Consider the following 576,716-nt stretch of genomic DNA (forward strand, 5'->3'; position numbering starts at 1 on the left):
GATGGCTTCTCACTGCGTCCTCACGTGACCGAAGGGGCAGAGAGCTCTTCTCAGTCTCCTTCATAATGATGCTAATCCCATTCCTGAGGGCCCCGCCCTCATGCCCTAATCACCCCCGGAGGCCCCACCTCCTAACACCATCACCTTGGGGCTTAGGTCTCAGCCTATGACTTTGGGCACACATTCAGCACTGAGCGGCTCCGTGGAATTCCTCACCGTGCAAACCCTGACGCGGCTGCTGGTGGTGGGCCGTCTTCTCTGGTCCTTCCCTCCAGCTCCGAAGGCTTTGACCTCACAGGGCAGGACTCTGGAACAACCCAGATGGCTAGAAAGTGGTGTCGGGCTGGGGGTGCGGTGCCTGGGGGCCCTGAGCGGCTGGCGGGTGAGGGCCACCTGCCAGCTTCCTGCCCTCGGCTGCCTGCCGCCGGCCAGCTCCGTCTCCAGCTCCAGCGAGGCCTCTCAGGACCAGGCACCGTGCACCTAGCCCGGAACCAGGAGGGATGCTTGGGGCTGGAGGCTGCCCCAGCGGGGACCAGGCTGTCCCACTTCACAGACCCGGAAAGCCAGAGCGCGCGGGGAGAGCCGCCTGAGGTCGCCCAGCAGTGGATGTCCGCTCCGGAATCGGGAGTCCTCACACCCCGTCTGGGCATTTAAAGCACCAGATCACATTGCCCACCCCCAGCAGACGGTGATTGTCTCCTTTCTCTGCTGCTAGGAGCAGGATGTTTATGCTTTATTTTAGGAAGTACTTAGCACGTATTGAGCACCTGCTGTGTGCTGGGCGCTGTGCTGGGAACACGAAGAGATAAAACGGTCTTTGCGACTGGCGAGCATGCTCCCTCACTGCGGGTCGTCCTGAGGTCACAGAGAACTCTGCAAACCGGAAGGTCGGTCTCCACGTTGCTTTATTCAGGCGCCCAGGGCCCTCCTCTTACTCTGCCTGGTCTGAATTTCTTTCCTTCAGCCACAGGACCTGACAATCTTATTCTTGGCTCCCAGTGAGTTTTTTGTGGCCGGGGCCCAAATTTCCCCAGCAAGGCTGCTATAAAGCAAGCGTGCTCCCCACGTGGAGGCCAGTCCCTGGAGCTAGGTCCCCAGCCTGGGTGGCACCAAGCGCCTGTCCTGAGCCAAGCCTGTCGCTCAGCCCAGAGTTAAGGGATCTGAGATGCTCAGGGAGGCCTGAGGCTTCATCACACACCCGTCCTGGTAGAGACCCCACCGGGGTGAATGGAGTGATGGAAGGTGCCAGGACAGAGGGCGCTGAGACCCGCTGCCCTGCCCGAGGTAGCCAGGGCCGCCATAGCTCAGGGCCACAGCCTGGGTGGCTGCCCAGCAGAAACGTGTCACCTACAGTCTGGAGGCGGGAAGTCCGAGCTCAAGGAGCGGGCAGGCTGGCTCCTTCTGAGGCTGCCAGGGAGGACCTGCTCCAGCCCCGCTCCTTGGCTGGCAGATGGCCGCCTCCTCCCTGTGTCTTCACGTGCTCTCGTCTGTGCCCAAACTTCCCTTCTCCTGAGGACTCCGTCATGACCTCATTACCTCTTGATTACCTCTGCAAAGACCCTGTCTCCAAACAAGGGCACATTCTGGCGCACTGGGGGTTAGGACAACAGCAAAGGAACCTGGGGGGACACAATTCCACCCCTAACTCTGAGTCGCCACGATCACCCGTGTCCGGGGCAGGGGCTCACTGTCTATTTCGGAGTCGGCCGCGTGGTGTCTGTCTCCCACGGCCGGGGCTCTGGGCGTGTCCTGTAGGGAGCCGTCCTCTGAGTGGGGCACCTACACCCATCCCTCCTGGGGCCTCGGGCAGAATCCCTGAGCACCTGCAGCAGGAAGCTGTGCACGGGAGCGGAAGATGCAGAAGAAAGATCCCAGGGCTTGTTCCCGGCCCAGAAACCCCTCTGCAGGGACGCAGGCCTGCCCCACGGGACGGTTTTCCTTCTTGCTGGTGGTTGGGTGGGTGCGGAGGGGCAGGGCTGTGCCAGGGTGGCGGCTGCAGCCATCTGCTGCCCATGGAAACTCAGACTGGCAAACGGCCCTACTGTCAGGGGCGCTGCGTCCCCTCCCTTAGGGTTGCCAGGCTTAGCAAATACAAACACAGGACTCCCAGTTACATTTCAGTTTCAGGTTGACAATAAACACTTATGAGTGTATTTCCCGAACATTGCAGGGACACACCTGGACTACAAAACGACCTGTAGTGGACCTGTTCGACCAGGGGCTCAGCAAGGACCCCTCTGAGGGACATCGGGCCAGACCTCAATGAAATCAAGGGACAGCAGAGCTGATCTGGGAAAACGGTGGGGGCAGGGGACGGTGGGAGGAATCCCACAAGGGCCAGTGTGGGGTGGTCTCAGATTTTAGTTCGAGCTGGTTAAAACCTAGATCCTGGGGCCAGCCCCGGGGGCCTAGTGGTTAAGTTCAGCATGCTCCGCGTCTGCGGCCTGGGTTCAGATCCTGGGCACGGACTTAAGCCACTCATCTGTTAGCAGCCATGCTGTGGGGGCAGCTCACTCACACACACACAAAAAGAAGAAAACTGGCATTGGATGGCAGCTCAGGGCAAATCTTCCTCAGGAAACAAAAAAAAAAGGAGATCCTGGGTCCTGCCTCTAATTTAGTAGGTGTAGGGCAGGCACAGGACTCACCGTCTTAAAGAAGCCCCCTTAGAGTCTGTCTTACTCCCTCCTCCTTCCTGCATTTTCCATGCACAGCCCAGGGGGTTGACTCACTGTCTTGGGGTCAGAGCTGGGAAGCTGCTCACGGGTCACCTGGTGTAAACCCCTCCTGCTACCGACAGCTCCAGGGTCTCTAGGGACCTCGCGGACAGGGGTGAAGAGAAGCTGGCGCCGCGCCTGGTCTTCAGCTCCCGCAGGTTTCTAGAAGGAGCCCGAGGAGCAGGTGCGTGGTTTTGGGGGAGCCCCACCTGCTCCTGGGTGACTGTCGCTCTGCAGTTAGGGGCCCCTCCCCCGGACTTCCGGCTCGGCCGAGTCCTGGCCGGGGGCCCACGAGGCGCCCTTAACCTCGGGGAGGTGCTCACGGGTCTAATTTGAGCGCCTTGCTGGCTCCGCGCAGAGGACCGGGCAGGGAGCAGCCGCAGCTACGCGCCCGGGCGGGGAGGCCTCGCGCCTGGCTCCAGCCTCTCCTAGTGGCTTCCACGGCGTCAGGACTTGGAGAACCGCAACGCAGCCCTGGATCAGAGAGGGCCTTGCACATAGATGGTGCTCGTCTGGTGTCCGGGCGCCGCCGGCCCGTCTTCGCCGCACCAGCGGCCCAGCCCCGGTGCACCTGCCAAGGCCGAGGGGAGCAAGCAACATCCCCGAGACCCTGGGGGCGCCCCAGGCCCGTCACATGCTCGCCGGGCCTCCGTTTCCCCCGGGGGCTGTGGTGAGCTTGAGATGAGGAAACGTGTGTGAAGTTGTCGTGTAAACTGTAACACACACAGGTCTTACCCCCCGTCTTCTCCCTGCCTGTCCTTGTCAAGTTACCGGGAGGGGACTTGTCAAGAGTAGAAGACACACTGGGATGTCCATCCAGTTTGTGATGGCCCCTGGTTCTCTGGAGGCAGCACAGTAGAGCCGTGGAGAGAATCCTGGCTCGCCATGTACTGGCTGTGTGGCCTTCAGTGGTTACTCAACCTCTCTGTGCCTCATCCCACATCTGCAAAATGGGAGGAATAGTAGTAACACCTATCTCATGGGGTTGTCACGAGGATTAAACCACGCATGTAAAGTTCTCAGTTCTGGGCCTGGCTCAGCAGGGGTCAGCTCTGATTATGCCCACGCCTGGGGGTGATGAAGCAGAGACCAGCAAAGGGGGCTCCTGCAGATTCTTGCTGGCGTCCCCGTGCCCAGACACCATGCTGCAGCTCCACCTTTGGGCTCTCTCTGCTCCCTTGTCCTCTTTCCAGTGAATTGCCTTTTTTGGAAAAGTTAAGGTCTCTGTTACGTAAGCATGTAACCATTCCACAACCCTGGAACGTAAAACAGACAGACATCGTTTTCCCAAACGGAATTACTGTGATCTCAGGCCTGCGCCTCCCTGGGGGGGATCGTCTCCCCTTAGTTCCTGGGGACCCCTCCCTGCTGCATGGGCTCACGCAGGAATCTCGAGGCTTTGGGGGAACAAGAACACTGGGAAGGGGCCTGGGCTGCAGTCCTGGGCAGTCACTGTGGCTCCTTCTGATCCCTGAGCATGTCCCCACTTCCGGGACCTCAGAGATGCCCCCCCACCGGGTCTTCTTGAGGGGCCACAGACACGCACAGGGATCCCCCCAACCCCGCCCTGCTCCGAGGCTGGGGACTCCAAGCGCTAGTCCAGGGCCCGTGCGGTGCCCCTGGGCGGTCCGGCCTTCCCACTGGAGGAGCCCCAAGGCCAGGGCTCCCCTGCCAGGCGTGGGCAGGCCCAGTGGATTCCTCTCCCGCCTGGGCAGCCCCTCCCTGAAGCACAAAGACTCAGTTCACGTCCCCATGGCCTCCTCCTCCCTCCGGCTCCCTCCCTCCAAGGGCCTGGCCGGGAACACAGAGGGCGTCTGTCCTCCTGGGTGGGGGAGGGAACATGCCCCTCATTTTGCTCCTCGTGTGTTTCAGAGCCATCCCGCACACTTACAGCCAAAGATGCCTCAAAGGAGGCCCCGAGGCTCAGGGGAGAGGGCGCTGAGGGGGGTCCAGACCACAGCCCCGGGCCACAGCCCGCACCTCCGCATTGACACGGGACAGGAGGACCCCGCTGCTCCCACTTTGCTCACTCAGGAAAAGACGAGGCTTCGTATTTCCTTCCCTGAGCTGGGGCTGAGGGGAGCTTGTCACCTCATTTGTTCAGATCCCACTTCCTGTCCCACCCAGGCCCCCATGTTCCCTGCATGCACCCACCGCCCAGCATCACCTTCTGCCCCGGCCTCCACCGTCTGCTCGCAGGTCACCCAACACCCCAATGGCCCCGGGGCCAGCACTCCTGCTTCCCCCGACACGCACTTACAGACAACCGACAACCGGGACAACGGTACAGCCTTTCTTTCGAAAAGCATCCTGCCAACTCGGCCCAGGCTGGCCTCCGCCGCCGCCCGCGTGGCTCCTCCCTGGGCCCTGCTGGTCGAAGCCCAGAGCTGGCTCCCGGGTCTGAGCCCAGGCAGCCTCCGGACCCCAGCTCTCATCACTTCCTCCCTCAGGATGCGGAATGGGCTTGCTGGCAGGGGCCTTTGCGTAAACGCCCAGACAAGCCTCCTAGGTTCTGTCCTTAAGAAGGAGAACAAAGGGAGTTGTTCAGCATTTTCAGATGAGAGCAAGTCCCAAGATGAATTCTTCATTTTTAAGCATCTTTCAGCAAAGAAGAAATTCCAGCAGCCAAGCTTTAGTGTTTATTTTCAACAAAAGGGTAACAGACATTTTAATTTAGGGGGGAAATAGGTGGTCATGTGCCTCCACCCTCTCCCCATCCTTCCTCCACATGAGGTTAATGACACAGTGAAATCTTTCTTGCTGAGCAGAGTTACATCCTCAGAATCTTTCTTAACCCAGTGCTTCAGGCATCCAGTGCCAATCAAAGGATTTTATTTGCCATTCCTGTAAAGCCAGGCCCCCCAATCCTGACCACCTTGTCACCAGCTCTCACCAGGACGACAGATACAGCCCCTGAACCCTCCCCTGTCTCAAGCCTCACTTGCTCCCACACTGTGAACACTGCAGCCGGCAAGGGCTGACCCTCCTGCTCATTCTTGCTCAGCAGTGAAATGTTGTCTACAGCAGGGGGCAGCAGGCTTTCTCTGTAGAGGGTCGGACACAATATTTTCTGGTCAGAAGTTCCCCTCGGCCATTGGCCATGGTATGGGAAAGCAGCCAGAGGTGATATGTAAATGAGAGGTGGGGCCGTGTGCCAATAAAACTTTATTTATAAAACCAGGCCTCAGGCTGGATTTGGCCTGTGGGCTGCAGTTTACCTGCCCTGATCTACAGAATACGATGTGGACAGCTCAGCGTGCGATAAGAGACCTCTCCAGGGCTGGTTCCTTTCCACCTCTTCACTGTCACCACCTACACCCCCCTAACGCCCCCGCCCCATGCACTGCCAGGTCCATATGACTCACGGTTCCCACAAGGCGTTCTGCTCCCTCTGTGTCTCTGCGTCCTGGATGCCTGGCTCTGCCCCTTCTCCACCTGGAAAGCTCCCACGGGTCCCTCCAGATTCAGCACAACCCTCTCGGGGGCCTTTCCACGCACACCCCCCAGGCCACTCCCCTTTGGGGCTGTGTCTCACCTGACCTCTGCAGCCCCAGCCACTCACTCCTCTTCCCTCGGATCTGTCTCGCCCCCTGGTTTCCTCCTGCCTCCTTGGCTGCTCCTCCTCTGTCTCCTTGGACTCTGCCCGGCGTGGCTGCTGCTGGTCCTCGCTGCCCCTTTCTCAGCCCTCCTGGCTCTCTCACGCTGGGTGAGCTCCCATGACCTCGCTTCCCACCCGGATGCGGGTGGCCCAGCTGCCCTCCTTGGGCAGGACCTCTCAGAGGACGTGCTTGCCTCCACCACACAGCCACACCCTGAAGCCGCCTCGGCCGCTCAGGCTCAGTGTGTCCATGCCTGAACTTGTTACCCCACAAAACTGGGGTTCTCTGCCCGATGCCCATAAATGGCCGGTTGATTACTGCATCAGCCTTTGGGAAAAGAGGTCAGCTTTATTCTGTGACATCGACCTGCAGCGAGAACGGGGGCGTGCGCCCTCAGATCTGTCCCCCCGATTCAGGATTTGGGGTGAAATTTAAGAGGTTCGGGAGAACAGGTTGGCACGTGGAAATGCTGGAGAGAGATGTTTTGATCGGTGGGCTTCAAGCATTTACGGCAAGGTTCTAAACATTTATGATGAGCTTCTAGACTTCTATGACAGGGTCCTAAACATTTATGATGAAGTGTGGAAGGAATTTTAATACCTGACCTGGGGCTGGCCCCATGGCCGAGTGGTTAAGTTTGCTCACTCCACTTCGGCTGTCCAGGGTTTGCTGGTTCACATCCTGGGCACAGACCTACACACGGCTCATCACGCCATTCTGTGGCGGCAGCCCACATAGAGGAACTAGAATAACCTACAAATAGGATATACAACTGTGTACTGGGGTTTGGGGAGGGAAAAAAAAAGAGCAAGATTGGCAACAGGGCCAATCTTACTCACAAAAAAAAAAAAAAAAAGCATATTTTTAGAATAAAAACCATGGATCTTCCTGAATGATGGACTCCTCACTTCTGATAAGATTCTTACTTTCAAGTTTTGGTCGTGTACTGGTCCTTGGGTTCTGTGGGAAGGAGAATCTTTGGTTCCGTGGTCATTTCAGGTCAAGATTTCTTCTTCTGCACATGCTCTGGTTATGTGACATCATAGATTTTCTGAAAGGCAATTCTTAATCACTCTGTTGGTAAGAGATGAGTCAGTTGAAGTGGTCCTGGAGGGCCCGCGGTTCCACGCTCCCCGTCTCTCTCCCCCAGCCTGCGGCTCTCCCCACATCCCTCTCTGTAGGACGGTCTCTCCAGTGGATGTGTTGTTGGAGCAGCTTCCTGGTTCCCAGCAACCGCCTTAGCCGCAGCCCTCTGTCCACCTCTCGGGGTTTTACCCCCTCCCCCTCGCTGGTCCCGGGTCACTGCCCTCAGTTCAACAGGACACCTCCTCCTGCAAGAGGAGGAGCCCCCGCCGTTCAGTCTCTTCCCTGGGAATTAGGAACTGGATGGTGCTGGCGTTTCTTCAGAGGAATGGGCCTACACGGTGTGGGTGGGGCTATGGGAGAGGCATTTTCCACCACCACGCGGCCTGGGGAAGCAGCTGAAGTTGGTGAGAGAGAGAGAAGAGCTGCGGCCAGCTGGGCCGGGAGGCGGCAGGGCAGGGGTCATGTGCCCATCATACAGATGTTGGAGGAGACTCTGGGAGAAGAGGATGTGGTCCCATGGCAAGTAATCCAGGCTCTGTGGCCCCAGCCAGCCTGAGCCTCCCTCCCTCAGCACGGTCCGTACCCCTGAGCTTCTGCTCTCTGCAGGCAGGCGGGTCCCCCAGTCGTCTGAAGCGCCATCATGCTTTGGGTGGCTGGACCCCCCCACATCCCTGCGACTGTGCTCCTCCCTCCCTTCCCCCAGGGCACTCCTGCCAACGGGGTTCAGAGCAGGGGTGGGCGTTGTCCAGGGTGGTTTGGGGCCAGGCCATTCTTTATCCTGGTTTTCACAAAACCCTCTGCTCCTCCAGGCAACCGGGGCCTTGGGCGGGGAGGGGGGCGTGGGAGCCCAGACTCCTCCTGCCGTCTCTGGCTTTGGGACAAAACAGTGTACCCCGTGGTCTCTTCTAGCCTGGTCTGGGAGGCTAGCAGGCGCAGGACACTGCACCCTGGGCTGGCATTGGCCGCAGGGGGCGGATCCCGCAGGGTCTCAGCAAGAAGCAGGCCGTTTGCCAGAAACCCCCCCAGGCCGTCTACTCCCTGAGAGCAGAGGGCACAGCCCTGAGAGGGCCAGCAGGGGCTTGCCTAAGGGGGCTTACTTTACGGGATTGTTTTATGTGTCGGTCCATTTGGTTTCTAATGTGTTTGAAGGCAGCCCCTCTGGGCTCTGCCCGCTGCTCCCCTGCCCCACACCGGCCCTCCAGACCCCAGTGGAGGGCGTCAGACCCGGAAGGGGGAAGGAGCAAACAGCGGATGCGAGATAAAGGATGGGTAGGCCCTCCAAGTCCTTCCACAGCAGTCCCACCCCTCCTGGTGAGCTCCGGCCAGGGGCAGTGAGCCCCACATGCTGTGCCCTCAGACGCTCAAGGACAGCTAAGAGCAGAGGAAGTGACTCGAAGGAGAAGTTAAATCACCTCCGTTGCTGGGCCAAGGCAGTGGCAGCGGTGCATGTCTGCCAGCAGGTGCGTGAAAGAGACCCTCGGCTGGTGGAGGACACCCGCTCTCTGTCACTCACACCCGGCAGATGCTGAATGGGGATGTGCGACCTGCTCCACAACCAATCTTAGAACATTTCCGTCCCTCCAAAAAGGAACCCTGTGCCCATTGACAGTCACTCCCCCGCCTGCCTCCACGCCCCCCAGCCCCCGGCAACCACTAATCTAGTTTCCATCTCTATAGATTTGCCTATATGGACATTTCATATTAATGGAATCACACAACATGGGGTCTTTTGTGACCGGCCTCTGTTACTTAGCATCATGCTTTCAAGGCGCATCCGCGTCGTAGCAGGCCACCATTTCTTTTTATGGCCAAATAACATTCCATGGTGTGGATATGCCACTTTTGGTTTATCCATTCATCGGATGAACCAAACGAGAAATGGAGTGTTCCCAGCTTTTGACTGTAATGAATAATGAGGCTGTGACATTCGTGTGCAAGTCTTTGTGGGACGTATGTTTTCATTTCTGTATGTGCCCAGGAGTCATATGGTAACTCGGTGTTTAAATTTTTCAGGAACTGCCAAACTATTTTCCACAGTGGCTGCACCATTTTGTAATCATCTCAGTAGTGTGTGAGGGTTCTGTTTTCTCCCCATCCTCATCAACATTTGTTAATCTCTGTCTCTCTTTTTTTCACTATGTCCATCTTAGTAGTGTAAAGTGGTATCTCATGGTGATTTCGATTTGCATTTCCTTTATGGCTAATGATGGTGAGTATTTTTCATGTGTTTATTGACCATTTGTATATCTTCTTTGGAGAAACGTATTCAAGTCCTTTGCCTATTTTTAATTGGGTTAGTTATTTTTTTACTGTTGAATTGTAGGAGTTATGAATTCTAAAAACAAGGCTGTTATCAGATATCTGATTTATGAAGCTTTTTTCCATTCCAAGGGTTGTCTTTTCACTTTCTTGAGAGTAACCTTTAAAAAGCACAAAGCTTTTAATTTTGATGAAATTCAATTTAGTTACATTCTTCCTTTGGTTGCTTGCGCCTTTGGTGTCATATTTAAGAAACTGTAGCCTAATTCAATGTCACAAAATTTATGTCTATATTTTCTTCTTAGAAAATATAGTCTTAGCTCTTACATTTAGGTATTTGATCCATTTGGAGCTAATTTTTGTATATGGTTTGAGGTAGGCGTCCCACTTCATTCTTTTGCGCGTGGATATCCAGTTGTCTCAGCACAATTTGTTGCAAAGACTATTTTTCCCTGTTGAATTGTCTTGGCACCCTTGTCAAAAATCAACTGACTGTAGGGGCCGGCCTGGAGGCACAGAGGTTAGGTGCGCACGTTCCACTTCAGCGGCCCGGGGTTCATTGGTGCGGATCCCAGGTGCGGACATGGCACCGCTTGGCAAGCCATGCTGTGGTGGGCATCCCTATAAAGTCGAGGAAGATGGGCATGGATGTTAGCTCAGGGCCAGTCTTCCTCAGCAAAAAGAGGAGGATTGGCAGCTGGTGTTATCTCAGGGCTAATCTTCCTCAAAAAAAAAAAAATCAATTCACTGTAAATGTGAAGGTGTGTTTCTGGACTTAATTCCATTCCATTGGTCTCTATGTCTGTCTTTGTACCAGTACCACACAGTCTTGATTACAACAAAGAGTAAATTTTAAAATCAGAAAGTGTGAGTCCTTCACCTTTGTTCTCTTTCTGGAGTGTCTTGGCTATCCTGGCTCCCTCAAATTAAAAAAATAATAATAATAATCTGGGTTCACTCTTTTGCTTAAAGATCTCTTCTAATTCCCTGTGGACGGTGGGGCAATAGCCACACTGGCCCTGGTCTCCTAAGGCTCACTGTAAGGAGTGGGCCGTGTGGGAGAGCCGACAGGAGCAGCCAGCCTGTGCTGGACCACAGCCGTGCTGTGCTGCTGATGTCCCCATCACTCTGGCTGAACGGGTGGCTGAGTCACTAGTATGTGAATCACAAGTTGGGAAATGTTGGGTGACTGACAGTCTCGTCTTGGTAGATCATTGGCCCTTAACCCAGGAGCACATCTAGATCGCTGTGGGAACTTATTAAAACGCAGAGGCCTGGGCCTCCTCATTCAGGTGGGTGCCTTGAGCTCCTGTCATGGGCTCGCCGGACAGACGAGTCCTGGCTCTTGTGGAGTCTGCACTCTAGGGAGGGGAAAGGCCCATAATGAACAGGATGATGTCGGCACTGTTAAGTGCTCTGAAGAAAATAACAGGGATAGCCTGGAGCGTCCTGGAAGGGCTACTTGAGGTCAGATGCTGAGGGAGGATCTCTCCAGAGATGACATCTCAGCTAAGACCTGAATGACCAGAGGGCGTCTCCCCTGGGCAGGTCCTCTGGAGTGACCATGCAGGGCCCCTCCCCAGCCAGCCCCGGGCCTGGTCTGCCCCTCAGGGTGTCCTGACTGACTTGAGCCACGTCCTTTTCTAAGAATGACCATTTTTATTTGAGTCGTGTTCTGGTTAAGGTCGCCTGCTCCTGGATATTTTCATGATGGGACCTGTTTTATTATTACTCACCAAGGGGCAGTGGGGGAGTCGGGGGAGAGTTCACTCTGCCTCTAGAACACACGCTTCCTGAGGGCAGGGCTGCCCAGTTTTGGTTATATGTTTTCCCAATATATAACAGCTGATGAGAGCTGGCATTTGTCCGGAGGATTTGCTGTATGTCAGGAGCTGTGCTGAGCGCTCACTGCATTCTCCCTTCTTACCTTTATTACAAGCCATACAGGGAAGGAGCTGACATTAGCCCCCTTTTACAGCAGAGGAAGGGCCCACGGCTGCCAGATGAGAACCCGGGAATCTCAATCCAGGAGAAACGTCTCCAGGACTGATGCTCCTGCCAGTATGCTATACCCTTTCCTCCAAATAAATATCTACCAACATCCTCGCCAATGGATTCTGCAGATGAAATGCACGCAAACACATCTTCTCCTAAGCAGCTGAATTTAGATTTTTTTTATTGTGGTAAAATATACACAAAATTTACCATTTTAACTATTTTTCAATGTCCAGTTCAGTGGCATTAAGCACATTCACCTCGTTGCGCAACCATCACCACCATCCATCTCCAGAACATTTCATCTCAGACTGAAACTGTGTGCTCATCAAACAGTGAGCCCCATCCCCCTCCCCCGGCCTCCAGCAACCGCCATTCACCCCGCTTTCTGTTTCCAGGAGTCGGGCTAGATCCCTCATTTAAGCGGAATCACACAGTGCTGGTGCCTTTGTGGCTGGCTTATTTGACTTAAGAAAATATCCTCAAGGTTCATGCATGTTGAAGCGCGTGTCAGAATGTCCTTCTTTTTTCAGGCTGGATAATATTCCATTGCACATACGCACCAGATTTTGAATATCCCTTCATGGGTCCACCCACACAGGTTGCCTCCACCTTTTGGCTGGAGAGAATAACGCTGCTATGAACGTGGGGGTAACAGGCCTGTTTCCACCGTATTGATGAAGGAAATCAAGGCCTGAGCAGGGCCGGCCAGTGGGGGTCCGAGGGCTGCGTGGTGGGGAGAAGGCGCCGTCACCTCCGCACCCTGCGCCTCTCCGCCACCCACCACCGCCCTTAACCATCCCTTTAGGCGGCTGCCTCCTCCCCCGGATCCTGAGGCCCCTGAGGACAAAGGTTGGCTTCTACTGTCTTGTGCCACCCTTCTGTGCCTCCCTTCTGGGCCGTGAAGGCTCCAGTTCTCCCAGAATCCAGGCACGAGAGCGCAGGGCGGTGGGTCCCCAGGATCCGGGCGGCCCCGTGACGGGAACCCAGGCTGGCTGGGCGGAGCCGGCGCAGGACCCGCGGCACCCAGACCCGGTTCCCCGGGGACGCTCCAGAGGGGCCCCCGCGCGGGCGCAGGCACCTGCCGCAGGGGCGCACGATGGGAGCTCGGGCTTCTTAGTGGCCCTGCCGCTCTCGGACCGCACGATGGTCTGACGGAGCTTCCTCAGGCCGCTGGGGTGCGGGTCTGCAAGATGCTCCCAGAGACACAGAAGTCCAGCTCTGCTCGGCCCCCCACATTTCCTTTCCTGGTCTCATTTTTTGTTTTCTGTTCTCCCCAGCCCATCTGTGACAGGTGGGGACAAAGTGAGGGGGAGTCCGAAGATTTCTGACAACCACTGTTCTTAGAAACTTTAAAAAAAATTTAAATAAAGGTTCCAGCAGATGCTGTCCGGCCCTAACAAAGGAGCATCTCCGGGGCGGTCTTTAAATGACCGCCAGGCTCGTCTACTCGGCCTTCGGGAAGGAGGTGACTGAACCGTCGGGGACTGACTGCAAACGGCTAGCGCAGCCCAAGCACAGGCTTTTTCCTTCCCCACACTTGCTGTTCAAAGGGCATCTCCTTACAGCACCCGGTGTCTGTCCTTGAAGAAAGGACAGCAGGCCGCCTCGGGCAGTCTGTGGCATGCTCCACAGAGCAGAGTCTGAACAGTCGTTGGTTCCCTTAGGTTTAGGGAGCACCTGTGTGCTCCATGAGACTGCTCTAGGGCTGGGAAAACAGACAAACCCCTGCCCTAGACAGCCCATGAGGAGGTATTCGTCTAGATCGGAAAAACTGATAACCATAAAAGGAGGGACGTATATATGTTTTGTGGAAAGTGGAGAAAAGGACAGGAAAGTGGGCTTGGTGGCAGTTGTAATTTTCAGTAGAATGGTCAAGAAAGGCCTCACTGAGAAGGTAACGTTGGGGCGAGACCTAAAGAAGAGAGGGAGAGAGCCATGGGAGTGTTGGGGAAGTGCTCTAGTAGAGAGGGCAGCATGTGCAAAGGCCCTGAGGTGGAAGCCAACAACAAGGAGGTCAGGGTGGCTGGTGCTGAGTGAGCAGAGGAGAGGGTGGCAGGGGATGAGGCCAGTGAAGGGTGGGAGGGGTGGGCGGATTCTGAAGAGCCTTGTGCACTGCTGCAAAAGATGGGAAGCCACTGGGAGGCTTTAAGCAGACAAATGACATGACCTCACATTTTAAGAAGAGAAAATCAATTGGTGGCTGTGTGGAAAACAGCTCAGCAACAGGGGAGCTGGGACTCACAGGGTCCTCACTAGGCAGCGGCAGAGGTCCCACTCAGAGCAGAGAGGCTAAATGAGACTTCGCAGAGGACCTTGGGGTCAGCTCGTTCCTACTGGGCCTAACAGCAGGAAGGAGTGTCCAAATCTTGAACGGCTGGGGCCTGATGAAAGGAAACTTCTGGCAGGAGTGGAGGCAAGAGCTGCCTCCTGAAGATGTGTGAGCCCTGGATCAAGCTGTACCTGAAGTACCAGCTCTATCCTGCACTCTCCAGTTAGGCAGCAATCAAGTAATTTCCTTGTTTTTTCTTTTTTGCATAAGCCATTTTGAGTTGGGTTTCCCTTGCACTTTACTGAAAAGGTCCTTATTGTATAGATGGCGTTCAGAGAGAGCCACTGCCCACAGCCATGTGAGGAGAGCGAGGGTTGCTGAGCCCTTCGACCTTCCCCTTGACACACGCCCGAGGACTCGCTGGCGGGGAGCTGAGTAGGAAGCTGGAGTTGCACAGACACCTGGCACAACTGTGTGGGCAGGAAAAGCAGTCCCTTATGCTCATGCATATTCGGTTCGTCTCACCAGGCGGCGCAGCTTCGTAGCACTGGGCTGGCTGGAGAACGATGCACCCTGGAATTCTCGACCGTGAGGGGAAGTGTCAGGAGCTTGTCCTGCCTCAGAGGGCCTGGCGGGCCGGATGCAGGGGCTGCCTGCCTGGGTGACCTGCTGCTCTTCCTGGGCCCTCAGCGCCCCCCAGCCTGACCTGCACTGCCTGTGTCCCTGACTCGCTCCCTTGGTGCCCTAGCCTGGGATAGCCTTCCCGCCTGTCTGCTGTCTGCTGAAATCCTGCTCACCCTTCGATGCCCATCTCGAACGCCGCCTCCTCCTGTCACGCTGCTGCTCGTCCCCGCACAGGAGCCCTCTCACCCCTGTGGCACGGGAGCTCTGCGGTGCAGGCTGGGACAGTGCTGCCTGCCTAATGGGCAGGGCCAGGCTTCCTGGGAGGCAGGATGGCTGAGGCTGGCTCTGCAGCCGTCAACTGCGTGAACTTGGGCATGTCACTTGACCTCTTTGGATCGATTGTCCCCACCTGTAAAATGGGAACAACACTCTACTTGAGCATGCAGACAGTGAAGGGCCCGGATGTAAAGCCCCAGAGAGGCAACGAGACCCCTGAGAGAGGTAGGGTCCAGATCAGTGGCTCACAGACCCCTGTGCTCTGGTGTGGAAGGTAGATGCAGGATGAGTCCCACAGGCTCCTCCTGCCCCCACGGTGCTCCCTGGGGGCTAGGGGACAGGACGGAGGCAGGTCAGGTGAGCGCTGAGCTCTGCACCTCTTGTGGGCAGATTCTACAGGGCGAGGATTGATTCTTCCCCATCCTGTGAGCTCAGCGGGTGAGCCCAGCCCAGGGGCTGGTGCACAGGTGGCCCTTTAATTGGATAGAGAGAGTCAAGTGTTTCTTTTTTTTTTGGTGAGGAAGATTAGCCCTGAGCTCACATCTGTGCCAATCTTCGTCTATTTTGTGTGTGGGACACCACCACAGCATGGCTTGATGAGTGGTGTAGGTCCTCACTTAGGATCCAAACCCGGGAGGCTGAAGTGGGGAGTGCTGGACTTAACCGCTAGGCCATAGGGTCAGCCCCTCATTCCCACTTTTTAAAAAAACAAATTAGGTTGAATTACGCTGAGATCTGGGCAAATGGAGAGGCTGAACCTGAGAAGACCATGCGTGTTCCTCCTTAGGCAGTGCCCTGCCATCTCAGCTCTCCACCCCTTGCTGGTCCCTTCACTCTGTTGGCTTTGCAGAATGTATTTCCAGAATTCCTGCTCTGAGGGAGGCACCAGGGTGCGGAGTGGGTAGGACACAGACTCTGCTCTCAGGGGACAGAAATAGCGGGCACTGAAGACAGAAGGCCTTGGCACCATGAGGGACGTCCAGACGGAGGAGGAGCTGGAGCGCAGGGCCACCCCACACCCGGGCCCTGAGAGCGCCACTCCATGCCTCCCCACCAAGTTCTACTCCTCCTTCTTACCAGAGTGGATGGACAAGCTGAAGACTGTCAGGATCGAGATTCCACCTGCTTAAATCTCTGCCACGGCCAGGACGGAAGGTGGGGGCTGGGAAGGAAAGAGGAGCCAAGGTCTGGCACGAACCTGGGGGCCAGCCCCTGAGGGGCAGGTGGCGGGGCCCCATGGCTTATCCTGCTGTCAGATAACAGCCGAGTGCTTGGACCAGAGTGCCAGCGAGTAAGAGGCTTTCAAGAACCGGGAGCTGTGTGGAATCTCCAAGTTGAACTGATGCTGGGGGGTGAATTTCTGAGACTCACAGGACCTGTAGCCAGGACCCAAGTTAGCGTCCCCTGCAGTGTGCTTAGTTCAAAGCATAAACCTTCACCCTAAGTCAGTCGGAGGAAGCAAAGAATAAATACTGTTCTGGGCTGAAGAAACGAAAAGCCCAGAGGCAGTTGACAGAGATGTAGTGAATAAGGCTAAATGTTTTCATCAAGCAGGTGGGTTTCCAAAGATCTCTTGATCCCAAATGTTTGGTCGAGAAAACACTGAATAAAATCCGTCACGTTTCCAGAACCAGGTCTAATTCAGCTGGGGGAATAAAACAGGATTAGACCATATAGTGATGCTTTGAATAGTGACTGCTCTGGGACAAAGCCCCATTGTAGTGAGTACCGTTCTGAATCCTTGGATGAGAAGGAGCAGAAGGACAGACTGACCAGTTGTGACTGCCCCTGCTTCACTCAATTCCAGACCGGCCTCTAATCTGGGGAGGCAGCCAGTTCAAGTCCAGACCCGGAGGGAGACACTGGGTCCTTCGGGGGGCTGGGGGGGTGTGAGGGCCACTGGGGGAAGACTCAGTGGGGTTGGGTGGGAGTGGGGCAACGAGGAAGGAAGGAAAAGGAGAGGAGAGAGGGAAAGGGGGCCTTTCCTTTATCCAAACAGTAGGAATCCTTCTGGTACCAAACCTCTTAATCTCAAGATCGTGTCGGATGCACAGCAAGCCAATCGCTGAGACATCGGAGCTTGGAGATGAAGAAAGCTTTATTCAAATTCACCAAAACGAGAAGGTGGGAGCACAGGTCCTCTCAAATCCAACTTCCCAGAGAAGAAAGATGGGGGTTTTAGAGAGCTAAGGGGCTTGGTGGGAGGATGGGAGGAGTTTCAGAGAAACAAAGGGACAATCTGTGTTTCACTCCAGATAAGCCCCTGGGCAAGCTGACTTCTGGGCGTCAAGGGCAGCTTGGGGCTGGTTATCTGGTGAACGTAACTTCCTTGAAGGCATTCTCTTTCTTCTGTAAAACAAGCTCATAAATCCTTGTGACCCTTGAGTCACCCCTCAGGTTAAACAAGAAAATAGCAAAGTGATAAGACTAACTTCTTTTCACAACAAGGTCAAAGGTAATCTTACTGGATATCTACGTAACCCCTGGTACCTGGCTTCACTTCCAAGTTCAGTTCCAGCCCCTCCCTTCAGGGAGCAGCTTTCAGGGAAGACCCTCTCCCCGACTTGCTGGGTCAGATTTGGATGTTGCCCCTCTTTGGGCCTTTGGCTTCCATCAGAGCGGGACCACGCTGGGCCCATGGGGACCCCCGTCTGTCTCTCCCATAGGCGGTGGGCAGCCCTAGCCCAGGCCTGCACCCAGCAGGCGCTCCATCGGTGTTGTCCTGAATGAGTGACCATCCATCCACCATCAATCCACAAGACCCCCTTCTCTAGCATCTGACGAGGGTGTAACCTTGACTGTGGGCTCACCACACCAGGCGTTGTGCAGAAGGCTCAACATACAGTCCCTTGGGGATGCCAACTAGATTATTTCCTTTCTGGTGTTGGGGAGGAAGACATTTCCTCTACCCACTCTGGGTCCTTCTGGCTGGGCTACGAATTAAATTCACATGAGACAGAATAACAGGAGAAAATCAAACAAAGCTTTATAACACGTATACATGGGAGAGACCCAGGAAAACTGAGCAACTTGCCAAAATGGCAGAGGTCCTCATCTTAAATACCGTTTCAGCAACAAAGGAGGATGTTGGGGGTGGGGGAGTCAGTTATGAGAGATTACGAGAAAAGCACAGTAAACAAGAGTAAGATTATTATGCAGATTTAAGTCCTTGCCTTCCTCATTAATAAGAGTTTCTAGAGATAAGGTCATCCCCCTTCTTCCTGGTGCAGAGAGAGAGACACCTTTATAGATGGAGATTTCCTTTACAATGTGAATGTCTCTTACAAAGGGCAACTTCTACTTCTCAGAGTTTCTCTCATGTCTGTAGTTTTTAAGAGTAACCAGCCCCAAATAATCCTCATGCCAAAGAGGCATATCTTAGGGTGGCCAATTCCAATCCCCCACACTGGCAACAACATTTTGGATCATTAGAAGTGTCTTTGAAATGCAACCCTTTAATTATGAGATAAACACGCCCCTGGGAAGGGGCCTTTTCCCAGATGCTCCGGGAGCTGCTTGGCAGGATGCCCTCCTGAGGGAAACCCAGCCCAGTGAGTGCCTGTGGCTGTGATCAGACCTGGGGGGTCCTGTCCAAGTGGGAGCCTGAGTAGGGGATGCTCTGGGCCGGAAGAGGGGCCCCTGTTCCTTTCAGGGCTGGACTTGGGACATGCTCACCAGCTCTCCAGCTCCCAGAGCCTCCCCAGGGGGTCCCTTCAGCCATAACCCAAAGGTTGGGAGCCAGGGGTCTCTGCACACATAGTACCCTCCCTGCATATGAACATATTCCCTCCACCCCATGCAGAATGGCATCGTCTTCCTGGAACATTATGGCCAGTGTGTGTTTACCTTTGGCAGCCATGGCTTCCCCATGTGTCTCAGGCATGGCCCCTCACACACAGCTCTTCTCTTTGTTCTCAGAGGCCAAAGCCAGGGAGGAGGCTTCTGGGAAACACCTGGGGCCGCTGGGCAGAGGTGAGCTGTGCCCCCCGCCTGCTGAAGAGCTCCATGTGGATTCTGGAGGCCAGCCCGCCCCAAACCCCTGAGAACTTCACCTGCAGGATTTTCCTGAGCTCTCTCCCTTCCCTGGGAGCCAGGTGATTATTTAATATCCAAAATGCTAATGAAGATCAAAGTGACTCTGCCATTCACCCTGGGGGTGCGGCAGCCTCTACAGGTATTTACAACGCAACCTGTGCCAGACCTGCAGGGGTGCCAGCCTGCAAGGACTTCTCCCAGGGAACCAGTGACATCGTGATCCACCCTGGGGGTGTGCTTGGAAATTTAGTTAATGGTGTCTTATCTCAAAAAGTGATAAGAAACTCAGGAGGAACTGATAATACTCAGACATTTCCTCAAGCAAGTGTGACAGAACCACACCCAGTCCTGCTTTTCCAGTCTGATTTACTTGCTGAGCCAGGTGTAGCAGGTGAGTGGTTGTTTTCTCTCCCCCTTGATGGTCCCAGAAACCTTGGGAGCCAGTGAGGTTCACCCTGCCCATGCCCTCAGGATGCTGTTGACGTGACTGTCAGGGGGTTTGTCTTCCTGTCGCTCCATCAGGATGCTCCATTTCACTAAACTTGCGTTTTTCTATCCTTAATTGGCAGATCCCTACCGAAACTGTGGTCTCTTCTCAAGCAATTTTCTGGTACAAACATGTTCCTGGCTGGCTCGTGAGCAGTACTTTCTGGCATTCGTGTTAGCGCTGATCCAAGCTGTGGTTCTTGACCGTCTGCGAGACTGCCCGACCGGTTTTCAAGACCAAGCAGACCCACAGACTTAGAAAGACAGGTTGGCTCCACCCGCTGAAGTGCCCTGAGACCCAGGAGCAGTAGGGCAGGGCATCAGCATTCCCCATCTCCTGTCACTGTCCCCCCATTTCCTATCACCGACCGACTCATGTTGCTTCTCCCTCAAGTCAAACCACAGGGAGGGGCTGTTAAGTTTTAGAGAAAATCAAACTCTTTTTTTTTTTTTTTTAAATCAAGTTGCGTTCTTGTAAACACTCTTCTGACTGTCTCATTCTGATGACGTGATTACGTTTTGGGGGATGTTTCCAAAGTTTTATGGTTTTACCAGCTGCCGGGACCTGGGCGCTTCCGTGGAGGACACAGGCTGGCTCCCCTCCTGAGTTTCCAGCGGTAAGAGCTCCACTCCATTCCCAGCTTTTACACATCAGTCTCCTCGAACACGGGCTTCCTGGTTTCCATCTTGCAACATAAACCAAACCGCAGAGGTTACGACTTCTCCGCGTTTCTTCTTTCATGAACCACCAGGCAGTGAGCAAGCCCTGCCCATTTCCTGCCCACGTGCACGGCCTGCAACGACCTTTTCCTCCAGGAAGTGAAGTCAAAAGCAGAGCCCGAACAATAGCGAGGCCACTTCCTGAGGCTCCTCTGCAGCCCTGTCGCGGTCAGAAGTGCCCTGTCTTCAGATAGACCTGAAATTCTTCATGTAACAAACCCCAGCCCATCCCACAAACTCCAGGCCTTCGAAATTAAATATGGATTAACTCTACCTTTATGCATGGAGATGTTGATCTGTTATTTATTTTACTTATTTGTATTTAGGTTATTCCTTTGCTCGTGTAGCTGAGGCTCCCAGGGGAGCTGTTAGAGAAAGCCCTTCTGGTAGAAGCAGAGTTAGGAGGCTGGGTTTTTGTGACATCAGATAGCCCTGGTGGGGGCTGGTTTTTTGCTATTACAAAGAGCACAGAAAGTGTCGTAAAAAGACAGCTGGGCCGAACAGCAAGCAACTGACTGGGTGTACTGAGCACACAGCCATGGCCGCCAAAGTAGGGGACTTGTAACAAGAGCCCATGATGGACCCAGCTGTCAGGGTGCTCACAGTTTAGGCGCCCACACCCACTTCAAGCTGGCACCCCCAGCAGGGGCACAATGATGGGTTCTGAGCGGGGGAGCAGACACTTCCCACCTCAGAGACATCTTTGAGTCCCATCCCAACTCTTTGAGAACCAAGTGCAATTTCAGCTGCCCTTGGCTGGCCTCTCTTGTCCTTTGTACATCACCGTGGGCTCTGAGTGACGCCCTTGATGTCTCTTCCCAGCTCCGCCACTCCCTCCCTGTGTCAACCCGGCAAGTCAGTCAACCCTTCTTTCAATTTCCTCACCTGCACGATGGGGATAAGTGTTCTCACCTCACAGGGTGTTGGGAGGATTAATGGAGCGATTGCACGTAAAATGCTGGCACCTAGTGGAGTTGTCACAAGTGTCAGGTAGTCTCATGCATCTTTGCATCCCAGATACGGGCTGGCCTGCAGTGGGCTGCGGCATGATGATACGTGGGACGGCAGGCAGGTGTCAAACTTCACATTTCCTTATTTTTCTCTCTCCTCCAGTATATCCTTTCTAGATAATCCTGCCAAGATGCAGACCCCCTGATCACTTCCGTGGGGCGGCTGTGGAGAACCTGACTTCCCGGGGGTGCCCTGCTCTCTGTCTCAGCCAGCTCTCTGTCACCTCCCTTCCCAGGCCAGGTGGCAGCATGCTTCGGGGGCAGCACCGCTGGACAGTGACTGGGCAGACCCTGATGGCTGGGGACTGTCTGGGCCAATATGTCCAGGTCCTCATAGCAACCACGTCACCCCTCCAGGGTGGCACATTTTCTTCCTCCGCTCTTCTTATTCCTTATTACCCTTTCTTCTTCCCTCATGTGTTTATTTATCTACCCAACAGATCTTTATTGGGCGATACCATGACAAGGACACAAAGACCACTAAGGTGATGAAACAGTGCCTGTCCTCGGTTTGGAGTGACAGCCAGTTGCACATCATGCTGACTGACGTGTGGTGATACCAGTTACGAGGGGGGACGCGCAGCACAAGCCCCTGATGGCCAAGATGTGCCTGTGTGCTGGCCACGCTGGGCCCCACCGATGCTGGCGGCCCCGGGCTCTGGCAGTGCCAGGCGGGGTGCCCTCTGCAGAGCTCCCGAGGGTGTCTGCCGGAGGGCCCCTTCCTCCTCTAAGGGAGGCGCCACTGGGCCTGTCATGCTGGGGTGATCTCACGCGGATCAAGGCTTTTCTGTTCTTCCTGTTTAGAAACTTGAAACAGAAAACAGAGATCAGATACTGTGTGATTCTCTCTGAGCTCCTTCAGGTGCACAAAAAACGAAAAAGTTTCCAGTCCCTCTGCTTTCGGTTTCATCCGTTCGCTGTGATAAGCTTCTGGAAGTGAGCGCCATCTCCCCCGAGCCGAGAGCAGCACAGACAACCCCACCCCTGCCTGCAAGGGTCCACCTGCTCCTGAGTGCCTGTCGACTTCGAGCTACATCTCAAACATCCTCGGCTCCATCGTCTGTTTGTGGCTCATACACTGCTCTGTTCTTGAAAGAAATATAAACAGAACTACCCCCGCCACAGCCGGCTGTGGCAGGGCCGGCAGAGGGAGCTCAGGATGTCATTAATCATTAATTAAGTGTGTTCAGAATTTCTAATGCTTGGCATAGGGGCAGTGGAAGCAAACATCTATAAATGACCCAGATCTTACCGACAGGGAATGAAACTCATCATAGAACACTCCTGAGTCTGCGCCAGACACAGCAGGTTCATTTCCACATGGGCGCGGGTGGCAACGTCACCTTGAGGAGCACCAAATCCGACTGGCGAACCTGGCGTGTGCCGTGTACCATGCCCCCTCTCTATCGCAGGCGAGGGCTTTCTTCGGTAGCTCAGATCAGTACCTCGGTCGACACTGACCACTGGGTAAGATCTTTAAGGGCCTGGTGTGAGCTCAGTGAGGACTCATTGCAAAATGTGTGTAAAGGCAGAGGGTGTGGCAGACGTTGGTGTGCGTGTGGTGGGGCGATGAGCACGTGCAAGCAATTTGAAGGCCTTTCTGCCAACTGGCCCCTTGCATTTTATAATTACACGGTGGCCCAAGCACTACAAGTATTTTTAGAGGCCGTATTTTTGGATTCTGAGAGATTTCCAAACACTAGGGAAGACGTTTTTTCAATTTAGTCACTCTAGGCTGATGGAAGGAGACCGAAGAACTCATCCAGCTATAAAGGAGTCAGTCCAGTGTCACTGGGATCAGTGATACGGTGACGATTTTCCAGCCCAAAGTATTAATTCAGGGACCCGGGAACCGCCGTCTCCTGCCTGTGGCAGGCTGTGTTCTGAACAAGAGCTAGCTGGCTGCACGCACTTTTCCAGGCAGGCTAACTGGACGGCAGCCACGTGGATCCTCGCTGGACAGCCCTATGGAAATAATTCCTCAAAAGCAGTGCACTTCATTCCTCCCCCCCGACTTAACCTGTAATTCTTTTTGTTTTTTTTTCTGAGGAAGATTAGCCCTGAGCTAACATCTGCTGCCAATCCTCCTCTTTTTGCTGAGGAAGGCTGGCCCTGAGCTAACATCCGTGCCCATCTTCCTCCGCTTTCTATGTGGGACGCCTGCCACAGCATGGCTTGCCAAGCGGTGCCATGTCCACACCCAGGATCCGAATTGGTGAACCCCAGGCCACTGAAGCGGAACGTGCGAACTTAATTGCTACACCACTCGGCTGGCCCCTAACCTGTAACTCATTTTGATAAACATAAAAATCCCAGACACCACTGGAATTTGTTGCAAATTTTCTTTTAAATTTTGATTTCAAATTTCTTCTATTGTAAGAGATCAATATGTATTTGCTGAATGAATGAACTAATAAACTGATGAATCAGAACAATTTAGTGATTGCTTATTATTAAACTTAAACCTTGCCCCAGCCGCGTGAATGGTGGGTATTCTTTTTCCCATTTTACAGATAAGGAAACAGTCTGAAAATAAAATTTGAGTGTCTTGCCTAAGGTCCCAAGTGTAGACGGAGAAGCCAGGATTCAAATGCAGGTCTCCCTGACTCTGAAGTCCACGTTTTCTTTGTTACTCGGTCCTGTGAATATTCCTCCAACCCTTTTAGAGGCCAGTCTGGTGGTGGAGTGGTTAAGTTCGTGCACTCCACTTTGATAGGGAGGCTTTGCGGGCCTGGATCCCGTGTGTGGACATACACACCACTCATCATCCATGGCTTGGTAGCATCCCACATACAAAACAGAGGAAGATTGGCAACAGATGTTAGCTCAGGGCCAATCTTCCTTACCAAAAAAAAAAAAAAAAAGAAGAAGAAGAAGAAGATGTAATATTCATATCTATTTTTGGTGATTTATGTAGGTGTGTGTTCCGAATAAAATATACTACTGTGCTCCAAATAGGTTTTACAATCAATTAGGATGCTCTTGCTCAAGTGAAAGGAAGAAATTTAAAATAATTGTGCAAGTTTGATTTTAACCATTTATCTCAAATATTTTATATCATCCCCCTCAAACATGTTTGAAGTGGATTTCATTGCCCTGGATACTGTACCAAATTTAGTACAAAGATTAGAGTGATCCTGACCTTGTTATGACTCTTTCAAGTGAATCTTCTAAGACAGCCCCTCGGAAGGAAGACGTCCAGCAATCCTGCGGAGTCCAGAATTAGGGCATCAGAATGACAAGAGCCAGGGAGCAGAGTCGAAGGGTGGAGGCAAGGGCAAGTTCACATGACAGCTGTGCTCAGGGAGCGTAGTTATGGGTGTTCTTTGCCCCAGAAATGAAGACAAAAAGCCCATGAGCTATATTCCATCAGCCTTGGAAGTCGCCAGCTGACACGACAGTGGGATCATGTCATATGAGTTATTGTGGCAACTGGGAGTCGACGGCCAGGAGAACCAAGGGGCCGCCCGGGGACCAGGTGCGTTCAGGTGGTAGAAAGAGCAGATGCTCTGGAATCCTTAGATGGGGGTTAGAATTTCTTCTCCAGCACTTACTTGCTGGTTAACCCAGTGCAAGTTTGTTGACCTCTCTGAGTTTCAGTTTCCTTGTCCTAAAAATGGGGATAATGGTACCTATGGAGTTGATTTGAGCCATAAATAAGGTCAAGAAGGGAGAGTGCCTTCCACACAGCAGGGTCTCATTAGACGTGAGTCCCCTCCCCACTCCTTCCCTTTCTCCACTACCCTGATGCCAACTAGGGGTGCTCCCCACTTTTCCTGGAGGTCAGGGTTCAGTTTTAGTGTTGGAGTGGGCGCAGTCACTGAAGAGAAGGGAGGGAGCTAAACATTAGCACTGATGGGCTAAGCCCTAGCTTTGGCCGGAAGTGAAGAAATAGAGTAATTACATATTACATAAAGGAGGACGCTCTGTTCCACACTGGAGGCCCCGGCTGGCCTCTAAGTGCAGACTCTGGGTGGGAGGTGGGGGCGGAAGGCTGCCCTCAGGGACTCACAGGTTAGCAACTGCGCCAGCACAAACCCTGCACGTGTGTTCCGTGTCTAAACCCTGCGGGAGATATACAGTAGGTTTTCAAAAGAAACATTTAATTACATGTTCTGGATTACCAGAGATGATGCTGCAGAGATGAAGACCAAGGCGGATGGCGATGGTGATGACAATGGCGAGGAAGCAGGGCCAGTGGCCGAGGGCAAAGGAGACGTGGAGGGGAGCGCAGTCAGCACTGCTCCCAAAGGAGAAAGCTCCCTCACCTGTCCTGGTTAATGGGAATAATTACTACCAGCAAAGGCTCCACTGTGGCTTGCCTTAATCCCGCCTTCTAGAAGCTTAGTAACTAGCCCAAGAGGGAGAGAATATAATATAGTCTGGCTTTGAGAGGAACATAGATGACATAGCTTCCTCATTAACTAATCATTCATTTATTTAATGGGAGAGATACAAAGAGAAATAAAGTGTGCTTCCTGCCTTCCAGGAGTGTGCATGCCTACAACACGGTGAGGCAGTGACAGGTGTAAGTGGGAAGTGGCGTGCGAGCAGAAAGGCACGGGAAGCTTCGGTGGGGAAGAGCAAGAATAGGCCACTCTTAGGAAGGGGAAGGCATCCTCAGGACAAGGCTCACCTGTGGCCCCGTCCAGAATTTTGTAGAACTGGAGGGAAAAGTGGGTGGGAAAGGTGAGACAGGCATCGAAAGGGACAGAGGAAGCTCCAGCTGGCAGAGATCCATGAGGGCAAGAGGTTTTGAAGGTCTTTGCTGTGTGTCATGCTACAGAGTTTGAATTTTTTCCTGCAGACAAATGTTTCAGAACTCCCAACACACTGAAACAAATTGTAGGCTATTTTTTTTTTAACAGTTATTAATCAGCAAATGTTAAAGACAGTATAAGTTTGAATAATAATTACTTTTTGAACAAAGGATCTTTAAGTTTTAAGACTAACCCAGAGAGTGGTTTAGATTTTTCAGTTAGAACCATATGGGTGAAAAGACCAAAGATACAACCGTCTCAAATGTGCACCATAGGAGGGTTCAAAGGATTTAGAGACTTAGATAAAAAGCAACAAATGCACGAAAAATTTATTGACACATTTGCTATTGAAAACACCCTTTAATCTATTTACAAGTGATTAAAAATGGTGACAACGAACCTGAAATAAAATGAAGTCAGACGAGGAGTCATTGCCTGCCATGCCTTCTAACATGTGTAATTGCATTTAGCCCTCACAATTACCTTGTGGAATAGGTACCCTATCATCCCATTTTACAGATGAGGAAATCAAGACTTAGAGAACTTGCTGGAGGAGGGCTGACAGCAAGGGCTGGAACTGGAATTCACACGGCCTTGCACGAGCACGCAGGGTTCCTGGCCCAGCCTGTCGTGAGGGGTAAACAACTCAGGACACATGAGGTGCTCTGAGCAGCAGCCGGCAGAGGCCAGAACGCACTAAATGTTAGTTATGATGATTACCACGCCAGATCTTGCTGCTCCTCCCCCTTCTGTGTCACCAATGCATTAAGGTACAGCTGCCCCTGCTTTCAAGTTCTTCCACTGAAGCTGACGACAGCAGTGTACTTGGATCCATCTGTTCAGATAGTTTCCCCTTCTGGCCTCTGATAGTTAAATATTAAAAAAAAAGAGGCAGATAAGTAAGTGCTGAAAATATACATACGTGTAAGTGTTTCAAATAAGAATGAAAAAAATCGTTATTGAGACGGACATAAAGATTCCATCGTGCTAATCTTGAGCGCCATTTCTGTGGGACCAGAAGCCATTTGGCTCAAACAACATCAGTAGAACGTGTTTTCATCAGACAGCTCTTGGGGTGCTTCTACTCTATGAATGAAGCTCCCAGCGTATAACAATTTGTTCCTTATAAAACAGTACCGATGAGTCCAACTGGACTTCTTTATGCCACGTGACATTTTACCTAGACCTGTTTCCTGAAAGAAATGCTTCTTCCATTCTGGTAGGCCAGACCCTCTGGAAAGCAGAGCCAAATAATGGCCACGATGGAAAGCAATGCACTGAGGCTCCCGTATTTCCCATCTAAGGTTTCCGGGCCCCACATGTGTGTTTTGGCTGCTTCAGTGGCAGTGCTGATGCGCTTGGCTTCCTCACTGCTTCTCATTTTCCTTGTAAATGGAGCAGGGAACCGTGCCACTCACGGCCACGTTAACAACAGCAGTGCCAAGACGTGGCTCTTTAAGTGACTTTTGCTTTATATATTCAGAAAATTCACAACTTACTAATTAATTGTGTGTGACAAGCAACTCTCTGAGAACTAAACCTGGAAATTCTCCACTCCCAAATCTACACACTTTTTAGTAGTCTCTTAAAAAGATAAAGAGGAAAAACCAACAGTTCCTTTATTGAGAAAGTGGCCCAGATAGTAATCTGATTTTTCTCAATATACTGTGGTTCTCTAACTAGAAACAAACAATAATTTTTGCCTAGTTTCTCTGATGTCAAAATCAGTTCTGTTTTAAAAGTGTGTTTAGTAGATAATTTATAAGGTAGAATGTTAACTAAACTGATTCTAGTAATTTATAATCTTTTCACTTCATTTTGTTATGACGAGACTTTATAAGCCTGACCTTTAAAGTGAGGGTTTTTTTAAAAGTGAATTTTCTTTTATTTCATAAACGGAAATGATCCAGGAAATGTGTGTCTCAAGGGAAATCCAGGGAAATCTTGGTTCTGGGTAGAACATATAAGAAAAGAATAATGTAGCACTGCTTGGCTCTTAGGAAAAATAATGATCTTAGGTCCGCGTAAACCTGGTGTAGCCTTTTCATTTCTGTGTCATTTACTGCAAATAATGAGGTGGGGCTAACACTATCTTACTTTAGGTGTTAAGGCCACTCAGGCTTAGGGCTTTGCCAAAAATCACACAGGTTTTCTGACTTCGAAGTGCAGTGTGCATTTCTGTAGCTCAGATTTCCACCCAGGGCAAGTTTGATGACAATGATAATTGGACGTCAGAACTGGTTCTCGGGAAAGGCTCTGATGAACTCATCATGTGAATGATGTTAATGATGGCAATAGCTCAATGTATCAGCTTTTTTTTTTTTAAAGTAGTAACCCTGAATGTTTTGTAGTTATAACCGAGAAAATGAGAGCTCTTGTGCCTGAAGCTGGGCTCTAAAGGAAACAGCCTATTTATTATTATAATTTAAAGGATAGTGCTTCCAAAAAAGAAATTCACTTAAATTTACCTAGTAAGTTAGGTTAACTAGTAGTCAGGTTAAGAAATACTTTGATTAAAACCACACTGCAAAATGGGGAACTTCAATGGACTGCTTTAAACTCTCGACCTCAAAGGAAGGAAGCCAACTAACCAATAATGATAACTGGAGAGAAAAAAGGTTTAGGATCCATAGCAGAATCGGAGTTAACAATGTAATGATTCAGCATTTTGGAGACAGATTGAAACAAGACTCGTGGGCTACAGGTTAATTTGTATCTCAGTGTGTAAGGCAGAGAATTTTCTGTTCTATGCCGCACGTTACTATTTTCTAGCCTATCTCGGCAGGACCTCCTCTTAATATTAACCCCGCTCCTTAAACCAGTCATCCTAGGAACCCTGCGAGCTGTAGGGACCCTTGGACATCCTTTACCACCCGCTCCGCCCACTGGCCTCAAGCTGTGGTCCAGGTCAGTTTCTACCCAGGCGCAGCCACCGCCAAGACAAAGGAGCCCCTGATCGCCTTCAGAGCCACTGCTTGGCCCGGAGGCTTCTGGAAGATTTTAACACGGTCAGGAGAGCACTAATAGTGTTTCAGCAAGTACCATCTTCGGCCTCGGACGGCTGATCTTTAGTTAGCACGATGCGAATTTATTATTTTCTTTGTAGCTTTTCATTATCTCTTTCGCCAAGCCCCCTGGCACCCCAAACTCTCCGCCGCGCATCGCCAGGCGAGCAGCGGGCGCAGGGAGGGGAAGGGCGGGAGCGCGCGGGCCGCGGGCGCCTGGGCGGCCGAGATAAGACCGGGGCGAATAGACGCCGCCGCGCCGCACGAGCCGCCGGCCCTCCGACCTCGGTGCCCCGGCTGGCCAGCTCGGCCGCGGGGCGGGGCGGACGCGCCACCCCGTGCGACCAATCGACAGCGCCAGGGACGATTCAAAAGGAAGGGGGACCAATGGGAGCCCTGGGAGGCCCCGCTGGGGGCGGGGCTAGCGTGGGGGGCGGGGCCTGGCGGCGCGCTCCGGGGCGCGGGGCCGCGGGGCGCGAGAGCGCGAGAGCTCGGCGGGCAGCGTCGCGCGCGCGGAACCGCCGCCGGGGTGCTGCTCGGCGCCCGTCCCGGAGCCGTTCGTGTTCCCGCCGGAGCCCGGCGCAGGTGAGCGCTCGCAGCCCCGGGCCGCTCCCCGCGGCGCAGACTCCGAGGGCCCGGGGCTGGGGGAGGCCCGCGGGCCGGGCGCTGCAGGCGGGCCGGGGACCCCGGACCCTGGGCGCCGGGCCTGACGCCGCGGCCTCGCCCGCCCTTCCTCCGGGTCGATCGGGGCGGCGGCCGGCGAGCTCGAGCGCGCCCGGCCGGCCCGCTGCGGAAATGCAGCTGCGGGTTTAAATTGCGCACGTTTCCCTCCATTTTGGACGCGCGCGTCGGGGTAAGATGATGTTGGCCGGGGCGGATTTGCGGGCCAGTGACCCTGCCCGGCCCCTGTGTCCCCGCCCTGCGGCGCCCGCCCTCCCAGGCCCGCCCCGAGCGCCGTTTTGACGGATTAGCGGGTCCCGGCCGTGGGGAGGCAGGAAAGGCGCGGCAGCCGGGCGGACGGGGAAGTGGGGTGCAGGGCTGACTTGACCGCGCCCGCGCGTCACCGGCCGTGAGGGTCGCAGCCTGCTCGCTTGGTGGCTGTGCAGCGCGGACTGCAGGGCTGCTCGCCTGCACGGGCTGCGTTCCCTCCGCCGGGGCTTCCGCACGTCCAAAAACAGATGGGCAGGTTTGCGTACGCCTGCGAAAGCTCGGTCCTGTTTGACAACCTTTTAAAGACTTAAAAAAAAATTCTTCGTAATGACACCCTCCAGCGGTCTCAAGGGGCACTTAGTAAGCGCTTGATTGCAGAGGGCCGGGTTCCAGGCGCTGCGCCAGAATGATTGCGCGGTCTAGTGGGGAGGGCAGGCTGTGGATGGCGGAACCGTGCCGTGGATACACGGGGCAGCGCGCGGGCGATCGGAGGGGTCTCGCCGGAGCGAGTGTGCTGGCTCACCGCTGTGTGATGCATGCACCGGGCCAGAGCCGCGCTGGCGGGCCAGCCCTCGGGGACCTTGCAGATGGACACGTGTAAATCTGTGGTTACGCTTTGTAGCAGCTGCTGTGAAGGAGAGGATGGGGGCTGCGGAGGAGAGCCGGGGCCCTCCCGGAGGCTGGGCGGCAGGTCCAGCGTAAGTTTAGTTCTGAGCGCTGTCTGGGGAGGAGGGCAAAGTGGGAGTAGGAGGCGAATGATGGTTCCCTTAAGGTGTTTGTGTTACTTTGGGGAAAAGTCGGTCCCCTTGGCCTCTGGCGCCCGGAAGGTGGCGGTTTTTTTGCATCCTGCGGCAGGGGCACGGGACAAGGCCAGGGGTTGCTGTTTGCGTTTTGCCCAGTAGGCCAGCCTTGGGCTCAGGTGCTGAAGGGGGAAGCTGTCAGTCTTCATTTGAGCTTCCCTTTCGCCGCCTCCTTTGGACCAAAGACCCTTGTAACCCCGCAAGCAGCAGGGAATAGCCGCAGTCTGTTGTGCTGGTAAATAGTAACATATTGGAGCCAAAACGTGTGCGGATTCCAGTGCCAGTTGACACTGAAGTTAGCAAGCATGTGGCTTAATCGAAAAAAGGGTCCCCATGTTTCCACTGCTTATGAGGAATGAGGACATTGTGTTCAGTAAACAAAATTTTTCTTTACAAACACACTTGGCCCAAACACCCCTTGTAAGGGAAGCCTGTCCCTGAGTCTCGGGACTCCATTAGGGGTGTATGATGACAGGCACAGATGTCGTGGGCTCTTCTGTGCTATCCTGGCTAATTCACTTGTGCAGGAGATTATATCAAGATGCGATTACACGGCTTTGTCATGTGTGACAATGGTGTGTGGGTCTTGTGCAAAGTGGGAGTGCGCGTAATGTTGCTGGTTTCATCCTTTGGAACATTTGTATATAAGGTAGAGGTCTCTTAAGGAGAGTGCTGGTGTGTTCCTTTTTTCTTTTTTAACCACCCTATGAAAGATTGCTATCAAGTCCCCATTCTTAACTTTTTTCAAAAGATTAAGCTTAGCGACCTAACAGAGATCCACCAGATGTCTTAATTTGTTTAGCCCCAGATATTTAGTTGGTAACAGAAAAGCTCTTTGGCGTTGACCTGTGTCCAGTATTGCACAGATCTATGCATGTGGTGTGTGATAGGCGCAATGGAACGATGCCAGTAAACAAATTTTCAGAAAGGTACAGAATTTTTGGCACAAAGGCCTTTTGAAAAATCCAGGTGGCCCCTAAAAGCCTGAGGGACTGTGTTTCAAAAGTTTATAAAGAGTTGTTGGAAACTTGAATGGCATCTTCCTGTAGAAAGATATCATTGTCCTCTTCCAACCCGGTTGACCAGGGTCATAGAACTAGTGCTAACAGTGGTTTGATTTTCGGGGGTCCAGGAGGAGAGGGCACGAGAGGAGAGAGAAGGGAAGGCACGTTTCCTTCCTCTTTCTTGGTACTCGGAGGCTTGCGGCTGAATGTTGAAATAGGCAAAGCTTGCTGTTGTCACCTTCCTTTTTTGTGCCCCTCGTCCGAGTCCCAAGGTGTCCACTGTCCCCTGCTTCCAAGCGCCCCTCAGGTGACTCCTCAGCCGGGTGTGATTTCATCCCCAGAGCCTCGGGGCTCCTCTCCCTGCTGCTCCCCACCCAGACCCATTCATTACCCCGACGGATGCTATCTCGGGATGCCATCTCGGCTGGGTGTCATGGAGAAAGCCAGCTTGTTAAGTGCTCTCTCAGGCGATTATCTGTGAAGAAATGTGGTGCTTAGGAAAGTTTTCTCAGGAGGGTGTGGGAATGTAACTTTCTCCGTTCTTCACTCCGCGTCTTCGGAAGTTCTTGAATGTTGTTGTAGACTCAGCTCTTGACAGGGGCCGGGGGAGGAATGTCTGTTTGTTATCGGGAATTGCTTAGCTGGTGAGATGAAAGTGCCTTAGGAGAGATTTTTCTGTCATGCCACCTGCTGCTTAGATGCGGCCCGGCGCGTTCGGGTGGTGTGGGAGAGGTCAGAGGCGCTGGTTTTGTGGTGTGGAAATGTGGATCTGCTGGTGGGGGGGACCGTTACTACCAAAGAGCTGGGAGACCCTGCAGTCAGTTGATGTTTGAAAAAAGGGTGGCAGACAGGCCTTAGTCAGTGGCAGTTCGTGCAGATTGCTGTCGCTTCTTAGGGTGTTGTTTATACAAGGCTTCGTGGGCCGTGTATGGGAAAGAATGTGATAACTGGGCGTTGATGTTTGCTGTGGCTTGAGAGTGACAGGCCAGATGAAGGCCAGGGGGACGTGCTGGCCCAGGTGTGTGGTCGGCAGAGTTACTTGGACGCCTTTGGGATTTTGGCTGTAAGACTTGAAAGCTTTGTGAAAGAACCCCAAATTTGCTATTCGTTGTAGATTTGGGATTATTTTTCTCCTCTGGTGAGTTATAGTAACGTTAATTATATATCCTTGATTTTCCCTGACAGTCTGTTTCATAGAGTTTACTGTTTCTAAGAAAGGTGGTAACTTGTTAAAAATTAAATACATTTTTAAAGGCTTTGTAAGACTATATGCAAGTTTATAAATCAGAAAATGTGTCCTTTGTGAGATTGTGCCTTGTTTAAAGAAATATTGTCATTGTAGGTGGGTAACATTGTGCATAGTGCAAACCATCTGCTGGCTTGACGTGTTGTCCTAGTTCATTCTAGTGTCACTTCTGTGTACCCCAGTGGCGGAGTCGTCCCGTGTAAAGTGATTGCGGACGAGACAGGACGGAGCGGAAGGGGCAGCCTCTGTGTGGCCCTAACTCTGCCACTGCATGCCGTGTATTCTTATGCCCGTGGACAAAGCAGTTAACATCTTTAAGCTTCAGTTTCCTCACCTTTAAAGTACGGGGTTGTGCACTCTCTCCTCCAGAGGCCTTTATGGCCCTAAAAGTTTGACCACTTAAAAATTTCGGAAAGTTGTATGTTAACGTTCAATCTGTGAAAAAAGACAAACATCAGTATATATGCATTGACTCCATTTCTTTTCTTTAAAACTCCTCAGACTCATTTTTGAAAATGCCAAGTAGGAAATTCGCCGATGGGGAGCTGGTGAGAGGTCGGTGGCCCGGGAGCTCACTTTATTTTGAAGTAGAAATTCTGAGCCATGACAGCAGCTCCCAGCTTTACACGGTCAAATACAAAGATGGAACCGAACTTGAGCTGAAAGAGAGTGACATCAAGGTAAGCGCTCCTGTGGTTTGCCAGATGTGTCTGTGAGGAGCGGGAGACGACTGTCGGTGTGGCTTTTAAGCTTCGAGCCGTGAGTTCTGACTGTTTGGAGGCGCAGGGGCGCGTTCCTGCTTTGGGTCAGACACTGTTCTGGGCTCTGGGAGTGCATGAGGGACAGCGCCCTGTTCCCGAGGGGCCCTCAGTGTGCTGGGGGGACAGGTGCTTACAGTGCTCATCTCCCTGGTTGAATGCATTCTGCGACAGGGTTTACTGGGCTGCTGGCGGAGCATGTGGAGGTGAGGGAGGGGCCCTGGGTTCCAGGAAAGGCTCTCAGAGCTGGTGACACCTGAGCTGGGGGCTGAGACCAAGTGGGGAAAACTCAGGGGTGGAGGGAGTGTCTTCATCAGAGGGCAGCCTGCCAAAGGCTTGGGGTGGGGGCATGTGGACCCCCAAGTACTGGAAGGGCCTGGTGGGCGAGGGTCAGCGGAGGGTTAAACAGGAGCCAGACCTGGAGCAGTGTGGGCTTCATCCCGAGCCCTGACGATTTAATCAGGGAAGTGGCATCAGTTAGACTTGAGTCTGGCCCAGGGCTTCTTGGCTCATCTGGGGAGGGTCTGAGCTTTAAAATGTCTGATCCATGGTATTCAAGCACTTACGTAAAATAGCATAAAATGAGTCAGTAGACAAATGCAAAGGAACACATACGAAGGAAAAGGCCTGACTTTTTATGACCAGATCCAACAGACATAAAATTACTTTGTTGAAATGCGATAAAAATTTCTACTGACCTATTCTCAATTTCATTCCTTCTTGCACATCAATAATGAACAGTTCTTGAACCCGTAGCCTGTGAACCACAGTTGAGTGCCCTAGACCAGGGGTTGGCAGAATTTTTGAGTAAAGGGACAGACAGGAAATGTTTTAGGCTCTATGGACCATGTGGTTTCCGCCGCGGAGTGCAGCTCTGGGCAGCCTGGAGGCGAGTGGACATGGCTGTGTGCCAATAAAACTTTATTTGTGGACAGTGAAATTTGAATTTCACCTAATTCTCAGGTGTCATGAAGTTTCATTCTTCTTTTGGTTTTGTTTGCAATCATTTAAAAAATGTAAAGCCATGCTTAGCTCCTGGGCTGCCCAAGAACGGGTGGGAAGGACCTGGCTGGGGTGTGGTTTGCCTTCTGCGGGTTGAAGTCCCTGGAGACCCTGGGAGGAGTGGTTGGGAGTGGGCACGGCAGGTAAAACGCTGCTCAGTCGTCCCAGCTTGTGCTCGTTTTCCGAATCTCCCTGTGCGTGTTGTTCAGAGAGAAACTGTGGGACTAGTTTCCTGTTAGTGTCTGTGTGCTAATTTCTTTTGTCCCATGATCTCAGTTTTAATCATAGTTATAACTCTCCTTGGATACGTTATTGGGAAAATGTACAGCTAATTGGTTTAGACACACTGATTTCATGGCAATACCTTCAGAAAAGACTGGGGAGTGGAAAGGCTGCGTTTGCCTCGTGAGAGATGGCTTGTTGTTGCAGTGTTTGTCACTGGCCTCATCCGACCCCTTCTCAGAGCCATGATTTCCCGTGATGGTTTTAGAGTTAACGGTACCAGTTACTGCCTTTGCGCCCCTCTTCCAGTTCGGGTCTGCCTGCATGTGTTACGACTTGGGGTAAAGCTCTTTGCCTTCTCCTCCCTCTCTAGCCTTTAACTTCCTTTAGGCAAAGGAAAAGTGGCTCAACTTCCAGTTCTCCCTCCAGACGGCGAGGGAGCAGGTCGAGGTCGCGCTCCCGGTCGCCTGGCCGGCTTCCTAAAGGTTCCCGCCGGTCCGCCTCTGCTTCGCACCAGGCCAGCGTGAAGGAAATGAGGAAGGAAGTGTTGGAAGTCAAACTGACACCACTGGTATTGGTACGTGTACGCGTATTTGGGGGATCTTTATCCTTACTCAGTGTTTAGTCTGCCAAAACACAGTCTTCCACTTTATGTCTGTGTGCTCAAATTACCTGCAGTTAAAATATTAAAATGTCAGTGAAACATCAAATCTAAGGTGATGACTTTGGGAGATGAGATAAAAATGAATGTTTGGAAGAATGGAAATGCTTTTAAATGCTTTTAAATACCAATGAAAAACAATGATCTTAAGTTATGAGAGTGCTCTTTAATATCGTGGTTTAAGAAAAAGCAGTGTTTAAATTTGAAATAGATGTAGATTGTAGGTTGAACTGAAAAAGTTTTTATAGTGTGTAAGTTCTTGTATAAAATGATGACACAGAACTCTATGTTATAAAAACATATTCTTGCTCTCTTAGCATCATTATACTTGGTCACTTTCCCTCTTCAAAGCTGGTCATTTTAACGGAATTGCTTTCAAAGCTCCAGGTTGGAAAGATCCGGGTGTAGGAAGGAGCCTGTAGGACCTCGCGCAAGGACTATTTTAGATGGTGGGCAGAGTGGAAACTATTCTTTTAAAAAAGGAATTGACTAAAGGTCATCTTTTATTCTGTTCACTTAGTATTACCTTTTTTCTGAATAAAATGCACACAGACTTTTAATAACTTTAAAAGACTGGATTGTGTACATACTGTTGGAGTTTTACATTTAAAATATTGGGACTGGCCTTCTGCGTTCTGTTTTTCTACATCATTTTTGTTGTATGGTATTGTTTGGATATAGACCATCAATTGTATAGACGTAACATAATTGTTAAAATCAGCCTCCTTATTGATAGACATTTAGGTTTTTCTGTTTCTACATTTTCCCTCTTGGAAACAATCTCAGACGATCTGACACTTCTTGGGGTAAATTCTTTCGAGTGGAGCTGCTGGGCTGGGTGGGCGGAGCAGCTTAGCGGTCTCCGTACATGGCGCCAAACAGCTCCGGGAAAGTTGGTCCCAGCATCGGCAGCGTGGGAATGCCCATTTTCTCATTCTGAGTGTTCTAATGCTGATTTTTTTTTTTTTTTTTGGTCAATATGATTGTCAAAGATTTTCCACTCACTGTTTTAACTTGCATTTTGATAGTTACTGGGGAGTTTGAACATTCTGACTGTCTCTTAGTGGCTCGTTGCCATCAGGTGACCCGGGTGATGGAACAGATGCTGCTTCCTGTCACATTTTCATTTTGAGCATTTAGTGACCCTTATATTTTTACGGTGTAACCTTCCTGTGCTCCTGGTGACCCAAGAGCCACAGCCTGGCTTTGCTCCTCCCCAGTAGAGCGCTGGCTCGCCCGTGTCCCCACTGTGGAGTTGAGAGTGGCGGGTACGTGGGAAAGAATGTGCTTATGCTGCGTGTAGCTGTGACCATCACGTTGTCTCTGTTCTTTCGACCCCTAAGTGTGGTCTTTTGCAGTAAGTTGCCTCACTGTGTCAATATTTTGTTGGTTTGCGATCAGCAAAGTTTGGGATGGCCTGATTAGCGGTGTTCAGAACTACATTTGTGGTTACCGTAGATTATGTCGGACGTTTGAAAAACGGAGAGTATAGTATTTACCTGGCCCGTCTGCTGCCAAGTGGCTCATTGGCACTTTGGTAAACTTAGTATATGTTGAATGTTATCACTGCTCAGGTAGACCTTGAACTAGAACTTGAGACTATGTTAATGCTGTCTTCTGCCAGCTGGCCTCCCAAAGGGTATGCTTGCATTTTTGATGTGTTTTCCCCCTCTCGGTGTGTTAGTGTTAGAATTTGTCGGTGACTTTAAAGGAGCAGAGTTACAGAGTTAGCCATGCACTGTTGGAAAGCCTTTGCAAGTTAAAGCACTGCGCTTGTACAGTCTGATGAGAAATTCCCTCCACTGCTTGAAGAAAGCGAGCACGAGGAAAGAGATTGAGTCAAGAAAAGGGACGTAGGGAGGGAAAATTTAAGGTTAAATAAAAGCCAGGCAGCATGCAATTCAGAAAATAGGCAGTTTGGAGGCCACTAGTACTACTCCATTGTGGTTAGTGCTGTGGAGTGGATTCCGACTCCTGGCGCCCCTGTGGACAGCAGAGCGGAATGTGCCCGGTCTTTTGTGCCATCCTCTCCCCCCCAGCACTATATTAGGCAGTGTCCCACTGCTATTCACAGAGTTTTCATGGCCAGTTTTTTCAAAGTGAGTGGCCAGGTCCTTCTTCCTAGTTTGTCTTAGTTTAGAAGCTCCGCTGAAACCTGTCCAGCGTGGGTCATCCTGCTGGTGTTTGAAATCTTGGTGGCATAGCTTTCAGCATCACAACAACACAGCTGCCACAGTATGACAACCGACAGATGGGTGCGGTGGTTCCCTACAGGAAATGAACTCAGGCCACGGCGGTGAGAGCGCTGAATCTTAACCACTGGACCACCAGGGCTGGCAGTAATACTCCATACGTACCCAGGATTTCTTAATTTCCCATTATTGGCTATTTTCAGGTGGTGAATGTCATTTCCTCTCTCTCTTTTTTTCTTATGCTGAGGAAGTTTTGCCATGGGCTAACATCTGTTGCCAATCTTCCTCTTTTTTTGCTTGAGGAAGACATGCCCTGAGCTAACTCTGTGCCGGTGTTCCTCTGTTTTGTATGTGGGTCACTGCCACAGCATGGCTGATGAGTAGTATAGGTCTGCACCCAGGATCTGAACCCTTGAACCCAGGCTGCTGAAGCAGAATGTGCCAAACTTAAGCACGAGGCCACAGGGCGGGGAGGAGGCCCTTTTCCTCTTTTTTTTTTTGTATGAGGAAGATTGGCCCTGAGCTAACTCTGTGCCAGTGTTCCTCTGTTTTGTATGTGGGATGCTGCCACAGCTTGGCTGATGAGTGGTGTGTAGGTTGTCGCCTGGGATCCAAACCTGCAGACCCCGGGCTGCTGGAGTGGAGCACGCAAACTTCACCACCACACCACTGGGCCGGCCCCTTTTCCTCTCTTTTTTTAACCAATTAATGAACTAGTTTACCAATTTTTACTTATCTACCTCTCATAGCAAATATTATTAGAACATCTGTTATTGAACGATGAAGTGATAACAGTCTAATTTTGTTTAAAAGATGAAAGATCTTATGTAGAAATATGTACCATAAGATCCTATCTTTTGAGGATTTGGACACTTTACTCAATTTTATCCTGTTTCATTTTTAACAAAAGTAGGCTGAAATTCTTCAAAATTAAGGCTGTGAACATCTTTGGTTTGTTTTATTGCTTGATTTCACGATAGTAAATTTTACCATCATCTCCCTTTTTAATAAATTACGATTCTTATAGTTCAGTGTTTTATGTTCTTCAATTTAGAAGCCATTTGGAAACAGCATCAGCAGATACAATGGGGAGCCGGAGCATCTGGAGAGGAACGACATCCCGCTCAAGAGCACGCAGGTGTGAAGGGTGCATTGTCACCTCGGGGATTTCTTCCTTTGTTAAAGCGACTTTCTCTAGAGAAGCACCTGGAAAACCATACTGACTTCTTGCAATCTTTTCTAAAGTTCTGTCCTTAAATTAAGACTGAGTGTAATTGAACAAATTTATTCTTATTAGTGTACAGCTGTATTAAGATGCTAATGTGATAGCGTTAATGGTAGTTATTGACTACACATATTTAATACTTTTTCTTGTTTAATTAGGAAAAATTTCATTTGCCACAAGAAAGTAGCTATGTATCTACACAGTATAGCCTTCGTCCCAGAAGAGAAGAGATCAAATTAACAGAAATCGATTCTAAGGAAGAAAAAATAGTTACAAAAGCCCCTCCATTGGCGAGAACTGGTGAGGTGACAGGCACACGGACGAAGGACTGGGAGTTCGGAGGAGCACCTGGTAGGCGGCAGACCGCGGCTGGGGCTGGCGGGGCGAGTGCTGTCGCTGTGGGGTGACCAGGAAGGGCTTTTCCCTGCGGAAACCTGCAGCGGGCCCCGTGGGGGCCTGAGGAGGAGCCTTCCACAGAAGGAACAGCAGGTGTGAAGGCCTGAGCGGGGAGTGTTTTGAGGATTTTCATAGAGTAGAAAGGGTGCTCTCATGGCTATGTTTAAGACTTTTAGCAATCTGTTAGTCGGTTTTGAGCAAAGAAGTGTGAAGAAGCGAGAAAGGAAGGTTGGTGTGAAGTTGCATTTGGGAGGACGGTGAAGGGTTAGGGACAGGGCGCTCTGCTGACGCTCAGACCTGAGGGGCAGGGCCTGGCTCGGCAGTAGCCGTGGGAAGAAGCCGCATGCACGTGGTGGGGTCCTGGTGTGACCCTGCCTTCTGGGCAGCTGATGATCAGGGTCAGGGACCTGAAGTGCTCAGAGGCTCCGAGTTATTAAGTGAGTGGGACTGTTGAAATCTTATGTGGTAGTAAAAGAAAACACTTCTTGGCCAAATGGTTAAAAGTCCTGCATGGCTTCCTTGCCTTGTGTTTTGTAAATTATAACCATTGGCTAGCTGGTGTCCAGCATCACTTAAAATCTGTGCCCAAGTTACACGACTGTGATGTTATTTTAATTGTTAGAAACTGAGGGATATAAAGATTTTTGTTTTCTAAGATCAGGCTGAGATGTTTGAGATGTTCTGATCTTCAGTTTGCTGGAGTTTCCACATGTCTGCTCCCACAGTCGTGGGATGTTAAACGTTTCAGAGCTTGGTTTCCGAGGTGGAGTGTAGCTGCTCAGTGCTGGACATCAGCTGTGTCACTACTGTCATGCCTGTGGTTGCTTGGCCACTGGACGTGACAGGTGGAGATTAGGACTTTTTGTTGGGATGTCAGACAGTGGTTTCAAACAGCTAGCCAGACTGCAGCACTGACCTTAAAAAAGCCCAGATGATTCTTGAAAAAGATAAATAGACTGGATTGGATCTTGAGCCTCGAATGTCCACTCGTTGTCGCAGGTGCATTTCTCATCATGCTCGGCCTGCCTCCCTTCCTCTTCCTGTTGCTGTTGATGTGTCAACAGAGGGAGCCCAGTCTTCTGAACTTCCCGCCTCCTCTGCCAGCCTTGCGTGACTTGTGGGAAACCAGAGTGTTCGGGGTCTACCTCCTCTGGTTTCTTCTGCAGACTCTGTTCCACTTGCTGCCAGTTGGGAAGGTACGTTTTTGTTGGTAGGGCAGAGTATTATGGGATTTCCTCCCCTCTCTCGCATGTTTATGTAAAGAGGTTTACAGGAGTTTTGAGGTTGAAAGCCGTCTTTGCTCATAACTGCTCAACTCACTTTGTTAAGCCTCTCCTTTTGGATCCGGTAACGCTTGTTGATTAAGAAGAACTTTGAAAACCTGTTTGAGGTTCCTTGTGTAACTTTCCAAACCAAATAGAAAAGAATAAGCTGTTTTGCAAAATAGCTTGACCAATGGTAGAGGCTGCTGAAAAAAATTCCCCTCAGTAGATGTTATTTCAGATGCCCGATTTTAAATGATCAATTAATTGATAAGCTACTGAGCTCAATGGACTTTAGTTTGTATCTTTTACTTTTTTTATTATGGTGAGTTTCTAAATTTCATCTCTTTCAGAAATTTGTTGTCGGAGGCATTTATGCTCTTTTCCAACTCATGCAATGTCTTTAAAATTTGTCCTCGTTGCTAAGTGTAGTTTTTTCTTCTTTTAGTAGAATGCTTTACTTGGATAGGTTTAAAGGAACACGAGATTCCCTAAGCAATAAATGATGCATTTAAAGATCTTATTCTTAGGGCTTTGCAAGTTCACCATCTGTCTGTAAACTGAAGGATCAGTTTTCCTAGGAGTGGCGAATGCCAGTGACCGGCGGATAGGGCCACAGACTTTCAACACTGTGGAGTCTCGCCACGACATTATTGCCCTAGTGAGGTGCACCCTCAGGCGTTAGTATGATGTGGCTGTGCAGTAAAAATCACAGACACACATTAACTGAGGTAGAGCTGGTGCAAACTAGGTAAGATTTATTAAGAAAAGCAGTTCTGATGGTTAAAATTTTCATATACATATGTACACATATATATATAGTCACAAACTAAAACCCAACACAGAGTTTGTTAGATACTTTTAGTAGATAAGGATCTTTTGAAATTAGCTTGTGGGGTTTTGCTAATCCTGTGATCTCAAATGAGTATTACATTTCTCCTGGGTTTCCTTTCGTAGCTAATGAAGGGTAGTTTATAGTTTAGCCCAAGGCAAATGACACCATATTAATATTTTACAGTTTAAAGTGAATAGCAACATTTCTGAATAGTTATTTTGGGGAGGAAGATGTGGCTGCCGTTGGGCAGGAGGACTTTTTACCTTAACTCGTCCGGTCCGGGCGTGTGTTTCCGGAACCCCTCTCTGTGGGGTGTGTGTGAGTGGTCCAGATGGTTGGATTTTGTAAGGTAGGAAGTCACTGCAGGTTTTTGAGCTAGTGGTCAGCTGGATGCAGAGGTTTGTAAAGCACACTGAGTCTTGCGGTGGCACGTGGGGTGGTGGGGGCAGGGTGGCTATGGCAGTAGTCACGCTACCCTGAGAAATGGTGACTAGATTTACGTTTAAGATGAATTCCTGAAGGTGGAGTTGCTTCATCAAAGGGTTTGCCATGAAGGGTTTTGAAACTTGTTACTAAATTTCTCTACTAAAAGGTGATCTTCCTCCTTGGGCATGTTGAAGTTTGCGTGATCTTAGAAGACATTGATAGGATGGTAAAGTGTTATACTTTTTAAAATTTTAAATTAAAAAAATCTTTTTTCTTTTAAGGTTGTAGAAGGAATGCCTCTTGCTGATGGAAGAAGACTCAAGTATAGATTAAATGGTGATTTTTATTTTTTAAGACTCAAATTGATGACTTGATGACTTAAGCGTTTGAGTGTTGTACTTTTTAAACTGTCCAAGCCGTAGAATAGTAAATTCTCTCTCAGTAGTCCGAAGGGCATGCAGATAAGCTGCTCACACGTGCGTCCAGCCTGTAAAAATGGTGCATGTAAAGTCACAGAGCCCTCAGTCCCTCTTCGTCCAGTTGTGTTTTCTCAGTAGCATTTATCATTAATGGAAATAACTTTCTTTGTCTGTGTGGACTGTTTTCCTTTGCTTGGGAATTACATTATAAATTTTCATTCTTGACCTTTTATCCTATCACTTCTTACCTCTCTGACTTTGGATACTTTTTTTTGGTGACTTATCAGCATCCACTCTCTCTGAAGTCACTGCTGAGTTCTAAAAGGGAAGCCAGCAGTATCTTAGGTGCCCTCTGCCTTTTGTGCTGGGCTTCAGGGCCTGACCTATGCGGGGTGCGTCACACTCGTTTGTTGTACTGTCAGATACTTTGTTCCCTTTTACCAGATCCCTTGCCACTGGAACCAGATTTAGAATCAGTCTCTCTCTCTTTCTCTGTCTGTCTCGTCTCTACTCCAGCGAGGCTGAGTCTGGGTTTTCTCTGTGTCTTCTGGGCTGTTGACATCCGTGTTTGGTGGCCTTCCCTAGGGGCCGATGTCCTTCTTTGCTCAGTGGTCTTGATTTCTGTCTCCGCTTCCCTCTGAGGGGCTGGCACACCCAGAGGCTGAGCACGGTGCCGAGACTCGAAGCTGTCGGAGCAAGTGGGCGAGGCTGGACTGGTCGCTTGATCCTTCTTTCTGAAATTTGCTCCTCTGAGTACTCGGTTCTAGTATTATGAGATTTTACCATTATAAACCAAGGACATTCCTGAGACAACTTGAATGGTGATTTTTAATTCACAAAGGTAGAGAGCAAGAAACTGCTTTATCTGCCCTTCTTTTTCTTTAATATCCATAAATTTTATGAGAGTTAAATGAATGTTAAAAAGATAAGTTGAAAGTTACTCTTTGGAGTAAACCTGATATGTGGAAGATGTGTAATAAAGTAGAGATGACCATTTTACTTAACAGAAGTTTTGACTTTAGAATTCTTGTGTAAATAACAGCCATCTCTTTTCTGTGTTTGACTGTTTACCTGAAGATCATTTCACGTCTTAGTCAGAACACGGCTCCTGTAGGCACTCACCACCTGAGAACAGAACTGTCTCTCTAGCTGAAAGGAAGAGCAGAGTCCTTGCGGCCTCTCTCTGCTGGGTCGACCTCAGCGGGCCTGGCTCCGAGCGCGGGTCCCTCTTGTAGCGCGTCCCAGGGTGCTTTTAAATGTGGAATTTCCTGTGACCATCCCTGGGCCCAGCAGCCCCCACCTGACATCCCCTCACCTGGATGCCTGCAGTCCCTGCCCGGCCTCGGGGGCATTCACATGGTGGCCTCTCCTTTGAGGGTCTTGAGATCTGTATTCTGGGTGGTAGAATCTGACCAGGATCTTTTGAAACCATTATTGATAAGTTATTTCAAGTAAAAATATTTATAATTTTTTAACTACCAAGATTGCCCTAAAGACTTGGAAGTGTGTGTTTGGTCCAGCTCTGCTAACAATTAGCCATTTGACTTTGGGCCTGAGGGTGTGGATTATGTGAATTGTGGGGTTCTGTTTAGCTTTTGAATAGTGAATTTCTGTGCACTGCTTTTTAGCTTTCTCTTAATTAAAAGCAGGCAATAACTGTTCACCATGAAGATGGAACATTTGAAAAACTGTTTGAGAGAGATGGTATCTTTATTGAAGATTACCCCTCATGGGCATTGCTGGTTGTTGTTTTTGTGTGTATTTAGCCTGAAATAGAAATTAAGATTTAAAAAAATAACACTGTGTTATTTCCTAATGGTGTAAGTCTCATGTGAACCCTGGTCAACACTAACTTTTTGCCTCTTTCTTAAGGATTCTGCGCCTTCATCCTGACGTCGGCCGTCGTCGGAGCGTCTGTCTTCTGGGGTGTAGAGCTGTATTACGTGTACAGGCACTTCCTGCAGTTCGCACTGGCCGCCACTGTTTTCTCTGTGGCCCTGAGTGTTTATCTCTCTGTGCGGGCCCGGAAGGCGCCCCGGGAGGAGCTGTCCCCTGCCAGCTCTGGTGAGCCGAGTGAAGTGCGCTGTCGTGGCTGCCAGCTCCAGCACATTGCTTTCTCCCAGCTTTAGTTTATGAGAGATGAGAAGAAATAAGGAAAAATAAAAAGATGAAGAAAAAATGTAAAGGAAGATTTAAAGGAAGAAAATTGATTTGATTTTTTCTTCCTACCTTCCATTTCTCTTCCTTTTTCAGTCACTGGATGACAGTAAGACATTTTAGTAACTTAAGTAACATTTTAGTAATGTTGGTAGCATTACAATTTATGACAAATATTTTTTTTCTAAAGATTGGCCCTCAGCTAACATCTGTTGCCAATCTTTTTATTTTTCTTCTTCTCCCCAAAGCCCGCCAGTACTTAGTTGTATATTCTAGTTGTAGGTTCCTCTGGTTGTGGCATGTGGGATGCCGCTTCAGTGTGGCCTAATGAGTGCTGCCATGTCCGTGCCCGGCATCTGAAGTGGAGCGCATGGACTTAACCACTTGGCCACGGGGCTGACCCCTATGACAAATATTTTTTGTCCCAAATAGTAAACTCCTTTAACAAAAACACAATAGCAAAGTAACAGAGATTGCAAATTAGTTGATTCTGACCTAAAGTATTTAAACATTTAACAAAATTAAGCTGCTTATTTTAAAAAATTGTGAGTCTACATTATAAACCTCTAAGTTCCCTTAAAGTCAGGGCGTCTGGCCCCGTGAGCCCCATATCTGGTAGCATCATGGATGCTTCCAGATGGCTGGCGTCCCCAGCACCTCTGTCCTCATTGGTCCCTCTTACTTTCACTGCCACGCCTCCCCTCACTGGCTGTCTGCCTGGCTCCTGGAGGCAACTGAATTGTGACCAGGTGGTAGACAACAGTGCATGTTAAAGCCTTATAATTGGGTTGGAATCCTGTTGGGATAAGAACTTTTCCCTCCTCAGGAAACGCCATCTATGATTTCTTCATTGGCCGCGAATTAAATCCTCGGATTGGGACTTTTGATCTCAAATACTTTTGTGAATTGCGCCCTGGATTGATTGGATGGGTATGTCTTTTTTTCCCTTTAATTTCAGTTCAGTAGTACAAATGCGATTTGCATTGAGAAAGAATTGTCGACAATTTTAAAGTAAGCTGTGGGTGGTATAGTTTTAGGAATGGTTACAGCTTTCCACAAATCTGTGTACTTAAAATATTTTCTTACTGTAAGTATCGTCCAGAAGGTTAAGATTTCCTGTTACAGGTTATTAAACACTAAAAGCATTTGTTTTATTTTAATTATGTCAGTTTATATTTATGTAGGAAAGTGACAGGGTAGATGAATTCATGTGAGAAAAAATGTATTTGTCTCCCCTTTAAAAAAAAGTATTGGACCTAATTTTAGACTTGTAGTAGGGTTGCAAAAATAGAGGAAAGAGTTCCGTTATGTCCCTCATCCCACTTCCCCCAGTGTTCACGTCTGGCATAACCATAGTATCATTATCCAGAACAGCAAATTAACATTGCTACAGTAGTAACGAAATCCACACACCTTGTTGGAGTTTCACCCGTTTTTCTACTGTGGCCTTTTTCTATTCCAGCATCCTCCACAGGCTTCCACATGCATTTGGTTGTCGTTTTGCTTTAGTCCCCTCTAGTCTGTAATAGCTGCTTAGTCTTTCCTTGTCTCTCATGACCTTGACGCTTGAGGAGTACGGTCAGTTACTGTGTAAGAGGGTCCTTTAATCTGGCTTAGTCCAGTCTTTTCTCATGACTGGAGTGATGATGCATTTTTGGCAAGAATATCAGAGAAATGATGTGATGTCCTTCTCAGGCGTCATATCAACGGATCCATGATGTTGAAATGTCTTATTACTGATCTTACCGATTGCTGATGGAAGGTGGTGTCTGCAACCTTCTCAGCTGTGAAGGTACCGTCCTCCCCTGGGTAGTTGCTCCGTACCTGGGGAGGTTACTCAGACTGTTCTTGCCCCCTTTATTGCAGGTGGTTGTTAACTTGGTGATGCTTTTGGCTGAGATGAAGTTACAGAATCGTGCCACTCCATCCTTAGCAATGATTTTGGTTAACAGTTTCCAGCTCTTATATGTGGTGGACGCTCTCTGGAATGAGGTAAATAATTTTAGGAGCAGAGGCCGTGGAGGCAGATGGCTTTGAGGGTGGGTGAGTGACCCTACCTCTCACAGCCTCGGCTTCTTACACAGAGTGAGGGGAGTACAATGGCCTCCGGGGCTCGTGAGGACTAGATGAGGGGTCAGTCCGTGGGGTGCTGGAGCTGACATGCAGGGAGCGCTAACAGACGGTGAGTGTCAGTGAATTTGGTGATACTTCCGTCTATATCAGCTGCTCTTTTAGATACTAGATAGTTAACGTCTGTAGATCTTAGCTTTGTGGGTGGACTGATTCATATAAATAAAATTTCTTTATTATATCACATGAAAATGGATGGACAGATTGTCATTGAAATAGGATAGTGATTTTTAGATTGTCAAGCAGCTGGTTCTTAAATAATGGGAGAGATGTTTTATTGTTGATATTTCAAAATATGAAGAATAGCTCTAATCAGGTGGATATAAAATCAGAAATCATGACACACTGAGGAAACCAGTTTCGATGAAGCTGAGTCCCTGACAGGTGGCTTTTCTCACACGTTGGTGAGTCAGCAGAGTGTCCTGCTCCTGGAACACTGGTGAACGTTTTGCTAATTGTCTGGCTCAATTAAACATATTCTTTTTAAAAACAATTTCTTCCTCAGGCCTATTTTGTAACTATTGTATCATATTTACTGCTATCTTTGAAATCATCTCCTCCAAATTCCACGTTGAGTCTTTCAATTTTAACAACAAAATTGGCAACCCTACCTTGTAATGCTCCAGAACAAAGTTTCCTGACAGTCTGGTGACGTTTTGAGAGAAGGTCCCTCTCCTTTGAGTCTGAGCTGGGTTTTTTGTTGTTGTTTTTATTGAGGTAACATTGGTTTATAACGTTATATAAATTTCAGGTGTATATCATTATATTTCGGTTTCTGCATAGACTATATATAATGTTTACACCCAAAGTCTAATTACCATCCCTCGTTGTACACGTGTGCTGGGCGTTTTTGAAAACTGCATTATTTGGTCATCAATACCTTACCCTCCCCACCTCTCACTGAGACTGGTCCTAATTTGGGCCTTGCGTGTAGGGCCATAGAGGGTATTCTGTTAAAAGGACTTTGAAATCTTGGTGTCAATATTTTGGTAGTATTCCTTTTTGGGAGGATTAGGACCTTTTGAGGTAAACAGACCTCAGAGTCAACTGGAGTAGAGAGTCTGGGTGAGGGTTGATTAGAGGAGTTTAGTTGACAATGGGGTGGGAAACTTGAATCCCAGGGGGCAGTGCAGCTGAGTGTCTGAGGAGCTGCTCCAGCCCCGTGGATCTGATGCCGTTTGTAGACCTTTAATGAAGCGGTGTCCGCTCACACATCTGAGCGTCATCTTCCTCGAGGACAGCAGGAGAAATGGAGTACCCTTCGTGTAAGGGAGGCAGGGACCGGGGTGGAGTCATGTCTACTCAGAATTAAACATGTTTTTGAAATTTTAAAAAACCCAATTCTTGTAAATGCACTTAGTATTGGCAGTGTAGGTCTTTCTGCTGTGATGCAATAATCTCCTAAGTAGCAGGTGGGTTACGTTGTGCAAGCCAAAGGGTCTTTCACTGTTGCTTCATCACCCCAGAGATTTCTTTTTTGGTGAGGAAGATTCCCTCTGAGCTAATATCTGTGCCAGTCTTTCTCTATTTTGTGTGTGGGTCCCCACCACAACACAGCTTGAGGAGTGGTGTAGGTCCGTGTCCAAGATCTGAACCCGCCAACCCAGGCCGCCGAAGTGGAGTGTGCTGACTTCACTCACTGCGCCACGGGCTGGCCCCTCAGATTTTTTTTAACTTCCTTTCTGGTAGCTTTTTGAGTATTAGTAATTCTTCCTTCTAGTTTTTTCCTTCCAACTTTCTGTCATGTAGTGATAGTCACTTTTTAAGTAGCTTAGAAATTCATATTTTCTAGAGATTTGGCCAAACATTGACTTCTGTTAAAGAACTGAAAATGTTTCCTTCTTAAGGCAATTTTAAGAAAATCCCAAGGGGAGCGGATTGGAGTCTGGAAGTTATTTTCTCTGTGTGTTATCAGCATCTCAGCCAGATCATAGTAAGCTACTCGAGAAACAGACTTTGTTTTATGATTTTCTTCAGCATCTGGCACCTGCTGGGCACTTAGCAGATGCTTGATACCTTTCCTGTTAGGTTGGTTGATAGAAATGCCTCCTTGGGGAATGTGCCACACCTAAGAAACAGAGACTAGGAATTTCGATATAAATGCCCCTTCCTCTGAGCCTCTGCTGGGGCGTCCCGTGGAGCCGTCCTATGGAGCCGTGCGGGTCCGCAGAGCCCGCATGCCTAAGAACAGGCGCTCTTGGCTGGAGAGGGAGCTGAGGGCCCAAAGTTGGTGACACCCATTTTTGTGTTCCATAGTCTTTTTGCGTGCTTTCTAGAAAAAACTGCTCTTTGGAGGTATCACCCTTTTCCTTTGACCTAGAGCGCCAATTCTAGGCGCAGAGCCGGGACTGGCTAGTTTCACGGCCGGGTGGGAGGAGGCAGTGTGGACGTACCTGCCGGCCAGGCCTGCAGGGGCTTGGCCGCGGCAGCCTTTCCACGGTCCAGAGTCTGGTGTGCAGGCGTCCGGGTTGGAGGGGGTCTGGCTCCTTGCTCTTGCTCACCACACCCCCGAGAGCGCTCTCATTTTATTAACTCTGTGTGAAGTGAAGCTGGCAGTGTCCCGTGTTGCCGGGAGCTTATTTTCTTGTGTGGACAATCTGTGAAAAGCCAGATTTGGATCCGAAATTAGAGCGGTGCACGAAGAATTGGAACAGGTGGCTGGTGCTCTTATGACCCCTTCACCAGAAGCACTCTGAGTACCCACCCCGTGGCAGGGTGGTGTGATGGGCAGTGTGATGAGCAGTGTGCTAGGCGCCGGGGTGGCATGTGGAGCAGTGGCCCCCGCTTTTCTCTCCTAGTCTGGTGGGGACAGGGTGACTTTGACAGCTATGGCACAGTCGCACATTGGCTTCAGCCTATAGGCAGGTGGTCGAGTCTGAGAGGTCCCTCGTCTGATGGGAGGGGTCAGGAAGGCAGCTCCGGGGAGGCATAAGCTGAGGGTGGAGAAGGGCATCCGGGCACAGGGAGCAGCCTGGGCAGAGGCACGGAGGTGGGGAGGCACTCAGAGATCTGCTGTCTGGGGGTCACAGAGTGACTGGAGCTGAAGTCAGTCGAATGACTTAGTGTCAGCCACACGCCCAGGGGACCAGAATACCCTCCCCTGCTTTAAAAAAATTTTGGTTGGTGTACCCTCCCCTGGCCTTTATGAATCTGACTGTAAACTGGTGCTTCACTTGAATACTTTAAACATAGAAGCCTTTCTCCTCCAAACGTCTTCTTCGGTCTTCCCCCCGTACCCTTACAGGAAGCGGTGTTGACGACCATGGACATCATCCACGACGGATTCGGGTTCATGCTGGCCTTTGGAGACTTAGTGTGGGTTCCCTTTGTCTACAGCTTGCAAGCCTTTTATCTAGTCGGGCATCCAAATGAAGTGTCGTGGCCGGTGGCTTCTCTGATTATTGCTCTGAAACGTGAGTCTCTGTGTTACACGTTATGACTGGGTCTGCTGTGCTCGGTGGCGCCTTCCAGATTGCCATCATTAGCTCAAGTTTGGAGTAATTTGTGATGGATGAGAGATAAAGAGATTCTTGCATCTTACAAAGGCAAGGGATGCTTCATATCTAGGTTCTTTAGTAGTTTTCTAGGTTCTTTAGTAGTTTTATAAAAGGTAATTTTAAACATCATTCTGTTTTTAAATTTAATAAACTTAATTTAAATTAAGAAATTAATTTTAAGCTTAATTGTTTTAGTAATGATTAATTTTTTTCTGTTGAGGGCCTGCTTTTCCTGGGAGGCACCTTAAAAAGTAGGAAGATTGGTCTTGCCTTCACAGGGCTTACGTTCTAACAGGAGAAACAAGACGCTCAGACACGGGTGGGAGGCGTGAGAGGGAGCCCGTGAGAGGGACGTACAGAGCAAACGGGGGGAGCTTCCACTTCTCTGGGGAATGTTACTGTAAATTTAGTGGAGCATACAGTGTTCGACCTGAATTCCAGTGAGTAAACATGGGACGGGGGTAGAGAGGCCAGGCAGAGGGAGTGGCTCAGGTGGAGTGGGGGGCGTGGGAGCTGCGTTCGGGAAGGAGCGAGGAGGACCGTGTCGGGGAGCCAGGCCCATTGGGGGCCCTCACAGCTTAGCTCAGGACGGCTTTGCTTCGTCGCACCGGTCATTACACCTCCGCCAGAGGGAGGGCAGGGGGATTGGCAGTGAACTTCAAATGCAGCTAGTTTTGCTACACTAATTAGTATCCGTGAGAGAAGAAGTTCCAGCTGTTGGTTACAATTAAGATTTCATTTCATCGATGGTTTGGTTATCTGTGCAACCATGCCCGTGTGTCATTCAAGACAGTGTATGTATATTTTACAGTTCAGCTAAAAAAGAATTCTTACTACTTTATTGAAGACTGACAATGTAATAGTTAACAGTAATATGTCTGGGCCTATTAACTATGACATTTTGAATTTGAAATAAAGCTGCCAACTTGTAGGTTTGTAGTGGGATTCAGCTTATATTTGTGTGTAAGAGGTTCCAGTCCTGATGCTAAGCTGCACTGTTATTAATAAAGCCTTCGTGCTGCGCCAGTAGGTATCATCAGTAGCAGAGGAGACATCCCGTATTCTTGATTATACTGAGCTCTAGTGTGGATTGTGTTGCACTGTGGGCTGTGTTAGATTTCACTCACCGATGTAGCTCTGTTTGTTAGCTGTGCCTTCAAGGTCTTCATTCCCCAAGTGGCTGGGGAAGACACTGTGAGAGTGAGATCTCAGGATAGCTATCATCTTTTGACATTCCAAGATGGAGAGATTTTAAATTGCTCTTAAGAAATCAAACTATTCTCTGCTTTGTTTTTTTTTAAAATTTTATTTATCTGTCTTTTGAGGAAGATTAGTCCTGAGCTAACATCTGCTGGCAATCCTCCTCTTTTTGCTTGAGGAAGATTGGCCCTGAGCTAACATCTGTGCCAATCTTTCTCTACTTTATGTGGGACGCCGCCTTAGCATGGCCTGATGAGTGGTGCCATTTCCGTGCCCAGAATCCGAACTGGTGAACCCCGGGCCGCCAAAGTGGAGTGTGCGAACCTAACTGCTGTGCTACCGGGCTGGCCCCTACTTTGGACATTTCTTCAGAGCACAGAAATAATTTCTAAGTGAAATTACAAGTGCTTTTAAACGTTAGATTATATCTAAATTAACATTTGAAATTTTTAAAAAATTACAGTTTGTGGCTATGTAATCTTCCGATGTGCAAATTCTCAGAAAAATGCGTTCCGGAAAAATCCCACTGATCCAAAGCTTGCACGTAAGTATTGGTTCATATTTATATTATTTACATTACATGAAGATTTTCTGTCTGTCTAGAGGTCATTAAAAATGTGTTTTTATTTTTACCTAGATTTGAAAACCATTCATACTTCCACGGGTAAGAGTCTGCTCGTCTCGGGATGGTGGGGCTTTGTCCGCCACCCCAATTACCTGGGCGATCTTGTCATGGCGCTGGCCTGGTCCCTGCCGTGCGGTAAGCATTTAAGGGGAGTGCTAGTTTGGCTCTGTCTCTGGCCCCCAGGCTGTATGCATCCTTTGCGGGGACAGCGTGGCTGAGTCAGTGTGGGCCCGGGACTTACCCGTTAAGAGGCCGGCCTGCCCGCGGCAGGAGCTGCCCCCGCTCTGGACGCCGCTCTCGCACAGGCAGCGTCCATCATCCAGCTTCGCAGGGGAGCTAGGAACTCATAGAGCCTCAACTTGTACTCGAAACTTCTAAAAGCAAAGTTTTAGTTTTAAACTGTGCCTGATAGCTTTTCTTCTAAGCACTGTAGATGGAAATTAATTTACCTTTTGATTCGGGACTCAGAGTACATAAATTCTGAAACACTTCGATTGTTAGGAAGAAGACCAGATGGTTCTATTTTGTGTGGAAGGAGCGTGGTGTGGCCCAGCTGGCAGTGGCAATGGTGGTGGTTCTTCACTGATGGCCTAAGGGGGGAAAGGGAGAGATTTGCCTTAAATATGAGGGCAGATGTTCTGATGATGATGAATTGTCAGAATGGATTAACTGCTCTTCTCTGAGTAGCTTTTAATTCAAATACTACCTTCTGCTACATACAGATAGGATTTTATGAAGCAGTTTAGTTGATTTCTCCATTATTGGGAAAAATGAAGTAAATCTTATGGGTCATTTTTGGAGGATTTGGGGAAAGGCAGGGAAAACTTAATATTGTATAGTGGTAAAAGTGCCTAATGGAATTTACTCTTGTGGTCCCCAGGCTTTAATCACATTCTGCCCTATTTCTATGTGATCTACTTCACCTTGCTGCTGATCCACCGAGAGGCCCGAGACGAGCACCAGTGCAGGAAGAAGTACGGGCTGGCCTGGGAGAAGTACTGCCGGCGCGTGCCCTACCGCATCTTTCCGCACATTTACTAGCTCCGCCCCAGCCCGGCGTCCAACTGCTCCTGCACTTCTGGCTTCCATTTGCAAAAACAAGAAAAAAAAATCCCAAACGAGCCTTCTGTTGTTGCACTGACAGGATCTTTAAGTTTCCTTTTCTTTTTGAATTAGGACTGTAGAACCACATAGTCAGTCTTTTAGTAAAGCCATGTTTATTTTTATTAAATCATAGCAATTAACATGAAAAATATAAAGAAGTTAGAATTTGTGTTCTAATAGGAAGTTTTCAGTCCTTTAAAATCTGCAAACAGAAAACAGTCTTATAAATGCACTGAAAAGAATACTATTGTTGTTTATGGTTTTTGATTACTTTTCGAATTTTGATTTTTTTGTTTTCTCAGTTGGCTTTTACATTTAAAGTACATTTGTTTTATTGCAGTAAGAGAATAGAATTTTCATTTGTTTCCCCTTAAATTACTTACTAGTGATGTGATTTGAAAGTAAAAACTGGTCCTGCATTAAATGCTCTGTGTGAAGGGGAGGATGAAGGATTCTTAGCAGACACTGTTGAGGGGAGACCACTAGCAGTCGTTTGTTTAACTTCAGCTTCTAAATCTATGTTTGAAACTGTAAATACGTAGCTTTTATGTAATATATGGTGACTTCAGATTTTTCTGTACAGTATTTTGAATGTGAAATAATTGTCAGGACTAAGTATCTTTTTAACAAAAACATTTGCAGTATTTTAAATTAAGTTTTGTAAAGTAATACATGTGAATTAAAAATTTTGAAACAATTAGAATTCACTTAATATTGTATAAAAGATGCTTTTAAAACATAGGAAGGGTGTTTTTTTAATCCAAAGTGTGTGAATTTGGCTTTGCTACCTCAATTGCAGGTGTTTGTTTGCCTTTTATAAACTGTTGCAAATAGAAAAAATAGAATAAATATATATTTTTGGAGTAACATCTTTATTTAAACATTTTTACACAGACTGATGTTTGAAAATTTGCCATTTCAGGCTAATATTTTTGTATGTTTTTGACTTTTTTAATTAACCTGTGTTTTTGCTACTGTTTAGCTCATGCAGTTTATACTGTGTTTTGTATATGCTTTATATTTGCAAAACTCTCTTCCCTTTGAACGAGTGTGTTGTTCATCTTTAGAAGTCTGTTCATCCAAAAACAATTTAAGGGAATAGCTTAACATCATTTTTCTCTTTTAGTTTAGTTGATGTGCATAAGGTAGCTGTAGCTGTTAAATTCTACTTAGGTTGATAGAGAGTCTCATTATTACTTGTCCTATGATGGAACAGTGGCAAATTCACTTTGTATTCAAAGTTGAATTGTGTGTGGGTTTTCAATGACACATTTTGTGCATGAGCCATGGAGATGCGCAGTGTTCATTCGCTGTGCTGCAGTTTGAAGTGTCTGTAGCGTCACGTGTGTTCTCTGATCATGAACTTGGTTTACTGTAGCATTCTGTATCTGGAACCTTGGAATGTGGTTTTGGTGAAACTGTGTTTTATCAGTTCTGATGTACAGAAGCAGTGTTTTTATGATGCTTTTCTCCTGCCATATCCTGTACTAGATTCAGCAAGGAAGCTTTGGGGAGGAAGAAGGACACTGAATTCTTTCCTAGTAATGCAAAAAGAGCCTGTTAGCAGCACAGGTCTGCAATTTCTGGATATCAACTGTCATTTGTTTTTAATTTTGTTTTTGTCATGTTTATGTGACAAGTTTTATAATGAAGTTTTGGGTTGGAAATAAAGTTGAAAATAAAAAGATGGTGCCTGGATCACTTTGGAGCCTCATTCTTTTTTTCGCCTGTAACTCTGGGATAACTGGGGCCAAAACAGGAGGCCTTAGATGACCACCCTCACCCAACACTTGGTTTTCTCTTAGGATCATTTGTTTGGGATCCTCCTGGACACAGGGAATCCGAGGGCGAACCCGGAGCCTGCCAACCGCTGCTTGAGTCAAGGCTCTCGGTAGTCAGAGCTGGAATGGGTGAGTTGAGGGTCCAAATCACAGATAATGGCTGTGTATTTAACATTTGATGTTTGAGAAAATAGAGAAATGATCAGAACTATCGTAGATTCAGTAAGACTTTCAGATGGATTTGTATTAATCACAAAAGCATCTGTACATTTGACAGTATGTGTGACAGCACTTGTGTGTCAGCGAGATGAGGTCGGACACTCATGTCTGCATCGCTTCCCAGAGTGACCGGCAGCGCAGGGTGGGTGTGTCAGAATATGCCCCGACACAAGCAGGTTAAAATATCACATCGTGTGATTCTTAGCTGGATCTTTACTTTTGTACTGTTGGGAGGAAAGGCTTGGTGTGCTGGCATTCTCCATAATCAGGGACTGTTGTAGTAAGTCATGGGGAAACCTAAAACTGTTAGCAAATGAATTGGAACAAATAGGATCCCACCTTGTGTCTTTTGTTAAAATCCTGTACTTTATCATGTTCTTACTGATTCCTCAATGACAGGGACCAGGTCTTTATAATTCTTTTCTATAGTGCAGTGTGCAATTAGGCTCTTAGTGTATGTGGTTTTTTTTATGTTACTTTTAGACAGTACAATTTCTTAGACATAAAATTAAGTAGATGTGGGGGCCTGCCTGGGGGCATTGTGGTTAAGTTCGCACACTCTGCTTCAGCAGCCTAGGGTTTGCAGGTTCAGATCCCTGGTGTGGACCTGCACACCACTCAAGCCATGCTGTGGTGGTGTCCCATATATAAAATAGAGGAGGACTGGCACAGATGTTAGCTCAGGGCCAGTCTTCCTCAGCAAAAAGAGGAAGATTGGCAACGGATGTTAGCTCAGGGCCAGTCTTCCTCACACACACACACAAAAGTCCGTGTTAATATTTTGTTCATGGCTGTTATACGATCTAGTTCTGGGTATGAGCCCCCCCCCCACCCCCCAGAGAGAATGGAGTGTTGATTTTCATTGGTGGACACATGGGATGTGTTTTCTGCCATTGGGCCCATTGCCAAGATAAAGTGACAATGACTGTGGCTTTGAATCCTAGTTCTGTTCCCTCTCAGCGATGTGACCTTGGGCAGGTAACTTGGTCTCTCGGAGCACCAGTTTCCTCCTGTATAACGTCTGGCTTATAGACCACATAGTACATAGATGGTCTGAGGATGTTACGGGAGTTCTTAGTGCTCAACATAGTGCTCAGTAGTGAAAATCCTCCCTACAGAAACATTTTGATATTAATCCAGTTTGCTGAGTTCTCAGGATTGGTTGTTAGGTGGGAAGAGAAGTTCTTGTGAAGTCAGCAAGACTGCATTTCTCTAAGGGGAGAGGACCCTCAGCTGTCTCAGAAGTCTCCAGTCAGGCCAGCTGTGTCATGTTCTCTGTTTGCTCAGAGCAGCTGGAGAAAGTTCCGAAGACCTGCTCTTCACGTGTGTATTTGATGGGTGTGACTGCAGAAGTCAGTGATTGGGGTCAGAAAGTTCATAAAAACATGGCCTGCACCTGGCCAGGCGCAGTGGTTTCACTGCTGTGTGTGTCCCAGGACAGCGGTCACCTGAGCTGGGGCCCAGCGCCAGACAGTGCTTAGAATAAAAAGCAGCCGGAAGGTTCTGTGCGCGTGGCAGTGTGCACGGACAGGTGGAAGAAGGAGACTGCACCTGTCAGATCTGGCTGGACACACACATGTTTTTATGAAGGGTGTGGACTACACGTGAATGTCTTGAAAGGTAAATCTGATTAGAGTCAAAAATTAAATGGTTTGGGCTGGAAGTTTATTTTTCGTTCTCCTCACACAGCAGTGCGACCTGCATTGTGATCCAGTGACTAGGAGGTTTCCTTGTGGATAAGTACACTGATGTGAAAAAGTTTGAGGGTGAGCCAGTAGTTGTCAAAATTCTTGACCTCTCAGGTGTCTGATAAACTGGACATTCAAAAGTATAGAGTTCTGAGTCAGTCTGGTCAGAAGCATCTGGTCGTTCAGTAGAAATCTTAAAAAGAAAAATCCAATAGTCAAATTGCATAGTTCAAACCAGTACCTCACATTTTCTATATGCTAGATTTGGGGGATTTGTTACGAATTAAATACATTTAAGGTTAGGTGGTTATGTAACTGCATATGGAAATTATGCCTGGAGAATTTTAATGAGTAATTATCAAGGCTTTATAGTACATACTCTTGAGAAACAACATTGGATGCAGGTATAGCATATTTTTAGACTTTAGCAACATTTTGGGCTATTTTCACTGTTGTTTGCTGTCTGAAGTATATGAGCAAATTTCCCTGGTGAAATCACAGGGAATGGGGACTAGAAGAATGGTTCATATCACCGAGGGAAAGCTTGGAGGTGTAAGATGTCGTGATAAACATTTGGGTGGTTACCTTTGTTGGCAAGAAGTATATTTCAGGAAAATCACAGCACATCTCATGGGGCAGCGATTCTTCTAGTATTTTTTCTTCATGATTCCACCTCGCCCCCTCAATGAATAAACCAAAAACACGAACTCCAGTGTCGGGGGGGTCTGTGCCCTAAAGTCAAGGAAAGGCAGTGTCAGTGGGTTCCTGGGCAGGATGCTCCATCTGGAGCTCAGGCCCGGAGGGGGTGGCTTCCCAAGGTCTAAGGCGAGAACTTCGTCCTGCAGCTTGTAGGCTTTGGTCTATAGATGATGAGCCTGAAATGGAAGTACTTCCAACACCTCAAAACTCCAAATTTCTAGCAGTATATTCCTTAGCCCAGAAGAGAGCAAGAATAATCACAAAAGGAGTCAAAATACACTGCGCTCAGATTTTGTCACCTGCTTCTACCATTGTGGCTACAACTATACATGTAGGCTCTGGAAATTTAAAAAGTCTAAGAAGGGTTCCATATCATGTCTTTGAATGATACGAAAAAGGCTAAGTGAATTTCTGATAAGTTTTGTGAAGTAGAAAATGTAGTTGCCAGCAGTTCCCACTCCGGTGACTCCAGCTGTGCCTGGGGTGGGCCTGGAAAGCAGTGTGCAGCCCCGCACGTATGTGGAGGGCTGGGTGCCCCTGCACGAGGCCCCCAGGAGGGCTGTGGCTTCTCTGACTGGGCAGGTCCCTGGGAGAAGGATGGGCACAGCTGTCTGAGCCCACCCTCCAGGCAGCCTGGTCCTTGGGGCCCTGGGCTAGCGCGTTTGCCCGTGAGCTGCAACGTGGAACGGCTGAGCTGCAGTGTGGAGCAGCAGAGCTGTGCTCACCAACACTTGCTGAGCTCTGCACTCTGGGAACTCGTCTGTACCTGGAGGTGCAACCTGAACTCATATAAAGCACCTGGTATTTTGACTTATTCTTATAAGAATAAATGAGACTGACTCAGTCTTATAAAAGACTGACTGGGATTGCTTTGTATAATAACTCTTGCTTCTCTTTGACTTTTATGTAAATCCAAAGTTCCATATGCTGCATTTGCTCTGGGATTGTCCTTTCATGTAAGTCTTGGAAGAAGTCAATCTAAGGCATTTGACAATGTGGCTTCCATTTATACTTGACTACGGTGTACAGCAGTCTTTCCTCCCAAAACTCACATTTTAGGTAATTCGTAAACAGCTCATCTTGGAGACATTTAACTCTCCAAAGAGTCACTCAGAATAAATGTAAGGACTCTTACTTCACTTAACCTGAAGCAGATCCTTGGTATACAGCAGAATAACCGAGAACATCTGATGGGAGGTTGAAGACAAAAGTCAAAGCTGGGAGGTCAGCACATACCCCCTTCTCTTCCCCTGTGCAGCCTGGGAAAAGGCCCCAACGAACACCTGCTTCTCTGTAGCCTCTGCCGGGCCAACAGGCCGTGTCGGAAGAGGTTACAATGGGCCGTAGAGTCAACTTCACTTGGGTCAAAGCTTATGATCTGAGCTCTGTGATCTGGAGAAGGCCCTTCCCCCTCTTTGAACTTTAGTTTCCTGATCTATAAAATGAGGGTAATTTTTGAGGATTAAATCATGCAGATAAAGAGCTTAGCATAGTGTCTGGCACACAGTAGGTGCTCAGAAATGTTGACCAATAAGCATCAGGGCCGTGATTACTGAGAGACTGATTTTCTGGAGGGCAAGAGCCTGATTCTGTTTGTCTCTGAACTTCCAACACCCAGCATGGTTCTGGACACACATAGATTTTTTCTGGTGTACAAGACAATGACTGAATATATGTATATATTGTAAAATCATCCCCACAACAAGTATAGCTAACATTCGTCACCATACATAGTTACAATTTCTTTTCTTATGATGAGAACTTTTAAGATCTACTCTCTTAGCAACTTTCAACTATAGAACACAGTATTATTAACAATAGTCACCATGCTGTACATTACATCCCCAGGGCTTTTATAACTGAAAGTTGGGGCCTTTTGACCCCCTTCACCCATTTTGCTCACCCTCTACCTCCTGCCTCTGGCGACCACCAATCTGGGCTCTGTATCTATGAGGTTTTGTTTTGTTTTGTTTTTTAGATTCCACTTATAAGTGAGATCATGCAGTATTTGTCTTTCTCTGACTTATTTCACTTAGCATAATGCCCTCAAGTTCCATCCTTGTTGTCACAAATGGCAGCATTTTCTCCTTTTTTATGGCTGGATAATATTCCATTATATATTAGAAAGTAGATACTAAGAGTTCCCATCACAAGGCAAAAAACTTTTTTTTTCTTTATTTCTATATGAGATGATGGATATTAACCAAAATTATTGTGGTAATCATTTCACAATATATGTGAGCCAAATTATTATGCTGTACACCTTAAACTTATACAGTGCTTTATGTCAGTTATATCTCAATAAAACTGGAAACAATATTCCATTGTGTGTGTGTATATAAATATATAAATATATATTCCCCCCCCCCCCCACATCTTCATCCATTCATCCATCGATGGGCACTTGGGTTGCTTCCATGTCTTGGCTACTGTGAATAATGCTGCAGTGAACACGAGGGTGCAGGTACCTTTTTGGGTTACTGTTTTCTTCAGATAAATACCCAGAAGTGGGATTCCTGGATCATACAGTAGTTCTATTTTTAATTTTTTGAGGAACCTTTATATTGTTTTCCATAGTGGCTGCACCAACTTACACTCCCACCAACAGTGTGTACAAAGGTTCCCTTTCTCAACATCCTCCCCAACACTTATTTCATGTCTTTTTGATAATAGCCATTCTAACCGTGATATCTCACTGTGGTTTTGATTTGCATTTCCCTAATAATTAGTGATGTGGAGCATCTTTTCATGTACCTGTTGGCCATCTGTATGTATTCTTTCAAAAAATGTCTATTTAGATCCTCTGCCTTTGTGTGTGTGTGTGTGTGTGTGTGTGTGTGTGTGTGTGTATGTGTGTGAGGAAGATTGGCCCTGAGCTAACATCTGTTGTCAATCTTCCTCTTTTTGCTTGAGGAAGATTGTCACTGAGCTAACATCTGTGCCAGTCTTCCTCTATTTTGTGTGTAGGATGCCGCTGTAGGGTGGCTTGATGAGCAGTGTGTAGGTCCACACCCAGGATCTGACCCTGTGAACCCTGGGCTGCGGAAGCACAGTGTGTGAACTTAACCGCTGCACCACTGGGCCAGCCTCCTCTGCCCATTTTTCAATCAGATTGTTTGTTTTTTTTTGCTATTGAGTTGTATGAGTCAAACACATATTTTTAAGTGAATAAATTAATAAACAATTGAATAAATTTCAAGTTTAAAACACACCTGAAATTTAAGTTTCTTCCACTTCAGCATCCTTGCCAAATCATCACTTAATTTCTCCTAAACACCCAGTGACAGGGAATTCCCCATCCACAAAAGGACATTCCATCATCACTGGTGATTTAGCCCAAGTGAGTGCCCTCTCTGCTGAATGAGTCTTTCCCTTGGAGCTCCCACTCCTTGGAGTTGTACTACTAGTAGAGTTAGAGTCTGGTTCTTCATGTGCCCCGTCTTGAAATATTTCTTTTCTCCTCAGAGTCATCAATAGAATAAATTTCCCCAGTTCCATCCTTCTCCCAATATGGTTTCCGACCCTCAGTGATCTGGATGTTCTCTGAGTCATCTCCAAGTGCAGTCTGATGAGTGCTGAGCAGAGGACCAGCACGGACCGAGAGGCCAGACCATGCATGAGTGCTGGCCTCCTCCCCCAGATCCCAGGAGACAGAATGGGCATTTTAAAAAGAATAATTCATAACAGCACTGGAAAACAGGAAGTATTCCCCAGGGATCAGAAATTATGAGACTCCCTAAAAGATGGAAGACAGATTGATTAAGGAAACCACAGTCAATAATATGCACGGTAAAAAGCAAAACAACAACAAACTGCACACACAACAACAAAAAGTCCACAGGCTAATCTCATGTACGTATATTGATGGAAAAATCTAAAATACATTTACATTTAAGAAATATTAATAAAGTAAGAATATGCCTTATAACAAAATAAACTCCAGACAGATCTATCTGTTCAATCCACCATATTAAGATGACAAAGGATAAAAACTATCTCATTATAGCAATAGGTGCAGAAAAAGCATTTAATATACTCAATACCTATTTATGATAAAAAAAAAAACCTCAGCAAACTTGAAATAGGAGGAAATTTTCTTCATCTACAAAAAACCTATAACTGCCAGAACATGATGAAATAGTAAACACTGTTCTCTGAGTTTTAGGAAGAAGACAAAGATTACTATTATCAACTCTTCCACTGAACATTGTACCAGAAATAAATTAATGTTCTAAATAATAAAACTAAATAAATGTTGAGTTAAATTTATGCTATAGAAATTTTAAAAGATCTAAATAAATATTCATGATTGAAAGTCTCAATATTGTTAAGAAGTCAATTTTCCAAAAATTAAGACAACTTTAAAGAAAAACAGCAAAGTTGAAGGACTTTATACTACCAGATAATGATTATTATATGCTACAGTAATTAAAAGAGTGTGGTGCTGGCACAAAGATAGACAAATAAATCAATGAAACAAAACTGAGACTCTAGAAACAGGCCCAGCATGTACAATTACTTGATTGATGACAGAGGTGAAGTAGGATGAGGATGGCCATTCAATAAAAAAGAAATGGTGCTAAGTCAGTTGGATACTCATACGGAAAAAAACAACCTTTGACCCAACCTCACTGCACTCAAACTCAATTCTATGTGGATCATAGACCTAAATGTGAAAGGCAAAGCAATATAGCTTCTGGAAGATAACGTAAGAGAATATTTTCATGACCTTGGGATAGGCAAAGATTTCTTTAAAAGAACACAAAAAATCACTAACACCAGAAGAAAAGATGGATTCACTGAATTTCATTAAAACAAAGAAAAGAGTCACCATTAAGAAAGTAAAAAGGAAAGCCATATACTGGGAGAAGATACCTCCAGTATACATATCAATATCTGACAAAGGACTTATATCCAGAATATATAAAGAACTCCTATAAATCAATAAGAAAAAAACAGCCCAATGAAAAAAGTGGGCAAAAGACTCAAACAGGAATTTCACAACAGAGGATGTTCAGATGTCAATAAGCATATTAAATGGTGCTCGACTTCATTAGTCATCAAAGAAATGCAAATTAAAACCATAAAGAGATACCAATATATACCCATCAGAATGACTAAAATTAAAAAACTAATGATACCAAAGTGCTGGCAGGATGTGGAACAATCATACATGACTGGTGGGTCTGTAGATTGGTATGACCACTTTGGAAAACTATCTGGCAGTATTTACGCCAAAGCTAATCATAGAACTATCCATTAAATTCCCCCCATTAAACTCCCAGGTATATAGCCAAGAGAAATGAGTATTTATGTCCATCAAAAGACATATACAATAATATTAAAGTAGTTGTAATAATAACAGTGCCAAATAGAAAACAACCCAAATGTCCATCTGTTGGAGTATAGATAAGATAAACTATGGTATATTAACACAACAGAGTACTACAGAGCAACCAAAAAGCACAATTACTATATACAAAATAGGGATGACTCTCACAGATTTAGTGTTAAGCAAAAAAAGCCAGATCCAAAATAGTATATCCTGAATAATCTCTTCATAGGAAGTTCAAGATAGGAAAAGCAGTCGAGGATGATAAAAGCCAGAATAGTGGTTACCCTTGAGGGGGCGTTAACTAGGAGGGCACGTGAGGGAGCCTTCTGGGGTGCTGACGACAGTTGTTTAGGGCTTGATCTGAGTGGTTGAGTGGAGTACTTAAGATTTGTGTCCTTTATTCCATGTGTGTTATACCTCAGTGGAAGTAAACAAAAAGAAGCTAGTAAGAGAGTAATAAAATAAACCCAAAGAAAGCAGAAGGAAGGAACTAAAAAGGTAAACAGAAAGTAAAGAAAGGACAGCAAGCAGACAGAAAACACCATTAGTGTTAATTAATAAAGGCAAAATTTGGTGTATTTGAAAAAGTAAATGTAATAGACAAACTTAGCCAGTTTAAATTAGAAAAAAAATTAGAAATGAATAAAAGGATGTGTAATAAAGACTTTGGCTGGCCTTTGTCCCTGGTTCCTGGGAAGTGACCTCTAAACCCTTGGAATTTGTTATTGGTGGTGGGCTCTTGGGACCACCCCTGAAGGTTTATGCTAATGAGGTGACTCATAGTGGTGTCCAGATAGTTTATGCTAATGAGACGACTCAGGATAGGGGCTGCCTATGCCGGAAAGAGCAAGCATTAGATCAGAGGGTTGGGACAGTGAGCCAAGTGATATCAGCCTAAGCTCTGGGGATGGGAGAAGACTGGAGATTGTTCACCCATGTGGGCGATGATTCAATCAAAAACTCTGAACACTGAAGCTTGGGTGAGCTTCCTGGGTTGGTAATACGTCATACACACATTGCTACACATCCTCGCCAGCAGGGTAACACAGCCCTGAGGACACAGATGCTTTGTGCTTGGAGCCCTCCCAGTGCTAGACTCTGCGCTGTGTATCTCTTCCTTTGGCTGGTTCTGATTTGTATCCTTTTGCTATAATAAAACTCTGATTGTAACTACAGTGCTTTCCTGAAGTTCTCTGAGTCTTTCTAGCAAATTATTAAACCTGAGGGAGGTTTTGGGAGACCCCCAAACTTGCAGGTAGTGTCAGAACTGTGCCCTTAGCCTCAAGTTTGGCTAACCCCAGGTAGAGGGCTAACTACAAAGAGTAAGCTGTAGGGCTTTAAAAGTCCTATTCACAATAGTAACATTTATAAAACACTTAGAAAAACAATCTAACAATGATTTTCTAAGACCACCGTGAAGAAAACAAAACTTACTAAAGGACATACATGACCTGAATAAATGGAAAGATGAACCATGTTTCTATACGGAAAAACTCAATATTAAAAAGATAGCAACTCTTCCCCCACATTTATATGTAAATGTACTGCAAACTGATCAAAATCCCAACAGTTGTTTAAAAAAATGAAATGTGATAGGCATATTCTCAAATTCATCTAGAAGAGAAAGTGTGCAAAAGTCAAGATAGTTTTTAAAAGGAACAATGAGTTTATGGATTGGAAGACAACACTGATATCAATACTGCCTAAAGATCTACAGATTCAATGCAATACCTATCAAAATCCCAATGACATGTTTTGTAGAAATCTATCCTAAAATTTATATGGAATCTCAAGGACAACTGAATAAACAAAACAATCTCGAAGAACAAAGTTTGAGGTCTTACACTTCCTGATTTCAAAGCTTATTACAAATTTGTTTTGTTAATCAAAACAGTGTGTATTTGGCATAAAGACAGACATATAGAATAATGGAACAGAACAGAGAGCCCAGAAATAAACAAACATATATGCTTAAATGATTTACAAGGGTGCCAAGATATTCAATGGGGAAAGAACAGTCTCTTCAACGAATGGTGTTGGAGAAATTGGATATCAACCATTACTTTACACTGTACACAAAAATTAACCCCAAATGGATCAAAGACCTAAACTTAAGAGCTAAAACTATAAAACTCAGAAGAAAACACAGGGGAAAAGCTTTATGACATTGGATGTGTTAATGATTTCCCGGATATGACACCAAATGCACAGACAACGAAAGAAAAAATAGGTAAATTGGGATACATCAAAAACTTTTGGACATCAAAGGATACTATCAACAGAATGAAGAGGCAACACACCAGTTGGGAGAAACTATTTGCAAATAATACATCTGATAAGGGATTAACATCCAGAATACATAAGGAACTCCTGCAATTCAACAACAACAAAATCCTGTTTAGGAAATGCGTAAAGGACTTGAACAGACATTGATCCAAAGTAGATATACAAATGGCCAATAAGCACATGAAAAGGTGTTCAATATCAATAGCCATTAGAGAAATGTAAATCAAAACCACAAGATACCACTTCACATCCATTGAGATGGCTACTATCAAAAACCAGAAAAATAAACAAGTATTGGTGAGGATGTGGAGAAATCAGAACCCTTGTGCACTGTTGATGGGAATTAAAATGGTGCAGGCACTATGGAAAATAGAATGCCATTTCTTTAACAAATTTAACAGAATTGCCATATGATCCAAGAATTTCACTCCTAGATATATAACCAAAAGAAGTGAAAGCAGGGACTCAAACAGATATTTGTATAGCCATGTTCATAGCAGCACTGTTCACAATTGCCAAAAGATGGAAACAGCACAAGTGTCCACTGACATGAATGGATGAACACAATGTGGTGTTACAGACTGAATGTTTGTGTCACCAGCCAAAGTCGTATGTTGAAGTCCTATCACCAAGTGTGGCTGTATACAGAGATGGGGCCTCTAACGAACTAATTAAGGTTAAGTGAAGTCATATGGGTGGGGTCCTGATCTGATAGGACAGCGTCCTCACAAGAGGAGGCCTGAGAGCTCTCTCTCTCCATGCACACCGAGGAAAGGCCAGTGAGGAGAGAGCAGAAGGTGGCTGCCTGGAAGCAGGAAGAGTGCTCTCAGCTGGCGCCCTCATCTCAGATTTCCATCCTCCAGAATTATTAGAAAATAAATTTCTGCCGTTTAGGCCATCCCGTTGGTGGTGTTTTGTTATGGCAGCCTGAGCTAAGACGTGGTATATACAGACAATGAAATATTATTCAGTCTTAAAAACGAAGGAAATCCTGTCGCATGCTACCCCATAGAAGAACCCTGGAGAAATCATGCTATGTTAAATAAGCCAGTCACAAAAGGACAAATACTATGATTCCATTCACGTCAGGTTCCTATAGTAGTGAGGTTCATAGAGATGAATAGTAGAGCGCTGGTTGGGATGGCTGGAATGGGGAGTAAGTGTTTAATGGGGACAGAGTTTCAGTTTGGGAAGATGCAAGAGTTCTGGAGACGGATGATGGTGATGGTTGCACAACACTGTGAATGTGCTTAATGTCACTGAACTATACACTTAAAAATAGTTCAAATGGTAAATGTTATGTTATGTATATTTTGCCATAATAAAAAATGGAAAAAAGTAATAAAACAAAAAGTTGATTTAAAAAAAAGGAAAAATGAGGACTGACTTGCTCTACCAAGTGTCCACACATAACTTTAAAACCTCTTGAGCTGTGGGGCGCTGGTCCTGGAGTAGAAACATAGATTCCTAGAACAGATTGGAATGCAGTGAACAACAGCGGCCCTTCAAATCAGGGGGCAATGGGGGGAGAGTGACAGCCCTGGGGTGTGCCCCCACCGCAGCTGCCTCCTCAGGTCATTCTCCGCGCCTTTGCTGAGGGCCCCGAGGGTCACTGCAGTCTTGTGGCGGGGTGGGTTCTGCTGGGAACCTGGCTGAGCTCTGGAATGAGCGCGTCCCTGGTGGCAGGCAGCCGAGCTGTGAGCAGCCATGAGGAGGTGTGCCCCACTGATTTGAAATATCACCTTTAATCCTGATCTCAGCAGCATTCAGTCTTCATTTATAACGGGGGATAGTTATAAAGTTCATTTATTGTATTTATTTAAATCTTTTATTCCTTGAATTTATTTATAATTCTATCTGCTACAGAAAGAGTGGGAGAGATGAAGTTTGGTGGCATTTGGACTTGAAGGGGGACTGTGCCTTGTCTATGCTGCCTGTCTGGTCCCTGGCACGTGGCAAGTGCTGAACAAGTTTGTTGAAGGAATGACTGACTGACAGAGGGAAAGAATGAATGATGGCTCTTTCCAAGCTTGTAAGTGCTCCAGTACCTTAAAGGCTCTCCTGACTATGCTGAGCTTCTTCTGGACGCTGGTGGAGAACTCCTCATCTTCCACGTCAGTGGCGTCAGAGCTCACATGGTGGGTAAAGCTGAGGGCGTCTATCGAGATTCCTTGGGACCTTCCATGGTCTTGAAGCACAGCAGCGAGGAAGGCTTTGGAGAAAACACACACCGACAAGTTCCTAGTGATCTCAGGGATTCAGGGCTGTGCACTTCCCAAAGTTTCTTGGGGTTAGCAACACGGATGTCTCACGGGGAGGGAAGAGTGGAGAAGAAAGGGAGTCAGGAAACGCAAGAGCTGGGCGGTAGGAGAGCGGAGATCCAGCCGCCTCACTGGGGCCTTGGTGATGTTGCTCTGGCCAGCCGGGTGAGCCTCCTGGGGAATGTGGGCTGCTTTTGGAGGTCCATTGCCCCTCCTGTACTCATTCTGGGTGTAGAGGGGCTATAAACTCTGGCACTGTATCTACTTCTGACCCAGTTTTGGCTGATCAGAGTACCTCAGACTCCTGGCAACAAAATGGGTCCCAGGGGCAGTACAAGGCTCAAGTGTGTCAGAGTCTTTCTCAGGAAATGACATGGACATTCGGGAAAGGAAGTCTCTTTTCTCCTCTGGAGTTGTTAAGCTGTTTGTGGCCATTTTTTCCCTTGCTTGCATGGAGAAAGGCCATGTGTAGCAGGAAAAAAAATGAGACCAAGATAGAGTGAAAACAGCTAAGATATGAGGAGGCAGGCTGAGAGTGACACAGAAGACAGTGGACTACCTGGATTCAGCCATGCCTGAACCCGGAACCCCTTGACTTCCTTTCCATTTATATGAGCCTAGAACTTGCCCTATTTTGCTTAAGCAAGTTTGGATTGTGTTCTGTATCTTGATACCAAGATACCTAACACAAATCTTAATTGCTCTTCTTGCCACCAGCTCCTCTTTCCCTTGTGGAATCCATTCTGCATAAATTGTCAGTTTAGTAGCTTCGTCCCACTTCTTGATCATGTAATGCCCCTGCCCAGAATCTACCACACCAGTGCTCACAGACTGAATTTTAGTCTCCTTTCCTGGGCAGTTAAAACCCTGCCCTATTGGCATGTCATGCCTACTCTGCTGCTATATGAAATATCCAGAGGACAATGCACCTGACTTGAGGTCTTTGCTCATGCCATCTGCCTTGGATGGTCTTTCCTAGATTTCCCTATAATTCTTCAAAGCCCGAGGAGCCGGCTCTACAGGCCCACCCAGGCAGAAGTGACCCTGCCCTCCTCTGTGCACCTGTCAGACAGTTGCAGGCTCCAGGAGACAAGACCTGGGTTTGACCACCTTTGTGCCTGTGGTGGCAGCCGTCACACTGTGGCTTTGTCTGAAGTGCCCAGTGACTGCTGACCATGGTCTCTGTCTAGCCCAGACATCTCTCCTGAGCTCCAGCCCCGTATAACCAACTGCTTGCCAGACGTGGTGTTTGTATTCTCCGAACAGCTCAAACTTGACAAGACTATCATTTTATTCCTCATCAGCGTGCTCCTCTCCCTGTGTTCCCTGTTTCAGTAATGACAGCAGCATCCACCCATCTGTCCAAGCCACGAAGCTGTGAGTCATGTTTACCCCTTCCTCCCTCCCAGCCCATCCTCTCAAACATGGAGTCCAGTTGGTTCTGCTTCCTAAACATCCTTCTAGTCTTCTACCCCACTACCATTGTCCTACTCCAGGTCACACCAGCTCTTGCCTAGAGAACAAAGCAGACTCCAGCCTTGTGCTTTTCCAATCTGCCCCTGCCCTTCTTTTGTGTTGCAGCCATCAGATCATGACGTCCCTTGCCTGAAACATGCCAGTGGTCCCCACTGCCGCTGGATGGAGTAGACTCCCTTAGTGCGTTTATCCAGCCCCTGGGAGCCTGCCCATGCCTATCTTCCCAGCTTTACCCTATGCCATCCTCTCTTTGTGAGTCTTTCACTCCGACCATAATGAACATTTGGTTTCTGTAATGTGCTTTTTTCTCTCTCACCTCTGGGCCTTTGAATGGTATTCTCTCTAATAAGGATGCTATTTCCAGGTTAGTGCAGAGGTCAGTTGTAAATTTTCAAGTCAGACAGGCTAAGTTCAAATCTTGGTTCAGTCACTTACTAGCTGTGTGACTTTGGGCAGATTACTTAACTTTTCTGTGCCAAGGATTTCCTATTTGAAAATAGGGATAGTAATAGTAAGAAGTCTAAGAGATTGTAGTCCTTAGAACACAGCCTGGCACCCAGTAAGGTCTATGTAAGGGTGTGAATTGTTCTCTTTTTCTGCCCCCTCTGGATAACACTTACCTGGTAGCATGCTTCAAGACTCATCTTAGAAGTTATTTCCTTGGTGCCCTTCCCTGACCCTTAGTTTAGGTCCCTCTGTTTTATGCTCCAAAAGTATTCATTCATTCATTCTTCAAATATTTATCCAGAGCTTTTGAGGTGCTGAGGGCTCTCAGGTGCTGGACACAACAGGGCGTGGAACCAGCCTGCTCCTGCCCGCACGGAGCTCACAGCCTCGGGCCGCCCTTTACGATTCCTGTGACACCCCCAACTGCACATCGTTGTAACACCTTCTGGTTGGATGTCTGTCTTTCCTGATGGGCATTTGTGCTGAGCAGGTGGGGCCCAGGACCCAGCTAACACTCATTCATTAATTCGTGTTAAATCAATAGATGAATGGAAATGGCTGAAGCGCAGAATAACGCCTTTGGGTAGGTGCCCATCTCCAGGAGTCCCCTCAAAATGTAGTGGCCTTTGGGAGGGAGCTGGTGTTGGCCTTTGACATCACAGAATCAATGGCCTAGAGATGAGCAAGTGAGACACTCGCCACGGTGCAGGCGAGGTCTGACAAGGATGGTCTATTTTGGTGTGTGAGGAGCTAGGGGGAGGGAGGGAGGTGGGGTGGGGAGGGAGAAGAGAGACCGTTCTGGTGCATGTGAGAGCCCTGGTACCTGTAGGGGTGCAGGGGCTGTCTTTTGGGCCTCTCATCCTAAAGGGGAGGGAGAAAGGGAGAGTGGTGGTGGAGGGACTGGGTCCAAACTTGCCTGGGCCAGGTGTGGGGCTGGTCCTGCTTCTCATGCTCACCTTGTGGAAAGAAGAAAGCTGGGAGCCAGTATCTTGCAGGAAATCCTTCAAGGAGATCACTCTTCTGATCAGCAGAGTCTTTGCGTTTTTGGCTAGATGATGGAACATGCTGCTTCCAAGTTGAGATAAATTTCATATACCTATTGGGAGGCAGACCACAGGTCAGGGTGGTTAAGGGCATAATAACTGCACGCTCTCCCAAGATCAGAGCAACTTCCTCCAGCCCCTTCTAGGTCCCTCCTTTCCTTTTCATCGCAAGCTCTCCCCACTCAGGACCCTTGTCCTGTGCCTTAATGGAAGCCAGCTATGGCTTTAAACCTCATGAGACCACACAGCGCTGGAAGGCCATGGATTTGGGTAACAAGGGATGTTGTTACTATGGCGGGAGTCCTGGCTGGGCCTTGCGGAGTCTTGTGGTTTGTTTTTGAGTTACTGACCTCTCTAAAGGTATATAGTAACACTCGCTTATAGTGAAATGGTACAAAGGCAGTTGGCACAGACTTTGGAACCAGATTTTCTGGGTTCAAATCTCAATGCTTCCACCTTCTAGTTGTGCAAGCTTGGGCAAGTTACTTCCTATCTTTGTGCCTCAGTTTCTCCGTCTCTAGAATGAGGCTGATGATGAGTGATAGCAGGTACTTCCCATCACAGGTTACTATAGCGTTAAGTGAGTGACAGAAACACACTGGGGCACTCAGCAAGTGGCAGCCACCCTCGAGCTTTTCAAATTATTTTGTATTATGTTTTAAACACATTTAAAAATTGCATGTAGCTAATTCTTATTTCTTTTCATATTTCCCCCTGCTAGTTTCATGAGACACAGCGTAGAATAATGGAAAGAGAAATGTACTAGGTTCTGGTTCTGTCTGTCTTTCAGAGTCAAGTGAGCTTGGACGAGATTCTCAGCTTCTAGCTCTCCCTTTCCTCATCCTAAACGGAAGCTAAGAATCCTTCTCTAGCTTAATTCACATGTTGTTGTGAGAACCCAAAGAGGCCAAGCATGTGAGACTACGTTGTAAGTGGTTAGGCTCTAAGAAAAAGTCAGGGAGAAAGGTGAAGCGGCTTTCATCCATACCGATGATGCAGTGCAGTGTAAGCCATTTTGGCCCAGGTGTTGAAGAAATTCAGTCGCTGGATGAGATCATTGACCCAGGAACTCAGGGGCTTGCATGACTTGTAGGCGTGTCTCTGTGGGGATTAGAGACAGGCACATCGCTGTCATTAGATTTGTCTTTAAAGTGTACATTCAATGGTTTTTAGCATATTCATTGAGTTGTACAACTGTCACCACAATCAAGTTTAGAACATTCTCATCACTTCAAAACAAAACTCGCCACTCCCTTTAGCGTTCACTTCCCAAATCCCTGTCATACTCAGCCCTAGGCAAACTCGAATCTGCTTTCTGTCTTTATGGATTTGCCTATTCTGGATGTTTCATGTAAATGGAATGATATAATATGTGGTCTTTTGTGCCTTCTTTCACTTAGCATAATGTTTTCAAGGTTCATCCATGTTGTTGCACACACCAGTACTTCACTGTTTTTGATGGCCCAATAACATTCCATTGTATAATGTGTTTGTGTATCTATATATTTATATATCTACCACATTTTGTTTGTCCATTCATCAGAAATATTTTAGTTGTTTTCATTTTTTGGCTATTATGAATAATGCAGCTATGAACATTCATGACAAGTTTTTTTGTGGACATATGCTTTAATTTCTCTTGGGTATATACTTGGGAGTGAAACTGCTGGGTCAAACGGTAACTCTATGTTATTTTTTTGAGGAGCTTACAGACTGTTCTCCAAAGTGGCTACAGCATGCTGCATTCCTATAAGTAACATATGAGGGTTCCAATTTCTCCATATCCTTGCAATGTTTGTTATTATCTGTCTTTTTGATTCTATCCATCCTAGTGGGTGTGAAATTGTATCTCATTGTGGTTTTGATTAGCATATCCCTGGTGACGAATGATGTTGAGCACCTTTTCACATGTCTATATAAGTTTTTAATTTGGTATAGTATTCAGGGTTTTGGGAAGAGCTGGCGCAGACTATAAAGGGAGAATTTAACTTCTGGAGCAAAGGTTTTTGTGTCCAATCTCATGCTTATCTTTTAAACAATCCTTGTTAATTTCCTACTCTGTACTTCCAGAACTTCATGGCTGATTTTATTCATGTTCTAAGAAATTTTGTTTTTACAAATTGATTTTCTGCTTAAGGCCATGATCCAGCAATCATTTCATCTTTTTGTTTTGTTTTTATTTTTTAATTTAAAAATGTCATTCAATTTTGTTCTGTTTATAAAAGCAATATATTCTCATTGTGGAAATATGAAAATATAGAAAAGTATAAGGCAGAAATAGAAGTCACTCATAATTCTATCACTCAGAGGAAATCTGTTATTTTTGTATATTTTCCTCCAGTTCTCTCTCTCTCTCATATATATACACACACACACACATACACACAGAGTTGGTTCTCCTTATTTGCGGTAGTTATGTTCTGTAAAGTTGTCATGAACACTGCATCAGTGAATACTGAACCATTGTTCCTGCTCATATTTTTGTCAACCAATCAACACATTATCTTGCGTAGTGTGTGTTTGTGTTTAAAGACATCTTATCTGTTTATTGTTGATTCATTAACATTGAACTCATGGCCAACAGCTCTATAGTTCATGAGTGAACAAAGCTTATCCATTTTCTCCATAAGGCACTTCACAGAATTCTTGTGCATAGGAATACTAGACAACATTTCAGCATTATGTTTGGGAGCCATTTTAAACAGTGAAATGACCAAGAAAAAGCAGAAAAATGTAAAAAAGCTGGCACTAAATAGACAGTGAAAAGAACACTTGTCTACACTAGGAGGGCTGGAACAAGAGGGCGGAGTGTCACCTGCTTTGATCTCAGCTAGGAATGTGCACAGAGGGGGACTCAAATTTTTCACCACTTGCACACGTGTGCGAATGGCCACAAAAGCACTGTGACTGTAGATTTGGGGTTACAAAAAAATTTTTCTGGTAGGCAAATTCACAAAAATGTAATCCACAAATAATGAGGATTGACTCTGTGTGTGTGTGTGTGTGTGTGTGTGTGTGTGAGCTTCATTGTTATTTATGAGCATCATCCTCATGATGCTTGTAGCTGTAGCTCATTAACTTTCTCTACTGTATAGTCTATTGGATGAATATACCATATATTTATCCATTCTATTGTGAATGACACAACTGAGTTGTTTTCAGTACTGTACCATTTTAAACAATGATCTGAATATTTTTATACATGTCTCTTGATACCCATGTGCAAGGGTTTACATACTTATTATATAGCTGAGATCATACTGTATATGCAATTTGAATGTTTAAAAAGTTCTTTATTCACAAAACAATATAATGAGCATTTCTCCCTCCTCTACTACTGTGGAAGGTATTCGATTTATTTCAGTTGTTTTAGTGGTTACTCTAAAAATTATAGCATGCATACTTAATTTGTCAAAGACTAAAGGTCAATATTAATTTTAACCTCCTCCTTGATAATACAAGACCCAAAGTTTCCATATACTCCCCGACCCTGGCTTAGATGTTATTGTTGATTGTTTTTATTCTCAGTCTTTCCATTTCAAATTGTTAAACATTCTATCCTTCTTTATCGTGGACATTAGTATTGATGTATTTTTGTCAGAATTTATTCACTACCTCATTTACCACTTTTTCCCTCTTCATTCCTTCTTTCATTTCAGAGCTTCCATTTCTTATCTTTCCTTCTGCCTGAAGTACATCATTTAGAGTTTCCATTAGCATTTGCTAAGCCTGAATTCTCTGTTTTTTCTCTTTTTGGTCTGTTTTATTTCATCCTCATTTTTGAAACGAAAGTTTTATATACACAGTTTTGGTTTAACAGTTCATTTCTTTAAACATAGTGAAGATACCATTTCCACTCCCTTGAAAGTTACCTTTTTTCCCCCAGCTGCCCTTAAGGTTTTTCTTAGATTTTCTGCAGTTTTATTAAGATGTGTCTATGAGTAAGTTAAAAATTTTTTTTTATCTTGCTTGGGATTTACTGAATTTCTGACATCTATCAGTTCTGGAAAATTCTCAGATCTTATCCCTTTAATTATTACCTCTGCTTTATCCTCTCCTCTCCCTCTGAACTTCAATTAAACTTATGTTGGACCTTCTGACTTTTCCCTCCGTGAATCTTAACAGCTCTTTCTTGAGTTTCCATTCTTTTGTCTCTTTGGGCTACCTTCTGAATACATTCTTCTGATCTATTCTCTGGTTTACTAATTCTCTTTTCAGCTACGTCCAATCTCTTGCCAAAGCTGTCCACGGAGTTTTAAAATTTATTTAATGTATTTCTCATTTCTGGATTCTTATTCAAATCTGCTCTGTCATTTTTAATAATTTCTTGTTCCCTGAAAAATATGTGGCTTGTTTAAATCTCTTTATTCCTTTAAACATAGTAAGTATTTTGTTGTAATCTATGTCTGATAATTCACATATCTGACATTTTTGGGTCAGTTTGTACTATTGTTATTTCTGATGCAGTTCTCACTCATGGTGCCTTGTTTTTGTGTATGCTTGGCTATTTTTAACTGATTGCTCATTCTCCTTGCAAAATATTTGTGAGATTCCCTGAGGCTCAGAAGGAAAGTTTCTTCTCCCAGAGAGACTTTGTGATCGCTTTTCCAAGCGTACTTTACACTAAATCTGGGCTGCAAATCCTTTAAAGGGGGACTTTGTAGTTTACCATGGCTCAGGAACAGGTTTTCTTTTCTCCCCTCTTCCCCCTACCTCACGTTCTTTTTTGTGCAAAGGCAACTCTCTCTTGCAGACCCCTGGGGGGGTGGTTGAGGCTTACTTCTGGCTCACCTTTCATATGAGCGTGTGTATGTGTGTTATTTCTCAGACACCTCTTGGGGTGGGCCTTGGGATTGGCTTTTTCCCCTCCCCCACAAAAAACCCCAAAACTGAACCGCCCTTTTGTTAGGATTAGCAAATACTCTCAGGGAAAAACAATTGGTGTGCTCCCTTTATATTTTCTTGCTTTGAGTTTTGGCCTGTTAATTCTTCACTACATTTCAGCTCTTTGATGCATTTGGTACTATTAAAAGTTTTCAATCAGGCAGTTCTAGTTGCTTTCATGGAGAAGTTGGTCCTATTAAGCTACCTTGCCATTACTGGAAAAAGAAGCTCATACTTTCTTTGGAAACATTTGAAATTTTATACTATTTAAAAATCATGAATATGACAAAAAAATCAAAATAGTACAATCAGATACAATGACACATAAAATGTAACATCAAAGCCTGTTTCCCCACAAAGACCCTCAAGTCTCCCTCATAAGGTAACTATTGTTAACAGTTGTTGGTGCGTTTTCTTCCAAAAGTTTAATTTGGATTTCTTGAATCTAAAGAATACAGGTGTTTTTATAAGCACATATATGCATGACAACCACATATGTTTTATATAAGTGTATATATATATGTATATGTATATGTTTTTATGATCTTTAAAAATGATGTATTTTTCTAAAACTTTAAAAAAAATTTAACATCTTAGAGATCTTTCCATGTCAGCACATACCTCACTATTTAGATATATCATAATTTTCCAACCAGATTCCTATCAATACATATTCAAGCTGTTTTCAGCTTTGTGCAATTATAAACAGTTGTGTGATAAACACCTCTTAGATAAATTTATTTAAGAGGCATTCCCAAATTGCCCCCTAGAGGTTTTATTAATATATTCTCACACCAAAAGTATGTCAGCAAATTTCAATGCTTAGCTAATATTTCATTGTGTGCACACACCATGGTAAACTTATCCTGTCCCAGGAACTGGTACATTTATTTCAATCAAGCAAGTAAATAATAAATAGGAAAGAATAATTGCTTACCTGCCACAATGTAGGCACTCTGGTATTAAGAAAAGAATCATAGATTTCCTCCAATTCTTGGGTGAGGATGATCTCTCCTTTTATAGCAAGCTGAAGATCTTTCAAGGATTTATGTATAACAAACAATAACTTATCAAATCGTTCAATTTCTAGGCTCAAAAAAGTTAGCATGGCACTATGGACAAGGGGATCATAGCCTAGGTTAAAAAAAGAGACAAAATTATTATATCCTTCAGATAAAATGAGGCTTTACATGGAGAAATATAGGCTTTGGAAATTAAAGGAATTTCATGTGTCTAGACCAGGGATCAAAGCGCATTTTCTGCAAAAGGCCAGTTAGTAAATATTTTAGGCTTTGTGGGCCATACTGTCTCTGTCACACCTACCCAGCTCTCCCACTGCAGTGTGAATGCAGCCATAGATAATATGGAAATAAATAAGCATGGCTGTATTCCAATACAGCTTTATTTGTGGGCACTCAAATTTGAATTTCATATAATATTTATGTGTCACAAACTACTATTCTTATTTTGATTTTTTCAACCATTAAAAGAGTAAAAACATTTTAGTTTGCAGGCTGTCCCAAAACAGACAATGGGCTGGATTTGGCCCGCAAGTCCGAGTTTGCCAACTGTTGATCTAAACTCAACAATAGTACTGTTTTGATAGACTACTGCCCAACATTTGGTTCCAAAATAAATCTTTTTTAAAGGGTTAAAATATGAGTGTTGAAAATTTAACTGGACAATTTACCACAGTCCAATACTTCAGCCCCTCAGAGCTGGGCCTGGAACCAACTCCGGACAACCAGGTTTGCTTGTCTCCTCTGGGCCTGCCCTCCCTCCCCTTAGTTCCTCAGGTCAAGACGTCTCCCATCAGAGGGCCCATCTAAACCTCATTGCCCAAAATGCTGTTCCAGAAGGCAGAGAGGCAAAAAGAAAAGAGAACTAGAAGCTCTTTAGAGTCTCTTCTCCTTTCTGGTTTGCTACAATTATTATTTCTGCACATTTAGTCTTGGGGCCATGTGCCCACTCCCCCAAGCCCTACTGTATCACTTTCTTCTCTGATCCCCATCTCCCAACTTGGAGACAGAAAGGAGTAGTAGAGATTTAGCTTTTGTCTCATCTCAGCCTTTCACCTCTGTGGATCCTCTGTGTGCCAGAGTCCATTCCTGAGGAGGCGGAGGTGAGGGAAAGAAGCTGAGGTCCCATGCTTACCTTTGAGACCTTTATAAAGTGACTCCCATGTGGGGCTTGACATGATGCTCTTCAAGGTGCTTGGAGTTCCAGCACATTTTTCTTTCTCCACAGACAGTGGCAGCCGCTTTAGCATGTCAGATAAAATTTTCATCACCAGTTCGTCATTACTCTGCTCACGACTGCAAAAGAAATCAAGAGAAGAATGAGATACAGATCTGTCTAATCTAGGGGGTCCTCTGTTTAGGGCCATCTGGAGGTAAACACAGCTTCACAGAGTCACAAAACCATGATACAGAGACCGTGGAGACTTATAGAGACCAACAAGTTCATTTCATCTTACAGATAAGAAAACTGACCAACTCACTTTAGACATTTGCAAGGAAACAAGTATTTTTAAAGTTTTCTTCATAAAATATTCATCATCAGAAAGCATCTGCACTAAAGCTGGTGCTCCAGCACTCAAGCTGGAGGAGCTCTTTGTGATCCTTTTAAAGTCGAGGACAGCAGGGCTCAGAGTGGTGACAGGTGCTCCCTAAACAGTCAGTGGACAGTAGGGAGTGGCACACTCCTCTTCTGAGTTCCCTCTCTGTTACTCTACATACTGGTGGGGACTGGTTTTTCAATAAATGTTCCAGGTTGCACACAGCCAAATGGATGTCATCCTTCAAAGTAAGTGATAATCTGGAAGCTACAGCTATGGATTTAGTTCAGAGCCAGTTTACAACTCACAGGAAGTCATATGTTTCCTTGCTTTGTTGTCACACTTTGTTTTCAGTGGAATTCATCCAAGGTGGCTTCAACTGATTCAAAAGATTGAAGGATTCCAAAAGTCAAACATCTTCAAAGGGCAAAGATTTGCTACCACTGAGGACAGTAGTTGAATGTGATAGATCTCTCAAGTCAAGTCTCACAGACAAGTTTCTAATACGTTTTGAGCAAAGCCAGCATAACTGCAATAATCATAGCCCCCCAAAATGACCAAAGGGACATTAATAAAGATATTTGGTAGGCTTATTAAAAGCATTCCCTTATAATAATCTCATCTCTTACTGGTGTATTTGTTGAATGCTGAAAGTACAGAATTAATCTTTAGAATTGTAGGGCCTGCAAGAAATTCAACCTGATATTCTGGGGACATACTGGAGAATTTCCGATTAAGTACTCTTCTCTCTCTATGTGTACAGCTTTCTTTCTCTGTCACAGATAGGATATATTCATTCTGTCAGTGAAGCGAGAGTTCAGTTCTCTTTATTTTGTGTCAGTGGAATGACTGTAGAAGATATGACTAAATAGTCACCCAAAGCTATAGCGAGAATCCAATCAGATGCCATTTTAACATGAGTTGCATGGTCCAAAGAGACAGGAAGACTATGAGAGAACACAGGATTCCAGTGGGTTCAGAGGTTTTAGAGGTAGATGGAAAAAAGTATACATATATCCTAAGAGCCAAAGAAATGTAAAATCCTATCTATGAGTACACAGAACTATTAAATAACATATAATTGGAATCCAGGGATGTGGGCAATGTGACCACTACCTCACAGAGTTATGGATTTATTATTATCTTAATGACAACTACAAACAGGGTTCAAGGCATCCTCTGAGTGTTGCCAACAAGAATCAATTCATTTTTTGGTTAAAATCTCTGTTTTGTTTAGTTTATTTGCTTGTTTTTTTTCAACCTTAAGCAAACTGAGAAGGCAAACTAAAAAATCAAGCAAAGTGATAAAATTGGTAACTGGTAAGCATCTTTCAACTCTGGGAAGATTTAGAATTAGGTATAGAGAGAATTGATAGAACCCAAATCATAGTAAAAATATTTTTGTGTTGAGGAATCTATTTATGTTGGCATTTTAAATATTTGTAATTTTAAGACAAGTGAAGTTCTTAAAACCTTAGAGGTCAGCCTTGTGACTCCAATTTAAAAGAGATAATTGAGAAAGTGGTTTAAATTTATGGCTTTAAGTTGAAATCCAGCTAAACTGATATAACACTGGAAACTATAAGAGAATTTAAGATTCATCATATTTATTTGTTTAATTATTAGATTTCTAAGAATTATTGAAAGAATTGAGGTTTGGCAGTCAGAAAATTGAAGTATATTACATTTATAATAATATTAATATACTTGAAAGTGTTTAATTAAGTTTTTAAATGGAACCAAACACTATTCAAAGACCTTTTAAAGTGATTGTTAAAATTTGTTAGACTTACAAATTGAAAAATTAGATTTCTAAACTGAACTTAAATGCATGAGGAACTTGTATTCTTAGAACAGCCCTGTTAGATAGGTACTATTATTATCTCTGATCTGAAGGTGGTGAACCTGAGACAGAAAGACTTAATTGACTCCCCCAAGTTCACAAAGTCAAGTGATGGAGCTGGGATTTGAACCCAGGCATAGCAAGGAAGGCAGAGATGCAGAGAGGCCTGTGTGTCATCAATTTCCTGAGCAGAGAGGAATGAGCACCCTTGGAGATGTTTAGAAATAGCAGGAACACAGTTTCTAGGCAGGGCGGGGGCGGGGGAGAGTAGGATTATCCTTTTGGCAATCAAGCCATTGAGGGCTTAAGCCATGTAGTTCTGGCCTTAACAAACATGATTTCATTTTATGGTCACAGGCTGAGGAGGCCTGAGATTTTGGGTTCCATGTGTTACACCATTTAAACCTCACAATATCCCTGACTTGTCCCTAATCTCATTGATGGACAAGTAGGATAAGGCTATTGAGGCAGTGCGACCTTGGATACAGAGCTAATAAGAGAGATAATCAACACAGACCTCTAAGAGCAGGGCTAGCTCCTCTTGACCACACTGTCCTCTTGCTTATTATGATGGTCATTGTTTCCTGTCCTATAGAAGTAAACATGACATTTCACATCTAAACAAATTTGGTTTAAAAATACTACTCACCAGGTACAATTCAAGCACTTACTCAACAAAGATTTAATGAGTACCTACTATATGTTTGGTAATTATGTATGTGTGTGTATGCTTGTTTCTGTGTCATTTGGAGAATTTAGTTTAGTATTTTTCTATAAGTTGTATACTATATCTCTTCAAATGAATAGTGAATAATTTTCAGCCAGTAACTTTCCCTAGTGAGCTCCTACCTGATCATGAGGTCGGTAGTGGTAATTCTCGGTTGCATGGCAATGAGACTGTCAATGAACTTCTGGCCCTGGACCTCCCTGCAGGCCCTCGTGGCCTCAGGGTGCAATCCTAAGAGCTCAGGAGGGTCTTCGTCAGGTAAGGACTGGATAATGTGTATGCAATCCTTTATGCTGGCAGATTCTGGCACTGGATGACATATCTGAAAATTCAAAAACGGTCAGTTTTTGCCTAGTGAGATATCTACTTTTGGTAGTGCATGAAGACAATATTTCCCCATGAAACTTTATACAGAAGGCTCTTCTTATTCGTAGGTGGCATACTCTAGACAATTCCAACGAAAGCTACATCTGAGACCCTTGTATTATAAAGTGCAGTCGCACGATACCCTCGTATAACTTTCTCGTTGGGAAAAGAGAGAAAGAGAGGAAAAAAACCCACACAACTGCTGGTGTCTAAACCTCCACAAAGGTGGAGGCTTGGATAGAGGCTAGACACTAAGCAGAGACAGGACGAGAGAAGAGGCAGAGTTTCATCTTCTTGAGTGCTTGGGGCAGGGGTAAAATTCTTGAATCCCAGCTCTCCTTCCTAGCTGTATGTGCTTGCAGGCTGAGAACCTCAGTTTCCTCATCTGTAAAGTGGGAATAACGTCTGTTTCACAAGGTTGTTTTGAGCATTAAATGAGAAAGATAGATAAATTCACTAGCATGGGATAGTCCATCAATAAATGTTAACTTGCTTCTGCTTCCTTGTGCTTTCTATTTTGTACTCTAGTTTCCCAGAGGGCATGAACCATTTTTTTATCATTCTTTTTACTTACTGTCCAACATAAGGCTGTATTTAATAGAGTAGACTACAGGTTAGAGTGTGGAGGTAGGACTTGGCAGTTTTGATGGGTGGGAATTTCTCACCATAGGAGATATGAATGGAAGATGAGAAGGAAGACAATGCCATCTGGGTGATGTTTATAAGTTGGGTAGGGGCCTGGTATAATGGAGAGAACAGAGGTCATCTCCAGGTTGTCTGTGGAGGGCCTTGAGAGGATGGATGGATAAATGAAATGGTAACGAACAGAGTAATAGTAACTTACTTTTGTAACACTGAAAGTTAATAAAAGCCATTGAAAGTGAACATTAGAATTTATTTAAATATAGATTTTAAATAATGCAGCAATATTTAGTTAAAAATAATCAAGTAATGGAAGAAAATAAATTCCTTCCTTACCTCATCATTAGAGAAACTGAAGTCCTCTCTCAGCACTTCAGGATTACAAAAGTTGTGGAGAAGGGTGTTTAAACATCGCCTGTCCCAGTGATCAGTCACGTGGCCACCGTAAACCACTTCCCCAATCAGGTAGCGCAATGCCGGCCACGGGACATCGGACTGTGCGTTCAGGACATCTTTCAACACCTTTATGGCAACCTTTAGAAAATCCACTAGTTATTATTTCAGTTTGTGTTTTCAGCTTATGTGGATATTTTAACATAAAATCAACAACTCTCAAACAGCTACATATATTTCCTCTTTAAAAATATATGGAAATAGCAAGAGGAATAAAAATATTAGGATATACATTTTTGTCCATTAATTCTTTTTTTAAAAAGTATTTCTTTTACTTTTTGAGAAGGAGTCTTTTTTCTGGTGAGGACGATTGGCCCTGAGCTAACATCTGTTGCCAATCTTCCTCTTTTTTTCTTTCTCTCCCCAAAGCCCCAGTACATAGTTGTATATGCTAGTTCTAAGTCCTTCTAGTTCTTCTATGTGGGATGCCATCACAGCATGGCTTGATGACCAGTGTGCAGGTCTGCGCCCAGGATCTGAACCGGGGAACCCAAGGCCGCTGAAGCAGAGCACCCGGATTTAACTGCTATGCTACTGGGCTGGCCCCTGTCCATTAATTCTTTTTTGTTGTTGTTGAACAAACATTGAACTACTTAATTATTATTATTATTTTTGAATAGCCAAAAGAACCACACGGTACTGAATTAAGAAGGTACAAAAGGATAAACAAAGGCAAATAAGTTTTCTCATACCCTCCACTCTAGCCATCAGATCCCCTCCCTCAGGCCACCACTGTTAGCAATTTCATGGGTACCCTCACACAGATATTCTATGTAACTATACGCACATAAATTGATTTCATTTGTCCTTTTCTCCTTCTACATCTTCCTTCTTCTCTTCCTCTCTCCCTCTCTTCCTTTCTATTCTCCTTCTGTCCTTTGACTATTTCTCATGTCCCTCTGCCTCCCTCTCTTCCATCTTTTTTTCTCTGTTTTCCTGTCTTCCTTTCTTCTAAAAATGCTAGATTAGCATACGCACTGTCCTGCAATGGCTCTCATTGTTCAATGGCTGTAACAATTCATATTTCTGCTAAGAGTGTGTGAAAGGATTCTTTGTCACCGTTCTCTCATCCTTGCCATAGAAAGAGGTGCTGATTTATTTAACTTTTGCCAGTCTGATAGGTAGTACTTTGTTGTTAGTTTAATTTGTATTTCACCCGGTACTGGTTATTTTGAGCATCTTTTTTTATGTCTATTGGTCAAGATTTAATCTTCTGTACATTATCTATTTTTCCTTTGGATTATTGGTCTTTTCCTTGTTAATACGTAAGAGCTTTTTGTGTATTATAGATAGTAACTTTTGTCAGTCATTTGCATTGCAAATATTATCCTAAATCTGTGATTTGTCTATTGACTATTTTGTCACCATCTGCCATACAAAAGTTTTTATAATCAAATATGCCTATCTTTTCTTCTGTGGTTCTGGGTTTCCAATTTTGGTGAAGTTGTCTCCAACTCTAGGATGTATATGTAATCTCCTAGATTTAGTTTTAAAGGTTTCTATTGTTTTATAATACCTTTAAATTTTACTCCATTCTGGAATTTATTTTTGCATATAGTATAAGATAAAGAGCCAAAGTAATTTTCTTCCAGCTGGATGGCCAGTTGTGCAAGAATCATTGACTTTTTAAAAAAATACCTCTTTACTGAGTTAAAATACTTTCTATGTCAAATATTAAAATTTCATATAAACTCAGATCAATTTCTGCATTCTCCATTATGTCCCACTGATTCATTGTCTACTTCTGCCAAATAATACTGATTATAGCACAGTGATTTTTAGTATGTTTTGATACCTGGTGAAGGAAGATTCCTGCAGTATTTTTATTTTTTGAACGTTTCTAGCTTATTCTTCAGCATCTCTTCTTCCACATGCATTTTATCAATTTCAAAATCTCCCTAACAGGATTCTAATTGGAATTGCATTAAATTTGATTAGTAATTTTGGAAGAATTGGTAGTTTATGAGATGGGAAGTCTTCCCATCTAAGAACACAGAATGTATTTATTTAGAGAAGGCAGGATTAAAAAAAGGAATCAGACTGCCACTTATCAGTGTAACTTGGGCAAGTTTCTTAAGTGTCCTGTGCCTTTATTTCCCTATATATAAAATGAGGATAATTAGTGAATTTATCTCATAAGATTGTTGTGAGAATTAAATAATTCACATAAAGCAATCAGAACATTTTAAGATCTCAACAAATGTCATTCTTCTTTTTTCCTCCTAATTTATAATGTTCTTTATCTAAGATACATACATTTCTTGTTAAATTTGTTCCTGAATATTTAAAATGTTTTTATCATGATTGTGAACATACTATGTTTTCCTCCTTTCATTTCTAGGTGTTTATTGCTGGGAAGAGTTTTTGGGTTTTACATATTTATAGTTTTATCCAGCTACTTTACCAAATTCTCTGTTTCTAGTAGGTTTTTTAAAAACTAGTCTTTTAAGTTTTTTAGATATACAATTATATCTTATAGTTTTTTTCTCTCTTTCACAGCATTAATACAGATTACATAATTTTCTTATCTGATTGCATTTAGCAGAACTTTGAAGGCAATGTTGAATGATGATAGGCATCCCTGTCTGATTCTTGCTTTTATTTGAAACCATTTCAGTGTTTGGCTATTTAGAATGATATACACTGTCGTTTTTTGGTAGTCTTTTTCATATTTAAGTACCTCCTTTTAATCCTAGATTTTAGAGTTCTTATCAGGAATGGCGCCTGAAGTCATAAGAAAAGCCTTTTCTACATCTATTGATATGATCATATAAATTAAGATTATAGATTTCCAGATATTGAGCCATTCTTGCATTCTTGGAATAAACCCTACTTCATCAGTGTATTATTCTTTTGATTCATTGCTGAAACATATTAACAGTTTATACAGAATTTTTACATCAAATCCTAAGTGAAATTAGCCTATAGTTCTTATGTATATTTTCTTTATAGGTATTCATATTAAAATTATGTTGTTTTCATAAAATGAATCAGGGAGATTGCTATCTTTTTCTAAGGTCTAGAATAGTTTAAATAACATTAATACGTTTGTTTTTTAAAGGTCAGAGTGAACTAAGCTATGAAACTATTTCATTCTGCTATTATTTGCAATATCTCTTATGACAATTGGTCTACTCAAAATTTCCATTTCTTTCTGAGTTGATTTTGATAATTCTTATTTTCTGGGAAATCATCAGCTTCATCTAGATTTTCAAACTTTGTCTTATCAAAACCCAATTTTTGGATTTATTTTTCTTTTCTATTACTTTTTTGTATATTATTTCATTCAAATTACAAATTATATTTATTCTTTCTTTTAGTTCCTTTTGTTTTTTTCTAATATCTTAAGATGAATATTAATTTCCTCCATTTCTTCTTCAATAATGAAGGTATTTAAGGCCATAGAGTTTTAAAAAATTTTTCTGAGCATAGTTTTGTACTGTCACATCATTTTTGGTATGAAGTAGTCTCATGTCCATTGTGCTTGAGATATTTTGTGATTTCCCTTTTAACATCCTCTTTGATAAAAGGCTTATCTAAAGGCATGTTTCTTAATTTCCAATTTAATACATTTTTTGGGGTCAAATTTATTAGATTATGATCAGAAAATGTGACCCATAAAATCATTAAAGATTTTTCTTTGTGGCCACGTTCATGAGTTTTGGAACAGTTCCTTAGATATATGAAAAGGTATGTGCTGTCTGCTGGAGGGATGTTAGCTCTATATACATCTGTTAATCAAGTTTGTTGATTATATTATTGTATTCTGTCTTATTTTTGCTTATTAAAGCTATCTAATTCTGAAAGAGGTTTTTAAAAATTGTCCACAATAATTACATATGAATATACATGTATGTAACGTATATGTTCATGTATATGAATGTGTCTCTCTATACATACATATATGTATTTTTTGCTACAGTAAGCTATTGTTTGATAACACAGAGACCATACAGCGTCATGGCTGAAAGCACAGCTTCTAGAAACTCTGAGCTAGACTGCCTGTGTTTGAATCGTGTCTGTTCTGCTTACTAATTAGGCAAATACTTAACTTTCTGTATTTGAACTGTAAAATGAGGATAATACTCCCTTCTTTATTGGTTGTTGTGAGCCTTAAGTTAATTAATCCATAAAACATTTAAAACCATGCCTGAGAGGAAGTACTCTATAAAAGTTAACTATTTTCATGACTGTTATATCTTCATAAAGTGTTTCTATTTCTACTATTTGGTGCTTTTTGAGGTTAACTTCCATCTTGTCTGCTATTAATATTTCCATTTCTGCTTTTTTTTGCTGTTCCTATTTTCTTGGCAGTTGGAAGCTTCCTTCACGAGTTTGTCTTTTTCTTATAACTTGCATATGTCTCAGTGAGAGACTGCAGTCCATTTATATTGCATATGATGCCTGATAATATTGCTTTCGTACGACTTTATGTTATTTCTTTTACTTTGTTGTTTCTCTCCCTCCCTCTTATTTTTGATCAAATTGTCATTTCTTTTTTCTTTTTATTCCTTGTTAATTTAAACATTATAGGGTTCCCATTACAGGTTTCCCTTCCTTTCCTTGAATTCATATTGAAATAACATTTCTTTTTTCAAGTGAAAAGAAGACATCAAATATTTCCTCACCGAAGTGTTCCAGTTTCCGCATTTCCTTCTCTGTCCTCCCTAACTTTGGGACCAGCAATAAGGTGGCAGGTTCAGAAAACCTCTGCTTCCTGACCTTCCTCACACGAAAACTCAGACGGCTTTTCCTCTCCGCCCCTCACCTACACGTCCCCTCCACTCCAACTCCCAGGTTTTGTTGAAATACGTTAGCATTTTTAGCTTAAGACCATTCTGGGAATTTTTCTTGTAGTGAGACTCTCCCTTTAGATAATCTATATTCAGCAGTTAGACTACTCACCTCGACAGTTTATTATCCTCCATTTAGATTTAACAGTTCACTGCAACGCTTAACAATAAACTGCTCACCGCAGTTTCCATTTCTTTTCATTTTTCTTTCCTTTGGGTCTCTGTTCTGATATATTTATGCATAGTTACAGATATTACTGAAGCATTTTCCACAGATAGACAACATGAATTATACATGATTAAATCCTTGCTGATATGCAAATATCCGTCTTTGACTCTCACGGGGTGAATGACATCTTGGCTGGGAACAAGATCCCTAGACTAGTCTTCTCTCAGCTTCTCTGGATGTTATGCCACTATCTCCCAGCCAGTGATGTAGAAGACAAGTCTAATGTCATTATTTTCTCTTATAACTTGTCCCAGAAGCTTGGATTTCAGGAATTTTCTAGCTTATGTCCAAATTATGTCTTTACAATCACTGAGTTAGTCAGCCTGAATCAGTGAGATTTTCAATTTGCAAACTCAAATCTGTCATCAGTTCAGGGAAAATAAACTAGCTTTCCTCTTAGTTTGTTTTTCTCCATCTATTCCAGTTTCTCCTTAGGAATTCATATCATTTTTATTCCAGTTTCTCCTTAGGAATTCATATCATTTGAATATTAGGTTACCCTTCAAATATCTGCTTAATTTTTGCCTCATGATTTCCATCTTTTTGTAATTTTCTTCCTATGCTTGGGTTACTCCTTCTATTTGATTTTTCCAGCCCTTAACTCAAGTTTCAACCACGACCATTCTTTCCTTCAGTTCATCTATCTCATTTTTTTTTAGTTCAAAAATCATGGTGTGTGTTTACAGCTCCATTTTGCTGACTACAGAGCATGGAGCCTACGCACTAGTTAACTCCTCTGGCCACACACGTGGAATGAACCAGGCCAGAGCACAACGATACCTGCCCTTTTTCTTTTGTGACAATGAATAATCTTTGGAGATTATATAAAAAATGGAGCTGTTAAGAAAAAAAGTAAAACTCCAAACTTTGGAAATAGGCAAAAGGAGGACCACATATCTTCTTGATGTCATATTGGAACATCAGCTGATATGCTCATTCAAGGATTATGGACCCCTCCAGGAACATCTACTTTTGTTTTGACCTACTGTTCCTATTGATTACAGCACTTTAAAACTCTGTCAGAGTGGATGCTAACTTATAGAAAACTGATAGCCCTGTATATGGTTCTTTCTGATGACAATGCAAATGAATTTTGTCATGTAGAAATACAAATGGTTCTGGCTCATAAAGAAAATTGCAACTCAAAGGTTACAATGTTATTGCCTGTGGGGCATTTACCAGTTTTGTGTGTAACTTAGCAGTCATATTTCATGACTATTTCTTTCAGTTACTATAAATGCTTCTGCTGTCTTATACTTTTAAAAATCAGTTTTACCAATCTGTTGGTTCTTCCATCAGTGAGCTAAAACAATCTTTGATATGTGCTCACTTAAAAAAATCCAGTGTGTGAATGGTGTATGTGAATGAGCTTTTAGGTCCTGACAGGCTCTTATCATTTGCTGTTCTATTTCTTGTGTTCTTTCTCTCTTTGGCCACTGGATTTCGTTAGATAAGTTATTTTTCTTGGTCTTGTCTCTGGGGCTCAGGTCCAGGTTTGGGGGAGCTTTCAGTGGCGCTCGCCCTGCATCTGGTGGAAGATAATTGATGTTTAGTCCTATGGACTAGCAGATAGCACGGGTCAGATGCCAGGCCCCAGAGGAAACTCTCTCCAGTCTCATGACAAGGAGCTAGCTGGGACTGGGACTCCCCCTAGTGGGAGGAGCTGTGTCCAAACTCAACTTCCCACTGAGCGGGAAGTTTCCATTTCCTTAATGAGAGGGGCTGAGCATAAATCCAATTTCCCACAAAGTTCCAAGGGGTTAGCAGTTGGAATTTCTAGACAGCTTCCTGAACACCAGGCACCCAAACTCAGACAGTTCAGCGCCGAGGTGGTCCGTTTCTCTCCCATTGGCAAGGCTGCTCTCACAATTGCCACATAAAAAGGGACAATAAGTGGGGGAAACTCTCCTAGAGAACAGTGCCATGATGTACCCACCGCTTCTGGCTTAAGCAGCCCTCTCTGCAAAAGGCCAAAAGGGCAGCAGCATCCATGGATTCCAGCCTGCACCAGGTGACGCTGCTGGTATTCACCCAAGCTCTGTGCACGACCAGGTACCTTCTAACTCCTGACCTTCCATAATCCCACCATTCGTTTCCCTTGCAGACAGTTTAGTGTACATTTAAATATATAGTATAAACATGTCTGCAGAAATGGGATCATTCGATGCATACTCTGCCATATCCCAGCTTTATCAATCAATCCTATAATGGTGATTATCTCTTTCTACATCAATAACAATAGGAATTTTTTAAAGGCTTTTGATATATATTACCAAGTTGCCTTCCGGAAAGTTAATAACAATTTGATTCCCACAGCAGTATAAGATAGTGCCTGCTTCTCTGCATTTTTGTTTCTTTGTTTATTTCAGCCACTGTGGTAGTGAACGCCGGCATCTCACTGAGGTTTTAATGAGCATTTCCTTGATTGCTATGTTAGTCGGGGCTTTCCAGAAAAACAGAACCAATAGGATGTATATACATATAGGAAGAGATTTATTATAAGAACTTGGTTCATGCAATTATGGAGGCTGACAAATCCCAAGATCTGTAGTTGGCGGGGGGGGGGGGGCTCGGGGGAGCTGATGGTGTAGCTCCCATCTGAAGGCCAGCAGGCTCGAGACCCAGGAAGAGCAGATGTTTCAGTTCAGGTCTGAAGGCAGGAAAAAACCAATGTCCCAGCTCCAAGGCAGTCAGGCAGGAGGGTTTCCCTTTTTGTTCTATTCAGTCCTCCAACTGACTGGCTGAGGCCCACACACATTTAGGGAGAACAATCTGCTTTACTCAGTCTACTGATTTAAATATGAATCTCCTGCCACAACTAAAAGGACCCACAACTATAGTATACAACCATGTACCGGGTGGATTTGGGGAGAAAGAAAAAAAATATGAATCTCATCCAGAAACACCCCCTTAGACACACTCAGAATAATGTTTGCCCATATGTCCGAGGACCTTGTGGCCCAGCAAGTTGAAATAGAAAATTAACCATCACAATTACTGATGAAGTTGAACAAATTTTCATACTCTTATTGCCTTTTTGTATGTATATTGTGAACTGCCCATCCATGTCCTTTGCCTATTGGGGTGTTTTTTTCTTTCCCTTATTAATTTATAAGAAATCTTCACATAATGAGCATATTAACCGTTTGTCTAATATAGGGTGCAGACATTTCCCCCCAATATATGGTTTGCCTTTTGACTAAGCTTTGGGTAAGGTTTGGACAGAAGTGTGCTTGAGCTCGTGGTCCTGGACAGGGACCCCGAGTGCAGTGCTTTAGGTGACCATCTGGTTAGGCGCAGAAGCAGATTCTCTGACAGTCGAGCTGGCAGTGAGTGTGACAGCCTCCTGTGAAAACTGAAGAGACCGATGAAGCCATGGAAGACAGGGAGGGGCCCATCTCGGGTGGGTCTAGGCGACAGACACCCGGAGGCAGAACCAAGATTTTCCTCAGAAAGGTTTTTGGTATCTGCTCTAAGGGTGACCAAGGCAGTGTCCTGTGCTGGAAGCACAAGTGCAAGGAGGCTAACCAGGGAAAGATTTAAGGAAGAGCTCCTACACAGCTACTGTGCGATAACGAAAACACACTGCAATGGTAAGCACAAACAGAAGGTTCTGTATAGAGAATGGTAAAGAAAGACTATTAAGCTAAACTCCACCCGCCCCCACCTTGGGTCTCTTGCTTTAAATGAACAAGTGAAAACAACAAACACTTTGCAGTGGCTCATGGGTGTCAGGCACTGTCCTTCGGCTTTACCTGCAACGGCCTGGCTTTTATAGAGCCCTTCCGAGCAAGTGCCGGCATTTGCCCTCCCTGCCCCTACCCTGCTTTTTTTGGCCAAGGAAACTAAGACCCAGAGAGGTTAATGAGTTTACCCAGCAGATTAAAAACTTGTACAGCTATCAGTGGTGGAGCCGTAATTTGGAAAAACTGGCTTCAGGGTCCATGCTTTGAAACATCAGCTGTTACTGCCTAGTTACAGAGTTCATTTTCTTACCACCGTGAAAAACACTTCGTATTTGTGCAGAAACATAGTAGGCTCTCGGTTTGTACCTAATTGTTATTTATCTATTGCTATTGTTTATTTTAAGACTTCACTTACCTCCAAGTCTGAAGAACTAAATTTATAAGCAATATTCCAGCCGAATATTCCACAGTTGTTTCTTTCGTTGATCAGAGTATTGAAAAAACATAAGCTGAATAGAAGTTTTTTCCACCATGGTCCACAGTCAGGCGTTTCAAATATTTCTTCCGTTACCTCTCCAATCCCACCATATCCAAATGTCTGGAGTAAGTTACTCTTCAATCCCTGGGGATTTTCCATGGAAATCTTTAAAACAGATTTGAGTCAGAACAGCACGTGAGAACAGATGCAGGACTAGGACTGGGGCTCTTCCTTGCAGAGCGTGGGGAAGAGAACCAGCTCAGAATGTAGCTGTTTTCAAGATTTGGCGGCAATCGAAACTCTTGTGTGATTCTTTTCCCTTTTGAAAGCTTCTGTAGCAGGACTGTACCCGATTTCCTGTTGCTCCAGTTCACTGCTCATCGAGAGCACTCCTGCTTGCTCTAGTGTAGAGTGCTGGGAGCACAGCATTTTAGAAAGTTGACCACGAAGGGTGACCGTGGTCCAGGTGCTGAGGGGCAGCTGAGTGGCTAACAGACTCAGGGCTGCATGGCCTCAGCCGCAGAGGCGGGGCGGGGCGGGGGGGCCAAACCATAGAAACGGAGAACAAACGGAACCAAGAAAACTATCAGGCATCTTTGATATTAGAAAGGAGAACAATTAATTTGGTGTTTTACTAAATTGTTTTGCTTGCATTAAAAATCCCTTTGGTTGACTTCTTAACCAGGATAATTGAAGTGAGGAGGGACAGGAGGTGAAGTGGGGACAGAATCTATTAGAGAGTTTTTTATGCTGAGGAAGATTTGCCCTGAGCTAACATCCATGCCAATTTTCCTCTATTTTTTAGGATGTGGGCTGCCAGCACAGCATGGCCACCAGCAGAGGAGTGCAGGTCCGCGCCACTGACACGGAGCAGGCTGAACTTAACCACTAACCCACTGGGGCTGGGCTTGGAGGGCTTTTTTGAGAGTGTGGCTTTTAAGTCTGAAACTGTGAAGGATCTGAAACGTTCTCTGATTAGCACAGTTTACATATACATACATACATGTGCATATGTATGTATATGTTCGTGTATATCATACATAAGAATTATGTGGATATGTATATATGATATGCGTAGATATGCATATATGATACGTGTGTGTGTGTATGTGAACATGAGATTTCTGGATCAAAGATCAGACTATTTATCCAGAGCAGTTTATGGTGGTTCTCCATGCTCTGATTCCCCAAAGGGCAACATAGTGGGAGCCAGACATATCCTGTGTGTGTATAGTGGGGTGTGTACCATAGGAGGGGACTCAGATGGTGAAACATGGAGCTTATATAGAATGGCTGGCCTAAGCCCTGTGGCCAAGTGGTTAAGTTCTTGCGCTCCACTTCGGTGGCCCAGGGTTTCACAGGTTCGGATCCTGGGCGCGGACATGGCACCGCTCATCAAGCCATGCTGAGGTGGCATCCCACATGCCACAACTAGAAGGACCCACAACTAAAAATAGACAACTATGTACCGGGGGGCTTTGGGGAGAAAAAGGAAAAAATAAAATCTTTAAAAAAGAAAAAAGAATGGCTAGCCTAGTAGCCCCGCCAGAATGTAAACAAATCCTCTCTGGGGAGAGAGAAGGAGGTCTCCACAGGTTTTTCCACTCCTGGAGTGTAAGCAAATGGCTCTGAGTTTTACTGCCCTCAGGATGAAAGCAAGTGGCTCCAGGGGATTGAAGAGAAGCTTCCCTGGGTCTCTCGCTCTTAGAATGTGAGCCAGTGGCTCTGAGAAGTGCTCGAGAGGAGATATCCTCTATCTTGCAAAGTGTGTTTACCTTTCAAATGTCCTGTAATGCAGGTTCCCCACAATCTGTGCTCAGAGACCCCTGGCTGTGCAGAAATGAGAAAACATCACAGAGCATTGTTCCTGACTGTTACGACTGACTTTTCTGAGAACTCCTGCTCATGTCTCTAGAAGCAGACATGTGTCTGCCCCCGGAAGGAACTCTCTCTGAAGGGGACGAGAGACAGAAAGGGAGACAGAGCGTGAGGGAGAGAGATAGGGAGAGAGAAAATGTGTGTGTATAATCAGTATTGCCTTGGGAAGAAAGTTGCTAACATCTAGAATGAAACTTTATTTTTTTAATTTCAAAAGCAAGTTCATGCCATGTTTGTGGTTTTCCTTTCCCTTCTCTTTCTGTCCATTTTTTTTTTTTAATGTGGGATGATAATGTTTGGGTCATATTTGTAAGGAAGTGATTTACTCACTCTGGCAATTGATTCTGTTAAAAATCTGAACCTATTTTTTTGCGGGGGAGTGGTTTGCCTTTTATTCAAAAAATGTTTTCTAATATACTCCAAAGCAAAGAGAGTCATAATTAACTCCATGTACCCACCACTCACCTTCAACAATGGTCAATATTTTGACAATATTGCAAAATCCTGTTTTTAATATTAACTTGTGCTTAGTTGAGCATAAAAAATGCTGTAGCCAACCTATGAGAGCTCTGTGATACCCTTGAGTGCATTATTTTGTCTATTTCCCTGTCATCTTTCAAGTCTGTGCAAATGTCCCCTCCTTGATGAAGACTCTCCTGCCTGTCTCCCTCTGTCATCCTACTGACCACATGGTATCGTGTAAAGGAAACTCTTGTTTACAGTTCTCATTCCTCCACTAGTCTGTGAGCTCCTTGAAGTAAGAACTTGGACATATACTGTTAAAATATCTTTCTTATTATATAATTAATACATACTTCTTGTAAGAATTTTAGAAAAACAAAAATAAAAAATATGAAACAAAAATATTAACAAATATATTATAAAATATTTTTGAAATCTTTAAAAATAAATAATAACATGTCACCTAGACATAACTACACATAATATTTGGTTATATTTCATTCTATATAATGTTTTTCTTCTTTTTGTTTTCTTTTATAAAATTTATCACATTATTCGCTCTGCTTTGCATTCTGCTTTTTACCGTAGTCATTTCATGTTCTCAAATCATTAAATATTCCTTTAGAATTTGATTTATAGTAGCAGCATCCTATTTCATTATATAAATATACCATAATTTCTTTGGCTTTTTCCTAGAAGTGGGTCACTTAATTAAATTGTATGAAACTTTAAAAGAATCTCTCTATATTGCAAAATTACCTTCCTTTCTGCATTAATATCTTTCTAATATTACTTTATCAGCAATATGTGAGAGTAGTTATTTCACTGTACCCTTAACATCACTAATTATAACATAATATTTAATCTTCACCAATTTGATGGACTATCAAAGGTATCTCATTGTTTTGATTTGCATTTTTCTGATATCTAGAGGCTGAATTTTTATTTTTTCATATGTTTATTGACCTTTTGTGTCCTTAGCCCATTTTTCTTATGGGGTGTTAGTGCTTTTCTTAATTATTTGTAGTTGCTCTTATTTACATATTAAGAAAATTATCATCTCTATCTGTGTAGATAATGATATATGAAAAATCTCATAAAGTTTTATGTACGTACTAATTAGAACGACGTTAAAAAATGCTTACACTGATGGAGACTTAGAGCAATGGACCTACTTAAGATGAAATGTTCCTTGAAGCTCTGTCTCTGTCCCTCCCTGTCACCCTTCACTCCCCTGCCCCCAGCACCTCCCCCTCCCAAGTCCCCACTCCCGCCAAAGATAAAAGGCTGTTTGAGATCATAATCTGCTCCAGGAGGTAAGTGGAGTATTTTGAGCCTCAGGCTAAGAGCTGTGGATTTCTCCAATCCACGTTCTGTTTTCTCCAGGAGCAGGATTGTTGGGAAGTGATTCAGAACTGTCAGCTTGGTAAATCTGCACAGAAGACTGGGAAGAGCTGGGGAGCTGTGTGACAGGGAGAAGTTTGTTCCCAGGAGTCAATCGGGTTTATTCTCAAACTGGATTGAGACTCCATCCAATCAGGAATGTGCCCCATCCACCTGATTTGCTCTGTCGTCACCCTGATTCTGTGGAAGTTGGATGGGCATGTGCTTTCACGTCTGGGCACGGCATTCTGCCTGTGCCAGTGGTTAGTTTTCTTTGCTATTAGGACTCCATCTTTTGGTCAGCTGGACACTTGTTTAACAGGATTGACCAAGTCTTAGTATTTGTTCAGACCCAATGGTGAAGATGAGAAGTCACAGGTAATCCTTAATTAGGACATTTTAGTCAATAGTTTCCACCTGCTTTCTGCCAGACCGTTTCCAGAGAATTAATAATGAACTGTGAAATGGGTAGGGGGAGCAGAGACAGAAAAAGCTACAGAAGCAAAGGGCAAGGAAAGGACACAAATTCTACATTCTGTTTTATAACAGTTGGGAGCCTAAGCATCCTTGTTTGAGAAAACAAATGTCTAAACTGTGAACCATTTGAAAGCAGTGATCTTGTCTACTCCTTTAGCATCCTTCCTGGTCCACAGGATAGGGCTGAGCACAGAGCAGAAATTTAACATACTAAAATTAGCAATCTCCAATTAATTCAGAGCTATGAATGCAAGATGATTTACATTCAGTGTTCCTCAGTCAATATTAAAATCTGTTATTCTTTGTTCTTACCTTGAAACTCTTTTGAACAATAGGAACTGGGAAAGAACTGTCTGATTTTGAGCTTAACCAGAGCCTAAACTCAGGGTCTATTTTCACATCTGGACTACTAAATCTGAAAAATACAAAATTTATAAGTATTTTAATGTGAAAAGTTTAAACCAAACCAACATGTTCTAAGAATCATAGTATTTCAATGTTTAAAGTGACCTTAGAAATCATTTTAATAATCAAAAGTCTTATTAGACTACTGTAAGAACTTTCATGTTGCACAAGAATTTGCACAAGACCCATTAATTCCCATTTAAAAAAAGTAGTTTTCCCTCCCTTAAGTATAAAAGTGATATATACTCATTGTAAAAAATCTGGAAGCAAATTATAAATTAAGAATAAAACGAAGAGTTCCACTGGTCAAATCTGGGACAGTTGAACATCAAAATAAATGATGATAGAACATATTATAATCCATTCACTAAAATAGGAATCTATGAGTCCATAGTGATATAAATAAACAAATGGATAAATAAATAGAGAAGGAAAAGCTCTTCCTTATAGTAGAACATCATTTAATTAATTTAGAAGGAATTATGATAGGGTGACAGTCAAGCTTTAAAGGCTTGATTTGATAAAGAAGTATGAATTTCTCTTAATCATACACTGATTATATAGAATGTATTTTATATACCATTAATTACTCTTACTGAGATTTTGAAATTCTGTTCTGAAGAACATTTCTCTAATTTCCTTTTTAAAATGATACATTGTTATCTACCATTCTACTGTTTCTATCTTAATACACTTTCTTTTTTTTTGGTGAGGAAGATTTGCCCTGAGCTAACATCTGTGCCAATCTTCTATTTTGCAGGTGGGACACCACCAAAGCACGGCTTGATGAGAGGTGTGTAGGTCCATGCCTGGGATCCGAATCCATGAATCCTGGGTCACTGAAGTGGAATGTGCGAACTTAACCACTACACCACCCAGCCAGCCCCCTTAATACACTTTTTGAAGGCTGATACAATGTCTGTCTAGTCCAGGCTGTGTCCTTGTCTCTAGAATGATTTCTGGCAAATAATAGGTGCCCTATAAATATTTTTTAGGTGAATCATGAATGAAAGACCTGGTAGATAATATTGTGTCATCTTCAAAAGTTTACATCTATTGAAAGCATATAACTTAGTAATTTTCTTTTTCTGACTCTCTTAAGTGATGAATGTGAAAAAGAGAAATTAGCAAATAGGTTTTAAACTGCTAGAAGAAAAACAGTCTGAGAACAGAATAACTGATATTAGCGAAGTTTTCAGTAATTTAATCAGGCAGTTGCATTTTGGTGTTCTAGTCTCCTTGCAGATGCTCACAACATAAAAGCAGGAAGAAGAGAGACCCTCATCTAAGCACACTTTATAGTATAATATCGGCCATACACAGTAAAACAGACAGAAATGCAAGGCTGGAGAAAAAATTATAGTGCAATTGGTTAAAACATTGCGAATTCTTCACTCAAAGTTATAGCAACTTCCAAATACCTCCAATGAAAACAAGAAGGTTAAACCTCTGGAAACTTCTGCCTGAGTGAGCAAGCATTTTGGGAGATACAGCCGAGAAAAGTGGGTTGAGCTAGAGAAAGTTCAATCATCACTGAAAGTCTGGGTGTGAGGTATTATATTCAGCTGTTTGGAATCATAGAGAATACAGTCACATGTCACATAATGACGTTTCTGTCAACGATGGACCGCATATACGACCACGGCCCCATAAGATTAGTACTATATAGCCTAGGTGTGTGGTAGGCTCTACCACCTAGGTTTGTGTAAGTACACTCTATGATGATCACATGACAAGGAAATTGCCGAACAGTGCATTTCTCAGAACATATCCCCGTTGTTAAGGGATGTGTGACTGTGTTAAAAACTAGGTCACAGACCTATCCATCTGTATGTGTGTGTAGTTTGCATGTGTATCTACTGAGAGTGAGAGTTTGAGGAGGAGAGAGAAAGTGGTAAACAAGATGGAAAGTAAAAACTAAAGAGGCCTTTTTGTCTAATAAGAACTCATACATTCTTTTCATAGTCTTCAAGTTCTTAGAGAAAAGAGAATCCAAATAAGATAGCTTAAGTTTCCTCTAAAAGGCCTGACACATTATTTTATCATTATTTAAGTACAGTATACATTGCTATTTCCAGTTCTACTTCATTGTTTGGATAATTAATCTGACCCCTTACAAATAAGTGTAAAATTCTTACGATTCTACAATAGTGCAGAGCCTTGGCATAAACGATGCTGCCAGATGGCAGTTCTGGAGGAAGACCCATCGTTCTGTTTTGGTTAGGGCCTTAACAATGAGGTCCTCTGCTTTAGCCGCCTGGCCATGACCCAAAGAAATCATGGCCACATGACGTGTTGTTCCTTTTAGCTCCTGTGCAAATTTCAGGAGGGTATTGGTGAGGTCAATCCCTGTATGGCAATGTGGAGAGAGACATACAATTGTAAACTCATTTAATTCCTTCTTAAAAAATACAATCTAGCATTTATTGAGTGGTGGTGGGAGAAGGTGTAGACACAGTGGAAAAACTACAGTCTTCCAAATTAGAACCCAGAGTTCAAATTTTGGCTCTGCCACCTCCCTACCAGGTGACCTAGGTTTTTTAACATATGGGGATGATAATATCTACCTGTAGCAGCAACTGCTGATTATCTACCCCAATGTCTACTTGTCCTTTCCTCCTGTGTAGCTGAACCCCAGTGTTACTTGAGATGGCCATGTACCCAGCTAAAATACTTCATTTTTAGCCTTTCCTGCAGCCAGGTATGGGCATCGAAGTCTTGTGAATAGGCTTGGGCAGCAAAGTTGGTTAACTTGTGTAATCGTTCCTTTCTTCCATTGCGTTGTTTAGAACACAGATGTGATGCATAGAGCCCTAGCTGCCATCCTGGCTGAGTCTTCGAGAGATGGCCAGTACCTATTGTGAGTGTGTCAGGCATATAGCCAGCTGCGTTACAAGCAAAAGTTCCCATGAGAAAGTCTCCACGTGGAGGCATTTTGAACAAGGATTTTGCCTAATAGAATCAAAGTTTGAAAATGGTAAATTCTAAAGACATATTTGATTTGGAGACGATGAAGAACAGAAGATAAATGAAGAAAATATTTTGCCTTGGAGAAAATATTTTACTTAGGGTCTGTAAAGCAAAGATAAGAAAAAGGAAAAGAAAAATTTGGAGTTTTGAGGAATACAAGGCCTGGATCAGCAGGACCAAGTTTTGATAGTTTATTTTATTATATATATATATATATATATATATATATATATATATATATATATATTCAGGAATCAATGTTAATTAAAACAGTTAATAAACACAAGGGCTATCCCAACTTTCAGATCAATAATACATGTTTGAGAGGTATTTTCTGCGCAGAAAACTAGCACGGATAAATTTTTGCATATTTGTGAATCTGGGAAACATTTTTCCTCTTTGTTCTTTTATAGTTTTAGAAAGTTTCATTCTTAATATAGTTTAAACTTTTCTCTTTTTGAGGAGGATTGGCCCTGAGCTAACATCTGTGCCCATCTTCCTCTACTTTATACGGGGGATGCCTGCCACAGCATGGCGTGCCAAGTGGTGCACAGGTCTGTGCCCAGGATCTGAAACGGCGAACCCTGGGCCACAGAAGCTGAGTGCGCAAATTTAACTGCTGCGCCACGGGGCCTGCTCCAATATACTTTAAACTTTTAATCACTCCCCTTCTCAAAATATTTAAATAAGACTAGGGAAACATTTTAAACATAGAAACACCTGACACAGAACCCACTTCTCTACATCTTTTGACAAATATCGTACTGTCATCTTAACTGTTGACGAGTAGCTCACCATTGGCATGCACAAGCATCAGTGGAGTTCTGGCACAGGATTCTTTATACGATTCTCTCAAATTAACTCCGGTTCTGCAAATATATTCACTTCCCATTTTTTCAGCTGTAAACTTTCTCACTGAATTCTTTAAACATTCTGGCCTGAGAATTTTTATCTAAAAAAAAAATATGACAGTTAAGGTAACTTTAAAAACCAATCAAGGGACTATTCCCTATGGGAAAATGAAGCAAAACTGAGAAATATTCCTTATTTAGGGTGTCAGAGTTGGAGGGCGTTCCTTGTGTTTGGAGAGTTTAATGGGAGACGGCCTACGTGTGGCGGGGAAACTGCCGCCACTGCTCTTGACCCTAATATGGCCCTTCCTGGATGCGAGGGCCGCTTGTGCCTCCATCTCTTTCACATTCTGGGATCTCGCTTTGGATGTAAAAATCCAAATGGTCCCCGATTCTGCAGAAAGAGATCTTTCCCCTGGATTTCTTCCTGTTGTGTTGTACATGTCTAGAGCAAGAAAACCCCATGGTGTTTGGGAGATGAAAACTTAGGATAGCACAACTGGATGAGTACTAACTCCTCCATTAATAAAATGAAAATGAACAGCACGATACTTGTGGGTTTAAGCAAACTGAGTACATATCTGAAAAGAACTCTAGAGGTACTAAAAGATACTGGAAAACAGTATAAACAAAGTAAGTAGAGGTTCAGGACCTACTGGAAATCATTGCAAATTTCAGAAGAAAGACCTTTTACTTGACAACTGTTTTATACAAATCACTTATGTGCTATTTCTTTATAGAGTGATCATGAATTCTGTCCTGAGCATTTCAGCATCAGAGACTCCATCATTAAGGCAAAGCCAAAACTGTATGTGTCTGTGGATCTGTGCAGATGTACTAGGTTGAACCATGGGAAATTGCCATTTTTACAGGTTAAGAACTGTCAAATATTGGTTATTTTACATGTTTAACATAATATGTTAAATCATTATGTCAAATTCTGCTTTTTTGTTTTACTTTTTGGAAAAATTAATCTTAAATTTTTGTTTTAATTACATGCATCATTTATTTTTAAAAAATGAAAATTGGCAGCACACAAAGACTCTGGGGTCTAGCACCAGAGTTCACCCAGTATATCCAATTAATGAAAGTGTTAGAACCAGCCAAGTGAAACGAGAGATTAGGTGTGGTCCCCTGACACCGTCACTGCTGAGAATCTGTGCTCCCAAACGTGATCATGATCCTTTGTCACCATCATGCTGCTAGGTCCTCCTTTACTTTATTGTTCAATCAAGCATTTATTAAATGTCTCCACTGCTGTAATTTTTAATCCAAGGACTTTTTCTCTTTTTATTTTGAGGGGTGGGAGAGAAAGGGAAGATCAAAGAAATGGAGATCTATTGAATTCAATTTTACTAGCTCTTTTCTGAGCAGCTACAAATAGTTGTGAAATTTTTCTCATGTCCATATCCCCTCCTCATCATCTTTCTTTCCTTCTTTTCTGTCCAACAAGTTACAGCAATGGAGAGAGGTGAATAAACTAGGCAAAGTCCTTGCCCTCATGCAGCTCCATGATGTTATCCTTCTCCAGGGTGAATCTTCTAATATATTCTAAATCTCTTATGCGGCAATCTCAATTTCTGACTCTTATAGGTCAGACCCAGTTTCAAATATTCTAACGTGGTTTCCTTAAATGTACACTCAACACTTCATCAGATCATGTCTCCTGACTGTGGCTTTGGAAAATACAATCACTATACTCATGGAGTTTCTAGTTCATAAACTAAAATCACCTGGAGCTTAGTGGAGGAAGGTAATGTAGCATGGGCTTTAAAATCCAGTTAATTTTGTTTTTGAGATAATACATGCTTGCTACATAAAATTCAAACAATACAAAAAGGTATAAATTGAAAAATGAAGGTCCTACTTCCTAGACAACCACTGTTTTTTCTTGTGGCTCCTTATAGATATTTTTACGCACATGCAAGCATCTCTCTATCTACCTCCTTTTTTTCCACAAATGGAGCCGTGCAATACAGATTGTTCAGGATTTTGCATTTGTCAGTTACTATAGCTTAAATATAGTTTTGTCATGACTATGTCAATAATCGACACGTAGAGTAGGCTGTCAATCTGTCTATAGTTGCCAGGTGGAGAACATAAATTAGAGAAGTATGTTGGATAGAAGAAAAATAATTCTCCTGTGTAAGAAAAACAAAGAGACAACTATGATGCTAACGGCAACTAATTTCAACTTCAGTGTCAGGACGTAATAGGGAGCAGCGAAGACTGCAGTGCTCTGGTCCAAAGGGGCAGATGCTCCTCTGCTCTAGCTACTGCTCCTGAGGATTGTGGGCTCAGTATTGCCCGATCTTCTAATTTCATTTTTTGGATAAAAGCTGGAAATCTGGATTTTTATGTGAAATCTCTCAATTTGCAAATTTTGGCTCAAAAGAAAAAAAAACCTAAACAAAAGAAAAAACAAACTTGTACACCAATGTTCATAGCAGCATTATTCACAATAGCCAAAAGGTGAAAGCAACCCATGGGTCCTGGAACAGATGAATGGATAAACAAAATGTGGTGTACACACACACACACACACACACACACACACACACACACACAATATACACACAATGGAATATTATACAGCCTTAAAAAGGAAGGAAATTCTGACACATGGTACAACATGGATGAACTTTGAAACCATTATGCTAAGTGAAATAAGCCAGACACAAAAAGATAAATATTGCAACTTTCACTCATATAAGGTACCTAGAGGAGTCAAATTCATAGAGACAGAAAATGGGATGGTGGTTGCCAGGGTCTAGTGTGAGGAGGGAACAGGGAGTTACTGTTTAGTAGGTACACAGTTACCGTTTGGAATGATGCGAAATTTCTGGAAATGGATAGTGGTGATTGCACAGCACTGTGAATGTACTTAATGCCACTGAATTTTTACACCTAAATAGGGTTGAAAGGGATTAATATGAGGATAAAATGAAATAATTCATGTATATTTTGCCACAACAGAAAAAACAGAAAGGAAATCAACTCACTTTAAGATATAAGTGTACACAGAATGCTATTTTACAGTACATAGGATGATATTTTAGTTATCTTATTTGAAGACTTCGGAGTTTGTAAGAAAGATCGCCTTGGTTCAAACCCATTTGTTTAGTGATAAATTGCACTTGAAATGTTGGGGGAAAAAAACAAAACTGCAGGTCAAATAAAACATGCCTATAAGCCAGATGCAGGTTTTTTTTTTTTTGTAATTTCTAACCATTTTATTTTTAAATAAACTTTAAGGCAGAATCAGAAGACGGGCTCCTGGCTGTCCTGGCCGGTGTCCGCAGAAGTTAGCGTGGGGAGGAGAGCGAGAGCAGGGATTTCCCCTCACAAAACTAGAGGGCACGTGTGAAAATAAGGAGATTTTTCGAGGTGAGAAGGATGAATTTAGGATGATCTACTTTGGGAAAGGATGATGCAGTGTTGCTGCAAGGAGCACAGATTTTAGAGTCCAGCTGTCTGAGTCTCAGTCCTGGCTCTATCACGCAGTTTCTAAGCCTTGGCTCCCTATTCGGTAAAAGGGAAAACCATCGTGCCTACTTCCTAAGATCACCATGAGGATTAAATGAAATGATGTATGTAAAATGCTAAGCTTCTGATGTTCTAAGGGTGTCATAAATGACACTCATTCACATCCCTAACCCACCGACCCCTGCAGCCAGATTCTGAAGCAACCGAGAAACAGGAGTCAGGCGTAATAGCACCTTTATTAACCAGAAAGCCCACAGTGGCAGACGTGGTTTAGGGGTGTGTGCTTCTGATACTGGGCCCTAGAATTTGAGAGACTTACTCGTCCGTCATGAGCAGCGCTGAACAGCTGCTGGCTTCTCCCTAAAGAGCCAGGGTCTGCTCCTGCACAGTTTAAGGCATTGAGAAGCAGAGCAGAAACTATGCCTTTTGCAGGTAGGCAGATCCCAAAAGGGCCAGAGGAGAAGGGGCTGAGCCATGCACTCTGAATTAGTCTCTCAGATTTACCCATCTCACACATCCTCCCTCCTCTCTAGGGAGGAGCGAATAAAGGGCAGAGAGATGCCAGGAATCTTACTCTAATTGGACTCCCTCCACATAAAAGAAACATTGAGATGGAGTGTACGTGCTTCCCTCTAGCATTACTGTTTACTAAATGTTAGCTTGTAAAATCCATATATTTTGCCATAAAAATGTAAATTTGAAGGGTTTAAGTTACTGATAAAGTTCTCAAAACATTTAGAATATCAATATTTTCTCATAGCACTTCTTACCAAAATAAGTCTTTGAAATGGAGTGAGTTTCTCCCAGGGAAAATTTATAGGACTGCTAATTTCTTCATTTTCATTCAAAAGTTCAGCTAGATACAATTTAGAGAAAGAAACTGAGATTAACAATCAAATACTTTGGATCACTAAAAGATACCACAATGAGAATTTTTGTTATAAAATTGTGAAGTTTTTTTAAAACATAGCTGACTTCCTTTAAAGAGAGCTTTATTTCTGTAGGATTTGCGGCATCACTAATGATCCTTAATATTGCAAAAGAGGCAGACGCTCAGGTAGATTTAAGGTTCCTCTTGGCTGTAGCGAAGTGGTCAATGAACAGTGCCATCACAAGACGATGGACTGCTGAAGGGAAAAAGAGAAGCCAGGGCCACAGCCAACACTTTATAACCTGCCCCTGCTTACGTGATGTTTTGTGATGAATATAAACTAATAATTCTAGAGGCTAGAGATTTCTAGTCATAATCTACCTGTGACAGATAAAGGAAATGAGAATCAAGTGGAAATGCAACAAGATTCTCAAATTTTTGAAAAACTGAATATTATGCCCTTATATGTTTTAATACCATCTCTCTTACTACTGCAACAGCATCCTACCGGATCACACTCTCTTGCAAGGTGGGAGCCTTCTAGTTTTTGTTTCCAGCTCTCTCAGATACGGCTATCATTTCTAAAAACCTTATATTTCTATGTATTTCCCCAGTGTCTAACTTCAAATACAACTTAGATTATAGAAACTGCTTTTTTGAACATAGCTAAGATAGGTTTGTTGATCTCAAAAAAAACTCATGATACATGAAAATCGTTACAATTTACGATTGTAAATTTGGGGTTATTTGCAAAATAAAAAGATCTTCACTTTACCAAAAGGGTTAGTAAAGAGTTTCTTTAAATAAAACATATGGATTTTTATCTTATAATATAATAAACGATGAATCCAAGATAGATTCGTGACAAACACAACAAAATAAAACATTAATGACCCAGAGAGAAAATGGTAGGGGAGGAGAACTTCTTAACCAGAACTGAAAATCCAGAAGTTAGAAAAGAAAAAAAAATAGACCTAATTGACTATATAAACATTTAAACAGTGTACGGTACAGGTACTATAAACAAATTCAACAAACAATGTCAGATTTCGAAAAATATTTGAATGAATAGGTTACTATCTTTAATAAAACAAAAAGTTAATTATCTATGACACTAGGAAGATTCTTACAGATGGACAAAAAAGAGATAAACAATCTAGTAGAAAAATGGGCAAAGGACATGAATAGGCAAATCTGAATGGTCAACAAACATCTGAGAAGGAACTTAAACCTGGCAGTAGTTGGGGAAATTCAAATTAAAGTACTTTAAACTTCTCAGATTGGCAAAAGCTAAAAAAAAAATCAATACCCCTCTTGGAAAAGGGACACTTACATATTGCTGGTGGAAATATAAATTATCAAGGACTTTTAAGAAAAGTAACCTGGCAGCAACTACTAACACAAAAACAATATACTTTTGATTAGCAATTCCACTTCTGGCTATAATCTCATAGAAATAGAAGTAAAGAAAACATGTTTAAGGATGTTTGTGTTATTGTATAACATAATTGTATAGTGTGGCAAAAATCTGGAAGCAAAATGGAGAAAAATGTGGAAGGAAACAAATTAGGTCGTATCCTGAATGGGGTGATGTGGGTGGAAATGGCAGGGAAAATTGAGGGGGGGAGTTCAAAGTGGAAAAACGAAAAGGAAAAGATGTACTAAAACTAGCTGGGTGTTTAAAGTAAGTTACATTTCCTACGTAATTTTTAAAACACATATCTGTTATATGAAACAATATATAAAATGCATTGTCTGTTATATAAAATATATGCATCTGTTGGATGTGTAGCCTTCTTCAGATTCAAGGTTCAAAACTAGTGTGGTGTAATGAAACTAGTTTGGTATATTTCTTCTCTCTGAATTTTTGACTTTTCATCAGAATTTCTCACCAGCAACAATAATGTTCATAATAATCATTTCACAAGATTGTCGTGAGCATTACATTAAATAACACGAGATGTGCTTACAACATAGTTATGTTCCTCCCTTCACTCTTTCACAATATAAGATATTGAAGTACATTTATAAGTTGATAATCTACATACACATATATGTAATTAAACTAGATTAAAATATTGAATGCTTTCTTACTTTCCTCTGGTGATGTCTTACCTTCTTCCAATGAAGCATTTTCTGAAGAGAAAGCTATGCTCATTAGAAAATATACATCCTCACTATTATTAAAAGCATTCCATTGTGATACATTTGATAAAAGGGATTTGCATAGAAGAGAAAATGGTTCTAGTTCACTGCTGACATATTGGCACTCTTTCCACCTGGAATCTGACAACCACTGAAGATGTCGATTTCTATAGATTTCATATATGTCTAACAGAAAAGAAAAAATGACCACATTAGAAGACATATATCCTGGGGGCTGGCCTGGTGGCATGGTGGTTAAGTTTGCACACTCTGCTTCGGCAGCCCAGGGTTCACCAGTTTGGATCCTGGGCATGGACCTACCCAGCGCTCATCAAGCCATGCTGAAGTGGCATCCCACATAGAAGGACTAGAAAGACCTACAACTAGGATATACAACTATGTACTGGGGTTTTGGGGAGGAAAAAAAAAAAAGGAAGATTGGCAACAGATGTTAGCTCAGGGCCAATCTTCCTCACTAAAAAACAAAAAAAAGCAGGATACTACTGTAGACAAGAGAGGCTCAATTCTGCTGAGGAGCTTGGAGAAAAAAAAGAAGTGCTATATCTTTTACCTTTTAGTTACTCATTAATAGTAGATGCTTAACAAATTTGTTGTTGGGAAAAGCCATTTTATATAAAAATTAATTACATAAAAGGTAATTTTTTATTGTGGTAAAAGCACATATAAAATTTACTATCTTAACCATTTTAAGAGTGCTGTTCAGTAGTGTTAAGTATATTCATATTGTTGTGAAACAGATCTCCAGAACTTTCTCTGCAAATCTAAAACTTTGTACCTATTAAACAACCCTTCCCTCCCACCTCCCCAGCCCCTGGTAATCACCATTCTACTTTCTGTTTCTATGAAGTTGACTTCTTTAGATACCTTATGTAAGTGGAATCATACAGTATTTGTCTTTCTGTGACTGGCTTATTTCACTTAGCATAATGTCCTCAGGGTTCATCCACGTTGTAGCATGTGACAGAATTTCCTTCCTTTTGGAGGTTGAATAATATTCCATTGTATGTACATACTACATTTTATTTATCCATTCATCCATCCATCAATGGACATTTGAGTTGCTTCTACCTGTGGCTATTGTGAATAGTGCTGATATGAACATAAGTGTGAAAATATCTTTCTGAGACCCTGCTTTCAATTCTTTTGGATATATAGTAAGATGTGGGATTGTTTTTAGCTTTTTGAGGAGCCTCCATACCGTTGCACCATTTTACAATCCCACCAACAGTGCACAAGGGTTCCAATATCTCCACATCCTTGACAGCACTTGTTATTTTTTTTTTTTTGATAGTAGCCATCCTAATGGGTGTGAGATGATATCTCACCATGGTTTTGATTTGCATTTCCTAGCGATTAGTGATGCTGAACATCTTTTCATATGCTTGTTGGCGATTTGTACAACATCTTTGAAGAAATATCTATTCAAGTCGTTGCCTATTTTTAAGTTGGGTTATTTGATTTTTTGTTGTTGAGTTGTAGGAGTTCTTTATATATTCCATATGTTAACTCCTTATAAGATATATGATTTGAAATATTTTCTTCCTTTCCATAGATTGCCTTTTTACTCTGTTGACTGTGTCCTTTGATGCACAAAAGTTTTTAAGTGTGATGTAGTCCCATTTGTCTATTTTTGCTTTTGTTGCCTATGCACTGGTGTCCAAGAAATCATTGTCAAATCCAATGTTACAAAGTTCTTTTGTTATGTTTACTTCTAGGAGTTTTATATAGTTTTAGGTCTTATGTTTAGGTCTTGAATCCATTTTGAGTTGATTTTTGTATTTGGTATAAGATAAGCGTCCAATTTCATTTTTTTTGCATGTGGATACCCAGTTTTCCCAGCACCATTTGTTGAAGAGACTGTCCTTTCCCCAGTGAGTAGTCTTCAAATCCTTGTCCAAGATCTTTTGACCATATACATGTGGGTTAATTTCTGGGCTCTATATTCTGTTCCATGGGTCTGTCAGTCATTATGCAAGTACCAAACTGCTTTGATCACTGTAGATTTATAATATAGCTTGAAACCAGGAAGTGAGATGCCTGTATCTTTGTTCTTTTTCAAAATTGTTTTGGCTATTTGAAGTCTCTTGAGAGTCCATGTGAATTTTAGAAAGAATTTTTTTATTTCTGAAAAAAATGTGATTTTGACAGGGATTGCATTGAATTGTAGATTGCTTTGGGTTAGTATGGACATACTAACAATATTAAGTCTGCCAATCCATGAACATAAGATGTTTTCCATTTATTTGTGTCTTCTTTAATTTCTTTCAGCAATGTTTTGTAGTTTTCAGTGTCAGCTTTCACCTCCTTGGTTAGGTTTATTCCTAAGTATTTTATTCTTTTTGATGCTATTGTAAATGGGATTGTTTTCTTAATTTCCTTTTCATACTATTTGTTGTTAGTGTATGAAAATGCAAGTGACTTTCGTATGTTGGTTTTGTATTTTGCAACTTTGCTGAATTTGTTTACTAGTTCTAACAGTGTTTTTGTGGACTTTTTAGGGTTTTCTACATATAAGATCATGTCATCTGTGAACAGAGATAATTTAACTTCTTCCTTTCCAATTTGGATGCCTTTTCTTTCTTTTTATTGTCTAATGCTCTGACTAGAATTTCCATGTTAAACAGAAGTGGTGAGAGCAGGAGGCATCTTTGCCTTGTTCCTGGTCTTAGAGAAAAGCTTTCAGTTTTTCACCACTGAGTATGATGTTAGCTGTGGGCTTTTCATAAAAGACTTTTATTATGTTGAGATGGTTTCCTTCTCTTCCCAACTTTTTGAGTGTTTCTGTCATGTAAGAATGTTGAATCTTATCAAATGCTTTTTCTGCATCAGTTAAGATGATCATGTGGTTTTGTCCTTCATTCTGTTAATGTGGTTATTACACTGATTGATTTTTTTATGTTGAATAAGTCTTGCACCCCAGAAATAAATTGCACTTGGTCATGGTGTATAAATTTTTCAATGTGCTCTTGAATTTGGTTTGCTGTATTTTGTTGAGGATTTTTGCATCTATAGCCATCAAGGATATTGGTCTCTAGTTTTCTTATAGTATCTTTGTCTGGCTTTGGTATCAGGGTAATGCTGGTCTCATAGAATGAGCTTGGAAGTGTTCCCTCCTCTTCAAAGTTTTTGAAGAGTTTCAGGAGAAATTGTGTTTATTCTTCTTTAATGTTTGGTAGAATTTTTCAGTGCAGGCATCTGGTCCAGGACGTTTCTTTGCTGGCAGATTTTTGATTACCGACTCAATCTCCTTACTTGTTATAAGTCTGTTCAAATTTTCTATTTCTTCATGATTCAGTCTTGGTGGATTGTATGTTTCTATTTATTCTAGGTAATTCAACTTGTTGATATATAATTGTAGTAGTCTCCCATGATCCTCTGTATTTCTGTGGCATCAGTTTTACTGTCCCTCTTTCATTTCTGATTTTAGTTATTTGAGTCTTCTCTCTCAATCTAGCTAAGAGTTTATCAATTTGTTGATCTTTTCAAAAAGCCAACTCCTAGTTTTGCTGAGTTTTTAAAATTTTTTATTCTCTATTTTGTTTATTTCTCCTCTAATCTTTATTATTTGCTTCCTTCTGCTAGCTTTATGTTTAGTTTGTTCTTCTTTCTCTAGTTCTTTGAGCTATGGAGTTGTTTATTTGATATCTGCTTTTTAATGCACGTATTTATAGCTATAAACTTCTTAGTATTGCTTTTGCTGTATTCTGTAAGTTTTGTTATGCTGTGTTTTCACTTTTACATGTCTCAACATATTTTATAATTTCCCTTATGATGTCTTCTTTGACCAACTGATTGTTTAAGAGTATGTTGTTTAATTTCCACATATTTTTGGATTTTTCATGTGTTACTGGTGTCTAATTTCATTCCATTGTGGTTAGAAAAGATGCTTTATATGATTTCAATCTTCTTGAATTTGTTAAGACTTGTTTTGTGGCCTAACATGTGGTCTATACCAGAGAATGTTCCATGTTCACTTGAGCAGAATGTATCAGGAGTGTTGCTGTTGTTGGGTGGAGTGTTCTGTGTATGTGAGTTAGGTCCAGTTGCTCTATAGTGTTGTTCAAGTCCTCTATTTCCTTACTGATCTTGTGTCTGGTTGTTCTATCCATTATTGAAAGTGGGGTATTGCAGTCTCTCAGTATTACTGTGTGGCTGTCTATTTCTCCCTTCAATTCTGTCAAAGTTTGCTTCATATAATTAGGAGCTCTGAGGTTTGGTGCATAAAAATTTATAATTGTTATATCTTCTTGATGAATTGACCCTTTTATCATTATATAATGTCCATCTTTGTCTCTTGTAAGTTTTTCACTTAAACTTATTTTTCCTGCTATCAGCATAGCCACTTCGACTCTCTTTTGGTTACCATTTTCTTGGAATATCTTTTCCATCCTTTCACTTTCAGCCCACATGTGTCCTTAAGTCTAAAGTGAGTCTCTTGTAGCGATTACATAGTTGGGTCTTGTTTTTTTATCCATTAAGCCAACCTATGTCTTTTGATCATGGAATTTAATCCATTTACATTTAATTATTGATAGGGAAGAACTCACTATTTCCATTTTTAAATTGTTTCCTGTATGTCTTGTAGCTTTTATGTCCCTCCTTTTGTATCTTACTGCCTTCCTTTGTATTTCATTGATTTTTTGTAGTGATATTCATTGATTCTCTTCTTGTTTCCTTTTGTGTATATTTGATAGATTTTATTTTATTAGTCAGGGTTCTCCAGAAAAACAGAACTAGTAGGATATATATACATATATACAAGGAGATTTATTATAGGAATTTGCTCACATGATTATGGGGGCTGAGAAATCCCATGATCTGCCATCTGCAAGCTGGAGAACCAGGAATGCTAGTGGTGTCAATCAGTCTAAGTCCAAAGGCCTGAGAATGAGGGGAGACAATGGTGTGAGTCCTGGATTGAGTCCAGAGATCTGCAAACTAGGAGTGCTGATGTCTGAGGGCAGGAGAGATGAAGCTCAAACAAAGAAAAAATTTCATCCTTCTTCAGCCATTTTGTTCTAGTTAGGCTCTGAATGGGTTGGATGATGTCCATCTGCATTGGTGAGAGCGATTTCCAATTCAAATGCTAATCTCTTCTGAACACACGCTGACAGACACACTCAGAAACAATGTTTTACCAGCTATCTAGGTATCCCTTATCCCAGTCAAATTGACACACAAAATTAACCATGACAGCTACCATTGCAATTACAGAAAATATCTTAAAATTATAGCATTCTATTTTAAAGTGATAAGAATTTAACTTTAATCATATCCCAAAACTCTATTCCTTTACAGTTCCCCCCAACACTTTGTTATTGATGTCACAAACTACATCTTTATATATGGTATACCTACTAACATAGCTTTATAGTTTTTAAAAAATGTTTTGTCACTTAAATTCTATGCACCAAAATTACAATAGTATAGGTTGCTATATTTTAAAATTTATTTACTTTTACCATAGAAGCATCTATTTTCATATGGCTTTACGTTGCTGTCTATTATCTTTCTGTTTCAACTTGAAGGACTTCCTTTAGCTACTGTTGAGCAGGTCTAGTGGTAATGAACTCCGTCAAGTTCTGTTTATCTGGGAAAGTCTTAACTTCCCCTTCATTTTTGAAGGATAGTTTTGCTGGATATAGCGTTCTTGGTTGACAGTTCTTTTTCTTTCAGCACTTTGAATACGTTATCCCACTCCCTTCTGGCTTGAAAAGTTTCTGCCAAGAAATTCGCTTATAATCTTATGGTAGCTCTGTTGTATGTGATAAATCAATTTTCTTTTGCTGCTTTCAAGATTCTCTCTGTCTTTGACTCTACACAGTTCAATTACCATGTATCTCAGTGTGGTTCTCTTTGGACTTATCTTTGTTGGAGTTCTTTGAGCTTCTTGAATCTGCATGTCCATTTCTTTCCTCAGATTTGGGAAGTTTTCAGCCATTATTTTTTCAAATCAGCTCTTGCCCCTTCTCTCTCTCTTCTCTTTCTAAGATTCCCTAATGCATACATTGGTTTGTTTAGTAGTGTTCCATAAATCCCTAAGGCTCTCTTTGCTTTTCCTCATTTTTTTTTTTTGCTCCTCTGAGCCAATGATTTCAAATGACTTGTCTTCAAGTTCACTGATTCTTTCTTCTGCCTGATCAAGTCTGATGTTAAATCCCTCTAATGAATTTTTCAGTTCAATTATTGTATTTTTCAACTCCAGAATTTGTTTCATTCTTTTAAAATAGTTTTTTGTTGATATTTTATTTTGTTCATGTGTTGTTTTCCTGATTTCATTTAGTTGTCTATCTGTGCTCTTTTTTCAGTTTATTGAGCATCTTTACAACAGTTATTTTAAGTTCTTTATCAGGGAGATTATAGAGCTGCAGTTCTTTAAGGTTGGTTTCTGAAGTTTTATTTTGTTCCTTTTATTGGGCTATATTTCTCTGTTTCTTTGCATGCCTTGTAATTTTTTGCGGGGATTGGGCATTTGAAAAAACAAACACCTGTCCCAGTCTTTGCATACTGGCTTTGTTCAGGGGAGAACCTTCACCAATTAGCCTGGATGTAGGTCTAGAACCTGTCAAGCCTTTTCTTATCTCTTGCTTCCCCTGTGTCTGTCTGTGGAACTGTAGCTCTCATATGCTGCTTGCCTGTTTTCAGTGGTTTCCAAACTATGGTGTCAGTCCTGTTGGTGTTCCCAGTCAGAACAGCCCCTAGAGAAGCCAGAATGTTGGATACATGGTCCATAATTTTGTGCCATCCTGAGGGAGATGCCCTATTATGAGGGGTCTACTTTTGGTTGCTCTGTGCTATGACACCAACAGGCATGTCAAATAACATAAAATTTCCTATCCCTTTTGCAGGAATCTCTTCTTGGTTTTACAATGGCCTTGGTGCTGCAGCTTCTCAACAGGTCTCTAGAGTTCTCAAAGAGATATTGTGGTCTGTATATTGTTGTTAACTTGGTGTCTCTGTGAGGGCAGGAGATTATGTAACTTTCTAGCCTGCCATCTTGCTGATGTCACTCTTCTCCTCGCTAAAAGTAAAAGGTAACTTTTAAAGGAGATTAAGTTTTGAAAATTGTAATATTTTATTAAAAATAGAATCCTGGTAAAGGTTAAGACTCTTTTTTATTCATCATAGTGTTTACTGTTCAGTGTAAGAAAAAACTGGGAACCACTTAAGTCTCTAAGTTAAGACAGTGACTAAATAAATTTTGATAAGTTCAAAAATTGTAATGTGCAGATATTAAAGAGTCTAAGTACAATTATTGACATAGAAAGCTATTTTTGACATATCAATTTGAAAAAAGCAAGCATAAGCACAGCAAATCACCTTTTCTTTTAAAGAATATACATATAAATATTCATATATGAATATGACTATATGTTCAGAAGATATATATAGAGAGAGTAACAACAGTTGGAAGAAGAAACAAAAATATTAATAGTGGTTATCTCTGGATGGTGGAATTACAGAAGATTTATTTTCTTCTTTTTGCTTATCTGTAGGTTCTACTGGCTTTTATAGTAAACATATTGCTTGTATAATAAAAAAATGGAAGCTGTTAAATTTTGTTCTTGTTTCTTAAAGTACACTGGGGATTTTCTAGTGATTCCAAATGCAGCAGACATTTCTTGGGTTGGCTGCCTCTTTTGCTGCATGACTTTGTTTCTTGGTCATAGGTGAGTGGTTCAGGAATAGACTCCTGACTGGGGCTGTGACACTCAGATTCTCCCTCCTGGAAATATGGAGTCTAGACCTGTGAAGCAGAGTCTGAGAACTGTGAGAAGCTGAGTTATGTTAATAGTAGTCACTAGTTCTTCTCACATTAGTGCTTGGTTGTTCACATTTTCCTTGGGTTTTTCTGAGATACCTCAGAATCCTTCTAAGAATTTTGATAGTTTTTGGTTTAAGCTATTGAGTGATTGTTTGGGTTTTTTTGCAAGCAAAAGAACCTTAATAAATTTATAAAACCATTCATCGATTCAACGGTCATTTACCAAACATCTATTGTATACCAGGCTTTGGTACAAGTGAAAGCAAACAAAAAACAAAATAAGACAAAACTATCCAAAAGTCTGGTATCCTCCATAGCAACTTTTTTCATGTATTCATTCTGACTTCTAGTCTTTGCTAATAGTCTCAGAACATCTGACAAAGGCTACTCCAAATCACCACTTTTTCCTCCTCAGTGAGAAGTCAGACCTTTAACTTTATATTTTTTGTGACTTAAAATTACAACACAGCACAACAATGTGAATGTACTTAATGCCACTGAACTGTACACTTAAAAATGGTTAAGATGGTAAATTCTATGTTATGTGTATTTTACCACAATTTAAAAAATAAATATATTAAAAAATTTACAGCACAGGAGCATTTGAAAAGATCCAATACTTAAATGATTTTGCCAATTCTTTTTGGATAAGAATGGTTTTTGTGGTTCAAATTTTCCAGGAATTTTCATAAGAAACTGAGGGTGACTGTAGTTAGTTAGGAGGGGCAAAGTTTAACTCATGATGGTATTTAATTAACGTGTGTGTGTTTGTGTGGCATCCCTAATAACTAGTATTAGGTATTCTGCTTTGTAGTTTAGTATTATAATAACCATGGCAATTGTCATTTATTTATTCATTCATTCAAAAATTATTGCATACCAGTTATATGCTCAACAGTGTAGGGGATACAATGATGAATGAGACATCACACTTGACCTCAAGCTGCTTTTAGTTTAATCAGTATAGAAGCATTGACTTGGAGCATCTTAGAAATCTTTAAGTATTTTTCAGGGAAACACGTTTTTAATGGGTTTTACTAAATCCAGAGCAATCACTTTTACTTACTATTAAGTCTAGGCTGAGGCACTACACCCTTAGTATTTATCAGCATGCCAGAATATAAGAAGATGTTCCATTCTTCATCTGGTAGGGACCCAATGTCATCCTGCATCAGATTTCCATTAGCATTATTTTGCATGATTGTAGTACAAAGCCAAAAGGAGAAGCAAAGTTTATGTTGATTAAGTAGGGCTGAAGAGACCACCTATGGGGAAAATATAACTGTTACACTAACCTGTCTAGATTAAATAAGTATGCAAAATTCATATTAAAGAATGTCTCACCTTAAAAATATTTCTTGTCAACACATCTACTGAATTTTTAAGATGCCTCTCTAAGGGACTTTTCTCACTGTCTAACTCGGATTCTTCTGAGGGATTTATAATTTCATGAACGTTTTTGAGAGACATTTTTTCCCTTTTTAAACTGTGTTCTTCTTGTGCTTTGCTTTTGGAAACTACCGATGAAACAAAAACTTGACGAAACCAGTCTAGGGAGAACTGGTACGTGTAATTGATTTCTGTAAGACTGGCCACTAGAAAGTAGAGAAGCGCACCTCGAGTAGCAATGGGAAGATAGTTTGTACGTGTTGCTTGAATTTCACTTTCTGTTGCTTCTCTTGCTTTGATGCGTTTTGAAATTTCATTTGAAGTCATTTTGGATCTTCTTAAGATGCCTACAATTTCCTCATCATCTAATACACATTCTAAAGACAAAGAAAAAATTAATTTAAATAGAAAGCATTGGAATATTAAATGGCAGTTTCCTCACTCTGTACTTTTCATGTAAAGAGTTTCTACTTTTGGTCTTTTGTTGGTTTTATTTTGGAGATGGGCTCTTAAATCAAGACAGGTCAAATTTCTACTAAGTTTGATTAACAGCATGCATGCTCCCTTTCCCACTCCCTCATCTCTTCTTTATATTACTTTAGTGTTTGTGGATTCTACTTTTATTATAGGCACAGAATAAGTAGCTGCTCCATTGCAAGGAATACATTTCCACTGTGACCCACTATACATATAGAAAATGAAAATAAAATTTCCAGAAAAGAACAAGTAAACCATTATTTCATGTGATGCACTTTGATATTTTCTATTGTATTCTATTTTATTAAGCAAATAAAGTTGATAATGACCAATGAAATTGATTTCTCATTCCACTAATAGGTTGAAACTTATCTTTTGAAAAAGCACTGTTCTAGAAACACAGATAATAATTCTATCCCGTTCAAATATTTGTGACACCTCTCATATTTCCATTATAAACTCTATTTTATAGACTAAACATTCCCATTTTCCTCAAGTGCTTTTTAAAAAAAATGATATGATTTATAGATTGCTCACTACCCTTGATGCTTATCTCTGGACACACTTTAGTTTGAAAAGAGCCCTCTTAAAATGTGGTATCCAGAACTAAACACAGCTTGATATGGCCATTGCAAAGAATTATGGGATTATTACATTCTATGATCTGGATACCATATTCTTATTGATGTAGGTGAACCTTTCTAAGTAATGTCTGAACTTAAGCTGTGGGCCATCTCTCATAATCCCCCCCACTACCAGACCATTTCCTACAGTGGGTGGGGAGTCACATCAAAGAGGAAATATTTACAAAGAAGTAGTAAGGATGACCTAGTTTATTAAAACTTGGAAAGAAGGGGGGAAAGTATGTACAGAATCAAGGAGTCTTTATTTAGCTTTTTTCAAGAACAGCTTTTTTTTTTGAGGACGATTAGCCCCGAGCTAACATCTGCTGCCAATCCTCCTCTTTTTTGCTGAGGAAAACTGGCCCTGAGCTAACACTTGTGCTCATCTCCCTCTACTTTATATGTGGGACACCTACCACAGCATGGCTTGACAAGCTGTGCATAGGTCTGCACCGATTAACCCTTGGCGGCTGAAGCAGAATGTGCGAACTTAACCGCTGTGCCACTGGGCTGCCCCCAGGGACAATTTTTATTAAAACTACTGTGAGTAAAAGGTTACAGTCTTTTAAAAATATTCCTGACTCTAATGTGAGGAACAAGTGGTAGGGAATAAACATCAAAGGCACAAGAACTGCATATAGTGCACTGATGTGTGTATTGCAAATAACTTTTCTTTTGTCTCATTAAATCTATCTTTTGTCCAATTTAGGCAAAGGTTATAGCAAAATATGACACTTGGCATATACTGGTTCATAAAATGGGGGAGGCTGTGCTTCTGAATCTTGTTAGATCAATTGTGTCACCTTCTATGTACATTACATAATACCTAAATGTCCTGGTTTTGCTCCTTAAGAAGTTACCAACTGATGATCCCAATCTCACAAGAGAAACAGATAAGGGAACCCTGTCGGTGTAACTAGTCTTGTCATTAATGGAAGCAGAGCTTAGTCATGTGTTACAAAGAAACCACTCATTAGGTGTAACTAAAATAGAAAAGGAATAGTCAGATCCTTTCAGGCATAAACATGTGTTTAAAATTTCATAGTAAAAAAATATCTAAGTGAGGATTTGCCCATATTTCTAACATAAGATATAATAAACTTTCAAATTTGAGTTCTTTTTTTTTAATAAATATAGTTGCAAAAATTGAGTTACAGACTTTCCTTTAAAAAAAAATTCTCCTCTTAATACACATCTCTTTCTGGAGGTCAAGACAACGGTATACTGAGAGAGCAACACTCAGGAAGATGTCTGAGAAGAAAGGCACGCCCTCCTCACTACTTTACCCACTTCAAAATTTATTTTAGTTTGAGGTTTTAATCACAAAATGTAAAGTCTTGTAAGATCTTAAAATAATCGTTTCACAAAACCAAGGCAGCTTCATGCTAAAAAACACTAGTTTCTTGTCAAAGGTTAGGAACCTGCTGAACTAGTGTTTTCTGCCTGTCTGCACAGGTCTTAGAGAGGCGACAATTGAACTCCTCATCACAGCCATTCTTCCTTTGGCCACAGGTCTCAGAGCAAAGTGTGTTAGTTGCAGCGCTGTCGGGAAAGGAATGTCAGTGTAAAGGTGGACACCAAGCGGTGGGAGCCACATTCTTTTGGCGGGAGGGTTCGCAGCCATAATGTGGGCAAAGCTTAGATTCATCACTGCACTTTAATAACTGGCAGTCCTGTCCTTGCTCCCAGGAGGTCCAAGGCAGCACTGTCAACACAGTTCTGGTTCCGGATGGCCTTCAGGAATTGCCCTCCACTAGGTGGTCAGGCCTCTTGGTGGCGCCTATAGGTGGCGGCCAGAAGAAGAGGGTGAGCGTGGACCGAGGCTGTGGAGGCACTGCCAACTGCATAGCACTGGGCCTCACGCGCCCCTTCCCTGAGAAAGGACCAGGGTCGACACACGGTAAACATCATTTCGAGTATCTTTCTACACATACGTGCAGACAGAAGGGTGGGTAGATGGACTGGTAAATGGATAGAACTTTTTATGAGAAATGCATCCTACTACAAAGGCTATGTTTTAATGACGTAAATTTATCATTACTGGAATTAATAAAAAGAAAAACAATCTATAGGATTGCTGAATCTCAGATAAATGTTTCTTGATGTTAACAGATAATAATTCCTAAAACATCATTCTAAGGATATGAGAAAAGATTATGAAAGCAATTAAAGAATTAAATCTTTATTTTTTTAAATGAAGGTACACATTTTAATTTTGAGTAGCATGGATTAACTTCTCTGCATGAAATATTAGGTGATTGCACTCAGACTTCTACTTTTCGAATGATTGCTTATTTGGTGAGATTTCGTTATCAAGTAGTTTTTAAAAAAAATTAATTCCCTGGGTTCTTTCATGTTTGAATATGATTGCCTTTGCCTTCACACTTGAAAATAATTAGTTGTGTGTAATATGGTTGGCTCACTTTTGTTTGTCTGGATTTTATTTAAACTTCTCATAGCCAATCTCATGTTCTGTCAAATGCCTGAAGAATTTTGTTATTCTAGAAGTTCAACAACATAACTGTGATAAACCTTAGTGTTGATTGATCTGTATCTGTCCTGTTACATACCTTGTCAATCTGCAAATCCAGATCTTCCTTCAGTTCAAGAAACTTTTCTTTTATCTTTTAATACACTTTCCGTTTCATTTTTTGGGTCTCTTTCAGGGATGTAAATTTCCTTTATATCACTATTTCTTTTTTAAAAATTTATTCAATATATAAAACAGGAATGATTTATTTATTGAATAAAGAGTTATTCCAAATAAAAAGAAAAGTCTAATAAAAAATGGACAAAGGATATATACAAACAGCACTCTTACAAATGACTCATAAGTATAAATGATTGCACTCATTTAAAAAATGCAAGTTAAAACAACTGGTTACCGTTTTCAACTATCAAATTGGCAAAGACAAAAAATTAAATGATGTACAGCCTCTTTAGAAGGCAGTTTGTGCAGTAGCTATGAAAATTTAATAATGCTAATACTCGCTGACCTGTCAATTCCACAGCTAGAAATTTCTCCTATAGATAGACTCATTTGTAAAGAATAGATATTTCAGACATGTTCATTTTAGCTTTTTTTTATTGTGGTAAAAAAAATCATAACATGAGATCTACATTCTTAAATTTTTTAGTGTGTAATAGAGCATAGCTAACTCTAAGCACAATGTTGTAGGGCAGATCTCTAGAAGTTTTTCATCTTGCATGACTGAGATCTTATTCAATAACAACTCCCCATTTCCTGCTCCTGTCAGCCCCAGGCAACAACCATTCTACTTTTTATTTCAATGATTCTGAGTACTTTAGATACCTCATACATGCGGAATTACACAGTATTTGTCCTTCTGAGACAGGCTTATTTCACTTAGCATAATGTCCTCAAGGTTCATCCACGTTATATATATATGACAGGATTTCTTTCTTTTTTATGGCTGAATATTATTCCATTGTATGTACATAGCATATTTTGTCAATTCACCCACTGATAAATGTTTAGGCTGTTTCTACCTCTTGGCTATTGTGAATAATGCTGCAATGAATATGGCAGTGCAAATACCTCTTTGAATCCTGACTTGAATTATTTTATTTATTCTTTTACCAGAGTTACTAAGATATAACTGGGTGGCTTAAACAACAAAAATTTATTTTCTCACAACTCTGAAGACTGGCTGTCCAAGATCAAGGCGTCAGCAGGACTGCTTTCTGGTGATACCTTTCTCCTTAGCTTGCAGCTGGCCAGCTCCTCCCTGTGTGTCCTCATATAGCCTTCTCTGTGTGCAGGCATCCCTGGTGTCTCTTCTCCTTCTTAAAAGGACGCTAACCTTTTGGATTATGGCCCACCACCCTTGCAACCTCATATAACCTTGATTACTTCTTTAAAATGCCCTCTCTCCAAATAGAGTCACGCTGGGGGCCAAGGCTTCAACATTTTGAGGGGACACAATTTGGTTCACAACAGCTTCTCTCCAAATTGTAGGGTATTAATAAGAATGCTCAAGATTAAAAAGATTTTTTTTTTAGTCACTATTACTCCTGGGAAGTGGCTACTTCATACTCTTTCAAAACTTTCTCTCTCTTTCCTTAAAAATATTATATTCTCGGGGCCAGCCCTGAGGACTAGTGGTTAAGTGCAGTGCTCTCCGCTTTGGTGGCTGTGGTTCGGTTCCTGGGTACGGACCTACACCACTCATCAGTGGCCATGCTCTGGCGGCGACCCACATACAAAATAGAGGAGACTGGCACAGATGTTAACTCAGGGCTAATCTTCCTCAGCAAAAACAAAAAACATCTATTCCATCTGTGTGTTCCTGAATTATATCCTTGTACAATAAGATGGTAATCTAGTGAGTAGATGGATTTCCTGAGTTCTGTGAGCCGTTCTAGCAGATTAATCAAACTCAAGGAGAGGGTTGCTGGAACTGCCAATCTGTAGCCTATCTGTCAGAAGCACTGGTAACAACCTGTGCTTTGGATTGGTGGTTGAAGTAGGGGGAGAGAGCAGTCTTGTAGGACTGAAGTCTTAACCTGTGGAATCTGATGTTATCTCGGGGTGGATAGTGTCCGAATTGAGCTGGTCTTGCATTACTGTCAGCCTGGAGGCAACACCCTCCTCCTCTGTTGAAACTGGGTATTCAGAACCCCTTTTAGGAGCAGATTTATCAGTGTGCCCCAGGAATTCATCACGCTTTATATTTAGTTGTTTGAAATTATATTGTTTAAATTTAAAGATTATAGGATTATAGGATTATACAGGATATATATGTCACTGGATTGTGTCTTTTTATACTTTAGTTATTAATACTTGGGGAAAACTGAATCTTTGGTCTCTATACTCTAACTTGATACATATAACAGATGTCAGATACCTGAAGTATAGAGTGAAGAGGGAACTAACCAGTCTTCTATAAAATTTTTCTTACAATTTATACTGATTATATGGTGGCAAGTATCCTACGACTTAAAGAGCTAAAGCAGAGATAGGAACTGAGGAACATCAAAATTCACAATGTTTTCATTATAGAAATGGGGTGGGTGATCAGTTATCTGGTGGAAATGAAGATCTAGTATTTTTGGTAACAATTCAGAATATGGTCCTGATGGGAGTAAATAAAAAGCAATAAAACTAATAAGAAAAGTTAATATACTGAAGTATATGAGGAAGCCTTTTTGGTTTAAAACTGATTTGGCCTCAACTTGTTTTTCCAGAATGGCCTGACTTGCGGCCTGTCAAGCATGCACTGTATACCTGCTTTAAACATTAAACAGTATGCCAAAGCAAAGAATGTTGCCTTTAAAGATAGGGATGTCACCTCTCTCCATATCGACATTTCTTTGACGATAAGCATTCTTTCCCAGAATCCAGGGTCAGATTGACCTGCTGTGGATGCAGCAAAACATCTTGTGACTGTAGTAAAAGAGGAGTATTCCTGTCATGTTTGATGTATGTTCTGAAATGGCATATACCCATGCTCTACCCTTCGCTTCTCCAGACGGCTTTCTCCCCTGGATAGTGCTTCCAAGCTATAGTCCTCAGACTGGCTCACATACTAAATTCGCCCCATTTTTAATCTTTTGATTGATTATTGGTTACTTGAGTCAACAGTCCTTCTAACTTCTATTCTGTCCTTCACAAAAGTATGCAAAGGTCTCCTAATATCACGAAGTATTTTAACTTACCTTGTGCGTTCTGCAGTAAATTTAATGTTTTTTCCTCCAGTTCTCCAAGAGTCATAGCATCAAGGGAAATACTCTCCAATAATTGGAAACGTTGATTTTCTAAATGAGGAATTTCATGAGTTAATACAGTAGATAAGAGTTGATCTTGCAAACTTTGGAAAGTTACCGTGAAGTTGATCATAGTAACAAAGTTATAAACTGACGGAAGAAAATGAGGGTTGTCTATTTCTGTAGATACGTATAACCTAAAACATGAGAAAGGCACCAGTTATTCAAAGGATGTACAGAGGGAAAAAATGAAGCTAATTTATTTAATAATGCAAAAAATAGTTCTCCTGGAAGTAAAGTTAATTTTTAGTATTATTCAGCCTTGTACACAAAGTAGGCTCTCAATTTACACTATGTGAATACATTTGCTGTTTATGACTTTAAAAAGCACAACCATAAATTATGTCTATACTATATATCATCTAAGCATAAGGTCAGACTAAAGAAAAATGCTAAATAGTAGGAGTTTTGACCTGTCATTAGATCATTGTAAAGACTATGGTTTTATCCTGAGTAAGACACCAGTGGAGGAATTTGAGTGGAGGCGAGCCATGATCTTCTTTAAAACAGGACCACTCTAGCTGCTATTCTGAGAATAGCCTGTGCAGGAGGAGGAGGTGGAAAGAAGGAAGCTGAGAGACTGGTTAAAATGTGAGAGATGATGGTGGTGTGGAGCAGGTTATTACCAGAGGGAGTGGTCGGGGGGGTCAGATTCTGAATCTTGTTTCAGTCTTCACAGCAACCCAATAAAGCAGGGACAAGTCCTCGTTCTACTTCATAGAGGGTGAAATTGAGGCTTAGCGAGGTTAGATAAGTTGCCTATATCATATGGCCAAAAAATGACAGGGTGGGGCTCTGTCGCCAGTCTGCCCTCCAAAACCCTTTCCTCCACCACCTCCCCAAACACACAGTTCAAACATGGTCACCAGGTTGTCAATTCGGAAAAATGTTACTTCATTAATTTCTCTAGAGTTGTTGCTTAATTCCATGAGAAAGAAAGAATGGGTTAACAGGGTGTTTTCCAAAGTGTATTCTGTACAACGCTATTTTCTGGAGAGGGTTTGTTAAATAAAGGAGTTTTAAGTCCTGGTAGCAAAGAGTCCTGTTTAACTTTGTTTAACTCAGTGCTTTAAAAACATACAGGATCCCTTTTTTGAGTGACACCTATTAAATCCCTAGACATGTTGTTCTGAGGAACATACTTTTGAAAATGTTTTATTAACAGAAGGAAGGAGACTGGAAGAGAGAATTGTAAGGAGTAAAAATTTGGCAGCCGTGCCCAGGGAAAAGGACTCACTGACCGACAGATTTATGTGTGAGGACCACTCGCTAAGGAGTCAGTCTGTCAGTCCCTGTAAAGAAGTTAAACGCACCAGGCTACAGACCATTAAAATCATCTTCGAATTCCCCTTGCTGATTACCCGCTCAGCTAGCAATCTCCTGATTGTGAACCGAAGGAGAGAGTGCACATGACCGACAATGCAAATGTCTCATTCTCTTGGGAATTATATTTTTGAGGTCATTAAATTTGACTGTGTCACGGTGCCCTGTGAAGTTGGCTGGTGGGAATCGGATTCCCGGAGGCCCATTACTGCTTGGAACACGGATACAATGTTTTTATCTACCTAGGTAAAAGCTCTATCTTTGCACTCTAGATATCAAATACAGATTTTGTTTCTTAAAGAAGCAGAAGCTTTTTCTGCTCAAGTAAAATGTTAGGCAAACAGATCAAATGGAGCTCCTCTGGATCAAGTAGGGCCAGGCTTCCTGCTTGTTGCCCCTCCTCGCAGCTTCTGAAGACTCCTCCTGGAGCCCACAGGTTTTATCGGGCACAGTCGGAAAAGGACTGGTTTGGAATGACTTGATAAATAAGATTCTGTTCTCTACTCCCTACACTGATGAGTACGACTGGAAACACAAAAACGAAGAGAACATTCGAAATGCAGTCTCACTTTTTTCTCCAGGAGAAGCTTATCAGGACTGAAATACAGGGCCTTAAATATTATTTGTTTTGAAAAATATAAACAGTTGACTCAATTTAACTTTGAGAGACATTACCTAAATTTGGAATTGTACTCAATCTCAGAATCATCAACCCTGATGAAATATTGTCCTCTTTTCTGATAGATGTCCTTCTTCAAAATTGCCTTTAAACTTGGAGCTAATGTTTCAGGGAGATTCTGAAAAATCCAATAGACATTAATAAAAAATTCATTTTATAAAAAATAAATCCATTGAAAAGACACAGCATTTAAAAAATATAAATCTTGGTAATATCTGGACACCAGTAAAAGATGGAGCTGAGAGAACTGAACATGGAAAACTGTATTTATTTATTTATTCCCCTGACAAAGTTACCTGTGATTTAAAGCTCTTAGTCTTTATGCTCAGTGAATACAATACATGTGTCAGTGGCATGGAATTAGGAATTAAGACATTTTGTCCAAATACCTGCAAGAGAACACTCCCTCCTGTTTTCATAGCATTTTCAATTTTTTTGATGTAATTGCTATCCTCAGTGGAGAGCTCCTGCAGCCTAGATCCTTCCATCTGACGGATCCAGTGGTGCGTTTGCTTATGTGGGTCAATCAGCAGTGGCCACTGAAGGCTGTTCTTGATCAAGATGGCATTCTCTGTTGAGTACTGATCGGGAGGCAGCCCCTGAGAACGCCATTGGCGGATCTGGAATGAAATCATTAGTGCTTTCACTGTTTCATAAACTTCTTCACATCTTTAATATACTGCAGGATACTAAAGAATCCTGCAGGATCACTGCCTTTAGAAGATCAAATAATCTTTAAAAGAACGAAGGAAATGAACAATTTTAAACAACTGGGATACAAAATTTTGGGTAAAGTGAGTAATTATTCACTAAATTCCACTTTTCTGTTCATCAGTAAGAATGAATGCCCATCACAACAAAGATGCTATAGGAGACAGATAAGGAATATAAGATAGAATTACTGTTGCTAAGGATCTTACACTCCAATGCATATGTGAAACATGCAATAATAAAAAATTACATCGATATAAGAGGAGCTACTTTATTGCACACCTACCACCTGCCAAGCACATAATGCATTATCTCGTTAAATTACTATCACAACCCTCATTTCTCAGAAGGAGAAATTGAGGTTAAAAGAGGTTAGGAATTTGCCTATGGTCACAGTGTCAGAATGAGAGGAGACCTAGGGTTGAACTGAGAAGCTGACTCCAAGACTGACACACTTTTGATCCATACGTGGCCTCTGCCTGTTGCTCTGATTTCATGCCAGTCTCAGCACGTTGGAAGAAAAAAGCCAAGAAGGCCCCCGCAGATCAGACAAAGTCTAGGATGCCAGGGAACCTTCCACTGAAAGACAGCAGGAGCCTCCCCGGGAGAAGCCAAGGATACTTTTTAGTTTTGAAAGGGAAGAAAAAGTTTCTTGTTTAGGCCTTTGAAGAATTGCATGCTTTTGAATTCTACATAAAAGGAAATATGAAAGATTATGAGGAATCCTGAAAACTACAAGTATTTCCATCGCTTGGAGTATAGACTGCATTTGAATACAGGCAAAGAAGGAAAGAGTAAAGGTTGGTGTGGTGAGAGAGAAACTTCCAATAGCAAATCAGAGTTTCTATTTTAAGAAATGAACCATTCTCCTGACTTTCATGCTTTTCTTTATCGTTTTGTTGAAGTATGTATTCCTAAACACTGAAGTTTAGTTTTGATAATTTTTGAACTTTAGATAAGTGAAATCTTATAGCATATCCTCTTTTCTGTGTAGCTTCATCCATGTTGTTTGACAGCTGTATTTATTCATTTTCATTGCTGTAGAGGATTCCACTTTATGAATATACCTAGATTTATTTACCCATTTTACTATTGAGGGCACTTGAATTGTTTCAAGTTTTTGGCTATTATGAATAATGCTACAATGGACATTTTTTAATATTCTATTGATCAACTTATGTATGCATCTCCTTTGGGTAAAAACCTAGGAGTGGAATGTTGGGTCATAAGGTAAGTGTATTTTTAATACTTGTAGCTAAAATCAGTTTCCTAAAATGATTATAGCATTTTATATCCTCACCAGCAATTTATGAGAGTTTCTGTTACCCTAGATCCTTACTAACTCTTGATATTGTCAGTCTTTTAAATTTTGGTCATTTTGGCAGATGAGTTCTCTTATTTTAGATTTAATTTTCATTCCCCTAATGAATGAAGTTAGGCATCTTTCATATGTTTATTGGCTATTTAGATAGTCTCTTTTGTGAACTGCCTATTCAAGGCTCTTGCCCATTTATTTACTGGGTTGTATGTCTTTTTTTTTTTTTTTAAAGATTTTTTATTTTTCCCTTTTTCTCCCCAAAGCCCCCCAGTACATAGTTGTATATTCTTCGTTGTGGGTCCTTCTAGTTGTGGTATGTGGGACGCTGCCTCAGTGTGATTTGATGAGCAGTGCCATGTCCGCACCCAGGATTCGAACCAACGAAACACTGGGCCACCTGCAGCGGAGCGCGTGAACTTAACCACTCGGCCACGGGGCCAGCCCCTTTTTTTTCTTTTAAGATTTTATGTATGTCTTTTGCTTATTGATTTGTAGTAGTTCTTTTCATATTCTGGATAGGGCCTTTTGTTGAATATATGTATTACAAATATCCTCTCCTATTCTTTGACTTATCTTTATATCCTCTCTATGGTATCTTGATGAACAGAAGGTCTAAATTTTAATGAAATTCAATTGATCAACTTTTTCCTTTATGGTTAGTTCCACTTAAGAAATCTTTTCTTAACCTAGGGTCATGAACATATTCTTCTAAATTATGCTTTATTAATTTGCCTTTCACATTTGGGTTCACTATTCAACTGTAATTGAATTTTTATGTATGGTGTGAAGTAATAGTCAAATTTCTTCTTTTTCTTTACAATGGATATGCAACTACCCAGCACTATTATTGAAAAGACTGTCTATTCCTCAGTGCACTGCAGTATCCCCTTTGTCATAAATCAATTGTCCATGTATGTGTGGGTCTGTTTCTGGTTCTCACTTCTGCTCCATTGGTGTAGTTGTTCAGCCTTGCATTGGTACACACATGAATAAACAATACCATTGTACTAATTATTGTGGCTTTAAAGTCAATCTTGATATTTGATATAGCAAGTCCTTCTACCTAGTTCTTCATCAACAATGTCTTGGACATTTTGGCTCTTTGCCTTTTCTTATAACCTTTAGAATCAGCTTGTCAAGTTAGACATATGCACAAGTTAGTCACACATGCACACACACGTACACACCCCTACCTGTTGGAATGTTGACTGGGATTACAATGGATCTACAGAGCAATTTGGAAAGAACTGGCAACTCCAGAATATTGAGTCTTCCAATTCATGAACATGGCATAACTCTTCATTTATTTAGGTTTCTTAAAATTTATCTCAATAATATTTTATAGTTTTATTTCTATAAGTTTTACACAAGCTTTTGATAGATTCATTTTGATGCTATCATAAATGGTATCTAAAAACATTGTGGACCGTGTTTGTTACTGGTGTAGAGAAATACAATTGGTTTTTGTATATTGACTTTAATCCAAGAAACTTTGCTAAACTTTTATTAATTCTTATATCTACAGATTCTCTTGTATTTTTTAGGTATATAATATATAACCTGCAAAAACTTATATTGTTTGTTTCGTCTTTTCCAATCCCAATATCTTTTATTTCTTTGTCTTGCCTTACTGCACCGTCTAGGATCTCCACTACACTGTTAAATACAAGTGGAGATAGTGGATATCCTTTTGTCATGTTCCCAATCTCCAAGGAAAAATTTTCACCAACGCTTCATTTTTTTCAATTCTGACTTTTTATTTGACCTGTGGTTAGGTTAGGACTCTATTTCCTAATTTCCAGAAATATGAGCATTTTCAAAAAAACTTTTAATACTGACTTCTAGCATAATTGCATTTTGGTCAGATACATACTATGTGATTTAAGTCCTTTGACATTTGTTGAAACTTTATTTGTGGTCCATTACATGACCAATTTTGGCAATGTTCTATATGTGCTTGCACAGAATGTGTAAGCTGCAGATGTAGACTGCAGTGTCCTATATATGCCCATTAAATTCATTTGTTGATCACACTAGTCAAATCTTCTTTATTCTTACTGATTTTTGTGTTCTTTTTCTATGAGTTACAGAAAGAAGTGTGTTAAAATCTCTCACTAAGATTATAGATTTGTCCATTCTTTCTGTAGTTCCTTTAATGTTTGCTTTTATATTATTTGAGATCATGTTATTAGGTACAAACAAATTTAGAACTGTTAACGTATTCTTGGAGAATTAAACCAATTCTTATTATAACGTAAGCTGATTTAATTCTAGTAATCCTTTTTTGCCTTAATGTCTATTTTGTCCTCTTTTTGGTAATCTATGGTAAATTTCCTCCCAATTTTTAACTGTCAGTCTTTCTTTATATTTTAGATGTGTTCTTTCTAAATAACATATGGTTTCTGTTTTGTGCTTTGATTTATATTTTTACATAGTCTTACAATCTTAATGTTTTCTTTTATATATATATATTTTGCTGAGGAAGATTAGCCCTGAGCTAACATCTGTGCCAATCTTCCTCTATTTTGTATGTGGGTCACTGCCACAGCATGGCTCATGAGTGGTGTAGGTCTGCACCTGGGATCCAAACCTGTGAACCTGGGCCACCGAAGCAGAGCACGCCGAACTTAACCACTGTGCCACGGGGCTGGCCCCACAGTCTTAACCTTTTAACTGGACCATTTAGTCCATTTACATAGAATGTCGTCACTGATATATTTATGTTTAAATTGGTTATTAGCATTATGAGAATGAAAAGCCAGTATTTGCTCCTGAGACTTGGTAGGTTTGATGGTCAGTTTGAGTTGAGTTATCAGCAGGGGAACTAATCTAAAATTACTCTCTGGGAATGAAAAAAAAAAAGGTTTTTTTTTTTTTTTTTTATCCTCTCAACATCAGCATAGAACTTACATAGATAGATAACAAATATTTATTGATAAATTGATAAATGTGAGGTCTATATTTTTGGCTGTTTCTAAGAATACTACCTGTGGTTTAATAAGTTCACCAACTTTATTAATGAGAGGGGTTTTGGAGAGAGAAAGTGGCTAGATTTATTAGGACAGGGTAGTAGGATTGCAACGAGAAAAAAGAGTATTTTGTGACTTTTGCCCAGAGGATGAGAAACAGGAGATGTAACTAATTGAGTCATTAGAACCGTAATTTAAAAAAATTGTAAGGCCTAGAACAAACTTCAGTATTTTCATTTATCAAAATAATTTTGGGAAAAGATCCAAGCCAAAAACATGCGCACACATCCAAAATCCAAATCAACAATAACAGTCACTTAACTGGATAACAGAAATATGTTACTACCTCATGTTTTTGTGCCATGACTTCAATTAAAGAAAAGTTAGAAGACAAAGAAATATTGTTTTCAGTGCAAAGATTCTCCCATTTATTCACAATCAACTGGCGAAATTCTGCTGTGAACACTCCACTGTAGGCAATGCATGCTGCTGAAATAAGTATGTCACCCCAAATTCCTTCCAACTTGCTGTCTATTTGATTGATTGCTTCTTGCCATCGAGTCTAAATGTTAAAATAAAAATGAGTTATTGATATTGGATATAAAATATACTATTATGAGACATTTTAGATATTAATGTTCTCCAAGTTGGAGCTATCATTGCTATTACTTTTATTCTTTTCCTGCTGTAGTTGTATCAAAATTAATAATGGATAATATTAAAAAACTTACTGATTTCTGAGGGTAACATGAGTCCTATTCTTGGATTTGTCAATAGTGTCATATTTGCTAAGACTGATAGATAGCCATTTCAAATCCTTTGTGTAATAAAGAAGGATAATTTAAAAAATATCAATTCATTATAGTATATTATTAATGGCATTCAATAATAACAATGACCAATACTTATTGAATCCTTAGATATCTAACAGACACTTTACTTTGAAAATCTCATTTGATGCTTTCAATATCCTGTTAAGTAAAAGCCATTGACTTCATTTTAAAAAGAGGAAGTTGAACTTTAGAGAATTTAAGCAACTTGCTCAAATTTGCAAAGTTTTTGAGGGGTGTAGCTGAGATCTGAACCCATATTCCTTGGCTGTATGGCCTCCTTCTACAATTATGTATGTGCTTGATTGGTCAATAAATAAAGCATATTGACTGAGCACGAACCCTCTCTTCTGGAAGCTTCAAATCTGGGATAGTGCTGATGTCTATTGCCTCTCAACATATACTTGGCTCTCAAAGACATCAATCATATTTTGAAGGCTGTCATCTTTCTCTAATTGGTCTGATTTCATAACTTCTTTCTCTTTGTCCTATTGGAGTCTTCATGATATGTATTTATTTAGACAATTAAACTAAATTAAAATTATCTTGAGAATTTCGTAACATCCTTTGAGCTAGCTAAGGTATGACTAAACCAAGATTCTAGTCAGCCCTCTAGGGATTCAAGTATAGAGAAGGCAGATGAATTAGAAGACAGAGAAAAAGATGAGATAGAAGAGGTCAGAAGATTCACAGAACAAAATAAAATTTTCTTTTTCCTTCTTAATGACATCTCCTCTCTTCCAGCTCCACCTATGTTTTATACATTCAGTTTGGGTTGTTCCTGTGCTGGAAAAGGAAAACTCACAACACCCTGACAGGTTTACTTTGGGCCTCATTAGACAAAAGTGTGCTGATGTCTTAGGAACAAGAGAAAATAATTTCTGACCTTTGTGGTCTCTTACCTCTGTTTTAAGACTATTTGACCATTACTCCTTTGTTTTTATCTGAACAGGACTGTCTACAGATCTCAGCAAGAAATTGGATAGTAAGATAGTTTTAGAAAGTATATAATATAGCCTTCAGTGAAAATAACCTCTTGGGGTGTGTCAAGCCCAGTAGAAATTAAGGAAGGAGATACAAAACCAAAGAAAGTCATGCCTTCTCATCTTCCAGGGCAGTGAGTAAAATAGATGCACACTGCAAGCGCCTGGTGGCCAGCTTTCTTCGATTTGCTAATAGTTCTTTTTCAGCAACAATATCTTTGTAGGCTGCCTGCAAATACAGCAGATGTTCTTCAATCTGAAAGACAGTGAATTTGTTATGGAGACAAAATCTTACTCTTATTTTTCCTCAAGAGTTTTTCTGTCATTTATATAAATATAGTATGTAACCATTTCACTTTCCCAACCTGGAAAATCTTCCTGGAAAGATGGATTATATTACCAACAAAAATGTACACTGTAGTAATAAAATGAATGATTCCTTAGAGACTGAAGTTTTCTGAGGAAGATTAGCCCTGAGCTAACATCTCCTGTCAAGCCTCCTCTTTTTGCTGAGGAAGGCTGGCCCTGAGCTAACATCTGTGCCCATCTTCATCTACTTTATATGTGGGATGCCTGCCACAGCATGGCTCGCCAAGCAGTGCCATGTCTGCACCAGGGATCTGAGCCGGCGAACCCTGGGCCGCCAAAGTGGAACGTGCACACTTAACCACTGTACCACCGGGCTGTCCCCTGAAGTTTGTTTTCTAAAATGCTAGCTTCCTCTATAGGCTTTCTTACAATCTTAGCATTTGAAGATTCATCATTTTCTGGTTTATTTTTCACACAGAAAATTTTATATCATATCCAGGTTCTTTCTCTAAGAGAAATTTTCCATCCCAGATACGCTGACCAGCCCAGAGGAACTAAGGAGTTTTTGAAGGTAGGCTCCTGAACAACCCTCCTCCTGTGGACAAGTCTACAGCTACGCACTGAGCAATTTCCTCTGAAAGAAATTCAGAAACTAGCTGAGCGGCTCCTTCACATTGGGTGAAGGAGAAAATATTCATGTCAAAATGGGTAGGAAAGGCTGAGACACACTCTCACCAAAAACCCAACCCTCAGCACAGCGAGATCCAAACAGGAGGGAACTACCATCTCTCAGCTTCTTCCCCAGGAGCACAGGGTTTGGACCTTACATCTAGAGTCCCAACTTTTAAGACTTCCACCTGAGGGATGGGCCTCCAAAACACCTGGCTCTGCAAGCTGACAGTCACCAGACTAGAGCAAACACAGTTTTTAATTGGCTATCCCCCCAGGGCTCAGTGCAGCGAGAGGAGATAGAAATGCCCATCTCCCTGTGTTTGCCTGAAAGAGGCCTATTTGAAAGAGGCTCCTTGGAGAATGGGGAGCCTGCAGATATCATCTTGGCATTCTCCCTGTCGCCCACTCCAGATCATCAATCCCCTTGGAAGAAGCTTGTGCACACAGTTGGTACTCCGGCTTTGTGGCTGCTACCCAGGGGAAGCATCTCTTGATTACCTGGCTCTGGTGGCCAGCCAGGCTTGTGTTCTTCAGTTCCACAGGAATGTAGCAAACAAAGAAATAGTTCTTAATGGGCTATCCTTTCAGGGCTCAGTGCAGAGGCAGCAGACAGAAACATCCATCTCCAGTTGTTCCCTGAGAGAGGTCTTTTTGCATACTTTAAAAGTTGTTGCCTGTGGGTCCAGCTTCCAGTCACCCTGCATCTGGGTGCTGACTGGTCTTTGGGACACTGACAGGTCTTGGCACACCCTCAACCTCTTGGAGCCACTAAGTACAAAGAAGGCTGCTCGGACAATCACAACAGTCTGAGAGACAACTAGGAGCTCAGGTTGAGCTGAAAGATAAGGTGCATCTCCTACATAAAACCACTCTGTCAAGACAGGGGGAAACAGGTTTCTATCAAACGTGTAGAAACCAACACAGAGAGTCAAGGAAAATGAAGAAACAGAAGATTATGTTTCAAACAACAATTACGATAAATAATTTCAATTTCAATCTATAACTGACCTGAAAAGTAAAACTATAGTCTACTATCCCTGACGAATATAGATGCAAAAATTCTCAACAAAATATTAGCAAATGAATTCAAGAACACATTAAAAGGATTATATACCATAACCAAGTGGGGTTTATCCCTGGGATGCAAGGATGGTTCAACTTACACAAATCAATAAATGTATTATATACATTAACAGAATGAATGATAAAAATCACATGATCATCACAATAGATGCAGAAAAAGCTTTTGACAGAATGTAACATCCTTTCATGACAAAACCCCTCAACAGACTGGGTCTAGAAGGAACAAACCTCAACATAATAAGGGCCATATACTACAGACCCACAGCTAACATAGTCAACAGTGAAAAATGGCAAGCTTGCCCTCTAAGATCAGGAACAAGATAAGGGTGCACACTTTCACCACTCTTATTCAATATATTACTGCAAGTCCTAGCTAGAGCAGTTAGGCAAGGCAAAGAAATAAAAGGCAATCAAAATGGAAAGCAATAAGTACAACTGTTGGTATTTGCAGATGGTATGACTTTGTATACAGAAAATTCCAAAGATTCAACCAAAAAACTGTTGGAACTAATCAACGATTTCAGTAAAGTTACAGGATATAAAATCAATACACAGAAATCAGTTACATTTCTATACACTAATAAAAACGGTATGGTACTGGCATAAAATAGACATACAGACCAAAGTAACAGAATAGAGAGCCCATAATTAAACCCCCTTCTATACAGTCACTAATATTTGACAAGGGAGTCAAGAGCACCCCATGGGGAAAGGATAGTCTCTTCAACAAACGGTGTTGACGTCCAAAATATATAAAGAACTCATACAACTTAGCAACAAAAACCAAACTATCTGATTAAAAAATGGGCAGAGGAACGAAATAGATATTTTTCCAAATAAGACATACAAAGGACCAACAGGTATATGAAAAGATGCTCAACATCACTAATGACCAGGGAAATGCAAATCAAAGAAAACCACAATGAGCTATCACCTCACACCTGTTAGAACAGCTATCATCAAGAAGACAAGAGATAACAAATTTTTTGGTTCCATACAAATTTTGGGATTGTTTGTTCTATTTCTGTGAAAAATGCTATCGGAATTTTGATAGGTATTGCATTCAATCTGTAGATTGCTTCGGGCAGTATGGACATTTTAACAATATTGATTCTCCCAATCCATGAGCACGAATACCTTTCCATTTATTTGTGTCTTCTTCCGTTTCTTTAATCAATGTCTTATATTTTTCAGAGTACAAGTCTTTCATCTCCTTGGTTAAATTTATTCCTAGGTATTTTATTCTTTTTGATTTAACTGTAAATGAGATTGTTTCCTTTTTCTGATAGTTTGTTGTTGGTGTATAGAAAGGCAACTGATTTTCACATATTGATTTGGATCCTGCAACTTTACAGGATTTGTTTATTAGTTCTAACAGTGTTTTGGAGGAATCTTTAGGAATCTAGGCTAAACGTTCACTAATTTTGATGATGTTTTCAAAGAACCAACTTCTGGTTTCACAGATTTTTCTCTATTGTTTTTTGATTCTCCATTTTGTTTATCTCCACAGTAATCTTTATTATTTCTTTCCTTCTGCTAGTTTTAGGCTTAGATTGCTCTTATTTTTCTAGTTCCTTAAAGTTTAAAGTTAGGTTATTGATTTGAGACCTTTCTTCCTTTTAAATGTAGGCATTTATCTATACATTTCCCTCTGACCACTGGTTTTGCTACATGCCATAAGTTTTGGTATGTTATGTTTTTGTTTTCGTTTGTCTCTAAGTATTTTCTAATTCACTTTGTGATTTCTTCTTTGGCCCATTGATTGTTTAAGCATTTGTTGTTTAATTTCCGCTTTCCTCTGTTATTGATTTCAAACTTCATTCTGTGTGGTCAGATTGGATACTTTACAATGACATCCATCTTTAAAATCTATTTAGACTTGTTTTGTGGTCTAATACATGATCTATGCTGGAGCATGTCCCATGTGCACTTGAGAAGAAGGTGTATTCTGCTGCTGGTGGAGTATTCTCTATGTGTCTGTTAGGTCTAGTTGGTTTATTGTGTTGTTCAGTTCTTTATTTCCTCATCTTCTGTCTGGTTGTTCTATCTGTGATATCTTCTTAAATCCATGATTTATAGCTTGTTTAGGCTTTCAAGGTTTTTTTTTTTTTAAGTTGACTTTTAGTGACTAAGAACTTTCTGGAAAACCAGGCACATCATTCAGGTTTTCAAATTTATTTACATAGAGTTTCTAGTAATTACTGCAAGAAAGAATGAATGCTTTCATTAAAAATTATTTGTTCTTGAACTCCTGTTTACTAAGTTGTATAATGTCTATTTTTTTTCTCTAAGTTCTGAGGCAAACTTTCTCCTTTCCTGGGCCAATTCCATTCATTAACTTGTGTGGGGGACAGAAATAGGGCTGATAGTCCATGATATACACTGATGCAGATACAGCAGTTGTTAAAATATTGAAATATTTTGTAGTGGTTGCTAAATGATCCTGCCCCATGCCCAGGAGAGCACTTCCACCCTACACCCCCCACCCTGGCCCTATACCCTTTCTTTAATCTAAGCTGTTGGCCTCCAGGAGCTCCTACTCCATGACAAGTGTCCATTCTGATTCATTGGTGCCTCTGCCACACTGGTTGCTAGGTATTTTCAATACTACTCTTGGGTAGAAAGATGTTATAGTGTAGTAGTTAAGCACATAGGTTAGAGTTACAGTTAAATAGACCTGGGTTAGAATGTGGGCACCACCACTTAGAGGTTCAAGATCTTGAGCAAATTTACCAAATCATTCAAATTTAGTTTTCTCATTTGTAAACATCTACTTCTGAAAGTTGATTTGAGGAGTAAATGAGAAAATGTATATAAAACTTAGCATTGTACCTGGAACATAGTACATGCTCAATAAATGTTAGCTATTATCTGCACATATATAAATAAAACTATATAGATACATCATAAGCTGCAATAAAACATTAGCAATAAGATGACATATCAACCTCAAATATATTCAGTTCAAATTTGTTGTTAATTTCCTTCAAAAATGTTCAATCCTTTTTATATATCTGAGTTTGCAAGAAATGCCTGTAGGGTCAGGCAGGTAACATAAATGCTTGAAGTGAGTTGAGGGCTTACTATAACCAGGTGAGAGTGCTAGCCCAGGGTTACCAGATCTTCTGAATTTTCAAGAGAAGATAGAAATTCAGATTTTAAATAAAATCTCAAGATTTTAAAATGTGATAACTACATCAAAATGTAAGGAGTAGGGAGAAAGATTTTCTAGGCCAAACAAAAGATGTCAATGGGCTGAACTTGCCTGCTAGATTGCTGTCACTGAAGTAAATCACTTTACCCATTCTCAAAAGCAATGTGAGCTACATAGCTGACAGGGATCGATGATTTCAATTCTAGTTCTAGTTCTCAAAATGATACTCTATTTTAATTTGAAACCAAGATCTTTAAGGAATAACCATGTCTTTACAAAGCAACAGAGAGTAATTGATATAAACAGGTTAAGCACAGTTTTTTAAGAACACAAATTGATACTAAGTCTTTGGCAGATTGAAGTTACAAAGAGCTCCTGGGAGAAATTTGGTGAAATGATAAACTAGTATATTATTGACATAATAATTAACATTATTGAGTGTTTTATTATGTGGCAGGCACTAAGATCTTTACATATAATATCTATATTATTTACTTAATCACAATTAATCTCTTCACTACCTTTGTTATTATCCCCATTTTATCTTAAACTGATAAACTCTACTGAAATAACTTTTTCCTGATATTTTTGTCTAAACATAAAGATGTTGAGAGTTTAACAAGTAAAAACATTTCTTACCAGCTGTAAACCTCTTTGTTTCTCGGCCAACCTTTGTCGTGCGATTTTTAGGATGTTTTGAGCTTCAGTTACTCGGATTTGTTTAGGGCCCACCACCTTAACAAGAATGGCACAACTGTGAAGTGTTGGAAAAGTCACGTTCACTGTTAAAAATGTCACTTAAGTTTGAAAGACATTTATAGGTGCCAATTCTTAAACTTTCCTAGAATTATATGTACAAAAGGGATATAAAGTAGTTTAATATGTTGAAACAGATTAAAACAAACAAAACAACAGCATATTTGCCATAAATAAAAGAATTTGACAGGAGCACCTGTTATCTGTGTGAAGTAACATAATATATTTGATTAAAGTGTTTTTCATTACGTATTCTTTCCACAGAAGTTCATTTGAGCAATGTTAAATAAAAATTATTTCTGGGACTAAGATGTGTCACTTCCAAATTGTTACAATATTTACAAGGAAAAAGCATACCTTCTGTACTTCATGGTAGTTATTCAAAGCTATAATCCACTGGCACATAGAGCAACAAGCAACAGAAACTAGAGCAATCTTGTTTGGGTTGAAATCAGGTAAGATTAAAATTTTTTTCAGCTTCATGAAAACCTAGAGAGAATACAGTTCATGCATTATATGAGAAAGAAATGTTCTTGATCTGAAGTTTTCCCCAATCTACAGCACAATGAAATTTTACTTCATATAAGAAATACTCAACTACTTTTCAACAGTAGAATCAAAGACACATACCTGGGTAAAAAAGGGCTCTAGTATCAGTAATTTTTTTAAAAGGAAAAGAAAAACCTCTATTATAAACATCTTGTTATTGCTATTGTTGTTACAGTAGCTTTGCTATAGTTTTTTAAAAGGAACTCCATTTGAAAACAAAAATAAAATAGGTTAGCTTTCTCCAGCTTTGCGGAATTTGGTGTACAAGGAGGTCTGAAGTCTCCTTCTTGAGCATCTTAAGTGTGAGGTGACTAGAAATACCATCCTCCACCTTCTCCCCTCAAGAGGCATACCAGCAGGGCACAGTCGCTATGCAAAAGCCTGTCTAGGCAATGATGGTGGTATAGCCTGGGTCACACTGGGGCTCACTGAGGACGTTCTCTAGCTTAGTTGTGTCACACGCCCATAGGTCGGTCTCATTTAAATGGTACAACCTAATTTAGGGTTAAATATGTAGTATTTCCCATCTATTTTTGGGAGTTATAATCAGAATGAAATCCTCAGACTAAGATTCCTTTTCCCTTCCTTTCCAACCAGGCATTTTCTCTCTTGCCTGGAAGGACAGACCCCTTTTGCTGAATAACTTAGATGGCAGGTGATCTAGTCTCAATTTATTATTGATGTTCTTATTATCATTTAAAATACTGTTAGGCTTTTAGTCATTTCTTTAGATGAGCTATTAATTATTTTAAGCTTGAAACATCTATTTAAACAAAATCACAGGGAATCATTTTTGCTAAGAATGCTTCAGAGAGTGAGTAATTATTGCATTAATTCATGAATAATATGAATATCAACAATAACATACTGCTAAAAAAATTCACCTTGTTCATATATTACCCTATACTTCCTAATAGCACAGATCATCATTGTAACTAATTAACTAACTGTGTCCTAGCTATTTAACGTCTGTCTCCCCTATTATAGTGTAAGTTTCATAACATAAAGGAACGAGTTGGTCTTGTAAACTATCACAATGTCTCTTACAAGGAAGATACTCCATAAGTATTTATTGAATGAATTAATGGGTATTCACCCCTTCAGCCATTTATATGCCTTTAAATCTGTCTGCCCCTGAACTTAGCTCTTAGCTCAGCAACTATGTAATATCCCCATCAGGATAGTCTTCTAGCCTGTACACATTATCTATTTACAGAGCCACTCCTCCATTTTTAGGCATTTGTTATGGCAGCAACCATTTCCTGGTACCAAAACCTGTATTAGTCTGCTGTGGCCGTTGTAACAAGTTACCACAAACTGGATGACTTAAACAACAGCAACTTATTCCCTCACAGCTCTGGAGGACAAAAATCTGAAATCAAGGTATAGGTAGGGCAGTGCTCCTTTTGGGGGCTCCAGGGGAAAATCTGTCCCTTGCCTCTTCCAGCTTCTGGTGGCTACAGGCATTACTTGGCTTGTGGCAACATCAGTGGCATTTGGCCTTTCCATCTACTTCTGTCTACACTGTCTTGGTAGAGGCCTTTGTAACCTCTTGCCTATCCTGCTATACCCCTTTCGTCTTCCTACAAGACTCACCTGTCCAGCATGGCCTGCCCCACTCTACCGGTGCCCTGAACTCCACTGCTTGCTCAAGACTTTGGCCCTGCCCTCACCCTCCTTGAAGTCCTACAGCGAAACTACATTCCGAATTAAATCTGCTTCAGTGAAACCCTTCACTAGGTATCCAGGCTACCTTATTTTCTTTAATTTTTTTCTGTGTTCCAAACTGTACTCATCTCCTCCCACATAAATTAATATCTGTAAAGTGCTCAGAACTGTGTCTGGGACATATTGTTATATGAATATTTGTTATACAGATAAAAATAAATATCAAAGATTTGGTTTAAGATGGTGACATAGGAGGATCCTGAACTTACCTCCTCCCATGGACACACTGAATCTACAGCTACATATGGAACAATTATCTCTGAAAGAAACTCCAAACCACCTTAGTGACCCCTATACATTGGGCAAACAAGAAAAAACTTACATCGAATTGGGTAGGAGAGGCTGAGATACAGTCTCACCATAAACCCCACTCCCAGTGTGGTGACCCACAATTAGGAGGGAACTCACAAGCCAGAGGTTCGCCCTGAGGAGTGAAGGGTTTGAACCCTATATCCGGCACCCCAACTTTTAAGACCTGCACCTGAGAAAAGAGCCCCCAAAACACCTAGCTTTGAAAGCCAACAGAGCTTGCATTCATGAGACCCACAAGGTTATGGCAATCTGGAAAACATTCCTTAAAGGGCTCATGCAGACACCCGCCCCAGGGCCCAGCGCAGCCGCAGCCCAATGAAAAGTGCCTTGTCTTTTGGTGAGAGAGGCCTATTTGCTTGTCTTAAAGCTTCAGCCTGAGGTGCAGGCTTCTAATTTAACATACCTCAAGGAACAAAAAAGAAAAGAACAAATGGAGGCTAAAGTCAGTAGAAGGAAGGAGATAACGAAGATCAGAGCATAAATAAGTGAAATAGAAACTAAAAAGACCAATACAAAAGATCAATGAAACTAGGAGCTGGATTTTTGAATAGATAAACAAAATTGAAAAACCTGTAGCTAGCCTCACCAAGAAAAAGAGAGAGGACTCACATATAAAATCAGAAACAAAAAAGGAGACGTTACAACTGATACCACAGGAATACAAAGGGTCATAAGAGACTATTAGGAACAATTACATGCCAACAAATTGGACAACCTAAAAGAAATGGATACATTCCTAGAAACATACAAACCTACCAAGACTGAATCATGAAGAAACAGAAGATCTGAACGACTGATTACTAGTAAGGAGATAATCAGTAACCAAAATCCTCCCAACAAAGAGAAGTCCAGGCTTCACTGGTGGATTCTACCAAACATATAAAGAAGAACTAATGCCAATTTTCCCCAAACTCTTAATTTTTTCAAAATTATAGATGGATAGAAGAAGAATAACACTTCCAAAGAATAGAAGAAGAAAGAACACTTCCAAACTTGTTTTATGAGGCCAGCATTACCCTGATATCAAAACCACACAAGGATACCACAAGAAAACAAAATTACAGGCAAATATCCTTCATGAACATAGATGCAAAAATCCTCAACAAAATAGTAGCAAACTAAATTTAACAATACATTAAAAGGATTATACACCATAATCAAGTGGGACTTATTCCCAGGATGCAAGGATGGTTTAACACTCACAAATTAATCAGTGTCATACACCACATTAACAAAATGAAAAATAAAAAAAAGTGATCATCTTAATAGATGCAGAAGCAGCATTTGACAAAATTCAACATCCATTATCATAAAAACTCTCAACAAACTGGGTATAGAGGGAATATATCTCAATATAACAAAGGCCATATATGACAAGCCTACAGCTAACATCATACTCAATGGTGAGAAGCTGAAAGCTTTCCTCTAACATCAGGAACAAGACAAGGATGCCCACCCTCATCACTTTTATTCAACATAGTATTAGAAGTCATATCCAAAACAATTAGAAAAAGAAATTAAAGGCATGCAAATTGGGAAGGAAGAAGTCAAACTGTCACTATTTGCAGATGCAGGTGGTCAAAAGGTACAAAATTCCAGTTATAAAACAAATAAGTCATGGGGATGTAATGTACAGCATGGTGACTATAGTTAATAATGCATGTATTTTATATTTGAAAGTCATTAAGAGAGTAGATCTTAAAAGTTATCACCACAAGAAAAAAATTGTAACTATGTGTGGGATGGATGTTAACTAGACTTATTGTGGTGATCATTTCACAATATATACAAATATTGAATCATTATGTTGTACACCTAAAATTAATATATGTCGTATGTCATATGTCAATTATATTTCAATAAAAAAAATCTCAGACAACTTTATCCACTCATCACACTTCCATAACATAATATAATCCATCCAGAAAGACTTTTTCCCATGATTGGCCTTCTCTCCATTTTCAGTATTTAAAGAGATTCTGAGGCATGACATTTTCTGATTTCAGTGGTATGTTGTTTTCCCTTGACACTTTCAGGAAATTTATTATGTTGGGATACGCAGCTTGCTCTCTTATCTTTTAACTTTCAGCATTGTCTTCCAATTCTAATAGAGAATTCCAATTTCAATATTTCTATTTGACTTCTACAGATTATAAATACAGAATTCATCAATTATGCATTAATTAGGGATCAACTTTTTACCTTCTCAGGTATGCTGTCCTTGTCAAGGTTAATCAATTTTTTTAGGAAACCAGTTTCTGAAAGAAGTAACTTTGCTGTAGCCCAGTTAGGTTTCTTTTGCAGAATAATACAAACTGCATTCATGACAGTCAGTACAAGGAAGGGAGGCCGTGCATATACTCTGTAATAGATGGTGGAAACTGAATCAACTTCGCAATTGAAATCAAAAGCACCCTGTAAACTATCTCAAAAAACAATATACCCAGATTTTTAACAAGCATTTTGATAAGGAGAACTATTTGCCAACATACAGCTATTTCATTTTTTGGGTATCTTTAAAAATTTGGCTGTCATTAATATATGGGTATTTCTGCTTTAGGAAGATGAAATGCATAAAACTTCAATATGTAGAACATCTGAGTTAGAGTTTAATTCTTTTTATTATAAAAGTATTTGCTGCAGAGTTCTTTAAAGTAGGAACTCTCCTATTTCATCCTAGTGTTGATGTACTGATGACTACTTGACAGAGACACTGTATGTATGTGGGAGGGGGTAGGTGGGGTCAGCCCTATTCTTGTGACTTAAGGGGTGCTGCAAGATGCAACTCCCTTAAACACATCCTCTGACTTTTCTTAATCCTGATACAAAATTTCTATCCTAAAGATCACTGATACACCACAGGAGGGGTGGGAGGGTAGATGGGAAGTTCTCTCTCAAGTTATTAACAATGGATTACTGGAACATTGGAAGCTGCCTCTTAGCTGTATCCTAATCAGCTGAGATGCCACTGCACCACCAATGAGAAGTTGACATTTTGGAAAGCCAGAGGTCAGAATAACATTCACAAGAAGTAAGTTTCAATGAAAAGCCACAAGGGTGGTGGTTGCTGTGAAACAGCATTTGGGACTTGGAGCAAAAGGGACAGATCCATCGAGGGTAATGAGTCTCTCCCAAATGAAACTCATATAGACTTCCCGAAAGAAGGAAGGCAACAAAGCCAACTTTACATGCACAACATTATCTACAAGGGTCACCAAGAAGGTCCTCATGCCTTAAATTTCATCATTATGGTTCATTCATTTGGATTAATCTTTGTTTCTTTAATAGTCTACTCTTGAAATGCAGATTTTTTTAGGAGGACTAAATAATTAAACCATTAACACCTTACTTAGAATTAATTTATTAGGTTGCTTTTCTGAGATTATCAATCTGGCTTTTTTGAAATAATGAGAAAGACAATAATGAACCAAGATGGGTGATAGGCTCCATAGAGGAGAAATGAGAGCTCCAAAAACTAACTTTTCCTCAATTTTGCCCAGGTTTGACTCTTTTTAAAGCAAACTTGATGGGAATATAGCTAAATTAAGTTGAAATGTATTATCTATGAAATTTTAAATGTAAATTAAAGGGAAAATAGATTTTAATTGACTATAGTTAAATCTATGAGCCACTTTCCAGAAACAAATATTTGATTCAAAGTGAGACCTTGCTACACTGGAAGTCTGCTTTGAAGCCCTCCATTACTACACAGAAGTACTCTGTCTTGGACTCTTACTGGTTTAATTCAATCTGCATTTTCTACTGCCTTCTTCCTTCTTCTAGTGGCTAATGTTGCAAATTGGCAAAGGCTTGTACTGTCATGGGGCAATCATTTGCATTTTGATGATGGAAATAGCATCCAGGAAAGAGAATGGACTAAACTGTAACTGCTAGATGTCTCTGCTGCATGTCCCAAGAATAGCAACAAAGATCATATTACAGGGCATCTCATTTTTTTGGCATTTTAACGTGAAGTGAAATGCACAGTAGTAATCACAAGGGAGAATCTTTTAAAATAACCAACAACAAGGCATATGCAAGGAACTCAAGGCCAAGGCTAGTTTTCTTTTGCTGTTGTAGTACTAGGACAGGAGGAAGGGCCTGTTTGATCAGAGGAAACTTAGCACTAAATTAACTTTTATTGAGAACTTGCCTTATGCCCGACTCTAGTCTAAGCACCTTACATGCTTTAGCTCATCCAATGCCCTCAACATCTGTTATCCCTGCTGCACAAAAGGGAAGCTGAGGTACAGAGAGGCTGTACAACTAGAAAGTGGCAGTTTCAGGATTCCAACCCAGGAAGTTTGGTATCAGAGCCCAAGTGCTTAACCACTGTAATACACTGCTCGTCAGAAATTCGGCTTGCAGGAACTTGAGCTGTTCTCTCTCTCTCAGGAATATCTGCAGAGAAAAGCTAAGACAATACAACTTCTGGAACAGAGTCATGAGGTATGGGAGGGGGTCTATATTGGGAAGCGCTGGGCCTGCTGTTTCTCCGATGTCATCTCCTGCACTCCCTCTTGCTCACTGAGCTCCCACCCATGCTGGTCTTTTGCAGTTCCTGGAACTCATCAAGTACATTTCTGCCTCATGACTTTCGTGTTTTCCATGCTTCTGCTTAGAAAACTCTTCCTCTAGATACTTTCCTAGCTTACATCCAAACTTCATTCAGTTCTCTGCCTCACTGTCAGCTCATTAGAGAGGCCTTCCCCAACAGTTGACTACTGTAGTGACCTCAGCACCTAGAGTGGGGCCTGGAATTTAGTGTGCACTCAATATATCTGCTGAATGAATGAATAAATGAAAGCATAAGAATGAATACACATGAATGAGGTAAAAAGGAAAAAGAAGTCAAGAATTAGTTCCCTTCCTCTTGCTTGTCTCTCTCTGTGCATTTATTTTTCAACTTCAGGTGGAGTAACTTCAGCATTGTGATATGCTCTGCTCTTCTCCATAAAAATACATCGAGTTTTAAAAAAAGCACTTTTGTCACTTTCTATTCTTATCCCCAGAGTTAATAATCTGTTATAAATATTACAGTAAATTTGTTTCACATTTCTGCACCATTCATTGAAATACTACTTTCCATAAATAATGGAAAACAACACATTCCAAGATGTGACAGGCAAATTCCCATTGTTTGCTGAGTTGGAGAGCTTGAGTTAAGTATTATCTCACCCAAAGATTCCAATTAGAACTACCAGATTAAGATCTTTGTACCTTAAAGTATTTCATTTCTTCTCCTATTTTCTTAGGAATTTCTCTTCCGTCGCTTTTCCTCACACTGGGACGGCTGGCTTTGGGAAAGGGCACAAGGGAAGTGCTGCCCCTAGTGACACCTTGTGGCAGTGGCCAACACTGCAGTATCAGCTGTGTGTGCGTTCAAACAGATCTGAAACGCACTACAGCTAAACTGCCGTTAGCAGCAGTGCTGTCAATATTGTCCTCTTACTTTTGGAACCACAGGTCAGGGGTTTATATAATCACCGTGGTTTTTCTTTCTAGTCTAGGTAATACAGTATTTTATCAATTCTAAGATTCACATTTTTACACCTCCAAGATTGGGATTCAGTTTAAAACCAACGGCACTTCATACAGTTTACTTGGCAGTATTTTTTCTTTCTTGAGGGTACATGAAATACTGATATGCCCTACAGTTGATGGCATCATAACATCAATAAGATATAGTATTTAACACACAATGAAAATTTTAAAGTAACCAAGATGGGTAAAAATGACAATCTAAAAATGTATGAATATTGACTTAGTAACTTTTATCATGTATTTATGTTTAGTTTTGAGCTTTTCCAACTTAAAAGGAACTTAGGTAAATCACTCACCTTAACTCAGAGACATCAGCTTTATCCAGGGCATTCAGAGCCATGATTGCCTTCTTTAAAGCTGGCAGTACACTTTCTAGTTCATTGGCAGTTTTCTGAAATAAAGTTATAAGCCCCCAAATACATATGAATGAATACAGTTGCATATTTTAAAATCTTATATTTTGAACCGGAAAGTATAATTTGACATTTTTACAATGTCCATAAGTTACGCAACGTGCATGACGTAGGTGTATACACACATGTTTATACTGTAGGAAATGTGTGTTATAGTCCTAAATATCATGTATTAGGCAATCTCTGATGAGAAGATATTTGTGAGAAGCAAAAACACTGTGTGGTTCCTGCCTTCTCTATCAGACGCAGTGTAGTAGTAACAATGCCGCTTTGAGGAGTGGTCCAGTAAAAGGTGGAATTGCTGTGAAGTGAATGAAGCTTAGGCTTAGCACCCTCCCTTGCACAGGCCCATTCCAAGGTCCTGGAAGGGGCTCTACCAATCGGTTTGTAGGGTTATATGTTTTTGTTAGACTTGCAGAAGTCAGACATTTCACCTGCGATCATCAGTTCAGACCAATTTCTCTTTACATTTTGACTCACTCTGTCAGGGTTCCTATCACGTCAGGTGGTGCTGGAATGGCTGTGCAGACTTTTGGGATATGGCTAAGGGGCTGAGTTGGGAATTACATTTATATTGCTCACAGCCACTTCTCTGTATAGTTAAGTGATTGCAAACTATCTCAAATAGGCATCACTTCTAAAAAGACGTCTGTTGTCCACTGTTCCAACTTTCCTGGTGATACGACATTCAGGTGCAGGGTGCAACATTATTTTCGTATTGTAATAGGAACTTGTACTATCGTGCCTGGCAAGCACCAGAAGTACGTGGGTAAAGGAGGAGAAACAGCATTTGCAAAGTATGGATGCAGAATCTGGTCTGTTTATTAGATATACAAAATTGTAAGTAGTGGGTTAGAGTCTCTTTGACACCTACTCAAAATGGAAGCTCACTCCTTCGTGAGTACACTTAGTAACGTGGCATATACTATTCTAAACCTACCATACATTTTTCCTTTTTTTGATAGGAGTTACGCAAAAAGAATTCATCAGAATTCCTGGGTTTTTAGGTAATAATTACTGTATTTGGAAAGATGAAATAATTGAGAAATTACAGATTCCTTATATAGATATATGTGAAAGAGACCTTATTTATAATTTTTAATTTTTATATACAAATAAATAATTAAGACAAAAATTTGGGGAATGTTAAACAGTGATTGAGTGTTGAAATCAATAAAGATTATTTTGATATTGAGAAGCAAAGTGTAATGAAAAGTTTCAGATCATACCAAAGCAATAATTTATTAAGAGAAAAAAATAAATTTAGGATAGAAGTAATGATCTGGCTTTTGGTCTGTTTAATAATCCAATTAATGAAGAAGAATGCATCATATGATCACATTGGAAAAATTCAAAATTCTGGTTAAGTTTGTAAGAAATATTGACGTTAGTAAAAGTTTAAATATCAGAAAACACCTCTATAATGAAGATATTGGCAGAAAACTGGCTAGTGAATGTTCTCAATTCAAATAGTATTTAAAATTAATCACTGCACATGGAATCTTGAAATGCCATTGCTGCTTATACCAAATTTGACAGCAATACTAAAAATGTCCATGACATTATCACTGATGAGTTATGAACTTGAAACTTTTCTAAACTATCAAAATGAAGAACATTGTGATTAACTATGCTAAAGATTCCATAGGTAATGATATTACAAAATGATTATCATAGGACAACTAATTGCAGAGTATACAGTGAAAAAAATGTAGAAAAAATATTACAGGGTGTGTAAGGCAGTTAATTACTAAACATTATTGTGCTATTTTTCTAGATTCTGTGATGTCTGTAATAATTGTCAGCTTTTAAAAATTTATATTTTATTTGGTTTCTTTACTTATTCTAAATAAATATTCACCTTCATGTCTAACGGTGAACTAATAATTTTGCATTCTTTTGAAAAAAATATGGCCTCAAAATTTTATAAGCTTCATTCAGGTCCTATAAAACCTGGATGTGCCTCTGAAGCCAGATTACCCCTTGTGGTATAGCAAAAAAACCCTCATTAATTCCTCTATATCCATTTTCTTTTGGCCTAAAAAGTTGAAGACTGAAATTAAGCTGTACTCATATTTAACATATTTGTTAACAGCCTTCATGCGGTTGGCCCACAGAGGTCATGGGTTGCTCACACTGACACTCACGTGGCACCCTGAGGGAAGGGGGAAGCTCCACAAGTTAGAAGGGTTGGCAGTGGTGGCTTCCCCATTTCCTAAACACCCAGCACATTAGAAGCCCTGCAGCTTACTTGTGTGCAAGTGAGGGGATTTACCTATTAGCTTATCTAGTTTGAAGTAAATTAGACACCGCAGATAACAGAAGTCCAAGTGAACGATGGGAAGAAGGCAGGCTGACCCTTCTCCTATCCCTGGTGTGAACTCTTCTTCAGCCACATTAAAACGTGAAACAACAATGATCTGATCTCACGTGACAAAAAGCCAGCCAAAAAATTCTGAAATTACCAAAAGGACTGTTGAAATATGTTTTCACATTCACTATTGTTCATGATAAACCTTCCCCTGGGCATTTCTTGTCCTTTGGGATACTAGCTAATGATAGTCACTCACGTATATAATTTATAAATAAATAATTACACATTTATTGGGGGTTTAGGCTTATACACATATTTTTAATTGGTGGAGATGCTTGATTAAACGTTCGTACATGGAAGATAGATGAAACTCCACTCTCCATCTCTGAGCAGGAGTGGCTGCTGATCAGACTAGGGTTGAGTATTTGTTAATTTGCTACGCCAGGCTGATTCCTGTTGGCAGGGGAATTGGCCAGTTTAAAAAGAGGATTATTTAGTCAATGAGAGAAATGACACACACCAAAGACAGTCTCAAGAGCTGCTTCATTTCCCGCAGGTGTTCCTCTTGGAGGCCACGTGCACTTTTGATATGGCGTAAATGAGCTTCTGTTCACTGTAACCAGAAGAACCAGCCTGTCTCTTCCTAGGATTGTGGGTTTCTCACGAACAGGAACCCTGTTGTCTTTGTACTCCTTGTTTTCATTTAATAGTGTCCTACATGTCATAGGCACTTAATAAATGTTTGTTTAAATAAAAATTAAAAGTATCCAAAGTTGGAAAACTATATATTTAAGAGCAGTCAGCCTGACCTTTACATTTTGGAGTCAGGGAATAATTTTATAAATCTCAAAATTATTTTTATTGATTATATTTTTAATTTTACCTGAGCATAATCTTCCACAATTCTTACTTCTTCTGCCATAATTTCTTCATCCTGTTTAACAAGCACCTGAACTTTCTCAACCACTTGTGAAACTTTCTGTAGTTTTTCTACTAGGATTTCTTTTTCCTAATGAACCAAAGAATTCTTCTTAGCACGAAATTTAAGGGATATGATATCTCTTTTTATTAAAGAGAAATTCAAATAGCTTATTTCTTATTACAAAATTTATCAAAATCAAGTTGAAATATATATTTTTAATAGACTAATAAGGATGACTACATTAAATATCACTTCACACAATACACATAAAGAATGATAAGTATGAGTTTTGGAATACTCGGCAGACAGCAAGTTACCACAGCACATTTCAGATGGATTTAACTAATAACTATGGAATTTTTCTATGTGAGCTTTTACAATTAGCTATATACCTATTATCACATTTAATTATAAGATATAATGATGTTTCTAAATTGCTATTATTGTTGTTATTACTTTCCTCATTTTACCAATAAGAAAACTGAGACTAAGAGAGGTTACACAGCTGCATGGTAACAAAGCGGGGATTCTAATCCATATTTGTCAAGAATCAGAGCCTTTGCTTTCAAACACTGTTCTATATTAAACTATAAAATCTTTAAAAGAGATTTCAAAGCAAACACACCTTTGTTATTTGTTCTATTTGAGGGCCAAGAATCAAGAGCTCCTCCTGCATATCTGTAACTAGAGTAGTTGCTTCCAGGATCTTGGATAGACCCATAGAAAAACGATTCCTGAAGGCAAAAAAGTATTAAGAAGGTAGAAGATATGACAAAATATTAGCAAAGCAGGACATACTGTGAACATTAGTTGGAAGACAACATGGTGAAGATATCAATTCTCCCCAAATTGATATTTAGTTTTAATGCAGTTCCTATCGAAAATGCAGTACGACTTTTTTGTAGATATGGACAAGCTTACTGTAAAATTTATATGGAAAGGTAAATGAACTAAGATAATTAAAATAACTTTGAAAAAGAAGAATAGAGTGGGTAGAATCACTCTACCTGATTGTACAGTGACAGTAATCAAGATTATGTGGTATTGGCAGAGGGACAGACATGTAGATCAATGGAACAGAACAGGGAACCCAGAAATTAACCCACACAAGTACAGTTAACTGATAACCCACACAAGTACAGTTAACTGATTTTTGACAAAGGTGCAAAAGCAACAGAGGAAGGAAAATTTTTTCCACAAATGGTGTTGGGGCAGTTGGTTATACAAAATGAACCCTGACCTACATCTCACGCCTTAGGCAAAAAATAACTCAAAATGGACCACAGAATTAAACGTAAAAGGTAAAACTATAATACTTTTAGGAGAAAACATAAGAGTAAGTCTTTGGGATCCAGGGCTTGGTGAAGAGTTCTTAGACATGACAAGGGAAGCACAATCCATAAAGGAAAAAAATGGATAAATTGGACTTCATAAAAATTAAAGCCACTTTCTCTCTGAAAGACCCTGTTAAGAGGTTGAAAAGAAAAGCCACCAACTAGAACAAAATATTTGTAATCCACATATCTGACAGGACTCATGTTTAGAATATATAAAGAACTCTCAAAACTCAACAATAAAAAAGTTGAACTCATTTAGAAAATGTGCAAAGGATACGAAGAGATAAAAAGGATATATGGATGGCAAATAAGCACATGAAAAGATGTTCAACATAATTAGCCATTAGAAAAGTGCAAATTAAGATCACAATGCTATATAATTATGCACTTATTAGAATAGTTAAGATAAAAAATAGTGACAATACCAAACACTTGCAAGGATGCAGAAAAGCTGGATCTTTCATACACTGGTGAGAATGTAAAATGGTACAGCTACTTTGAATAACAATTTGGTATTTTCTTAAAAAACTGAACATATACTTATGATTTGACCTAACAATCACACCCCTGGCATTCACCCTAGAGAAATGAAAATTTACATGTACACAAAAACCTGTACACAAATGTTTATAGCAGCTCCATTTATAATCACTCCAAATTGGAAACAGCCCAAATTCCTTCAATGGATGAACAGACAAACTATGGTACATCCATACCATGGAATACTATAGAGCAATAAAAAGGAAGAAACTGTTGATACATGCAACAGCTTGGATAAATTTCAAAGGCATTATGCTGAGTAGTAAAGCAATTGCACTTCCTCTATGTAAGGGTTAAAATTGTAGAGATGGAGAACAGATTAGTGGTGGCAAGATTTGAAATGGGAGGAGGAAAGGAGTGGGAGGAGGAAAGGAGTGGGAGGAGGAAAGGAGTGGGCGTGACTATGAAGGGGTAGCACGAGGGACATCTTTGAGGTGATGGAAAAGTTCTGTATCTTGATTGACATTGTGATTACACAAATCTATACATAGGATAAAATAGAGTAGAACTATATACACACATTGTACCAATGCCGATTTCCTGGTTTTCATATTGTACTATAGTTATGTAAAATGTAACCACTGGGAGAAATTGAGTAAAAGATACACTGGATCTCTCTGTACTATTTTTGTAACTTCCTGTGAATCTAACTATTCCAAAATAAAAAGATTTATTTTTTAAAAAGCTATAAGATAAAGTTGAAAAATTTCCATTTACCTATTTGCTAGAATAAAAAATTTAAAATATACAGTTTCTATGGAATAAAATAAAGTAAATATTTTAAAATCAGAAGACTACTGATATTAGTCAACAAAATTTTAGTCCTAACTCTACCAAGAGAGGTAACAAGCATTATGGAGCATTTTTTGAAAAATGGAGGGGCCACCCCCATGGCCTGGTGGTTGAGTTTGGCATGTTCTGCTTCAGCAGATCACAGGTTCAGATCCCAGGTGTGGCCTACCCTATTCATCAGCCATGCTGTGGTGGCGACCCACATACAAAATAGAGAAACACCGGCATAGATGTTAGCTCAGGGCTAATCTTCCTCAAGCAAAAAAAGAGGAAGATTGGCAATGGATGTTAGCTTAGGGCGAATCTTCCTTAGGAAAACAAAAAAGGGAAGATATGGTCTCTACTTCTTGGGCTTTCATAATCTAAAAGAACATTCTCACCCATGCCTTTTAAATCGTCAATTACATAGATACTCTCAGTATTTGATTTTTTGATCTAACTAGGACAGGTCCTCAAAAACTTCTCATCTGGATTGCTATAATAGCTTTTATTCTTGTATCTCTCCAATTTGTACCCCATTCTAATACTTGAGTAAACTTCCTAAAATACAAGTCTATTTATATTACTCACCTATTTAAACAGTTATTATTTGTTGCATATAGGTTAGACACTGTGCTTAGCATTTAATCTGTAAATATATCATCCCCAAGAAGGGGGTGCAATTAAAACTAAAATGGACTTGTAAAGGAAAAACTGAAAAAGATAACTGGACAAGTGAAGCTCAGCTCCCAGTGGAGCACACACTCAACACAGGCTATTTGGGCTTTAAAGGTGATAATTCCTCAGAAGGGTATCTCCCATTTAAACAACATTTAATTATAAGTTTTGGGGTGGGGAGAGGTGTGGATTGGCTGTAAGAGACCCAAATCACATAATTAACCCTTCCCACTTTTTTTTCTCCCATGTCTACCTGTGGGAAACTGGGCTACTGGAATTTGTGAGCAGCAAAGAAGGGCTGGGGAGTGGGGACCTATAGCCCAGTGCTTCTTTTACCACCTAGCTATACTTGACAGATATGAGCAGTTATGAACACTGATGATAACGCTCATGCATATAGTCACAACTCTTAAGGTGGTCCTGGTATGACCCACACATCAGGGGCTGGGAGATGTTCTAGGATAGTATAATGTATACAAGGAAGAAACTACCTAGGAATGTGTGTGGGTATATGGTGTGGGTAAGACATGGGGAACACTGGAAAAAGGGTGAAGTGATTGTGACAGGCACTGATCACACTAATCACATGGCTGTGAATGGAAAGCAGCAATCCTGGGTGGTGGGAAGGGGACACTTTAGAAACCCGGGGGTGGGAGGTGGGAGGAGAATCCACTAATCTCTCCTGACTCTTGCCTACAGGGCATCTGGCCACTTTACCCAGACTGCTGCCACCACCCTCAATTTAACCACTCACCAACAAAAATCTTAACCTAAGGACTCTCAGAAACCTTCCAGTGCTGCTAACTCCAGGAGTGATCAGCCTTTACTTAAAACAACAGAATGGGATTAACTCCCTGAACTAATATGATTCCTTTTAGACTTATTGTATTCACAGATTACACCAACTGATATAAATTTAACTGATGTGGAATCTGCCATGTCCCACCTGACCTGTTAACAAAAATTTAATAAAATTAGACCCTGACCCTACATTAGCAAAATGCTGCTGTTGGGGTTGCTACTACTATTTATGTAAATGTCAGGCCTATACTTGTCAGCCACACACAAAGTAGTCTAAACTTTCTAGCATGAGTGGTGAAGAAGAATTTCATTGCCTTGGGCTTCCTGCTAGCCATTTGAGGCAGAGTATGTTTGACTGCCAACGCCTCTTGATGCACCTGTATTAATAACGTTTTTAACTGGCTTGGCTCCAGATAGGGAGCCTGGCTGTGGTCTATCCTCCAAGGGAAGTCATAGTATGGCTACTCTCATCCAATGTTGCCTAAGGTAAATAGAAAGGATTTGATCCAAGCCCCTATTAGTACAATTAATTAGGGTATTGGATAGGTTGGCCTATTATTTCTAGCTGGAGACTTGGCAGGTCTGAGGATGGAGTTGTAGAGGAATGGCTCTCCCATGGCACCCTGGCAACATTTCATGTCTCCACATAGATCATGTAGGCAAAGTTCACTACAACTGATTTTAGTCCTGGCAAAACACCTTGTGATCCTCCTAGAACATGAGAGCGTGGGATGCTTCTGAGCAGACGCCACAAGGCCACTTGTCATTCACTTCCCTATCTTCCTGGGAGACTCATGAGACTGTCTCCTGGGTTTTGATTAGGTATGAGACTTTCTGCCTCCTGGTTTCTCCCCTGTCTTCCTAGGTGCAGCTGGAGGCTGTAAAACTGCTTAGCTGCAGCATGACATGAGCTCCTCAGCAACACGGTGTCCCACCATCTGTGTTGCAGTCATCCGGCTCCTTTTATTTGGGTGTAGTCTCATGGGATCAGGGGCATGGGGAGTAGTGTACCTGTGGCCACTCCTGCTTTCATTGCTGTGTAATTCACAGACTGCCTGACTCTAACCATCACTGCCTTTTCAGTGGCTGAGTCTGTTGGCCTTGCAGGGACAGAGGCAGCCTTTGAATGCCCACAGGGGAGACAGCCAACTTACCTCTTTTAAGGTAGTCTGCAGCTTTTACCTTTTTCCTCCACTGAAAAGGCAGATCTGGGCTCACTGTTTTGCATTTGTGTCTCTTTTTACAAACAGAAGAACCGACGTAAAATATATGTTTCTGATTTGGTCTCAAAGCCTTACCTCTGTGTTTGCATTTCCTTCTCTCGTGACCTTAAAATGTGAGCAAATGTATCCATGAATCGCAAGAAGCTACTGGGAGTGATATAAAAATGCCTTCTGGTGTTTCCAAAGTATTTTATGCTCAAGTCTTTTACACTTTTGTGGATTTGCACACATGTTGGGGCAAGTTTTTCTTTTAAGTTCTGAAAAATAATAATTTTTAAGAATTAAGAGAAAGCAATCCAAATATAGATCAAAAAAAGAGAAAACTGAACATTGTGAATAACTTGAAATAGTTTATCATTTCTGAGATGTGGAGATAGAAAAAGGCCCTGGATGGATGAGACCAAGAATATATGAGTCTTAATGGTTGGGATGGTATTAGGGTGGAAAGGCAACAATATGGACAATGACTAATATCATGCCAGACTCATTCTACTAGGCTTTATCCTTATTTCTGTTACAGACATCCAAGGATTTAGGGCACCGTTGTCAGTGGCCAAGGTTTATGGTGCTTCCTTTGTCTCTCATCTTCCTTTCTTAAAGTAGGCTATCAATAGCAAGACCCTCAACTTCCCTGAGTAAAACAAAGCTGCAAAAATGTAAGAACTCAAAGGATATATAGATACACAGGTGGGCAAAACTGGAGTAGAAAGAGTATCCCCTTTGCTTAGATTTGGAGAGAATTCTGACTTAGACATAACCCAGTCCTGGTTACCCCTCTCCAGTCCACCAAGCCTAGCCAATCACCCGGTTACTTTTAACCTAGCTGCATTTTCTTCCTGGTTCCACTCTGTCTCTACTGTTTTTGGCCATTGCTTTCCTCGAACACGTGGACAAGTAAGATCACAAGGCTCCTTCTAGGTCCCACATTAAGTTTCAGGCCTCTATGCATTTACAACTTCTTTTGTCAGCACCCCACAGGATCTTCAGTTGAATCAGTCTAGGAAAGATTCTTACTTACTTGTGACTCATAAATTCTAAACTAATTTTGTATGTGACTTGTGCTCTCATTTCTCTGTAGTTTTGCTGTTGCAGCCAAGCCAGAGAAATTTACAAAAAATACGCAGAAGGTTGCAGCATCCTTACCATAGGCTCTGGTATGCAAAATGGAGGTTGTTTTCCTTCATGGAAATCTGCTGTTCACCATGGGATCAGAATAGTGAAGAGACCCAGGCACTGAGGAATTTGGGCATCTTTGAAATAGGGTTAATCAGGGGTAAAAAAGATGGGGAATTGATAAAAGAGTCAAAACAAACACTTGACTTATTTCATAATTTTGCCTAGAGCTGCCTATTTTTGCCCACCTAGGGTTCGTTGCTATTCAGAGACAGGATACTGTCAGATTCTGTTAATAAATTGAAACCTTCCCTTTTATTAGTTTCTTAAAGAGGTTATATTTACCTCTCTGTTTTCTAAATCCACCTTTTCTTTTAAGAAAGAGTTGGCTACAATAAAGAGAGCTTCTTCTGGCCAATTCTCATACCAGTCGATTGTGCAGGCACTAATCATAGAAGGATATACTCTACAATTTTGGCGGAGGTTAGGTCCTGCAGGACTCATGGTCATAAAAATATGAAGATTTTTATATATTCTCTGAAAATTAATGAAAATACAAGTTGTTAAAAGGTAATCCACTGCTTTGAAAAAATATTATATTGAAAATTATATTTAAAACTTGTTTCAGTTCTTTCCTTAATGGGTGGACTAGAGGCTCATCAACTGGACATTGAGTGCCCGCCATAAGCAGAGCCCTTCCAAGGGAAACTACCAGTCCCACAGTGCTCTTCTGAGCAAAGCAGCCAGGTTCTGTTCTATGTGCCCCCACTGTCTTGGCTTCAGCTGAATGGACTGTGAAGGGGAGGCAGTGAACTCCAGAACATCTCTTGTTTAAAACAACTCTTTTGAGGGGGTCTGGTGCTAGAGTTCTGTTCAGTAGGGGACCTCATATCAGATGGTGATGGGTCTGACAATTTAACTGTTTCCTCTGGGGTGGTGTGCATTTAAGACCCACAGAAGCTCAAAGTGAGAAACAGTCAGATGAATTAAAGCTTTCTGAAAGACACAGAGAGAAACAAAGATCAATGTTATGGCTAGAGCATCAGGGAGATATTAATAAACTCTTACAGTTGAAGCATTACAGCTAAGCAACATTAGATCCTGTACAATTTTGCAGGTCCTAGGCAAAGTGCTAGTTTCTATGAAGTGTGCCTGCATCCTTTCCTCCCATAACACCTGGCTGTGCTGCTGCTGTTCTGGCTTCATGGAAGGACTGGGCATGGGGCACAGATTGCTTCCCTATCTCCATGTGACATTTTACAATAAAACCACATTACTGAAAGCAGCTAATGTTCCTTTTAACTCAAAAAGTTCCATTTGTACAAAGTGATAATATCTTTGAGTATCAAGTAACCTATTTTGCCAAGTAAGTGTGGTAAAGCTGAAAGAAGACGAAAGTGTAAGATTTCCCCTGCTTTTTGTCTTTAAAAAAATTTCCAAGAGCAAATTAAACTGCTCAGTGCAAAATTCATAAGATACAGAAATGTTTAAATTAAAAATGAAATCAACTTTCTTTGCTTTACCCATCACCAAATTCCTACTTGAAGATATCCAATGTTAACAGTTGAAAGTGTGCCTTCACCATTTATTATTATTGTCAAACATTTTTGGGAGTATGGTGTATATACATATACATATATGTATATATACATATATATATTCCTGGTGTTCCTGGTTTATTTTTTATTTCTAGAGTGCACTGTTCTCCACATTCCAAATAAGAATTTCATTGTTCTTCCTTACCACTCACAATCTATTGGTTAAACCAACAACAAGGCACTAGAGTGCCACAAGTTATCAGGATAACTTCTATCCTTCTTTCTACCATGGCATTTTAAAATATAACTCAATCCAAGTATCCTTTCATATGATATTGTTCTCTCTCAATTGTGGATTCCATTTCTGGAATCTTTTACATCTTCTTCTTGTGCCAGATCACTAAGTATCTCTTGAGGAATGGAGCTTGGCCCAGTTCAATTTTCAAATTACTCCATGATAAGCAGAAAGTGGCACCAGAAATAAGCTGACCTGTGGTACTTTCCCAGCGAACATTTTGGTTTGGGGAATCATTTCTATCTGTTCACTAAGCCGTTGGTCAGTCATCATGCCTTAAAGACCCAGAAAGTCTAGTTCACTGGTCTAGTCTATATGTCTCACCAAACTGGTCCTTTCATAGCTACTCAACTGCTGAGTTCATTCTGAATATCACCTGCTCTATCTGGCTGATTTCTTTCTGTACCCACACTTCCTGGCCAATTCTAGGGCTATTCAAAGGGATGAAAGAAATCTTGTTTCTTGCCTTTCCAGACTCGTTATCAACATGACTGAAATGAAAACCACATTGGCCAGGAAGGGATCTCAGTGCAAGAAATAATATTGGGATCTTATTTCTCTCGTCTTTGCCTCTAGCTGCTATTGTTTTTTTAAGCCCTTGATAGCCAGTCAGGCCCCTATCTTTTTCAATCTTTGGCCTGCCTAAGAGAATGGTGTGTCTGTGCATAGGGATGACAGCCATTATTGAAGCTTGACAAACTCATTTAAAGAACTAAAGAAATTATCCAATTTGAAAATCATATACAGAATTATAAACATAGTCTACTTTTAATTTAACATGACAATTTTATAGAGCCAATTCACAAATAAGTACCTTTTGGAAGAATGAAAGTAAAGATTGCCTATTATCAATATAACCAGACTGTTCAGCCAGAGATCTAATCCTTAGTGCAATAGAATCCAGTTCCTCATTTTCAAACAAGTCAGGCATTTTTCCCAAATTGAGGATGCCGTTCAAATCTTCTAAAAACGACTCCTTCAGTGAAACATATATTTAATTAGGAATGAGTAAATTATTTATATATTCTATCCTAAACACATAAAATTGAGAAAGCAATAGTGTTTAAGGAGCATTAAGGTTAATTTTTTTAAATACTAAACTTCTCTCAATTCAAATCCATTAAAGATATTTTTTTTCTGACTTAAAATAAGCTTTATTGATCTGTTCATTCAATGAAATATTAGAGAACATATATTTGGTACTGACAGTATGCCAAACACCTGTGTCATGCACTGGGGCAAGAGGTATGGAGGGGTGGACACAGTGATGAGTTGAGCGGGGTCTCTGCTTCAAGGACTTTATAGAAGACTTCAGTCCATCTACTTTTGTGTTTGAATACTACACAAACTAGGAATAACATGGGTGAAAAATTATTTTAATTTAACCAAGTTCATCTCTATCGAAGGTTCCGAATCAAATGGGAAAGGTAACAGAGGAGAAAGAAGAGTGAAAGAAACTCTACCAGAGGAGTTATTATAAAAAAGCATGAACATTTTGGTTTTGAGAATAAATCCAAGCTTTCTTTAAAAAAAAAGAAAGAAGCATTATTAACATTATGTGTGCCTCAGGATACTCCTCAGATGCTCACAGGTTTCTGGTATTTCAGCCCAGGTGGCGAAGGGCAGGGAGCTAGTGGGCAGTCTCCAGTAGAGGCCAACAGAGGTGACATGGGGCTAACTGCTTTCCTGTCACCCAGACATGATGGAGAACCACCAAACACACTTAATAAACACACTGACTGTTACTCACTTGTCGAGAGTTCAGCTAAGGTACTCCACAGCATTGCTCCCTCAGCATCCATTTTGTTTGGCCAAGCGACCTGTGGGGGTCCTTAAACCGACACCAGCCCCTCACGCAAGCGCATGCCCCAGATAACAGCCCACAGAGTCACAGCCAATCTAAGTTGCTGGTATGACTTCCCCAACAGCCCTTGTGATCACAGTCTCCCTGCCTCCCAGGGCCTGTATGCTTTATGTGTCCTTTAGATGAGACCCCGTGGGGCTTACCCAAACCCCGCTCTTAGGGTTTGAATTCACCAACCCAGCTCTAGCCTGGGAAACCCAAAGCACTCCAGCCACGTGCCCTAATAAAGGCATGTGCCCCAGGTCCTGCCTTTCTCTGTGTGTACCCTGCCTTGACTGTCCTCATGTGGCCCCTGGAAGCGTGCTGTGTACTTCCTCCAGGGGGACCTATGAGTAATAAACTTCTCTATTTCAAATTCACTTGTAGTCTTTTGTGGAAACATATTTCACCATCTGGGACCCTGTGCTCCACTTAACAAATGTTAATTTAACAAAATCATAACACTATTTTTTTGATTCACATGGAAAGCAATAATGTAGCCAGAAGAAACCTGGAAAGTGTGGAAGGGAGTCCAATGAGCTTGAAGTCCTTAACAACATGGGAATAGAGGAGCCATGTTCATATCAGCTCTGACTTGACAGTCTTTTCTAAAAAATGATTTATTAAATTAGAGCACTAGGCTCCTGGCATGGGAGAAACTACATATTCTGAAGTCCAGAAAGAAAGCATCTGGTAGAAACCTCAACCAGATCAATAGAGCACGATATTTAAATTTTGGCAGGGGAGAATATATAGCAGAAAAACTGGATATTATGGAGTCCTGCAGACATGACATGGCACTTGGATTTACTCTTAAAATATGACATGAAAGAAAAACACAACTCTAGAGAGAGGGGTCCAGTTTTAGGAGAAAAAACAAGATGAGAGTCTGAAACAATACTAATAACTATACATTTCTGAATCATAGATAACAAACAATGTTCCCTTGACACTTTGCCACAAAGAAGTAAATCCCATCTGAAATAGTACTCCTAATTATGTTTTGGCTGTAGAAGTGTATAACTTATGCAAAACAATAGATTTTTTAAAAGGTGGGTGATTAATATTTTTTGTTTGTATATAAATGAAGTATATCCTGTAAGGAAAGTCATAAACTACATGGGAAATTCGAGGGATAGAGGAGAGAACCAGAAGCCTCAGCGCTGTGAGAGCACACTGGATTACATGGTCAGAGAGGGGATACAGATGGTAGCGTTTTTTTAAAAACACAGATTACAAAACTAGTTCAGATAGAAGATGGATGACTTCAGTTACATAGATAAATTGCTTTCAATTTGTCAATTAAAATGAAAATTATAAAGATATAGAGAATGCTTTTGTTGTAATGCTTGTGCAAAATTATCTACAGCATGATTACAAACATATAAACTCTATGGGTTATGACTGGATAAGGACAGAGAATAATGAAAAGAATTGATAGGATAGGTTAATAGGACTATAGATAAATATTTTCTTTTCAAATGTTAAATTTTGGGGGGCTACTTAAATATCAAACATTAGCAAATAATAAAGACAAAAAGCACTTACCTGATCTGGGTTTAAATTCATAACTATCAAAACAGTGGGGATCCCTTCTAATCCTGCTTGAATAAACACCTTTTTAAAGTCTTCTTTGAATTCTGTGTAGGCATAATTGTGAGACGTAGGCACTCGGTATAGTCTGTTTTCTGTCAAGTAACAGGCCAAGGTTGTACAAGTTTCTTTTCCACATCCATCTGTTCCAATCTTTGGAAGAAAAAAATCCAACAGGTAATTCCTATATATGTTCTGGAAATCTATCAATATATAGTTTTTTATTTATATGTGCTAGAAATTTACAGCAAAAATATCTTAGACTATTTTTATAATCTTTTTGTAAGATATATTAAACATAATTAAAGTATTTTATCAAAGCGTTATAAGGCACTCATACACATTCAAAATTTTCATCTTTTCTCTTTACATCCTCTTGAAATATATAAGTTCACTGGAAAGATAACATAATCTGGCAGAACAGCAAAGGTAGGCTTATAAATCATCATTACGCCACTGTCAATATTTCATTCTTCATTTATAAGAATTTAGATAGGTCTTTTCCTATTTATTTTGAGCAATAAACACTTAATAAGAGCTCTTTGGTAGTGATGACAGAGCTTTACCTTTTTTAACAGCCTTATTGAGGTATACTTTGAAGACTATACCTGTTTTAAGTGTACAAGTCAATAATTTTTAGTAAATTTACTAAGTCATGCAACCATCACTACAATCCATTTTTAGAAGATTTCCAGCACCCAAGATGCCTCAAGCCCGTTTGCAGTTAATCCTCATTCCAACCTGCAGTCCCAGGCAACTATTAATATGCTTTCTGTCTCTATATATTTGCCTTTTTTGGACATTTCCTATAAAAGGAATTACACAATACCAAGTCTTTTGTGTATGACTTTCCACTTACCATGATGGTGTTGAGGTGCTTTCACGTTGTGTGTATCATTCCCTTTATCGCTGAGCAGTATTCTATTGTATGGATATACCACATTTTGTTTATTCACCTCCTGATGGACATTTGGATTGTTTCCACCTCCTGGCTATTATACTAATGCTGCTATGAACATTTGCGTACAAGTCTTTGAGTGGCCATTTGTTTTACTTTCTTTTGTGTAGATACGTAAGAATGGAATTGCTCAGTTATAGAGTAAATATATGTTAAACTTTATAAAGAATGGGCAAATTGTTTTCCAAAGTAGTTGTACTATTTTACATTCACATCAGTAATGTGTGAAAATTCCAGTTTATCTACATCCTTGTCAACACTTGTTATTGAGCACCTTTTTGATGACAGTCATTTAAGTGGGTGTGTAGTGGTATCGCAGTGTGGTTTTAATTTTCATTTCCCCAGTGATTAATGATGTTGAGTATCTTTTCATGGGTTTATTAGCCATTCATGTATCTTCTTTGGTGAAATATCTATCTAAATCTTTTGCCCATTTAAAAAAATAAACATTTTATTTTAGAAGAGTTTTTGATTTACAATAAAATTGCCAAGATAGTAAAAGACGATTTTTATATACCCCACATCCAGATTCCTCTATTTAGTATGATACATTTATTACCATTAATGAAACAATGTTGGTATGTTATTAAGTAAAGTCCATACTTCATTCAGATTTCCTTAGTTTTTATCTAATGTGCTTTTTCTGTTCCAGGATTCCATCCAAGATACCACATTACACTTAGTTGTCACTTTGGCTCCTCTTGACTGTGACAGTTTCAGATTCTCTTTGTTTTTGATGACCTTGACAGTTGCAAAGAGTACTGGTCAGGCAGTTTGTAAAATGTTCCTCAGTTGGGATTTTCTTAGTGACTAGGGTTATGTGTTTTTGGGAGAAAGGCCACAGTGATAAAGTGCTATTTTCATGATGCTGACCTTGCTCACCCAGAGGAGACAGTGTTCGTCAGTTTCTCTATTGTAAAGTTGCTCTTTTTATCCCCCTTTCCATACTGTACTTGGGAGAAAGTCGCTAATAGTAGCTCACAGTTAAGGAGTTATGCTCCAACTCCTTGAGGGCAAAGTATCTACATAACATTATTTGGAATTCTTCTTTATGGGAAATTTGTCTATTTTTCTCCATTTATTTATTTATTCAATAATTTATTAATATTTATGGACTCATGGATATTTACTATATACTTTGGGTTATAATCCCATACTACTTTATTTATTTGGTTGTTTCGGGTATGGCCATGGGGAGCTCTTTTAGTTGGCTCCTGTGTCCCTTTGACCTACTCTCATCATTTTGATTTTTTTTTTTTAACACTTCCTTTCTGGTGCTACAAGATAATCCATGTTCACACAGTAGGTTTTTTGTGCCAGCCTTATAATAAGCCATTTTTTCCAAGGAGCCCTGGTTCCTTTTATTGAAGAATGGTATTAGAAACCAAGATATGGGTGCTAGGTGTGCTCATTACTACTGGGGTATCACTGTTTCTAGGCCCTCTCAGCAGACACAGCAAGGAAATTTGTTTGCATGCTAACCCTGCATATACACATTTCTATAAATATTTCTATATGTAACCATCTATATTAAACTAAACATAAGTTCAACTGATGTCTTCAACTCTAATCTATTACTATACAGGTCATTCTAGCCTCTTCCCCTTGTTTATCTATAACATCCCACTCCAACAGTGAGAAAACTGGCTCCCATCATCTGCCATCCTTTACTTAATGATCCAGTTGCAGTACATATGTATAGCGGTATCAGAATGGTTGACCTGACTCCCATAGGAACTACTTTATTAACTAGAGTACAGTGCTTACGTACACTTTCTTTTGCCTTTAAGCTTAGAGACTCCACTCATTTCCAAAGTTCCTTAGGTGAGTGCCTTTTCCTCCCACTCTCTTCAGTGAGGTTGTGTCATACATTGGCAACACAATTTGATTTTTTTCACATTCTGTATTCCATCCTGGGATCCCTGGACCTCCTAAATGATTTTTAAAAATCTGCATACATTAAGGTTCACTCTTTGTGCTGTAAAGTTCTGTGGGTTTTGACAAATGTATAGTGCCACATATTCATCATACAGAACCATACAGAATAGTTTTGTCACCCTAAAAATCTTTTGTGTTTCACCTTCGTTTCTCCCTCCAAACGCTTGGCAACTACTAATCTTTTTACCATCTCCATAGTTTTGCCTTTTCCAGAATGTCATATAGTTGGAATCATACAGTATGTAGTCTTTCCAGGCTGTCTTTTTTCACTTAACAATATGCCTTAAAGACTTGTCTATGTCTTTTTATGACTTCATATCTCATTTCTTTTTATCTCTGCATAATATCCCAGTGTACCACAGTTTGTTTATCTATTCACATATTGAAGGACATTTTGGTTGCTTCCAGTTTTTGGCAATTATGAATAAAGTTGCTATAATCATTTATGTGCAGATTTTTGTGAGGACATAAGTTTTCAAATATGTTAGGTAAATATGTAAGAGCACAATTGCTAGGCTTAAGACTATGTTTAGCTTTTGTAAGAAGCTGCCAAACTGTCTTCCACCGTGACTGTGCTATTTTGCATTCCCACCAAAAATGAATGAGAGTTCCTGTTGCTCTGTATACCTGTAGCAATTCTCATTGTCAGTTTTTTGGATTTTGGTCACTTTAATTGGTGTGCAGTGGTATCTCATTGTTGTTTTCGCTAATGTCAAATTATATAGAGCATTGTTTCATATGCTTTTGTGAGGTGTCTATTTTTAATTGGGCGGTTTGTCCTTAGGATTTCCTATAAAAAGAATCATGTGAAATATGAATAAAGACAGTTTTACTTATTCTTTTTCCAACCTGGATGCCTTTTTTTCTTTTTCTTGATTAATTGCACTGGCTAGAACCTCCAGAATAGTGTTAAATAGATATTGTGAGAGAACGTTCTTACTTTGTTCCCATTCTTAGGGAAAAAACATGTAGGTTTTCACCATTAAGCATGAGGTTAACTACAAGTTTTTCATAGATTCCCTTTTTTAGGTTGATGAAGTTCTCTTCTACTCCTTTTTGCTGAGTTTTTTTAAAATCATAAACAGTGTTCAATTTTATCAAACACTTTTTCTGCATCTATCAAGATGATCATGCATTTTTTGCCTTTTACTCTATTAATATAGTGTATTATATTAATGGATTTTGGATGTTAAACCAAACATGTATTACTGGGATAAATCTCACTGGTTATGGTGTATAATGCCTATATGTTGTTGCATTTGATTTGCTAACATTGGGTTCAAAATTTTTATAACTATGTTCACAAGGGATATTGGTCTGTAGTTTTCTTTTATCATGATGTCTTTGTCTAGTTTCAGTATGAAGAGTGATACTGGCCGCACTGGGAAATATTCCCTCTTCTATTTTCTGGAAGAGTTTGTTAACGATTGCTTTAATTCATCATTGTTATCATTATAACATGTCTTTTCCCCCTCAGAATACTTTTTTTAACTGAGAGTATATTTTGTCTGATATTAGTATACCCACTCCAATTCTCTTATGGTAACTGTTTGCATGAATTATCTTTCTCCATCTTTTTATTTTCAACCACTTTGTGTCTTTGAATCTAAAATGTGACTCTTCTTGACAGCATATAGTTGGATTTTGTTCCTTTTAAAATCCAGTCCTACAATTTCTGCCTTTTTATTGGAACATTTAGAGCATTTATATTTAATGTGGTGATTGATTTATGTCTGCCATATTGCTTTTTTCTACTTGTCTCATTTCTTTTTTCTTTTTGTTTCTCCTTTACTATATTCTTTTGTGTTAAATCAATGTTTTCTAGAACTCTAGTTTAATTCCTTTGTTGTTTCTATTATGGATTTTTGAGTTATTTTTTGGATGGTTCCTTTAGGAATTACAGTGTAACTTTAATTTATCAATCTACTCCAGATTAATATTAACTTAATTCCAGTAAAATATAAAAAGTTTGCTCCGATACTGCTCCATTTCCTCCCTCCTTTTTTGCACTATTTATTACTATATATACTAAATCTTTATGTTATCAGGCTAACAATAGTTTTATTATTATTGTTTTATGCAACTGTCTTTTAAAGCAGTTAAGAGAAAAAAAGAAAAATATACTTATACTGTCTGTGGTAGGCAGAATAATATCCTTGACACTCCACCCCTAAATATGTCCATGTTGTGGGCCCTGGAACCTGTGAATATATTACCTTATATGGCAAAAGAGACATTACCAATGTGATTAAGGATCTTGAAATGGGGAGATTATTTTGGATTATCTGGTTGGATCCAATCTAATCATATAAGTCCTTAAAAAGCAGGGAATCTTTCCTGGCTGTGATCAGAGAGACAGAGAGGGAGAGAGAGAGAGATGTGTGATGACTGATGAAGAATTAGTGAGATGCCATGTTGCCGGATTTGAAGATGGAGAAAGGGGGTCATGAGCCAAGGGCTGGAGGCAGCCTCTAGAATCTGGAAAATGCATGGAAACAGATCCTCCCTTAGAGCCTCCAGAAAGGACGGCCCACACCTTCAGTTTTAGCCCAGTGACATCCATGTCATACTTTGGACATGCAAAAGGATAAAATAAATTTGTGTTGTTTAAGTTGCCATACTTGTGGTAAGTTGTTTCACAGGCAGTGGAAAATTAATACACTGTCTTTTTAAAACTTCAATTGCTTTTTATTAGAGAAACAGAGAGATTCACTGTAGAAAAAGTAGGAAAATAAAGAGACATTAAAAGGAAAAAATGTAAATAATATCTCCACCTAGAGATAGCATTATCTGTGATTTTTTCGAGCATACGAACAGAAGAATTTTAAACAAAAAAAGAAATCATTGTGTGCATAATGTTTTGCCACTTGCTTTTTTTTTGAGGAAGATTAGCCCTGAGCTAACATCTGCTGCCAATCCTCCTCTTTTTTCTGAGGAAGTTTGGCCCTGAGCTAACATCTGTGTCCATCTTCCTCTATTTTGTATGTGGGACACCTGCCACAGCACGGCTTGATGAATGGTGTGTAGGTCTGTGCCCAGGATCTGAACTGGCAAACCCTGGGCAGCCAAAGTGGAGTACGTGAACTTAACCGCTGTGCCACCAGGCAGGCCCTGCCACTTGCTTTTTCACTTAAGAATATGTCTATTGCTGCATAACAAATTACTTAGAGCAACAAATACCTATCTTCTCACACGGTCTGAGGGTCAGGAACCCCCAGGAATGGTGTAGCTGGTGGTTCTGGCTCAGGGTACCTCATGAGATTACAGTCACTACACCAGCCAGGGCTGCAGTCATCTGAAGGCTTGACTGGTATGGAAGGATCTGCTTTCAAGACGATGTACTCCAGTCAACATGGTTGTTGACTGGAAATCTCAGTTCCTCACCACATGGACTTTTTTCCAACATGGCAGCTGGCTTTCTCCAGAGTAAGTGATCCAGAAGACAGGAGGAGCAAGTCAGAAGCCACATTGTCTTTTTCTTTTTTTAGACAGCTTTTTGAGATTTACCATACAATTCACCCATGTAAAGTATACAATTCAATGTTTTATAGTATATTCATAGGGTTGTGCGAGCATCACCACTGTCTAGTTCCAGAACTTTTTCAGCACTCCAAACAGAAAGCAATCACTCCCCATTCCCTCCTCCTCCCACCCCCTGGCAATCACTAACCTACCTTCTGTCTTTATAAATTTACTCATTCTGCACATTTCATATAAACGGAATCATAAAATACGTGGCATTTGTGTCTGGCCTCTTTCACTTAGCATTAAGTTTTCAACGGTCATCCATGCTGTAGCATGTTGAATAATATTCCACTGTATGGATAACGTTTTGTTTATCCATTCATCAGTTGATGAATGTTGGGTTGTTTCCATTTTTAGCTAATATGAATAATTCTGGTATGAACATGTACAAGTTTTTGTGTGGACATTTGTTCTCTTGGGTATATACTTAGGAGAGGAATTTCTGGGTTATATGGTAACTCTATGTTTAACATTTTGAGAAACTGCCTGACTGTTTTCCAAAGAGGCTGCACCATTTTAGCATCAGCAGTGTATGAGGGTTCCAGTTTTTCCACATCCTTCCAACGCTTGTTAACTGTCTTTTTTATTATCGCCATCCTCGTGGGTGTGAAGCAGTAACTCACTGCATGTTTCTTTTTTATTTTTTTTTAAAAATTTTATTTTTTCCCTTTTTCTCCCCAAAGCCCCCCGGTACATAGTTGTATATTCTTCTTGGTGGGTCCTTCTAGTTGTGGCATGTGGGACGCCGCCCCAGCGTGGTCCGACGAGCAGTGCCATGTCCGCGCCCAGGATCCGAACCAACGGAACACTGGGCCGCCTGCAGCAGAGCGCGCGAACTTAACCACTCGGCCACGGGGCCAGCCCCTGCATGTTTCTTTTTATCCCACAAAGATCCAGGCTTGAACTCCCTCTATTCTTTTTTTTTTGAGTTAAACTATATGTATTTTTTAAAAAAGATGGATACCTGAGGTAACACCTGTTGCCAATCTTCTTTTTTTCCTTCTTCTTCTTCTCTCCAAAGCCCTTGGGTACATAGTTGTATATTCTAGTTGTGAGTGCTTCTAGTTATGTTATGTGGGCTGCCGCCTCAGCATGACCTGATGAACCATGCCATGTCCGCACCCAGGATCCGAACTGGTGAAACCCTGGGCCACCAAGGCAGAGTGCGCAAACATAACTACTCGGCCACGGGGCCAGCTCTACATGTATTTTTATTTTTTTGAGATGTACAACAGTGATTTGACATCTATTTACATTACAAAATGATCGTCCTGATAAGACTAGCAACCATCTGTCATTATACAAAGTTATGACAATATTGTTGACTATATTCCCTATGCTGTATATCACATCCCCATGGCTTATTTATTTATGACCGGAAGTTTGTACCTCTTATCCATTTCACCTATTTCACCTTTCCCCACAGCCCCAACACCTGTAGCAACCACCAATTTGTTTTCTGTATCTATGAGTCTGTTTCTGTTTTGTTTCATTTGTTTGTTTTTTTAGATTCCACATACAAGTGAAATCATCTTCTTTCTCTGGCTTATTTCACTTAGCATAATACCCTCTATGTCCATCCAAGTTGCTGCAAATGTGAGGATTTTGTTCTTTTTTTAGGCTTGAGTAATATTCCACCATATATATATATATATATATACACCACATCTTCTTTATCCATTCATCACCAATGGACACTTAGATTGCTTTTATATCTTGTCTATTGTAAATAACGCTGCAAAGAACATAGGGGTGCACATATCTTTTTGAATTACTGTCTTGCTTTTCTTCAGATAAATACCCAGAAGTGGTATTGCTGGATTATATGGTAGTTCTATTTTTAATTTTTTGAGGAACTGTTATACTGTTTTCCATAGTGATTGCCCAATTTACATTCCCACCAACAGTGCACAAAGGTTCCATTTTCTCCACATTCTTACCAACACTTGGTATTTGTCATCTTTTTGATAATAGTCATTCTGACAAGTGTGAGGTGATGTCTCATGGTGGTTCTGGTTTGCACTTCCCTGATGATTAGTGATGCTGAACACCTTTTCATATACTTGTTGGCCATCCATGTGTCTTCTTTGGAAAAATGTCTATTCAGGTCCTCTGCCCATTTTTTAATCATATTATTATTTTTTTTAAATATTGAGTTGTAAGAGTTCTTTTATATACTTTAGGTATTAACATCTTATTGAATATATAATTTGCAAATATATTCTCCCATTCAATAGGTTGCCTTTTTGTTTTGTTGATAGTTTCCTTCATTGTGCAAAAGCTTTTTAGTTTGACATAGTCCCATTTATTGTCTTTGCCTGAGCAGACATATCTAAAAAATATTGCTAAGACCGATGTCAAAGAGTTTACTGCCTACGTCTTCTTCTAGGAGTTTTATGGTTTCAGATCTTACATTTAATTCTTTAATCCATTTTGAGGTTATTTTTTTATATGGTGTAAGAAAGTGGTCCGGTTTCATTCTTTTGCATGTATCTGTCCAGTTTTCCCAACACCATTTATTGAAGAGACTATCTTTTCCCCATTGTGTATTTTTGTCTCCTTTGTCATAGGTTAACTGACCATTTAGGCATAGGTTTATTTCTGGGCTCTCTATTCTGTTCCATTGATCTGTGTGTCTGTTTTCATGCCAGTACCATACTGTTTGGATTACATATAGCGTTGTAGCATAGTTTGAAATCAGGGAGCATGATACCTCTAGCTTTGTTCTTTTTTCTCAAGATTGCTTTCACTATTCAGGGTCTTTTGTGGTTCCATACAAATTTTAGGATTATTTGTTCTAGTTCTGTGAAAAATGCCATTGGTATTTTAATAGGGATTACATTAAATCTATAGATTGCTTTGGGTAGTATGGATTCTTTAACAATATTAATTATTCCAATCCATTAGCATGGTATGCCTTTCCATTTATTTGTGTCGTTTTTAATTTCTTTCATCAATGTCTTATAGTGTTCAGTGTATAGGTCTTTCACCTCCTTGGTTAAATTTATTCCTAGGTATTTCATTCTTTTTGCTGTAATTGTAAACGGGATTGTTTTCTTATTTTCTCTTTCTGATAGTTCATTGTTAGTGTGTAGAAATGAAATTGATTTTTTTTTTTAAAGATTGGCCCTGAGTTAACATCTGTTGCCAATCTCTTTTCGTTTTCTTCTTCTCCCCAAAGCCCCCCAGTACATAGTTGTATATTCTAGTTGTAGGTCCTTCTAGTTGTGCTATGTGGGATGCTACTTCAGCATGGCCTGGTGAGCAGTGTTAGGTGTGTGCCCAGGAGCCAAACCAGCAAAATCCCAGGCCACCAAACTTAACCACTGGGCCATGGGGCCAGCCCCTGATTTCTGTATATTTATTTTGTATCCTGCAACTTTACTGAATTCATTTATTAGCTTTAACAGTTTTTTGGTGGAATCTTTAGGGTTTTCTATATATAGCATGTCATCTGCAAATAGTGACAGTTTTACTTCTTCCTTCCCAATTTGTATGCTTTTATTTCTTTTTCTTGTCTGATTGCTGTAGCTAGGACTTCCAATGCTATGTTGAATAAGAGTGGTGAGAGTGGGCATCCTTGTCTTGTTCCTGACCTTAGAGGAAAAGCTTTTAGTATTTCACTATTAAATATAATGTTAGCTGTTAATATATTGTTTTTTATATTTAATTATGTAATTAGTCTTACTGGTACTCTTTATTCTACATGTGGATTCAAGTTACCATCTGATGTCAGTCTCTCTTAGCCTGAAATATTTCCTTTAGTATTTCTTATAAGGTAGCAACACATGCTTTGTCTTTGTTTACCTGAGAATGTCTTTATTTTACCTTCATTTTTTGAGGGATAGTTTTACTAAATATAGAAATATTGACAGGGGCCGGTCCAGTGGCTGAGTGGTTAAGTTTGTGTGCTTTGCTTCAGTGGCCCGGGGTTTTGCTGGTTCGGATCTTGGGTGTGGACATGCTGTTGCTCATTAGGCCACGGTGAGGTGGCGTTCCACATGCCACAGCTGGAAGGACCCACAACTAAAATATACAACCATGTACTTGGGGGATTTGGGAAGAAAAAGCAGGAAAAAAAAAAAAAGAAGATTGGCAACAGTTGTAAGCTCAGGTGCCAATCTTTAAAAAAAAAAAAGAGAGAGAGAGAGAAATATTGACTTTTTTTTCTTTCATCACTTTGAATACATCAGCCCACTGCTTTCTTATCTCCATTTTGTCTGATGATGTCAGCTGTTAATTTTATTGAGATTTCCCAATACATGATAAGTTGTTTTTCTCTTGCTGCCTTTATGGTTTTCTCTTTGTCTTTGAATAGTTTGCCTATGATGTGACTAGGTGTGGATCTACCTGTGTTTATCAATTTGAAATTTCTTGAACTATCATTGAACTTCTTAGATGTAAAGACGAATGTCTTGGACATTATTTCTGCAAAATTTTTTCTGCACTTTTCTATTTCTCCTTTCTTTCTGAGATTCCCATTATGCATATTTTGGTACATTTTGTACACTTGATGGTGTCGCACAGATCTTTAAGGTTTTGGTTTTTCCTGTCATTCATTTTTGTTTCCCTTCTTCAGACTGGATAATTTTTCTCGATCTATCTTCAAGTGCATGAATTCTTTCTTCTGCCAGTTTTAATTTGATGTTCATCCCCTCTAGTGAATTTTTCACCTCATTTATTATACTTTTCAACTCCAGAAATTAAATTTTGTAAAATAATTTCTCTTTTTATCTCTATTTAATGAGTCAGAGAGTCACATACTTTCTTTAATTCTTTAAATATGGCTTCCTTTAGTTCTTTGAATATATTATAAAAGTTGCTTTGAAGTCTTTGTCTGTCATGCACAACATCTGAATTCCCTTCATGATAGTTTGTATTGACTGCTTTTTTCCCATGTGTAGAGTTCACACTTTCCTATCTCTTTTCATGTTCTGTGATTTTTTTGTGTGTGTGTGGAAACTGAACATCTACCTAATGGATTTACCTGCAACCATCTTTTAAACCAGTGCCTTAAACTGACATACTAGTTTGCTTATTCTCTTGCTCTGGTAGTTCAACACTACAATCCAGTGGAACTAAGTAATATTTACTTTTAAAAAGTCATGTATAAATTCCTTTTTATTTCCTTATCTATTCAACTAATAATCTCATTTGAACTGACTGATCTAGATTATGATCATTTGCTTCATTTTAAAGATTTGTTTTAAATGTTCTTTAGCAAGCCACTCTTCTCCCTCCAGCTGCTTCTCCCTGCCCAAGCTCCATACTCCAGGTCAGCTTCCAGTCATACTATTGTTTTCCAAAGTCGAACTCCAGTTTTAGCTTGACCCAGGGTAAAGATCTATCTATGATGTTTATTTGGGCAAAACAGTCATAGGATCAGAGATGAAGCAGGGACTTTCCATGTTTTACTTTGTATTTTTAATAGGGGCTCTGAAAGGACAGATATGTTCATGAGAAAACATCTGTAGAGAAATTATTAAGGCAAGTTTCTAGTTGAATGTTAGGCTTTAATAAAATTGCTCTGAGGGGCCGGCCCCATGGCTGAGTGGTTAAGTTTGTGCGCTCTGCTTTGGCGGCCCAGGGTTTTGCCAGTTCACACATGTCACAACTAGAAGAACCCACAACTAAAAGATACAATTATGTACTGGGGGATTTGGGGAGAAAAAAAGCAGAAAAAAAAAGAAGATTGGCAACAGTTGTTAGCTCAGGTGGCAATCTCTAAAAAAAAATTGCTCTGAACGCATTCTCAGAAATTTTAGAATTGAGAACTTGTTGTAAACTTACTTGTTATTAGAAAAGAAAGACTCACTTTGTGGTGAGTTTATACCCTTTGGGAATAGAAAAATAATGTTACTAATTGAAATAAGACAAAGAAAAATCATAGCTCTGATAGAGTTTATGTTCTAAATGTGGAGACAGATAATAAATAAATGAAAAATTAATAGGTAAGATCAGATACTGCTAAGGACTAGGAAGAAAAATAAGGCAAAGTAAAGAGATAAAGTGACAGGGACTGAGAGGAGGGAAAGGGGCATGCTATTTTAGCAAGGAGAGCAGAGAAGGCTTCTGCAGTAGTCCAGGTAGAGATGATAGTGGCTTGAATAGGGCAGTGGCAGTTGAGATGTAGAGAAGTGGGCAGATTTGAAATACATTTTGGAAATTGTATTTCCAGGACTTACTGGTGGATGGAATGTGGGGCGTGACAGAAAAGTGTCAAGAGTGAGGGGCTCCCAGACCTCTGGTTAGAGCAGAATATGTGGTGGTGCCGTTCTGGGCTAGGAAAGGTTAGATAAGGAATAGTTTTGGCGGTGGCAAGACTTGCTTTTGTATTTTTTCCCCTTAATTCTTTTTTTTTCCTGCTTTATCTCCCTAAATCCCCCTGGTACATAGTTGTATACATTAGTTGCACATCCTTCTAGTTGTGTCATGTGGGACACCGCCTCAACGTGGCCTGACGAACAGTGCCACGTCTGTCCCCAGGATCTGAACCGGCGAAACCCCGGCCCAGCGCAGCAGAGTGTGCGGACTTAACTGCTCGGCCACGGGGCTGGCCCCTCCCTTTAATTCTACTTTCCAATTTTTAATTCCTTTTAATTAGTCTTGTACATGTCTGTTTAAATAAAATACTGTTTAAATAATGCTCTACTTATTTTGAATGCAAAAAAAGCACTTTCTGGAAAAAAGTGGTGTGAACTAAGTAAATAGTTATAAAGTATACAATAACTAAATAATAGTCATTAAATAATAACAAAATAGTCATAAATAATGTGATTCACATAATTGGCTAAATATGTTGGATTTTATTTAGCCTTCTGAAAGCTTTTCTCTATTCAAGATATTTGGGGATTTTCCAAAGATTTAATTGCCATTTGTTTTCATGAGAAGTAAAACTTTGTGCAAAGACTCACATTTCTAAATCAACATTCAACTAAGTGTACTATTTTCAAAGTCCAGATCCACCTGCACAGATACTGCATTAATGCTGAGGATATGCTAGAGATGGTGCCAGACCCATCACTTTTATTCACATCAAATGCCTTCTGAAAACAAATACCATTTTTTTGTGTTGATGAATTTCTTATGCAAATTCTAGAAAGGCCAAGGATCTTGTCCTGTGACTCAATGACTGCAAGCATTCATAAATGAAAAGCTGGATAAATAAAACTTTTGTCAGCAAAGTAGATTTCATTGGATTTCCTTAATTTTTATTTCACAAACTTAAAAACATTTGAAAAATTTAAATCTTACCAGTAACATGTGACTCCCTGGTTGTCGAAGGACCCTCGTAGCTCTTGTGATGTGTTCTATGGCTTCCTTAAAGAACACCATGGAATGAGAAGTCTAGCAAAGGAGATGGGACAAATAAACTGATTACAGGCACAGAAAAATCTAATGTTTATTGTGGTTTTACATACAAGGATACAGGAGTGAGAATTATTATTCTAGTAATCCAGTAATCTAGACCCAGTAAACTGGTTTACATTTATGGAAAATAAATCTGCACAATGAGGATTGTTCCTATGCCAATATTCTGGTGAGCAGGGTTAAGGGGGTCATAGGCTTGAGAGAAGAGAATGAAGAGGAGAGCAACGGCATCTAGGGTGCTTTTCTATTGCTCTGTCTTGGGGTAGAACAAGTGGTGGGAGGAAGAGTCTTAGGAAATTGTTTTATGGCATCCGTGATTTTGTGGGTGTCTCTGTTCCAACACACCTCTGCCCACAACATCAATGGGAAAGATATAAAAGAGTCACATCCATTTTGTCGCTCCTTGTTGCTACTCTGGATCCTGTTGCCACACTCTCTCTTGCAATTCTTTATTTTTTTTAAAGATTGGCACCTGAGCTAACAACTGTTGCCAATCTTCTTTTTTTTTTCCTGATTATTCTCCGTAAATCCCCTCAGTACATAGTTGCATATTTTAGTTGTGGGTCCTTCTAGTTGTGGCATGTGGGATGCTGCCTCAGCATGGCCTGATGAGCAGTGCCATGTCGGCGCCCAGGATCCAAACTGGTGAAATCCTGGGCCACTGAAGTGGAGCACGCAAACTCAACCACTTGGCCATGGGGTCAGCCCCTCTCTTGCAATTCTTAATTCCACTAACTCTAATCATTCAACTCCCTACAGCCTCAGCTGTGCTGCTTGTTTTTAAAATTATACGTTGTTAAATGAGACAAAATAAGATGAAACAATAAAAAATTGTATTTCTAATGGTTTGTTTTAAAATCTGAGGGCACGCTTTTTTCCTGATCTCTCTCTCAAACACATACACACCTTAAAATATTTGATTTGATATACATGTATATGTATATACATATATATGTGTGCATGTATAAATATATATATATATACATATACAGTACTCCTTATATTTTTATATATAGTATACATCTTTACCTCCAAAGATGTTGAATTCAACTTCATTTGGAATTCATTAAGTACACTGGCAAGTTTACTATAGTCATCAGTATTCTGATAGATCTTTTTTCTATGAGATTTGTTTATATCCAAGAAATCCACAAATACAGTTGCATCATTCATCAGTTTTTCTTTGGTCCATTGAATCTATTGTAAGATGATAATTTAATAGTATCTGTTAATAGCACATTTCTACTTGTTATCAAAACTAATGCAATATATCCGTATCAGAGAAGCTCTTGGGATAATAGATCTAGGCCTCAGGGGTTCTTAACCTTTTTTATGCCATGGGCCCCTTTTGGCAGTGAAACCTGTGGACCCCTTCTCAGAATACTATTTTAAAATGCATATAATAAAATACAAGAATTACAAAGGAAACCAAACATTGAAATACAGTTCTATCTAAAGACTCTTTGAGGGTCTATGGGCCCCAGGTTAAAAACCTCTGCTGTGGGAATAATATCTTGAGGTCTCACCAACAATCTGAAACAAAGAATCTTCCCTTAATCAATTGTTAATTACCACCATAGATCCGCAAGCTTCTTCACCTGCTTTCCTGGTTCACTTGGCAAACCCTTGCCTAGCTTTTACACAAGGTCATGGACTATCTCCTCTTTGAAGTCTGACCATTTCCCTCTCCCCTAAAACCAGGTACAGAAAATTACTCTTTCTTCCTTTGTTCCACCAATGTGGCATGTACACAGGTATGTCACAGCACTTACAGAAATGTATTGCACCTGTCAGGTTGTAAGGTACGTGGAGGCAGGGCCCACACTAGTTCCATGTAGGCCCTAGCACTTAGCTCACTTGGTGTCGGGTACTGGAAATTCCTAACAGGCACTCAGAAGGTGTTTAGCAACTGGCTAAAGGAAGGTTGAGGGTCAGTATAACATGATGGTTAAGAGAATATCTGGAGTCAGATATCCTGGCTTTGAATAATGACTCCACCATTTAACTAGCTATGTAACATTGGGCAAGTTCCTAGCCTCTCTCTGCCTCAGTTTCTTCATCTATAAAGTGAGGCTAATAACGGGCTAACGACATCCCTACCTGGAACGGATGTTATGGAGATTAAAATAAGTAATGATATGTAAAGCTTTTAAAAACAGTGCCTGGAATATTCTAAGTGGTAACTATTATTAGAGTTATCAGATTATTTTTTTAAAAGCTAACCAGCCAACCAATTGATTAAATGGTATTGTATAAACCAACATTCTTAAAGGAATAATTTACATCCTTATATCCTTAAGGAAGGCTTGGTTAATATGTCTCTAGTTTGGGTTTTGTAGCTGTTCTTGTTGCCATAGGCTGACTTCTGCCAGAGCAAGACCTGTTTCCGTAAGTATTTGCCTGCTCATTTTCTATGCCTCTACATCTATTCCTCCATCTAGCAAAGTCTTAAGACCAAATTGCAGGTGGCATTTATAGGAAGGGAGTTTAGGGATTTCTCCTGGGACAGGAATTAGCTTTCCTTACACAGTTATTTTAGCAAAGTCTCTGCATTCCTTCCTTCCTTCATTCACCTCAGATAGATTGATCCAGCACTAATTGGGAGAAAAGGAGAATGTTAAATTCTGGAGATTTAGGTAGGGATTTAAAAAAAAAGACTTTGTGTGGAACTGATAGGTTAGGGAGAGAGATAGGCAATTACATTATAATTCTATGACAGGAAAAGCCCTTAGTCCTATAAGAATATAAAGAAAGAACAATTAACCTGAAAACGTGTGGTGTTGATCAGAAAACGCCACCAAGAGAGAAGAGGCATGAGCTGAATCCTGAAGGAGGCCAGGAGTGAGCTGGGAAGTGACCCATAGGTGAAAAGGAGAGGCAATAGAGACTGTGCTGCGTTCTGGCTAGAACCTGGGGGTGAGATGCTCAGATTCCTAACACAGATGGAGGCGTGGGTGGTAATGCCAGTCACTGAGGTAGGGAACACCAGGGCATGGCGTCTGGGGGGCAGAGAAAGTGCAGTGGACACAGACTTGGAACGGTTTTGCAAGTCGAGTAAGAAGTGCCCAGAGTAACAAAAGACTGATTTAGAAGTCAAACCCAGGTCTAACTCTAGATTTCAGGCCTTTTCTGCCAAACCACTGCTGTATTTGAAATGTAGATATAAGGTCTAGTTCTTTTCAATATTATGATAGCTTTCATTTATTGAGCACTTCCTATATGTCAGAAACTATTCTGAACACTACACAAATTAGTGCCATTAATTCTGACCACAAGTCCTATGAGGTAGATACAATTAATACTCTTTCTTTAGAGGTGAGGAAACTGAGACAGAGGAGTCACTTGCCCAAGGTTCCACAGCTCAAAAATGGAGGGGCTGGGCTTTGAACGTGGGCAGAGCCTGTGTCTGTAACCTCTATAATCAACTGCTTCTCAGGCTGTTAGGGAAGAACAGCAAGAACAATAGAAGAGTGGAGGAGAGAGTCTAGCGTCTGTGTGAAAGGAACTAGGTACAAGAGGGGTCTGAAGCATCACCAAAGAGTAGCCCTAAGGAGGGAAATGAAGAAGGGCACATAGAGACCTGAGAGATGCTAGACAAGTGAGTGGAGGGGGTGGCGGGTGTGGAGATGGAAAAAGAATTGCTCCTGTGCACTTAATGGAAAGATTATTTTACCAGATGTCAAAAAAAAAATTGGAGGATAGAAGTGATATGGATAAACATGAATAATTATATCAAGAAGAGTCTGGGCTGAAAAGCAGAAAACTTGAATTAAAAGAAAGTAATGATGGGCGTGTCCAGAAAAAACTTAAAAGCCTGCCTGAATTTGTGACTTATCTAAAAAACATATATGTATACATATACAAATACATATATATTATATATACAGACATAGATTTACACATATGTATATACATTGTATTCTGAGTTTATATGTGTGTATCTCTATGTATAAAGTTTGTATTCCCAAATTCTCTCTCACTGTTGTAAATATAGTTTTACCTTTGAATTTATTTTACTTCCTGGACTGCTATGAATAGGGTGAGAGAAAGTGGCACCACCAAAGGCGAGAGAAAAGAAAAGAAGAGTCACCTTTGAAATTCCAGAGGAATTCTCTTGAGAAGAGTTAGCAAAGATGTATAGTAATGGAATGCAGCTTACTGCTCCATTTAATTACAACCCTTTTAGTGTGAATCAGTATACTGAAGCGCTTTCCTTTGTGACCTGGACTAAAGAGGCACCATGAAAACTAAATTTCAAAGGGCTTGTGGGGTAGCAGAATTTGCCAACCCAAAATTTATCTCTTTGGCTTGATTTTTTTTTAATCTTTCTTTTTCTTTTTTTAAAGACTTTATTTTTCCTTTTTCTCCCCAAAGCCCCCAACTACATAGTTGCATATTTTTAGCTGTGGGTCCTTCTAGTTGTGGCATGTGGGATGCTGCCTCAGCATGGCTTGATGAGCGGTGCCATGTCCGCGTCCAAGATCCAAACTGGAGAAACCCTGGGCTGCCAAAGCAGAGTGCACAAACTTAACCACTTGGCCACAGGGCTGGCCATGGCTTGATTATTTTTAAGAACAAGACTCAGGAAGAAACTTTGACCTTCCCCCTAACTGCCTAAAAGAACTTAAGACAGAAGGCCTGTTTCAGGAAGGAACTATAGATAACTATAGTATCATATGAATGAAGTGTGGTAGACAGGGAGGAACCTAGCAAGGCCCATTTGATCAAAATCCTCCCCATGTCCCATTGTCTTTGCAAGGCATGGCAAACACTTGTCTACCAAACAGTTGCTTTCTGTCTCCATGTGAATTGCCTTCCTCCCCTTTGAAGTCCCAAACCACTACCCCCAACATCTTCCTCTGTCTTTTAGCTGAAGATGGTATTTAAGGTGGTAGCTTTGGCGACTTTGGTGAGTTACTCAGTTTTCCTGGGTTTCTCCCATGTATACATTATTAAACTTGTTTTATTTTCTCCTGTTATTCTGTTTCATGTCAATTTAATTCTTAGACCAGCCAGAAGAACCTAGAAGGGTAAAGGAATATTTCTTCCTCCTCTACAGACTAGAGAGGAATGAAAGATCTTGTTGAGGTATCAAGAGAGTATACACTTCTGCTAGTCTTGGAGAAAAATTAGCAGTTTTGAGGCTCCTAAGAGGGCAAACGCATGAGCAAAGGCATCAAGACCTTACCATTTCCAACATATCAAATCCATACTTATTCATTTTTCATATATATTCATGGAATTGTTAATGAAGTTTTTTTCATTAATATTATAGAAACGTTTGAGGACTTTTATAAAACAACACTTTTGTCCAAGACACCATTTAAAATAGTTTTTAAAATCTAAGTTTACCTGAAAATAATTCTCAATTTCCTTTGAAAGAAACTGATAGAAAAGCCCTTTTTCAGTCTGTTCAATTAAGCGATCATGAAACACTCGGGTGGCTTCATGAACAAAGAAGAGAGCAGCCATCTCTTTGGAGTTAATAACAGCCTTGTCAGCTTGCAGCAATCCGAGGAGAAGCTATTATGGATTTAAAAATAACATTTTTTTTAAACATTAGTAGGGTAGTATGTGAAGTAAAAGCTCATTTTGGCAGGTTTATGTTTCCATAAAACTGGAAGCAATTATCCAAGGTATTGTCAATTTCTCCAAGTGATAATCTGGATTTTTGATGAGATGGGCAAATTATAAGTCAGGGAAAACTGGCATAACATCACCCTTAGAGGCAGAGGGTTTAAGGATTCCTCAGCCATGTCTAGTGAAGGCCGTGTTGGATGGGAAGCCATGAGTCCTGACTATGGTGCTGACATGGAGGCAATGGGGTGGTGGTGATACAGAGATGCTTCTTAAAGTTAATATGTTCTAAGATTCTTAATTTGGATTAAAAAAACCTTATAACCTATTTCAAACATTGTATATGCTATTTTGGGATAAAGTCCTGATAGCAAGGAAAGACCAAATTCAAAAATTGGTTTTTTTTAGCATTTTAATTCTGAAAATTATTTGACCAAGGGTGTGACTAAATCAGCACTGTTGGTAACATTCTTGGGTGTAAAAAGCAAGACTCGTGAAAATTCAAGCATGCTTGTGAAATGCATACATGCTGTCATTTTCTGAGAGCCATAATAAAATCACAGAAATAAAGCAAAACCAAAGTCTATGTTAAAACTTTGTCATTTCTTTCCCTGCTGAGGATCTTAGCCAATATTCTAACAGTCTTAGTGGTTTCATCATTGAATTCCCTGCATGGAATTTTTTAAACTGGCTCATGGGATAAGCTATTAAAAAATAGCAACCTAAATTTCTCTTTTTTTTCTCTGTTAACAATTTAATGTTGACAGTGTCAATGAGTAGGGAAATGAAGAGACACAGAGGGAGAGAAAGAGGAAGTCAATTTAGTAAAATTACATTTCTTCAACTTAAATTTTAAAACCAACCTGGAGAATGAATTGTAAAACAAACCTTAAAGACATCTCGAAGATTAAACATATAGTGACATTTCGTTGGAGTTGGTAACATGCTCTGACATACTTGATAGTATATAGCGAGAGAGCAAGATATTATTTGATCCTTACTTTTCTGAACATCAGATGTGAAGTTATTAATGGAGAAATACATTCCCAAATGAGCCTTTAAAAAGAAATTTTATGATTTAGTTTGCCAAAAATTTTAGGCACAGACTATTTCTAGTTTATTCCTACTGAAAAGGAGATGTGTGTACTATAATGGAGGATTAATTTTGTTCAAAATGCTAATAAAAGAATACATTAATCAGATGGCAGACTAGTACCAAGACACTCTGGGTGTTGCAAACTGGGGAAAATTCTAATTGCTCCTAGTTTGTTGAATGATGTAGAAGTATGTGTTACATGTTCTCTGGGGACAATTTATGCCCCACCTGTGTGTATACCGGGTGTGCTGAGAATTCTTCCATGTCCTCACTCCCCAGTAGATGTTACAAGAAGAAATATAAAGTGATAGAACTATTAGCTCAGTTTGGATTGGTATATGTATATATATTCTTCTACGTCAGGTTTTCTTTGAGGTGTGGATTATTGATCACCTGTAGAATTACCAAGTGCTTTTTGAAAAATGGATTTTAGAAATTTATCTTTAAATTTTATGTTATAAAGAAGAAAAACACAATTAATTTTAAAGAATTTAATAATCTTGCATAAGATTTTTCTAATTAGATTTCAAGTTGAGCCATTTTCCTAATAAGATATTTCAGAATTTTTTTCTCTCAATATTTTTTATTCTGTCAGGAAAAGAAAAGAACAAATTAATACTAGCAAAAATCTGGTGTGCTTGTTAATAATGTAGATTCCTGGGCTCCATCCCAGATATTCTGGATCAGCATCTCTGAGAACAAAGTCTTGGGATCTGCATTTTAAACATGTATTAAACATGCCCCACTAATTATGTTTTTGTTATTTAGAGACAAGTTATAACAATAGGTCAGAAATTATGGGGGGAGGGCTTAAATCCATCCCCTTAGGAGAATTTTCCTTCAATATTAGTGGTTTTAAGTTCTAACATTTTCCCTCATACTATGGAATTAAATTTTTTTTTTTGGTAGAAAATGAGCTCGATGCATTACCTGGAAAATAGTACGTAAGGCACTTTGTGGAGGATGAGGCAATACCAGAATGGAAAAATGTTTGAGGAGACGTGGGCTAATATTCCTCCCACCAACTGGAGGAACACAAGCTGCAACTAGAGAGAGATCTTGAATATTCTGTGGGAAGAGCAAAAAGGAAGAGTAACTAAATATATCTGTAGAAAGAGAAATATATACCCATTTCCCAGCTCCAAATGGATGTAGGATTTTAAAATGTTTATGAAAAAGATTAAGATTATTATTTACTGCAAAATAAAAATTATGAGGGTAATAGAATCTATTTTCTTAGAAGTAACCCATCCTAAAATGTAATTTCAAGACATGTTACTTCCGAGAGACTTTCTAAATGTCATCAGGAAATAGCCTACTTAAAAAAAAAAGCAATCATCGGAAAATAAGCAATATGTTATTGAGGCTAGCAATGAGGATTCTGGTGATAAGTGAGAAATCAGGAGAAGAGCCTGGTGAATGTCTTTCCAGAAAAACCAGGATTGGCTTGGGGTGAGAAGATGCTTGACTGTTTACATAATAATGGCCATTTGCCATATTACAACTGCACAGAATTGTATAGGTAGGTGGAGGAATCATATGATAACCTAGTCTACTCACAATTGGGCTGCTTTTAACAACTTTGTTCCTGCCTATGCCCACGTCCACGAAAACCGACATCCCTTAAAAGGCCTGTCTTAGTATTTTCTTGACAGTTCGAGGAACTTCTTCAGGTTGTGCATTCCAGACCCATTTCTTGCTTTCTCTTTTTGCCTAGTCTCCTGGATTCTCCCTGGGTAGGCTGCATCTGGATTCTTCTCTCTGCCTTGGGTTGATGGTTGGTTCCACTCACCAGCCAGTGTGTGTTATCTAGGATCCTGGGCCCAAATTTGTCTGAGACTTGAAACTGTCTGTAATGCAACCACCTAATTTTACAGATGAGGATCCAAGGCCCAGAAAGTTTAAGTGATAAAGTCAGTTCTGAATACTGGACTTGTGATTTTCAGAGAAGAAATCAACCAGGAGAAAAATGCATTTATTTTTCAAAAAGCTTAAGCCATTCTGATTTGGTTCAATGTAACAAAAATAATTGCAGAGAAATACCTCTCTGGGAATTTTTTTGACTTTGCAATGCTCCTGAAAATCCTTGCTTTATGTTCTTGAAAATAACGATGCAGAGCAGTCTTACATAGAGATTAAAGATGTATTTGTTAGGCCACATTTCACTAGCTTTTCCTATATGCATTAACTGTTCATGCATTGAAAAATTTGATTAACTATTGATGTGTTAACAATAGTGAGCATTATTTGACTCAGAAACTAAACCTATGACACACTTGAAATTTTTGCTAAGATCTAATCCTACTAAAAGTAGAATTTCTGTGAATCCAGGGACCTGTGCTAAATTGCAAAGATGTAATTGACATGGTCAAATTAGGGTCTCAACTTTGCTCTACATGTCCATCTGAATAGATTTTAAATTTCTCACTTAATTCATTCAACATTGTTTAAATATTTATCATTAAGTAACAATATTTAATGTGAACAAAATCTTAGTATATACTGTACCTTCCATGCAATTTTTTGAGGATCATAAACTCCTCCCAAATCTAATAATTGTCTGATTAATTCCAGGGGTGGCTGTGCTCCATACATATCTGATTCTGGCATATTCAGATCATCAATGAATATTACAATCTTAAGGAAGACAAAAAATATTAAAATATATTGATTAGTACTGCCTTTCTTTAAATTACAAATTAGGAATATTAATTATGCTATGGCATAAGAACAAAATTATATGTAATGATATGTCTGTTTTTTTCTTAAAAAGTAGCAGACCAAATTCTATTTTGAAGATACTATTTTAGAAAACAGTAAGTTTTCAAAATAGTAGAAACTCTACTTACTATAGACCCACAATAATTACATCTAATAATAGTTAGAATGTACTTGATGCTGCATAAAGTAATCTAATTGTGGCTATTACAAAGGAACGTGGTTATTATTTATTCAAAATTTACATATTGAGTGCCTACTATTGCAAGGCACTGTTTTAGGTATTTATTTTATATGTACCCTGGATAAGGAACAAGATTGTCATCTGGAACTAGACTTTTAAAATTCTGTTGCAAATGCTGTTGACATGAACAATTAGCAGAAAATTCAGACATTTACAATTTTTAAAATTGTATTGCTTTCCACCTCAGAAAATATTATGCATTGAAGTGCACTGATTGTAATCTCTGTGTGTATTAGCCCTTTTAGATTGTATTTATTTTTGTAAAACAAGTAAAAATTTTTTTAAAAACCCCAGGGGGCTGGACCCGTGGCCGAGTGGTTAAGTTCGAGCACTCCGCTACGGCGGCTCAGGGTTTCTCTGGTTTGGATCCTGGGCACGGACATGATACCACTTGTCAGGCCACGTTGAGGTGGTGGCCCATGTGCCACAACTAGAAGGACCCACAACTAGAATATACAACTATGTACTGGGGGGATTTGGGGAGAAAAAGCAGAAAGAAAAAAAAAAAGAAGATTGGCAACAGTTGTTAGCTCAGGTGCCAATCTTTAAAAAAAAACCCAAATAGCCATTTATTTTGAATTACCTAACTACCTAATTTTTAACTGTCAATATCATTTTTTTTTAGTAAGACACTCAATTGCCCCTCTTTTGCATCATAAACTGATGATTATAGACAGACTGGTTTGACTGAAATTTCTCTTTCTTGCATTTTTCATTCGTGTAATTAGATTGACCAATTATTATTCTTTTCAAAATCCCTAAAATGTACCCAATTAGGCAAAGACCCACCAAGTTTATCCAAATCTTCAGTTAAAATCAAGGAAATGTGAAGCAAACCACTAAAAGCTCTTGAAATTGACACCCCAGGGGTTAAACCCAGAGGCACCTAAGGAACCCATGTAATTTTCTTATTAATGAATCCTGCAACTCTCTTGACCCTGAGCTTATTTTTCATTTTTTTTGAGGAAGATTAGCCTTGAGCTAACATTCACTGCCAATCCTCCTCTTTTTGCTGAGGAAGATTGGCTCTGAGTTAACATCTGTGCCCATCTCCCTCTACTTTATACGTGTGACACCTGCTACAGCATGGCTTGATAAGTGGTGTGTAGGTCTGCGCCCAGGGCTGCTGAAGCAGAACGTGCGAACTTAACCACTACGCCACAGGGCAGGACCCTACCCTCAGCTTATTTCATGTTACTGATTTGGACTCACTGGTTATAAATTTCAATTGTGACCAAGTGTCTAGTTCAACAACGGACAGTTAATGTGCCAGGCAGACACAGGGTAAGAATAAGGAACGTGCATCACCAGTTCAAGAAAGCAGTTCTTGGAGTTATAACAAGGCTATTCTCTTGATACCTTTCCCTGAGGCTGTGGATACCACAAGTTTCTCTTCCTCTTATAGTCCCAAGCCATGGTCACAGGAAGAAAATGTGGTAAAATATACAGTAACAAAACAATTGGCATCTAACTCATTTTCCAGTGTTCTGATTTGCTGATGTTTAATCCAGATACCAGTAGATTCTTTTGGTTTTAGTAATTCTGAATCAGTATAATTCATCATGTTGGAAACTGAATTATATTGATTTGAAAGCCAAAGTTTCCATTATAAACTATATTTTCTAGTAATGTTCAGGAGTTTATGTTACACATCTTTTTTTATTAGTATTAATTAAAATAAATCACTTTATCACTTAAGCAGATCAGTCAACAAGTCCTGGAGGTGTTTCACCTTGTTGTTTTTTGGTGCTCCAAGAGTGTCTTTACTTCTCCTTACTAACTTTTTAAGGATCATCTCCTTGGCTTTGGCAGCTGTCATACTGACGCTAAAATTTATTGTAGAGACTGTAACTCCTTTATAACCATTTTTAAAAGAACTTTCTTCAGTTCTAACTTCTGGCTTTTTAGTAGTCTTATCTAGGATGCCAAATATGGAAAGAAAAGTTTAGAACACTTTAAGAATATTTTTGCTTTAAAGTATTAAGAAATGTGAAAATTACATCGTTTTACTATATTGTTGTCATTTTCAAGAACTTACTCTGAGGACAATTCAGTGAGAGAAAGAATACCAACTTTGAAATGTTTACAAATATTTCCTTACTTTACATGGTGAACAGTGTCTCTGCAACCATAGCCAACGCAACAGTATGAAAACTCAGTGAACCATCCATTCATTTATGCACAATAGACACATATAACGTTTTATGCTTTAAAATATTTAGATTTGCAATATGCTATATTTATAATGAAATTACACATGAAAGATCTAAAAGCAGCATGCAGGTGTGGCCACCAAAGGTATCGGAATTAGGATGCATGCCTTGGGTGAGGATCATCCAGAACGGTTATTTGGGATGGTGCTGTAGCAAACGTAAAAGTAAAAACAAAAACAAAACCCCTTCTGGCAGGAATCTTGTGGTCAGGCTCCCTTTCCCTTTCTACAGCTATCTCTGGGCCACCCAATCTCTTCTTCAGAAGTGGAGTTACTGCTCCCAAGACTACGAAGTCAGAATTTTCAAGGATGAGGCTCCTGAAACTCCACGTGTGTTTCTGTCGTAGAGACTGATTTGAGAAGGTCTACAGAAGCATAACTTTTGTATTACAGTATTTCTAAAAGCATTAAAGAATAATACAGACAGACATCGCCTTCAGTTACTTCTAGACTTAGTCTAAGGTTCTGCTGATAAGCCAGAGTATGTGCTTCCTGGTAAGCAGATCTCACACTCCTCCACTATCACCATTCCAGCTTTGGAGTGGGGCAGAACAGTCTGAGAGGGTAGAGAATATTTTTCAGGGCATGTTATTTTAAACTATCAATTGAAATTTTCATTCTGAGATTTCTGACAGTATGAAATGACTTGCATATGGCTGAGATAGGAAGGTCTGGAAACTACTGTAATACCTACCTTGACTTCCAGTTGCTGTCTTATGAGTTTCAGAAAGCAAGATGCTGATATTTTGCTTCAGGCTGTTGGAATAAAATGTTTGAAGGGTTCAAAAGTAGCCGTATGAAGAAAATATAATGAAAGTATCAATGTGTGGTTGATTTTACTTCTATCTCCTACAAGGAAGCAAAGTTTTTTTTCCTGTTCACATTTTTACAGATAAAACTAATGTCACCGTTAGGCCTGATACCCAAATTTAACAAAATATGAACTTACTCTAAAAAACAAACTGGGCAAATTCCTAGGATATCAGCCTATTGGGTATCTTCAGGGAAAGTAAGCCATTAACTCACTTGTCCCTTTATAAAATGCATTCTGCCTTATGGATCACTCAACAAAAACCCTATTTACCTTTATTTTGGTCTTGTCTTCAGGTGTTTCTTTCTCTAACATTATCTTCCTTTATTGTTAAAATCCACTTCAGTTTAAACATTGAACATACAGTAAAATATATTTTTTCAGACTCCATTATTCATGATTATAATAATTTAGATAAGAAATGACTCATTGTATTAAATACTTCAAAAATTATTTCTCTAACTCTTAAGGCCTTATTTAAGTGTAGTAGGATTCTACTCCAAAATCATTAGTGTAAGATGTAGACGATGGTGGCTTAGACTAAAAGTGGCATTGAAAAAAGCAAGGTAGAGGAATTCAAGATGTATTGTGAAGACAGAGCAGACTTGACTAGTACAAGACTGGTTGTGGGGCAGGGGAAAATGAGGACCCAGTTGGGAGGAGTCAGATGGGCCATTAGAGGTGGGCCGGTCAACACAAAGTGGGCCATTCAAGGATGACTCCTAGATTTCAGGCTTGAATGACTGAGTCTCATTTATTGCAATGAAAACCACTGGAAGAAGAATAGGTTTGGAACAGAAATTAAGAGTTATGTTTTGACTATGTTAATGTTGAGATGTTCACAAGATATCCAAGTATATACATGACATAGGCAGTTGGCTATGAGTCTAATGATTAGAGCAAAGGGCCTGATATGGGCCTCTCCACAGTACTATCTTCCTACTCGATTCAGACAGCAGCAAGCTTCTCTAATCTTTTAATTAGAATTAGAATTAACTTTAAAAACTTGCACTTTTTATTTGCACAATTTAGATTTCTTTTTAATTTTTTTTTCCTTCAGGAAAAGACAGAATGACAAAGTTCTTTACAAAGAATGTTTTTACATCTGATAAGAAGAAAATATTTCTAGTGCAAGAGAACCAATTATATGCAACACTTTACTTGTGTGTTTTAGGTGCATTTTTCCAGGAAGGAAAATAGTTTATAGCTGTACTTCGTTATGTTAAACAAAAATTAAGATTTTAAATTTAGTTATATTTAAAATAAATGTAAGAATTTCTCATTTAAAGGCATTAATCTAGTTGTTACTACTTTGGAAAAGTAAAGACTTTCTTCTTAACTCCTCATTCTCATTTTTACATAACAAGTTTGCATTTATATTTTAAAGCAAACATTTCTTTTATCAGACAAATCAAATTGAGTTTAATATATACAACCTTGATTTTTTAATTTCATGATATAATAGGACTTCTCCTAAAATCGACCCATGTTTCACATTAAATGCTCCTGCGCCCTCTAACTTCTCAAGTATTTGATTCATGGCAGTGGTTTTCCCAACACCAGAGTCTCCTAAGGGAAAAAAAAAATACATTGTTAGAATTATATGCAAGAAAATGAACAGATGCTAACGTATTAAAATGAACCAATAACATTTTCTTTCACTTGAAAATTTCATTGAAAGTATGTTTTTACTATTCCCTTTTTCACAAATGTGGTTAAGGGTGGGTAAACTAGGGAGTTTACATGAAAACCTCTCAAATTATTTGAATTATTTACATCTCTTACAAAAGGATAGATTAGGAGTTAACTGTTATTTTTATTTAATGTTCACTTAAGCCCATCACAAATCTTTTTGTTTTATAGCACATCAGAACTACTACATGAAGTTAATTTCCCTGAACAATTTTGCCATTTCTCTGGGGGAGAAATTTGATGATAAACTCCTTATTGCAGCTGAACAGGAAGTCATGAATTTGCAATTCATCAACTATTAAGTAAAAATAAGAATTTTCTTAGACCAAACCGGAGGCAAGTTATGGGTTATCTGAGAGTTCCAACTTCATTTTGCCTGAATACTTTGAGTATGGAACTTGGAGGGATACTATTGCCTCCAGTTAGAGGAAACACAACTTAGAGAGCGGGAAAAGGTAAGTGAAGGGGTTGCAATAAAAGTCAGCAGAGGGCAGGAGCTATATCAAATTAGTCCTTTGATAATGGTAAAAGACTGAAAAATTTTAACATTGGGTTGAGGAATTATGTGTGTAAATTTTTTCTAACCAGGCAATTTCTTTTAATTTTTTCCTTGCATGCGGTTATGTAAGTCAGTCTACAGGCTACAGAGGCCATACATATATTAATCCAACAGTTCTACTCCTGGAATTTGTTTTAAAGGTAAGGAAAAGATGAAAAAGATTTATAATGCCCAGTATTGGCAAACACTGGGGAAATGGGCATTCATATACTGTTGGTAAGAATATATATTGATATAGTCACTAAAGCTTTTCAGAGCATATTTTTTTTCCCACTTATAAAGTAAAATGGTTAGACTAAATAATTACTAAACCTCTTCCTAATTCTGAAATTCTCCTTCTTTAAATATTTTTAATACCTGTGAGAAGTACAGGGCAGGAACTCTTTAAAAGGAGGCTGATGAGAAACGAAAGGGACATTGTGTCTCTGGTAGCAGTAGGATTAATGTTCTCTCCATATTCTGTTATCTTCAAGAGGTTTTCACCTGATCCTTGAGGATCAGCCAGTATTGAAGTTCCTAAGTTAAAATTTAAAAAAAAGTTTCAGATGACCTATAAATAAAATATTAACCTAATCTTTTAGGTACTAAATACTTTTTGGGAAAGTCTGTACATCATAAAGCAATTTAAACATATATAGATAAGCCAAAATTGTTGCAAGTGCCTGGGGGGTCTCTGCTGATCTTAGAAACTGTCTCTTTCACACTCTCACCTGGTGAACTCACCACACATTCCTAAATCCACTCTATGCAAACTCTGACTTTCCTTCTGCCAAACCTACTATCTGCCCTCATACCAACGCAAGCGTCTCCTCCACTTTCCCTCCAGCAAAAATGAAGACAGGCGCTCTCTGCCAAAGCCTCCTACAGTCCTTTCTCAAGAACTTCACTTCTTTGGTAATCTTTCTCCCCACCACTATCTGTCTCTTCCTTTCTCTTGAAATTTTCCATTGTACAAACATATATGTGCTAGTATCTCTTTTTATTGGTTAAACCATGTGAAACTGACATTTTTATTAAGTAAAAACCAGTCAAATTTTATATGACATAAAACACACTCACACACAACCCCCAAAACTAAATAAATTTCCCTTAATCCCACAGCTTCCAATAAATACTACCCCAATTTTTTCCCTTATTACACAGCCAAAACTCTCAAAAGGGTTAAATACAACATAATATCACTTCTTCACCTTTTATTCACTCTTTTTTTAAATTAAAAATTACCTGAATAGCTAATACGTTCACATAGTACACAATTCAAAAATACATAAAGGTATGCAATGAACAGTTAGTTTCTTTCTCATACCTATATCCTAGTCACCAGGTTCCAATACCGTGCATACTGTTCTGCAATTATTTTAAACTCACTGCGTTTTAGAGATCCTTATATACCAGTAAAGACTTTATTCTGCTTAATATTATTCCATTTAATGAATGTACCATAAATTTTTTACCAATGCTCCAGTGATGGATATTTGTGGTGTTTCCACCCTTTCGCTACTATAAATAAAGCTGAGTTTCTGTAATATACATATGTCATTTTGCACATATGTGGAATAATTTCTTCTAAGTAGAGTTGCTGGGTCTCTTTAAACTGGCATATGATTTATAATTTTGATAAATATTGACAAATTGTCCTCTAATCTTTGAAAGTCTTTGACTCCTCACACCCTTACCAAAGGTATCAAACTTTTTGATCCTTGTCAGTGTTATAGGTGAAAAATTGTATCTAATTCTAGTTTAGTTTGCAGTTCTCATATTATGAGTCAATTCTTCTCATATTTCAGAGCCATTTCTTTTTATGTGAACTATTTATTCATAGTCTTTATTTTTTCATAGAATAGGCAACTGGTCTTTTACTTTGATTTGTCGAAGCTAGTTCTATATTAAAGAAAGTAGCTTTTTGTGATATGACTTTACTTATTACCGGTTTTATGTTTCAATTATGTTCTCCTCTTGGCTTGTAGGATTTGTGTCATATTTAGAATGTCTTCCCCATTCCAATATTATTTCAAAATTCTCAATTTTTTAAAATACTTTTATGTTTTTTTAAAAAGCATTTTATTTTTTTGATTCTCTTGTTAGCTGGTTGAACTAATACCATTTGTTGACTAATCTACTCCCCAAGTGATCTGAAATGCCACCTTTGTTATTTGCCACGTTCCTGGATGTGTTTGTCTTTACTGTCCGACATACTCTTTTTCATTGATCTTTCTGTTTTTTATGTCTCAGTACTACCGTTATTACATTTGGTTAAGCTAGTCTGTCCTAATTATTTCCTGGCTATTCTCACCTGTTTAACTTTTCTATATGGAATTTGGAATCAGGTTCTCTAGTCCCCACCCACCTATTTTTATTTTATTTATATATATTTTGTTTATACATTTTGTTTATATATTTTGTTTATATTTTATATTTATTTTTATATTATATTTATATTTTGTTTATATATGTTTATTGGGATCATCTTTATGGATTAATTTAGGAAGAATGAATATCTTTATGACGTTGGATCTTATAAGAAAACATAGCAGGCTTTTTTATTAGTATATCATAAGAGTGTTTTCTTCATATTGGTTTTGCATATTTCTTGTTAAGCTTAGTCTTAAGTATTTCATCTTTTATTCTTTGTTTCTTTTCCACTATTATAAATGAGATCTTTTCTTTCATTTTTATCTTGTAACTGGTTATTGTTTGTATGTACTGATAAATAAATGACAAGCAGTAGGATATTGGAATATACGAAGAAGCCATTTGGTGTAAAACTAATTTGTCCTGAACTTGTTTTTTCCAAAAGGGCCTTGTGTGGCCATCGAGCATGCATTGCACATCTGCTTTAAGTATTTACTATGTCCCAAAGACAAGAACAATGCTCTTAAAGATAAAGATGTAACTTCCCCCACATTTGCATTTCCTTAAGGATAAGTATCTCTCCCTAAACTAAGGATTGATTGCTGATCTGCTGCGCTCACCTTGTGACCACCCACCTTGAGACTGCCGACCTGCTGTGTTCACTGAATTGCTGTGCTGGCAAAGCAGTCTTGTGACTGTTATAAAAAGGTCCATTCCAATCATACGTGATACATGCTCTTTGACAGTGTGCAGTAACCACTCTGTACATCCCCATGTCTTTGGAGTGTTCTCTTCCTTTGTGAAAGGACTCTCCTGGGCTATACAGTCTTCAGGGTTGGCTCATAATAAACTCACACCAATTTTGATTTATAGATTGTTTATGGATTATTTGTGTTGACGATATGAAGAATATTGATTTCCATATGTTATTCTGTATTTAGAGATATAACTAAATTCTCTAATTGTTCATAATAGTTTTTAAGTTGATCTTTGAGTTTTCCAGATATTTTATTATAACATCTGCAAATAATGAAAATTTAACCACCTCTTTTCAAAATTTTGTATCTCTAATTTTTTCTCCTTTCTAATTACATTGACTAGTATCTATAGAACATTAAATTAAAATGCTGAATTTTAATGGTAATGCTTCAAATATTTCCCCATTAAGTAAGATTCTGTTGTTGTTGTTGAGTTCTTAACTTCTAATAATATTTTCATTTCTAGAAAGTATATTTGGTTCATTTTCAAATGGGCTATATCACTTTTTTATAGTTTCCCATTCTTTTTAGGTATTTTCAAGCTTACTTTTTATTTCTTTAAGCATAGTGAGCGTGTCTATTTTAGAATATACACCTAATAATTCCAATCATTCAAGTTTTGTTAATTTGTGGCTGTAATCTTGCTTCTGCTAATTATCTTTAGCTGATTAACAAATTTGAAAATTTTTTTAGAGATAATATAAGGTTTAAGATACCAGTCTCATTCTATAGAAAGTATATCTGTTGATTTCTTACTGGATGCTTGGAGACTAATCAGGGATTACCTTAACTCCAATTTAAGACTTGAGCTCCCCTAAATCACTCAGGATAGTGTACCTTGGCTCAGATTATATGTACCTAGACATGTAAAGCTGGCTTAATCTAGTCCATCTTTACACAGAGGGTGTAGATCTTCATTATCCCAGATTGCATTATATGTATATGTGCATGTGAGAAAGAGTGGAGGGAAGAGAGCTTTGACTTTTGTCCTCCTTGGCCCTTGAATAGCCAAATTAAATGATTCAATGACTTGACTTATTTTATCAAATTTACATGTAATTTGCGTTCCAGTTCAAGATGGTGACATAAGAGGCTCCTGAACTCAACTATCCTATAGACACACCAAATTTACAGCTACATATGGAATAATCCTTGTGAAAGAAATCCAGAAACTAGTTGGGTGACTCATATACATTGGGCGAATGAGAAAAAACCCACATCAAAACAGGTTGCTGATATCTCCCTGGAAGGAGATTGTGCACACGTCTGGTGCCTGGCTTCTGCAGCTGCTGCCCAGAGGACACATCCCTTGACAGCCTGACTCTGGTGGCCAGAGGGGCTTGTGTTCACAGGTTCAATGGGTCTGTAGCAAATAAGGAAACAGTTTTTAACCTGCCATCCCCCCAGGGCTCAATGCAGAGGCAGCAGACAAGAAAGAGACAACAAAGAGCTAGGGTCAGCCAATGTTTCCTCTCCTATGTGAGACCACTCCTTCAAGACTAAGAGAAGTGTCTCTTTTATCTAATGCATAGAAACCAACGCAGAGAGTAAAGGAAAAATGAGCATCAGGGGAACATGTTCCCAATGAAAGAACAAGATAAAACAGCAGAAACATACCTTAATGAAAGGGAGATAAGTGATTTACCTGATAAAGAGTTCAAAATAACGGTCATAAAGATGCTCACCAAGGTCAGAAGAACAATGTGAGAATTTCAACAGAGATAGAAAATACCAAACAGAAATCACAGAGCTGAAGAATGCAATAATTGAACTGAAAAATTCAATAGAGGGATTCAACAGAAGACTAGATGAAGTGAAAGGAAGGATCAGCAAACTCAAAGATAGGGTAGAGGACTTCATCTGATCAGAGCAGTAAAAAGAAAAAAGAATGAAAAAGAGTAAAGATAGCTTAAGACTTAAGGGACACCATCAAGTAAAACAATATTCACATCATAGGGGTACCAGGAGAGGAAGATAGAGAAAAAGGGGACAGAAAGCTATTTCAAAGAAACAGTAGTTAAAACTTTCCTAACCTGGAGAAGTAAGCATATGTCCAGATCTAAGAATCCCAGAAGGATTCAAATGAGATGAATCCAAAGAACCCACATGAAGACACATTATAATTAAATTGTCAATAATTAAAGACAAGGAAAGAATCTTAAAAGCAGCAAGAGAAAAACAACTTGTTATGTACAAGGGAATCCTCATAAGATCATCACAGGTTTTTCAGCAGAAACTTTGCAGGCCAGAAGAGAGTGGCACAAAATATTCAAAGTGCTGAAAGAAAAAACTGCCAACCAAGTATACTCTACCTAGCAATACTGCAGAATTGAAGGAGAGGCAAAGAATTCTCCAGAAAAGCAAAAGCCAAAGGAATTCATCACCACTAGACCAGCCTTACAAGAAATGTTAAAGAGACTTCTTCAAGTTGAAGAGAAAGGGTGCTAATTAGTAACAGGAAAATACATGAAAGAATAAATCTTACCAGTAAAGGTAAATAAAGAGTTAAATTCAGAATACTCTGATGTTGTAATAGTGGTGGGTAAATCATTTATAAATCTAGTATGAAGGTTAAAAGACAAAAGTAGGAGGGAACATGTCAGCAGCATGGCAGAGTGAGTTGTTCCCTTTGTCTTTCCCCTCTAAGTTCAACTAAATGGACATCCATTAACCAAGAGAGGATTCGCTACACAGCACAACAGGACACCTGAGGGATCCATGTAGCTGAAGGTGGGTGGACTGGACCCCTGGTAAGCGGTGGAACTAGTGGAGTGGCCAATTTCTGGTGGCAGTAATCCAGGGTGCAGATCCTCATTGCAGCCAGCATGACTGTGAGTGGAGGTGAGGGCAGCTGGCTCATGCACATATGCTTGTGGAGTGGTAGTAGCCTGGCCTGCAGGAGAGCCCACTGTGCCATGGTGGCCCCACTTGTGCAAACGCTTCCTGCCAAGTGGTGGCACTCAGACCACATGAAGGTGGTCTGGCCTGAGTGGCAGCTCCACCTATGTGAGCATGACCTGCCTGCTGAGCACAGGGGTCCAGCCTGCACAAAAGTGCCCTGCTGAGTGGCTGTGGCCCAATCTGCACAAATGCAGAGCAGCCTACCAGCACAACTACAAACAGATGGGGCAGGAACAGAAAAAACAGCCCCTGTCCCCCACCAACGATGGCACAGGAAATCTGTGATCAGAAGCAACAGGAACCACAGCAAAACTGGTGACCTAGCCCTCAGGGTGGCAACCTTGACACCAGCTTCACCAACCTTGACACCAGCTCCACCAGCAGCAGGGGTTGTTACATGTCCCTGGGTTCCCAGGCCCCTGCCAGCAATAGTAACTCCTGTGAACCCAGTGCCCTTGGCAGTGGTGCAACCAGCACCCCAAGACAACCTGGGAATAGCAGCACAGGTCATGCACTGGACAGGAGCATCTGAACCCATGGAGAGCCAGTGGAGGAACACAAGACCCAGGTGACCAGAACCAAAGTAAACCAAAGACCAGAACCAAACCTGTACTCAGATAAGAAAAGGTGATTACTACCACAGATGCGTTGGCAGAGGATCAACTCATTAAACACCATGAAAAACTACAGTAACATTGCAGAACAGAAGGAAAATGACAATTCTCCAGAAACCAAACCTGAAGTCACAGAAGACTACAATATAACTGACAGAGAATTCAAAATAGCTATCATAGAGGAACTTAACAAGTTACAAGACAATTCAGAAAGTTCAATGAGCTCAGGAATAAAATTAATGAATAGAAGGAATACTTCACTACAGAGACTGAAGCTTTAAATAAAATCAAACAGAAATTCTGGATATGAAGAACACAATTAATGAGATAAAAAATAATGGAGAAAGCATAACAAATAGAGTAGACCCTACAGAACGGAGAATTAGTGACCTCAAAGATAGAAAGCCAGAAATGCTACAGGTGGAGGAGGAGAGAGAAATAAGATTTTTTAAAAATGAAGAAATTCTTTGAGAAATATCAGACTCAACAGGGAAAAGTAACATACAGATTGTAGGTATCCCAGACAGAGAACAGAGGGAGAAAGGAGCAGAGAATTTGTTCAAAGAAATAAGAGTTGAGAACTTAGCAAACCTGGGGAAGAAACTGTCCTTACAAGTACATTAAGTCAGTAGAACTCCTAATTACATAAATGCAAAAAGACCTTCTCCAAGGCATATCATATTAAAACTGTCAAAAGTCAATGACAATAAAAAATATTAAAGGCAGCAAAAGAGAAGAAAATAACCTACAAAAGAACCCCTATCAGGCTTTCAGTGGATTTCTCAACAGAAACTTTCAGATATGATGGTGAAAGAAAAGCTTTCCCAAATAAACAAAAGCTGAGGGAGTTCATTGTCACTAGACCTCCCATACAAGAAATGATGAAAGAAGCCCTCCTACCTGAGGCAAAAAGGCAAAGGTTTACAAAGCTTTGAGCAAGCAGATAAAAGATAGACAAAATCAGAAAATTGTAGCTCTCTATCAGAACAGATTAGCAAATAATTATAATATAAAAGATAAAGGAAACAAAAGCATCAAAAATAACTAAACACTAAACAATTTAGTAACAAACTCATAACACAAAAAAGAATAATTTGTGACAACAAAAACATAGAAGGAGAAGAGGAGAGGGATGGAATCTGCTTAGACTAATGGAGATAAAACACAATAAGAAAATGGACCATCTCATCTATGAGATCTTTTAAACAAACCTCATGGTAACCAGAAAACCAAAAATTAGAGCAGAGTCAAAAATCATAAATAAAGAGAAAATTGAGAAAACCATCACAGAAAACCACCAAACTGAAATGGCAGTCAGAAATACAAGGGAAAAGAAACAATGGGAATATAGAACAACCGGAAAACAAGAGACAAAATGGCAGTATTAAGCTCTCATATATCAATAATCACTCTAAATGTAAATGGACTGAGTTCACCAATCAAAAGACACAGAGTGGCTGGATGGACTTAAAAAGACCCAACACTATGCTGCCTCCAGTAAACACATCTCAACTCTAAAGACAAACATAGGCTCAAAGTGAAGGTATCGAAGATGATACTCCAAGCAAAAGGCAAGAAAAAGAAAGTAGGTGTAGCCATACTTATATCAAACAAAGCAGACTTGAAGAGAAAAAAGATAAAAAAGGGGCAGGCCCCATGGCCAAGTGGTTATGTTCATGTGCTCCACTTTGGTGGCCCAGGGTTTCACCGGTTTGGATCTTGGGTGCAGACATGGCACTGCTCATCAGGCCATGTTGAGGTGGCATCCACATGCCACAACTAGAAGGACTGACAACCAAAAAAATATACTATATACTATATTTTGTATATATATTGGGGGGGTTTTGGGAGAAAAAGCATGAAAAAAAATATTGGCAACAGTTGTTACTCAGGTGCCAATCTTAAAAAAAAGATAAGAGACAAATAGGGGCAGTATATAATGATAAAAAGGACATTCCACCAAAAAGACATGACACTTATTAGTATATATGCACTTAACATATTAACAAACCTAAAGGGAGAAATTGACAGCAACACAATAATAGATGACCCCAATACCTTACTTATGTCAATGGATAGATCATCCAGACAAAAAGTCAATAAGGAAACAGTGGTCTTAAATGAAACACTAGACCAGTGGGACTTAATAGATATACATAGAACATTCCATCTAAAAATGGCAGAATACACATTCTTCTCAAGTGCACATGTAACATTCTTAAAGACCATATGTTGGGAAACAAGGCAAGACTCAATAAGTTTAAGAAGACTGAAATCATATCAAGCATCTTTTCTGACCACATGCTATGAAACCAGAAATCAACCACAAGAAAATAGCTAGGAAGGTCACAAATATGTGGAGACTAAACAACATGCTACTGAACAACCATTGGATCAATGAAGAAATCAAAGGAAAAATTAAAAAAAAAAAGGACAAATTAAAATGAAAATACAACATACCAACTCTTACAGGATGCAGCGAAAGCAGTACTAAGAGGGAAATTCATAGAAATACAGGCCTACCTGAAGAAACAAGAAAAATCTCAAATAAACAAGCTTACCCTATACCTGAAAGAGCTATAAAAATAAGAACAAAGCCCAAAGTCAGTATAAGGAGGAAATAATAAAAATCAGAGCAGAAATAAATGAAATAGAGCCCTTAAAAAACAGTAGGAAGGATTAATGTAACTAAGAGCTGGTTCTTTGAGAAGATAAACAAAACTGACAACCCTTAGTCAGACTCATTACGAAAAAGAGAGAGAAGACTCAAATAAATAAAATTAGAAACGAAAGAGGAGAAATTACAAGGGATAGCACAGAAAGACAAAGGATTATAAAAGAATACTATGAGAAGCTGTATGCCAACAAATTGGACAACCTAGAAGAAATGGATAAATTCTTAGAATCATACAACCTCCCAAAACTGAATTAAGAAGAGACAGAGAATCTGAATAGATCAATCACAAGTAAAGAGAATGAAATGGTAACCAAAAGCCTCCCAAAAAATGAAAGTCCAGGACCAGATGGCTTTTCTGGTGAATTCTATCAAACATTAAAAGAAGATTGAATACCTATCCTTCTCAAACTATTCTGAAAAATTGAAGAAGTCAATTTTGCTTCCTAACTCATTCTATGAGGCCAACATTACCCTGATAACAAAACCAGACAAGGAAAACACAGAAAAGAAAATTACAGGCCAATATTGTTGATGAACATAGATGCAAAAATTCTTAACAAAATATTAGCAAATTGAATACAGCAACACATGAAAAGGATCATACACAATGATCAAGTGGGATTTATTACAGGGATGCAGGATGGTTCAACATCTGCAAATCAATGTGATACACCACATTAACAAAATGAGGAATAAAATCACATGACCATCTCAATAGATGCAGAAAAAGCATTTGACAAGATCCAACATCCACTTATGATAAAAACTCTCAATAAAATGGGTATAGAAGGAAAGTACCTCAACATAATAAAGGCCATATATGACAAACCCACAGCCAACATCATAATCAATGGGGAAAAACTGAAAGCCATCCCTCTGGGAATAGGAACAAGATAAGGGTGCCTACTCTTATTCAACATAGTAGTGGAGGGTATTCCCAGAGCAATTGGGCAAGAAAAAGAAATAAAAGGGATCCAAATTGGAAATGAAGAAGTAACTCTCACTGTTTGCAGATGACATGATTCTATATGTAGAAAACCCAAAGAGTCCACCAGAAAACTATAATCAACAACTACAGCAAAGTTGCAGGGTACAAAATCAACATACCAAAAATCAATTGTATTTCTATACACTAATAACAAGCCAGCAGAAAGAGAAGTCAAGAATACAATCCCATCTATAGTGACAACACAAAGAATAAAATATATAGGAATAAATTTAACCAAGGAGGTAAAAGACCTATACAATGAAAACTGTAAGACATTATTGAAAGAAATCGAGGAAGACATAAAGAAATGGAAAGATACTGCATGCTCATGGATTGGAGGAATGAACAGTTAAAATGTCCATACTACCTAAAGCAATCTACAGATTCAATGCAATCCAAATCAGAATCCCAATGACATTCTTCATGGAAATAGAACAAAGAATCCTAAAATTTATATGGAACAACAAAAGACCCCAGATAGCCAATGCAATCCTGAGAAAAAAGAACAAAGCTGGAGGTATCACAATACCTGACTTCAAAATATACTACCAAGATATAAAATCAAAACAGCATAGTAGTAGCACAAAAACAGACACAGAGATAATGGAACAGAATTGAAAGCACAGAAATAAAACCATACAACTATGAACAGCTAATCTTTGACAAAGGAGTCAAGAACATACCATGGAGAAAGGAAAGTGACTTCAATAAATTGTGTTGGGAAAGTGGACAGCCACATGCAAAAGAATGAAAGTAGACCATTATCTTTCACCATACACAAAAATTAACTCAGAATGGATCAAAGACTTCAATGTAAGACCTGAAACCATAAAACTTCTAGAAAAAAATATAGGCAGTACACTCTTTGACATTGGTCTTAGCAGTATCTTTTTGAATACCATGTCCATTCAGGCAAGGGAAACAAAATAAAAAATAAACAAATGGGATACATCAGGTTAAAAAGCTTCTGCGAGGCAAAGGAAAGCATGAACAAAACGAAAAGACAACCCACCAACTGGGAGAAAATATTTGCAAGTCATATATCTGACAAGTGGTTAATCTCAAAAATATATAAATAACTCATACAACTCAACAACAAACAAACAACCTGATCAAAAAATGGGCAGAGGATATGAACAGACATTTTTCCAAAGAAGATATACAGATGCCCAATAAACAGATGAAAAGATGTTCAACATCACTAATCATCATGAAAATGCAAATCAAAACTACAATGAGATTTCACCTTACACCCATCATCCACAATTAATAATACAAGAAATAACAAATGTTTGAGAGGATATGGACAAAAGGCAACCCTCATACACTGCTGCTGGGAATGCAAACTGGTACAGCCACTATGGAAAACACTATGGAGATTTCTCAAAAAATTAAAAAGAGAAATACCATATAATCCAGCTATCCCACTACTGGGTATCCAAGAACATGAAATCAACAATTCAAAGAGATTTATGCATCCCTATGCTATCTCAGTATTATTCACAATAGCCAAGACATGGAAGAAACTCAAGTGCCCATCAACAAATGAATGGATAAAGATGTGGTATAGATATACAATGGAATACTACTCAGCCATAAGAAAGACAAAATCATGCCACTTGTGACAACATGGATGGACCTTGAGGGTATTATGCTAACCAAAATAAGCTAGACAGAGAAAGACAAATACCATATGATTTCACTCATGTGTGGAAGGTAAACAAACAAATGGATAAGGAGAAGAGATTAGTTATTACCAGAGGGGAAGAGGTTGGGGGAGGATGAAAAGGGTAAAAGGGCACACAGTATGGTGATTGATAAAAACTAAGTGGTGAACACGATGCAGTCTATACAGAAACTGATATATAACAATGCACACCTGAAATTTCTACAATATTATAAGTCAATATGACCTCAACAAAGTAATTTTTAAAAAGTAGTAAAAATATTATAACTACAATACTTTATTAATGGATATACAGATAAAAAAGATGTATATTGTGATATCAAAAACATAAAACATGGAAGAGAGAGTAAAAATGTAGAGCTTTAGTATGCATTTGAATTTAAATTGTTATTAGCTTAAAATAGACTCTTACAAATATAAGACGTTTTATATAAGCCTTACGGTAACAATAAAGCAAAAACCTATAATAGATACACAAAAGAGAAAGAGAAAGGAATCTAAGCATACCACTACAGAAAAGCACCAAGTGACAAAGGAAGAGAGCAAGAGAAGAAGGAATGAAGGAATGAAAAAACAGCCAGAAAATAATTAACAAAATGGCAATAAGTACATACCTACCAATAATCACTTTAAATGTAAATGGAATATATTCTTTAGTCAAAAGACACAGTGTAGTTGAATGGCTGAAAAAACAAGACCCAACTATATACTGCCTACGAGAGACTCTCTTCAGCTTCAAGGACATAAACAGACTGAAAGTGAAGGAATGGAAAAAGATATCCCATGTGAATGGAAACCAAAATAAATCAGGGGTAGTTATATCAGACAAAACAGACTTTAAGCCAAAGGCTGTAATAAGAGACAAAGATTTCATTACATAATGATAAAGAAGTCAATCCAACAAGAGGATATAATATTTGTAAATATTTATGCACTCAACACAGGACCACCTAAATGTAAAGCAAACATTAACAGACCTGAAAGGAGAAGTAGATAGCAATGCAATAACAGTAAGGGACTGCAAAACCCCACTTTCAACAACGTATAGATCATCTAGACAGAGAATCAACAAGGAAACAGGGTACTTAAACTACTAATTGCACCAGATGGACCTAACAGACATTCAGAGAACATTCCACTCAAAAGCATAAGAATACACATTGTTCTCAAGCACAGATAGAACATTCTCCAAGACAGATCATATGTTAGGTCACAATAAAAGTTAATAAATTTAAGGAGATTGAAATCATATCAACTACAATGGTATGAAACCAGAAATCAATTATAGGAAGAAAACTGGAAAATTCACAAATATGTGGAGATTAAACAACATGCTACTGAACAATCAATGGGTCAAAGAAGAAATCAAAACATAAATCAAAAAATGTCTTGTGAAAACAGGACTATAAAATACCAAAACCTATGGGATGGAGTAAAAGCAGTCCTAAGAGGCCAGTTCATAGCAATGAAAGCCAACATTAAAAAATAAGATCTTTAAAGTTCTCATCACAAGAAAAAAAATTGTAACTACGTGTGGCAATGAATGTTAACTAGACTTGTTATAGTGATCATTTCACAATATATACAAATATCAAATAATTATGTTGTACACCTGAAACTAATATAATGTAATGTGAATTACATCTCAACTGAAAAAAGGGAAAGAAACAAGAAAGATCTCAAATAAACAACCTAAATTTACACCTCAAGGAACTATAATAAGAACAAATTGAGCCCAAAGTCAGGAGAAGGAAGGAAATAACAAAGATCAGAAAAGAAAAAATGAAATAGCGACTAAAAACACAGTAGAAAAGAACGATGAACCTAAGAGCTGGTTCTTTGAAAAAATAAACAAAATAGAAAGATTCTAGATTTATCAAGAAAAAGAGAGAGAGGACTCAAATAAAATTAGAAATGGAAAAGGGACATTACAACTGATACCAAAAAAATATAACAGATCATAAGAGACTACTCTGAACAATTATATGCCAACAAATTGGACAATCTAGAAGAAATGGATAAATTCGTAGAAACATACAACCTAACAACACTGAATCATGAAGTAATAGAAAATTTGAACTGACCAATAATGAATAAGGAGATTAAATCAGTAATCAAAAACTTCCTAACAAACAGAAGTATAGACCAGATGGCCTCACCAGTGAATTCTAACAAACATTTAAAGAAGAATTAATGCCAATCCTCCCTAAACTCTTCCAAAACACAGAAGAGGAAGGACCACTTCCAAACTCGTTTCATGAGGCCAGCACTACCCTAATACCAAATCCAGGCAAGGATACTACAAAAAAAGAAAATTCAAGCCAATATCCCTGGTGAATATAATGCAAAATCTCCAACAAAATATTAGCAAACCAAATTCAATGGTATATTAAAAGGATCATACACCACAATCAAGTGGGATTTATTCCAGGGAGGTAAGGCTGTTTCACACCTGCCAATCAATCAGTGTGACACATCACATTAATGATGTGAAGGATAAAAGTCATACAGTCATCTCAATAGAAGCAGAAAAAGCATTTGACAAAATTCAACACACTTTCCTGACAAAAACTTTCACAAACTGGGTATAGCGGGAATGTACCTAACTATAATCAAAGCCATATAACAAGCTTACAGCTAACACCATACTCAATGGTAAAAAGCTAAAAGTTTTTCTTCTAAGATCAGGAACAAAACAAGGATGACCGAACTCACTACTTTTATTCAACACAGACTTGGAAGTCCTAGTCAGAGCAATTAGGCAAAAAAAAAAAAAAATTAAAAGGCATCCAAATTGGAAAAGAAGTGAAACTGTCACTATTGCAGATAATATGATATTAAATATAGACAACCCTAAAGATACCACCAAAAAACTATTAGAAGTAATTAACAAATTCAGTAAAGTTGCAGGATACAAAATCAATATACAAAAATTAGTTGCATTTCTATATACTAACAATGAACTATCTGAAAATAAATTAAGAAAATCCCCATTTACAATTGTATCAAAAAGAATAAAATACCTAGGAACAAATTTTACCATGGAGGTGAAAGATCTATACACTAAACATCATAAGACAATAAATGGAAAGATATTCCAACTCATAGATTGGGAGAATTAATATTGTTAAAATGTCCACACTGCCATCTACAGACTCAGTGCAATCCTTCTCAAAACTCCAATGGCATTTTTTACAGAAATAGAACAAACAATCCCCAAATTTGTATGGAACAACAAAAGACTCCAAACAGCCAAAGCAATCTTCAGAAAGAAAAACAAAGCCAGAGGCATCACATTTCCTGATTTCAAACTGCATTGTAAGTTATATTAATGAAAACAATACATTACTGGCATAAAAACAGACACATAGGTCAATGGAACAGAATCAAAAGCCCAGAAATAATCCCACACATATATGGCCAATTAATTTATGACAAAAGAGCCAAGAATATACAATGAGGAAAGGATATTCTCTTCAATAAATGGCGTTGGAAAAACTAGACAGTAACATGCAAAAGCATGAAACTTGGCTTCCATCTTAACGCTTACACAGAAATTAACTAAAAATTGGTTTAAAGACTTGACTATCTGACCTTAAACCACAAAACTCCTAGAAGAAAATATAAGGGGTAAGCTCCTTAACATCACTCTTAGCACTGAGTTTTTTGGATTTGACACCAAAAGCAAAGGCAACAAAAGCAACACCTCAATCTTGATCTTTGCCGTTGAGCTGGCTTCTGTCCAGCAGAGAGTGCTGCCTTGCCACCAATCCAATCGTTTTAGATGGCCTCAGAGTAGCCTCCATTAAATTGGGATAATGGTGGAAAATGGACTGAGTATAGAAAAAGAACAGAGCAGTCAGAACTATGCCTAGACAAATGCCTTTGGATGTCAATATTTGCATACATAATTGATTGGTGAGTGATGTGTAGGTTCATGCCCAGAATCTGAACCTGCGAACCCCTGGCCACTGAAGCAGAGTGCGTGATTTAACCACTCCGCTACCAGCCAGCTCCCCTAGATGAATCTTCCATCAATAGACAGGAAAGAATGGATAATCGATTGACAAGAAGCAGTGTGTGACACACAGGGTATTAACATAAGAGGTATATGGAAAGAAAAGGGAGGGTTAACTTGCTACAATATCGCAAAATTAAGTCATATTATTATTAACTAACTTTCCCATCATTTTCCTTTATATTGATCAAGGTCCTATTTTTCCATCTTGTTACTGAAGAAGGAAACATTTACTGTATGTTTCCATATATCCCCATACAAGGAACAGGAGATTCATTAGAACATTGCTTTAGTAATTTGTCTCAAATAAATATTTATTGAATATTAATAAATGTTTCATGAACTTCAAAATACATCCCCTGATGACAATAGATTGAGTACTTTTTTTAAACAAAAAAATGTTTTTGAGGAAAAATATCTTAATCATAAAACATAATTTTGTTTTTGGTGAGGAAGATTGGCCCTAAGCTAACATCCAGGCCAATCTTCCTCTACTTCCTATGTGAGATGCTGCCATAGCATGGCTTGATGAGCGGTGTGTGGGTCCTCACTTGAGATCCTAACTCCCTAGGCCTGAAGCAAAGTCGGTGAGCTTAACCACTAGACACCAGGCTGACCTGATAAAAGGTGATTTTTGAAGCATGTCTAGGATGCCCAAAAAAATCTATCATAATGTAGTTTACCATGGAAAAAAATCATATTGATATCCTAAATGTTATAAATTTATGATGTTATATTTCATAATTTGATTATATTATAATTCATACACAATAAAATTTAATTTACATATAAGAAATTAATTCCTTATATTTTAATACATAATTGTACATCTAATGCCATGTATATAATATTACGCACAATAAATGTATACATGCTCTGCTGGGGTCAAGATACAGACTTGCCCCCGCCAAGTTGGCACCAGCTGGCACAGAACTGGGGCGCGCTCTGCTTGCACGGAGCAAGGCGCGGGATGCCCTGGTGTACAACCCCAACCTCCTGGATGACCTGCAGTGGTCCTGTGGCAAGCACGAGCGGGTGGGTCCTCATCTTTGCGTTGGCCAACGACCACGGTGATGGAGGATGTGAGGCCCTCTGACCTCAAGGACACAAATGAGACCTTCCAGAAGAAGTTCCCACACATCAAACTGACACTGAGCAAAATTAAAAGTGTACAACAGGAGATGGAGAACCTCTCTGAAGAGCGCAGCCCGGAGCTTGTGACCGCCTGCACGGCCCACGTGTACTTTGAGAAGCTCATCCCGCAGGGCAAGCTCAACCAGCAGAACTGAAGCTGCGCGCCTGCGCGTGTGCGCTGCCCCCGCCATCAGCAATGACCTCCGCAAGGACTAAGGCAAGCAACTCATCACCGAGTGAGAAGTTTTTGATTTCACAGATGGGATCTAATTGGGTTTACTTGCTGTCTTCTCAAGAACCAGGCATAATCTCGTTAGAGACGCCTCCCGCGGCGGTTCTAGCCAGGCTGGCCCCTGCTCAGCCCCTGGCGCTCTAAATCGACGGCCGCACTTCCGTGGGCCCACGGGGGTGTTTCCAGGCGCTGAAGCACGTCCCCCGCTGGCCTCTGCTGTTGCACCCACCCGGCAGAGCTGTGCCTGCCCTTCTTTTCTTTACATCCTTGCTTCTTACAGGGACATTGTTTTCATTCCAAAGCGCCTCACATTGCCAATGGTATTTCTGAGAATCTTCTTGGATTCTCATATGAACAAAATGTTGGCTTTTGTTATTGATTCATTCTTTTTTTTTTTTTTTTCCCATGTGCCTAAGACTGGTCTGGCACCAGGAGCTTTGATTTGCATTGCGTAGTGGTGAATCAAAAATGATATTGTGATATTTAGATTCCTGTTCTAGGTTTGAAAGGTTTGAAAGCTCGGGAGGGTTTTGGTTTCTTCTAAGCCCTTTGCCTACAATTAGGGTAAGTTGGGACGTAATATCTTAGATTTGGAGAAAATACCTCCCATTTCCCTTAGGAGTGGGACACTAAGATACTGAGTTATGTGCACTGATATTCAGTTATGCTTTTTCTATATAGTAATAAAAGCTAAAAAAGAATGACCCAGTGTTAGCACTGACATATGATACACAATTCAGAGGTTTTAAATAAGTATGATCAGCCAATAATATTTACTGTGAACAATATTATACAGTAGAACCTTGGTATTTCCAACTGAAATTAGAACTTTCTGGATGTTTCATGATTCTGATATCTCTGGTTATTTTCTGTCAAAAACTCTTCTAACCAAACTTCGATATTCTTTGATGAGAGAAACTGACCTCAAAGCAGTTCAATTCAATTTGCATTTATTGAATTTCTTATATTTGCAAGAAATCTACATGAGGTTTGATCATTAAGTTACTGCCTTAAACTTCAACCAAGCTCTCAAAGTACAATTTTCTGTATATTTTTTTCCTACAACTAGAAGCAGAAGATTGAGAATACAAACAATTTAGCATATATGGATATTTATCAAACTATGATTATTCTTTTTTAATTAGCAGTTTCCTTTACAATCAAGTGTAGTTCCTATATATGTTTTTCCTGTCTTAGAAGAGGCCCTCTCCCTTTTCTCCTTTCATTAATCACAGCTAATTAAAATAAAAAGTATTTGTTAGTAAGACTGTCAATGAATTAGTTTTACAATGTACAATTGACTCCATCAAATACATTCCAACTTTCTCAGAAAGCAATATTCAAAGGTTATTTTGTTAAAGGCATGTTTTGTAAACAGAGATCTAAACTGGTCCCTGCACAAACTTGGACTACATCAGTCTTCAAAGTTGCTGACATAACTCCTTTATATATAAAGTGTTCCCAATATTTTAGAAAAGTTAGAATATGAGTCTTATAATTAGTCTCACCTCTTTGAATTAGTGTTTGAATGCCAGGAAGTAATTCTGACCACGGCATGAATTCACATTGCTGTACATCCACAAAATACCCAAAGATAGAGCGCTCGCCAGTTGGTAGGGCGATGCCTGCATTTGGAAACGATAAATAAATCAATCCAAGTAAGAAAGGGATTCATTTACGGAATGTTTCAGTAATGATATGATATCTGAAAGATCTGATTGTTGAACCAGAAGTAGTAACTATTCACCAAAGGTATATACAAATATATAAAACAGGCCTATTTTTTTTCTTCTTCTAATCTTTAATTATATAAAAGCAAAGTTTTATTAACTTTTTGTCTTTTTTATATCCAGAAAGTAAGGTGAATCATGATCTGATATCCTTTGGAATCTTACCCAGAAGTTCTGCTTATTACCATGTGTTGGATATTATTAAATGCCAGTAATATTCTGGTTGTGGTCAAACCAATACATTAGAGAACTCTGATACTTATTTGCAAATCATATTTACTTTTCCATCATAAAAGTAATAAATTTTGCTAATAGATTCTGGAAAATACAGAATCATAAAAGAATTTAGCCATGGTTTCACCATACAAAGATACCAGGGTTAATATTTAATATATTTCTTTGAATCATTTATAAAACTTTTACATACAGTAAAATTTACTTTTTTGGGTTATACGGTTCTGTAAGTTTTATATCATATGCATGTATTCTTGTGACCACTGTGACAGGGGACAGAACACTTTTAAAACCCAGAGAATTCCCTAGTGCTGCCCCTTTCGTATTGAGACTATTCTGCCAATCTTAACCCCTCCCAATCACTGATCTGTTCTCTATTTTTATATTTTGCTTATTCCAGAATGCCACATAAATGGAATCATACAGTATGTAACTTTTTGAAACTGAGTTCTTTCACTTAGCATAGTATCTTTAAGATTCATCCATATTACTCATCATCATTCATCAATAATTCATTTCTTTTTATTGCCAAATAGTATTCCATTCGTGTACCACAGTTTATTTATCCAGAGATCATACAGTAGTTGTCTTTCTCAGTCTGACTTATTTCACTTAACATAATGCCCTCAAGGTCCATCCTGTTGTCACAAATGGCAGGATTTCCTTCCTTTTTATGGCTGAATAATATTCCATTGCATATATATACACCACATTTTCTTTATCCATTTATCTGTTGATGAACACTTAGGTTGCTTCCATGTCTTGGCTATTGTGAATAATCCTGCAATGAACGTGGGGATGCAGGTGTCTCTTTGAGATAACATTTTCATTTCCTTTGGATATATACCCAGAAGTGGGATTGCTGGATGACATGGTAGTTCTAGTTCTAGTTTTTTGAGGAACCTCCATACTGCTTTCCATTATGGCTGTAATAATTTATATTCCCACCAACAGTGTAGCAGGGTTCTTTTTTCTCCACATCCTTGTTAACATTTATCTCTTGTCATTCTGATAAAAGCCATAATGAGATATAACTTCACACTCACTAGAATGGCTGTAATAAATAAGACAGACAATGACAAATGCTGGTGAGGATTTGGAGAAACAAAACCCTCATATATTGTTGATGGGAATGTAAAATGGTGCAGCCACTTTGGAAAATAGCTTGGCAGATCTTCAAAAATTAAACATAAACTACCAGATGACCCAGCAATTCCAGTCCTAGATATCCACCCAAGAGAAATGGAAATATATGTCCACAGAAAGACTTGCACATGAATGTTCATAATAACATTACTCATAATAGCCCCAAACTGGAAACAACCTAAATGTCTGTCAACTGATAAATGGATAGACAAAAATGGTATATCCATAGAATGAAATACTATTAAGCAATAAAAAGGAATTAACTACTAATAGAAGGTATATTATGGATAAGTCTCAAAAATATTATGCTAAGTGAAAGAAGCCAGACACAGTGGACCATATACTGCATGAGTCCATTTACTAAAATGCCTATTACAGCTAAATTTATAAACAGAGAAAGTAGATTAGTAGTTGCCTGGGAATGGAAGGGGGAATGGGGATTAACTGGAAATGGCAGGGATCATATTGAGAAAGATGAAAATGTTCTAAAATTGATGTGTGGTAAAGGTTGTACCGCTCAGTAAAGCTATAAAAATCACTGAGTTATAGGGGCTGGCCCTGTGGCCGAGTGGTTAAGTTCACGTGCTCCGCTGCAGGTGGCCCAGTGTTTCGTTGGTTCGAATCCTGGGTGCGGACATGGCACTGCTCATCAAACCACTCTGAGGCAGCATCCCACATGCCACAACTAGAAGGACCCACAACGAAGAATATACAACTATGCACCCGGGGGCTTTGGGGAGAAAAAGGAAAAAAATAAATCTTAAAAAAAAAAAATCACTGAGTTATACACTTGAAATGGGTGACTTTTATGATATGTAAAATATACCTTAATAAAGCCCTGTCTTCTCAGTTTAGCAAGACCAGTAACCTCTGTTTAGGTCCTCCCTCCCCACCCCCCCGGGGCCATGGTCTGGAAAGTTCCTCCAGGTAGATAGTTGGGGCAATCATATGGTTCATCTCATTTGCTACCCCTTGGGCAAGGCCATGGTTTATTATTGTCCTTTCCAAGTAAATGAGAATGCTTCTGATTCTCCTTCTTGATAGGAATTGAAAAGAATGCATTCACCAGATTAATGACACATACTTAGTGTCAGTGATTGAGCTGACCTGCTCTAGTAAAATACTAGCTGATGTAATTGAGACTACTACTTGTATAAGTTTATTATAATCCACGGTCACCCCTTGATTCATCTTTTTTATCTAAAAGAACTAAGTTGGTGAATTAAACAGGGACATGATGGGTAAATCACACCTGCATTCTTGAAGTCTTCGAGGGTGTCACTGATATCTACCATTCCACCCAGGATATAGCATTGGTTTTGATTTACTATCTTGGCTGCCGGTGGGGATAGTTTCAGGGGCTTCCACTTGGCTTCCCCTTCCACATGGATCTTAGTCCACAGGTCAGGAAATTAAGGTGAAAGCTTTTGCCGGCTGCTAAGTATATCCATCCTGATTATGCATTTAGGTGCTGGGGAAATGAACACTGGGTGGAGTTGAACTGTGACATGGAGCTGTACCAGGATTTTACTCACCTTTCCTCCATAAGCCTTTACTCTAACAAGGGGCCATGATGGTCTTTTGGTTCTACTGGTATAACCATTAGCTCAAATACTGTATCCAATTATCCTTGAAAGATCTGGAATCCCCTCTTTCCCAGTTATAGTCATTCTGATAAATAACTGTAGTTCCCTCGTTGCTCTGTCATTGCAGGTCCTTCCTCAAGTGGAAGTGCCTTTGTCTCACTGAGATCTGAGTTCCAGGGGCACTCATTGCTACTTGGGGGTCACTGCTTCTAGGATCTCTCAGCAGAGAGCTAAGAAATATATCTACATATACTGACCCATATATACACACATCTATATTTATTTCTGTGTCTATCTGTGTATAAAGAAAAGAAAGCATGAGTTCAGCTTAATACCTTTGTATAAGTTTCCTGTCGCTGCTGTGACAAATTACCATAAACCTAGGGGGCTTAGAAGAACACAATTTATTCTCTTATAGTTCTGGAAGTCAGAAGTCCAAAATGTTTTCAGTGGACTAAAATCAAAGTGTTGGCAGGATTGCATTCCTTCTGAATGCTCTCAAAGAGAATTCTTTTCGTTGCCTTTTCCAGCTTTTTCCAGTGTTGAGTGGTCACATGTATTCCTTGGCCCCTTCCATCTTCAAAACCAGCAACTGCACAATTGCAGTACTTCAACCTCTGCTTCCATCGTCTCATCTCCTTCTTTGACTCTTCTGCCTCCCTCTTCTATCATTAAGGACTCATGTGATTAGGTCAGACCCACCCAGATAATCCAGGATAATCTCCCCATCTCAAGATCCTTAATCACATCTTTAAAATCCCTTTTGCTATGAGATAACATATTCACAGATTCCAAAGATTAAGATGGGGGAATCTCTGGGGAGCCATTATTCTGCTTATCACAATACAGCAAAAGAGGGTTCATTGTAATATATGTCCTTTGCTTTCCTTCTCTGTTGTTTTTCTCTTGCAATTAAGAACTAGTTCGTGAGGAAACAGTTTCAGACTATGGAACTAACCTGCTCCTCATCAAAATTTTGCCCTAAATTTAGCATCCATTGATATTCTTGCCTGATCTAATCTTTAACTATGATGGCTGCAATGGATATCCTTTCTGTAGAATGGAACTGTTATCCTAAACTTTATATTATTCTTACAGATAATTTTTTCAAATTTAATAATCAGTTAAAGGTAACTAGCAGGAACAAGATAACAGCCACAAATTAACAAGACTTGAATGATTGGAATTATCAAGTGCATATTCTAAGACAGCCATACTTACTATGTTTAAAGAAATAAAAGTTAGCTTGAAAATACCTAAAAGGAACGAGAAACTAAAAAAGTGACACAACCAATTTGAAAAGGAACTAAACAGACCTTCTAGAAATACAATAGAAGTTAAGAGCCCAACAACCACAAAACCAGGATCATACTTAATGGGGAAACGCTTGAAGCATTAGCATTTATAATGTCAAAAACAAAACTAAAGAAAAAAAGATGATATACTTAAGACCAAACTTTATAAATATGCAAAATCAATATGAATAAAACTTGAAAACTCTTTTTTTTCCTAGGTTTAATTCCTTCTTTCATGGTGCCCAGAGTAGAGTTGATCTAGACTATTGAAGTTTTCATTTAAATGACTACATTTTTCATTTCCAGAATTCCAATTGGTTTTTTTTTATAGCCATATGTTCTTTTTTCATTTCTACTTGTTTTTGCTTCATAATTGCTTATTTATTTTAAAATGGATGCCATTTCTTCATTTATCTTTTTGAGAACCCTAAACATATTTCTATTAGAATCTGTTAGGCTACAATAATTTCATCTGGAATGAGTTAACATTATGATGGGTGATTGTTGGTCTACTTTCTTAGTATTAGTTTCTTTCTGCATTTTAAAGTTTTTGTTCACAAGATGATTATGAGTGGAAGGTTTTTTTCCCTTTTTTCCCTTTTTTTCTCTTTCTTGTTTCTAGTCTGATGGTTTTATAGTTTTATGACTACTACCACCAGTCTCTTGTTTTCTTCCTACATCTCTGTCCTAAGCTAGTTTTTATATTGGTATTTCAGATGACAGAACAAAATTTCATATTCATTGTTTTAAAATAATCTAACCTAATGAGTAATTTATTAGTTTTTCTTTAGGTTTACAGGGAGAAGATAGAATAAAGTTGGAGGTATTTCTGCCTGACAAATAAATCGAGGCAGCTTATTTATCTTTAGGAGTTAACATCAAATTGAATTACTAAGTTCAAAGAGAAATTACCATGCAATACTTTGATATTAAAAATTAATTTCCATAGGAAAAACTTTGTGATCCAGATGTCTTAAGTGGAACTTTTACAAATAACCTCGAAAAGATACTTTAAGAGTTACATCAGACAAACTAGTAGGATTTGTATTTTTGTTAATATTTTTAGCTCTCATCTTTATTTAACAAAGTTCTTATAAATACATTCATGTTCAATATTTTGTTTCTTTTTGGTACCTGCGTCAATGATCTCTTAATCTCTTCAAAGTTCCTTTAACAGTAACAGCTAATTGGGAAAGTTTACTGTTTCAAAGTATTAGGACAGTTTCCGCTTCTAAGAACTGATTCAAAAACACAAACACTAAATAAATCTAAGGCTTTATAAAATAATTTGGAAAATATTATTTTTTCAAAAACAAAATGTGGGACTGTAATATGCTTCTTCTACAGAAGTTCCTGCTACATGATAATATAATACAAATCCAGCTATATAGCCGATGGGCTGAGCTCACGGTTTCACAGCTTTATCTTTGTTCTTCTGCTTTACTTGAGTTACAGCTTCTTGTAGCAATAAGAATCAGTCAGGAATCTGATTTTCCTCAGCCTCTTTTCATTGGAGCAAGGGTGTTGGAGTGTACCTATTAACCCACTTTTACCTTTAATCTTAACATTTTAAAAGATGGACCTAATCAATATAAGCCCAATTATAAAGAGTTTCTAATTAGTATTCTAAAGTAAGCATAATTATGATGTTTTCCCTCCAGAACTTACCTACTTGTGAGTTGCTTTCAAATAATTCATGAACAAGGTTGTCAAAATCATAGGTTACTCTTGCAGGAGAATCAGGCTCAAGACCTGAATACAACAGTATGTCATCTTCATGTTCATCTTCACGTTTTAAACCTCCTCCAAATGCCCACGTAAATGCAAATATGAAAAGCTTCTGAATCATTATTTTTAATTTATCAGGATTTTTCTCCAGATACCATGTATTTTCAGCCCTGGGATAGATATGTGTGGAAAGGTGAAGGTTAAAATTTTTAGAAAGCAGTTCAGTAATTTATTTCAATATCATGTCAAAGTTTCTTTACTAAAAATTATAAAACGGTTAAGTGTGGACATAAAAGTTTTAGAGTTAATGTATAATTTTCTTTTGATAACTCATGTAAATTATAACTGCTACTATTTTTATTTTTAAAGCACCATATGTATAAGAGATTTGTAGTCAACCTTTATTTCATTTATTTAGTACATATGATTCAATTTTATTTTAGGTCAATTTATTAGTGAGTTTACCTATCTTTTGGGAGAGGATCTGATAATTCTCCATTTTATGTAGAAAGACACAAGTGAATAGTCATTCACTCTGTACTCCTCTCAACCAAGTTCTAGAGGTCGATTGAGTTCACCCTGGCTAAAGCCAGGCAGTGTGAATTTGGGGAGAATCTTCTGCAGTGTGGGTCAACCCAGGTCATCCTGGGCTGTGGGACCCTGAAATTCTATAGTGGTAGGGCTGATGGTGATGAAGCTGAACAAAATTTTGGGACTGCTTTCAAGACATTTTGAATAGTTCAGGATTTAGCATCATCATAAAATTATTTTTAAATTATGAAAATCCTAAAAATATATCACTGAACTGAAATTTATCATCAATCATTAATGTACAGTGCACGTGGACAATTCTATTTGAAATTTCCAGTCATGTGTAATAGTTCATTCAGCAATATTTATTGAATTCACACTATATATCAGTTACTCTGAACAAAATAAACATGATCTTTTATTTCCAGGACAAGAAAATGAATACTGAACCATGATAAGTGTAAAAAATAAGGAGTCAAGCACACCATGATGAATAGTAGTAGAGATAACTAATTTAGACTGTGGGATTCAAGGCACATCTCTCTGAAGAACCAACAGCTAAAGTGAGACCTGAAGAATGAGTGAGATTTGGCAAAATGCAGGAGGAAGAGCATTTGAGCAGAAAGAATACATGTGCCAAGACCATAAGGTCAAAGGATCAGGGCTAGTTTGAGGAACTGAAAAAGAAAACCCACTGTCATTGAAGCACATATACTGAGTGGAAGTGATCAGGAGTTGAGTCTGGAGAGGTGGGCAGGGTTTTTTTTAAGTTGTATCAAGCTGTTTTTTCCTTCCACTCTGAGTGTGATGGGAAGTCATTAAATGGCTATAAAAAGAAACACGCTAATTTATGTTTAAAAAAATCAAACTCTTGCATATAAATACCAGGAGACATGTACAAGCATATTAATCAAAGTAGTATTTGTAATACCACAATTTGAAAACAACCTATATGTTTATCAATGGATAAATAAATTGTGACATATTTATATAATGGACTCTTAGTAGTGAACATGAATGAAGAACCCCTACATGCACAGTGGATTAATCATAGGGACATAACCTTGAACAAAAAATTCAAGTCACAGAAGAACACAGAGAGTGACTCCATTTAAGCGTGAAAACATAAAAAGTTGAAAAATACAGTCGTGCATTGCTTCACGTAGGGGACGTTCTGAGAAATGTGTCGTTAGACAATTTTGCTGTTGTGTGAACAGCATAAAGTGTAATTATACAAACCTAGATGGTATACCCTACTACACACCTGGGCTATATGGTACTATTCTTGTGGGACCACTGTCATATATGCAATTAGTAATTTACCAAAAAATTGTTATGCAGCACATAAACTGTATATTGTTTGGGAATATATTAATAAACACAAAAGTTATCTCAGATGATAGGGTGGCATAAGATCTAGATAGGTATACAGGGGACTTCAAAGATAAATTAATGTTTTTTCTATAACTGATTGGTGTGTATATGGATGTTTGTGTATTGTTATTTATATCTTACACATATTTTATAAGTATTCTTTTATGGATACTTTCTATTTAATAAAAATTAAAAATAATATATAGTTGTCATGTTAAGAATGGATTGGAAGAACTGCGGAAACCAATCAGTAGGCTATTGCAACAGTACAGGCAAGAAATAACAAAGGTTTGGGCTAAGATGCTGACAATCAAGATGCAGATAAGTGAGTGAATTTGATGGCAGAGTAGACAGGTTGAGTAAAAACCATATTTAGAATGTTCTATCATTTAAAAGAATGTTAAATGGGACTCATAATGAGTAACTTTCCTGTCTTACAAAATGGGAGTGGAATTGTAGAGCTAGTGATTTCTATAGCTATAATTTATTGAACACTTAATATGCACCAAGCACTATTCTAGATGCTTAGCAATCACATTATTATTCCAGTTTTATAAATGAGAAAATCAAAGCTCAAAAATATTTAGTTACTGGTTAAACATTTCTTAGCTCTTCAATGGCAGATTCATGAAATAAATTCATGTCAATTTTATTCCTTTCTCAAATATGTACAGAGTCTGGACAAATAAATTCATGATATTCATGTAACTTAGCATCAAAATCTGGTGATCTTGTGTTAGACATACAAGGGCTCTATCTAGGCTGAAATAAATTTAAGTGGATTTTGATATTATGAGGTCATAAAAGTATTTGTTTATTGACAGGTAATCCTGTGCCTATTTGAGTGTTTGGCACCTTGTGTGTACTAAAACACGTCTGTTGAATGAATGTAGTTACCTCTTTTCCACATTCTTGAATTTGACAGAAACTTTTGACTGTGGAGAATTTGTCTCCTCAACTGATATATCTTTCAAATCTTCACCTTAAAAAGGAAAGAGTATTTTTCCACAATTAACAACAGACCTAAAATTTAGCTGGTTAACTAGTGAAGTTTAACCATTAACATTGTTTAGTTCATGTACTGTCATAGGAAAACATCTTTGTTTCACATACAGTATCTTAGAGTTATCTTATCAGATCAAAGTGGGAGTTACTTTTTTAAGAAAATAGGGACGAAGAATGTACCTGCAATTGTCTGAATCGATTCTTATTTATTTGAGGTGTAAATATGCATACTTTTGTTCTTCATTCTATTCTGGCAACTTTTTTGTAGGTTTGCTTGTTCCAAAATGAAAACATTCAAGTAACTACCTCTAAATATGGTGTATATTACAAACTAAACAATAAGTGGGTCCTAATAAAGTGAAGCATTAAAAAAGAAAGCTGAGGGCCGCCTCGTGGCCAAGTGGTTAAGTTCGTGCTCTCCTTCGGCAGCCCAGGGTTTCGCAGGTTTGGATCCTGGGCGCGAACATGGCACTGCTTGTTAGGCCATGCTGAAGCAGCGTCCCACACAGTACAACCAGAGGCACTCACAACTAGAATAAACAACTAGGTACGGGGGGCTTTGGGGAAAAGGAGAAGGGAAAAGGAAAAAAAGAAGAAGACTGACAACAGATGTTACCTCAGATGCCAATCTTTAAAAAGAAAGCTGTATGCTTTGCTACACAAAATTCATCAAAATAAATATCAAACAGGTACACTTGAGGCAGATGGTAGCTGTCTCCCTCCTACCCCGTCACCTGCCTTTTTGTCCAAGTCATCCATTCCACAGAGGAACACAAAAAGTGAATGACTGATTATTCATTCTTCCTTTTAGCTTATTTTTTTTCTTTTACATTGTTTGTTTTCTCTATATTAAAATAACAGAGGCTTCTTGTAGAATATTTAGAAATATAGAAAAGTATACAGAAGAAAATAGCAATCATCCATAATTCCACTACCCATAGATAACAACTATTAAATGTTGATGCATTTCATGATGGTCTTTTCCATAAATATATAATATTTAAATATTAAATATGTAATATTTAAAAATTCTAATTCTTAAAAATTTAAAAATTCTTTAAGAGTTATTTCAGACAAACTAGTAGGATTTGTATTTTTGTTAATATTTTTAGCTCTCATCTTTATTTAACAAAGTTCTTCTAAATACATTCATGTTCAATATTTTGTTTCTTTTTGGTACCTGCATCAATGATCTCTTAATCTCTTCAAAGTTCCTTTAACAGTAACAGCTAATTGGGAAAGTTTACTGTTTCAAAGTATTACGACAGTTTCTACTTCTTAGAACTGATTCAAAAACACAAATACAAAATAAATCTAAGGCTTTATAAAATAATTTGGAAAATATTATTTTTTCAAAAACAAAATGTGGGACTGTAATATGCTTCTTCTACAGAAGTTCCTGCTACGTGATATATATAATACAAATCCAGCTATATAGCCGATGGGCTGAGCTCACAGTTTCACAGCTTTATCTTTGTTCTTCTGCTTTACTTGAGTTACAGCTTCTTGTAGCAATAAGAATCAATCAGGCTAGAAAATGCAGATAAAACTCAAGGACACAGAGCTTAATTAAGTTTTAAGAGAAATCTTTTAAAAAATAAGAAAAACTGTCGATACAAGTGCCTTCAAGACACTCAGCCAACCATTATATCTTGTTAGCTAAAGAGATTAGTAAGTATATACACATTACTATAAAAGTTGTTATGTTTATTCTTACTCTGTTTATCATAAAAAGTTGAGTTTTTAGATAATTCTGTCTGCTTAGATGGGCAAAGTGATTTCCTATAATAGCAGAAATTTTTGTTTTAAACTTTCCAAGGACTGTAGACTCTATTTGTTTTAGGAACCTACAGTTGTTGAAATGCTGTAGAAAATTGTATCTGTTACTTAAAGATCTACACTAAATTTGACACAGGAGATTCTTTGACCAACAATATTATGATAATTAATCCACTATTTGTGATTTCATCTTTATTTTATAACTTCATTAGTATGTAAGTTGCCTGACTTCACTGGAAAATGAGAGGGTACTGGCTTTCTCCTTTTGGGCCTGTTTATATCAAACCTGTTTCTCTGATGGTTTTACTTCCAAAAAGCAACAGAAATGTGACTTTTTCTCTATCAGTCTATTTTATTCCCTGCCATATCCATAGTGCCTAGAATGGTGCCTGGCACATAGAAAGTGATCAATATTTATTGAATGAAGTAATTCAGTCCTAAACATTTAAAGAACTTGTAACATGATCTCCTCTTTGACCCAAGGATTACTTACGATGACGTTGTTAATGTCTAATCTTTATGGTTTTTTCCCCTTTTAGGTATATTCTTATTGTTGATTTACTATTAATGGACTGGAGTCAGAAAACATGGCCTGTATAATATTGTTGAAATATTCTGAAGCATCTCTTGAGGCCTAAAATGTGGTTAATGTTTGTAATTGCCCTATGTATCTTTAAAAGACTATTATTCATAGATTCAGTAAAATTTCTATCTTTATCTATTAAAGTTCATCGAACATATTTTAACTATACATGTCTTTAAAAACTTTTCTAGACTATTACTTTCTGTAAGAGAAGTGCCCTCTGGTTCTGCTTATGTTTGACCCTGAATGTTCCATTGGCAGGTCTAACAGAACCCAGATTGTGATAGGCTTCTGGGTGCCCTGTCACTTAGTGTTCCATGACTAATCACTCCATCTCTATTAGGGCCTAGTAGCATGGGATTTTTTTTTTTGTTTTACTGTGATAAACTACAAGAAACAGAAAATTTACAATTTCAACCTGTTATGAAAGCTCTCATCCCACAGGCCAAGGATCAAATGTGGTGGAAGTACTAAGTATGTCAAACTCAATTATATATTTGGGGATCAGGAAAATAACAACTGGGTGGGGGTGGATCCCAGTGGACTCCAGTAAACTGAACCTTGGTCAGGATTCTACATTCTATTTATTAAGGAGCCCTCATACACCTGCACTCTAATGGAAGGGGAGCATGAAGATGGTTAGGTTTCTGGATATCAATATCAATCAGACCCTGTGTCCAACAGTTCTGAAAACGTTTGAGTATTCCCCTCTTCCTAGTGTAAGTTACCCAAGTAAATGGCTGCAGTTTCCTTTGTAGAAGGAACAGTGTAATTATTCCTGTAAATGCTTTCCATGATGTTGCAGAGGGCCCCAGCTTCCTGTTTATTCAGTGAGCTCTGGGCCTGGAAGCTGGCTCAGGTCTGGAAATGGACAAGGGATCATGAGGCAACTTTTTATTGAGGCAACTACTTTCAATCTCCTAGTCATTCATCCTTGACTTCTCTCATGACCCAAGCTGATGGTACGTAATTGGATGCCCAGATATTTTGCCTCCAGGGATGCTATATTCTATTAACCATCTTAATAACTCTCCGAGAATCATCCCTGCCCCCCATCCCCCTACTAGGCAACATTCTGCTGGTTTCTAGAGGTTAAGGGCCATCATTGGATGTTTGTTGTTTCAGGGTCCCACATCTCCATCACTATCAGCAAGCCTGGTTCAGTAATGGTCTCCCCTACTGTCAGCTCTGGTCTACAGAGAGCCACCATTGAACTTATTAGTAATGTGTGTATTGGAGTGTTGAGAGGAGTCTGAGGGTTCAATACTTGGGGTATTATTTGCTCAGATGCCTCTACCCTAAGTGTACGGTTGGTCATTTAAACTTTCTGGAGCTTGGCCCCTCTAATTACCAAGTCCTGGTCTTGATCTTTCACTGACCTCCAGCTGCAGTACTTCCTGCAGAATTTCTTTGTATGCTACCCAGGAGGCCTTCTGGGAGGAGCTGCTAAAATATCTATGATCCTTGATTTGCTTATTTAACACTGTAGTTCTTCTGTCTGTTTCTTTATATATTTCTCTCTCTCTCTTAATCTAGAATATATATCTCCAATATATTCTTAATCCATCATAATCTCTTTTTATTGCTTAAAATGATTGTCAAGCTAAAATAAAATTTTGGCTGATATTTAAGTTGACAACTTGGCTTTCTTTTGGTTCATGTTTTACATTGTGCATCTTTTTTCTACCCCCTTATTTCAGCCATTCCATGTCCATTTTATTAAATAACAACTTTATTGAGATATAAGTCATGTATTATAGAACTCATCTTTTTAAAGTGCACAACTCAGTAGTTTTTATTATATTCATAGTTGTGCAGACACCACCACTATCTAATTTTAGAACATTTTCATCACTGCAAGAAGAAATTCCATAACCATTAGCAGTAATTCCCATTTCCTTCTTCCCCCAACCCCTAGCAAGCAAAAATCTTTCTATTTCTATAGATTTGCTTCTTCTGGACATTTCATGTAAATGGAGTCATACAATATGTAATCTTTTGTGACTGGCTTCTTTCACTTAGCATAATGTTTTGAAGATTCATCCATGTTGTGCATGAACCAGCACTTCATTCATTTTTATGGCCCAATAATATACCATTATATGGATATACCATATTTTGTTTATCCATTTATCAGTTAACAGACATTTAGGTTGTTTCTCCATCTTTCGGCTATTACAAATAATGGTGCTATAATCATTTGTGTCCAACATTTTGCATGCACATGTTTTCATTTCTCTTGGGTATATCTTTTAGGAGTGGAATTGCTGGGTCACATGGTAACTATATTTAACATTACAGGAACTGCCAAACTATTTACCAAAGTGGCTACTCCATTTGTTTCCCTTTGCTTTGATGATGATGCTTGTAGAGAAAAAAATCAAATCAGTTTCTATCTTTTAAATGGAGGTGTTTAACTCATTTATATTTATTGTAATTATTGTTGAAATTGAATTGATTTTCTGGTCTTTTGGTTGTTGTTCAAATTCTACCTTTTATTGTAAAGATCAAATACTCATTTGCATGTTAGAAAGCTATGCATGCTATTATCATTCTGAGACTTACCTCCAATATATTCAGATCCATACTTATGTTTATTTTTAACCCATCACTTTTTAAAATTATTTTTCCTCAAACAATGCAAGTAATAATTCTCACTCAGCTTTCTTTGAACTATGACCTCCTTTCTTCCCTCCATCTCCATTTTATGTTGGAATTGTCAAAAATTTTGTCCAAAATTTTGTTCTGGATTTTTTTTTTTTAAAGATTTTATTTTTTTTTCCTTTTTCTCCCCAAAGCCCCCCAGTAGATAGCTGTATATTCTTTGTTGTGGGTCCTTCTAGTTGTGGCATGTGGGACACTGCCTCAGCATGGTTTGATGAGCAGTGCCATGTCCGCACCCAGGATTCGAGCCAGTGAAACACTGGGCCGCCTGCAGTGGAGCGTGCAAACCCAACCACTCGGCCACGGGGCCAGCCCCTGTTCTGGATTTTTATGCATATACTTTTGAGAAGTGTTCTTTGCTTACTTTGATGGTTTTAAGTTTTACTAAATTATTTAATCACACTTAACTTCCATATCTCACATAATCCTCCTTGATTTATTTTTTGCAGTACTGAAATGCTTCCTCCAAAAGTATCTTTTGTGTAAACATTTTCAGGCTTCATATATGTGAGAATATGTTTCATTTACCTCCCCCATTTATGTGATATGTTAGCCACATATAAAACACTTTGAAGACACTACTTCATTTTCTTTTTTTATTTTAATTGATTTCACAACAGTTTACATCAATGTGAGATATCAGTTGTATATTATTTCTTGACCATCACCACATAAGTGCTCCCCTTCACCCCCTGTGCCCACCCCCCACCCCTCTGTCCCTGGTAACCACTGAACTGTTTTCTTTGTCCATGTGTTTGTTTATATTCCGCATATCAGTGAAATCATCTAGTGTTTGTCTTTCTCAGTCTGGCTTATTTTGCTTAGTGTAATTCCCTCCAGGTGCTTCTATGTTGTCACAAATGGGATGAATTTGTCTATTTTTACGGCTGAGTAGTATTCCATTGTGTATATATACCACATCTTCTTTATCCAATCATCAGTCAATGGGCACTTGGATTGTTACCATGTCTTGGCTATTGTGAATAGTGCTGCAACGAACATAAAGGTAGATGTGTTACTTACGATTGTTGATTTCATATTGTTTAGGTAGATACCAAGTAGTGAGATACCTGGGTCAGATGGTAGTTCTATTTTTAGTTTTTTGAGGAATCTCCATACTGTTTTCCATAGAGGCTGCACCAGTTTGCATTCCTACCAGCAGTGTATGAGGGTTCCCTTCTCTCCATACCCTCTCCAACATTTGTTTAGTTTCAGTGATTACAGCCATTTTAACAGGCGTAAGGTGGGATCTTAGTGTAGTTTTGATTTGCATTTCCCTGATGATTAGTGATGTTGAACATCTTTTCATGTGTTTATTGGCCATCCGTATACCTTCTTTGGAAAAATGTCTGCTCATATCCTCTGCCCATCTTTTGATCAGGCTGTTTGTTTTTTTATTGTTCAGTTGTGTGAGCTCCTTATATAATATGGAGATTAACCCCTTGTCAGATATATTATTTGCAAATATTTTCTCCCAATTGGTGGGTTGTCTCTTTGTTTTGATTCTAGTTTCTTTTGCTTTGCAGAAGCTCCTTAGTCTGATGAGCTCCCACTTGTTTATTTTTTTCTTTTGTTTCCCTTGTCTGAGAAGACATGGTATTTGAAAAGATCCTTTTTAGTTCGATGGCAAAGAGTGTACTACCAATATTATCTTCCAGGAGTTTTATGGTTTCAGGACTTATCTTCAAGTCTTTGATCCATCTTGAGTTTATTTTTGTGTGTGGTGTGAGATAATGGTCACATTCTTGTGCATGTGGCTGTCCAGTTTTCCCAACACCATTTATTGAAGAGAGTATCTTTTCTCCATTGTATGTTATTGGCATCTTTCTCAAAGATTAGCTGTCTGTAGATGTGTGGTTTTATTTCTGGGCTTTCAGTTGTGTTCCATTGATCTGTGTGCCTGTTTTTATACCAGTACCATGCCATTTTGATCACTATGGCTTTGTAGTACATTTTGAAGTCAGGGATTGTGATACTTCCAGCTTTGTTCTTTTTTCTCAGGATTGCCTTAGCAATTCGGGGCCTTCGGTTGCCCCAGATGAATTTTAGGATTCTTTGCTCTTTTTCCATAAAGAATGTCATTGGCATTCTGACTGGGATTGCACTGAGTCTGTAGATTGCTTTGGGTAGTATGGACATTTTAACTATGTTTATTCTTCCAATCCATGTGCATAGAATCTCTTTCCATATGTCATTATAAATTTCTTTCAGTAATGTCTTATAGTTTTCATTGTATAAGTCCTTCACCTCCTTGGTTGAATTTATTCCTAGGTACTTTATTCTTTTAGTTGTGAATGTAAATGGAATTTTATTCTTGAGTTCTCTTTCTGTAAGTTCTTTATTGTAATATAGAAAAGCAACTTATTTTTGTAAGTTGATTTTGTACCCTGCAACTTTACTGTAGTTGTTAATTATTTCTATTAGTTTCCTGATGGATTCTTTGGGGTTTTCTATATATAAGATCATGTCATTTGCCAACAGAGAGTGTTTCTCTTTGTCACTCCCTATTTGGATTCCTTTTATTCCCTTCTCTGGCCTAATTGCTCTGGCCAAACCCTCCAGTACTATGCTGAAAAAGAGTGGTCATAGTGGGCATCCTTGTCTTGTTCCTGTTCTCAGGCAGACGGTGTTCAGTTTTTGCCCACTGAGTATGATGTTGGCTGTGAGTTTGTCATGTATGGCCTTTATTATGTTGAAGTAATTTACTTCTATCCCAATTATGTTAAGAGTTTTTATCATGAATGGCTGTTGGATCTTGTCAAATGCTTCCTCTGCATCTATTGAGATGATCATGTGGTTTTTATTCCTCAATTTGTTGATGTGGGGTATCACGTTGATTGATTTGCGGATGTTGAACCATCCCTATGTCCCTGGTATGAATCCCACTTGATCATAACATATGATCCTTTTGATGTATTGCTGAATTCAGGTCGCCAAAATTTTGTTGAGGATTTTTGCATCTATGTTCATCAGCGATATTGGCCTGTAGTTTTCCTTTTTTGTGTTGTCCTTGACAGGCTTTGATCAGAGTGATGTCAGCCTCATAGAATGTGTTAGGAAGTGTTCCATCTTCCCTAATTTTTTGGAACAGCTTGAGCAGGATAGGTATTAAATCCCCCCTGAAAGTTTGGTAGAATTCCCCAGGGAAGCCATCTGGTCCTGAGGTTTCATTCTTTGGGATGATTTTGATTACTGTTTCAATCTCTTTCCTTGTGATTGGTCTACTCATATTGTCTGTTTCTTCTTGATTCAGTGCTGGAGGTTGTAAGAGTCTAAGAATTTATCCATTTCTTCTAGATTATCCATTTTATTGGCATATAGTTTTTCATAGTATTCTCTTATAATCCATTGTATTTCTGTGGAGTCTGTTGTTATTTCTCCTCTTTCATTTCTGATTTTGTTTATTTGAGCTTTCTCCCTTTTTTGCTTTGCAAATCTGGCTAGGGGTTTGTCAATTTCATTTATCTTCTCAAAGAACCAGCTCTTTGTTTCACTGATCCTTTCTACTGCCTTTTTTGTTTCAATAGCATTTATTTCTGCTCTGACTTTTACTATTTCTCTCCTTCTCCTGAGTTAGGGCTTTGTTTGTTCTTTTTTAAATTCAGTTAGGTGTAATTTGAGTTTGCTTATTTGGAATTTTTCTTCTTTCTTAAGGTGTGCCTGTATCGCGATGAATTTCCCTCTTAATATGGCTTATGCTGCATCCCATACGAGTTGGTATGGTATGTTATCATTTTCATTTGTCTCCAGATATTTTTTGATTTCTCCTTTAATTTCTTCAATGATCCATTGCTTGTTCAATAGCATGTTGTTTAGTCTCCACATCTTTGTCCCTTTCTCAGCTTTTTTCCTTGTAATTAATTTCTAGCTTTATAGCATTGTGATCCGAAAAGATGCTTGTTACTATTTCAATTTTCTTAAATTTGTTGAGGCTTGCCCAACATATGGTCTATCCTTGAGAATGTTCCATGTGCACTTGAAAAGAATGTGTATTCTGCTGCTTTTGGCTGGAGTGTTCTATATATGTCTATTAAGTCCAGCTGGTTTAACTTTTCATTTAATTCCACTGTTTCCTTGTTGATTTTCTGTCTGTATGATCTATCCATTGACGTGAGTGGAGTGTTGATGTCCCCTACTATTATTGTGTTATTATTAATATCTTCTTTTAGGTTTTTTAATAGTTGCTTTATGAACTTTGGTGTGCCTGTGTTGGTTGCATAGATATTTATGAGTGTTTTTTCTTCTTGATGGAGTGTCCCTTTGATTATTATATACTGCCCCTCTTTGTCTCTCTTTACTTGTCTCATCTTAAAGTCTACTTGAAGCGTTGCAATACCTGCTTTCTTTTGTTTGCATTAGCTTGGAGTATCGTCTTCCACCCCTTCACTCTGAGCCTGTGTTTGTCACTGGACCTGAGGTGTGTTTCCCGGAGGCAGCATATTGTTGGGTCTTGTTCCATCTTGTCACTCTGTGTCTTTTTATTGGAGAATTCAATCTATTTACATCTAGGGTGATTATTGATGTATGAGGGCTTAATGCTGTCATTTTATCACTCATTTTCCAGTTTTCCTGCATTTCCTTTGTTTCTTGTCCTGTGTGTTTTGATCTACCCATTGAATTATGTAGTTTTTTTATGATGTGTTTCTTTGTTTTCTCCTTATTTATTCTTTGTGTCTCTGTTCTGCTTTTTTGTTTAGTGGTTATTCTGAGGTTTGTATTCAGAATCCCATGTATAAGATAGTCCATTTTCTGACGGCATCTTATTTCCTTAGTCTAAACCAATTCAGTCCCTTTCCTCCTCCCCTTTTAAGTTGTTTTTCTCATATCTTATTACATCTTGTGTTGTGAGTGTGTGGTTAAAATGACAGGATTATCTTTGTTTTTGGAGTTTTCCTTCCCTTTAGCTTAATGCTATACTTAAGTATTTGCTATCCTATTCTGATTCTGTTTACCTATTTATCTCCTTACTCTGTGTGTTGTGACATATTTCTCCCTTTTTTCCAGGTATGAGAGCCTTCTTGAGGATTTCGTGTGTGTGTGTGGGAAGCGGGGGGGGGGGGGGGGGGGCAGGGAGAGGGGGGGTTTCGTGGCTATGAAGTCCCTTAGCTTTTGTTTGTCTGGGAAAGTTTTTATTTCTCCCTCATATCTGAAGGACATTTTTGCTGGATAGGGTATTCTTGGCTGAAGATTTTTTATCTTTTAAAGATTTCAATAAGTCATTCCATTCTCTCCTCGCTTGTAAGGTTTCTGCAGAGAAATCCGGGGAAAGCCTGATAGGGGTTACTTTGCAGGTTATTTTCTCCTGCCTTGCTGCCCTTAGTATTCTTTCTTTGTCATTCATTCTTGCCAGTTTTACTACTATATGCCTTGCAGTAGGTCTTTTTACATTGACAAATCTAGGAGATCTGGAAACCTCTTCCACACAGATTTCCCTCTCTTTCCCTAGGTTTGGGAAGTTCTCTGCCATTATTTCTTTGAACACACTTTCTGCTCCATTCTCCTTCTCTGTTCCTTCTTGAATATCTATAATTCTTATGTTGCAATTCCTCATTGAGTCGGATATTTCTCAGAGACTTTCTTCATTTCTTTTTGGCCTTAGTTCTCTCTCCTCCTCTGTCTGGAGTATTTCAACATGTCTATCTTCGATTATGCTGATAAGCTCCTCTATGATGTCCACTTGAGTGTTCAGGGAATCCGTATTTTGTTTTATCTCTTCCATTGTGTCTCTCATCTCTAATATTTCTGATTGATTTTTCTTTATAGTTTCAATCTCTTTTGTGAATTAGCTCATGAACTTGTTGAATTGTTTCTCTACAATCTCTTTTACCTCTTTGAGTTTTTTGATGATAGCTATTTTGAATTCATTGTCATTTAGATTCAGGACTGAATTCTGAGTGCCTGTCATTTTCTCACTGGTCTGGAGATTTGATGTATTGTCTGACATTGTTAGAGGAGGTAGGTCAGGTTTTATGCCTTCTGATATTATTTGGTTGCAGTTACCACCTATCGGACACTGGGTGTGGGTTGGGAGCCACATATTCTGAGCCCTCCACCTTCAGCCGTGATCCCAGGCAGTGGAGCCACACTGGGAAGGTGGCAGGAGGGTCAGTCTCTCCTGGGTGCTCTCCAGGCTTACCTGCTCTGCTCTTGCTATCTGCTCTCCTGGGGTGTTGGCTTGATGAGGTCACCCCCTGTGAAAGCTTTTGCCTTGTTACAAGACTTCCCTCTAGGCTGCAAGGGCCCTAGGGAGTCCTTGGTGATCCCGCAAATGAGCATCCCCTCCCCCCGTTCCTTCCCTCATGGAGCCTCTCACGGCTGCAGATTGCAGTCTTTAGGGGAGGGAGCAAAGCTCTCTCTTACCCAATTCCAGATCCTCTGAGGAGGGGCTCCAGCCTCTCCACCCTTTGTCATGTGGCTGTGTGTCTCTCTGACGTTTTTTGTGTTGTAGGATGTCCTCTGTTGGAGTGTGGATGCCCCTTTTTGTTGTATGTTGTAGGGGAGAGAGTCCTGGGCAAGTTCACTCTGCCATGATGCTGACGTCACTCCACTACTTCATTTTCTTGTTGAATTGGTATTGCTATTGAGAAATCTTGTGTTAATCTGTTATTATTCTGTTGGCTTTTTCTCTCTGGAATTTCTTAGAATCTTCTTTTAATCTTAGATATTCTTAAATCACAATAAATTGTTTCTTTGCTGAGAAACCCCATGCCTGAGGCTCAGATGCACAAAGCCTGCTTTAGAATGAGGCTGAAGCAGGAGAATCTGGAAATCTTCCCTGCTCCTACCATGAGTGTTGCACCAAGTAACAACAGTGATCTATTGCCAGGGAAAATACAGGAGCACAGAGAATTTGAAGTCCGGTGCACTGAGGTAAATATGATAACAATAAAAGCTAAATCTTGGTCAATACTGACTCAACCCTCACCATCATTAACTCAACAATCTGCCAGAAGAGAAGGTGTGCCTATTTCCAGGTATAAATATGATATATCTGTCTCTACTGTTCCCTTACACACAATATCTGACATTCAATCAAAAATTATGAGACACACAAATAAACAAAAAAATAAGAGTCCTGTTTGCCAAGAGATAAATCAGTCAATAGAACAGATGCAGAGATGGCCGAGATGTTGGAAATTTAAAATAGCTATGATCACACATTAAAGGATCTAATGAAAAAGGCAGAAATTATTAATGAAGAGAGAGAATTTCAGCAGAGAAAGGAAAACTATAAAAAAGGAGTCAAATGGAAATGCTAGAAATAAAAACCACAATAATAGAAATGAGAATTCTTTCAAAGGGCTTATACAGTAGACTACATGCAGCAGAGGAAAGAATCAGTGAACTGGAATTTAAATCAACAAAAATTATCTAAACTTAAACACAAAGAGACAAAGAATTTTAAAAAAGAGAAAGAAAAACTCACAAACCAAAAAGAACAAAGCATCTAAGAGCTGTGGGACAATATATCAATACAATATTTCTAGGTGTGGGTTTTTACTTTTCTATCCTGTTTAATATTCAGGAATCCTTTTCAATCTTAGGTCTTATGTTTTCTCTAATTCTATGAACTCCTTGGTAATTATTCTTGAAATATTTCTTTTTTTGTTTATTTTTAAAATTTCTGGCAATTCTGTTACACGGATGCTAACCTTTCAACTTTTATTCATCTTTCAACTATATACATACACTCATGTATATATGTATATATTATATAAATATATTTAAATATACGTAATATTTAATCTCTTTAGCACTTCCCGATGTATTCTTAGAGAGTTCTTTGACTATTCTGGCTCTCATTGATTTGCTATTCAGCTAACCAAGCCAGCATTCAACCCATTTATTATGTTCTTTATTTTAACCATTAATTTTTTTGAGTCCTAACCTCCATTTCTATCTTTTAACTACTTCTTGCTTTGTTTCCAGTACTCCTATTTCCCTGGCTTGCACTTCTGCTGAATTTAGAAATGTGCATCTTGGGAGAGAGTGGACAGTCTTGAAGGGAGAAGTTGTGTTCAACAATCTGTATCTACTCTGTCACTGCTTATTTTCAAGTATGGGCTCTCTCTCTTAATCATTCAGCCTCTGTGATGTAAAGGGAGCTGTCAGTAGGAGGAAATACATTTTTACCTGCTTCCTAACCTAGTCAGGCTTCACTGCCAACATGTTTTGTTGCTGCCTCTGCTGTGCTGTGATGTGCTAATTGGCAAAGCGAAGGACAATGGCTCATTCAGAGCCATGAGAAGAAGGGGAAACGGCAAAAGTAAATATTCTCCCCTTCTTTATCTCTGATTCATGGTATCCAGCTTTCTTCTGCTCAGGGTTTCTGTTTCCCCCAACTGGGACCTTAACCATCTTGTCACACCAGGTATTTCTCACAATTTCTACTAGTCTGATGGATCCAAAACTGAGTTTTGGAGAGAGACTTGGGAGTCTATGTTAAGTTGCTATGTCCTCAGGAACCAGATAGTACCAGAGTCTAAATACAGGCATTTTGACTCCAGAGGCCATGCTTTCAGCTATTATGCTATACTGTTTTCTGAACATTTTGATCTCTCTAAAATCCAATAGAAAATAAATAATTGGCATTGACTAGCTAAGATATAGCATCATTAATATAACATGGGGGGGGGAACTCACGTTGTTCAAGGTCTATCTTTTTATCCATGAATTCAAAGAAAGCATCAAGAATTCTACAGAGAGTTACGATGATTGTTATGTCCTGTACAGGAAATGGCTGAAATTTCTGATGCTTCTTTATAAACTGTAGTCCATTTGTGACACTATTTTTAATCATGAATTCAAGACAATCCACTCCTGATTGACCAATAATTTTTGAAGTTTTCAAAAGCCACGACTTAACATAAGGTTCCCATCCCAGATCAACAGGATCCTGCCAATAAAAAACATAAGATAATTTTATGTAAATAAATAAAAATACAATGTTCACCTAATTTCTTACTATTTCTTTACTTTACCACTGACCCTGCCAAATACAATTTAGAATTGTCACTCATTAAAGGGCAAGCAATCAAAACCCTTCTCTGAAATGATTTGTGATTTTTAACCATGGTCTTATAAGACAACAAGCACTTGGAGGATTATGTGTAGGGAGGTGTGTGAGGCTATGTGTATGTGGTGAGGGGAACTGCTTACCCAGAAAGTCAGCACTATACTTAGCTTTATTTATTACATTGAGTTAAGTATATTAGAACACAGGGCTAATCATGACTAATAATTAATTTCATGTACAGAAAAAATTTATTCTTTGTTGTGTCTTCTACTTCCTTACCACTGTCTTGGTCAGGTGTTTCACACGTCCTAAGAGTTATAGAGCAGGTGTGAAAAGGCTTCAGGGCAATCTTCCCTCTTTTGGAAAAATAATTCATACCAGCAGCCTAAGTTGTCACAGTTGTGGAAAACCCTGACATTCCAACTACTGAGTAGTATTAATACCAGTAGTAATTACGTTCATGTTCACTTCTGGGTCAGGAGGCTTTAGGGGACATAAAACTTCTTAACTACTGGGATTACCCTGCTGGATCCAGAAGTAACAATAAAACAAATGTAAAAAACGCTGTAGCTAATGACTAGTTATTATCCTAAATAATACTTTTTTTTAAGAAATTTGTTTTTGGAAACTTACCATATAGACCATTGCACATCGGCTGACAGTAGCAGGACTGGCGTGAGAGAGACTGTCAACTTCAAAAATCACTCTTATGTTATCAGTTAAAGGTATTCTCTCACTGTTTGCTAGGCACAACGTTCTAGTGTCATCTAGCATAGAGTTTAGATTTTCTACCCAAAATGTATCCACTGGACCATCCAAAATAATCCACTGCCAATCAAAGTCTGGAGAGAAAAATATTTTTAATGTAACAGAGAATAATCTCAGTCTTCTTTCATTGTAATCTTGCAAATTTTCTATTTTATTTAGAAAATAATTTCTAATTAAGATAAAAATTATATCCTAGAAAACACTAGAGTCAATGTGTTTATATGCATTCTCTAATATCTATTAAATACGAATAAATATTCAGACCATATACTTAATATGCTTGAAACGTTGCTTTGATATTTTTAAATTGCTAAGTTATATAATTAGCCCTTAAAATTTGGATAAAAGATCCATGAATTTATTTTTTCAAGAATAATATTGTTTGTGAATTTCCCCCTTCTACCTAGGAATAGTTTTTGGATATGCTGATTCCAGGAAATAGGAAAGGAAAATAGATGCCCTTTGAAGAAGGAATCAAATAGACAGCTTTTACAGTATTCCACACTATGAACTCATTTGCTTCTTTTTCCACACTCTACACACCACCACCTGGCTCCACAGTTTTAGAAAATCTATTGGTCAGGATCGGGGGGAGGGTATGAATGGGTCCCTGTGGAGATAGAAAATAGTCAACCACCTGAAGGACATTAAGATATCTCAGAAAAACAGGTGAGTAGAGCTAGGATCCAGATAGCCACTACTGCTAAGATGAGCTCTGATGGGCTGAAATACCTCCCCTGGGGATTATCTTAAAACTCTATTATTAAGGAAACTTGTTATGCCCAATAACTGTACTCTCCCAAACTGAATACCAAAAAGTGACACACAAAAATTCAGGAATTCTAAGAAAGTAGAAGTAACTGCAGAAGTCTCTTTCAAAGTCTGTACATAAATGTACTACTGGTGCATGTGCTGATATGAGGTTGAATCTGGAATAGTGGAAGCAATGGTCGGGGCTCCTGAAGTAGACTGCCAGCTCTTTTGGAGCAGGGACCTCGTTATATACACTCGCTGTCCCCCTGGCACATAGTAAAGTGGCATATAATGGGTGTGCAGTTCGTTACAGATGAATATGCTTGGGTTGTATGATCTGGCCTGGAAATGCATGGATTGTCTGGAGTCCCACTTCAGAGGCAATACCATTGTAGGTTGCCACTGCTGCTTCTCACACAATATTATTCCTACCTTTGACATCTACTTGGTTCTTCTGAGATATTAATGGTCATTTATAAACTAAAAGGGCTATGTAAGCCCTCATATTTATATAACATAATTACATTTGTATATACCGTAATAGAACATGTGGTAATACTATATAAATTTTACATAAACATGTGAGGAAAAAATAGTACAAGAACAAAATATCACTAATTAAAAATGTTTTAAAGATAGAAATGAAGCTCATATTGACTCAGTTTGTCTTCTATGTTAATTAACATCTTTATTGAATTTAATAATAATACTTACTCTGAATTTCTGGATTTTTAATATCTTTTTCCATCTCCTCAAAATTATCATCAATATCGGCTGTATCAGAGGAGTCAAATTTGAAAACCTAAAATATGTAATCAGTAATGTTTAAATTTTTATTTGATCACACTTTCCAACTCAAATGGAGCAAATGTCAATATGCTTTCTTGAGTGATAAAAGCATGAAAGGCAGAAGGTTCCATAGATGAAAACATCAACACACAACCAGCACAGTATAACGTAACTGAGTTGTGAAACAAGTCATTTTCTTTTACAAAATCCTTCTATTTTAGTTTTTTCCCCATAAAGATAGCACATACTTGTTGTATAATATTCAAATAATACAGCAGAGCACAAGAAGAAAGCGAAAGGTCTCTGAATTTCCACCATCTACAAAAAACCAGTGTTGACATTGTGGTGCATAGTTTTTCCTGGACCTTCCTTCATGATACAGTTTTAAAATTTGAGGGTACACAAGAATTACCTGCAGGGTTTGTTAAATTGCAGATTCTAACACCTCATCCGTGGAGATTCTGATTGAATAGGTTTAGGGATGGAGCCAGGAATTTCCATTTTTAATAGGCTCCCCAGGTGATTCTAATCCAGGTTGTTGTCACATGAATCTCATAAATTCTGATCTATGCATATAGTTAACTCGTTATTATCTGGGGGCCTTAATTATTTATCTCCCTGACAGGGCTGCATAATATATCATCAGCTGACTGGCACTGGTTTCCTTTACCAGCAGGAATGGGGGGAAGGAGAGCAAACACTAGGGCTGTGCTGGGGGCACAGTGCGGGCTCTGAAGAGAGAGACCACACATGGGTCTGAGCACCACCTTTCAATCAGGCCCAGCAAGGCAACGAACAGCAATCAGCCTCCCATCAGGAAGACAGAAAAGTCCAAGGCTATTTCCAATTATTCTTCTTATTACAAAAGTCTACAATTTCCATCCCTGTACATAAATCATTATGCTCTACTGCATTTCTTTGTTTTTATTATTTTATTTTAATTTTTTTTCTCTCCAAAGACCCCTGGTACATAGTCGTATATTCTTCGTTGTGGGTCCTTCTAGTTGTGGCATGTGGGATGCTGCCTCAGAGTGGTTTCATGAGCAGTCCCATTCCGTGCCCAGGATTCAAACCAACGAAACACTGGGCCACCTGCAGCGGAGTGTGTGAACTTAACCACTTGGCCACGGGGCCAGCCCCATGCTCTACTGCATTTCTTTCTCTAGATAGATTTTTTAAAACTACGGGATTGTGGGTCAAACATTATTTGCATTTTAATCTTTAATGAATTCTACTGGATTTCTTTCTGAAAGTTTGTGGCAGTAATCCTTCCACAACAAAATGTAAAAATGTCTCTTTCTCCATATCTTTCTTAACACTGAACGTTTTAGCTATTGACATTCTTAAGTTTTGAAATAATTTTTATTTTTTTGACTAATACTTAGGCTGAGCATCTTTTCATACGTCTACTGGCAACTTTTTTCTGTCAATTTTCTTTTCGTAGCCTTTCCTCATTTCCTTATTTAGCTGTTTAGTCATTTCTTATTCATGTTTGAAGCTCTTTTTTTATATTAGGGATATTAACTCATTGCCTATAATACATGTTGTAAATACTTTATTCCAGACTGGTTTGCTTTAATGTTTGTTGCAATTATTTAAAAAATATTTTCTTATTTATATTTATAGTCAAATCTTTTTATCTTTTTATTTATGATTTTGGGGTTCCCCATCTTAGTTAAGGACTCCCTAACTCTGAAGATATGTCCCTAAATATTATTATATTTTTATAATTTTATTTTTACATTTAGATTGTTAATTCATCTGGAATTTTATTTCTCTGTAGGAAGTGAGATAAGCGTCTTTCTGTTCACACATAGGAAAATAGCAAATTATATAAACAGTGGATTTAATAAAGAAAGCTTTTCCTGTTGATTAGAAATATCACTTTAGTTGTATATTAAATTCCTAGAAATGTTTGAATATGTTTCTGGACTCTATTTGGTTCCACTTCTGTGTTAGTAACTTACAGTGGTTTTTTTTCCAGGTTTTGAGTGCTTTTTTTTCCTGAAATATAATTGACATGTAACATTAGTTCCAGATATACAAAATAATGATTCAATTTTTTATACATTGTGAAATGATCACCTCAATAAGTCTAGTTAACATCATCACTACACATAGTTACAAATTTTTTTCTTGTGATGAGAACTTTTAAGATCTACTCTCTTAGAAACTTTAAAATATACAGTACAGTATTATTAACTATAGTCACCATGTTGTATTGTACCTTACTACTTTGATTATATATGGATTTGTTCTAAAATTAATTTAGAACCTTCTAGAACTCTAAAGTATTATGGTTTTCTGCCAAGATTTTCTTTGAACTCTTGGAACATTTATACTTCTGAATTAACTTTAAAATAATTTCACCCAATGGAAAAAAATTGGATTTTGTTCAGAAAGACATTGTATACAAACATTAATTTGGTAGGGATTGGCATTTTTAGGATGGAAGTCTTTCCATACAGGAATACAGAGTATCTTCCATTTATTCAAGTTTTGTCAATTGTGTAAGTTTTCTTGCCTCTCTCCCCTACCCCTCATAGGACAAGTTCTTTTTTTTTTTTTTTTTCACATTTATTTCAATGTATTTTTATAGGTTTTTGCCACTGTTAGCAGAATTTTTCCTATTTCCATTTCTAACTGGTGGTCATTAGTAGAAAGAATTTCATCACAGCCACTTTACCACATTCCTTCTCTATCAGTTGCTGAGAAAGATGTAATAAAATTTCTCACTAGATATGGATTTGTCAATTTCTCTTTGAAATTCTGTCAACTTTTTCTCTATACACTTGCACATTATGTCATAGGCACATAGTAGTTTAGAACTGCCATCTTTTTTGACACCAATACCACACTGTCTTACTCTACTTTTACAATAACTTACATTTGGTAGGCTTCACCACCCAAATTCTTCCCCTTTTTTTAAATTCAGGAATGTCATGGACCTTGATTCTTCCATACGAATTTTAGAATCAGTTTGTTAAGGTCTTAAAAAACACCTCACTTTCTCTATTTAAAAACTTATTACAAAGCTCCAGTGATCAAGTGAGGTATCTGCATAAGCATAGACGACTGAACTGAGAGTCTAGAAATGAATTCTTACATTTATGATTAGTTGATTTTTGACAAGAGTGACAAGACAATTCAATGGGGGAAGGAACAGTCTTTTCAACAAATAGTGCTGAACAATTGGATATCCACATGAAAAAGAATAAAATGGGATTCCTTCCTTACACCATACACAAAAATTAACTCAAAATAGACCAAAGACCTAAATATAAAAGCAGAAACTATAAAACTCTTAAAATAAAACACAGGAGAAAGCCTTTGTGACCTTGAGTTATACAAAGCTCTCTTAAGAGAGAATACTAAAAGAACAAGTGACACAAGAAAAATTAGATTAGACTTCATCAAAGTTAAAAACTTTTGTGTTTCAAAGGATACCATCAAGAAAGTGAAAAGACAAACTAAAGAATGGGAGAAAATATTTGCAAATCATATATTTGATATGAGACTTTTGTCCAGAATATATTTAAAAACCCTTAAAACTCAATAATTATAAGATAAATAACTCAATTAAAAAAAGAGTAAAGGATCTGAATAGACATTTCTCCAAAGAAGATATATGAATGACCAATAACCACAAGAAAAGATGCTCAAAATCATTAGCCATTAGGAAAATGCAAATAATAATAGGTGTTTGTGAGGATGTGGAGAAAATGGAATGGTACAACCCTCTTTAACCATATTAAACTTACATTAGATAAACCTGAGATTCTTGACTTTAGTCCAACAACACTATCTTTCTTTGAGTACCTTGCAGTGTCAAAGCATACATAATTTCGAATTGTTGCTGATAATAATCCATCAGTCCATTCCATAGTATTAGGATCCAGTTGTCCATATAGTTCACTAGGAGTGATGCACTTTGGATTTAAAACACAAATATCTACTTTTCCTTTTCTTCCTGGAATCTAAGAAAAATCCAGTGTGGTTTTTAAAGACATTAACTATGGTACAATTATTTATTTATTTTTGCATTTTTATTACCAAATAATTTTTGGAGAGGTCTTTCATTTCAAAGAAAGATTCTCTATACAGGTAGCAATTTGCAAGAAACAGTAAAAATGGACTTATAAAAATCATTATTTTAAAAAGTTCTATTACAAATGATAGCCCTGGGGAAAAAATTCCACTGTGCTTCATCCAGGAACACAATGTATGAGCTGGGATGTGGCGTGTCTGGTGCCAGGGTTGGATATAGAGGTGAAGGGGAGTAGGATATAGTTTTAAGCTTCAGGTCAGAATTAGCACTCAGGCAGACCTATTTGCAACATTCTTGTCTGGGGGCTGCCTAAAGAACTTGTGTCTGTTCCACTCAACTTGGATCTCAGGCAAGAAAAGTGGCAGGCACTTCTGGTGAAAGCTGTGGGACCCACAGAAACCTAAGTCAAGAGATCATGGATGGAGACATACAACAGACAATATATGGCCTAGGGAGAAGCTAGGGTAGGAAACTTTGGGAAATTAAGACATTCAAATGCAGCTGTGTATTGTGAAAGTCACACACAGGCCCAGTCAAGATACATGCACAGAAAAGACCTGAGAAGACCTTAAACTTTCATCTCAGGCTGATCCTTAGGCTCAGAGAAGTCCCAGATAATCAGTGAAGAACTACTTCACACAGCACAGGTCTGTGTGCACTACTACAGCACAGAGCAGGTCTGTAAAGACTAAGAAGGGTGGCTGTTTTTAAAAATGCCCAATTTTCAACAAAAAAACAAGGCACACAAAGAGACATGAAAACAAAGTCCATTCAAAGGAACAAAATAAACTGACAGAAGCCATCTCTGAGGAAACATTGGACATAATAGATAAAATTCTTTAAACTAACTGTCTTAAATATGCTCAAAGAGGTGAAGGAAATCATGGCCAAAGAACTAAAGGAAATGAGGAAAATGATATGAGAACAAGAAGAGAATATAAATAAAGAGATAGAAATTATGAAAAGGAACCAAATAGAAGCTGAAAATACAATAGCTGAAATGAAAAATTCAACAGTAAATTTGAGAAGACCCAAAAAATAATCAGCAAATTTGAAGACAGGACTATTGAAATCACCCAGCGTGAGGAGCATCCATAAAACAACTCTTAATAAATTTTAAAATACTGAAATCATACAAAGTACCTTCTCAACCACAAGAAAATGAAACTAGAAATCAGTAACAGAAGAAAAATTGGAAAATTTGCAAATACATAAAAATTAAACAGTACACTCTTAAACAACCAATAGGTCACAGGAGAAAAAGCTTGAGAACTGAGATGAATGAAAATGAAAGCACAACATATCAAAGCTTATGGGATGCAGTGAAAGTAGTGCAAAAAGGAAAAATTACGGCTATAAACATCCACGTTAAAAAAGAAGAAAAATCTAAAATCAATAATCTAATTTTATGTCATCAGGAACTAGAAAAAGAAGAGCAAACCGAACCCGTAGCCAGAAAAAGGAAAGAAATAATAATGATTAGAGAAGAGACAAACAAAATAGAGGGTAGAAAAACAAAAGACAGAACCATTAAGACCAAAGGTTGGTTGTTGGAAAAGATCAACAAAATTGACAAACTTTTAGCCAGATTGACTAAGAAAAAAATTAAAAAGATACAAATAAATAATATCAGAAACAAAAGTATGGACATTACTATTGCCTTACAGAAATTAAAAATATTATAAGAAAACACTCCGAACAATTGTATGCCAACAAATTATATAACCTAGATGAAACAGACAAATTCCTAGAAACACCAAAATTACCAAAACTGACTCAAGAAAAATGGAAAATCTCAAAAGATCTATAACAAGAGGTTGAATCAGTAATCGAAAACCTCCAACAAAGAAAAGTCCAAACCCAGATGGTAGATGAATTCTACCAAACATTTAAAGAAGAATTAACACCAATATTACTTAAATTCTTAATCAAAAATGGAAAAGGAAGGAATACTTCCTAATACATTCTATGAGGCCAGCATTATCCTGATACCAAACCCAAAGATACAACAAGAAAAGTAAACTACAGACCAATATCCCTTATGACTATAGATGCAAAATCCTCGAAAAAGTGCTAGGAAACTGAATCCAACAGCACATTTAAAGGACTATAAACCATGACCAAGTGAGATTTATCCCAGGAATGCAAGAGTGGTAAGCATAACAAAATCAATCAATGTAATACATCACATGAAAAGAACAAAGGAAATAAGCCACATGATCATATCAAGAGAGGGAGAAAAAGTATCTGATAAAATTTCACACTATTTCATGATAAAAACACTAGGCAAACTAGCAATAGAAGGAAACTTCCTTAACATGTTAAGTGGTATTTATGAAAAACTGACAGATAAGATCATATTCAATGGTGAAAGACTGAAAGTTTTCCCCCTAAAATCAGGAACAAAGCAATGATTCTTGCTTTCATCATTGCTAGTAAACACTGTACTGAAAGTCCAAGCCTGGCTATTAGGTGAGAAAAGAAATAATAAGCATCCAAATTTTAAAGGAAGAAGTAAAATTATCTCTGTTTAAATATGACATGATTCCATATATAGAAAATCCCAAACAATCCAGAAAACAACTACTTGAACTAATAAGTGAATCAGCACATTTGCCGGGTACAAGATCAACACACAAAAATCAGTTGTGTTTTGATATAGCAGCAACGAACAATCCAAAAATGAAATTAAGAAAGCAATTCCATTTATAATGGCATCCAAAAAACAAAATGCTTTGGAATAAATTTAACCAAGTAAGAGAAAGACTTGTATACTAAAAACTATAAAAAAGAAAAAAAATTCTTGCTTGATGAAAGAAATTAAAGATCTAAAAATGGAAAGACACCCCATATTCATGGATTGCAAAACTTAGTATTCTTAAGATGGTAATATTCCCTAAAGTGATCTACATATTCAGTGTACCCCTATCAATATTCCAATGGCCTTTTTTGCAGAAATGGCAAAGCCAACGCTCAAATTCATATGGAATGCAAGGGGCCTCAAATAACCAAAACAATACTCAAAAAGAAAAACAAAGTTGGAGGACTCACATTTCCTAATTTCAAAACTTACTATAAAACTATAATAATCAAATTACATATATCCTGGCATAAGGATACACATATAGAACAATGGAATACAACTGAGAGTCCAGAAATAAACATAAACATCTATGGCCAATTGATTTTCAACAAAAACATCAAGACCATTCAGTGAGGAAAAGAATAATAGTCTCTTTAACAAATGTTGCCAGGACAACTGGATATCCACATGCAAGAGCATGAAGCTGGACCCCTACTTCACTCCATGGAAAAAAAAAAAACTAGCTCAAAATGGACGAACGACTTAAATATAAGAACTAAAGCTATACAACTATAAGAAGAAAGCATAGGAGTAAATCTCCATGACCTTGAATTTGTCAATGGATTCTTAGATTTGACACCAAAAGCACAAGGAACAAACGAAAAAATAGTAAATTGGACTTTATAAAAATTAATGACTTTGGCACATCAAAGTACATTATCAAGAAAGTGAAAAGGCAACTCAGAATAGGAAAAAATATTTTCAAGTCATATATTTGACAAGGATTCTGTATCCAGAATATATAAAGAACTCTTCCAATGCAACAACAAAAAGACGAACAATCCAATTTAAAAAAGAACAAAATATATAAATAGACATTTCTCCAAAGAAGATATACATATGGCCAATAAGCACATGAAAAGGTATTCAACATTCATTAGTCATTAAGAAAACGCAGATAAAAACCACTGTGAGATACCACTTCACTAGAATGGAAAAAAAAATAACAAGTACATGAAGAAATAAAAAGCCTCATACACTGCTCTTGGTAATTTAAAATGGTGCAGATTCCTTGGAGAACAGTTTGGTGCTAACTCAAAAAGTTAAACACAGAATTACCATATGACCCAGCAACTGTACACCTAGGTATATATCCAAAAGAAATAAAAACATAAGTCCACATAAAAACTTATAAACAAATATTTATAGTGGCATTATTCATAAGGGCTAAAAGAGGGAAACAACCCAAATATCCATCAAGGGATGAATGAAAAGATAAATAAATTGTGATGATGGATAAACAAATATTCCCTATAATGGAATATTATTCAGCTATAAAATGATACATACTACAACTTTGATGAACCTCATAAACATATGCTAAATGAAAGGAGCCAGACACAAGAGGTTACATGTTCTGATTCCCTTTATATGAAACATCCTGAATAGGCAAACCTATAGAGACAGAAAGCCAATCAGTGGTTTCCAGGGAATGAAGAGAGAAGGTAATGGGGAATGATTTCTTAATTGGTGGGGAGGTGTTCTCCTGGGGTGATGAAAAAGTTGTGAAACTAGAAAAAGGTAGTGATTGCACAATATTATGAATGCACTAAATGCCACTGAATTGTACACCTTTAAATGGTTAATTATATGATATGTGAATTTCACCTTGCGGTACATGGTTAAATTATACCCTACCACAGACCAATCCCATTCCTGGGTAGACATTTTCAAAGGAGACAAATGTGAATAAGGGCACATAGAAAAACATTAGAGAGCATTCCTATGAAGAAGAAAGAAAAGAAGTGAAGATTAGGAAATAAACTAAGTTGAAATAACTAAAATAAAATAAAGGGAAGGTCTTGAAGAGACCAACTAGGACAAAGTCATGAACTAAGGAGGAAGATCAAAACAATTCCATTACCTAAGGTTCTGCCACCAGCCTAAACATATTTATTATAATTATATTTAAAAAACTAAAAATTTAAAAATATTAAATATGAGTCATTAAATAAATTATAGTATAGTCATATACATAGAATACAATCATTGAAATGATATTATGAGAAGTCTTTACTGATATGGGATTAATTCTCAGCATATACAATTAGGGGAAAATGTGAACATTAGAAAAATTGAGATTATTTATACACTGTACTATCTCAATTATTTCAAAATATATTTAGTGTAGAAAAAATAATCAAAGTACATATGGCACAATGTTCAGACAGAGAAAAGGATAGAGAACTGCCACATGAATGATTTTGAAGTAGGATATTGCACACTAACTGACAAAAATCCAAATAACTGAGAGCCTGACTTTCTAAGCTTTTTGGAATACATTACCAACAATGAATCTAAATAAGATAGTTGAAATACACACTGTTTATTGGAGTCTACCTTTATATTGAATAAATATATATCATATAGATTGCTTTATATACGTAGGTCATTATATATGAACCTCATGGTAATCACAAACCAGAAACCTATAATACATACACAAAAAATTGAGAGAAAGGAATCCAAACATAATACGAAAGAAAGCCATCAAACCAAAAGGGAAGAGAGCAAGAGAAGAAAAAAGGAACAGAGAAGAACTACTAAAACACCCAGAAAAAAACAGTAACAAAATGGCAATAAGTACATTCTTATTAATAGCTACTTTAAATGTCAATGAACTAAATGCTACAATCAAAAGGCATAGGGTGGCCGACTGGATAAAAAAACTAGACCCACATATATGCTGCATACAAGAGACACACTTCAGATCTAAAGACACAAACTTTTCTGAAAGTGAAGGGATGGCAAAAGATACTCTACGCAAATGGCAATGAAAAGAAAGCTGAGGTAGCAATACTTAGACAAAATAGACTTTAAAACAAAAACAGTAACAGGAGACAAAGAAGGGCACTACATAATGATAAAGGGAACAACCCAACAAAGAGAATATAACACTTGTAAATATCTATGCTCCCAACATAGGAACACCTAAATATATAAAGCAACTGTTAACAGACCTAAAGGGAGAAATTGACAGCAACACAATAATATCAGGGGACTTTAACACTCCACTTACACCAATGGATAGATCGTGCCAATAGAAGATCAATAAAGAAACATTGGCCTTAAATGACACATTAGACCAGACGGACTTAGGAGACATATACAGAACATTCCATCCAAAAACCACAGAATACATATTCTTTTCAAATGCACATGGAACATTCTCCAGAACTGATCACATATTAGGCCAAAAAACAAGTCTCAATAAATTTAACAAGACTGAAATAATACCAAGTCTCTTTTCTGACCACAAAGGTATAAAACTAGAAATCAACTACAGGAAGAAAATCAGAAAAGCCACAAAAACGTGGAGATTAAACAAAATGCTACTGAAAAAGGATAAGGTCATTGAAGAAAGCAAAGGAGAAATAAAAAAAATACCTGAAGACAAATGAAAATGAAAACACAACATGCCAAAATTTATGGGATACAGCAAAAGCAGTTCTAAGAGGGGAGTTTATAGCATTACAGGCCTACCTCAACAAACAAGGAAAATCTCAAACAATCTAACAGTGCATCTAAAGGAACTGGAAAAAGAAGAACAAACAAAGCCCAAAATCAGTAGAAGGAAGGAAATCATTAAAAATCAGAGGAGAAAGAAATGAAATAGAGACTAAAAAAAAAAAAATAGGAAAAATTAATGAAACCAAGAGCTGGTTCTTTGAAAAGATAAGCAAAATTGACAAACGTTTAGCTAGATTCACCAAGAAAGAAAGAGAGAAGGCTCAAATAAATAAAATCAGAAATGAAAGAGGAGAAATTATAACAGACACCTCAGAAATACAAAAGATTATAAGAGAATACTATGAAAAGCTATATGTCAACAAATTGGATAATCTAGATGAAATGGATAAATTCTTAGAATCATACAACCTTCCAAAACTGAATCAAGAAGAAATAGAGAATTTGAATAGGCCAATCACCAGTAAGATCAAAACAGTAATCAAAAACCTCCCAAAAAATAAGAGTCCAGGACCAGACAGCTTCCCTGGGGAATTCTACCAAACATTCAAAGAAGACTTAATATCTACACTTCTCAAACTCTTCCAAAAATTGAAGAGTAGGGGAAGCTTCTTAACTCATTCTATGAAGCCAAAGTTACCTTAATACCAAAACCAGAGAAGGTTAACACACAAAAAAGGAAAATCACAGGCCAACATTACTGACGAACATCGAGGCAAAAATTCCTAAACAAAATACTAGCAAATCAAATACAACAATACATTAAAAAGATCATACACCATGACCAAGTGGGATTTATCCCAGGGATGCAGAGATGGTTCAACATCTGCAAATCAATCAACATGATACACCACATTAACAAAATGAAGAATAAAAATCACATGATCATCTCAATAGATGCAGAGAAAGCATTTGACAAGATACAGCATCTGTTTATGATAAAAACTCTGAAAAAATGGGTATAGAAGGAAAGTGCCTCAACATAATAAAGGTCATATATGACAAACTCACAGCTAATATCATTCTCAATGGAGAAAACCTGAAAGCTATCCCTCTAAGAACAGGAACCAGAAAAGGATGCCCACTTTCACCACTCTTATTTAACGTAGTATTGGAAGTCCTAGCCAGAACAATCAGGCAAGAAAAAGAAATAAAAGGATTGAAATTGGAAAGGAAGAAGTGAAACCTGTCACTATTTGCAGATGACATGATTTTGTATACAGAAAACCCTAAAGAATCTACCAAAAAACTTTTAGAAATAATAAATGCATATAGTCAAGTTGCAGGATACAAAATCAACATACAAAAATCAATTGTGTTTCTATACACTAAAAAAAAAGTAGCAGAAAGAGAAATTAAGAATACAATCTCATTTACATTTGCAACAAAAAGAATAAAATACCTAGGAATAAACTTAATCATAGAGGTGAAAGATCTGTACAGTGAAAACTATAAAACACTGTTGCAAGAAATTGAAGAAGACACAAAGAAATGGAAAGATATTCTGTGCTCTTGGATTGGAATACTTAACATTGTTAAAATGTCCACACTTCCTAAAGCAATCTACAGATTTAATGCAATCGCTATCAAAATTCCAATGACATTTTTCACAGAAATAGAACAAAGAACCCTAAAATTAATATGGAACAACAAAAGACCCCAAATAGCCAAAGGAATCCTGAGAAAAAAGAAGAAAGCTGGAGGTAACACACTTCCTGACTGCAAATATACTATAAAGCTATAGTAACCAAAACAGCATGGTACTGGCACAAAAACAGACACACAGATCAATAGAACAGAATCGAGAGCCCAGAAATAAACCTACATCTATGGACAGCTAATTTTTGACCAAGGAGTCAAGAACATACACCGGGAAAAGGAAAGTCTCTTCAATAAATGGTGTTGGGAAAACTGGACAGCCACATGCAAAACAATGAAAGTAGACCATTATCTTACACCATGCACAAAAATTAACTCAAAATAGATTAAAGACTTGACTGTAAGACCTGAAACCATGAAACTTCTAGAAGAAAACATAGGCAGTGCACTCTTTGACATCAGTCTTAGTATCATATTTTCAAGCACCATGTCTGATTGGGCAAAGGAAACAATAGAAAAAATAAACAAATCGGACTACATCATGCTAAAAGCCTTCACAACAAAGGAAACCATCAACAAAATGAAAAGGCAACCTAACAATTGGGAGAAAATATTTGCAAACCATATATCTATAAGGGGTTAATCTCCAAAATATATAAAGAACACACACATCTCAACAACAAAAAAACTAACAACCCAATTAAAAAATGGGCAAAAGATATGAATAGACATTTCTCCAAAGAAGATATGCAGATGGCCAACAGGCACATGAAAGGATGTTCAACATCATTAACTATCAGGGAAATGCAAATCAAAACTACAATGAGATATCTCCTCATGCCTGTCAGAATGACTATAATTAACAAGACAGGCAACAACAAGTGTTGGAGAGGCTGTGGAGAGAAGGAAATTCTCACACAGTGCTAGTGGGAGCACAAACTGGTGCCACAGCTATAGAAAACAGTATGGACATTCCTTAAAAAATTAAGAATAGAACAACCATAGCATCCAGCTACTCCACTGCTGTGTATTTATCCAAAGAACACGAAAACACGAATGCATAAAGATACATGCACCCCTATGTTCACTGCAGGAGTATTCACAATAGCTAAGAGTTGGAAGCAACCTAGATGTCCATCAAGGGACGAATGGATAAAGAAGATGCGGTATATATAAACAATGGAATACTACTCGGCCATAAGAAAACGATGAAATCCAGCCATTTGTGACAACATGGATGGACTTTGAGGGTATTATGCTAAGTGAAATAAGTCAGAGAGAGAAAGTCAAATACCGTATGATCTCACTCATAAGTAGAACATACAAACAACAACAAACAATCACACAGAGACAGAGATTGGCTTGGTGGTTACCAGAGGGGAAGGGAGGAGAGAGGAGGATGGAAGGGGTGATTAGGTACATGTGTGTGGTGATGGATGGTACTTAGTCTTTGTGTGGTGAACATGATGTAATCTACACAGAAATAGAAATATAATGATGTATACTTGAAATTTATATAATGTTATAAACCAATCTTACTGAAATAAAAAAATACATATTATAAAAAAAGGTATTCTAGGATTTCAAGGACAATTTAACATTATTCAATCTATCAACATAGTTTATCACATTAACCAATTAAAATATAAAAAATAAATCTACACATAATTCAAAATATACTACAATGTATGTCTGAAAATTATACAATGTTATAATCCAATGTTATTGAAATAAAAACTAAAATACAAAAATAAATAAAAAATAAATATATATTTCTTATCTGAAAAAATATATAAAAAATAGATGCTGAAAAATCATTTCACAAATTCTAGGAGTCAAAAACCAAAGAATAATGAGAACAGAAGAAAAATTCTAGAGTATGATGAATATTTATCATGGACCATGAGAAAACATCATATTAAATGCAGAAATATTAACTACATCCCAGATAAAGTAAGGAAAAAGATATTATAGTTAACATTGCCTTGGAGGGTTAATCAGTGCAATAAAATAAGCATACAAATATTAGAAAAGAGAGAAAATTATAGTCATTTAAATATGATTCAAATACCTAAAAAAACCTTCCTGGTCCATTAAGTAAGGTGACTAAATACAAGATAAATATAAAGTTCAATAGTTTTATTTTACACTAAAATTACCAATTTGAGATTCAAACAAAAACAAATCCCACTCAATACAATGATTTCTAACTATAAAATTCCTAGCAATAACTTTAACAAGAACATGTTTTGTAAAGAGAATATAAAATGTTACTGAGGTATAAAATAAGATCTGAACAAATAGAGAAACATTTTATTTAGTAGAACATTTACCTGTGAAATAGATTCCCTTTGTTCAATTGATACAACATCTTCAACAGGTAATAGTACTAATGTTCTTTCTAAAATTCTTCTAACTGTCGTCTTTCCTCCACCTGTTGGGCCCACTAACATCACACCAACACGAGCCTAAAACAAATTTGCAGATTTATCGTTTATTTCTGGTTTACTGATGGTTCAGTTAAGTTGAAACTTGAAGGTTCTTATTTACAAATACATCTATCTATATCCATTGACCATTCCTTCAAATTACTGTTCAATCTGTTGTAATCTCGTTTCTGTTTTTATTGACTAGGCTAATGTTAAAATCACCAGAAATCTCCTAATTTTAATGTCAAAGAAGAAGTTTCAATTCTTGATATTTAACAGTTTATCTCACTTCCCAATTCTCCTTTATTCCTGCACCTTTCTCTACAATTGGCTTTTGTAACACAATTTATCTGGGCTTTCCTCTCTTCTTTCTCTTTCTTGTGTTCTGATTGTCCTTTCCATGTTAGTCTTCCCTAATTCATCCTTGTCTCTGTTTCTGTCTCTCTCCTACTTTATCCCTATCCAATGTCATCAATCTGAATATCTTTAACTACGACCTAAATCCTAATGACTCCCTAATGTATACATTTTTCCCAGTCTTTGGTTCTAAGTGCCGGAATGAATTTCAATAGTCTACTAAATATTTCCATCTGGATGTCTCATGTGATTTTCAAAGTCAACATAATCTAATCTATACCTTCTCCTTGAACTTGTTGCTTCTCTTATTTCTCTAATCTGGTTAATAAAACCACTATGTACCAATTGTCCAAATTAGAATACTTGCCTTTTTCATCCCTCCTCACTTACAAAACTTTTGCTTGATTACATCTTCTCTCCATCCTAACTATAATGGACTTAAAGTTTGCACTCCCCTAACATTCAAATGTTGAAGCCCTAACACCTAATGTGATGGTATTGCAGGTGGGGCCTTTGGTAAGTAATTAGGTTTAGATGAGGGTAAGCCCCCATGATGGGATTAGTGTCCCTATAAGAAGAGGAAGAGAGACTAGAACTTGCTTTCTCTCCATTATGTGAGGACACAGTGAGAAGGTCACTGTCTGCAAGCCAGGAAGAGTGCTCTCCCCAGGAACCAAATCTGCCAGCACTTTGATGTTGGATTTTCCAGCATCCAGAACTGTGAGAATTAATGTCTGTTGCTTAAGCCACTCAGTCTATGGTATTTTGTTATAGCGGCCCAAATGGACTAAGACAAGCGGGTAAAGTGTCAGATGATAAAGCTCTTAAAAAGTGTCAGAATGGGCCCTCAACATCTCTTCTGGACTATTGTAATAGCATTAAAGAAATTATTATTTTTAGTTTGTATCATGTAAGTACCTTAAAATTCAAATACAGATAAAGCTAAAATATCTTCTCACTTCCATTCCAATCTGTGTACCTTGGTGGAAGCCTTGCGATTCTCTGCTCTGATAGTCCCATTCTATAACCGGCAGGGTAGAGGGTCCAAAAAGCCTTGCTTGTCAAATGAAAAGTGTATATTTAAGAAGGCAGCTAACCTGGCCCCAGTGGCATCATAGCTTTACCTGAAAGAGTGGCAGCTATCCCTCTTGGAGCAACTTTATCTCCCACGTCACCTCCCAAAGCAAAGCTGCTGGCTCAATGGAGCTCTTAATTCACAACGATTCCCATAAATGCCTTGGTCTGGTCTACTGATGATTCAGCTAAGCTAAAATCTGAAGGCTCTTGCTGTTGAGCCTCAGAGCCAGCTATGCAGAACCAAGAGCAGACTTGTTGATTCTGCTCACTGGAAAGAACTTTGATTCTTGGGCTTTGGCAGTGGCCTAGCTATTTGGCCTGCCACTTCGAAAACTAGAGACTAGAAGATTAAAGATAATCCTCTTTGGGGCTGTGAACTATAGAAACAAGTGGTGGCTGCTGATCAAACTATCTGAGTCACTCACGGGCCCATGGTAAGGACCCATTCTTTGATGAGATTACCCAGAATCAAGCTGCTGATTGAGCCTGTCCTTCCCAGATTGCCATGATTGCTGTCTGCATACAAGATTGTACTGGATATGGCAACATGTTCACCATCATAGACCGCACAAAGAAAAGGATTGTGTGTTTCTGATGCAGGGGCTACTACTGCATTCCAGACTTATGACTCCTGCCAAAAGTTGAGAGAGTTGTCTCACAGTAGGGGAAGCCACATTGCCCAGGGCATGAATGACCCACATATACTCTTGGCAAGGTGCTATATCAGATCTTTGATCTCCTTTTTCGGAGCTATCAGTGTTGCTGCACTGAAATTGACACTTTCAAGTTATGGCGTTGCTCTTCCAGTACAACCAGCTAACTCCAGCCACACCATTATGTCTCTTGAAACTAATTTGTGTCATGTGTTTGGATTTCTGGACCATTTGCAGTCTGACAATCGTGTATCTTTTACTGATTTTTGCACTAAAAGTTGTTGAGCCCACTCAACAATGGGCTGATGGTCAAGGTGTTTTATGGACCTTCCACACTCCCTACCATCCATAGGCATCTGGTATTATTGAGCATTCAAACAGCCTTCTCAAAAGTTGACTCAAAAAGATTTCTCATTCCATCTCCCATATCTTTTCTTTGTCCACATACCTTACCAAGGAAGTTTGGTCATTGAATGTGGGTGTCCCCAGAAAGGGATCATTTCCTTTCATCTGCTTCCTGGGTAATTATCAGCATGAAAGAGATAAGGGATTACATAGGCCTATTTTGAAAATTTAGGATTTAGTCCTGACCATTCCAGGGCATGGTGTTTCTTTCTTTCCCCTAATCACAACCCCAGGCCACCTTGATTGGTACACATTGCAAAATGGGGCCTATGGGATTCAAATTTAATTCTGGTTCAGTTACCTGGATTCTCTGGGATTGACACAGTCTTAGATCATAAGGATAATGACTGCTTGATTGAGTACACTGCCTGCTGAGTCCTTCTACAGTGGCCCATGCAGGCCAAAGTAGGAGACATAACAGTTCTAAATTTTATAAAAATGCCCTTGTCCCTCTTGCATCTAGGTCTTCAGGATGAAAGGTATAGGTGCAAATAGGGGATGTTCGGAAAATAATTATGATTGAAATGACAGAAAGAGGATATACCAATTTTGTGGCAGTGCAAATACAGCAAAAACCTAGACACCTGGGGAGGAAACATCTTAGACCATGGAATATGGGGGAAGGGAGGGGTATGGAAGATCTTTCATCTTTCAGAACTCTCTCTTTAACCTTTAAAGGAAAATGCCCTGACATAGCTATCCCAAACAACTGCAGGAGCCTTTAATAGAACTGACTGCTGGGACTGCCATCCCCTACCAAATGGGACTGACCACGATTTAATTGTTACTCCCCTTAACCTTACTAAGAAGTCTATCAGAAACAGAAGGGGGTGACTTCAGCCACCGCACATCCTAGGCAAAACACCTGTCAACACTTCAAGAAGTCTTGGATATCTTCCCCGCACCTACTGCCATTGCTCAGTCACTCCATGAGGCAGACAAATATCATCTGGTTGATGGTATGGCAAATAGGTAAGATCAGACTGACTGTCCTCAAGTGGTCACTCCAAAATAAAGAACTAGACTTAACTATTAGAACTGAACTGAGAGCCCATATTAGAGGCACTGTCAACCTGTGTCTTCCTGCCCCCTCGAACTGATGTAGGTCCCATTTAGTGAACCCAACAACTATAAAAAACACTTTCTTTCCAAGGGTACCATGTGCACCCTTAGGATTGTACTTCCTATGTAGAAGCCACACATTAAGTTGCCTCCCTCACTAAAACAATGTGCTTTGCACCTTAGAGGTGGTTATAAAAGTGTTAAAAATCCAGTGTTTAAGGAAACATCACTTTGACCCTGGAAGGCTTTCAAATCAGTCTCAACTCACTGGCCAGGGTTGTTATGGATGACAGAACTACACTAGACACTTCCTCCTTGTGGGCCAAGACAAAGTCTATGCAATTGAGAATTAACCTTGCTGTATTTGGATTAATGCTTTAGACCAAGAGGAACAGACAATACAGAAGCTTAAGAAGAAATACACCTGGCTTTCTAAGGTAGATTCTGTTGGCTTACGGAATTTGCTTAGCTGTTTGGGTCCGGGACCTTGGACGGGCATGGTTGAGATCAACATTTTAGGTCTGTCCCATCCTACTGTTTATAGTCCTTTTGATAGAAGCCTTTATTAAATGCTTTATGAGATAATCTGGATGGATTTGGTACCAGCTCCTGTTAGTCACTTTGTAATCAAAGTGATCAACAGAGTGGCATACTCATGGGAAAATTCACATAAGCCAAGACAGTGTATAAATGAGGCATGAATATTGTTGGGAGACAATTCTTTATAGGTCTCTGACATTTCTACATGCCTCTGAGCAGAGGCATTGAAAGCTTTATTTAGAACTATCTTTTCAGAAATGTTTGTACAGCACACAGTTTTAGAAGACAGAGACAGTATCTCCTATTAGGATGGAGGATAGATTTATTTGCTGTCCAGAATAAAAGAGAGATAATGTCTCCATAAGCAAAGCCTAGGAATACTTCCTGGTAATCTCTTTCTAAGGCTGGAGGGTCCCTAAGCTTGGTGTTCTTCTCCTGTGAAACAATTTACCAAGTGTGCAGGTGTCACCTGACCCTGTATTGCCCTGTGAGAATTAAGTCTTGGGGAAACTGCTGTGAGTAGTAAACTTTCTGACCCAGGAGTCTAGTGTTTTGTGCCACTGTGAAAGTGTGGCAGGCTAACCTGTTAGCTTACAAGCAGAGTGAAATCTTGACAAATATATGCATAGAGGAAAAGATATAATATCATAAAATGAAAATTCTCACCATAATTAGTAATTCAATTCTATCTCAATCAAAATCCAAACAGTATTTTTTTAGTAGAAGTCAACAGGCTAATTATCCAAGAATTTTGAAAATAACAAAGACGGAAGATTATGATGGAGTTCAGGACACACTATCCCAAAATATGGCACCTTGGCATACTTAATACATTAAACTGAAGGAGGTTTTTTTTAATGGCAGAAGCAAGAAGGTCACTGTGACCTCCTCATCTCACTACTCTTCCCTTAAACAGGTCATAAAACTCCCATGTGAAAGGTACCCTCCCAGTACTAGAAGGAAACACATTCTTACCACCAGAGACCAGGAATGTGGGGCTGAGAAGGCTGTATAAACAAAACTTGTTAAACTAACCCTTCTCTTTCTAGTTACTTCCTTACCATTTAGAAACCCCTAGCCCAAACCCCTCTGTTTTATCAATTCTTCACAAATTTATTGTTTCGTTGTCTAAAAGATTTAAAAGCTCCTTGTCCTGGTCACTTCTTTGGGTCATTGTTCTCTTGTGAAAGCTCCTAGGTACATGTTAAAATTCAATACAATGTGTATGCTTTTCTCCTGTTAATCTGTCTTCGTCAGTGAAATTTTCAGACCCAGCCAGGTACCCTAAGAGGGTCAAGGATAACTTCTTCCTGCCTTACAACTGGCATCATCAGATATAAAGACCCATTATAAAGCTATGGTAATTAAGACTGTGTGTCGTTGTCATAAAGAGAGAGAAAGAGACCAAAAGAATAAAATATAGAAGAAATTAATAAAGAAACTCCCCCATTAGATATGAAAATGTGGTATATGACAAAAATAGCAAATCAGTGAGGAAAATTCTTGGAAAAATTGGTTATCCATATAGAGAAAAACAGATCCCTGCTTGATACTTTGAAGAAAAATAAATTCCAGACAACTTAAAAACTGGAAACACAAACATCTAAAACTTTTAGAAAGAAATTATAGAAAATATCTATAGGATAGAAAAGATTTCTAAAAACAGGACACAAAAAAATAAACCATAAAAAAAAGATCGATAGAATTTACTTCATTAACAATGTCTCCTCCACAACTGAACACCATCAATATTTCTAAAAACCTAAGACTTAGAGAATTTATTTGCAATGCATGTAAGCAATAAAGAAATTACGATAGAAAAATACATAATGAAAAGTCATATTATGTTTACTAAGAAAAAGACAAACAACCCAATTGGAAAAAATGAGTACATTACATAATCTGGCAATTCATAGAGAATTCAAACGGATAATAAACATAAATGGATGTACAATTTTACTAGTAATCAGAGAAATGCACAGTCTGATGCTTTTCCAAATGGTTTATTCACGGAGAAGGGAAATTCAAAGAAGGCATAGCAATGGAACGCAGAACGTTTTGCACTACATTTGTAGGATTTTTTACAATTATGTATTAAGGAGATGAAGGTGAAAAAAATTACAGACAGTCCCTGACTTAACGATTTTTCGACTATGATGGTGCAAAAGCAATATGCATTCAGTAGAAACTGTGCTTCGAACTCTGAATTTTGATCTTTTCCTAGGCTAGTGATATATGGTACACTACTCTCTCATGATGCTGCCGCAGCTCCAGTAAACCACGCGATCAAGAGGGTAAACAACCAATACACTGACAATCATTCTGTTTTCACTTTCAGTATAGGATTGAATAAATTACATGAGATATACAACACTTCATTATAAAACAGGCTTTGTGTAAGATGACTTTGCCCACCTGTAGGCTAATGTAAGTGTTCTGAGTACGATTAAGGTAGGCTGGGCTAAGCTATGATGTTTGGTAGGTTAGGTGCATTCAATGTATTTCCAACTTAAGACTGGTTTATCAGGACATAACCCCATCGTAAGTCAAGAAGACGTGAATTAGTTGAGAGTTAAAGTGAGGGGTCAAATAACAAATTTAGGTAAATGATTAATCAATAAGCCACTTTACTTAGAAAAACATTATAATAGCTCTCTTTTATTATTATTGTGTTTTTCTCTTTGATCATACCTATTAAAACACAGGAGCAAAGAATTGCTAATATGCCATTCTACATTTACCTGAAGTTGATTGTAAAACTGTATGATTTTCTCTTTCTGGGTTGGCCATTGTTGTAAGCCCAATTGTCCTGTTGCAATAAATATTGCTTTCTGAAAAAAAAACACTAATTTAAAATATATTGCAAATTAAACCTTTAATATGTAATCCTACAAAATCTAAGAATGAAAACTACTACTTACCCCTCAAAATACAATACACACAAAATTTTATGTTCACAGACCTCCAGTAGCAAATTCATAGACCGTCCTCCAATTTAAGAACTCATGCTTTTAGATGTATTTAAGAACTAGCTGTTCCCATAGCACAATTGTCTAATTATCTTACACTGAAAGAATAAAAGATTCTATATCAATGTGTAACTAATCACCATCAAGGTAGGTTTTCAATTTTATAATGATTATTCTAAAGTTTCAATGTTAAGCATATTCTAAGATAGTAAGTGAAATTTACAAAATTGAAGACTTGATGTGGTTATACATTAGAACATCTCAGGAAGTAGCTACAGCTTGGAAAGACACAATATTTTAACACAGGAATTATAAGGGCAGCCATACTTCCTTCTAAAGTGGGGTTTATTTCAGTGTGGATACAACTGATAACTATGCCTACAGAAAACGTGGGATTTGTCCTTTTTCTCACCATCCTCTCCCATTCCATTTCTCACTTCTTACATTCCTATAATGAAACAAAGAAACAGCTGAAAGAGACTAAAAACTCAGCAGGACTGTACAAATGGAGAAAAAGTAGCTCCCAAACCATGGCTAACTGGAGGTAGGAAATTAGCTGAGAGGACTTTTCGAAAAGCAAGCTCTTTTAAATGGAGTTGATGAGACTGCCCACTTAATGCCTGCACTTCGAGCAGTTTTAGATATACAGGCTAGGAATTCTTTGCTGTTAATAATACAAGCCTAGATATCTTCCTGAATACAAGCAAGAAGTCCACAGGTGTGGAATAAGGACAGACAGCATGGGAGACACAGAAGGTCAGCAGAACTGAGATAATCAAAGAAGAGAGATTCAGATAGGTTGTCCCACCTGGCTAAGGATTTTCACAAGCTCCTTACCTTGCAAGGTTTTGAAATAAAATCATAATCCTAATGTAAAGTATTGTAAGGTATGACTGTATATAACGTTCCTTGGATTCAATTGGATGATAAACTATCTGTAGCTCTTATTCTGTGATATGGTTTCAATACTTCTCAGCTAATCCTTTGGTTTCTCTGAGTTAATGACCCTCACACACATTGGACATTGTTAGAGACAGAAATGTAAATAAGTTGGATAGATTCCAACTGCCTATTTCACGCAATTCAGATGCTTGCATCTCAAATGAACAAGCAGCATAAACAGCACATCTACAGAATATTTCTTTAATAACATATATTCCTACAGGAGTATGTTATACATGACTGGTCATTGTGTAAGCCATCAAAGATACACCATTAAATAAAAGACTGGATTATTCCAAATTTAATATTAAAATCATAACTTTAAGTTATGATCTTCGGATCATTTCTATGAGCCACATATTACAATTTGGTAAGATTTTTTAAAACAGTTGACAGCTTGCATAGTTACCAATGGGAAAATTATACAAAGGGGGAAGTAGCTGAATAAACTGATATGCTTATGAAGAAAACTCTTCTATAAGCTCAGACTGCTATAAACTGACTTGTAAAACTGATGAAAAGATAAATATATAATGAAGTTCAAAAGTAAAACCATTAATGTGCATGTAGAAATGTTATTAGAACGGCAATGCCATTTGTTTCAGCTGTGACTTGAAAAATGTTAAAGGTAACACTGGAAGCAGTTAAAACATATAATTGGAGAAAGGAGAGCAGGGGATTTGTAGACACTGCCTGGGAGGGATAGAAGGATGCTTACATAAGACAGAGAAAGCAAAACTTGTCAAATGACAATTTATTTCTTTTCTTTCTGGCAAAGGGAAAATCCTCAAAATGTAAATGTAAATCTTCAAAATGTATGCAATAGCTTTGACATAAATATCCACTGTATTTCTCCTGGAAATCACACAGAGCAAAAAGGAAAAAAAAATCAAATTGCATTTTCATTAAAATAAGGAAACAAAGAAAATATACAAAACCTAAAACACACGTAAGTGATTTGAAAATAGCCACGCTTAATATTTAGCTTCAAGTTTGGACTTGCAAATTGTTGGTCTAGAAAAATCCCACTCATTTAATCATGTGAAACAAAGACTCTGACAGTATAAGTCTTTCTTGTCAGTTTAGAGAACCAAAAATAAAAGATTACACATTAAAAGGGCTAACAGAATACCAAAAGTCATAACAAAAGAATTTATAGTGAGACTAAGACTATCGAAGACAAAGTGAAAATTTTAAAAGCTTCTGGAGAGAAACAGCAGATATACTACAAAGGAACAAATATTACTGACCTTCTCAAGAGTGACCCTGGAGCAAGAGGAAAATGGAATAATATTTTTAATGTATTAAATATTTTAATGTATTAAATGAAAAGAACTTTAAACTTAGAATTTTATATCCAGCCAAACTGTCATTCAAATATGAGAACATACCAGAAATGGTCTCATGTATTAAAGTTCTCAAAAGTTTTGCCATGCAAAAACGTATTCTGAAAACACTGTTGGGGGAAGTACTCGGAAAGAGGAATAAACTGAAGTCTTCAAGAGGTAGGGAGAGAAAGTTTGATAAAATATTTTATTAATTTACAGTGTTCTAAAGTCACATGTGTGTGCATGCACCTGTGTCTATGTGTGTCTAAAAAAGCTAGGAAAAGAAAAAGGAAAAAATATTCCCATAACAACCAGGAACTAAAATTCTACACACCACCAACATAATAGGAGTGAGAGTATGGGGAAGACCAAAGAGTATCAAAGGGTATGCTACAGTACATGTCTTGAAAGGGAAAAGACGCAGACATTGAAAAATTTCATAAATAAATAGGAACTAGTAATGATGAATGTCAGTCTTCAGGTAAGAGAAGCACCATATAGAACAAACACAAAATAAACAATGAAGAAAACTCACTCTACCCAACACAGAGTAGGAAAAGAGAGAAAACAATGAAGCAAAAAGAAATTAAGTAGATAATATAACAAATGCATTTTAAGATAACAGAATCTATAATGCATATAAAAAGCTAAAATCAAGAAATACTGGGTAAAAATAGATTGTATTACAAGAAAACAAAGTCTACCAATATATCTCCTACAAGACTTATAGTTCAAACAGAGAGACACAGAAAGTCTGAAAAACAAAAGAATGGAAAAAGAAATTCTGAGGATATGAATCTCACACCAAAAAGTTGTACAACAATCTTAATATGTGACTAAATAGATCCTAAGGCAAGACAGAACATATGGGCCAAAGAGGGATATAGTATAGCGGTAAAAGAATAAGAGATATAAACATATATATACAACTTATAACTTCAACTTACATACAGCAACAATTGACAGTAGCGCAGGGAAAATAGATATATCAACAGCTGTAGTTAAGATCTTAATAACACCCCTTTCAGAAACTGATGGAACAATGGAAAACAAGCAGAGCTATCAAAATTCTGAAAAATTAATAGACTGTGTATATTACTTTATATCCAAGCAGCACAGAATACACATTATTTTACAGCACACATGAAGCACTTACAAAAAACCCACTCATTAGGTGACAGGAAACTTCAATAAAAGTTATCTCAAAAGGATAAATATATAAATTACAGCATATAGTCTTCAATCAAAACCAACTATAAATGAAGATTAATAATAAAAAGGATAATTTAAAATCTCATATTTGGTAACAAAATAACTTTGCTATAAAAAGAAATCATAAATTAAGAAATATTTATAACTGAACGTCAAAACACTACATGTCAAAATTTATGCTTTATGATTTAACCTATAGTGCCCTCATTTTTCTTGTCTACTGTTTTTTGACTTGAATTTCACTTTGTTTGTTAAGACTGTTACTCTATATTGTGTTTGTCTTGCAAACTTTTAGACATTCTTTTATTTTCAAATTTTACGAATTCTGCAAAGTGGAATTCAAGCCAAAAAAGAGTACACAAGAAAAACAAGGACACCATATGTTAAAGGGTAGAATTCATAATGATGACTTATTATTAAGATTTATGTACCAAACAACATAATAACAACTATTAGAAAGCAGAAATTATAAGAGTAGACATAAATGTACTTATAGGAGACATCACTTCACTTCTCTCAGTCCAAGGTAAATCAAGTAAACTAGAATAAAGTATGGCTATAGGAGACCTACGTAACTTAATCAGTAAGATAAACAAAATGGTGTTCGGAGTTTAGCTAAGCCACTCGATGGCTTTGCTGCCTGGGCATCCATTACGTTCGGCCAAATGGCCTCCAGGGGGCCTTAAACTGACACTAGGCCCGCACGCAAGTGCACGCCCCAGATAACAGCCCACAGAGTAAAAAGCACATGTACGTTCCTGATGTGACTTCCCCAAGAGCCCTTGTGATCAATAGTCTCCCCTGCCTCCCAGGGCCTTCCCCTTGTGTGCCCCTTAGATAAGACCCCTTTGGAACTTACCAAAACTCTGCTCTTTTTGGTTTGAATTGACCAATTCAGGCTTACCCTGGGAATCCCAAATCACTCCATCTATGTGCTCCAATAAAGGCATGTGACCCTGGTGCTGCCTGTCTCTCTGCCTGCACCCTGCCTTGACCTCCCATGTGGCTCCTGGAGGCAGGTGCAGTGTACTTCCTCCAGGACCTGTGAGTAACAACCTCCTCTAGTTTAATTTCTCTTGTAGTCTTTCGTTGAACTGTGGTTCACCATCTGGCACCCTGTGCTTCACTTAACAAATGTTAATTTAACAAAGTCATAACAAATGCAGATAAATGGAACTCCATGTCTTGTATTTTCAGTTGATAAGAGTTATACCCTCTTTTCATGTGTATATGGAAGATTCATAAAAATTACCTATATCTTAAGCCATAAAAATGTAAATTAAATTCCTAAGGATAAATAATAAAGACAACAGTCTCTGATCATAATGCAATAAGACTACAAATTAATAACAAAAACAGAAAATAAAAAGGTCTCTTACCTGGAAATTAAAAACGTGAAAAACCTCTGTCTTAAAAGAACACTTAGGAAAAAAAGGAAGTACTAACTACTGAATTTCTGGAAAACAATGATTACAAAAAACCTACACATCTGAACTTACAGCATATGCAACTAAAGCAGTGCTTAGAGAAAGTTTTATAACTTATAATTCTCATACACTTATATGAGTAAGTAAAAAGAAATAAACTAAATGAACTAGACATCTTATTCAAGAAGCTGGACAAAGAATAACAATATAAAACCCAGAGGAATAAGGAAAGATATTAAAAAATATTAATATGGATATTAAAGAGTTGGAAATAGAAAAAGATGTATTAAATAAATAAAAGGCTTGTTCTTTGAGAAAAAATAACAGATAAACTTCTAGGTAAAACGAAGAAAACTCAAATTAAGAACATAAAGAAAGACTGGAAAAATAACCTCAGAAACAGGAAATTGAAAGAATTATAAGGTAGTGGCTTGTTCAAATCCATACTAATACATTTTAAAACTTGAATGAAATGAGAATATTGCCTAATTTAACAAAATTGACCCTGGAAGAGATACAAACTCTAAATAAACTAGAACTGTGAAAGAGCTGCCCTGTCATAAAATTCCTGGTCCAGATGGTTTTCAAGGGAAATTCTTCCAAATCTTCCTACATCACCTAATGAATGTCTTTTTTTGGTAACTGCTTCATGTGTGCTCAAAAATAATATGTATTCTGTGCTTGTTGGGTATAAACTTACATACATAGCCTATTAATTGTATTTAAAGAACAGATAATTATGAAGCTGTTTAAACTATACTTTCTAAAGTAAATATAAAACAGTGTTTTAAAAATTGGGTAGGGTCCTAGGGAAAGGAATCAATAGGTTTAATGGCCTGACACCTGATAAAGGCCTAGGAAGAGCCAGAAAACAGGGAGAAATTCAGAATGCAAACAAGATGGAGGAGAGGAATGGATGGAGGAAGGAAAAAGGATAGGATATATTGGAAAGATAACCTAGTCTGGCTAGATTGTAAAAGGCATTACATGCCAAGATAATTAATTTGGGTCTTGTACTATGGGCAACACTGATCCAATAGTGGCTTTGTTGATGTGTTCAAACATATGTCTTAGAAAAGCAACACTGGTGGCCATATGGCAACATACTAGAATGCAGAGTGACAGGAGGCTATAAATAGTAACAAGAGATCTCACTAGACTAAGGCAACGACTGTAAAGTTGTACATATAAGATAAAAAGTAAAGGGCTCTACAATTATGTAATTTTAATATCACAAAATATTTACATTTTAAAGTCTTTTTTCAAATTCTGATCTAATTGGATTCTCAAAGCACTTGTTTAAAATAGGAAGAGTAGACATTATCATTCCCATTTGAAAGATGAGAAAATTGAGGAACAAAATATGTAACAGCCTTCCCTGCCTAAAGGCACACAGTTCATTCTTCTTTCCATCAGGCCATGATGCAATGAAAGCTCTTTTTGTTCCCCCAAGGGAAAAATCTATCTCCAAGTATTGTAATCCCCTCAATTATAAATAGAGTATTTCAGGGAGAAACGTAACACTTTAAATCCACATCTAGTTTCTTACGTTAATTGATATTCTACATCTAAATCATTTGTGATGATTTTTAAAGGTCTTATTACCTCCAATGCAATTTGATTTACTTTTGAAACTGTTGCTCCAGGAAAAACATCTCCTATAATCTTTTCAAAAAGTGGCACATCTTCAGGAAGAAATTTTGATAAACTAGCTTCTCTCACAGTTTCAATAATGATCAGAGTTTCATCTGTTTCAGAAAGATTGTCACTGGTGTTACTTTAATGGTAGAAGAAAACAAACATAAAGAACAAGTTAGCAAGTATGCTTTGCTGACATTAAAGACAATTAATATTCTTTTTCAGTTGTGGCCATCTCAATATCCTTTCCTCCTCTCCCTCACTGCAAAGCAGCTATGTGGTTAGGGTGAGGTTAATCTGGCCCCCAGCTCCAGGGATGGGCCCTGACTGGTCTAGAACAATCAGGGTGATGCCATTCCCCAGTCACTAACTCAGGGATGGGTACTGGATCAGTAAGGTTTTTTAGTTCCAAACAACAGAAACGAAGTCAGGCTAATACAAAATGAAAAATTGCATAATGATTTATTATAAATCTCTAGGAGAGAAGAAGCCTTGCAGGCCATGCAGCTGGGAACCATGGCCAAAATTGCGCTACAGAACTAGTCCTGTGAAGACATGACTGCCACCATCAATAGGTCCACAGAGCAGGGCCTGTTGCACCAATACCACTGATGCTGGCACTAGAACTCCAGCTGCCCCTGCTATTTCTGGTCACTGGCTACTGCTACTGCCACTGCTCTCACTCTTGCCAGAATGGACTCTGTGTATATCCTATTTCCTTTTTCACTAGCTTCAGGTTCAGACTCTAGGGGACTTATCTCTGATTTGCCAAGGTCGTACACCCAAGCCATAGTTACAAGGGAGTTTGAGAAAGCAAGCATGTGGCATAACAAATAGTTATTAAAGGAATACAACTCTAGTCAATCAGTGTGTGGCAGTCACTTGGACACAGGGGTTCAGTGGTAGACAAACGACATGTCCATTTAGAGTGCTTTGGGATTTCAGGTCAATGGTATGGATAGCTCCAGTTATTATTAGAAGGCATCTGCCACCAAAAAGGAAGCCAGCCCAAAGATGATAAGCCAGTACACGGAGGGCTGCAGTGCTGAGAATACCTCAGAAAAATAAAACTGAAACCCTAATCAAAGTAGTCATACCCTGATCACCTCCAGATATTCTGATTGGGTGAAGCAGCAAATTCTCCCTACTGTTTAGCAAACTTCAGTTTTCTGTTAATTGTAACAAAAGCCTCCTGATATAACGTTATCATACAGTATACTTATTGCCCCATAGTAACAATCCTTCATATATTAAACACTTCAGCATACATTTTTATATAGTAAACGTAATCAAAAGGGTGAAACAGTAGCTACATGTGGTACGATAGGATTTTAGCGATGGAAAGAAAGGAAAGTTTTCCCTGCAAAAGTGTCCCTCCCGTCCTCTTGTCTCCTGATGTCTGAAATTCTTCATTAGGATAGTGATGCTTTTTAAGTCTTTGGTTTATAAGAAAAACAGCTAACAGCTAACATTTATTGAGTACTTTTTTAGGCACTTTGCTTAATTCTTTAAGTTATTTCATTAATCTTTTCAACAATCTAAGAAGTAGGAAGAGTGATACTCAGAAAAATTAAATAACATGCCCAATGTCATATAGCCGGTAAGTGTCTGAACTAGGACTCAATGAGGTCTCTCTGACTTTCAGGCCATTCTTATAATCACTCCACTATTACGATAGGAGCCCCATACTGGGATGGTATTGATATCAGTCATTTACGTTTCCCTGTGAATACGTCTTTGAGTCTTTCTGCTGAGGATGTTTTGGTAGAGAGAGGGCAAGAGTCCACTTGAAGTCAAAGTGAGGGGGCCACCCAGAGAGAGAAAGGGTCCCAGATTTCACTGCTGGGATTCTAGGGAATATCCTTGACTTTTTCACATTTTTTCCCCAACATAGATCTTGCTTTACATTACGGGAAGATGAAAAAGAAAAAAATAGGGATGACAAGTATGTCTGGTTGGGGATTAAGTATTAGATATAGATAGAGATAATAGCTTATATAAAATAATATAATATTGTTAACATACCTTGTTATCAGATATAAAGATAACACTTCACTAAAATTCTACAAAAGAAAAATTGGGGGGATGGCATCTGAGATCACCATGGGGTCTACCTTTTACAATTTAAGGAAAAAAAAGAAAGTTCTAATGTCAACTAAAATTCAAGAAAAGGATAGCTAAATGTAACCTTTTTTTACCCATTATGATTGCCATCATGATACCAGTTCTTTGAAATTACTAGTTAAGATTTACTTTGTGAACCAGTACTGTGGTAAGTTTTATAAATGTTTCAAGTGTATACTTGAAGAGATGTTAATTCTTGAGTTGCTGACAAAGCAAATCTTTCCTACCAAGGGGATCCTAAGACTCCAGATGTTGGATAGTTTATTTTCTAAACAAAAGGGAAGATTTGGAAAATTCCTTTAAGGGAAAGACAGAAGGCTGCCTGTGGTAGGCAGAAAAAAATGCCCCTACAAGATATATTCACTTCCTAATCCCAGGAAGCTGTGAATATTATCTGATACGGCAAAAGACATAATTGAGTTAAAAATCTTGAGAGTAGTTTATCCTTGAGCATCCAGATCTAAATGCAGTCACATGTTCCTAACAAGTGAGAGGCGGAGAGACACAGACATGCAGAGGACAAGGTGGTGTGAAGATGAAGGCAGAGATCAGAGTGATGTGACCTTAAGCCAAGGAATGGTGGCAACCACCAGAAGCTGGAAGGGGAAAGGAATGGAATCTCTCTAAGCGCCTCTGGAGGGAGAGTGGCTCTACCCACAACCTTGATTTCAGACTCCTGGCTTGAGGTACCATGAGCAAATACATTTCTGTTGTTTTAAGACATCAAGTTTGTAGTAAATTGTTATGGCAGCCCTACAGAACTGTCTTTTACTATTTTTTAAATGTAAACATCTTGAAATTCCACTTGTGGGTTAGAGTTAGGCTCCATCAACATGATCTAGAAAGAGAAGGCAGAAAAAAGGGAAGGTTGAATTACATGCATAAAGAAATGAAAGACATTTGTAGTATTCTTACGTGCCTCAGAGACAGTCAGAAGCCTTAAGAAGAATGGGGTAGAGTAGAAGGAGAGGAAGGGACAGAGAAGGAATGAGGAAAGAGGCAAAAAGAATTAAAATTTTGGGTGGCAGGAAGGGCTAACGGACTTTGTAAAAGCAGAATTGTCTAATACTAATTTTTAAATGGTTTGCTGTGCTTCATCTGATAAAAGAATCCCCCAAATTACTTCACAATATAGTCAACTCCACACAAGCACAGCGTTTACGTGGTGCTTTGGGGGAATCAAAGAAGTGGGGCTGTCACACGTGTGCAAGCACAGAGACAGGAGATGGACTGAGTACACCGGGAACACGAACTCCGATCCAGGGCGCCTGTGAGAACTTTCAGTTTTCTGTGATTTGAAGAAAACTAACCAGGGACTTCGGAAGGAGAACAGTACCACTTTCACTGAAATATTTATTCATACAAAGAACTAGGTGACTATAAGAAAGACTGGAGGACCCAAGGACATCAGGGAGCTGATGTTTGGTACTATTTATTTTTAATTTCTTAAAATTATAAAACTGAAAAAAAGACACCTATTTACATGGTATCAATATTAGGTCATTTTGCAATATATGCCTCACTTCTTTTATTTTTATTTTTGGGAAATAAAATACTAATTACACTAGAGCTAAAGCCCTTTCTCTTACTCTTTTCCCCTCTTATGCAACATTTTGTACTTTTTACAACATATAGATATAATATTTACTGTTTAAAAAATTCACATAAATGGCATATTGACATACCCTTTTGCAACATATCCACCATGTTTCCTCATTTAAATTTTAACAGGTAATACATGAATACAGCCCAAATCAAACCAATAGAAATAGGCATACCCCTTACCAATAACGAAAAAGAATGCCTGCTTCTCTATAGCCTCACCAACAAAGCTGCACCCAACTTTGATATTTTTGCCCACAAAGTAAGTGAAAAACAGTATTTCAGTTTAATTTTAAGGTGTATTTCTCTCATTTTTGAGGAGGGTTGAGTGTATTTTCATAACCTTAAAGGACTTTTATGTTTCTTCTTTTTTTTTTTAATATTTTTTTTCCTATGTTTCTTTTTCTGAGAACCATCTGTTGATGTCCTTTGCCCATTTTCTATATGATATTTTTTCCCCCCAATTTTCTAGGAAATCTTTATACATCATGAGGGTGAGCTATTCACATGAGTCACAACTATCTTTTTTCCTAGTTTGTCATTTGTCTTTTGGCTTCGTGATAAGTATTTTTCGACCATTATATATCTTTCTTTTATGGCTTCTGGATTTTGAGCCTTCGTTTTAAATGTGTTCTGTAGTCCAAGGATATAAAGGGCATTTTGTTTCTTCAAATACTTTCATGTTTTAAATTTCTTATATTTAAAATCTTTGATACTTTTTGATCCTTTCAGGGTTTATCCCAGCAAATAATGTTGAATCCAGATGGCTGTTTAGTTTTCCCAACACCATTCATTAAAAAGTCTGTTCTTGCCTCCTGATTTATGATATACTAAATGCCCAATGCATATAGTCTTATTTCTGGACTTTCTATTCTGTTCCAACTGCTCATCTTTCTATGCATGAGCCAGTACCACAATGTTTTAATTATTGAAACTTTATAATATGTCTTAATACCTAAAGGGATATTTCTCCTTAATTGCTCTTGTTTTCAATATCCTTCTAGCTAGTCTTAATCATTAGCTAGTCTTAAATGTGAACTTTAGGATCAGCTTGCCTGAAAAACAAACAATATCTTTTGGTATTTTTACTGGGATGCATTTCCATTCATAGATTAACATTTAGAGTATTTAAATATTCATGGTGTTAAGTCCCTTAAGATGTTATGAAACTAAGTATGTGGTGTATTATCTCATTTACTCATGTTTTCACTTGTCTTCCAGTTGTGTGTTAATGTTTTCTTCATATGGGTTTTACACATTTCTCATATAGGTATATTCATATGGGTTTCATATTTCTCATTAAGTTATTGCTCTTCTACATGGAGTCTTTTATTCCAGTATATCTTTTATTATGTAAAGGTAAGGCACATTTTTTTAAAGACTAGGCCGTTTTGGGGAAAGGTATCCAGAGATTTTGTGCATTTTTTTCTTCGTCTTCTTTCATATTTGTAATAACCTCTACCATATTACACTGCACCACTCTGGGAGCTTCCTATTTTATCTCGTCATGATTACTTAAAATTTTACAAATTATTTTCCCGGTGTTGTATAACTCCCTTTGACCTAACATTCAATTCAAAATTCAACTGACCATTTAAACTCCAGTCTCTTCTTTCCAGCCATTATTAAAATTGTCTTCATAGACCTCAGGCCAAAATCATAATGATCCTATCAAACATTAAAATATTTGAGTTATTGTTTCTGAGTAAAACAATAGAAAAATTTGCAGATAAATGCATATAGTTAAATCACTAATCATCTATGCTACAAAGAGAAACAGTGATACGAATTCAAGAAACCCTCAACTCTGTTTCTAATGCTCTCCCTTCTCTGCCAAACTGGTTTTCCTAACAGTCTCCTTCTTAAAAGGAAGATTAACAAGTACAGTCACAGGTTACTTAACGAGAGGGATGCATTCTGAGTAATGTGTCATTGGGTGATTTCATCATTTTGAAACATGACAGAATGAGTGCACTTTCACAAACCCAGATGGTACAGCCTACTACACACCTAGGCTATATGGTACTAACCTTATGGGACTACCGTCATATATGTGGTCCGTCATTGACTGAACGTTATGGGGCGCATGACTGTATTAAAGGTGTTAAAAACTATCAGTATCTGAATTAAATTTTCACTGAGGAGAGATTGAAAAATATTGTTAAGAGGAATACTTTGGAGATAATGCAGTTAGCTATCCAAACCATTTTGGGTTATAAACAAATACTCATTAAGCTGGCATATCCTTGAACAATAATTTTCAAAGTGTGGTACTCAGATCAGCAACATTAGGAAAACTTCAGAACTTATTAAAAATGAAAATTCTTGAGCACCACCCCAGATACTTAGAAAGTTGGCATAAGGTCGAGCAATCTGTGTTTTAACAAGTCCTCCAAATTATTTTGATGCACAATAAAGTTTGAGAACCACTGCTCTAGATGTTAACTTCCTTGTATGGAGAAAGTAGTCTGCAATTAAAATAAGACACTTGACTACTCTCTCCAGATCTCAGAGAAAAGGCATGGAACCTTGACTGACTTTACACAGGGCCTTACACCCAAATCGGTGCATGGACTTGACGTGCTGATAGGAATTCTAACTTCATTATTTTCCTAGTCATTCCTGGAACAATACCAGAAAAGTTTTATATAATCACGTTTATTTTGAGAAAAACAGTTCATTACCTGTTGTGAGAGCTGTTTGCTAGCTAATTCTAAAAGGCTAACTAGCTTTCCAGAGAGTGATTTTGCAGATTTGAAACCAACCGAAAACAGCATTATTTCAGCAATCATCTGATAATGGGGAGCCATCATTGCCACTGGTCGAAATAGAGATTTTAAGTTATCTGGGAGTTCTACTCGATCCTTGTATCTTGAGAAGACAAGAAAAACAAAAACAAAAAAAACCACTTTTCAGTTTTTCAAATGAGGAAGCACATAGTATAACTTTCTCCCAAATAATTCTATTGGCTTTCTATGTGACCCTTATCTGAAAATGAGTTTACAAAACGGTTTCTGTTGTACTTTTCATCTCACAGTGCTTCCTAGTTTATGATCTTTTCTTCCTGTGCCTCCTCCCACAATTCACCTCACATCAGTTCCCTCCAATTCCCTGGACCATCACAACATTCCATCACGAGATATTTATTGAACTGCCCAGCCTCCACTCCCTGTAACCACCATTCTTATTATTTCTGCTATTCTCATCAGCTTTTCTGTCTGTATCTGATTTGTGACAATCTGTCGACCTTTGCTTTTCTCTCTGGCTATTTATGAAGTGAAAATGTCCCTTGGTCAGAGCTTAATGTGAGATCATCCATATGGATAAGTGCAGAGTTGTAGCTGTTGAGAGATGGTGTGGGTAGTTAAGGAGTTAGGAGCGGGTGGTGGAGGGTGAATGATAGAGATACACGTCAGACAACTCCGTCTATGGATACAATTTAAGAAAAAGATTTTGGCCTGTCTCTACTTCTACCCAGATTAACTGATACTTACCCAGGATTCATGGTGGCAAATATTGCACAGGACATATTAATACGAACTTCTTTTCCTTCCAGTACAAACCTACAAGACATTACAGTATTCATCATTAAGAGAACTATTTTCTCTAGGGCCACAGTGTGTTAAAACTACAAATGAGTTTGGAAATTTTCCTAATGTTGTGTTACATTTCAATCCAAACAGAGCATGCTGGAAAAAAGACAACGGTAACAGGGGAAAAAGAGGCTCATCTTGAGCCAAAGTTGTGCGCCCTGCTGGAATCCAGATTTATCTGATCACGTCTGAAGGCGTCTGGAAAGTTTTGTGGGGCCTGAGGGTGGAAAGTACCCTCTGAATGAACTGACTCACACGGGGAGAACGTCCTGAGGGGACCTGGGGGCTTGGAGCTCCACCTGGATGACACGGTGGCGTGCAGGACAGCCACAGCACAGAGTTCCTGCTTTAGCATGGAAACAGCCTGCCCTTCACCCCCAATTAAATAATCTGGGCAACACTGTGAAATGGACCCCTTGGCAGGACATCAGCATCCTGTCATCAGCACCGGTGGTAGACAATGCAGGGAAATCCTCCAGTGACTTCATGACGACTGAGACCAAGAGGCTGGTCAAACAGGAAAGGAAGAACAACTGGGACACGACTGAGGAAAACTGAGACCCGGTGAACAACTGGTGAAATGGGGCTTATGTGACCCCCACTTACATCCACAAACTTGTGGGGCCTCAAAACAGTGGCTCGAGCAGTTTGAACAAAACCCTGAGAGGAAGGCCAGGAGTGAGCGTCCATTAGCTTGAGTTAGAAATAGTAGATTGCAATAGGAATTTTAAATCCACAAATCCAATTATGCTCATAAAGTAAATCATGTAAGTACCTGACTTTATCTGAGGAGAAAAAATTTTTGCTTGAATTAGTAAATATTAGTAATCCTAACATACAAATACTGTTATTACAGGACTTTTCAGCAAAAGTATATCAATTCAGAGAAACGGAAGAAGAGCGGGCTTCAGGTGTGTGGCCGGTATAATTTTGCTTTTTTAAAGATGTAGAATTACAGAAAGAAACTTGGTTTCTTCAAATATCATAAGATGAAAAGGGACTAAGGGAATTTAAACTCAAAAGGAAAAGTCATTAGGACAGAGGTGCATTATTGTCGTGGGAGCTCAGCAGCGCGTCCCAAGTCCCAAGCTGGGGCGGGTTTGGAGGCCGCCAGGGTGGCATCAAAGGTCGTTATATATTTTCTCCTTATTCGCCAAGCAAAGGAAACATTCAAGACAAGTGCCATTCCTTTCGGTTTCTGCTTAAAAACTAAACCCCAAACCCAAACACCTACTGTAGGGAAAACCCGTAACGATACAGCAGCAAACGCAAGCGCCGACGGGCTCCGCGGCCGCAGCTACCTGACGGAATAGCTGTCCTTCGCGGCCTTAATCGCCAGGATCTGCGAGGCCACCACGGAGAGAACTCCCGCCTCAGGCCGACTGAAGTCTGTGAAACAACACCACGCTCCCGACTGAACTATTCCAAAGAAGAATTTTCCCATTATCTTAAAAAAAAGAAAAGTGATTACTGAAGTTATTACATAGGTGAAAAATTTTACTGGGAGATTAATGTCTGCACGTTCTTCCCATTTTACCCAAACCAAGCCACACAGTTCGCACGGGCCGCCCCCACGCAGCTCGTGGAGCCCAAGCCAGCTGCCGCTCAGCCTCCCAGAGTTGCCGCCCACGCTGCACGCGCCCTGTAAAAACCCTGACACGCAGCAGCGAACTCGGAGCTGCCCAGCGGCCTCTGCGTCCGCACGGCCAGCACGCCCTGGCCTCGTCCCTCAGAGCCGCGGGGGCCTGGACTCTTCACGACAGTTTTCCGGCACATGGTCGTAAAGTGTCTGAGGGCAGGGCTCCTTGGCGTGGGTCAGGCGCAGACTTGCGGGTGTGTGGGGGGCTGGGAGTAAGAGCCCAGTTTCATCCGAGAGGGGCGTTCGGGCCCGGACTGGAGCGGGCCCGCTAGAGTACGCGGCTGCTGCCCAGCTCCTGCTGTTTGCGATGGTGCAGGCCCAGCATGGCCTGTCGTGTGAGGCTGAAAGTCTGGGTTGAAATCTGTTGATTTATAAATGTTAGCAGCTAAAACAGAACAAAACAGACGCACTGTCCGATCAAACAGCGCCGTGCACTGAGCACGGGTGGAGGCTGCCTGAGCTCCTGAGGCCTCCGCTCGGCGTGGCCGCGGACCCGGAGGGGATGAGAGGTCTTCAGGCCCGGGAGGATTCGGGAGGTGGTTCCTCCCACTGGCTGCAGGAACCCGATCTTGTCTTTATTTAAAAGTTTGATATTTTGTTTATCATGGGTTTCTTGGCATTAATTTTGATTCAAAAAGATGTTGCATTAAAGTATTATTTATCTGATTACTAGGTTTTTTGGCCCCTCCTTTAAGTTTTGCTCAGCAGGCAAGGGTCTCACTCAGCTCAGCCTCGTCCCGGCCCCGCTGCCCCCACTGGGAGGTAGTTTCCAGGGAGGGGACAAGAGACTCGGTTCGGTAAGTGTGGTGAGAACTATAATTCACTCAGCTTATTTATGTTTATTGATATTTTTAATGTGTTACGTGAGCACAGATTGGAAATGCAGGAAGTCAGAGGTAATGTGCTTTGAACTGCAAGTAAAGTGATGCCAATAAAATGTAAAAGACTCGGACTCAATGTGCAAAACCTTATCAATTGAAATGTTCTGAAACTTCAAGTAAATTTGTGACGGGCACAGAGGTACATGAAGTTTTCATAAATATATTTCAAAATGTTATGACATATGTTTTAGTGTGTCAGCAAGACAAAATAAGGCTAACACAAATTATAATCATCCACATAAACTGACTCAAATTTTTGTGTTCATTCTAATAGCCTCATTATTCTTAATGATTACCTTTTCAGTAAATAAAAGTATAGAGTTAGAACTTATGAAATAAATGTATATTAATAATGCAGTACTCTTATTTTTTTTAATATATTCATACTCCGCATCAGATTTTGTGCAGAAAGAGCCCTTTGTCAAAAAGTTTGAAAACCACTGTCTTAAGAAATAGATTAGTAATAAAAGCAAACTGTATGATGTCTTAAATTTCTATTACATTCTAAGTTTCTATTCAATTAGTTTAAAAGAATTAATAGCATTTATAATTCTATTAATATCTTATATAGTTATATAACTATATTTAATATAGATCTTATAGTTCTATTAATGCTTAATATCTAAGATAAATTTTTTCTAGTTCTTTCAATCTTCAATGAATTATTTCTTTTATGTGTATAGTATTTTTCCTGGGTATATATGAATAAGCTTTACCTTACAATCCAAGTCGTGAAAACATTTGAAGACCACACAATGTTTGCCTAAGGACTGGAAAAAAATATTATTTTAATATATATCTTGAAATATGACACAAAATACTAATGTTAAATCTTCCAGAGTAATAGAAAAAAAGTCTTTATTTTATGTTTTGAAGATTAGCCCTGAGCTAAACTTCTGCTGCCAATCATCCTCTTTTTGCTGAGGAAGACTGGCACTGAGCTAACATCCGTACCCATCTTCCTCTGCTTTATATGTGGGATGCCTACCACAGCATGGCTTAGCAAGTAGTGCCACGTCTGCACCCAAATCCAAACCAGCGAACCCCAGGCCGCCGAAGTGGAACATGTGAACTTAACCACTGCACCACCAGGCCGGCTTCAAATGTCTTTATTCTTTTGAGAAAACTTATGCAATATAAAGATGAATTACATACCAAGTTTAGAAATTCAGGAAACTCTATGTAGTATAAAGGCACATATATTGTTATAGTTTAGATGGGGGTATGTAGCGCATTAAGGTCATGTTTTTAAACACATCAGCAAATAAAAAACTAAGAAAAAAGCATTCCAGTGATGTTTTCATCAGTTACTTCTCTCTCTGTGTGTGTCTCTCTCTTACACACACACACTGCTGTTAATCACAAAGACTAGGCAAAAGTCTGTGTATGGCACTCAAAATAAATGAATCACCCCTACAAGAAGGGGACGAGGGACAGAACTACCATTCACATGTCAGTCAGCTATTACAGTGGTACTCCAAATAAATGGAAAGCATATGTTGGCTTATGTTGTGTGCTGAGATCCCAAGTCCCAGCACACAATCGACATTCAAAACTTAGTTGATGAATTGTATGAATTAATGAATGTGCTAATATGTTTATTAAATGTTATGAACATCTTAACAGCAAGAATGATATAAATTTAAGGTACTGTTAAAGTTTGTGTGACTAAAAAAAAAGTTTTTATTCTGGATATAGAAACCACTTACTTTTGCTAGGTCTTTGACACTCTCCGTTTTTCCCGTACCAGTTGGACCAGTAGGGCAGCCTCCTAGATTCAGCTTCAGTGCTCCAGTGAGAGTCAGCCAGCATCTGTCAGTGAGAGGTGTAACAGCCAATCTTGGAGTACAGCCCAAGTACTCGTAGCCATAGGTAAAGCTGGCATCTCCTTGAGATACATAGCACAACTTTTGTTTTTCATCCCATTTATATTGCAAATGCCTGAAAACAATGATTTAAAGTTCATATTATTTGGGAAAAATTAGTTTTAGTTTTTTTTCACATGGAGAAACATAAAAAGGGAATGTTGATTTAAAAATATAGAAATAAAAAACGAAAATCAAATGAAAAGAGTGATGGATAATTCATCAATGACTATATTAGACATGAAATACTAGAACTCAGAAGACTACAAACATGAGCATTCTTCCTTCTGAGGAAAATGGCCCTGCTGAATCTTGCTGCTTTTGTGAGATGTTAGCATAAATGGAGGATTTATATAAGAATCATCCTTATGAAGTTTATTATGGTTTCCAATAAAAATGTGGTTTAAGACATTGCTTATTATAACCAGGATCCTTACTATGTGGGTAGTTGAGAGAAATGCTATTTGTTCTAAGTATCAAAAAAAATTGTACTTTGGGGGAATAGATTGCATTTATCTTATGAACACTGTGAGTTGTGTAGCTAAGCATAAATTTTCTCCTCTATAAGGCTGTGAGTTAAATTTCTGATCTGTTTATAACCTTTACAGGATGCAGTCTCTTTTCCCCCAGTTGTATTGAGATATTGACATAGCATTGTATTAGTTTGAGGTGCACAACATGATAATTTGATATGTGTATGTTTTGCAAAATGATCACCACAGTAAGTTAACATCCATGATCTTACATAGTAACAAATTTTTTTTCTTTAGATGAGATCTTTTAACATCTACTCTCTTAGCGGCGTTCAAATATACAATAGAGTATTGTTAACTGTAGTCACCATGCTGTAAATTATATCCCCAGAACTTATTTTTCTTGTAACTGGAAATTTGTACCTTTGACCACCTTCACTCATTACCTGCACCCTCCACCCCCCACCTCTGGCAACCCCCAATCTGTTCTCTGTTTCTATGAGTTTGTTTTTTTAGATTTCACATATAAGTGAGATTATACAGTATTTGCCTTTCTTTGTCTGACTTATTTCACTTAGCATAATTCCATCAAGGTCCATCCATGTAACAAATGGCAGGATTTCTTTCTTTTTTAATGGCTGAATGATATTCCATTCTACACATGTACTACATTTTCTTTATCCATTCATCAGTTGATGGATGTCTTGGCTATTATAGATAATGCTGCGATGAACGTGGGGGTACAAATATCTTTTTGAGATAGTGATTTCGTTTCTTTAGGATACATACCCAGAAGTGGAATTGCTGCATCATATGGTAGTTCTGTTTTTAATTTTATGAGAAACTGCCATACATTTTCCACAGTGGCTGCACCAAATTATGTTTCCACTAAAAGTGCACCAGGGTTCCCTTTTCTCCATATCCTTGCCAGAACTTATCTCTTGTCTTTTTGATGACGACCATTCTAACAGTGTGAAGTGACACCTCATTGTGCTTTTGGTTTGCATTTCCCTGATGATTAGTGATGTTAAACACCTTTTCATGTACCTAGTGGCCATTTGTATGTCTTTTTGGAAAAATGTCTATTCAATTCCTTTGCCCATCTTTTAATCAGATTGTTTGTATTTTGCTATTGAGTTGTATGAGTTCTTCATATATTTTGGATATTAACCCCTTATTAGATATATGATTTGCAAATATTTTCTCCCATTCAGTAGATTGCCTTTTCATTTTGTTGATGGTTTTCTTTTCTGTGCAGCAGCTTTTTAGTTTGATGTAGTCCCTCTTGTTTTTTTTTTTTTGTTCCCTTTACTTTTGGTTCAAATCCAAAAGATCATTGCCAAGACTGATGTCAAAGAGTTTACTGCCTATGTTTTCCTCTATGAGTTTTATGATTTTAAGTCTTATGTTCACATCTTTAATCCATTTTGAGTTAATTTTTGTGGTTATTTTTTATTTTTTTGCTGAGGAAGATTTGCCCTGAGCTAACATCTATTGCCAATCTTCCTCTTTTTGCTGAAGGAAGATTTGCCCTGAGCTAACATCTGTGCCAGTCGTCCTCTATTTTTTATGTGGGTCACCACCAAAGCATGGCTGCCGACAGGTGGTGTAGGTCTGGGCCCAGGAACTGAACCTGGGCTGCTTAAGTGGGGCATGCTGAACTTAACCACTAGGCCACAGGGCCAGCCCTAATCCATTTTGATTTAATTTTTGCATATGGTGTAAGATAGTGGTACAGTTTCATTCTTTACATATTGCTGCCTAGTTTTCCCAGCACCATTTATTGAAGAGACTATCCTTTCCCCATTGCATATTCTTGGCTGTTTTTTTTTATACATTGATTAACCATATATGTATGGCTTTATTTCTGGGCTGTCTGTTCTGTTACGTTGATTTATGTGTCTGTTTTTATCATACCGTTTTGATTACTATAACTTTGTAATATAGTTTGAAAGCAGGAAGTGTGATGCCTCCAGCTTTTTTCTTCTCTCTCAAGACTTTTTTGGTTATTCAAGGTCTTTTGTGGTTCCATACAAATTTTAGGATTTTTTTTCTATTTCTGTGAAAAATGTCATTGGAATTTTGATAGAGATTGCATTGAATCTATAGATTGCTTTGGGTAGTATGGACATTTTAACAATAGAAATTCTTCTAATCCTTGAGCATGGAATATCTTTCCATTTATTTGTCTTCTTCAATTTCTTTAATCAGTGTGTCATAGTTTTCATTGTACAGATCTTTCACTATCTTGGTTAAATTTATTCCTATGAATTGTATTCTTTTTGATGCAATTGTAAATGGGATTGTTTTCTTAATTTCTCTTTCTGATACTTTGTTGTAAGTGTACAGAAATGCAACTGATTTTTGTATATTGTTTTGGATTCTACAACTTTACTGAATTCCTTTATTAGTACTAAGAGTTTTTTGGTGGAGTTTTTATGGTTTTCTATATATAGTAGCATGTTATCTGCAAATAGGGACAGTTTTACTTCTTCCTTTCCGATTTGGATGCCTTTTATTTCTTTTCCTTACTTAACTGCAGTAACTAGGATTTTATGTTGAGTAAAAGTGGTGAGAGTGGGAATCCTTGTCTTGTTCCTGATTTTAGAGAAAAAGCTTCTGCTTTTCACCATTGAGTATGATGTTAGCTGTGGGCTTGTCATATATCACCTTTTTTATGTTGCGGTACCTTCCCTCTCCACCCAGTTTGTTGAGCATTTTTATCATGGATGGATGTTGAGTTCTGTCAAATTTGTTTCTGTATCTATTGAGATGATCACATGGTTTTTATACTTCAATTTGTTAATGTGGTCTATCACATTGATTTATTTGTGAATGTTCCTCCATCCTTGCATTCCTGGCATAAAGTCCACTTGATCACGGTGTATGATCCTTTTAATGTACTGTTGAATTTGGTTCACTAATATTTTGTTGAAGATTTTTGCATTTATATTCATTAGGGATGTTGGCCTGTAATTTTTTTTCTTGTAGTGTCCTTGTCTAGTTTTGCTATCAGGGTAACGCTGGCCTCATAATTTAAGTTTGGAAGTGTTCCCTACTCTTCTATTTTTTGGAAGAGTTTGAGGAGGATTTGTATTAATTCTTTAAATGTTTGGTAGAATTCACCAGTTAAGCCATGTGGTCCTGGACTTTTATTTGTTGGGAGGTTTTGATTATAGATTCACTCTCCTTACTAATAATTGGTCTGTTCAGATTTTCTCTCTCTTTATGGTTCAGTTGTGGTAGGTTATATGTTTCTAGGAATTTATTTCTTTTAGGTTGTCCAATTAGTTGGCATCTAATTGTTCATAGTCTCTTGTGATTCTTTGTATTTCTGTGATAACAGTTGTTATGTCTCCTCTTTTTTTGTCTGATTTTATCTGAGTTCTCTCTTCTTTTCTTTGTAAGTCTAGTTAAAGGTTTATTTTATTTTTTCAAAATATCTGTTCTTAGTTTCCTTGATCTTTCCTATCATCTTTTTAGTCTTTATTTCATTGATTTCTGCACTGATCATCATTTTCTTCCTTCTACTAACTTTTGGCTTTTTTCTTTTTAGCTTTAAGTTTATTCTTCATTTAACTTTTAAAATACAACTATAGTTGAGTATTCTTCTTGTTTTAGTTCCTCGAGGTGTAAACTTTGATTGTTTATTTGAGCTTTCCTTTTTTTTTTTTTTTTTTGAGCCTATCATTTCCTTGCTATTTTTCTTTTTTAAAGATTGGCACCTGAGCTAACAACTGTTGCCAATCTTTTTTTTTTTTTTTCTGCTTTATCTCCCCAAATACCCCCGGTACATAGTTGTATATCTTAGTTGCAGGTCCTTCTACTTGTGGCATGTGGGATGCTGTCTCAGTGTGGCCTGATGAGCGGTGCCATGTCCATGCCCAGGATCCAAACTGGTGAAACCCTGGGCTGCTGCAGCGGAGTGCATGAACTTAACTAGTCAGCCACGGGGCTGACCCCCTCTTTTTTCTTAAGATTGGTGTTTATTGCTACGAACTTCCCTCTTAGAACTGCTTTTGCTGCATCCCATAGGTTTTATTTCCATTTTCCTCTGTCTCAAGATATTTTTTGATTTCTCTTTTGATTTCTTCTTTCACCCTTTGGTTGTTCAGTAGGCATGTTGTTTGATCTCTGCATATTTGTGAATTTATTAGTTTTTCTTCTTGTAATTGATTTCTAGTTTCATACCATTGTGGTCATAAAAGATGCTTGATATGATTTCAGTCATCTTAAATTAGCATTTGTTTTGTGATTTAACATAAGATCGATTCTAGAGGATGTTCCATTTGTGCTTGAGAAGAATGTTGGATAGAATATTATTTAATGTCTAAGTCCACCTTGTCTAACATGTAGTTTAAGTCTACTGTTTCCTTATTGATATTCTGTCTGGACAGTCTATTCGTTGTTGAATATGGGGTATTATTGTATTGATATCTATTTCTTCCTGCAGGTTTGTTAATATTTACTTTATATATTTAGTTGCTCCTTTGTTGGGTGCATAAATATTTATAAGTATTATATCCTCTTGTTGGAATGACTCCTTTATCATTATATAATGACCTTCTTTGTCTCTTGTTAGAGTCTTTTTCTTAAAGTCTTGTTTTGTCTGATATAAATATAGCTAGCCCGGCTTTCTTTTGGTTTCCATTTGTATGGAATATCTTTTTTCTATTCTTTTACTTTTAGTCTGTATTTGTCCTTAAAGCTGAACTGAGTCTCTGGTAGGCAGCATATAGTTAGGTCTCATTTTTTTATTCATTCAGCTACTCTATATCTTTAGATTGGAGAATTTAGTCCATTTACATTTAAAGTAATTCTTGATAGATATAGACTTATTATTGAATTTTGTTAATTGTTTTTTTTTTTTGTCTGTTTTGTAATTCTTTGCTCCTTTCTTCTTCTTGCTCTCTCTTCCTTTGTGGTTTGATGAATGTCTGTTGCTTTTTACAGGTTAGGTAAGTTTTCAGCTATTATTTCTTTGAATAAGCTTTCTGCCCCTCTCTCCCTCTCTTCATCTTCTCAGACTCCTATAGTGTGACTGTTTGTCCACATGATGGTGTCCCATAAGTCCCTTATGCTGTCTTCACTCTTTTTCATTCTTTTTTATCTTTGCTTCTCTAATTGAATTCACTGTCCTGTCTTCAAGTTTGCTGCTTGTTTATTCTACTTTATATAGTCTGCTGTTGAACCCCTCTATTGAGTTTTTCAGTTCAGTCATTGTATTTTTCAGCTCTGTGATTCCTGTTTGGTACTTTCTTATAGTTTCTGTCTCTTTGTTGAAATTCTCACTTTGTTCATCCATTGTTCTCCTGACATCAGTGAGCATCTTTATGACCATTATTTTGAACTCTTTATCAGGTAACTCACTTATCTCATTTCATTAAGGTCTGTTTCTTGAGTTTTACCTTCTTCTTTCATTTGCAACATATTCCTCTGTTTCTTCATTTTCCTTGACTCTATCTGTGGATTCTGCACATTATGTAAAGTAGCCACCTCTCCCAGGCTTGACAGAATGATCTAGTGTAGGAGATGAAACTTATCATTCAGCCAGGCTTAGCTCTTGGTTGTCTCTCAAACCTTTGTAATTATCTAAACTACTTTCTTTGTTTTTAGTGGCTCCAAGTAGTTGAGAGTGTGCCAAGATATGTCACTGTCCCAAAGGGGAGCAGGCTGATTGGAAGCTGGACCCTCAGGCAGCAGCTATTAAAGTATGCAAGTAAACCTCTTTCAGGGAAAGACTGGGAGATGGGCATTTCTGTCTGCTGCCTCTGCACTGAGCCCTGTGCGGGGGATAGCCAGTCAAGAACTGTTTAATTTCTGCTATAGTCTGTTGAACCCATGAAGCCAGGCTCTGCTGGCTACTAGAGCCAGGCTGTCAAGGGGTGAGTCCTCTGGGTAGCAGCTGAAATATTGAGGCACCAGATATGTGTGCATAGTCTTTTCAGGGAGACACTGGCAACCTAGAACAGGGTAAAGGAAGAGTGCAGAGATGATGCCTGCTGGAAAAGACTGCAGTCGGACCCTATATGTGTGTTAAATTAGAAACCTAACCCTCAGGGTGCAGCTTTTAAGGTATGCAAATAGGCTTCTTTCAGGGAAAGACTGGGAGATGAGCTAATTTCTGACTGCTGCCTGTGTATTCAACCATGGAGAGAGAGCCATTTAAGAACTGTTTCTTTGCTATACTCCTATGGGACACATGAAGGCAAGCCCTGCTGGCCATCAGATCCAGGCAATCAAGAAGTGCATCCCCTGGATGGCAGCTACAAAAGCCGGGGCTCAAAACGTGTACAAACTCCTTTTGATGAGAGATTGGTGACCTGGAGCAGGCCAGAGGGAGAACATACAGATGGCTCCCACCTACCTCCCTGATATCCCAGAGGATCACAGTCAGCTCTTAGATGTGTGTTAAATCAGAAGCCTGACGCTCAGGCTGCATCTTTTAAGATAGGCAAATAGGCCTCTTTCAGAGAAAGACTGGGAGATGGGCATTTCTTTCCATTCCCTCAGCACTGAGCCCTGGGAGAAGAGCCACTGCTAGTCCTTTTAGCGTGTTAAGAACTGTTTCATTTGCTTTAGTCTGGTGGGTCTCATTGATGCATGCCCAGTTGGCTTTCAGAGCTGGGTGTTTTGGAGGCCCATCCCTTAGGTATAAGTCTTAAAAGTTGGGGCATTAGATGTTGGGTCCAAACTCTTCACTCCTTAGGGAGAAGCTGGGAGTTGTGAGTTTCCTCCTGACCGTATGTTGCTGTACTGGGGGTCGGGTTTGTGGCAAGAGTGTGTCTCAGTCTCTCCTACCCATTTTGATGTGGGTTTTATCCACTCTCCCAATGTGTATAAGTCACCCAACTAGTTTTTGGATTTCTTTCAGAGGGAATTGTTCAGTGTGTAGCTGTAGATTTGGTGTGTCTGTGGGAATAGGTAAGTTCAGGAGCCTTTTATATCGCAATCATAGACCAGAACCATGGTATGCATTCTTGACTCTATTTGATGTCCCTACTAGAGCTGACTTAATTCAAAGGTGAAATATCAAAGAACGTTTTTGGAAAGAATTTTACATTTGATATTTTAGTAAAGCATCAAAGCATTATCATGGGAAAAATCATCCCTATACCTGTTTAGTAGTTTAGTGCTGTTTTGATTTTGAATCACAAGTGGAGGCAGGCACAATATCATTCAAAATTTAGTTACCAAAGGTCTTTTTGTCTTTTTTTTTTAACACTCTTATAACAATCTTTATTATATGTGTTTTTATTTTAATTTAATATTTTAATTGAGATATAATTGACATATAATGTTGTGTAAGTTTGTGTGCAATGTGTCAACACGTTTATATATTGCGACTGACACCTTTATCACGGCACTCTTTTTCACCTTTGTTTGCCTTTCTTCTCTCATTCCATTTTCAATTTATGCTATCATGTAGTATTATGTTCTTATAAACCCTACTAAATCCTTCCTAGAACAACAAGATACTTTATAAAGAAATCTAAAACGTTAGTAAACTTTTAAAATTTAGATTAAAAATTTAAAAAAAATTATAAACTGCCACCTTGTAAAGTCCCAGATGAGAGAGCATATAACCATAAGAGAGAGAGAAGTAACTGTTGAAGGAAATGAATTTTTTTTTAAAAAAAGGAATTTGCTATCCTAAGAGCCACCATTTGTTTTATGATTCAAGTTCTAAATCATTATTTAAGTGGAATATCAATATCCAAAGCTTTAGTCATTCTATTATTCTTCCCCTAGAACAGAAGTTCCCAAAGTTTCTTGGTTCACTGCACCTGTAGTGTATTAGTAATTTTTTCATGATCACCCTAGGCAAAAGGAAATATCTCATAGTTCCTTTAATTAATTTTTAGATCCAAAGCAGCTTAATAATTTTATCTTTATGACTTAGTAGCTTTTAAAAAATATACAAATACTTAAAATCATTTTTATTTCATTCTTAAATAACCATAGTTATTTAGTAATGGGATGTGTGTGCCTGGTGTGTACTGTACAGCTTCCCAGACATTGGACTCAGATTGGATATTGCCAATCTTGTTTCCTGTACCATGTCAGTTTTCATTTAACACTTGCTTTTTATCAGAGCGACTGCCAGAAACCTAGCTTTGCAAGTATAAGAAGTCACTTACAAGTTGTAGTATGATCTAATATTAAAATTGTCAGCTACTTCTAGCTGCTAATTTGCTTGGTGTCTGACAGATGCTGTGTATCCGAGTCCCTCAAAAGTTTAAAAATCGTTGCAGCACCCTGTGAGCTCCCTATGGTGGCTTAGGGCACCTTGGTACATAGTTTGGGAACTGTAGCCCTAGAATCATAGACATACGGTCTTATTAAAATCTTCTCAATCCAGTGTCAAGATGGTGGCATAGGAAGACTGAACTCACCTCCTCCCATGGACACAAATTTACAACTACTCTTGAAATAATTACCCCTGAGAGAGAACTGAAAACTGGATAAAACGAATTCCCGTAACAAGGGACACTGCTGAGGTAGAAGAGGCAGAAATTACTTTCTGGAGAGGAAAAAGCCACATTCTACTCTTGGTGCTTCACAGCTGGCCAGAAGCAATCTTAAGTTTTGCAGCCTTCCCTGGAGGAGTGGGGGATCTGAACAGGAGAGCATTACCACAATAAGCAGCTTTTGGACCCAGCACAGCTGAGATGAGTGTCATAATATCTGGCTTTGCTGGTTATTAACAACAACAGGGAATACCCCCAGAAAAGCCGTCAGACATAAGGGAAAGAAAAGCCTGTTCTTAAAGGGCCCATGCACAAATTCACCCATTTTGGAAAGCAACCTAAAATCACCAGAAAGAAAGCTGCACCGTCCTTTGGTGAAAAGTGACTCACTTGATAGGCTCTGGGTGCATCTCAGTGAAAGGCAAGACCTGCCCAGGCTGGGACCACTTCCCCAGGGACTGAGAGATTGACAGCAGCCATTATTGTGACCTACTACAGGCATGCTGACACAGATGCTGGCAGACACCCCTGGCCAGTTAGTGCAGGGGTCTGCCCCACCCACTACAGCACTGATTTAGTCCAGCTCAGGTCAGGCAGCCCACCCTAGGGACTGCCCCACCCCACAGCAAGCGCTTGTGGGCCAGCATAGGTGGGGTGTGTGGAAGCTCTGCAGGGGTGGGGGTGAGTGAATCCTCCTCTGCAGGGCAGGGCATGAGGCAGAGTGTGTGGTGCCTCTGCAGTGGGGCAAGTGGGTCCACTTTAGTGGGTTGGGGCATGTGCACAGGGCAGGACTGTGTTGACAGGGTGTGTGGGTCTGAAGGCAGTGGGGCTTGTCAGATACAGGAGACTTACGCTTCTCAAACAGCCACATAGGGGATTGGCCCTGCCTTCCAACACCTGAAACAATTCGGTGCGCCCATGCTTGGGGCCAGCCCCACCCAGCTCCACTCCTGAGGGCTGACAACAGCCTTGCAGGTGTGAGGCCCACAGCAATTGTAAGCCTCTGAGCCTAGCAACCAGCCATGCTAAGAGTATACTTAACAGAAAACCTGCAACAGGAATGTGCTGTTAGACCTTGCAGCCAACTGTGCTGGAGCTCCCCATGCCCAATAAAGTGACTGAAGGGACCACATGCATAGCAGCCATATGCAGCTGAGCATTACAACCAGCTGGCCAGGGGGACAGCCTAGCCTCCCCATGCACCTGCAGCAAGAGCAGCCTTGCCGCAACAGAAGGACACATGAAGCCCACACAGGGAACACTCCTAGAACCTTTAGAACTGGTGACAAGAGGGAGGCACACTGTAGGGTCTTGTAAGGCATCTCTTACATAAATCCACCTCTCCAAGATCGGCAGACATACCTGATCTACCTAACACATAGATATAAGCACAGAGATAGAGGCAAAATGAGGAGACAAAGGAATACATTCCAAATAAGCTAACAGAACTCCTCAGAAAAATAAGTAAACAAAACAGAGATAAACAATCTACCTGATAAAGAATACAAACTAATAGTCATAAGGATGGTCACTGATATTGGGAGAAGAATGGATGAACTCAGTGAGAACGTCAACAAAGAATTGGAAAATAGAAAAAAAGAACCAATCAGGAGGCAGAGCAAAATGGCGGGGTGAGCTGACCTGGGACTCTTTCCCCTCCAAAGTACAACAAAGGACTGAAAAAAAAAACCCTGAATTTCAGCTAGTGAACCTAACACCAGGACTCAGAGACCTACAGAATCAAAAGACAGAAGACGGAGCCCCTACTGCCCGCCTCAGTGGAGCTGGAATGGAGTAAGAGAGAACATCGCTCCATCCTGTAGAAACTGGGATTGCCGCGTGGGTCCGGGAAGGAGCGGGGGAGGGGCTGCATGACCAGGGGATGCTCTAGGACTCCCGCCACCAGTACAGTGGAAACCCGCTGACAGGGGAAAGCTTCTGTGCACGGGGACCCCATAAATGCAGGGCCCTGGGAGACCAGAGAACACAACTGATCGAATCCAGATCGGTGCGTGAGAGAAACCGCCCCCGCCCCCGCCGTGGCAAAGTGCACTGGGCGCCGACATCTTGCCCGAAGCCAGAGAGCTCAGAACACGTGGCTCTCAACCCCCATCTAGTGGCAACAGGTGGTAACTGCAACCGAATTCTACCACCATGTGAAAAAACCTCTCCTCTACCATCCAGCAATTTATAAAAGCCCCAGACCAGAAGGAAAACAATACAAACATAGAATTAAGTCCTGAGGACTTGGAATTAGGTAAACTAAATGAAAATGAGTTCAGAGCAGCTATAATAAGAAAACTCAATGAGGTAGAGAGAAAGAGAAACAAGCCAAGTTCTGGAGTTACTTCACAAAAGAGATTGAAATTCTAAAGAAGAATGAAACAGAATTACTGAAGATGAAAAACACAATGGACCAGATAAAACAGAATACGGATTTCCTGAATGCCCAGGTAGACTCCATAGAAGAGCAAATTAGCATAATTGAAGATAGACAGGCTGAATGGCTCCAGACAGGGGAAGAAAGAGAACGAAAGAGTAAAAGGAATGAGGAAAGTATTAGAGAGATAGCAGATTCAATGAGGAGAAAGAATTTAAGGATCATAGGAATTCCCGAGAACGTGGAAAAGGAAAATGGAGCAGAAAGTGTCCTTAATGAAATTACAGAAGAGAACTTCCCAAATCTAGGATTGAGAGAGAAATGTGTGTAGAGGAAGGTTTCAGATCTCCTACATTTGTCAATGTAAAAAGACCTACTACAAGGCATATAGTAGTACAAATGGCAAAAAGGAATGACAGAGAGAATACTCAGGGCTGCACGACAAAAGACAATTACCTACAAAGGAGCCCCTATCAGATTTTCAGCAGATTTCTCTGCCAAAACCTTACAAGCTAGGAGAGAATGGAGTGACATATTCAAAGCTTTAAAAGATAAAAATCGTCAGCCAAAAATACTCTATTGAGCAAGAATATCCTTCAGATATGAGGGAGAAATTAAATCTTTTCCAGACAAACAAAAGTTAAAGGAATTTGTAACCAAAAGTCCTCCACTACAAGAAATCCTTAAGAAGGCTCTCATACCTGAAAAAAGAAAAAAGGGAGAACGGGGTCACAAACCACAGAGTAGGGAGACAGATGGATAGAACCAGAATAGGATAGCAAATATTCAACTATAGCATTAGGATAAAGGGAAGGATACTACCAAAGCAAAGATGATCTTATCACTCTAACTACAAACTCATAACAGTAGTTGGAATAAGAAGTGAAAATAATAATTTAGGAGGGCAAGAGCAAAGGGACTAAATTGGTCTAGGCCAAGTAAGTAAGAGACCACCAGAGAAGACTATATTATACACGAGATTCTAAATACAAACTTCAGGTTAGAGACTAAACTAAACAACAGAACAAAGACACAAAACATAAATAAGCAAAAATCTAAGAAACCCAGCATAGGAAATTGCAGTATCAAATGGGTAGGAGAAAGCACACAGGAAGAGAAAGCAGGAAAGCCAGATAATAAGCAACAGATTGACAGCTTTAAGTCCACATGACTCAATAATCACTTCAATGTCAACGGATTGAACTCTCCAATAAAAAGACATGGAGTGGCAAAATGGACTAAAGAACAAGATCCAACAATTTGTTGCCTCCAGGAAACACACCTCAGCCCCAAGGACAAACACAGGCTCAGAGTGAAGGGGTGGAGGACAATACTTCAAGCTAATAGCAAGGAAAAAAAAGCAGGTGTTGCAATTCTTATATCACACAAAGTGGATTTCAAAATAAGACAGGTAAAGAGAGACACAGAGGGACAATATATAATGATCAAAGGGACACTTCATCAAGAAGAAATAACACTTATAAATATCTATGCACCCAACATAGGAGCACCAATGTTCATAAAGCAACTATTAACAGACCTAAAGGAAGATGTTAAAAACAACACAATAATAGTAGGGGACCTCAACACCCCACTCACATCAATGGACAGATCATCCAGAAAGAAAATCAACAAACAAATAGTCGAGCTAAACGAAAAACTAAAACAATTGGACTTAATAGACATATATAGATCACTTCACCCTAAAAAAGCAGAGTACACATTCTTCTCAAGTGCACATGGAACATTCTCAAGGAGAGACCATATGTTGGGAAAAAAGGCAAGCCTCTACAAATTTAAAAAAATTGAAATAACAAGCATCTTCTCTGATCATAATGCTATAAGGCTAGAAATTAATTACAAGAAAAAAGCTGAGAAAGGCACAAAGATGTGGAGACTAAACAATACACTACTGAATAAGCAATGGATCATTGCAGAAATTAAAGAAGAAATCAAAAGATATCTGGAAACTAATGAAAATGATAGCATGCCATACCAACTCATATGGGATACAGCAAAAGATGGATTAAGAGGAAAATTCATCGCAATACAGGCACATCTTAACAAACAAGAAGAATCCCAAATAAGCAATCTTAAACTACACCTAACTGAACTAGAGAAAGAAGAACAAATAAACCCCAAAGTCAGCAGAAGGAGAGAAATAATAAAAATCAGAGCAGAAATAAATACTATTGAAACGAAAAAGGCGGTAGAAAGGATCAATGAAACAAAGAGCTGGTTCTTTGAGAAGATAAATAAAATTGACAAACCCCTAGCCAGACTTACAAAGAAAAAAAGGGAGAAAGCTCAAATAAACAAAATCAGAAATGAAAGAGGAGAAATAACAACAGACTGCAGAAATACAACGGATTATAAGAGAATACTACGAAAAACTCTATGCTAACAGAATGGACAACCTAGAGGAAATGGATAAATTCTTGGACTCCTACAATCTCCCAAAGCTCACTCAAGAACAAGCAGACAATCTGAACAGACCAATCACAAGGAAATAGATTGAAACAGCAATCAGAAACATCCCAAAGAATAAAACCCCAGGACCAGATGGCTTCCCTGGGGAATTCTACCAAACTTTCAGAGAGGATTTAAGACCTATCCTTTTCAAGCTATTCCAAAAAATTAGGGAGGATGGAACACTTCCTAACACATTCTATGAGGCCAACATCATGCAGATACGAAAGCCAGACAAGGATGCCACGAAAAAAGAGAACTACAGGCCAATATCACTGATGAACATAGATGCAAACATTCTAAACAAAATTTTGGCCACCAGAATTCAGCAATTCATCAAAAGGATCATACATCATGATCAAGTGGGATTCATACCAGGGACACAGGGATGGTTCAACATCCACAAATCAATCAATGTGATATACCACATCAACAAACTGAGGAATAAAAACCACATGATCATCTCAATAGATGCAGAGAAAACATGTGACAAGATCCAACAGCATTTATGATAAAAACTCTGAACAAAATGGGCATAGAAGGGAACTACCTCAACATAATAAAGGCCATATATGACAAGCCCACAGCCAACATCATACTCAATGGGCAAAAACTGAGTGCCATCCCCCTGAAAACAGGGATGAGACAAGGATGCCCTCTATCACCACTCTTATTTAACATAGTACTGGAGGTCCTGGCCAGAGCAATCAGGCAAGATAAAGGAATAAAAGGAATCCAAATAGGGAGGGAAGAAGTGAAACTCTCGCTGTTTGCAGACGACATGATCTTATATATAGAAAACCCCAAAGAATCCATTGGAAAACTCTTAGAAGTATTCAACAACTACAGCAAAGTTGCAGGGTATGAAATCAATTTGCATAAATCAGTAGCATTTCTATATTCTAACAACGAACTAACAGGAAAAGAACTCAAGAACATAATACCATTCACAATCGCAACAAAAACAGTAAAATACCTCAGGGTAAATTTAACTAAGGAAGTGAAGGACCTATATAATGAAGATTACAAGGCCTTTCTGAGAGAATTGGATGATGACATAAGGAGATGGAAAGACATTCCATGTACATGGATTGGAAGAATAAACATAGTTAAAATGTCCGTTCTACCTAAAGCAAACTACAGATTCAACGCTATTCCAATCAGAATCCCAATGACATTCTTTGCAGAATTAGAACAAAGAATCCTAAAATTTATATGGGGCAACAAAAGACCCAGAATTGCTAAAGCAATCCTGAGAAAAAAGAACAAAACGGGAGGCATCACAATCCCTGACTTCAAAACATACTACAAAGCTACAGTAATCAAAACAGCATGGTAGTGGTACAAAACAGGTGCACAGATCAATGGAACAGAATTGAAAGCCAAGAAATAAAACCACACATCTATGGACAGCTTGCCTTCGACAAAGGAGATGGGTGCCTACAATGGAGAAAAGAAAGTCTTTTCAACAAATGGTGCTGGGAAAACTGGAAAGCCATATGTAAAAGAATGAAAATTGACCATTCTTTTTCACCACTCACCAAAATAAACTCAAAATGGATCAAAGACCTAAAGATTAGGCCTGAAACCATAAGGCTTCTAGAAGAAAACGTAGGCAGTATACTCTTTGACATCAGTATTAAAAGGACCTTTTCAGACACCATGTCTTCTCAGAGAAGGGAAACAATAGAAAGAATAAACAAATGGGACTTCATCAGACTAAAGAGCTTCTTCAAGGCAAATAAAAACAGGATTGAAACAAAAAAACAACCCACTAACTGGGAAAAAGTATTTGCAAGTCATATATCTGACAAAGGCTTAATATCCATAATATATAAAGAACTCTCACAAGAAAACAACAAAAAATCAAACAACCCAATCAAAAAATGGGGTGGAGACATCAATAGACATTTCTCCAAAGAAGATATACGGATGGCCAATAGGCACATGAAAAGATGCTCATCATCGCTGATCACCAGGGAAATGCAAATGAAAACTACACTAAGATATCACCTTACACCGATTAGAATGACAAAAATATCTAAATGTAATAGTAACAAATGTTGGAGAGGTTGTGGAGAGAATGGAACCCTCATACACTGCTAGTGGGAATGCAAACTGGTGCAGCCACTATGGAAAACAGTATGGAGATTCCTCAAAAAATTAAAAACAGAACTACCATATGATCCAGCCATTCCACTACTGGGTATCTATCCAAAGAGCTTGAAGTCAGCAATTCCAAAAGTCCTATGCAGCCCAATGTTCATTGCAGCATTATTTACAATAGCCAAGACATGGAAGCAACCTAAGTGCCCATCAACAGATGAATGGATAAAGAAGTTGTCGTATATACATACAATGGAATACTACTCAGCTGCAAAACAGAACAAAATCATTCCATTAGCAACAACATGGATGGACCTTGAGGGAATTATGTTAAGTGAAATAAGCCAGTTAGAGAAAGATAATCTCTGTATGACTCCACTCATATGAGGAATTTGAAAATGTGGACAAAGAGAACAGATTAGTGGCTACCAGGGGAAAGGTGGGGTGGGGGGTGGGCACAAAGGGTGAAATGGTGCACCTACAACACGAATGACAAACATTAATGTACAACTGAAATCACAAAAGATTGTAACTTGTGATTAACTCAATAAAATAAAATAAAATAAAATAAAAGAACCAATGAAATGAAGAATACAGTAATGGAAATGAACAATTATACAATTATACTAGAGGGACTCAGTTGCAGAAGAGATGATACAGAAGAACAGATGAGTGAACTGAACAAAAGACTAGAGGAAATCACCCACGCTGAACAGATAAAAGAAAAAAGAATTTAAAAAAATGAGGACAGTCTAAGGGACCTCTGGAACAACATCAAGTGAACTAACATCCATATTAGTAGGTGTCTCAGAGAGAAAAGAGAGTGACAAAGGGGCAGAGAATCTATTTGAAGAAATAATAGCTGAAAACTTTACTAACCTAAGGAAGGAAACACACACCCAGGTATAGGAAACACAGAGAGCACCAAACAAGATGAACCCAACGAGTCCCACACCAAGATACATTATAAATAAAATGTCAAGAATTAAAGAGAGAATCCTAAAAGCTGCAAGAGAAAGGCAACAAGTTACATACAAAAGAAACCCGATAAGACTATAAGGTGACTTCTCAGCATAAACCTTACAGGCTAGAAGGGAGTGGCATGATATAGTTAAAGTGCTGAAAGGAAAAAGTCTACAGCCAAGAATACTCTGCCCAGCAAGGTTATCATTCAGAATGGAAGGAGAGATAAAGAATTTGCTAGACAAGCAAAAACTAAAGGATTTTATCACCCAGAAACCAGTCTTACAAGAAATGCTAAAGGGACTTATTTAAGTGGAAAAGAAAAGACCACAAATAGGAATAAGAAAATTATCCAAAAACCCCCTAAAAACAATAAAATTACTGGTAAAGGCAAATATACAGTAAAAGTAGAAGATCAACCACCTATGAAGGTCAAAAGACAAAAGTACTAAAATTATCTATTTCCATGATGAGAGGCTAATGTATATACACACACACATAACAGGTTAGATATGATACGAAAATCATAAAATGTGGGAGGAGAGTAAAAGAGTAGAGCTTTTAGCAAGAGGTCAAACTTAAGGGACCATAAGCTTAATATAGATTGTTATATGTGTAGGTTATTATATGTGAACCTCATGGTAATCACAAACCGGAAACCTATAATAAATACACAAAAAATTAAGAGGAAGGAACCTAAACATAATACTAAAGAAAGCCATCAAACCACAAGGGAAGACAGCAAGAGAAGAAGAAAGGAACAAAGAAGAAATACTAAAAAAAAAAAAAAACAGAAAAAAGTAACAAAATGGCAATAAGTACATTCTTATCAATAGCTACTTTAAATGTTGATGCACTAAATGCTCTAATCAAAAGGTATATGGTGGCTGATTGGATAAAAAAACAAGACCCATATATATGCTGCATGCAAGAGACACACTTCAGACCTAAAGACACTCACAAACTGAAAGTGAAGGGATGGAAAAAGATACTCTACACAAATGGCAAAGAAAAGAAAGCTGGGGTAGTGATACATATATCAGACAAAATAGACTTTAAAACAAAAACTAACAAGAGACAAATAAGGGCACTACATAATGATAAGGGAAAAATCCAACAAGAGGATGTAACACTTGTAAATATCTATGCACCCAACATAGGAGCACCTAAATATATAAAGCAACTGTTAACAGACCTAAAGGGAGAAATTCACAGCAACACAATAATAGTAGAGAACCTTAACACCCCACTTATGTCAATGGATAGATCACCCAGACAGAAAGTCAACAAGAAAACAGTGACTTTAAATGAAACACTAGACCAGATGGACTTAACAGATATATATAGAACATTCCATCCAAAAGCAGCAGAATATACATTCCTCTCAAGTGCACATGGAACATTCTCAAAGATAGACCATATGCTGGGAAACAAGGCAAGCTTCAATAAATTTAAGAAGGTTGAAATCATATCAAGCATCTTTTCTGACCGCAGTACTACGAAACTAGAAATCAACTACAAGGATAAAGCTGGGAAAGTCACAAACATGTGGAGACTAAACAACATGCTACTGAACAACTATTTAATCAATGAAAAAATCAAAGGAGAAATAAAAAAATAGAGGCAAACGAAAATGAAGATACAATATACCAACTCTTATAGGATGCAGCAAAAGCACTACTAACAGGGAAATTTATAGTAATACAGGCCTACTTGAAGAAACAAGAAAAATCTCAAATAAACAAGCTTACCCTATACCTAAAAGAAGTAGAAAAAGAAGAACAAACAAAACCCAAAGTCAGTATAGGAAGGAAATAATAAAAATCAGAGCAGCAATAAATGAAATAGAGACTAAAACAACAATAGAAAGGATCAATAAAACTAAGAGCTAGTTCTTTGAGAACATAAACAAAAATTGAGAAACTTTTAGCTAGATTCACTAAGAAAAAAAGAGAGAAGTCTCAAATCAGTAAAATCAGAAATGAAAGAGGAGAAATTAGAATGGACACCACAGAAATACAAAGGATTAAAAGAGAATACTATGAAAAACTGTATGCCAACAAACTGCATAACTTAGAAGTGGATAATTCTTAGAATCATACAACTTCTCAAAAGTGAATCAAGAGGAAATAGAGAATTTGAATAAAATAATCATAAGCAAAGAGATTGAAACAGTAACCAAAAACCTCCCCTAAAAGTCCAGGGCCAGACAACTTCTCTGGTGAATTCTAGCAAACATTCAAAGAAGATTTAATTCCAATCCTTTTCAAACTATTTCAAAAAATCGAAGAGGATGGGACACTTCCCAACTCACTTTACAAGGCCAGGATTACCCTGGTACCAAAACTAGACATGGACAACAACAAAAAAGGAAAATTACATGCCAGTATCACTGAGGAACATAGTTTCAAAAATCCTCAACAAAATATTAGCAAATCAAATACAACAACATCACCATACATCACAATCAAGTGGGTTTTATTCCAGAGATGCATGGATGGTTCAACATCTGCAAATCAATCAATGTGATACATCACGTTAACAAAATGAAGAATGAAAATCACATGATAACTAAATAGATGCAGAGAAAACATCTGATAAGACCCAAATCCATTTATGATAAAAACTCTGAATAAAATGGGTATAGCGGGAAAGTATCTCAACATAATAAAGGCCATATATCACAAACCCACAGCTGACACCATACTCAATGGAGAAAAACTGAAAGCCTTTCCTCTGAGAACAGTAACAAGACAAGGATACCTACTCTCACCACTCTTATTCAACATAGTACTGGAAGTTTTAGCCAGAGCAATTAGACAAGAAAAAGAAATAAAAGGGATGCAAATTGGAAAGGAAGAAGTGAAACTCTATTTGTGGATGTTATGATTCTATATATAAGAATCCTCCAAAAAACTACTAGAAATAATCAACAAATACAGTAAAGTTGCAGTATACAAAATTAACATACAAAAATCAGTTACATTTCTATACACTAATAACGAACTAGCAGAAAGAGAAGTCTAGAATACAATCCCATTTACAATCACAACAAAAAGAATAAAATACCTAAAATAAATTTAACCGAGGAGATGAAAGATCTATACACTGAAAACTATAAGACATTATTGAAAGAAATTGAAGTTATAAAGAAATGGAAAGATATTCCATGCACATGAATTGGAAGAATAAACAGAGTCACAATGTCCATATTACTACCTAAAGCAATCTACACTTTCAGTGCAATCCCAATCAGAATCCCAATGACATTCTTCATGGGACAGAACAAAGAATCCTAACATTTATATGGAACAACAAACGTCCATGAATAGCCAAAACAATCCTGAGAAAAAAGAACAAAGTTGGAGGTATCACATTGCCTGAATTCAAATTATACTACACAGCTGACATAATCAAAACAGCATGGTACTGCCAGAAAAACAGACACACAGATCAATGGAACAGAACTGAAAGCCCAGAAATAAACCCACACATCTATGGACAGCTAATCTTTGACAACAGAGCCAAGAGCATACAATGGAGAAAGGAAAGTCTCTTCAATAAATGGTGTTGGGAAAACTGGACAGCCACATGCAAAAGAACGAAAGTATACCATTGTCTTACACCATACACAAAAATTAACTCAAAATGGATTAAAGGCTTGAAGGTAGACCTGAAATTATAAAACTCTTAGAAGAAAATATAGGCAGTACACTCTTTGATATCAGTCTTAGCAGCATCTTTTGAATACCATCTCTTCTCAGGCAAGGGAAACAAAAGAAAAAATAAACAAATGGGACTACATCAGACTAAAAAGCTTCTGCAAAGCAGAGGAAACCACAAACAAGATGAAAAGACAACCCACCCCTGGGAGAAACTATTTGCAAATCATATATCTGATAAGGGGTTAATTTCCAAAATATATAAAAAACTCATATAATTCAACAAAAAACCAACCTGATCAAAAAGTGGGCACAGGATATGAACAGGCATTTTTCCAGAGAAGACATACAGATTCCCTACAGACACATGAAAAGCTGTTCAACATCACTAATTATTAAGGAAATGCAAATCAAAACTATGGTGAGGAAAGCACCTCACACCCATCAGAGTGGCTATAATTAACAAGACAAGAAACAACAAGTGTTGGAGAGGATGTGGAGAAAAGGAAACTCTCATACACTGCTGGTGGGAGTGCAAACTGGTGCATCCAATATGGAAAACAGTATATTATACCATCTGCCTATTACACTGCTGGGTATTTATCCAAAGAACATGAAAACACGAATGTGTAAAGATACATGCACCCCTATGTTCATCACAGCATTATTCACAATAGCCAAGACCTGGAAGCAACCCAGGTGCCCATCAGGGGATGAATGGATAAAGAAGATGTGGTATGTATACATAATGGAATACTACTCAGCCATAAAAAACTTGAAATCTTGCCATTTGCAACAACATGGATGGACCTCGAGGGTATTACGCTAAGCAAAATAAGTCAGAGGGAGAAAGTCAAATACTGTATGAGCTCAGTCATAAACAGAAGGTAAAAACAAACACCTAGAGAGAGAGATTGGATTGGTGGTTCCCAGAGGGGAAAGGGGGAGGGAAGAGGGTGAAGGGGTGATTAAGCACATGTTTGTGGTGATGGATGGTACTTAGTCTTTGGGTGGTGAAAATGATGTAATCTACACAGAAATCAAAATATAATGATGTACACCCGAAATTTATTTGTTATAAACCAATGTTATCTCAATAAAAAAATTATTTTTGAAGTAAAATACTGTTCTAATTTCCAAGTAGTTAAGAAGGAAAAAAAAAGAATCCTCTCTTTCCTAGTTTACTTGTCTATATATGCTCTTCCACTTTCATTTTCACTTTAAAAAAAAGTTAATAGGAAATAATAATAACATACTAAACTCTTCCCAGGTTCATAAACAGGGCATATTTTTTGGCAGTTAGGAATGTATATACTTATACTTTTGTAGTAAAATGAACATGTGAATATAAGTCAAATATAAAGCATTCGGGTAAAATATACTTGAGTGGTATCAGTGAAATACATCAGCCTCTTTCTGCTCCATTTTCTCTAGCGTTTAAAGGAAAGTGTTGTACCTAAAATAAGGAAATTTATGCTAATGAAGAATTTCTTAAAAATTAACCTTTCTTGAGAACCAAAGACCATAATTATGCAGGCAAGACAGTTGTTTTTCTATGAACAAAGGAAACTTTAGCAAAAACTTAATTCATAAGTTTGAAACTTCACATTTATTAGAGGAATCCTGTTTGATTTCTTCTCACCAATGTCAGGGCTCTATTTTTCTATCGTTTTGTATTTGTATATGAATACTACATATGTATGAATATATACTGATTGACTCTGGGTAGGAGGAAGTTAGTTCTGAATTAGAGAATTGGCTGGAAATGTTCTATGACTGGTTTCCCAGCTTAGTCTGTTCCAGAGCTGACTGCACGCAGCGGGAGGAAGAGGCTTGAGGCAGAGCTTCTCTCACTCTGTCTGCACTGATAACTGCCCTCTGGCTGAATAATGGCAAAAGGCAAGAGGAACTATGAGGAGAGTGGAGTCAGTTCAGAAAGATGAAGCAGAAAGAAGTTAAAATGAAGGGGAAGGACAGTGGAAAAGAGAAACAAGAAAGCACAGGAATATGGTACTTGAATTGGTGTAACTTGCTTGGAATTTCTGTAAATCTCAGAAAATTAAAACTTAGGTTTGACAGAGTTGGAGGTAGAGAATTAATTGACCTAGAGCTAGGTGTGTGATTAGTTGTTTTATGTAGAGTTATCATTTAGATCTACCTACCTTGTCCACTCAAAATCCTCTGCACTAAAGATATTTTTAAGTAGTAAATCTCTCACTCTGTCTCTGCAGTGAGCATAAAGGGTAAGCAAGGCCCCAAGTGCAGCTCTTGTCCGGGAGTTACTAGTATCCAGCACTACCAGCTCTGCGATCTCTTCTAGACGACAGATCAGACCAGCATGGACTTTCTCCAACTCTTTTCTTGAATGAGAACTCATAAAACTTGTGATACAGTCAGTATCAAACATGATCTGGCTCTGAAAAAGCAAGATATAAATATGATAGTTGCAGCATAAATTTTATAATTTAAAACATGCTTTCAGGAAGTATATGTGGTGTCTGAGTGCATTTGTATGTGTGTAAAAGAGCTGACACATTTGTACATATTTTGATCAAATTTTGATGAACGCTGTAGGGGCCTTATTTTTTAATAAATGGAAATATATTTATCACCATATTTATACTTTCTCAATCTGGTATTCTTAATCCATCGTCACTAGGCTAAGAGTAACCTAGGGAACAGTAATAATGGTAGAAAACTCCAAGATGAAATTAGTACTGTTTCCTCAGTTGAACTCAGAAGTACTATATGTAGAATATGTAAAGTCTGTAATCGTAGTTTTCAGAAACTTTCTATAACTTCTGTTATTTGATCCATTTTTTGACTCTCACTCTTCCCATACATACCAGAGCTGTTTTAAGAAGGCTACTGGATTAATGTCAGATTGTCTGGGAACTTAATGGAGGGCGATACGTCAGGAGGCCTGTAATTGGGTGAACTATGATTCCAGTCACTAAGATAGTACCTACTGAAGGAGAAGCATCTTGTAGGTGAAGGGGCATAATGAATTCATTTTGACATATACTGAATTTGAAGTGCCTAAGGAACATGTAAGTAGAGCTGTAAAGAAAGAAATATGAGAGTAAGCAGCAGTGAGGTAATATATTCAGTGGTGAGACTGTTTCCAGAGCAAGATAAGAGGGTACAGGATGGAGAACCTGATGCATCAGTCAGTGTTCTTGGCTGCATCCAACAGAAACTGACCGATTTCCTTAAAGGATGGTGTAGACCTAGATCAGCAGGAGCAAGAGACGGAGACTTGAATGGGCAGGAGCAAGATTCTGGGCCAGGCAGCAGGAAGTATAGTCAAGGTCACACCACAGAAGGGTCCAGTCAAAAGCCACTGTACTGCTGTCCTGGAGACATTTATTCAAGATTCACAGCCTCTGGAGAGAGTATCCATTGGGCTGAGTCCCCTCCTAGGCTGCATCAGTATATGCTGAAGGAGGATTTGGTTCTGATAAGGTAGACTGTGAACCAGACATTTATTTGTTGATTGATTGACTGATTGATGGGAATTCTCAATTACTATAGCTTGGATAAATCCATATTGAAATTCTCTCAGTGGCCAATGCATGTAGACATCTCATCATCGCCACTCCCCCATAGGTGTCCACTCAGAGACAGCTCCTAGCCATGTTACATATGCAGAAGTGCAAGACAAAGGGAAGTTGTAAATTGCGTACATGGGAAATTATCAATAGGTAGGGCAGACATAAAAGTCTGTTCAATGGTTGAAGTTGAAGTATATCATAGTTATTTCTAGAAACAGAATACAGACTGCTTCTTATTGTTAAGCATGTTCAGAAGACCAGGGATCTGGGGAGGATCTCTTTTTTTTTTTGGTGAGGAAGATTTGCCCTGAGCTAACATCTATGCCAATCTTCCTCTATTTTGTATGTGGGATATCTCCAGAGCATGGCTGACGATTGAAGTAGGTCTGCGCCCAGGATCTGAACCTGCAAACCCTGGGCTGCTGAAGCAGAGCATGCAGAACTTTAACCACTTGGCTTTGGGGCTGGCCCCAGGAAGATCTTTTCTTAATACAGCAGATTTGATTATTTGAATGCCTGGTAAACCACAGAAATGTGCAAAGTGACTCATTATAATTTTGTTGCCTTTGTAAACAACAGCTTAAACAAGTGCTCAGCTTAAGATCTGAGAGTATTTTATCAGTATTCACTCAAGTGGATGACAGAGGGGACCAAGGAGATTTGATAATCATAGTCTGTGTCTACAGTCCCAGGTTATCTTAACAAAGACTTGAAAATTATGGTGGGTCAAGGCAAAGTAAAATGACGTCATGTTATTTTTACATTTAATAGAGAACTATAAGGTCAAGTATGTTTTAAAAATACTTGATAATGGCAACTCATGGTAATATGGCTTCTGCCTTCATCACTCTAGGAAAACTGTTGTCTCCAAGGTTCTCGTTGACCCTCATAACTGACAGACATAATGGAGTTTTCAAACCTCTCTAAAGCTTTTAAAATGATGACCACTCCCTGTTTCTACAGAAAAATCAAACAAATGAATTCCTTCTTTCTTCCTTTAGCTTCCATGACAACTCTCATAATTTTCCTTCTTTCTTCAGTCCTCTTCATGGGTCCCCTTCCTTTGCCTGTTCCCTAAATGTTGATGTTCCCTGAGGTCTTCCCTTGCCCTTCTTCTTTCATTCTACACACTCTACAGGGGAAATCTGACTACTCCCCTGGCTTCATCCACGACTTCTAGTGTTTCAACCATTACTTCACTAGTTCTTCTCAAAAGAACTGTGTATTTTGGGTTTCTTGTTATCACACATACCTAGTTTTTCTTCTCTTTCTCTTTTGAGCCCCAGAAAAGCAGTAATTAGGTTTAACAAACATGAATGTGGTATGCAGAATAATGGCTCCCTGCAAAGATATTCATGTGCTAATCCCCAGAATTTGTGAATATGTTACCTTACATGGCAAAAGGGACTTTGCAGATCTGATTAAATTAAGACCTTGAGATGGAGAGATTATTCTGGATTATCTAAGTGGGCACAATGTAGTCACATGTATCCTTAAAATTTGAGAACTTCTTCTGCCTGTGAGCAGAAGGAGATACGACCACAGAAGAATGGTCAGAGAGATGCAACGTTGCTAGCTTTGAAGATGAAGGAAGGGGCCACCAGCCGAAGCATGCAGGTGGCCTCAGAAGCTGGAAAAGGCAAGGCAACAGGCTCCCCTAGAGCCTCCAGAAGGAAGGCAGCTCTGCTGACATTTGGATTGTAGCCTGTGAGACCTGTTTGCCCTTCTAACCTACGCAACTGTGAGATAATGCATTTGTGTTGTTTTAAGCAAGTAAATTTGTAGTAACTTTTCAATGACAGCAGTGGAAAATGAATATAATGCAATATAGTGATATTCCTAGGAAAATAATTTATTTTCATTCAACATTTTATTATGAAAATTTTTAAAACCATGGGAAAGTTGAAGGAATTATAAAATGAATACCCACCACGTATATTCTGCAATTAACTTTTTGCCTTATTTACTTTCTCACTTATCTATGCATCTATCCATCATATTTTTTGATGCATTTCAAAGTAAGCTACACATATCAGTGCCTTTCATCATGGTTTATTTCAAAATCTTTGTTTTCTTAGCAGTGTAGCCACAAACTAAATACTTGTCTATCAAAGCAGCAGTAACTTACCACAATGAGTACCACTTGTCCTGGATGAGATACCACCCACACGGAAAAAGTTTGGTAGTGCCAGTCTTCAACCCCTTGACTTACAAACCTATAAACAAACAATTTTATTTATATTATTTATGTCTAATCATTGATTGTGGCCATTTAATGATCAAGCATGACAAGATCACAGGGGAATATTCCTTTAGTATCTCCGATTTTTTTGTTTTAATTTAGGTCTATGTATGGGACCAAATAGAGTTAGTAGAACCTTAATTTGTACATAATGCATATTCCTTAAATTCCTCTTTAACATCATCTGCACTTTTCCTATGAGGCCATCGAGTTTCTGAGATGGTAAAACTGTGTTAAACTAGGAGATGACCCATGCAGTATTTGAACACTATTCGAATTTCTAATACTATCAATGACAAAATCAGTATTTAAAATAATTTTTACAAGATTGAGTACTGGGGTGAAACCACCAGATGAATTTTAACACTAAAGTCTTCATTTAGCTTTAAAAATTAATTATAAGGGAGAAAATAGGATTTATGAAAAATATCCAGATATTTTTATTTAAAACCAAAGATAATATGTGACAACAGTATATGTTTTAATATGGTTACGGTGGGTTTTTTCCCTCATACAGAAGTTTTAAGTTTCTGTATAGTCAATTTGATCAATCATTTGCTTTATATTTTATTACTGATATTATGTTTTAGAAATTCTCAGTGCTAAATTTCATTTATTTTCTTCTAACACCTAAATGACTTGTTTTTTACTTATCAATATTAAATTTATTTACATCTTATTTGAATATTTAAAATGAATGCTGATTCTTTTAATTTTTGCTGCAATTGCAGATGGTATCTCTTTTTATTTTCTTATTTATCAAATGATATTATCATTTATCTGAGAAGAAATATGTTTATAGCAACTTTTTATATATTTCAAAGAAGTATCAGTGGGAAACGTATCTTTCATCAGTTAAAATGACCTTGTATTTTATTTAATGCCCTTGTTTTCTTATGGTTTGCTGTTCCATGAAATATCTTTACTACTTTTATTCATAACTTTTGGGTTGCATTGCTATATCTCTCAAGCAGCATATAGTTACTTTTCTGTTTTGATAAAATCTTCTTTTAATTAAGATCTTATTTCTATTTAATACTTATTTTTTCTGTGTTTATATTTATATACATACACACATACACACACGCACACTATATTTTCTTTATTTCCTCCAGAGTTTTGGAAACACTTATTCTGATTTTTCATAGTCTAGCAGGAGAGAGTGTATCAAGATTTCTGACTTAACAATCCTGTCTTCATCTTGAACCATATTCCTTCAAATGATAGAAAATTTACGAAAAATATATATACATATATAAGGAACTGGAAAACAAGAAAGTGTGTTACAGAGCATCAGAAACTTGAAAAATTTCTACCAGATGGAAAGCAAATTTGGATTGAATTATAGAAAGAAGAGTGGAGAAACCAAAGAGCACTACTGCCAACTTTAACAAATGCAGGAGGGAGCCTGGGGAGGAGGGAGCCCAGGTGGGTCTTTAGGATAATTAATTAAGAGAGAGCTTTCTAAATCGGGAGACCAGTGCACCTCTGCCTCTCCCAACACCCCCTGGCCCCATCCTGAGCTGCCGGTAGAATGCAGAGAAGTACTCGGTGGACGTCTCCTAGGGTGAATGTTTGGGGCTGGAGAGAGAAGCAGAGTAGAGCCTGAAATTACTCCACATATCCTAAAACACGACTGAAGAGAAAGGAGGGAGGGACGGAAGGAAGGGAGGGAGGGAGGAAGGGAGTAAAGGAGGGAGGGAGGGAGAGGGGAAGAAAGGAAACAGAGGAAGTTGACCCTGGCATTTTTCCATAAGAAGTGGAATATTTGAAACAGTGCTGGAACTAGAGTATCAGTGAAGTGTCACAGGTGGTTTGGGACCTCCAGGAGAAATGCAGAGGAACCTCTATGCACTACAAGATAAGCTACTTATAGACGAGGTCCTGCACATCCTGTTGTCAGCTGCAATCACTGCAGGCAGGCTGTTGCAGTTAGAAACTAATATTTGCTTATAGGAGAAGAGGACCTTGCCAGCACAAATATGAACAGACAACCAGAATAACTAAATGTTTTAGGAAAACTAATACAATGAAAAAGAGCACAAATGGTTACCAATCGAAAAACTAAAATGGGGAAGCAGTGCTAACAAAAGTAACAAATAGTGACTTCACCAATTCTGAGACATTTTAATTTCTCTTAAACCAGGGTGCATCTTATAATTGATGGTGTCTGACAATCACTCAACCAGATGAGAGTCATGACTTAGGAGTATGAAAATCATCTGTTGACATTTTCTGGTAAGATAATTCTACCAAGGTTCTGTTACATTTGATGAAATAAAAATATCTCCAAAGAGAATAGTGCAAGTATGTACTCAGAAGCCAAGAAAAGGTTTCTAGGTAAAAGAAACTATTTTTGGAAACTAAGTGTGTTATTAAGACAATAACCTCACCATTTTGGCTGAATTGCAGAATGATCATGTGTGAAAATAAAAATAATGATTTTTCCCAAAACCCAGCATAAAGAGGTAAATCTTGCTTTGCTGTGTTCACCAATCTCAAACTATTATATCCTGATCTTTACCCAATCCTAATCAAATTCCCACATTGAAAGACCTGCCTTAAAGCAGACTTCAAAATCTCAGTAAATATTCCAGTTTTATCCTTCCTGCTGCGAGGCACTCTCAGCTGTCCAAGGAGTATTCTCCTTCACTCAGTGAAGTCAGCTCTGTCTCATCAACAGACTGTTTCGGTCATATTTTGGGGAGCTAGCATTCAACAAATTGAATGTGAACTTAGAATTAACTCTATTCTCACCTAAAATAGCATGCAAATATGAGGGTAAAATAAGAATATTTGCCACCCTCAGATGCTTTCTGAAAAAATGACTTGGAGATATATACAGCAAAATGAAAATAAATTTTAAAGTGTGAGACCTGTGAAACAGTAATGAACAAAAACGAAACAAGCCAAAAAATTTATTCAGCCTAGATAATTAGTGACCCATAAATAGAGAACTAACAGCAATTTGAAATAAAATCCTAAAGGATTACAATATGGAGGAGGTGATATAAGAGAATTATGAAGTAACACATGGTCTTTGAGGACAAATTAAAGATATGTATTATAGGCTATGATAAAGTGTATTACCATTTTAAGAGAAAAAAGAAAATGTTTATGATTTTGATACAGCTACACCAAAAGAGAGAAACTCAATCTAACAATAGTAAGTGAAAAAAAATCCCAAACCAAAAGCCCAGTCATTAGAAAATATACAGTACAATGGCAGGCGTGAGTCCAGATGTGATGGGAATCAAAATAAATGTTGAAAGGCAGTATGTACGTCAGCAGGAAACAGCACATTCAAAGGGCTACTTGAAGAGAGTGTAATGAAGGGACTCTGCAGAGATGAGGGCAGGGTTGAGGGACCCAATGGGGATGATGAAGCACCTGGGTCTAGCAGTGGGGCAGCTGTTACCACCTCTAGGCCCGAAGGGGTAAGGGGAGCAATGTTTCTGGAACCTGGTGAGGGCTGGAGCCTTTGGAGAGGGGCCACCTGTCAAAGCTGTGGCTTTAGGTAAAGGAACACAGATTCTGCCAAAACCATAGTGAGGCAGAGAGGGAGCCTCACATCTGCCCTACCTGAATGGAAGCTGGGGGGCAAAGGAAGCCAGGGTATACATCTGTGACCATGAGCACCCCAAGTACACACAACAAGACAGGAAAGGGCAGAGGGCAAACAGACGCACCAGCACTGACGACAAACACTTTGATATTGGCAAAAGTAAAACAAAATAAAAGCAAAAATTAAAATAAACTCCACTTTTATACTTGATTCAAGAAATATTAACATGGCACAGAAATGTTAAAAATACATTGTGATGCAAATGTTTGAGATCATGGAAACAGGTATGACAAGTTATTAATATTAAAATAGCATTTAAGTAAAAAATACTAACTGGTATAAATGCTGATATGTTGATCAAAAGTACACCCTACTAAAAAGGTTTATGTATAACAACATAGCATCAAAATATATGATAGGGGCTGGCCCCGTGGCCGAGTGGTTAAGTTCGCGCGCTCCACTGCAAGCGGCCCAGTGTTTCGTTGGTTCGAATCCTGGGCGCGGACATGGCACTGCTCATCAAACCACGCTGAGGCAGCGTCCCACATGCCACAACTAGAAGGACCCACAACGAAGAATATACAACTATGTACTGGGGGGCTTTGGGGAGAAAAAGGAAAAAATAAAATCTTTAAAAAAATATATATATATGATACATGTGGGGCTGGCCCAGTGGCACAGTGGTTAAGTTCGTACACTCTGCTTCAGCACCCCAGGGTTCACAGGTTCAGATCCCAGGCACAGACCTACACACCACTCATCAAGCCATGCTATGGTGGTGTCTCACATATAAAACAGAGGAAGATTGGCACAGATGTTACCTCAAGGACAATCTTCCTCAAGCAAAAAGAGGAAAATTGGCAACAGATGTTAGCTCAGGGCCATCTTCCTCACCAAAAAAAAAAATATATATATATATATATAAAATAAATGTTAGAAATAAAAAAAGAAATTGATAAATCCACAAAAAAGTAGGAAATGTTTAATATAGTTTTCTAGGAAATAATGTAAGTAGACCAAAAACTGAAGACGAAAATCAAGGAAAGTTCAACGTAAGGAAAGTTACAAATGTAATTCATGATGCCCACAAATTAAGGCAAAAGTGTAATTGAGTTTCTTAATAGACTGATTAAAACCATTTGATGTAATTAAACATCCTCTAATTATTAAAAAGTTTGCAAATTAGGACTAGAATATAACTCTTTACTTTGATAAGGGGTATATTCCAGAAACCTAAGCATCATAACAAATGGTGAGACATTAGAAGCTTTCCCAGTGAAATTGGGAACAAAAGAAAGATGCTCACTGTCATCTGTACTGGACAACATGTGTTATGCAGAACAACATGAAAATGACATTTTAAAAAGAATTGTAAAGAAAGAGGCAGGACTATCATCGTTAGCAATGATGAGACTGTCTAACCAGAAACATCCCCGAGCAACAGTTGAAAATGTGCTTGTCTATCCAATACCCAACTGCATTTTTCCAGTGTTTCTTGCCTGGAAATGTAGCTTCCTCACATGTAAGATGACAGCTGGTTCTTTTTACATCACCCCCTGGGTAAGAATTGGGGCAAAGGAAAGCCACTGTGGTTATTTATGTAAGTAAATAATAATCTGCTTTGCTCTAGAAACCTTGTGTTGGCATTCAGGATTATATTTATAAATATCGATATTAAAACTTGAAGACAAACAGCCTATCTATAATCAATAATAATTAGAAATGTAAAAGACTGTTCTAGTCAAATTAGTTTTTGGATTGTTTTGTTTTATAAACCATACTTGTTCTTTTTGTTTTTCTTCTTCTTCTTCTCCCCAAAGCCCCCCCAGTACACAGTTGTATATTCTAGTTGTAGGTCCTTCTGGTTGTGCTATGAGGGATGCCGCCTCAGCATGGCTTGATGAGCGGTGCTGAGTCTGCACCCAGAATCTGAACAGACGAAACCCCAGGCTGCTGAAGCAGAGCGCGCAAACTTAATCACTCAGCCATGGGGCTGGCCCCTGTTTTTTTTTTTTGAAAGGTATGCTTTTTTTGTGGTGAGGAAGATTGGCCCTAAGCTAACATCTGTTGCCAGCCTTCCTTTTTTTTTCTCTCCCAAAAGCCCCAGTACATAGTTGTATATGCTAGGTGTAAGTCACTTTAGTTCTTCTATGTGGGATGCTGCCACAGAATGGCCTGATGAGCTGTGCTAGGTCTGCACCCAGGATCCCAACTGACGAACCCTGGGCCACCGAAACGGAGTGTGTGAACTTAACCATTCGATCACAGGGCTGGCCCCCTTAAATTAGTTTTAAAAGTTTACACTCTGATCTTCTTTCTTCACTCTAAACATAATGCAATGATAGATTAAAATATAAAAAGGAGAACATTAAAAAGACTAAACCAAGTAAACGATTCCAGGAAGCAAAAGTGAGACAAAGTGCAGAGTGGTGAAGTGGGCTGCAACTGGAGGTCTACTGAGCACTGGCGTTTTGAAGGCAAGCAGAGATGAGTTCAGATCCTGCCCAGTTTTCAGATACTCAAGAATCTCAAACTACACAAAAACTGCCTGAATGTTATCCATGATTACACTCTCAAACTGACATCTACACTGTATAAATGGTTATTCTCCATTTAATCATGTGCCATCACGTTATATCAAAACCCATTTCATAAAGGACTTTACTCCATCTATTTCTCTAGATACTTTTCACTTAGATTAGTGGATAATCAACCAAGTTTAAATATACATATATAACATAATTTTAGGATTTGAAAATTGTACTTACTTTTTTAGCACATCAAACATGCTTTTCTCTACATTTACCAGCCAGTGTTCTACAGCACTTCTTACACGAATTTTCCTGTAATTTTTTCAAAAATAATATTATGAAGAATTATTTTTATTCATGTTTCATTCCTTTGATAAGCCTGTAGGCTAAGCTTTCTACACTTATAATATTCACGAGCCAAAGGACTATAATTCTATGATATCTTTGGGTTTTCCTAGATCTTAATTTGGAAAACTATGCAGAAAATATATCAACTAGCTTTAGGAAATTCTAACATCAAAACTATGAATTTACAAAATTATTTACAATATCATAAGAGGTTCCAGTAAAATATGAATTTACAAAATAGCTATATTACAAAGCATTTTTGGATTCCTCATTGGATCTTTTATTAAACAGCAAGCCTAGGTCAGGGTCAGGTTAGGGGTTTTGGGGTATGGGAAGGTTTTGGGGTACGGGAAGGCTTAGGGGGCAGCATTTTTTAATCAACTTATATCAGGAACCTCACGCCAAAGGTTAGTGAGCCCTTGCCATGGCTGGCAAATTGGACCAGGGTAATGGAAGGACCTAGCTTATTACAATTGCCTGAGAGCCATTCATGACAAAATGAGAGGTCAGTAGAAGCAGCCGTGGGAGCAGCATCAACAGCCCCAAGCAAATAGCAAATTTCCTTCCTATCTGTGGTCGTATAATAAGACCTTGTGTTGGCATTCAGGATATTATTAACTAAAGATACAGAAAAGTAAAATTCTGCGTAAGTACATTATCATTGAAGAAATAGTTGCTTAGCAAACATCTATGGAATACTAGAAATTTACAAGCGGAGGTTGTAAGTAATGAAGTTTTTTGGAGTCTAAACACTTAGTTTGTAACATATACATCATACTTTGGCAGCACAAGAGCTTCTCCTTCAGCAGATATGAGCATTATCACAGCGGGAGGGCCAATTTCTTGTTTCCATATCAATAATTGTTTTATATTTTCAAAACATTTCATAAGATGAGGCTGTGGACCAGAAACAAATGTCAATAACATTATAAAATTCTCACCTGGTTGGGAAATAATACTGCTGAGCAGAGAATAATGATATTACCTGTACAGACCCAGTATTTCTGCTATTAGCTAGCATATCAAGAAGTTCAGCATTGCTAAGAAAGTAAAATCTTGGAAAAATCATTCTTTTAATTTCAAGGTAGTCCTGTCCAGAACCAAAAGAAATGCAATTCAGAATATATATTTAATCATGATATGAATCACATCCTCATTTGGGCCTACATTTACATACAAAAGCCACAATATTAAGGTTACAGTATACATAGTAGTATCAGTCAAAATAACATTCCATGCTCAATGAAAGCTATATTTAAACTGCTAAAAAATTTTAATAAAGCAAAACTAAAACAAATGAAAACCAAAACAAAAATAAAAACAAACCAACAGATCTCCCCTTACACACACAGGCACACACACAGAGCCACACATACAATTGTATTATTGATCATTAATAAAGCACTGTATTTTGATATTATCAGCATTACTTTCCCATGCTGTCAACTTTCTGCTCTTATTTCCCTATCCTCTTAGAGAATAAGCTGTCATTTCAGCAGTTCACCTCATATTCTACTGTACAGAGAATTCCTGTATTTCCATCCCTCCCCACAACTTAGCTGCATTCACACCAGTCTTAACTCTTTTCCTTCTTTTCAGAGGAAGAGACACCCATTCACTTATGCCAGGCTAAGCTATCCTTGTTTTATTTATTACTCTCCTATATCTTCAAACTCTCCTTTGCAACAGGCTTCTCTCTTAAATTTCTCTCATTAAAAAAATATATAAGAGGGGCCAGCCCCTCGGCTGAGTGGTTAAAAGTTCCATGCGCTCCGCTATGGAGGCCCAGGTTCATGAGTTCGCATTCTGGGCACAGACCTGCTCCACTTGTCAGCCATGCCGTGAAGTCATCCCACATACAAAATAGAGGAAGATTGGCACGGATGTTAGCTCAGGGCTAATCTTTCTCAAGCAGAGAAAAAAAAGAGGATTGGCAGCAGATGTTAGCTCAGGGAAAATCTTCCTCACCACAAAAAAAATGTGTGTGTGTGTGTGTGTGTATATATATATATATATATATGAAATGCTCTCTCTCCTTTTGTTCTCCTCTAGCTACTGTCTACTTGCCCAGCTTCTCTCCACAGTCAAAGTTCTTGAAAAGATAGTCTATAAACTCAAAATCTTTAATTATTCATCTCTCAGTAAATAAATGGCTCTGCTATCCAGCCCCCACTGTTACCAAATTTACTGGAGCTTTTCAGTCTTCTTGTTACATGATATTTCCATAGCATTTGTCTCTGTTGACTCTGTCCCTCATTTTGACTTTTGGGATTTCATTCTGCTGTTTTTCTTCATCCCTCAGCCACTTTTCTTATCATTTGCCTTCAACATCACCCTTTGTCCCCTACACTTTAATGTTGACACCTGTTGAGTTCCATCCTCATCACTCTTTCTACCCATTATGTCCTTCCTGAGCTATTTGATACATATCCACTTGTTCTTTGGCTCAGGTCACTTCCCTCTGCGCTAGATCTATATACCCAATTGCTGATTGAAGATGTTCATTTGATTATCCTGCAAGTATTAGATTTTCAATATGTACAAACTTACATGTTTCCACACAGGCCCCCTCCTCTAGTTCCTATCTCTGTAGTGTGATCATTTTCTACTTTGTTGGTCAAGCCAGAAATCCAGGCACAATCTTGGACCTCTGTCTTTTATCTTCTACTTACCTATCAGAAGCTCCTGGCTCCACCGTCTTTCATCCTTACCATGATCTTACTTTAGTTCCCCCAATATTTGTAGTCTTTCGACTAGTTTCTTTGTATCTATCCTCACTGCCCCCACTCTATATGTACTCTATGCCTCCTTCCAGGGAGATATTTCTAAATTAAATCATTTCACTCTCCTGTTTCCTTCAGTGGCTACTCAATAAAGTCAAAATTCATTGTGATATGCAAGGCCCTTCATCATCTTCCCATGTCCCTGGAGAATCTCATCTTTAACCACTTTCCCATCTGCAATCAATGTTCCATCTGTACCATCTTGTTTACAACTCCAGAATGTGCCATACTTGCTTGGCTCCATATCTGTACTTTTCCCCCTTGCCTAGGATGCTCTTCCCACACACCCACCTACCCTCTGACTCCTTTACCTGGCTAACTCATACACTTTCAATTATCACTTCCCCCAGACTGGGTTAATTTCTCGTCTTCGATATGGTCATACTATCCAACCTATCATAGCATACATCACATTGTAATATCTCTTTATTCTTTTTGTTTCCTGTAATAGATTTGGGGTTTGGTAATAATAGAGAATATGTCTTTTATCTCTGTAGTCCAAGCATCTGCAGCAGTGCCTGGTATAAAGTAGGTGCTCAATACATGAGTAAATGGAAAATTACTGGTCGGTAATGATGTTTAGTCCAAAGATATGCTAGAAATAATTACAAGGCTTATCTCAGTGAGCTCCCAGTAAACTGGCTATTATTAACCAGATCACTCTGGGTGCAGCCCCTCATGACTTCCCCAGCTCATGGATTTATATAGCAGAGGGTCTTCCTGGGCAGAGAACTTTCTATAGGCTGTAACTGCCATATGTGGGTATTCTGGAGGGGTCATCTCAGTGGTCATCACAACCACTGAGACTTGTGTTCAACAGGGAAAAGAGATGAATGGCTGGAAAAAAATCATGGCTTATGAAGTGAAGTGAATATGTTCACCATGAATCTCAAATTTTAAAACCCAGTATTAAAAGATGTGTATGTCTAGCTCACAATTTAATGTTCTGACAATGTATAAATATATGGAATCAATAATTTAATTTATAAAATCATCAAAATATTCAATTTCAACTTTTGCAGATTTTATCAACTTAATAGTAGTGCTAATATAAATGACATTCATTAACTACTTTGTGACAGCTCATGTGCTTTAAACACTTTAAATGCATTATTTCCTTTGGCACAAAGCCCCTCAAGGTTGGCACTGTTCCAATTTAAATTTAATTTATTCCCAATTTAAAGATAAAGAAACTTATGCACTTAAAAATTTGGTACCTGGGCGAGCTCGGTGGCGTAGTGGTTAAGTTTGCGTGCTCTGCTTCGGCAGCCCAGGGTTCACAGGTTCGGATCCCAGGTGCAGACCTAGCACTAGTCATTAAGCCACACTGTGGTGGCATCCCACATAAAATAGGGGAAGATTGGCACAGATGTTAACTTAGCAACAGTCTTCCTCAAGCCAAAAAAAGAGGAAGATTGGCAACAGATGTTAGCTCAGGGCCAATCTTCCTCACACACATATGCACACAAATTTGGTACTTTGCCTAAGGTCATTTAGATTGGTACATTTACTTTTTACTTTTTTCTCCTTTTGATAGCATTTTCATTAACCCTATAGATGGTGAGAGTTTGAAATACTGTTGGCAGCTAGAGTAAAGAAGAAAATCGCATTGGAATTAGTGTCTGTAGTGCATTACACAACATTTTGTAGATTAAATGATTCTCCATTTTAGGATTGCTGTAGTTTTACCTCAAGACTTTTCTTTATATAGTCAATATATTTATTGCAATTTTGCAGAATTTCAAGGACTCCTGCAGAGGTGGTTATTCGCAAAACATCCAGTTTGTTTTGTACTTTTAACATTATTTCTTTCCACGTGGAAATCACTTGAGAGAAGAGTTTTGCTTCTTCTGGTAGCTGCCTTTAGAAAGAATGTTAGAGATAATTTTATTTTTTGAAGGTACTGTAATTAAAATTTATAACCTAAATGCATTTGCCACAGAATACTGTTCAATTTAAAAATGTTTTGATATGCTTTTTTTGATGATCATTCATTAGATTTTTCACGAGTGTGTTATGTACAAGTGATGTACGTGGTAGGAAATACTAGGATACATTAGACATACATCCATCATTTAACAACATTATACTTAGTGAGAGGAATAAATAGATGTATACAAGTTTGACATAAAGTGAGTAGAAGTGATTTGTGTCCTAGGAAATGTAATAAAACAAAGGGCTACTGAAATTCTAGAGAGGAAATGGGATCTGGGGAGAGCTTCTTGAAGAAGCTATTTGATCTGCATTTCAAAGGAGGAATAGTGCTTTCACATGAAGAGAATTGCAGAGGGGGCATTCGGCTGAGGAGCAAGGGTATAGAAGTGTGTATAAAAAAATCCAAGTTCTATTAATAACTATCTAATCTTAAAGGATAAGGAAATGTAAAGTAGGTTCAGCATAGGTATAGAAATTTTCCTTTATAGAATATTATCATCATTTTCTCCCCTTGGAAAAGGGAAGCAAAAAACCCACACATGGCATGATAATCCACTGATATATTAATTTGAGTCTTGTTGCTGCTACTGTTGGAGTTGAATGAGGGAAGGATTTTCAAAAGTTGTATGCTCTAGTTCTTTCACTTTCTCTGCTCACCTACATTTCCCACTCCCATCTCACCCCAGCCTCAACCTGATTCAAGTTCCTCAAGGCTTGGAGGATGAGGTAGAGAAGAAATTAGAGAAAAAGGCTTTTTTAAAAAAAAACCTCACCTGGTGTTATTTTTTTCTCTTTTACCTCTTAAATGCCCTCTGTCAGAGCAGTTATCCACAGGGTATATCACTGGGGTCTTTAGAGTCCCAGTAGCAGGAGCTTCTACATTGCAGGATTCCCTGGCTCTCTCCAGCTGACCTCTTACAACCATTCTTCACTATTGCTTTAAGTAGTATACTTCTGGGATTCCCTTGTTCTGGCCAGCAAGCATTTTGAGTGGAGATCTTTCAAGATGGAAACTTCTACTGTATCTCCTTGGTCTGAGTCAGGATTCTCAACATGAACACTACTGACATTTTTGGCCAGGTAATTCTTTGCTGGGGGGTGGAGTGCTTTCCTGTGCATTGTAGGATGTTTAATATCCTCTATTCACTAGATGCTAGTAGTATCCCCCAAAGTTGTGACAATCAAAAATGTCTTCAGACATTGCCAAATGTCCCTAGGAGGGCAAAATCACCTCTTGTTGAGAACAAGTGGTCCAAGATAACCATGTATTCTTGCACTTCTTTGCTCTACTATTAAAGGCTGATTCAAAATTCTCCAGAGAAGAGGCAACACATGTCAAGCTTTTCCAAGAGCCCTCCCACCATTATCGCATTCCCCACCTTGGTGAGGAAATTTCTACAGCTTACAAATTTTACCTACAAATTTCTACAGCTTAGCAAAAATCCTATTATGGGAAGAGACTTCAATCTCCCCTTCTGTTAAGCACCCTCCCATTGTCTCTGGGAGTTTCTAATGCAATTCATAGTTAGTTTAGATTAAGGGTAAATGACATAGCATCCTCTATTCTCACAAATTCCCTTTAAAGAATTCTTTCCTTTTGGGGCTGGCCCCATGGCCTAGTAGTTAAGTCCGCATGCTCTGCTGTGGCGGCCCAGGATTTCGCTGGTTCAGATCCTGGGCGTGGACATGGCACCACTCATCAGGCCACATTGAGACAGTGTCCCATGTGCCACAACTAAAATATACAAATATGTACTGGGGGGATTTGGGGAGAAAAAGCAGAAAGAAAGAAAAATAGATTGGCAACAGTTGTTAGCGCAGGTGCCAATTTTAAAAAAAGAAAGAATTCTTTCCTTTAATGAATCTCTCTTCCCTTTCCTCTTTTTCACATTTTCACCCTTGTATTAGGGCCCATTGTCCTTCGTTAGCCACTATATGGAGGCAGGTCCAATAGACACCTATTATTTCTTGTCTTTACAACTATATACAGAAGCCTTCTGTATCCCGTAATTAAAAGCCCCCTTTTCAACTTCATAACAAATCCTGTAAAAGAACACCTGGTGACATTTTGAACCCCCTACCTAGGAGTCTTGCCTCTCCATAAATTAAGAAATATTTAGTAAAAAAGTAGTATTAAAATTTGAATTTAAGGCTATATTTCTTAGGTATGTGCTTTGACCTTTGAGGACTATCAGAATAACCATAGACTAATAGAAGAATCTAAAACATTCACAGGACAAGAAATAGATGTGTATAACAAAAATGGATGTTGTTCCCTACAAAGCAATACTCCTATCTAAACACCTACTCATTCTATTTTGTAAACCTCAAATAACTCGCCTTTGCCCCTAAAATAAAGTTCAAAATATTTAACCTAATATTCAAGGTCTTCTATTGTCTGCGTAATATGCCTAACAATTACACACTCCATGACTTCCTACCTTATTTCAGAATGGCTCCTACACTAGCTTGTGTGATTTACTGTCAGTAGGTTAAATTCTCTTAAATACGTATGTCTCAACTTAAGCACTCTTAAGACCAATCACTTTAAAAAGAGACCAATTAATTTGAATGCTATGAATAGAAAGAAAAGGCAAAAATTTCAGCAATTGTCTAGGACCTCTATTCTTTCACATGATCCAAAGTAAGAAACTATCATTAATGTATGAATGCTATTAAAAACATGTTTATGAGTAACGTCAACTTCATGGCACAGTGAGCTCTTCCTTTAGACTCTCCCCTCTAAGATACGATGAAAAGGACATTCATCAACCAACAGAGGACATTCACACAATACAAAAGGTGTCTGAAGAACCCATGCAGCCATACATCTGAAGATGGAGATGCTGGACTCCCAGAGGAAGTGGAAGGAGGTAAGAGGACCTCCTCTCCTTCTCTGATGGCAGTGACTGAGGGTGCCGGACCATGAGCTACTCTGAGAAAAGAGGGGAAGGGGTGGATCTCTGCAGGAACACCTTCACTCTCCAAGTTCCCTCACAGCCCATGGGAAAGCCCCACACAGAGGTGGCTAAGCTATTGTGGGGGTGTCTTCATCAAGCCAGTACCACAGGAGAGCAGACAGCAAGGGCAGAGTGAGAATGCCCCGGAAATGTGCAGGCAAAAGAAAACACCCCTCCCCCTACCCAGTGCTCCAGCTCAGCCAGTTGACCAGAGCACATGGTGTAGGTTAGAAAAGCAGTAGCTGTGAGCAAGTGAGTAGGAAATCGCAGACAGACCTGTCAGCATAGATTCTAAGGACAGGCACAAATGCCAAAGGTCACGGTGGGCTCAGAAGACACAGCTCTGGACCCCGCCCCCAGTGGTGGCAGGTGGAAGCTGTGACCATACCCTATCACCATGCAAAGACACAAATTCACTCCATCAAATAGTATGAAGAGGTATATTAATACTCCAGACCAGAAGGAAAATGACAAGCACCCAGAAATCAATCCTGAAGGCACTGAAATTTACAATCTAAATGACAGAGAATTCAAAATAGTTGTCATAACAAAACTCAACCAGTTAAGAAAATACAGAAATAGAGTTCAATGAAATCACAAATATAATTAATGAACAGAGGGAATTCTTCACAAAAGAGATTGAAACTATAAAGAAAAACCAATAAGAAATGTTGGAGATGAAAAACACAATGGATGAGATGAAAGATCTGGACTCCCTCAATAACAGAGCTGATATTATGGAGGACAGAATCAGCAGTCTGGAGGGCAGAAATATAGAAATGCTTCAGTTGGAGGAGAGAGAACTAAGACTAAAAAGAAATGAAGAAATTCTCCAAGAAATATCTGAATTAGGAAATACAACATAAGGATGACAGGTATTCCTGAGGGAGAAGAGAAGGAGAATGGAGCAGAAAGCTTGTTCAAAGAAATAATAGCTGAGAACTTCCCAAATCTGGGGAAGGAGCTAGAAATACAAGTAAAAGAAGCCAATAGAACTCCTAATTATATCAATGCAAAAAGATCTTCTCCAATGCATACAGTAATAAAACTGGCAAAAGTCAATGACAAATAAAAAATATTAAGGGCAGCAAGCCAGAAGAAAATAACCTACAAAGGAACTCCTATCAGGCTTTCAGTGGATTTCTCAACAGAAACCTTACAGGCTAGGAGAGAGTGGAATGATATATTCAAAATTCTGAAAGACAAAAACTTCCAGCCAAGAATACTCTATCCAGCAAAAATATCCTTCAGATATGATGGAGAAATAAAAACTTTCCCATATAAACAAGAGCTAAGGGAGTTCATTGTTGCAAGATCCCCCCAACAAGAAATGCTCATGAAGGCCCTCATTCCTGAAAAAAAGAGAAGGAGTTTACAAAGCCTTGAGCAGGGAGATAAACAGGCAGACAAAATCAGAAAATAAAAGCTCTCTATCAGAACAGGTTAGCAAACACTTAATTACAACATTTAAGATACAGGGAAAGAAAATATCAAAAATAAATATAGAAGCCGGCCTGTTGGTGTAGTGGTTAAGTTCACACACTCTGCTTCAGCAGCCAGTTTGGATCCCAGACACAGACCTATGCACCGCTTATCAAGCCCTGCTGTGGCAGGCATCCCATGTATAAAGTAGAGGAAGATGGGCACGGATGTTAGCTCAGGGCCGATCTTTCTCAGCAAAATAGAGGCGGATTGATGGCAAATGTTAGCCCAGGGCTAATCTTCCTCAAAATAAATAAATAAATGCACTTCATTTTAACCACAAACTCACAACACAAGATGGAATAAGTTGTGACAACAATAACTTAGACAGGGAAGAGGAAAGGGAAAGAACTGGCTTAGTCTAGGGAAATAAGAGGCTATCAGAAAATGGAACATCTCATCTATGAGATTTTTATACAAACCTCATGGTAACCACTAAACAAATAACCAGAACAGAGACACAAATGATAAATAAAGAGAAAACCATCATAGAGAACTACCAAACTGAACTGGTAGTCCAAAATATACAGGATGAGAAACAAGGGAAATACAGAACAACCAGAAAATGAATGCTAATATGCCAGCATTAAGCCCTCATGTATCAATAATCACTCTAAATGTAAATAGATTGAATTCTCCAATCAAAAGACTTAGAGTTGTGGGATGGATTAAAAAACGAGACCCAACAATATGCTGCCTCCAGGAAACACATCTCAGCTATAGAGACAAACATAGGCCCAACTTAACAAACAAGAAAAATCTGAAATAAGCAATCTTAAGCTACACCTAACAGAATTCAAAGAAGAAGAACAAAGAAAGCCCTAAGTCAGCTTAAGGAGGGAAATAATAAAAATTAAAGCAGAAATAAATGAAAATGAAACTAGTAAAATAGTATAAAGGATCAATGAAACTAAGAGCTGGTTCTTTGACAGGATAAACAAAATTGACAAACTGTTAGCCAGACTAAGGAAGAAAGAAAGAAGGCTCAAGTAAATAAAAGAGGAAAAATTACAATGGAAACCACAGAAATACAAATAGAATAGTATGAAAAACTATATGCCAACAAATTGGACAATCTAGAAGAAATGGATAAATTCTCAGACTCATACAACATACCAAAACTGAATCAAGCAGAAATAGACAATCTGGGGCTGGCCTGGTGGCGCAGCAGTTGGGTTCATGCATTCCACTTTGGTGACATGGGGTTCCTGCTTCAGATTCTGGGCATGGACCTATGCACTGCTTATCAAGCCATACTGTGGCAGGCATCCCATGTATAAAATGGAGGAAGATGGGCACAGATGTTAGCTCAGGGCCAATCTTCCTCAAAAGCAAAAGAAGAAGAAGAAATAGATAATCTGAATAGACAAATCACAAGTCAAGAGACTGAAACAGTAATCAAAAGCCTCCCAAAAAATAAAATTCCAGGACCAGATGGCTTCTCTGGAGAATTCTACCAAACATTCAATGAAGATTTAATACCTATCCTTCTAGAACCATTCCAAAAAGTTGAAGAAAATGGAACACTTCCTAACACACTTTATGAGGCCAACATCACCCTGATCCCAAAGCCAGACAAGGACAACACAAAGAAGGAGAATTACAGGCAAAAATCATCAATGAACATAGATGCAAAAATCTTCAACAAAACATTGGCAAATCAAATACAGCAATACATTAAAAGGATCATGTACCATGATCAAGTGGAATTTATACCAGGGACACAGGGATGGTTCAACATCCACAAATCAATCAATGTGATACACCACATTAACAAAACGAGGAATAAAAACCAATGATCATCTCAATAGATGCTGAGAAAGCATTTGACAAGATCCACCATCCATTTATGATAAAGACTCTCATTAAAATGGGTATAAAAGGAAAGTACCTCAATATAATAAAGGCCACATATGAAAAACCCACAGCCAACATCATACTCAATGGGGAAAAACTGAAAGCCATCCCTTTGAGAACAGGAACAAGACAAGGGTGCCCACTCTAACCACTCTTATTCAACACAGTCCTGGAGATTTTGGCCAGAGCAATTAGGCAAGAAAAAGAAATAAAAGGTATCCAAATAGGGAATGAAGAAGTGAAACTCTCGCTGTTTGGAGATGACATTATTTTATATATAGAAAACTCTAAAGAATCCATCAGAAAACTATTAGAAATAACAACCACTGCAAAGTTGCAGGGTACAAAATTAACTTACAAAAATCAGTTGCATTTCTATACTCTAATAAAAACAACAGAAAAAGAACTCAAGAATAGAATCCCATTTACAATCACAACAAAAAGAATAAAATATATAGGAATAAATTCAACCAAGGAGGTGAAAGACCTATACACTAAAAACTGTTAAGACATTATTGAAAGAAATCGATGATGACATAAAGAAATGGAAAGACTTTCCATGCACATGGATTGGAAGAATAAACATAGTTATAATGTCCATACCTAAAGGAATCTACAGATTCAATGCAAATCCAATCAGAATCCCAATAACATTCTTCATGGAAATAGAACAAAGAATGCTAAAATTCATATGGGGCAACAAAAGACCCCAAATAGCTAAAGCAATCCTGAGAAAAAAGAACAAAGCTGGAGGCATCACAATCCCTGATTTCAAAGTATACTACAAAGCTATAGTAATCAAAACAGTATGGTACTGGCACAGAAAGAGACAGACAGATCAATGGAACAGAACTGGAAGCCCAGAAATAAAACCACTCCTCTATAGATAGCTAATCTTTGACAAAGGAGCCAAGAACATACAATGGAGAAAGGAAAGTCTCCTCAATAAATGGTTGGGAAAACTGGACAGCCACATTCAAAAGAATGAAAGTAGACCATTATCTTTTGCCATACAGAAAAATGAACTCAAAATAGACCAAAGACTTGGAGGTAAGATGTGAAACCATAAACTCCTAGAAGATAAAATAGGCAGTACACTCTTTGACATCAGTCTTAGAAGAATCTTTTCGAATACCATGTCTACCTGGGCAAGGGAAACAAAAGAAAAAATTAACAAGTGGGACTTCATCAAACTAAAGAGCAGACTAAACTTCCTACAAGGCAAAGGAAACCATGAACAAAACGAAAAGACAACCCACAACTCGCACAATTCAACAACAATAAAACAATCAACTCGATCAAAAAATGGTCAGAGGATATAAGCAGACATTTTTCCAAAGAAGACATACAGATGGCCAATTGGCACATGAAGAGATGTTCAACATCACTAATCATCATGGAAATGCAAATCAAAACTATACTAAGATATCACCTTACACCTGTTAGAATGGCTATATTCACCAAGACAAAAAATAACAAATGTTGGAGAGGATGTGGAGAAAAGGGAACCCTCATACACTGCTGGTGGGAATGCCAACTGGTGCAGCCACTATAGAAAACAGTATGGAGATTCCCCCCCCCCAAAAAAAATAGAAATATCATATAACCCAGCTATCCCACTACTTCGTATTTATCCAAAGAACTTGAAATCAACAATTCAAAGAGACTTATGCACCCCTATGTTCATTGCAGCATTATTTACAATAGCCAAGAAGTGGAAGTAACCCAAGTGCCCATCAACTGATGATTGTATAGAGAAGAGGTGATATATGTATATATATATATACACACACACACACACACACACACAAAGGACTACTACTCAGCCATAAAAAAAGACACAATTGTGCCATTTGCCACAACATGGATGGACCTTGAGGGTATTATGTTAAGTAAAATAAGCCAGAGAGAGAAAGATAAATACTGTAGGATTCTACTCATCTGTGGAAGATAAACTAACACATGGACAAAGAGAACAGATTAGTTGTTACCAGACGGTTGGATATAAGGGGTGAAGGGGCACATTTATTTGGTGACTGACAAATATTGTGCAACTGAAATCTCACAATGTTATAAGCTATTATGACCTCAATAAAATAAAATAAATTCATATCCAGGGTAAAAAAAAAACCCAAGAAACATGTTTATTGTTCATACCAAAACCACACTAATATTCCAGAACTAAATAGACATGTAGTATTGTGGCTTAGGGACTATAATGACATATCTGACACTTCTTTCCCAGTCCTTAATAGCTTTATATCAATAATTCAGAAATAAGGCTTTAAAAAAAAAAAAAAGATAATGCTTGCAATCTTTTATGAAATAAAAACACCACAATAATGATTCAGTAGACTATCCTCCTATTCCTATAGGTAGGATTGTTTTAGAGTGTGCATTAAAGAAATGCTCTCTCAAGGATTACAAGAAATAAATTAGCTGGTGTGCAGTTTTTTGCCTGCATATGGCCTATTTTAATTTTTTTACCTTTGTATTTCTAAAGAGTGAAAAATTGGTTCAAGATAAAGCCAATTTCTTTGACAGTTCATCCATTCCTCAAGAGTGTAAGAGAAGAGAGTCAAGTTTTTATCCCATGTATCCACAAGATCCTACAATGATGAAATCACACATATATACAAATCCAAATATATAAAATACTCTAGAAGAGTCATATAATAGAAACTGAGATCAAACGTCATTATCAGTCACCGACATACAGCAAGTAATTAATAGAGGGTCACATAAATAAATATAAATCTAATTATATTTAGTTTGGGGAAAGATTTGAGATTCTTGTTCATCCAATTTTGTCTTATTTATTATACAATATACAAATTTTTTGGTATGTATATTCTTTCATTCCTTTCTTTAAACATTTTTGCACATATGTACATGTACATGTAATATCTTTAATAATTCACATATATACAACCATATTACATATTGTTCTGTAACTTGCTTTTTTTTTAAACCCAATAATGTCTTTTAGAGAGGGTTTATGTTAGTAATTATAGGTTTTCTTCATTCTTCTAGTTTCTGAAAATTTCATTTTGTGGATATAACATCTTTTTCTGACTAGTATATTTATTAAAGTAATAGGAAAAATAGTTAAAAACCAATTAATACTAAAATGCTTATTTGAAAACCAGCAGACTGGTGTATCCTCTAACTCTGGCTCCTCAGAAGGAACCACTTGTAACTCGTTTACATTTCTCTTCTGTTATTTACCTCCATATTTCTTCCTTTTAAAATCTACTTTATATTTCAATAGCTTTATTCAGGTGTAATTGACATAAGTAAACTGCACATATTTAAAGTGTAAATTTGATGTCTTGACATACGCTTATACCTGTGAAACAATCACCATCATCAAGGTAATGAACACATCCATTACCCTCTTGTAATCTCTTCCTCCTACACCTACCTCTCTCATCCCTAGCAACCACTGATCTACTTTCTGAAACTATGGACTAATTTGCATTTTATAGAATTTTATATAAATGGAATTATACAATACGTATTCTTTTTGGTCTGAATTCTTTCACTCAGCATAATTATTTTGAGATCCCTTCATCTTGTTGCATATATCAATAGTCCATTTCTTTTCACTGCTGAGTAGTATTCCACTGGATAGATTTACCATATATTTATCATTCACCAGGTACACACCAGGGTTGCTTCCTATTTTTCACTGTTACAAATAAAGCTTCTATGAATATTCAAGTGCAAGTGTTTGTATGGACATAAGCTTTCCTTTCTCTTGGGTAAATACATAGGAGTGGAATAGCTGGATCATGTGGTAGGTGTATTTTAAACCTTTTAAGAAACTTTGTAAGTGATTGTAACATTTTTACAGCAGTGTATGAGAGTTTTAGTTGCTCTACATCCTCACCAAAACACAGGATGATCTTTTTTTCTTTTTTAAGATTTTCTTTTTTCTTTTTCTTCCCAAAGCCCCCCAGTACATAGTTGTATATTTTTAGTTGTGGGTCCTTCCAGTTGTGGCATGTGGGGTGCCGCCTCAGCATGGCCTGATGAGTGGTGCCATGTCTGCGCCCAGGATCCGAACTGGCAAAACCCTGGGCCACTGAAGCAGAAAGGGTGAACTCAACTGCTCGGCCACGGGGCGGCCCCTGGGATGATCTTTTTAATTCTACTCATTCTATACAGTGGTATCTCATTGGGACTTTAGCATTTCCCTGATGAGTAATGAAATTAAGCATCTTTGCATGTGTTTTTTTTCCTATCCATATATCTTCCTTAGTGAAGTGTCTGTTTAAATCTTTTGCCCATTTCTTTACTGCTTTGTATTTTGAGAGTTCTTTATATATTCTGGATACAAGCCCTTTATCAAATATATGCTTTGCAAATATTTTCTCCAAGTCTGTGGCTCATATTTTTTTTCCTTAACAATGTCTTTTGAAGAGCACAAATTTTAAATTTTGATGAAATCCAATTGATAGATTTTTCCTTCTACTGATTATTCTTTTGGTGTCACACTGAAGAAACCTGCTTAGCCCAAGGTCACAAAAATTTTCTCTGATGTTTTCTTCTAGAAGTTTCATAGTTTTACATTTTGCATCTATGATACGTTTTTGAGTTAGATTTTGTATATGCTACAAGATATGGCTTGAAGGTTTTTAAAATCTATTTGTTTTGTGTATGACTGTCCAATCATGCTAGCACCATTTCTGAAAAGACTACTGTTTCTTCTCAGAATTGTTTTTACACCTTTGTGGAAAATCAGTTGTCCATATATATGTGGCTCTATTTCTGTACTCTCTGTTCTGTTCCATTTATTTGTCTATCTTTAAACAAATCTAAAACGGTTTTGATAACTGTAGCTTTATATTAAGTCTTAAAATCAGGTAGTGTTGATCTTCCAATTTTGTTCCTCTTTTTCAAAATTGTTTAAGCTATTCTAGTTCCTTTACATTTTCATAAGAATTTTAGAATCAGCTTGTTAATTTCTATCACTAGTTGGCTAGGATTTTGATTGGTATTGCATCACATCTAGATCCTTTTGGGGATATTGAACATTTTAATTATATTGAATCTTCAGATGCATGAACACAGTATATCTTCCATTTATTCGGGTCTTTCATTTCTCTCCACAGGGTTTTGTAGTTTTTAGTGTATAGGTCCTACATATCTTTTGTCAGACTTATCCCTAAATATCTCATATTCTTTATTATGCTATTGTCATTGACATTTTTTAATTTCAATTTCCAGTTGTTCATTGCTAATTATATAGAGTGCAGTTGATTTTTGTATACTAATCTTGTATTCTGAAAACTTGCTAAAGTGAGTTTTATTTACATTTTTTGTAATTTTATTGGACTTTTTGCATAGGCAATTATGTCATCTGAGTAAAAAGAATATTTTACCTCTTCTTTTACAATATAGATGCTTTTTGTTTCTTTTTGTTGCCTTAATACATTGGCTAGAGCCTCCAGTACAACGTAGAATAGAAGTGGTGAGAGAAGACATCCTTGTTCCCGATCTTAGTGGAAAGCGTTCAGTCTTTCACCAGTAAGTATGATGTTAGACACAGGTTTTCATAGATGTTCCTTATCAGGTTGAGGATGTTCTCTTCTAGTCCTAGTTTGTTGAGAGGTTTTTTTTAAGAAAATAATCAGAAATGGACATTGGATTTTGTAAAATGCTTTTTCAGCATGTACTGAGAAGATCATATGGCTTTTCTTTTTTAGTTTAATGTGGTGAATTACATTGATTGATTTTTGAATGTTAAACCAACCTTGTACTTCTTAGATTACTCCATCTTGGTTATAATACATCATCCTCTTTATATATATTGATGGATTTTGTTTGGAAATTTTTGTTTAGAATTTTTGCATCTGTATTCAAGAAGGCTATTGGTCTCTAGTTTTCTTACAATGTCTTTGTCTGGTTTTGGTCTCAGAGTAATTCAGGCCTCACAGAATGAGTTAGGAAGGATTCCTTCCTCTAGAGTATTCTCGAAGAGTCTGTGTATAATTTCTTCCTTAAATATTTTGTATAAGCCACCTGGACCTGGACTTTTTCTTGTCCGAAGATTTTAAACCATCATTTCAATATCTTTAGTACATACAGGTCTATTCCAGTTATCAATTTCTTCTTGAGCGAGCTTCAGTAATTTGTGTTTTTCAAGGAACTTGTCCATTTCATCTTTGTTGAATTTATTGATTTAATGTTGTTCATAATATTCACTTGTTATCCATCTAATATTTGTAGAATCTGTAGTGATGTCACCCCTTTTATTCCTGATGTTGGTAATTTGTGTGTTCTTTTTTCTACTGGTTTTGAGTAACTGATTATGATGTTTCTTGAGCTTGGAGTCTATTGAGCTTCTTAAATCTGTGGCTTTATTGTTTTCAATACATTTAGAACAGATTGGCCGTTATTTCTTCAAATTGTTTTCCTCCTGTTTTTCCCTCTCACTCTTCATCTTGGAAAATTCCAATTACATGTCTATGATATTGCCCAAAGTTTTCCCACAGGTCACTGATGTTCTTTTCATTTTTAAAAATTATCTTTTCTCCCTGTATTTCACTTTGTATAGTTTCTAATGTTACGTTTTTAAACTCACTAATCTTTTCTCTTGCAATATCTGATCTGCTGTTAATCCCATCCAGTGTATATTTCATATTAGATATTATAGTTTACATCCCTAGAAGTTTGATTTTGGTATTTTAAAAAATATTTTTCACATATCTACTTAACTTTCAAACATACGGAATGTAGTTATAATAATTGTTTTAATGTTCTTGTCTCTAACATCTGTGTCAGTTCCACATCAATTTCCACTGGTTAATTTTTCTTTTCATTATGAGTTACATTTTCTTGCTTCTTTGAATGTCTGATAATCTTTAATTAGATTCCAGATGTTGTGAATTTTACCCTACTGGGTACTGGATATTTTTGTTTTCCTATAAATATTCTTGAGCTTTGTTTTGAGTGCAATTAAATTACTTAGACACAGCGACATCATTTTGGGTTTTGCTTTTAAGATTTTTTAGGGAGAATAAGAGCAGCATTTAGTCTAGGCTAATTATTTTATATTACTGTGGCAAAATCCTTTTAAGTGCTCTATCTCATGCTCATGAATTATAAGGTTTTCTGTTGTGGCTGATTCCACAACACTATTGGGCACTATTCCCAGCCCTGTGTGAATGGTTCCCTCTCATCTTCTCAAGCAGTCATTTCCCTGGTCTCGAGTAGTTTCCTTACATTCACATGCCAGTGATTGGGTCTGCTGAATACTTGAGTAGGGACCTTCCACAGATCCTTGAAGTTCTCATTCCATGCAGATCTGTCCTTCCTGTTACTTTATCCTACAAATTCTAGCCTCCTTTGGCTCCTCAGTCTTTCAACAGCATCTCTTAACATCAGGGAGTCTATCAGGCTCTGGTTTGATTCCTCTCTTTTACCCCCAGTCAAGGCCTAGAAACTCAAGGCAGTAAGTTGGGGCAATCATAGGGCTTGCCTAGTTTGTTTTCCATCTCTCAAGGATCCTTGTCCCTCAAGGCCTGATGTCCAGTGTACTAAAAACCATTTTTCCATATATTTTTTCTGTTCTGCTTTGGGTATTTCGGGCAGGATGGAATATCTCGTCCGTATACTCCATCTTGCCTGGAAGTGGAAGTCTTTCTGTGTGTGTGCTGTAATTTTTCAGCTTGAGTGTGCCTAACTTATCCTTTATTAAATTTTACATTTTAATAAAGGCATTTAATTCTCTAAATATTCCTTTTTACAGGGCTCTAGCCAATTGTGACAAGGTTTGATTTATAACTCTCTCCTTTCTGCTTATTTCTACTTTAAAAAAAATTTGATTATATTTACTGTATATTCTTATGGTTGTTTTTAAATTTCCATTTTTTTGTGAATGATTTTGTTGTCTTTTTTTTTTTTTTTGCTATTTTTCTGTTCTTCATTTTTAATTTTACCTCATGTTTAGAGCATGTGGTCTAAGGTTTATCCCTTTTTGTAACTTATTGAGTTCTTTTCTCTAAGGTCCAATTAATTGACATTTTCTCTAAATATCTGTTTGCAAATAATGTGAATTCCATTTGTTGAGTACATATTTCTCTCTCTCATTCTATCTGTAATCAGTTATGTTAATTTTACTATTAAATATCTCTATATTATTACATATCTTGTTGAATTTCCTTAAGTTTTAGTGATTCTTAGCTATGTTATTGGATGTTGGGCTCCCCAGAGAGAGACTAACAGGGAACAACGACTGCAAGCTGACCCTGTGGTTTAATTCCTAATTATACTTGAGTAGATGTGGAGGCTGCTGTTTGTTCTAGATAAAATAGTAGGGACACACAGGTATGGAGGTAGGATTAACCTTTAAGAACAATAGTTCAGGAAATGAAAATGAAGCATTCATCTTCAGCAAGCAGAATCGCAAGGCAGTGGTTTGGCATGGGCACTGCCAGAACTATGGATATTTCCAGCAGCAGTGGCACTGCCGGTAAAAGTCATGATTTATAGGGCCATATTTTTATATGATCTAAATTTATCTTGTCTGCCCAAATTGAACTTTCTGACATTTCCTCATGAACAATTAATAATGTTCCCATAAAAAGTTATTTTTGGCATTCAAACTACCAAATATTCAATCTCATTTCTATATAAGTATATGAATGATTTATACAATTCAAAAGCTTGCAGAATGCAAAAAAATTAAAGTGATAAATAAAACTATAGACAATTAAAATATTCCCCCTTTGCCATGATATTTACCTTAATGGGCCCAAGATAGGAAGATCCTTTAATTGTTGCAAATATGATTTGAGACTCTTCTAACTGAGCTAATACGTCATCTACAGATGAAATTATTAGGATCGAGTTGCCCTCTGTTTGATGAAGAACTAAATGTAAAGGAGTAGTGTTCCAAAGATCAATAATCTTAAATAGCATTTTTTCAAGAGCAGCTTCATTAGTTGCTGAGGTTGATATTTCGTTTATTTTATCTTCATACTGAAACATCTAAAATGAAAAAATTACTTTTTAATATCCAGTGGAGCAAATAATTCCTGACACATTTAAAATGGAAGATTTAAATTAACATGTTGAAGTTACATCAGAAGTACTGAAGCTCCAATTCCAGTTAGGTTTACATCCTAAGCAGAGACTTCATGACATAGCCCTTTTCAGTTTTTAATCATTCTATTTCACATTCCTCATGCTCAGTGAAAATTTCTAACCACAATGCTTGTTTCTCTGATTCTAGTCAGTGTAAAGAATAGTTAACAGCACCTTCTGTATATGTGCAGATGGTATTATTTCTTTCACCTTTCTTTTCTCTGCACTAATGCCAACTGCTTAATTACTTTGTGACATGCTTTTACTTTCTGTAGTAATTCTTGGGATATAATCATCTGACAGAATGTAACTCTAATTGACACAGCTTTCCATGGCTTCCCTTTTTTTGCCACAGCTCCATGAGGATAAGTGTCTCTCAGAATACACTAGTAGAGTATATATAGGCCTTCTTTCCATGTGCACTGATTGCCAATTCCCATAGGACAAGATCCTGATATAAGATCTCCAGATTCACTCACTGTAATACAGATACACAGAGAGCTTCTCATCTCCACATCTTAGAATTAATGAGCTGGGCTGATTGTTTTTATTCTTGAAAGAAGAATCTAACACTGCTCCCATGTGTCACCTACGTGGGGTTAAAAAGTGATGCCTAATCCCTGTTTTGGTAATGCAATTCAGTGGGAACTATGAAAAAATATGACTAGTCTTCATCATCTCTCTTATGGGTCTGCCAAAGATGGGTATAGGAATGGTGGAATCAGCTGACTGCCTATGGCCTTAAGTAACATCTTTGGGAAAGAGGTCTGCCTTTTGATTATTCAGCCAAAGGCAGATAAGAAACCATAGGGCCATCAAATTTATAAGCTGAATAAAGCACTTTGTGCCTAATGATGACATTCTGAAATGGTTAAAAACCTAAATCCAGACAGTGGTATTGTGTAAAGCAAAATTTCAACCAAGTGAATCCAGCCCTTTCAAATCTTTATGGTCAAGGTTTGGGACCTGACTGACAAATGATCAGATTTTCCGATTGACTTAGCAATATCTGAGAGGTTTCAGATGAATCTTAATGCCCATATTTAATTATCTGCCTCTATTATAAAACACATGGCTTTCTAAAAAAGTAAAAATGGTCAACCATAAAGTAATTGTGTTCATCGGATGCATACTGTTGACCTCTTCCTCTTAACTTACTTTGTGACATGCTTTTCATGTCACAGGCTTTTCAGAGCCTGCATAACATCTTGGACAGAATGATTGTCACATGACATCATAATTTATTCATTTGATTGATTGCAAATGAACGTCCATCATAGCCTGTTCTGGACAGTCTTGCAGCATGACCACTATCTCTGAGTCAACCCTAAGATATGCATCCTTTAGTAAACGAAGGCTGAGTTTCCCGGCCAAATCCTGTCCATCTAGGCACTTACACTACACTGAATAAGTTGTTGAATTTCTACAGGATGATCAAAGTCATCCAGGAAGTCTTAGAGTTCACTTAAGATTACAGGCTGATTACCTGCTTATCCCCTCTGACTACTATAATAATTAACCTCAAGAAGAAGGAGTTCCTCTGACTCCTGGCTACAGCATTTTAGAGGCTGAAGACCTTGTTCATTTTTGTTCAGATGTTGAATTATCTTAATTTGGGTCCCCCAAAAACTGTGTGGGACCTCCTTTTTAAACAACCTATTCATGTTAGAAATGTAAGGATAGCTCACTGGAATCCTCTGAGGTATTGTAGGTCACCAATCCCATGTATGCCACCAGCTGATCCCTCTATGCATGTCTTCTCTAACTTTTATTGCTTGCTGCTATGCTTAGTCAGCCAAATTTCACCCATTACTTGACTTGCCCAGGCATGAGTCCAATAACCCAAGACTTTGAAAATGAAAATATCATTGAAATTGTGCTAGATTTTTGGAATGTTGGTGTGAATAAACCTAGCCATTGGCGTTGACCTATATGTTCAGAAATTATCTAGATATTTTGCTGAATTCACTCTTGGCACATAAATCAATTAGGAGGCTCTCATCCAGGAGAGGCTGAGAGCTACAGATGGGATGAGAAGTGAGAGAGCAAGAGAAGATTCAAAGATTATTTCATGATTTTTAGCCTAAGCAATTGGAAAAAATAGAGGTGCCATTAAGTGAGATAGGGAAGAGAGAAGAAGAGTAGAATTTGGGAGATGGAGAATGAGAAGTTCATTTTTGGACATAATTTTGAGACATCTCTTAGACATGCAAGCAGAGATATTGAATAGGAAACTGGATATGTGAGTTCAGGAGGGAGGCTGAGGTTAGGGCTGGAGATATAACGTAATCTAATTTTAAGAATCAATTGGAGGGCAGCCCCATGGCCAAGTGGTTAAGTTCACATGCTCTGCTTTGGTGGCCTCGGGTTTCACCAGTTTGGATCCTGGGTGAAGTCACAGCACCACTCATCAGGCCATACTGAGGCGGCACCCCCCATAGCACAACCAGAGGCACTCACAACTAGAATATGCAACTATGTACTGGGGGGCTTTGGGGAGAAGAAGAAGGAGAAGAAGGAGAAGGAAAAGAAGAAGAAGAAAGAAAGAAGACTGACAACAGATATTAGCTCAGGCACCAATCTTTAAAAAAAATCAATTGAAGTTATCTTTTAAAAATTCTTCTTTTTAGATTCTTTTAAATTTTTTCCCATTTCCTCATTACAACAGATCATTTAGTAAAAAATTATAAGTATAAAATACTATTTTTGATTACATTAGACACTGTCAACTATGAAACATGGAACATAAATGAAGCTTATTATAAGCTAAGCATGAAAATAGAAACATTTTAACTTGGAAAATCATGGGGAAATTCTATTTTTATAGCAAAACCTGCATGCCAAATCAAATAGCTGCTAATTCTGTAGTTTAAATATAATATCAAGTTATTGGTAGGGTTATCCTAATATGCTTTTAATATATACAGTAGTCTTTATTTTTCTATTCCTATAAAATGGATTCTCTATAAGAAGTAGCACTGTTAAATAATAAGACACTAATTTCATTTGTCACATATGAAAACCAGTACTACTGTTTTCTAATCATCTAGATAATAATGGCATAATGAATGGCTTACCCAATATCTCCAATTAAACATAATTCCTATTGTCTATCAGCTACTAATTTACTCCTATTTTCCAGACATTTGACAAACTTCTTCCTTTTCTAATTCCTATTCCTTGTAGATTTACTTGCCTACTTAAAATTGACACCTCTGGTATTTCAACCTGTTTTTTTCCACTATTTTAATTTACCTTGAGCGCCAGAAGATCCTCTACTGTACAGTTTTTATCAAGAGAAATTGACTTTCCAATCATCTCCTGGAGAGCTTCCCAATGCCTTGGCTTGAGACAGGGGTTTCCTAGAGCTGTGATGATAGGCAGCTCTTGTTTAAAATCTTTCACTGATTCCTTAAGACGTGTTACCATGTCGTTTCTAGGTAAACCTATAAAGCAGCAGTGGGTCAGTAGGCTTATGATATCTTCATCATATTTTTAAAACCAGAAAATAAATTTGCGGTTTAATGTAATATTACTTTATCAGTTATTAGCCTGCACTAAATTAATGAGTTTTATTAATATCACCCTCCCCTAAGAATCAACTACAAAATAAAGAGGAATAGTTATCAGGACTGGTGGTTAAAACTCAAGACCATCAGAGTCAAGTTATCTTGGAAAGTTTGATACTAGGGATAGCAAGCTCCCACATGGTTTCCCAGATTTTCACTGAGAAGACTGATATACAGACAGATGGGTACACACATACACATTCAAAAGACTAGGCTTTTAAATTCTGCTCAGTAAGGAAGAACATCAAAGGAAAAAATGTCACCATCATTTCACAAAGAAAATATTTTAATACTGAAATGTAGTAAAGGTAGGTAAAAACTTTGCCATAGACCAGCACTAGTCTGTCCTCTGGCACTGACAAACCATTGAGGAAGAGGACTCAAAATCTATGCAGTTGAAGCTTCAACTCTTACCACCTTTTTATTCAACTTATAAAAGAAAGCGGGAGGGGCAGAGGAATAGCCAAAGTTGGGAACTCAGGAGAACTGAAAACTATCCCATATTCTTGAATACCCAGTTTGTATAGATGGGGCTTCTATTATAAAACCATGTCAAATAACAAAATGTTTTTGAAGATCTGGTTAAATAAAAAGACAAGAAAATAACTGGTTTCTGCAAGTCTACGCTTTGGCAAATAGCAAGATTTTATATGGGAAATGATGATTAAACGAAGGTATTGTCTACTTGTTTCTTCATACACTGTTCTCCAAAACAGACATAGGACAAAATATTGAGAGAAAATGCACAAACGAGTGTTATGTTAAAGCACTGAGACTGTGGGTAATTTGTCCCTAATTTTTCTCTTTTCTAAACTTTTCTAAGAGGAAACTTTTTTTGGAGAGGAAATTGTAGCTTGAAGGAGAGCTGAGAGAAAAGGGAGGTGTTTAAAAAGGAAAAACATTCTCTGCCAGGAGGAAGCAAACCTTGCTTTTGGAAAGGATATGATCTTAGAGAACTGCTCACACAGGACAGCATCTCTGCGTTGGCAAGATTTCAAATTTGATGATCAGCAGAAGGGAAACTTCTCAAAATGACTTCTTAGCTGTTTCCCCCCTGCCCAAAGGATACTATAAGCATACCCAGTGAGGATTTGGGAAAAGATTCTGCACGTAGGCCCTTATCATCTAAACATCTCTGGCCCTTAGAAGAGGCAGAATCATCGTGAAGTGTCTAGGGTTCTACCTAGGGAACCAACTTTTAAAGGATACAAAAACTGTTATTAATTACTTAAAAAATTTTTTTGCAAATCTCTCTCTTGCCTCAGGAAATGATTCTTACCTATACTCCAATACGGTCTCTCCAGGTATTAATGGTCAACCCTTGGGAACAGGTAAAGAAACAAGGCCAAGGACAGTGAACTTGCTGGCCCAGAGGACAATTTGTGTGTAATCCTAGGTGGGGAAACTTGAGAAAGACACTTTTACCTTTTTCTAGTATAAAGATTATGTGCATCCATTTTGAAACACTTCTCTGTACTGATTCTATGTCAATCCTATGAAGAGTACTACTCCTCCATTCCCAAAAGAGTGTTCCCCATTCCTCTTGTGCATCCCATAATAGTTTCCTCAAGGTTAAGTCATATTCAATGTCAGAGACGTCAGAAAGCACAATCTGTGTAATCTCTTCCATATTAAGAGAACACATTTGAGATTGGGCATCATGGAAAGAATCCTGGTAGTTTGAATATGTTCTAGCTTTGTTAGCTAAACTTGTGGCTTCCTCTGAGAGAGTGTGGATCATTTCCATTGCTGTTGACACTTGTGTACCAGCACATAACAGAACAGGAGTTCTTATCTACAAAATAACAGTAAGACAGTCTAAGAGATCATAACATTCAGAACTTAAACATGTTTATTGAGCATTTCAGTATGTAATCTAAGCCTTAAGAAACATTATTGCCATCATCATCTGAAAAGATTGTCCTAATTTATTTGTGTTTATGATTAATTTAAATTATTTGATGATTATTGCCACCATATCTATAATTTATTGTGTACTTTCTCTATGTCAGACACTGTGGTAACATATTACCTAATTTACTAAATCCATACAACAATCTTGAAAGATAGTTAATATTTTTCCCAATTTTTCAAGGAAGTTCTGAGGTTATAAATCATTTTCCCATCATCATATGCTTACCATGGAGGTTCCAAAGTATGGCTCTATGGCAGCCTAACTCCAAAACTCACTGCCTTTTTCTGATTCTGTTAAACTTGGTATTATTTTTATGATGCTTGTCACATGCTGCCTTGTATTTGAGTTTTACTGTTACATGAAATTGTGGACATTTGCAACAATGATCTACAAAGAGGGTTATAAGTAAAATTTTGCCCTGACTTCTCTCCTACTAAATGTTTATAATTTATCCTTCTCAAGATTAAGAATAGTTTCATTAATTTATTTTTGTACATCTCTTAGAACCCAGTACACCAAAATGTACAAAGGAGTTGTTTATTAAAAAGTTGTTGAGGTGCTGGCCCCGTGGCCGAGGGGTTAAGTTCACGCGCTCTGCTGCAGGTGGCCCAGTGTTTTGTTGGTTTGAATCCTGGGTGCAGACATGGCACTGCTCATCAAGTCACACTGAGGCAGCATCCCACACGCCACAACTAGAAGGACTCACAACGAAGAATATACAACTATGTACTGGGGGGCTTTGGGGAGAAAAAGGGAAAAAAAAGTTGTTGAAAGAATAAATGAATTTGGATTCTATTACCTTATTTTTCAAAAAATCCAACCCATGGAATTATGTAACATTGTGTTACATGTAGTGTGGTCATCCAATAATCACTGATTACAATCATAACACGATAAGCTGTATAAAATTGATAAACAGTATCTGTGATAACGGATAGGGCTTAATGTATAATCTGTAATAGTGATGCCTATATAATGGACATATAATACAATTTTCCTTATGCTTCTCCCATAATATCCCATGCATTAATATTTATTTATGTTTGTAAATGAGCCATCTTAAGAGAGAGGGGATACAATTGGAGAAATACTCTTACTAGCTTAGATGGTGTCAAGGTAAAGTTAAGCCAATCCTATCAGCAGTCTTCAAACTGAGATCTTCACAGAATGATCTCAGCCATCAAGTATATAAATGAAATAGTTTGAAAGGTTATACAATTGAAGTCAGAAGATGAAATAAATATGCCCCACTCTGTCTCTCCCAATGAATACAGCTATAAACCCTTGACAGAATACATGAAGGAATCTGAAAGTAAATCGTAGAAGGCACATTGGGGAAGAAGATGGTAATTTGAAGTGCCACCACATTAGCAGTGAACTTACCATTTTTTCTTTCCACATTCCCTGAGCTAAGCTCATTGTACAGAACCCGAGAAGAAGTTTCAGCAGGCACAAACCGTGAGAACTCCAGGAGAACCTACTAGTCCTGACTTGAGAGCAAGAAAGGTTCTGACAAAGATTCTTTGCTTAACCAAAGCACGTTGGCTTCTGAACCTTCTCCTAGGTTTATCTGTGAACTTTCTTTTAAAATTTGTTTTAGTAAGAACCCTGCTAAATTAGTTTAATCAGAACCCCCACCCTCAGTGTCTGATCAGCTTCCTCATCTTCCACCATCCCCAGGTGATGTCTGGTTGCCCTGGCCTGTCTTTAGCAAGAAACCTGTTGGGTAGGTTTAGCCAGAACCCTTCTTACCTGTGATGTTTCCTCTTAGTAATTTGCCATCCACTGACTACCTCCCTACTCCTTGGCTATAAATTTCCACTTGTCCTTACTGTATTTGGAATTGAGCCTAGTTTTATCCTGAGATCTCTCTTCCCCTATGCAACAGTCCCGAATAAAAATCTGTTCTTACTGCTTTGACTACTGTACAACTCTGGTTTTTCTTTGACAGTTCCTAAATGCTCAAGGTGTAGAAGACCCCCCTTCACTCTCTCTCTCTCTCTTTATTCTGTTCTCTCACACTCCAGCCCTCAAGCAACTCCAAGGTGGTGGTAGGAGCTGGTGGCAATGAAAGCCTCAGGAGCTGAAACTCAAGAGAGAAGAACTCTACCCTCTGTTCTGGTGAGCTGTGGTTCCAAGGAGGGTCAACCCTGTTGATTTTTTTCTCTCTGTGTTCTGCTGCTTTGCCCCAGATGTGGGTGCAGTTACGGAAGTGGACAGCACAGCACAGTAACAAGCCCTAGCCTTCTAACCAGAGGACTGAAAAGAAGAGTGCCAGGAATCTAAAATACTGGGAAGACTGTAGAGAGAACGATGCTCTGGAAAGCAGCCAGTCTGGAAAGCGACAGCATAAGGGTGTTTATGAACTCCTGGGCTCACCTGAGCTGCACACACATGAATCTGATCCTATTCAGTATATCAAAGACTTTGAGACTAAACTAACAGACCACTACGAGACTGACCACTGGACGGCACACACTTGGTATAAATCTGAATAGCACTGCAAAGGCTTTGACAACTGAAATGATGATGGAACCACAGCCCAAATAAAGTGGGCTGGAACTTCGGACCTGAACCTAACTAGGTAAACTGCCTTCTAAAACAAAAATATCAACATTCTTTGGGATTTAAATAAGACATAGAGTCTTATAACACAACATTTAATCCAAAATATGTAATACAAAATTACTCAGTATACAAAAATATCAGGAAAACTTCAACTTGCATAGGAAAAGATAATCAACAGATACCAATACCTGATGATACAGTTGTTAGAATTATATGACAAAGAATTTAAAGTAGGTATTATAAAAATGCTACACCAAAAATGGTGAATACTCTTGAAACCAGTGGGAAAATAGAAAGTCTTAGCAAAGAAAAATAAAAAGACATAAAGAAGAACCAAATGGAAATTTTAGAACTGAAAAACATAAACAAAAATAAAAGCTCACCAGATTTGGCTCAGTTGCAGGGTGGAAATGATAGAGGAAAGAATCAGTGAACTTGAAGATGGATGCTTAACTTGCATAGCTGAGTCCCACCCCAGCAATTGCCCTTGGCTGAAAAGAGCTAAGTCATCCAAGATTACACCCCCTCTGCAGGTCCATGGTGGAGGTATAAAGGCCCAGCCCTCTTGCCTGCATTCAGGATAACTCTGCAGAGTCATCCCAGTTCTACAGATTTCCATAGGATCCTTTGAATCCTTTGTGGCAATCACACTACAGTTCCACTTCTCCCTCTGTCCAGTCTTGATTCCCTCAGTCTCTCACATTGTTGCCACAAGCACTCGCCAATAAACAATGCAACACAGATCTCCATTTCAGTCAGTGTCCAACCTAATACACTTAACAAATATCAATAGGGTGAACTAGAAACATTCATGTGTGTGTGTCTGTAAATTTCTAGTAGTATGTTAAAGACTGTAATCGGATATGTGCATCAAGTACTTTGATATGACTATTTTTCATCTTCATTCTGTGTGAAACAGTGTAGATCAACTGTATAGACAGGGAAATTGAAAAAACGATTAATTGCAACAAATAACACAGTGCCTAATGCATATTAGATACCCAAAATATATTGAATGAATATGATAACTTGTAATGGTGATGAGGACAGAGGGATGGTGAGAAGCAAGGTTTCTGGAGCACTGGGTCTCACTTGCTGTGTGATCTTAAGCAAGTTACTGAACCTCTTTAAATCTCAGGGGGTTTCTGTCTTTCTGTTTTCAGGTAGATGCAAGGCATCTGGCATAGTTACGACACGTGGTACAGGCTCAGTCAATGTTAGGCGCTTATTGTAGAGTTTGCTCCTCATGATAGGTGAGTGAGGTTGGAACCATCACTACCACCTGGCCTAGCCTAAGGCCCAGAAAGGTTTCAGGGTTCTCAGCCCTTTTTATGCTCTGGACCCCCTTTGGCAGACTTTTGAAGTCTGGAAAAAGTCACCAGCTTTGCTGTTGTTTGTTGTCTACATTCATTCATATTTGAAGAAAATGCTAAATTTCAGCTACGTTAGTGAAAACACACATGTAAATTTACTTCCCATTCAAATTCCAAATCACTCAAATTCTGTCTGTGGATTCCAGGTTAAGAATACTTGGGTTAAATGATTTACCTTGAGTTCACAGAAAGAAAATACCTACAGGCTTAGACTTATAAGAGACTAAGATCAAGCTGATTTTTTTTTAATTTTTTTTTTTCCTTTTTCTCCCCAAAGCCCCCCGGTACACAGTTGTATATTCTTAGTTGTGGGTCCTTCTAGTTGTGGCATGTGGGACGCCACCTCAACGTGGCTTGATGAGCGGTACCATGTCCGCACCCAGGATTCGAACCCACAAAACACTGGGCTACCTGTAGCGGAGCACGCGAACATCACCACTCGGCCGCAGGGCCGGCCCCTTAAACTGATTTTTAATGGAAAATGCAAACTTACTTTGGCTTTTAAATCCGCAAGGTCCCCCCGCAGACCCATGATGCACACCTCCAGATTGTCTCTGAATTTAGTAATGGCAGCGTCTCGGTTTGTTTTACTCAACTTCATAGAAGTTTTTAGTTGACCAAACTTCATAAGAAGGATTTTATATATGGCAACTTGCTCTTCTGAAATATAGATCTGGTAATACCTCACAACAGAATACAGCTGAGCAATCGTGGTGTACTCTTTTTCTAATTTACATATGTCTGAGGAAATCGCATCCAAAAAATTAAAATATTCTACAAATTCTTCTATTTCGGTGGGGTCACATTCCAGCTTTTGCAATGATGATTCTACAACCTGAAATTATTAACATGTCAATTATAATTATATACTGATTTTTCACTATCTTAGAAGACTAATTATTCTTTTTAATATCTGACTATCTTACATAATTATAATTTCAGAAAACAATGAAGACATCATCTAGACTATTGTTTAAATACTAGGGCATTAACATGATCCAATCCTTTTTACTGTTAACAGAACGAACTTGAATGTTCTTTACACATAAAATAAATGCTACTAAGGCATAAAAGAAGTACTGTTATGAATAATTTTGTTTATAAGAAATAAATGTAATAGCAATAGCAAGGGTATGACTGAAATGTGAACAGTGCATAATAAGTGCAACCACTTTTTGAGCATTTCTCTGCTGGGTTCTTTATATACATGATCTCACCTTGTTTTGAAAGCATGTTTGCTAATTATATGATTTTCTCTAGTTTGCACAGGAGGAAACTGAGTTTCAGAAGGATTAATCTGCCTAAGATCAGAAATTTAGTGGCTTACAGAGCTATGATTCAAACCCAAACTGGATTCCAAATCCTGTTTGTATCCATTATAAGTATATGTATTCAATATAAGTATGTGTATAACATCCATACTTTTTATAAGCATATGTATATAAGTCCACAAAATTTTCAAAATAATTGCATTTCTATACTCAAATTTCACTTTTATCATATTGTTTCCTCATGTTTCAAGGGCTCTTAATGATACTGATGCATAATTTTGGAATCAGTGTCACCTCAATTTTCAATTTCACAGTCTTGAATTAATTGCCTGTATATGTCTCTACGTTTTCAAACACTTTATTCTATTTGATTATAAAAGTAATAGATATTCATGCAAAAACTGTAATACAAAAAATGTTTAAAAAACCTATTATTCCATCACCCAGTGATAACTACTGTTAACCCATCAGAAATTTCACTATGGGAGGTGTGGGGTTGTGTGTGTATGCATGAACACACTCTTACAGACACACTTTTGTCACAGAATTCATATGACCAGGCTTTAAAATCAGAGAGGCTAGTGTTTGAATCTCAGCTCCGCTATTTACTAACTGTGTGAACCTAAGCGGTTTGGTTTACTTTCTTCTTTCTTCTTCTTCTTCTTTTTTTGAGGAAGATTAGCCCTGACCTTAGTGCTGCCAGTCTTCCTTCCCTGGCCCTGAGCTAACATCCACACCCATCTTCCTCCACTTTATATGTGGGACGCCTACCACAGCATAGCTTGCCAAGTGGTGCCATGTCCTCACCCCGGATTTGAACTGGTGACCCCCGGGCTGCCAAAGCGGGAACGTGCACATTTAACCGCTGTGCCACCGGGCTGGCCCCTGCTTTACTTTATAAACTTGGTGTCCTCGTCTGTAGTTTTGAGGATCAAATAAAATAATGGTGCCTGCCACATGTGATAGAAAATGATCAAAACAGACGACTGAGTAAACACAACTATCTTAACCCCAACTACAAATCCCAATTAAATTCTGGAAAAAAATATTTTAAAATATGGATCCATATCACAAAGAAAACTGGTAATTCCAATTTTGCGAAATAGAGAGAGTAGAAAAAGTTGAAATATACTCAAACTTCCTTTGTCACTAGTACTACATTGATACCAAATACAGATAAAGGATGGTAAAAGAGAGAAAATCACAGGCCGATTTCACTTGCAAGCGTAAGTGCAAAAATCTTAAAAATAACATATACGTATGCGCATGCGGGAAGCTAAATCTCTCAATCTGGATGTGAGATAACCTTAGACAGTCAATTAATGTAACTACTCACATGAAAAGGTTAAATGAAAACAACTGCATGATTATCTCATTAAATGCAGAATAAGCATTTGATAAAATTCATTTGGGATTTAAAAAACTATCAAATTAGGAACTCATCAAAATAAGAGAATTTCCTTAACCACATAAAAGGAAGTTACCAAAAGCCTCAGGAGATACAAACACACCTGGGGACATGCAGCAGCCAGAGAGAGGACGAATAAAGGGAACTTTCACAACAGGTCCCTAAAAACTTAGAGCTCAGAAACAGCTTTCTGGAACTAAAAACCATGGTTCTTCTGACTGTAGAAATTTGGCTCATAGGAACTCACACATACATAGTGTTCACTACGTGCCAGAAAGTGTTTAAGAGCTGTACAATCATTGACTCATTTAATTCCCACATCCACCCTAGGTTAGTTACTAATATTATCCCCAATTTACAGATAAAGAAACTGAGGTACAGAGAGGATAAGGATTAACTAAGTTTTTCAAATAGCAAATGGAAGAGCCAGGATTAATAAAAAAAGTCAATTGCATCGAAGCATAATTTACATTAAAAATGTTAATTGTACATTATGGTGATATGGTGAGTTTTAACACATTTATACACCTGTGTAATTACCTCCATAATCAAAATACAGAAAACTTGCATTGCCCTGGAAAGATCCCTTGTGCCCCATCCCAAAGTCTCCTCCCATCCCTGCCTCAGAAGGCCACCTGTCTGTCGTTGCTGCTGCAGATTAAATCTGTATTTGCCAAGTTTGATATATATGGAATCATATAGTAGGACTCCTTTGGCTACTTTTGCTCAACATGGTTTCGAGATTCAAGTTGTTGTGTGTAGCAGGATCCCATTCCTTTTTATTGCTGAATAATATTCCAATGCATTAATATTCCAATATTTTATCTATTCACCTTTTGATAGACATTTGGATTGTTTCCAGGTTTTGGGACTTGTGAAGTAAAGCTTCTTTGACTATTTGAGTACAAGTCTTTGTGTGGCTTTGTTTTAATTTCTTGTACGTAAATGATGTGGAGTGGGACTGCTGTGTTGAATAGTAAGTGAAAATTTAACTTATAAGAAATGGCCAGTTTTCCAAAGTGGCTGTACCATTCTGCTTTCTCACCAGCAATGTATGAAAGTTCTTGTTCCTCCACATCTTAGTCAGCACTTGCTTTGTCAGTCTTTTTAATTTTAGCCACTTTCAATGGATGTGTAGTGGGATCTCATTGCAGTTTTGATGTGCATTTCCCTGATGACTGATATTTAGCATATTTTGTACTTATTGGCCATCTTCTTTTGTGAAGTGTCTGTTCAGACGTTTTGCCCATTTTTTGTTGAGTGGTTTATTATTTTTACTGAGTGTTTTGACTTTTATAAGTTTATCTATTCTGGATACCAATCCCGTGTTAGATGTACATACAGTAACGTGTCACTTAATGACAGGGATACATTCTGAGAAACATGTCATCAGGCAATTTTTGTCATTGTGTGAACATCATAGAGTACATTGAAGGGGAACAAAATTTGCCACCCCAAAATGTGTCTCTTGAACTTGAGGATTATTTTAGACTGATTTTTTTTAAGAAACAAAAGACTCAGAAAGTTTTTCTTGTTACCTCTCCCTTAACTGCCTAAAAGAATTCAGATAAATAAACCTGTCTCAGGAAGCAAGCATAACCTTAGCATCACATTAACTAGGTGGCAGACAGGGAGGAGCCTGGAAAAGCCTGTTGTTGTGCTCCCCTCTGTGTTCTGTTTCTCTGTGCAGCCAAACACTTGTTTCCCAAACATTCGCTCCTTTTCACCTACATGTGAATTGCTTTCCTTCCCTTTGAAGTCCCTGACTCTGCCACCTCCAACATCTTTTGTCTTTCTCTGAGGACGGTATTTAAAGTGAGGGTTTCAGCCATTTTAGTGAGTCACTTGGTTTTCCTGAATTTCTCCCATGTAATTAAACTTTTGTTTGTTTTTCCCGTTAATCTGTCTCACATCAATTTAATTCTTAGACCAGGCAGAAGAGTCTACAAGGGTAGAAGAAAATTTCTTCCTCCCTCACAGCACTTACACAAACCTAGGTGGCACAGCCTACTACACACCTAGGCTATTTGGCACTAATCTTATGGGACCACCATTGTATATGCAGTCCATCATTGACCAAAAGGTTGTTTTGTAGCACACGACTGTATTCCAAAGGTTTTTCTCTTTTTAAAGATGTTATTGCATTGTCTTTTGTGTGCATAATTTCTCAAAAGTCTGTGATATTTTTTTCTGTTTCTTATCCTTTACCTATCTTTTTTTCTTAATGCTTTTAAGATTTTCTATTTATCACTGGCTTTCAGTAACTTGATTATGCTCTTGCTGTTTTCTATGTTTCGATTTCATTGAGTTTCTCAAATCTTTTGGTTTATACTTTTCATAAAATTTGGAAATTATTTCATTTTTCTTCAGATATTTTTTCTGTCCCTCCCTCTCTCTTTTCCTTGTGAAACTACAATTACACATATGATAGACCTCTTGGTATTATTCCACCGGCCACTGAGGCTATGTTTCTGTTTTGTTTCTTAGTCTTTTTCCCTCTCTGTGCTCCTTTTGTGATAGATTGTATTGCTATTTCTTCAAGTTCAGATTTTTCTCCTGTAGTGTCTAATCTGCTATTAATCTCATGAAGTAAAATTTCCATTAAAGATATTGTATTTTCATCTTTTTAAGTTCCATTTGGTTCTTTAATGTCTTTGTCTGGTATTTCAGTTTTCTTATTTCTAGGTCTGTTTCTAGTGATGTCTTCTTTCTCCTAGTTCTGGGTCACTCCTTCTTGGAATATTTAGTGATTTCTTATTAAAGCCAGGCATTATTAATTCTATGTGTTATACGTCTGATTTTTGTTGTCTTTCTTTAAAGAGTACTGTCCTTCATTTTGTGAGGTAGTTATCTGAAGATCAGCTTGATCCTTTTTAGGCCAATTTTTCTGTTGTTTAAATGTTTCCTTATCAACTATGAAGTTCTGACTAAGCAACTTTTTTATTGAGGTCATAATAGTTTGTAACATTGTGAAATTTCAGTTGTATATTATTATTTGTCCATCACTACATATATGTGCTCATTTACCCCTTATGCCCATTCCCCAATTCCCTTCCCTTCTGGTAACTACTAATCTGTTCTCCTCGTCCGTGTGTGTGTTTTTCTTCCATATGTGAGTGAAATCATATGCTTGTCTTTCTCTATCTGGCTTATTTCACTTAACACAATACCCTCAAGGGCCATCTATGTTGTTGCAAATGGGGTGATTTTGTCTTTCTTTATGGCTAGTAGTAGTCCATGGGGTGTGTGTGTGTGTGTGTGTGTGTTCTTTATCCATTCATCAGTCAAAGGGCACTTGGGCGCTTCCACACCTTGGCTATTGTGAATAATGCTGCAGTGAACACAGGGGTGCGTAAGTCTCTTTGAATTGTTGATTTCAAGTTCTTTGGATAAATACCAAGTAGTGGGATAGCTGGGTCATATGGTATTCTATTTTTAATTTTTTTGAGAAATCTCCATACTGTTTTCCATACTGGCTGCACTAGTTGGCATTCCCACCAGCAGTGTATGATGGTTCCCTTTTCTCCACATCCTCTCAAACACTTGTTATTTTTCGTCTTGGTGATTATAGCCATTCTAACAGGTGTAAGGTGATATCTCAGTGTAGTTTTGATTTGCATTTCTCTGATGATTAGTGATGCTGAACATCTTTTCATGTGCCAATTGGCCATCTGTATATCTTCTTTGGAAAAATGTCTGTTCATAACTTCTGCCCATTTTTTGATCCAGTTGTTTGTTTTTTTGTTGTTGAGTTGTGTGTGTTCTTTATGTATTTTGGAGATTAACCACTTATCAGATATATGATTTCCAAATATATTTTCCCAGTTAGTGTTAGTGGGTTGTCTCTTCATTTTGTTCATGGTTTCCTTTGCCTTGAAGAAGCTCTTTAATCTGATGAAGTCCCATTTGTTTTTTTTTTTTCTTTTGTTTCCCTTGCCCAAGTAGACAGTATTTGAAAAGATCCTTCTAAAACCAACATCAACGAGTATACTGCCTATATTTTCTTCTAGGAGTTTTATGGTTTCACATCTTACCTTCAAATCTTTAATCTACATTGAGTTAATTTTTGTGTATGGTGAAAACTAATGGTCTACTTTCATTCTTTTGAATGTGGCTGTCCAGTTTTCCAAACACCACTTACTGAAGAGACTTTCCTTTCTCCATTGTATGTTCTTAGCCCCTACGTTGAAGATTAGCTGTCCACAGATGTGTGATTTTATTTCTAGGCTTTGAATTCTGTTCCATTGATCTGTGTATCTGTTTTTGTACCAGTACCATGCTGTTTTGATTACTATAGCTTTGTAGTATACTTTAAAGTTAGGGATTGTGATGCCTCCAGCTTTGTTCTTTTTCCTCAGGGTTGCTTTAGTTATTTGGGGTTTTTTGTTGCCCTATGTCAATTTTAGGATTCTTTCTTCTATTTCCATAAAGAATATCAGTGGGATTCTGATTGGGATTGCACTGAATCTGTAGATTGCTTTAGGTAGTACAGACATTTCAACTATGTTTATTCTTCAAATCCATGTGCATGGAATATCTTTCCATTTCTTTACATCATCATCGATTTCTTTCAGTAATGTCTTACAGTTTTCATTGTACAGGTCTTTCACCTGCTTGGTTAAATGTATTCCTAGATATTTTATTCTTTTTGTTGTCATTGTAAATGGGATTGTATTGTTGAGCTATTAGTTCGTTATTGGAGCATAGAAATGCAACTGAATTTTGTAAGTTGATTTTGTACCCTGCAACTTTGCTGCAGTTGTTGATTATTTCTAAGAGTTTTCTGATGAATTCTTTAGGGTTTTCTATATATAAAATAATGTCATCTGCAAACAACCAGAGTTTCACTTCTTCACTGCCTATTTGGATCCCTTCTTATTTCTTTTTCTTGCCTAATTGATCTGGCCAAAACCTCCAGGACTATATGAAATAAGAGTGGCGAGAGTGGGCACCCTTGTCTTGTTCCTGTTCTCAGAGGGATGGCTTTCAGTTATTCCCCATTAAGTATGATGTTGGCTGTGGGTTTGTCATATATGGACTTTATTATGCTGACGTACTTTCTTTTGATACCCTTTTTATTGAGAGTTTTTATCACAAATGGCTGTTGGATCTTGTCAAATGCTTTCTCTGCCCCTACTGAGATTATCATGTAGTTTTTGATCTTCATTTCGTTAATGTGGTGTTTCACACTGATTGACTTGTGGAGGTCGAACCATCCCTGCATCCCTGGTATAAATCCCACTTGATCATGGTGTAGGATCCTTTCAATGTATTGCTGTATTTGCTTTGCCAATAGTTTTTGAGGATTTTTGCATCTATGTTCATCAATGATATTGGCCTGTAATTTTCTTTCTTTGTGTTGTCCTTGTCTGGCTTTAGGATCAGGGTGATGTTGGCCTCAGAAAATGTGTTAGGAAATGTTCTATCTTCTTCAACTTTTTGTAATAGTTTTAGAAGGGGAGGTATTAAATCTTCATTGAATGTTTGGTAGAATTCTCCAGAGAAGGCATCTGGTCCTGGACCTCTGTTTTTTTCAGAGGTTTCTGATTACTGTTTCAATTTCTTTACTTGTGATTGGTCTGTTCAGATTCTCTATTTCTTCCTGATTCAGTTGGGAGGTTGTATGAGTCTAATAATTTATCCATTTGTTCTACATTGTCCAATTTGTTGGCATATAGTTTTTCATATTATTCTCTTATAATCCTTTGTATTTCTGTGGTATCCATTGTAATTTCTCCTCTTTAATTTCTAATTTTATTTATTTGAGGCTTCTCTCTTTTTCCTTAGCAAGTCTGGCTAAAGGTTTGTCAATTTTGTTTATCTTCTCAAAGAACCAGCTCATTGTTTCACTGATCCTTTCTACTGTTTTTTAAATTTCATTTATTGCTGCTCTAATTTAATTATTTCTCTCCTTCTGTTGACTTTGGGCTTTCTTTGTTCTTCTTTTTCTACTTCTGATACTTGTAGTTTAAGATTGCTTATTTGAGATTTTTCTTGTTTGTTAAAGTGGGCCTGTATTGCTATGAATTTCGCTCTTAGTACCACTTGTAGTGCATCCCATATGAGTTGGTATGGTGTACTTTCATTTTCATTTGTCTCCAGATATTTTATGATTTCTATTTTAATTTCTTCTATGATCCATTGGTTGTTCAGTAGCATGTTGTTTAATCTCACCATATTTGTCTTTTCACAGCTTTTTTCTTGTAGCTGATTTCTAGTTTCATAGCATTATGGTCAAAATAGATGCTTCATATGATTTCAATCTTCTTAAATTTATTGAGGGTTGCCTTGTTTCCAAACATATGGTCTATCTCTGAGAATGTTCCATATGTACTTGAGAAGAATGTGTATTCGGCCTTTTTTTTTTTTATTAATGTTATGATAGATTACAACCTTGTGAGATTTCAGTTGTACATTTTTGTTAGTCATGTTGTGGGTACACCACTTCCCCCTTTGTGCCCTCCCCCCACCCCCCCTTTTCCCTGGTAACCACCGATCAGATCTCCTTATCAATATACTAACTTCCACCTATGAGTGGAGTCATATAGAGTTCGTCTTTCTCTGACTGGCTTATTTCACTTAACATAATACCCTCGAGGTCCATCCATGTTGTTGTGAATGGGCCAATTTTGTCTTTTTTTATGGCTGAGTAGTATTCCATTGTGTATATATACCACATCTTCTTTATCCAATCATCAGTTTCTGGGCATGTAGGTTGGTTCTACGTCTTGGCTATTGTAAATAATGCTGCGATGAACATAGGGGTGCAACGGACTCTTGAGATTTCTGATTTCAGGTTCTTAGGATAGATACCCAGTAATGGGATGGCTGGGTCATAGGGTATTTCTATTTTTAACTTTTTGAGAAATCTCCATACTGTTTTCCATAGTGGCTATACCAGTTTGCATTCCCACCAACAGTGTATGAGGGTTCCTTTTTCTCGACAACCTCTCCAACATTTGTCGCTCTTGGTTTTGGATGTTTTTGCCAATCTAACGGGTGTAAGGTGATCTCTTAGTGTAGTTTTGATTTCCATTTCCCTGATGATTAGCGATGATGAACATCTTTTCATGTGTCTATTGGCCATATTCATATCTTCTTTTGAGAAATGTCTGTTCATGTCCTCTGCCCATTTTTTGATCGGGTTGTTTGTTTTTTTGTTGTTAGGCAGTGTGAGTTCTTTGTATATGATGGAGATTAACCCTTTGTCGGATAAGTGGCTTGTAAATATTTTTTCCCAATTAGTGAGCTGTTTTTTGTTTCAATCCTGTTTTCCCTTGCCTTGAAGAAGCTCTTTAGTCTGATGAAGTCCCATTTGTTTATTCTTTCTATTGTTTCCCTCAACTGAGGAGTTATAGTGTCCAAAAACATTCTTTTGAAACTGATGTCAAAGAGTGTACTGCCTATATTCTCTTCCAAAAGACTTATTGTCTCAGGCCTAATCTTTAGGTCTTTGATCCATTTTGAGTTTATTTTGGTGTGTGTTGAAAAAGAGTGGTCAATTTTCAATCTTTTGCATGTGGCTGTCCAGTTTTCCCAGCACCATTTGTTGAAGAGACTTTCTTTTCTCTATTGTAGGCCCTCTGCTCCTTTGTCGAAAATTAGCTGTCCATAGATGTGTGGTTTTATCTCTGGGCTTTCATTTCTGTTCCATTGATCTGTGGACCTGTTTTTGTACCAGTACCATGCTGTTTTGATCACTGTAGCTTTGTAGTATGTTTTGAAATTGGGGATTGTGATTCCGCCGGCTTTGTTTTTCTTGCTCAGGATTGCTTTAGCAATTTGCGGTCTTTTGTTGCCCCATATGAATTTCAGGATTCTTTGTTCAATTTCTGTAAAGAATGTCATTGGGATTCTGATTGGGATAGCACTGAATCTGTATATTGCTTTAGGTAGTATGGACATTTTAACTATGTTTATTCTTCCAATCCATGTGCATGGAATGTCTTTCCATCTCTTTATGTCATCGTCAATTTCTTTCAAGAAAGTCTTGTAGTTTTCATTGTATAGATCCTTCACTTCCTTGGTTAAGTTTATCCCAAGGTATTTTATTCTTTTCGTTGCGATTGTGAATGGGATTGAGTTCTTGAGTTCTTTTTCTGTTAGTTCATTGTTAGTGTATAGAAATGCTACTGATTTATGCACGTTAATTTTATACCCTGCTACTTTGCTGTAGTTGTTGATTATTTCTAATAGTTTTTCTATGGATTATTTGGGGTTTTCTAGATATAAGATCATGTCGTCTGCAAACAGCAAGAGTTTTACTTCTTCGTTACCTATTAGGATTCCTTTTATTTCTTTTTCCTGCCGAATTGCTCTGGCCAGCACCTCCAGTACTATGTTGAATAGGAGTGGTGAAAGTGGGCACCCTTGTCTTGTTCCTGTCCTCAGAGGGATGGCTTTCACTTTTTGTCCATTGAGTATGATGTTGGCTGTGGAGCTGTCATATATGGTCTTTATTATGTTGAGGTACTTTCCTTCTATACCCATTTTATTGAGAGTTTTTATCATAAATGGGTGTTGGATCTTGTCGAATGCTTTCTCTGCATCTATTGAGATGATCATGTGGTTTTCGTTTTTCATTTTGTTGATGTAGTGTATCATGTTGATTGACTTGCGGATGTTGAACCATCCCTGTGTCCCTGGTATAAATCCCACTTGATCATGGTGTATAATCTTTTTGATGTATTGCTGTATTCGGTTTGCCAAAATTTTGTTGAGGATTTTTGCATCTATGTTCATCAGTGATATCGGCCTGTAGTTCTCCTTCTTTGTGTTGTCCTTGTCAGGTTTGGGGATCAGAGTGATGTTGGCGTCATAGAATGTGTTAGGGCGTACTCCATCTTTCTCAATTTTCTGGAACAGTTTGAGAAGAATAGGTATTAAGTCTTCTTTGAATGTTTGGTAGAATTCTCCAGAGAAGCTGTCTGGTCCTGGACTCTTATTTTTGGGGAGGTTTTTGATTACTGTTTCTATTTCCTTACTTGTGACTGGCCTATTCAGATTCTCCATTTCCTCCTGATTCAGTTTGGGGAGATTGTAGGAGTCTAGGAATTTGTCCATTTCTTCCAGGTTGTTCAATTTGTTGGCATATAGCTTTTCATAGTATTGTCTTATGATCTCTTGTATTTCATTGGTATCTGTTGTGATTTCTCCTCTCTCATTCCTAATTTTATTTATTTGCGATTTCTCTCTTTTCTTGGTGAGTCTGGCTAAGGGTTTGCCAATTTTGTTAATTCTTTCGAAGAACCAACTCTTTGTTTCATTGATCCTTTCTATTGTCTTTTTTTGTTTCAATATCGTTTATTTCTGCTCTAGTTTTTATTGTTTCCCTCCTTCTACTGACTCTTGGCTTTGTTTGTTCTTCTTTTTCTAGTTCTGTTAGGTGTCATTTGAGGTTGCTTATGTGAGCTTTTTCTTGTTTATTGAGGTGAGCCTGTATTGCGATGAATTTCCCTCTTAGGACTGCTTTTGCTGCATCCCAAATGATTTGGTATGTCGTGTTCTCATTTTCATTTGTCTCCAGATAATATTTGATTTCTTCTTTAATTTCTTCAATGATCCATTGTTTGTTCAAAAGCGTGTTGTTTAGTCTCCACATTTTTGCACCTTTCTCTGCTTTTTTCTTGTAGCTGATTTCTAGTTTAATAGCATTATGATCAGAAAACATGCTTGATATTATTTCAACTCTCTTGTATTTATTGATGTTTGCTTTGTTTCCCAAAATATGGTCAATCCTTGAGAATGTTCCATGTGCACTTTAGAAGAATGTGTAACCTGCTGTTTTTGGATGAAGTGTTCTATATATATTAAGTCCATCTGGTCTAATTTTTCATTTAATTCTATTATTTCCTTGTTGATTTTCTGTCTGGATGTTCTGTCCATTGGTGTTAATGGTGTGTTGAGGTCCCCTACTATTATTGTATTGTTGTTGATGTCTTCTTTTAGTTCTATTAAGAGTTGCTTTACAAATTTTGGTGCTCCTGTGTTGGGTGCGTATATATTTATAAGTGTTATGTCTTCTTGGTGGAGAGTCCCTTTTATCAGTATATACTGTCCCTCTTTGTCTTTCTTTATCTGTTTTGCTTTGAAATCTACCTTGTCTGATATTAGTATAGCGACACCTGCTTTCTTTTGTTCATTATTAGCTTGGAGTATTTTTCTCCATCCCTTCACTCTGAGTTGGTGTTTGTCTTTGGGGCTGAGGTGTGTTTCCTGGAGGCAGCATATTGTTGGGTCTTGTTCTTTGATCCATCCTGCCACTCTGTGTCTTTTGATTGGGGAGTTCAATCCATTTACATTTAGAGTGATTATTGAGATGTGGGGGCCTACCACTACCATTTTGTGTCTTGTTTTCCGGTTTTCTTCAATTTCCTTTATTTCTCGTCCCATGGTTTAATCTGTTCTGATGAAGAGCTGCTACTCTCTGTTGTTGTCCTTCTACTTATCTCCTCTGCTCTTGGTTTTGTAGCCCCTTTCCTTTTTTGGATTTTTCAGGAATGAGGCTTTTCCTGAGGATTTCCTGAAGAGGAGGTTTTGTGGCAATGAACTCCCTTAATTTTTGTTTATCTGGGAAAGTTTTTATTTCTCCATCGTATTTGAAGGATATTTTCGCTGGGTAGAGAATTATCGGCTGTAGATTTTTGTCCTTCAGATTTTTGAATGTATCATTCCACTCTCTTCTAGCCTGTAAAGTTTCTGCTGAGAAATCTGCTGATAGCCTGATGGGGGTTCCTTTGTAGGTTAGTTTCTTTTGCCTGGCTGTCCTTAGTATTTTCTTCTTGTCGTTGACTTTTGCCAGCTTCACTACTATATGCCGTGGAGTTGGTCTTCTTGCATTGATAAAGTTTGGAGATCTATTGGCTTCTGTCACCTGAAGATCCATCTCTCTCACCAGATTTGGCAAGTTCTCAGCCATTATTTCTTTGAATAGGCTTTCTGCCCCTTTCTCCTTCTCTTCTTCCTCTGGTATACCTATAATCCTTACGTTGCATCTCCTAATTGTGTCTGATAATTCTCAGAGAGTTTCTTCATTTCTTTTTAGTCTTGCTTCTCTCTCCTCCTCTGCCTGCAGCAATTCTATATTGCCATCTTCCAAACTGCTAATTCTTTCCTCCATATTATCGGCCCTACTGTTCAGAGCATCTAGATTTTTCTTAATCTCCTCTATTGTGTTCTTCATTTCCAATATTTCTCTTTGGTTCTTCTTTATCGTATCAAACTCTTTTGTGACATAGCTCCTGAACTCGTTGAGTTGTCGGTCAGAATTCTCTCTTAACTCATTGAGTATTTTAATGATGGCTGTTTTGAAGTCATCATCATTTAGGTTATATATCTCATTTTCTTTGGGATTGTTTTCTGTGTATTTGTTATTTTCTTTCTGTTCTGGAGATTTAATGTATTTTTTCATATTGCTTGATGTTGTTGATTTGTGCCTCCGCATAGAGATAGAGTTTAGTTGCTCCTTTCACTTGTTTCAGCTGCTGCGGTGGGGGAGCAGCTGTTTATACTGCACCAACCAGGAACCCTGTCCGCAGTTGCTAACTGGGCCTGGGCCCCTCCTCGTAGTCCCAGTGGTCCTTTGGATTCCCTCCTCTGCCGTGGGGGCTGTCACAGGGGGGCTTCAGGCTGGTGGTGCCTACTGTTGCAGCCCACCTAGACGTGCTCCCTCCTTGGGGTCTGCAACAGTGTTATGGGCTTTTCCAGCGGCCAGGAGTGGGATCACTTATATTTGTCGCTCTGCCGCTGTCGGCACCCACAAAATCTCGCTTGTCCACTATGGGTCGCAGGAGAGCTATTGGCATCTTCTACAGTCTGTGGTTAGTTCACCTAGCTATGCTACTTTTGTCCCGGGGTCTTCCAGCCTTGTGGCTGCCAGATGGGTGCTTTCTACTAGTGCTGTGCAGAGGCTTTCCCTGAGGCTGCTGTGAGCCTGTAGGGTTTCCCCCTAGGCTACGGAGCTGGGTTGCTGGAACTCCCCCCAGCCCCAGTCCTGTTCCCCAGGAACTCGGGGAGCCCTTTGCCCTGTCTTGGGGGATAGCCGGAGATCCTGACTTCAGAGGTAGCTGGTCAGCTGCTGCCCTGCCTGATATTCTCCTCTCCGGGACCCTCCCGGTATTGTGGATCCTGGGCATGGCCCCTCCGCTAACAGCAGACAGAGAGTTTTGTTTGCTGCCCGGGAAGAACTCTGGAGCTTCCCCTCTGGGCCGCGGAGCCAGCCTCTGGAGCTTCACCCAGCCCCAGTCCTCTCTGAGATCTCCGAGATCTCCAGCAATCCCCAGCCCCCACGGGCTGGGCAACGGCAGCCTGGGGTCACCTCACCCTCTGGGATTCCCTCCGGGACCTTCCTGGAGTTGTGAATGCTGGGCGTGGCCCCTCCACTAATGGCAGACAGAGAGTTTTTTCTGCTGCCCGGGCAGAACTCTGGAGCTTCCCCTCCAAGGCGCAGAGCCGGCCTCTGGAGCTTCCCCCAGCCCCAGTCCTCTCCGAGATCTCCGGCAATCCCTAGCCCCATGGGGTGGGCAACGGCAGCTGGAGGTCACCCCGCCCTCTGGGATTCTCTCCGGGACTTTCCCGGAGTTGAATGCTGGGCGTGGCCCCTCCACTAAAGGCAGGCAGAGAGTTTTTTCTGCTGCCCGGGCAGAACTCTGGAGCTTCCCCTCCAAGGCGCAGAGCCGGCCTCTGGAGCTTCCCCCAGCCCCAGTCCTCTCCGAGATCTCCGGCAATCCCTAGCCCCACGGGGCGGGCAACGGCAGCTGGGGGTCGCCCCGCCCTCTGGGATTCTCTCCAGGACTTTCCCGGAGCCATGAATGCTGGGCGTGGCCCCTCCGCTAATGGCAGACAGAGAGTTTTGTCTGCTGCCCGGGCGGAACTCTGGAGCTTCCCCTCCGGGGCGCGGATTCGGCCTCTGGAGCTTCACCCAGCCCCAGTCTGTTCGGAGATCTCCGGCAATCCCTAGCCCCACCGTGCAGGCAGTGGCAGCCGGGGGACCTCCGTACCCTCAGCGACTCTCTCTGGGACCCTCCGGGTGCCGCGAACACCAGGCGGGATCTCCCCGCGGGCCCAGGTGTGCAACTCCAAAGTTTCCCTCTGCGTTTAGGAGTAATTGCAGGGGGTTTAGGTAGGGTTCTGGTCACCTGTTTCCACCGTCGCTCCTCTGTTGTGTGCTCGCTCCTGCCCTAGATGTGTGTTGATCTTCTGGGGGCATCCGTTGGAAGAAAGCCACTTGCGGGTACTAGGCTGTTCGGTCGGGGTCGGAGATTTTTCACCTATTTCCACATCCTCCCGGAGGAAAGTCCGTCCGCCTTCTGATGTATAGTCGCGTGGGTCTCTCAGACGTCCTGAGATGCTGTCTGCATATCCTTTGTTAAGCGATGTGTCCAAATCATTGTAGACTCGAAGGGGGAGAGACAAAGAGGATTACTCATGGCGCCATCTTCGATCTCCTCCTCTGTATTCGGCCTTTTTTGCATGGAGTGCTCTCTATGTATCTATTAAGTCCATCTGGTCTAGTTTTTCATTTAATCTCACTTTTTCCTTGTTGACTTTCTGTCTGGTTGATCTATCCATTGATGTAAGTGTAGTGTTGAGATCCCTTACTATTATTGTATTGCTATTAATAGCTCCTTTTAAGCCTATTAATAGTTGTTTTACGTCCTTTGGTGCTCCTGTGTTAGGTGCATATATATTTATAAGTCTTATGTTCCCTTGGTGGAGTGCCCCTTTTATCAGTATCTATTTATATAAATACTGCCCCTCTTTGTCTCTCATTGACTTTTTTATCTTGAAGTCTACTTTGTTTGATATAAGTATGGCAACACCTGCTTTCTTTTTTTGTGTGTGAGGAAGATTCACCTTGAGCTAACATCTATTGCCAATCTTCCTTTTTTTTTTTTTGCTTGAGGAAGGTTAGCCCTGAGCTAACATCTCTGCCAGTCTTACTCTACTTTGTATGTGGGATGCCTCCACAGTATGGCTGATGAGTGGAGTAGGTCCACAGCTGGGATGCAAACCTGTAAACCCAGGGCACTGAAGTGGAGAGAGTGGCACTTTAACCACTTAGCCACTAGGCCAGCCCCATCACTTTCTTTCATTTGCCATTCGCTTGGAGTATCATCTTCCAGCCTTTCATTTTGAGCCTGTGTTTGTCTTTAGAGCTGAGAGGTATTTCCTGGAGGCAGCATATTGTTGGGTCTTGTTTAATCCATCCAGCCCCTCTGTGTCTTTTGATTGGAGGATTCAATCCATTTACATTTAGAGTCACTACTGATATATGAGGGCTTAATGCTGCCATTTTATCATTGTCTTCCAGTTGTTCTCTATTTCCCTTGTTTCTCATCCCCTGTATTTCAGACTACCAATTCAGTTTGGTGGTTCTCTATGATGGTCTTCTCAGTTTTCTCTTTGTTTATCATTTGTGTCTCTGTTCTGATTTTTTGTTCTCTGGTTAACATGAGGTTTGTATAAATGATCTTGTAGATGAGATAGTCTATTTTCTGACAGTCTCTTATTTCCTTAGTCTAAGCAGGTTCCATCTCTTTCCTCCTCCCTGTCTGTTATTGTTGTCACAATTTATTCCATTTTGTGTTGTGAGTTTGTGGTTAAAATTCAGTGATTATAGTTATTTTTGAAGTTTTCCTTCCCTTTATCTTTAATGTTATAGTTGTTTGCTAACCTGTTCTGATAGAGAGCTACAATTTTCTGATATTGCTTATTTATCTTCTTGCTCAAGGCTTTGTAAACCCCTTCTTTTTTTCAGGTATGAGGGCATTCTTGAGCATTTCTTATGGGGGGTGGTCTTGTGGTGATGAACTCCCTCAGCTTTTGTTTATCTGTGAAAGTTTTATTTTTCCATCATATCTGAAGGATGTTTTTGCTGGATCGAGTATTCTTCGCTGAAAGTTTCTGTCTTTCAGAATTTTGAATATATCATTCCATTCTCTCATAGCCTGTCAGGTTTCTGCTGAGAAATTGCTGAAAGCTTGATAGGGGTTCCTTTATAAGTTATTTTCTTCTGCCTTGCTGCCCTTAATATTTTTTGTCATTGGCTTTTGCCAGTTTTACTAATATATGCCCTGGAGAAGGTCTTTTTACATTGATATAATTAAGATTTCTATTAGCTTCTTTTACTTGTAATCCCAGCTGCTTTCCCAGGTTTGGAAAGTTCTCAGCTATTATTTCTTGAACAAGCTTTCTGCTCCATTCTCCTTCTTTTCTCCATCTTGAATACCTATAATCCTTATGTTGCATTCCTGAGTAGGATATTTTCTGGAGTCCTTCTGGTCTGGAGTATTAATATACCTCTTCATGCTATTTGATGGGGTGTATTTGTGCCTGCGCATAGTGGAAGTATTTAGTTGCAGATTCCACCTACTGCCACTGTGGGGCAGAGGGCCAGAGCTGTGCATTCTGAGCCCACTGTGATCCCTGGCAGTTGTGCCTTTCTTTTGGAAGTTATGCTTACAGAGCCCATCTGCGTTTGCCTGCTGGCTTTTGTTGGTTTACACACCACATGTGCCAGTGCTCTGGGAGGGGTCCCTTGCTCTGGCCAACTGGCAGAGCTGGTGTGCCGGGGGGTGAGGGGCACTTTCTTTCATGTGTGATCCCAGGGGCACTCCCACTTTGCCCTCACTATCTGCCCTCCTGGGCTGCTCAGCTTTGTGAATACACCCCTGTGGTTGCTTAGCATCCTTGGTGTGGAGCTTTCCCACCTTCAAGTGGGAAAGGGAGGGAACTAGGAGAATGAAGGTGTTCCCAGAGAGGACTGTTTCCTCCCCCTCTCCTCTTAGAGCCACACACAGTCCCACACCCTATGTCACTGCAGTTGGGGTAGGGAAAGGATATACCCTTACTTCCTTCCACTGCCTCCTGGAGGGTCCAGCACCTCCACCTTCAAACATATGGCTGTGAGGGTCTCAGACGTCTATTGTGTTGTGTGAATGTCCTCTGTTGGTTTATGAATGTCCTTTCCATTGTACCTTGGGAGGGACAGTCTAAGAGAAGAGCTCACTCCACCATGATGCTGCATCACTCTACTTTTGACACCTATTTTTAATCTTTGGTAGAGTAGACTTAGAACGGCCTTCCCTTTAGAGATAGATCAGCTCCATTACTTAGGTGAAACTCTCTGGGATCTCCATGAATACCCTGTACAAGCCCTGAGATCCTTCACTCTGGTTGGTTGGAACTTGACTTCTGTGAGTTCTGAAATCATTCTGCTTACAACTCCTGGCTGGTTTAGGCCCATATTTGTGGACTTTCACTCTATGTTCATAGTTGGTCACTCTACTTGGTAAAAAGTCATGGGACCCTTTATCCAGATTTCTGAGGGTTTTTTTCTTTTTTTTTTTTTTTTCCTTTTGCAGAGCTCTCTTCTTTATAGAACTCTGACCTGAAAATTTTAGCCATGTCAACTCAGTGAGGCCACTGGGCTCTATTCTGGTTCCCCTTCACTTTAGATATTTGTTTCCCCATTTTCTTTTTCATAGGATGGGAGTTTTAGTTATCCTTATTCTGTTCTTTCTACAACAGTTTATATTGGATGAGTGGGGGCTTATACCTTGTCTTTTACTTATAGTTCACCAGAACACGAAGCACCACACTTGCACTTGATAAAGAGAACCGTACATACCCCAGAGATGATAAATTTCGAGCTGTACAGAGAAACTGATTTGTCTTCTTTGGGGAGGAGGTGAAGGCCTTCTATTTTTTTTAAAAAAAGGTCTGTATAGTATGAGGGAGCAACACTTATTCTCCACTTTTGATGTCTCTATCCGTGAAGAGGGAGCTCCACTGGTCTAACTCTCCTAGTGTCTCTTCTACCCCACATTCACTGTTTCCCTGGGAAGATGAAGTGACTTCTGTGATTGATGAATTTGGAAGGAGGAACTGAGCAGACACAGCCTAGGCCCTTCCTCTCAAAAGCCAGCTTGTCCACGAAGAGTACGTGTTCCTCTCTGCTTGCTGTTGTACAGTGAGAGGGACTCACTGTAGCCAGGAGGTTGGTAATTTTTCAGGGTAGCCAGTGTTGAGTGGGTTAAGGCTCTCTCTAATTCTGGCCTTCAGTTTTGAGGTTAATTTCAAGCAAATATAAGTGATATACTCCAGGGTCCACTTTATTAGTAATAAAGGAAATATTTTAAATCTGTTTCTGCCTTAATCTGTTCTCTTATTTCTCAGTTGGTTCAAAACTCAGCCAGGTAAGAGTGGTAATATTTATTATGTCCCCTAAAAGTCAACATATGGGAAGAAGGGTGTGAGTAGCCAATGAGATGGACTGTGGCAGATACTATAAGTTGGCTAAACCCAACTCGTCCAATCTTTTGCTTGCCCTCCTCTTCTAAAGAGGATGAGGAGCTTAAAATGTATCATCTCAGTCATGTCCTTTTGCAGCTGGAGGTGGCATTTTGACTCAGTTCTGGCAAGGAGAGGTAAAGTGAAATTTACCACCCTGCTTCTTCTGCTTCCCCCTTGTTTGTGTCTAAAGTATAAGCACAGTGCCTATGGGGCAGCAGTCATCATCAAAGGGAGCAGAGCAGAAAGAAGGAAGAAGCCTGGTTCCCTGTTTGCATCATAGCTATTGTACCAGCCCTGGGTTACCAACGCCCAGACTTCTTTTTGCATGAGAGAAATAAACACTTTCTTTAATAAACATTGTTTTTTGGGTTTTCTAATACTTGTTGGAGAATGCAATCTTAAATGAAATAGGGAGTAACTTTTTGTATGGTCTTGTTGTGGGTCTAGAGATAATATTTCATTATATACAGCACACAGTACCTTTCATCTGAGACACTTTTCAATCCTTTCTTAAACTCTCTGTAGCACTGAAAATTTTGCAGGCTCCTCTTCCTCTAGCAATACCCCCTAAGTGTTGATATTCTTCAGGGTCCTCTTGTAGGTTCTTTTCTATTCTAACCATACACACTAACAAGGCCACTCTCATTCACTCTGATGATTTCAATAACCACTTGTATGTTGATCATTTAGATACATATTTCCAGTCTAGACTCTCTTCTGATATCCAGACATGTATATCTGGGTATCTCTACTTGAATATTACATAACTTAACAAGCCCTATGTTCCCTCTCCCAGTGAACTGCATCACTGCCCACCCTGCTGCCTAACCAAAAATCTAAAAGCATTATTACTTCCTTCCTCTTTTCCCTTACATTCTATCAATAACTAAATCTTATTTATTCTATCTTTTAAATATATCTCAAATCCACATACTTTTCAGATTCCACATTGTTACTTCCCTGGTTCAAGTTATCATCAACTCTCCCCTAGATTACAGACATAGCTTTCCTCTTGGCTTATTCCACTTTAATCCATTCTTCACACTGCAGCCAGAGCGTCCTTACAAAAATGCAGATTGCCTCATGTCATTTCCCTGCTTAAAGCTTCGCAATGATTCAGGGGAAGAAGGCGGAAATTGATATGGGGTGCAATTTTGGATATGGTGGTCAGAGAAGTTTTCTTTGAGGAAGTAACATTTGATCAAAGACCCAAACAAATGCAATACATGCTGGAATTTTCTTAGGATAATATTTATCATGTATGTTTTCTAAGTTCATATTTTAAAATTATAATCTATAAAGATTCTCATGCAATAGAAATTTTGAAAATACTTACTTCCAATAGATTTGCATTCTTTTTCTCAATTACAGATTGCAAGAGGCTGTGGCTCATATGTATGATATTCTCAACATAGGGTAAGCATTCTGACTGGTAATCAAGACTTAGAACATTGAAAATACCAATGCGCTTCTCAATGACCATATTAACAATATGTCTAAGATAGTTTCTGAATTTAGTTAGCATGGTTTTAAACTGTGTTGAAGTTAATTCTTCCATAGACGATATTTTCATACTCATGATTTTGGCCTTCTCTACCATGGTAAAATATTTTGTGAAGTTCGAGGTATAAACATTAACTAGGCCCACTGAATTACCAATAATAGTCAGGAGACTCACAATCTGTAAGTAAAAATGATAAAAAGTTAGTCAGAATTTTAAGAGTGAAAAAAGCATGGTCTAATATGCTAACAGTTCTGTTAAAATATTTAAAAGAACACTTTTATGTGGAGTTCATTTTGTGAAGAACCTCTACTAAATAACTAAATATGTTGGAAATGTAAGAATTTTAAAAATGTAGATAGCTTTTTTTATATATGGTTTTATGTAAAGGCTTACTGGCTATTTAACTTTATAATCAGCATATTATTTTGAGCCATGTCCTAGAGACAACCACTAATTTATTCCTCTGCTTGTCACTCTGTTTTAGTGTATATGCTCTATGCACAGCCCTAGAAAAGGCTAGTTCTATACACTATGTGACCTCACCCAGGTCCCAAGACAGCTACTTTGGATAGGGTAGACTCCTGACCCAAGCCAAGACAATTAGATTCTCTTGTAAATTTGAACAAAAATATCCAGTTAGATTGTAATGGCAAAAGTCGGGGCCATGGCAAGTCAATATTATGAGGGAACCATAAAAGAGCTCATTTTCATAGTGGAAGCTGGAAAAAAGTACACAGAGATGAACAGAGATGAAAGATCATGAGGAAGACAAATGGGGAGATAAGCTGGGAATAATTTTCCAGTTGCCATAAATTATGACTCTAGTTTTTCAATAAATCCCTTTCATCTAAGAATTTCAATGGGTTTCTGCTCCTTAAACCAAATATTCCCTAAGACAAACTATTTTTAAACTTACTTTATTTTGGTAGACAGGATCCATTTCAAAGAGGGTCTGACAATCTGGCCATCTGGTTTGCTTCTTATAGTCTCTTACATTTTCCATCTTATTAGGTAAATTCATAATTAAAATCAAATCAGTAAATATAGTCAGTCGGGGATCTTGGCAAAGAGGAGTAATTTTAGCTAAAATATATAATTCAAAAATTAGTATTTTCAGAAGTCCCATCGAAAGCAACATCTTAAAATTATCCATGAGATCTAGAACTACTGAAAACCGAGGCTGGTTTATTATGAGGGTTAGATAGTATTCTATACTAATAAATGGAATTTAAAGACAAGCGTAAAAGTTTGAATTTAATATTCTAAAAACAAAAGAATCACTCACAGGTGTCTGGGTGGGGGTGGGGGCAAGGCATGAGTATAAGAGAAACTGAGAATAAATCATTAAGATAATAATTTGAAGTGTATATGCTATGTGAAGAGCATTATACCATTGTAAGAATACAAAGATTAGAAGACATGGCCTCTACAGTCAATGAGTTCAAAATCTAGCTGAACAACTGGATGTCCATAGACAAAAAAACAAAACAACTTTAACCTACACTTCATATATTATACAAAAATCAACTCAAAATTAATCACATACCTAAATATAAAACACATCTAGGAGAAAATATAGATAAAATGTGTGGCCTTGAGTTAGACAGTTTTTAGATCCAAAACCAAAAGCATAATCCATAAAAGAAAAAAATTGATAAGGGGTACTTTATCAAAATTAAGAAGTTTAGCTCTGTGGAAAAAAATGGAAAAGATAAAGCCCAGACTGGGAGAAAATGTTTGCAGATTTATATTTGATAAAGGACTTGTATCCAGAGTACATATAAAGACCTCTTACAACTCAACAATCAGTAAACAAATACCCCAGTAAAAAAAAAATAAGCAAAAGATCTAAAGAGATATTTGACCAAAAAAGATACACATAAGCATATGTATGTAAGAAACATATGAAAAGACAGACAATATCATTAGTCATTAGTGAAATGCAAACTAAAACCACAATGAGCTATCTCCACACACTGTTTAGAATGGCTAAAATATCTTTTTTAATTTGACAACACCAAGTGTTGACAACCATACAGAGCAACAGGAACTCTTATACATTGTTGGTAGGAATGCAAATTGATGCAGCCACTTTGCAATTCTCATAAAATTAAACATACACCTACAATACGAATTGGCAATCCCACCTTTGGATATTTACCCAAGAAAAAAGAAAACTCTGTTCATCCAAAAACCTGTATGTGAATGTTTATAGCAATTTTATTTATAATTTCCCCAAACTGGAAACAACCCAGATGAGAATGGATAAACAAACTGTAGTACATCCAGACAACAGAATATAATTCAGCAACTAAAAGGAACAGACTATTGATTCATGCAACAATATGGATGAACTTTAAATGCATTTTTCTAAGTGGAAGACGCCAGACCCAAAAGGCTCCACATGCATTTATATGACATTCTGGAAAAAGCAGAAATATGAAGACAGAAAACAGATCAGTGGTTGCCAGGAATAAGGGAATGTGGAAGGTTTAACCACAAAGGGCCAGCACAAGGGAATTTGGGGATGATGGAACTGTTGATACTAGATATGTGATTGTCAAAACCGATAAAATTGTTCGCCACAAAGAGTGACTTTTACCATATGTAAATTTTAAAAAAATAAACCAGGATGTTGGGAGAACTGAAGAGGGAATGCAAGTTAACATAACTATATTACAAATGAACTATGCAACCTCTCTGAAGAAAGTGGGAAAGAGTTGACCTAAGTAACTTTGGAAAACAGTGTTTTGACTGGAAACTGTAAGGACAGATACAAAAAGAACTGTACACAAACACTGTACTTTAGTTGATACATTTGTTTCTCAAAGAGGTATGGAGTAGCAATTATGAAATTACTTTACATGAATAACCAATAAGTAACTATGTTGTTGATTATGTGAGCCAGACTTCTCAAACCACAAAAAAAATTACACGTAAGGAAAGAGATTAGGCTAGAATGAACTCTAAGGTGCTGGATTGGGGTCTGAGATATCAGTAAGAACTCATAGTTTCAAACAAAACAAAAAAAGTGATAGCTATAGAAATAAAAATAGATGTGTGTGTTATGCATGAGCTAGTATATACACATATGTTTTCTAGATCTTTTCACTGACACGCCTAGAAGCAGTGACACTTGTGTAGTAACGAGCACATCTAGAGTCTAGATCTTGGTTCCTAAATTTCATTGTCCAATGAAAGGAACCAGGGTTCCTTGGAGAAATCGTGGATTCCAGGGCAGAGAAAATACAAGATGAGCCCGAAGCATCCTGTGGTGACAAACTAAAAAAGTGGTCACAACAAAAGGATGGGGGTATGCTGAAAGGGCACAGGAACCATTTGGAAAGAATTGATCTTCAAAAACAAAGCCAGAGCAATGTGAGCAACAAAATAAGTAAAAGTAATATTGCATTATAGTCCAAAGACTAAAACAAGTATCAGCGAACCTAGGAAATTTCTGGGGAAAAAAGAAGTTAAAAGAAGAGTCTGCTAATAATAGATGCTAAAAATATTACAAAGTTACCCAATAATTAAAACATATAGTACTGGTACATAAGTTACAGACAGACCACCTGTATAGTCCAGAAATGAAATAAAAAACATGCTGAAATACAATAAATGATAAAAGTGGCATTTTGAATCAGTGGGGATGAGGAATGGATTATTCAATAATTGATACTGGCACAGACAGATCATTAGTCATCTGGGAAAAAAAATTAAAAGAAATCCTACTTTACCACATATGCCAAATAAATTTTAGAGCAGTCAAATATTTAAATATAAAAGTGAAATCATAATAGAAAACAAGTGAGAGAATGTTTTTTATAATATAGTCATTAGGCAGGCATCTCTAACTATGATACAATACCCTGAAGCCTTTTTTAAAGGGCTCTAGAAATGTTATTCTTTAAAAATAATTTTCTGCATGGGAAAAAATATCACCATAAAATCAAGCCAAACAACCTACTAGGAACATTTTTTAAAATTTATATTAAAGATTAACGATTAATTTTCTCAATACAAAAGAACTACAAATCAATGAGAGAAAGACTTTTGACCCAACAGTTTCACTCTTATGGAATTATTCTAAGAGAAGATTCGAAAGAAGCCATAAGATATGTGCCAGAAGATGTTAACTGCAACATTGTCTATAGGAATGAACATGTTTAGCGGTACATTCATGGTTAAGATATTATGGAACACTAATGTAATATAGTATTATACAGTGACCTAAATGATGATTAAGAGAATATATGAATATGCAGCAATGTGGAAAACGTCTATGATATAATGATAAGTGATAACAAAACATTTTAAACATAAATTTCACTAGGGGCTGGCTCCGTGGCTGAGTGGTTAAGTTCGCGTGCTCCACTTCAGCAGCCTGCAGTTTCACCCGTTCAGATCCTGGGCGCAGACCTAGCACCTCTCATCAAGCCAGGCTGAGGCAGTGTCCCACATAGCAGAACTAGAAGGACCTACAACTAGAATATACAACTGTGTACTGGGGGACTTTGGGGAGAAGAAGAAAAAGAAAAGAAGACTGGCAACAGATGTTAGCTCAGGGCCAATCTTTAAAAAAAAAAAATTCACTAATGTATGCATATGAAAGCAAAAATACAAAACAAAAATAGTTGTTATATGAGGGTAGTTGAAATAATAGGTGATTTAAATGTTTCATTATGTCTAAGGTAAATATATTTACACACACATATATGTATGTATACATATGTATACATATATCAGTGAGTCCATATTTACATAAGTAAATAACTGAATAAATAAAGAAATGGAAAGGAAGGGACAACTATTCCTTACAGAAGAATTCAAATTAATAAATGCACAGAAAATGACGGAAAAGGAAAATCACTTTTGGAACAACACAATAATAGGCAAGATCTACTGGTGAATGCTAACATTAGTGGGCAAATTTTCAGGAGAAACAAGATATTTGCATAATCCCAAAATATCCCTCCCCAAATTTATTAAACAGAAGAGGAAATATAGTAACTTCACAGTGGAGAAATCAGTCAGACACCACCTTAACCAAGTGATCACAGTTACCATCACCAGTAAAAAGACGTAGGAACATCACGTGCTACCTGATAAGATGTGCCAGAAAGGGCAGACAACCATTATGTGTGCTTCCCCAAAATGATTAACCTCAAACTCATCATGAGACCAACATCTGACAATCCAAAACTGATGGACAATCTATAGAGTATGAAAGACACAGAAAGACTGAGGAACTGTCATAGACTGGAAAAAACTTAGGAGACAAGACAAGTAAATGCAGTGTGAGATCCTGAACTGGATCCTGGAACAGAAAATGGACATCAGTGAAACAACTGGGAAAATCCATATAAAGTCTGTCACTATATTAATACTATTGTACTAATGATAATTTCTTAGTTTTGATAATTGCACCACAGTTAGACAAAGCATGTGAAGAGTGTGTAGGAACTCTGTACTATGTTTGCAACTCTTTATGAGTCTCCAATTATCTTACAATAAAAACTTACACAAAATCAAATGGCAGGGGCTGGCCCCGTGGCCGAGTGGTTAAGTTCGCGCGCTCCACTGCAAGCGGCCCAGTGTTTCGTTGGTTCGAATCCTGGGCGTGGACATGGCACTGCTCATCAAGCCACGCTGAGGCAGCGTCCCACATGCCACAACTAGAAGGACCCACAATGAAGAATATACAACTATGTACTGGGGGGCTTTGGGGAGAAAAAGGAAAAAATAAAATCTTTAAAAAAAAAATCAAATGGCAGAAACATTTCGTAACAGAGAAAAATGAAATGGAAATGATCTTCAGATCCACACAATCCAAAGATGAAAGCCAAACAATCCAGAGGGAAGAAAAGAATATATGGGAGGACTGATGAAAAATTCTTCAGACCGAGAAGCCTCACTGCATTTTAAGATGATTAGTATAGAATGCTACATATCTAACTTTGTTGTAGTAAAGTTTCTAACTCCAAATGATAAATTACTAGACAGAAATAAGTTTACAAAGGAATGCAAATCACAGGACCATCAGATTTCTCATCTGCAATACTGAAAGCTAGAAGGCAGTGGAACGAATCTATGGACTACTGAGAAAAACGGGGGTGGGAGAGTCATCCCAACAAGAGACCATAGGTGTTTATAAGACTATGATATTGCAAGATATAAATATCTCTGGATTTTAATCACCAAGAAACTCCTACCTAGCTGCTTCAAAAGGAACTAGGGGCATATAAAAACTTCAAGAAATTTCTTGATTTTCTAAAACAAACCCATGTTTTTATGCATGTTTCATCTTAATAATACAATGCAAACTTAAAAATAAATTTGAGATTTCAAGGGACATGCTGATTACATTTCAGCCAGTTTTGGGGAAAGAAGAAACTTAGCAGGTGTTGGTAGTTACAAAGTATAGTAAGTAAGTATAATAAGTATTGCAAAAAGAAATCAAATAAGGGACGTCACCAAGATGGTGGAGTGAGTACTCTTCTTTGCCTCTGCCCCTTCGAATCTACAACTAACTGGACATTCATTGCTTAACAAAGGATATCCATATAGCATCTCAGGATGCCTGAGTGACCCATGCTGCTATACATCGGAAGGCAGACGGACTTCCCCTGAGGAGGAGGGGGAGACAGGTGAAAACTCTCCAACCCCCGAGCCCCGAACAGCCTAGTACCTGCAAGTGGCTTTCTTCCAGCAGACTCCCCCATAGCACTGCCACACATCAAGGGCAGGAGTGTGCGCACACTGGAGGAGCGACGGTGGAAACAGGTGACTACAGCCCTACCTAAGCCCCCCTCAATTACACCTAAGCCCAGGGGGAAACTCCAGGGTCCTGCACCAGTGGCAGGGAAAGCCATTAGTGGAGAGGCCCCGCCCAGCATTCATAACGCCGGGAGGGTCCCAAAGAGGAGAATCCCGGGCAAGGCAGCAGCCAGCCAGCCGCCACTGGACTAACGGACTCCGGCTGTCCCCCAGACAGGGAAAGGGGCTCCCGGAGATCCCCTGGGAGAGGACTGGGGCTGAGTGGAGTTCCAGTGGCCTGGCTCCGCAGCCCAGGGGAAAACTCCAGGGTCCTGCACTGGCGGCAGGGAAAGCCTCTACTCGCCGTTAGCAGAGAGGCCCCAACCAGCATTCAGAACTCCGGATGGGTCCCGAAGAGCAGAATCCCAGACAGGGCAGCAGCCAGCCAGCCGCCACCAGACTCGTGGACTCTGGCTGTCCCAAAGACGGGGCAAGGGGCTCCTGGAGATCCCGTGGGAGTAGTCTGGGGCTGGGTGGAGTTCCAGAGGCCTGGCTCTGTGGCCCAGAGGGAAACTCTAAGTCTCACAGCAGCCTCAGCGAAAGCCTCTGCATAGCACTAGTAGACAGGCCCTGCTCAGCAATCACAAGGCTGGAAGACCCTGGCAAAAGTAGCATAGCTAGGTGAGCTAACCACAGACTGCAGAACATACCCATAGCTCTGCTGTGACCTACAGTGGACAAGCGAGGTTTTTGTGGGCTTCGACAGGGACAGAGGTGCAAATATAGGTGATCCTGCCTCCGGCCACTGGGAAAGCCCGTAACACTGCCGCAGACCCTAAGGATGGAGCACATCTAGGTAGTCTGCAATGGTAGGCACCAGCAGCCTGAAGCCCCCTTGCAACTGCCCCCACAGCTGAAGAGGGACCACACAGGACCACTGTGACTACAAGGAGGGGCCCAAGCCCAGTTAGCAACAGCTGACAGGGTTCCTGGTTGGTGCAGTCTAAACAGCCGCTCCACCCACACACCAGTAGAAACAAGTGGAAGCAGTAACTAAACTCTATCTCTATGTGGAGGCACAAATCTACACCATCAAGCAGTATGAAAAAATATATTAAATCTCCAGAACGAAGAAAAATGACAAATACCCAGAAAACAATCCCAAAGACAATGAAATCTATGACCTAAATGACGATGACTTCAAAACAGCCATTATTAAAAAAACTCAATGAGTTAAAAGAGAATACAGATAGACAACTCAACAAGTTCAGGAGCTATGTCACAAAAGAGCTTGATACTATAAAGAAGAACCAAACAGAAATACTGGAAATGAAGAACACAATGGAGGAGATTAAGAAAAATCTGGACTCTCTAAACAGTAGGGCCGATAATATGGAGGAAAGAATTAGCAATTTGGAGGATAGGAATATAGAAATGCTGCAGGCAGAGGAGGAGAGAGAACTAAGACTAAAAAGAAATGAAGAAACTCTCTGAGAGTTATCAGACTCAATTAGGAGATGCAGCATAAGGATTATAGGTATACCAGAGGGAGAAGAGAAGGAGAAGGGGGCAGAAAGCCTGTTCAAAGAAATAATGGCTGAGAACTTCCCAAACCTGGGGAGAGAGATGGAACTTCATGTGACAGAAGCCAATAGATCTCCAAACTTTATCAATGTAAGAAGACCAACCCCAAGGCATGTAGTAGTGAAGCTAGCAAAAGTCAACGACAAAAAGAAAATACTAAAGGCAGCCAGGCAGAAGAAAATAACCTACAAAGGAACCCCCACAAGGCTATCAGCAGATTTCTCAGCAGAAACTTTAAAGGCTAGAAGAGAGTGGAATGACATATTCAAAATTCTGAAGGACAAAAACCTGCAGCCAAGAATACTCCACCCAGTGAAAATATCCTTCAAATACAATGAAGAAGTAAAAACTTTTCCAGATAACCAAAAGTTAAGGGAGTTCATTGCCACAAAACCCCCTCTTCAAGAAATGCTCAGGAAAAGCCTCATACCTGAAAAATCAAAAAAAGGAAAGGGGTTACAAAACCAAGAGCAAAGGAGATAAGTAGAAGGACAATAACAGAAAGTAGCAGCTCTCCATCAGAAGAGGTTAGCAAAAGTTAAATAAAACATTAAAGATAAAAGGAAGGGAAACACCAAGAATAAATATAACCATGTCATTTTAACCACAAACTCACAAACGAAAGAAGAGGAAAAAAAAATCTGACAATAACAACCTAGAAGGGGAAGAGAAAAGGGATGGAACGTTTTAATTAAAGGAAATAAGAGGCTATCAGAAAATGGACTATCTCATCTATGAGATGTTTTATACAAACCACCTGGTAACCACTAAACAAATAACAAGAATAAAGACACAAATTACAAATAAGAAATGCAATATAGAAATTTACATACCTGAATTAGTAATCCAAAAATCATGGGACGAGAAACAAGGGAAATGCAAGAAAACTGGAAAACAAGAGATAAAATGGCAGCGGTAGGCCCCCACATCTCAATAATCACTCTAAATGTAAATGGATTGAACTCTCCAATCAAAAGACACAGAGTGGAAGGATGGATCAAAGAACAAGACCCAACAATATGCTGCCTCCAGGAAACACACCTCAGCCCCAAAGACAAACACCAACTCAGAGTGAAGGGATGGAAGACAATACTCCAAGCTAATAATGAACAAAAGAAAGCAGGTGTCGCTATACTAATATCAGACAAAGTAGACTTCAAAGCAAAACAGATAAAGAAAGACAAGGAGGGGCAGTGTATAATGATAAAAGGGACACTCCACCAAGATGACATAACACTTATAAATATATACGCACCCAACACAGGAGCACCAAAATTTGTAAAGCAACTCTTAACAGAACTAAAAGAAGACATGAACAACAATACAATAATACAAGGGGACCTCAACACCCCATTAACACCAATCGATAGGTCATCCAGACAGAAAGTCAACAAGGAAATTATAGAATTAAATGAAAAATTAGACCAGATGGACTTAATAGATATATATAGAACACTTCATCCAAAAACAGCAGGTTACACATTCTTCTAAAGTGCACATGGAACATTCTCAAGGATAGACCATATCTTGGGAAACAAAGCAAGCAACAATAAATTCAAGAGGGTTGAAATAATATCAAGCATCTTTTCTGATCATAATGCTATGAAACTAGAAATCAACTACAAGAATAAAGCTGGGAAAGGGGCAAAAAGGGGGAGACTAAACAACATGCTACTGAACAATGGATTATTGAAGAAATTAAAGAAGAAATCAAATATTATCTGGAGACAAATCAAAATGAAAACACACCATACCAAATCATTTGGGACTCAGCAAAAGCAGTCCTAAGAGGGAAATTCATTGCAATACAGGCTCACCTCAATAAACAAGAAAAATCTCACATAAGCAACCTCAAATGACACCTAACAGAATTAGAAAAAGAAGAACAAACAAAGCCCAGAGTCAGTAGAAGGAGGGAAATAATAAAAACTAGAGCAGAAATAAACGATATTGAAACAAAAAAAGACAGTAGAAAGGATCAATGAAACAAAGAGTTGGTTCTTCAAAAAAGTTAACAAAATCAACAAACCCTTAGCCAGACTGACTAAGAAAAAAAGAGAGAAGTCTCAAATAAATAAAATTAGGAATGAGAGAGGAGAAATCACAACAGATACCAAAGAAATACAAGGGATCATAAGAGAATACTATGAAAAACTATATGCCAACAAATTGAACAACCTAGAAGAAATGGATAAATTCCTAGACTCTTACAACCTCCCCAAACTGAATCAGGAAGAAACAGAGAATCTGAATAGACCAATAACAAGTAAAGAAATAGAAACAGTAATCAAAAACCTCCCCAAAGATAAGAGTCCAGGACCAGACAGCTTATCTGGAGAATTCTACCACACATTCAAAGAAGATTTAATACCTATCCTTCTCAAACTATTCCAGAAAATTGAGGAAGATGGGGCACTCCCTAACACATTCTATGAAGCCAACATCACTCTGATCCCCAAACATGACAAGGACAACACAAAGAAGGAGAACTACAGGCCAATATCACTGATGAACATAGATGCAAAAATCCTCAACAAAATTCTGGCAACAGAATACAGCGATACATCAAAAAGATTATACACCATGATCAAGTGGGATTTATACCAGGGACACAGGGATGGTTCAACATCTGCAAGCCAATCAACGTGATACACTACATTAACAAAATGAGAAACAAAAACCACATGATCATCTCAATAGATGCAGAGAAAGCATTCAACAAGGTCCAACATCCATTTATGATAAAAACTCTCAATAAAATGGGTATAGAAGAAAAGTACCTCAACATAATAAAGGCCATATATGACAGACCCACAGCCAACATCATACTCAAAACCCATCCCTCTCAGAACAGGAACAAGACAAGGGTGCCCACTTTCACCACTCCTATTCAACATAGTACTGGAGGTGTTGGCCAGAGCAATTAGGCAAGAAAAAGAAATAAAAGGAATCCAAATAGGCAATGAAGAAGTAAAACTCTCGCTGTTTGCAGACAACATGATCTTATATATAGAAAACCCCAAAGAATCCATAGGAAAACTTTTAGAAACAATCAACAGCTATAGCAAAGTTGCAGGGTATAAAATCAACATACATAAATCAGTAGCATTTCTATACGCTAACAATGAACTAACAGAAAAAGAACTCAAGAACTCAATCCCATTCACAATCGCAACAAAAAGAATAAAATACCTTGGGATAAATTTAACCAAGGAAGTGAAAGATCTATACAACAAAAACTACAAGACTTTCTTGAAAGAAATTGATGATGACATAAAGAGATGGAAAGACATTCCATGCAGATGGACTGGAAGAATAAACATAGTTAAAATGTCCATTCTACCTAAAGCAATGTACAGATTCAACGCCATCCCAATCAGAATCCCAATGACATTCTTTACAGAAATTGAACAAAGAATCCTAAAATTCATATGGGGCAACAAAAGACCGCGAATTGCTAAAGCAATCCTGAGTAAGAACAACAAAGCCGGAGGCATCACAATCCCTGACTTCAAAACTTACTACAAAGCTACAGTAATCAAAACAGCATGATACTGGTACAAAAACAGGTGCACAGATCAATGGAAGAGAATTGAAAGCCAAGAAATAAAACCACACATCTATGGACAGCTAATCTTTGACAAAAGACCTGAGGGTCTACAATGGAGAAAAGAAAGTCTCTTCAACAAATGGTGCTGGGAAAACTGGACAGCCACATGTAAAAGAATGGAAATTGACCATTCTTTTTCACCATTGACCAAAATAAACTCAAAATGAATCAAGGACCTAAAGATTAGGCCTGAAACAATAAGTCTTCTAGAAGAGAATATAGGCAGTACACTCTTTGACATCAGTTTCAAAAGAATCTTTTTGGACACCATAACTTCTCAGACGAGGGAAACAATAGAAAGAATAAACAAATGGGACTTCATCAGAATAAAGAGCTTCTTCAAGGCAAGGGAAAACAGGATTGAAACAAAAAAAAAAGCCCACTAATTGGGAAAAAATATTTATAAGTTACTTATCCGACAAAGGGTTAATCTCCATAATATACAAAGAACTCACACAGCTCAACAACAAAAAAATCAAACAACCTGATCAAAAAATGGGCAGGGGACATGAACAGACATTTCTCCAAAGAAGATATAAGGATGGCCAATAGACACATGAAAAGCTGCTCATCATCACTAATCATCAGGGAAACGCAAATCAAAACGACACTAAGATATCACCTTACACCTGTTAGAATGGCAAAAATATCCAAAACCAAGAGTGACAAATGTTGGAGAGGTTGTGGAGAAAAAGGAACCCTCACACACCGTTGGTTGGAATGCAAACTCGTGCAGCCACTATGGAAAACAGTATGGAGATTTCTCAAAAAGTTGAAAATAGAAATACCTTATGACCCAGCCATCCCACTACTGAGTATCTATCCTAAGAACCTGAAATCAGCAATTCCAAGAGTCCCATGCACCCCTATGTTCATCGCAGCATTATTTACAACAGCCAAGATGTGGAACCAATCTAAGTGCCCAGGAACTGATGATTGGATAAAGAAGATATGGTATATATATATACAATGGAATACTACTCAGCCATAAAAAAGGACAAAGTCGTCCCATTCACATCAACATGGATGGACCTTGAGGGTATTATGTTAAGTGAAATGAGAAAGACGAACTCTGTATGACTCCACTCATAGGTGGAAGTTAACATATAGGCAAGGAGAACTGATCAGTGGTTACCAGGGGAAAGGGGGGGTAGTGGGGGGAGGGCACAACGGGTAAAGTGGTGCACCCACAACATGACTAACAATGACGTACAACTGAAATTTCACAAGGTTGTAAATTATCATAATCTTAACAAAAAAAGAAATCAAATAATGCACTGGATACCAGCTTAGGCTGCAAAGAGGGTCCTCTGAACTCAGCAACCTATCATGATGTGACTGGAGAATGATGCAAGATTTAAGAAGCTGCCAAGTGTTCTGCTGTTCTAAGATATTTGTAAGACTTAGACTGTAGTCAAGGGATAAATTCATTGGTCAGGCTAATAACTGCGATATAATTTTAGATTGTGTACAGGCAGCTGGAAAAGAATTAATAAAAATCTATTTAATGTGAAAACAATATCTTTGTTATGCTGTGATGTAAGGTACTTGCTTATTTAAGTCTTATAAAATTCTATAGTACATTACTGAAAAAATCCAAGCCTTGGGCTATTTTCCTAATTTCCATCTTCTATGCACTCTATGGCTAGATGTATAACTCACACATCCTCAAATAACTCCAAATTCACATTGATTCATCCCAAAGAGTGTGAATTTATGATCTCCTAATATACTGTAATGTCTGCCACATCCCCAGGTAAAAGCATCAGATGCTTAAATTTATGAAAATATTGCCAAAGAAGACAATATATCTAAACTTTAAAATACTTACTTATACATGTTTCAATATCAGTCACCATTTTTTGAATTTTTATTGAAAATTCCAATCTGTTGGGAGTTATAAAGAGATTTGTAGGGAATTCTAAAAATCTAAGAGAGAATACAATAAAAGCATACTTTAGAAGAATGCACTAACTAACATATAAAATACAATTACTTGTAATTTCAAAAATGTTCTACTACTTACTCATCATACATGTATTTATTCTCAAACTCAGTCGTGAGTTCTACATCTATTAAAATCCATGGAAAGAAAGAGAGAACAAAAAATTAATTGATATTTATATCAGCTAACTGAGAAGTTGATATGTGTCAGTGCTTTCCAAACACCCTAAGAATAAACTGGAAGAATAAACTTGAAAGTTAAGTATTCAACCAGTACCCCCACCCCCAGATTCTGATTGATAACTGGAGGTCTGAGATGGAGTCCAGAGTCTGCCTTTTTTTTCTTTTTGAGGAAGATTAGCCCCGAGCTAACTACTGCCAATCCTCCTCTTTTTGCCGAGGAAGACTGGCCCTGAGCCAACATCATTTTTAACAAGCATCCCAGGTGTTGTTCATCCTGATGAAAGAGACCCTCAGGCCCCCCTCACATGGTCTGTGAATTTAGATTAAAATGAATAATGGTGTTATTACTTACATGCACTACAAATGATCTCTAAGTTTATGCTCACTTTGAGCATTCATATTTTAACATTTATAAAGATCATACCTATCAATTGATAATACATAAACTACTAAAATTTTCTCTCACTTGTTATTTTCCAGCTGTTAGGATATTTCCCTTCATTCCTATAGTCTCATTTGTCTTACCTGAAAGAATCTCTTCAAGGTTGTAACTAAATGTTTTTTGCTTCTTCCTTACTGGGAGCAGTTCTTCACTTGAGTGCTTTATGACAGGGTTGACTTCATTTTCTGACATTTCCTCTTCTTCTTCACACATCACAGATTTTTCAGAGAACTTGTCAGACTCATGAAAGTTCTCTTTAGAATTTTCTGAAGAATCACTCTCAGCGGGAATTCTCAAGTGTAGATTTACTTCAAATATTGGTGCATATATTTTTCTCAAATCCTTATCCACTTTAATACCATTCAAAATCTAATTTAACAGATATGTTAAAGTGCCAGTGACAATATATAAGTAAAAGAACATATCTTTTAACTTAGGATAATACAGACCTAAATTTTAAATGATAAATAATAACTTCAGTATAACTGAGTAACACTGTATTATCATATAACTGATATTTGCATGTTAAAATAAATTAATGTGAAATAAATGATATATTATAATGCAGTAATTCCCCCCAAAAGACTGTATAAATTGATGCCAGTGTATCTACATATTAGTCATTTGAGAGCTTATTAAAAATACAAAGTCTTAGACCCTGTCTCCAGAGAATTTGAGTTAAAAAGACAGGGGCAGGGCCCAGGATTCCGAATCATTTAAAATCCGAGCAGATGACTCTACTGTATACTCGGGTTTAATGAAAAATCAGGAATATACTTCAAAACCATTACTATAGGTCCCAATTCTTCCTTTTAACATACACACACTAGTATAGTATCCTTACTGAAAAATAACAGGAGTATTCTAGGTATAAATATCTTATTTTTACACAATGTTAGTTGCTCTGAGGCTCTGTCTAGACATGGGCTCTCAGTTAATCTATTGATCCGTCATATTCCATAAATAATCGGTTGTGCCTGAGGCATCTAGCAAGCATTTCTCAGTGTGGTCATCCGAATCACCTGCAAGAATCTCAGCCTTTAGTCCCAGTCACTAACAAATAAAGACAGTTAAGAGTATAAATAAATGCTATTAACACTCTATTAAGCTGCTAGGCAAAGAGCTTGAGTAGATGCTGAAGATGATTTGCAAGCCTTAAAAGTTCTACACAAATGGGTATGGAGTTTCTGTTTGGGATGATGAAAAACTTCTGGAAATGGATAGTGGTGACAGTTACACAACACTGTGAAGGTACTAATAGCATTGAATCACACGCTTACAAATGACTAAAATGGTAAGTTTTACGTTATGTGTTTTATCACAATAAAAAAGTTCACACAGACAATTCCAAACAAATATATAATGTGTTGCATAGCTCATTCTGGAAAATAACCTCTAACTCTGGGAATGACTGGACCTCAAGCCCTACCTACCTTCTAATATTATAGTATCTAAAATTTTGCATAGAATCATTCTTGAATTACCACTTAACATAGTATAGTTACCATTTGACTTATCATGCCCTAGGCACTGTAGTAAACAAGTTACCTTCACCTCATCCTCATAACAATCTGAAGACAAAAATTATTACTCCTATTGCACATAAAAGGAAATTGAGACCCAGGAAGCTTGTATTAATTTGTCAAAGGCTGTATTGCTAGCACGTGGTAAGACTGAAGTCTAGTCATGGGTCTGTGATGCCAAAGCCCATAGTTAAAATATGAACTGGGGCTTGAAAACCATTTTGTAATAAAGAAAGTTTTTGGCTGTTAAACGCTTTTTGTGCCAACAAGAATTAACCAGTAAATAGTTTGACTTCCTTTAGGTTGTAAACTTTAAGAGAGAAATAGCCACATCTAAAAGAAACTATAAATTCTACAGCATGCAGTGGGGAATAGGGGGAGGACTTTAGCTCCGAGCTCTCTCTCGAGTCAGATCTATATTTCCAACATCCTAAGAGAAATTTTCATCTGGCTGCCCACAGGTACCTCTGACTCAATATGCCCCAAAATAAACTAATTATCTGTCTTATCTTGGACTGGATATTAGAAGGAGCTCAAAAAGTAGTCTATGCCAAACGTGTTTAGCACTGGCAAAAACAGGGGCGAACCAACATCAGAAATTAGAGGGAAAAGTATGAGCAAGATGCTAAAACCTTGATGATGGGGCAAAAACGGAATCAGGGACAACAGGAGTCACACCAGGTTCACAAGGCCAGATACATGAAATCTAATCACAAGGAAACTGGAAAATTAGAGTCAGTGTTGAATTTTAAAATATCAAAATTAAGAATTTTTGTTACCAAAGATCTACAGCTAAAGTTAACAGGTAGTGACAGGTTGAGAGGTAATATTCACAAAGTCTAAAATTAACAGAGAATCAATATCTAGAATATACAAGAAAGTCCTAAAAATCAGTAAGAAACCAACAGAAAAAAATGTTAAAAAGATATCAATAAGCAATTCAAAGAAGGAAAATTAAAATAGTTCATATAGATTTGAAGCCTCACTAGTAAAGAGAGAAATAGAAATAAAACAGCAAGACACCACTTATTCCACATCAGACCAGCAAAAGTTAAAAAGTCATCAAATAGGGAGAAAGAACATGGAGAAATGCACTGGTAACGGGAATGTAACTTCTACTCTTGCTGGAGAGCAAGATGGCAGTATTTTTAAATGACGTGCATATATCCAATGACCCAGCAATCTACTTTCAAATATACATAACAAGGATAAAATTTCACCTAGTCCACAAGAAAACCTGTTAAGAGGCTCTTTATCACAGCTGTGTTAGTGATAGTAAAGACTTAGAAGTAACTTAAGTGTCTGCAGGATAACAGACATATAAAAGTTGATGCATGCAAATATTACGTAACAATCAGAAACAATAAATTATATGTGTGTGTGTTTGTGTGTGTGTGTATACTGTCATAGACTGTGTTCCCTGGGAAGCAGACTCTGAGACAGGCAGGATGTGTATTAAGAAGTGTGTTTGGGGGTAAACACCTATGGAAAGAAAGAAAGAAAGTAGAGTGGGTAGAGGGGAAAGTGAGCTGTGATACAGGCCAACCAACAGTCTCAGTCAACCCTGTGGGGAGCTCTGGAGCTGGAACGGCCCTTCAGAATTGTTCCAAGCTGGACCAAGAGGCCATGCCTTTATAGCCCTGCAACAATTATTCATTGTACATGGACCATCCCAGAAAGGGCACAATCTTGGACAAGTGGGCTGCAGTAGAAGCAACCTCTGAAAAGGCTGACAGCTAAAGGCTATCTGCTGACAGCACTCCCAGCAGCTGTGTAACAAGTCTTTCACTGATGGGGGATTTAGTGGTACAACGTCATGAAATCTAGATCTAGATCCACCTATATATGACATGAACCTTAACAACATAATGTTAAATGAAAAAATGTAAAAGCAGGGGCTGGCCCAGTGGCATAGTGCTTGAGTTCAGCATGCTCCACTTTGACGGCCCGGGTTCATGGGTTTGAATCCTGGCACAGACCTACACCACTCATCAAGCCATGCTGTGGCGACAATCCACATAAAAAATAGAGGAAGCTGGGCGCAGATGTTAGCTCAGGGTCACTCTTCCTCAAGCAAAAAGAGGAAGATTGGCAAGAGGTGTTAGCTCAGGGCCAATCTTCCTCACCCCCCTCCAAAAGAATTAGATTCTATCTTTAAAAAAATGTAAAAACAGAACCGCAGCACAATGACATTTATGTAGTTTTTAACATGCATATATCAAAAAAAATCAATATTTTTTTAAACTTTATTGTAAACTTATGGAAGGTAGATTGAAGAAATATACAAAAACTATATTCCACTGAGTTCTCATAAGGGGAGGAAGATTGGTTAAAGATGGGGAAAAAGGAGAAAAATAAAATAAAATAAAACAAACAAGAGATCTTGAATGAACTGATGGAAATAGTGTGCCATGAATTAAGAATGATCAATTCAACTCTCCATATATGATCTCCTCAAAAATAAATTTTAAAAAATTATAATAAAAGAACAGGCAAAAGAGTACATAAAAAGTTAGCACACGGTAAAGATACATTCTAATCAGTCGGAAAAGGATAGAGTATTCAATAAAATGTGTTAGTACATTTGGGGAAAATTAATTTATCTATCTCACAATACATATACCAAAATAAATATTAGATTAAATAATTATTTAAATGTAGAGAATAAAACCATAAAGTTATGGAAAAACTAATTGAATATTTGTATTATTTTAGTATGGGAAATTCTTTTCCAAATATGATACCAAAGGCAGAGACTATAAAGGAAACAGCTGATAGTTTTTTTTTTAAGACACTATTTTTTTAGAGCAGTTTTAGGTTCACATCAAAGCTGAGTAGAAGGTGGGGTGGAGCAAAATGGGAGGGTGAGCTGACCCGGGACTCTCTCCCCTCCAAACTACAACAAAGGATTGGAAAAACTGAATTTCAGCAAATAAACCTAATGCCAAGACGTCAGAGACCTACAGTACCAAAAAGACGGAGGATGGAGACCTTGCAGCAGGCCTCAGAGGAGCTGGAACAGGGTAGGAGAGAACTTCGCTCCCTCCCCTAGAGACCGGGATCGCTGTCGGGGGTGCGGGAAGGAGCAGGAGAGGGGCCGCGCTACCGGGGGATCATCCAGGACTCCCACTGACAGTACAGTGGAAACCCACTGACGGGGGAAAGCTTCCGTGTGGGGGGATCCCATAAACCCAGGGTCCCGGGAGACCAGAGGACAGAACTGATCCGAATCCAGATAGGCGCACGAGAAAAACCACCCCTCCCCCCAGAAAACCACGCTGGGTGTGGCCATCTTGCCCAAAGGCGGAGAGCTCAGAACACACAGCTCTCGACCCTCATCTAGTGGCGACAGGCTCTAACTGCAACTGAATTCTACCACCATGCGAAAAAACCACTCCTCTACCGTCAAGCAATTTATAAAAGCTCCAGACCAGAAGGAAAACAATAAAAACAGAGAATTAAGTCCTGAGGACTTGGAAGTAGGTAAACTAAGTGAAAATGAGTTCAGAGCAGCTATAATCAAAAAAGTCAATGGGGTAGAGAGAAAGATACAGAAACAAGCCAACGAGTTCTGGAGTTACTTCACAAAAGAGATTGAAATTATAAAGAAGAATCAAACAGAAATACTAGAGATGAAAAACACAATGGATCAGATAAAACAGAAGACGGACACCCTGCATGCCCGTGTAGACACCATAGAAGAGAAAATTAGCATAATCGAAGTTAGACAGGCTGAATGGCTCCAGACAGAGGAAGAAAGAGAACTAAGAATTTAAAAAATTGAGGAAAATCTCTGAGAGATAGCGGATTCAATGAGGAGGAAGAATTTAAGGATCATAGGAATTCCTGAGAACGTGGAAAAGGAAAATGGAGTAGAAAGTGTGCTTAATGAAATTATAGAAGAGCACTTCCCAAATCTAGGGATTGAGGGAGCAATGTGTGTAGAGGAAGATTTCAGATCTCCTAGATTTGTCAATGTAAAAAGACCTACTGCAGGGCATATAGTAGTAAAAATGGCAAAAATGAATGACAAAGAAAGAATACTCAGGGCAGCAAGACAGCAGAAAATAACCTACAAAGGAACTCCTATCAGACTTTCAGCGGATCTCTCTACAGAAACCTTACAACCTAGGAGAGAATGGAGTGACATATTCAAAACTTTAAAAGATAAAAATCTTCATCCAAGAATATTCCATCCAGCAAAAATATCCTTCAGATATGAGGGAGAAATTAAATCTTTTCCAGACAAACAAAAGTTAAGGGAATTTGTAACTAAAAGTCCTCCACTACAAGAAATCCTCAGGAAGGCTCTCATAACTGAAAAAAGAAAAAAGGGAGAAAGGGGTCACAAACCACAGAGTAGGAAGACAGACGGATAGAACCAGAATAGGATAGCAAATATTCAACTATAGCATTAGGATAAAGGGAAGGATACTACCAAAGCAAAGACGATCTTATCACTCTAACTACAAACTCATAACAAAAGTTGGAATAAGAAGTGAAAATAATAACTTAGGAGGGGAAGAGCAAAGGGACTAAATTAGTCTAGGCCAAGTAAGTAAGAGACCACCAGAGAACAGACTATATTATACACGAGATTCTAAATACAAACTTCAGGTTAGAGACTAAACTAAACAACAGAACAAAGATACAAAACATAAATAAGCAAAAATCTAAGAAACCCAGCATAGGAAATTGCAGTATCAAATGGGTAGGATGAAGCACACAGGAAGAGAAAGCAGGAAAGCCAGATAATGAGCAACAGATTGACAGCTTTAAGTCCACATGACTCAATAATCACTTCAATGTCAACGGATTGAACTCTCCAATAAAAAGACACGGAGTGGCAAAATGGACTAAAGAACAAGATCCAACAATTTGTTGCCTCCAGGAAACACACCTCAGCCCCAAGGACAAAGACAGGCTCAGAGAGAAGGGGTGGAGGACAATACTTCGAGCTAATAGCAAGCAAGAAAAGCAGGTGTTGCAATTCTTATATCACACAAAGTGGATTTCAAAATAAGACAGGTAAAGAGAGACACAGAGGGACAATATATAATGATCAAAGGGACACTTCATCAAGAAGAAATAATGCTTATAAATATCTATGCAGCCAACACAGGAGCACCAAGCTTCATAAAGCAACTATTAACAGACCTAAAGGAAGATATTAAAAACAACACAATAATAGTAGGGGACCTCAACACCCTACTCACATCAATGGACAGATCATCCAGACAGAAAATCAACAAGGAAATAGTGGAGCTAAAGGAAAAACTAAAACAATTGGACTTAATAGACACATATAGATCACTTCATCCTAAAAAAGCAGAATACACATTCTTCTCAAGTGCACATGGAACATTCTCGAAGATAGACCATATGTTGGGGAACAAGGCAAGCCTCTACAAATTTAAAACATTGAAATAATAACAAGCATCTTCTCCGATCATAATGCTGTAAGGCTAGAAATTAATTACAAGAAAAAGCTGAGAAAGGCACAAAGATGTGGAGACTAAACAATACACTACTGAACAAGCAATGGATCACTGAAGAAATTAAAGAAGAAATCAAAAAATACCTGGAAACAAATGAAAATGATAGCATGCCATACCACCTCATATGGGACACAGCAAAAGCTGTATTAAGAGAAAAATTCATCGCAATACAGGCACATCTTAACAAACAAGAAAAATCCCAAATAAGCAATCTTAAACTACACCTAAATGAACTAGAGAAAAAAGAAAAAATAAAGCCCAAAGTCAGCAGAAGGAGAGAAATAATAAAAATCAGAGCAGAAATAAATACTATTGAAACGAAAAAGGCAGTAGAAAGGATCAATGAAACAAAGGCTGTTTTTTTTTAGAAGATAAATAAAATTGATAAACCCCTAGCCAGATTTACAAAGAAAAGAAGGGAGAAAGCTCAAATAAACAAAATCAGAAATGAAAGAGGAGAAATAACAACAGACTCTGCAGAAATACAACAGATTATAAGAGGATACTACGAAAAACTATATGCCGACGGAATGGATAACCTAGAGGAAATGGATAAATTCTTCGACTCCTACAATCTCCCAAAGCTCACTCAAGAACAAGCAGACAATTTGAACAGACCAATCACAAGGAAAGAGATTGAAACAGCAATCAAAAACATCCCAAAGAATAAAACCCCAGGACCAGATAGTTTTCCTGGGGAATTCTACCAAACTTTCAGAGAGGATTTAAGACCTATCCTTTTCAAGCTATTCCAAAAAATTAGGGAGGATGGAACACTTCCTAACACATTGTATGAGGCCAACATCACGCTGATACCAAAGCCAGACAAGGACGCCACGAAAAAAGAGAACTACAGGCCAATATCACTGATGAACATAGATGCAAAAATTCTAAACAAAATTTTGGCCACCAGAATTCAGCAATTCATCAAAAGGATCATACATCATGATCAGGTGGGATTCATACCAGGGACACAGGGATGGTTCAACATCCGCAAATCAATTAACGTGATACACCACATCAACAAACTGAGGAATAAAAACCACATGATCATCTCAACAGATGCAGAGAAAGCATTTGACAAGATCCAACAGCCGTTTATGATAAAAACTCTGAACAAAATGGGCATAGAAGGAAACTACCTCAACATAATAAAGACCATATATGACAGCCCCACAGCCAACATCATACTCAATGGGCAAAAACTGAACCCCATCCCCCTGAAAACAGGAACGAGACAAGGATGCCCTCTATCACCACTCTTATTTAACATAGTACTGGAGGTCCTGGCCAGAGCAATCAGGCAAGAAAAAGGAATAAAAGGAATCCAAATAGGGAGGGAAGAAGTGAAACTCTCGCTGTTTGCAGACGACACCCCAAAGAATCCATTGGAAAACGTAGAAGTAATCAACAACTACAGCAAAGTTGCAGGGTATAAAATCAATTTGCATAAATCAGTAGCATTTCTATATTCTAATAATGAACTAACAGAAAAAGAACTCAAGGACACAATACCATTCACAATTGCAACAAAAAGAATAAAATACCTTGGGATAAATTTAACTAAGGAAGTGAAGGACCTATATAATGAAAATTACAAGGCCTTTCTGAGAGAATTGGATGACGACATAAGGAGATGGAAAGACATTCCATGTACATGGATTGGGAGAATAAACATAGTTAAAATGTCCATTCTACCTAAAGCAATCTACAGATTCAATGCCATCCCAATCAGAATCCCAATGACATTCTTTACAGAATTAGAACAAAGAATCCTAAAATTCATATGGGGCAACAAAAGACCCCGAATTGCTAAAGCAATCCTGAGAAAAAAGAACAAAACGGGAGGCATCACAATCCCTGACTTCAAAACATACTACAAAGCTACAGTAATCAAAACAGCATGGTACTGGTACAAAAACACGTGCACAGATCAATGGAACAGAATTGAAAGCCCAGAAATAAAACCACACATCTTTGGACAGCTTATCTTCAACAAAGGAGCTGAGGGCATACAATGGAGAAAAGAAAGCCTTTTCAACAAATGGTGCTGGGAAAACTGGAAAGCCACATGTAAAAGAATGAAAATTGACCATTCTTTTTCATCATTCACCAAAATAAACTCAAAATGGATTAAAGACCTAAAGGTGAGACCTGAAACCATAAGGCTTCTGGAAGAAAACGGAGGCAGTACACTCTTTGACATCAGTATTAAAAGGACCTTTTCGGACACCATGTCTTCTCAGAGAAGGGAAACAATAGAAAGAATAAACAAATGGGACTTCATCAGAATAAAGAGCTTCCTCAAGGCAAATGAAAACAGGATTGAAACAAAAAAACAACCCACTAACTGGGAAAAAATATTTGTAAGTCATATATCTGACAAAGGCTTAATATCCATAATATATAAAGAACTCTCACAACTCAATCAACAAAACATCAAACAACCCGATCAAAAAATGGGCTGGAGACATGAACAGACATTTCTCCAAAGAAGATATACTGATGGCCAATAGGCACATGAAAAGATGCTCATCATCGCTGATCATCAGGGAAATGCAAATCAAAACTATGCTAAGATATCACCTTACACCCGTTAGAATGACAAAAATATCTAAAACTAATAGTAACAAATGTTGGAGAGGTTGTGGAGAAAAAGGAGCCCTCATACACTGCTGGTGGGAATGCAAACTGGTGCAGCCACTATGGAAAACAGTATGGAGATTTCTCAAAAAATTAAAAATAGAACTACCATATGATCCAGCCATTCCAGTACTGGGTATCTATCCAAAGAGCTTGAAGTCAGCAATTCCAAAAGTCCTATGCACCCCAATGTTCACTGCAGCATTATTTACAACAGCCAAGACATGGAAGCAACCTAAGTGCCCATCAACAGATGATTGGATAAAGAAGATGTGGTATATATATATATACAATGGAATACTACTCAGCTGCAAAACAGAACAAAATCATTCCATTTGCAATAACATGGACGGACCTTGAGGGAATTATGTTAAGTGAAATAAGCCAGTTAGAGAAGGATAATCTCTGTATGACTCCACTCATATAAGGAATTTAAAAATGTGGACAAAGAGAACAGATTAGTGGCTACCAGGGGACAGGTGGGGTGGGGGATGGGCACAAAGGGTGAAGTGGTGCACCTACAACACGAATGACAAACATTAATGAACAACTGAAATTTCACAAGATTGTAACCTATCATTAACTCAATAAAAAAATAAACTGAGTAGAAGGTATAGAGATTTCCCATATATTTCCTGCCCCGGCACCTCCCCATTATCAACATCCCCCATCAGAGTGATATATTCGTTAAAACTGATGAACCTACAATGACACATCATAATCATCCAAAGCCCATATATTTTACATTAGGGTTCACTTTGATGTTGTATGTTCTATGGGTTGGACAAATGTATAATGACATGTATCCACCATTATAGTATCGTATGTATTTTCACTGTCCTAAAAATCCTCTGTCCTTCACCTATTCACCCTTTCCTCTCTCCCAACCCCAGGCAACCACTGATCTTTATACTGTCTCCATAGTTTTGCCTTTTCCAAAAAATTGGAATCATAAGAGTACGTAGTATGGATACGCATATAATTGGAATCATACTATATAGCCTTTTTATTGGCTTCTTCCGTTTAGGAACATTCATTTAAGATCCTCCATGTCTCATCATGGCTTGATAGTTCATTTCTTTTTAGCACTGAATAATATTCCATTGTCTGCAGGTACTACAGTTTATTTATCCATTCACCCACATCTTGGTTGCTTCCAGGTTTCAGCAATTATGGATAAAGCTGTTATGGACTTCCATGTGTAGGTTTTTCTGTGGACATAAGTTTGCAATTCCTTTGGGTAAATACCAAGAAGCACAATTGCTGGATCTTACGGTAAGAGTATGTTTATTTTTGTAAGAAGCCACCAAACTGTCTTCCAAAGTGGCTGTACAATTTGCATTCCCATCAGCAATGAATGAGAGTTCTTGTTGCTCCACATCCTCGTCAGCGTATGGTGTTGTCAGTGTTCTGGATTTTGGCTGTTCTAACACATGTGTAGTGGTATCTCTGTTGTTTTAATTTGCATTTCCCTTATGACGTATGATGTGGATCATATTTTCAGATGCATATTTTCCACCTGTATATTTTCTTTGGTGAGTTATCTGTTAAGATCTTTGGCTCATTTTTAAATTGGTTTGTTTGTTATCTTATTGTTGATCTTTAAGAGTTCTTTGTAGATTTTAAATAAGAGTCCTTTATCAGATGTGTCTTTTGCAAATATTTTCTGCCAGGCCGTGGCTTGTCTTCTCATTCTCTTGACAATGCCTTTTTCAGAGAAGAGGTTTTTAATTTTAATGAAGTAATCAATTCTTTCATAGCTCAGGCCTTTGGCTATTTTATCTAAAAAGTCATTGCCATACCTGAGGTCATTTAGGTTTTCTTCTATGTTACCTTCTAGTAATTTTTATAATTTTACATTTTACATTTAGGTCTATGATCCATTTTGAGTTAAATTTTGTGAAGGGTGTAAGGTCTGTGTCTAGATTCATTTTTTTGCATGTGGATGTCCCGTTATCCCACCACCATTTGTTGAAAAGACTATCTTTGCTCCATTGTATTGCCTTTGTTCCTTTCTCAAACATCAGTTGACTATATTTATGGGGATCTATTTCCAGGTTCTCTATTTTGTTATATTGATGTATTTGCCTATTCTTTTGCTAACACCACACTGTCTTGATTACTGTAGCTTTATATTAAGTCTTAAATTCAGGTGATGTCAGTCCTCCATCTTTGTTGTTCTCCTTTAATATTGTGTTGGCTATTCTGAGTTTTTTGCCTCTCCATATAAACTTTGGAATCAGTTTGTCAATATCAACAAAATAACTTGCTGAGTTTTGATTGGAATTGCATTGAATCTACAGATTAAGTTGGGAAGAACTGACATCTTGACAATATTGAGTCTTCTCATCCATGAACATGGAATATCTCTCCATTTATTTAGTTCTTTGCTATCTTTCATCAGAGTTTTGTAGTTTTTCTCATATAGATACCATACATATTTTGTTAGATTTATACCTAAGTATTTCATTTTGAGGGTGCTAATGTAATTACGTTTTTAATTTCAAAATGAACTTGCCCATTGATGGTATATAGGAAAGTGACTGAGGTATTAATATTAACTTTGTATCCTACAACTCTCCTTTAATCACTTATTAGTTCCAGGGGATTTCTTGTCAATTCTTTCAGATTTTCTACATAGACAATCATATCATCTGCAAACAAAGACAGTTTTAATTCTTCCTTCTCAAACTGTATACTTTTTCTTGTCTTGTCTTGTCTTATTGTAATATCTAGTAATTCCAGTACAATGTTAAAAAGCAGTAGTGAGAAAGGACATTCTTACTTTCTTCCTGATCTTAGTGAGAAAGCTTCAAGCTTGTTATCATTAAGCAGGATGTTCACTATAGGGTTTTTTGTAAATATTCTCTATCAAGTTGAGGAAGTTCCCCTCTATTCCTAGTTTACTGAGAGTTTTATCATGAATGGGTGTTACATTTTGTCAGATGATTTTCCTATATCTATTGATATGATCATATGATTTTTCTTCTTTAGCCTGTTGATGTAATGGATTACACTAATTGATTTTCAAATGTTGAACTAGCCTTGCATACCTGGGATAAATCCCACTTAGTACATAATTCTTTCTATACATTGTTGGATTTGATTTGCTAATATTTCATTGAAGATTTTTATATCTATGTTCATGAGAGATATTGATCTGTAGTTTTCTTTTCTTGTAATGTCTTTGTCTGGTTTTGGTATAAGGGGAATGTTGGCCTTGTAGAATAAGTTAGGAAGTATTCCATCTGTTTCTATCCTCTGAAAGAGACTGTAGAGAATTTGCATAATTTCTTCCTTAAATGTTTGGTAGAATTTACCAGTGAACCCATCTGGGCCTGGTGCTGATAGGTTTTAACTACATTAAAAAAATCTTCCTCATACTAGAAATACTATTAACAAAATGAAAAACAACACATTAGGATTTATATTTTCAATGTATGACAAATGGTTATGGTCTGTATTTTATAAACAGTTTTTGTAATTTGATAAGAAAAAAGAAAACTCCATTAGAAAAATGGGAAAGGACATCAAAAAGTCATAAAAATGAGAAATACAACTGGCTATTAAGCATAAGAAAAATATTCAATAGTATGAGTAATAATATAAGAAAAAATTAAGTCTAGTTAATTCCAGGTTTCGCTATCAATAGGCAACAGCCAGTATAAAAGAGGATACACTTAAAAGGCAGTCTTTAAGAGAACAGAAAGTAGTGTAACTTTGTCTGGAGAGACATTCTGTAATGAATATCGATAGCCTTAACAAGGTCCACAGTGCTAATTTAACATTAATCTTAAGAAAAAAATTAAAATAGTACATGTTTTTTTATTTTGAAATATTTCTATTCCAATGTGTTCATAAAAGAACTATAGAAGCAACTAAAATAATTCCCTTAGAGTACGTGTTGGGGATATAAAGCACTTAGCTAAATCTAACCAAAAAATGTACAAGATTTTCAAGGAAAAAATTATAAAAAACATCAAAAGATATAAAAGAAGACTTAAATGAGTAACACAATCATGGTAGGGAGATTCAATAGCATAAAATATTAACTCTCCCGCTACAATTGCCTATATGTTCTAGACAATTTCAATCAAAATCCAAATAGGGTTTGATCCTAAAAGGTACATGGAAGCGAAAATGGCTGAGAATAGCAAAGACAGTCTTAGAGAAGGAGAAGAGTTATTTCAAAGATAAAGCATTAATCCAGTATGGGACTGGCACAGTAATAGGCAAATAGACCAAAAGAACAGAATAAGAGTCTGGAAACAGAAGACACATATATATGGAAACGTAAGACAAATGATAAAGAGCTGCCACTGCAGATCAACAAGGAAAGGACATAAATAAATTGCTTGGGCAAGGTTAATCATATAAACGAAAATGGATCATTACCATACACCACGCACAAAAAACATTTCCAGATATATTAAAGATAAAGGTGAAGAAAAAATTAAAACTTTTATAAGAAAATACAGGAGAGCGTAACCATTGGCACTCACAGCTAGAATATACAACTATATACTGGGGGGCTTTGGGGAGAAGGAGGAAAAAAAAAGAGATTAGCCACAAATGTTGGCGCAGGCGTCAATCTTTAAAAACAAACAAACAAAAAAAGAAAATACAGGAGAACATCTTTATGACCTCAGGATGGCAAATACTTTCAAATACTAACAAATGAAAGGACTGATAAATTCTATTACATTGAAATTAAAAATTCATAAACAAAATATATTAAAAAGGGCATAAAAATAACACGTCATTCTAGTAGGAGAATAAAATAATGCCAGAGGGTGGGGGTGGGGTGGACAATTCTTCACAGCAAGAAAAGATTTCCTAATGAAAGTTTCTCTAGGATTCTTTCAAAAGTTTTCACAATGGCTTGTGTCATTTTTAAGTTAATAACACAATCAAAAACAGTACTCTGAAGAAATGGCTGCTACTTTAGATAGAGTGGCCTTCCCTAACCATTCTCATGTAAAGTAGCATACAGCATCACTCTGTATGCCCCTATCTTCCTTTGTTTTTCTTCATAGTACTCATCACTTCCTTATCTGTCTACCTTGGGAGAATACAAGCTACAAGAAGTCAGAAAATTTGTTCTGCTCACTGATGTATTTCAGTGCCAGTTTAGTGCCTGATACATAGTCAGTGCTCAATAATACATGAACAAAGAAATCAAGTGAGATAAGTGTAATTACAGCTTTCTACAGAGGAAGCAGGAGTGTGTGTGCATGTGTGTGTGTGCATGCATGTGTGCAGTGGGCAAGAAACTGTATTAGTCATAAATCACATTTTCAACTCCAAACATTCATTTTACATTAAAAATCTATATTTATATTTTTCAAAGACAATTTTACCTCATTAATATCAGCTTCCGTCTTTACTTCTGACTTTCGAACAGTAGTAGCAGTTAAGTTTGAATCATTAACAAGTTTGTCACAATCATTTGTTATCTTTCCAGTGAAGGCAAATATGTCCTTGTGTATTCTAGATTAAGAAATGGAAAGAAAACAACACGGTCTTTTTAAACTCTTATATCTCATTAATATCCAGAATACACAAATAATTAGACGTTCCTCCAAAGAAGCATGCAGATGGCTATTAAGTACATAAAAAGATGCTTAGCATCACTCCTCACTAGGGAAATACAAATCAAGACTACAATGAAATATCACTTCCTACCAATTAGGATGGCCATTATTTTTTTTAAAGAAAAATAATAAATGTTGGTGAGGATTAGAACCTTTGTGCTTTGCTGGTAAGAATTAAAATGGTGCAGCTACTGTAGAAAACACTAGGGAAGTTCCACAAAAAGTTAAAAGTAGAATTACCATATGATCCAGCAATTCCACCTCTATGTATATCAACAAAAGAATTGGAAGCAGGGACTCAAACAGATATTTGCACATTAATCTTCATAGCACTATTATTTATAATAGCAAAAAGGTGAAAACAACCCAAATGTCCATCAGTAGACGAATGGATAAACAAAACGTACATACACACAATGGAATATTAGTGAGCCTTAAAAAGGAAGAAATTCTGATACATGCTGCAACATGGATGAACCTTGAAAACTTTATGCTAAGTGAAATAAGCCAGATACAAAGGACAAATATTGTACAATTTTATTTATATGAGGTACCTAGAATAGGTAAATTCATAGAGACAGAAAGTATAATAGACATTACAAGGGCTTGGGGGTGCACGGGGAATGAGGAGTCATTGTTAAAGGAGTAGTTTCCATTTGGGATGATGAAAAAGTTCTGGAAATGGATATGATGATGGTTGCACAATATTGTGAATATGCTTACTGCCAATGAATTCCACATTTAAAAATTATTTAAATGGTAAATTTTAGGTTATTTATATTTTACTACAATAAAAAAGTCTCATTTAAGTAGGACAGAGAAGTAAAAACATTTCTACAGGGGGCTGGCTCAGTGGCACAGCAGTTAAGTTCGCACATTCTGCTTCTCTGCGGCCCTGGGTTCACTTGTTTGGATCCCAGGTGCGGACACGGCACCGTTTGGTACACCATGCTGTGGTAGATGTCACACTTATAAAGTAGAGGAAGATGGGCACGGATGTGAGCTCAGGGCCAGGCTTGCTCAGAAAAAAGAGGAGGACTGGCAGTAGTTGGCTCAGGGCTAATCTTCCTCAAAAAAAAAAAAAAAATTTCTACAAGTCTCAATGGGGGGAATAGAAAAATGAAGCATTTTTATGGAAAAGTAAAGATTTACAAATACATACTAATAGGTAAATATAATTTTAATCATAATTATTAGGAAGATACAGAATTCATAAACATAGTGAAAAGCATAAAGAACCCTAAAACATGGAGGTGAAGGGAAGCATTGGGAATTAAGAGACATTTGACTGAATCAGCAAAAATAGGGAAATTGGGAAAGGTAAAGAGAAAAAACAACAAAGAAAAATAAATTATAGGGGCCAGCCAGGTGGCACAGTAGTTAAGTGTGCATGTTCCGCTTCAGTGGCCCTGGGTTCACTGGTTCAGATCCCGGGTGCGGACATGGCACCACTTGGCAAGCCACACTGTGGTAGGCGTCCCACATATAAAGTAGAGGAAGATGGGCATGGATGCGCGCTCAGGGCCAGTCTTCCTCAGAAAAAAGAGAAGGATGGGCAGCAATCAGCCCAGGGCTAATCTTCCAAATATATATATATATAAGCATAAATAAAATGGAAGGAATAAAATGAAAGCATACCAGTTATTACTAAATGTGAATAGGGTCAATTTCCCCATCAAAAGACAAAAACTGTCAGAGTGGGTTAAAAAGCAAAATCAAACCACAGTAAGATAAGACAGATATCTGAATATAAGGTGAAAAATTAAGGTTGAAAATAAAGCTATTAGGAGTTTCTGGCAGCAAGAAAATGGCACAGAAGCATTGTTTTCTAAAAATTTTTCCAAGTCCCCTCATAAAAATCAGAGAAGTAGACAATCTGAATAGGACTTCTGAGATAAGAAATTGAATCAACACTTAGTAAGCTTCCAAAACAGAAAGCTCCAGACCCAGATAAGTTTACTGGTGAATTCTACCAAACATTTAAGGAATAAATTATAGAAATTCATTCTATAAGGCCAGTATAATCCTGGAACCAAAACCAGACAAAGATACCAGAAGAAAAGGAAACCACAGACCAATATCCTTTATGAATACAGATACAGAAATCCTCAACAAAATAATAGCAAACTGAATCCAGCTGCATATACAAAGGATTACATATACCATAATCAAGTAGGATTTATTCCAAGAATGCAAGGTTGGTTCAACAGACAAAAATGTATGTATGCAACATAATACAGTACACCATACTAGTAGAATAAAGTAAAAAACACATGATCATCTCAGGGACACAGAAAAAAAGCATTTAATAAAATCCAATACCATTTCATTCAACAAACTGAAGATAGGAGGGAACTTTCTCAACCTGATAAAAAAGCATCTGCAAAAAACCCAAGGCTAACATCATACTTGATGAAAGACTGAAAGTTTTCCCCCTGAAATCAGGAATAAAATAGGGATGTTCACTCTTGCTGCTTCTAATAACAGTGTACTGAAGACTGCAGCCAGGGCAATTAAGGAACAAAAAGGAATAAAACACATTACATTGAAAAGGAAGATGTAAAACTCTATTTGCAGATGACATGATCTTGTATGTAGAAAATCCCAAGAAATTTAAAAAAAACTATTAGAGCTAATAAACAAGTTCAGCAAGGTTGCAGGATATAAGATCAATATACAAAAGTCAGTTGTATTTTAATGCACTAGCAACAAACAATCCAAAAATTAAATTTAAAAAATAATTATACTTATAATATCACCAAAAAGAATAAAATACTTAAGAATAAATTTAACAAAAGAAGTGTAAGACATATACACTGAAAACTACAAAATGCTGTTGAAAGAAATTAAAGAAGACCTATTTAAATGGAAAGATACTCCATGTTCATGGATTGGAAAACTTTACACTGTTAAGATGAAAATACTCCCCATATTTATCTTCAGATTCAATGCAATCACTATCTTAATTCCAGCTGCTTTTTTTTTTTTTTTGCAGAAATTGGCAAGCTTATTCTACAATCGTATAGAAATATAAGGGACCCAGAATATCCAAAACAATGTTGAAAAAGAACAACATTAGAAGATTCACATTTTCCAATTTCAAAACTTACTACAAACCTACAATAATCAAAACAGTGTGGTACTGGCATAAGGACAGACATATAGATAAACGGAATGAAAGTGAGATTCTAGAAATAAACTCATACATCTATGGTTAACTGATTGTCAACTAGGGTGCCAAGGAAATTCAATGGAGAAAGAATAGTCTTTTCAACAAAGACTGCTAGGATAACTGGATATCTGTATTCTATATGTACGTATGGATGGATGTATGTATGGATGTATGTGTCTACCTAACTACCTACCTATCTAGCTAGCTAATCTATTTCTATACCATATCTATATCATATCTATCTATTTCTATACCATATGCAAAAGAATGAATTTGGACCCCTATCTCACACTACATACAAAAATTAACACAAAATGCATCAAAGACCTACATGCAAAAGCTAAAATCGTAAAATCTTAGAAGAAAACATAGGTATAAATCTTTATGATCTTGGATTAGACAATGATTTCTTAGATACGACACCTAAAGCACAATGAAAGAAAAAAAATAAACTGGCCTTCTTCAAAATTAAAAACTTCTGTGCTCCAAAGGATATTATCAAGAAAGTGAAAAGATGACCAACACAATGGGAGAAAACTTTTGCAAATAATCTATTATTTGGCAATAGTTAGGTCTAGTATCCAAAATATTTTTTTTTAAACTCTTAAAATTCACCAATAAAGAGACAACAATTTAAAAATAGACAAAAGATTTCAATAGACATTTTCCCAGAGAGGACATATAAATAGCCAATAAGCACATGAATACCTACGCATAGAACTGCCAGACTTAGCAAATAAAAATACAGAACACCCAGTTAAATTTGAATTTCAGATTAATAATAATTTTTAGTATAGGTAATATTTGAGACATACTTATATTAAAAAGTTATTTGTTGAATATCTGAATTTCAAATTTGACTGGTCTTCCTGTATTTTATAGGCCAACCTGACCTATGCAGAATTTTGGGAAAAAAATGAGAAATTTTCCTAAATGTTATGGACAGTATTAAGTAAAGTATTACCAGATAATAAGTTCAGATAATTGCAAAAATTGAGTACATATAACTTGCTACAAGGAGAATTTTCAAATTCTAGCTTAAATTATTGGATATTTCTTCTGTGAGTGGCAATATATTACATTATGATTACAAATTCCTTTTGTAAGTCAAAAAAGTGTGATTTACTTGATGAGGTTTTCATTCTTTTTTTCCACTGAAAACGGCATTCTAGCAGAACTATTAAATAATTCCAGAAGTAGTGTGACTGCAGTGTTCATTAGTTGACGGATGAGTTCCTGAAATATGTAGTCAACCAGCATCAGAAATCTCAAAATTGTTTCTAGTAAACATCGATATATAGGCAGCTTGAAATGTAGTGTGTCATCTTCAGAGAGGTTTGACTCAAAATATTCTTTAACGTCTTTCTTTTCTGCCACCTACAATTCAATAAACAATTAAGAGATAAGTGATGATTTCCTATGTTAATACAGCATTTCTAATTTACAGTATTTTTATTAGTCTGAATAACATATTGGAACTAAATATTATCAACAATTTTCATTAAAACTTTACTTCATGCTTACACTGTATTTAAACATCAGACAAAAAGAAAACAACTCATGTTCTGAAGCTTGTGAAGTTTGGTGTCTCACTTATAAGCAGGTAAGTTTATGGTACTCAAACATTTATAAGCAGGTAAGTTTATGGAACTCAAACAGGAAGTACACCTAATGGATAGCTACGTGTTCCTACATAGAGGGACCCTCCTCAGATACATGGAGAGTTACCAATGGGGGAGAGTCAAGTCTAAATATAAGGTTTCCTAAAACCCAGTCCAGCACTGTCTCCCTTATGCCAAGGATAGCAATTAGACTTATTTTTTAACACATATATGCTACATAATACAGAATTAAGAAAAAATTTAAGTTCATTAAATCTGATGTTAGAGTTTTATTTTTTAAATAATATATCTCTTAAGATAACTGACTTAGTAGGTTACTGAAGAATGGCATATTTTGATCAAAAGAGGATGGCATCAGTACTACTAGTACCACCAAATACTTCTAAATTGTGTTCCTAAAAATAATCCTGAAATTACTCAAAATGGTTCTTTCTAGACACATAAACATTTTTTTATTACTGATGGACCTTTAAAATTCTAAAAACATTTCCAATTTTTGTTCTTTTATTGGTTGTTCATGCTTTTTATTTTTTGCCCTACTGATACTTAAATACTTGGTAGGTAGTCATCCTTTTCAACTTGTATTCTAATTTTTAAAAACATAATTGCATTAGTTTTTTTATGTTACCTCTCTTTATGTTTTATTTTATTCATTTGTATTTTCTTTTCTTAAAATTAATTAGGTCAGCTGTTTACCAGTTTGACAAGTTTTTTTCCAATACTGGCTGACCCTCTGGAGGAATGGTTTATCAACGTGATGTAGTTCCTGAATGATACAACAGTTGCTTAAAGAAACTGGGCTAAAAAAGGGTAATTTCTACCTTCTTGTGGGAGTGGGTACAACCACACTGGGCCTGACAAATGGAATACTAACTTTATTAAGAGGTTATGTTTTTTTTGAAAGGTTATGTTTTCCTAGGAGTGGCCACATGATTTGAAAATGTTATGTGCATAACCCATGGATTTTTTAAAAATAATTTTTATTCCATAATTTGTAACTGGTTTTTTTTTTTTTTTGAGGAAGATTAGCCCTGAGCTAACATCTGCTGCCAATCCTCTTCTTTTTGCTGAGGAAGAATGGCCCTGAGCTAACATCCGTGCCCATCTTCCTCCACTTTATATGTGGGACGCCTGCCACAGCATGGCTTGCCAAGCAGTGCCATGTTCTGAACATGTGCCAGGATCTGAACCGGTGAACCCTGGGCCCCCAAAGCAGAATGTGCGAACTTAACCACTGCACCACTGGGCTGGCCCCAACCCATGGATTTTTAATTGGTAAAATTGTAAAGTAGAGCCTATTATCCATTCAAAATAAAAATTTTTAGCACTGGTACCAAAACCATTTTATATAGCTTAAGAACTGTATCAGTACAAAAGTATATAGTGATAGGCCTGGTAATGCTGGTCTTTTTACTGAACATTGCTGAGGCTGAGGGAGATGCTGGCTTTTGATAGGCTAACTATTCCCTGTCATCACAGGGTACATTACGGGTGAGGCCCATCTCAATTCTGACTCTAGGTTTACATCACTGATGGTGGCTCTTGGTTTCCATTCCATCAGTTCTATACCTGTGCTACATTTTTCCAGAGCAAGGCAGTAATATTGCCCAGAATGGTTTTCAACCTAGCTGTTCTCTAGATTCAGCTGAGGAGCTTTTATAGTGCTGCCTGGACTCAATCATCAGAAATTCTGATTAAGTTGGTCTAGGGTAGTCCCAGATATCAATATTTATGAAAAGCTCTCCAGTGTGCAGCCTGTTTGAGAACCACTAGCTTAGACTTTAGCCAGAGTAGTCAGACATTTCAGGACAGTTTAAAAAATTCATCCAAGGTGGTAGAGCAGGAGACCCCAGCCTCTGTCCCCCGACAAAGACCAACAATTAAATAGCTATCCATGAACAAAAGCAGCTCTAAGAGAGCTTGAGAGTCCACTTAAGAAACTTCAGCAACACAGTGGAACAAAAAACCTGAGAAGAGCCACACAAAAAGAGAAGGAAGACAGTTTCAATTTGTCTGCATCATTCCATCCCCAGCTGGCACTGCTCAGCACCAAGAGGGAAGTCCCCAACTAAAAAGAGCTCCCCTTGCCAGGAAAGAAAGAGTGGAGGAAGCAAACAGCTTCCCTAGACTTTGGGGCACTGCACAAAGGTCCCACTTCGATTTCAACCCACCCCTCAGACTAGCAAAGCAGAGATGTACAGAGATGGCTAGAACAAGAAAAAGAAACAGGGACTGTAATAGAAGCCACACAGCGGGAATGATCATGGTTCACAGTGTCCTGCTCAACAGACAAACACAGCAGCTTTTGCCAGTGAAGAAGGAACCAATGGCCAGCACAGCTGCTGCAGATCACCAGCAGATTTCACCAGCATTTGCCTCACAGGTATTCATATTCACTGATGCCAGCTGCCCAAGTCCCTCCCTGTTCCCTCTCCCCAATCCACTGCCCCTGCCAGAGCCTGGGAACCACTTTGGTAGCCAGCTCAGGCCTCTGTGGCTGTACGAATGCAAGACACCAGCCTAGACCTCCCTGGTTGACCCCCACCATCATGTATGTGCCCAGGGCTAGCCCCTTCAGCTGTGCACTTGCATGCCACTGGCCTGACACCTATCACCAAGCTCCACTGCATGTGCATGCTCAGGGGGAGACTCTGCAGTCATGGGAGAGCACACATGACAGCCAGGGCCCCCACAGATGCTTGCCGGCCTGGATCAGATCCTGTCTTTGGTCACTGGCCTGCACCACTGTGCTCACCTGTAGCTAGCCCCACCAGTTGAACACCTTTATGCCCCCAGCCTGACCCCCATCATAGGCCTCCACCACCATGCACCTGTGTTGAGACCCAGCAGCCAGTAGTACATGCTGACAGGCAGATTCCAGCAGATTCCAGTGCACCCTCAGTCATCCTGGTCTTTGCTGCCTGCCCTGGTCCTCACCACTATGCGTGTATCTCCAGCTGGCCCCTGCCAGTACGTAGGCACCTGCAGATAGCCCCAACAGACAAGTATGTGCACACCACCAGTTCTGGCCACCACCACTGCCCACCTTGGTCCCTAGCCACTGGATCTGGAGCCACCACTAAGGACCCCCAACAGCTCTTGCATTTGGCACCCTGCACCACTAGACCTAGGGTCACAGCATGCCCCAACCACAGATGTAAGCATTCCCTTACCATAGTCAGTCCATGAAGTCTACAAGAGGAGACTGCTTCTTCAAATGCACAGACACCTGTGTAAGGCTACAGGTATCATGAAAATCAGGGAAACATGACTCCACCAAAGAAATATAGTAAACCTCCAGTCACTGGCCCCAAAGAAATCGATATCCAGGTATTATCCAACAAAGGATTCAAAATAATTATTCTAAAGATGCTCAGAGAGCTACAAGAGAACACAAACAACTTAAGAATATCAAGAAAACAATTCAAACAAAATGAGATGCTCAGCAAAGAGACAGAAAACATAAAAAAGAACCAAACAGAAATTTTGGAGCTAAAGAATACAATGACTGAAAAAAGAATCAATAGAGAGCTTGAGCTTCACCAACAGACTCCACCAAGCAGAAGAAAGAATAAGTGAGCTACAAGACAGATCAATTGTAATTATCCAATCAGAAGAGAAATAAGAAAAGGAATAGAAAAGAGGGAAGAAAACCTATGTAATCTATGGGATACCATCAAAAGAATCAATTTGCAAATTATTGGAGTTCCAAAGGGAAAAAAGAGAGAGAAAGGGACAGAAAGCTTATTTAAAGAAAATGGCAGAGAGGGGCTGGCCCCGTGGCCGAGTGGTTAAGTTCGTGTGCTCCGCTGCAGGCGGCCCAGTGTTTCGTTGGTTCGAATCCTGGGTGCAGACATGGCACTGCTCATCAGACCACGCTGAGGCAGCGTCCCACATGCCACAACTAGAAGAACCCACAACGAAGAATATACAACTATGTACCGGGGGGCTTTGGGGAGAAAAAGGAAATAATAAAAATCTTTAAAAAAAAAAAAAAAGAAAATGGCAGAGAACTTCCCAAATCTCAGGAGAGATTTGCATATTCACGTTCATGAAGCTCATAGATCACTAAACAAAATCAACTTACAGAGATCCTCTCCAAGACACATAATAAAACTCAAAACTCAAAACAAGACAAGGAGAAAATCTTGGCAGCAAGAGAAAAAAAGCTTGTAACTTACAAGGGAACTCCCATAAGTCTATCAGTGGATTTCTAAGCAGAAACTTTACAGGCCAGGAGAAAGTGAGATGATATATTCAAAGAGCTGAAAAAACATTCCCAACCAAAAATACTTTACATGGCAAAGCTGTCTTTCAGAAATGAAAGAGTGATGAAAACTTTCCCAGACAAACAAAAGCTGAGGGAATTCATCACCACTAGACCTGCCTTACATAAATGCTGAAAGGTGTTCTTCAGGCTGAAACAGAAACATACTAGTTAGTAAAATAAAAACATATGAAAATATACATTACTGATAAAGGTAAGCATATAGTCAGATTCAGAATACTCTAAAAATGTAATATGGTGGGGTGTTAATCACATAACTCTAGCATAAAGGTTAAAGGACAAGAGTATTAAAAAGAACTATAGCTACAATAATTTGTTAATGGACATACAATACATAGAGAAGTAAATTATGACATTAAAAACATAAAAGGGGAGAGAGAGTAAAATGGTAGAGTTTTTTGCATGTGATCAAAGTTATCAGTGTAAAACAGACTGTGATATCTAGAAGATGCTTTATGTAAGCTTCATTGTAACCACAAAGCAAAAAGCTAGATTTCACAAAATACAAAGAGAAGGGAATCAAAGCATACCACTAGGGAAAATCATCAGTTCACAAAGGAAGGCAGAAAGAAAGGGACAGGGAACTACAAAACAGCCAGAAAACAATAAGAGGGTATTAGTAAGTCCTTACCTATCAATAATTACTTTAAATGTAAATGGACTGAATTCTCCAATCAAAAGAGACTCCTATGAACAATTATACACCAACAAATAACCTTGAAATAAACAGATAAATTACTAGAAACATACCACCTACCAAATCTGAATCAGGAAGAACCAAAACCAAGTAATAAGATTCAATCAAAACCCTCCCAACAAAGAAAATCCCAGGACCAGATGGTTTCCCTGGTGAATTCCACCAAAGATTTAAAGAATTAACACCAATCCTTCTCAAACTCTTCCAAAGACTTGAAGAGGCAGGCACATCCTAAACTCATTTTACAAGGTCAGCCTTACTTTGATACCAAAGCTAGATAAGGACACTACAAGGAAAGAAAACTACAGACCAGTATCACTGATGAATATAGATGCAAAAATTCTCAAAAAAATAGTAACAAGCCAAATTCAATAGCACGTTAAAAAGATCATACACCATGATCAAGTGGGATATATCCCTGGGATGCAAGGGTGGTTCAAGATACACAAATCAATAAATGTTATACACCCCATTAAATGAATGAAAGATAAAAATCATACAATCATCTCAGTAGATGCAAAAAAAACCATATGATAAAATACAACATCCTTTGAAGATAAAAATGCTCAACAAATTGGGTAGAGAAGGAACACACCTCAACATAATAAAAGGCCATATGTAACAAGCCCACAGCTAACATTATACTCAATGGTGAAAGGTTGAAAGCTTTTCCTCGAAGATGGAGAACAAGACAAGGGTGCCTACTCTCATCATCACTCCTATTCAACATAGTACTGGGAGCCCAGCCAAAGCAATTAGGCAAGAAAAGCAAATAAAAGGCATCCAAATCAGATGAGAAGAAGTAAAATTGTCTCAGTTTGCAGATGATATGATCTTATATAGAGAAAATCCTAAATACTCCATCAAATATGTTAGAACTAATAAACAAATTTGGTAAAGTTGCAGATTCAAAATCAACACACAGAAATCAGTTGTGTTTCTATACACTAATAATGAAATATCTGAAAAAGAAATAAAGAAAACAATCCCATTCACAATAGCATCAAAAACAATAAAATACTTAGGAATATATCTAACCAACGAGGTGAAAGATCTATAAACTAAACATTGCAACTTTGATGAAAGAAATTGAAGAAGACACAGAAAAGAGGAAAGCTATCCCATGTTCACGAATAAGAAGAACTAATATTGTTAAAATGTCCATACTACCCAAAGCCATCTATAGAGTCAACACAATCCCTATCAAAGTTCCAACGGCATTTTTTACAGAAGAGAAAAAACAATACTAAAATTTGTATGGAATCACAAAAGATCCTGAATGGCCAAAGCAATCCTAAGAAAGAAGAATAAAGCAGGAAGCATCATACTTTCTGATTTCAAACTATACTACAAAGCTATATTAATCAAAACAGTATGGTACTGGTATAAAAATAGATGCATATACCAGCGGAGCAGAATGGAAAGCCTCAAAATAAACCCTTGTATATACTCATCGACTAATATTTGACAAGACAGCAAAGAATACTCAATGGCCAAAGGATGGTTTCTTCAATAATTGGTGTTGGGAAAACTGGATAACCATATGCAGAAGGAAATTAGACCTCTATCTTACACCACTTATAAAAATTAACTCATATTGGATTAAAGATTTGAATGTAAGACACGAAATTATAAAACTTCTAGAAGAAAGTTAGGGGAAAAGTTCCTTTACATTGGTCTTGGCAGTGATTTTTTGGATGACATCAAAAGCGCAAGCAACAAAATCAAAAATTAATAATTGGGACTACATCAAACTAAAAAGCTTCTACACAGCTAAGTAAACCACCAACAAAATGAAAAGGAAACCTACTGAATGGGAAAAAAATTTGTAAATCATTTATCTGATAAAGGGTTAATATCCAAAACATATGAAGAATTCATACAACTCTAGCAAAAAACTAAACAATCCAATTAAAAAATGACAGAGGAACTGAATAGACATTTTTCTAAAGAAGACAAACAAATGGCCAACAGATATATGAAAAGGTGCTCAACATCACTAATCAACAGGGAAATGAAAACAAAAATGAGTATCACCTCACACCTGTTAGAATGGTTATCATCAAAACAAGAAGAGAGAAGTGTTGGCGAGGATGTGGAGCAAAGGGAACACTTATGCACTGTTGGTGGGAATGTAAATTGGTGCAGCCACTATTAAAAAAAGTATGGAGATTCCTCAAAAAATTAAAAATAGGACTACCATATGATCCAGCAATTCCACTTCTGGGTATAAATACAAAGGAAATGAAAACAGGCTCTCAAAGAGATATCTGCACCCCAGTGTTCATGCAGCATTATTCACAATGGCCAAAGTATGGAAACAACCCATGTGTCAATGGATAAATGAATAAAGAAGATGTGGCGTATATACATATATATATATATATATATATATATATATATATATACACAATGGAATATTATTCAGCCTTAAGAAAGAAGGAAATTCTTATATTTGCAACAACATGATTGGACCTTGAAAGCATTCTGCTAAGTGAAATAAGTCAGACAGAGAAAGACAAATATAATATCACTTATATGTGGAATCTAAAAAAGCCAAACTCTAGAAACAGAGTAGAAGGGTGGTTACCAGGGGCTGGGGGCTGAAGGAAACGGGGAGAAGTTGGTAAGGGTACAAACTTCCAGTTATAAGTGAATAAGTTTGGGGATCTAACATACAGGCTGTTGATTATAGTTAATAATACTGTATTATATATTTGAAAGTTTCCAAGAGAGATTTTACATGTTCTCATCACTAAAAAGAAATGGTAATTATGTGATGTGATAGAGGTATTAGCTACACTATGGTGGTAATCATTTTGTAATATCTAAGTGTATCAAATCAACACATTGTACACCTTAAACTGACACAACGATATATGTCAATTTTATCTCAATAAGGCTGGGAAAAAATTCATGTATTCATTTCCAAAATTCTATGAATGCTGAGTCTTCCTGGCAAGTCAAATTGATAGAACAGATGATTAAAAATTCAAATTCTTCCTAAAGGATATAGCCATTAAACTTGAAATATGATTCATATTTATTAAAACCGGCATATCTCTTCTGAAATTGTGAGTCTACTTCCAACAAGTAGATCTAAAGTTCTCTGAAATCTATGACTCCACTGAGCTCAGGGAAATTCGCAGTGAGAAATAAATATAGTCTTATATACTACGTTAAAGTCACATATCAAGTTTGAGTCTGGACACTTAAACTGCCGATACTCTCCTGTGGAATTCTGGAGTTGTGGTTCCAGGACCGGCAGCATCAAGCTTCACCTGGGAACTTGTTAGAAATGTAAATTCCTAGGTCATGCCTACTAAAACAGAAATCTCTTGTTTTACCAAGACTTCTAGGTGATTCTTTTGCCCACTAAAGCTTGAGAACCACTGTCCCTAGTATATAAATACCAAATGTCATAACAAAATAGTAGAGGTAACATCAGTGCTTTGTAATGACACTCACTCTGGAAACAGGGAAAGGGGGAACATTCCCTGAGTGATGTAGCTGCATGGGACCCAGCAACTCAGTGGTCTGTAGGCTAAAGAGCCATGTCAAAATAGGGCATGAGCCTCTATTTGAGAGATAACATTTAAAGAAAAAAAAAAAAGAACACAATGCTTTATTGGTACTTCCATTCCCAATGTTAAGTTACATCATTTTTGTCTGGACACATTCTCAATTTTATGATCTTGTCATCTTTATTAAATCTACATACTTTCATGGAGTGAATAATTTTGGTGCATTTCAACAACAGGATTGGCAGTGGGTCTAATAGGTTCTTATCTGAAATTGATTTAAATGGAAATCTCTTAAATATTTATGACCATATCCTAGTGATGTAGAATGGGATAAAGTGGAATGACTATGAACAACATTTTACTACTATCTCAGTGGCCTAAGTTACATTTTGTTAATCCCTTGTTGATTTATACTATCCTTGGGCAAACTATCCCAGAGTCTGTCTACATATGATTGGGCTTAGGGAGGTTAAGACGATGAGGAATAAGATAAGGGAATGAGAAGCTTTATTTTGTTAACATAAAAATAGCTGCACTTCATCTTCTTGTCAAGAAATAAAGCGTTGAGGTCATTGCTACCCGGTATTTTATCAAAAGTTCAATTTAGAGAAACAATACTTGAAAATGGTTTGAGGAATACCCAGTCCATCCATTCCTCCAGAGAGCCGCCAGTAGCCACCTGGATCCAGCCAAACCAGCAGAGGGAGGCAGCAAGTCCATCACTAGGGGACACTGCATCAGCCCCTTATCAAACTGCATGTGTGAGTTATGCTTTCACGCACTGTCATTCCCCATACAGGGAAGCTACGGGAAAGAGTTCTGTGAAGTGAGTCATAGCACATCGCGTGAAAATGTTTTGAGGAAACTGTTCATTGCATTATTTTTAAAAAAGGACTCACTGAACTTTGTAACAAATCATGTTTCCCTTTATATGTCAGCTCAAGTTTGATTTTAAGCATCTTGAAGGTATATATGTAAATATATATACATATGCATTTATATATATATACACACACACACACATATACTCATATACAGATGGTCCCCGACTTATGATGGTTTGACTCACAATTTTTCAACTTTATGATGGTTCGAAAGCAATATGCACTCAGTAGAAACCATACTTCGCATTTTGAATCTTTTCCCAGGCTAGCGATATGCGGTACAATAGTTTCTTGTGATGCTGGGCAGCCACAGCGCCTGGTCAGCCACATGATCGCGAGAGTGAACAACCCATATGCTTACGACCATTCTGTACCCAGACAATCATTCTGTTTTTCACTTTCAGTACAGTATTCAATAAATTACATGAGATTTTCAACACCTTATTCTAAAATAGGCTTTGTGTTAGATGATTTTGCCCAACTGTAGGCTAATGTAAGTGTTCTGAGCCCTTTAAGGTATACTAGGCTAAGCTAGGATGTTTGGTACATGAGGTGCATTAAAAGCATTTTTGACTTAACAATGTTTTCAACTTGATGGGTTTACTAGGACTTAACCCCATCGTAAGTTGAGGAAGATCTGAACATATATATTTGCATTCTACACAGCACCTGGAAAACCTCTTGTACCTAGTAAATGCATAGCACTAGTTGGTTGGCTAATAAATTACATTTGTCCCTCTACCTGCCCATTTCCAACACTTTTTCCAGGGATGCAATTTGGAGAAATTGCTCGAGTTAGTACATAAAAACTAATAGAGAAGATATAATTAAAGAATTACCTTTAAAATTGTACTTTGCACTTCTGAAATAGCTTTATCCCTGATATTCTCAAGTTGTTTCAAGGCCTGCGTAGCTTGCTGTAACTGTTCTTCACAAAATTCATCTAGAGAATATGTTCGAGACCTATCCAGCTAATTAAATGACAGTAAATGTTGAGTGTTGGAAAGTCAAAGTTCATTTACAAAATAAAAGATATAAAATATTTTCATCATCTTTTCATGTCATAAAGAGAGTCATACTTTATACTTCCTTTGGTATACATTATGCTTTATATGTTATATGCCACACACATTCTTCAAATTCAAACACCCATATTAAATCAACCAAATCTTGATAAAAGACAGAAAAATAATTATTATTTTAATTATAACAAAGATTAAGCCAAAGCAGAAAAATTCAAGAGTTGATGTATTTTTGAATATCTATGAACCCAGGGGAACCACCAATTCCAGGAATTGCTTTTGCCTTTGAAGTCTCAATTGTTTGTAAAACTTAAAAACATGAACACTAAATGCAGGATGAAGAGGCTAAAATTAAATAACCAAAATAAAGCAAATTTTATTCTGAATTTATCTGGAATCCAGCATGGAGAAACTTCCATCATCTATGCTATTGAACTTCCATCTGGTAATACAGAAACAAAATGTTTCATCCATTCATGTATATCCCGTCATTCTTCCTCCTTTCAGTATTTTCTTATTTTTCCTACATGATGTTAATTCTCTTGCCAAAATATATTTTTATCAATAAACATGCAGACATCTATATCCCTAGTTATACTATAATACTTTACAAATGTACGCTTCCAAAAATTTTAAAAAAAGATTGAAAAGTTCTGCTTTAGCCTTAAAATTTTGGATTAATTCTTTGTGTTCTCCCTTTCCTGGTCCCATATCTGTTTACTAGGTCCTGATTTTTACAATAAAATTATGTCTCAAAATCTCCCTTCCTTTCTGATCTCACTGCCAACATCCTAATTGAAGTCCTTATTACTCCAGTACTATACTAAGTATGCGTCTCCTCACTTTCAATTTTTCCCACAACCAACAACACATTAATTTTCCTAAGATATGTTCAGAAACTTTCAGTAGTTGTTCTTTAAGAATAGTTCTCAAAGTTTACTCTGCATAAGAATCACCTGAGGGACCCGTTAAAAATGTAGATTACCAGCACCACTCAATGCCCCCTTCCCGAAAAGGGATGAAACACAAAAATTTATGTTTTTATTAAGCACTCAAAATACTGCCCTCAAAAACACAATCATTCTTGAATGGGAAACATAATCAAAAATCCAAACTTTTGAGCTTATTCTGTGGCTTTGCGTAAGTTACAATCTCTCGAGGACTTAGTTTGTCATTTGAAAGTGAAGGTTTGGATAAAATGATCCACATATGTTCTTTCCCTTCTAGTTCTACACATTCCAGCCCTTTGAAGGTGTGCTTTCATCCCAGCAGAGTACACTGGCACACTCATGAACTCCCTTCATGGCATTAACTTCTGAACAATCCCATCATATGCATTCATAACCTTGCTCCATTCTCCTTATCTCCTCATCATCAATCCTCATTGGCGTCTGCATCCCCAGCTACGCATAGGCCCCCAGCCCTAATGCAAGTTGGCCACCTTCTGATTTCTGACCCCAGGCTCAGTCCTCCTTGCTACGTATCTCTTTTCTCCCTCCATTTGACCCTGGCTTCACCACAGTCTTGGAACCTCCTATTCCTGCAAACTGTCCTCACAACAACCCCCACTAGGAGTGCCCCTGCCCTAAGGGCAGGTTCAGCTCCCACTTTTCCCTTACTCTTATTCTCGGCCCAACATCAAGACCCAAGCTAACTTTCAAATCAAACACATACTGAATGTTTACTCACATTCATGTTCCTTACTTAACTGCCCTATCCCCTCCTCCCTGCTATTCAAATCCAGCATGGCCTAGCTTATAATGTCCTTCTTTCATCAAACATGCCCGAATTTTAACTCCAAAGAAGACTCATCTCTGTGTCCTCTGAATTTCTGTGGCACAGCTGTTTTACAAGTATTATATGCCAGTAAACATCCCTTGCCTTATATTCTGCTAATTGGTTAGCTAGAATGATTAGCAAAACTGAGGGACTACCTCTAGAATTAGTTATTATTTTTATATGTAAACAATAATCTCTTCCAATAAATTGTAAGTAGATTGAAAATAGCAATGCTTCATTTTTTACTTTGTACCCATCTCCTTTGCACAGCACTTTGCATATAACAGGTAATTAAGAAATATTTACATATTGTCTGGAAAGGTTTGTTCCCTTCCTCTTGGTTCTGGGGGAAAGCTGATATGGCCTAAGGTCTCCAGGAAAGAGTCCTAACACCCCTTCTCTGCCACTCTTAGCATTACCATCCATTAGCATTTTAGGCATAGACTTCAGAGAGATTCTAAAGTCTCCTTTGCGTTATGGCCCATCATTAAGTTAAGTGATAAATTCTGTCACTCAGCCACCCATAAAACAATCTAATATAGATTTCCTTCTACATTAAAACCATATCAAAAATACTCTCCTACTTAACTTGAATTTAATCCTTTTGAATCATTAATATTCTCAGTATAACTATACAAAATATACTTCATCTATAGTGGTTAATTCATCTTTCTTCACTTATTAGTTCTTTTATTTATTCACGCCATCAAAGACTATTTATTGAGCACCTAGTATGTATCAGTCACTACACATAATTCTAAAAATAAGCTGTTGATTTACAAGTATTAATCTTATTACATGTGTACAGTCAAAACAACTAATTTTTGAGCTGATTGTCAAATTTGTAACTTGTCCAAACCCTTTTATTCCTTCTCTAAATCTAGACGACTATCAACTTTACTTTCCAGTATCTCCAGCACACGGTGGGTAAGTGAAGTAAAAGCTGCTGGAATCCTGTTCAATTGTGTATTAGACACTTAAAATTTATAGTTCTACATACTTAGCTTCTTTAAAAGAACTATTCTATATAAATTAAATTATTCATTAAGAAAGTCATTGTTTCTTAATTGTGGAACAGAAGAATTCATAAATTTAACCAAAACCTCTGAGTTGCAACTTATGACAATTTCTTGACATGCAATACTGAGGGAAGAATAGCTGGTAACTATCAACCATGTATTAGAAATAATTGATTATTTATAAGTAATACTGCATATTTAGAGTTTTGAAAATAAAGAAACGGCCTCCTAACTTAGGGTAAGTGTAAGAAAGAAATTATTTATAAGGAATGTTGCTAACTATTAAAATTGACTACCCAAGGGAATAACGTTCTTTGCAGGTATTATAGAATATTAGTCGTCCATAGGGATGGTTTACTTATAGATCTGGAAATCTGTATTCCTTTGATTCAAAACTCCATTTGTTCTTCCTAGTTTCTATATACCAATATCAGCTTATAGTAGTAAATGTCTCCCTACCTTTACAAGGCATATAGCAGATGGATTATCTTCGTGGTCATCACCTTTTTTGAGGTTAACTGCATCTTCACAAAGTCCCTTTATATAAAGCAAACAGCCTTGAAATAATTCATCAGCCCAAAAAAGATGGCGGTACAAAAATGACCTGAAAGTTAAAAAATTTCCACAAACTTACCTCTCATTCAAAATGAATAAATCTAGAGATAACTAGTATAATTTGTTTCATATGCCTATAGTTAATATGCATTATATGTACCACATTTTAAATGACATCGACAAAGATTAGTAAGCATTTGTTTGACTGACTATGTTGAAAGCAACGTTTTGGTACTGGGTGTGTTGGGTAAGGACAAAACAGGAGGGAAAAAGAAGTGATGATGTTATTCTGTTATGCCACTGAGTTCTAATAATTTTGAAATAACAGGCAGTGATATACAAAAGGAATTATATTTCCCCTATTTCTTAAATTTAAATCAATTTTCTCAATTTACTTTTCTCCAATTACAGGAAAAAACATTAACTAGGTTAGGAACCATTTGGAAAATGTTTTTTAAATTCTCCAATCACCTATATCCTAAAATAGAGAAGACGGGCCTTTTTCTTCTCTCTCCCCTTTCTGCTGGTCTGATCATGGTCACAAAGGTGAGACAAATCACTGCTGACAACACTGGAAAGAACAGAAGGACAGAACTGGAGGAGAAAAGAGGAAGAGATAAGGCTCCTTGAAAACTGTATCAGAAACAGCAAACTTCCCTGTGCAACAGCGTGCAATGAGAAAAGGGGGCTTCCGCCCTTCCTTAAGCCCTGGTGCAGCAGCTGATTTTTACAGGTTGTCAAACTCACAACATACAAAAAAATATGATGATCAGAAATTAGCTTTTTCTGTCTTCCATTTTACAGGTGGAAAGCTTTCTATACTACAAAGCTAGTGAAGCTTCATTGGCCCTTTATTTTCACTGCCTCTTTCAAAGCTTTGTGTTATTTATCTTAAAGAAGGTTTCAAATTACTAGGCTTCACATAACATGGAACTACTCCTGAGGTAGAATTTGTTCATCGACATTACTCTAAGTATCTAGCACAGGGAGGAAGTGAGATCATACTAAAGACAGGTGGCACATCTCAGAAAGTAAAACGTCACAAAAACAAACCCAATCTTTGTATTTACTAATAAGAGAATGATGACCAAATTCAGGTAGTAATGAATGCACATTACTCAACATTGCTTAAAGCTTTCTTTTTTTCCTTTTAAAAAAATGTATTCCATTTTTTTGCATATTTTAACACAGATATGAAGAAACTAGGGAGAATGCATTATAAAAATAATTATAGGCTTGAAAGCATGAAAAAATTTGGAGCCGTAATGGCGAGATCTGACAAGAAAAAAATAATGCATCAGTTGATGACTGAGTATAGGTGTTATGAGGAACTCACCAACAAATTTCCATTCTATCCTTAATAGAGAAATTTTAAATACATTCTCCAAACATTTACTCACACAGAAGATAGAACTGGTTGGTATTAGAAAACATATCACAGATGTCTATTAAAACTCAGGTCCTGCCTTCTAGGAAAATGGAGTAAACGTACTTTTCACTATTCTTCCCACTAAGTAGACCTAAAAACTCTGGATATTATATAAACAAAGCAAACATAAGAGGACACTGAAAGGTAGAGAAGAGAAGTCGAACTGGCTAGGAATGACATGGTGGTAAGTTTCCTAGGTTTTCTTTTGCCTTACATATCCCAGACTTGGAGATGAAGAAACCAGCAACCTGAAAATGTCAACAAGTGCAGACAAAAAACCCTGCTGTCTAGATAAAGGACCAGGAAAGAGGCAACCTAGTGAGACAAAAAACTTTTAAATAATAACCATTCTACTCCAGCCAAATATCATAGGGGGAAAAAAGGCCATGTGGAGAGCCTAGAGTTCCACCCTTGGCAAGACCTAACGAGGCACACCGAGTGCCCCCTGGAGGGTTTTCAGAGAAAGCTGCGTAGGGAGCTGGGACTTTCATCTTCACTGGGTGGTAATAAGCAAAGAAACAGAAAGTAAAACAAGGAAATAGAAGACATAAAGAAGAACTAAATGGAAATTTTAGAGCTGAAAAATATAATAACTGAAATAAAAAACTCAATGGATGGGCTCAACAGCAGAATGGCAGAAACAGAGACACAAACCAGTGAACTGGAAGACAGAACAATAGAAATGGTCCAATCTGAACAACAGAGAAAAAATAGACTAAGAAAAATGAACAGAACCTCAGGGACCAGTGGGAATCTAAAAAAGGTCTTGCACTTGTGTCTACAGTCCGAGAAGGAGAGGAGAAAGAGGGAAGGACTGAAAAAACACTTAAATAAATATGGATGAAAATTTACCAAATTTGTCAGAAGATACGCAAACAGAGAGATTCAAGAAGCCAGGGTAACCTAAAACAGAAAAGACAAAGAAATTCACACCAGGACACATCAAAGTCAAACTTCTGAACACTAAAGACTAAAGGAAAATTCTTGAAAGCTGCAAGAGAAAAATGTCTATAGGAGAAAAACAACTGGAATGACCATGGAGGCCAGAAGAAAGTGGTACACATTTTTCAAACACTTCAATGAAGGTGAAATCAAGACATTTCCAAATAGAACTTGTTGCCAGCAGACTTACCCTAAAAGAATGGCTAAAGGAAGTTCTCTAAAAGAAATTAAACAACAAAACAATAAAAGAAGGAACCCTGGGACATCAAAAAGGAAGAAAGAACATGATAAACCAAATTGAATACATTTTTAAAAATGTATTCTTCGCTTGAGTTTTATAAATTATGTTTGATGATGGAAGTGAAAAACACTGTCTGATATAGTGCCAAATGTATGTTGAGGAAACATTTAAGGTAATTATACTATAAATGGAGAAGGAGAAAGGGACATAAAGGCAAGGTTTCTACAATTCACTCAAACTGATAAAATGACAACACCCATAGACTGCATAAATTGTGTATATATTATGTTAGACCAACAGCAACCACTAAAAAGCTACACAAGAGATACAGTCAAAAATACTATACATAAATCCAAATGGAATTCTAAAAACTGTTTAAGTACCCACAGGATGGCAGGAAGAAGAAGAAAGACAAAAAGCAGAGAGAACAAACAGAAACCAAAAAATAAAATGACTAACTTAAGCTCCGGTGTAAATGGTATAAATAGACCAATTACAAGACAGAGATCAGCAGGTGGATTTTAAAACATGACCTAGCTACATGCTGTCTACAAGAAACTAATGGCCAGCAGTAGTCCCCCTTTCTTCCAACCCCTCGTCCCCATCGCTTGCTCCAGCCTCCCTTGCAGCAAAGGGCATAACTTTAATAAGTGGGGGAGTCGAGTGAAAGCCCAGGTCTCCACATTAGAGCCTACCCAGGTCAGGAAAGCAGTGAGCCCAAAAGTTACTTTTTAGTTTCAAGGAGCAATTAACTAATGCTAATGCCTAATGCCTAGCATGTAGTAGATGCTAAACAGATATTCTTGAATTAAAAAGAGAAAAGCCAGGGGCTGGCCCCGTGGCCAAGTGGTTGGGTTCGCGCGCTCCGCTGCAGGCGGCCCAGTGTTTCGTTGGTTCGAATCCTGGGCGCGGACATGGCACTGCTCGTCGAGCCACGCTGGGGCAGCGTCCCACCTGCCACAACTAGAAGAACCCACAACAAAGAATACACAACTATGTACCGGGGGGCTTTGGGGAGAAAAAGGAAAAAATAAAAAATAAAATCTTTAAAAAAAAAAAAAGAGAAAAGCCAAAGACTGGGAGAAAATATTTATAAACCATGTACCTGACAAAGGACTCACATCTAGAATATAAAAAGAACTCCTAAAATTCAGAAGTACAAAGACAAACAATCCAATTAGAAAATGTACAGGAGACATGAAGAGACACTTCAGCAAAGAATTTTTACAGATGGCAAACAAGCACATGAAAAGATATTCAACGTTATTAGTCATAAGGGAAATGCAAATTAAAGCCACAATGAGATATTACTACACACCTACCAGAATGTCTAAAACCAAAAATCGTGACAACTCCAAATGGCGGCATGTATGTGGAGAAACTGAATCACTCATACATTGCAGGTGGGAATGAAAAATGTCACAATCATTCTGGAATACTTTGGTAGTTTCTTAAAAATTACTAAACAAGCAATTATCATAATGACCCAGCAACTGCACTCCTGGGCATTTAGCCCAGAGAAATGAAAACTTATGTGCACACAAAAACCTCTATGTGAATGTTTATAGCAGCTTTATCTGTAATAAACAAAAATAGAAAACACTCAGGTGTACTTCAACAGGTAAATGGTTAAACAAACTGTAGGACATTCATATCATGGACTGCTACTCAGCAAAAAAAAATGGAACTACTGATATATGTGACAACTTGGAGGAATCTCCAGAGAGTAATGCTAAGTAAAAAGAGTCAATCCCAAAGGTTATACACTGTATGATTCCATTTATATAACATTCTTGAAAAGACAAAATTATAGATATGGACAACAGATTAGTGCTTGCCACAAGTTACGGAGAGAGTGGGAGTGGGAAGGAAGTGAGTCTGGATACAAAAGGGTAACATGAGGGGTCCTGTGGTGATAAAAACGTTCTGTATGTTGATTACAGCAATGTCACTGTCCCAGTTACCATATTGTACTATAGGTTTGCAAGATGCTACCAGTGGGGGAAACTGGGTAAAGGGTATATGGAATCTCTCTGTACCATTTCTTACAAATGCATTTCAATCACAATTATCTCAAAGTAAAAAGTTCACTAACAACAACAAAACTTGACTGCTGGAGATCCTACAAAATAGAATTAACTGTCATCTAGCTTGTATGACTTAATCACTGCTCTTTTTGGAAGCCAAAAGTTAGATCAAGTGACCAAGGGAACTTATCATTGGTCCTTCATAGCACTATGATTTCTTCACACCACAGAATGGTACACTGGGAAATATAATGTATTTATTATATTTGTATATATAATAATATATAACATTATATTTAACACATATAATATTAATAGTCTTTAAAAAAATAAGATGGGTTAAATTTAATTATAAAGCCTATGAAATGTGACTTTCTAATTGCTGAGTGAAAACTAATTTATACCTACTTCCATATTACATATATAAAATAGGGCTTCCTCTTGAAATTTTTATAAATATACTGCATATCAAGACTTACCTGCTCTTCTCTGTCTTGATTCTTTTAACATTCAATTTCCAAGTAACAAATGATTTATTAATTCTGAAAGGAAAAACAGTTCTTACATTCTATATTCATAAACATGTATTTACATGGAATAAATTTAGTAAACACTTAGTAATACTAGAAAATTCTCTAGAATATGTTTTTTTTTTTTTTTTTTTTAAGATTTTATTTTTTCCTTTTTCTCCCCAAAGCCCCCCAGTACATAGTTGTATATTTCTCGTTGTGGGTTCTTCTAGTTGTGGTATGTGGGACGCTGCCTCAGCGTGGTCTGACGAGCAGTGCCATGTCCGCGCCCAGGATTCGAACCAACGAAACACTGGGACGCCTGCAGCAGAGCCCGGGAACTTAACCACTCGGCCACGGGGCCAGCCCCTAGAATATGTTTCATTCATCTTGAGTTACCTAAAGCAAATAATAAACCATATCACTTTTCTCCCAAACTATCAACAGAATATAGAGCAAAAAGCAAACGTAAATAAAAGTCACTACAATTCTCACAGAGATATAATTTAGTTGCAACATTCCAATAAAGATTAAAACTATAAAAATATATTCTTTTCCATTATACATTTATTGGCTTACTATTTTTAAAAGAAATTCATATTTCAAGAAGAGTCAAGATTCAATTTTCAGTGATAATGAAAACATATGTCAATAAGAAATCATTGCATAGTTGTAAGTAAAATATTAAGATAACATATGTCATTTTGATATTATTTAATACCTATGTTTTCTAAAAAGATGCATTTGTAATTTTAAAAACTCAAAGGACCTATGTGAGAAGAAATTGAAAAGCTTCCCTGATGACTACCCATCGTCCTTAACTTCCACGCATGAAGTTTGTTTCTGGAAATCTCCCTCGACTTCTCTAAGTGAGTATCGCCACCTAGTTTACGCACTTGTGGGACTAGTCTAGTGCTGTATCATAATCTCTCCCTCAGTGTCTTTCCCATCTTGACAAAAACAATCACTCTTAAATAAATACTGACATGTGATACTTGTTTGCCAAAGTGAGATTCCTTATGTAGCCGGTAAGAGCTGGCTGGGAAGGGAAAATGGTGGGGAAAAGACTGCCCAGTAAACCAACCAAGCAGTCAGTCTTAGTGATGTCACTGGCTGATTTTGAATCAAAGAAGACCAAAGGAGGCCTGGAGCCATCCAAGCAGTTCAAACAGAAACCCATGATGTTACTCAAACAGGCATTCTTGCGGCCTTAGAAATCAGAAATGCCTCAGACAAATCTAGTAACTTCATCCTAAATCAGGTTCCACAGGGGCATTCCAAATAAATGCCTATCTCATTTTAGTCCAAAGCCATAGAGTCATGGTACCTCAGGACTCTAGAAGACCCCGAGAAACCCAGATGAATCACAGGGGAACCCAGTGATGGAGTAATGAGTGCACCAGGCCACAGAAACTAATACTCCAAAAAGTCTCATGAGGTAAAAGCTAATAATGATGCTCAAGTCATCCCTGCACTATATATGTGGCATTGCCAGCTTAAGACACTAAAACTTCATATTTATCTTATTTTCCTACTTGAAATGTTACTTGTTACAATAGTAGTGATTTAAAAAACTTCATAAACTATATTAAAAATAAAATTTAAAAATAAAAAAATCTACAAGTTTTAACCTGACTAAAATTTAACATATTTTTTTAACATGAATAAAGAAAATGAATCATTTTGACTGTGGACTTACTGATGCCAAATGTCATATAAAAAGATAATTCTTGTCCCAGTTAGGTTTCAAAATTTTAATCAATGCAAATTATTTAGAGCAGAAGCAACCCTGAGGATTTATTACAAGGCAAGGATAACAGTGAAAGTCCAACATTGACAGAGTTTAAATAAATATAGAAAATAATATTTTGGATAATATCATAAGCTGATGATCCCAAATCAAAAACATCTAGTGTCACTGCTACAGCCTAATTTATAGAGATGCAAATATATGTATTCTTGATCTACACTGCATGTGACTTGGGTTCCAGACAATAACAGAACCAGCTTTATTTCCTACCAACCTCCTCAATTCTTCAGTCACACCATTTCTACCTTAATAGACACAAAACTTGTTCCTGCCTCAAAAATTTTTGAACTTGCTATATTCTCTATCTAGAAGTATTTTCTCTCAAAAAAAATTTTTTGAACTTGCTATATTCTCTATCTAGAAGACTCTACATGGATGTGTCCTTTTCATCATTTAGGTCTCTGCTTAAATACCACATCTCTGGCATCCTAACTAAAGTGGCAACACATATACACATCTCTGTTTTATTATCTTTCTGGCCCTTTCACTATCTGAAATTATCTTATTTACTTCTTATCTATCTCTCTCCATTAGAATATAAGTTCTACAGGAACAGAGACCCTGTATATTTTTTACACAGTTGTATTTCCAGTGCCCATAACAGTGGAACAGAAGAGGTACACAGTAACGATTTGTTCAGTAAGTGAATAACTTCTCTGCCAAAAGATCCATTCACTTCTCTTATAGAAAAGTTCCCTAGGTTCGTAGTCATTTCAACTGTTTACCATAATAAATGTAATAATTTAAAATATTATTTATCTCTTTTCCTGGTCCCCAGAAGATAGTAGCAGACCACAAGAAAAGACAGACATTAGAGAGGAAACAAAATTTATGGAACTAGATACAAACAGTAAAAAAACAACAGTCTTGGACTACTTTCTGAAGAACCAAAGAGTCTCAGGAATCCTGATCTGATGTAATGTAATGTAACTTAGAACCAGATAACTTTAAATGATGAACTTGAATCAACGAGCTGCCCCAGCTCGCTAATTCTCTGTTTCATTTTCCTTCATAACATTTCATCTCTACCTGACATTTCACATATTTATGTATTTTGTTATCGTCTCTCACCCACTATAATCTAAGTTCTTTAAGAGCAGGACACTTGTGTGGTTTGTTCAGTACAGTATCCCCAGCATCTAGAATAATGCCTGGTTCTTAGCATACTTCAATAAATATTAATTTAATGAATAAATGCATGAAAAACAAAAGGTAAATTAAAGTCATTATAGTCAATTTAAGTTTGCTTGACTATAAAATATCTTTTTCTTACAATATTTATCCAAAAAGATTAAAATTAAGATTTTTAATACTAAATGGGTAAACTTCTTTTATCTAAAAAATTTTTATGGAATACCCTTTTTCCTCTATTTTTCCCCATAAATATGGCATTACTGTAGTGGAACTCAGATGTCATCCAGGCAATTACTATTTCAACAGGATCATATTACAAATAATTGGTTTTATTTTCATTCATCTCACCGAAAATTAGAAAATATCTTGAATTGCTGTAATAAATAGTAATATCTTCTTTCTAATAGCCATTCCAAAGTAGGTACAAGTTCTATTTCTTCTTCACCATCTATGTTAATAACCTGCAAATATGAAGCACAAAAACATGACTTTATTTCTTTAAAAAAATATGTGCTATTTTCAAGAAATTAAGAAAGCCTGTATTTGGCTCATAACTACTTGCCTTTATAATTAAGCTTTTTCCCTATCTGACCTCCACCACTTCACCTACAGCCAAACTTGATTTCCCTTCACACACTGCTTCTATACTTGCCATTTTTGAACGCTCTTTCTTGTGCTCTAATAGAAAGTGGATAAGAGAAACTTCTTCCTCACCCTGAGATACTTTTCACAAATAGCTATTCATTTTATGAGCCTCGTAATTTTCACGTTTTCCATAAAAGTAATATTTAGGAAGTGAAATTTAACTATAGCAGTGTAGTAGTTCCAAAGCGGCTAATAATCCCACTACCCCAGACACCCCATTTTGACATTCAAAAACCACAGGCCCTTCACCATGAATTCTCTCTTCTCAAAGGTCCCTCTCCCCCATCCAAATATTAAGATTTTCTTAAATTTATTCCATAAATAAAAGTATGCCTATATCAGCACATATGTATTTATGTGCATATTTTTGTTTATACAGAAGTTGTTCCTTCCATTTTCAGTTGCTAATGCATATTAGAAATATTTCCATATCTGCACATACTTCATTCAGATGAGGTCCTGCCCACGCATACTTAGAGTTTAGCTGGGAGGCTGGGAGGGCAGAGGAAGGTAGACAGACATTAAACAAATGATCAAAACACATAACTATGTAATTATAACTTGCGATAAGTGTCAAATTGCTATTAAGAGTATAAAAGGGCGTTTTCTACATCTGCCAATGAAGTTTCTGATAAATCTGAGAAAACTCTTATTATTACAGTTTCTACTATGCTAGCTAATGCCTGTTTTCCATTTCTTTCTCAAAAAAATTACACTAAATATTAATAAAGTATTTGAGAGGTAAAAAAAATTCTTAAAATTGAATCCTTAAACCTAAATCTCTACAGAAAAAAAAGTCACATTAAATAACTTTCTCCCAAGAAAGCTCTTAAACATAAACTGTTCCTCAAGTGACCAGGTTTGTCTAAAATACACAAAGATAAATTTACCCAGTTAAATTCTAAATTGGGTAATATTTTTCCATGATGACTCTGAAAGCTGAAAACATCCATTGTATTTTACCTTTGAGACAAATGAAGCAGTAATAATCCAAAACTCTTTGCAGTGTCGTGCTCTGTGGGCAGAGACCACCTGAAGATCATATGGATTATAAAGGACTTCAGGATTTTTCTGAGGAAGGCAATATACAAATTCTCCATCATCTTCCACAGGTTCCTGAGGTTCAAAAACGTTTTTAATTAATTTGACCAAATTTAGTAGTAAAATGGCTGAATAGATTGCTCAGTAAATTGAAACAATTTTAATATTAGTTAAAAATAATACCACTGAAGAAAGCTAACATCAAATTGTGTCTAGTCAAAGTTCAACAAGATCAATCTTATGAAAATTTATTTAATTTTCATTCTTATATATAATGTGATAAAACATAAATTGATCTATATGATTCCTAATGCCTGATTATTAATCCAAAGAACTTGATGACGTGCCTTTTACATACATGCCGTACTTCTAGTAAATCTGTCTGCCAACACCAGAAGCCTTTCGAGCATATTAAATTTACCGTTTATTTTGATAATGATGGTGGTTTAGTACTATAATAACAATAGCTAATATTTGTTAAGTAATAAATATTTATAAGTAATAAGTGTTTCACAAACATTGTCTTTACAACCGTAAGAGTTTAAATTTTGATCCTTTCAATCCCATTAAAAAGATGCAGACATCAATATCTTGAGAAATGAGGTAATTTGAGAAAAGTCAGGAAGAGGCACAGTAGGGATCTGAACACAAGTCCAACTTTAAACTCATGCTCTGAGCTACTGCAATATACTATAATGCCTCTTCCTTATTTACCGGGCATTACTGAGAAATCAGCCATTTCACATTAAGAAAATTTTTTAAGTGAAATTTATTTCTTTTAGCTCTGAAACTTTTAACTTTTATTGATGAAAACTCTATAAGAAAGTTTAATTTAGTCTCTTCTGGATAATGAAATTTTATTATAAAAAAGCATTTAGTATTATTTATTATAATTCAGTGACACTTCCAGAAGTTATTGAACTGAGTAACTAAACAGTTCCTAATCACTGTAATTTTAAATTTTGGATCCAGTTTTACTTTTCTTTAAATTTTTGTCTTCCCTGAAGACTGTTATTGTTTCCTCCCAATTGTCTCAGCCGTTTCACTTTCCTATTTTGACTCCTGATATAATGTGTACCTAGAAACTTTAAAAAACAAGTTTAAAAGCTGCAAATAAAATGGAATAAATAAGCTCTGAGTGATAACTTCTTTAGTACATGGGCATGTTATAGTTATTTGGCCACATGAGGCATTTTTGTTTTAAATTATGCTTCCAAAAAGTTGAGATAACTAGAAACTTAATGTAGACACAGTTACTCTAAATGGATCATATACGTAATTAAATAATCCAATTATAGACGCATAGGAATATGTTCCAATTAAATTATTCTTTTTCAATTAAAAACAAGTGTTTTTTCATATTATCAATCCTTTCCTCACATACAAATGTGAGACATACCTTATTAGAGAGTCCAAGTATACTAAGTTCATGTACAGCTATGGTTGTTTTTTTTAACTACCATGCCCAGTATCTGCCAGGGTCAATTCTATATGTGCATTATCTCATTTAATTTCACAGCTCTCTAAGGTAAGTACTATTATCTCCATTTCAAGGTCAAAGAAACTAAACCTCAGAGAGGTTAAGAACTTGTCCAAAATAAAACAGTGAGCGTATAGATAGAGACTGAAAGCTAAGCGAATCTGATACCGTTATGTATATACTCTCCTTCACATTAATGCTGCCTCTGAACAACGATCAAGAGACCGTTTATCCTCATGGTGACCGTCTAGAGCACAGGTCTTCACACTGTGGCCAAGAGCAGGGGCCCATTTTTGTAAAGCTTTATTGGATCACAGTCACATCCACTTGTTAATGTATTTTCTATTGCTGCTTTTGCACTACAATGACAGAACTGAGTAATTGCAACAAAGATCACATAGCCTGCAAAGCCTAAAATATTTATTATCCGGTCCTTTTCAGAAAAAGTTTGTTGACCTGTGGTCTAGAGCAAAGGTTCTCAATTATTCATCAGAATCACCTGGAGAGCTCAATAAAATACAGGTTGCTGGGCTCCACCCAGAGGCTCTGACTCAGAAGGTCTGGGGTGGAGATGAGAATATGTATTTCTAGTAAGTTCCAAGGTGATGCTGACACTGCTTGCCTGGGGACGAGGTCACACCTCACAGCTCGTACCCTCTGGTCATGTGACCAGGAACAAGATAAAATTTCTCTGAAGAGGCTAATGAGTAAGGAGAAAATGGAAAGGATATGGAAATATAGAGATGATGAGACAGAAAATTAGGCACCAAGGAGCAAGAGAGTGAGAAGGATAGAATGTTACAAAAGTACATTAGGATTTCTTTTAAAAATCACAAAAAACTGATAAACAGGAACGTAAGAGCAGATTCAAAGTTCAGACAAATGTTTTATCTGTTCTCTATTCTTTAAATAAGCGAAATGAAATGATGTCAAACACTTTTTATAAGCATTTGCCATGAAACAATGAATTTGATATCAATATAATAATAATGTGATAAGGGCTAATTTTCATGTGATATCTGAAATGAATGAAATAAAGATTGATACAGTTTCAAATATTAATTTTTATATTATAAAGCTGAATAAAATAGAATACTACCTTTAGAATAATCTTCTTAACTGCAGTTTGGGGACTTCCGTATTCCCAATTGTTCTGTGGTAATATCGTTTGCCAACCCAACTTTTCTCTTAGCCTAATAATATGTCTTATCACATCACCATCCTTTGGTTCTGGTTTAGAACATTAAGAAAAAAATGATCCAATAAAGGTGTGAATATAGGCATTACTTAAGGATAGTGCATAATATTTCAAATATTTATACATAAAAAAAATTTAAATGGTAACTTATTCTTAAAGTTTACACAAAGACTATAATTGGAGGAGAAAATATAGTTTAAATTCAATTTTAACAGAAGCTGGAAAGAAGGAATAATATTTTTCCATTTAAGAAAGCTATCACAGGGGCTGGCCCCGTGGCCGAGTGGTTGAGTCTGTGCACTTCGCTGCAGGCGGCCCAGTGTTTCGTTGGTTCGAATCCTGGGCACGGACATGGCACTGCTCATCAAACCACGCTGAGGCGGCGTCCCACATGCTACAACTAGAAGGACCCACAACGAAGAATATACAACTATGTATTGGGGGGCTTTGGGGAGAAAAAGGAAAAAATAAAATCTTTAAAAAAAAAAAAAAAAAAGAAAGCTATCACAAAAGACCTAATTCTGCAATAACACAGGTAGTTAGCAAGAGAAGACACTGGAACAGGAGCCAGTTAGAAGGCTTTTCTAAATAAAGGTCTAAGCTGGAGCAGAGCCAGTAGGATCAGAACAGAAGGGACTACTGTGTCAGATGGAAATAGCTTCCTAAGGATACCCATCCAACAGACACCTTTCAGACCTTATCTTTCTTAGCAGCTGATGATTCTCTCCTTGAAACATTCTCTTTTCTTGGTGTTTATTCACCATGCTTTACAGGTTGTCCTCTTAGCCCTAAAACTTCTTTTCTTGATAAAATAAATCATGGGAGGAGAAGCATGCCAAAAACGATGCTGGCAAAACCAACAATGCTACAAAGTTGTTCAAGATTTCTGGTTCTCCAGAAATCACAAACACCAGCTGATGAACACAACCTCTTTGCTAAGGATTAAATGAGACTTGAGCTATTGTATAAAACAGTGTCAGGACTAGGATAAGGCACTGCATGACCTTAAGAATAAGTTCCTCTTTAAATTTCATATCCTAGGCACTTCACTTCTCCTACCCTAGTCTGGGCCATGTCAGTTGCTTAAACATGGAAATAAATTAAAAATACTCAATTCAAAAGAAAGCTAGTTAACATTAGGTATAAAAGAGAGAAAGGGAGGTACTGAAAACATTAATACTAGGGGATGGCACAAACTGTGTACGTCTAGACAAGAGGATAAACATTACAGACTCAGAGAGAAAAACATATACCTATGGAAATCAAAGTAGCACAGAGTTGGCATAGGAAAAGAAAAACAGATCAGTAAAACAGATTGGAGTCTAGAGATAGACCATTTTAAAAGACAATCTAATAAGGGAAAAAGCTGGTATTTCAAATCAATAGAGGAATGACCAACTGTTCATTAAATCATAATGGGAAAGTGGTTAGCCATTTAGAAAAATATGCACTGATATGAAGCATAAATTATAGATAGATTAGAGAAGTAAAGTGGAAAAGAAAATCATGGAAGTATTAGAAGAAAATATGGGAGAATATGTTTATAAACCTGAGGGAGCAAAAGGCCTCCGAAAAACAATCAAAGCATGTTAAAAGGAAAACAATAATAAATTTGACTTCTTCAAACTTAGCAATTTATACAGAAGAAAAGCCACCATAAACAAAGTTAAAATAGAATTAACAAACTGGGAGAAAATGTTTATAACCTATATGAGAGTCTAGGGATTAATATACCAAATATTTAAAGAATTCTTCCCAATCAATAAGAAATAAACATTTTGATAGAAAGATGAGCAAACAATTTATGGAAAAGGAAACCAGCCAGTAAACATATGAAAAGATGTTCAATCTCACTAGTAATCAGGGAATCACAAATTAAAATGACAATGAAAAAGCCATTCTCACCCATCAGACTGGCAAAAAATTAAAAGTTGGAGAATATAAATATTGTGTGTGAGCTTCTGCATACACAAAATAATGCCATTCATTTTATGGATGTATTAATTATCTATCTATGTGTAACTAATTGTCCTCAAACAATAAATATTTACTATTTCACAGTTTCTATGGGTCAGGAATTCAGAAGGAGCTTAGCTCAGCGGTTCTGGTTCAGAGTTTCCCATGAGGTTGCAGTCAAAATGCTGGCCAGGGTGGCAGTCATCTGAAGACGTGGACTGGGGCTGAAGGATCACTTTCCGAGATAGCTCCCTCACATGGTTATCAAAAGGAGGCTTCAGTTTTTCAACACACAGACCTCTCTATAGGGCTGCTTAGGTGTCTCACATGACAGCTGGCTTCCCCCAGAGAGTGAGTCAAAAGAGACAGCAGGAGCTTACACACAATATTATTAATATTTGCTAGAAGTGGGTCACTAAGTCTGTCCTTCGCTTAAAGGGAGAGGAATAAGACTCCACCTTTTGAAGAAGGAGTGTCAAAGAAGAAGCGGACAAATTTTTAAACAACCACAATGAATACATACAAATGTAGAAAACATATAAAATCATCAATGGAAAAGACAGTCACCAATTTCAATATAGTTGTAGCTGACTCTAATTGTAACTGGGACAAGAGAACTGGGAAAGGAAAAGGTGGGAGTGGCTTTAGCTGGATCTGTACCATTTTACTTTGGCATTAGTTTTCTATCGCTATGTAACAAATTACCAAAAACCTGGTGTAAGACAACACAAATTTATTATCTCACAACTTCCATGAGTCAGGAGTCTAGCAAGTTTTAGCTGAGTCCTCTACTCAAGGTCTCACAGGGCTGAAATCAAGATGTTGGCTGACTAGGCCCTCACTGAAGCTTGTTTGGACAAAGAACTGCCTCCAAGTTCCCCTAGGTTGTTGGCAGAATTCATTTCCTTGTGGCTACATGACTGAGGTTCCCATTTTCTTGCTAATTGTTGGCCAGGTGATCTTCTCGGCTACTAAAGTCTACTTTCATGTCCTTGCCATGTGGTCCTCTCCACACCATGGCAGTTTGCCCCTCCAAAGTCAGCAGGATGGCACCTGCTACTGTTTCTGGTTTCTGTTAAAGGCTCATCTAATTAAGGCAGGCTTGCCCAGGATAATCTCCCTTTTGATTAACTCAAAGTCACCTTAGTTACTTCTCAACAATGTCAAATAAAATGACATAGTCATAGGAAAGATTTTCCATCATATTCACAGGTTCTGCCTGCACTCAAGGGGAGGGGATTATACAAGGTGTGTACAACAGGGGGTGGGACTATTGGAGAATATTTTAGAATTTTGCCTACTACAACTTCCTATAAAAAAATAATAAAATATTAATTTCTGTTAAATCCAGGTAGTGAGTACACTGATATCTGTTAAATGACTTCTTTACTTTTTATATTTTAAATTTTCATAATTTTTTAAAAAATCTTTTTAAAAAGCCTAAATACTTAAGTGGTTACCAGTCTATGTCTGCGTGGGTTTATAGAAGCTAAATGAGGGTAACAAATTGAAGAAATTTAACCATTAAAGGATTAGATTGTTTTTATTTATCTAGCAGCCATTAAGCCTAAATTGTTACTCTTTCTTACACTGATATCAGTTTCAAAACACTAAAGAACAATGTGCCAAATTACTAAGAATTTTTAATGCACAGCCACAGTGATTGTATTTGTGCAATGAGATCCATTGTATTAGTTTTCTGAATTCATCACAAACTTAGTAGTTAAAACAACACACATTTCTGTGGGCGGGGGTCTGTATATGGCTTAACTGGGCCCTCTATTAGAGTCACAAAGGCTGCAATCAAGACGTTGGCCAGGGTTGGATTCTCATTTGGAAGCTCAACTGGGAAAGGCTCTACTTCAGCTTGTTGACTGTAGAAGTCGTAGCAGCTTGCTTCTTCAAAGCCGGCAGACCAGAGAGTCTAGAATGAGTTTGCCAGCAAGATGGAGTCTTATATAATGTAATAGAATCACAGAAGTGACAGTCCATCACCTTCACCATGTTCTGTTGTTTAGCAGCAGCCACAGGTCCTGCCCAAACTCCAGGGGAGGGAATTAGATAAGAGGGTGAACACCATCCCATCCATGCAGGTTTTGTGCCAACTGAGGCATTTGTAATTTTGAGGATCTTCGTTTTTAAAAAATGGAGCCCCAGTAAGTGAGAGGTCCTGAAGTTTAAGCTTCAATAGCTTTATGATATATCTGCCCTGGACCATGGCATTTCAGTGAAAAATGGAAAAGTTTCCTTTTTCCTATAAAACTTAAAATAGTAATACAATTAAGAATTTCAGGTACAGAGAAAGTACAGGTATAGAGAAAGTACAAACTGGAAAACGCTAGTGGAGGAAAATCTGGTTAAATGAATTATTTATATGGGGATTTAAACTCTATGGTATAATGATACCACAAAGTTCTACTAAAAGGACAAAGAAAAAACCATACAACCTTATATTTTTTGTACTTCTATAACCATAACATTCAGAGATTTTTTTTAAAGATTTTATTTTTCCTTTTTCTCCCAAGGCCCCCTGGTACATAGTTGTGTATTTTTAGTTGTGGGTCCTTCTAGTTGTGGCATGTGGGATGCCACCTCAGCATGGATTGACAAACGGTGCCATGTCTGCTGTCTGCACCCAGGATCTGAACCGGCGAAACCCTGGGCCACCGAAGCAGAGCGTGTGAACTTAAGCACTCGGCCACGGAGCCGGCCCCAGAGATTGTTCTTAATTGAATACTCTCTGTCAATTTTTTCTTTTTTTTCTATTTTATTGAGGTCATATTGGCTTTTAACATTGTATAAAATTCAGGTGTACATTATTATATTCCAGTTTCTGCATAGAGTGCATTGAGTTCACCAGCAGTAGTCTACTTTTTATCTGTGACCATACACATGTGCCCCTTTACCCCTATCGCCCTCCTCCCACCCCCTTTACCTCTGGGAACCACTAATCTGTTCTCCCTGTTTATGTATTTGTTTATCTTCCACATGAGTGAAATCATATGGTATTTGTCTTTCTCCATATGACTTATTTCCCTTAGCATAATACCCTCAAGCTCCATCCATGTTGTTCCAAATGGCACAATTTTGTCTTTTTTATGATTTAGTATATATATACCATGGTATATATATACCACATCTTCTTTATTCATTCACCCGTTGATGAGCACACGGGTTGATCCCATATGTTGGCTATTGTGAGTAATGCTGCATTGAACATAGGGGTGCATAAATCTTTTTGAATTGTTGATTTCACATTCTTTGAATAAATACCCAGTAGTGGAATAGCCTGATCATATGGTATTCCTATTTTTAGTTTTTTGAGAAATCTCCATACTGTTTTCCATACTGGCTGCTCCAGTTTGCATTCCCACCAGCAACGTATAAGGGTTCCCTTTTCTCCACATCCTCTCCAACGCTCATTATTTCTTGTCTTATTAATTACAGCCATCCTGAAGGGTGTGAGGTGATATCTCATTGTACTTGTGGTTTGCATTTCCCTAATAATTAGTGATGTTGAACATCTTTTCATGTGTCTGTAGGACATCTGTATATCTTCTTTGGAAAAATTCCTGTTCATATCCTCTGCCCATTTTTTGATCAGGTTGGTCTTTTGTCGTTGACTTGTATGAGTTCTTTACATATTTTGGAAATTAACCCCTTGTCAGATATATGATTTACAAATATTTTCTTCCAGGGGTAGGTTGTCTTTTCATTTTGTTCATGGTTTCCTATGCTGTGCAGAAGCTTTTTAATCTGATGTAGTGTCATTTATTTTTTCTTTTGTTTCCCTTGCCTGAGAAGAGATGGTATTCAAAAGATGCTGCTAAGACTGATATCAAAGAGTGTACTGCCTATATTTTCTTCTAAGAGTTTTATAGCTTCAGGTCTTACCTTCAAGTCTTTAATCTATTTTGCGTTAAGTTTTGTGTATTGTGTAAGACAATGGTCCACTTTTCCCAACATCCTTTATTGAAGAGACTTTCCTTTCTCCATTGTATGTTCTTGGCTCCGTTGTCAAAGATTAGCTGTCCATAGATGTGTGGGTTTGTTCCTGGGCTTTCAGTTCTGTTCCATTGATCTGTGTGTCTGTTTTTCTGACAGTACCATGCTGTTTTGACTACATCAGCTGTGTAGTATAATTTTAATTCAGGCAACGTGATACCCCCAACTTTATTCATTTTTCTCAGGATTGTTTTGGCTATTTAGGGTCTTTTGTTGTTCCATATAAATTTTGGGATTCTTTGTTCTATTTCCATGAAGAATATCATTGGGATTCTGATTGGGATTGCACTGAATCTGTTGATTGCCTTAGGTAGCAATATGGACATTTTAACTATGTTTATTCTTCCAATTCATGAGCATGGAATATCTTTCAATTTCTTTATGTCTTCTTCAATTTCCTTCAACAATGTCTTATACTATTCAGTGTATGGGTCTTTCAGCTCCTTGGTTAAATTTATTCCTAGGTATTTTATTCTTTTTGTTGTGATTGTAAATGGGATTGTATTCTTGACTTCTCTTTCTGCTACTTTGTTATTAGTGTATAGAAATGCAACTGATCTTTGTATGTTGATTTTGTATACTGCAACATTACTGTATTTGTTGATTATTTCTAACAGTTTTTCGGTGTGCTCTTCAGGGTTTTCTATTTATAGAATCACGTCATCTACAAATAGTGAGAGTTTCACTTCTTCCTTTCCAATTTGGATCCCTTTTTTTCTTTTCTTTTCTTTTTTTTTTTTTTGAGAGAAAGATTAGCCCTGAACTAACATCTGCCACCAATCCTTCTCATTTTTTGCTGAGGAAGACTGGCCCTGAGCTAACATCCATGCCCATCTTCCTCTACTTTGTATGTGGGATGCCTGCCACAGGATGGCTTGACAAGCTGCACGTAGGTCTGCACCCAAGATCTGAACTGGGGAACCCCAGGCTGCTGGTGAAGTGGAATGTGTGAACTTACCCACTGCACCACCAGTCTGGTCCCTCAGATCCCTTTCATTTCTTTTTCTTTCCTAACTGCTCTGGCCAAAACCTCCAGTACTATGTTGAATAAGAGTTGTGAGAGTGGGCATCCTTGTCTTGTTCCTGTTCTCAGAGGAATGGCTTCAGTTTCTCTCCATTGAGTATGGTGTTGTCTGTGGGTTTGTCATATATGGCCTTTATTATGTTGAGGTTTTTATTATGTCGGGTTTCCTTCTAAACCCATTTTATTCAGAATTTTAATCATAAATGGATGTTGGCTCTTATCAAATGCTTTCTCTGCATTTGGTGATAACATGATTTTTATTCTTCATTTTGTTAATGTGGTGTATCACAGTGATTGATTTACAGATGTTGAACCATCCTCACATCCTTGGAATAAAACCCACTTGATTGTGGGGTACTTTCTTTTAATATATTGTTGTATTGGATTTGCTAATATTTTATCGAGGATTTTTGAAACTATGTTCACCAGTGATACTGGCCTGTAATTTTCCTTTTTTGTGTTGTCCATGTCTGGTTTTGGTACCAGGGTAATGTTGGCCTCATAAAATGAGTTAGGAAGCATCCCATCCTCTGACTTTTTGGAATAGTTTGAGAAGGATAGGAATTAAATCTTCTTTGAATGTATGGTAGAATTCACCAGAGAAGCTGTCTGGTCCTGGACTTTTATTTTTTTCAGAGGTTTTTGATTACTTTATCAATCTCTCTGCCTGTGATTGTTCTATTCAAATTTTCTATTTCCTCTTGATTCAGTTTTGAGAAGTTGTATGATTCTAAGAATTTATCCATTTCTTCTAGGTTATCCAGTTTGTTGGTGTATAGCTTTTCATGGTACTCTCTTATAATCCTTTGTATTTCTGTGGTATCCATTGTAATTTCTCCTCTTTCATTTCTTATTTCATGCATTTGAGTCTTCTCTCTCTTTTTTCTTAGTGAATCTGGCTAAGGAATTGTCAATTTTGTTTATCTTCTCAAAGAACCAGCTCTTAGTTTCATTGATCCTTTCTATTGTTTTTTTAGTCTCTATTTTGTTCCTTTCTGCTCTGATTTTTATTATTTCCTTCCTTCTACTGACTTTGGGCTTTGTCTGTTCTTCTTTTTCTACTTCTTTAGATATAGGGTAAGCCTGTTTATTTGAGATTTTTCTTGTTTCTTCAAGTAGGCCTGTATTGCTATAAATTTGCCTCTTAATACTGCTTTTGCTGCATCCCATAAGAGTTGGTAAGTTGTATTTTCATTTTCACTTGCCTCTAGGTATTCTTTTAGTTCTCCTTTGATTTCTTCATTGATTCAATAGTTGTTCAGTAGCATGTTGTTTAGTCTCCACATGTGTGTGACTTTCCCAGCTTTCTTCTTGCAGCTGATTTCTAGTTTCATAGTAGTGTGGTCAGAAAAGATGCTTGATATGATTTCAGTTTTCTCAAATTTACTGAGGTTTGTCGTGTCTCCCAACATATGGTCTATCTTTGAGAACGTTGCATGTGCACTTAAGAAGAATGTATATTCTGCTGCTTTTGGATGGAAAGTTCTATACGTATCTGTTAAGTCCATCTAGTCTAGTGTTTCATTTAAAGTCACTGTTTTCTTGTTGACTTTCTCTCTGGATGATCTATCCATTGACATAGTGGGGTGTAAAGGCCCCCTACTATTATTGTGTTGCTATCGATTTCTCCCTTTAAGTCTGTTAATAGCTGCTTTATATACTTTGGTACTCCTGTGTTAAGTGCATATATATTAATAAGTGTTACATCTTTTTGGTGGCATACCCTTTTATCATGTAATGGCCACCTTTGTCTCTCATTGACTTTTTTATCTTGAAGTCTGCTTCATTTGATGTAAGTGTGGCCACACCTGCTCTCTCTTGCTTGCTATTTTTGCCTGGAGTATCATCTTCCATCCCTTCACTCTGAGTCTATGTTTGTCTTCAGAGCTGAGATGTGTTTCCTGGAGGCAGCATAGTGTTGGGGCTTGTTTTTTAATCCATCCAGCCAGTCCATGTCTTTTGATTGAAGAATTCAATCCATTTACATTTAGAGTGACTATTGATACATGAGGACTTAATGATGCCATTTTATCGCTTGTTTTCCAGTTGTTCTATATTTCCAAGGTTTCTTTTCCCTTGTATTTCTGTGTGCCATTTCGGCTTGGTGGTTTTCTGTGATGGTCTTCTCAATTTTCTCTTTATTTATGATTTGTGACTGCTCTGATTTTTTTATTTTTGGAGGTTACCATGAGGTTTGTATAAAAGATCTTATAGATGAGATAGTCCATTTTCTGATAGCCTGTTATCTCCATTATTCTATGCAGGTTCCATCCCTTTTCTTTCCCCCTCTATGGTTTTATTGTCACAAAGTATTCTTTTTTGTGTTTTGAGTTTGTGATCAAATCAAAGCATTTATAGTTATTTTTGATGCTTTCTTTCCCTTCAGCCTTTATTTTATAATTGTTTGATAACTTATTCTTATAGAGAGCTGCAATTTTCTGATTTTGTCTATTTATCTCCTTGCTCAAAGCTCTGTAAACCTTTGCCTTTTTGTTTCAGGTAGGAGGGCTCCCTTCATTATGTTTTGTAAGGCAGGTCCAGTGGTGACAAACCTCCTCAGCTTTTGTCTGTCTGGGAAAGCTTTTATTTCTCCATCATATCTGAAGGATAATTTCACCAGATAGAGTATTCTTGTATAATAGTTTTTATCTTTCAGTATTTTGAATATATCATTCCACCCTCTTCTATCCTGTAAGGTTTCTGCTGAGAAATCTGCTAGAAGCCTGATAGAAGTTTCTTCGTAGCTTATTTTCTTCTCTCTTGCTGCCCTTGATATTTTTCCTCTGTCATTGAATTTTGACAGTTTTAAAATTATATGCCTTAGAGAAGGTCTTTTTGCAGTGGTGTAATTAGGAGTTCTATTAGCTTCATGTACTTGCATGTCCAGTACCCTCCCCAGGTTTGGGAAGTTCTCAGCTATTACTTCTTTGAATAATCTCTCTGCTCCTTCCTCCATCTCTTCTCCCTCTGCAATATCTATAATCTTTATGTTACTTTTCCTAATTAAGTCAGACATTTCTCAAAGAATTTCTTCATCTTTTAAAAAATCTTAGTTCTCTCCTTCTCCACCTGAAGCATTTCTAGGTTTCTACGTTCAAGCTCACTGATTCTCTCCTCCACAAGTTCTGCTCTATTTTTTATGCTTTCTACATTATTTTTTATCTCATTAATTTTTTTCTTCATATCTAGAATTTTTTTTGTTAAGAGCTTCAGCCTCTTTGGTGAAGTATTCCTTCTGTTAGTTAACTTCATTCCTGAGCTCACTGAACTGTCTTTCTGAGTTTTCTCGTAACTCATTGAGTTTCTTTATGGTAAATATTTTGAATTCTCTGTTAGTCAGACTGTAATCTTCTGTGACTTCAAGTTTGGTTTCTAGAGATCTGTCATTCACTTTCTGTTCTGCTGTGTTACTGAACTTGTTTGTGGAGTTTGATGAATTGATCCTCTGTCAGTGTATTTGTTGTAGTAACCACCATTCTTATTTGGGAAAGGCTTTGGTTACTTTGGTTCTGAGCTGCTTCTGCTTGTATTTGAGAGCCTGCACTTTCCACTCTCCACTGCCTCTGCTAGTGTTTACAGTGCCCTTCTTGTGCCACTTGTGCCTCTGATATTGCTGATGCCTTGCTCCTTTTGATCTTGCTGCAGTTTCAGGTGTTGCCACTGAGGTCACGAGGCTGTGAGCATTTCTACTGCTTCCAGGGTCACACGGGTCTCATGGTCCCCTCCGTACTTGCTCTCCACAGGCTCACATGCTGCTGCCCCATGCACCGTCTGTGCTGCTGCTCTAGGGTTATCTGGGGATGCTGGCAGCACGACTGCCAGGGGTGCTGGGTTCACAGTTGTCACTGTTGCTGTCAGGGGCCTGGGTTCTTGTATGCAGCCCCCACTGCTGGTAGAGCTGGTGTCCGGGGTGCTACCAGGTGGGGCTAGGTCTCAGCTTCTGCTGAGGTTCCTTAAAGCCTCAGGTTGCAGGTGCCACCTGCCACTGCTGGAGAAGGAGTAGGGGCTAAGCTACAAGTGTTGGTGCTCGCCATACAGTCTCAGGTCACTGGTGTCCCCTGGTGTACTTTATGAAACCTCATGTCAGGGCATCCTGGTCCTGCTGTTTTGGTTGCTGTCCCTACTGCTGGAGAGACCAAGACCACTGCAAGGGGAGAAAGAGGGGGCTGGGTCTTTTCTGTGTTCTGAAGCCTCAGGATGTGTGTGTCACCCATCACTGCTGAGGCTGGGGGTAGAGGCCAAGTCAAGAGTGCTGTATTTGCCCTTGCAGCCTGTGGTCACTGCCATGTACACTGGTGTGAGGATCCGTGTTTTGTCTGCCACCCACAGGAGAGAGGGAAGGAGCTGATCCCCTAGTTCTACTGCCTCCTGGAGGTCCAGTCCACCCACCTTCAGATGTATAGATGCATGGATCACTCAGGCATTCTAGTGCTGTGCAAGAAATCACTGGATGTCAGACTGGTTGTAACATAGAGGAGAGACAAAGGGAATGATTCACTCCACCTTGATGCTGACATCACTGTCAATTTTTTAATCTATTAATATTTTAGATTTTCAAAAAGATAGAAAAACATTTTAACACCTTTTTAAGCAACCAAACACAAAATTCAGTAAGACTATTTCTTCTAAAATCAGCATCCATTATGAGCACACAAAACCACAGAATAATTTGAAAAAATGTAGTATCTTCTAAATAAGTTGGGTCAGTGATACCACATACCTGTTCTATCAAATGACATAAGGCTTTTTTTCCTAACTTTTGGACAAGCGTAAGTTTGATCCTTTTTTTCCTTTGGTTTCTCTTTTTTCTTATGGGGAACTGGTTCTGGAGGAAGTTCATCTTGTTGAGTTCTGCTTTCTTGAAGGTAATCTGAAAATAAAACCATTATTAGATGAATAATCAGCATGAGCTATAAATAACACTATGATAATTCCACATACCAAGCAATATAGTTGATCATTATATCATTATACTATTTATGAGCACAGCCTCTGAATCAAACCGTCTTGGTTCCAAGCTCAGTTATAAGCTTTACCATTCACAGTTCTGTCATTTGCTTTGTAAGTTAGCTGTCTACCTTACTTTACTCACCTTTGAAATGAAGATTGTTACAGTAAGAGCCTCATAGCATTTAAGAATTAAATTAGTTAATATGTTTAAATCTCATATGTTAGTACCAATTTCATTGTTACAATAAATCTTTAAAATGTGAATCCTCATGTGAAATAAACACATAACAAAACTCTTTTTATTAACTGTAATTTGGTAACTGAGCCCCGAAGATGCTTAGATCCAAATGCAGAAAAGTAACACAGAACCTATTTCTCATATTCCTTCTACGACTTACCTGATTGGTGGATTTTCAACAAGAAGAAGAATGGGGAAATTATTGAAAATAGAGTTTTTTAAAAGCAAATAGGTTTTATTTTTCTCCTCATTGATTTAACAAATATTTATGGAGTGTAAGGCATTTAGCTACAATCAAATAGGAAAGAAGACACAATAAGTACAAACAAAACAAAATGAGAACAAATGAAATAGCCAGTAAGTTCTATTTCAGTCAACAGTCCTAATTCAGAGGAGTGAGAGAGAGAATTTCCCATTTATATAATCAGAGGAGATCACATACCTGTCCTGTTCCAAAGAATCAAATGTTGAACGATGGTAAGGTTTTTAATTTAGGGAGTAGGGGAGAGGGCTGGAGATGAGATAAAGATAAGAAAACAGAAGGACAGTTCAGGAGATCACAATGAGAAAATGTGAGCTTCAGTGGAAAGTTTATGTGAAATAACTGTGAAAACCATCCTTTATCTTTAACATCTATTCTAAGAGTATCTCCCATCTCCTTGCCTTATTGAAACCTAGTTATTTCCTAAAGACACCACTAACATGCAACTCTCTCAAGTAGTGGTTGTTTATACTCCGACACCCCACATACCTCAGGATTAGAAAGTAGGCTTGTTTTCCTCCTTGCTCCCCATTTACCACTTCCAAATCATTACAACTTGCCCTCTTAAAAAAAGTCCTGCTCCTCTGAAGCTCATGCCTTTCCACTGCATCATACTCTTCCACTCTTCACTGACATCCATCAATTGCCTGGTCTCAATTAATCTGGAACCCTGGCTCCAGGAAGGACCTTTCTCCATATTAAATCTGCCATCGTTCTGGAAGACTTCAGTGTTCACGAATTACGACCTGTCTGATACCATGTCCCCTTCTCCACTTTCTAGACATCTCTAGTCCACTTCGACCACCCACTCCCAAGATTACATCCTAGTGCTTGTCATCATTGGCCTCTATTCTTCTAGCTTGCTTAATATTCCCAACATCACCATTTTTTGACCATTGGTATCTCCAGTTCATTGCCCCATTACTTTCTTACAATCCATCATCCCTTTATTTTTTTCATCTTTCTCTTCATCCAGTTGAGATTATACTGTCATTAAACACCACTCTTGCCCATATCCTAAACCCTCTTCTTTTGGTGTCACCTATATGGCAAAACATCAGCCCTGGAGGAACCCAACTTTATGTACTGTCTATGCCTACATCCACACAGTCCCGTGCTACTAGAGAAAGGCCCACAAATGGGTGGACTGGTAACCCCCTAAATTCACTTTAATTAACCACAAATGGACCCTGAACACAAACCTGAAATCCTACTGTTTGTCTTGTTAACTTGCTCTTCTGGCTTGTCAATGGCTGTTTCAGATTTTCCCCACGCTCCTCAATTCTCCAAATCTTTACCTTCCTATCTGTGTACTTCAACTGATCTCAATGCCTACTTACCAGAGAACATGAAAGGCATCAGATGGGAATTACTTCAGTTTGCCATTGCCAAATAAGCCAAGCAAGCCACATCAGCATCCATCGCTTCCTACTGCCCTCCTGAGTTAATAAAGGTGTCTGTTCCTCCTCCCATCCAAAACCAATCCTTTCCACCTTTTGTTTAGACCTACCCTCTCATGCTTACATTATTAATGATTCCTTTCTTTTCCATATCAAAGCAGCTCCCATCTTAAATAAAACCTATTCATAGACCATATCTCCCTCTAGTTAGCAATCTATATCTTGCCTTTCTTCATAGTCAAACTTCTCAAGAGAGTTGATAAAATCACTATTTTATTTCTTCATCGACTTAATCCATTCCAGTCATGTTTCAGAATTCCACTAAAACAGCACTCAAGGGACATATCCTTCAGATCCATAAATTCAATGGACATTTTCAGTCTTCATTTTAGTTGACTTATCAGTGTTATTTGATGCTTTAGACTATTCCTCCCTTTTTAAATTGAGATATAATTGACAAGTTACATTATATTAGTTTCAGGTGTACAACTTAATGATTAGATTTTTGTATATATTGCTAAATGATTGGCACAATAAGTCTAGTTAACATCTATCACCACATATAGTTATAAATCGTTTTTCTTTTGTGAGAACTTTTAAGATTTACTCCTTAGGAACTTTTGAATTTACAGTGCAGTATTATTACTAGGTCACCACGCTGTACATTACATCTCCATGACTTACTTATTTTATAACTGGAAGTCTGTACTTTTGACTACCTTCACCCATTTTGCCTACTATCTCTGGCAACCAATAATCTGTTCTCTGTATCTATGAGTTTGTTTGGTTTGGTTTTTTTTAGATTCCACATATAAGTAGCATTATACAGTATTTCTCTTTCTGTGTCTGACTTATTTCACTTAACATAGTGCCCTCAAGGTCCATTCTTGTTGTCACAAATGGCAAGATGTCTTTCTTATGGCTGAAAAATATTACACAATATATATATTATACACACATTACATAATATATACATACACACACATTTTTGTCCATTGATGGAGACAGGTTGTTTTCATGTCTTGTGAATAATGCTGCAATGAACATGGATGTGAAATATATCTATCTGAGTTAGAGTTTTCATTTCTTTCAGAGAGATATTAAGAAGTGGAATTGCTGATCAAATAGTAGTTATAGTTTTAATTTTATGAGGAACCTCCATACTATTTTCCATAGTGACTACACCTACTTACATTCTCACTGAAAGTTCACCAACGCTTGTTATTTCTTGTCTTTTTGATAATAGCCATTCTAAGAGATAGGAGGCAATATCTCATTGTGGTTTTGATTTGCATTTCCCTAATGATTAGTGATGTTGAGCATCTTTTCATGTATCTGTTGGACATCTGTACGTCTTCTTTAAAAAACTGTCTTCTTTAGAAAAATGATCCTCTGCTCAACTTTTAATCAAATTATTTTTTGGTATTGAATTGTATGAGTTCTTTATACATTTTGGATATTAATCCTTATTAGATATGTGACTTTCGAATCATATTTGCACAGACGATTCATTTTTTGGTAGGCTGCATTTTCATTTTGTTGATTTGCTGTGCTAAAGCTTTTCAGAGTGACGTAGTCCCACTTGTTCATTTTTGCTTTTGTTGCCTTTGCTTTTGGTGTCAAATCCAAAAAACCAATGCCAAGACTGATGTCAAAGAGATTTCCACTTATGTTTTCTTCTAGGAGTTTTACGGTTTCAGGTCTTATGTCAAGTCTTTCATCTATTAGTTAATTTTTGTGTACGGTTTAAGATAGTGGCCCAGTTTCATTCTTTCGCATATGGCTGTCCATTTTTCCTAGCACCATTTATTGAAGAGATTGTCCTGTCACCATTGTATATTCTTGGCTCCTTTATCATAAATTAATTGACCACGTATGCGTGGGTTTAAATCTGGGCCCTCTATTCTGTTCTACTGATCTATGTGTCTGTTTTTATGCCAATACTGTACCATTTTGATTACTATAGCTTTGTAATACAGTTTAATCAGGAAGCATAACGCCTCCAGCTTTGTTCTTCTTCTCAAAGTTGCTTTGGCTATTTGGGGCCTATTATGGTTCCATACAAATTTCAGGATTGTCTGTTCTAGTTCTGTGAAAAATGATACTGAAATTTTGATAAGGATTGCATGGAATCTGTAGATTGCTTTGGGTAGTATGGCCATTTTAATAATAGTAATTATTCCAATTCATCAACATCGAATTTCTTTCCATTTATTTGTATCTTCTTCAATTTCTTTCATTAATGTTTAGTAGTTTTCACTATACAAGTATTTAACCCTCTTGGTTAAATTTATGTCTAGGTATTTTATTCTTTTTGATGAATTTATGAATGGGATTATTTTCTTAATTTCTCTTTCTGATAGTTCATTATTAGTGATTAGAAGTGCAACAGATTATTGTATATTGGTTTTGTATCCTGCAACTTTACTGAATACGCTTATTAGTTCTAATAGTTTTGGGGGGAGTTTCTAGGATTTTCCATATTTAATATCATATCATCTGCAAACAGTGACAATTTTACTTCTTCCTTTCCAATTTGGATGCCTTTTCTTTCTTTTTCTTGCCTAACTGCTCTCGCTAAGACTTCCAATATTATGTTGAATAAAAGTGGCAAGAGCAGGCATCTTTATCTTTTTCCTGAGGCGTATGATGTTAGCTGTTGGCTTTCCATATATGGCCTTTATTAAGTTGACATACGTTCCCTCTATATTAATTTTGTTGAGTGTTTCATCATGAATGGATGTTGAATTTCATCAAATGTTTTTTCTGCATCTATTGATATGATCATATGATTTTTATCCTTCATTTTGTTAATGGGTGTATGACATTGATTGATGTGTGGATGCTGAACCACCCCTGTATCCCTGGCATAAAGCCCACTTGATCATAGTTTATGATCCTTTTAATGTAATGTTGAATTTGGTTTGCAAATACTTTGTTGAGAATTCCATCTTTGCTCACCAGGGATTTTGATGTGTAATTTTCTTTTCTTGTGACATCCTTGTCTGGTTTTGGTATCAGGGTAATGCTGGCCTTGTAAAATGTGTTTAGAAATGTTCCTTCCTCCTATATTTTTTGGAAGAATTTGAGAACGATTGCTATTAATTCTTCTTTGAATGTTTGGTAGAATTCACAATGAAGCTGTCTTGTCTTGGACTTCAGTTTGTTGGGAGGTTTTTGATTAATGATTCAAATCTTTTCTACTAACTGGTCTGTTTAGATTTTCTATTTCTTCATGAGTCAGTCTTGGTAGCTCGTATGTTTCGAGGAATTTAGTCCTTTCTTCTAGGTTGTCCAATTTGTTGGCATATAATTGTTCATAGTAATCACTTATGATCCTTTGTACTTCTGTGGTATCAGTTGTAATGTCTCCTCTTGTATTTCTGATTTTATTTGAGTCCTCTCTTTTTCTTAGTGAGTCTAGCTTAAGGTTTGTCAATCTTGTTTACTTTTTCAAAGGATCAGCTCTTAGTTTCACTGATATTTTCTATTGTCTCGTTAGTCTCTATTTCATTTATTTCTGCTTTGATCTCTGCTATTTCCTTCCTTAAGCTAACATTGGGCTTCGTTTGTTCTTTTTTTTCCAGTTCCTTGAGATTTAAAGTTAGGTTGTTTATTTTAGATCTTTCCTTTTTCTTTAAGTAGCATTTATTGCTACGAACTTCCCTCTTAGAACTGCTTTTGCTGCATCCCGTAAGTTTTATGTTGTATTTCCATTTTCATTTGTCTCAAGGGATTTTTTGATTTCCCTCTTGATATGTTCTTTGACCCTTGGTTGTACAGTAGCATGTTGTTTAATCTCCATACATTTGTGAATTTTTCAGTTTTCTTCTTGTAATTGATTTCTAGTTTCATACAATTGTGGTCAGAAACGATGCTTGATGTGATGTAATTCATCTTAAATTTATTAAGATTTGTTTTGTGGCCTAACATATGATCTATCCTGGAGAATGTCCTATGTGCACTTGAGAAAAATGCATATTCTGTTGCTTTTGGATGGAATGTTCTGCATATGTCTGTTAAGTAAATCTGGTCTAATGTACCACTTAAGGCCAATGTTTCCTTATTGATTTTTCTGTCTGGATGATCTATCCATTGATGAAAGTAGGGTATTAAAGTAGGGTATTAGATATGTTAATATTTGCTTTACATATTTAGGTGCTCCTGTTTGGGGTACATAAATATTTACAAATTTTATATCCTCTTGGTGGACTGACCCCTTTATCATTATATAATGACCTTCTTTGTCTCTTATTACAGTCTTTGTCTTAAAGGTCATTTGCCGGATATAAGTGTAGCTACCCCAGCTTTATTTTGGTTTCCATTTGCATGAAATATCTTTTTCCATCCCTTCATTTCAGTCTATGTGTGCTTTTACATCTGAAGTGAGTCTCCTGTAGGCATACAGAGCATATACATGGCATATAGAGCATACAGAGGGCTCTTGTTTTTTTATTTGGCTACTCTATGTCTTTTGATCGGAAAATTTAATGCATTTATATTTAAATTATTGATAGGTATGTAGGTATACCTATTGATAGGTATATAGGTATATATTGAGAAGTATGGTGTTACTGCCATTTTGTTAATTAGTTTCTGGCTGTTTGTAATTGCTCTGTTCCTTTCTTCTTCTCTTGCTCTCTTCCTTTGTGATTTGATGATTTTCTGCAGTACTATGCTTTGAGTCTTTCTCATCATCTCTTGTGTATCTACTACAGGTTTTTGCTTTGCAGTTACCATGAGGCTTACATAAAATAACTTACATTTATAACAATCTATTTAAGTTGATAGCAACTTATGTTTGAATGCATTCTTAAGGTCTACGTTCTTACTCCTCTCCCTCAATGTTTTATGTTTTTGATGTCACGATTTACATCTTTTTATCCTGTGCATCCATTAACAAATTATTACAGCTAAGGTTCTCTTTACTACTTTGGTCTTTTAACCTTCATACTAGCTTATAAGTGATTAACCCACCTCCTTTACAACATTGGATTATTCTGAAAGACTGAGGGTGCATTTTAGTCTGCTGTCTCTGCTCTGTGCCCTGGCGGAGGGGTAGCCCATTAAGAACTGTTTCTCCATTGTAACAGTCCCACAGGACCCACAAGTGCAAGCTCCACTGGTCACAGAGCCAGATGATCAAGGGGGAATCTTAGGTGACAGCTGTAAAAATCAGGGTACCCAACCAGTGCACAAGCTCCTACCCAGGAGATTCCAATGACCCAGAACAAGGCAGGGTTAGAGTGTGAATATGGCACCCAATGATTTCTGTCCACAAAGAGCACCTCAATAAGCCTCTAGATGCGTACCAAACAAGAAGTCTGCCTCTTAGGTCAAAGCACCAAGACAAGCAAATAAGCCTCTTTCATAGAAAGACTGGGGTTGTGTTTCAGTCTGCTGCCTCTGCACTGTGCCCTGGGGGCTATGAAACAACAAGTGTCTCTCCATATGTTACAGTCCCATGGCCAAACAAGGCCTCACTGGCCACCAGAGGCAGGCAATCAAGGGCATCCCCTGGATGGCAGCCACACAAACCAGGAGACCAGACATAAAAACTGAGGTACCAGATGCATGTACAAGCTCCCCTCCAGGAGAATTCCATGTTCTGGAGCACAGCAAAGGAAGAGCATGAAGATAGCACCTGCCCTCCGAGGTCTCTGGAGAGGATTACAGTCAGCCCTTAGATGTATGTTTAACTAGAAACCTGCCCCTCAGGCTGAAGCTATGAAGACAAGCTAATAGGCTTCTTTCACAGAAAGACTGGGTACCTCAGTCTGCTGCCTCCACGCTGTGTCCAGGTGGTAGCCAATGAAGAACTCTCCCCATTTGTTACAGTCCTGTGGGACCTGCAACCATAAGCCTCTCTGGCTACCAGAGCCAGGCTATCTAGAGCTGTTCCCTGGGCTTCAGACACAAAAACTGGGGTGCCAGATGAGTGTCCAAGCTCCTTTCTGGGAGACACTAGTAACCTGAAGCAAGGCAGAGGGAGAGCACCAAGAGGGCACCCATCAGCCTCTGTCTTTAGAGTATTTCAGTAGAACCCTAGACGTGTGTTAAATTAGATGCCAGCCCCTCAGGCCAATGCTTTAGGACAAGCAAATATGCCTCTTTCACAGAAAGTCTGGGCACTTTTCAGTTAACTGCCTCTGTGCTGGGCCCTGGGTTGGGAGAGTCCACGTGTGTGAGCCCTTTAGCAACTGCTTCTCAGTTCTCTATAGCCTTTTGGGTCTTGTAGACACAAGTCCCATTGGCTTTCAAAGCTGGATGTTTTGGGGGTTCGTCTCCCAGGTGCAAATCTTAAAAGCTGGGGTACTAGATGTGGGGTTCAAACTCTTCACCCCTCAGAGAGGACCTCAGGGTTCCTACTTCCTTCCTGATTGCGGGTAGCCACGCTGGGGGTGGGGGCAAGATTTATGGCAAGATTGTATCTTAGCCTCTCCTACTATTTTGATGTTTTTTCTCCCTCACCCAAAGTGTAGGAGCTGCTCAGCCAGTTTTCAGGTTATTTTCAGCAAAACAGTTCCAAATTTAGCTGTAGATTTGGTGTGTCTGTGGGATGAGGTGAGTTCAGGATCCTCCTAGGTTGCCATCTTGAACTGGAACCCACTCCTTCCTTTTTTATACAATCTCTTCCTTTGGCTTCTACGATACCACACACTCATTCTCTTCCTCATCATCCTACTTAGCCTAACTCTGACCAATCCCATGTTTCCATTGCAGCCATCCCCCTTTATCTGGTTCATAATTGCTATAGTTCCTCGGCCCTATACTCTCACTTTATACACTCTCCTTAGGCAATTTCATCTATGGCATGGGTTAAATTTCCACCCACATGATTACTCCCAAATATATCATCTCAGCCCTGGCTTCTCTGAGCTCCAGATACACATATTCAACTGCCTCCTTGACATCTCCATGGAACGCACCAGAAGTACTCCAAATTCAACATGTCCAAAATTGAACTCATGATCCCTCCCCCAGACCCCACAAATCCTGATCCTTCTTCAAGGGTTCCTAACTTAGTGAATGGCATGAGTATTCATTATATTATACCAACCAGAAAGCTAGGTACCATCTTTGACACCTCCCTCTGTCTCACCAATCCAGCAGCATAACTGATAATTCTATCTTCAGAATATCTAAAGCCTCTTAACTGGTCTCCCTGTATCAATTCTTGTTCCTCTACAATCTATTCTTCAATTTGCAGCCAGAGTTACCTTTTCAAAACAGAAATCTGACCAGGTTAATTCCTTGCTTAAAATCTTTCCATGGTTCTTATCTTCCTAGTATAATGCCAAAATCCTTAACATGGCCAACAAGCCCTTGCTTTTCCTGGCCCTTGTATTCCTATCCAGCCCTCTATTTCTGTTCTCTCTTTACTGAGAAATGTAACAAAGAGATCAGAGTACTCCTTTGTCTTTGCTGGAAGGGAAGCTGTGTTGGGCCTACAAACACTTAGCTATAAGGCCCAGGCACTTCCTTTGTTTTAATCTGTTAGATAAAAACATTCTTGTCCAATGAAGGCCAGAAGTTCTGGAGTCCAGGCCCCTTCAGGAAATCAAATGGACCCATGTTCAGACAGAGGCTGAAGGCAATTGCAGGTATCACCTAAATGTTTGGGGTGTGTATTTAATAAGGAATATAGAGGAAATATATTGCTATTAAAAATAATCAAACTATGGTCTAATCCAGAAAGGAGAGGAAACATTAATTTCAGCAGAACCTAAAACACCTGAGAAACAACATTTAGAGGGTAGACAGAGGAATCAAAATCCATGAAAGAGATTGACAAAGAGCAGCTAAAAAAGTAGAAAGAAAGACAGGAGAGTGGGCGGAGCAAAATGGCAGCGTGAGCTGACCCGGGATTCTCTCCCCTCCAAAATACAACAAAAGATTGGAAGAACTGAATTTCAGAGAATAAACATAATGCCAGCTCGTTAGAGACCTACAATACCAAGAAGGTGGAGATCATAAACCTAGCTTTACACCTTCGGAGGCGCTGGAATGCTAGGAGAGAACATCGCTCCCTCCCCTAGAGTCTGCGATCGCTGCGGCGCGGGTCGGGAAGGAGCGGGGGAGGGGCCGCGCGACCAGGGTATCATCCAGGACTCCTGCCGCTGATTCAGTGGAGACCCGCTGACGGGTGAAAGCTTCCGTCCACGGGGACCCTAAAAATCAAGGGCCTTGGGAGACCAGAGAACAGAACTGATCTGAACCCAGACCGGCAGCGTGTAAGTAACAGCCCCTCCCCCCAGCAAAGCCAGTGGGCGCAGCCATCTTGCCCCAAGGCGGAGAGCTAACACGCCACTCTCAACCCCCATCTAGTGGCGACAGGCTGTAACTGCAACTGAATTCTACCACCACAAGAAAAAACCGCTCCTCTACCATCCAGCAATTTATAAAAGCCCCAGACCAGAAGGAAAACAATAAAAACACAGAATTAAGTCCTGAGGACTTGGAATTAGGTAAACTAAGTGATAATGAATTCAGAGCAGCTATAATAAAAAAACTCAATGAGGTAGAGAGAAAGATAGAGAAACAAGCCGAGTTCTGGAGTTACTTCACAAAAGAGATTGAAATCATAAAGAAGAATCAAACAGAATTACTTGAGATGAAAAACACAATGGACCAGATAAAACAGAATACAGATACCCTGAATGCCCGTGTAGACAACAGAGAGGAGCAAATGAGCATAATCGAGGACAGACAGGCTGAATGGTGCCAGACAGAGGAAGAAAGAGAACTAAGAATTTAAAAAAATGAGGAAAATCTCCGAGAGATAATGGATTCAATGAGGAGTAAGAACATAAGGATCATAGGAATTCCCGAGAATATGGAAAAGGAAAATGGAGCAGAAAGTGTGCTTAACGAAATTATTGAAGAGAACTTCCCAAATCTAGGGATCAACGGAGAAATGTGTGTAGAGGAGGGTTTTAGATCTCCTAGATTTGTCAATGTAAAAAGACCCACCGCAAGGCACATAATAGTAAAGTTGGCAAATAGGAATGATAAGGAGAGAATACTCAGGGAAGTAAGGAAAAAAAAGAGAATAACCTATAAAGGAGCCCCTATCAGACTGTCAGCAGATTTCTCTACAGAAACCCTACAAGCTAGGAGAGAATGGAGTGATATATTCAAAACTTTAAAGGATAAAAACCTTCAGCCAAGAATACTCTATCCAGCAAGAATTTCCTTCAGATATGAGGGAGAAATTAAATCTTCCAGACAAACAAAAGTTAAGGGAATTTGTAACTAAAAGCCCTCCATTACAAGAAATCCTCAAGAAGGCTCTCATACTTGAAAAAAGAAAGAAGGGAGAAAGGGGACACAATCCACAGACTAGGGAGACCAATGGATAGAACCAGAACAGGATAGCAAATATTCAACTATAGCATTAGGGTAAAAGTAAGGAAACTACCAAAACAAGGACGATCTTAGCACTCTAACTACAAATTAATAAAACGAGTTGGAAAAAAAAATGAAAATAATTATTTAGGAGGGGAAGAACAAAGGGTCTAAATCAGTATTAGTCGAGTAAGTAAGAGACCACCAGAGAATAGACTATATTATACACGAGATTCTAAATACAAACTTCAAGGTAGACACTAAAATAAAGTACAGAACAGAGTCACAAATCATAGATAAGGAAAATCTAAGAAACCCAGCATAAGAAATTGCAGTATTAAATGGGTAGTCTAAAGTACACAGGAAAAGAAACACAGGAAAACAAGATAATGAGCGACAGATTGACAGCATTAAGTCCACATGCATCAATAATCACTCTCAATGTGAACGGATTGAACTCTCCAATAAAAAGACACAGAGTGGCAAAATGGATTAAAGAACAAGATCCAACAATTTGTTGCCTCCAGGAAACACACCTCAGCCCCAAGGACAAACACAGACTCAGGGTGAGGGGGTGGAGGACAATACTTCAAGCAAATAGCAAGGAAAAAAAGGCAGGTGTTGCAATTCTCATATCAGACCAAGTGGATTTCAAAATAAGACAGGTAAAGAGAGACACAGAGGGACAATATATAATGATCAAAGGGACACTTCATCAAGAAGAAATAACACTTATAAATATCTATGCACCCAACACAGGAGCACCAAGCTTCATAAAGCAACTATTAACAGACCTAAAGGAAGATGTTAAAAACAACACAATAATAGTAGGGGACCTCAACACCCCACTCACATCAATGGACAGATCATCCAGACAGAAAATCAACAAGGAAATAGTGGAGCTGAATGAAAAACTAAAACAATTGGACGTAATAGACATATATAGATCACTCCACCCTGAAAGAGCTGAATAGACATTCTTCTCAAGTGCACAGGGAACATTCTCTAGGATAGACCATATGTTGGGAAACAAGGCAAGCCTCTACAAATTTTAAAAAATTGAAACAATAACAAGCATCTTCTCAGATCATAGTGCTATAAGGCTAGAAATTAATTACAAGAAAAAAGCTGAGAAAGGCACAAAGATGTGGAGACTAAACAACACACTACTGAACAAGCAATGGATCATTGAAGAAATTAAAGAAGAAATAAAAAAATACCTGGAAACAAATGAAAATGATAGCATGCCATACCAACTCATATGGGATACAGCAAAAGCTGTATTAAGAGGGAAATTCATCGCAATACAGGCACATCTTAACAAACAAGAAAAATCCCAAATAAGCAACCTTAAAGCACACCTAACTGAACTAGAGAAAAAAGAACAAATGAAGCCCAAAGTCAGCAGAAGGCGAGAAATAATAAAAATCAGAGCAGAAATAAATACTATTGAAACGAAAACAGCAGTAGAAAGGATCAATGAGACAAAGAGCTGGTTTTTTGAGAAGATAAATAAAATTGACAAACCCCTAGCCAGACTTACAAAGAAAAAAATGGAGAAAGCTCAAATAAACAAAATCAGAAATGAGCAAGGAGAATTAACAACAGACTCTGCAGAAATACAACAGATTATAAGAGAATACTACAAAAAACTATATGCCAACAGAATGGATAACCTAGAGTAAATGGATAAATTCTTGGACTCCTACAATCTCCCAAAGCTCACTCAAGAAGAGGCAGACAATTTGAACAGACCAATCACAAGGAAAGAGATTGAAACAGCAATCAAAAACATCCCAATGAATAAAACCCCAGGACCAGATGGCTTTCCTGGGGAATTCTACCATACTTTCAGAGAGGATTTAATACCTATCCTTTTCAAGCTATTCCAAAAAATTAGGGAAGATGGAACACTTCCTAACACATTCTATGAGGCCAACATCACGCTGATACCAAAACCTGACAAGGACACCACGAAAAAAGAGAACTACAGGCCAATATCACTGATGAACATAGATGCAAAAATTCTAAACAAAATTTTGGCAACCAAAATTCAGCAATTCATCAAAAGAATCATACATCAGGATCAGGTGGGATTCGTACCAGGGACACAGGGATGGTTCAACATCCGCAAATCAATCAACATGATACACCACATCAACAAACTGAGGAATAAAAACCACATGATCATCTCAATAGATGCAGAGAAGGCATTTGACAAGATCCAACAGCCATTTATGATAAAAACTATGAACAAAATGGGGATAGAAGGAAACTACCTCAACATAATAAAGGCCATATACAACAAACCCATAGCCAACATCATACTCAATGGGCAAAAACTGAACCCATCCCCCTGAAAACAGGAACGAGACAAGGATGCCCTCTATCACCACTCTTATTTAACATAGTACTGGAGGTCCTGGCCAGAGCAATCAGGCAAGAAAAAGGAATAAAAGGAATCCAAATAGGGAGGGAAGAAGTGAAACTCTCGCTGTTTGCAGACGACATGATCTTATATATAGAAAACCCCAAAGAATCCACTGGAAAACTCTTAGAAGTAATCAACAACTACAGCAAAGTTGCAGGGTATAAAATCAATTTGCATAAATCAGTAGCATTTCTATACTCCAGTAATGAACCAACAGAAAAAGAACTCAAGAATATAATACCATTCACAATCGCAACAAAAATAATAAAATACCTTGGGGTAAATTTAACTAAGGAAGTGAAGGACCTATATAATGAAAATTACAAGGCCTTTCTGAGAGAATTGGATGACGACATAAGGAGATGGAAAGACATTCCATGTACATGGATTGGAAGAATAAACATAGTTAAAATGTCCATTCTACCTAAAGCAATCTACAGATTCAACGCCATCCCAATCAGAATCCCAATGACATTCTTTACAGAATTAGAACAAAGAATCCTAAAATTCATACGGGGCAACAAAAGACCCCGAATTTCTAAAGCAATCCTGAGAAAAAAGAACAAAACGGGAGGCATCACAATCCCTGACTTCAAAACATACTACAAAGCTACAGTAATCAAAACAGCATGGTACTGGTACAAAAACAGGTGCACAGATCAATGGAACAGAATTGAAAGCCAAGAAATAAAACCACACATCTATGGACAGCTTATCTTTGACAAAGGAGCTGAGGGCATACAATGGAGAAAACAAAGTCTTTTCAACAAATGGTGCTGGGAAAACTGGAAAGCCACATGTAAAAGAATGAAAATTGACCATTCTTTTTCACCATTCACCAAAATAAACTCAAAATGGATTAAAGACCTAAAGGTGAGACCTGAAACCATAAGGCTTCTGGAAGAAAACGTAGGCAGTACACTCTTTGACATCAGTATTAAAAGGATCTTTTTGGACACCATGCCTTCTCAGAGAAGGGAAACAATAGAAAGAATAAACAAATGGGACTTCATCAGAATAAAGAGCTTCTTCAAGGCAAATGAAAACAGGATTGAAACAAAAAAACAACCCACTAACTGGGAAAAAATATTTGCAAGTCATATATCTGACAAAGGCTTAATATCCATAATATATAAAGAACTCTCACAACTCAACCACAAAACATCAAACAACCCAATCAAAAAATGGGCTGGAGACATGAACAGACATTTCTCCAAAGACGATATACTGATGGCCAATAGGCACATGAAAAGATGCTCATCATCGCTGATCATCAGGGAAATGCAAATCAAAACTACACTAAGATATCACCTTACACCCGTTAGAATGACAAAAATATCTAAAACTAATAGCAACAAATGTTGGAGAGGTTGCGGAGAAAAAGGAACCCTCATACACTGCTGGTGGGAATGCAAACTGGTGCAGCCACTATGGAAAACAGTATGGAGATTCCCCAAAAAACTAAAAATAGAACTACCATACGATCCAGCCATCCCACTACTGGGTATTTATCCAAAGAGCCTGAAGTCAGCAATCCCAAAAGTCCTGTGCACCCCAATGTTTATTGCAGCACTGTTTACAATAGCCAAGACATGGAAGCAACCTAAGTGTCCAGCAACAGACGAATGGATAAAGAAGATGTGGTACATATATACAATGGAATACTACTCAGCTGCAAAACAGAACAAAATCATTCCATTTGCAATAACATGGATGGACCTTGAGAGAATTATGTTAAGTGAAATAAGCCAGCGAGAGAAAGATAATCTGTGTATGACTCCACTCATATGAGCAATTTGAAACTATGGACCAAGAACAGTTTAGTGGATACCAGGGGAAAGGTGGGGTGGGGGTGGGCACAAAGGGTGAAGTGGTGCACCTACAACATGACTGACAAACATTAATGTACAATTGAAATTTCACAAGATTGTAACCTATCAATAACTCAATAAAAAAAAAGAAAAAAAGTAGAAAGAAAGCCAGGAGAGTAGTTTTCCTCAAAAGTCAAGGGAAAAGAAAGGAAATAAGTTGTCAAATAATAAAATGTTACAGAACAGTCCAGTAAAAGAAAGATTATTTTATTTATAAACGAATTCTTTTTATAAGGAATTAGCAATGTAGTGGTACTTGGTGACCTGGGAAAGAGTCTTATCAGCAGAACGAAGGAGACAGAATCTAGGCAGAGGAGTGAACTAGAAGTAAGGAAGTGAAGGCAGGAAGCCGAGGCAACTTTTTCAAGCCTGATCCTATAGCAGTAATTGCAAGAAAGGAACACACGACTAAAGATGTTTCTGGGCTGTTTTGTTTTGCTTAAGATGCGTAAGCCTTAAGCCTGTAGCATGTTTATGTGTTGACAGAAAAGAGCCAGTAGAAAAGCAGATGGGAGAGAAGATAACCGACGGACTCTAAGTTCCTGAGGATGTGGCAGAAGAGGAGCTCCAGAACTGAGGTGGTGAGATTGACCCTAAAGGAGAGGAAGCACAGTTACTCCCTGGGACAAGTACTGTAGATAGGGCTGGGGAGCGAGAAGTTAGATGTTTCCGTTTGACTACCTCTGTTTCTAGTATTCATTTTTTATAGGGTAGGAGGCATAATCAAGTAAGAGAGGCTTACAGTTAAATTGTGACAGTTTAAGCAGATATTATGAATGATGGAAGGGAAAGCTAAAAGGAGACATCAAATGAAACCATGTAGCACAGAGCACCTCACTGATGCTGGAGACCACAAATTAGGAAAAAGAACCAATCGATGTGATTGTGTAAGTTTTCTGCAGAAAAGCTTACCAACCCGAGGGTTAAAGTAGAGAAAATTGACAATTACATTGATTAGGGTTGAAGTTTTGCCAATCTGGGTACAGAGGAAAGAAATGGGAAAATGGAGTTGAAGATATCAATAACAAGAATGGCTGATCCAGGAAGAAGTGAAGACAAGAATGGAGACCAAAGAGTAACCTTTATAAAGGTGAGGATATAGAAGAGTTGGACAAAAAAAGGAAGCTGTGGTTAAAAAAATTTTTAAATACTGCAAATGGTAGAATTTGGGATAGGGAGAAGGAAGGAAGACTTAAAACATGGAGGTATGTGGAAGAATAATCAGGACACTGGTAAACAAGAGCAACAAAGGAAGCCACCACGCAGCCAGGGGGCAGTGGGGACTTCAGAGAAGGTTGACCCCTCTTTAGGGCCTTTATTTCACAAAAAATGAGATGATACGTGTGAAAGAGTGATGTGAACTGTAAATTGCTGTAGAAATGTCAAATTTTCTGGGTGGTGGCAGTGATATCACTGTTGTTACCATTATGATCAGTATTTAGATTATGTTCCCTTTAAAAGGCCAGCTTTGTATCTGAAGATACTGCTAACTGCTATGACTAATGAAATTAGCGAAGCACCAAACCTTGTACTGTGAAAGTAAACGCTGGTATTTCAATATATTTCACTTGTTTTCTTGATTTAATGCTATGAAAACTTTTTTCCATTTTCATAAAAGAAAACATAAATCAACATGCCTGGGTAGTAATCTTCATCAATTTCTTCTGTTTTTTCTGACTTCAAGGGTATAGACAATGCTCTAAATGTTTTATATTTCAGTGTTTCCTTTTCTGCTATTTTAGCTTGTTGATTCTCTGATGTTGTGACATCTTCGCCTTTTTGCTCTTCATATTTTAAAAGTCTAATATGACAAAGAAAATAAGATGCTATGGTTAACATTCTCTGTATCTTGAAGTTTGTCTTTATTCTGTACTTGACAATACAATATAATATCTATCCTTTCAAGCAATTTTTGATAGGCACTTTGAAAAGCAGATCTGAAACAGAGAGAGTCTAGTTAAATGCTAAGTAGGTCTAACTGATATTACCATTGAAATTTTAAAGCTAGAAGGGACTTAAGAATCCTCATCTAATTTTAAAAGACGAAGAAATGTTATCCAATTAAGTTAGTGGTGGAGTGAGCCTGGAACACAGTTTTCTGAAATTCAGTACTCATATATTACCCTCCTTTATAAAACCGCCATCAGCAATCCACATCAGGATTAAACCCAAAATCTTTCCGCAATACATTAGCCAACTGCCTACTTTGTAAATGTTGTAAAAACCTTTTCATAAGAACAGAATCCAAAATCACTGCCTACGATTTACTTGTGCCATAGACCACGTTTTTATAAGGCAGAAGAAACACAGAGTTCTGTAAATCCTTACACGTACTTCTCAGTGTAAAAATACCCACTGGTACATAAAACAAAGACACTTAATCACATGAGTAAGGAAGTAACTTCTATTCAAAGACATATAAAGTACAATTTCTCTGAACTTGTTTACAGATAGCTTTATTAGGTATTCTTAATACCTAATATTAGCACTTTGAGCTAATTTGTGAGCACTTTGTGAGTTCCATTTGGTTCATAAACACCTTGAACAATTTCCTCTTCACTGAAATGTTTATCCATACCCTTTGTTTTGTTTTGTTTTTTGTACTGAATTGCTTACCATTTTCTTAACAATATTTAGGAGTTCTTTCCATATTTTGGATAGTAATCTTTTGTCATTTTTTTATGTGTTGAAAATAGCTTCTGTTTTGGACCTATCTTTTCACTTTTTTGAAGTCTTGATTAACAGAACTTCGCAACTTTAATCTAACTTATCTACCTTTACCTGTATGGTTTGTGTTGTTTTAAGAAATCTTTTCTTACTCCAAAGTGATGACAAAATTCTCTTATACTTTTTCCTAACAGTTTTAAAGTTTTGCCTTTCACAAGTCTTATAATTCATATGTAAATTATTAAACGCTTGAGTTTTGGGTATGGTTTGAAGGGCAGGTTCAATTTCTCCCCGTCCCCATAAAGATATGCAATTATCGCAGCACCCATATTGAATACCCCCATCCTTTCCCTCACTAACCTGTAACACTAAGTCTGTCATCACTCAAAATGTAGACAATTCTCTCTCCCTGGTTCTTTATTTTTATTTGTCTATCCTTGTTTCTATATCACTCTGCTTTAATTACTATAGTTTTGATAGCTGTAGATTAAGACGCTCAAATTGTCTTTTTCTTAATGAGTGCTTACATATTCTTGGCCCTTTGCTTTTCTATATAAATTTGCTGTGCTCTCAATTAAATTTTATAATTTTCTCCATAAAGATCAAACATATTTTAAAAATAATTTTTTCTAGATACCTTATTTTTCATTACTATTACAAATGGTAGCTATGATTTAATTACATTTTCAATCTATTGCTGGACTAGAGAAATGCAATTCACTTAAATATACTAATTTTAATCTAGCAGCCTTGCTGAATTCACTTATTAATTAGAAAACTTTGTAATTTCTTTTGTACTTTCTTTATAGATAATCACATCATCTATGAATGATTACAGTTTCTTTCTCCTTTTTCAAAGCTTAGAGCTTTCACTTCTTTTTGTCCTTTTTTTCCTTCCTTTTTGTGTTATTACCCTAGGATCTATTATAGGATGTCAAAGAGAAGTGGCAATAGCAAGCATCCTTGTCATTTTTCTGACTTTGAAAGAAACACTTTAACACTTGACCATTAAATATGATATTTGCTTTAGCTTTTTGGTAAATGCCCTTAATCAAGTAGTCTGCTAAGAGTTTTTATCATTAAGAGATATTGAATTCTATCAAATGCTTTTCTTCCTTTAATCTAGTAACAGTAATTGATATTGATAGATTTTCTAAAGTTGAACTAATCTTGCATTTCTGAGATAAACTACTGCATTTGATCTTGATGTATCATCTATTTTTATACACTGCTGTAATCTGTAGGTTAATATTTTATTTGGAAGTTTTTGTTTCTAGGTCATGAATGAAACTGACGTGGAAAGTTGTATAAACGAGTCTCATAAATTAACTTAGGGACTATTTTCTCTTTTTCTATTCTGTAGAAGAAGTTGTACAAGATTGGAATTATCTGTTGCTTGAATTTTTGCTGGAATTTGTAAATCTGTTAAAAACTCAGTAAACCTGTCTGGGCCTGATATGTGTGGTCTGTGTGGGGGGAAGAGGATCAGTTGGGGGGTAGTAGTGATTCATAGTTACTAATTCAACAACTTTAGCGGTTAAAAGACAGCTCATCTTGTCTACTTCTTGAGTCTATTTTGTTTATATTTTTCTTAAAATTTTCATGTTTCCAGCTCATTTCCATGAAACAGTTAATTTTCTCTTATCTTTTTAATTGCAGATCTATCTGTACTGGTCTTCCTTTTCTGATCTAATATTGGTCACAGGGCCTTTGGCTGGCACCACTCCACGGTGCACCACTCACACTGTGGTTCCCCTGGGTTCATGTTTCAGGAAGCAACATGTAAAGAGAACACATTGTGAATGGTGCTTCTTAGAGTTGTACGATGCCACAACACTGTGTGTCTATTTGTGCCTTCTTCCTTTTCTTGATCGACTTTGTCAAAGGTTTGTCAATTTTATTGACAATGATTGCTTTTGCTATTTTCTCTATTTTATCTTTGATTTCTATTTTGTTAATTTCTGATAATCTTTATCTCCTTCCTTAAACTTTCTTTGGGTTTATCCTGTTCAGTTTTTTCCTCCTTACTTCTTAAAGTGATTGTTAGATCACTAATTTTTCAGCCTTTCTTGTTTTTTCATATGTTTTTATGACAACAAATTTTTCTCTAAACACTGAGTTACCTATATCACATAATTTTTATCTGTTGACATAAACGTAGTTAATGCAGTACTTTAAGCCCCTTCCTTCCTTCCTCTTTTTCTTTCTTTCACTATATTCAGTTCTCAGTTTCAAAAATTTGTTAAAACGAGTTTTATGGTCTTACACAAAGTGGTGTAACTGTTCCGTATGACCTAGAGGAGAATGTGTAACCATCCTTTTACTTTTCATCTATTGGTATCCTTTTGCCTTTCAGGTTGTTTCCACACATGTATTTTATTCTTTTTATCCAGTTTGACACCAAAAAAAAAAGTTTAGTCCATTTGCATTTATTGTGATTGCAGACATTTTGGGGATTTATTTCTATCATCTTATTTCATTTTCTACGTATCCCTTATCTTTTCTCTCCTACTTTCTATCTCTATCTTTTCATTTTTCTTTCTGGAAAATTTCCTCAACTTTATCTTTCAACTCCTCTCTCAATCTTCATTTCTGCTATTATGTATTTAACTCCCAAAAGCTATTTTTTCCTTCAAATGTTCCATATGTTTTGTTCTCTAAATGTTAGCTGTTTCTTCTGTCACCTCTCCAATCATCTCATGACAGGTGCGTGGTGGTTGTTGTTGAACTTTCCTTCTCCCTGAACTGTATTTTCTCCAAGTTTCTTCAATTCTTTTGAGTTTCTATTATGCTATAAAATTTCCCCAAATAATCATGGGTTGTCTGCTCATATTTAAGAATCGCCACTACCACAGCAGTGAGACAGCTCTTCATGCGCTAGTGGAGTTTGTCAACTGGTAGATTTCATCATAAGATAATCTGGGGCTTTGCTGAGGTGTTCCCAACTGTCATCTGTAAATCTTTTCTTGTGGCTGGTCAGTTTCCCAGGGAATAATTTTCTTAGCTTTTGGATGTGAGCTTTCTCAAAGTCAAGCAGAGGAAGAAGACCAAGGGTCCCTTTGATTTGAGTACAGTAATCGACTCTCAGCTGTGCTTGGTATCCCCACATCCTAGAATAGAACTCGTCCACTGGAATGAAGGAAGAAACAGTCTCTTGGCTGTGAGGGGTGAGAAAGGAGATCTGGGTTCTAATTGCTACTTACACAAACTTTCAACTTACTGATTTCAGTCTCAGCTGTACTGCCACTTTCAGAGGTATCTAGTATCCTGAATTCCTGAATTTTGGGGGGTGAGGGGAGTAAGTGTGGGAGGGGGAAACTAGGGGGATAAATCAGTCTGCTTCTGGGCTCTACCCACTGCCATCTTAGGCTGACAGTTTCTGCTCTACAAAGTAATCACTTATCCATCTGTTTTCAAGCTTCCAAAATTTTACTGGTATCTACCACTTGCTTTTGTCTCAACTCTCATTCTCTTGTGAGTTTATTCCTTTTTGATCTCTTTTGTCATTTTATCTTTATCATGACTATCATTTTCGCAGGAATTTAGGAAGAAGAGCAGTAAACATATAGGTTCAATCCATCATGTTTAAATAGAAGTCAATAATATTTTCAAGTACTTTCTCACCTCCATTATTTTTTTCTGATGGGATACTGATCCACACAGAGGAACATGATAAAGAAAAACAGCACATAAATCTCTTCTCTCCAATCTGCTCTGAGCTGCCATTTTCTACCCATAATCCATACCTAGAACTAACCACCTTTTGCCTTCCTGTGATTTCTCAGTTGTTGGTTAATTTCTCATAGGCATCAACCTCTTTCTCACTTTTTTGGAATATCCAAGGTTGATCTGGGGGAAGGAGCCAGCAGCCAGTGTTAATTTGTCTATCTTGTTGGGAACCACTTCCTAAAAAACTAAGGTTTTCTAAACTCCAGAACTCTCATCCAGTCCTCATATGACACTTTATGTTTTTCACTGTGAGAATGGCTTACCACTAGGCATATATTGTTGGAATTTTAATTTTATTATATCTTATTTTACCTTTGCTTTGTGTTGCTTTTATCTTTCTTCATGTCTTGATTTCCTGTTGTCAGATCAATGGGTACATACGTCTCCATATTATTTTTTCTGAACAAAACTATGAAGTAACGGGCTGTAAAAAATACATTCACATTGTTTTTTAAATATAAAAGATGATTTCACAGCTATGACTATTGGTACTCAAAACTGCATATATATTTCCCAACTTCTCACTAAGCTTAATTTATCCTCATTACCTTCAAGTGTTTCTTATACATAGATCATTCACTATGTTAGTTACCCTTCCCAGGACAGTATCTATATTGTCTAACTTTCTCTCTAAGGCCAGTTTTTTACTTCTTACACTGATGGGTTTATGTACATACAATTTTAACTTACTTTAAATTCCATACTAAAGATAACGATACATTTTAAGATCATCTCCTCAGGGAAAATCATCCGAAAGAACTTAGGCAAGTCAAGAGAACTGGCAGCCTGAGCTGCTGAACTCCTTTCACCATTCACTAAGTACTAAAAGGCCACATCCACATACTCCCAGCGTCCTCAGATAGAACAGAACAGAACAAAAGGCAGTGGGTTTTGAAAAACGAAAAAGAGAGTCTCTTTCTGATTACTGAGGGAAATCTAACAAGATACAGAAAGCCTCCAAATAAAGACAATGCACTGCATGGAAGTATCCTCTAACTAAAGAATTTAAGCCAAGATGCTGGCCTAGAATCAATGTAGGACAGAAAAAGCTCTAACTGGCAAGTGAATAAGCTTCAGACAAATCAAATAATACAGACCGAAATAGGCAGAGGCAAGAGTAGTTCTTAGTGGAATAGAAATGATAGAAATCTCTATACCAGATATGAAGCTGACAACTACAATATCAATGTAGGATAGTTTACCTAGTGATGAGACTCAGGATGCAGAACCAATCAGGACCCAATACCAAGAATGGCCACATAAGGGTCATTTAATGCAGCCAAAAACTGAAGGATATCAGGGCTGGCACAGTGGCACAGTGATTAAGCGCACACTTCTGCTTCTCAGTGGCCCGGGGTTCGCCGGTTCGGATCCTAGGTGTGGACATGGCACCGCTTGGCACACCATGCTGTGGTAGGCATCCCACATATAAAGCAGAGGAAGATGGGCATGGATGTTAGCTCAGGGCCAGTCTTCCTCAGCAAAAAGGGGAGCACTGGCAGCAGTTAGCTCAGGGCTAATCTTCCTCAAAGAAAAAAAAAAACAAAACTGAAGGATACAACTTTGGGGCCCATGCTTAAGATTAGATGAAGAAAAAGATCACAAGGGAGATTTCCACTAGATTCAAAAGTATCCCTGAATCAAATCCATTTTGGATTTGCAATAGAGTAGAGATCAGTAGAATTTTTCTGACAAAAGGCCAAAGAGTAAATATTTTAGGCTTGTGGGCCAAGAAGGCAAAATCAAAGATATTACATAGGTATTCATATAACAAAAGAAAACACAAATTTCCACAAATGTTTTAATGATGAAATTCAAAATATGATAATAATAATTGAGTGTAATTTTTTAAAATACATGACTATTAATGAGAAAAACAGAATTCTTTTAAGGGGGATAACGTTACTTCAATTCAAATTTAGTATTCAAAGTTAGTATTACCATCATCAAATTGGCTGTTATTGTTCCTTTGTAAAAAACATTCTTAGCTTGTGGACCATACAAAAACAGGTGGCATGCCAGATTTGACCAAGGGCCCATCATGTGCCAGCTCCTACAACAGAGTATATGTTAATGCCAACATCTGCTTTAACTTTGGAGTGGTTATATTTTCACAGTATCATCATTAGCATCAAACATCTAATAGACATAAGAAAAGCTGTTCAATATCACTATTAATCAAATAGTGTAAAAAAATCAAATGAGTTATTCTTTTTTCCTATCAGACAAGTGAAAAATACCAAGTTAATCTCACACTTCTCCACAGCAACATTCAAATGCCAGAACATTTCCTCACAGAAGAAAAAGTGGCTTAAGAATTTTACATAGAGCCAAGTTTTCATGTTAAGTAGGAAGATAACAAACATTTTCAAACATGCAAAGTTCAGGAAAGATCACACATGAGCCCTTCTTGTAAAAAGTACACAATAATAAATCCCATTAATGCGAAAGACAAGAAGAAGACAAAAAACATGGTAATAAAGAAAACAGCAAGAGCGTTAACCTGATTTAAATACAGAAGTAAGTCAGAACAACTATGGGACTTATGATTACAGAACAGAACGTTGATAGTATAGAAACAACAGCATGAGTATTAAAAAAATCAAGACGGGGAGAAGAGGAGGTAAATGGAATATAGGGAGCTTAAGTGCTATGATTGCCTCATCTTTCAGATACAGAGGTCAATAAACATTACTTAAAGCTGATAAATAAAATGACAGAAGTTTAACTATACTATTAAAAGTATAAAGGTATCCATAAAAAGAACTATAATTATAAATTAAACAATGGAAATTAGGGAGTATGAGGTATCAGATAAAATGTAAATGTATGGGTTATGTTATAATTCATTTCATAATGTGGAGTCAATAGATGTTATCTAAAATGCATAGATTGCAAAATAAAGGTTGAAATATAATGTGTTGTTTTAAGTTTTAAGCCTAGAACAACTAAAATAATGCATGAACCTTTCAAAGCATCAGAAGCAAAACATAACTATGTGTTTACACTACAGAGGAATTTAAAATATCAAAAAAAGTTGAAATCAAGTGCAGTTGTGGTTGACTTTAGTAGGTTGCCTATGCAATACTCATTCCCTCCTTCCCTTTCCCAAACATTACCCTGATTTTTATTCAGGTAAATCTGAACACATTATCAAGGAAAAAGGAACAGAGAAGGAAAAAATGAAAGACAAGTTAAATAGTGTAGAAAAAAGAATGATAAATCGGACAAACAAACCAGGAGTCTGGAAGAAGAGAGAAGATGGGGAATATAACAACTGAGAGATTTCCAGTTTCTATATGAATCTATAGTTTCATAGGTTCCAACAAATTCTAAGCAGGATGAACATATACATTTAAGTGTACACACGCATGTGTACACACATATACACACACCCCTCCAACACAGTCAAACTGAATAATGACAAAAATAAAGAGGAGTTCATAACAGTAACTAGAGATACATTACTTAAAGTGGAAAATAATTAGGCTAAGAATGGACTTCTTGACAGCAAGAAAAAAAAATCTAAATTGAAAACAGTTGTATAATATTGCCAATGTGCTATGGAAACATAACCGTCAATCTAGAATTCTATACTTGGCAAAAATATGCTTCAAAAATGAAGGCAAAATAAAGATGTTTTCAGGCAAATAAAAATCAACAGACCCTCATAAAAAGTATTCTAGGGTCCTGCCCAGTAGCGTAGCACTTAAGTTCACACAGTTGGCTTTGGCTGCCCAGGATTCAGTGGTTCGGATCCCAGGAGTGGACCTAGGCATTGCTTATCAAGCCATGCTGTGGCAAGCATCCCACATATAAAGTAGACAAAGATGGGCACAATTCAAGGCCAATCTTCCTCAGTGAAAAAGAGGAGGATTGGCAGTGGATGTTAGCTCAGTGCTAATCTTCCTCAAAAAAAAAAAAGCATTCTAAAGGACTTCAAAAAGAAGGAATATGATCCCAAGATAAGAAGTCTAAGATGCAAGAAATAATTATCAGCAAAAGAAGTAATGAATTATGTGGATAAATATAAACAAACACTGACTGTATAAAATAGTAATTATTTCTTAGGGGATTAAAAGTGAGATGGAACTAAAATACACAACAGTAATAGCACAGAGGTCAGGAATGGATGGTCAAAATTAAATTGTTTTAAGATCTTTGTATTTTCTGGAGGAAAACTAAAACTGATACACTTTGGTATGTTAAGTGTACATCTTAAAATTTCTACTGTAACCACAAAATAAAGTGACAGAAATAAATAGGAACATATTAATAATTACAATCAATATAAATGGACCAAATTCTCTAAAAAGACAAAGACAAAAACTGGGGGGAAAATCCAGTTATATCCTATTTAAAAGACAAATCTCTAAAACATAAGGATACAACAAGGATGCAAGTAAGGGACAGGAAAAGGATACAGCAAGCAACTATTAAGTAAAATAAAGATATGATAGCTACCTTTATATGAGAAAGAAATAGACATTAAGGCAGAAAGAGTCACTAGATACAAAGAGGATCACTATATAATGATCAAAGTTTCATTCCACCAGGAAAATAAAACAGAACTGTTCTGAACTTCCACCTAACAACATAGCTTCAAAATGTACAATGAGAATATGTAATGCAAAATTCATAATTAAAACACTAACACAACCATAAGGAGAAACAAGTAAATATAATATGATAATGGAACATTTTAACAAATTTATTTCAGTTAACCAAGCCAAGCCCCTTCACCACACATGCACACAAAAACCCCAGTAAGGATATAGATTTCAACAATCTAATTTAAAAGTTTGACTTAGAAAATATGTAGTCTATGCAACTCAAGAACGAGAGAATGCATGTATTTTGAAGCATGTATGCCACAGTTTCAAAATTAACCAACTACTGGGTCATAATGTAAGTCTCAACAAACTGCAAATGATTTATCATCATACAATCCAAATTCTATGATGACAATGCAATTAGATTAGAAATAAAGAGACAAAAAAAGTAAAATCCCATAATTCTGGAAATTAAAAACACCTTTCTAAATAACTCATGGTTTAAAGAAAGAATCATAATGAAAATTTCAAAATATTAAGAACTAAATCCTAAGATGCTAAATATTAAGTCTTGTGAGATGCATCTAAAGAGGTACATAGAGGTAAATGTAAAGCCTTAAATGTTTATTCTAGAAAAGAAGAAAGACTAATTATCTAAATTAAACATCTAATTTAAGAAGTTAGAAAACACAAAATTTTATAAATCCAAAGTAGAAAGAAGGAAATAGTAAAGATTAGAGCAGGCCTCTGGACATCAGCAAAATGGCCGAGGAGGAAATACCAGCCTTTGCCTCCCACAAAAAACAACAGACAGCTATCCATGAATGAAAATAGACCTGGAAGGGCTCAAGAGTCCAGTTAAGAACCTACAGCAACACAGTAGAGGAAAAAAAATAGAGATTAACTTCGTATACACAAAAAAAAATCCCTGGAGAGACTGGCTTAGCTGAGATGTCTAGAGAAGGCTAAGAATGAAACATAAGAGGGCAGGCTATGAGTTTCAGTCATGCAGCAGATGCTATCACAGTCCCCAGTGGCCTGTTCTGCAGAGGACACTGACAACATTTGCCACAGGGAATCTCAGCTGTGGACTCCCCACAGCTCTCACAGTGAAGGAACCAGTAGTGTTTGTTGGTATGGACCCCAGCAGCCTGCTCTGCAGATGACATCAGCAGCATTAGCCATCGACAGCCAACAATGGCAAAGAACCCCCAGAAAGGGAGACACTGCTGCACCCTTCCTCCCAGAAGGAACTGCTGTTGCACTGCCCCAGGACCAGTGCTGCGACTCTCCTAGCTTTCCACATGCCCTGGATGCCAGAGCCCTAGCTGCTCCAAATGTGCCCACACTTCAGACCCCGTCTCTGCAGCTGCTCGCATGTGACCACACTCCTAAGCCCAGCCCCATGGAGGCTTTGCAAGCATCCGCATCTCAGGCACTGGAGCCACCACTGCTGTGTGCTAACCAGCTACTCAGACCCCACTGCTTCTGTTCCTCCAAAAGTGCCCATGCATCAGACACCAATGCCACCACCACTATGAGAGCACTGAGGAGCCAGAGCCTGTGCCAAGAGGAATACCCTTAGCCATAACATCCCCCATGGCAGAAAAAACGATGAGGAGGTCTCCAGCAGACTTCACTACCAAAGACCCCAATGGTCCTCACCACCACTGCAAACACTTGCTGCCTTGGCTGCTGAGAACCCCTGGAATCTATGCCATCACTGACCTCAGTGATGGAACTACATGGAGACTATGGTGTGGGTCCTTCCTTGGAGCCAGAACTGCCACACCCACCCACCCAGCACCCTCACACCCACCCACAGGTGGTCTTTCCTTACCAAAACCAGTCCATAACATCTGGAAGAGGTGACTGCTCCATCAAATGCACAGACATCAACACAAGGCTACTACAAGAAACACGAAAAATCAAGGAAACACAGCACAACAAAAGGAACACGATACTTTTCCAATAATAGACTCCAAATAAACAAAGATCTATGAATTATTGGACAAAGAACTCAAAACAATTGTTTTAAGGAAGCTGAGTGAGCAATAAAAGAACACAGATAGACAACTAAGTGAAATCAGGAAAACGAAATGTGAACAAAATGAGAAGGTCGAGAGAGATATAGAAATCATAAAAAAAAGAACCAAAGAGAAACTCTAGAGCTGAAGAATACAATGAATGGAAAGAAAACGCAATAGACAGATCAACAACAGACTTGATCAGGCTGAAGAAAGAACCTGTGAACTACAAGACAGATCATTTGAAATTATCCAATCAGAGGAGGAAAAAAGATAAAGAATGAAAAAGAGTAAAGAAAGCTTATGTGAATTATGAGATACCATCAAGCAAAACAACATTAGCACATGGGAGTCTCAGAAGGAGAAGAGAGAAAGAAGCAGAAAGATTACTTAAGGAAAAACATGGCTAAAAATTTCCCATATCTGGGAAGAGATATGGACATCCAGGTTCATGAAGCTCACAGTCTCCATATAGATTCAACACAAAGAGGACTTCAGTGAAACACACTGTATTAAAACCATCAAAAATCAAAGACAAAGGTAGAACTTTGAAAGCAGCAGGAAAAGAAACTCATCTCAGACAAGGGAACTCCCATAAGGCTGTCAGGAGGTTTCTCAGCAGAAATCCTGTGGTTCAGGAGAGAGTGGGATGATATATTCAAAGTAGTGAAAGGAAAAAGTTGCTAACAAAGAATACTTTACCCAGAAAAGCTGTCCTTTATAAATGAAAGAGAGATAAAGACTTTCCCGACAAACAAAAGTTGAAGTTCATCTCCACTAGACCTGCCCTACAAGAAATGCTAAAAGGAACTCAGCTGAAATGAAAGGATGCTAATTAATGACATGAAAACATACGAAAGTATAAAACTCACTTGTAAAGATAAGAATATAGACAAATTCAGAATAATCTAATACTGTCATGGTGATGTATAAATCATTTAACTCCAGTGTAATGGTTAAGACAAAAGTATTACAAATAACTATAGCTACAATAATTTTTTAATGGAGACATATAACAAGATGCAAACTGTAATATAAAAAACATAAAATATGGGAGGGGGAAATGAAAGGATAGAGTTTTTTTACGCAATTGAAGTTAAGTTGTTTTCAGCTTAAAACAGACTATTATAACTATAAGATGTTTTATGTAAGCCCCTTGGTAACCACAAAGCAAAACCCTATAAGTAGACATATAAAAAATGAAAGAAAGAAATCAAAGCATACCACTGAGGAAAATCATCAAATGACGAAGACAGCAAAGGGAGTAGAAAGAAACAAAGGAACTACAAAACAGCCAGAAAACAGTGAACAAGATGGCAACAGTAAGTACTTACCTATAAATAATTACTTTAAATGTAAATGCACTAAATTCTCCAATCAAAAGACAGAGAGTGGCTGACTGGATTCAAAAAAAACCCAAAACATGACTTAACTATACGCTACCTACAAGAGACTCATTTCAGCTTTACACACACACATAGGCTTAAAGAAAACAGATGGAAGAAAACATTCCACGCAAACAGTAACCAAAAAAGACCAGGAGTAATTATACTTACATCAGACAAAATAGACTTTAAATCAAAAACTGCAACAAGAGACAAAGAAGGTCATTATACAATGAAATAGGGGTCAATTTATAAAGAGGATCTAACTATGGTAAATATATATACACCCAACATCAAAACACCTAAATATATTAAGCAAATATTAACAGATCTGAAGGCAAAAATATACAGCAAAGCAATAATAGAGACCTTCAATATCCCACGTTTAACATAGATAGATCATACAGACAGAAAATTAACAAAGAAATATTTGACTTGAACTACACTTTAGACCAAAGGGACAAAACAGATGTATGCAAAAATGCCATCAAACAGCAGCAGAATATACATTCTTCTAATGCACGTGCAGAACATTCTCTAAGATAGAGCATATGTTAGGTCACAAAACAACTATTGGGAAATTTAAGAAGACTGAAATCATATCAAGTACCGTTTCCAAACAGAATGGTGTGAAAGTAGAAATCAAAAACAGAGGAAAACTGAAAAGTTTACAAATATGTAGAAATGAAACAACACAGCCCTGAACAACCAATGGGTCAAGGTGGAAGAAATCAATAGGAAAATAAAAAATATCTTGGAACAAACAAAAAAATGGAAACACAACATACTAAACTTTATGAGATGCCACAAAAGCATTTCTAAGAGCAAAGTTTATAGCAATAAATGCCAACATTAAGAAAAAGAGAAAGACCTTAAATAAACAACCTAACTTTATACCTCAAGGAATGAGAAAAAGAACAAACTAAGCCCAAAGTTATCAGAAGGAAAGAAATAAGAAAGAGCAGAAGTAAATGAAAAATAAACTAGAAAAACAATAGAAAAGATCACAACCTAAGAGCCAGATCTTGAAAAGATAAAGAAAATTGACAAATCTTTAGGTAAACTAGCTAAGAAAAAGAGAGAAGAGGAGTCAAACAAATAAAACAAAAAATGAAAGGTCGGGGAGTGGCAGCCCCATGGCCTAATGGTTAAGTTCAGCATGTTCTGCTTTGGCGGCCCAGGTTTGGCTCCTGGATGTGGACATACACCACCGACTGGTGGCCATGCTGTGGCAGTGACCCACATCAAAATAGAGGAAGAATGGCACAGATATTAACTCAGAGTGTAATTTTTCTTAAGCAAAAAAAGAGGGAGACTGGTAGTGGATGTTAGCTCAGGGTTAATCTTCCTCAGCAACAAAAAAAAAAAAAAAGGAAAGAAAGACAGAAACAGGATATATTAGAACTGATATCACAGAAATACAAAGGATCATATGAGACTATTAAGAACAATTATATGCCAAAAAATTGGGATAATCCAACAAAGCGGAAATGGATGAGTTCTTAGAAACATACCACCTACCAAGACTGAATCAGGAAGAAACAGAAAATCTGAACAGACTGCTAACAAGCAAGGAGATTGAAGCAGGAATCTAAAACCTCTCAACAAATAAAGCCCAGTAGCAGATGGCTTCCCTGGTAAATTCTATCAAACATTTAAAGAAGAGCTAGTGCCAATCCTTCTCAAAATCCTCCAAAAAATAACAGAGGAGGGAAGACTTCCAGGGTCATTTTATGAGGTCATAAAATCCTAATAAAATATCTCAAAGCTAGACAAGGACACTACAAGAAAATAAAATTACAGGTCATATCCCTGAGGAATACAGCAGCAAAAGTCCTCAACCAAAAAAACTAGCAAACCAAATTAACAGCACAAGAACAGCATCATACACCATGACCAAGCAGGATTAACCCTTGGATGCAAGGATGTTTTAACATTCACAAATCAATACATGTGATAGAACACATTAACAAAATGAAGGACAAAACTTATATGATCATCTCAATACATACAGAAAAAGCATTTGACAAAACTCAACATCCTTTTCTGATAAAAACTTTCACCAATTTAGAGATAGAAGCAATGTACCGCAACATAACAAAGGCCATATATGACAAGCCCACAGATAACTACATACTCAATGGTGAAAAGGTAAAAGCTTTTCCTCTCAGGTCAAGAAGAAGAAAAGGATGCCCATTCTTACCATGTCTATTCAACACAGTACTGAAAGTCCTAGCCAGAGCAATTAGGCAAGAAAAAGTAATAAAAGGCACTCAAATTTAAAAAAAGAAGAGGTAAAATTAACTCTGTTTGAAGATGACATGATCTAATATACAGAAAATCCTAAAGACTCCACGAAAAAAAACTGTTAGAGCTAACAAAAGAATTCAGTTAAGTTGCAGGATACAAAACCAATATACAAAAGTCAGCTGCATTTCTATACACTAATAATGAATTATCAGAAAGAGAAATTAAGAAGCAGGGGCCAGCCCAGTGGCGCAGCAGTTAAGTGTGCAAGTTCCACTTCGGCGGCCTGGGGTTCGCCAGTTCAGATCCAGGGTGCAGACATGGCACTGCTTGGCACACCATGCTGTGGTAGGCGTCCCACATATAAAGTAGAGGAAGATGGGCATGGATGTTAGCTCAGGCCAAGTCTTCCTCAGCGAAAAGAGGAGGAGTGGCAGTAGTTAGCTCAAGGCTAATCTTCCTCAGAAAAAAAAAAAAAAAGAAAGAAATTAAGAAGCAATCCCATTTACAAATGCCTCAAAAAGGATAAAACACATAGGAATAAATTTAACCGAGGTGAAAGATCTGTACACTGAAAACTGTAAGACACTGATGAAAGAAACCAAAGAAGACACAAATAAATGAAATGATATCCTGCATTCATGGATGGAAGAATTAACATCATTAAAATGTCCATACTACTCAAAATGATCTACAGATTCAATGCCATGCTCATCAAAATTCCAATGGCATTTTTCACAGACTTGCAAAAAAAAATCCTAAAATTTGTATAGAACCACAAAAGACCTTGAATAATCAAAGCAATCTTGAGAAAGACAAATAAAGTTAGAGGCACTACACTTTCTGACTTCAAGCTATGTTACAAAAGTATAGTAGTCAAAACAGTATGGTCCTGAGCAAGCCCTGATTGCCTAGCTATTAAAGTGTGGTACACTCTGCTTCGGCAGCCCAGGTTCAGTTCTCAGTGCCAGAACCACACCACTTGTCTGTCAGTAGCCATGCTGTGGTGGTGGCTCATATAGCAGAACCAGAAGAACTCAGAACTATACACAACTATGTCCTGGGGCTTTAGGGGGTGGAAAAAGGAAGAAAAGGGGAGGAAGATCGGCAACAGATTTAGCTTAGAGCAAAACTTCCCCAGCAAAAACAAATAATAAAATAGAAGAAAGAAAGAAAAGAAAAAGAAAACGTCTAAAAACAAAACACAAAAACAAAACAGTGTGGTACTCATATAAAAACAGACACATAGACCAATGGAACAGAATAGAGAGCCTCGAAATAACCTACACACATACAGTCAAATAACCTTTGACAAAGGTGCCAAGAACACACAATGGGGAAAGGATAGTCTCTTCAATAAATAGTGTTGGGAAAACTGGATATCCAAATGCCGAAGAATAAATTTGCAACCCTATCTTACAACATTCACAAAATTTAACTTGAAATGGATTAAAGACTTAAATTTACAACCTGAAATGGTAAAACTCCTAGAAGAAAACAGAGGAAAAGCTCATTGACATTGGTTTTGGCAATGATTTTTTGGATATGACACCAAAAGCACAGGCATAAAAGCAAAAATAAACAAGTGGGACTATATCAAACTGAAAAACTTCTTAACAGCAAAGGAAACCATCAACAAAATGAAAAGGCAAACTATAGAATGGGAGAAAAGATTTCCAAACCATATATGAGATAAGGGATTAATATCCAAAATATATAAGAAGCTTACACAAACAACTCAATAGCAAAAATAATAACAATAATAATCTGATTAAAAAATGGGCAGAGGAACTGAACTTTTTTCCAAAGAACACACACAAATGGCCAACCAGTGCTCAACATCACTAATCATCAGGGAACTGCAAACCCAAACCACCATGAGACATCACCTCACACCTGTTAGGATGGCTTTTATCAAAAACATAAGCGATCACAAGTATTTTCAAGGATATGGAGAGAAGGGAACCCTTTGAAGAGGAGAGAATACTGACGGTGGAAACGTAAATTCGTGCAGTCACTATGGAAAACAGTATGGTGTTTCTCAAAACATTAAAAATAGAACTACCAAATGATCAAGCAATCCCACTTCTGGATATATATTTGAAGAAAATGAAATCAGTATCTCAAAGAGATATTTGCACTCCTATGATCATTGCAGCATTATTCACAACAGCCAAGAAGTGGAGACAACATAAGTGTCTGTCAACAGATAAAGGGACAAAGAAAATGTGGTATACACATATACAATGAAATATTATTCAGGCACAAAGAAGGAAATCCTGCCACTTGAGACAACATGGACAAACCTGGAGGGCAGGGCATTATGCTAAGTGAAATAGAAAGACAAATACTGTTATGGTATCATTCGTGTGCAGAATCTAAAAAAAAAGTTAAACTTACAGAAATAGAGAAGAATGATGGCTTCTAGGGGTGGGGGGGAGGGGTAGGGACAGGAATGGAGAGAGGTTGATCAAAGTATACAAACTTTCAGTTATAAGATGATTAAGTTCAGTTATAAGATGATTAAGTTCTGAGGATCTAATGTACAGGACGGTGACTATAGTTAATAATGCTATATTGTATACCTGCAATTTGCAAAGGAGTGTAAGTGTTCTCACCACACACACAAAAAAAGGTAACTATGTAAGGTAATAGATGTGTTAATTAACTTGTGGTACACGCTTCACAATGTATACATATTTCAAATCATCACATTGTACACCTTAAATATACACAACATTTTTGTCAATTATACCTCAATAAAGCTGGGAACAAAAGTTTCTTCAGAAAAAAAGTTAGAACAAATTTTAAAAATAGAAAACAAACATGTAATTGGATCAAAAAGCTAAATATTAATTAACAGACATTAAAATGTCAGTTCGCCTTTGATTGGTCTTTACATTCAATATAACTCCAATCAAAATCTCAATAGTTTTTTTTTAAGTTTTGCTAAAATTTGGCAAGATGATTAAAAAATGTATAGGGTGTGAGAGTGATGTGGAGTGAGAAGGATTTGACAATGAACTGGAAAACCTCAGTCTTCCTCCTATGTATCCTTTTACTCTCACACTACCACCACACTCACAACACTTCTGGTTACCAAATGCATGGTAGTTTTTCCAACACCAAGCAATTCTGCAACTCCAGCTGGTGTCCTACAATTTAACGTAATTCTGACATTATCTACCTGGAGGTAGCATCAGATCCCACAGGTTAAGGGCTCAGTCCCAGGAGAGTGCCCCCCACCTTAGATGCCAATTGCAAGTAGTAGGTCCCCAGGTTACCCACAGCTATTGTCCCACTTGGCTACACATCAGAGGTTTCCGTGATCTCCTCCCCAATGGATTTGATTATTTACTAGAACAGCTCACAGAACCCAGGGAAACACTTAGTTATATTTATTAGTTTATTAAAGGATATGATAAAGGACGAACAGCCAGATGGAGAGATACATAGGGTGATGTCTGGGAGGGTCCTGAGTGCAGGAGATTCTGTCCCTGTGGAGTCGAGGTGGGTCACCCTCCTGGTATGTGGAGCTGTTCACCAACCTGAAAGTTCTCCAAACCCCACACTATTGAGATTTCTATGGAAGCTTCCTCACATAGGCATGATCAACTATTAACTCCATTTCCTGGCCCTCTTCCCTCTCTAGAGAATGGGGAGTGGGGCTGAAAATTCCAAGCTTGGTCTCTCTAGGGTCCAGCTATCCAGGAGCTATCCAGGAGTCCACCCAGAGTCCCCTCATTAGAACAAAAGAAACTCCTATCACCTAGGAAATTTCAAGGGATTTAGGAGCCCTGTACCAGGAACCAGGGTCAGACCAAATATCAGAAAAAAAGATGCCCCTAGAGCTTTTATCACTCAGGAATTCACAAGGGTTTCAAGAGCCCTGTCTCAGAAACCAGGAGCAGAGACATATATATATATATATAAATATATATATATATTATTTTACAAGAGTTGCTTGCTGGCTGCCTATAAAGATGGAAAAATTAGTTTTGTTTGGAACTAATAAACAAATTCAATAAGGCTGCAGGATACAAACTCAATATACAAAAATCAGTTGCATTTCTATACACTAATAATGAATTATCAGAAAGAGAAATTAAGAAGCAACTCCAGAGGAAGATGGGCATGGATGTTAGCTCAGGGCCAGTCTTCCTCAGCAAAAAGAGGAGGATTGGCAGCAGTTAGCTCAGGGCTAATCTTCCTCAAAAAAAAAAAATAAAAAAATAAGAAGCAACTCCATTTACAAATGCATCAAAAAGAATAAAATACTCAGGAATAAATTTAACCAAAGAGGTGAATGATCTGTACACTGAAAACTATAACACACTAGTGAAAGAAACTGAAGACGACACAAATAAATGGAAATATATCTTGTGTTCATGGATTGGAAGAATTAATATTGTTAAAATGTCCATACTACCTAAAACAATCTACAGATTCAATGCTATCCCTATCAAAATTCCAATAGCATTTTTCACAGAAATAGAACAATCCTAAAATTCGTACAGAACCACAAAAGATCTCAAAGAATGAAAGCAAACAAGAAAAAAGAATAAAACTGTAAGCGTCACACTTCCTGATTTCACACTATATTACAAAGCTGTAGTAATCAAAACAGTATGGTATTGACATAAAAACAGATGTACAGACCAACAGAACAAAGATCCCAGAAATAAGCCCATGCATATATGGTCAATTAATTTACAATAAAGGAGCCAAGAATATACAATGGTGAAAGGACAGTCTCTTCAGTAAATGGTGGTGGGAAGACTGGACAGCCATGTGGAAAAGCATGAAATGAGACCCCTTATACCACTGTGATACTGTGATTTATAATAAGAAATATATATTTGGTCTTCAACCCCATTTCTGGCACAAAGCTCCTAAAACTCTTGGAATTTCCTAAGTGAATAGAGTGATAAATGTCTTTTGCTATGCTAATGAGGTGACTTTTGGACCTCATCTAAGGATGGAGGCTGGTTGCCAGGAGAACCAACCATATGATTAGAGGGTTGAACTTTCAGCCCCACCCCCTTGACCTCCAGGGAGGGGAGAGGGGCTGGAGGTTGAATCAATCACCAAAGGCCATGCCTATGTAATGAACCCTCCATAAAAACTTAAAAGGATGGGATTCGGAGCACTTCAAGTTGGTGAACACTGGAGATTCGGAGAGAGTGGCATGCTCAGAGGGCATGGAAGCTCTGAACCCTTTCCCCACACCTTGTCCTATGCATCTCTTCCATCTGGCTGTTCATGAGTTATATCCTTTAATAATAAACCAGTTATCTAGTAAGTAAAATGCTTCTCTGAGTTCTCTGAGCCGTTCCACCAAATGGAACCGAAAGAGGGGGTCACTGGAGCCACCTGTCTACAGACAGTCAGTAAGAAACACAGGTGATAACCTGGGTTTTTGACTGGCACCTGAAGTGGGGGTGTGTCTCAGGGGGTGCAGTCTTGTAGGACTGAGCCCTTAACCTGTGAGATCTGCTGCAAGCCCCAGACAGAGAGTATCAGAATTGAGTTGAACTGTATGCCACTCAGCTGATGTCTGAGCATTGCTTGGTATTGTGAGGGAAACTACCCCCATTGGAACTGGGTGCAGAATTATATTAACCACTCACAAATATTAACGCAAAATGGATTAAAAACTTAAATTTAAGACCTGAAACCATAAAACCATAAAACTCCTGGAAGAAAACACAGGGAGTAAGATTAACATTGGTCTTGGCAATGATTTTTTGGATTCGACATCAAAAGCAAAGGTAATAAAAGCAAAAATGAACAAGTGAGACTACTCAAATTAAAAAGCTTCTGCACAGCAAAGGAAACCATCAACAAAATGAAAAGCCAACCTACGGAATAGGAGAAAATATTTTCAAATCATCTATCTGATAAGAGGTTAATATCCAAAATATGTAAAGAACTCACACAACTCAATAGCAAGAAGCCAAACAATCCAATTTAAAAATGGGCAGAGGGGGCCAGCCCGGTGGCGCAGCAGTTAAGTTTGCACGTTCCGCTTCGGGGGCCCGGGCTTTGCCAGTTCAGATCCTGGGTGGGGACATGGCACTGCTTGACAAGCCATGCTGTGGTAGGTGTCCCACATATAAAGTAGAAGAAGACAGGCACAGATGTTAGCTCAGGGCCAGTCTTCATCAGCAAAAAGAGGAGGATTGGTGGCAGATGTTAGCTCAAGGCTAATCTTCCTAAAAAGAAAACAACAGACATTTTTCCAAAGAAAATTAAAAAATGGCTAACAGATACATGAAAAGGTGCTCAACATCACTAATCAACAGGGAAATGCAAATCAAAACCACAATGAGGGGGCCGGCCCTGTGGCTGAGTGGTTAAGTTCGCAAGTTCGAGCACTCTGCTTCAGCGGCCCAGGGTTTCGCCAGTTCAGATCCTGGGCGCAGACATGGCACCGCTCATCAGGCCACACTGAGGCGGCATCCCACATAGCACAACCAGAGGCACTCACAAGTAGAATATGCAACTATGTACTGAGGGGCTTTGGGGAGAATTAAAAAAAAAAAAAAGACTGGCAACAGTTGTTAGCGCTGGCGCCAATGTTTAAAAAAAAACCCACAATGAAATATCACCTCACACCCGTTAGAATGGCTATCATCAAAAAGACAAGAAATAACAAGTGTTGGCAAGGATGCAAAGAAAAGGGAACCCCCGTGCACTGTTAGTGAGAATGTAAATTGGTGCGGCCACTTATGGAAAACAGTATGGAGGTTCCTCAAAAAATTAAAAATACAACTACCATATGATCCAGTAATCCCACTTCTAGATATATATCCAAAGGAATGAAAACAGGACCTCAAAGAGATATTTCCACTCCCACGTTCATTGCAACAGCCAAGATACAGAAACAACCTAAGTGTCCATTAACAGATGAAGGGATAAAGATGTGGGGTATATATATACAATGTAATACTACTCAGCCTTTAGAAACAAGGAAACCTTTCCCTCTGGACAAGACGGATGGACCTTGAAGGCATTATGCTAACTGAAATAAACCAGACAAAGACAAATACTGCATAGTACCACCTATATGAGGAATCGGAAAAAAACAAAACAAAAGTCAAACATACAGAAACAGAAAGCAGAAAAGTGCTTCCCCAGGGCTGGGGGTGGGAGAAACAGGGGGAGGTTGGTAAAGGGTACAAACTTTCAGCTATAAGACGAACAAGCTCTGAGGATCTACTGTATAACATGGTGACTATAGTTGATAACACTGTATGGTATAACTGAAATTTGCTAAGAGAGTAGAAATCAAACATTCTCACCAAAAAAAAATTATATGGAAGAATTGGCAAGAAACTTCTGAAAAAATGAATATTATGAAGGAGAGACTAATAGGAGAACTAACAGTAAAGCTTTAGTAATTAAGGCAGTATAGTACTGACACATGAACAGGCAAGTTTACAAATACCCTAACAGAAATCACAGAAATAGTGCCAAACATAGATAGAATTGTGATATATGACAGGTGACATGTCAAATCAGTGGGAAAAATAATTGATCTGGAATAAAAGGCAATACGGGAGAAAATGAAATTGAATTTATTTCCTGTCTCATACCAAATATACAAATAGAACAAAAAATTCTTTTTAACTCCAGAGTAAGTACTTAAATGTGAAAAGTAAAACTTTAAAATATATTTGAATACTTTTCTGATCTTGGGGTAAGGAAAGATTTATAAACAAGAGCATAATATAAAAGTCTAAAAACTGAACTGTATTAAAATTAAGAATTTGTTTATCAAACCCCACTTTAAAGAAAGTAAAGGACAAGCTACGTGCTGTGAGATGATATTCACAAAACATATATGATACACAATCTCTAAAGATGGCCACCATTAATTCCTTCCCTCCTAGTACATGCATGCCTCTCCACTCATCTCAAAATGCAGTCTATTTCTCCGCCTCTTGAATCTGAGGTCTTTGTGATTTCCATCCACCAAGAGACTGCTGTTAAAATAACTATGCCAGTTCCAGGCCCAGCCCCTAAGAGGTCTAACAGCTTTCACTTTCCCTCTTGAAATCAACAACTGTGTAAGAAGTCCAACCATGCTGAGAGAGCCATGCCCCAGGTTAGCCACCTGGAAAAGCTCTGAAGCACAAGATGGAAGTGAAGACTTTTTGCACCTTCCAGTCCAGCCCAGCTGTCAAATGAATGCAGTCAAATGAGTGACCCAGCGCAACAAGGAGAAACAAAAACACCCAGCTCAGCCCAGAATCAAGAGAAACAATAAATCATTCTTGATTTAAGCCACTAAAATTTAGAGTGGTTTGTTACACAGCAATAGAAAACTGAAATAACTTTAACATATACATCACAAGGGTTAGTCTCAAGAATATAAAAAGAATTCCACAGAGTAAATCCATAAGAAAAGGACAAAAACAACTACACAGATAGGTAAATGACACATACAGGCATTTCAGAGAAGAAAAAATAAACCTAAGAAGAGATGTTCAACATCATTAGTAATCAGGACCATGCAAATTAAGATCACAAATTAACCACCCTATACTTCAACCGGCAAAAAGTTAAGAAGTCTGACAATATCAAGCAAAGAGCATGTATATCAATAATATCCCTTATGCATTTCTGGTAGGAGGGTATAATCACTCCAGAAAACAGTATGGCATCATCTTGCAAAAGTAAACATTAGCATACCATACAACTCAACAATTCCATTCTCAGATACCTACATACACAAAAAAAGTTTCCACATGTGCAAAAGAAGACACACACAAGATCTTCCACAGTAGCACTGTGAATGATGTCTAAAAGCTGGACACATCACTAAAAGCTCAACACTAAGAGAATAAATAAATTATGATCTAGTCATACAATGGAATATTACACTGTGGTGAAAAAACAAGATTAACTTTAGTAAAATATCACTGAAGTATAAGAGGAATTATTGGAAAACTCATTCAGAATATTAACCTTTTCTGTAAACTTGAAAAACAAGCTAAAAATGTATTGTGTAGACATACATATGTGTGATAAAAACTGTTTTTAAATACGGCAAGATTAAACACAAAATTTAGGAGGAGGGATAGGAGGCAAAGAGATGAAATAGCAAGAGGTTCATAGACAAAAATTATTTCTCAACATTCTAACTCTTGCCTTATGTGGCAGATTTACAGGTGTTTATTTTATTATTTGAACATATAATTTATTAGTTTTAAAAGGTCGACCCAAGGATCAATGCTGACAGGGTGTAGGTAAAAAGGAGTATAATTAATACAATCTGGTGCCTCTGAGAGTCCTACCCACTCTGTCCGAAAGGTGGCCAAAAGTTTTTTAATTTCCTGGTTTGTCAGACAATAGATGCCAGAAGACAAATGGATTAATATCTTCAAAATGCTGAGAAAAAAAATAACTGCCTGTCAAGAATTTTAGAGTAAGTTATAGTGTCATTCAATATGTAGGAAGACTGAGATTATCATCCATAGACCCTTACTTACAGAACAAATACGGATGTACTTTAGCACGAAGAAAAGTGACCCAGAGATGAGGTGTGAAGTAGTATACTACTACTAACAATCTAGGCTTATATAACGTGGTAGACTGAACAATGGCCTCCCCAAAGATGTCCACATACCAAACCCCAGAACTTGTAACCATGTCACCTTACATGGTAAAAGGGATGTTGAAACGCGCCTAGATTAAGGATCTCAAAATGAAGGGATTACCGTGGATTATCTGATCAGCCCAATGTAATCACGAGGATCCACATAAGAGGGAGACAGGAAAATCAGAGTCAGAGAGAGATGACATAAGGATGGAAGCAGAGATCAGGAGAGAAGATGAAACACTGCTGGCTTTGAAGATAGGACAAGGGGCCCCCAGCCAAGGAATGAAGGCAACCTCTGGGAGGTGGAACAGGTACGGAAATGGATTCTCCCTGGAGCCTCCAAAAGGAATGCAGTGCACACATTTTAGACTTTTGACCTCCAGAACAGTAAGATGATAATTTTGTGTTGCTTTAAGCCACTATATTTGTGGTAATTCGAGATATTTTAACACACATCTCAATGATTTATAGATCAAATGAACAAAAAATGTAGGAAACACAGTAGTCACCCCTTATCCTCAGCTTCGCTTTCTGTGGTTTCAGTTAGCCACGGTGAACCATGGTCCAAAAATATTAAATGGAGAATTCCAGAAATAAACAATTCATAAGTTTTAAATTGCACACTGTTTGAGTAGTGTGATGAAATCTCATGCAGTCCCTCCTGGGACATGAGTCATCCCTTTACCCAGCGGATCCATGCCATATACACTACCTGCCCATGAGTCACTTAGTAGCCATCTCAGTTATCAGATGGACTGTCACGGTAATTGCTTAGCTTGTGTTCAAGTCACCCTATTTTACTTAATAATGGCCCCAAAGTGCTTGCAGTAGTGATGCTGGCAATTCAAATATGCCAAAGAAAAGCGATAAAGTGTTTCCTTTTAAGTGAAAAGGTGAAAGTTCCTGACTTAAGGGAAAAAAAAATCGTAGGCTGACGTTGCTAAAATCTACGGTAACTTTTTTTTTTAAGATTTTATTTTTCCTTTTTCTCCCCAAAGCCCCCCAGTATATAGTTGTATATTTTTTCTTAGTTGTGGGTCCTTCTAGTTGTGGCATGTGGGATGCCACCTCAGCATGGCCTGATGATGGGTGCCACATTCGCACCCAGGATCCAAACCAGCGAAACCCTGGGCTGCAGAAGCGGAGCGCAAGAACTTAACCACTCAGCCACGGGGCTGGTCTTTCGTTACAGTATATTGTTCTGTTCTATTTTACTGTTCTATTTTATTATTATCTACTATTATACTGTTCTTTTTTTTATTAGTTACTGTTGTTAGTCTCTTACTGTGCCTAATTTATACGTCAAACTGTATCACCGGTACGTATGTATAAGAAAGAACAGTAAATACAGAGTTTGGTACTACACCAGGCTTAAGGCATCCACTGGGAGTCTTGGAACATGTTGCCTGCAGATAAGGGGAACCACTGTATATACATTTGACCCTCACAATTACTGGCTTGACCTAATAGATACATATAGAACCCTGTACCTAATAAACAATTTACTTTCTTCTCAAATCACATAAGACATTTATAAAAATTTACCACACCCCAGGTAACAAAAGACTTAACAAATTCCAAAGAATCAATATTATGCAGACCACATTTTCCAACAGAGTGTAAAGAAATTATAAGTCAACCATAAAAATACACTTTTAAAAACTCTCTCTGTTTGGAGACTTGAAATAGCACACCTAAATACACGACTGATTAAAAAGAAAATAAAAATGGAAACTACTCTCTAGACAGAACCATTCAACGATTAAAACATCACATATTCAAACTTGGTGGATGTAGTTACAGAATACTTAGAAATTAAAATTTAGAAGTAAGAGTATTAAACGTGTTTAGTATTTTAAAGATTAAAAATAAATGTGTTATAAAGAAGCTAGAAAATGAACAACAAGCTCAAAGGAAGAAAAATTAACATAATAGAAAACAAACAAGAATCAGGATCAATAAAACTAAAAGCTGATGAAGGAAAAAAAAAGAAACAGTATTCAAAAGGCTCTCCCTTACCCACAAGAAGTAAAAGACACAGCCCAAAAGAGTTCCACAGGTGAGCTTTACCAAACATGCAAAGAAGAGAAAATCCTTGAAATACGCCAACTCTTTCAGAAAGAAAAGGAAAGGTACTGAACTCAACTCATTTCCTGAAACTAAATTAGCAACGATTCCCAAACCAGACAAGAGCAAGTACATGCACCAAAAAAATTACAATTATGAACATAAATGCAAACATCCTAAATAAAACAGCAAATCAAATCCAACAACGTGTGTTTGATATACGTTATGTGAGACAGACAGATGACAGATTGATAGGGAGTCTCTTAGCGGACCTTGTCCTATGAACGCAAGTACAATACACATGAATGTTATGAATATAACTCAATACATTACTACAAAAGTTACATCTACGCTAAATCACATAAATACTTATCTATATTTGTGTTGTGCGCATACATATATCTGTACGCATACATTACACAATAAATGGTAGGAAAGTTTTTCAGAGTTCCTTACTCACTCATGATTGAAAAAACAATAAAACAAAAACCCCAAACTCTCCGTACTCTAGGGACAGAAGAGACCCTCGCCCGATGCGGAGCAGCGACCGCCCGCCGCCTGGGAAGGGAGCTCCCTGAGGGCGGGGACGTCCTTCTGACTCAGGCCTGGGGCTCGGCCAACACCTGCCGCGGGACCCCCGAAGGCGGGATTGGGGGCATTCCCAGGCAAGCTGGGGACCGACAGCGCCCTCCCCCTCCGCTCAGCCCCAAAGGCCGGCAGCGGACCCGCCCTCCCGGGCCGTCCCCGCCGGGCTCGCAGACGACGCGACGGCCGGGTGACGACGGTCCCCGCCGCCCTTACCCGCAGCGCTGAGGCCCGACGGCCGCCTCGTCCCTGGTTCGGGAGGAGCGGCGAAGGGCCGGCCCGCACACGCCGAGGAGCGCCAGCGAGGGCGACCCAGAGGGACGGGAGGGACAGCCCCGCCGCGCCGAGTCCAGGCCCTCCTGGCCGTAACCGCCCCACCAGCCGCGGTCTGCGCCTCACGAGCAACTCGCGACGGCCTTCGAGTCGCGAGGCCCGAGCAGCACCGGCTGGGGGCGGGGCCCAGGCCCGCGCAAGGCAGGCTGGGGGCGTGGGGCGGGGCAAGGCTTGAGCCCAGAGACGGCGAGGTGGCACGTGGTGCAGTCGAGATTCCTACCCCAGCGAGACTGCAAGCCCGAAGGGCGACGTGGCACTGACCGTGCCTGCACGGGGGTATGGGGATGCGGACACGATGCGGCCTGGAAATGTGCGCTAAATGCAAAGCAGAAATATCGCACACGTTGAAGGCCTCCGTCTCACCCATCTACCGCCTGCATGCCTATCTGGGTGTGGTCTGAAGGCGGGAGAAAAGAGGGACCTTGCAGAACAGGTGACTCTGGGGACCTTTGAGAGGAGTGACATACATTTAAGATATTCACAATTTGTGGGCATAAACTTGTTTAAAAGCCTCAGTTATTAGTAAAAGATTATATATGGAAATGTAATCAAATGTGTCTAAGAGATATAGGAATCCTAAGAAATTATATATATGTATGTGTGTGTGTATGAAAATACCTCGTTTCTTTTTAAAGTCATAAAAAATTTAATAAGTGAATGTCCTGTATTTCATTCACTCAACTGTCTATTGAGTACTTGTGTGCCAGGCACTGATCTAGGCAGACAAGAGGCATGAGTCCTTTTTTTTAATATTTCTTGGTAAGGGCCACAGAAGAGAAACAATACAGAAATTTGTTGGGGTCTACTATGTCTAAGACTGTGTTTAATTTAAAAAGAATGAACTTCCCACTTATTAATATTAATATTAATTCAGCATGTCAATAAAATCTGAGTATGAATTCAAGTCTTTGAGAAGCTGTTTGTGAGGAGAGTTTGAGTGTTGAGGGTGAGGAAACATATCACTTTAAAAAGGAAAATTGTTTTGGAAATAACGTTGCCTTATGTGCCAATAATCATCTCTTTTTGATAACATTGGCCAAAAAGTTGAGAGTCATATTCAATAAAATATTGTTACCTGGCCCACCAGCCCATAAGACGTTAACCACAACCCTACTCAGAACAAGCCCGACACGTTCTCTTTAGCTGACAGGAAACCGCAAAGTGGAGGGAGGAGATGGCTGCGACATACAGTGAAAACCAATTAAAACTGGCTGAAGGAAACATGGCTGTCTGACTTGACCTGACATAGACCTGGCAGCTCATTGTATGCTCGTTGTAATACATTACCACGCTACATAACACACTCACGGTCAGGACAGTTTACAACTGCCATGGCAATGGCTGGATATAACCAAATGAGAAAAGAAAAGAGGTGGCACCCTTGTTCCCAGGAAAAGCCTGCCCAATTCCCAGAAGAACTGTGAATGTTCCTCCCCTTCGCTACCTTGACCCCTTATAATAGCTGCTTAATCGCCCCAAGAGCTGAGAAGTTGATCTGAGAACATAGTTCCCGCTTCTTCATTCTTGGCCATTGAAAAAAAGCTTGTGCTGTTGAACGCTCAGCTTTGATTTCATTCCGAATTCACAACACTGAACAGAAGAGGGCCCTCTGAGGAAGAAAGGGCAGACTGTGGGTTTGAGACCCACCAGCCCTGGCTCTTCCTCAGGTCTCCTCTGATTGCAGGTTAAGTCCCACTGGGGGAAGCAAAATTGGTAACAATATCAGTCAACAAACTGTCTAAAAAGTAAGATAAACAAAAAAGAAACTATGAGGCCATAGTCTCCTCCAGTCTTCCTTGTCTCAAGAAATCACACCTCCACAGTGAAGTCTTCCTTGATGCTCCCCTCCCTTACTCTCTAGTCAAATTCAATTTATCACCAACTCCTTAGATTCTACCCACAAATTATGTTTAGGCTGTCACTTTGCTCCATCTCTACCATTTCAGCTGGAGACAAAGCAACGGTCTTCAAACCAGGGTACAGTAGTACCCCCTAGAGGAAGCACAGACTTTCAGAGGTGTGAAGGCAGTGATGGTTATAGAGGAATCCATTTGTAGATCCAGATCTTCAGATAGACCCTTGGCTAACATCATGAAGATTTGCCTTTCCTAGCCCCTCTTTCAAAATCTCCTTCCACCCATTCTACGAGTGTCAATCTAAATAAAGAGGTAAACTGAGACAAGCTCAAACAGATGAGTTTATTTAGGAAGAACAAAGGAACTGCAATCTGGGAAATGCAAACTGGAGCCAGCTACAGGCTAGTCCAAAGAGACAAAGGGAGGGTCAGCTCTTACTAAGTTTTAGGGGGAAATTGGAGACGGTTGTCTTGAACAAAAGTTCTTTGGGGAAGATCAGGAGTTCGAGGTTGTGGTGGTTTCTCGCTGGCTGCAGGCGGTGGTTAGAGCGCTGTTGCTGGGGCGGGGAGAGGGGAGGGGTCTGCCTCTTTTTCTTAAAAGTGGGAGATGAAATTCTCATGTGATTAATGCCCTCCCTTTTCAAAATAATTTTTATCTTCCTTCTTCCTGCTGGTTACGCAGGCTGCAATGAGTGGGACGTGAGTGAGAGCTTTCTCTTCAGGGCTTCCCGATTCCATTTTAAATAAGGTGTCCTTTATTTTCACACAAGAGAAAGATGAGCCCTCTCCCATCTGGAATTCCACCAGGGTGCGTCCCAGGGGTAAAACCCTGCGAGAAGACCAAAGAGCCAATGCAAAAAGAAATTGGATGGGAACCTCTTTTACTGATTATTTAAAGCGTCTGTAAACACATCGTAGGCCTCCCATTTTTCTGTCTTTATCCTTGTTAAGAGTGAGGAGTGGTGCTAGAAATGGCCGCTATTGAGATGTCTTGAAATCGGATTACTGTACGATGTGGGCAGTGGATTGATGAGGGCTTTCTTTTAATGGGCTCATCTCTTCCATACCCCTACCAGCGTCAATTCTTTGCTCTTATTGGAGAGTCCAATGAATGCAAAACAGAAAAGATCAGTAAAAACATTAATTACTAAATAGGGCTTTTTTCATGTATCAAAATGTAAGCAATATTTTTCAGCTGTTCATAATACTCATCTCTATCAGATTTCGTTAGCTAGAAATAAAAGCACCTTCAAACAGTGAAGCTGCACTGGTTAGTGACACTAATTCTTTTTTTTTCTTTTTTTCTGAGGAAGATTGGCCCTGAGCTAACATCTGTTGCCAATCTTCCTCTTTTTGCTTGGGGAAGATTGTCACTGAGCTAACATCTTGTGCCAGTTGTCCTGTATTTTATGTACGATGCCACTGCAGTGTGGCTTGACAAGCGATGCTAAGTCTGAGCCCAGGATCCAAACCTGCAAACCCCAGGTCGCTGAAGCAGAGCATTCAGACTTAACCACTATGCCACCAGGCCGGCCTCCTGACACTAACTCTTTAAAATGTAACTAGAATATTTTCTAGACCACCAGATTCTTCAAAACACACAGTGGATAAAACTTGAGAACTAAAATGTTAAGTGATCTCTGTTAAGTTCATTCTGTTTTACAATAAGTTAAAAATGTATTTTATCTAATTACATCATGAACTATATATTCCAATTACATCCAATCTTATTTTATTTCATAATTTGTGTAATATTCTTCATCTACTATCAAAAAAATTTCTTTCTAGATGCTGGACCAAATAGATTATTTATCTTCATATACTTTTCTCTCTCATTAAATACATAGAAATATTTTGATTATGCTGTATATGACATTAATAGTTATTTCTGAAGTAGTCTCTATGATTCTCACTTTATAGTAGAAAGCTGATGACTAGTTTTCAATAACAAAGAAATATCATGTTTTAATTACCCTCCTTCCTTCATAATTTCTATTTTAACTACATATTACATTGCATTATTACAGTTTAAGTAATGAGAAATGGTATGTAGGTTTATTCTTACTTATATAACTTATTAAAGTGGATAAATTATGTCTCCATTATTTAATTTTGACTTGATTGGATTTATTAATCCATTTTTAAAAATGCATTCATAATATCTTTTCCAGTGCTTTCTGTAATAGTTTTTGAAATGTTTATTAGTGAATTTATTTGAATTGAAAAGTGAAGTCAGATTTTATGATCGCAAGTCAGTCCGGTTTGGCTAATTGATTTGGCAATGCTAATTATACAGCAGACTTTCTTCGTAAATTCAATGCGGTAACTCCACAAATTCATGGTTTTGACAAAAAAATATTATTGAAAGATATGAAAATAGTGAGAGTCTTCAAAATTTTATTGGCAAAAGAGTATAAAAATTTTTTTAATTCTTCTATTTTGCTAACTCTGAGAACATTGGGTTAAATGAGACACCTGTTAGTGAAAAAGAATAACAGTATAATTAAGTTATTTGATAAAAATCTTGGTGATATTTGGGGGAAAATACTTCTCTAAAATTTAGAAAATGAATGATTCTAATGACTAGGTCATCAGCACCCCCCACCCCAGAACTCCATCCTTTGCTGCACTGCTCCCCAAGGAGCAGAGAGTCCTCGGGGCCAGCCTGTGCCCTGCTCTTCTAGACCGGCCGGGATAAGTGGACTCTTTTCCTGCCACACTCCTGCATAGAACTCCAAGGAGCCTGAGAATTTTCAATTTAAATCTAGCCTTCCATGTCTTTATGAAACTACATATAGACATATATGGATAGATAATCAATAGAATATTTTATTTAACAATGTATTAACTTGATTTACAGTCAGTCCTCATTATTCATGGATTTCATATTTGCAAGTTTACCTACTCCCTAAAATTTATTTGTAGCCCCCAAATCCATACTTGTGGTGCTCTTGTGGTCATTCGTGGACATGCACAGAGTGGTGAAAAATTTGAGTCGCTCAACAAGCTCGTTCCCAGCTGAAACTGAACAAGGCAACTATCTGCTGTTGTTTCAGCTCTCATACTATAAACAAGTAGTCTTTCATGCTATGTTTAGTGCCATGTTTTTCCCATTTTTATGTTTCTGTTGGTGATTTTGCCATTTAAAATGGTCCCCAAAGGTAGTGCTGAAACGTTGTCTAGTGTTCTAACTGCAAGAGGCTGTGATATGCCTTTCATAGATAATCAGTGTCTTCAATAAGCTTCGTTCAAGGCATAGGTCATAGTGCTCTCGGCTGGGAGTTCAATGTTAATGAATCAAAACATGTATTAAATAAGGTATCTTTAGACAGAAACACATAAAACAATGTTATGTGTTGATCAGTTGATGAAAATGTTGTGATCAGAGGTTCGCAGGAACCTAACCCTGCATTTCCTTTAGGAGCAATGGTTCAGTATTTGCTAAATCAGTTCTCACAGCGGCTTTATAGAACATGACAACTGCAAATGGTGAGAACCAACTGTCTATTTTTGCACAGTGTTGGGCCTCCTTTGGTTCCCTTGCCCCAGCCCTGCAAATGTGAGGGCCTCTAGGGTTATACATCAATCTTTTCCAATTTGTTGCTTTCAAAAAATTGAAAGAAGACCTAATGGGATTGTTAGCTGACAGATTATAAAAAATAATTTTTATGATAAACTACTATTTGGATAAATTACTATTTTTGTAACTCAGGGGTTCAAAGAATTACTACAACAAAACTCTTTTCATTCTTACCTGCTATATTTCTATGAACATGGTGGTTACCTCTTCCATCTATAAAAATGAAAAATAGGACCAGAATTGTTGCTGAACCCTGTCTCATCCCATCAATAATTCCTATAAATTGTAATTAACCATGGAGACATGAAGTACTTGGGAAAAAAAGTACTCCATTTATCTCCTTAAAAGTTGGTTTCCAAAACAATTTTATTTTGTTTAATAATTATTTATAAACGTCTCTATTGGATTTGTGTTGTTTTCATCAATTGTATACTAGTAATAATTGTAATTACTCAATCTATATTGAATTTAGAGCTTTTTGGTAATTTGTATGCATATATTGGTTGCAGATATATATAATAGGTGAATCAGGAAAAGATTCTCAAGCATAAGAATATAATAAATTAGGGTAGAATTTTGTAAGGAATTTGTAATGGAATTGGAAGAGAAAGAGGAATGATATAAAATTCCTACTGTTAAAGAAGAGCTAGTTCCTGGAATTTTTAAATGGATAATGGTGGGTATCATACCATTACAGTTTTTAGATCCCCACTGAACACATTTATAATAGAGTGTAACAAATTTTATTTTTTTTCCTTTTTCTCCCCAAAGCCCCCCGGTACATAGTTGTATATTCTTCGTTGTGGGTCCTTCTAGTTGTGGCATGTGGGACGCTGCCTCAGCGTGGTCTGATGAGCAGTGCCATGTCCGCTCCCAGGATTCGAGCCAACGAAACACTGGGCCGCCTGCAGCGGAGCACGCGAACTTAACCACTCGGCCACGGGGCCAGCCCCAACCAATTTTATTTTAAACTGTCAATATTTAGAATATAGGTATATCTTTTGTAATTGTTAAACATGAAAAATGTAAATGTTATCTTCAAAATATATGAAGGGACATGTCATTTTTCCAATAATTTTGGGAATGCATGAGACAAAAAGTTGGAAGACCACTGGGCCGAGGTACCGCCATTCCTTGTCTTGGTCTGCTGAGACATCCTTATGACTTGTCTGTGTCCACCTTTGCCCTCCTCCTGTTCATTCTACCCGTAATTCCAGAGTGCTCTTTATGAAATGTAAATAAAGTCATGTCCCTCTGCTTACCAACCTTTGAGTGCTTTCCATTTTACTTAAGCTGTCTTAGGTGAGACCCACAATCCTGGGAGTGCCCTAAGCCCAGTATCGCCAGATCCCAGCCTGTCTCTCCGACATCGTCTCATTCCACTCTCCTGCTCTCAATTAACCACAGTGACTTTCTTTAGGCTTCTGACACGGGAAGCTCTTTGCTGCCTCAGCATCTGTGCGTATTGTTCCCTCTGCCTGAAATGCTCTTTCCCTTAGCCTTCCCCTCTTTAACTTCAACTCACCCTTCAGGAAACAACTAAAATGTCACTTCCTTAAAGAAGACTTCCTTGGTGCCCCAAGCTAAAATTAGGTCACTTGGCAAATTCTCTCATAACACCCTACAATTTTTGGTGCTCATCACAGTTATAATTACGTATTTATTGGTATAATTTTTATTTTAATGTTTGTCCCCCTCACTAGACTATGCTCTGTGAGAGCTTGTTCTCTGTTTTATTCAGCATTGTCTCATCAGCACAGTGCCTAACACATAGTGAGTTCTCAACAAATATTTATTAAAGAAACAAAATAAAACTGCTAAATAAATCAGCGTTTTTTCTTACAAAGATCTCAGGACCCATGTAGATCTCATATTTTTCTTCCACTTTCTAGCTCTAATTTTTTGGGACTGAAATACATCTATTTTTGAAAAGCTCACCCTAGTCTTCTTTGTCAATTCCCACTCCCCTGCACTCTGAAAACACACCTTACAGTTCACCTTTTTGGCCAAATCCACAGCAGTGACACAGCCTGAGTACGTTTGTGTGTACGCCCATTTGAATTGTTTTATAGATGTTAACTCTTTCACACATCGTTATTGAGGATCTTTTCAATAGAGTGCTTGTCAAATTACTTTGTAATTTATCAGATGGAATATGAGCACTTTCATGTGCTCAGGTAGAAAGGCCCTGGATTGAGACGCCATTCTCTGTAACTTGAGTTATTTGCTCCAACATTAAATCTGTGTTTTCAGAGCTGAAAGATGTCTTAAAGCTCATCTGGTTTTTCCTTTCCATTTTTCAAATGAGAGTGATTTTACATTGTTAGATTCCACAAATAATTTTCCTTTTACTTTCCTAAATGAAAATTAACTAATATTAAAATTATTTCCCCAGAAGAAATAATCTTCAAATCATGAGCTTAAAAGTTAAAAATATTGCTCTACTCCTTTACATACTTACTTCTGGCTCATTTGCCACTTAAAAAAATGTATTATGAACTAAAATTCAGTTATTTTAGGTTATCTAAATACCCACATTGCTAAAAAACCTAAGGGGCACCAAAAAGTCTGCTTTTAACTGACTAATCTATTCTTGGTTAATCCTTATTTGAATTTCAAACAAATGTGAGTGATGACTAATCTTTGATTTTTTTTTTCTAATCATAATTGCTTAAATCCAAATTTAGAATGAAGCTCACTGACAGGTTTCGTGTAAAATAGTCCGACTGGCTAAGTGGGGCCAGTGTTCCAGCAAAGACGGAGGTCTCATCCTGGACCTCTCAACTGTTCACCTTCATTATGCTCAGGAGATTGGTTTATTTTCTGGCTGAAGCTTCAGTGCCAACGGGGTCTTCCTTCTATAAATGCTACTGTAGCCCCTTAGAGGCAAAAATATCACTCAAAAACATTACTCTTTTTTTCTACTTCAAGAAAACTACTAGATACTTTAATTCAGTAACAAAAAGTGAACTTCTGGGAATTTATTCACTCATTTTCTTTTTTTGACAAGCAAGACTTCTGGATTCCTTGAATATATAGAAAAGAATTAAATTTTATACAGCAACTTAATATGTAAGCAAATTCAAATAGTACTTTTAAATGTAAATTGCATAAACAGGTAAAGAAAAACTCATTCACAAGATATTATTTGGATTTTTAGCAAGACATTTGGTAAAGTTTCTCATGATGCCCTGTGGACACAATGGTGATATCATGCTTAGAGGGGGTTGCAATTAGTAGGAAAAGGTTTCTAACATCGTGTTGCTAGGCTCTCCTTGACCCAATCTCATTCAAAGTTTTTTTAAAGACTTAGACATTGACATTTATGGCATGCTGATTTAGGTATATACAACATAAGACTGGAATGGGGTACATAACATGACTGAGCCAGGATCCAAGAGAACCTCAGTAAACTAGAACAACAGACCAAGTCTACCATGATCCAATTTCACCAGACTGTATAGAAAATATATTTGGGTCTAAAAAAGCTAACTTTGCCAAAACACCAGGGAGTAGATGTGTTTAACAATAGTAATCATAGGGCCAGCCCCGGTGGCCTCATAGTTAAGTTTGACAGGCTCTGGCGACCCAGGTTCAGTTCCCAGGCACAGACCTACACCACTCATCTGTCAGTGGCCATGCTGTGGTGACTCACATACAAAAAGAGGAAGATTGGCAATGGATGTTAGCTCAGGGCGAATCTTCCTCAGCAAAAATAAATAAATAGATAAATTTAAACAACAACAACAACAAAAAAAGCTTTTAAGTTCTGTGTCAGTGAGCAATGTATCATCTCTCAGCTCTGAATCACCTTTTCAGTATATGTTCTGTGATAAACAATGGAATTCCTTTGAGTAGTTCTCTTTTAAAGTGAACACAGTGTTCACCTTTCTCAGTAGGGAGCACTAAAGAAACATGGTCAGAGCAAGAAGATCTCCTGCCCTTTCCTGCAGAAACTGTGGTGAGCAGTACAAGTGTGCGTTCATTAGGCTGAGCCCGCCCCCGCCACAAGTCCTGAACTGGTCCCTCTGTGACCTTGCAGCCTTGGCCTGGCAGTAGCCTTTCTACAGCCCTCTCAACACGGAAACCATGGACCCCCACAGCCCATGTGCTCTGAAGGGCTCCTATCCCTGCAGATGCCCACACTCCCACTGCATGCCCACGCCACTGGCTGCTGATTGCCAGCTCGCCTTCCAGAGCGTGGCCTTTTGCTTGCCCTGGAGCTCCAGTTTGGCCAAACCCGTGAATTTCTCTGCTCCTCAGTGGGCTGAACCACTTCTGCCCCAGTGGAAGTCTGTCCTTCCTGACTCCCTCAGCCCTAGGGAAGCATATAGTGTTTCCTTATATCATATGGTTACACTTTTATCATAGTTAATACATTTTGACATTAAACTTCCCCAGTTTAGCCTACTGTGTGGTTTCTGTCTCCTGTCTGGACCCAGACTTCTACAAAGTACTTTACATGAATTAACTCATTTCCTTCCCGTACCAACTCTACAAGGTGAATACAATTATTAACCTCATTGTTCAGATGAAAAAATTGTGTGAGATTAGGTAACTCACACAACAACTGAGTCTTTACTTTTAACATTTTTCAAATCTAAAAACTTGAATAGCATGCTCTAAGAAAATATTTTACATAGGATGTAGAGGAAAATTTTGGAAAATTTCTCATGGAATCAAGAAAATATAGCCTTTTCAAAATAGGAAGAATGAGTCATAAAAAGTGAGCCATTGGCACTAGAGGCAGTAAAGAGCAAAATTAATACTGCAGAAAATTGAGTAAGTGATGTGGCAGTCTAGCCAAAACAGCTCTCCAAGATTGCAGAGGAAAAAGAGGTGAAAATAATGAGAGAGAACATGATAGAAATTCAGGTCAAAGAAGTGAAGGAAAACCTACAAAATTTAGGTCTTCCCAGAGAAATAACTAGAACAATGGGGTGGCAAGTGCTCAGCAGAGATTCCAAGAAGAAATTGAAACTCATCTATCACTCATTGGGGAAAGTTTTAGAATTATTATTATATGATCTCCAAGCTTTCATAGCACTTTCTGTGCCCTGCACCATTTGCCATATTTTGTCTTGAATATGGTAAGAGTGCTAGAATTCCACTGAGAAAACTGTTTCAAATCCAGAGCCTTCCACTGACTATCTGTATAACATTAACAAGTCTCAACTCCTGGGTCTCAGTTTTGTATCTACCTTATAATATACCTTCTATCTACCTAAAGTAGTTTCTCTACCTTAAAAGGTTATTGGGAGATGCAAATAAGAACCTATGTGGGAATATCAAGAAAATGATCCCTGAACCTGAGTCTTTATATCCCTTTGTGAACCTAAATACTTAAGGACAAAAATCACATCTATTTCCTTTGAGTCTCCTGCAGTACCTAGCAAATATAGGCACTCTATAAATATTTATTGAGCATGTTTAATTTAAAACAAAGGCCAGGATAATGATATCTAAATCTATCCAATTGTCCCAAAAGGAACAATAGGTTCCATACAGGCCAGAAAAATATAGATGAATAGAATTGATTGTGTTTGTAAACAGAAACAAAATTCACTTATCATTGCTATTTGTTTTAAGTTCAGTGTTTACAAAAGACAATGAATGAATATTAAGCCATTTTAGTATGGATAGTAAATTGTGATAATTTTTTCCATTCTGTGTTACAGCTGAAACACTTTAGTTCAGTATACTGTAATTTACTACTAAACTGTAATGCAGAAAATGGTAATTTGTAACAGTTTGTTTTCACAAAGAAGAAATTGATTCAAAATGACAGAAGAAAATTACAGCAATCTACATAACCATCCAAAGCAGTACTTTCTAAGCATATAAGATGACTAGTATAGTCTGTAGAAATACACAATAATTTAGATTCACAAATATGTCAGCTTTAATCAAGAACCTTAAATTCCTAGATGTAAATCAAGTTATAAAAGTCAGTATCCATGTAGTGAGAAACCTAATGACTCCTCTAAGCCAGCTGTGGAAATAATCGGTTTGAACCATGTTAAAAACCAATATTGTCCAAACATTTTCTCAGACTCTTGTCTTGTTAGGTAGCAGAGATCATCCCCAGAGAATTCACCCAAGTCCAGAGTGTCCCCAAAGTTTGAGTTAGTAGTCACCTGTGTAGAGATGTTATGTCTCTCAAGTCACCAGACAGATTCTACTGTGAATTGAATTCATGGACAGTTCCCAGATTGACCTGCTCAACCACGAATGTTTCAGACTTGGAGATTAAGTCTGGTGAAAGCCTTTTCGCAAGCTAAACCCTGGGAGCCATCCCAAGGTTTGCATTTCTTACTACCCAATAGGGCTGATCTCTATTCTCCAGTTTTGTAACTCCTGCATTGTTTTTACACTGGATTCAATGTTTAGGGCTCATGTGATGCTCAAATCCATCTAGATTAGTGTTTCTTTGTCTGCTTCTGCACAATTCATTTACACAATTTAGTCCCATTAGGAGCATATATCTTTCTTGGCAGTAGACAAATAGGAGGTATATTCACATTTAAAAGAACCAAGAGAAAGAGTAGAATTGAAAAAGTCCCTTCTCCCAGACTCGTCGCACACACCTTGCCTTAGAGAATTTCTGATTTAGATGGTTTCTACTCTCTGATCTATGCTCTCTGTTTTAGCTAAAATAATCAGTTTGCCACCCCAGTAGAAAGAGGTAGGCAGGAATCTATGTGACTTGAGTTTGTGGAAAACCCTACAGTAGTCTATTTCCAATTAGAGATAATTTCCTCCCCACCTGATTCATTTATGTTGCTTAATTTTCTCTTCTTCGAACCAGTGTTGCCAATTTGCATCAAATTGCTTAAGATAGCAGATTAACCTTCTTGCTTTCCACAGCTTTCACAGCCTAGTCCCTGACTGTAACTTACTGAGAATTCTCACTTTGACTCTCTTTCCCTGTAAGGAGATCAGAAGTGAATTTTCAAAGGACATATATGATTAAACTTGAATTATGCATTACTTTATCTGATTACAATCCTCTCTGGCAGCTAAGTGATTTTGATTATGGGTGTGGGCGTGTGTGCATGGAGCAGGTTGTCAAAAATAAAGAGCCATAATCTTGGAGTTTGGGCCACTGCCTTGGGAAAGCAGCTGTGAGGACCTAGGATACCATGTGGCAGAATATAGAACAGGAAGGTGGGAGAATCTGGAAACCCAACTTCACTTAATCCAAAGGGTTTGGAGCCTGTCCTAGTCAATGGAGCCAGCTATTGCCTTGTATACATTTAGCATTCCAAGTACTACCACCCTCTCTGGCCAGGTTGGACTAATGGTTGCAGTAAATTCCACTGTGAACTGGTGCCAAATGTGTCTCCTGTACCAGGCCTCTGACCCTTCTCTTTGTGGTCCCGACAGGGCAGAAAACAAGTAGCTTTACTTTAAAATCAGAAGCCACTTTATTATGCTTTCCTTGTTAAGATCACTACAACAGAATAGCTACCATATTTGCTGCTGTGTTGTAAGGAGTTTGGCCTTATCCAAAGGAAGGACTTGCTTTTATCTTTGGCTCCTGGGAGTTAACCTCTAAACCCTTGGAATTTCCTGACAGGAGTGTCTTTCTTAATTCATGTTGGGCTCCTTGAACTACACCTGATGGTTTATGTTGTTAATGAGATGACCCAGGGTGAGGTGGGCCACGCCTAGTAATCTTAGGATGGGGGCTGACCAGGCCAGCAAGACCAACCATGTGATTTGAGATTTGGGGCCTCAGGCCACTGATATCAGCCTGACCTCCAAGGCGAGCAGCTGGAGATTGAGTTCCAACGTATGGGCAATCAATCAATCAATCATGCCTAGGTAATGAAGCCTCAAGAAAATCTCTGGATACCAAAATTTGGGTGGGCTTCTGGTATTGGTAATCCTCCCTATATATATATGGTCATACATCAATGCTGAGGGAGTAACGTACACCTAAGGACCATGGAATCTTCACATCTGTAAGCTTCCTAGACTCTGCCCTATGTGCATCTTCCTCTGGCTAGTTCTAATGTGTGTCCTTTCCCTGTAATAAACGTGACCATGAGTATAACAACTTTCAGTGAGTTCTCTGAGACTTCCTAGTGAATTCTTGAACTGAGGGAAGTTTTGGGAAACCTGTGAACTTGCACTTGGTGTCGTAAGTCTTGGACAATCTGCAGGACTTTGCCCCTAAGCTTGAGTTTGGCTAACTCCAGATAGTTGCCTTTTCTGGACTTGAAATTGGACATAGCCAGCCTTAGCATTGTTGCCTTTTTGAAGCTCTTGGGGATTTTTCTTTCCCTGTGAAAGGTCCCATTCATACTAAATGGTCTTGTCCTCCTAACCGTAGTTGGCTGGACATGGGGTCAACACTTGATCCAAACTGGCTGATCAGATTCTCCTCCCACGCCCTGTAAAATAGGGGTTGGGATTGAGAGATAGCCAACCTCTGTATGGGGTCACATGCTGCAACATAGACTCAACTGACAAGAAAGCCAGTCTACAGGTAAAGGGGAGTAAAACAGACACACAGAGAGGCAGAGATGAGAAACCGAGACTTCTCATGTCTCTCTAGTTCTTATTTTCCAGTTCCCTTCTTAAGTCCCAGGTGCTTCTTTTTTGTTTTGTTTTGTTTTGGTTTTTTGGGATTTTTTGCTGAGGAAGTTTAGCCCCGAGCTAACATCTGTTGCCAACCTTCCTCTTTTTTTTTTTTTTTGCTTGAGGAAGATCAGCCCTGAGCTGACATCTGTACCAATCTTACTCTATTTTTCATCTGTGGGTCGCAGCCACAGCATGGGTGAAGAGTGGAGTAGGTCCATGCCCAGCATCAGAACCCATGAACCCTGGCCACAGAAGTGGAGTGCACGGAACATAACCACGAGGCCATGGGGCCAGCCCCCGGGTGCTTCTTAAAAGCTTGAATTGGTTCCTGTTACTTGTAATAAAATGTCCTAATACCAGATTGTTTCGCTTCAGTCTAGTCTAGTTCTTGGACCTAACTCCCTCTGTCCTGTTCTGTCCATGGTCCTCTCCATCTAGACATAACATCCACCATGGAAAGGACTTTCTGGAGCAGTCAATTTTTGATACAGAACAATTTTGATTATATAAAATAATTGCTCTAGAGATACAAGAATTTCTAAAGATAGGAGAACTTTAAAATGCAGGATATTCAATAGGATTAAAAAACTGTGAAGCAGCATGAAATAGAAAAAGAAAAGTTACTGAGAAACAGGAGACTGATCTGAAAGGGCAGAAAAATAAAAGGGTATGGAGCAGTTCATACACCTGGCACATAGTAATAAATATTTGCTAGATGAATTCGTAAGAAATAGAAAAGAACAGAAGGAGGGAGCATCATATTTACCCCCAACTGATTAGAGAATAAATCCCATATTTAATTTGAGATTCAGGTGGAGTAATGTATTGAATCTCCCATAGTCACATCTCCCATAAGCCTTTGCTTCTCTCTTCCATCCCCAGGATGATGTCTAAGACATTCCTAAGGTTAAGACAGTCATTAGTGTTTGAGTTTGGAAGTTTCAGACTGATTTAGCAATTCTGGGACTACACACAGAATTTCACTCACCTCTCCTCACTCCCTTCATTCTGTTTCCTGTATTACTTGTATACATGTTTAAGTTTTCTTGAATGTAAAAACCATGTTAGAGTCAACTTTATATCATCCATGAAGGACGTCTTATACATAGTTAATGTTCGTGTAGACTAAATATTTGACAAATATATAGTAAGAACCCACCTTTACTTTAAGCTAAAAGAAAATATATGAATGACCAGTGGCCCTTTTTGATCGATGGCCTTCCCTTAACTGCGCATCACCAAGCATCTTCGTTTTCCTTGGATGTAATTGTGCACGCATCCTGCACCCAAAGGCATTGTTTATAGAAAAACAGAGATCCTGATGTTTTAGAAATATGGCATGACAGGCCAAATAGCAGCCTCCCAATGATGTCCATGTCTTAATTCCCAGAATCTACAAATGTTACATTACATGGCAAAGGAAAATTAAGGGAGCAAATGGAATTAGGATTGCTAATCAGATGACCTTAAAATATGGAGATTATTCTGGATTATCTGGATAATCTGGGCCCAAGGTAATCACAAGAATCCTTAAAAGTAGAAGAGGGAGCCAGAAGAGCAGGTCAGAAAGATGCTGTGTGAAAAAGATTCCACCGGCCATTGCTAGCTTTGAAGATGGAAGGGGGCTAAGAGCCAAGAAATGAACTCAGCCTCTAGAAGGTGGAAAAGGCAAGAAAACTGTTCTCCCTTAGAGCCTCCAGAAAGGAATGTGACCCTGCCAAGACTTTGACTTCATTCCAGTGAGATCCATTTTGAATTTGGATCTCCGGAACTGTAGAATAGTGTAGAGAATGGGGTTCCAGAGCCCAGAACATAGGGTTTTCCAACAGGAGTTGGATCCCTGGCAGAGGCTGCCTGGCAGAAGCTGAAAGCAAAGAGGGAGGGGCTGTCCGATGGGAGCTGGCATCTCAGAGGAATGCAGCCACTGCTGGAACGGCCCCCAAAGCAGGGAGAGAAAGGGAGAAATGGTCTAACATTTCCCCTCCTCCTGCCTTCCATCTTCAACAACACCAAACCTATCCAGGAAGCCAGAGGGCACCAGAGCCTGGAAAATGTATTCCCTGTCATGCAGCACAGAAGAAAGGAAGGATCTGAGAGCAGATAGTTCAACAACTAGAATGCCTTCCAATAGCCAATAGCTCCTACCTTGAACTAAGTGAAACCTTTCATGGCTGTGTGAATGGAAATGTCTCTGTCCTGGTCCTCTCCTGTCTTCTATTTCCTGCTGACTGACCATGTCCCAAATCAGTCTGTACTGGCAGGATCATTTCTTCATGTCAGGGCCTTGGAGACTAAACCTAGGTAACATCCAGTTGGAAACGTTTCAAAATTCATGCTTTAAATATTGTCACAGATGTTGTAAGCCCCGCCCTATATTCCCTCAGTCCACTGGGAGTCGACCTGCAGTGATGGTGGGCAGTTTCTGTGCATACAGACAGCTTCCAGGCTCAAGGAGCCACACCTCTGCTTCTCTGTGTAGGCTCCCTCAGGCACTGGAGTGGTTTGCCTGGTCCAGGATAGGGCACCCCCCAAGGACTGGGGTTTGATGCTGCTGGCAGCAGGAGTGGCGGTGGGAGTATAGAGAGATATTTATACCCTAACAAGGCTCTGGAAAGGGAGGGACAGTTTGTAGCATGAGTCCAACTGGAAAAAGAAAATAAGCTACCTTATCCTTTCAGGGTCCTTGGATTTTGGAATATTGTTTTTGTATCATTATTAATCTCCTCCTTTGGTGCGGTTGCTGCATAACTTGACTCACTGTTAATTGCACCACTGTTTTCCAATCCGGGCTTTCATCAAAGTACCTAGGAAGCTCTAAAAATACAAATTTCTGGGCCCTAACTTTGATTTAAAGAATTCATCTCTCTGTGAGTGGGATTGTGTGTGTGTGTGTGTGTGTATAAATCCTTCAGGTGATTCTGATGCACAGTTCAGTTTGGGAACTGTGCAGAAGTTTGGCATAATTTTTCCATCTCTTGCCTTTAACAGGGAACGAGATTACAAAAGACGGGGTGGAAAGACAGAAAGTGTGGGAGTGGAAGCTTGCAGTACGCAGTAATTGAGACATTAGAATTTTACAGCTACATAATGAAGATGATTTCATGACAGTGTCAAAAGCCTGTATCCAGAACGCTGAGATGTCTCTCAAATGAGTCCTTCTCTATTACAGCTTGTAATTTAAATGGTAAGGGCACAAGCCACTTTGATGATAAAGTGTTATCCTTTAATATGTTTTATGTAAATGTAACCTTTAGGTGAGGAAGGAGGAGAGACAATATAATTAGTGAATCAAATTCAGATAATCAGCACCTCACGGAGTATTGACATATAATTACAAGGCTGAGATTCTCGTAACTTGATATTTGGGCAACGAAAGAAGGAAAAACACCTGCGACTCATTCTGCAAGGTTAAAATGGGGTTCTCTTGAGTCTATTTTCAACACAATGCTAAATAGCAGATACTAAACAGACCAAAAAAATCTTGTGAAACTGTGAATCTAGAAAGCAGGTGCAAAAAAAAATCTCTTCTCACTTGGCATCTATCTCATGAAATCGTTAAAGATAAGATTTTACAACCCTTCATCAAAATTTAAAGAACATATGAAATTTTCTAATGCCATAAAACACCCTTGCAATTAAATCTGTCAGCCCGCCCAATTTCCATCAATCTCTCCACACTCAACAATGTCTGGACAAAGTGGGGGGAAGTTTGTTTCTAGAAGTCTTACATCTCCCCCTTTGAGCAGTTTCTGTAAGCCATGTGACCCCATCAGAGCCATTGCACACTGCAGTGCCTGCGACATGATTAATAAACAAATAAATGAATGAATGAATGAATGCATGCAAGCTGCACAGAGCCCAAGCACCCTGGTATTCCAAATTGGCTTTGGCAGCGTATCTTCACATTCCACAGTAGAGCTGTCAAGTATTTATTGAACACAGCTTATGCTAGGGGCGTCAAAGACAAACGAAGCTGGACGTTGGTTAAAGTATGAAAACAGATTTTGTTCAGTAACTACTGACGGTAGAGGAGAAAGCTGAGCTCCATTCCAAAATGTGCAGAAGTCACTGGGGGTTTTAGAAGGAAAATGAGGGAGTAGGGAGACGGAGTGAGTAGGCGCTCAAGTAGAGTCAGAGAAATGAAACATTACAAAGGGTAGATCAGAGTAAATGTCATTAGGCCAGCTGTGTCTGCTAGCTGGCAATTATCAGAGTTAGGATTCTATCCTCCCACAGAGACAGAAGACAGAGGCCCTATCTTTCCCGATGGCTTTCAGGTCCCTGAGAAAGACAATACTGACTTGTAGGAGATACATATACATCTCAAAGGGACAGAGAAAGGATTCACGATTATAAGCCTTTTTTAGCAAACACTCTAAGAAAGGGAGGTCAGGGGCCTCTTGTCAGGTGTCAACTAGAACAAACTAGATTCTTCTGACAGCCCTGAGCTTTTCCAGACAGGGACTCAAAAAGGGACTGGGTTGTCCCAGGGACACTGACCTCAGGCTGCTAGAAACCATGTTCAAGTCTGGTGGAGTCTCTTAATGTAGAGGTTTGGATGGAGTCGTTATGTACTGAGAGTTTTTTGCAGTTCTTAGGGACTGTGAAACAAAAGACAATGAGTAACACCATTACCTATCTTCAGTCTTTACAGCTGAGAAGAGATAGGTGGACCAAAAAATTAGTATAGGACAGAATATCACACATGTAAGAGGAACTCTTTTTTTTTTTTTTTTTTTTAAAAAGTGCAGTGGAAAGGCCTCATGGGTGTTGTCATGGAATATAGAAAAATGTTACAGATTCGCAATTAGGGAATGCTAGGAAATCAACCAGAAATCAATCAGAGAATTTCCAAGTAGAGCTTGAGTGCATTGGAAATTAAGTGGCCTGAATTCTGGGCTGTTCTACAGCTCTGAAAGAGAAATGGAAAGTCGACAAGGATGGAGATTCTTACATAGAGGAGGAAAAAAATAGTTTACTCTTTACCCTTCTAAATTCTCAGCTGCGGCTGCTATAACAAAAGAGTTTAACAAGAGGAAAACAAACAGAAGTTTATTAACATGTATACTGGGGAAAATGAGTAACTCTAAGAGGTGGGTTAGAATTCAGGCTTAAATATCATCTTCAGCTAAACCAAAGAAAGAAAGGATTGGGGCAGGCCAGTTATGGGGAGGTGACCAGGAAAAGTACAGTAAACAAGAGTAAGGTTAGCTATGCAGATATAAGTCAGTGCCTTGTCCATTGAGAGGGTTTCTTGTGATTTAGTCACCCTTCTCTTCCTGGTACAGAGACACCCTTACAAGTGGAGATTTCCTTTATAATTGTAAATGTCCCTTACAAAAGAGTGACTTCGACTCAGTTTTCAGAGCTTCTCCTGTGTCTGCTGTTTCTCAAAATAATCGGCTCAAAATAATCCTTATGCCAAAAAGGCATAATTGAGGGTAGTGTAGTCTGCCACCCTTCATTCCCCACCTCTCAAAATCCCCAAAGAAGTTTCACAGTCCAGAAGCTGAGCTGGTAGATTACTCCATATCTCATTGAACCAGTCTCTTAATCCCGAGAATAAGTGAGTTCAATTAAGCAGTTGTGTTTCATTTCAGGAGGTGGTGTTGCAGGTGGGTTCCCACAAAAGATAAACCTCTGTGTGGTGTGAGCAATCAGGTATTTAATAAGAAGCATGTCTATGGAAACAAAAGTTAATGATTAAAGCAGACTATAGGGGGCGGCCCACAGTTGTTTGTGCACTCCACTTTGGCGGCCTGGGGTTCACTGGTTCAGATCCCAGGCGCAGACCTATACACCATTCATCAAACCATGCTGTGTTGGCATCCTGCATATAAAGTGGAGGAGGATTGGCACAGATGTTAGCTCAGAGACAAGAATCCCAGAGCAAAAAGAGGAAGATTGGCAACAGATGTTAGCTCAGGGCCAAATAAAAAAATTAAAATATTTGTTTTAAAAAAAGCAGACTATAAACTCAGTTTCTGAGTCCAGAGGGCACCTAGTTGAGAAGATTTCTAGATGTTGGACTCCTGCAGTTTGAATGTCTCTGGTGATACCATCAGGTTTTCCAGTGAACTTTCTGAGTGGCCCACAGAGTGACAGGCACAACGGGTGTCCATCTGTGAGCTGTTGTGATTTCCCTGAAGTTTATGTTAGGTCATCCAGTTTCAGCTTCCAGAGTTTTGGAAACAGGGCAGTTTTTGTTCTAAGTGATTCCTATTCAGAAGGGTGGGAGAAATTGGAAACATTAGTTTGGAGAGTCATGGCTAGATATTTGAGAAAACTAGAATAATTCAGGATCCAGTCTGGGTTACAGGTAGATAACAAAACCTCAAAGACAATAAACAGGACTGGAATCTGATATCCACAGGGTGCACTATAGTTTTGTACTGGAACATAATTTTTCTCTCTGTAGTCACCCCTATTTCACCAAAGATAATCACAGGAAGACTAATTTGTTTGAAAAATAAGCCTAGTCTCATTAAACTGGGCCTCATTATTTACATAAGTCCATCAAGAATAGTGATTGCCATATAGGCTCTTTTTAAGTCTGCTTTGCTGAAACTTTTAATGAATAATCTCATATGGGACTTTTAAAAGCCTCCCTAGGTTAAGAAGCCAAGCCAAGGACTTGCCATTGGACTTTGCCTGCAATACCTACATATTTGGGTGAATTCTTCTCTTCTTGAGGTCTCCAAAACATCCTGAGATACCTGGCCCTGCCAGGAAGTGACCTTCCTCACTCACCTGTAAGGACGGGAACCCTATGATCAAGGTCCCAGGTTGGTTTTTCAAAGGGAGCTTTACTGGTTCCGTAAAGTCAGCCTTAGCTCCTTAAAATCATCTGGGCACATTTGGTTCTGTGCACCTCATTCTCAAATGTGACCCTCCAGTCAAAGCTTTGGTAATGTAACCAATGTTTCTGATTGTGTCCTGTTACAAGGAGAACAGATTCTTATTGAACTTATGCAAATAGCAAATTTCCATGAAAATAAGAAAACTCCATAAGAGTTTCTGAATTCTGGAGGGGCCAGGAAGGGAGAAAAAGATAAAGGTTCCAATTCTGTACAGAGGTATAATTTACCAAATTGCTGTAAGTTATAGATAGCTTAAGAGAAAAGAGAAAAAAGAGTTTCTTAAACCTGGAAAAACAAAATATTAAATAGCCAGCAATGTTTCAAACTAAAAGTCAAAATTTGTAATCATCCTCATCAGTTTATTTACTCCCATGTAATTAACTCTTGTTTTGCTTGATCTTAGGCGTGCAGTTTTTAAAATTCTTTGGTTTCTCTATTAGAGTTCTAGAAATTTTTACCCAGCTCAGTGGTATAATTTTAAAGTTATCAGAAACCTGTGCTTGTCAGAGTCCTTTCTATGAATTTCTTTGAAGATGAAGCAATTTTGTCTGTAGTTGATTGCAAAGTCTTTCAGGGAAGCATCAGAGTGAAACAAAAACTGTCTGTGAATCACAAAAGACTTAAAAATAACCATGGTTAGGGGCCAGTCCCGTGGCCAAGTGGTTAAGTTCATGTGCTGTGCTTTGGCGGCCCAGGGTTTTGCTGGTTCAGATCCTGGGCATGGACCTAGCACTGCTCATCAAGCCATGCTGAGGTGGCATCCCACATAGCAGAGCCAGAAGTACCTACAACTAGAATATACAACTATGTACTGGGGGATTTTGAGGAGAAGAAGGAAAAAAAAGAAGAAGATTGGCAACAGATGTTAGCTCAGGTGCCAATCTTTAAGAAAAAACCATAGTTAAAGATTTGATGAGAGTTCATTATAATGCAATTGACAAGGAAATTTGGTTATTTCTGTAAATACAACATTTTAAGATAATAATTGGAATTAGATTACACAGACAGTAAGAGTATTGATAAATTTCTAGGAATTTCGTACAATTTCTGAAACACATATTAATAACATATATCCATACAAATATAACCTAAAGAAAGTTAAACATCACTTATTTGCCAATGTTTCTCATGTAATTATCATATCAAATAAACCTAATCAGTTTAACATCTCTCTTTTTATAAGGAGAGAGAACAAATTCTTCTGAGGTATTTACAGGAGTCCCCTGGAAAATCCCAAAGTTAGTTTGAGGTCAAAAGACTTTATTTAGAATTTGACTTTGTGAAGCTGTCACAAATATCAAAAGGTTTAAAACATTTGATTAAATAAGATCACAGTTCTCTGTGAAACAATGCTTAGTTATCCATTTAACTAAAGTGACAGTTAAAAGATTTCAAAGGAAGATACAGAAAGTCACATAGTTGTAAAAAAAAAAAAAAAACCTAACTCTTTTAATATTGAGAAGATTCAGTTTTAAGTAATCAAAGACCTGATAAAGACAACATGAAGCACAGGAAATTTTTTTGATAAAACAGAATCTTTGTTTCCTAGGCAACTATCCTACTTAATGGATAAAGAAAAATCTCGTATAATAATCCAAGAAAATTTTGTCCTTTAGCAGATGAAAGAAAATTAAATTTTACTTTTGCATAGGCATGCTATTGATATTAAAGCTTATTTTTAAACCCCTTAGGGGGCCAGCCCCATGGCTGAGTGGCTAAGTTCATGCACTGTTTCTGTGGCCCAGGGTTCACTCGTTCGGATCCTGTGCATGGACCTACCCACCACTCATCAAGCCATGCTCTGGTGGCATCCCACATAGAAGAAGAATGAGAATGACTTACAACTAGGATATACAACTATGTACTGGGGCTTTGGGGAGGAAGAAAAAAAGAGGAAGATTGGCAACAGACGTTAGCTCAGGGCCAATCTTCTTCACCAAAAAGCATTAAAAAAATAATTTTTTTAAAACCCTTATAATAAATTCATTCAATTTTAGCCAGTTTGACCATATAAGATAAGATTTTTCTCTCTCTCTCTCCCTCTCTCTTTCCTCCAACTTTCTCTATCTACTTTATTTTCATCTATTTCTCTTTTTCTCATTCTAGATCAACCAATGATTCTACTTTAGGACAAAATTACTCTCTTTTCCCTTAACAAAAACATGTCTTTCATACCTTATAGCTTTCCTTACCAAAACCACATCTTAGTTTCCTTGCATATTTTGTATAAAAAGTTGTTTCTCTTATTATTTCTACTAGTTTTAATTACATATATTAATTAAAATTTATAACCCTTAGTAACTTAATTTCTAGTGAAAACCAGAAAGTAAGCAATTGGGAACTTTCTGAAACTCCAGTGTTCTGTAGATAAGCAAATTTATGAAAATATCATACCACAATTTTTTATAGGTACATGCTTCCTTGTAGTGTAACTTTTTCAATATGGCAAAGATTATATTTACTAAGATGCAAAGATCTTAGTTCCTCTATAGTAAGAAGTCAAAAGCAGGTAAACATATGTTCAGCAATTAATGTTTCAGTATTTTGTCTTATTTGGAAATGATTTATATATTCAATAACTATCCGTCACTTAACTTAGCAAAACTCTAAGGGTGTAAGTTATCAAAGAGATTTGGGAAACTGTTTTTAAGTAGGCTTACTATAAGACATAAAAATTAATTTTTAAACTTTTATCCTACTTACATCTATTTAATGAATTCATCTGTACTTAATTCATATAAGTACTTATTTTTCATTAAGCCAGCTAAATAGAGCTCTTTTACAAATTAATTTTGGCAACACCATCTAGAAGCAGAAAAATATGATATGCATAACATACATACGTAGACATACATAAACCTGCAAATGGAGATCTTACAGCTTTCATTTTAAAATTTTAGCCATGTGTCAGGTACAATAATACAAAACTCACTAGTTTATAAAAGAATAGCTGAATCCAAATTGTGTTTCTGGCAGATGGAATAAGTTAAGATTACTTGTTCAGATGGCCAAAGCTTTTCACTAGTATTTGTGGAGACTTTTAAGATTTTTCATTTGCCCAGCTTGTTTCCAAATAGCTCCTTCTTTTCCCTCCTGGTGTGAGTCATCTTCCTGAAGTTTCCATTTCAAAGACATGGCTTTCATGTCTAGAAAAGAAGGGGTTGCAAATTTGCATCTCAAAAGCACAGAGAAAGAATGTAAGTTACCCCCAACAAGGAGTTTTGTAGTGTATTTGCCTATTATTAGGGGTCTAGGGTAATTACTATTTAACTTTTACTTTTTTTCTTAAGTGTAGGACAGTTCTGTTTCCAATATCCTGGTCTTTACAACATCTGCAAGTGTCTTGAAATGAATAAGAGAGATTTGGGGATTGGTAAAAAGGATGAGTGGGCTTTAGATTGTTTCTAGAGCCACACTTCTGTTGTAAAGACTCAATTTGTAAGACAAGTACAGTTGTTTTTGTTTCCTCAAAGAATTGGGTTGCAGCCTGAATGATCTCAAGGAGCTGAGTTGCCCATCCAACTATATTATCTTCAATTTACTTCTTTATATCAGGAAGATTTCCAACTAAGATGGAAATCAAAAGATTCCTATGTATTAGATTTAGAGCTGTATAACTTTGGAATTTTTTAATAAATCATTCTACAAATGCTTCAAAATGTTTTCTTTCCTGCTGAGCAAATAGTTCCATTTTAGTTTAGGAGAGAAGGTCTTCAAAATATAGTTCCTATTTTACTCTGAAAATCATCCTTCAAGAAGGCCAACTTCTGACCAATGAACTCCTTTAAAAAAAAAACTGTTTCAAATAACTTATTATCAGATTTCAGCCAGAACAAACAGTAAATATTCCTGGCAGCATTGAACTCTTCTTTTCCTTATTATTACTTTTTCCTTTTTCTTTTAAATTGACGTGCCTATCAAGTAGCTCAAAACCAGTACCAATAAGTATTTTTGTGACTTTAAACCAATAAGCTTTATAAGGCTTAACCACGGATGCAAAAGGTGTCCCCAAAGAGGGTGCAAAACATACAGCTCTCCCAAGATTCAGAGCCACTCACAAAGATAGCCAAAAGCAAGACCTACTGGAAAAGACAAAACTGTGGACACAGAAAAAAGATCAGTTGTTGCTAGGAGTAGGGCAGGAGGAGAGACAAATAAGCAGAGCACAGAGGCTTTTTAGGGCAGTGAAAATATTCTGCATGATATTTTAATGATGGATATATATCGCTATACATTTGTCCAAACCCATAGAATGTACAACACTAAGAGTGAGCCCTAATGTAAATTTACTTCCCTCTCCTGACCAGGTACTAGAGACACAGATACAGGATTGTTAACTTGGCTAAGAATTCTTACTCTTCACTGGCTTCTGCCAGTTTTCCCAAGATCCCATCTCTGGATTGATGGGAGTGTCCCAGTGGCCCAACTTTCATTGCCAAAAACTGTAAGGGAAATAAAAATAATTTCTCTCCTATCTTGTAAGTTCTTGGCTGGAGTTCCTGTAGCAAAAGACAGATTAACAAGAGAAAAACAAACAGAAGTTTATTAACATGTATACCAGGGGAAAATGAGTAACTCTAAGAGGTGGCTTAGAATTCAGGCTTAAATACCATCTTCAGCTAAACCAAAGAAAGAAAGGTATGGGGGGAGGCCAGTTATGGGGAAAGTACAGTAAACAAGAGTAAGGTTTGTTACACGGATGTAAGTCAGTGCCTTGTCCATTGATGAGAGTTTCTTCTGATTTAGTCATCCTTCTCTTCCTGGTACAGGGAGGGAGACACCCTTACAAATGAAGATTTCCCTTACACATGTAAATATCCCTTACAAAAGGGTAACTTCTACTCAGTTTTCAGAGGTTCTCTTGTGTCTGTTTCTGAAAATAATCTTCATGCCAAAGAGACATATTCTGTCACCCTTCATTCACTCGGGGCCTGGCTCAGCAGAAAAGTAAGCATGTGATACACTCTAGCAAGCACATTCAAGTTTTGTGCCAGCCCTGACAGACTGGTAGTGGTGACCCCCAGCACACGTGGAGAAGAATTCTTAGGCCAACTCTGAACTGTGGCTGCCAGGGCCTGGGAACGAAGAAAGAGCGACCACATAGAAGCCACACAGGAGATCACATCATGAAGTCCAGAGGCTGACGTCTGAGTCCAAGCTCAGCAAGGAGTAGAGCAAATGCACTGAGTAAATTGGGGGATGAGAAAGGGTCATAAATAAAGGGTTTGATGAAGCAAGATGACAGTATCAAACCTGCCAGCAGGGGCAACCGACCAACGTGTAAAGAAGTTTCGTGCTCAATATGCCTCATGGTAAGTTCTCGGGCTCTACGGAAGAAACTAATACGTTGTATTCTCCTTGACCAATCCATTAAGGCTGAAGTAAATAAAGCACATGTATAAAGAAAGGATCCATGTTTTTATATTCAGAAGCTGATTTTAATGTGTATTTCAGTTTCTCTCTTAGATTATGAGCATCTGAACTTTCCTTTGTTGAATCGAATTTCCACAGTTTCTGCAAAAGAAAGCTCCAGTGAGCACTTGATAAACCAGCTAACGATAAGGAAAGACAAACCCAGGAGTCTGGGGAGCTTAATCAACCTGTAAGTGATTAACAACTATTCGGTTAGTTTGTATCTCACTAAGTATTAATTCATAATAGAGATGCTCTAAAGGCAAAAAAGCCTCTACTCAAATGAAAATTTAGTTATTGTAATTTAAATGAGATGATTTACATATGCAATTCTACCACATATTTTTTTCTTTAGTAGACCAGTGTTAACATTTCTTAATGGGAAACTCAAGTATAGAGTACTCCATGTATGTTTTTTTAAAACAAAATATCAAGTCAGTAAAATTTTCTTCTGATTAGTTCTGTGGATAATTGACGAGCCAATACCTTAACAATTCTCTCATGTAAACTTGTAGATCCTCTAGTATTTTAAAAATCCATGAATTTTATAACTCAACTCCTTTCTGCTCATTTGAACTCACCAGCGAGGTAAGGCCTCTTGGTGATAATAGAATGAATTGGTTTAGAAAAAAATAAGATCCAAGAATTTATACACTATTACTTTAAGTAACTCTAAGCTCTTTAAACAAAGCAAATTAATCTTTAATGAGCCAATATGGTAAGGCCTCTATAGTCCTTACTAAATAACCATGACAGGGTAACTAAAATTTTTTTCTTTCAAAAACAACCTAAAAATAAAAAACCATAGCTACCATTTGAAGTGCAAACTGAATTAGCTTCATACTTCATTGAATCGCATCCTAAGGTAGCTCCCAAAAGCTAGCAGCCAACAGAGAGAAAGCTGGAGATGCTAACCTGTGGCTATTTTCACTATACTATTTTCTCTTCCACATTATTACCAAATAACTGGGAGGTTTTAGAGGCAGTCAACAAATGCTTACTGGCAGATAGCATTAATATGTAAACAGCCTGTTTCTTTCGCTAGAGTGTATTCATAAAGTTTAACACCACTGGATAGGTAGATGAAGTAAAGTAAAAGGGGCAGAGAGCTCCTTTGGGCTTATAGCTTTGTAATGAATTTTTGGGTGGTTTAATATTTGCTCAAAAGAAGGCTATCATTTCTGTATTTTTCCTCAGCTGTTAATCCTAGATTCTCAGGAGGTGACCTGAGATCATTCTAACCAGTAACTTTTCCAGTCTCAGAAGGAAGCATGAGTAAAAACCGCTGGATGCTCCTTTGCTGCGAAGCTTATGGGCATGAGACCTGGTGTTAGAACTTCTGGACCTAAATCCTGCCTCTGTTTCTTACAGTGTTACCTTGGGCCAGTTAGTTTTCCTTTTTCTGCTTCAGTTTTTCTTCTGTAAATTGGAGGTAATAATAGTATATATTTTATAGGATTATTATGGTGATTAGATTCCCTAATTCATAGATCGTGTCTAGAACAGTGCCTGGTACATAAGGAGTGTTCAATAAATTTTAGTTACTATTTTATATATGTCAATCCAATGTTTATGATGTTGATTAAAATCTTATGAACAACTGAAACTAAAACTTTCAGCCTTCCATTGTGGTGACTTACATCAAGACAAAAATATCCATGTCAATTTCACCGCTCCTCTCCTAGCTCTCCAAAAAATGGTTGCAGTGAGCTTTCCATCTGGTTTTCTCTGAAGAAATTGCTTTCTAACGAGGAGGTGAAGGCTGCTGGGCAAGTACATGAACATGGAAGTTGCTGAAGAATTCATGTGAAAGGATCAAAGAACTCTTCTGTGTTGTCTCCCTTCAACATACCAACTTCTCTATACTAATTCTTCACGCATAGGAGCCTTGTACTTCATACTTTACGCTTCACACATGGGTGCTTGTTGCTATATTGGTAGGGCAGATACTGTTGGTCGCTTGCCCAACTCCTATTCCTCCTCTCATTTCTTGCTCACAGAGCTCAATTCTGTTCAAAGAATGAGGGGCCAGGTGCTTCTGGGGAAGTTAAAGCCCTCCCCAGATCCAAAAGATGAGTCTTAATTAGTCTGTTAATCATGGTAATTCCATTCTTTTACAGTGACTTATTTGGGTGTAGGTGTGTGACACAATCCAGCCCATGACATGTGAGGGGAGATCTGCTGAGAGGATACTGGGAAGACTTGTCTCTCACTTAAAAAGGAGCACCAAGAATGAATACCCTTTCCTCTAGTCTTAAGACACTGTTGTGTAAGGATGAGCATCCTAGAAAGGCTGCAGCCTTCTTAGGAGCCTGAGAGGAACTGGGCTAAGAAGACAGTGGAGCAGAAGATGACACTGGTGACACTGTTGAGCCTCTGAATCTACCAGCCCTGGAAGCACCTGTCTTGGGACTCGTTATATGAGATGATAAATCTCCCTTATTATTTAAGCCAGTTCTTAAAGTTTAATATGCATCCCAACCATTTGTAGGTCTTGTTAAGTACAGGTTCTGATTTAGTAGGTCCGCAGTGGTCTGAGATTCTGCTTTTCTAGGAAGCTGCTGAGTGACACCGATGATGCTAGTCCATAAATCCCACTGGCCGTAGCAATGACTCCTAGTTGAGTCTTCTGTTACTTGCACCTGAAAGAAACTTAGGGTACTTTGTTATGGAAGGAACTTGAAATTGAGGATGGGGAAAGAGAAAATAAGAAAATAGACTAATTGTTTCTGTGGCTGGACCTATAAACTCTGAGAAATCACACTTGTTCTGGTGGATAAGTTAGCAAAAGACCATAGAGAAAGAGAAGCAGCAGGTATAGAGGTACAGAAACAAGAGACAGGGAGAGAATACCACCTGGGGGCTGAAATTTTCCAGTTTCCAGTTCCTCCCTTCCTGAGGCCCAGCTGCAGAGTTTCTCTGCCCTTAGGAAAACCTCTTGGATTAAGGTATCTCGAGTTGATTTCTGTAACTTGCCACCAAATGATTCTACTAGTTAATCGATAGGGTCATATGACTATGATTTTGTTTCTTGAATTGGAAGCTTTCCTTGAGAGCAGGTACCGTTTCCTTTTACATGCCCCACAGAATTGATTCTACGCTCTAGGACTTTACACTTATATATACACACTTATATTTATTAATATTCATATATATAAACGTTATATTTATATATACATTATATAAATGTAAGGCCCTAGAGAGTGTATATATATATATATATTCATTTATCTATTTATTCCCCAGCATTTGAAACAGTGTTTGATAGACAATAGAAGATCAAAAAATTCTGACAGTGAATAGAAAGATGGACACGTACACTAGAAACTTACAGGAAATATGCATGTAGTTCAACCAATTCTTATTCCATCCAAATCTCTCTCATAGAATTTGCTTTCGCCAAATCAGTTAACCCTCGGCTCCTTTGTGCATATGACTATGATAGTGAAGAAGTGAGATGTAGTTCCCCTTAAAGCCCTAAATCTTTATGTAATGTTTCTTTATCACAAGAGTTGTTCACCAGCCAAATGAAATGTTTCTACAATACGTGATCCTTTTTTTATAACTCTTTTATTCAGATATAATTTGCATACCATACAATTCACCCATTTAAAGCGTACAATTCAACTTTTTTCAGTATATTCACCGAGTTGTACAACCATCACCACAATCAACATTGGAAATTTTCATCACACCAAAAAGAAACTCCATACACCTTTGCAGTCACTCCCCATTTCTCCTCAGGCCTCCAGCCATAGACAACCAATAATATACTTTCTGTCTCTGTAGATTTGCCTATTGTGGATGTTTCATATCAATGGAATCATGCAATATATGGTCTTTAGTGAATGACTTCCTTCATTTAGCATCATGTTTTCAAGGTTCATCCATGTTGCATCAGTACTTCATTTCTTTTTATGCCTGAATTACATAACACTCTATGAATATATCATACTTTGTCTGTATTCATCTGTTGATGGGCATTTGGGTTGTGCTATTATGAATAATGTTTCTATGAACATTTTTATGCAAGTTATTGTGTATGTTTTCCTTTCTCTTGGATATATACCTGGGGTGGAATTTCTGGATTACATAATAACTCTATGTTTAACCTTTTGAGGAACTGTCACACTCTTTTCTAAAGCAGCTGCACCATTTTCTGTTCCCACCAGTAGTATATGAAGGTTCCAATTTCTCCACATTGTCTCCAACACCTGCTATTATTTCTCTTTTTTATTATAGCTACCCTAGTGAGTGTAAAGTGGAATCTCACAATGGTTTTGATTTGTGTTTCCCTGATGGCTAAGGAATGCATCACCTTTTGACTGATAAAGTCTAGAGGAGATGAGTTTTTCCTAGATAATTAGCTGTCTCTTGGTAGTAGAGGGTGTTTCTTTCAGATGGGCTTTTTTTTCAGTGAAACAATTTTTCATAATTTCAAATTTATTTAAAATTTGGGACAATCCACCCATCATCATATTTATCTAGGTGTTTCACATGCATGTGCCCACTGAAGGCCATGTATATTTATACCCCCATAGTGCTTTTTGCAATAATTTTTTATATGATGTAGCTATTTTAAAAATGCATAATAAATAAAATATAATAGTCCAGAGAAAAGCTGCATCTATCTTAGCAACTTTTCTCATGAGAAGAGCAAGCAGCTGTTCTCAGTGGCTGAACCTTCTCAGGACTGCTAGATGTTTGTGATTCAGTCTTTGCCTGCCCACTTATAATATACATTGCACTGTGAATAGCAAAAACACCACCTTTCTCCAACTTCCCAAACCACAAGTATATAAATCAGAAGTTGTAGTTCATGACAGAAAATTGGGGTGATGAGGGAATGGAGAAAGTACATAGATTGAAACAGGTGAAAGACTGAATATGCAAATAGACAATGGGCAGACTACAGATAAAAATAGAACTCTGACCCACAGTCTTCAGCAACCAGCCCAGGAAACCAACCCTCATCTACAGTAACCAGCCCAGGAAGCCAACCTACTATTCACAAGTCAGACTTGTAGGAAGTCAGACCACTATCTCCAAGAAACGGTCCAAGAAGCCCAACAATAACTCCTGTAACAATTGGCCCAAAATGGCCAGGACTTGATTAATAGCTGACAGTTCCTTAATTTGTATCTCCACCTCCAACTTAGGACCAGCCAGAGAAATCCAAATACGCATCCCTAAGCAATCACATAGGACGCCATGCTTCTTGTTAGCCCTCCCACAGCTTCTCCATGCCAACAGCCTCCCATCAGGGCACATGCAGACTTTCCTTTTTCCACTGTAAAGCTTTCTCACTCTTCTGTCTGCGTTTGAGTCTCTGCCAAAACACAAGCGGCAGTGGCTGACTCCCTTGCTGTGGCGAGCTCTGAATACGTAGCCCTTGCCTGTTCTCTTTTGGGTGGTCTTCATCTATTTCCATATAGGCTATTTGGATTTAATATTCTAGCCCAATTTAGAATCTGCTTAACTATCTTCTGGGTCCAATTGAAAGAAGTTGGACTCCTGTGACAGTGAGCTCACGCTGAGTCAGTCCTGTGGAGTGGAAAGAGCATGAGGCTTGGAGGTAAAAGACAATGACTACAGTTCAAGCCCCTGCTAACAGCTGTGTGACTCCAGGCATGCCACTGCTCAGGCCTCAGTTTCCCTTCCATGCCTATGAAATGGGAATGGCTGGCAGGGTGTGGGGAGTGGACTGTATCTCTAAAATAGCTTCTGGTTCTTAATCACAGATGTTTGAAGAGATTTCTAATATTCTGTAATTAATTGCCTCCCCTAACCTTCTAATCTCATTCCCATCTAACCAGAACAAATTTCTGACACATGGAAATATGGTGTTCCCTTATCCCAAGTATTTCACAGTATAGTCTTCAAACTACCTTCGTCAGAAACCTGGGAGCATTTGCTAAAAACAGTTTTCTTGTCCCTACCCCAGACTTAGTAAATCTGGATCTCTGATAAGGGGCCCCAGAATTAATTAACACTTTCAAACAAGCTCCCAGGTGATTTTTATACTATTAATGTTTATTACTCTGTTCCTGGATTGTTCCAAATGCTTTTTATTCATTCATTCACATAATCCTCAGGGCAATTCTCTATGGTCAAGTCAGCCCCATTCACAGATGAGAAACTGAGGCACAGATTTCCGGTCCAGGGTCACAAAGCTAGTGTAGGGGAGGAAAAAACAGTTTTCCTCAACCCTCTTAGGGTCCTTGCCTGGATCTGAAAATTAAACTGACAAAGACAGATTAATAGGAGGAAAGAATATAAATTTATTTGATATAAATTTTAAGTGACACTGGAGCCTTCATAAAGAAATGAAGACCTCTAGAAACAGTTAAACCTGGGTGTTTTTGTGCTAGGTTTGCTGAAGAGTGGAAAGCTGTGGAAAGATATGGTAGGGCAGAGCATGAGCTAAGCATGGTAAACGGAGGGGAACTTAACAAGTCCTCTTCGTTCGGATTCTTCTCAGCACCCCTTCGTTTTGGAGATAAATGCTCCTTTCCTCCAGGTGCAGGGAGGGCTCCTCTCATGCAAGGGTCTTATGACCTGCTTCAGGGGAGAAGGGTGGGGGGAGTCAGAGAGACCTTCCTGCTTCTGCTGTTTTCTCACACTCCTTCAGCTTAAAATATCAATATGCCCAGGTGCCTTATTTTGGGGTAGCGTGTCCTGAACCCCATCACTAGTAAGTGACAAACGAGCACGCACGCCCAGTAATCTGACTCAGACTCTGAGCTTCAGCCGTTAGTCTGGAGTCATGCCGCCAGTTTATTGGATGACAAGAGGCCAAAGCAGGAGGTCACTTTGTGTCTCCCCGGCACACTTCCACACAAGCTCTGAAGCTGCATTTCCTCCTGGAGGCAGCCCGAAGCATTTGGATTGGTTTTTTTGGTTACTCTCAGGTAATAATCTGTCTCTTTTCCCAGGTGTTGAAACATCTAGGCCAGTATAATACCAAGACTCCAGATTCTCATCCAGTTTAACCTTTTCCCTTTCGCAGTGTGACCCCACCTCAAGCTATGGAGTCTGAGGTAGTGCAGGGGTGGACAGGTGAAGAGGTGGAGGGGCCGGAGGCAGCGCTTTCTTGATGGGTATTGTAATCTGGGGCTGGGACCTTCCATGTGACTGATACCCCATTACTGGTTCTTTGTCCCATGAGATTTGTGTCCTTCTCACCCCCCGCCCCCACCGACACCCACCCACACATACTAGGTACCTCCAACTGCAGTTTCCTGGTGCAAGTGAAGCCTGCTCCCACTGCCACTCAGTTGCCCCCTCCCGCTAGTTTCTATATTCTTTGGTGTAGCTCCAGCCTTTCTCCATTAAGCTGCCCTCAAGCCTGGCAGGCCACCCTCTTGGACCAGGTTCTTTATAAAGGGCTCATAGCCAGTTTTCTTCTGGTCCATGAGAATCATTCATCTTTGCGCCTCCACTAGGGAAAGTGCAGCTCACTCTGCACAGCTTTCTTTCCCCTAGCTATGGCCTCTCATCTTTATACTTTTTCTAGGTCTGAATCACATAATAATCCCTGCTATTCCAGGGGATGTGACTGAGCTCTCCAAGTGATTCTCTTGAAGCTTCCATCACTTCTCTAAAGAAATTATCTTTCTCCAGACTCTTCAGCCTTCTCTTACACAGTTAGGCTGGGCTGATGGGCTAATAGTGACAGAACTATTTTCACAATCATCTAGCCTGACCTGCATAAGGGGTCTAGAGCAGTGCTACCCAAAACTGCTACCCGTCTGGGAAGATACAAGGACAGAAGTTGAGAGTGTTAGAAACCTTTCTGGCAATCTGACATTGCTGCAACATCCAAGAGCATGATTTTGTATTTTACAAAAGTATCCTTCTACAGTGGATTGAATGGTCCTTCATCATATGGATTGAACAATTAGAACATATCTTAGGATATGGGATACTTTTAACCTCTTGTTTAGTTTCTTAACCTTGTGGCCTCTGCTGAAACTCTGAAAAAGTAGGAAAAAGTCTTATTTTAATATCCTGTTACAGTAAAGATTGAAATAATTGATCTATTCAGTTTGGATATAACTTATATGGCAAATTGATCTCCAGACTGTAAATACTTAATCTTCCCCATCAACCATATAAAAGAGGAAATCTAAAAGTCCAGGCTACCCAGACAAGGCTATCTCCAGCCCTCGTATTTGTCCGGGGCTGCCTAGTGCTTCCAAGTCATTAGTGCAGGCCAGTATGACTTGGTCTCGTCTGGATGTGTGCCTGCTGGGGAAGTATGTAGCTTCTATAAAAAAGCTGCCTTGCAAGTTGTGTGCTTGTGTATCCTAGCTCCGAAGTACACAAATGTGAACCTTCAACTTTGAGCTGTCTGTTTTCCCTCCTGAACACAGTCATGGAGGTTGCAGACATCCAGCTGTAGAGGCTGGCCGGGGCTGCTCAGTGCTGGGTAGGTGGGTGATGGTGCTCATGGCCAACTCAACAGTTGAGTCTCCCCAACCTGACATACGGGTTATGGAGAGGCAAGGTAATGCCCACTCCTGCAGAGCAGTGCCCAGGCTGGGTCCACTGCTCCACCAGCTACTTAGAAACAGTTCCTCCAGGAAAAGCCAATGCCTGCTGGTCCTTAGGCCCCACAGGCTGGTGTCCAGTGTGTCTGTCAAAGACTCTAACAATCAACTTGTCCAGTGCATACACACAACCACATCCCAGGGTATGAGCCAACCCTTCGTGCACAGTCAGGACTGGTACCAGCCTCTGACACCTCATGGCCCAGGACCACCATCATTGCCTCCCCGTCATCCACCCTTGTCCAGGACATTATCTGGAGCTGCCCTCAGAGATTCTCAGGGACTTTCGGAAACCCATCTGCATTGTGCTATCATTCCCTGTTCTCCAACTTGACTGCAAGTTGGAATCCTCTGGGGAGTTTTAGAAATCACTAATACCTGGTCCCACCTCCAGAACTTCTGATTTAATTGGTTTTGGGTACAGCCTGGGCATCAGAAGCTTTCAAATCTCCCCAGGTTATTCCAATGTGGAGCAGAGTTTAAATGAAACTGCTATAGTTGGTAACTCCTCCCAACAAAGAAGAGAAGAAAATGACCCAAGTGTGGACTCTGGTGGGGTACTCCCTTTGGTAGGGCTCCTAATGAACACACAATTCTTCCTGAGGTTTTTTCCTACCCGTAGTTTTGGAGCTTAGCTGGGATGAAGGCAGCATGGAGTCCCTCCTGGCAGCTTACATTGCTGTACTCCCAGCAATTCATGTTGATGAACAGAAGGCTGGATCATTGCATTCCCCTGCCGCAGCTAAGAAAGTAATAACACTACTAATTATAATTGTAATTGTTTTTAAAAGATAAAATGATGTTCTCCGGAGAGTATGCCAGCTCAGTAAAAATGCCAACAGCATAGACTACAAACGGTGAAGACTGTAAATCTAGGAATAGCCAGAAGTTTCATTCCAGAGTTCTTGAAAACTGCATAGTGCTTGCAAAATCTAAACTGATTCCCAAGAATCACATAAATTTAATTATTTGAAGTTAACTCCAGTTACTTTGCCAATTACTTTTAAGGGGAAAAAAAGTAGAAAGATCATGTATTAAGGAGAAACGTGTTATAATTCAGTAGCTAAAAGGGCCTTCTATCAGTGCACAGAATATTTGAAATGAAGGGCAGATACAAGTTTAAATTCTACGCTCACCCTTAAAAAACCTCAGGAAAAAAATCTACACTCAAAAAGTACTTATTTTGTGCCCCTCCAAGGTCTACCCCACCATCTTTCTTTCCCCCACAAAACATACACATGGATATACCTATTACACATACACACACACACGCATGGCAATGAAAGGTGATTTGGGTAATATTGACATTTATGCAAGGCAGGCTGGGGCTCTAGAAAGAGCATGAGGTCTTGGAGTCCTGCAGAACCACTTTGAATTCTGACTTTACTGCAATTTAAATGTGACCTTGGACAATTTATTTAAACTCTAAATCTCCACTCCCTGTAGAATAGGAATATTCTCACTTTTCTGTCAACACCATGCATGGCTGAGGGGAGTGGGGAGAGAACTAAAATTGAGGAACATCTGTGATACTAGACAAATCTCATTTCCTTCCCTTCCCTTCCTTCAATTCATTCAACTGCAAACCAAAATTCCCTCTCTGCCCCTGTCAGGGTACTGTCTACATAATGAAACTTTACTATTCCAGGATACTTTTGCCCAAGCAAATAATCTGACTGTTTGTTACAGGAACTTCCCAAAGAATCATCAACTCTTCAACAGGAAGCATAAACAGACAGTTTATGGCCGAAAATTTCCTTGCTTCAAAATCTTTGCCTTCATGCTTCCACCAATTCCAAACCATGAGAGACTCACTATACAATGAACAATGGCCAGACCAAATATAAAAATAGAACTCTGACCCATAATCTGGAGCAGCCAGCCCAGGAAACTAACTCATTATCCTCAGTAACCAGCCTTGGAAGCCAACCCACTATGTACAAGTCAGACTTACAAGAAGTCAGACCATTATCTCTAGCAGTCTACGAAGCCAAACAATAAGTCCTGTAACAATTGGCCTCAAACAGCCAAGACTTGATTAATACCTGCCAGCTTCCCAATTTCTGTGCCCACTTCCAACTTAGAACCAACGGGAGGAGAAAGCCAAATATGTCCCCCTAACCAGTCACAGGATGCCCTGCATCTAGTCAGCCTGCCTGCATCTTCCCCACGCCAATAGTCTCCAATCAGGGCACACATGAATTCCCATTTTTCCCCACTATAATGCTTTCCCATTCCTCTGCCTTCCTTTGGGTCTGTGCCAAATGCAAGTGATGGTGGCAGACTCCTGTGCTCTGAATAAATAGCCTTTGCCTGTTCTCATTTGGATGGTCTTCGTTTATTTCCACAACTGTTATGTCATGACCTCTATCCAATCCTAATCAAGCCCCTGTCAGGAAGTGAACATTTTCTTATTTCTGCACAGTTAGGGCTTTCAGAGCAAGTTTTACTGGAATCTGGGTTAAAGGACAATTCTTGGAAGTTAAAGGGCAGTTAGATGCTAGAGAACTCCAGAAAGATTTACCTCTGTGGAGATAGGTGTCTACATTTCAAAGGAAAATAAAACCCAGACCTGGAGACCTCTCAGGGGTGTAAGCCCTGAGAGGCTTGTCTAATGTGTCCCCTGGAGACATTTCTTTATATTCCGAAGGGATCTTCCTCTCCCCTCCCCAAGGAGACTTTGTTTATGGTAGGGAGATTAAGTTTCTCTCCCTCTCTCAGAAGGGGAGTCGGGCTGCTGTCCACGCTGATCTATGTAAACCGCCAGACTCCTTATTTCAAGACTCCTCTCCTGTGCTCCAAGAAGCCCTCTTTACACACACAGGCCCAAGTTTATTCCTTACTGTGGTGAGAGAGGACATCACCTTGACCGATGGGTCTCACAGAGGGAAGGGAAGATTGGAATTTACAGTTTGGTTTCAGGCAAGTCTTTCAATGGGGGGCAGGGGGGATGCAATAAACTCAGCTTTGTCTCATCAATGGGTAGTGTTCGTGATAGTTGGGGAGCTGGCGTTTGACACAACCAATATTTGTTGAGCACCTGCTATCTGCCAGGGACTGCTTTAGGCACTTGGGCTACCTCACTAAGCAAAATTAATAAAAAACCCAACCTTCACGAGCTTACATTTGTCGACGCAAAATAACCAATAACCATTCTATAGATAAGAGAGATAAGGGGAGTGTTACTTGAGCCAAACTGAGGATTATAACCCAGAAAGGCCTTTTCCAGAAAGGAAGAAAGTGTTCTGGAGAAGCATGGTTTTCAGTACAGTCTTATATCTTTTTAGAACAAAGAACATACATTAAACACACCCAGGATACATATTCATCAGTTTCAAAGAGGTATTCCATTGCAAATTAGCAGGTCAACATGATGTCAGAAAAGAGACTAATATGGGCATTAGCAATAAGGTGTAAGAGGGGCAGTAGGCATTCTTATCTTAAGAGAGTGCACTCTTTAATGGTGAAAACAGATGTGCAATGTATGTTTCATAAGCCATAAGTCAGGCTTCTTTAGTTCAAGCCAAATCAGTTTTGAACCAGAAGTTACCCCACATACCTCAATATGCGAAAATCTCTTGTCACATTCTAGTGGGATGAGATACACAATAAACATAAGAAGGTGAATTATATAGACTATTGAAGGTGATAAAGTGGTATGGTATGATAAAGGAGGGTCAGGAATGCCCAAGGAGGAGGTGGGTTGTAGGATGAAATAGTGTGAAATTTGAGCAAAAGCTTTGTAGGGGAGAAGAAATAATGTTCCCTCTACCCTCTAGGATCTTGGCTGAGTATCCCCTGTAATAAAAGACAGATTACCAGGAGAAAAAAAAACCCAGAAGTTTAATAACATGTCTACTTCTTGCATACATGGGAGGTGCCCAGGAAAACTGAGTAACTCTGAAATGGCCTAAGCCATCACCTTAAATACCATCTCTGGCTAAAGACAAAAGGAGGTGGCAGTGGGGAGGGAGCCAGTTATGGGAGGTTACAGGCAAAGCACAGTAAACAAGAATAAGGTTGTTATACAGAGTTAAGTCACGGCTCTCTTCCTTGATAAGCGTTCCTAGAGATTTAGTCATCCTCCCCTTCCTGGTAGAAAGAGGGAGACACCCTTACAAATGGAAATTTCCCTTATACATGTAAATGTGTCCTATAAAAGGGTAACTTCTGCGTTTTCAGTGCTTTTCCTGTGTCTGTTGTTTCTTAAAAATAACCAGCTCAAGATAGTCCTTATGCCAAAGAGGCATATTTGGGATGACATTCTGCTCTCCCTCAGCTTGAAGGCGGCAAGGGACTTAGCCAGGTGGACATCTGGGAGGAGAGCTTTCAGGCAGAGGAAACAGCTAAAGCCTCCGAGAGCTGAATTCATCCTGTGTATCAGACCTCACAAAGTTTCTCTAGAATTGCATTCCAAAATGCTTCCTTTATCTCTACCTTGAAAGAAATTCGTCTATTTCTATATCTCCATTGTATCTGCAATTTAGTTCCTGATCAGAAATGTAGTACTATAATCGTCACTGCTCAAGAGAAAGGAGTTAATAAATTATGCCTGACATTTCCAGGCTGAAGCTTCTTTACAAGGATTAAACTTCAAGGTGCTTAGGAAACTGAATATTTTATAGGATTTGTAGCAAGAAAATGCCACATGTAAGGCCAAAGTTTTAATAGCAAAAAACAAAGGTATTGAAATGTCCTTGCATTTGTAAGCCCCTTCCCCACACATGGAAAAAATAAAATTTCAGTCTTTAAAACACAATAAGAGATTGTTGCTGATTATTAAAAATGTCTTTGCTTTGGTAGTTTTTATTTTATTAAATTAATAAAAACTAAGTCATATTCATATTATAAATAGGCAGAGAGCATCTGTCTCTATGCCAGATAATCAATAAGACTGCTCCTGCCCTTAGGCAATTTGCAGCCTCAGGAGATAAGCATATAGATAAATCATTGCTGTATAAATGGTCGGAAATATCAGAGGGTCTATTCGTCAGGGTGCCGATGAAGTTCACAGAGGAAGAAGCATTGAAACCAGGATTTGAAAAATGACAATGGCAAACAGTGCTGGCTGTGTGCTTTACAACTAGTAGCTCACTTTATCTGAACCACACTGCCCTAAGTTAGAAATTGTTTTTGATCACCTTTGTAGATGAGAAAACTGATGCACAGAGAGGTTAAGGAACCCGCCCAAGGTTAACACTATGAGTAAGTGACCCAGTCAGGAATAGAACCCATGCAGTCTGGTACCCAAATGTGTGCCCTTAATGCCTATGCTTCTTTTCTACTGAATGGAAGTTTCTCTGCCCAGACAGAGAAAGTGAAAAGGACATTCCAGGGAGCTTGTATAAGTATGGAGTTGGGAAGGATGTGGCCACCAGGAGATGCAGTTCTGTCCATCCCCATCTATGCAGTTAGTCTCCTGCATCCTTGAGCTGGAGAGCACTGTGCAAAACACTAGGCAGTCGCCGGAGTAGTGGCCGAGTTATTCAAGTCCCAGTGTTGGAGCAGGACTCTTTGGCAAAACAGAACAGTTAGTTGCAATCTGACAAAAGTGAGATCAAAGGTTCTCAAAATTTCTATCATCAGGATTTCTTTGGGTCATGGCCATGTCTCCAGACCCGCTCCCCACAAAGGGGCCCTGAAAGCAAGAGGCACAGATGATTATTTCCTTGGGAATAAGCAGGAAGAGGGAAAGGTCTAGAACAGAAGCTGCAGCTGGAGGAGGCCAGCCTAGGGGCAGTTGCTTGGGGATGCACTGGCCTTTGAAAGGAAGCGTCAATGAAAATAATCCATAACCAATCTATAAATGAAAACTGGGGTGAGTTTTTTATGAGCCAGATCTGAGGACTGCTTAGCCCAAGGCCTGCCTTCCCCAGGGAAGGAAGGGCACCAAAGAAGTAGGGTGTACAGAGTGGTTATATACCCTCAAAGAGCATGTATCACATATGATTGAAATGTCCCTTTTGCCATAATCACAAGACTGCTCTGTCGGCATAGCGAAGGATGGACACAGCAGGGAGCAGGTCTGTTGTCTCGAGCTGGGTGGTAACAGGTGGGCACAGCAATCAGTTCCTAGCCTAGGGAGAGATGCTTCTCCTTAAGGAAATGCCAACGTGGAGGAAGTTGCACCTTTCTCTTAAGGCCATTCATTCTTGTCTTTGGGACATAGCGAATGCTTAAAGCAGATGTACTGTGCATGGTCAATGGCCACATCAGACCCTTTCAGAAAAACAAGGTCAGGCTGAATTAGATTTACACCAAATGGCTTCCTCATATACTCCAATATATCCTATTACTTGCCATTTGTTTGTCAGAAGAATGTGCTCAGAGTCCTCTCTGTTCCATGGATCTTCCACTGAGGAAGGAGCAGGAGCACGGCTAACAGAACGAGCATCCCTCCTGCTCTTTCATAGACCGTATCATCGGGGTGACTGTAACAGGGCTCTCTGCCTTCAGTTTGCACCCCCTTTCTGGAGTCTGAACAATCTTCCTAACGTGAGAGAGGAGGAAAAAGTTTTCCCTGACCCACTTAGGCTCTCTGGCTGGGTCTGAAAGTTAAACCAACACAGACAGATTAACAGGAGAAAAGCGTACAAGCTTTATTGAATTTCTTCATGTCCATGGGAGCCTTCACAAGAGAATGAACAAGCGAAGTGACCAGAGCAAGAGGCTTTTATATCTTTTAGACAAAGAAACAATAAAGTTGTGAAGAGTTAACGAGACAGAGCAATTTGGACCAGGGGGAGTAAATGATGAAGTAACTGGAAAGGTAAGGGTTACTTTAACAAGATTTGTTTATACAGGCTTTCAGGCCCAAATTTCTGTCTCTGGTGATAAGAGTGTCTTCCCTCCTGTTGGTACAGGGAGGGGACCTTTCACGTGGGGCTTTATGACCTGTTTCAGGGAAGAAGGGCAAGTGGTGGGGGAGCTCAGAGTGACCTTTTGTTATGGAGCCCTAAGGAACCAGTCACCCACAAGTGGGTCCTTCTGCCCAGACCCGCTCAGGCCAATAGAAGAAGACAGGGTTTGGAATAGCAGAGCAGAAGCTTTATTTGTTGATCAATGAACCTTCCCCAAAGGGCAGGTGAGCAGGGCTCTTACGGGATGGGGAGGGGAAGGGCTCTCTGCATCATCGCTGGGGGCGGGGCACTTGGGGCATGCGCAGATCCCTTCTTGCGCTCCGCACCTTTCGCACACGTTTCCTTTCGTGCATGGCACCCCATCGACGTCTTGGACCTTTCTGGTTTGGGCTGGCTCTGCGGTTTGGCATGTGGCATTGTTCTGCCTTGGTTCCTGTAAGCAAGCACAACTTAAAAACAAAGCCTTAGACAAGGACACTGTTTTAGGGACTTCCCTGGGTGATACTTTCAGCTTCTGCCATTTTTAAAAATTCCTTCAGCTTAAGATATTTAATATGCCAAGGTGCCATATTTTGGGATAGTGTGTCCTGAACCCCATCAATATAAATATTAAAACCCCCAGGGACTCCCCATTGCCTTCATGACAGCGCAGCACTCCTGTTCCTGTCACTCATCTCCGCAGCCACAGCGAATGCATCCCGGGCTTTAGCCGCTCCGAACTTCAAGGCCAGCCGCGCCTGGACTTTGTTCGTTGGGTTTCCTCTGCTGGCAAAGGCTGACTCGTCGTTCAAGATCTACCTCACATCTGCAAAGTCACTTGACTTCCATTTCCTTTGTGGTTTACCTCCCCTGGGACACTTCTGTCTACACTGGTAGTCCCTAGCCCTGAGCTCACCTAGGGATCTTGTGAAAGACATCCGTGCTTGGGCCCCACTCCCGGAAATTCGGAACCAGTTGGTCTAGGGTGAGCGCTGGACACAGGTGCTTTGAATCCTTAAAGAGCTGGGGCCCTGGTCTCCATCCTCAGCACCTTCCCCAGCGCCTGCCACAAGGAGGAGCACAATCACAAATCAAGTATTTGTTGAGTGAATAAGACAAGCAGCATTCGCGACCACTCTGAGAGTCAGGTACTCCTGCTGTCTCATTTTGCAGTTGAGAAAACTGAGGCTCAAGGACCTTAAATGATTTGCCCAAGATTCCAGGGAGTAAGAATTCTTCCGATTCCAAGTCCAGTGTGCTGCCTGCACCTGCAGAGGAAAGAGGCCTGTAGAGGAAGGCTAGCACCCAGCACTGTGCCTATAGCAGGTGGAACTGGGGGAACCTGCCCCCAGGGAAGGAGAATACCCCCTCTTGGTTATTTCAAAGCCATGTTGGGGGAGAGACTTGTGCTATTCTGGTCCTCTGTAACCTTTCTTGAATTTTGAAGGTTCTCCTTAAAACTCATGCTTCCTTAAAGCTTTTCCCATCCTCTTGTTTTTAATGAATTATGAGCCATCATTTATTTATAACCCATCTACAGCTGCCTTTATGGGGCAGAAAATGAACTACTTGCCAAAGTAATTACCCTTTTTATAGACTTAGAACAAATGCTCACAGCCCATCCTTTCTCCATGGCTGTTGTGCTAGTTTCCGCTGTCTTGTTTGACCCACCTGAGCCTCTATGCTCATTAGGGATCTTATGTGGGATTATTTTTCTAGCTCACCCTAGAAGCCAGACCAACTGTTGCAGAGAGCTAGCTTCTTTCTGCAACAGATCGAGCATTTTTAGTAAGAGGCTGTTTTTTCCTAACAGGGAACAGGTGCCTTTAGACTAACAGAGCCTTTTCTGGGCACACAGGCTCATAACCTGCTTTTCACAGGTGGTATCACTTGGGTGTGTAGTTCAATCGCCAAGACAGGCGGCAAGAGGGGAAGCTTGCCACGTATGCAGCTTAGGGCTGGAAAAGTTAGGGCATTCATGCCAAAAGAAAAGTCTCTACAAAAGAAAACATAACTGCAAGTTACTAATTTGACTCAATATTCATATTCAATAGTTATATTTAATATTAATATTTATAAATGTGTACACACAGAACAACATCTTGTTCTTTCAGTAATCATTCATACAGTTTCTAAAATAAACTAAACACCGTGGAAATTTGTTACCACTTACTTCATTTACAAATCTCCTTTGTACTTCAATTTTTACAGAATATTATTATATTAGAAGTCTAAAATCCTCCAAACACTGAATGTAACTTATAAAGGTGATATTAAAAAAATATTTTAAAGAGTGAGGCTAAGAAATCCAATAGAATTGTTGGTTTATTACAGATAGAACTTGAATGGTCTTGATTGGTTAAGGAAAAGCATTTTACAATAAAAATGCATTAGGCCTACAATCGACATTATCCTAGTATTTTGGCCTCTGACAATAGCTCAGAAGTTTCCAGGTCTGCCTTCTCCTTTCTTCTTTCCATGGTTACAAGAAAGCCTTTGAACTCAGCTCCAGAGTTTGCCTAAAGATTAACCAGTAAACGGACTGTAGGAAGACGTAAGATGCCACTTAGCCGGGATGTGTTAAGCTTTATTCAGGGTTGGGGGTTATGCCATAAGCAGCTGTGAGGTTTTAGATGAGTCGCTGAGCCCCTTCTTGGCTCAGGTTTCCTTACTGTGAAATGAGGCATCTGTGAACCTATGACAAGAGACAGGAAGGATGGAGTAATCTGTAGGTGGGAAAAAGGAGTTACAGATCATATGAAAGAGTTAGCACCATATAGAAAAAGCAGGGTGCGTGTCCCACTAGGTCCAGTACACATCTGGGCATCTGATCTGGCCTGCCTCCACCGGAAAAGGGGAGGAGGGAGAGTCGGTCAAAGGAAAGGGAGAGAATGGGAGAGGAGAGAGAATAGGATGGAGAGGGAGAGAGAAAATGACTGAGTGAGTGAATACATGAATGAATGATTCGAGCAGGTCAGTGAGTGAAGGCAATGGGTTGCACTCCCCAAGCCTGATGATGGGTGTAAACCTGGGCAGAAGCCGTAGCTGGCCATGTCCCTAAAGCCTCTGGCCTTTTCTGGTCTTCTATCTGCTTCTCTGGAGAAGGAGAGTGGAGCCGCCCTGGCCTGGCTCTGCAGCCTCCCAGCTCCTTGGAGGCTGGAGAAAGTGCTCAGTCTGAAGAGGCCTGGTCAGGGTGTAACTTTCACAGTGGCTGCTTTTCTTGAGGACTTTTTTTTTTTTTTTAAAGATTTTTTTATTTTTTCCTTTTTCTCCCCAAAGCGCCCCGGTACATAGTTGTATATTCTTCGTTGTGGGTCCTTCTAGTTGTGGCATGTGGGATGCTGCCTCAGCGTGGTCTGATGAGCAGTGCCATGTCCGCGCCCAGGATTCGAACCAACGAAACACTGGGATGCCTGCAGCGGAGCGCGCGAACTTAACCACTCAGCCACGGGGCCAGCCCCTCTTGAGGACTTTTTAATGCTGGTTGTAATTCCAGAGAATGTGTGTTTGAATCACAGCACTTTAGACAGACGGGAAGTTAAAACGGATTCAAGTCCACCCTTCAAGTTTGTGGACGAAGAAAACACACACCATGTTTTATTGCTTAAAGTGCCTGAGGACCTCGTAAACACGAACATCCAGTAATACGACCCACTTTGTAGAGTGACATGCAGGGGGCCTGTTGATGTCTGTGCTGTCTCGCTGCTGCATCTGTACTGAGCCTCCCCACCCGGACTGCAGGTGTATCAAGGACAGAAACTATGATGAGCTGCTCCTCACTCCTGCACCAAACACACGTTCGTGCCCACTGCATATGCTCATAAAGATGTTCACTACACCCCAGCCATACAATGCACACATGTGCACACACGTAACAAGCACATGCATGCATATGTGCACAGTGTGCGCACATACTCAGCCATACATGTGCGCACACATATACATACATAGGTGCACATGTGCTTACATATATACACCAGGCCTGTAACACATGTGCATATATATGTATATACATCTGTACACACATGCACGTGTGCACATAGGCACACACCCAGGCATGCACATACACCTGTGCACACACCTTCTAAGTTCAGTTTTCTGCACCAGTGGGTGCTGGGCCAGTCCACAAGTGAGGCATGACTGACAAGGCCATGTATTACTTCACTGGGTCCTCATGTGTGGTAGGTCTCATAATTATTCCCATTTCACAGTTGAGAAACTGAAGTACAGAGAAGTTAGGCAGGTTAACCCAAATCCCACAGCTGGTAAGTGCCAGAGTCGGGTTGAATCCAGCCAGTCTGCCCATAGGTTTCACTGCTTTAGGACGTTGCTCTTCATTGCCCATTGGAATATGTCCTATTCGGTTCGCTTCAGGAAGGCGATAGCTTTCTTATCTGTACTCAGCATGTCTAACGTGAAAACACTGACTTTAAAGTATTTTGATATTCAGCTTACTTCTGCTTTTACTTCAAAAGAGTCATTATGCATTGTGAATATCAAAAAATAAAAATAAAAAAGACGTAGTTACTGACCTCCAGGAGCTCACAGCCTGTGGAAAAGATGCAAACACAAGTGAATCTGAACCAAAGCAGACTGAGAGCCAAGTACCATAATAAAGATCTAAATTTCAGGCATGTTATCGTAAACCTGCTTCTCCAGAGGGACGACACACCTGAGTCATATGAACGTAACATATCTGTTTTCCAGTATGTGTGTATGTGTACATACACACACATATACCCAAATACACACATACGCATATAAAATAAAAAGAACAATAGGTTGATAGCAAACGTAATTTAGTCTTTGATGATTCAAAAGGCACCAAGGAAATCTTTCAGTTCTTTGAGATTGCCACATTATCCTCAAAATGCAGAAGGGAGAAGAAGTTGACTTGAATTTGTGATGACCCCAAGACATGCCCTAGAAAACGTGTGTGCACGTGTGCATGCGTGCATTTGAATACTCACAAAACCGTCTCTATTTGTTTCCCCTGCAGAGTGAAGAAAGCAATTCCAATTATTTGAACTTTCAGAGGGCTCAGAATTTGGAAGATCACAAGTCTGCTCGGTAATGTACTTATGAGCACAGTACGTGGAATGTGAAAGACGGAGTAAATGTATGTTTTATTCATCTAGGCCTCTCTCCTCAGTATTTTTCCACGAGCGTCCTCTGTTTCGAAATCTGTACCAACAATCTGTTTAGATTATCATTCAACTGTCTTTTTTCAAATGGAAATTCTTGTAGTTGGATCTGAGGGGTCTTTTGAGTTAAATAGGATAAGAGGGTTCCTCCAGCAGCAGTACCACATGCTGGGCAACCGTGCATGAGGCAGGCCGCGGCGCCTTGGGGCAGTGCGGTACAGTGGACGGAGCAGGGGCTTTGTAATCAGAAAGACACAGGTGAAAATGCTGTCACAACAGATGTTTACCTTTGAGCATGCTGTTTAACTTGAGCTTCTTTGCCTTTAATACAGAAATAATATTTATACAAAGGTGTCTAGTAAAAATGAAATGAGTGAATATATGCAAATACATCTGGCAAAATGCTTACGACACGGTGCTACTAAGGAAAGAAAGAAGCAGCAGCAGCAGAAGAAGAAGAGAAGGAGAAGGGGGGGTAGGAAGAGGAGAAAATTTAGTTTACTTCTGTAAAATAAATTACCCGCAAACTTAGTGGCTTAAAACGATGAACATTTGTTATCTTGTGCAGTTTCTGTGGGTCAGGATGTGAGAGCAGCTTAGCGGGGTGGTTGTGGCTCAGGGTCTCTCCTGAGTCTGCAGTCAAGTTGTCAGCTGGTGCTATGGTCATGCAAAGGCTCAACTGGGGCTGGAGCATCCACTTCCAAGCTCACTCTCATGGTTGTTGGCAGGCCTCAGAAGATTTGCTTCTAAGCTCACTCACGTGGTAGCTAACAGGCATCTGTTCCTTGCCATGTGGCCCTCTCCATAGTTGCCTGAGTGTCCCCGTGACATGGCATGGTGATCCAAAAGAGAGAAAGCTAGACAGTGCCCAAGATGGAAACCATAGTCTTTTTTTTTTTTTTTTTTTTGGTGAGGAAGATTGGGCCTGAGCTAACTATCTGTTGCCAATCTTCCTCTTTTTGCTTGAGGAAGATATTGTTGCTGAGCTAACATCTGTGCCAATCTTCCTCTACTTTATGTAGGATGCCACCACAGCATGGCTCGACGAGTGGTGCTAGGTCCATGCCTGGAATCTGAACTCACTAAGCCTCGCCAAAACAGAGCACACAAAGTTAACCGCTATGCCACTGGGCTGGCCCTGAAACCATAGTCTTTTTATAACCTAATTTTAGGCATGGCGTCCAGTTATTTGTGCCTTGTTCTGTTTGTTGAAGCAAATTGGTAAATCCAGCCCACACTCAAGGGGACGAAATTGATTCCAGAAGGAAATGAATACCAGGAGATGGAACCACTGGGGACTATCGTACAGAGTGTGCACCACACTGTCCTTTTTCCTCCTTCAAACTAGCTCCCTAGAGAAACAGGAATAAAGTGCTCACTGTTGGCAGGTGTGGAGATATATAATTCTGCATCTGCAAGAGTGATTCTTAATTCTGGTTTCATGATATTCTGATGTATATGTCTTTTTTAATCTGGATTTTTTAATCAAGATTGAATGCAATTTTTTTCTATGACAAAAGTTAAATTAAATTACCTTTGGTTCCTTCCAACATTTTATTATGAAAGATTTCAAACATATACATAATGTTTATGTTTCATAATGTATGAATATATCAAAATATGACACTGCACACCTTAAATATATACAATTTTTATGTAAAAAATAAATTTAAAAATTTAAAGTACTGTTACATTTAGGATGAAGTTTTCTGTTTCTATTTCCTTTGGGTCAGTTATTGGATCATATTAGTTTCCTTTGGTGGTGTCATGTTTCCCTGATTCTTGGCGGTCCTCGTAGACTTGTGTGGTATCTGCTCAGCTGAGGAAGCAGTCTGCTCCTCCAGCCTTTCTCAGCAGTCGGGTGGGGCAGCTGACTTGCTTTCCTGCTGTGGTGAGCCATAGGAGCTGCCTGTTGAGCCTCGCCAGGCTTGCAGGTTTGGTGGGGCTACAGCCTATGCTCAGCAGTTGGGCAGGGCCAATGGCTTGCTTTCCTGTCTGAGGTGGGCTCTAGAATGGGTTCCATAGCCTAGATGGCCCACCCAGGGACCACACTGGGCAGAACTGCTGACAAAGCTTCCCAACCAGATGGGGCCGCAAACTTGGTTCTGCAGATGAGCAGATCCACTGCTTGGAATCTCCATTCAGGCATCACTGCCAGCAGGAGTACAGTCTACCAAGATTCACATATGTGTTGCTCTGAGCTCTGCCCCCTGTCTCTGTATCTAGCTGATTCCCCCAGAGATACCCATGAGGCAATACCTAAGTGGGCCTCCCAGGAAGTGTCCTGCAGCCTGGGGGAGCTGGATGTCCACCTTGGGTTCTTTGTTTTCCCATTGGAAAAATTGTAGGCCATGGGGGACCACCTGGCGTTGCACTGTGCTGCCTAGGGGAGGGGCAATGCAGTCTAAGTGAAACTGCTCCTCTTACCCTTCTAATGACATTTTTCTCAGTTTTTGTGGTCCAAAAGGATGTTTCAACCTCACACCTAGGTTCTGGGATCTTCACAAAGGTTTCTGGTCTATAGAGAGTTGCTAATTTCTCTTTTTGTAAAGGGGACCTAAGTTTCAAACTAAGTATTTGCCGTCTTGCTCACATGACTCTTTGGGTCAAGTAGTCTTGGTTGGCAGTCTTCCCACCCCCCCACAAAAAGGACTGAATTTTAATTATTTCCCTTGAAGGAAAATAAAATAACAATGACATTTAAATAGATGTCTCAAACAAGGCATCTTTCTTCAGAAAATAAGAAATAACAGAGCACCACCTGAAAATGCTTCCCAGCACCCAGCCAGGCAGCATTATAAACAACCACAATCAGAGTCTCTGCCTCAGACGTTGCAAGGACCAGGAACAGAGAGGACTTGTCAGAACAGGGTATCTAGATCTCATATACTGCTCCTGTCATTCTCTCCACGTGGCTGACAGACACAAGAAATTTGGATCTCATCAATAGGTCAGCTCTCAACAACATGCATTTTATCATAAACATTGCAGGGATCTCATTCTTGACAGCTAACTTTTCTGAACTAGTCTTGATCTAATGTTCAGAGAACTAAACTATTCTTTAAGCTTCACTTCTGCTCTGAGATTCAAGACTCTATTCATGACAATCCTTGATTTTTGCCAATACTACTTTTTATCATCCGTGTGAAAGGATGTCTTGTGGACAGCAATCTGCTATGCCCACGTCTTGAGGTACACACTGACAAATGAAGTTTAGTTCTCTGACTCTGACAGCAAACAGTCTAAAGTGTATTCAAGCTGGTATTAACTTATATTGTAGTCCTTTCTCATAAATACAACATAGAGTTATGGCCAGAGTTCATGCTGGAAAAACCCAAATTTATTCCCTAAGATTGATTATTTAATTTCCCACAGAAAAAGATAGCTAGAATAAGATCCACAGCAAAATTATTGAGGCTTGAAACTCCTGAGAATCCATATTCTGGGTACTGTGGCTCAAAGCATCCCAAGAAAGAACCTAGATAGGGTAGAGTTGAAGATCTCAGGCTCACACAAGCCTGGGTGTGAAGCCAGCTCTGAAGCTTGAATGCACTGCCTCAGGAGTCAGGCTGCCTAGGTAGATCCTGGCTCAGACAGTTACCAGCTCTATGTCCATGGGGAGGTTATTTTAAAGTTTCTATACCTTAGTTCTTCCAAATGTATGGATAAATGAGGATAATGATAGGGTTTTGAAGATTAAATGAGATTGCTCACACAAAGTCATTAGAGAAATGACTGAAACGGTGCAATGCTTATTCTTCCTAAAGCTTGATTGTCTGCTCACAACTTAAAAAAAAATGAAACAGAACAATAGATGTAAGTAGGCAGTTTTTTCCATTCAACACTTTGAATATATCATCCCACCCTCTTTCCTGGCCTGCAAGGTTTCTGCTGAGAAATCCTCTGACAGCCTTACGGGGGTTCCTTTGTGTGTGATGAACTTCTTTCCTCCTGCTGCTTTCAAGATTCTCTGTCTTTGATTGTTGACAGTTTTATTATAAAGTGTTTCAGGGAAGTCTTTTTTGGGTTCAACCTGATTGGGGAGCTTTGAGCTTCATGTACCTGGATGTCCATCTCTCTCTCCTCAAATTTAGGAAGTTCTCAGTCATTATTTCTTTAAATAAGCTTTCTACCCCTTTCTCTCTCTCTTCTCCTTTTGGCACTCCCATAACGCAAATATTATCTCATGTGAAGGTGTCCTATAAATCCCATAGCCTTTCTTTATTCCTTTTCGTTCTTCTTTTTTTTTTTCTCTTCTGGTTGGGTAATTTCAGATGGTATGTCTTGGAGTTTGTTGATTCTTTCTTCTGCTTGATCAGTTCTGATCTCTATTACATTTTTTTTAGCTCAGTTACTGTATTCTTTAGCTCCACAGTTTCTGTTTGGTTCTGTTTTATGTTTCCTATCTCTTTGTTGGACTTCTCATTTTGTTCTTGTATTGTTTCCCTGACTTGTTAAATCATTTGTGTTCTCTTGTAGTTCTCTGAGCTTCTTTAGAATAACTATTCTGAATTCTTTGTCAGGCAATTTGTGGACCTCCATTTCTTTGGGGTCAATTGCTGGTAGATTACTGTGTTCTTTTTGGTGGTGTCCTGTTTCCCTGATTCTTCATGACCCTTGTAGCCTTGCATAGGTATCTATGCAATTGAAGAAGCAGTCACCCCTGCCAGAGTTTATGGATGGACTTCAGTAAGGAAAGACCTTCACCTGCAAGTGGGGCATGCTGGAGTCTGCTGTGACACCAGATCTAGTGGGGAGATGTGGGGGCATGTGTTGGCTCCAGGTCCATGGCCGGGACATGGCATCTTGTCAGCACAGGCAGCTGTGGTCCATGACGTCGACAACTGTGTGGTCCTTTGCAGCAAGAGCTGGGAGTAGGGATGAGGGGGGTGGCTACAGTGGCTGCAAGGGTTGGTGGAGTCCTCAGCAGCACCTCCAGGTCCAGTGGCAAAGGACGTAGGCAGGTAGCCATGGTGGCTGGAGTCAGCAGTGCACACATCCTGGGCTGTGGGGCTGGCTCTAGACACACATGCAGTGGTGAGAGCCGAGGCCTCAGTAATGCTTCTACCTTCTGGTTTGATCAATTTGTCCCCATCTAGACCCCACCAAATTAATCATCACTGCGGGAAGTAATCACAACCCGAGAGGGAGTCCAGCACCAGCCCTGTCTCACAGGAGAGAGTTTATCTGATTGTCCATGTCCGTTATACACCCCCGTGCACATTTGCATAGCTACAGCCCTTTGGAAGAAAACAAGTGTCTTTTTCCACAGTTACTCATTTGTTATCTCCTGGCTACCTGGAAGGGTGTTAACATGGCTCTGCTCCTTATTCATCAAATCCAGAATAACTGTCATCTTTGTCTTCCAAGAAATACTTCATGGCATTAACTCCTGCTGTGCTGAAGGGCCTTCGTTTTCAATGCTCACTGTGGAAATAAACTTGCTCTTTTTTCGTTGGCTAGGGTCAGCATACAGAGGTGAGGAAGACAGTGAGGAGGGTGGAAGAGAAGACTCGGTGGGGTTGGAGAAGAGCTGCAGATAGTTCATGACTTACCTTGGCTCTCCCTCCGTCTCATCTTTCAAACTCAAACCATTTTAGGAAATACCTTCAAAAGCTTAAGCGTTTCTGGCAATGTTTACAGCCTGTCCTAGTTCCTTGACATCAGAAGGGCACTCTTCTGAACCACGAAGACAAATTCATAGCAGGAAGCATTTTTAGAAACATAGTCTCCACACCCACCAAAATAAAATGAGAATGCATACTTCTCGGTAGTGATTTTGACAACATAATTTATTACTCAACAGTTGAAGAAAAAGAAACATACGGTGCACAAACACCTTTCAGGTCTATGAAGGTGAATTCAAGAAGTTGTTTGTGAAAAACATCTCACTTCTCTACTTAAATGTCTGCAAAACAGCTGCTCCCACTGCACAATGTGCAATTCTTGGTGGCATTTGGTAGATTGACAACAAAAGCAATTGGGACTGGATGTACTACTGATGTCATAGGAATAATTATACTACCGAACAGTTGCTGGAATCTATTTTTAACATAAATCTCAATAATAGACATATAAAAATGAAAGATTTTGTAAACCTGTTATAGAGAGAAAAAAAGACTCAAGTTTAGAGAACTAAAGTAAGCTAGGAAGGTTCTTACTAAAATTGTTCTCTTGAAGGTCAAGAATGGCCATGCTCCAAATCCCGTGGCCTGTTGTCAGTCCTCATCTTCCTTGACTTCTCTTTGCCTCGCCTCTTTCTTACAATTCTCCTCCCCCTTCTCTTCTAAAATATTGCCCTCTCCTGGTTCTCTTCCTGTTTTTTTCCCTAAGTATCTTCCTGCCCTTCTCTTACCTCCTGCCCTTGAACAAGTTGGGATAAGCGGTTTAGTAAGTGAGTTTGGAGTCAGATACGCTTAGGGTTGAATCCTAATCGATCACTCTTTGGGTAATCTTGGGAAATAATGTCTGTGAATCTCAATGTTCTCATCTATCTAATCAAGATTAAAAGTATAAGTACACTGTAAGCTCCCTTCAGGACTACCACTGTGTACAACTTCAGAAGGCCCCATTTTGCTCTATGTAAATGCTCCCTACCCCCAGAGTTTGTGTAACATAGCAACAACCCTGGCCCCCACACTGGTTTAAGATCTATGAGAGCAGACACTATGTTTTACTCACCAGGTATCTAGAACGCTGCCTGGAGCATCGTAAACATCCAATAAATATGCACTGAACATCAGCTCTGTCATCATCAGTTACTCAGGTTCTTTTTACCTTTTGCTCCAACACCCTGGAGCGTAGGTTCTACACTCAAGGTCCTATCACAGTCTGCTGGGGTGCCAGCCATTGCATCCCTACTCTAGCAGCAGAAAGGAGAAAGGGCAAAAACGTGTACTTCCCAGCTAATCAATTCTCCTTCACAAGCCTTTCCAGAAGCCTCACAAAACCCTTCCATTCAGAACACTTGGTCTTGAACTTGGATGTGTGAACGCACCTCACTGGCAGGGCTTGGGAAATGTTGTTTTTGGCTCAACATATTGCTGCCTCATATAAAATCAGAGTTCTGTATTAAAAAAGAAAGGGAGAAGGGGCTGGCCCTGTGGCCAAGTGGTTAAGTTCGCGCGCTCCGCTGCAGGTGGCCCAGTGTTTCGTTGGTTCGAATCCTGGGCGCGGACATGGCACTGCTCATCAAACCACGCTGAGGCAGCGTCCCACATGCCACAACTAGAAGGACCCACAACAAAGAATATACAACTATATGGGGCTGGCCCCGTGGCCAAGTGGTTAAGTTCGCGTGCTCCGCTGCAGGTGGCCCGGTGTTTCGTTGGTTCGAATCCTGGGCGCGGACATGGCACTGCTCATCAGACCACGCTGAGGCAGCGTCTCACATGCCACAACTAGAAGGACCCACAACGAAGAATATACAACTATGTACCGGGGGGCTTTGGGGAGAAAAAGGAAAAAATAAAATCTTTAAAAAAAAAAAAAAAAAAAAAAGAATATACAACTATGTACCGGGGGGCTTTGTAGAGAAAAAGGAAAAAAATAAAATCTTAAAAAAAAAAAAAAAAAAGAAAGGGAGAAGGTACATTGGGTAGGCAACTAGCAGTCTCTGTCACAAAAGCCCTGGGCAGGGCTGCGAGACTTCCTCCCAGGACTCCCTTCCGTGAGGCCCAGCCCCCAGGCTCTGCTTTCCTGACCTCAGCATTGGGGAGGGCACGTCTCCGTGAAGCAGCTGGTCACATTTTTGCAACAATAAATGTCAAAGAGTTTTTCTTTGTTTGTTTATTTGGCTCTTACAATGACTTTCCTGTGACTTTTGCCAATTTATACTAGTTCTGCTCATGAAACCATACTGAAAAAAATCTATTTTTTTCTTCAGTATGACAATGGATGTTTTATTGAGTGATTGGACAATAGCCCACTACATTTTTTAAGAAAGCCATTCTGCAACAATGAAATCTTGCTTCCTCCACCTATATCTCTCCAGTTCTTTAAACCTTTCTTCCTAAGATCCTATTGTATTCTTCTTGCTCTTCATCACATTGTCACTGGTCTTTATATAACATGGCTCCCAGAACTGTGCAAAATGTTCCAGATCTGGGCCAGCCAGTGGGGAGCTTGGGGGAACTAACTCTGTCCCTGCTGTTCCCATCCTCTGAGGTTGAATTAGCATCTTCATCAACTGCATTATCCTTTTGGCTCACGTGGAGCTTGGGGCAAGTAAACTGCCTGTGTTTTTCACATAAGCTTCTATTATGACAAGTTCACACATTTTTGTACTTTATAATGTTTTTAACCTGAATAAATCTATATTTGACCATGCCGTATTTTCTCTTTAGTGTCGGGGCCCAACATATCGACTTGGTGAGATCTTTTAGAATTTTGACTCTGCCATCCAGATGTTCCCTCTCTCTACACATCCCTCTCCTGGCTTCAAATCCCCTGAACATCTGAGCAGCCTGTCTTCTAAATCTCTATCCAGGTCAAACCGCTTGGCAGAGCATCATTACAGTGGTAGATGGTAAGAAACTTCCTTTCTGGTTAAAAGTAATCCATTGTCATATGAAGTAGTTTCTCTAAGTCACATACCAGGGCTTGGGTGAATTTCACAGCACGATATAGATTGGATAAGGCGTGGGCTTTGTTAGAAAAAGGGGCAAACTTACAAAATGAATAAGAAAAATGAAGGCATGGGTTTCCCTTCTCCCATTATCCCCATGCGAGGTGGGTGGGCCTGGGGCATTACAGCTGACCTCACTACGTGGCTTTGTGTTCCAAGGGAGGCACCTGGCCCCCAACTGCTTTCCCTTCTTTTAGGACTAGCCTGAGAACCACCTTATTTAGATTTGGGTGCCAGCTGTTCTCAGGAGCTTCCTGGGAAAGCAAGAGGCCAGCACCTGGAGATCCCAGGCCCGCAGGCTGTTGAAGTCCCATCCGCTCAAGGGAGCATGCCACAGGCACATCCCACATACCACTGGAGAAAAGGGTGCCCAGAATCCAAGCTGGCTGGTTGTCCAGACAACCTACAGGGAATTCCCAGGGTCATTTTTGCTCAGTTCTGCCACTTGCATTACCCCCATTAATTAAAGACGCTTTGCATTTTGTCTTTTATTCAGCTACAAATTCACGTGAGAATATTGACATCCAACCCAGTTATCCATCTTGTCTATAAAGAAATCAGTGAAAATCTTGGTAAACATACAGCCCTCATCAAAAACTCATGGGTGCGTGTATTACGTATGCACCCATTCAATCTACCGCCTTCCCTGAATACGAGCTCTTTGAACACAGAGACTGTGCACTACTCTGCCATCCTCCGCCCTGGACAGAGTAACAGCTGTCACACTCACTGATTGTACTAGGTTAGGCTCTGCACCAGCGTTAGACACCTTTCTAGGTCTTTCACATCCATTATTTCATCTAATCTTCAGAACTCTTCAAGGGTACCCATGGATAATACCCATTGTACAGTGAAGAAACCAAGGCTCAGAGAAGTTAGGTGTTATGCACATAGCGCACGGGTGGGAAGTAACGGGGCTGGATTTGAGCTGAGGTCTTTGTGCTCCAAGCCCTTCTTCTGCTGTGTTAACTGCCCCATTACAGTGCAGGCTCACAGTAAATATCAATGAATAACCAAGTCTATTCATCCTTGCATTTGCAGGCAGGATTGTACAATAACAATTCCTGACACATGAAGATCTATGTCGTTATATTAGTCCTGTCAACATAGTCTTCCCAGAATAAGAGCCAGTTCTAAACTTAGAGCAAAGCTAACCATGCTGGGCTAAATACATCTGTTACCAGTTAATAACGAGCTGGACTCTGAGGGGACAAGCTCCCTTTAAACCCCTCTCTAGGAATCCATTAGCCCCACCACCCCATCCACGCCTTGAATTACATCTTGGCCTGGGACCATAGCTTTGTCACTTACTCTCCAGTAACAATAGGTCCGCTGATTACTTTCAGGTAATAAAATGTCCAGTCCAGTCTAATATCAAAACTCCCACTCTAATTCAGTTTAAAGTTTCTTTGCTCCTCCCAGCCGCCCAGGACACTTCTGGAGTTGGGCTTCTCGTTTTCTCACTTGCTACCTCATTCATGAGCTGAAGTTTGGGGCCTCTCTGGGGTGGTTAAGGGGGTTGGAGGAGGGAGCAGGGACACAAAGCCCTCTGGGTGTGGCTGAAAACTTTATGGGTTCCTCCCAGGACCCTCTTCCCGGGGACCCCGGTCCCTGTTGCAGTTGGTCCTCCACTGACCGTTTACAAGCTTCTCTCCCCGACCCCCAACCCCGGTTCCACTTTCTGCAAAGTATCCTCAGCCCCTTCAGGATGTAGATACCTCACCCTGGCAGAATGTCTTCTTGGGAAAGCTCTTTTCAGGTGACTCACAGCCAGCTCTTCCAACTTCAGAGAGCCTGCGTCAAGCTCTCCAGGTCAGTTTCCTCTAGGTGGTTCCTTTCTCTTTGGCTTAGGGTGAAGGGAGAGCGCTCCTTCCTCAGCCCGCACACGCAGGGCAGGGGGTGGGCAAGGCCCAGTGGCAGCTCTCTACTGGCCTCTTGAACCACTCAAGGAAGTCTTGGCCTTTTCTTGTGCACCTGCTGGGTGGCTGTTGGCGAAGGGCCACAGTGTTTCACAGTCGCTGCATTTGTGATGTTGCACCTGTCGTTCTGGGCCTCCGGTGCTTCTGCTAAAACTTTAAAATCATAGGAGCAGTTGTGTTTAACATCCTCTTACACAAGGATGACACAAAAGAGAACCTAATAAAAATAAGCAACTCGAAGTACAGAAGAGAGGGCTATAATGTAATCATGGGGGGAAAGAAAGGCATTACTAATTATGTCATTTACTGGGCACCTACATCATGCCAGGCACTACCCTAGGGTCTCTGCACGGGCTCCATCATTTAATCCTCACATCAACCCTGGGAGGTAAGTATTATTGTCCCTGCCTGCACCGTGCCCCCTCCTGCAACTTTACAGATGAGCAAATTGAACTGAATACTTTTCTCAAAAACACAAAGTGACTTGTCTGATTCCAAACCCACACTTTTAACCCCCGTCCCACAGAGGCTTCAAAGAAGCTGGGAGGAGGATGACCACTCTATGAGAACCATCAGGGAGGGAGCTAACCAGCTGCCTCTAAGCCCATAGGGAAAGGTTCAGGTCCACACTGCTTTTGAGAATCTGATTGGAACCCCACTGACTTGTGATGCTAACTCAGGAACAGAGAGCATTGGCATCTCAGGAAACTATCCCATCAAAAGGAAACTCTTCTACCCACCATGCCAAGACCCTACCAGTTACGCCATTAGCCATCCCCAGCTGCCCAACACGGACCCTCCACTCCACCCAAACAATTGGTTTCTTGGCCCAAGAATGTCGAACTCCTTTTCTCAGTTCAGAGCTTTAGTGTGTGTAATATGCTTCCAACCTAAAACATTCATCCAATTCTTCAGAAATCTGTATTTGCCATCTTATTTCAAGACCCAGCTCAGAACTCAAATCATAAATTGGTTTTGCCACATTCATCTTATCCTCAGCATTCATTTACACTTCTCCCATTTTTCCTAAGGACCAAGAATGCAGGGGGGCTGGGGTGGGGGAGACTTAGAGACTTGCAATTGGCTTTTACTACCGCTAGATGGGGCTCTTAGGATGGTAAGATGAAACGCTGACTCAGTTTCCTAAGAGAAACCAGGAAACTGATAAATTAGAGGCTGAAGCTTATAAGCCAGTCAATTAAGGCAGTAAAAAAATATATATATATATATTTACATAAAACATTAAAAATATAAAAAATATATATATATTCGGGCAGAACTGAATAAGTGAATAGGTGAAATGCAAGTCTGCAAGAGGCTGGGACTGCCTACATGATCTTGTGTGTAGAATCATAGCGTGTTGGAGGAACCATGTACTCCATCATTTTCCTCATGAAGAAACTGAAACCCAAGAATGTGAAACAATTTATCAATGGGAAAAACTAAAATGTTTGTCATTTTCAAATTGCTTTGTTACATTTCATGATACCTATGATGTATTTATTTATTGACACTATAGGTAACAGTAGACCAGAATATAAGTTTTCTAACTCATTTGAATCTCCCACATGTCTACTAAGTACATAGGAATAACAATATTGCCAGCCATGGCAACCATTTTTGAGCACCTACTACGTGCTAAGGTGCTATCATGGTAGGTGATGCTTTGTATACCTAAACTCACATGTTCCTCAGAAAAGGTCTGTATTATCATCATTCCCATTTTTCCCAAGAGAAAACAGAGGCTTGGAGATCTTAACAACAGGATGGACAACACAGAGCTAGTAAGTGACAGCCAGGGATTCAAGCCCAGATCTGCCTGAGCAAGGTGTGCTGCCACTCACTATGCCCACCGTCTGTCTGTACAGGGCTGGGCATCAGGACCACTCCAGAAAGCCTTCTTAGTGGGGTTCTGCATTCCTAGTGGGATGAGCTGGCGCTCAGTTATTTTCCAGCCCCTCAGCTGAACCAGGGCAGCCAGCTCTGCTCCTTTGCCCTCGATGCCCTGGGCTGGACCCTTTCCCTCTAAGGCCACAGAGAGCAGCAGGAGGAGCCCTGCTCTGAGGACCTGATCAAGCCTCGTATACTTCGTGGACTCAGGCATTTGCCACAGAATCAGAGTGGGATGGACCGGGCAATTAGCCCTTCCATCAAGTGTTTATTTGGCTTATCCCTGGCTGGAGAGATAAATAATCATGGTCCCTGCCCTCTGAGCTCCCCATCCAGTGAACGAGACAGAAGGACTTGGTGGCTGTGAGCCCAGAGGACTCAGGGGAGGAGCAGGAACTGAGGAGCCAGGGCTGAGGAAATGACCTGACCCTCTGGTCAGAAGCAGCCCCGTGCCCTTACTGCCCTCACCAGCAACTCGCTACAACTTTGCTTTGGTTTCCAGCCTATGGCCAGAGGTCACTTCTGGTTTTTTTTTGTTTTTTTGGTTTTTTTTAATTTAATTGAACACTATTTGGTGGCCTGAGAAGGAATCACAAAAGTGTCTTGACCTGCTCTTTCTCCAAGACACGCTGGGCAGGTATGCACACCACCAGCAGAGGGCGCTGCGCCCAAGCTGGCATTTGTCAAGAGAATCTGAGTAACGCATCATGAGAAAGTTCTCAAAGCTGGATCCTTGTGATTACGCTGACTATAACACACTGGGCTTTAAGGTTCCTGTCTGCATCTTGCTTTAGGACTTTTAAAATAAGCGTGTTTTACAGACTCAGGCTGACACATTGTTAGGATCCCAGAGTGGGATTAGGGAAACCTGCCTCTCCTTTCATTTGATGTCAGGCCTGTGGGACACCTCAGGTGGCCTGTCTTCTGGGACACAGTCCCCTCTCCCCTTGGTTAATGGCTGTCACTGACCAGCATGGGTCAGTACTAAGCACTCTGCGGTGTCATCTCTTCCAACCCTCTCAGCCGCCATCTCAGTCATCCCGGAGGAGAGCTGGTCCTCTCAGAGCCACGTGCTCTGATGTGGACATCTCGTGATGACCCCTAGTCCAATCCTGGCTGGATGGGCGGTGTTTAAAGCCTTACTCCTGCGTTCCCTTTGGTCACCAACTTGTCATACAGTCAGGAGGAGAGATGCTACAACTGTCACAGGGGGTGGCCAAAAAGTCTGAGCTCTGACAGGAAATCCATATCTACTCAGCTGCTCCCCTCAGCTGACCACTTTGGGTGAGCACATCTTGTCAGGACCACCATAGCGATCACTTGCCATGGTGTGGGGATCCAAGAGCCTCTTTCACAAACATCAGACATCAGACAGCGCCGGAACGGTCCGTTCAGCAGACTTCTCAGCACCCACTCCTCCAGACACTGGGCTGGATGCTGGGGGTGCAGAGACGAAATAGGCCTGGTCCCCAACCCTGGATCTCGATCTGAGGTGGAAGGAGTAACAAATCAACGGACTAAACGTTGATTTGTCTGAAGATTTGTTCACAAGGCTAAAAGCCACAAACGCTGAGACTGTTTCTGTTTTACTCCCCACTGAATTTGCTCCCTGCCTGACACGGTGTCCACGCAGATACCGCTCCATGAATATTCCCTGAACAGATGAATATTGAAATAAGGTAAAGAAAGGAGGTAGCCCTCACTGCTTCTGTTCATTCCCCCAGTTTATAACCAAAGACAATTTGTCTTGCTACCTGGAAGGTTCTCTCAGGCATGCAGAGGCAGCATATAAGGACCATTTGTGCAGGCTGACTGTCTGATGGTAGTTAAGGCTCGTGGCTCGCTCACCTTCACACCAATGCGATGTCCATTGTTATAGGGGTGTCATCCCCATTATTTTTTCCAGTTCACCTGAGAGCCCCAAATGTACAGACACTCCGTGAGTGAGTCTAAGCTTTCACAATACACTAGACAGTGGCTCCACCCCCTGAACCCCGTCTTGGCTGTGTGTGTATGGGCAGAATAACATGGTGACCCCTCTGCGGTCACACATGGACTTGTGAAGGCAATGATTGGGTAAGCTCTGTAGATAAAGGCTTCAAAGGAGACCCCCTCAACCCAGCACTAGATCGCAACAGTAACGATGATGTCATTCGCTTTGGAAAATGACCTTGCCAACAAGGGAAGTCTTGTGGATTGTGATCGACTCACTCACTCCCATTCTTTCTTCTTGAGACCCCATTTGTGAGAGAGTTAAGCAGATTCTGACAAAAGCCCACCTGTGCAAAGGTCTCACCCAAGGTCAAAGTCTCTGGTCGTGATAATTTTTCATAGCTGGCATGACTAAGGAGCACAGTGGCTGTCCCTCTGAAACACTCCTTAGACCTGGAACGGTGAGTGTAAGCCACGTCACCATAAGGTGACATCTGTGTGGGGCCTAAAGGGAGTTCTGCTCTCGTGGAAAATTAATTATTCCATCTAACCAGCAATTGGGCAAGGTTTAGGGGTCTCATATAACACTCAAATAAGATACTGGTTCAAGGAAGAACCAACTCATATTTCAAAATCTTTAGCCACATGGAAGCATGAACGAGCCTGAGTGAACACCTTCTTCAGCTCCTTGGCCACCAGGCCCTCAGCTGTCCACTCCACACAAAGAGGAGGCCCTTTGGCATCATTCCAGGTGAGCATTCAAGGAGAAAACCTGATTCTGATTCCAACGTATGCTGAGACACACTAAGGGACCGTATGCATTGGAAGATACAATCATGGCTCCCATCTTTAAAAAACTTGGTGCCAATGTGGGTGACTACAAAAAAAGTTGTTTTGTAAAAATGTAAGTTGAGTTATCTAAATACTAATAATCAATTCATGGTTAGTTGGCAACTGAATGCTGTAGATGAAAGTCCTAAGACTTCGGAAGATAGAGACACTGTAAATCGGACCACCTGGTGAGGCCTCGCAGATGAGGTGGGCTGCAGACAGCCCTGAAGGTGGAACCGAGCAGCATTACTTCTCTTATCCTACGTATTTAGCCACAGAGGCTGATTTTCTCTGGAAGGTCTGGCGCTGCCTGTGTTGTGCCCATGGCCAGTTTCCCGGGATAATAGGCAAGCTCCATCTGACAATTATTTATGTACTGGATTCGTTGGTGCTCCCATCAATTTCAGCAGGGCTGTCTGGAACTGAAGTGTCTCCCAGGACTGAGGCTAATTGACCCTCCACCCTGCCACCTGTCCCCTAGGGGCTCACACTGGGCTTACCTCTCAGGCCCCTCCTGTGATGTCTCAGCCAGGGATCTCCTGCCAAACAGCACCCTGAGCTATCCCAACCTCTTCTCCATCATCAGTCCTGTACAGCAAGCGTGCAGGCTGACATGGGGCTACAGAGATGATTAAGACATGGCCTTTGTAGACTGAGGGGCACACAGTCTTCACCTAAACTTCAGTTTAGTGTCATGGCTACAATGACAGTGGCAAACAAAGGGAACTAAGGGAGCATGGAGGTGGTTCAGGAAGGCTTCCTGGAAGAGGTGGTGCAGGAAATGAGCATTAAGAAAGTACCCAGGCCAAGGGAGAGCACTGATGGGAAGTGCATTACAAGATGAGAGAACATCGTAGACAAAGACAGGGAGGTGAGAAACCGTGTGGCAGTGCAGTGGTACGTGGCTGCTGGCTCCTCTGAATCCTAGACGTTCTGGAATTTCTGGTTGTCAAACCTTTGGTAGCTTGAAATTGGCCATAATGGGAGTATTTATGCCAGAGAAATTGGAAATTGCTGCAAATAAGGGCTTTTTTTGTTTATTGGAAAGCCAGTTTACTAACACAGCATTGGACCATATGTGTGAGGAACCAGAAGCAATTTGTTAATTTTAGAAGTAATGAGACTCTTGGTTAAGAGGCACAGAAGTTTATGCTAAGGAGACTGGGCTGTCTTGTGGACTCCCAGGAGGCTGCAAGACTTTAGGAAAAGATGTGACCCAGAGGCTGAACCCTGTCAAGACCTTCTGGCTCTTAGCTCTGCTTTCTTCTGATATCTCTCTGTCTCTGTCTCTCCCTCCTTTTTCTCTCTCTCCTTCCTACTCTCTCATTCTCCTAGCGGTCTCTCTGTGTCTCCAGATGTCAGGACGTGGCTGATATGGCTGTTAACGTTTAAATACAATACCTTCAACTCCTGAAAAAGATCTCTCTCCTTCCCTGTTCCACTTGTAAAATGTCCTAGAGATGGATTGTAATTCACTTGCTTTGGCCGGGCGTTCATTTCTGGACCAACCAACTGTAGTAGGGGAGGGGTGATTCAGAGGAGAAACTGAAACTGGTCAAGTGCCCACCCCAGAACCAACCATCTGTGGCCAGAGGTTACATCAACACCACAAATTGCAAGGTCACCATGTAGATGTGTGGAGGTAGCAATTCCCAGAAGAAAGGAGGTGGCGGGCAGAAAGCAACAGGTGTCAAGATGGAGAAGGAAAGCAGCAGAAGGCAAGCCTGTAAAATAGGTAGACTTTCGTGTGGCAGGCCTGGGCTTTTCCCGTGGATGACTCAGAGTATGGGGCGGGGGGGACACCTGGGAAAGAGTGTCGTGATCAGATTTCTGTTTTGAAGAGATTGCCATGGCCCCATTGAGAAGGGTGAGTACGGGACAGGTCAGACTTGTGGCAGAGAAAGGAATTAGAAGGTGATTGTTCTCGCCCAGGTGAGAATTCATTTAATTTAATTTATTTCATCATCTTACCTCATGCTTACAATGTTGTATTTTGTTTCCTTTTTTTATTTTTGCAGGCTTCATCATATTACCACTAATCTCTTTCTTGCTTTGTTAATGTTAATGTATAATTACTATACTAGTGGTTATCTTCCTTCACCCAAACGTCATAAACAAACTCATTTATTTCCTCTGATTTATATCAAACAAGATGCAAACTATTTCTGCACAGTAAGCTCTTTTAATCCCCCAATGTTGCCTCCCTTAATAATCTGAGACTTTTAAAAACCTTTACTTCCCAACTTTTTCCCATAGACTTTCAGAACACTCTCCTCCAAAGGTTTATTATAGCAGACAAGTATGCCTTATTTTACCTCATTTTAAATGAGTTGAAGTAGACAAGATTGGAAAATCAGGAGAGAGTCAGGGGAACAGCCATGAGGGCCTGGAACCCAAAGACAAGCAGGGAGGAAAGAAGAGATAACGCTTGAGGGAACAGGAGGCCCCAGGACAGAGCAGAACGAGACGGGAAACAAGAGGACAAGGAAGGAAGGACCGAAATTGCATTGTAATTACTTTTGCTGGTTAGCCTCTAGCTCTCTGTTGGGCTTGTTTGTACCAAGACTGACCCAACCGGCTCTCAGATGTATCTAGGTTATAATTTCCTAAGTCTCTTTGTGAACGTTATTATTAAAAAATCCATCCAGTGAAGTTTTTGGATTTTTCATTGAAATAGGGATACAGAAAAGGACAGCTAAGTGAACAGCTCGATGAAGTTTCACATACTGAACAGACGATACCTGTGTGCCCAGCGCCCAAATCCAGAAATAAAATATTATGTGCATGCAGGGAGTCCCCTGTGCTCCCTTTTGGTCACTGCTAAGGATAAGCACAACCCTGCTTCTAACAGGATAGGTTGGGTTTTGCCTGCTTTTGTAGTCCATGTCTATAAATAGACTCATATGGTATATTCTCTTTTGGGTCCGGCTTCTTTGGTTCCACATTGGGTGTGTGCTATTGATCCAAATTGTAGCAGGAAGTTGTAGGTCATCCATTCTCATGGATATGTAGAATTCCATTGGGTGAATATGCTATAATTGATCTATTCTTCTGTTGATGAGCATTTGGGTAGAGGCCAGGTTGGGGTTACTAAGAATAGTAGTGCTATGAACCATCCATTGGCTATTAATATGAAAACTAGTCGTAAATTCTTTAATCCTGAATTATTAATTTATTTGTCATCAAGGGGTAGATCAAAAGTTTTAACCAGGACTGGATTTAGCCCGTCTAATCTTGGTCACAGAGAACTGTGAAGGACTATGCAGCATGAGACAAAGAGAGAGAGAGAAAACAATATAATAAAACAATAAAATTTTGCCTCTGGCCAAACAGAACTCAGTAGCAAGGCAAGACCCCCAATCTATGGAGCGCCTTAATCTCCCTGGGATGCTCTGCTCCATAAGCAAGTCCTTCTCTTTTACACCCAGCTTCGCACAATAATAATAAAACAATGTGATGTTTCATTTAATCCATCATTAACATGCCGTGGTCACACTTCCCTCAGTGTCTGCCTATATTACCGTTTTTGTTGGACAACAAATCCAAAATTTAATTATTCGGTTTGCTGAAAGAGATACTGTTGTGTTTTAAATGCTTCCCCCCACCCTCGTTTTTAAAATATATCTCCATATGCATTTGCCTTTAAGATTGGAATTGAGCCTCTTCATTATGCAGGAAACAAAATAAAAATGATCTCTAAATAAGGCAAGGCACAGTGGGCCCTCAGAGTGCGTCAGAAACACACGCACACAGAATTTTCCACTGTAAGAATTTTCTACCTTATTAGAGTTGACATTTAGCCCCACATCTGAATTGTAGAAAATGACTCTTCTATAATAAACTGCCAGAGCACTGATGACCTTGCCATCTGCATGAGTTCTTTTAACTTTTGTGTTTAATGAAAGATGTGGTAACCAACGCTGCATTCCCAGCTGATGGCTTTACCCAATAGCCCTATTTCTTGTTTCCTCCTTGAAATGAAAGAAGAGAGAGGTGGGGAATGGAGTTGGGGGAGCCCGGATGGGAGCAGGCCTCACCTCGGTCATTGACTGAATCATGACGGCAGCATATAGATTTCACAGGTGCACTTAGGAAGCAGGTGGAAGTGTTTGTAACGTGCAGTCAACACTGCCAGCCTCGCAATTGACTCTCTATAAATACTGTGGTTAGGATGAGAGTTTGGGAGGAAAGTCCTGCCCACAAGCCTAAACAATTTTTCTACATCACTGATCACTTCTTCATTTGGAAAGAAAAATGTTTGATTTGAAAAGCTGTGCATTTTAAAGTGGCTTTCAGCCTAGGAAAGAGCCCAAAGACCCGGGTGCCAGTGCTGTCTCTGCCACGGATTAGCTGCTTGACCCTGGACAAGCCACAGTCCCTCTGGGCCTCTGTTTCTTCACTGGTGAGTCTCTAGAGAAGATCGTCAATGTGGAAGTGTTGTCTGCACAATGCTCAAGCCTGCTCCCCAATGAGATGAGCTCGTGACAAGACACTTCTCCAGGGAAAATGAATCTTACAGCAATAATGTACCAGTTAACAATATAAATATTTGTACTCTGTCCTGTTAATTTTTCTACTCTGCCTGTGGATTCTGGGCCATGTGGAAGGTCCACATGCACATGTCGGTGAGCCATCTTGCCACTATAAGCAGTGTTGGGTTTGTCTTCACTATGGCCAGGGTTTATTGCTCTATAAACTGAGGGTGTGAGTATGGGTGTGTGGGCTGGGAGTGGGGTACAGGAGGAGGAAGCAGGGACCCTGGGCTTCCAAATTATCAATAAACATTTGTTTATGGTAAAGATAAATTAGAAGAGAGAAAAAAAAAAAACCCTGAAATTAATCTCGTTTCTCACAGAAGGCTGTTGACCCTCTGGGACACACTTTCCTTGCAGTCTCAGGAGGGAAGGCCTCTGTGATGGGGTCTGAGGACTCTAGGCAGGCCTCCAAGCTCTAAAAGATCCTGCAATCACTAAGTACCAAAGTCCCACCCTCAAACCCTTTTGGTCAAATGGAACCCAGACGGGATGAACACTTTAAACATTTAGATGTGACAGGTACATAGGTATCAAATCATTTTTCCAGCATCATGGATGACCTTGGATAGCATCATGGGCCTGAGGGTTGGAAGGGGAGTGTGGTAAATGGAGAAAACAGAAAAGGTGTCAGCTTTGCAGCCAGCCAGCCCAGCACTGGGTTCTAGGGGTAAAAGACACGGACTCTGTCCTCAAGGGAGTTAATCTAGGGATGACTGAAAACACAAGCAGACAATAAGGCAAGATAGAAAATGCAAAGATATGGAAACCCATAAATCCCAAGTCTAATATTCTCATTTCATAGGAAAAAAAACTCAGGCCCAGAGGGAGAGTTAGTGAATTATCCAAGGCCACCCAGCTGTTGTCAGAGTCACACCAAGACTCCAGGCCTCCCACTTCAGAGACAATTGCTCCTTTCACCAACTCCCTTCCCCTCCCTCCTTGCTTCTTCCCTCTCTCCAGAAGGGCTGCTGCTTATGTAGCACTTTGAATGTACCAAGACTGTGCTAAGTGTTTACATGGATATTCTGCTTCTAATCCAAATAAATTTCATGGGTAACATATTGTTACTTGTAATTTTATAAAGGAGTAAATTGAGTATGGAAGAATTCAAATCCACTCCTTCTTCCATGGTTATAGGACTGTGGCCAGGTATGGAAAGCTAGACTACATTTCCCAGCATCCCTTGCAGCTAGGCACGGCCCAATGACTAAGTCTTCTCCTTCGGAATAGAGGTAATGATTGCCACTTCCTGTGCAGGGCTTTAAGAGGGTGAGGGTGCTTCCTTGACTCTCTGTTTCCTCTTCCACTGGCCAGAAGCAGATGATGTGGAAGCCCTTGGAGAGAGTAGAGTCCCAAGAAAGAAGGAACCAGTTCCCTGAGTCACTATGTGGAAGAGAGCCTCCAGCCCACCTGAACACTTGCACAGGACTGTTACCTGAGCAAAAAACACATTTCTATAGTGTTTCAACCATTATATAGTTGGGTCTATTTGTACAGCAGTCAGCCATCCAAATAATCACAATGAGATGTAACCCAGAATGGTTAGGTAACATACACAAGACCACAGAGCAATGCAGTGGTCTGGGTGTGATTTTTACTAAGATTTGTAAGTCTGAAGTCTAAACTCTAAACCATTGGTCTCCAAAGTGGAACACAAGATAATCCAGTATTCAAGAGGACAGCATTTAAATATGAGAAATTCTATTAATATTTTTATTTTGTGTATATTTTAAAATGTACATCCTATATCAGTACAGTTGTATAAGAATATAATTTATAAATAAAAATATACACATATATTGGTGCTTTGTGTTTGGAAGTCTTTACGGATGGGGTGAACGATCTAAAGGAGCCTGAGTGGTCCTGATGGTGAAGTGGAGGTAGGCACTCAGTGATGGTTTTGCCCCTGCAGTTTGCTGCCCATTGTATTCAGATTTCAAATCACAGGGACCTTTATAGATGGCACTTGGTTTTCACTGATGACTAATTAATCTTTACCTTCAAGCCTTCCTCTTTTACCGCTTAGGTGGAGAACAGAAAAACACTTCTTCTACTTTTCCTCCCTGGAATCTCTTGGCGATGCTCTTTTCAGGATCTGTGGCTGGGCTTCTTTACAAATGGATATTTGTCACCAGGTACTTCCACCCTCCCTGACAATGTGAGCCTTGCCGTCCTGCATTCACTTCTGTTCACACATGTGCTTCTACGTAAGAGGCTCCACTTGCAGTAGGAAAGCTGACTTTCCTGCCAGACTGCAGGTTCCTTGCGTCCTGGACTGCTACAAATCCTCTGTGACTCTTCTGAATTTCTTACACGCTGCCCGGCCTCTTCACAGTCAAGAATTTCAGCCCAACACCCTGCACTTACTGGCATCCTGTTAGCATGCTCTTCACTCCTCGGCTTTAGGGGACTTTTCCAGTTATTTTCGCTGCCTAACAATTTACCCCCAAATTCTTAAAACAGTATTTGCTTTGCTCATGAATCTGCAATTTGGGCAGGGGTGGGCGTGGCTAGCTTGCCTCTGCTCCTCTTGGCTTCAGCTGGGATGGCTGGAGGCTGGGAACTGGAGCCACCTGAAGATTAAATTACTCCAGTGTTTGGTGGTCAGCACTGACTGTCAGCTTGTCTAATGCTGTTTGCTAGGACAACCACACATGACCTCTCCATGTGGCTTGGGCTTCCTCACAACATGGTGGCTGGGTCCCAAAGCTGAGTGTCTTGGGAGACAGAGTGAGCCAGATGGAAATCATGTCACTTTTCATGACCCAGCCTTAGAAGTGTCACTTCCACCACATTCTATTAATTGATGCAGTTGCGAAGTCCCTCTTGCCCCAGATTCAAGAGAAAGGAAAATCAACCATCTCTTGGTGGGAAAGTGGCAGTGTGCTGGGATCACATATGGAAGCAGAAATATTGCTGTGCCATTTTGGGAAAATACTTTCAGCCACGGGAATTCTTGTGACGGTGATGTTGAGGGTGCTCCTGGTCAGGAGATTTTCTTTCTCCTCATTTCTAATTATCATAGGAATACTTAGCACTACCTCAAATTGCAAACTTCAGATTTCTTGCTCCTTGACTCAAATGTTTAAAATTAAAACAAAAATTTTCAATAAGTTTACGGAGAAAACAGAGTGCACATTCATAGGCTTTCATAAAAAATATTGTTTCTGGGGAATAAAATCAGATTCTTATTGTTTATGCCAGCACAGAGTGTGATCTTACATGGATACTTACTCTGACACTGGTAGGAGACATGATTTTTCAAGAGCTTTCAAAATAAATTCTTCTCTTGCCGTCTGCACGCACATTTCCATCTGTTCATAGCTGACATGGGAGGCGGTCCAACTTCCTTCAAGGTCATTTGCAGCAAACTTTTGTGCATCGCAGTAAACATTCACTTGTTAAAATTACTGATAGAATTATTAGATGAATGCACTTTGGTGCCCTTCAACCAAAGCTCTCTTGGATCCATTTGAAGCTTCCACTGAGAATGAGGCAGCGTTTCAGCACAGTCCATGGCCATGTTTGTGAAAACTAAAGCTTCTGGAAGCAAGGAAACCTAAACTAATTAACCCATGAGATACGTTCAAGATTGGCCAGCCTCACTCAATTTGCCTCAAAACTAAAGCCAAAACTTTGCTCTGTGCCTCAAAAGTACACGATGAAATTAGGAGTGGGCTGTTTGCCTCCTGTGGACTTCCTCTGGCTTGCTCACTCATTTTATTGAACACTCTTCCTCATTAATCTTCCTGAAATAGGTTCTGTTCCCAATTTCTACGGTCTCCATCCTGGTAGAAGCCTCATTATCTCATGCCTCACGTAGTCACCTGACTGGCATCTCCCCCTCTAACCCATCCTCTGATGGCCCCCAGTTCAAAAGCCTTCAGTAGCTATGAATTAAAATTTATATGTCTTCATGCAGCGTGAAAGGGCCTTCATATCTGGCCCCAGACTGCGTTCCAATTTCATCTCCTCCAAAATGTGTATTCTCCTCCAAGATGAGCCACTGGGATCTCCCCAAAAAGAACCCCCACTTTTTTTGTCTTACACCTCTGCTCTGGCTTTCCCTCAGCTGGCAGCGTTTCTCTTTGGACCTGTTTGAATCCTACCTACTTTTTGGGATCTAAGATGCTGCTGTGCAGCCTCCCTGACCCCTGCAGCCAGAAGGGATTTCTCCCTCCTCTGAACTCCAGAGCACGTTACGATCCGCATCTCTCTCGTTACTCACACTTACTTTCTCTACCTTGTGTTATACCTATTTAAGAATATGTCTTAATTTTCTTATTAGCCCGGAGCTTCTTGGGGACAGAGTATAAACGTATGATTCCTCTTTGAAGTTGCCAAAGCATCTGGCCCAGCATTTGACACGAGGGACTCAAACGACGTTCATCACTCCAGACTCATCCTCTTCCCTCCACATCTGTCCCTTCTCCTGACTTCTCTGTTCTGTTAATGATGGCATCATTTTCCATACTCCCCCACCAAACCACCGCCTTTCCTGTTGATTTGTCTTTAGCCATCCTGTGTCTTCTCACTGCCTTTCCACTTCATTGCAACCTCCCTACTCCACTTTCTTGTGATCGGAGCTCTTGTAACAGCCTCCTAAGGCATTCTAACTTTCAGCATCTCTATCCCCAAATTCATCTGGTAAAGAAGCACCAGCTTAGTATTCCAACAGTACTGCTCGATGCAAGTACCCTGATAGAATGATTCCTGATTGCCCCCCACACAAGTCTGAATGCCTCCCTCTGGTATTTGAGAGGCTGCCGTAATTCCACCCTGACTTTTCTTTCAAGCTTTACCTCCAAGTTTTCCAACATTGCATCCTTTTCTCTAAACTGAAGGCTCAGTGGTTGGCCTCGCTTCCAGCACGTGCACTGTGTTGCAGCCTGGATTCCAGCCCTGCCTCTTAGAATCCTCATCATCCTTAATCCTGGGCGAACTTCCGTGTCCTTCAGGAGACCGCCTCAGCCCTCCAGCCGGAAGTTCTCTCCGGGTATACCCATTTGCCAAGTTCCAGATATTCTGACCACACTCTGACTCTCAAGGCTCACCTTCTCCTTCGTTCAGGCCATGTTGTCATCAGAGAAGTTTTCACAGAGACAACCCTGCCAGCCAGCCATTTACACATTTTTATCACCATCTGTGACTGACAGGTTAAACCTTTGCAACTACGATGATTAAAATATGTCATTTTAATATGCCATTTCTAAATATATATTGGGCCCTTGCTCATAAGTCTTAGTCATTCAACATAGTGCATTTTCTCCATTAGCCACCTTGTGTTTAGCAGACGCTGCTGCTGCCCTACCCATTTCTTCGGGGCCCTAACGCTTGGGGGGACTCCTACCAGCTTCCAAGGGCAAGTCTCTGCATCTCTTTCCCTGAGGGTTTTCTCTGTAGCTTGAGGGGACCCGGGCAGGAGTGGGGAATTGATATCCCCCTGGAGTAGCCCACAACCGATGACTGACAGGAGTTGGTGTATAAGTATCCCAGATCCCTCACTCCTCAGGTGGGCCAAATCTAAGGAGTATGTTTGACGTTATCATCCAGAGTTCCCCTCGAGATTAAGCTCCAGACACTCACAGAGGTAGCAGGCTCGATAACACAACCTCCTGTGTCTCATCACTCCCCCTTCCCTCCTGGGGCCTCCTGTTCCTCTCAAATAAGCCACCTGCCTTAAAGTCCTTATCTCCGTGTCTGCTTCTGAGGGAACCCAAACTAGGACACCCTGTGACAGAGCTAACACCTACCCCAGGAGAAAGCTATTCACCATCAGAGTTTCAGTTTAACATAAAGACACTTTTCTCTCCCTCCAACACTCCACAGACAACTGGAGGGAGTTTTCACTTCAGACTGAGTGGTTTCCCTTCCCTGACCTCCTCCAGCCCTGTGATCTATAGTGTGCACGTAGGCATGTAACCCAGGCCAACAGGATTCATCAGGCCCACTTCTTAGATCTGTATTCCATTCTGCTGACTTCAATTGATCTTTGCAAAATTTCCTGCTTCTGATCTCTCACCTGCAGGGTACAGGCCAAGCTCCTTGGCATGGCATTCAAGGCCCCTTCATATCCACCCCCTCGTGCCTGCCTTTCTGGCCTCACCCTTGTCACCCTCTCACACACCCCTTGGCCTTGCTTGTGGCTAGCCGGGTGGGGAACACGATGCTTCCCCTCCCCTCTGCCCCTTTGTGCTGGTCTCTCCTCCTGCCCTTACCCCCCGGCAAACATCTGCTCTGCGGCTGGTGAGTTGTTGACGAGCTGAGCTGTCATCTGTTCCTGAAAGTTTTACTAGTTTGTCTAGGGTGGGGCCAGGACTTCCTCCTCTGTAGTGTAATTCTGTCACAGCACTGCTGTAACTATTGTGTTTCATTTCTCGTCTGCTATGCCACAGATCTTCGGAGTTTGCAATCACAGAACAACCATTTTCTCCCAGAGGAAGTATAATGAGATCCTGCGTGGCTTCTGGAGCCAGATTCGTTGCATTCAAATCCCAGCTCCAACACTTAGCAACTGTGTGACCTTGGACACGAGTCATTTAAGCTCTCTGTGCCCATTTCCTCTTCTGAAAGATTTGGCTAATAACAGCACCTAACCCAAAGGGCTGTTGTGAAGATCAAACGGGTGGAAAATGCAACACAATTGAATAATATCTGGCACACAGAAAACACTTAATAAACATTAACTACTATTAGAAATGTTATTAGAAATAGCATATTATTAGTATTAATGTTAGTTTTACTTATTTTTATATGCCAGAGCAGAGATTCCCTACACGGGGATGGCATTTGTAAAGCTTTTGAAAAAGAGATGTTCCTGGGACCCACTCCAAACCTACTAAATAAAAATTTCTTGGGCCAGCCGGGTGGTGTAATTGTTATGTTTGTGCACTCCACTTCGGTGACCTGGGGTTTGCGGGTTCGGATCCTGGGCATGGACCTACGTACCACTCATCAAACCGTGCTGTGGTGGTGTCCCACATACAAATTAGAGGAAGACTGGCACAGATATTAGCTCAGCAACAATCTTCCTCAAACAAAAAAAGAGGAAGATTGGCAAGAGATGTTAGCTCAGGGCCAATCTTCCTCACTAAAAAACAAAACTTCTTGAGATGCAGTTTGGAGGAAACTAAGGAGACAGAAGAATTAACTGTAGTTAGTTCTGATCCAATGTAGGATCTTGGACCAGAAAAAGGACATTCATGGGCCAATTTGCAAAATTTAGGTAAGATCTGTAGATGGATTAATAGCATTGTGTCAGTGTGAATTTCGTGGTCTAAAATTAATTCAAAACAAAAAGATTTTAAAATTTTCCTGGGATAAAACATGTATTATCAAAAGGCTGCATTGGTGGGTGATTCTGATATGCACCCTTGCTTATTGAGGGCCTAGGGCACAACGTGGTGCCTGCTCCAATGGGTGAACTGACTGATGCATTCCACGCACCTGGGATGACCGTTTAATGTTTTGCGGTTGCTTGGCAATCTCCCCAATAAATCTATCCGCTCCCAATAGACAGGGCCAATTTAATTCTTTCATTGCTCCCACGGGACCTCACATAGCTCACTGGAAATTCAATAATAATAATAGCATTTGTTTAATTGAATTTAATCAGCACTCCTTTTACGCATTGCCAGGAGAGTTTTTAGTATATTTCCTGAGAATACTGACCTATTTCCCAAGATACGATGAGTTTATTTGAAGTCAATACTGTACCTCGGAATACCAGTGAACACTTTCGGACTCATATCTCTTTCTAAACTTACATGTCGCACCTGGGGAGAGTTCTAGAAGAAAACTGAAAAGTAGAATGTTCAATTTAGCAGTTTCTTGTAAGTGCTGTAAATCATCATAACCTCAATGAAAAGAGAAAATATCACTCTAGAGAAACTCCTACTTAATGTTGTAGGAGGCAAGAAAGTCCTGCGATGAATACCACCAATCCGTCAGGGAGGCGAGTGCAAAGCCTTGGGTGAGAATGCGGGATGAAGGCAATCGGGCAAAGCATCCCTGAGAAGGTGTGTCCCCTAACGGACAGCCCTGCAGCGCCAAAGGAAAAATAAAGATTTCACCAACGTCATTCAGACTGTGTAAGATGGGAAGTAATGATACTTCCCATCCAAAAAATGCAGTAATGGCCTAACAGTATTATTTGGTTAGCAACTGTGGATGAGTCAAAACCAGAGGAGGCCATGCACCTCCCTTGCCATGTTCCGCCACACACCTGGCTCGCCTGTATCAGAGGAGCGCTCTCCGTGGGTCAAACAGGACACCTTTCACAGGCCTTTGCTGCTGACCAATATTTTATCCTCTTTACAGATTTCCAGCTGATGCTCTGCTCCTAGGCACTCTCAGGACTGGAGACAGTGTCTAACTTTGATCATACGTGTCCCGGGAATCCTCCTCATGTGGCCAAGGATTCATGTGGGATGGACCAGGGTCTATGGCTTCTGGCAAGAAGGAAGAGACAGGAGAATTCCTTGTCCGGATTTCTTTTAAAATCAGGATTCCTAGCAGGAAAGTAACCTGCCTCCATTTGCATACTCTTTGAACATTACTGACTCTCTCCCCTTTTTTCAGTTATTTTACTGAGGTTGTGATGGTTTATAACATTGTGTAATTTCAGGTGTACATTATTATTTATCAGTTTCTGTATGGACTGCATCGTGCTCACCACCAATGGTCTAATTTTTATCTGTCACCAAACATATATGCCCCTTTACTCTTTTGCCCACTCCCTACCCCCTTCCCTGCTGATAACCACTAATCTGTTCTCTTTATCCATGTGTTTATCTTCCACATATGAGTGAAATCATGCTACGTTTGTCTTTCTCTGTCAGGCTTATTTCATTTGACATAATACCCTCAAGCTCCATCCATGTTGTTGCAAATGGGACCATTTTGTCTTTCTTTATAGCTGAGTAGTATTCCATTGTATATATATGCCATATCTTCTTCATCCATTCTTCAGTTGAAGAGCACTTGGGCTGCTTCCACATCTTGGCTATTGTGAATAAAGCTGCAATGAACATAGGGGTGCATAAATCTCTTTGAATTGTTGATTTCCAGTTCTTTGAATAAATACTCAGTAGTGCGATAGCTGGATTGTATGGTATTTTTTAATTTTTTGAGAAATCTCCGTACTGTTTTCCATAGCGGCTGCACCAGTTTGCATTCCCACCAGCAGTGTAAGAGGGTTCCCTTTTCTCCACATCCTCTCCAACATTTGTTATTTTTTTTTTTTGTCTTGGTGAATATAGCCATTCTGACTGGTGTAAGGTGATATCTCATTGTAGTTTTGATTTGCATTTCCCTAATAATTAGTGATGTTGAACATCTCTATGTGCCTGTTGACCATCTATATATCTTCTTTGGAAAAATGTCTGTTTATATCCTCTGCCCGTTTCTTCAGTGGGTTGTTCATTTTTTTGTTGTTGAGTTGTGTGAGTTCTTTATATATTTTGGAGATTAACCCCTTGTTGGATATAAGATTTGCAAATATTTTCTCCCAGTTGTTGGGTTGTCTTTTCATTCTGTTCAGAGTTTCCTTTGCCTTATAGAAGCTTTTTAGTCTGACGTATCCCATTTGTTAACTTTTTCTTTTGTTTCCCTTGCCACAGTAGACATGGTATTCGAAAAGATGCTGCTAAGACCAATGTCAAAGAGTGTACTGCCTATATTTTCTTCTAGGAGTTTCATGGTTTCAAGTCTTTAATCCACTTTGAGTTAATTTTTGTGTATAGTATAAGATAATGGTCTGCTTTCATTCTTTTGCATGTGGCTGTCCAATTTTCCAAGCACCATTGGTTGAAGAGACTTTCCTTTCTCCATTGTATGTTCTTGGCTCCTTTGTCAAAGATTAACTGTCCATAGATGTGTGGTTTTATTTCTTGGCTTTCAATTCTGTTCCAACAATGCGTCTGTTTTTGTGCCAGTACCGTGCTATTTTGATTACTCTAGATTTGTAGAATATTTTGAAGTCAAGGATTGTGATGCCTCCAGCTTTGTTCTTTTTTCACAGAGTCTCTTCTTGTATAGAACCTCAGAGTTAGACTCTGAGAAGCCAGATAAGTAACATAATTCTAAAGCAGGCTAAGCCAAATTCCAGGAAGTCAGGCCACTAGAGACAATTAGCAGCAGACCACCACTTCTGATTTCACACTTGAAGCTGGCGAGCAACCCCACAACCCAGCAGGCATTCACCCTACTCTATAAGTTCACAAGTCCCTGCTGCAGCACCCCTGATAAAGGATGCCCAGTCCCAGCTTCGACACTCGCAGCACCAGGAGCTCCTTATCTCCCAATGTAGCCACTCTTTTCCTGGACAGTTTAATTATGGCATAGTTTCTGGCATAGTTTCTATGTGGCATCAATATCAACTTCTTACTACCACATGGTTCTGTCCTCTTAAGTTAAACAGAATTTTAAATATTTATTGGACACTTACTATGTTTTAAGATCTTGATGTGAATTGGATGTGTAAAGACATGTGGCACAGGTCTGAGATCTCCAAATACTACCATCATAGTCTGTCCAAACTATACATAAGAGATCAATGTGCCCCAAAGCTCCTCTCTGAAAATGGGTATTCGGTCTTACCCTTGGCCTTCTCTTCTCCAAGCTAAACACACCCGTGAATCTGACAGGTCTGACTTTTCAATACCTTCTCATTCCTCTTAGAATAAAATCTAGACTCCTTACAAAGCCCAGCTGGATCTCTGAGTCTCCAGCTTCACCTCCAGCCTCACCTCCAGCCTCTCCTCTTGCACAACATGCTCCACAGGCCTCCTTGCAGGTCCTCTTTCCCATCTCGGGGCCTCTGTGTTTGCTGTTCCCTCTGGCCAGAAGGTCCTTCCCGCCCTGGTCTTCACAGGCCAGCCTCCTGCTAATTCTTCAAGTCTCCGCTCAGAAGACTCCACCTCCAAGAGGCCTTCCTGGAAATACTTCCCTGCACCTTGCACTCCCTCCGTTACTCTCACAACAACATAACTTATCACTGTTTGAAATTATCTTGTTTATTGATAGATTTAGTTGTTTAGGATCTGTCTCCCCCAACTTCAGCGAAAGTTCCATGAGGGCAGGGTCACGCCTGTGTCGTTCCCACTGCATCCCCCTGCTCGCTTGGAAGGTGCTCAATAGTATTTTTAATGACCCAGATGCCCTTGATCCAGATCATTCCCTCAGGGCTATCTCAATGAGTAAAGACTCTACTCGCAACATCCAGCACACCGGCTAAGACTGCGTGTGACAGAGGGGAGTGGAAATGGTCTCCAACATAAGGGGTACACCAAAGGCTTCACCGTGTCCTCCGGTTAGACTGCAGCCTCCTGAGACATTTCAATGTGCCACACACACCAAGAGAAGCTCCCAGTTTTACTGTATTTGTTGCCTAATCTCAGAGAAAAAAGTGCTGCTGTCTCCTGGCAGTGCCTTCTTCATGTTCCCCACCACCTGCCAGCTTTCCGCTTCAGCACACCGGTAATGGTACCTCCATCCTCAGTTCTCTTCACACCGTTATAACCATACCCCTCACCCATGTTTCAAAGCTCTCTCCAGCCTTGTGTTTACCAGTGTACTTATTTGTGCAGTAGTTATGAATGCTTAGGGGGTACTCCTCCATTAAGGCAAAAAGCAGCAAAAAAAAAACTCCATTTTATGTGCTGCAGCAGCCTCTCCCAGACGTGCAAGGTACTAAAAGGGAAGTTGTATTTCTTCCTTATGTCTCAGGAAATGGTTCCACTAAGGTCCAAGTCTTGACAGCGGGAGGCACCGCTATTCATTTTGAGTCAAATGAAGACTCTGAAACTGACTGGTAAGATTCATTCTCATGGCTAATGTATAAGGTTGTTAAAACTGTAAATTGACATTTTGGTGTTTAACCCAGAAACATAATTGGAATGCCAAAAACCCGTGAGTCCCATTATCAGGCTGTTATGTGTCCTGACACAAATGTGGTGGTTCTAAAACACGCCTGCAAGTTCTTCAACACTCCTGCCATTGAGAGGTGGGGTCTAGGGCCCCTTCCCATGAATCTGGGTGGAACTTTGTGACTGCCTGGACAAACAGAATGTGGCAGAGTGATGCTGTCACTTCTGACACTAGTTCAGAAAAGGCCCTGCAGATTCTGCTGATCTTTCTTGGGAATCTTCAGTGCAATGGACATGTAAGAAGGTTGTTACCCTGAGACCAATATGTGGGGAGACCACAGTGAGAGATCAGGGAGAGAGAATGAGAGAGGATTCCTGAGGCGCACCTGCTGTTCCAGCCCCTAGCTGACGGAGTTCCCAGCCCAAGCACCAGACACCTGGACAAAGATCCCTCTGTCTGACTGCAACCACATGAGAAACCCCCAAGCAAAACCTACAGAGCTGAGCCCAAAACCTACAGAGCCGTGCCCAGCCATATCCTAGATGCGTGAGCGAAATAAATGATGATTATTAACTGAAGCCATTGGTTAGTGGTAGTTTGTTGAGTAGATAACCAGAATACCAACTGTCTCTAAACGTGTTTGGTTGACGTAAAATACTGCAAGGACTGTGTCCTAATGCCTCCCCAATACCACGACAGCTTCCACCTTGCTAATAATTAGCATAATAATGTCTGCCATTTGTTGCCCTCTTTCTGTGGAGGCAGAGCCTGGTCTAAGCACTCTCTATACATTATTTACTTGAATCCTCGCAACACTTCTATGTGGTAGATAATGAAACCAGGGGCCAACTTTCTTTAACCACACTCAGTTAGTTGTCTGTTTGCAAAAGTAGTTGGATTACGCGTTACTAAAACCCACCCTATAGATAATATCTCTGATGCTTGGGTCACCATGGTAACAGGTGCTTGAGTTTTCAGGAACTGAGAGTCAACTCTTTGCGCAGTTCAGGCTGATTAAGATCACTGACTTGTCAACTGGGCCTGCATGGATGATGGACAGGTGACCCTTTGACATCAAAGAGCCGAAAACTCCATCCTCAGATCATGATAATGCTGCGATTTTGTGAACGTGCATTCTGTGAAGAGCTATGAAGTTTGATATACTTGCATAGATCATCAAAATAGCTCACTTCTCCTTACCTTCAATCATCCATCCCCACCCTTCAGACCACCTTGCCCACTACCCCATAAATATCCCTAGTCCTCATTTTTAGGAAGGCGGATTTGAGATTTGTTCTCCTGTCTCCTCACTTGGCTGCCTTGTGAATAAACCGTTTCTCTGAAGCAACTTGTCATCTCGGTGATAGGCACAATCATGCGTCAGGCAAAACAAACCTGGTTCGGTAACAATAATATTATTACCCCCATCTTACAAGTAAGATAACTGATATTTTAAGACATTAAATAACTTCTCCAGTGTTGTCCATTTAGCAGACGCTTATTGAAGGCCTCCATGCTGTGTATCAGAACCTGAGGAAAATGAGACCAGGCAGACATGTCCTCACCTCATGGAACTTACTGGATGGTGGGGCAGACAGACATTTAATTCAGTTTTACACTAATTAATGCTGTGATAAGAACAAGGAGAAGTACATGATACTGTAAGAGCATATAACAGAGGGATGGTCTGGGGAATCAAGAAACTCTTCCCCAGGAAGTAGTGGTGAGCTAAAGGTAAGGGCTCGTGGTGGGAGGGCCAGGCTGCACTTGAGAAGCCAAGGAAGGTCTAGGGTGGGGAGCCAGGGTGAGAAACCTCTGGAGAAAGGGGTAGAGGCCAGACACACAGGGCCTGGTAGGTCACATTAAGAGTTTGGGTCTTCATTTTAAGGCCTCTAGGAAGCTATTGAAGAGTTTTAAGCACAAGAAGGAAACAATCAGAATTATGTTTTTGGAACAATCTCTTTGGTGTCAGTGGGGAGGAGGGCAAACATGAATTCAGAGAATGTGCTGAAAAACCAACTTCCTACCACTCCTTCCACAGAAAGGCCTGCGACCCCACCCACTCTGACAAACCATGCTACTGTGGGGAAGCAATGGGCAATTTTCTCCTTTCTCACTAAACCCAACACCTTTCACAAGGTATAATAATCAAAGAACACAGCCTTGGTTAGGCATTTCAGTTTTTGGATGTTAAGCTCCATGTATTCCTAAATGGAGCGCAGTAGGAAATACTCTGGTGGTCCTGCCTTTTACTGATCACTCCTCATGTTAATGGGTTTCCATCAACCTAGTCAGAGCAGGCAGAGCTTCCCACATTTAACAATGGACCATTGGTGGTGAACAAAATGCAGTCTACACAGAAACTGAAATACGATGGTGTACACCTGAAATTTATACGATGTCATAAGCCAAAATGACCTCAATAAAAAACAAAAACAAGGGGCCCAGTGGCGCAGCGGTTAAGTGCGCACATTCCACTTTGGTGGCCTGGGGTTCACCGGTTTGGATCCCGGGTGCGGACATAGCATCGCTTGGCATGCCATGCTGTGGTAGGTGTCCCACATATAAAGTAGAGGAAGATGGGCACGGATGTTAGCTCAGGGCCAGTCTTCCTCAGCAAAAAGAGGAGGATTGGCAGCAGTTAGCTCAGGGCTAATCTTCCTCAAAAAGCAAAACAAAACAAAAACAAAAAAAATGAACTACTGCTAGCTCTGTGCTTGGTACCTACGAGAAACAAATACTTCACTGTGTGTACCAACTCCTCAGAAGGGCTAGAGGAGCGGAATTTGCTACCCCAAAATGTGTCTCTTTGGCTTGATTTTTTTTTTTGACAGCACCTTCTCCCGACACAGGTGTGCGCCTTGTGGGTGGGTCCTGCCTGGAGTGGTAGCTGTGAGACACAAGCCTCGTGGACTAACCAGGGGGGGCATGAGGTGACTTTTACAGGTTCTCATGAGAGACTCCCCAGAAGCTCCAGGAACAGAGTCCTAGATAGAGCTGAGGGTCTTTCCTTGTGCTGCTGGAACACAAATCAGGGAAATCTTGTTAGTGGGGAAATGAGGCTGGGGAAAGCCGGGCTATCAGGGAAGCCAAGAGCCTCACGGTGTTCCACTGATGAGACACACAAAAGAAAGAAAACACAAGGACTCTCCCGGTTCCCCAAGGTGGGAGGGGACTAAGCAGTAGGAAGACCCTCGTCCCTCTTCCCAAGGAGACCAGTCATCCATCGCCCCGTGATGTTCAGCTGACAAAGACTTACTTGATGGCACCTGAACACAGTGTCTGATGGACAGGAGGGAGCCGAGGAGAGGGCTGGACAGGGGACCAAGGGCTAATGGAATCCAACAGCAAATGTGACATGCAATGTAGGATTCGATAATGGGGGAAGTTTAAAGACACGCTGTTGGATCTGCATCTTCATACTGGTTCAAAGCAATGGAAATCACACGCATTGAGCAGAGGAACATTTGGTATAGGTTTTTGAATGAATTACCATGACTCAGTCCATTCTCCCAGGGAGGCACATCTAAATAAAAATCACGGATGTGGAAATGAAGGGGACCATTCCTAACATCCATTTCAGAGGTTGAAAGGAAATGCATTTTGCACCAGTTTCCAGAAACTCTGGATGGCTGCTGAGGTGACCCCAGTAATGAGGCCATTCTGTAGCAGGACCCTGGGAAAATGCAGAGCCCTGTCTCTGGGAGGAAAGCGAGTGTGTCACCCAAGGGAACAGCTGAGGTTGGAATGAGAGGGTGTTATGGGCTGAATACTTGTGTTCCTCCCAAATTCATATGTTGAAATCCTAACCCCCGCTGTGCTGGTGTTAGGAGGTGAGCCCTTTGGGAGGTAATTAGGTCATGAGGGTGGAGCCCCCATGATGGGATTAGTGTCTTTAAACTTCCCCCAATATTGAATCCTTACTTGGGATTGGTGTCCTTACAAGAGAAAGTGCTTTCTCTCTTTCTCCTTCTTTTTCTCTCCCTCTCTCTCTCCTTTTCTCTCTCTCTCCCTTTCTCCTTCTCTCTCTCTCCCTCTCTCTCTCCTTCTCTCTCTCTCTCTCCCTCTCTCTCTCTCAACCTGCCACCTGAGGATACAACCAAAAGATGGGCGTCTGCAGACAAGGAAGAGGGCCGTCACTCGACACTGGATCTGCTGGCACCTTGGCCTTAGACTTCCTAGCCTCCAGAATGGTAAGAAATAAATTGTCGTTTAAGCCCCCTAGTTCATGCTAATTTGCTATAGCAGCTCAAATGGACTAAGACAGAGGGAAAGAGAAATGTCACTATGGACAGGATGCTTAGGAAGCCTGTCCTGACATCCCTTGAGATGTGGAAGACGGCCGTGTCCCAGGCACCGAGCCAGTCTGTCCTGTGGGAATAACAGCTCCTTGGGAGCAGAGGGCTGGGCCTACAGGTGGAGCTAGTCTTGGCTCTTCTAGTAGCTTTTCATGTGACTCGGGGCAGTTGTTGCACAAGATTCTCCAGGTGTCTGCTCCATGATTTTTAAAATAAGAGGACGGCAACTTGAGTGCTTGCATCCCCAAGCAGGGGCAGTAGAGTGTGGTGTCAGGGAACTGGGCACTGAGCACCCGGGTGCTGGTCTGAATGCCAGCCACCACTCAGCCTTCCACAGCTCACTTCCCTCGTCTGTATTAAGGAGTTAGTAACATGTATGAAGCCCAGAGAGCTGTTCCTGGCACAGACTAAGCAGCTCCATACGTGTGAGGTACAGGAACAGAAAGCTAAACTGGGAGAACCAGTGAAAAGTACAGATTTCCCAAGCCCCCCTCGCAGAGATGCCAAGTGGGCAGGCCCTGGAATCTGCATTTTAACAAGCCCTCTTGAAAGTAATTCTGAAGCAAATGATCCAGAGTTTGAGAAACAAATAGTATCTGTGGTTTGCAAACTTTTCTGAGGATGCTCTCAATAAGAAACCAATTTTATGGTCCAATATACAAGGCTTTCATACATATACAAACAAAACAGAAGTTTCACAAAGCAAACATTGCACGAGATGCTCTAATCTATTTTGTAGTTTTCATTCTTTTTATTTCTTTTTTTAAATTTTTTTGCAGGGAAAGACTCTCCCTGAATTAACATCTGTTGCCAATCTTCCTCTTTTTTTTCCTTCTCCCCAAAGCTCCAGTGCACGGTTGTATATCCTAGTTGTAAATCCTTCTATTTTTTCTGTGTGGGTTGCTGCCACAGCACGGCAACCGATGGATGGTGTGGTGTGGTTCCACAACCGGGAACCGACCCCGGGCTGCTGAAGAAGTTAGAGCACAGAACTTTAGCCACTAGACCATCAGAGCTGGCTCGATTTTATTTTTCAAAATGCTGTCTTTGACCCACTTTTGCAAACCACAGAGTGAAAAAAAAAAACACTGAAATAGATGATTTCTAAGTTTCCTCCCAAGTCTTTATAATAAAATCACCATTAGCTGTCCTGACACAAGACTATTACAAACTCTGTATTTGGATTTGAAATGCATAGTGATTCACTCCCTCAATTAGGTTTTGTTTCTGCCAGGTGATATTTGACTTGACCTTGAAGAACAAGTGGTCCCCCACATTGGACAAAGCCAAACAGGAGAGACGATGAAGCTCAAATTAGTTGCTCTCCGTAAAGAGAAAGAGAATCCACATGTGCTCAGGAACGGAAACCTCGATAAGCAGGCTCTGAGCAGGAGCGGAAGCCCTGAGCGCCAGTGATGGCAGCTGATGCCCGAATTCCAAGGAAGAGGAACGACCTGCAGGGGAGCAGTGAAGATCTTGTCTTCTCTGAGGGACACAGAGTGGGGAACAGACAGGAGGGAGACGCACCAGGTAGATGAGGGCCACGTGCGCTCCGTGACACCTCTTCCAGGGCCTTTGAATCTTTGTGAAACCGAATGAGCTCATCAGTGTTTTATGTAAGTGGCTTTTTTGTGCCGTGAAAGAAGCCAGTTTGCCTTTGTTTTGGAAGGAGGCAAAACAGACCTCAGGCAGAATCGCAGGAGCAGAGTTGGAGGGGCAGAGATGCTCCTGACCTACAGGTTATTTCTATTTCTCAGTTGACCTGACAAAACCCCCATTTTATAGGTGGAAAGATCGGGTTAGCCTGTAATTTAGAAGCTAAATTTGGACTGAAAACAAAGCTATCCAAACCCTCCTCCAGAGCTTTCCCAGCCCCCGCCCAGGACGCACCGCACAGAGTGGAAGATGAGCCGATGACTGGGGCCCACGAGGACTGAGAACCCAGCTTGGGCTCCTCGGCTTGCTTTTTTCTCTCCTTTCTCCCGGGCTGAGCTTCCCCAATGAGAAGAGCTGAGCGAGGCAGCAGAACTGACCTGCCTGCCTCGTGCAGGACTGGGTTTTTTGTCTCCTCTCCCAGAAGACATCACACTTCTATCAACGAGCACGTGTGATGACAGCCACTCACTCTTGCCTTTGTGTGTAGTCACAGAAAGTGATTCTCCCTCCTCCCATGAGTGTGAAACGCCACCACCCTGTCATTCAGGCTGACCTGGGGGAAAAACGGAGGATGGATTGCCCAAAGGAGTGCCCATTTAGGTCAGTCCCCAAGCCAGCCACCAAGTCCTACCTAGTCATGGAGGAGGACAGGTAGAGAGGCCGGCCCTCCAGGTTTGCCTCTCATTTCAGGGTCGCTTTGTCACACAAACACACCAAAATCAAAGAGCCAGCACTCGACCAAAGGACGCGGCGGGTGATGATATCAAGCCACAGTGATGTCACATTTATAATTAACACTCATTCTCCACCACCCAACAGAGCTGATTAAATGCTGACAAAAGGCCCCATGGTACCTACCTGACATAGTTATTTTGGTTCTTTGCAGCCAATAATTGCTTATTCTTCAGGCTATGTTTCCTGTCATCACGTCCCATTGTGTTTAGGACTGTGTGTTTCAGTAACAAACTACCGAGGTGAATACAAGAGACTTGGAGAAAAATTCAATGATTCTTCTATTTATAATCTGAAATGAATGCAGTGGAGTGTTCTCAAATTCCACTTGCCATGGGTATAACACAAAGCCATGAGAACGTCAGCACAGACAGCTTCAAGCAGCCGCCAAAGAAAGAGAGAAGCAGAGACCCGTGTGCACACAGGAGCGAGGATAAGAGCTAAATTGTACCTGCTGTATACGAAGATTGCCTAAAACCTTACCCACTGCACTTTGTCTAATCCTACAAACAGCTCTGTGAGGGAAATATTGTCACCTCTATTTAAAAGACTTCCAAAGGCTACACAGCCAGGGAGAGTAAGTAACTGAATGTGGATTTAAATATGTTTCAAACCCATGTTGGGTCTACACTGCCTCTTAGGTAACTGGTCCTCCCTTCCCACATGCCCTCTTGACTTGGATCCCTTGGACTCCTGGCAATACCAACTGGGATGGGGATTAAAAAGGAGCTGGGCTGAGCGAGGAGAAGACTCTTCTTCTCTTTGGTGCTCACGGTCCCCTTAAAGCAGTTTCATGTGTGGCTCCTACGCACAGCATCCTCGGATCCCTGCTTCAAAGCTCGAGATGTCTAGACTCACCTGCCTTGGGCTGAAAGAACACTGCAGGCGGCTGAGAAGTCCTCGCTCCAGCACTGCAGGGCCGCAGGACTTTCATGGGAGGCACTTTGGCCTTTGTGGGTCTCTTCTTCCTTCATTAAAAAACATTAAAACTTATATTTTGCAGCTATGTTGGTATAGAGACGAATGTAATCCAGGCTGGATTCATTAGTCCATATTCATCCATTATTGTTATATTCTTTTTTCCTTTCGATTTTAAAAGAAATTAAAATGAAAACATTTTCACGGACCTCTGAAAGGGGGCCTTATGCATTGTGCCTACTGCACCTAATGCATAGAAGTCCCCGGGTCACAAACCGGCTAGGTGACCTTGAGCAAGTCATGCGACCTTTAGGGGTTTCCACCTCCTTGTCTGCAAAGCCAGCCTGTCTGCTCCCCAGGGAGTGAGTACGGACAGTGGGAAAGAACCGTAGCGCTCAGAATTCAGCCAAGCAGAGCCCGTCGCTTATGGCCTGACCTGGGAAATGGCGAGGGGCTGCAGGGTGGAATTAGGCCAGCTCACTGGGGTGGGACAGAAGCCAGAAGGGCACTTGTCATCCCAGAAGGGGCTCAGGCTGGCCAAGCCGATACGCACAGACACACAGCACAGCCAGTCTCAGTCACCAGGAGCCAGCAGACCTCGGTGTCCCAACGGTTACACAGAGCACAGATCCGTTCAGCTCGTGTTCCCCCCAGCAAATCTCACAACACGAACAGAACTTCAGCACCCAGGCTCATTTCTGCCTGCCTCATCTCAGCTGCGACTTGTCTCTCTGACTTGTGATCCTTTTTGCTCTTCCAGTTCCGGCACCCTCTTTCCCGTCTCTCTCAACACTCAACTCCTGCTTCACATCTGTGTTTCCATTTTGCATCTACACTCTTGGCCAGGGGCGGCCCCAGACCAGTGAACCCAGCAGCGGCCCCTCCTTGGCGCACGCAAAGTCAAGGTGTGCCCACAGGTAGCTCTGGCTGACATGGCCTGACACCTTGGCCTCTATTGAGGCCTTGGAGGGAGGCCTAGACCAGACAGTGAGGAATTCAGAGAAGGTGACACTCAAGTGTAGACAGCATGCAGGCCGGGTGCTCTGGCAGTGAGCAGCAGGCCAGCCCCAGACCAGAAACCGCCTCAATGTCCATATATCAGAGAACTGTTGAATAAATGATGGTACAATGGAAAGCACGCAGCTGCACAAAAGAATAAGGAAAAGTTCTGTAAACTGATCTGGAGCCTTTTCCAGGACTTGGTGCTAAGTGGAAAAAGCAAACCATGAAAGCATGCTATCTTTTGTGTAGGAAAGGAAGAGTTAGAAATATACATGTATCTGCTCATTTGTGCAAAAAAGAAACACAGGAAGGACAAGTAGAAAATACAAGGTTGGTTACCTATAGGGAGTGGGAAGACGGGAGCAGGGTAGAAAAGATGGTGGGGACGGGGGTTAACAGTTCTCAGAGCATTCTGTCTGTATACTTCTGACTTTTAGAATCGTGTTAATGTCTCACACTCAAAAAAATAAACAAAATCATCAAAGACTAGAGTGAGGGGGGATTCAAAATGGAATACAAACAGAACCAAATGACTGACTGTAATTCAAATGAATAAAATAACTACTCTTAAAGGGGCAACGGGACGGGGAGGGTAGAACTAACATCAGTAACTTCGAACAACGTATTTTGAAGAACTGTAAGTAAATATTGGACTCTAGTTAGCAGATTTGTTTTCACTATGGTACGGGTTACCAATTCCAAAAATACTTAGCCGTATTCTAGGATTCAGCAAATAGGTAAATACATTGTGGATAATGAGAGAAACAGATTTCTCTCACAGTTGGAGTAGAAACTTGTAAGTGAGTGGGGGAGGCTAGAATGAAACCTGTGTGGGGCTGGAGGGGAATCGGAGCTGTGAGTATGAACCTGGGCCCATGGCTATGTGCACACACACAGACACACGTAGAAATGGATATAAATGTGTACCTATAGATACATTTATACACTGGTTGATACATTAGATGTATTTCCCAGCTCTGTTCACTGAGGGAGCCTAGAAACAATGTCTCCAGGGAAAGGAAAACCAGTGGGCACACCTAGTGCCTACGTCTTCATTTCTAAATACCATTTTCCAGTAAGAAGAACCAGGGCTCCTTGGAGAAATGGTTAATGCCAGGGCTGGGGCATTGAAAATAGAAAACAAGCCTGGAACATCTTGTGATGTCAGAAACCAAGGATGTGCTCAAAAAGGGATGAAGTCATGCCCCAAGGGCACAGGAGTCAGCTTAAGGAGGCTCCCACTGACCAAATATGGGATAATTCCAGCCACCAAAAAATAGCAATGGATTATATCCAATAGAACAGAAGAATTCATGAATCCACATTGACATAAATCGATAGATGGAGAGGAGGAAAAGCTCTTCCAACTACTAAAACTGGCAGAGATGATGGAATTCGAAAATCATCCCTTGGAAACCACCACAGTAGTAATTATTTCCAGCCAGAATCATTAATAAATGATAAATGCATGGGAGAAAGCCTGAGAAACAGGATATTTACATAGTTTCAAAGTATTTACCCACAAAATACTTATTAATTAGAAAGGAAAAAAACATAACTTTACAATGGAGAAATCTTGCACATACCACCTTAATTATGCAATCAAAGCGAACATCATTTGTAATTTAAAAAATGGACATAAATGCAACGTGATCATGAACTAGGAACAGGACATTAGTGGGACAATTGGCAGACATTGAATAAGTTCTTCCATTAAAATTGTAACAATGTTAATTTCATGACTTTTATAATTGCATTGTGGTTACGTAAGAGAATGTCCACATTTTTGGGAAATACGTACTAAAACACATAAAGGTCAATGCTTACTCTAAAACACTTCAGAAAATAATTGCGTGTGTGTGTAGCTAGAGAACAAATGATTAAGCAAATGGGGTTAAACGTTAGCATTTGGGAATCTAAGTGAAGGGTATATGGAAATTCTCCGTACTATGTCTTTTCTAAGCCTGAAATTATTTTGAAATAAACAGTTAAAAAATATAGCACGAATATCAGTTGCTCATACTAACAACAAAGGCACCTTTTTAGAGCATTACAATTCAAACTGATTGGAACGTAACTTTTTAAACTGACAACCAGTACATAACATGGTTTTAAAACTGAGCTAGAATGTAGTTTCTCTGCCGCACCTGCCATTTTGATGGGGTATTTTTCGTTTGCTAATGATAAGTCACACAATGTTCCTGTCAAGAATCAAAGAATCGTAAACTCTTCTTGCTGAAAGGGACCCAGAAGAACAGTGAGCCCAACTTCTCATTTGAACAATGAGGAAACTGAGGCTCAAAAAAGCAAAGTGCTTTGCCCAAGGTCATAGCCGAGCTGAAAGGTCGCCATCATTATCCTAAGGTACCAGCTAAAGACGCAGACCCATAGAGGTTGACCCACGCCATGCAGAAGAAATGCACGATAGAGCTAAGGCCAACTGGACCGACCCAAGAACTCACCGCCAGCTGGATCCCTTAAGTAAAGATGGAGAACTACCTCAGTTGCTAAAAAGTACTCTGCCCTGGAGCCTGTGGCATGACCTATGTTCTACCATAATGATGTCAAATGAAGTCATTTCTAGAAACTTCTGCCCTGAAAGCTTGGGAGGCTCCAACTACTGACTGCTAGATGGCAGACCCTTGGGAGAGGCACTGATTGTGGGAAGCTGTGACAGACCCAGAGCTCCAATATAATTTCTGGCCTGGGGAAGATCCTACCACATGGGTGTCTGCTCAGACGTAGATATGCAGGGTGGTCTGGGTCCTCCTTGCTCAGCATATGCTGTAGGCAGAGCAATGACCTTGAAATCAGGAGGCCAGTGTTGGACTAGACCTCATCATCAGATGTCATCCATACAATATAACCAGTCTCTATGAAACCAAATTTGCTCTGCTTGAAACAGAGACGGTGTTTGCCCTGCTATAGGTGGTAAGGCCAGTGCTCCACTCAGGCTCCCTCAGAATCCTCTCCATCAGTTTTTTTGTGCATCACCCTCTCAAGCACAAGGCAAACCAAGGCCGACAGATTCAGGCAACAAAGAAACAACAAGGTCTTTTCATTTTCAGACAGTTTATTACTCCATGTTAACTCTCGAAAGTGAGGAACAGCCAGAGATGCCTGCTCCCGTGGTTGTGCAAGGCGACACCAAAACAAAAGGGACCAGATGACTGCCACACAGATGGTGGGAACCCCTGTTTCTGAGAAGCTGTATTATAAATATTTTTAATTTTCTGTATATTATTATGTTCTGACATCTTAAAAAACCTTTCTGGCTGGGGAGAGGCTGCCCCTCCTCCCAGGTGAGCCAAATCTTAGAGCAAAGGATATGCGCGCCTTAGATATGTGAGGAGCCCTCCCTCCTCTCCACGGCCCCAATGCCCCAGGAGGCAATATTCCTCTGCTTTAAGGTCCCAGGGCCTGGTGCCAGGCAACTGGAAACCACCTCTACAGCCCAAAGCTGCGATGTTATTCAAGCTAGACGGTCCCAAGCTGTTAACCCTCAGACCTCAGAACCTGGGAGGCGACGAGAACCGTCTCCTGACGGCCTCCCAGGACAGACAGCGAGGTGAGTAGCACATGGCCTCACAGCAGCGCCTCACAGGCCTCCGTGCTCCCACAGTCTGGGAGGATCACAGAGTATTCTTCAGCTGCAGTTCAAGCTTTGCCTTTGTGGCTTGTGTGGATAGGCTCATGGGCACCAGGGCACCGGGGCAGAGCTGTGCCCTACACGCCCGGTTTAGGTATGCTTTTTGCTTCCAACAGCCAGTACTTCCATCTCTTTTTCCAAGGACTGTCCCCCACAGCAAAGAAGCAAGAAATACCTGGGAATTTATTTTCCCTCTCCTGTGCACCACCCCCACCCGGGGAAGCCCGTAACCAATGACTGAGAGGGGCAGAATTATGCCCCAGGGAAGCATAATTTACACTCCAGCATCCTCCCGAGGTGTCAGGCTGAAGCTTCCCTGTGGGCCTGGGCCTGAGATCTCACACCCTTGGTCGGCTTACTCCTCTTCCCGGTCCTGCCTCCCACACTCCCTTAGTGGTTTCCCCTGGGAGCCGTTTCCAGACTTGATCACCTGTGCCTCATCTCCAGGGAGCCTGTATTAAGACATCCACTGACTTCACAAGAAAACTGTGAGAATTAATGGATATAATGTTTATGAAGGAGTTTTGTGAACCAGAAGGACCTACAAATATAATGCGGCCCTGTTGTCACCATGGACATTTCTGAGCATGGCCTCCCCCTCAACCTCCTGGGCTAGTTCCCAACTAGGACCCAATCTCAAATTTCTCTGCTAACATGCAAGCGTGCCTGTATCAGCTATCTATTGCCGCATAACAAACCAGCCCTAGATTTAGTGGCTTAAAGGAGTGATCATTTTCCCACAGTTCTGTGGACTGACTGGGTGGTTCGTCGGTCGATCTTGCCTGGACTCACTCAGGCCACTGCATCCGGCCAGTGGGATGGCTGGGGGCTGGGCTGAGCTGGGCAGCTGTGCCTGAGCTACACGGTCTTTCATCCCCGTCTTCACAGTTTGACAGTTTCAGAGCAATGTTCCAAGAGAGCAAGAACAGAAGCTGCAGAGCCTCCTGAGGCCAAGGCTTGGGAGTCTCACAAGGCCACATCGGACACACTGTCCTGGTCAAAACAAGTCACGAGGTTGGTCCAGATTCAGAGAGGTGGAAAAACAGATTCCACCTTGGATGGGAGTTGCTACAAAGAATGTGCGGCCGTATGGAATGCACACAGCACCTAATTAGCTTTGTGGGTTGTAATCAGCAGTGCTGATGAAACAGAAGTCATAGGTTTGGTTCCCATATCGTTCAGAAAGCACACTGCAACTCCTGAGGGTGGCCAGCAGCCCTCTCTCCAGGGCAGGTCATTGATCCAAGAAACGTCTGCCTGGGAGAGAGTGGCTGGGTCTGAAGAATCCCACCACTGCCTCCAGGTGGACATCTTAACGTGACTGTCAGCGGCCTGGCTCCTCAGCCCCACTTTACCTACACAGGATGGCAGCCTGTTTACTTGGCCAATGTGTGGCTCTCCTCGGAGGGCCCCTCCTCAGCCACTTATCCTCCCACAAAGGAAACAGAGTGAACCTTTTTTGGGCATGGCAGTAGTTCCGTACCTGGAAACGAGCTTTAAATGTGTGGAGCTCCAATGTGTGTGGTGCTGGGTGGGATTTAAGGAGAGCAAGGACGAGGTTGATGCTCCAGGCTCGGGGGTGGTCCCCAACAAACACCTGGGGCAGGAAGGAGCATCTCCCAAGTGTGGGGCCGGTACCTACAGGGAGGGGATGGGAAGGTTAGGAGGAAGAATGAGGGGCAGAGCAGTGCAGGGCAGGACCACACAGGGAAGACAGGAGCAGATCTGTACGGGGTGGCATTCCATGGAAAGTATTATTCCAGGAAAAAGTATGGGTTGATTGTATCCACCTGTGTCACCAAAAATAAAGTTGTTCATTGCACGGTCCTCATATCACCCCTTATCTCAGTCATCCTCAGAGAGAGGCAGGATGGGGAACCTGGCCTTCAAAGAGGTTTCGGTGGCTTGCTCAGGATGGCAGAGTGCATAAAGTAGAGGAGTGGGAGCTTAAACCCAGGCCCCTTCGCTGTTTTGTTCTCTTTCAATGAGTTTCGTTTGTTTCCATCTTCTTTAAGGCTTGTGAAACCTCCAGCCTCTTTGTGCCAGATCTCCTCCTCTGTGAAAACAAACCCTGCCTCCTCCTGCCTCCTCCACCACAGAATGACTAAATAATGTCCATGAGGAGCTACAGAGCTTCTGGAAGAATCTACAACATCATGCATTTTGGAGGGAGACCACCACTCCGCTGTGGTGACTTTTCCTTTCTTTGACTTCCTACTGCTGACGGCCTTGGACCACAAAGAGTATCAGTGAACTTGCTTGAGCATTCGCTCTTTGCCAGAAGCTGTGCTAAGAGTGTCACATACCTTCATCCAGTTACTTTTCCCAAAGACACTGCGAGGCAGGTACACTTACTAGCCCCACCAGCCCCATTTTTCAAGGAGAGAAATTTCCAGGTTAAGTCATTTGCCAAAGGCCACAGAGCTAGTAATTGGCAGAGCTGGGACAAACCCCTGTCTCTCGACAACGCAATAAGGCCACGACATCTCTCTGACATCGTTAGGAGTCCTCACATCCATCGTCTGTGGAGTGGGTAAGAAATACAGACATGCGCTGTAGAGCATGAATAACATACAGATTCACTGAAAAAGCATTGAGAAGTTCCTTGGAGCTTTGTCATTATGTTCTCAATCAATTAGGAACTAAAATTGTATCTACTACAAAATGTTGGGCTCTCTGTCCCACAGCCTTTACTATGTATCTCGGGCATTCAGCACTGATTTGCTCGCCTTGTGCTTCTATTTACCTCTCAGTGTTATTGTGTTGTTTCTTCAATCAGATGGATTTCTAGTAAGTGGGACTCCAGAAAAACAGGGTGTTTCTTTTGAGTCCTGCTTGGTCCTATTCCAGGGTCTTACCCTTAGATACAGGTTTAGCTGATCGGTTGATTGCAACAGCCTCTGTAACATTTCTCCTCATAAAGGCCCAGAGAATGGTCAGTCTCAAGTTTCCTGCCCTATATCACCATCAGAGGGGCCCTGTTGTGGCTTGCGTGTTTCCAACGACCCCTGGGCAGGAGTGGGGAGGGAAAGAGTGAAAATAACTACCATGCATTTAGCACCTACAATGTACCCAGCACCGGGAATACAGTACTGAAAAGGAAAGGATGGAGCTCACCTGGTGAGTGTGTGTGGCATTTCATTAATACAACCATCTATCAGAGAGGCAGCATCGTCTCCTTTTTACTGATGGAGAAGTTGTAGGAGCAGACTTGAACTAAGGTTTATTTCAGAATGTTTCAAACTGAGAGCCATGACCTATTGTTGGGTTAGTGGGTAGTAAAAGGTATTGAGTGGGTCATAACTAACTTTTATTTTAATGGATTGGATTGGAATGGAATTATCAGAGTACATAGGAGTATATAGTATGTAGTAAAAGTATTATTTTCTGAAACTTTTGTTTCATTACACACACACACACATGATCACAATATATTTCTTACTGTGGATCATGTTAAAAAACATATGAAAGCCACTCATTTGTCCAAGCCCCAGCCTGTCCTCTTATTTTCTAAACTGCCTCTTTAGAGAAAGAAACTTCTCAAAGTACTCCAAGACTCTTTGGAAACTTCCTGGAATATTTTGGGCCCTGATTACACTTTGGAATATGCTGCCAGGCTCAGGCAGTGTGGATGTGCCCCCATCCTCTCTCCTGTTGGAAAGCACCATTTGTTCTGCTTGCGGAAGAGCTCTGTCCCCCGTCAACATTCGCAGGCAGCTCCTTCTCACCCAACTGTTGTCTCAATTGGTTTTACCGTCCTAAAGAGACGCACAATTAAGCTCCATGGCAACCATCAAGATAGGATGGAAATCATCTAATATTTTCTATCACTTAAGAATAGAGTGGCAAATGATACAAGAACAGGATGTATAATACCACCTAATACTCTTGAGTGCCAGAACCATCGTAAAATATTAGCCACGGAGCACTCAAGCATTTTAGCATGTAGCCACCAAGACTTGAGACCAGGGGTACAGGATGACTGAAGTTTCCAAGGCATTATGTGTCCCTTACACCTGAAAACAGACTGCTCATCTTGCATTTGTGATCCACCTCTGAGGAGCATTAGGCGTTTGGCATTTCCTCCTACATCTGCAGGAAAGGTTGGGATGGAGAGAGGTAGTGGGTGATTCTCTGGAAACAGCACTGCACTATCAAGGGGGAGAAGACCAGATCTAGCCCCAGCTCTTTCTCTCGTTACACATGGACTTGAGCAAGTCATTTAGTCTGTGAGCACCAATTTCTTCCTCTCAAAATAGAAATTAAAAACAACTTGCACTATTTACAGAATTGTGAAGATGAGTTAAGATCATACAACCTAACTATATACTGTAAACTCACTTTAGATTTAAGGATACGCATAGGTTGAAAGAGAAGAGATGGAAAAATCTATTTCACACTAATGGTAACCAAAGAGAGCAGAGGTAGTTATAATTGTATCAGACGTAATAGACTTTAAGTCAAAAATTGTCATAAGAGACAAAGAAGGATGTTATACGTGATAAAAGGTCAATCCACCAGGAAGATATAACAGTTATAAATATGTATTCACCCAACATCAGAGCACCTAAATATAGGAAGCAAACATTGACAGAACTAGAGGGAGAAATATATAGCAATACAATAATAGTAGGAGATTTCAACACCCCTCTTTCAATAATGGCTAGAACATCGACAGAAGATCAATAAGGAAACGGAGGATTTGAATAACACTATAGACCAAATGGACTTAACAGGCATATACAGAACATTCCACCCAACAGCAGCAGAACACACACAGATCTTTATCCAGGATAGATCACATATTAGATCATAAAATAAATTTTAACATTTAAAACTACTGAAATCATACCAGCATCTTTTCTGACCAAAATGGAATAAAACTAGAAATCAACAGCAGAAGGAAAAATGGAAAATTCACAAATAGGAGGAAATTAAACAACACACTCCTCAACAACCATTAATTCAAAAAAGAAAGTCAAAAAGGAAATTAGAAAATACCTTGACACAAAAACACATCAAAACTTATGGGATGCAGCAAAAGCAGTACTAAGAGGGAAGTTTATTGGGATAAATGCCTATATTAAAAAAGAAGAAAGGTCTCAAATAAACAATCTAACTTTACACTTCAAGGAGCTAGAAAAAGAAGGACAAACTATGTCCAAAGTTAGCAGAAGAAAGGAATATCATTAGAAAGTTATTGATATTGCGATAAGTAAAAGTGTATTCATTAAATTTTACCAAAACATAATTAAAGTTTTCTCCTTCTTAGCTATGTGACTTGGCAAAGGTTTTTAATCCTCCTGAGACTGCATTTCCTCAGCTGCGACGTGGCAGGAACTCAGTGAGGATTAAACGAAACAATGTGTATGAAAACCCCCATTTGTTCCCCTTCCTCTTCCAGCAAAGACACTTCATTTTCATTCTTGTTTTATTTGAGACTCTTTTATTTGCAGATAACTGAAACCAACTGGAACCAGCTCAACCAAGTCAAAAAAGGGCAAATGTCCTGGAAAGACACAGGAGCATCTCACCGATGGCAAGGCAGAGGCAGAGCTGGGCTTCAAGGCATCACGTGGCACCTGAACCGAGAACCAGCAAGCTGTCATGACTCAGCTCTCACCGTCTGTCTCTGGGGCCACATGTCTTCATGCCTTCACTCTCTGTGACATTCATTCCACCTTCCTCCCCCTGCAGGCAGACCGTGTCTGCTTTCCCTCGTTATGGCAGCCCCACAGCTCCTGAGTTTAGTCTCCTCAGTGCCAGCCTCTCTCAGAGACCGATAGGAAGTTGCTCACTGTCATCTCTTAATGCACAGGAAGAAGTAGCTGATTGGCCAATAGAGGTCAGGTGTCCACTGTGGATCCAATCAAGTCTCTTTTTTTCATCTACCCTTTGGAGAATTGGACCCTCTTCTCAGAAAAATGCACACAAAGATGATCTTTACATATAATGTCAAGGGGTTTGCAGGTCCTCTGAGGCATAACTGTGAGCCACGGACCTGAGGACGAGAATCCCCAGTGAGGAGAGTTTTATTGCTCCAACTCACCTCCTCGTGACCTCTTTCATATTTGAAAGAAGTGAGTCATTAATGTAATTTGCACAAGGGAAACGTTCACATTCCAGAGGCACGTCTTATAAACTGATCATAACAAAATGCTCCTTGGGTACAAATACAGCAACAGCAATTATATTTTACTTCTAATTTCTAATTGACTGTGGCAACCACCACATGTCTTTACAAACCATTCCTATACACCCACTTTAGCTCAGCGCCCACCTGCAGTGCCAGCAGATACCTTTTCCATATGATCTTGGGCTGTATCTCTTGCTGCTGCCCCCGCACTTACACACACCCACACTGTCCTCTTAAGATGTGTGTGAACTCTAATCTCCTTTCCTTTCCTATTTTCCACCTGGATACTGTGAGATATGGAACGCTTGTCTCAGATGAATGACTTCCCAGCCAAGATTCTACATCTGTTTTTTGTGTCCTTCCTATCACATTACCCTAAGTCACATGCTTCTGTCAGGATTCTGAGTCATAAAATATAACAAAAACCAGAATTATAGCTCCAACTGATTTGAGAAGAAGAGAGAGAGGCAGAATTACTAGCTCATTTCACAGGCATTAAGTCATGTAACTGAAAAGTCCGAAGTAAGTAGAATTGACATTAGGTACAACTTGTATCCAGGGACTAAAGTCATCCACATCAAGCCCCTATCTCTTTTCTCATCAATCAGTTCTGCTTTCCTCTTTCTTGGTTTCATCTCAGACAGGACGTATCCAGGGTGAACCTCTGCCAGCTCCGGGTTTATGATCTCCTTTTAGCTAGCATCCTCAGTAGAACGAGAGCCTCTCCATTCCAACAGTTTCAGCAAAACTTCAAAACTGCACCTCTTCAGGGCAACTTGAATCACGCACGCATCCCTGAGCCAATCACTGTGGCTATGGAGATGGCAGACACTCGTTGGCACAGCTGAGGTCACATGGCTGTCCCTGGGACTGGTCCACCCAACTACCACTGGGTCTACCCCACCAAAAACTTATGAAGTAAGAGTGGTTCTTCAAAGGAAAATCAGAGCTATTGTCAGAAGAAGGAGGGATAAATAGGAGGCGGAAAAAATCATAAAGGTCTATCACCTTATTAAATTGCCATTTCCTTTTTCCTCCATCCTCTTCTTGGAATCTTAATTTTATAGCATCTTTTCATACTCCAGAACAAAGGCAGCTACACGAAAGCTCAGCAGCCACTCTGGGGATCTCTCCACTCCAAGAATGACTCAAGATGGTGGACATTGGAACTCCTGGGCGCCCAGAGGGATGAACGATGGGATGGGAGTATAACCTCATCCTCTCTATAGCTCACACCCTGAACAAGAACACAGATTTGTTTTCTAGTCTCAGGCCATCACTACTTGTTTTATAACCTCAAGAGTAATTCTATATATATGTGCCTGGGCTTCACAATTTATGACCAGGAAACAGGCCATCTGCTCATAACTAAAGATAATTAGAAGGGATATAGAGATGACCTAGGATTTTTCTTCTAGAATCCTACGAAAAGGATTCTGATCAAGCACACAATGTTTCCCAGTTTTTCCTCACTGTGCAATAACCAGTCTAACTTTCGTATATCATCTCTTTTCTAAAGCCTACAAGAAAGTGATTGAAATTGTTTCCTAAGCGCTATTTAATGCTAACACTAGCCCTGCCTACTTGACAGTAGGCTCCAAGAAGCAAATGAGATAATGTGTGCGAATGTACTTTGAAAATTATAAAGTACCATTCAAGAGCAAGCTATTGTTATTATTAAATAACAATTAAACAGTCATTTATTAAATCTTTCAACTACTACTTTCTAAATATTTACCGTTTTCAAGCATTGTGGCATTTTCTAGGGCTGTGAAAATGAATAAGATAGTCTCAGAAGTAATATACTTTCTAGCAGGGAGCAGACACGTGAACAAGTAATTACCACACAGTGGAATCAGAGGTTGGTACTGATGTAACAGGAGCACAGGGGCAGGAACACTCAAGTCACCTTGAGAGGATGCCCCAGAAGAGAGCGAATTGAAAGAGGTATCCAAGAATGGATGCCATTGGGCCAGCTGCAGGAGGCGAAGATGGATGTGTCTGATCCAAGACACTATGAGCAAAAACAGAGAGTGGACAAGCCCATGCTGATTCAGATGTGTCCAAATCTTCCAGGTGCTTTGCTGGCTCCTCTATCTGTACCGATGAACACCCATCGTTCTCAATTTCCTGGTCTTTATTGGATTTGCCACCATTTTTAAATAATACCATGGATCAATATTCTTTGTATCATCCTCCTTTCACTCTTTATCTCATTCCTTGTTTTGTTTTTAACTTTTCCCTCCTCTTTCCTTAGAAAGTATGTATGAACATTTTGTCTCATCTGCTTTAAAGGAAAGACCCCACTTTTTCAGCTGGCTGCAGAACTAAATAGTACTTTTGCCTACAATGGCTGCCTTTAAGTTTGGCACTTTATTATGAACAGTCACTGGCATCTAAAACTTTCCTAATTGTGCTTTTTTAATAAAAGAAACTAATTCCATACTTCAGATACTTTACTCTGAGCAGGACAGAGCAATATCCTACACAAGCAGATATATTAAAAATTTATTTTTCCCCTGAATAGACGGAAATTCACAGTGTTCGTAATAAGAGTTCATTGAATGTGGTTTCTGAGTTGCACAATCTGATCCATGAGCAGGGTTCCAGTCTTCATTACAACTATGTTGTTCCAGAGGAACTTCTCATGTTCCTTTTCAACCCAGATGTGAATTTTCTATCACAGTCTCCATCCACAAAATTGGCTAGCCCAGCCCTTGTTCCAGAATAAGTGAATGGTTTGGGTGCCTGTTCTCTTTTATGACCCACATGTCATCTCCAGGTAAGGAAGTCCCTTCCACCCTTTAAAAAATGAAAAATAGGGACTGGCCCAGTGGCATAGTGGTTAAGTTCATTCGCTCCACATTGGCAGCCTGGGGTTTGTAGGTTCAGATTCGGGTGCAAACCTACATACTCATCAAGCCATACTGTAGCTGGGTCCCATGTATAAAATAGAGGCAGATTGGCACAGATGTTAGCTCAGGGCCAATCTTCTTCACCAAACAAAACAAAACAACTAAAAATAGACTTTTGATCTATGTGGATAGCTTGGACCATAAAACACCTTCGTCCTGTCATGGAGCCAAGCCATGTTATTTTTATTAGCTAGACAAATGCAGCCAACACTTCTGGTCAGACCAGGTGACATCAGGGTCACATCTCCAGCATGTCAAAAGAGGGAAATACTTAAGATTTTATTCTGCACAATGTGTATTCTATCAGGTGAGAAAAAGCGAATGAAAGAGAAAAATGAGAGCATGAACCAGAAAACAGAAACATTCTCTGTCAAGCTACAATTTGGAAATAGGAAATGAATCTATCCCTTTTACAACCATCCATATCCAATTAGGAGAGAGATAAACCATTAAAACGCTGGGAATTTTATTTAATTAATCACTAGTGAAGAAGGAAAAAAACAGACAAATAAAGGCAGTGTCTTATTACCTCCATCACTCATCACTCTCAGCGTAGTTTCATAAATTTCGGCACCTATTGCCCGCTGCTCCTAATGACATTTTAATGGTTCTTCACTCAGACAGTTCTGTGTGGAACAGTGGGAGAGTCAAGATTTGGACATGCTGATTCAGTAATGAGGTGAGATTCCACTCAGGCTCAGGAGGAGGTGAGGGGCTGGATACCCCTCAGCAGCACCCAACCCAGCAGGACATTCAGGCATCCAGCCTGCAACCCAGGGGCCTCTCATCAATTAACTCAGCAGTGCCATTTGCCCTGACTTTTCACATGGAAAATGAAGATATCCTGACTTGATGCTCGCTTCTGGCCTCCCGGAAGGATGAGGGGGCTAGAGATGGGAGTAGAGAGGCAGGATCCAGAGTTTGTCTTAGGTACCACAACATGCTCAAAGCAAAGTGAAGGGCTCTGTGGCAGCCCCCAAAGGGGCCACAGTCTTCATCTCACACCATGGTTTTCACGAATTCATCCACTCTTCTTTCAACAAGTATTGAGGGTGTATTAGAAGAGGTAGTCCATCAAGATGAGGGAGTGACCCAAGAAAGAGGAGACACTGCCTCCAGGGAACAGATGACCTGGTACAAGAGGCTTTCCCCAATGGTGATAAAGGGAGATCCCAGGACGAAGCTGTGCAGGTGGCCAAGAGATCAACCAATTCCAATGGGACAAAGTTCGAAGGAGCAGGACTTCCTCGAGAAGATGAAGTTGACAGACTATTTAAGGTGCTTTGAATATATTGAAAGATTTACATAACTGGGAGAGAGCCTGGGGACAAGTTACTGATAAGTACCTTAAAAATTAAGCAAAGACAATTATTAACTCAAAAAAAAATCCCACAAGTTATGCCTCAAAGGAAATGTAAATGGCTCAGCTGTGAATAGGACTTACGTGGTGATAACCATGTAAACCCCGACTACAGATCCAATCAATGTTACCAAATACCTATACTGAGAGATTGCTGGGAAGGGAAGTAGCTTGAGGAGGGTGGTGAAAAAATCCTCCTCTTCCGGAGAAGTCAGTAGATAAGGTGAGACTGAGAAATCAAGATGCAGCAACGTAAGTGTGGCATTTAGAGAAACGGAGCCAAACTTTCCTCACTAGAAAAAATCAGTTAGCGATGCTGAAAATAGTTGTTTCTGGACCGTAGGAAATGAAGAGAGGGAATAATGAAAGAAACACGTTTTTGTAGCAAGCCACATGGAACTGTTTGACTTCCTGAACTTTATATAACATGGAGAGAGATATATATCTCTCCATAGAAAACATGGATATATATGGATATAACAAGGATAAAAATAAAATGTTGTGGGGCTGGCCCCGTGGCCGAGTGGTTAAGTTCGCATGCTTTTCTTTGGCGGTCTGGGGTCCACCGGTTCAGATCCTGGCTGCAGACCTATGCACAGCTCATCAAGCCATGCTGTGGCAGCATCCCACATAGAAAAACTAGAATGGCTTACAACTAGGATATACAATTATGTACTGGAGCTTTGGGAGAAAAAAAAAACAAAAGAGGAAGACTGGCAACGGATGTTAGCTCAGGGCCAATCTTCCTCACAAAAAAAATAAATAAAAAATGAAATGAAATGTTAGACAAACAAAATAAAAGCAGCCTTATGAGTCTCAAAATTGTATTTATCATAAGTCTGTTTGCTAGACAAAATATGGAAATCCCAGTTAAATTTGAATTTCAGATAAAGGTCAATTTTTTTTTCTTGTGAGGAAGATTGGCTTTGGGCTAACATCTGTTGCCAATCTTCCTGTTTTCTGCTTGAGGAAGATTGTCACTGAGCTCACATTCGTGCCAATCTTCCTCTGTTTTATGTGGGATGCCACCACAGCATGGCTTGACGAGCAGTGCTAGGTCCACGCCCAGGAGCCAAACCTGTGAACCACGTACCGCCAAAGTGGAGTGCACGAACTTAACCACCACACTACTGGGCCGGCCCACCAAATTTTTTTAAATTTAATCTAATTTATTTTTTGGCAATAAAAAGTGGATATATTTAAGGTGTACAATGTGATGTTTTGATATATGTATACACTGTGAAATGATTACCACAATCAAGCTAATTAACATATTCATCACCTCACATAGTCACCCAAACAGTTACCTTTTTTTTTTTGTGGTGAGAACACTTAGCAAATTTCAGGTATACGATATACTATTATTAACTGCAGTCCCCATACCATACATTAGGTCCCCAGAACTTGTTCATCGTGCATAACTGAAGCTGTGACCAGCATCTCCCCATCTCCCCACGCCCAGCGCCTGGGCTCCACCA

General features: G+C 39.3%; 2 protein-coding genes and 2 long non-coding RNA genes across 6 annotated transcripts; 3 read left to right on the forward strand and 1 right to left on the reverse strand.

Annotated features, from left to right (window-relative positions):
* The first annotated feature begins 18,823 nt into the window (after positions 1-18,823).
* Positions 18,824-23,514, forward strand: LOC139080664 (uncharacterized). The gene is made up of 3 exons (XR_011535354.1): positions 18,824-19,254; positions 19,433-19,966; positions 21,520-23,514. It is a non-coding gene; the product is annotated as an uncharacterized lncRNA (long non-coding RNA).
* Positions 23,515-29,273: 5,759 nt separating this feature from the next.
* Positions 29,274-54,633, forward strand: LBR (lamin B receptor). Of its 3 annotated transcripts, none has more exons than XM_070602298.1 (14): positions 29,274-29,429; positions 33,326-33,504; positions 35,180-35,383; positions 38,714-38,797; positions 39,043-39,235; positions 40,280-40,476; positions 42,085-42,139; positions 44,095-44,286; positions 45,206-45,309; positions 46,246-46,371; positions 49,754-49,922; positions 51,670-51,750; positions 51,844-51,966; positions 52,712-54,633. In XM_070602298.1, the coding sequence occupies exons 2-14, from the start codon at positions 33,340-33,342 to the stop codon at positions 52,870-52,872; spliced, it is 1,854 nt and encodes a 617-aa protein (XP_070458399.1). In that variant the 5' UTR covers positions 29,274-29,429; positions 33,326-33,339; the 3' UTR covers positions 52,873-54,633. The 3 variants fall into 3 exon arrangements, with proteins under 3 accessions (XP_070458399.1, XP_070458401.1, XP_070458400.1); XM_070602300.1 differs by lacking the exon at positions 29,274-29,429 and adding an exon at positions 29,608-29,697; XM_070602299.1 differs by lacking the exon at positions 29,274-29,429 and adding an exon at positions 29,696-30,134.
* A 1,857-nt stretch (positions 54,634-56,490) lies between these two features.
* On the reverse strand, positions 56,491-474,277 carry DNAH14 (dynein axonemal heavy chain 14). The gene is made up of 87 exons (XM_070602297.1): positions 474,024-474,277; positions 451,649-451,760; positions 446,578-446,741; positions 429,161-429,310; positions 417,357-417,487; positions 414,700-414,852; positions 413,440-413,552; positions 410,118-410,180; positions 404,904-405,048; positions 401,464-401,595; positions 390,736-390,986; positions 386,204-386,333; positions 371,263-371,548; positions 370,637-370,682; positions 370,442-370,539; positions 357,577-357,743; positions 356,493-356,837; positions 335,676-336,017; positions 330,752-331,121; positions 329,013-329,203; positions 325,416-325,661; positions 319,152-319,273; positions 310,120-310,291; positions 306,633-306,737; positions 306,426-306,544; positions 305,537-305,611; positions 299,090-299,177; positions 295,570-295,823; positions 272,728-272,959; positions 271,735-271,788; positions 269,800-269,945; positions 268,400-268,468; positions 267,590-267,776; positions 266,497-266,573; positions 261,147-261,318; positions 254,405-254,494; positions 247,474-247,608; positions 236,982-237,139; positions 235,130-235,166; positions 233,088-233,175; positions 231,486-231,694; positions 230,480-230,732; positions 216,703-216,787; positions 213,841-214,070; positions 207,690-207,806; positions 189,178-189,336; positions 188,006-188,138; positions 186,453-186,514; positions 185,279-185,463; positions 183,093-183,221; positions 181,515-181,652; positions 180,377-180,544; positions 179,264-179,434; positions 174,941-175,108; positions 173,795-173,887; positions 160,075-160,272; positions 157,498-157,659; positions 155,196-155,387; positions 153,813-153,994; positions 149,013-149,121; positions 148,349-148,474; positions 145,035-145,129; positions 141,397-141,556; positions 136,963-137,094; positions 136,489-136,584; positions 130,747-130,887; positions 129,165-129,380; positions 124,210-124,440; positions 123,817-123,938; positions 121,711-121,955; positions 114,887-115,308; positions 114,609-114,807; positions 105,727-105,942; positions 103,511-103,596; positions 99,199-99,355; positions 97,572-97,782; positions 95,341-95,443; positions 90,766-90,993; positions 81,526-81,723; positions 80,304-80,503; positions 77,209-77,369; positions 75,992-76,188; positions 71,159-71,271; positions 70,084-70,223; positions 66,992-67,155; positions 57,209-57,355; positions 56,491-56,816 (listed from the first exon to the last, which is right to left on the reverse strand). Exons 2-87 carry the CDS (start codon positions 451,723-451,725, stop codon positions 56,601-56,603), a joined length of 13,845 nt encoding a protein of 4,614 aa, XP_070458398.1. The 5' UTR covers positions 451,726-451,760; positions 474,024-474,277; the 3' UTR covers positions 56,491-56,600.
* LOC139080637 (uncharacterized) lies at positions 270,296-338,769 on the forward strand. Its single transcript, XR_011535306.1, has 3 exons — positions 270,296-270,934; positions 301,350-301,441; positions 333,269-338,769. It is a non-coding gene; the product is annotated as an uncharacterized lncRNA (long non-coding RNA).
* Positions 474,278-576,716: the final 102,439 nt, after the last annotated feature.

This window comes from Equus przewalskii, chromosome 31, assembly GCF_037783145.1.
Source record: "Equus przewalskii isolate Varuska chromosome 31, EquPr2, whole genome shotgun sequence".
NCBI classification, from domain to species: domain Eukaryota; kingdom Metazoa; phylum Chordata; class Mammalia; order Perissodactyla; family Equidae; genus Equus; species Equus przewalskii.

Coding starts and splice junctions, on each gene's coding strand:
- DNAH14 (XM_070602297.1), bottom strand. CDS start 451,725: ATGGAGACGTATGTACCCATTGATCTGACAACAGGAAATCAAGACATG. Junction 186,515..188,005: donor CATGAAATTAAAAAATCAAG/GTTGTATATATT, acceptor TTATTCCAACAG/CCTGAAGCAAAATATCAGCA. Junction 160,273..173,794: donor CAGGGAGTCACATGTTACTG/GTAAGATTTAAA, acceptor TTTCTTCCAAAG/ATTGGAACAGATGGATGTGG.
- LBR (XM_070602298.1), top strand. CDS start 33,340: ATGCCAAGTAGGAAATTCGCCGATGGGGAGCTGGTGAGAGGTCGGTGG. Junction 42,140..44,094: donor ACTCAAGTATAGATTAAATG/GTGATTTTTATT, acceptor CTCTTTCTTAAG/GATTCTGCGCCTTCATCCTG. Junction 46,372..49,753: donor TGGACGCTCTCTGGAATGAG/GTAAATAATTTT, acceptor GTACCCTTACAG/GAAGCGGTGTTGACGACCAT.